Genomic DNA, 526203 nt, shown 5'->3' on the forward strand with positions numbered 1-526203 from the left:
GGACATCATCTGAAGACAGTGAGGATCCAAAGATTTCTGTCAAGGCCTCAGCAATTTCCTCTCTAGCCTCCTTCAGTATTCTGGGGTAGATCCCATCAGGCCCTGGGGACTTATCTACCTTAATATTTCTCAAGACGCCCAACACCTCATCCTTTTGGATCTCAATTTGACCCAGGCTACCTACACACCCTTCTCCAGACTCAACATCCACCAATTGAGACCGGAGTTAACGTTCCAGCTCTATGACCTTTCTTCAGAATGTTGGTGAAAGGTCACAGCCCTGAAACATTAACAGCGTTTTGCTTGTCACAGGTGCTGCCAGACTTGCTGAGTCTTTCTGGTATTTCTGTTTTTATTTCAGATTTCCAACACCTGCAGCATTTTGCATTTCACTGAACGAGAAAGGAACTGCTCGTGTGTGTTCTTATCTTCCTGATCAATTTATTCTTTCGACTTTTCCCATTCCATAACATACAAAATAAGTGAACTCTTCTCAGCAAACTTCATCATCTAAAATGATAACGGGTGGCACGTTAGCACAGTTTTTAGCACTTGGTTCACAGCGTCAGGGATCCAAGGTTTGATTCCCAGCTTGGGTCACTGTCTGTGCAAGTCTGCACGGTCTTCCCGTGTCTACATGGGTTTCCCCTGGGTGCTCCGGTTTCCTCCCAAAAAGACGTGCTTGTGAGGTGAATTGGACATTCTGAATTCTCCCTCAGTGTACACGAACAGGCACCGTAGTGTGGCGACTAGGGGGTTTTCACAGTAACGTCATTGCAGAGTTTTTTTTTCTTTTTAAAAATAAATTTAGTGTACCCAATTCATTTTTTCCAATTAAGGGGCAATTTAGCGTGGCCAGTCCACCTACCCTGCACATCTTTTGGGTTGTGGGGTTGAAACCCACGCAGATGCAGGGAGAATGTGCAAACTCAAAATGGACAGTGACCCGGAGCCGGGATCGAACCTGGGACCTCGACGCCGTGAGGCATCAGCGCTAACCCACTGCGCCACCGTGCTGCCCCTAATGTAAGCCTACTTGTGACACTAATAATTGAATACAGATCTTGGCTGGACTGGGGGATCCTACTGCCTATAATAAAAACGGATTATTTGTTTCTGATTTTCTCCCACTCTAAGAACATGTGTGAGAAACAAAAATAGAACATTCTGGGACCCTCAGCAAATCTAGCAGCATTAGTGAAGAGTACAAATTAACATTTCAAGTAACAACAGTCTACACCCGAAATGCCAACTAGTGTTTTGCCATAGATACCGCCTGTTGTATGCACTGCTTCCAGCAATTTCTGCTTTTGTTTTGGATATCCATCTGTTTATAAAATATTGCCCTGTGTCTATACTGTTGAGCCTTGCGTCCCTTGGGTATAATCAATGACTTAACTATCATGCTATGCTTATCCTTTACCTTGTGGATTGGATTGGATTGGATTTGTTTATTGTCACGTGTACCGGGGTACAGTGAAAAGTATTTTTCTGCGAACAGCTCAACAGATCATTAAGTACATGGGAAGAAAAGGGAATAAAAGAAAATACATAATAGGGCAACACAAGATATACAATGGAACTACATAAGCACTGGCATCGGATGAAGCATACAGGGTATAGTGTTAATGAGGTCAGTCCATAAGAGGGTCATTTAGGAGTCTGGTAACAGTGGGGAAGAAGCAGTTTTTTTTTCTAAAAATTTAGAGTACCCAATTCATTTTTTCCAATTAAGGGGCAATTTAGCGTGGCCAATCCACCTAACCTGCACATTTTTAGGTTGTGGGGGCGAACACGGGGAGAACGTGCAAACTCCACACGGACAGTGACCCAGAGCCGGGATCGAACCTGGGACCTCGGCGCCGTGAGGCAGCAGGGCTAACCCACTGCGCCACCGTGCTGCCCAAGGGAAGAAGCAGTTTTTGAGTCTGTTTGTGCGTGTTCTCAGACTTCTGTATCTCCTGCCCGATGGAGGAAGTTGGAAGAGTGAGTAAGCCGGGTGGGAGGGATCTTTGATTATGCTGCCCACTTTCCCCCGGCAGCGGGAGGTGTAGATGGAGTCAATGGATGGGAGGCCGGTTTGTGTGATGGACTGGGCAGTATTCACGGCTCTCTGAAGTTTCTTGCGGTCCTGGGCCAAGCAGTTGCCATACCAGGCTGTGATGCAGCCAGATAGGATGCTTTCTATGGTGCATCTGTAAAAGTTGGTAAGGGTTAATGTGGACATGCCGAATTTCCTTAGTTTCCTGAGGCAGTATAGGCGCTGTTGTGCTTTCTTGGTGGTAGCTTCGACGTGGTTGGACCAGGACAGATTTTTGGAGACTGACCTTTCTTCACAATGACTACTGAGAGAGGCACTGCTGAACAAATAATCTCTCTGTACAGATGTTGCCTGATCAGATTTTTCTGCTTCTGATCCTATCTCAGAAATATGTAACGTTTCAGCAGTCATAGAATTATAGAATTTACTGTGCAGAAGAAGGCCATTCGGCCCATAGAGTTTGCACCAGCCCTTGGAAAGATCACCCTATCCGAGCCCCTGCCTATCCCCATAACCTGACCTAACATTTTGGACATGAAGGGGCAATTTAGCACGGCCAATTCACCTAACCCACACATCTTTGGACTGTGGGAGGAAACCGCAGCACCCAGAGGAAACCCAGGCAGACGCGGGGAGAAAGTACAAACTCCACACAGACAGCCACCCGAGGCCGGAATTGAACCCGGGACCCTGGGGCTGAGGCAGCAGGGCTAACCACTGTGCCACAGTGCCGCCCACACAGTCACATGATAACAATCAGGAATGAAAACCTTGGGTGGCCTGGTGGCACAGTGGTTAGCACTGCTGCCTCACGCTGCTGAGGACCCAGGTTCGATCCTGGCCCCGGGTCACTGTCTGTGTGGAGTTTGCACATTCTCTCCATGGTACATGGGACTCACCCCCCACAACCCAAAGATGTGCAGTGTAGGTGGATTGGCCATGCTAAATTGCCCCTCAATTGGAAAAAAAAAAGAATTGAATACTCAAAATTGATTTTTTAGAGGAATGAAAACCTTGATGGATTCCCCCCCCTTCTTCTTGACCAAAGGAAATTGACATAGAATCGCCACAGTGCAGGAGGCCATTCAGCCCATCAAATCTGCACCGATCCTCTGAAAGAGCACCATGTCCACTCCCCTGGCCACCCCACCCTATCCCCATAACATAACCAGCACATTTGTGGACACATCCCTGGACACTAAGGGGCAATTTAGCATGGCCAATTCACCTAACCCGCACATCTTTGGGCTGTGGGAGAAAACCGGAGCACCTGGAGAAAACCTACGCAGGCACGGGGAGAATGTACAAACTCCACAGTCACCCAATGCCGGAATTGAACCCGGATCCCTGGCGCTGTGAGGGAGCAGTGCTACCCACTGTTCCGCCCACTAATCATTTGACTTCAATTATTTGTCCTTCTCCAATTAGCTCAGTACGGACCAGGGATCAAAGCTAAGTCTCACATGATCGGCACAGTTAAATAACATACCAATTGGTGTATGTACCCACAGAGCCATCAATGGAGCTAATCTGACCCTGTATAAATACATATATTTGTACAAAGCATTTATATCAACTTGATTAAGATTTAATGTTTCAAGTTTGGCTTTCTTAAAAAGTGTGAATAATGAGTGCAGAGGATAACCTATCACACGTATCGCCTAAGCTAATAACTGCCATCTATACAAGTTTGCATTTGGAAGTGGAATAATGGATACTGTACCTTGGAGTAATTACAGAGCAGTAATCTAATCAAGTAGTGTTCAAGAACTTGAAAGCAAAATTGCAGTAGTTTATATAATGGTCATCGGAATCCTGAAATTATGTCACTGCCTTGAAAGTAAACCAGGTCACTAGTTTTTGGGGAAAAAACGATACAATAGACATCAGGAGGTGATTTTATTTAATTCTGAATACATTTCAGTGCCAACAGGTGTCGGAGCAGAAGGTAGTTGACAGTGTTCCTCATGTTGTTGATACACTAACTAACAATTGTGTTGCAATCCTAACCAAGAAATACTTTGCAACAAGTTACTGCACATTTCTATAGCCACATTTAACAGAGAGCAGCATTACATTCTTTCCGATTTCCAAGCACACTTGAACATATTTCATGTCCTCCAATTGGCATATTGTGATAATCCCTTTCAGGAAGGCCTACGTCCTGATGTTATTACCAGAAACAGTACATGTGCTCTCGCTCTATGGGCAGCTATTTTCACTGGAAACATTGTCTCCTCCCTCAGTTGTTCCAACTTCACCTTAATGTTATACATTTATCTTTGTGCGCGCTCCATATTTCCAGCACTGTGTTCTTTTTAAATTCCACATGACAAATTATCTATTCTTCTTCTCACAGGTGTGTGTCAAAATCCATGTTCACCTCTTGGTGTGATACTCTCCAAGATTAGACCCCCTTGCTCGCTCTCTCGCACCCCCTCTCAGGTACAGTACCTCTCACTGTCTCTGAATGCCTGTATGTGTGTGCCTGTGAAATCAGTGGGCGGATCCATGCACCTTTCATCCAGTCACTTACCTGGTTTCGACATCTGGTGCCGCCCACTGGAATCTGAAAGCGTTCAGCCTGGAAAAGCAACTTTTACCTCCAGCACCTCACCCAACTAAAATCTGAATTTTCTCACACACGCACTTAAATATTTATATACATTATAGAAATCATACTTGTTTTGGGAAATTCCCTCAGCAGGTATTACTTGGGACATCTACTCACCTTATCCAGTTTTCAAAAGGCGTTTTGATTTCATCCCCCCCCCCCCCCCCCCCCATATGCAGTCCCGCAAGTCTCATGTAGTCCAGGTACATCGTGGGGCTGCTCTCATCGCACCGGTTCTGCAGAAAGTGCAAAAGAGGAATTACCTGTAGCCCGGGTTGTGCCGTCAGACCGCACCGCACCGACTTGAAAGTCCAGTTTCGCAAGAAGAGAGGGGCCGGGACGAGCCGGAGAGAAATATGTCACAGGAGACGGACAAGTAAGTGAACCTACTGGTTCTGGCTGTCTATTTTATCCAGTGCTTTATCTTTAATGGGGCTCTTGTTTTCAACACTTATCCAACCCCCTCCCCCTTCCCTCGCACACATATCCCCCCCTCCCTCCTCTTCCCTTTAACTCGGCATAACCGGAGTCTTTTTTAGCCACATTTCAGTGGACAATGATTATGATTTTGCCAACATTTTTTTTCAATTATTAAACTGGTTAGTGGAATTCTGGCAAGCAGAGCTTCCCCCTCCACAAAATATAACACACATCTGCCATTTTCCTGAAGAGGACTCAGAGCTGGGGTGGGTTTTTAACCCCCCCCCCCCCCCCCAAAAAAAAACTTTTATTCGATGTTTGTTCTGGAGTTGATTCTCTCTCTGTTGTTGTGTGGATTAGGCGGGGTTCACTCGGGTTTGGCGCTGCTTGGGGGGGGGGGGGGGGGGGTGATGTGGTTACCTGGCTGGGGAGACCCTCACCTGGGGGGGGGGGGGGGGGGGAGAGACTCGGCTCGGTTCAGCTCGGCTCTCCTCGGCTCGGCGGGCGCGCCCAAGCCGAACAAGACCAACATGCGGCCAAGCAATGTGCAGCCAGCCCAGCGCCGGAGATACCTTCGCGCCCCGACACGAGGGGGGAATCCAGGCAAGTTGGAAGCTGGCCTGACCGGGTCATTTGGAGCCAAAGTGGCGCCAGGATCGGCCGCTTGTTTTTCCTTTCATCCCCCTCCACCAAAAGTTGACATGATTTGCGAAGGGATCCTACTTTATTTTTAAATGGGGAAAGACACACACACACACCCTCTTCCATATTGTGTGAAGTAATTTGAAACCCACGGCTGTATTTCAAAACATGCATGCAAATACCACAATAAAACTCGCCCGAGGTTGTTTCTTGTTTTGTTGTCTCCGAGGGTCGTTGGAGCAAAAACTGGGCTCCATCGGGCGGGCGGGCGACTCTCTCACTCATACACATACATGCACACCACCGGTGCAACTTCCCAATTGCATTTTTAAGTTTGCATTTTACAATTCTGGAAATGCATGAGATTGCATTAATTCCTGACTCATTTTATTCTACTCAAGCAATGTGTGCCGACAGATAATCCCCGCCTTCATATTTTGACTTTTAAACATTTTTTGGGGGGAAAAGTCACTTGCCTGGATATCTAATATGACAGCTACGCGGATGGGTAAATAGAAGAGGTTCCTTTGTGTAGAGGAGTTTAAAAGGGAGCCCAGGCCGCGCTCCCGGGGACCAAGGCACAAATTGGGTGGGAGTCACTTCTTGTGGGAGTCAGGTCGTGTTCCTCACTAGATAGCAGCTTGGGGGGAATGAATGGTCGCTCCTTCTCATAGATCCTGAGGTAGCCGCTGAACCCTTTTCTTGTTTACTGCCTTCTACCTCCCCTTATATAAACTTTTCCTGTTTTGTTTTGCGGTGGTGGAAACCCGTTTTTAAAGTCACTACTGTCGCCCCCCTTTCAAACTAACAACCTGGCTGGAGTCTACTTTTAAGCCTGCTGGTTCCACCAGCCAAAGAGATAAATAGAACGGGAGAGGCAAAAAAAAAACAAAATCACCTGGGAAATGAATAGAAGGCCATTTGATTTCTTTGATTCCACTTATCTATCTGTCCATCCTGTTTTTTTTAGGAATGACATTCCCCATTTGGTACACAGAAAATGGAGCGAGGCTCAATTGAGGTTTACCATAAGACTTATTTCTGTTGGAAAACAAATGAGACATCACAAATTTAAAATTTTCCATCTCTTTTGCTATAAGGCTTCTTTAGCCTTATTGACACACAGCAACTCCTTAACTCATTACAATAGTGAGCTGGAAACAGCTGGAGATGCAACAGACATCACAAAGATAAAGAATGCCTGTTGTACGATTATGACAACAGCATATCAGGCCTAAATAGCTAGCATGCTGTCATGGGTCTGGCTTGGAGCAGATGGGTAATAGTGTGCATGCAGTGTACAGTATGAAGGGCCATTGAGGTTCAGTATCAGCTGAACTTGTTTATAGCACAAGTTATAAACTGGATATCGGGTCTTTCTGGCATTTACTCAGTAAGACATTGACATAACCCCATTTTGATACTTCCTTTTTAATAGATTGGGAAGAGAATACAGTTCCCACTTTCAAAAAGGGGAACAACAAACATTTGCTCGGACCTCAATCCTGTGCCGAATTCTTTTGAGAAATGTTTTTCCAAGTGGACCATGAAAGGTCCTCCAGGGTAATGTGCCTCGGGTTACAAATGGTCCTTGTCAAGGTTCAACAGGAGATGCTGTTAGTCAAAGAACAAAGAAAATTACAGCAGAGGAACAGGTCCGTCGGCCCTCCAAGCCTGTGCCGACCATGCTGCCCGTCTAAACTAAACTTTTCTGCACTTCCGGGGTCCGTATCCCCAGTAATAACAAAAGGAATAAAACTGGAGATGTTAAGATTCAAAACAGAGGTAAAAAAACCAACATAAGTGTACTTTACCTGAATGCTTGTAGTATTCGGAATAAAGTAAATGAGTTGATGGCACAAATCATCGTAAATGACTGATTTAGTGGCCATTACTGAAACTTGGTTAAAGGATGGTCACGACTGGGAGTTAAATATCCGAGGGTATCAAACTATTCGGAAGGACAGAGTGGATGGTAAGGGAGGTGGTGTTGCTCTGTTATTTAAGGATGACATCCGGGCAATAGTAAGGGATGACATCGGTGCTATGGAGGATAAGGTTGAATCCATTTGGGTGGAAATCAGGAATAGTAAGGCGAGAAAGTCACTGATAGGAGTAGTCTATTGGAGACCAAATAGTAACATTATGGTGGGGCAGGTAATAAACAAAGAAATAACTGATGCATGTAGAAATGGGGCTGGTTTAGCTCACAAAGCTAAATCGCTGGCTTTTCAAGCAGGCCAGCAGCACGGTTCGATTCCCGTACCAGCCTCCCCGGACAGGCGGCGGAATGTGGCGACTAGGGGCTTTTCACAGTAACTTCATTGAAGCCTACTCGTGACAATAAGCGATTTTCATTTTTCATTTCATTTTCAAATGGTACAGCAGTTATCATGGGGGATTTTAATCTACATGTCGATTGGTTTAACCAGGTCGGTCAAGGCAATGGTGGAATTTAAAATACAGATGGAGGGTGAGAAGGTAAAATCAAATACTAGTGCTTTGTGTTTAAACAAAGGAGATTACAAGGGGATGAGAGAAGAACTAGCTAAGGTAGACTGGGAGCTAAGACTTTATGGTGGAACAGTTGGGGAACAGTGGAGAACCTTCCAAGCGATTTTTCACAGTGCTCAGCAAAGGTTTATACCAACAAAAAGGAAGGACGGTAGAAAGAGGGAAAATAGACTGTGGATATCTAAGGAAATAAGGGAGAGTATCAAATTGAAGGAAAAAGCATTTAAGTGGCAAAGATTGCTGGGAGATTAGAGGACTGGGAAATCTTTAGGGGGCAACAGAAAGCTACTAAAAAAGCTATAAAGAAGAGTAAGATAGAGTATGAGAGTAAACTTGCTCAGAATATAAAAACAGACAGTAAAAGTTTTTACAAATATATAAAACAAAAAAGAGTGGCTAAGGTAAATATTGGTCCTTTAGAGGATGAGAAGGGAGTTTTAATAATGGGAAATGAGGAAATAGCTGAGGAACTGAACAGGTTTTTTGGGTCGGTCTTCACAGTGGAAGACACAAATAACATGCCAGCGACTGATAGAAATGAGGCTATGACAGGTGAGGACCTTGAGAGGATTGTTATCACTAAGGAGGGAGTGATGGGCAAGCTAATGGGGCTAAAGGTAGACAAGTCTCCTGGCCCCGATGGAATGCATCCCAGAGTGCTAAAAGAGATGGCTAGGGAAATTGCAGATGCACTAGTGATAATTTACCGAAATTCACTAGACTCTGGGGTGGTCCCGGTGGATTGGAAATTAGCAAACGTGACACCACTGTTTAAAAAAGGAGGTAGGCAGAAAGCAGGAAATTATAGGCCAGTGAGCTTAACTTCGGTAGTAGGGAAGATGCTGGAATCTATCATCAAGGAAGAAATAGCGAGGTATCTGGATAGAAATTGTCCCATTGGGCAGACGCAGCATGGGTTCATAAAGGGCAGGTCATGCCTAACTAATTTAGTGGAATTTTTTGAGGACATTACCAGTGCAGTAGATAATGGGGAGCCGATGAATGTGGTATATCTGGATTTCCAGAAAGCCTTTGACAAGGTGCCACACAAAAGGTTGCTGCATAAGATAAGGATGCATGGCATTAAGGGTAAAGTAGTAGCATGGATAGAGGATTAGTTAATAAATAGAAAGCAAAGAGTGGGGATTAATGGGTGTTTCTCTGGTTGGCAATCAGTAGCTAGTGGTGTCCCTCAGGGATCCATGTTGGGCCCACAATTGTTCACAATTTACATAGATGATTTGGAGTTGGGGACCAAGGGCAATGTGTCCAAGTTTGCAGATGACACTAAGATGAGTGGTAAAGTGAAAAGTGCAGAGGATACTGGAAGTCTGCAGAGGGATTTGGATAGGTTAAGTGAATGGGCTAGGGTCTGGCAGATGGAATACAATGTTGACAAATGTGAGGTTATCCATTTTGGTAGGAATAACAGCAAACGGGATTATTATTTAAACAATAAAATATTAAAGCATGCCGCTGTGCAGAGATACTTGGGTGTGCTAGTGCATGAGTCACAGAAGGTTGGTTTACAGGTGCAACAGGTGATTAAGAAGGCAAATGGAATTTTGTCCTTCATTGCTAGAGGGATGGAGTTTAAGACTAGGGAGGTTATGTTGCAATTGTATAAGGTGTTAGTGAGGCCACACCTGGAGTATTGTGTTCAGTTTTGGTCTCCTTACTTGAGAAAGGGCGTACTAGCACTGGAGGGTGTGCAGAGGAGATTCACTAGGTTAATCCCAGAGCTGAAGTGGTTGGATTATGAGGAGAGGTTGAGTAGACTGGGACTGTACTCGTTGGAATTTAGAAGGATGAGGGGGGATCTTATAGAAACATTTAAAATTATGAAGAGAATAGATAGGATAGATGCAGGCAGGTTGTTTCCACTGGTGGGTGAAAGCAGAACTAGGGGACATAGCCTCAAAATAAGGGGAAGTAGATTTAGGACTGAGTTTAGGAGGAACTTCTTTACCCAAAGGGTTGTGAATCTATGGAATTCCTTGCCCAGTGAAGCAGTTGAGGCTCCTTCATTACATGTTTTTAAGGTAAAGATTGATAGTTTTTTGAAGAATAAAGGGATTAAGGGTTATGGTGTTCGGGCCGGAAAGTGGAGCAGAGTCCACAAAAGATCAGCCATGATCTCATTGAATGGCGGAGCAGGCTCGAGGGGCCAGATGGCCTACTCCTGCTCCTAGTTCTTATGTTCTTATTCCCATCCTATTCATGTATTTGTCAAGATGCCCCTTCAACGCCTCTATTGTCCCTGCTTCCACCACCTCCTCCGGCAGCGAGTTCCAGGCACCCATTACGCTCTGTGTAAAAACACTTGCCTTTTACATCTCCTCTAAACCTTGCCCCTCGCACCTTAAACCTATGCCCCCTAGTAATTGACCCCTCTACCCTGGGAAAAAGCCTCTGACTATCCACTCTGTCTATGCCCCTCATCATTTTGTAGACCTCTATCAGGTCGCCCCTCAACCTCCGTTGTTCCAGTGAGAACAAACCAAATTTATTCAACCTCTCCTTATCGCTAATACCCTCCATACCAGACAGCATCTTCGCAAATCTCTTCTGTACCCTCTCTAAAGCCTCCACATCCTTCTGGTAGTGTGGCAACCAAAATTGAACACTATACTCCAAGTGTGGCCTAACTAAGGTTCTATACAGCTGCAACATGACTTGCCAATTTTTATACTCAATGCCCCGGCCTATGAAGGCAAGCATGCCATATGTCTTCTTGACTACCTTCTGCACCTGTGTTGCCCTTTCAGTGATCTGTGGACCTGTACACCGAGATCTCTCTGACTGTCAATACTCTTGAGGGTTCTATCTTTCACTGTATATTCCCTACCTGCATTAGACCTTCCAAAATGCATTACCTCACATTTGTCCAGATTAAACTCCATCTGCCATCTCTCTAAATCTTGCTGTATCCTCTGACAGTCCTCATCACTATCCGCAATTCCACCAACCTTTGTGTCATCTGCAAACTTATCTATCAGACCAGTTACATTTTCCTCCAAATCATTTATATATACTACGAACAGCAAAGGTCCCAGTACTGATCCCTGCGGAACACCACTAGTCACAGCCCTCCAATCAGAAAAGCACCCTTCCATTTCTACTCTCTGCCTTCTATGACCTAGCCAGTTCTGTATCCATCTTTCCAGCTCACCTCTGATCCCGTGCGGCTTCACCTTTTGTACCAGTCTGCCACGAGGGCCCTTGTCAAAGGCCTTACTGAAGTCCATATAGACAACATCCACTGCCCTACCTGCATCAATCATCTTTGTGACATCTGGGGCAGCACGGTGGCCTAGTGGTCAGCACAGCTGCCTCAAGGCGCTGAGGTCCCAGGTTCAATCCCGGCTCTGGGTCACTGTCCGTGTGGAGTTTGCACATTCTCCCCGTGGGTTTCGCCCCCACAACCCAAAAATATGCAGAGTAGGTGGATTGGCCACACTAAATTGCCCCTTAATTGGAAAAAATAATTGGGTAATCTAAATTTATATTTAAAAAAATCTTTGTGACATCCTCGAAAAACTCTTATCAAGTTAGTGAGACACGACCTCCCCTTCACAAAACTGTTCTGCCTCTCGCTAATATGCCCATTTGCTTCCAAATGGGAGTAAATTCTGTATCGAAGAATTCTCTCCAGTAATTTCCCTACCACTGATGTTAAGGCTCACCGGCCTGGATTATACTTTATCAAAATCAAAGCTGTGGGTAAATCAGACTAGGGGGAACATTGGGGCTATGGCTCAGAAGTTATGAAATAATTCAGGAATTAAATATATAAATTGATGCAGTGATATTTACTTTGAATAAGAATAAAGCACTGAATATAGGAAGGGTAAGTGGATAATGCTTGCGCTCCATGAAGGTAGATATGCATCAATCTGAAAGAGACTTAGAAGCCTTAGCAGACTAAACGATAATCGTTTCTGACCATAGCAGAGCAGTATTCAATGAGGCTAACTAAATCTTGGACGGGGAAACGTTATGAGTAGATAATGCTCTGGTAGACCATGACTTGTGCATTGTTTTTACGTCTGTTCCTAGAGACATCAATGCTGGAAGTAGTGCAGGGAAGAGCCTCAAGGCTCAGTGTCAGCAGTCTAAGTCATAAGGAAAGGCTAGGGGAACATTTTCATCCTTGAAAGGAGATGCTTGAGATTTGATCTAGCCGGCATATATGTTACAGAGTAGTAAACAATATGGAAAAGATAAATGTGAAAATCACTTTAAATTGCAAAATATGGAGCAGTTGTTTGATCCAGGAAAAAGCAAAGTTAGTATCAATATCAGGAAGTTATTTTTTATCAAAGATTGGACAATAGATGAAATGAACTCGCAGATAGAGGTATGGAGGTGAACCCCCCCCCCCCCCCCCCCCCCCCGGGAATTATTCAAGAAACAGTTGGGTGCCTTGTAGGAAGAGTTTTGGATTTTTCTGAATGGGGTGAACCAAAGTGAGTTGAATGGCCATCCCCATCCATTGTTGTCTTGTGAAACTCCATTCTCTGGCTGGGAAAATCATCAAACGTCCCAGATCTCAAGCATCACATTCCTGTAGCTGGCTTTTGAATAGATTATAATTCTGATGTATCTTCCTCCAGTTTTCACCTTTCCTGTGTTGAAGGTGTTATTGGGGCAGAGTCCTGTGGGTACCAGCAATTCCAGTAATTGCCTGGCTGACAGCAACCTACTTACTGCACATACAGAAATTGAGCCTTGGATCTATGTACTTATCCACCAACACTGGAAAATCTAGTGACGCCTAATTTGTGTATTAAATGGATGACTTAGTTCTCCCGGTACTGGAGCGAGAAGCCAAGATAATAATCTTTATTAGTGTCACAAGTAGGCTTACATTAACACCAATGAAGTTACTGGAAAATCCCCATGTAGACCAGGAGTGTGATCTGTGCCAATGACGGGATCTCAGTTGGAGCTCAGCGAGAGCATTGCAGCAACATTCCCCACCTTAGTTGCTATCTGCTGTTGATTGTCTGTATTGATGCCTTTTGCAAGGGCATTTACCAACATCAGTTGAGGACGGGATTGGTCTGGGCTGTGATGTATCTTTGTATTCAACATTCACTATCAAACTCATACTAGTAATAGAACATGGGTGAAGTACTGGAGGACATCTCTGTAATGAGGCAGCACCTTTAGGAGAGGAGGGTGGGGGGGGGGGAGTAGGTGGGTAGAAAAATTGGCTTCAATATGCTTCTTGATGGGTTATCTAACTGTAAAGTACAATTGATCTCTTAGCAATACTGTGGGAGGAAGAGGTTTTGATGCAAAACTCCAATAATAATGGCATTTGAATTAAAAATAGAATCCCTACAGATGAGAAGGACACCATTTGGTCCATTGAATCTGCACTGACCCTCTGACAGATCACTCTACCTTGGCCCACTCCTCTGCTCTATCCCAGTAACCCTGTGCATTGATGATGGCCAATGCACCTAACCTGTACATCTTTGGACAATGAGTGGCAATTTAGCACAGCCAATCCACCTACGCTGACTGATGTGCATCTAGGTTTAGATTTTGATCCAGGTGTGCATTTAGATTGATGTGCACCTATTTGTATTTTTAGGCAGAAGCTTGGTTTGGGATCCCAGTCGGACAACAATGAAGAGTGGAATTAAAGTTAATTTGTCTAGAACTGACTAAATGGACCCATGCAGATGGAGGACAGATTGCCCTTTTTAATGAGGCTTCATTTTTACAGTGACTGAGTTGTACCAGCTGATTCTGAGGGGGGGGGGGTAAAGTTTTGATATTTTGCCTTAATGCTATTGCTACAGAAATGTTGCTGGGAATCGGCTAGAACTAGGTTGCTAACCTAGTTATTGAGCAGTGATGTGCAGGACGCCCTGAGGCCATTCCATAGTATGGAAACAGCCTGTTCACATAAAGCATCCCATCTGTTCTTGGCACCGCCTTTGTTTAATGACTTTCCTTGCATTCAGCTTCTGGGGTGCTCACCAGGATGACAGTTATTAAAATTCAGTCTCGTGTTCATGCAACTAAGCACTTTCCTAATAATAATGTTTTCCATGTGGGATTTTTCTCAATGTTTATTGAAGAGTTGGAACTTTTTTGTCTATGGATGGGTTAAAATATTCTTTGAAACCTTGAGGTAGAATTTCTAGCAGCTCACTTGCTCTTCCAAAGGAATTATGGCAATGATGGGGAGAAAGTTCCGGAATTTGGCTTAATTCAAACTTGTATTGCACTGATACATCAACAAGGGTTGGCTTTTTCGACGTTTTTCATTTTAAGTCATTGACTGATGCATGTACCAAAAAGGTACTATCCCATAATTCAATGAGATTTTGAACAGTGTTTGCCAGCTGACGATTTGTACCTATTGATGCAACCATCAATTCACTCGAAGACACAAGTAGAAGTAAACCGAGGTTTTAATCAGCTTAGAACAGTGCCTGCCTGCAACTGGTGCAATACTGTGAACTGCCAACAGGTCAACTGTTCTTTATACTTCCTTTCAAGGGGAGGAGCCATGGGCAGAGCCCGTACATGCCCCAACATATCCCCCTGTGGGTGAAGCCACACAATGGCCCATAGGTGGAGCCCACAAGGTCAACAAGATAACATAGCTGTAACACATGGCAGAACATGATACTAATACACTGGTGAATTACTAGTACTATACATTCACCACACCTATTTATTTTCTTCCCCCCCCCCCTTTTAAAAATATTGTTGCCAGTTTTCTTCCCCAATTTCCCTGATCCCACTGCCTTTCATAGGAATACAGTTCTTTGGCTGCTGGAAGCAATTTGGTACCTGGATACATCTTCATTCTTTGACAAAGAGTGTCAACAGGCTGTTCAATTGCAAATGGCGTGTTTCAATGCAATTTGGCCCACACCTAGAATGTTGCACACAGTCCTGCTTGCTGCATTACAGGAAGGATGTGCTTGTGTGAGAGAAGGTACAGAGGAGATTTACAAGGGTGTTGCCTGGAATGGAGAATTTTCGCTATGAGGAAAGCTTGAATAGGCTGGAGCTGTTTTGTCTGGAACAGAGGAGGTTGAGGAGGGATTCAATAGTGGTATACAAAAATGATGAAGTGCCTCGATAAAGTGGACAGGAAGCCACTATTTCCCTGAGCAGAGAAGTCAATAACCAGGGGACCTAGATTTAGAGTAATTACTAGAAGGATTAGAGGTGAGCTGAGGATAATTTGTTTTTCATGCAGAGGGTGGTGGGTGTCTGAAAGGTTTGTTGAGGCTGAAACTTTCATTACATTTTTAAAATACTTGGATGTATGCTTGAGGCTCTGTAATCCATATGGTCACAGAATAAGAGCTAGAAAGTGGGATTTGCCTGGATAGCTCATTTTTAGTTGGCAGAGACACAGGATGCGATCTAACCAAAACAAAAAAGAGTCCATTTTGGGTGAGATTAGAGGAGTCAGCACCTGGAACAACCCCGCTGTCTAATAGCACTCTTGTGTTTTCGGCCCTGGTACTTAGCGACATTTCCTGCACTGAGGAACTCCAGTGAGCAAACTCCCCGACGCGGCCCCTGGACCCCGTTAATCCCCAAACTCACCTGTTGGGGAGATTTTCGAGCCACCCAGTGCCTCCCCCCAACCAAAGTGCCTCTCCACCTGATCCCACTTGTGGGAACCAGTGCTGGATGGCGTCTAGCTGGGGTCTCCTCGGCGAGTACGGGCGCTGGTTTAATCTGGTGGCGGCAGAGTTAAGTGAGGTTTTAAACTCACTTAACTCTGCAAGTCAGAGTCCCACCCATTATCTGCGGGTTCCAGATTGCAAATGTCTCGTGAGATCCCGTTATATCTCGTGAGGCGTAACGACCATCGGGAATCCTGTGAGAGGCCTCCCCTAGCATCTAGCGGCCATGTCCCCATCCAATTCCGGCAGGATGTGGCCTGTAAATCATGCCCACAATGGGCCAATTGGCCTCTTTCTGTAAACTTTCTGCTTTGTTTCAATGGGGTTACAATGCCAGGAAAATAAAGTCAAAGGCAAGAAAGGGCCATTTGGGGATCCACCTCTGCTTGTTTCAGTTATTTGGACAGGATATCTGGCCAAAGAACACTAGGAGTCATAGAAACGCTATTGTTCCTCAGCTAACTCAGAATAGGATGGGAATCATACACCCAAATGCTTGGATTTTCCTCCTGAGGTGATAATACAGATTGGGAAATACCCCAACTCCCCACATTTGCCATGGGAAACGTTCTGGGGGGTAGATTAAAAATGGTGTTGGGCGTGGCACTCTCAGGCGCAGATCAGAGGCCAAGGTGAGCTCTTTGTTCTCTGGCACATCATACCAGTTGTTTGCACACCTATGCCCTATCCATGTCAACTCTTACCCCCTATCCATCTCAATTGCCCCCATATACTCCATATCAACTCATGCCCTTTATAGCTCTGTGTCAACGTAATGTCAACTAATGCCAACCCACCCACCACTTTTTGGGCCTTAAACCCTCTAAGACCATTCATCCATATCCCCCGTGGCCTGACCTCTGGTGCTGTGTTGAGATGAAACAAAATTACGTTCTAAATATTTACTATAGCCATCACTAAATTTTTAAAATCTCATTCATGAGAGCCCATTCATAACTTTTAAATGCCGGGCAGCACGGTGGCGCAGTAGTTAGCATTGCTGCCTCACGGCGCCGAGGTCCCAGGTTCAATCCTGGCTCTGGGTCACTGTCCGTGTGGAGTTTGCACATTCTCTTCGTGTTTGTGTGGGTTTCGCCCCCACAACCCAAAGATGTGCAGGATAGGTGGATTGGCCCCTTAATTGGAAAAAAGGAATTGGGTACTCTAAATTTATTTTTAAATAAACATTTAAATGCCATCAAGTACTTAATCCCATATAAAACAGACGTGTATTCATAGCCCCGCATCAAAGACAACTAATCTTTTAATAACTTATTTGAGCTATCACCAAATTGTGAACTTGGGACTCCCTGTTCAGATAATTATGAGTTGTTGTAAGAAGTCAAATATTAATAATGTTATAATAATAGACCTTGAGATAATATCAACAAACAACTGTTGTAACTGCCAGGCCAGATTTATTTTACAACTCACTCACACATGCAGCCCTTTTTTAATTCTAAAGGACAAGGGACGGTAGCACATTGTTGCTTCAGAGCGCCAAGGTCCCAGGTTTGATTCCTGGCTTGGGTCACTGTCTGTGCAGAGTCTGTATGTTCTTCCTGTGTCTGTGTGGGTTTCCTCTGAGTGCTCCAGTTTCCTCCCACAAGTCCCGAAAGATGTGCTGTTAGGTGAATTGGACATTCTGAATTCTCCCTCTGTGCGCCCAAACAGGCGCCGGTGTGTGGCGACTAGGGGCTTTTCACAGTAACTTTATTGCAGTGTTAATGTACGATTACTTGTTGAAAATAGAGACTCTTATTATATTATTATTTAAATAACTTAATTGCTTGAGTTTTTTTAACCTCTCACTGACATAGGTATGTTGTTTTTCTTTATTTTGAAAGTGTTGGGGATTTAAATAACTTCACACCATGACAGTTATAAAGATCCTTCAAGAGCATTTACGTTATTCTTTAAAATTTGTTAGTCCAAACTGAGGTTTAAGCCCCTTGCTCTAGTTTGAACTCAGCATAGAATCATAGAAATGTTACAGTAGAAGGAGGCCATTTGGCCCATCTTGTCCATGCCAGTCTGCGGACACTCCGCTGCCTTTTCCAATCCCACCTTCCCGCACTCGGTCCATAGCCTCGTAACTTAGAGCACGTAAGGTGCAGATCCAGGTACTTTTTAAAAGAGTTTAGGGTCTGTTCCTCCACCAGCAACTCGGGCAGCAAATTCCAGATGCCCACTTTCCTCTGCGTAAAAACATTTTTTCCTCATGTCCCCTCGCCACCTTCTGTCGCTTATCTTGAATCTATGTCTGCTGGTTCTAGGATTCTCCACCAAGGGAAACAATTTTATCCTGTTCACCCTATCTTCCGCTCATAATTTTGTACACCTCCATTAAGTCAGCCTTCTTTGTTCCAAGGAAAATAACCCCAACATTTCCAAAATCTCCTCATAGCTGTACTTTTCTAGCCCTGGCAACATTCTTGTAAACCTCCTCTGCACGCTTTTCAGAGCAGTAATGTCCTTCCTGTAATGTGGCGACCAGAGCAGCACACAATATTCCAGATGTGGCCTCACAAGTGTTTTATACAATTCCAACATTATAACCGTACTTTTATATTCTATACCTCTGCCAATGAAGGAGAACATTCCATATGCTTTCTTAACAACCTTGTCTACTTGAACTGCTGCCTCGAAGGATCTGTGTACTCGTATGCCAAGATCTCTCACTTCATTTACCCCACTTAGTATATTCCCATTTATTGTGTACTCCTTATAACTGTTTGACCTCCACAAGTTCAAATGGCCCTGTTGAGTTTGGGTATCCCCGAAATGAGTCCCGTCCATGTTCCTTTCCTTTCCCCTACTGGCAAAAAATGGGATCTGAACATTGCCAGCAAGGCCAGCATTTGTTGTCCATCCTTAACTGCCCTTGTACTGAGTGGCTATTTCCACTAGTTTATTCTCATTGCCTCTCTTTATTTCTTACCAAAATTTACACTTCAAAGCATTAATTTCATCACATGTTCATCCATTCTGTCAGCCTACTTATGTCCTCTTGAAGTCGATTATTATCATCAACGTTCACAACACTTCCAAGTTTTGTATCACCTGTATATTCTCAAGTGGTTAGTGTTTTATCATTTAGACTATCGGGGCTGTTAACAGTGAGTAACTCAGGGGAGTGCAACTAAACCAAAAATCTGTGTGTCTTTTTTCCTTTTTTTTTAAAAGCCCATCCATTTTTTAAGATTTAAACTTACTGGAAATGGGGAAGGCCATTGGATCAGGCAGGGTGGTGGAGGGTGTGGGAAATGGCGGCCCGATCTCTGAGGAGCCAGTCTGGTCAGCGAGTCCAGAAAAAGTGTGGGCTAGCCCTCTACACCTTCTGTCACTTACCTTGAATCAATGTCCTCAGGGCCCGAACAAGTGTGGTTAGATAGCGGCAGGGTAACTCGCCGACAGAGCTGGGTGGGGAGAGGTTCTCAGCCAAACCCACCTGAAATGACACTTTGGGTGCGATCCACTAGCCATGGCGCGCTCAAACGGGAGCACGGCGAGTCACGGAGGTGCCGGGTGAAGCCACCCGTGGGCATTCCAGCAGCCGGTACGTTCCGCGAGATCTACCCAGATCTTGTGAGGCGTCGGGATCAGGATCCCACCTATAATGGGAGTGACCCAAGCCACGCACGCTTAAGTCGGTTTTAAACCGACTTCACCGCGTTCGCCCAGGTTCTACCGCCCCCCCCCCCCCCCCCCCCCCCCCCAGAGAGGCCCCAGCCGGGTGCCGTTCAGTTCTGGTCCACACAAACGTGGAGCGGCACCTGGGGTTCTCCTGAGCCGTCAGAGGCCCCTGGGTGGTCAGGGATAGGGCAGGCTGGCATCCTGGCCATTCCCCTTGAACATGGGCACACGGGAGGGTGGGGGGCCTGTAAGGGGATGGCCTGAAGGGGAGGGAGGCCTTGGGGAGCAGAGGGTGGCCTCAGTTGGGGGGGGGGCGGGGGGGGGGGAGGTGTAGAATGATGTGTGTGAGGGTGTGATAGTCCATGGTTTTGGGGTATGGGAGGGGCACTCAAGCTCACTAAGAAGTTAGTTGCTGCCTTCTCATTGGCTGCCTCCATGTTTGCGGTGCTGCTAAGGATGGTAGGCCGCCGATGCTATAGGTCCAATCAGAGAGCCAGCAGCTCCACAAGCCCACAGGGAGAGATGAGTGTTGCTGAGGTAGGTAGGAGACCGGGAGGACATCCCCATTTTGAGGTACCTTAGAAGACATAACAGTAAGTAAATATTTCAGAGCGGGGAGATGAAACTGGTCTGGATTGGAGAGGGAACCCTCCAATTGGATTGTTGGCCACGGGGGATGCATTTCCTATCCACTGCCCTCTCTTTGGGGGATGGAACATCTGGCTCGGATGCCGCTCCCCCCTCTCCTCCCCCCCCCCCCCCACCTCAGGGTGCCACAAGACTGCCCCTTAATTGGGGCCTTATCTATACAAATTACCTGCCACATCCGTGGAGCGAGCAAGCAATCTGCTTCCCAGGAAGAAAGAAAGCATCGGCCGGGGGTCATTATGATGCAGCCCCTTCCTACGTCCCCAGCAGCTCCCCCTCTCCTTGCCCCTACTCCCGCTACCATGGGACTGGGAAAATTCAGCTCCTGGTCTCTGTATGCTGGAAATGCTTGTGTATGAATGGAGGGTCAGGATAGGAGCAAGATCGGTTCAACTGCGCTCCTTTATATATTGAAGGCTACCCCTGAAGGCCTCACTTTCTCAACCTTGCCCCTCGCCTGAGATCTGGTGACTCTCAGGTTAAATCACCACCAGTCAGCTCTCTCTCTCTCAAAGGGGAAAGCAGCCTATTGTCCTCTGGGACTAAGGCGACTTCCAGTTCCATTTCCTATTCTGCTAGTATGCTGGGGCTCACTGATTTTTAAAAAATTTTTTTATTAATTGAGGTTACCCAATTATTTTTTCCAATTAAGGGCCAATTTAGCGTGGCCAATCCACCTACTCTGCACATCTTTGGGTTGTGGGGGCGAAACCCACGCAGACACGGGGAGAATGTGCAAACTCCACATGGACAGTGACCCAGAGCCGGGATCGAACCTGGGACCTCAGCGCCGTGAGGCGGTTGTGCTAACCACTAGGCCACCGTGCTGCCCCTGGGGCTCACTGATAATGGAAATACAGGAGGATGCCCATTAATATTGCAAACCTACCTCATTTAAGGAATTGATTCTTTACATTCAGAAGAGCTTGGGAAAGAGCGCTGTCCTCAGCATGATTGGATAGCCGTGTGGTGCCCTTGTTCAGAGGTAGCTGAGCCACGAGGTTGTGGGTTGAAGCCCCATCCCAGAAAACTGAGCAACTGAATCCAGGCCAACACCCCCAGTGCCGTACTGAGGGAATGCTGCACTGTCAGAGGTGCCGACTTTTGGGAGAGACGTTAAACTGAGGTCCCACCTGCTCTGTCCGGCAGATGGAAAAGTCACCATTTAAAAGAAGAGAAGGGGTGTTGCCCACGGTTTCCCGGGACAATATTTACCCCTCAATCAACACCACAAAAATGGCATTACCTAGTCATTACCGCACTGCTGTTTGTGGGAACTTGCTGTGTAGACAATGCTGCTGCATTTCCTACATTTCAAAAATAACCCTTCAAAAGTAATTCATTGGCAATTCTGGCATCACGTTAAGGTATTTTCTTTTTATCTTTCTTTCTTAATCCTGGATTCAAGGCAGCAGGAAACAAAGCAGCTTTTATACCCCAATACTGTCAGTGTCTCCCAGCATCTCCCAATACTGTCAGTGTCTCCCAATACTGTCAGTGTCTCCCAGCGTCTCCCAATACTGTCAGTGTCTCCCAGCACATGGATCTTTGTAGTGCAAACAGCAGCCAAAAAATTAACTTTTCAAATTTGTTCACTGGTGCAAGGTGGCAGAGGGCAGTCAATATCTGTGAAAGTGAGTTGTCGTCTCTCTCTCTCTCTCTCTCTCTCCTCTCTCTCTCTCTCTCTCTCTCTTCCCCCCCCCCCCCCCCCCCCCCCCCCCTTACATAAGTCAACATCTTTTGAGGGCAGCAGGGGACATTGGACAAATGGAAAATACAATGATTTGAAGTAGACTATTTTGGTACATCCTCTATCTATTAGGGTTGAAGTAAAGGGTTCTGAGGAGTAGGACGACAGTTCTGGGGCTATATGGAATCAATAGTTATTCAGTAAAGTAACAGCGATCCAGCAATATAATCGAAACTTGTACTATAAGAACAATTTTCAAATTTTGAAATCTGTGACTTAAAATAAAATTCTTCAAGTAAAACTTAAGGTTAATACAGAGCTTGTCGTATGAGGAGCAGTTGAGGACTCTGGGTCTGTACTCATTGGAGTTCAGAAGGATAAGGGGGATCTCATTGAAACTTACAGGATACTGAGAGGCCTGAATAGAGTGATCATGGAGAGGGTGTTTCCCCCAGTAGGAGAGACTAGAACCCCAGGGCACAGCCTCAGACTGAAGGGACAATCCTTTAAAACAGAGATGAGGAATTTCTTCAGCCAGAGGGTGGTGAATCTGTGGAATCTTTTGCCACAGAAAACTGAAGGCCAAATCACTGAGTGTCTTTAAGACAGATAGATAGGATCGTGATTAATAAGGTGAACAGGGGAATGTGGTGAGAAACATATCAGCCATGGTTAAATGGGAGAGCAGACTTAATGGGCCAAATGGTCCAATTTTGCTCCTATGTCTTTTTTAAAAATAAATTTAGAGTACCCAATACATTTTTCCAATTAAGGGGCAATTCAGCGTGGCCAATCCACCTAGCCTGCACATCTTTGGGTTGTGGGGGCGAAACCCACTTGCTCCTATGTCTTATGGTGTTGTGGTGTTTCAAGCCTTGCGTCATTTCCACTACGAAAGAATCCTTACTTCTACCTCTCTCTGTGCTCAACTGCTCAGTCATGCCTTTGTCACCTGAATGGTAGATTTCTCCTTTCTGGCCTCCGCCTATCCAACTTCCATAGACTCCAGCTTGACCAAAATTAAATCACTGCCCCCCCCCCCCCCCCCCCCCCAGCCATGCTAATCGCTATTTAAACGTAAGACCCCGTCTTCAAATCTTTCCATGTCCTCACTCCATCCTATCTCTGCAGCCTCCTCCAGAGTTTGCATCCGTTCATTTTGATCTCTGCAGCCTATCCTCCCTTGATCCCGTCTTTGCTGATAGAGCCTTTAGCCACAATGGACCTGTCGTCTGGAATTTCTTAAGACCCCTCCCTATCTCCATTTTTCAAAAGCTCCTTAAAATGTATCTTTTGGCTCACCCCTATTGAACACCTCCCTGTAGCTTAACATTTATTCACATTACCTCTTTTATCTAATTTTTGTCTCCATCTCGCTTGGGTTTTTACATTTTTATGTGAAATATTGTTGTTACATCCATTGTTTTGAGCCGTTTACCCACCAGTTTTAACTGAATGAAACACGGTGGGCGGGATTTACCGGCTGTTCACACTGGTCAGTAAATCCAGCCCGACATGTTAGATTTACTTTTTTTTGTCTCAGGTAGCCTTAACAGGAGATGATAGGTGGTGCAGTCGACTAAATACTTGATTACACAGTATTGTGGGATCAGAGATCCTTTGAATGCCTGCCCTTTGTCATGGCTACCATCCCATTTCCTTAACCCTGCCCCCCCCCCCCCCCCCCCCCCCCCCCCCCGTCACCATCAGAAACACAGCTATTCCAAGACCCCACTTTTCCCTGTGCGCAATCGTTTTACGGTATCTTGTACCACTTCAAATCTGTTGGAAGGGAAAATACTTAAAATAAGTGTTAAAACTGGGAAAAAGCATGGATGTGTGTGTGCAGCTGGTTAATATGAAAGATTTGCAGAGCTGTGAAATAACTGCTTTATCAGTGGTGATAAATGCCCTGAATGTCTGGTAGAGGAAGAACAGAAGGACACGGAACAATGCAATTGGTGGGACCTATGTTTTATTAGCTGCAGGTTCTTTCACCTGTTTGTTCAGCTGAACCAGGAAGTCTGAACTTCCATATTCAGTCTGTATTAGAGTATCTGACACCATTTGTAGTAAATCTCCATAGTCCCAGATCAGCATGGGCCGCTTTCCCCTTTGAGGGGGGAGAGCTGATTGGTGGTGTTTTAACCACACCTCAGGCGAGAGACTAAGGTGAGAAGGTAGGACCTTCTCCTAGTAGTTGTCCAACAGCTACAACTGACCTCTGCACTCTAGGAAGGGGTTTAGAACAAGCAAAAAAGGATTCCTGTTACTGCTGAGTATTCAGTAACCCCAGCTGGGAACTGTTGTCAGTTAAGCACGTTTAGCAATGCTGATGATGTTTGCTGTCTAGATTTCCATGTGAATATTTAGTATTGTTTTTCCAATTAAGGGGCAATTCAGCGTGGCCAATCCACCTACCGCTGCACATCTTTGGGCTGTGGGGGTGAGACCCATGCAGACACGGGGAGAATGTGCAAACTCCACACGGACAGTGACCCAGAGCCGGGATCGAACCTGGGACCTCGGCGTGTGAGGCAGCAATGCTAACCACTGTGCCACCGTGCTGCCCGAAGACTAAGATGGCCTTTTAACGGCCATCAGGATTATTTCAAATATTCTACGCGTCCAAATGTCCTCGATTCTCACTCATAAACACGACTTTTCACTGCATCCTTTTTTCATGCAGGCCATCAGAAAGTCAGTTTTTGATTCTGGTGCTTCATATTTGACTCCTTATAGTGTGTTGGGGCTTGGGGGAGTTTGGGGGTCATGTCAGGGGCTCGAGAGAGCGGGACGCCATTTATAAATGGCGTCCCGATCTCTTGCTGTGCCGAGGAGTTCAGCGAGTGGAGCTCCTCAGTGCAAAAGACGAGGCGAAGCACAGCCTCGACGGGGAGTTCCCCGGCTGAGGTCCCCGATCTACCCGGATGGGTTTCAGATAGTGGGGTGTATTTCTGCGCTCCAAGCACTGGGAAACATACGGCTAATCTCACGCTATGGAACTCTGTCCCTATTAGGGTAGATCGCGCCCATTATTTTGGTGTCTATTGTTTTGCTCTGCTCGAATCGAAATCGACTGAACAGGATCCAGGTCCAACCCTCTGGCAAGGCAACTCCAGAATTACATTTTTAAATAAGTATATTTGTTGCGATTTTACATTTTGGAGAACAATGCAACAAAGTTACAAAACAATAGGGCAGCACGGTAGCATAGTGATTAGCACAATTGCTTCACAGCTCCCAGGGTCCCAGGTTCGATTCCCGGCTTGGGTATCTGTCTGTGCGAAGTCTGAATGTTCTCCCCGTGTGTGTGGGTTTCTTCCGGGTGCTCCGGTTTCCTCCCACAATCCGAAGATGTGCAGGTTAGGTGGATTGGCCATGCTAAATTGCCCTTAGTGTTGGGTGTGGTTACTGGGTTATGGGGATAGGGTGGATGTATGGGCATGGGTAGGGTGCTCTTTCCAAGAGCCGGTGCAGACTTGATGGGCCAAATGACCTCCTTCTGCACTGTAAATTCTATGATAATACACCACCCTGAGCAAGGAGAAAAGCAATGGCTTAACATCCACAGAATGGAACAGGGGGAACAACATCACAACTGGCACGATACAGTCACTGGACAAAACTAGTTACTCATATCGCCCCACCGGAAACCGAGAGAGAAACTGGATAAGATCATGAAAATATGGCAAAATGGTGCACACCCTCCCACGCTGCACAAGCCCACAATCATCACGAGGAATCAGGATAAACTTCCTGTGCCATGATGGGTGCAGACCAAAGTACACCCCTCTCAACACCGGCTGCGCCATCACCACCAATGACCCATCACAGCCTCCTCTTTCTGGATATCAGACCTGTCTGCGCTGAGGTAGGCGCCAAGAATGGATTTGTCATTCCAACCGTTATAAAAACACAAGAAAATACACGGACACCCCACTTCCAAAGGGAGTTACATACATTCCACACGATAATAATAATCTTTATTGTCCCAAGCAGCTTTAAATTAACACTGCAATGAAGTTACTGTGTAAATCCCCTAGTTGCCACACTTCGGCGCCTGTTCGGGTACACCGAGGGGGAATTGAGAATGTTCAACTTGCCTAACAACATGTCTTTCGAACCCCAGTCCTCTCCAGGATACAAATTCTGCCCAGGCCAACGAAGGATAAAGGATTCTTAAATTCAAATAACATTTCAAAAAATTAATTAGCAGGGTGGCGCCGTGGTTAGCACTGCTGCCTCACGGCGCTGAGGACCCGGGTTCGAATCCCGGCCCCGAGTCGCCGCCCCCCCCCCCCCCCGGCCAACAACCCAAAGATGTGCAGACTAGGTGGATTGGCCACGCTAAATTGCCCCTTAATTAGAAAAAATGAATTGGGTACTCTAAATTTATTTTACAAAATTAATCCAAAAGAGAAACCCAAAATGAATGAGCTCTAACTGGGGGGCTATCCTCAAACTCAGTGGGGACTGAACTAACCCTACAATCCTATCCACCTACCCTTCTCCGGCCCTGCTCCACTCCTCTTCCTTGTAAACCAAAGGATTAAAACTGCACAAATCACATTTCCCATAATTAACTCAGTATGATTTTACTAGAATGGGATAATCAACAACACAGGACATCACACTCACATTTTGAACTCCCCTGCAGGAAAAAAGATAGTAATATGTAATCAACATCATCATCAACCGGGAATAACGTTCAAGATTATGGAAGAATGCAGGGAAAATTGCAGGATAAAGACTTCCATATCACATGAGAAGGTGAAGAATAAAGCGGGATCAACATGGACTCTTCAGGATCCCTCAAGGATTCCCGCAATCAAAGCACATACACCATCACTTCCACCATGCAGTCCCTCCAATGCCCAGGCCGTCCACAACCTAGGCCCCGGCCGGGGGAGAATAACTCTAACCACTCGGCTTCCAACCCTTCACGACAAACATTGAGAATAGGATGTTATAGGACAAGTGATTGGTGGGCCCAACCGACCCCTGGCCTCAAAAATAGGATAAAGTGTATTCCATCAAATTTGATGCACCCAGCCTCCAAATCAAGATTATCAAAGCATGGCAGTCAATTTTTGAACTCAATTGGGAACTCGCGTCCCACCTGTGTGGCTTCACAGTGCTAGGGTTCCAGGTTCGATTCCCCGCTGGGTCACTGTCTGTGCGGAGTCTGCACGTTCTCCCCGTGGCTGCATGGGTTTCCTCCGGGTGCTCTGCTTTCCTCCCACAGTCCAAAGATGTGCAGGTTAGGTGGATTGGCCACGATAAATTGCCCTTAGTGACCAAAAATGTTAGGAGGGGTTATTGGATTACGGGGATAGGGTGGAAGTGAGGGCTTATGTGGGTTGGTGCAGACTCGATGAGCCGAATGGCCTCCTTCTGCACTGTATGTTCTAAGTAAAAGATAGACTTGCATTTACGTAGTAATGTTCACGGCCACGGAATGTCTCAAAGTGCTTTATGGCTAGTGAGGTATTTTTGAAATGTGGTCATTGTTGTATTGTGGTAAAAGAGGCAGTCGATTGGCCCACAGCAAACTCCCACAAACAGCAATAACATAATGACCAGATGATCTGTTTCTGTAATGTTAATTGAGGAAGCCCGGTCACAGTGGATAAGTCTTGCTGCTCGTCTTTGAAATCGTTCCAATTGTATTTTTCACATCTACCCGAGCAAGTGGATGGGACCTCAGCTGAACATCTCATCGGAAAGGCGACATCTCTGAGAGAGCCACATCTCCGACAGTGCCACACTCCTTCACGCCCCACTGGGAATGTCAGTCTTGATTTGGGACTTGTGACTCGGGCAAGAATGTTGCTACCTGACTGGCATTTCCAATTCTCGGGCCTGGAATAATTCTGAGATTTTCAATCCAATGAGATGTTTGCAACGTTCAAAGTTTACTGTTTGTGACCATATGCTTTTTTTTTCACACCCCAATTTTCTCTTTCCTATTTTAGGGGCTGGTTTAGCACAGGGCTAAATCGCTGGCTTTGAAAGCAGACCCAGGCAGGCCAGCAGCACGGTTCAATTCCCGCACCAGCCTCCCCGAACAGGCGCCGGAATGTGGCGACTAGGGGCTTTTCACGGTAACTTCATTTGAAGCCTACTCGTGACAATAAGCGATTTTCATTTCATTTATTTAAAGTAGCCATGATGTGGAGATGCCGGCGTTGGACTGGGGTGAGCACAGTAAGAAATCTTACAACACCAGGTTAAAGCCCAACAGGTTTGTTTGGAATCACTGGCTTTCGGAGCACAGGTGATGAAGGAGCAGTGCTCCGAAAGCTGGTGATTGCAAACAAACCTGTTGGACTTTAACCTGGTGTTTTAAGACTTCTTACTCTTTTCTAAAGGCATTAAAAGGCATTGGTTCCACCTGGGTTTATGATTTTGATGATTCGCAAAGGGAATTCCCCTCATTCTTTCTGAAATGAATCATCTTTAGTGGTTCTCCCACCAGCTTAGTTGAGACACATTGACAATGGCCTAGCTGCAGGTCAGCTATCTTCCCTCCCTGTCAAAGACCTACTAAAAAAGTGGGGGAGTTTGCTGAACAAATACAATGAAATGAACCGAATTATCTTCTGAGTGAAACAAATGAACAGGAGTTCAGGGTTTAATATCCATTTCCACTTCACTCTCCGTTAACGGGAGCTAAATTGGATCTTGGACTGGGATGTGTGATTAACCTGGACCGATTGATTGAAATGTCGGCTGTTTGTCAACTGTGTGTTTGCCTGATCGTTAAACTGATTGTCGCATGCTAATTGTGCTGTTTGTTCATTGCATGCATCAGCAAGGGACTGAAGTTAAAGCACTGCTTTAAGACAGCCCACATCTCTATGTTCTTGCTAGAACAGCCTGGGAAACAGTGAAGAATGGCACAAGACGGGAGACAACGGTTCCCAAAGTTATCAGACGACACGTTGGTGGGCTTGTTGGAAGAGGTGAAAAGTAGGAGGGAGGTCCTGTAAATGTAATGCAATGGGAGGCCCTCCAATACGTGCTTGGAAAGCAGAGTGAGCAGATAGCAGTGCCATTCAGTGACAGGAGTCTAGCCTTGAAGACCTGCAAGCAATTTCGTAAGGAGAACAGTGACCTCATACAAATGGCCAAGCTCACTAAATGCATCTGCAAGTGTTGCACCCTACCAACTGCACCACCTACCTCACACCCTCCTCAATTCACCACACCCATCACTCACCAGGGTGATCGATTCTCAGGGGATGAATTAATGGACACTTTGGCATGGGGAAGCTCTATGACTGGGTGTCTGAGGAAGTAACAAGGAAGTTAGACAAAGGAGAACCAGCGGACGTGATTTATTTAGATTTCCAGAAGGTCTTTGACAAGGTGCCGCATAGGAGACTGTTAAATAAGCTAAGAGCCTATGGTGTTCAGGGTAATATCCTGGCATGGATCGAGGATTGGCTGACTGGCAGAAGGCAGAGAGTGGGGATAAAGGGGTCTTTTTCAGGATGACAGCCGGTGACTAGTGGTGTGCCTCAGTGGTCGGTGCTGGGACCACAACTTTTCACAATATACATTAATGATCTGGAAGAAGGAACTGAAGGCACTGTTGCTGAGTTTGCAGATGATACAAAGATCTGTAGAGAGACAGGTAGTATTGAGGAAGCAGGGGGGCTACAGAAGGACTTGAACAGGCTAGGAGAGTGGACAAAGAAGTGGCAGATGGAATACAAAATGTGGAAAAGTGTGAAGTTGTGCACTTTGGAAGGAGAAATGGAGGTATAGACAATTTTCTAAATGGGGAGATGCTTAGGAAATCAGAAACACAAAGGGACTTGGGGAATCCTTGTTCACGATTCTCTTAAGGTTAACGTGCAGATTCATACGACAGTTAGGAAAGCAAATGCAATGTTGGCATTCATGTCGAGAGGGCGAGAATACAAGACCAGGGATTTCTGAGGCTATACAAGGCTCTGGTCAGACCCTATTTGGAGTAATGTGAGCAGTTTTGGGCCGGGCCTTGGAATGGGTCCAGGGGAGGTTCACAAGAATGATCCCTGGAATGAAGAGCTTGTTGTATGAAGAGCGGTTGAGGACTCTGTGTCTGTACTTGTTGGAACATACTGCGAGGCCTGGATAGAGTGGACGTGGAGAGGATGTTTCCACGTGTCGGGAAAAACTGGAACCAGAGGACACAATCTCAGACTAAAGGGATGATCCTTTAAAACAGGGATGAGAAGAAATTTCTTCAGCCAGAGGCCGGTGAATCTGTAGAACACATTGCCGCAGAAGGCTGTGGAGGCCAAATCACTGAGTGTCTTTAAGACAGAGATTTTTTTTAGAATTAGAACAGTACAGCACAGAACAGGCCCTTCGGCCTTCGATGTTGTGCCGAGCAATGATCACCCTACTTAAACCCACGTAACCCGTATACCCGTAACCCAACAATTCCCCCATTAACCTTACACTACGGGCAATTTAGCATGGCCAATCCATCTAACCCGCACATCTTTGGTCTGTGGGAGGAAACCGGAGTACCCGGAGGAAACCCACGCACACACGGGGAGGACGTGCAGACTCCACACAGACAGTGACCCAGCCGGGAATCGAACCTGGGACCCTGGAGCTGTGAAGCATTGATGCTAACCACCATGCTACCGTGAGGCCCGTAAATAGATAGATAAGTTCTTGATCAAAAAGGGGATCAGGGGTTATGAGGAGAATGCTGGATAATGGAAATCAGAAAAATATCAGCCATGATTGAATGGCAGAGCAGACCCGATTGGCCGAGTGGCCTAATTCTGCTCCTATGTCTTATGGGTGGGGGGGTGTGGGGGCTGTGGTGAGCCGGTGCGAATGCGTTGGGAGGGATGCTGATGACCCTGTGAGTAAGGGGAGAGGGGGTTTCTGCTGATGAACTGGGTGGTTGGTCAGCCTGTCAATTGCCTACCAGCAATGTCCAACAATCGGGGCACATACCGAGCACTCGAATGCTGCACTGCAGCCTCGCGGCCGTAGCACTGCTGCCTCCCTCACGCCCACATTTCACCAATTGCATATACTGCCACCAATGCATCCAAGACAGCTAGTTCACCCAAACAGATTGTATGATGCTCACTGACTCCCTTTCCTCTTCTTCTGCTTCTGCTCAAGAAGGTGCACAACTGGAGGAGACAGTACTGATCTTTATCGGAATGGTAGTTGCTGAGCCCATGGCCAGCAGCAGAGTTGACAATCGAAGAGGACATTATCCTCGTACCTAATCTGCCTTCTCACATGCAATTTCTCCTTCAGCCCGCATTGTCGTTGGATTTACAAGCTGCAGATCCTGTGAGCACACACGTTTCACTGGAGCACACACGTTTCTCTGAAGGGCGGGTTCACGCATGCATCTGTATTTTACTGGGGACCCTGCCCCTGGCTGACTACAAGGATTGGTGGGTGGGTTGTGGGGGTCCGGTTTTTGAGGCCATGGTGGAGGTGAACATGGAGGGAGCTCAACACCTGGGGGGACCCTGTAATGGGCACAGGGAGCCTGTTGAGGAGGAACCATTCTGGCTACTGGCCCATTTGGGAAACCTGCCAGGTTGGGTGCTTAGCGTGGGACTCTCGCTGGGAGTTAAATCCTGGCAGTGGTGGGATGAGGCCCTTAATTTAGCATTAATTGTCAATTTAAGGACTGCTCTTTCGGTGCATCGGTGGATGGGCTTCCTGACGCCACTGCTGGTAACATTCTGGTCGGGGTAGAGTTTGGGGGGGCGTGGTGGCAGGCCATCTGCTGATTTTACATACAAAGAAAAGTGTAGCACAGGAACAGGCCATTCGGCCCTCCAACACTATGCAGACCATGCTGCCCGTCTAAACTAAAATCTTCTGCACTTCTGGGGTCTGTATCCCTCTATTCTCATCCTATTCATGTATTACTCAAGATGTCCCTTAAATGTCACTGTTGTCCCTGCTTCCACCACCTCCTCTGGCAGCGAGTTCCATACACCCACTACTCTGTGTAAAAAAAAACAAAACCTTGCCTCGTACATCTCCTCTAAACCTTGCCTCTCACACCTTAAACCTACGCCCCCTAGTAATTGACCCCTCTACCCTGGGAAAAAGCCTCTGACTATCCACTCTGTCTATGCCCCTCATAATTTTGTAGACCTCTAGCAGGTCACCCCTTAACCACCGTCGTTCCAGTGCGAACAAACCAAATTTATTCAACCGCTTCTCATAGCTAATGCCCTCCATACCAGGCAACATCCTGGTAAATCTCTTCTGCACCCTCTCTAAAGCCTCCACATCCTTCTGGTAGTGTGGCGACCAGAATTGAACACTATACTCCAAGTGTGGCCTGACTAAGGTTCTATACAGCTGCAACATAGAACATAGAACAGTACAGCACAGAACAGGCCCTTCGGCCCTCAATGTTGTGCCGAGCCATGATCACCCTACTCAAACCCACCCTATACCCGTAACCCAACAACCCCCCCTCCCTTAACCTTACTTTTATTAGGACACTACGGGCAATTTAGCATGGCCAATCCACCTAACCCGCACATCTTTGGACTGTGGGAGGAAACCGGAGCACCCGGAGGAAACCCACGCACACAGGGGGAGGACGTGCAGACTCCACACAGACAGTGACCCAGCCAGGAATCGAACCTGGGACCCTGGAGCTGTGAAGCATTTATGCTAACCACCATGCTACCCTGCTGCCCCTGCTACCATGACTTGCCAATTCTTATATTCAATGCACCAGCCAATGAAGGCAAGCATGCCGTATGCCTTCTTGACTACCTTCTCCACCTGTATTGCCCCTTTCAGTGACCTGTGGACGTGTATACCTAGATCTCTCTGACTGTCAATACTCTTGATGGTTCTACCTTTCACTGTATATTCCCTACCTGCATTAGACCTTCCAAAATGCATTACCTCACATTTGTCCGGATTAAACTCCATCTGCCATCTCTCCGCCCAAGTCTCCAAACGATCTAAATCCTGCTGTATCCTCTGATAGTCCTTATCACTATCCGCAATTCCATCAACCTTTGTGTCGTCTGCAAACTTACTAATCAGACCAGTTACATTTTCCTCCAAATCATTTATATGTACTATGAACAGCAAAGGACCCTTTCTTAATTTAAAAATTTAGAGTACCCAATTATTTTTTCGAATTAAGGGGCAATTTAGCATGGCCAATCCACCTACCCTGCACATCTTTGGATTGTGGGGTGAAACCCACGCAGACAAGGGGATAATGTGCAAACTCCACACGGATAGTGACCCAGGGCTGGGATTCGAACCCAGGTCCTCAGCGCCGTAGGCAGCAGTGCTAACCACTGTGCCGCCATGCCGCTCTAAATTTTACATGCTCACTGATAGGGGAGCGTATTGGCTCTGCTGTAGAGGTCACAGAGGGGGACTTTGTTGGGCCAGGTCACAGAGGTTTGCTTGGTGTATTGGAAAGCCATAAAGCTTGTGTGCAATGCAAAAGAGGCTGGAGGACTCCAACACCAACTTGACACAGCGTTTTGGTGGAGCTTGGAGCTTACCCTTCCCAGAGTGGAAGTGGTGGCCAGGCAGGAAGGGGGAATTCCTTTCCCCTGCTTAACATCTACTGTGCTGTGTGAAGTTACGAGAGAATGTTGGCTGGAGCCTTGAAGTGCAAAGTGGCAGCTGATGACATCACGATTTACCTGCCCTGCTTATGACTGCCTGACATTTGCTATGTGGCGCAAATGCCTTCAGTACATTGTCTGGCACAATTCATTTTTTTAAATTATAAATTTAGAGTACCCAATTCACGTTTTCCAATTAAGGGGCAATTTGGCGTGGCCAATCCACCTAGCCTGCACATCTTTGGGTTGTGGGGGTAAAACCCACACAAACAAGGGGAGAAGGTGCAAACTCCACACAAACAGTGACCCAGAGCCGGTATCGAACCTGGGACCTAGGTGCTGTGAGGCAGTAGTGCTAACCACTGCACCACTGTGCTGCCTAGTCTGGCGCAATTCACGGCAGAACTGTGTGTATGTACATTGGATGCCATATGGGTGCTGTGCCCAAACAATGGGGTGTATCACACCTAATTTCACACTCGTATCTGATTTGTATCTTTTAAGTTTGATTTAGGGCAGTGGCAAAGGGTGTTGCTGCCTTGTCTTATATTGTCTATGTCTGCAATGGAGAGTAATTCTATAAACCAGTGATAGCAATCCCAGGATTACTGATGTACAACAGTGTCAGACATTTATTTCTCATGGTGTACTGGCTGAGGTAGAAAGTTGCCTTGGACAGGTGTGCAAACCAGCTGCTATTTTACCAGTCGCCCAGTGTACGCTCCACACGACATTCTGGGCGAAATTCTCCGCCCCCCACGATGGGTGGGAGAATAGCGGGAGGGCCTTCCCGACATTTTTGCCGCCCTCCCGCTATTCCCCCCCCCCCCCCCCCCCCCGCCGAAGTCCCGACCCGAATCGCTGCCGCCGTTTTTTTACGGCCGGCAGCGATTCTCAGCTGTTAGATGGGCCGAAGTCCCAGCCCTTTCCGCCGTTTTTACGAACGGCAAACACACCTGGTCTTGCCGTTCGTAAAAACGGCGTCACAAACTCGCTATTAATAACCATGGCACCGATTGGCACGGCCGTACCATGGCCGTGCCAAGGGTGCCATGGGCCCGCGATCGGTGGGCACCGATCGCGGGCAGCGGGCCCGATGCCCGCGCACTACTTGTCCTTCCGCCGCCCCGCAGTATCCATTCGCGGGGCGGCTGAGGGGCAACCCGGCCCGCGCATGCGCGGGTTTCGTGCAAAAACGCGATGACATCACCCGCGCATGCGCGGGTTTGAGTCTTCCAAACTGCGCATGCGCGGCTGACGTCATATGACGCGTCAGCCGGCGCTAACTCCGGCAAGCGGGCTTAACGATTTTCGTTAAGCCCGTCTTGCCGGAGCCTACGGCGTCGGGCTGCTAGCCCCGACCGGGGACCAGAATCGGTCCCCCGTCGGGAAGGGGCGCGCTGCCGTAAAACCCGCCCGGGTTTTACGCCAGCTTTACGATTTCTCCCGTTTTGGGAGAATCTCACCCTCTGTATCATTAACTTCTTTGGAACTGAATATTGGATAGGGTGTGTAGGATATGATAATCTCCATTTACTGTTACCATCTGAGACTAATTTTGATCACACAATGGTGGCATGGGGCATGGTGGTTAGCACTGCTGCCTCACAGTGCCAGGGACCGGATTCAATTCTGGCCTTGGCTGACTGTGTGGAGTTTGCACTTTCTCGCCGTGTCTTTCTCCCCTTGTCTGCGTGGGTTTCCTTCTACAATCCAAAGATGTGCAGGTTAGGTGGATTGAAATGAAATGAATGAAAATCGCTTATTGTCACAAGTAGGCTTCAAATGAAGTTACTGTGAAAAGCCCCTCGTCGCCACATTCCGGTGCCACATTCCGGCGCCTGTGCGGGGAGGCTGTTACGGGAATTGAACCGTGCTGCTGGCCTGCCTTGGTCTGCTTTCAAAGCCAGCTCTTTGGCCATGCTAAATTGCCCCTAAGTGACAGGGATGTGCAGGTTAGGTCATGGGGTTACAGGGATAGGGCGGAGTGGTCTTGGGGTAGAGTGCTACTTCGAAGGGTCGGCGCAGACCCGATGGGCTGAATGGCCTCCTTTAGCACTGAGGAGTCTATGATTCTATGTGGTTAAGGGCGGCACGGCGGTGCAGTGGTTAGGACTGCTGCCCACGGCATTGAGGACCCAGGTCACTGTCTGTGTGGAGTTTGCACAATCTCCCCATGTCTGCATGGGTTTCACCCCCCACAGCCCAAAGATGTGCAGGTTGGGTGAATTGACCACGTTAAAATTGCCCCTTAATTAGGAAAAAAAAATTGGGTACTCTAAATTAATTTTTTAAATGATTCTATATGGTGATACGGCCACTTTTATTGTCAGTCTCGTTATCCTGAGAATGTGATACACTTGGTTTTGCAACGGAGTGGTTTGCTGGGCGATTGAGAGTCCTGCGGGGCCTGGCCGACCAGCAGTGATGGGTTATAAGACAAACCAGCAGCTTCAGAGTGATTTTTGTCATCTCTTGTGCCAACCCTCAAACTGAGTGAAGTCAGTTTCACACCTTTCTCTGGGAAAATTAAAATTTGTGATCGCTGCTTGTTGGTCTATTGTAACCACTGCAGTACACCATCATACCCGTTGTAATATTTGTTCAAATATCTGCTCCAAACGGTAATTGAATTTTTTTCTCTTCTTTTGCCAGCAGTAAGCGCTTGGTGGTAGTATTACAGAATGACACAAACCTCCATTCCCGGCGTGCCTACACAAGCGAAGATGAGGCCTGGAAATCCTACCTTGAAAATCCATTGACAGCCGCCACGAAAGCAATGATGAGCATCAATGGTGATGAAGATAGTGCTGCTGCCTTAGGATTGCTTTACGATTACTACAAGGTCTGTCTGTTTATAAATAACAGTTACCGGCTTGTGCTCAGTCTTCCCTTCTGGGTCCGCGTTGCTGTTATATTCATACTTTGAATTTGTTCTGTCGTTAGGTCCCTAGGGACAAGAGACTCATGCCAATTGGTAAAGTAGCTGACACACAGGATGATCAGGAAAAAAGGTATGTTGTGTTAACGTGGTTAGCCCCGTATAACCTTTTATGGCGAATGAGACATTTTCTCTCTGATAGAAGAATGAGAACAGTGAGCAGGATGGAGTGCACGCTCTTGCTTCCACAGCAAGGCGTCGCTCCACATACAATAGTTTCTTCCCTTCTCGGAGGTGGGATTCTCTCCAAAGTGAAACATTCACCACTCCCCGTTTGCCTACAGAACTGATCGCACCCTCCCACATCAGGGAAATCTCTCTTATTGCTACCAGTGAATCGCACGGTAGCACAGTGGTTAGCACTGTCGATTCACAGCTCCTGGGTTCGATTCCCAACTTGGGTCACGGGCTGTGCGGAGTCTGCATGTTCCCCCCCCCCCAATGTCTGCGTGGGTTTCCTCCGGGTGCTCCGGTTTCCTCCCGCAAGTCCCGAAAGATGTGCTTGTTCGGTGAATTGGGCATTCTGAATTCTGCCTCGGTGTACCTGATTGTGGCGACTAGGGGCTTTTCGCAGTAACTTCATTGCAGTGATAATGTAAACCGACTTGTGACAATTAAGATTATTATCTGTACAACTTTGGCTGCTGCCAAAACTAACTTATTAAAAGCCAGAGGGAGCCAGGGGAAAAAAATACCAGGCACAGAATGACCACAGCGGGATTTACGTAAGTACAGTTTGACACCAAGATGGGAAAGGCTGCAAATAGCGAGCATGATTAATGTATTATAGACTTGATATCGTGGAAGGCTCATACAGGCCATTAATGAGAGTTCTCAGTCCATCTTAGAACATAAGAACATAAGAACTAGGAGCAGGAGTAGGCCATCTGGCCCCTCGAGCCTGCTCCGCCATTCAATTAGATCATGGCTGATCTTTTGTGGACTCAGCTCCACTTTCCGGCCCGAACACCATAACCCTTAATCCCTTTATTCTTCAAAAATCTATCTATCTTTACCTTAAAAACATGTAATGAAGGAGCCTCAACTGCTTCACTGGGCAAGGAATTCCATAGATTCACAACCCTTTGGGTAAAGAAGTTCCTCCTAAACTCAGTCCTAAATCTACTTCCCCTTATTTTGAGGCTATGTCCCCTAGTTCTGCTTTCACCCGCCAGTGGAAACAACCTGCCCGCATCTATCCTATCTATTCCCTTCATAATTTTAAATGTTTCTATAAGATCCCCCCTCATCCTTCTAAATTCCAATGAGTACAGTCCCAGTCTACTCAACCTCTCCTCATAATCCAACCCCTTCAGCTCTGGGATTAACCTAGTGAATCTCCTCTGCACACCCTCTAGTGCCAGTACGTCCTTTCTCAAGTAAGGAGACCAAAACTGAACACAATACTCCAGGTGTGGCCTCACTAACACCTTATACAATTGCAACATAACCTCCCTAGTCTTAAACTCCATCCCTCTAGCAATGAAGGACAAAATTCCATTTGCCTTCTTAATCACCTGTAAACCAACCTTCTGTGACTCATGCACTAGCACACCCAAGTCTCTCTGCACAGCGGCATGCTTTAATATTTTATCGTTTAAATAATAATCCCGTTTGCTGTTATTCCTACCAAAATGGATAACCTCACATTTGTCAACATTGTATTCCATCTGCCAGACCCTAGCCCATTCACTTAACCTATCCAAATCCCTCTGCAGACTTCCAGTATCCTCTGCACTTTTCGCTTTACCACTCATCTTAGTGTCATCTGCAAACTTGGACACATTGCCCTTGGTCCCCAACTCCAAATCATCTATGTAAATTGTGAACAATTGTGGGCCCAACACGGATCCCTGAGGGACACCACTAGCTACTGATTTCCAACCAGAGAAACACCCATTAATCCCCACTCTTTGCTTTCTATTAATTAACCAATCCTCTATCCATGCTACTACTTTACCCTTAATGCCATGCATCTTTATCTTATGCAGCAACCTTTTGTGTGGCACCTTGTCAAAGGCTTTCTTTGGCCAGTATAGGTTATAATGGCTTGAGCCCAAAAGTTTTGTGCCATTTATCTGATGTAGGGTCTGCCGGGATAAACTCGGGTGGCTGATGTACTGGGGTCAGTCATATAAAAGAATTTCCAGCTGCTCACAAAGCTCAGAATTTCATTGGTTTATCTGACACAACACTCTTTTTTTAAAACAATTTAGAGCACCCAATTATTTTTTCCAATTAAGGGGCAATTTAGCATGGCCAATCCACCTAACCTGCACATCTTTGGGTTGTGGGGGCGAAACCCACGCAGACACGGGGAGAATGTGCAAACTCCACACGGACAGTGACCCAGGGCTCGAACCCGGGTCCTCAGTGCCATAGGCAGCAATGCTAACCACTGAGCCACCGTGCTCTTACCAACACTCTTAACCACCGGGTGCATCTACTGATTAAAGTTCAGAAGAGCCGCTGATGTATTTGAATTGCGCCATTTGCAGTTTAAAGCAGCTCGTTTTCCAAGTAAAATGAAGGTGTGAGAATGCGGGGAATATGCAGCAGGTCTGTGAGCTGTGTGAAGTGAAGCACCAGGTTAATGATCCTGATGTGTCCATCCAGCAGGATATCAGGAGGAAAGACTGCCTCATTCCAACATTGTCAACAAAATTGCCACTTTGTTATTCAAATTACTTGACTGCCCTGCCTACTCTCAAATTGTGCAAATGTTTTTGAGGGTGTTAATGGCTTCAGCCAAACAAAAGATTCGCATTAATACAAAGTATTGAGTTTAGTAGGCCCATTCACACTTGCCTTATCCTGACCCGCACAGAACACGATTACCAATGTACGAATGAAACTAAGATTTAGTGAGGAGCAGTTTGGTTTGTACTGAAATTAAAAAAAATTTTTTTTGTTTCATTTGATTAAATGTTTAACATTGGAAATTGAGGGGGTGGCATGTGGCGCAGTGGTTAGCACTGGGTCTGTGGCGCTGAGGACCCGGGTTCAAATCCCGGCACTGTCCGTGTGGAGTTTGCACATTCTCCCCGTGTCTGCGTGGCTTTCACCCCCACAACCCAAAGATGTGCAGGTTAGGTGGATTAGCCACACTAAATTGCCCCTTAATTGGAAAAGAAAAATAACTGGCTCTTCTAAATTTAAAAAAAACATTGGAAATTGATCTTTGGGACCCAAGAAATCATATCTTCCATGGGCGGCAAGGTGGCACAGTGGTTAGCGCTGCTGCCGCACAGTGCCAGGGATCTGGATTCAATTCCGGCCTTGGGTGTCTGTGTGGAGTTTGCACTTTCTCCCTGTGTCTGCGTGGGTTTCCTCACCCAGCCCAAAGATGTGCAGGTCAGGTGGATTGGCCATTCTATATTGCCCCTTAGTGTCCAAAGGTTAGGTGGGGTTACGGGGATAGGGTGGGACGGTGGACCTAAGAACTCGATGGGCCTAATGGCCTCCTTATGCACTTTAGGGATTCTATGATTCAATGAAAGTGTAATGAGTCGTGGAGCTAACGAGGACCCTCTGAAGTAAAAACATAAAATGCAGGAAATGTGGAGGAACAAAGTTAAATTCTCGAGCCCAGGATCGACGCAAGTTTGGAAATTGGAGATTTTTGACTGAATTTTGACTGAAATTACCTGTATTGTGGGCTTGAGAGAATTCCTCCCAAAGTAATAAGAAAGCAGGAGATTTTGGGCGGGATTCCCGGCAGCGTGCCATTCGCTGGCGGCGGGATTCTCTCCTCCCACCGCTTGTCAATGGGATTTTCCATTGAAGCCGCCCCATGCTGCCGGGAAACCTGCAGGCGGGGGTGCGCTGCCAGTGGGAATAGTGAATCCCAACGGCCGGAGAATTCCTGCCCTAGGGCCTGGTATCCAATCAAGACGCTGGTTGATATTATACCAATGTAATCTGCCTGAAGCCAAACTGGTGACTAACACAAAATACCAATTCCAGAGGCATTCCTACTCACTGAGCATCATTTTCATCTGATGACAGGCTGGCTGGAAAAGCGCATTGCTCACCTCTGAGTCTTATTGATATCTGGGAAAATGAAAGTACCTCAAAGTATCAACTGCAACTTCTGAGTTACTGGATGTCTTTTTTTAAAATTTAGAGTACCCAATCAATTTTTTCCAATTAAGGGGCAATTTAGCGTGGCCAATCTACCTAGCCTGCCCATCTTTGGGTTGTGGGGGGCGAAACCCACACAGACACGGGGAGAATGTGCAAACTCCACACGGACAGTGACCCAGAGCTGTGATCGAACCTGGGCCTCGGCGCCGTGAGGCTGCAGAGTTACTGGATGTATGTAGTGCTACAGATCAACCACTGTTTCATCATTGCCAGAGATGTTTTTATTCCGCTCTGCAGCGGACGTGCAACTGAACGGGTAACCCAGAGACCTGAACTAATGCTCAGGGGACACGTGTTCAAATACTGGCACGGCAACTGGAGACATTTAAATTCAATTAATTGAAATGGGGGCGGTATGGTGGCACATGGGCAGCACGCACGGTGGTTAGCACTGCTGTCTCACAGTGCCAGGGACCCTGGTTTGATTCCGAACTCGGGAGACCGTGGTGTTTGCACGTTCTCCTCATGTCTGCATGGGTTTCCTCCGGGTTCTCTGGTTTCTTCCCACAATCCAAAGATGTGCAGGTTAGGTGGATTAGCCATGATAAATTGCTCCTTCGTGTTCAGAGGCTTAGGTGGTGTTACGGGGATAGGGCAGGGGATTGGGCCGAGGCAGAATACTCTTTCGGAGGGTTGGTGCAGACTTGATGGGCCAACTGATCTTCTGCGCTGTAGGGAATCTATGATTCTATAAAAGCTAGTCTCAGTGATGACGACCATGAAATGACTGGATAGTTGAATTCTGCTGGTTCACCAATGTCCTTTAAGGAAGGAAATCATGTCCCTACCCAGTCTGGCCTATATGTGATTCCAGATCCAAAGCAATGACGTTGGCTCTTGGGTGTCCCATGAAATGGCACAGCAAGCCATCCAGTTGTATGGCAGAGATAACAAAGCAGACAATCCCCTGGACAACATTTAGGCTTGGGCAGATAAGCGGGAGGTAAAATCATCTATCACTTGAAGCATTCATTCCCTGCACCACCGATGCACAATGGCATGGGTGTGTATCATCTACAAGATGCACTGCAGTAGTCACCAAGGCTCCTTCAATAGCAGCTTTCAAACGTGTGATCTCTACCATGTAAACCCACAAGGGTGGTAGACATATGGAAACACTAAAACCTGCAGGCTCCCCTCCAAGTAACACAGCAACCTGACTTGGAATTATACTGCCGTCCCTTCTGTGTCGCTGGGTTGAAAACATGGAACTCCCTCCCTAACATCTGGCCATCTATCTACACAATGAGAACTGCAGTGGGTCAAGAGAGAAGGTCAGCACCACCTTCTCAAGGGCAATTAGGGATAGACAATAAATGCTGGTCTTGCAGAAGGCATCCAGGTCCCATGAACAAATTAGATCAACAGCTACTTACATGTGTACCGAGCCTGTAATGTAATCAAACGTACCAAAGCACTTCTCAACAGCATTGTTGACAATGAGCAAAAGGAGGAGATATTACGTCAGATGACCAAAAGCTTAGTGAAAGGAGTTGTTTTTATTAAGTGTCCTAAAGAGAAAGAAAGCGGGGTGAAGAGGTGATGGGAAGGAATTCCATTTTGTTGAGCCGAGGCAGCTGAATGCACAGCCACCAATTTTGGGAGAAGTTGAAATCCGGAATATGCAAAATTCCAGAGTTAGAGGGACACAGCGACCTGTGAGGGTTGTGGGGCTGGAGGAGATTACAGAAGTAGGAAGAGGCAAAGCCTTTGAGGCATTTGAAAACCTGGATGAGAATTTTAAAATTCAGACGTTGAGGTTTACCCGGGAACCAGAGTAGGACAGCAAGCTGGAGGGTGATTGGTCAATGGGACTTGCTGAGAGTTAGGATATGGACAGCAGGGCTTTGGATGACCAAGTTTACGTTGGGTGGAACGTGGTTAACCAGGCAGGGGTTTGCTGGAATATTTAAGTTTAGAGGTAACAAAGCCATTAATAATCGGGCAGCATGGTGGCGCAGTGGGTTAGCCCTGCTGCCTCACGGTGCCGAGGTCTCGGGTTCGATCCCGGCCTTGGGTCACTGTCCGTGTTTGCGTGGGTTTCGGCCCCACGACCCAAAGATGTGCAAGGTAGGTGGATTGGCCATGCTAAATTGCCCCTTAATTGGAAAAAATGAATTGGGTACTTTAAATTTATTTTAAAATATATAATCTTAATAATCTTTATTGTCAGAAGTAGGCTTACATTAAGAATGCAATGAAGTTACTGTGAAAAGCCCCTCGTCGCCACATTCCAGCGCCAGTTCGGGTACACTGAGGGAGAATTCAGAATTATCTAACAGCACGTCTTTCGGGACTTGTGAGAGGAAACCGGAGCAAGTGGAGGAAACCCACATAGACATGGCTAGAGTGTGCAGACTCCGCACAGACAGTGACCCAAGCCGGGAATCAAAGCTGGGACTCTGGCGCTGTGAAGCAACTGTGCAAATGGGGTGGTTCAACATGATCTGAGATAGGGGCAAAGTTGGAAGACATTATGGAATTGGAAATAAGTGGTCTTGGTCAGAAGCTCAACCCAGGGTTAAATATGACACCAAGATTGCGAACAGACTGGTTAGTCTCAGACTGTTGCCAGGGTGAAGTTAGTAACTAAGGAACAGATTTTGGAACAGGGACCTAAAACAATGGCTTCAGTCTTCCCAACATTTAATTGGAGGAAGTTTCTGCTCACCCAGTGCTGGATGTCGGATTTACAGTTTGATAACCTCGCAACAGTGGAGGAGTAGGGAGAGGTGTGATGAGGTAGGGCTGGGTGTTACCACACTTAGCTCTGCCTATAGCATTCTGTTTCTGCTGATTAACGTGTATGTATGTGTTGTAGCTTCACTAGAATGGCACCTCACTTCTGGGTAAACCTGGCATATTCTCCTGCACTCCTCATATATGAAAACATGCCATACTTTCGGATGATGTTGCTGAGAAGCAACAGCAGGTAGTTGGGAAATAGGAGGGTGCCAAAGATAGACTCCCTACAGTGCAGAAGGAGGCTATTCAGCCCATCAGGTCTGCACTGACCCTCTGAAAATGCACTCTACCCAGGTCCACTCCCCTGCCCTATCCCCGCAATCTAACCTGCAAATCTTTGGACTGTGGGAGGAAACTGGAGCACCCGGAGGAAACCCATGCAGACACGGGGAGAAAATGCAAACTCCGCACTGTCAGTCGCCCAAAGTCAGAACTGAACCCAGATCTCTGGCCCTGTGAGGCAGCAGTGGTAACCACTGTGCCATCATGCCGCGTTGGAGATCCTTGGAGAACAGCAGGGGTAATGGTGCAAGAGATGCCAGTGTAAGTAATAGATAGGATTAGGATAAGAATTGAACCAGGTGTGAGTAGTTGCCTGAACGCCACGTTTATCATAGAATTTACAGTGCAGAAGGAGGCCATTCGGCCCATCGTGTCTGCACAGGCTCTTGGAAAAAGCACCCTACCCAAGGTCAACACCTCCACCCCATCCCCATAAACCCAGTAACCCCACCCAACACTAAGGGCAATTTTGGACCCTAAGGGCAATTTAGCATGGCCAATCCACCTAACCTGCACATCTTTGGACGTTGTTCCAGACTTGCTTTGTACCGGTGTGTTTTCCTACTGGCGTCGTGGAGAATTGGGCGTGGATGGTCGGGCCGTAGCAGGATGCAAATGAACTTGACATTTGTAATGTCAAGTTACAAACCCGCCTCCGGCGGGTTTACCAATCCACCGTGGCAGGCACCAGTGGAAGAGACCCCCCCCCCCCCCCCCCCCCGGGGCCATTGAACCTGCCAGCAGGGGCTTGGGAGAATTCTGCCCTATAAATTATTGTTGGGGGTGAGGTTGGAAGGGTTGGGAAAGAGGTGTTAAGAAGGAGGTTTACATTGAGAAAAGAAGCTGAGGGTGATATTTGCCCTCGGGATAATCCTGGAATAGTGAGCAGTTTCAACAGTCAAGAGGAGGCCTTCATAGTTTTCACATTGCAGAAGGAGGCCATTCGGCCCATTGAGTCTGCACGGCCCTTGGAAAGAACACCCTACTTAAGCCCATGGCTCCAGTAACCTCACCTACACTTTTGGACATGATGAGGCAATTTAGCATGGCCAATCCACCTAACCCACACATCTTTTGGACTGTGGGAGGAAACCGGAGCACCCGGACGAAACCCATGCAGGCATGGGGAGAACGTGCAGACTCCACACAGACAGTCACCCGAAGCCGGAATTGAACCCGGGACCCTGGAGCTGTGAGGCAGCGGTGCTAACCACTGTGCCACCCGCTCGACAGTGCTTCATGTGGTCCACTGGGATCCTTTCAAATCTGCGTCACTTTCACCTAAGGGAGAGGTGATTGAGGGTGAATGGCCAGGCTGTGAGAGTAACCGTTTTCATTGGGGGCTCGGGTAGCAAAGGCGGAGGTGAGAGTGTGATGAGCAAATCAGCAGCTGCAGAAATGTGTGTCAAAGTGTGGGTCAAAGGCCAGACAGTTAGGATTTTGGAAGTACAGCTGTAAGTGAAATGGAAAAACAGCTTTTTTGTTCCAGGGTGTATTCAGAAGGAAGTTGTGGTGAGATGTGAGAGGAGGGGTATGGCTGGTGACTAATACAAGGAGGTGATCAGAAAATGCTTTGTTCGTGATTGATAAGACCGGACTCGCCAGACCACCTGAGATGGCAAGGTCAAGGGATGGCTATGACTCTGGGTTGGAGAGCTGGCATGAAGTTAGAGATTTAGGGAGGATGAAGGAGCAGTGAACCCAGAGGGGAAAGAGAGCATGATGAGTTGAGATGGAGGTTGAAATCACTGAAAGGTAATTTGGCACAGAAGCTATGGGAGGACAGCCGTGAAAATATCTCCGAGAATGTAATAAAAATCAAATGCAAGGTAACAGCAGCAGCCTTAAGTGCGTTGCAAAGTTCCACTGGTAATGATTTCTCCAAAGTGCCCTGAGACTTAATTCTATCTTTCTGTAACTAACTAGATTCCTTCTATCATCGAGTATTTGACTCTCGAGCTATCTCCTGAGCGAGGCCACTGATTTGTTAATTTCACAGGCAATTTCAGGATTGGCTCCCAACCCCTGTAATGAAAAAAACATTCGACTTATTGGGGCAGGTTTTCTGCTTTAGCAGTCGGACGCAAGACTTAAAACTTTGAGTGAAACACAAAGAGGCTATTCATTATGGGGGGTGGGGACGACTTGCCACTCCTGTCCACCTGAATTTTGCTCTGCACTCCACCTGAGGATAGTCTTTCCCATTCAGTTGCCATTACCTTTGAAACGGAAACTGAATACCTGGAACACACTCAGCAAGTCGGGCAACATTTACGGAGACCCTTCCTCAGGACTAGCTATGGGCTTTGCAGGACACAGACCGCATGGCTCCATTTCACTTTGGAAGATTACTGGTAATAAGTCAGTATTAGGGCAGCACGGTGGCACAGTGGTCAGCACTGCTGCCTCACAGCGCCGAGGTCCCAGGTCCGGTCCCGGCTCTGGGTCACTGTCCGTGTGGAGTTTGCACATTCTCCCCATGTCATTGTGGGTTTCGCCCCCACAACCCAAAGATGTGCAAGGTAGGTGTATTGACCACGCTAAATTGCCCCTTAATTCGAAAAAAGTGGGTACTCTAAATTTAAAGAAAAGTCAGTATTAGACTTTCGACTTCCACGAGCTCTCTTGCACATCCTACTTCATGCCGTGATCAACTGCATCCATGTCCTGTGCCACAACTCAGTCAGCTGACTGGCAGCATCTGAACTAGGGGAATTCCAGCGTCCGCCTGGTGGGTAAAGGTGTTGCCCAGAGTAACTCAATGTCCGACAAACCACGATGGACACAAGTTCGACTCCAGGTCGGTGCTGAATTGGTGTATCTCGGCTGGGGCGACAATTGGGAGTTGCAGTTCGTTATGGTGCTGGATGGGCAAAATCACTTATAGTTTCAGCTTTTAAACCAATTGACACTTAGTGAACCCTCTTTGAAAGACTTTACCAGTAATGAGGCTCACACATAAAGAATTATCATAGAATCATAGAATTTACAGTGCAGAAGGAGGCCATTCGGCCCATCGAGTCTGCACCGGCTCTTGGAAAGAGCACCCTACCCAAGCCCACACCTCCACCCTATCCCCATAACCCAGTAACCCCACCCAACATGAAGGGAAATTTTGGACACTAAAGGCAATTTTGGACAGGTAAAGCCAACCTGCAAACCTTTGGACTGTGGGAGGAAACCGGAGCACCCGGAGGAAACCCATGCACACATGGGGAGAATGTGCACACTCCGCACAGACAGTGACCCAAGCCGGGAATTGAACCTGGGATCCTGGAGCTGTGAAGCAATTGTGCTAACCACTGTGCTACCGTGCTGCGCTTGGGCCAGAATCACTTGGACCAGAAATTGGAACTGCCCTTTTTGCTCATCGTGGCAGCGATTTTATTTATCATAGTGTCAATATATAGTTATTCCTTTTATTGTTAATGTGTTTTTCTTTTCACGCTCTTTCCAGATGATGTATGGGGCTGGTTTAGCACAGGGCTAAAGAGCTGGCTTTTAAAGCAGGCCAGCAGCGCGTGTTCAATTCCCGCATCAGCCTCCCCGAACAGGCGGCGGAATGTGGCGACTAGGGGCTTTTCACAGTAACTTCATTTGAAGCCTACTTGTGACAATAAGCGATTTTCATTTCATTTTTTCATTTCTTGTTTATTGCTTGGTTGGGTATTGTCTCCTCTCTCTAGTCCAATGACGCAAGTGACCATCGTTTGTTTGAATTGGCAGCAAGTGTTGCTGGGCTGTTTGATGGCAAAGCCTGGGGCAGTTTCATAGCCAAGCCCCAGTTCAGCTTCACCCAATCTCCTGCGTGAAATTCTGGTTGGGTTGGGTTGGGGGGGGCGTGTCATTAGTTGGCCATCAGGCATGAGAGCTCTGGCCGTCATTTGTTATTGTGTACCTCCCTCACCCATGGATGCCAAGAGCCACAATTCCAATTAACTCAGCACAGACCAAGGATTGAGCCTGGGACCTTTCCGGAGCTAATTAATCAATAGCCAAGAGGAGGGAGGAAGTTAACAAGTTTGAAAAATAAACAAAGAATAGTTTGCTCATGTTCTAATTTCTAAAAGGAGTGAAGCAAATAACCTGAGAATACAAAGCTACTATGTAGAGGGATTAAGTTTCGGAGCCATGAGGTCATGTTGCAGCTGTACAAAACTCTGGTGCGGCCGCATTTGGAGTATTGCGTGCAGTTCTGGTCACCGCATTATAGGAAGGATGTGGAAGCATTGGAAAGGGTGCAGAGGAGATTTGCCAGGATGTTGCCTGGTATGGAGGGAAGATTTTATGAGGAAAGGTTGAGGGACTTAAGGCTGTTTTCATTAGAGAGAAGGTTAAGAGGGACTTAATTGAGGCATAAAAATGATCAGAGGATTAGATAGGGTGGACAGTGAGAGCCTTTTTCCTCGGATGGTGATGGCTAGCACGAGGGGACATAGCTTTAAATTGAGGGGAGATAGATATAGGACAGATGTCAGAGGTAGGTTCTTTGCTCAGAGAGTAGTAGGGGCGTGGAATGCCCTGCCTGCAACAGTAGTGGACTCGCTGACATTAAGGGCATTTAAATGGTCATTGGATAAACATATGGATGATAAGGGAATAATGTCGATGGGCTTTAGAGTGGTTTCACAGATCGGCGCAACATCGAGGGCCGAAGGGCCTGTACTGCGCTATGTTCTATGTCACTGCCACTTCACCTTCACTATGTCTAAGTGACGTTTTTTTCTTTGAATCCGTCTCCAAAGCTCTCGTTCTCACAGCATTTTTCTCCCCTGTGTTTTCATTTATCAGGAGTTGCCTTGCATCATCGGATCATCAGAATGACCTAGAAGTACATGACAATCGAGTGCAGGTCCTCAAGTCCCTCCCAGTGAACCTTTCCTTGCACCCGGAGCACTTGGATGCCTCAAAGCGGGAGGCCTACGGTGCCAATCCAACTGAGAACACTCCAGTGTCGGTGGCAGGGGTGGCGGTGGTCAGCATCAAAACGGAGGGCTACCCCACCAGCTACTCTGGGGCAATGACTCCCACTGTGCACTATAGCAGAGCTGAGAGTGATGAACAGAGAGGGGTCATCTTTGAACAGAACCTTGGCAGCAGCCAGTACGAAGTGTTCACTGTCACACACACCAACTACCTCAAAGACGACCAACGCAGCACACCCGACAGCAGCTACAGTGAAACGTTTAAGGATGGAATAGTGGAAGTAAGTTGTGATTTAAAACTAAGCAGATACGTACATCTATGTTATATCGATGAAAATATGCTTCATTCCTCAAGGATTTTGTATATTAGATACATTAAGGGGCCACACCCCCCACCACATGGCTGTGGTTGGATGCTGGTTAATCTAAAGTTTCAGGGGTATAATTGGTAGATTTTTGTTGCACAAGGGTATGTAGCAAAGGCGGTGAAATGGAATTGAGGTACAGATGAGCCATGGTATGACTGAATGGCGGAACAGGCTGGAGGGCTGAATGGTCATTAGTCCTGCCTTCCATTTTCAGTGAGAAGTTGTATCTAGGTCACGTTGGGACGGTCTTTGACATTAAATGACTGAACTAACCATATATGGTATGGGTGCAATATTCCACATGTGGAGAAATCCAGAAAATGGGCATTTTTATAAGCTGTCTTAAATGAATTTTAATTTTTAGTAAATGGGTAAAATAACAGTGACTTGTCTGGCTAGGTACTGCATTGGTGTGGCGGTGCACTGCACCAGTTACTGGCTTCACGCATTTGTCTTTTCCAGCACTTTGAGTGGTCCCAGCGACCCTTGACCCCCCCCCCCCCCCCCCCCCCCCCCGCACTCGGCTTGACTCAGCCTGACCTGGTCTGGACCGTCCAGTCTGACCCCGCCTGAATGCCTGACCCAAAAAACGGGCGAAACCCGGTGTGCACTCAGTCCGGAAGTTGCCAGTTTTGAGACACTGGGCGGGATTCTACGGTCCCCCGGCTGAGTAGTTCTCGGCCGCGCGCAGTTTGCTGGCGAGGGGATCCTAGCCTCCCGCCTCTTGTCAGTGGGATTTCCCATTGAAACTACCCCACACCACTGTGAAACCTGCTGGCAGAATGCGGTGCGCTGCCAGCGGGAAAAGTGAATCCCGATGACTGGAGAATGGAAGGTATATCAATGTCCCGCTCTCCCAGCCCCTCTCCGTTCCACAATCATTTGATTGATTGGACTGGGAAATGGGTTCTTCATGATTGTCTTTTGACCCCTGCACTTCAGTAAACATTGAATCAGGATTGGATTTGCTTTCGATTCAACATCCTTTTAACTTCTTGCCTCTGGAAGCCGCCAAAATGATACATGATTTTTGGTGTTGGTTTTAACACCCGTCCTTCCTGCTCCGAACAAAGAATCTTCCTGTCTTATCTGGTTGTTGCAAAACCTGACTGAAGAAACGCGAAGCTTGGAAAATAAAGGTTAAATTTTAAAAGGGAACTGACCACACCTCTGTGGACATATACACAGTAACCTGTGTATACTCGGCGATTCTGATTATCCGAAGCTGCAGCTTTCCAACCCCAGAGCAAGTCAGCGAAGGGCACGGATGGAAAACTGCCGTACATGGATAATAATAATAATCGCTTATTGTCACAAGTAGGCTTCAATGAAGTTACTGCAAAAAGCCCCTAGTCGCCACATTCCGGCGTCACATTTAGGGAACAAGTGGGCAAGTTTCTGGGCACATTGGGCAGATTTTTACTATCCCTGAGGTGGGACAGGAAAGGAAAGGTAGGGGGGTGAATTAGGAACTGTAGATTAGGAGGGAGTTGCATCAGGGACGTTTCCTGGGACATGGGTTGGCCGCCCACACTGCCAAGGTGGGCAGCCAATATAAATATTCAAGGGCCCAGTTCGGGTTAATTCTTCAGGCTGCTCTATACACAGACTACCATCTCCATGGAGGCGGCCTCCCTGCCTGCCTGGGTGGGTGGGTGGTGGTGGTGATGGTGGTGGAGGGGGGAGGGGAGGGGAATACTTCCGAACCAGAGGCGCCACAGATTTAAGGGCTGCGTACAGGAAAGGCTGCAGCCATAGCCCAAATACCCCCCCCCCCCACCCCCCCCCCCCGGGGAGGGCTTTTCTCCGCCATTCCGAGGGGGCTCGCACCCGCAGAACTTTCTTTTGCTTATGCCTCGGGTGCCTTTGTGATCCCCCAACCTGCCGAATCACTCGCTGGGGCTGCTGAGGCTCTACAGCCGCCAGCCACTAATTTAGCCAACAGCATTGGGAGCGGCCCAAGGATATTTGGAGCCCAAAGGTGGGAGAAAGCGGCATTACGCTATTGAGTTGGATGATCAGCCAATATCATAATGGGTGGCAGAGTGTGGTTGAGGGGCTGAATGGCCTCCTCGGGCTCCTATTTTTTTCTATGTTTCCTTCTGTGTTTCTAATTAGGAAGCAGCGTCTGGTGAAATTGGTGGGCTGACCCTGCTGCTGGCAAAGTGAGACTGGGTGCCTCATTTTATCCTGAGGTTGGGGACCTGAAGCCCAGGTTTGCCAGCAGCGGGGTCATACTGTATAAAATTATGTAAAATCATGTCCATTGTGCTTGTAGAGTCAGGAGTTTGCGCTGGATAATAGAGGTATTGAGGGGTTTTGACATGGAAGATATAGAGGGCATGATCTACCGGCCGCCTTACATCCGAAGGCTGGTACGTGCCGGGAGATTCCCCTTTCCGGGATCTACCCAGTTCGCCACGCCTCGCGAGATCTAATGCAATCTCGCAAGATGTCGCGATGTGAATCTCTCCCATTGTGGGCGGATCACCTTTGAGCAAATCTGCATATTAGAGCGAGGCAGCTAGTCTCACTCTAATATTCACTCCTTGTAATCTACCCCAAGGCGTTGGGATCTAACCCCTTTGCCTGGGAGATCGCGGGTGAGCTCTGTTCAGTGCTGGTCACAAACAGGGACAAGACGGAACAGTACTCGTGGGGGTCTCCCATGGGATCAGAGGCCACCAGGTGCTTGTCCTCTGGGCAGGGTGGCACCCATATGGATGCCATCATGGCACTGCCAACTGGCAGGGACATTGCCACACTGGCAGTTCCAAGGTGCCAAGCTGGCATCCTTCCCGTGGCGGGGATTGGGCCTGGGGTGCCTTGTGTGGGTGCCTGGTGGGGGGGGGCCTGAGGACCCTCTTATAGGTCAGTCGGGGGTTTGGGGGTCACGTTGCCGAGTCAAGAGATTGGGACACCATTTGAAAATGGCACACCGATCTCCTCCTGCACTGAAGAGTTCTGGCGAGCGAAGCTCCTTAATGCAGGAAATGGGACTAAGTGCGACCACATCGGGGAGTTCCCCGCTGAGGCCCCAAATCTATCCAAATGGGAACAGAGTCCTGTTCGATAGTGTGGGGTTTCCCAGCGCTCCGAGTGCCAGGAAACACTCAGCTAAACGTTCTCTGTTCCCATACGGGTAAACCGCACCCAGAGAAACTGTTTCTATTGGTGAAGAGATTGAGGAGCAGAGGGCACTGATTTTAGAACCCTTGGCAAAAGAAGCAATGACGCCATGAGGAAAATCCTTTTCACACGGCGAGTGGCTCCGATCTGGAATGTTCTGCCCGAGAATGTGGCAGAGGCAGGTCCAATTGAAGCAATCGAAAGGGAATTGAATCATTGCATGAAAAGGAAGAATTTTTAAGACAATGGGGAAAAGGCAGGGTAGTGACCTCCTTAGAGGGCCAGTACAAGTAAGACAGACTGAATGGCCTCCATCTGTGCTGGCACCATCTTCCATAGGTCTACATTAGGTCATTCAGTTCTGAAATAGGATGATGTGGCGATGCCGGCGTTGGACTGGGGTGATCACAGTAGGAAGTCTTACAACACCAGGTTAAAGTCCATCTGGTTTGTTTCAAATCACTAGCTTTCGGAGCACTGCTCCTTCCTCAGGTGAATGTCCTCCTGAGGTTCACCTGAGGAAGGAGCAATGCTCCGAAGGCTAGTGATTTGAAACAAACCGTACCAGCCTCCCCGAACAGGTGCCGGAATGTGGCGACTTGGCGGCTTTTCACAGTAACTTCATTTGAAGCCTACTTGTGACAATAAGCGATTTTCATTTCAAACCTTTTGGACTTTAACCTGGTGTTGTGAGACTTCTTACTGAAATAGGATGTCAGACCTGATGTGTTGGGCAAGCTGGATCTATGTGGACTGTGTTTGATGCAGTGTAGAGAGAAACAGGCTTCCAACACTTGATGAGATGCAACACGATTTTATTGAACAACTAACTATAATACATGCTTAACTGTGGGATGACAGTATGCTGACTTGACTGGAGACCTGAGGCTAACCTGACCAGACTAACTGACTACCACATGGTGTTTGTGCTAGCTGCTGCTCACGAGCTCTGACGGTCTCAGAGGCTGGATCCCGGGAGAGCGGGAAAACTGGTGCCCTCTGGCTTTATAGTGGTCGTGTCCTGTCTGGTGATTGGCTGCTGTGTTCTGTGTGTTCACTGGTCATCCTGTGTGCCAATCACTGCCTGTCTGCACACCATCATATATCCGGAGGTATATTATGACAAGACCTTTAAACTACGTTCTAGAATTAAAGTTTCTGGCAGCTAACTGTAGCAGATCAAAATCAACATTTCTATCAGCTGATCTGAAATGATTTGGGAACCAGCGACCTTCATTTGATTGGAGCAAAAGTGGATCCCACTAGAAGATTTTCTTTTGCCAAATAAGGAGCATCGCCCTTGAGACTGCTGCCTTGTTCCTGCGTCAGGAATGAAAGGCTGTTACCATAGCTAGCAATACATTGAGAAGCTAAAATGGATGTGATGGGGAGAGAGAGAGGAATAATGTTGGTGTTGGTCCTGCAAGTGAAAAATACGACACACTTACAACGGTAACGTGGAATTCAGAATGACGAGCGGTCTGGCCGGAATAAATGGAGGGAAACTCTTCCCATTGAAGGAAGGGCTGAGAAACAGAGGACACCAATCTAAGGCCAATGACGAGGGACCAAAGTTGGCATGTCGTTAGGATCTGGAGTACACGGCCTGAGAGTGTGTTTGAGGCTGAAGCTGTTACCACTTTAGAAAATTGGATAATTATCTGAAGAGACGATTTGCCGGGTTTTGGGGAAAAGGCAGAGGAGTAGGACTAGCTGGGTCGCTGTTGCAGAAAGCTAGCATGGACACGATGAGCCGAATGGCCATCTTGAATGTTGTGACCATTCTATGATAACTCCAGTTTCAGTATTTAGCAAGTTATTTGATGTAGACTGTACCTTGTCCCAGGTTCGATCCCGGCTCTGGGTTACTATCCGTGTGGAGTTTGCGCATTTTCCCCGTGTTTGCGTGGGTTTTGCCCCCACAACCCAAAGATGTGCAGGGTAGGTGGATTGGCCACGCTAAATTGCCCCTTAATTGGGAAAAAATGAATTGGCTACCTTAAATTTATGTAAGAAAAAAGAACATGTACACTAGTAACCTACCGTCCTTCCTTTAATAATTAAAATTATACAAAAAAAATACCGAATTGGGGGTCCACGGTGATATTTTAGTGGTCCACAGAGCAATTCTACTTCAGAACAATTGTTATTACTGAGAATAAAATTTTTACAGTAATCTACGCCATATTAAAATACTAAAAGTAGAAATATTCATGTAGCTATGAATTTTTTATGGCAATCAAGTAGAAGAAAAAAACTTTACATTTGACAGTGTTGTAAATTTAAAGTTACCTAGAACAAACGGAGGTGAAAATCACCCACCTTTTCTCAGGTAGCAGGCAGCGACCTTAGATGTTTGTTTTAATGATGAATATTCACCTTTCTCTCTCTCTCTCTCTCTCTCTCTCTCTCTCTCTCTCTCTCTCTCTCTCGCACTGACAAAGGTCAAAGAGAGATTATAATCTATCTAATTTACCTTGAGGGCTGAAGGGGCTCAGAACCAAAAAATGTGCATTTGCTGTGGCCCTAATTGTCCCACTAATCTCCCTTGGGATTCATAAATTTATGGATGAAGAGAATATGCCTTGCTTTGCCTGGAACGCAGTTTTCATATGTTTAATAAAGTTCATAGTTCGATTCAAACTATTTTTCTTTCAGATTTTTCATCCTAACTCAAGTTATGAATAACATTTCTTTACAGGAGACCCTCATTGAATTACAAAGTGATGAAATATTGCACGCAAAATTCAAAGATGGGAAGCATAATATATGGAAAACAAATGACACTGCTAAAAAGTACCCACTACTCTGGGATAAAGCACAGCTCTACGTTATAGCTTTTCCATCATCTTACCTTGTTGAATCAGGATTTAGTCGTGTTTTTCACTTATTATCAAAAGCTCGTAATAGACTCGACATTGTGAAAAAGGGTGATCTTCGACTATCATTGACCTCGATGGAGCCGAATATAAAAAAACTCGCTGAGCAGCATCAACCACGGGGATCTCATTGAATAAATCTGCGTTTTTTTCTTAATTACTCACTATGGGGGTCCACAAAAAAAAATTAAGAGGAAAAGGGGTCCATGGGTTAAAAAAGGTTGAGAACCACTGCTTTAATTACTTGACTTTTAGGAGAGAGGTTGGTGGATATGTGTGCCCAGCATGCACAGAGCACCCCGCATGGGACAGTCACCAGAGTTCCAATCAGGCAAGAGCTAAACACTGGGGACAGTGTTCTGCCACACAGGGACTCGAATCTGCACCTGCTGGTATCGCAAAGTGATAGCTGCAGTGTCAATGAAATTGCACTTTTGCTGGTGGGACAGTCCAGGAGACCAGTGATGAGGAGCAGAGGGGGGATTTCTCCTAACTATTCATAGAATCCCTACAGTGAAGACGGAGGCCATTTGGCCCATCAAGTCTTCACCGACCCTCCAATAGAGCACCCCACCCAGGCCCACTCCCCCTACCCCATCTTTGTAACCTAACCCGCACTGCTTTCCAGTTGAGAACCAGTAAATCTCCGGTTGTTACAATCACATCCCTTCCTCGCAATAAATCAAAACCAATAAGAAATAATTCTGTTTGCAGTTGTACTAGAGCCCAGCTTCACTTACACAGTGGCAGATCCTTTCAACTTTGTTTTGTGTGTTCTAATCGTGCAAAACATTACAAACTATGCACTATCCTGTGTAGATTTCACTAAAGTGAAGATTCTGGCTTGTTCACCAGTTGTCATCGACCTGCTCCGAGAAGATTAAAGTCCAAATTCTTATATAATTCAGAGCGCGGCAGAAATAAGAGATTTACTTAAGCGCTGAGGACCCGGGTTCAATCCCGGCCCTGGGTCACTGTCCGCGTGGAGTTTGCACATTCTCCCCGTGTCTGTGTGGGTTTCGCCCCCACAAACCAAGATGTGCAGGGTAGGTGGATTGCCCCTTAATTGGGGGGGAAAAATTAGGTACTCTAATTTATTTAAAAAAAGAAATAAGAGATTTATTCTCAACAACCAGTAATGACTAAAATGGTCAAACCCCAACAAATGTAAAACTAGCTTATCATCACTTGTCTCCCAAAGGTTTTGGTGAATGAGCTGGAGATAATACTAATCGCTTCTTGTCACAAGTTACTCTGAAAAGCCACATTCCGGCGTCTGTTCGGGGAGGCCGGTATGGGAATTGAGGCCGGCGCTTCTGGTCTTGTTCTGCATTACAAGCCAGCTGTTTAGCCCACTGTGCTAAACCAGCCCCAGATCTAATGATCAGAAGCAGAAGGGTTCCAATGCGGAGTAGTATCTCTTGCCCATTTTGTCCCCCTTGCAGCAGTTCTGGTACTGACTGATGGTACTGAAGACATTTCTACATTAGGATCAGCATCCTGGACTATAAGGAATATCCATCCTTATTCCCTTTAAAGGATGTAGGGCAGACATTGCATCATCTGGTAGAATGAATTTGCCTTTTCCCAGGCATAAAAGAGCTTAACTTCTCTGCCATTGGACCAGCGAAATGAAAATGTCTGCCTCAAGCAGGTGATGATTTGGCTTCTTTTTACATCCCCTGCCTTCCCCTAAAGGCACTGACTCATTCTGAGCTACAACTTCACAGCGCGCCATCAAATCTCTGAGCCGAATTGCTGACTGTAGCTGCCTTTTAAATCATGGACGACATTACAGCTGGCCTCACTACCTGTAACAGCCTCCCCGAGCAGGCGCCGGAATGTGGCGACTACGGGCTTTTCACAGTAACTTCATTTAAAGCCTATTTGTGACAATAAGCGATTTTCATTTCATTTCATTTTGTTGTTGCTCAGATTGAGCAATGTTTGTTTCTCTCCCTAACTCAGACTTTGATCGATATAGTTTTCCTCTATATCTACTGTAGAAGAATAGGACAGAATTTATACTGACCTGACACACAGGACACAGGCCTCCCAGAAAGTCCTGGAGAATCTGCAATCTCAGGTCGGGGGCCTGAATGGGGAGGAGGTCAGAGGCCTGGTAATGGGGATAAGAGCGCAGGCTTGGGCAGCACGGTGGCGCAGTGGTTAGCATTGCTGCCTCACGGCACCGAGTTCCCAGGTTCGATGCTGGCTCTGGGTCACTGTCCGTGTGGCGTTTGCACATTCTCCCTGTGTTTGCGTGAGTTTCGCCCCCAAGATGTGCAGGGTAGGTGGATTGGCCATGATAATAGAACATAGAACAGTACAGCACAGAACAGGCCCTCCGGCCCTCAATGTTGTGCCGAGCCATGATCACCCTACTCAAACCCACGTATCCACCCTATACCCGTAACCCAACAACCCCCCCCTTAACCTTACTTTTATTAGGACACTACGGGCAATTTAGCATGGCCAATCCACCTAACCTGCACATCTTTGGACTGTGGGAGGAAACCGGAGCACCCGGAGGAAACCCACGCACACAGGGGGAGGACGTGCAGACTCCACACAGACAGTGACCCAGCCGGGAATCGAACCTGGGACCCTGGAACTGTGAAGCATTTATGCTAACCACCATGCTACCCTGCTGCCCCTTAATTGCCCCTTAATTGGAAAAATTAATTGGTACACTAAATTAAAAAAAAAAGATTGCAGGCTTGAGAGGTGTTCATAGAGTCATAGAATCCCGACAGTGCAGAAGGAGACCATTCAGCCCATCGAGTCTGCACCAACCCTCTGAAAGAGCACCCTACCTAAGCCCCCTCCTCGCTCTATCGCCATAACCCTACCTAACCCTTTGGACACTAAGGGGCAATTTATCACAGCCAATCCACCTAACTTGCACATCTTTGGACTGTGAGTAGAAACCGGAGCATCCACACAGAAAGTTACCCGAGGCTGGAATTGAACCCGGGTCCTCAGCGCTGTGAGGCAGCAGTGCCAACCACTGTGCCACCCGGTCGTGGAGGGTCTCCCAAACATGGAGATTTTTCTGGAAGGCACTTGGATCCTGGAGGTAAGGATGAAGGGACTTGCTTCCTGAATGGACATCCCGTAACAGCCTCCCCAAACAGGCGCCGGAATGTGGCGACTAGGGGCTTTTCACAGTAACTTCATTGAAGCCAACTCCTGACAATAAGCGATTTTCACTTTCACTTTCACTTCACCTCGAGGAAGGTGTCAGGTTTGCCAGTGTACGGGGAAACCTGGCTGACAGCAACTAAAGTTGAAAACCTGCATGACAATGAGGCTCACAGCTTCCTTGAAGGAGATTAGCTGCCCACCTAACGTCTGGCCTCGGCTAAAGCTGTAAACAGGTAGTCTGGAGACAGGTTTGGGTCACTAAAGGGATTTCTGCCGTTTTAACCCCTCACCTGACATAAACTCATAGGCTCTTTTTAGGTTTAAAATGTAATTTGATCACTGCACATGAGAGTTTGCTGCTACATTTGCTACATGATAATAGTGATGACGAGTCAATTGGTTGTAAAATGTTTCAGGATGCCCTGTGGTGGTGAAAGGAGCTAAACTATCAACGCAGAGATGGTGGCATATTGGTAATGTCACTGGACTAGTAAGCCAGAGGCCCAGGCCTCTGGGGTCACTGGTTCAAATGCCGCTATGATTAATAAATCTGGGATATGAAGCTAGTTTTGGTAATGGTGACCATTGTTGTAAAGACTCAGCTGGCCCCACTAATATCCTTTAGGGAAGGAAATCTGCCATCCTTACCCGGGTCACAATTCAGCGACCGTGTTGTGCGCGGTGCAGATCCGGGCGCAATGGGTAAATCGTGAGAGAGCCCCAAATCGATGTTCGCGCTGGGCCGGTCACGAGTCATCCAACTCACTCCACCCGGAGGGATTTGGATCATGCCCTTGCTGGGCAAGATCTGGACCTGCATATGTGTATGCACCCGGAGTCAGCCTGGGAGTCAGCGGCCATGCCTATGAGACCTCGCCTGGGTACCGTTTAGTACTGGTTTCCACGATTGTGGATTAGGCATGAAGGCTTTTTGGTGGGTGGAGGGTGGAGGGGGGGGGGGGGGGGGGGGGGTCCCGCAGGCTATTACAGACCCATGGGTGGTTGGGGACGGGGCAGGGTTGTACCATGAAACGCGCCCTGGAACCTGGTTAGTCAGGGTGCCAGGTTGGCAGTGCCTAGGTGCCCAAGTGCTTGGTTGGCAGTGCCATGGATCGGGCCTGGGGGGCCTTTCCCGTTAGAGTGGGGGTGAGTGGGGTTGGGGGAGGGGGGGGAGGTTGTTTGTGGACCGCAAAATGGCGCACCGATCTGAGAGGAGCCAGTCATGCTGCCGAGTTCAGCTCACCAGTGCAGGATGGCTGTCTCAGTATGGCCTCAACGGGGAGAAACTCCCCAAGGCCAAAAGAACCCAGCAAAGTGCCATTGAATAGCGAGGTGATTCCCGGCGCTGCAGTCACTGAGAAATACCCCGCCAAACGCATCCCAAAGTGGTAAGTACCCCCCACCCACCCCGGTGATTCCAGGTCCACAGCAATGCAGTTGGCTCTTACCCGCTCTCTGAAACATTCAGTTTGCCAGTGACTCCCACATCCTATGAAAGAATAAAGGTGGGGGAAGAGAATCTTTCTGGCTTTTCAGTCTTTTCTTCAGCTTTCTGTCTGTCTTCTCTCTTAATTGACCAATATCCCTTGATATGATTGTTGGATCCGTTAAATCCGTACGGAACAATCAGCCGATACACCCTTTGGACTGTCAGCTTTTGTACTCCACCAGGGTGTGAACCATTCCACAGTAACTCCATTGGGGGTTCTAGTAAATGTGTCACATTGGATTGGATTGGATTTGTTTATTGTCACGTGTACCGAGGTACAGTGAGAAGTATTTTTCTGCAAGCAGCTCAACAGATCATTCAGTACATGGAAGAAAAGGGAATTAAACAAAATTCAAGAAAATACATGAGAATATATAATAGGGCAACACAAGATATACAATGTAACTACATAAGCATTGGCATCGGTTGAAGCATACAGGGTGTAGAGTTAATGAGGTCAGTCAATAAGAGGGTCATTTAGGAATCTGGTGACAGTGGGGAAGAAGCTGTTTTTGAGTCTGTTGGTGCATGTTCTCAGACTTCTGTATCTCCTGCCCGATGGAAGAAGTTGGAAAAGTGAGTAAGCCGGGTGGGAGGGATCCTTGATTATGCTGCCCGCTTTCCCCCGGCAGCGGGCGGTGTAGATTGAGTCCATGGATGGAGGCAGGTTTGTGTGATGGACTAGGCGGTATTCACGACTCTCTGAAGTTCCTTGCGGTCCTGGGCTGAGCAGTTGCCATACCAGGCTGTGATGCAGCCCGATAGGATGCTTTCTGTAGTGCATCTGTAAAAGCTGGTAAGGGTTAATATGGACATGCAGCAGAGGACCAGACCACGTGGCCAGTGTTTATTCTCCACCTGAGCCTATCCCTCACTTTATCACCATGTGCCTCTACTCCTTCCTGCCTCATGTATTCAAAATATCCCCGAAAATGCACCTAATGGAGAATCCTGCCGCCAGCGAACGGCGCGGCCAAAATTCTCTGCCCTCGTTAGCAATGGTAGCAGCCCGGACTCGCAAGGAGAATCCCGACCAATTCCTTTTCATCAGAACTGAGGAAAGATAGAAATAGAATAGGTTTTGAGCCAATGAAAGGGAAGTGGGGGGGGGTCAGAGAAGCAGAAATGGGAAGGCCTATGATAAGATGGAGAGATTAAATAACAAAAGATTTAATGATACAAAAGCCAAGGGAATGGTAGCGAGTAAAAGAAATAAATAAAAGATGCAACTGAATGAGGTGTGAATGGCTGGATTGCAGCTGTCCGAATGTAAAGGAAGGGAATAAAGAAAGAAGCCAGAAGAGAAAAACAGAATCGGAAATAAAATAAACAAAATGGAGGCGGGCAATGATTTGAAATCGTTGATCTCCATGTTAAGTCAAGTAGGCTGTGGAGCGATGAGTCAAAAAGTGAGGTGCTCACATTTGGCTTCATTGGAATACGTTAACAGGCCAAGGACAGAGAGGACAGAGTGGGAGCAAGGGGGAAAGTTGAAATGGCAGATGACAGGACCCTCGGTACCATGCAAAAGTCTTCCCCAAACCTGCATTCAGGCTCCCCAGTGTAGAGGAGACTACATTGTGAACAGAAAACAGTGTGCTAAATTAATGGAATCACAAGTAAATCACTGTTTCAAATGAACTGAGTAGAACACAAATCATAGAAACCCTGCAGTGCAGAAGAAGGCGATTCGGCCCATCGAGTCTGCAGCAAGCCTCCGAAAGAGCACCCTACTAGGCCCACGAACCCTGCCTTATCCCCATAACCCCACCTAACCGTTGGACACTAAGAGGCAATTTATCAAGGCCGATCCACCGAACCGCCACATCTTTGGACTGTGGGAGGAAACTGGAGCAGCCAGAGGAAACCCACGCAGACACGGGGAGAAAGTGCAATCCACACTGTCAGCCGGGGCTGGAATCAGACTGGGGTCTCTGGCTATGAGACAGCAGTGCTAACCACTGTGCCAGTGCTAACCACTGTGCCACCATGCACCTGGTGCCTTGAGTGGTGAGTTGGGAGGGGGTAAAAGGGCAGATGTTGTATCTCTTGCACTTGCAATGAAATCAACCTGCGACCAGGAAGAGAAAGTGTCATTATTTAGGCAGTGGGGGGGCGGGGGGGGGGGGGGGGGGGGGGGGGGGAATTGCAATGTAAGGAGATGGGCTTCTCCATAATAGCTGCAATAGACTGCGGGGCGGGGGGGGGGGGGCACACTGCGGATGAGTGACTTGTGAGTAAGCCATTGCAGCTGATGATTTTTTAAAAAATGAGCTCAAATTCCCCTTGAAGGTATGTTCACAAAGTCATGGATCACCACTAGACAGAATCTTTTTGTTTAAATGCAGTCTACCTTGGGACATAATTAACCTGACCATTCTTACTGTGCTGTTAAGAGTGTGGTGTGTTTCTGATTCCTCGAGCGTAACTAAAGCTTTGTACTTCCTAAATCTGCTAGCTTTACCCTCAGCAGAGTTTCATTTGACTTAACTGTTTTGTACACAGCTGCAATAGAGTGTGTTTAACTGAGAATGGAGTTGAAGTGAGATTTGTCGCACAGGAAGAAGGGAGGTGAATTAATGGCTTTTTGATAGTTTGAGAAAAGGCCGTGGGGAAGCATGGAGCAGTTTTTAACATGGTATTAACCCCACCCCGTTCACTCCTCCTGTTCTGGAGGTACTGACTTCTACTAGGGTGCAGTTTCCAAGGCTTTTGGCTCCCCTTCAAGTGGCGAGGGGCTGGTTTAGCTCGAGGGGCTGGTTTAGCTCACTGGGCTAAATCGCTGGCTTTTCAAGCAGGCCAGCAGCACGGTTCGATTCCCATACCAGCCTCCCCGGACAGGCGCCGGAATGTGGCGACTAGGGGCCTTTCACAGTAACTTCATTGAAGCCTACTCGTGACAATAAGCGATTTTCATTTCATTTCATTTCATGTCTGAAACTGGACGATGATGGACTCTCAGCAGCAGGACTGCTCACAGCCGAGCCTGGATCCGACCTCAACTGATACCCACATAATTACTAAACTGAAAGCAGAATTCTGTAGATGCTGGCGATCCGACATAAAAACAGAAAATGCTGGAAACATTCAGCAGGTCCGGCAGCATCTGTGGAGAGAGAAACACGGTTAGCATTTCAGAACGGAAGAGGAGTCCCGTCGGACTCAGAAATGTGAACTGCCCCTCTCCGCACAGACTTTTCATTTCTTTAAATTCATTCCCAGGATGTGGCCGTTGCTGACCCGGCCAACATTTATCGCCCGTCCCCAGTTGGATCTTGAGAAAGTGGTAATGAGCTGCCTTCTTGAACCTCGTGTGGTGCAGGTACATCCGCAGTTAAGGAGGGAGTTCCAGGGTTTTGGCCCAGCAACAGTGAAGGAAGGGGAATATAGTTCCAAGTCAGGATGGTGAGTGACTTGGAGGGGAAATTTCAGGTGATGATGTTCCCAGCTATCAGCTTCCCTTGTCCTTCTAGATGATAGTGGTCATGGGTTAGGACGGTACTGTTGAAGGAGTCTTGGTGAGTTCCTGCAGTGCGTCTTGTTGAATGCACACACTGCTGCCCCTGTTTGTTGGTGGTGGAGGGATTGAATGCTTGTGGAAGGGGGAGCAATTAAGTGGGTTGTTTTGTGCTGGATTTCAAGCTACTTGAGTGTTGTTGGAGCTGCACTCATCCAGGCAAGTGGGGAGTAATCCATCGCACTCTCGACTTGTCCCTTATAGATGGTGGTCAGGCTTTGGGGAGTCAGGAGGTGAGTTACCCACCACACGATTCCTAGCCTCTCTTCTGCTCTTGTAGCCATCGTATTTATATGGCTAGCCCAGTTCAGTTCCTGGCCAATGGTAACCCCCAGGATATTGATAGTGGGGATTCAGTGATGGTAATGCCATTGAATATCATGGGATGATGGTTAGATTCTCTGTTGTAGGAGATGCTCATTGCCTGGTACTTGTGTGGTGTGAATGTTACTTGCCACATGTCAGCTCCAGCCTGGATATGGACTGCTTCAGTATCTGAGGAGTCGCGAATGGTGCTGAAAATTGTGCAATCAGAGGGCAGCACGGTGGCGCAGTGGTTAGCAGAGCTGCCTCACAGTGCTGAGGTCCCAGGTTCAATCCCGGCCCTGGGCCTCCAACAGTTCCGACACCCCAAAGGTCACCATCAGAGGGCCCGGCGACAGCTTCAGCCCAACAATTTTTGATAATGCTTCAAATATCAGGTGGCAAAACCCTACAAATCCCGGACATGCCCAAAACATGTGGACGTGATTTGCAGCCCCCCCCCCCCCTTTACATCTCTCACGCTTATCCTCTGCCTCTGAAAAGAACCCACTCATCCGCGCCCACTTCATGTGAGCCCTGTGCGCCACTTTGAACTGTACCAAGCTCAGCCTAGCACAAAATGAGGTTGTGTTACTCCGTACATAATCTCACTCCACCCACCTCCCATCCCAACTGCATGCCAAGCTCCTCCTCCCACTTCTACTTCACCTCCTCAATTGGTGCTCTCCCGTGCCCACCAGCCACCTATAAATATCCACGATCTTCCCATCCCCCAACTCATCTGGCGCCAGCAACCTGTCCAACAGAGTGTGCGCCGGCAACCGAGGGGGATAAAGGACACCTTCCGCACAAAATCCCGTAACTGTATACGCCTGAACTGCCCCATCCCCCACCCCGGCAACTGTTCTTTCTCCTGGAACTCAGCCAAATTTGCAAACCTTCGTTCCACGAACAAGTCCTTCACCCGTATCACCCTCTCCCTATGTCACCGCCTATATGTCGCATCCATCCCTGTCGGGATGAACCGACGATTTCCACAAATAGGAACCAGCACCGACATAAACTCCACACCAAAATGCCGCCTTCTCCTTAGCTGGTTCCAGACTTTTAAGGATGAAGCCATCACTGGTCTCGCTGAATATCTCCCCGGGCAGAGGGATGGAGGGCCGCAGCCAGAGCCCTCAAACTTACCCCAGCACATGACGCCTTCTCCACCTGCACCCATTCCAACCCCTCCTCCCTCCACCACTTCCAGACCTACTCTACATTCGCCGCCCAGTAATAATATCAACAAACTCAGGAGCACTAGCCCCACCGCCTGCCGCTTCCTTTGTAAAAACACCCGCCGAATCTGCAGCATATTGCCAGCCCAGACAAAAGCCGCGATTAACCTGTCCACCTTACAAAATATTGGGAGGGACTGAAAAACAAACAGGAAATCTTGGCAGGACGTTCATCTTGACTGCCTGTACCTGCCCTGCTGATGGAAGTGGGAGGGCATCCCACCTCTTCACATCCTAATTCACCCCCTTCACCAGGCCGGCCAGATTCCATTTATACATAGTGGCCCTGAACCTATTCCTGGCCAGTTAAATGACAGGCCATTCAGATCTGTCCCTCTCTCCAGGGCATTCACCAGAATCACTTCACTTTTGGCCATGTTCAATCTGTAACCCGCAAAGCACCAATCTTCTCCAATATGCCCAATATCACGGTACCACAGTGGTTAGCACTGTTGCTTCACAGTTCCAGGGTCACAGGTCTGATTCCCAGCTTGGGTCACTGTCTGTGTGGAGTCTGCACGTTCTCCCCGTGTCTGTGTGGGTTTCCTCCGGGCGCTCCGGTTTCCTCTCCCAAGTCCTGAATGACGTGCTTGTTAGGTAATTTGGACATTCTGAATTCTCCCTCAATGTAGCCGAACAGACGCCGAAATGTGACGACTCGGGGCTTTTCATAGTAACTTCATTGCAGTGTTAAGTAAGCCTACTTGTGACAATAAAGATTATTATTATTATCCTATCCATACATCCCAACAGATTGGAAATATACATCAACAAGTCACCTGCATACAGCGAGACACTATGCTCCCTGCCTCCCCTTACAATACCCAACCTGCCCCTTGATGTCTGGAGTGCAATAGCCATGAGTTCCATAGCCAGCGCGATCCGAAGTGGGAATAACGGGCACCCCTGCCTCGTACCCCTGTGTGACCGGAAGTCTCCCGAACGAATCACATTTGTCCTAATGCTAGCCCTGGGACCCGGATATAACAACCACTCCCATGTCATAAACGTGGCCCAAACCCGACTCTCCCTATAACCTCAAACAAATAACTCCACTCTATCCTATCAAACGCCTTCTGCCCATCCATAGCCACAATAATCTCGGGCACCCTACCCTTAAGACACCAAAATAACCACATTCAATAGATGCCTAATATTACTCGAAAGGTGTCTCCCTTTCACCAAACCCATCCGATCCCCCGGCACACACCCTTCGAACCGCCTCGCCAATACCTTAGCCAGCACCTTCACATCTGGGTTTAATAGGGAGATGGGCCTATATGACCCACACTCCACCGGGTCCATATCCTTCCTGGAGATGAACAAAATTGACACCTGAGCCAATGTGGCCGGCACCTCCCCCCATGCCAGAGAGTCGGAAAACACCTGCAGGGAATGTGGGGCCAAATCCACCGCAAACTGTTTGTTCATTTTAAAAATAAATTTAGAGTGCCAATTATTTTTTTTCCAATTAAGGGATAATTTAGGGTGGCCAATCCACTTAACTTGCGGGGGCAGCATGGTGGCACAGTGGTTAGCACTACTGCCTCACGGCGCCGAGGTCCCAGGTCACTGCGTGTGGAGTTTGCACATTCTCCCCGTGTTTTTGTGGGGTTTCGCCCCCACAACCCAAAGATGTGCAGGGTAGGTGGATTGGCCACGCTAAATTGCCCCTTAATTGGAAAAAATGAATTGGGTACTCTAAATTTATATATTTTTTAAAAATCCACTTAACCTGCACATCTGTTTGGGTTGTGGGGGTGAGACCCATGCAGACACGGGAAGAATGTGCAAACTCCACACTGACAGTGACCTGGGACTGGTATTGAACTCTGGTCCACCCACCGTGCCGCTCTTGCGCCAACCGTTTATAAAACTCAACTGGGTATCCATCTGGTCCCAGCCCCTTCCCTGACTGCATCAACCCAATCACCTCCATAACCTCCTGTCGCCCCAGAGGAACCGTCAATCCTTGCCCCTTCTCCCTCTCAATCTCCCAGAAACTTTCCCATCTCTGCCCCCTCCCCACGAGGTTCAGACCTATTCTGCTTCCTATAGAATGTCCCAAATGCCTTATTAATTCTCTCCTGCGTCGTCACCAACTCACCCCCACCATCTTGCACTCGTCACCAACTCACCCCCCTCATCCCTCATTCGCACTATCGCCCACGCGCTGCTTCTTGCCTCAGTCGATGGGCTAACAGGCAGCTGGCCTTCTCCCCATATTCATACTGCACCCTCCTCGCTCTCTGAAGCTGGTCCACCACCTTCTCTGTTCTCAACATATCACATTCCCCTTGCTGTTTCTCCGCCAAGTGTTCCCCGGTCGAGGCCATGGAGTACCCACTGGTCCAGCTCCAAAATTGCACCCATCAATCGCTGCCTCTCCATCCTCTTGACCTTATCTCTATGGACCTTGTACAAGGTCACCTTCCCCCTCCGTACCACTACCCTCAACAGAGAGGCCTCCCATTCTGATTGAATGGTATATGCTCCTTAATTACCAAAATCATCTTTCTGCAAAATCTTTCGTTCGCCAATAGCGCTGAGACCATCCTCCACGAGGGTTACTGTGCCTGGCCCGTGCCAAACCTCACATCTGTAAAATCTGGTATGTGGTCCGAAACCACGATCGCTCCATATTCCACCCACACTATCCCCGGGACAGTCGAATTACCTGCCACGAAAATATCTATACAGGAGTAAACCCGATGCACATGGGAGAAGTAGGAAAACTCCTTCCCTCTCAGATGCCTAAACCTCCAAGGATCCACCCCCCCACCCCATCTCATTCATAAACACTCCGAGCCCCTGCGCCATTCCTGAGTTAACCAGTGAATGCCGGGACATTGGATTAAATTGGAGGAGATAAACAGATTTTTAATTAGCAACTGGCTGAAGAGGGCAGCACGGAGGTGCAGTGGTTAGCACTGCTGCCTACGGTGCTGAGGACCTGGGTTCGATCCCGGCCCTGGGTCAATGCCCGTGTGGAGTTTGCACATTCTCCCCGTGTCTCCGTGGATCTCATTCCCACAACCCAAAGATGTGCGGGGCAGGTGAATTGGCCATGCTAAGTTGCCCCTGAATTGAAAAAAAATAATTGGGTACTTTAAATTTATTTTTAAGTAAGTAATGGGTTGAAGGGTTCTGGAGAACAGACAGGAAAGAGGAGTTGAGGCCGAGAGAGAGAGAGATCAGCCAAGATCTTATTGAATGGTGGAGCAGGCTCGAAGGTCTTAATTGTCAATTCCTGCTCCTTGTTCTAATGACCATAGGATGTTTCTCCCCTTTGAGGGGGAGAGTTGACTCGTGGTGATTTAACCTGAGGATCACCATACCTCAGGCAAGGGGCAAGGTTTGAGAGGGAGGGCCTTCATGAATAATCTCATCGTCTATAACCAGTTAATGAATGTTCTGCTAATCCCATGCTCTTTGCCTCCTTTAACTGCAGAAATACCGCAGCTCTTCGTTAGGGGATGAAGAATTCATCTACGAACACTCAGCAGGGTAAGACACTAGAGCCGCTAGAGGGTTCTATGGAAACTCCACATTATGAGAAGCAGCCAGTGCCCATGGTCAAGCAGATTGTGCGTTAGACCCTATTCACAAAATCCTTGGCTTTGTCCTTTACGTGAGTTGAATAGTTTCTGTGTTCGACCCTGGAGGTGTGCGCTTCAGATGAGGTTCAGGCCAAGCTGTAATGCCCCCCCCCCCCCCCACCACCGCAGGTAAACTAGCCCACTGACCTTGTTGGCCGAGGCTCTTGCATGCATACTGGGTGCTTGGGTGAAGTGCTGCTGGGTGCCCGGTGCTGAAGGAACGATATCCCTGCAAGGAGTTAATGGCCCTCGGAAAAATCAATTGAAGATGAAATAAATTGAAAGTTATCAGTATTGAACAGCTTTCTGTTCTCTTTGGGCTACTTTTATGTTTTCCTGGCTATTTTCTCCCTTCCTTTCTTTGCTTGTCCTCCAGGTGGAGTTGACACAGGTGCCATGCCCTCTGTCAGAAAGATTCGGGTGGTGGTTGAGATCTGAAAACTCAACTGCTTTGACCTGCTGTGTGTTGCGGCTCTTTTCTGTGTTTAACCAGTCTCTCCACTCCTTACCCCAGGGTGGGATATCTGAGCGCTGTCCAGGAGCCTCTCCCTGGCTTCTCAAAAATAATCCATTGCAATCAAGGGGAGGGCCCTGAACACAAAGCTTCAGCCCTCCCAAGCCCCTCAACTAGTTTTGCTGCTGTTGGTACATTTGACCAACTGTGATATTTTATAAAGCTAATTACAAGCTAATTTAGTTCAAATTTATCATTCCAATTTAATGTACTGCATTTTATAGAAAAAAAATGACTAATTTATCATTTAGGTGATTGTGAAGAAGATCTCTGTAATAAATAACTGCAGTGCCATGCTTCCTGAACAGACATTAAATCCAGCTAGTGTTTGTGAGGATTTTTAAGACTGATTCCAAAGTATGAACATTGACACTTACTAGAAATCCTCTGGGTGGGATTCTCCAGTCCCCCAGTCTCAGCGGAGCACTGTTCGCTGGCGGCGGGATTGCTGCCACTGGGAAAAGACAATCCCAACAGCCGGAGAATTCCGGCCTATATGTTTCCTTGAACTGTACAACCTCCCATCATTAATTCTTGCTTTTTTCCAGAGATTCATTCCAGTACATGTTGGAAGCCACAAAGTCTTTACGTCAGAAACAAGGGGAAGGGCCGATGACCTACCTGAATAAAGGACAGTTTTATTCCATAACGCTCAGGGAGACTGGAGCCAACAAATGCCTTCGCCATCCGATCAGCAAAGTTAGGGTAAGCTGTTGTGTTTCCGTGCGGAATTACATTGACCTTCAGGCAGCTCACAAGTCGTCGCAGTGTCAAAAGAGAAAACGCTGGAAAATCTCAGCAAGTCTGGCAGCATCTGTAGGGAGAGAAAAGAACTAACGTTTTGAGTCCGATGTCTCTTTGTCAAAGCTAACAGACCAGAGAAAGTGGGAAATATTTATAGCAGTACTTCTTCAGGGTAGGCATTCCTGGAAGAGAGTTGGCAGTGAATTAACCACTTTTAGTCATAGTGTCCTTTGCCCACAAGGTCCATAGATACAATGCAATCTATAAAGACACACTTGTGTTAGGGAGGGTTACATTTGATTAGAGTTTGTGATACATAGAACATAGAACGATACAGCGCAGTACAGGCCCTTCGGCCCTCGATGTTGCACCGACATGGAAAAAAACTAAAAGACATCTAACCTACACTATGCCCTTATCATCCATATGCTTATCCAATAAACTTTTAAATGCCCTCAATGTTGGCGAGTTCACTACTGTTGCTGGAAATACTCACTAGGTCCCCATGGAGAAGAAATGTTTTGAGTTGAAAATGCCTTCTTCAGAACTGCAATACTTTCAGATGCGGGGAGAAAATTGGTGGGGAGAGGGGTGCTGGCAGTAACAATGCTGACTTTTTTGACAGTAAGTGTGCTGATGGGGTGGTAGTTACTGCTATTGCACAATGCGATTTCAAACCACAAGTGTCCAATCCAGGTGGCTGTGACCCACACAGACACAGGGAGAATGTGCAAACTCCACACGGACAGTGACCCGGGACCGGGATCGAACCTGGCTCCTTGGCGCCGCGAGGCAGCAGTGCTAACCACTGCGCCGCCGTGCCCCCCCCCCCCACCACCACATATTCATTGTCAACCTCAGACACAGTCTTAGCCCTGCCTCTGATGTTTGAAGTTATCTGCAGCAGCAGGAAGGGAAGTAATCCAACAGACTGATTTGACAGTACTGAGAGGGAGACCTGCATTCGTATTAACTAGGGACGACGGGCAGCACGGTGGCACAGTGGTTAGCATTGCTGCCTACGGCGCTGAGGACCCGGGTTCGAATCCCAGCCCTGGGTCACTGTCCGTGTGGAGTTTGCACATTCTCCCCGTGTTTGCGTGGGTTTCACCCCCACAACCCAAAGATATGCAGGATAGGTAGATTGGCCACGCTAAATTTCCCCTTAATTGGAAAAAATGAATTGGGCACTCTAAATTTATAAAAAAAAACTCGGGACGGAATGTTATGGCCCTGCAGCAATGGGGGTGGGTCTGTAAAATGTGACAAGCCGTTCAAAAATGCATTGACTTCGTCGGGACTGGACAATCCCATTGGTGTATAATTCCGCCCTTGCTTCCGTACTGATCGACAGGGTCCATAGAATGTAAACTAGCCGGAAAGTCTTAGGGAGACCGTTCCCGAAGTTTGGGAATATATATAGCAGGTCCACCTGGGGTCATTTTCCACAGTTTTGAAAATACCCTGTGCTCTATCTTTTTCCTGGGCGATTGCTTCCTTCATTTAAAAAATGTTCAGGCTTGCTCTTGAATGTGCTGATTGCTCTGCTATTACTCCTTAAAGTCTTTTCCACACAGTAGTGGATTGGCCAGGCTAAATTGCCCCATAATTGGGGGGAAAAAAATAATTGGGTACTCTAAATTAAAAAAAAAAAAATCTCTCACCCACATTTATAATCACATATTGGAAGACACTCAGAATTCTGTTTGACAGGCTGAATGTTTTGCAAGGGTTATGAATAAAGTGGAATATTTCCGACCGTTGACATTTGAGGCAGAATTTTAATTGCCAAAGTTGTGCCAGGTGCAGGTGTAGGAGGCAATGCCATCAAAAGTGGCATCAGATCAGGAACCTGGCATGAAATGAAATGAAAATCGCTTATTGTCACGAGTAGGCTTCAATGAAGTTTCTGTGAAAAGCCCCTAGTCGCCACATTCCAGCGCCTGTCCGGGGAGGCTGGTACGGGAATCGAACCGTGCTGCTGGCCTGCTTTAAAAGCCAGTGATTTAGCCTGGTGAGCTAGATCCTGTCTCCATCTGAGTTTAACCTGTGTGGATTTTCAGGTGAATGGGATGCCCCAGCGGTGCTGTTGGACAAGTAACTGAAATATGTAAATCCCCAATTACCTGAGGATTTGACCCAGCAGGCTGCCGTTAAAAGCCAGGGCATGGGTTTCATGAACAGTGTGGATGTTGCCAGGGCCGACAAGGGGAGAACACAGTCGGGAGTGCTTTGTCAGTGAAACTGATAGGCTGGGAAGCCTTCAAACAGTGAAAGTGAAGAGCTGCATTCACGTCTGGGTGACGTGTTGCTTCTCACGGCACCTCCACCCTCACTGCTTGACATGTGGTTTCTAACTTCAACTCACCAGCCTTGGACGTCACTCACCTTGATCTGAACTTCCCTACTGTCAACCTTCACCACTGCTTGGAAGCAGCTGATGGAAATCCACCAAGCCCCTCTGATGAGGATCTAAACGAGCACCACCAGCCTTCCTCTTAACAATAGGCTGCTTCACAGCCTCAAGAGATGCTCTACAGGCAGAAAATAAGCTCTCCCCACATTTGTCCGAATGGCTCAGGAGGCTAATGCTTTCATGGCATGTCAGTAGTGATATTTGCAGCCTCCTTGGCTGTCCTACTACCAATGCATCGGGGCGAGGTGTTGAGAGAAGAAAGTGTTATGTGTGATACTAGTATCTATTAAGGTGGTTGCCATTGAAAGACCGCCCCCCTCCTCCATATTTTCTCCCTTCCCCTGGAGTTCTGCACTCTCCTGCAAGGAGAGTGAGCTAAAATGTGTGACTTTAAGGATTAAATTGCTCGAAGATAGGAGATGGCAACTATGAGGTATGGGCTTGAGATGGCAAAAAGATGAGGGTGAATATTGGCAGTTCATATACGGATGTGATGAAAAGCCTCAAGAGGTGGCGAGAAGAATGGTTGGAGCTGCAAGGTGTGTTGGTTTGAAGAGTGCTGTGCAAGAGAATTCTGGAAAAGTCAGAGTGTGGGACTTACCACCCAAAAGTGTTAAATCGCTCACCTATCTTGCCGTCTGGAGGCGCTTGAACCTCTTGGAGCGATGTATCTGGATTAGAAGGACCATTGTGCTGCTATCGGCTTCCACAGCCACTTTCATCAGTACCTGTTGATTTGAGAGACTGGTCTCTTCCTGCTGTCCTTGGGAAAGGTCACTTCATTTCAGTTCCCCAGACCCGGCAGCTGGTAAAGAGTCCGAGATCCACAGGCAGCCGTCACTCGCCTCCTTTTCATTCCTGCGGTTGCTGAAGTGTCCGGGATCGACGTTGAGTTCAGCCACTCTGACCCTTGCTGAGGTTCGTTGAAGTGGAAACCTGTCCTGGGAAACTGAGATCCAATGCCATGGGAAAGCATGCTGTCATGACAAACGGTTCCTTCCCCCTTTATGGGATGTGTTAGGATAAAATTCCACCACTAGTGCCAGATAAAGGGTGAATTAGATGCTGAATCCCTGCACTCTTGCCCAACATGTTTTAACCCCCATCTGAACAGTGTGGTCGCTGTTGTACTTATGCCATTTTTATATCCACAACCAATGTTGTGATCTCTCCAATTTGGATCTGCCAGCTCAATACTGTGCTGTGGAATGGTGCCCTCGAATCAAGAGTATCACATGATCCATGTGTACTTAATCGCCAACTAGTGGTTGGATGCAATTACAGTAACTTGTTAACCCTTCATTATTCTTACAAGACACATATTGTCACAGTGCCCATTAAGTCTTATAGAACATACAGTGCAGAAGGAGGCCATTCGGCCCATCAGGTCTGCACCAACCCACTTAAGCCCTCACTTCAACCCTATCCCCATAACCCAATAACCCCTCCTAACCTTATTTTTGGACACTAAGGGCAATTTAGCATGGCCAATCCACGGAACCCGCACATCTTTGGACTGTGGCAGGAAACTGCAGCACCCGGAGGAAACCCACGCAGACACGGGGAGAACGTGCAGACTCCGCACAGACAGTGACCCAGCGGGGAATTGAACCTGGGACCCTGGCACTGTGAAGCCACAATGCTAACCACTATGATATCGTACTGCCCGAATGTTACCTTTGAACCCATGCAGGCAAAAGTGACAGGCTGCAGTCTTTAAGATAATGATACAAATTAATTGGTTTCAACCAATGGATCAATCAGTTCTTCAGCAGGAATTGAAACCGCTTAATTTTGTTTCTGCTTCATAACAGAGATTAAACATTTGTTGAAGTGTCTACTAACTGACATTGGCTACTGACTGAAATAAATACATTGCTTTGCATGAAGGTTATCTTTTTGCTGATCTACCCGTTCCAAATAATGAATTGCACTAAATAGTGCTCTCACAGCACAGTAGCACAGTGGGTAGCACAGTTGTTTCACAGCTCCAGGTTCCCAGGCTCGATTCCTGGCTTGGGTCACTGTCTTTGCAGAGTCTACAAGTTCTCCCCATGTCTGCGTGGGTTTCCTCCGGGCGCTCCGGTTTCCTCCCACAGTCCAAAGATGTACAGGTTAGGTGGATTGGCCGTGCTAAATTGCCCTTAGTGTCCAAAAAGGTTAAGTGGGGTTACTGGGTTATGGGGATGGGATGGAGGCGTGGACTTAAGTAGGATGGTTTTTCGAAGGACCAGTGCAGACTCGATGGGCCGAATGGCCTCCTTCTGCACTGTAAATTCTATGATTCTCTGAACATCAAAAGCATACATTAGCACCCAGCTAGCATCCCAAGCTGCTTAGCTGGAGAATGTTTAAGATACCCTGGTTTTCCAAAAACTACAGCTTGCTATGTTTCGGTGGAACTGTTGTACGATCGGTGTAAACTGTATGGCATTGGAGAAAAAGACAGATCACATACAGAACATGATTTGGATGACAGGATTACCGGTTCTTGTTGAAGGATTAGAATATGAATAATGAGGATTTAAAAGACCAGGGGACAAGCAATGTGAATACAGTAGAAGGAAAGTGAAAATGGTATTGTTTAATAAGCCTTCATATCTCCCATTGCACCTTTTCTCCTTTGGGAAGTTTTACTGTAGAATAAAATCTCTGGTGCGTTCCCTAGTAGCAGTGAGGAATGGCAGCCAGTTATGGATTATTTATGCTCTGGTTGGGAACATATCAGAAGGCAAAAAGGGCAGAAGAATGACAAATCTGTATGCTTTGATATTTATTGAGAGAGAACAAGAATATAACCTGAATAATCCATTTCCCCAGAGTGTAATAATGGTGGTATTCAGTGAAGATAAGAACCGTGATGAGCAACTGAGATATTGGAAATACTGGCATTCTCGACAGCACACTGCCAAACAGAGAGTCCTCGATATTGGTAAGTGACTGTCAGAGTTATTATCACAATTAAAGCAAAAAATCAGTAATTGTAAAGGTACTAGCTAATTACTATGCAAAATCATAGAATTTACAGTGCAGAAGGAGGCCATTCGGCCCATCGAGTCTGCACCGGCTCTTGGAAAGAGCACCCTACTTAAGCCCACGCCTCCACCCTATCCCCGTAACCCAGTAACCCCACCTAACCTTTTTTGGTCACTCAGGGCAATTTAGCATGGCCAATCCACCTAACCCGCACATCTTTGGACTGTGGGAAGAAACCGGAGCACCCGAAGGAATTCAACGCAGACACGGGGAGAGCGTGCAGACTCCGCACAGACAGTGACCCAAGCCGGGAATCGAACCCGGGACACTGGAGCTGTGAAGCAACTGTGCTAACCACTGTGCTACCATGCTGCCCCATTTGACATTTTTAATTAAATCTTTAATCTGTGTTGATCCTAATGGGGTGTTTTATTAATTTTGTAACATTTTTAGGGTAGGAATTCATCTTCGACAGTGGCACCAAATGGGGGGTATTGGATTGGCCACCCAATACATGCAGCATCTAATATTTAATGACATTGACTGGAATGGAAATACATATCAGGCTTAATGGGTGCCCAGTTCAATGACACCTCTTTGCCACCACCACTTGAGATTAATTCCTACCCTTTGATGTTTGATTAGTTTTTTATTGGCCAGTGTTCTCCTTTGCTATCAGTACGGCAGTGAGTGTGAATGAAGAGCTGTTGAATACCCTGCTTCGCAAGTAAGCTTAAACTGGGTACCAATGGGCAACTCAACATTAGAGTTCATCTCAGCCAAGTCATAAGAACATAAGAACTAGGAGCAAGAGTAGGTCATCTGGCCCCTCGAACCTGCTCCGCCATTCAATAAGATCATAACTGATCTTTTTGTGGACTCAGCTCCACTTACTTGCCCGCTCACCGTAAACGTTTATCCCTTCACTGTTTGTAACAATCTATCTACCTTTGCCTTAAAAACATTTACCGAGGTAGCCTCAACTGCTTCACTGGGCAGGGGATTCCACCGATTCACGACCCTTTGGGTGAAGAGGTTCCTCCTCGACTCAGTCCTAAATCTGCTCCCCTTTATTTTGAGGCTATGGCCCTAGTTCTGGTTTCACCCACCAGTGGAAACAACCTCCCTACTTCTATCTATTCCCTTCACAATTTTACATGTTTCTATAAGATTCCCCCTCATGCTTCTAAATTCCAATGAATATAGTCGCAGTCTATTCAACCTCTCCTCATAAGCCAATCCTCTCAACTCCGGAATCAACTGAGTGAATCTCCTCTGCACACCCTCCAGTGCTAGTACATCGTTTTGGAGAGAAACCATAACTGTCCCAACACTGTTCTCACCCGACACGTCTTACGCACTTCCTACCAGGAATTACTAGGTAGCAACGCGAGCTGATCAAGGTTGCTCGGATTCTCCCCTTATTCTTCCAAGGAATTCTGCAGCTGGATGTCACATCCCAATATCTATTCTGGTTGGGATCAGCTATGACTCAAATGCAGAATAGAACTTTAACCTTCTAAATGGCTTCGTGCCACACTGGGATGTACCATTATCCAGAAGTGGAGATGTCGGCGTTGGACTGGGGTGGGCATATTAAGAAGTCTAACCTGGTGTTGTAAGACTTCTTACATTATCCAAAAGACTATTAGTGGAGTCACCTTTTTAAATTTCTTATGCATTTCGAATTATTTACCTGACATAATTTCCACGGCATCGAATCCACCAGATAACATGATTTATTGTTCTACATATCTGAGCATAAATGAGCTTTTTCCAAGTCAATGGATGAAAACCAGGTCCATACAAGCAGGTTTTCCAAATTTAGAGTCTTGCGTTACATATTCTCTGTGGTGCAGCATTGCTTGTTACTACATTGATGTTCCGTGGGGATTTTGCTTAATGATATGCCATTCTGTCCAAAATCTTGACTACAGTAGGATTACCAAGGGTATAACAGTCATAAACCCGTGCAATCTAAATTGTATATTTGTGTCCTTCACACATGTGCTTCTCCAATATCTTTGAAGGCTGACTGAGAAAACACTTGAAGGGGTGAGAGCACATATGAATAAATAAGATGCTTTACTTCATACCCAAAATACAAAAGGCAGGTGGCCTTTCCACCAACTGTTTATCCGCCCATGACCTGACTGAAATTTGCGGGGATGGGGTGGTGGCAGGGAAGGCCAGGTAATGGCCACTTAAGGGCCCCATCCCGGCCCCACCGATATTTTACCTGAGGGGTGGGGTAAGAGACTGATGCCAGTGGGAAGCCCGGCAGCTTTAGCTGCGTGGACTGTGTCGGGAAGAGGAGTGGTGGGGAGGTCCCCTGGTCCAATTAGAGGCAAGAACCCCTGCCTCCAGGCCACGCTCACAATCCTCATTAAAGCCCCCAAACCTGTGCTACCAGGACTCCTCAGCATGTGGGACTCTCTGTTGACATGGCCTTAAAGCTGTTAACACTGCTCCCAGTGTTAAATTGCTGTGGCACTGCCATCGGTGTCACGAACAGGCTCCTACTCTGACACTTTAACCAGGGTGGGGACCGTTCAATAAAATCCAACCCTTTGTATGTCTTTAAAAAAACGAATATGAATGTCTTTGTTGCTTTCTGTTTGCAATAGCTGGCTGCCTGTGTTTCTGTGTTTAACTTTTCTCTGATCATAGCCAGAGAAGGATCAGGGACTTTCCAACACAATGGGTGTGAGATGCTTGTTGATTCCAAAACAGGCAAATGAATTGCTTATTGTTTATAGTATTGCGGAAGGCCCTGCTTTCTGTCTAGGTGCCTTTTTAATCTTGGCTCGATTTTCTGGTGTTAGAAAACCTTTTAATTTCATCGGAGCAGGCAGAAGGGGCCTCGCATGACCACCTCTTGTGCACGTTGCCATCTTTGACCATGCTTTGTTGGGATTAATCTGATTGAATCTTGGTAAATAATTTCCTCTACTCAGAATTTGACTGTCCGTTAGCAATAAAGCTACCCTCTGCTGCTGCATCAGATTCATGAACCTATTGAATAAAAACTTGCCAGCTTTGCAACCAACACGTTTTTAAAAATTTGTTCTCGCGGTGTCGATCATTTTGGAATGTCCATGATTGTTGGCCATTGTGATGGTACCCCTAGAACTCTGCAAGGATCCAAAGTTGGTCACGTGCTGTTTCTGATCCAGATGCGATCTGATGGTAACATCATCCACAGACCTGGAACACAATTTTACCTCCAGGCAGATGGATGCTATTATGTCTGCCAAAAGGATGGAGTCCACGTGGAGTTGTGAGGTTAAACGGGAGGTTTATTTCTGCGTACCAGCTAAGAGTCGAAGCAAGTGCTACCCAACCGAGTGAGTGCCGGCCGGTTTTATACCGGAAGCTCGAGGTAGCTCCACCCTTTAACGGGGGAGTGTGCACTCCCCTAGAGATTCTGAGAAGACCAGATCCCCAACAGAATAGGCTTCGCAGGGCCGACCAGATGATGCCCAGTGTCATGTCGTTGCGTGACTAGTCCATGGGGCACCCCTCCCAATGTGGATACCAGTCCCCATGAGAAGGCCTTTGACTGGACTGAGATTGACTGAGTTGGACGCAATGCCTGGTTCATTGCTAAACGTTCTTTTCTTTTTTTTCTTAATATCAACTGAACTGGCCGTGTCATGCTGCTGCAGGTCTGCATTGACCTGTTGCCATTGCTGACTGTACCGAAGATTAGTAACATTGGATTTGTTTTAGCGTGGGGAGGCTTTCTTGTATCTGTAAAAATTTAATCTGCAAAACGTCAGGGATTTTTGTCAGGATGAAAATTCCAAATGAAATGATTTTCAGTGTAAAAACTTGGTAAGTCCGTTGCCTACAGGAGGCGTGTATTTTCAAGTCTCTTAACTTTATACTGAAGAGCATCCGTCAGGTGGGTTAAAGTTTCAGTCTTTTACCAATCATTTCGAAGAAATTTTAGATTAAAGCTGTGCAGACACATGGAACAACATCCCTACATCTTTAGGCACGTAGGATTGCTGCACAGTGGATTTTAATTCACTTGTATAGACCAGTTCTTGCTGGTCTTTATTAAGCTGAAGCTGGTTAATTTGTGAACAGCCCAAAAACCTCAACCACGTTAGGTGTGGCTCCAACCAGCAGAGAGGTTTGCCTCTGATCTGATTCCCATTGACTTCAATGTTGCCTTGATGTCAATGGCAGTCACTCTCGGAACTGTCTCGGGTTCAGATCTCTTCTGTCCACATTTGACCAAAGGCTCTGATGAGGTCAGGGGTTGAGCGGCCCTCTCTGGGCGCAATCTACCGGCCATGTAGCGCCTGAAAGTCAGTGCGTTGTGGCCACTAGATTTTTTAAAAATAAAAATTTAGAGTCCCCAATCATATTTCAGTTCTTTTTTTTTCCTGCTTAAGGGGCAATTTAGCGTGGCCAATCCACCTCCTCTGCACGTCTTTAGGTTGTGGAGGTGAGACCCACGCAAACAGGGGAAGAATATGCAGACTCCACACGGACAGTGGCACGGGGCCAGGATTGAACCTGGGTCCTCAGTGCCGTGGGCAGCAGTGCTAACCACTGCAGCACCGTGCCACCCATAGAAGAACATTTAAGGGGTAGATTTAATCTTGTTATGGTGAAATATGTAGGTTTTTGATTTTAACTTTTTGTAACCCTATTTTTTGAAATTATAGAAACAGAGAAAGGAAATTGCAACTGAGAGTATTTTGAACAATTTGTGGGAACCCGGTTGTAAAGATGCACTTTCACAGATTTCATTAGTGAACCACAAAAGATATTTATTAATACGAATTACACAGCAGCCATATAGCTGGCAGCTCTCTCCCAAAGTAACTCTTTTTTTCTTTTTTTTAAATAAACATTTTATTGAGGTATTTTTTGGTATTGTAACAACAACACAATTAACAATGTACATGAAACTATAAACATATTGCAAAAGCAGTCTCCCTCCCATACAGGTCCCACCTTTATTAACCCCCCCCCCCGCCTTCTGCTGACGATTAATTTTCCGCCAAGAAGTCGATGAACGGTTGCCACCTCCGGGTGAACCCTAACAGTGACCCTCTCAAGGTGAACTTGATTTTTCTCCAAACAGAGAAAGCTAGCCATGTCCGATAGCCAGGTCTCCGACTTCGGGGGCTTTGAGTCCCTCCTAGCTAATAGTATCCATCTCCGGGCTACCAGGGAAGCAAAGGCCAGAACGTCTTCCTCTTTCTCCTCCTGGATTCCCGGGTCTTCCGACACTCCGAAAATCGCTACCTGTGGACTCAGCGCCACCCTTGTTTTTAACACCGTGAACATGACGTCAGCAAACCCCTGCCAAAATCCCCTAAGCTTCAGACATGCCCAGAACATGTGGACATGGTTTGCTGGTCCTCCCGCACACATTGCACACCTGTCTTCCACCCCAAAGAACCTGCTCATCCGGGCCACTATCATGTGAGCCCGGTGAACGACCTTAAATTGTATCAGGCTGAACCTGGCATGTGTTGGGGATGTGTTGACTCTACTCAAAGCGTCCGCCCAAAGACCATCCTCTATCTCTCCTCCCAGCTCCTCCTCCCACTTACGCTTCAGCTCCTCGGTCTGCGTCTCCTCTGACCCCATAAGTTCCTTGTAAATGTCAGAGACGCTCCCTTCTCCTACCCACCCTCTGGAAACTACCCTCTCCTGAATTCCCCCTTAGTGGTAGGAGTGGGAAGGTTGACACCTGTTTACGTAGGAAATCCCACACCTGCAGATACCTGAATTTGTTTCCCCTCGCCAACCCAAACTTTCCTCCAACGCCCTCATACTCTGAAAGCTCCCCTCCATAAACATATCTCCTATCCTCTCAATCCCTGCTCTCCGCCATATCCGGAACTCCCCATCCATGCTTCCCAGGGCAAACCAGTGATTATTACAGATTGGGGACCAGACTGATACTCCCTCTGAGTATCTCTTTTTCTAAGAGGATTCTACCCCCTGGGGTGATTATCCACAATTGGTCACGGAAACCAGGTGACTCTTACTCTGCTGTGTTGCCCTTAAAGGGACAATAATGTTTAAATGAGCATCAATTGGCTGCAGACGAGACTTCCACCCCTCACTCGGGAGGAGACCCCACCTTAGAGAGCTGCAGCGAAAAGCAGTGGTGGGCTCTAGAAGAAGTCCAGGAAGATGCCCGAGCCGAAGTCCCAAGACTGGAGGACAAGTTAAGTTTAAGGGATACCAAGGTAGGGAAGGTCTCTGGTGCTTGGGAGGGGTGTGGGGTGTGTGTAACGAGGGCGATCGGGTTTTCGGGGGGAGAGGTTAATGAGTTGGGGGTGGTTGGAGGGTGCTCAGGCAGCCACTGAACCTTAAGGGAGGCTGCACTCGCAGTCAAATGAGGGCTTCTGGTGGGCTTCCCCACCCCCATCCCTATCCGCCCAAGATCTAAACCCATTCATTTTCGGACTTCCCCCATTTACAAACATATGAATTAGGAGCAGGAGTCGACCACTCGGCCCTTCGAGCCTGCTCTGCCATTCAACGAGATCATGGCTGATCTAATCGTGGCCTCAACCCCACATTCCTGCCTCCCCCCCACCCCCCGCGAAAACCTATCACCTCCTTGTTAATCAAGAATCTGTCCAGCAGGGCAGCACAGTGGCACAGTGTTTAGCATTGCTGCCTACTGCGCTGAGGACCCGGGTTCGAATCCCGGCCCTGGGTCACTGTCCGTGTGGAGTTTGCACATTCTCCCCGTGTCTGCGTGGGTTTCGCCCCCACAACCCAAAAGATGTGCAGGATAGGTGGATTGGACACGCTAAATTACCCCTTAATTGGAAAAAATAATTGGGTACTCTAAATTAAAACAAAAAGAATCTGTCCAGCTTTGCCTAATAATATTCAGAGGCTCTGCTTCCACTGCGTTTTCAGGAACTGAGTCCCTGAGAGAAAAACATTTCTCCTCATCTCTGTCCGAAATAAGTGACCACTTATTTTTAAACAGTGACCCCTAGTTCTAGATTCTCCCACAAAAGGCAACATCATCTCCACATTGACCTTATCAAGACTCCTCAGGATCTTATAGGTTTCAATCAAGTCACCTCTTATTTTTCTAAACTCCAGTGAATATAATCCTACCCTTGCCAACGTTTCCAACCCGCACATTCTACGTATTAGTCGAGCACACCTTCTCTGAACTGCTTTTGCATCAGGTAAATCCTCCAGCCAGCCTAAAAATTAGGGCTGGGTGGGAAATGGCCATTAAGTTGCCAGGAATTGGAGCAAGTGAATCTGGGGCCTTGTCCACAGTAGCACAAAATCGTTGTGAGGCTGGAGTGAGCAGGAACCTAGAGGGAATCCCGACCCTTCAATTTCAGTTAATTTTTTATATGAATTTAGAGTACCCAATTTTTGTTTCAAATTAAGGGGCAATTTAGCGAGGCCAATTCACCTACCCTGCACATCTTTGGGTTGTGGGGGTGAGACCCGCGCAAACACGGGAAGAATGCGCAAACTCCACACGGACAGTGACCCAGGGCCGGGATCAAACCCGGGTCCTCGGCGCCGTGAGGCAGCAGTGCTAACCACTGCGCCACCATGGAACCCTCCTTCAATTTCAATTCTAAGAAATAAGTTCTGGGGTGGAGGCGAGAAGTGTTTCTTGCTGTGGAGGCTGAGGAGGATACATACCATATCTTCCGGACCTGAACTCATTAATTATGCAACCATGTGTTTTGCACCGTACTACATGGTGGAGCAGGCTTGATGGCAGTCGCCATCGTGTCTGGATGCCATATTGAAAAGATGCCCAACATCACTGACCCACTATTGACAAAAGAAGATGGGCTTCCTGAAAATGAAGATGGATCTGTGGGAACACTTTGAGGCTGGAGGATGGACCTTCTCCAGGACATCACATCTGGAAGACCCATCTGTAGATGCTCAGATCATTTGCATATGACTTCAGTGTGGTTAAGGAAGATATGCACACTTCTTCCCAAACAAAAATGTAGTTCAGTAGAGGTTTTCTCTCAAAGACATAGGCCGGGATTCTCCGACGCTGCACCGGGTCGGAGAATCCCTGGGGGGAGGCGCTAATCCTGCCTCGCAGTCCCAACGCTGGCTGCCCTATTCTCCAGTGCTGTTTTTCGGGGGGTGGCGGGATTCCCGCCATGCCGGTCAGGGGCCATTGATAGTGGCCTCGACCCCCCCCCCCCCGCAGCGATTCTCCGGGCCCCGATGGGCCAAGTGGGCTGTCCAGTTTTGTCATGTCCCGCCGGCATGAATTACTCACCTCATGCAGGGCAGGACCTGGCAGGTCCGGGGGAGGGGGGGGGGGGGGGGGGGGGGGGGGGGGGGGGGGTTGGGATCCGACCCGGGGGGGCGGCCCCTACGGTGGCCTGGCCCGTGATCGGGGCCTACTGATCCTGCGGGTGGGCTGATTTCGGGGGGGCCTTCTTTCCTCCGCGCCGGGCCCCGTAGGGTTCCGCCATATGGCGTCTTTCTGCGCATGCGCAAGATCACGCCGTCCGTTCTGCGCATGCGCGAACTCGCGCCGGCTAGAGCGGCGCCAACCATCAGACTAGCCCCCGAGAAATTGGAGAATTCCGCACTTTCAGGGCCTGTTGGTGCCGGAGTGGTTGGCACCGGTTTTCCCGCCGGCGTGGGGATGTAGCCCCATTTTCAGTGAATCCCGCCCAGAACCTTTTCGAAACTCACTGCTGCGAGAAGGAACCTAAATGCTGAAAGAGGGATTTATGTTTAAGAGAATGGGTTGTTGCTATGCATTCTTGTTAAAAAGAACAATAATATTTTGTTGCATCAGTTATAATTTTTCATAAATCTATCAACTCAAGCTAGGTAGTGATCAGCCCGTGATGGCTACTATCAACGAATCAGTCCCAGGACATTGCAGTCGGAGTTCTCAGGTGTCCGAGACCCAACCATCTTTAACTGCTCCATCACTGACCTTCGCTCCATCATAAGGTCAGAAGCTGGGGTGTCCGACAATGTTCAGCACCATTCATAATTCCTCAGATACTGAAGCAGTCCATGTCCAAATGCAGCAAGACCTGGACGACATTCAGGTTTGGGCTGAAAAATGGCAAGTAACATTTATGACACACCAGTGGCAGGCAAGGATAATCTTCAACAAGAGAGAATTCAACCATTTCCCCATGACATTCAATGGCATTGCCACCACTGAGTCCCCCAATGTCCTGGGGGTTGCCATTGATCAGAAACTGAACTGGACCAGAGCAGTTTAGTGGCTGAAATCTCTGCAGGGAGTAACTCACCTCCTGGTTCCCTGAAACTGCCCACCATCTACAATGCATAAGTCAGGAGTGTGATAGAATATTCTTCACTTGCCTGAGTGTGTGCGGCTCCTACACCCTGACTTGGAGAACTACATCACCATTCCTTCACTGTCGCTGTATCAAATTCCTGGAACCCCAATCCAAACAGCCCTCTGAGTGTACCTGCACCAGATGGACTGCAGCCATTCAAGAAGGGTTCGCCAGCAATTAGGAATTAGGTAACAAATGCTAGCGTCACCCAAATCCCATCCAATATTAAAAAGACAACTTTTTCTTGCATTGTAGTTACATTTTGTGGGGAAATGTTTGGGAATATTTAGTTTTGAAAGGAACACAAATGACTTTGAAGGAAATGGAGATGATTGGTTGTAGATGAGTGGGATCGGTCCTTTTGCCAGCCACCCTGGCGGAGGGGGACAATAGGTGAAGAGGTCCGGGTGAAATGAACAATGGTGGAGGGTGGGGAAAAGAGCATATAGGGTTGAGTGCATTGTTCATAGGGGACCAGGTAGGCATAATAATGATGTGAGCAGGAGGGTAATTATCAGTTGTTAGGGAGCAACAGGAGTGCTTAGAAAAATGAAAAGGGAACCCTTTCCCACATTAACTGCATGGCTGAATGTAGTGTGCATCTTCTGTGAGAAAAATAAAGAGTTGAGGGGAGGGAAACAGCAGAGAGTAGTTAGAAAGAGGAGAGATTGGGTAAAAGGCTAGTTTACAGGTACAGCAAATAATCTGGAAAGCTAATCCAGTGTTACTGTTTATTGCGAGAGGAATTGATAACGAAAGTAGTGAGGCTATGCTTCAGTGAGGGGCAGCAGGGTAGCATGGTGGTTAGCATAAATGCTTCACAGCTCCAGCTCCACCTTCACAGCTCCAGGGTCCCAGGTTCGATTCCCGGCTGGGTCACTGTCTGTGTGGAGTCTGCACGTCCTCCCCCTGTGTGCGTGGGTTTCCTCCGGGTGCTCCGGTTTCCTCCCACAGTCCAAAGATGTGCGGGTTAGGTGGATTGGCCATGCTAAATTGCCCGTAGTGTCCTAATAAATGTAAGGTTAAGGGGGAGGTTGTTGGGTTACGGGTATGGGGTGAATATGTGGGTTTGAGTAGGGTGATCATGGCTCGGCACAACATTGAGGGCTGAAGGGCCTGTTCTGTGCTGTACTGTTCTATTCTATGTGACACAGGGCGTTGGTGAGACCTCATCTGGAGTATTGTGTCCAGCAGTGTCTTTCAAACTTTTTTCCCTGGGACCCACTTTTGCCAACTGGCCGACCTTTGCGACCCACACCGCCTGACTGACCTTTGCAGCACACGCCGACCAAACTTTGTGGCATACGCCACATTCTCTTACCGTTAATGTGAAAGGGGAGCCTGCTTGGTCCTCATGATCTAACTTGAATTAGATTCAAAGGAGGAGCGGGCAATGCGCATATCGGGCGCTGACTTCAGCCAGTTCCTTTGTGCCGTCTTCAGCTTTATGAAAACGGAAAATCCAACCTCGCACATGTAGGTCATCGTGAAGGGTAATAACAACAAAATGCCTGTTTTCCTGAGCACTGGAAACTCTTCGGAGACGCTACTGCAGAATGCTGACAGCCACATGGGCTTTTGGCATGTTTTTAATGTGGTACTACTGGTCAGGTACAGCAGTGTAGTCTTTTAATTTGGAGTCAGCTCTAAGTTAATAACTGACTCTGGGGTCTCAAACTGTGTGTTTCATCCACTAATTCTCTTTCAAAATCTGAAACGTCTCTCATTTGCCAGTACTTCCCTGCATATAATACACATTGGCATTACACCCTTATTTGCATTGGCACAGTTGCCAAAACCAGAGATTATTTTTATATTGCTTTGTTGCCGAGTTAGCTTTCTTCTTTGTAGGCTGCTAAGCAGAGGACTTGGATTGGATTGGATTGGATTTGTTTATTGTCACGTGTACCGAGGTACAGTGAAAAGTATTTTTCTGCAAGCAGCTCAACAGATCATTCAGTACATGGGAAGAAAAAGTGGATCTGTTGGGGAGAGCTTGCAGAGAGTTGCCTCGCACCGGCGCCACCTTGACTCCTCTGAGCTTGGTGCAGAACTAACACGAGCACTCTCCTGTGCAGCTCTCTCCAGCAAATTTTGTTGTGAGATCCTGTCCAACAAGTAAACTGTCTATTTGAGTCTCTGGCTGACTCTTGCTTTGAAGAAAACCATTCATCTTCACGGTTCACTTGCCTTGGTTGTTAGCAGCTGGAAAATGGAACGATTGCTGCTCTGTGATTCGGCACTAAAAACACATACCTGGAGGGCAATTGGCATCAAGTGTGTGCGCAGGGCACGTGACCTGCTCTCTGCTGCCACTTCTGGCCGGAAGACCCGACGCAGCTTCATTTATTCCCATTTAAAAGGCGGCAGTGTTTGCCAATCTTGATGTAAAAGCCGGTAAAGGCTGTTGGGCCCTTCTCCTGCGATTAGGACCACCGCAGGAACGGCACGATCAATCGCTCCGCGACCCTCCTGACAACCGCCTGCGACCCATCCGCAGGTTGCGACCCGCAATTTGAAAAACCTTGGTGGGCAATTTGGTCTCCACATTTTAGGCAAGATGTAAATACCTTAGGAGTTCAGTGAAGGTACACAAGACTAATACCAGGAATGGGTGGGTTGCCTTACAAGGAAAGGTTGGGGGAGGTTAACTTTGTATCCTCCAGAGTTTAGAAGAGTAAGAGGTGACTTGATCAAAACCTTTTAAGATCCTGATGGGTATTGGCCACGTGGATGTGGAATAGATGTTGGACGGCATTCTATGTCGTGCCGCACCTGCGTTCTGGTGCGGTGCGCCCCCAGCTGGCAGTGGGACCGTCCGTCCCGGCAGCCAGCCAATGGGGTTTCCCATTGTGTGAGTGCGTTGCCGGCGAAGAGGAGGATCCCGCCGATGGAGAATCCAGCCCGTTATCTCTTGTTGCAGAATCTAGAACTGGGGGGGGGGTGTGGGGGGTCACTGTTTAAAAATAAGGGACCGCTCATTTAAGACAGAGATGAGGAGAAATGTTTTCTCTCAGAGTCTCGGAAACTCTCTTCCTCATTGGGCAGTGGAAGGAGAGTTTTTAAGGCAGAGCTGGATAGATTCTTGATAAACAAGTGGGTGAAAGGTTAGCAGGTGGAGGCAGGAATGTGAAGTTGGATTTGCCATCAGATCAGCCATGATACTGATTGGTGGAGCAGGCTTGAGGGGCCGAATGGCCTAACCATGCTGCTAATTCAGATTTTTTTTTTTTTTTTTTTTATAAATTTAGAGTACCCAATTATTTTTTCCAATTAAGGGGCAATTTAGAGTGGCCAATCCACCTAACCTGCACATCTTTGGGTTGTGGGGGCGAAACCCACGCAGACACGGGGAGAATGTGCAAACTCCTCACAGACAGTGACCCAGGGCCGGGATTCGAACCCAGGTCCTCAGCGCCGTAGGCAGCAATGCTAACCACTGTGCCACCGTGCTGCCCTAATTCAGATTTTAATAACATTAGCACTATGACAATGCGAAGAATTAAACAAGTGAACATATACTGACACTCATCAAGTGGAAAAGCATAGTAAATCAAAGATTATCAAAAAAAAAATTGCGTTTGTCCTTTCAAATAGGTTTGCACCAAGTTGAGACAGTCAGAAAAGTGTGGTTCTGGTGCTATTCATAGATGAATATATCACTGATTGATGCTGTGGGACTCCGACAAAGCAACAAAAGGTCTGTTCATGGAGTTTTGCCAAACGATGATCGGTGCAGTATAATGGGCAAAATAAATGCTGGTACATTTTTCTCTTACTAAAAGAGGTGCAATGTCACTATCAGGACTTGTCCATTGGTCTTGTTGCATTAAGTAGACCGTCATGTATCACGTACAGTATCAAATGTTGATCATGTCTTTTCTCCACTTTCCATCTTGTCACTCTCAATTGATAGAACTGCAGTTTCTGACTTGAAACAAAGGCAAGCCAGTTCTGTCTGTGGGGGCAGGGTAGGCAGGTCTTGTGCTATTACCTACTCGCATTGCTGTCATTTGGACTGCTATTGTCGATGACAGCCTAGACATGAATAGGCACTTTGTGAGGTAAATGAAGCAATGTCACTTATAAAAAAATTCATTCATTAGATGTTTGCCTCGCTGGTTAGGCCAGAATTTATTGGCCATCCCTAATTGCCCTTGAGAAGGTGGTGGTGAGCTGCCTTCTTGAACTGCTGCAGCCCTGAGGTGTAGGTACACCCACTGTGCTGTTAGGGAGGGATATTCAGTATTTTGACCCAGCGACTGTGAAGGAAGGAATGTTGAGCTTTTTGAGTGTTGTTGGAGTTGCTTTCATCCAGGTGAGTGGCGAGTATTCCATCACGCTCCTGACTTGTGACTTGTAAATGGTGCATGGGCTTTGGGGAGTCAGGAGGGGAGTAACAGGCTGCAGCCATGGGCTTTGGGGAGTCAGGAGGGGAGTAACAGGCTGCAGCCATGGGCTTTGGGGAGTCAGGAGGGGAGTAACAGGCTGCAGCATTCCTAGCCTCTGACCTGCTCTTGTAGCCACAGTATTTTATGGCTAGTTCAGTTAAGCTCTGGTCAATGATAAGCCCCCAGAATGTTGACAGTGGGGGAATTCAACGATTGTAATGCCATTGAATGTCAAGGGGGAATGTTTAGATCCTCTCTTATAGGAGATTGTCATTGCCTGGTACTTGTGTGGTGCGAATGTAACTTGCCATAGTCAACCCAAGTCTGGATATTATCCAGGATTTACATTTAGACACGGACTGAGTAGTTGCAAATGGTGCTGGACATTGTGCAATCATCAGTGAGCACCCCCACGTCTGACCCTATGATGGAAGGAAGGTGATTAATGAAGCAGCTGAAGATTGTTGGGCCTATGACACTATCCCGAGGAACACCTGCCGTGATTTTCTGGATATGAGATGATTAACCTCAAACAACCACAACCACCTTGCTTTGTGTCAGGTGTTACCAACCAGCGGAGGGTTTCCCCCTGGGTTTCCCAATGGTTTCCCCTTGACTCCAGTTTGTCTAGGGCGCCTTGATGACATATTTTGTCAAATGCTGCCTTGATATTAAGGGCAGTCGCTCTCACCTCATTTCTGAAGTTCAGCTCCTTTGCTGAATTGAGGTCAGGATCTGAGTGACCCTGGCGGAACCCAAACTGAGTGTCATTGGCCATGGTATTGCTACGCTAGTGCTGCTTGATAGCACTGTGGCTGACCCCTTCCATCATTTTACAAATGATGGAGAGTAGACTGATGGGATGTAAATGACTAGGCTGGATTTGTCCTGCTTTTTGTGTACAGGACTCACCCGGGAAATGCTCCACATTGCTGCCGGTGTTGTAGCTGTATTGGAATAGCTTGGCTCAGGGCACAGCAAGTTCTGGAGCACAATCTTCAGTACTATTGGCAGAATATTGTCAGGGCCCATGGCCTTTACAGTATCCAGTGCCTTCAGCCATTTCATGATATCATGGGGAGTGAATTGAGTTGGCCGAAGACTGACATTTGTGATGCTGGGCTGAAATGGATCATCCACAGAATTTTGCAAATGCTTCAGCCTCATCCATTGAACTGGTGTGCTGGGCCCCCTCATCATTCGGGATGACGATATCTCTGGAGCCTTCTCCTCCAATGAATTGTTTAATTGTCCACCATCATTCATGACTGGATGAGGCAGGACTGCAGAGCTTTGCCAGGTTAATACCTCATTTTTCAATATGCCTGGTACTGTTCCTGGCATTCCCTCCTGCACTCTTCATTGAACCAGGGTTGATCCCCGACTCTAGAGTGGGGGATAAGCTGGGCCTTGAGGCTGCAGACAGTAGTTGTATACAATTCTACTGCTGCTGATGGCCCACAGCGCCTCATTGATGCCCGGTCAAATTGCGAGATCCATTTGAAATCTATCCCATTTAGCAGGGTGGTGCCACACAACAGGATGGATGGCATCCTCAATGTGAAGACGAGGCTTCTCCACAATGGATTACTCCTACTGATACTGTCTTGGACAGCTGCATCTGTGGCACGCAAGTTGTTGAGGATGACGTCCATTATGCGTTTCCCTCTTGCTGGTTACCTCACCTGTTGCAGTCCCGCTCTAGCAGCTCTGTCAGGGCTTGGCCAGCTCGGTCTGTGGTGGTTCTACTGAGCCACTGTTGGTGATGGACATTGAAGTCCCCCACCCAGAGAATATTCTGTGTCCTTGCCACTCTCCATGCTTCCTCCAAGTAGTGTTCAACATGGAGGAGTACTAATTGTGGACGGCTTTGTGATTGACCTGATGCCACGAGACATCATGGGTCCCAGATTCGATGTTGAGGACTCCCAGGTCTACTTCCTCCTGACTGTATAATCAACAACCTGCAACCACCCCACTCCGGCCAGATGTTCATTTCTTCTGACCACTGCCGCTGCAGGAACTGGAGAGCTGCTAGCCAATCAGATCGGCTGGCAGCTGTCTAAGGTGAGGCTTCCCCCCCCGAGCCAGGGATGGATATCCAGCCTGAAGCCACTTGATGCTCGGTCTAGCGTGAAATGGCCGCAGGCACTCTGAATTGGCGCCGAATGTGCTCCCTGCCAACTCTTTGAACAGTGGAAGGCGCGATCCTGCCATTCGGAAAGTTTAGGCCAAACTTCAGGGTCGGCACAGCGGCTAGCGCTGCTGCCTCATGGCGCCAGGGACCCGGGTTCAATTATAGCCTTGTCTGTGTGGAGTTTGCACTTTGTCATGACCCCTCCTCCTCCCTGATGATACCCACCTACGCTGTTTTAATGGCGAAGACAGACTGAAGTCAGGACCCACCTCCCCCCAAAAGCAGACCAGGGAGGATGCCAAGGTAGGCAGATTAGAAAGCCCACCTTTGGCCACTGGAACATCAGCCCAGTTCTGTAAATGAAAGTTCAGCACCCTAGCCCTCCATCTTCACCCCCAACCCACTCCCATACACCCATGCCCCATCCATGGTCCCCATGCCCTTCATTCTCCCTCATGTTCCTCACACTCTCCATGCCCTACTCCAAAGTTCTCATGCTCCATTCATACCCCCATGCCCATTCACCAATTGTCCACTGTGGACAAAACCCTATAAAATTATTGGGAAGTCTTCAAGATGCTCATGGAACTGTCAGAATTAACAAACAACCATTGATAAACGTTTTGAAATAGTTTAATCTTCTTAGGGAGCTCATAAAACTGTTGATCAAACAGTCTTTCAGCCTCCATTTGAAAAGAGTTTTAATCCTCTTAAGGGCTCATGAACTGACAAAATGAAGTCACTCAAAAACCTTTTCTAAAAGCTTTCATCCTAATATCGTAAAACTATCAGTCGAAGCAAAGCTCAGTTTTTTTTTGACAGCTTTATCAACAAACCCTGCTGAACTAAATCCATTAATGAGACTTGGAGCTCAACCAAACAGTCTGAGGGGAGTTACCTAACAAATTACATCTCACTTCACTTATCTATAATGACCTTTATTCACCATTTATGCACCCATGCTACAGATACATGAGCATCTTGTGTTTGTTGCAATCTTCTTCAATGTAAACGTCCCAACAACCTGCATATTTATGTAGCTCCTTCAGTAGAGTGAACCATCCTAATCTGGTGTCAGCTCCAAATTTTTAAATTATTCTTTTTATTCCCAAATCCAAATCATTGATATAAATCGTGAACAGCTGTAATCCCACCACTGATCACTGCGGATCATCTGTTGTACCATCTGCCAGTCTGAGTGAATACCTATAATCCTGCCCCCACTTTTCTGTTTTTTGGCCCGTTTACTATCCATTAGGGGCTGGTTTAGCACAGGGCTAAGTAGCTGGCTTTTAAAGCAGACCCAGGCAGGCCAGCAGCATGGTTCAATTCCCATACCAGCCTCCCCGAACTAGGCAACTCGGGGCTTTTCACAGTAACTTTATTTGAAGCCTACTTGTGACCAGCAATTTTCATTTTGTTTCATTTCATTTCATTCATTTCTGCTACGTCTCCCTGACAGTATGTAATGTGACCTTAGCCATGGGTCACCTATTCACTATCCTATAGATATCCTTTTGCAAATCTAAGTATACTAGATCTACTCCAATATTCTTATCTACTCTTTGATTATTCTTCAACCAATTTAATAAAGTTGGTGGAGCATAATAATTTGCTGTATTATATTTTTGTTTTTCTGATGCTTTTCTATTATATCTTTGAGTAAAGATTGCATTATGGTGAATTTAACTTGCAAATAGCTCCCTGGACTTGTTTTATGTCCCTTTATAAATACAGGAATAAAGTTAGCAATCCATATTATACCCTAATGAATATATATGACAAAATGGCCACCAGAAAGCCTGGCTGCAAAGCCAAGGTGCAGGCCCACTTTTATTAATAAGGTAGTTAACATCACCGTGGGCTCATTAAAAGCCCCTCCCTGGTAGCTTTTTAATTTTTTAAAATAAATTTTCGAGTACCCAGTTAATTTTTTCCAATCAAGGGGCAATTTAGTGTGGCCAATCCACCTGCCCATATTTGGGTTGTGAGGGTGAAACTCACGCAAACACAGGGACAATGTCCATACGGACAGTGACCCAGGGCCGGGATTGAACCTGGGACCTCGGCGCCGTGAGGCTGCTGTGCTAACCACTGTGCCACCGTGCTGCCCAGCTTTTTCATTAAAAAAATTTTTTTTTATAGAGTACCCAATTATGTTTTCCAATTAAGGGGCAATTTAGCGTGGCCAATCTACCTAACCTGCACATCTTTGGGTTGTGGGGGTGGAACCCACGCAGACACGGGGGGGAATGTGCAAACTCCACACGGCCAGTGACCCAGAGCCGGGATTCGAACCCAGGTCCTCTGCGCCGTAGGCAGCAATGCTAACCACTGTGCCACCGTGCTGCCCCAGCTTTTTCATTTTTAACGAGGTGGCTGGACCCCTCCAGCTGTACGGCTTCACACTAATGCTGTTGGAGGTGAGGGCAGATTTGGCCGTGAGGCTGAGCATGGCTGAGGGGTCCTGCAATGTTATATATGTATCAGAAAAGGTAAAAAATGCACCATCGGACTCCGCTGTCCCAGGTTCCAAGGCTCCCACTACCTTTAACTTTTTGTCCTGAAGCATTAACGTGTAAACGGTAGCCACAGCAATAGCTGCAGAAGTTACTCGCAGCGCGGCCTCCTTTATTAACTGACATGCATCCGTTCCCACATCCTTGCCAGCTTATTAGATGGAAGACCTGTCCCGTTGGCATTGAACACCTCGACTCGGTCAAGATATTGCCTGATTCCTGATTTGTGTCGGAGCGGGCTTGTGACCTGGAATTGAAACCAAATCCTGTTTCCAACACCAAAATCTGGTCACAGGAGTTTGGTTTTCAAATCTAAATGCCTGGATCAGAGCATGCAACCCGTGGCAGCAGAATTAAAACATTTCAACTGTGTCCTGATTTTGGAAACTTCAGCTTCATCCCCAAAAGTCGGACGATGATTAATGCTGTTGTTGAGAGTTGGCTTAGTGGCAGAACAATAATTTTTACGTTATTCTGGAAATCTCCCGCCCGCTTCCCATCACCGTGGCTTGTGTAAGATATGCAAGTTAGTCCGTGCTAAATTACCCCTAAGTGTCCAAAGGTTAGGTGGGGCTACAAGGATAGGGCAGGGGCGTGGGCGAGGCACGGCGCTCTTTCGGAGAGTCGGTGCATATTCAATGGGCCGAATGGCCTCCTTTTGCACTGCAGGGATTCTATGATCTGACTTGTTTATGAATTATCCCCCCACTTTCCAACTTAAATGTCTCGCTATCTGATACATGCTTAGATGGGAGGCACAACGGCGCAGTGGTTAGCACTGCTGCCTCACGTTGCCAAGGGCCCAGGTTCAATCCCAGCCCCGGGTTACTGTCCATGTGGAGTTTGCACATTCTCCCCGTGTCTGCGTGGGTGTCACCCACAACTGAAAAAGATTAATTGGTGAGTTGGCCACACTAAATTGCCCGTTAATTGGGAAAAAAGAATAGGGTACTCTAACTTTAAAAATGCTTAGTTATCCGCTTACAATTTGGAAACGCTGACTGTTCAGATGCACCAATTAACATTTATCAGTAACTGGAGGTGGGGGTTAGCGGTAGGTTGAAAGTGATCTTGATCTTTATGGCGCATGCCACACCTTGTAGTGAATTTACTCAGTGGGCCATCAGAGCAGCAGCTTATGCTGTCGCAGCTTTGCAAGGATCAGAGCATACAAAGTAAAAACCTTTCAACTGTGTCCTGATTTTGGAAACCTCCGCTTTGTCCTCGGAAATCGAACAATAATTAATGCTGTTTTGAGAGTTGGCTTTATGGCAGAACGATAATTTTTATAATATTCGGAAAACTCCCACCTACTTGCCATCACCATAGTTTTTGTCTTTTGAAAAAAATATCATTAATTTAATCAACATTCACTGGTCTGGTATTTGCATTTTAATGGCTTCTATTCTCTTAGTTTTAAAGACTGACTTAGTACCACGGAACCACCAGAGAAGTAATCTGTCATACAGATTGGAATGGTGTCCCTTTGATCTCTGATAAGTACTGTTGGTTTGCGCTATGTCAACATAGACTCTGGTATAATGCAGATATTATTCTTGAGTGGCTTTAACTGTGATCCCCCCCCCCCCCCCCCCCCCCCCCCCCCCCCCCCCCCCGTTTGACTCCCTCCCCACTCCGCTGCTGACACTTGCCGTTTTGGGCTACACATGAAGAATAGGTTTTGACGCTTTGCATTGCATTCCAAAATGAGTCACAACTCTTGGTGGAGGAGGGAAGGAAAGGGAGTCGTAACGAGGTGGGTGGGGGTGCAGGTTAAAGGCAGCTACCTACGTAGGGCCTCATATTCTGCCTCAGGAATATTATTTGCAAGGTGGCGCCTATGTCTGCACATGCCAGAGATACGTACTTCCAACTGCATGTTTCAACAAGCTGCCTCGTACTATGACATGACTCAGTCCAGCGTGACTTCATCAAACCAAAGCATTTGCATGAACATGTCAGTTTGAATTTATATGTGAGTCGGACAAATTCACTCACACACACACATTTGTAACAGTGAGGCAGGATTAAATGAGCTACAGTTTTGAAGTCCGCCGCGACCCACCGCCGCTTGCCACTGTGCCAGTCAAGATCAGTCAGCTCCGCATTGCACCCAAGAGCTTGTTGGCCCAACATGAACTTTCTTGAGCCACCTGGTTGGATCATTAAGCCACACTAGTTTTGCTAATGGCCGATTACTTTTTCTAATCGGTTTAATTGTCGAGCTGCAGTGAAATTTATTTTCATTGCACTTCTATCCCAAATTGTTTAATCACTCTGATGTGTAGTTGCTGGTGCTACAGCACAAACGCTGGCAGTTTAACTATTGTGTTGGGAGACCTGTGCTTGTCATTTAAGACGAACAGTGACCAAGTTTTTAAAAAAAATTTAGAGTAGCCAATAAATTTTTTCCAGGGCAGCACGGTGACACAGTGGTTAGCATTGCTGCCTACGGCACTGAGGACCTGGGTTCGAATCCCGACCTTGGGTCACTGTCCGTGTGGAGTTTGCACATTCTCCCCGTGTTTGCGTGGGTGTCACCCCCACAACCCAAAGATGTGCAGGTTAGGTGGATTGGCCACGCTAAATTGCCCCTTAATTGGAAAAAATAATTGGGTACTCTAAATTTCTAGAATTTTTTTTTTTCCCCCAATTAAGGGGCAATTTAGCGTGGCCAATCCACCTAACCTGCACATTTTTGGGTTGTGGGGGCGAAACCCACGCTGACACGGGGAGAATGTGCAAACTCCACACGGACTGTGACCCAGAGCCGGGATCGAACCTGCGACCGTGCTGCCCCCAACAGTGACCAAGTTGCTGACTTATTACCAGAGAACAACACCGACCCAGGTTTTCTCCTCTTCCACTGTTGCGGAGTTCTTGCTTGGTGGCAAATCCTTTATTAAATTTGGGGTTTTGAATTAATCCTTCTCGATCCCTGTCAGCATTCATTGCAGACAGGAGTGTGTAGAGACTAGACTGATGTTCCATGGCAAATTTCCTTCTTGGGACTCTGCCAAAGAAAGGTTTCCACCTTCCATCTATAATTATTATATATTAGTTAAGTGTATTTTAGTAATAGTTATAGTTGTGATAGAAACTGTTTTTCTTGCTGTAAGGCTGAGACCTACTGCCCGGCAAGAATCTTTGATCTGTGACAACGCAGGTTATGGTCTTGAGTGTTAATCTAAGTATATTTGTTCAAGGCAGGAGATAGCATTCTGTGTGGCCTCTGGTGCATTCTTAGTTTTGCGTCAAACCATCCCATTTGTAGCGTTCATAAGATGGATATTTTGATTTGTAAAAAACATGGGGCCTAGAAAAAAACAAACACCGCCTCAACTGTTAACACTTACCTGAGGTTCTCTTTATTGACTGTAACAGTGGTCTAGGGTTGGGGTCCACTGCACAGTTTCTGGCGGGTTTCATGCCTCAGCATTCAGGCAGGGGGCACGTCCACTGGGCTGCCAAACCTGGTTGTGGCTCAATTTTTAGGCCTCAGTCTGTTCCATATGCCAATCTAAGCTCCCTGATAGAACACGGGGCAGCACGGTAGCATAGTGGTTAGCATAAATGCTTCACAGCTCCAGGGTCCCGGGTTCGGTTCCCGGCTGGGTCACTGTCTGTGCGGAGTCTGCACGTCCTCCCCGTGTGTGCGTGGGTTTCCTCCGGGTGCACCGGTTTCCTCCCACAGTCCAAAGATGTGCGGGTTAGGTGGATTGGCCATGCTAAATTGCCCGTAGTGTTCTAAAAAGTAAGGTTGAGGGGGAGTTGTTGGGTTACGGGTATAGCGTGGATACATGAGTTTGAGTAGGGTGATCATTGCTCGGCACAACATCGAGGGCCGAAGGGCCTGTTCTGTGCTGTACTGTTCTAAATCTAAATCTAACTCTTGTCACAGTCAGACAGTCATAGTCCCAGAAACCTCAGCACATGATCCAGGCCTGCTTTTCAGTGCAGTGCCGGGGCATTCTACACACCTGCAAGTGCTGTCTATTGAATGAAGCATTAAACCAGGCTTGTCCACCCTTTTCACTGGGAGGGGGGGGGGACATTTGCATATTCTTCTCACACAAGAGGCCAATGAGCAAATTTCAAAGAGATCGGGGAGCGAATCTCCGGGGCCGCTAGCCCCAGGCGGGATTCCCGATGGCCTGTTGAGTGGGACATGAGGGCCAAATTGGGCGTCAAACCCGTTGTGAGTCTCACGATCCTGCTTCCCCTGGCAAAATCAGATTCCCGGCCAGAAGGGGCGAGAACCTGATCCAAACTAATTACCATTTATTTGAATGTAATTAGCGGGTTTGAAGCAGAATGCCCCAGCCTCACGGGAATCTCGCACCCCTCCCAGCTGACGGTCACCTGGGTGAGAATCACTGCTGGTCCCTAAAAGCAGGGACCAAGCAGCATGGACACCGAGGGGGAGCAAGGGGGTGAGTGCCCTCTCTACACTTGCCTCCAGAGTGCCGAAAAGTGTCCTTCCCGGGAGATGGGGGTCAGGGGAGTTCGGACTGGACTGGAGGATGTCTCAGGCCAGCGATCTTTACTGGGATAGGGGTCGTGTGGCAGGTCTTCCCTCTATAGCTTTGAAAATGATTAAACCCTCTTACAGCATGTCAGGTTGTAGCTAAAGGTCGTCCCTCTGACGTGTTGGAACACTTTGGTGTGTCTCCCAGCATGCCAAGTTCAAAGATCTGTCAGATGAACGTGAAAGTGTTCCCTCTATCATGGTGGTGGTGGGGGGGGGGGGGGGGGGGGGGGTGTGTGTGTGTGTGATATCCCTATTTCAATTGTGGGGGGTGGGGGGAAACCGCTGCCGGACATCAGTATCGGGACACCCATTGAAAATGGCAGTCTGATAGCAGGATTCCGATGGAATGTGGCGAGCTCTCCTCGATGTATAACTTATCATGGTATAGGAGGGGGACTCTCAGCTGGGCACCATGCCTAGCAGAGACCAGCTAGCAGAAACACTTCTTGGATCGGAGAATCCAGCCCAGCATCTTTTTGCCTTGGAGATGCTGAAAACGAAGTCATTTCTGACCTACAATCTGTGACACGGCCATGGCAATGTTGTGCTTTACTATGCTATGAGTATAGCAGCGAGTTAGCACAAGTGGATAGCACTTTGGCTTCACAACGCCAGGGTCCCAGGTTCGATTCCCCGCTGGGTCACTGTCTGTGCGGAGTCTGCACGTTCTCCCCGTGTCTGTGTGGGTTTCCTCCGGGTGCTCTGGTTTTCTCCCACATTCAAAAGACGTGCAGGTTAGGTGGATTGGCCATGATAAATTGCCCTTAGTGACCAAAAAGGTTAGATGGGGTTATTGGGTTACGGGGATAGGGTGGAAGTGGGTCGGTGCAGACTCGATGGGCCGAATGGCATCCTTCTGCACTGTATGTTCTGTGAGCATTTGATTCGCTGCATGTCCACCATCGTACATAAATGCAAGTTGGTGATAACGACAACAACGCCATGGGAATGTAATTGAGGATGGAATTATTTTTTTTAATTAGTTAAAAAGTTGGGAGAGGGGCAAATCACCAGAAGGTATAATTACTTCATGGGAAATTTATTGAAAATATCATAATGCTGGAGCCCATGACAGTCGTTGAAGTCAGTCTTGGCAGTTTGCCAACAGATTTTTTTTTAAAAACCTGCGGTATTCCAAAACTAAATAACAACACGGGATATGTAATGGTAACAAACAGTCTGAGAGAGAGCAAGCACCTCATTGTACCTCTCAGAAGCATGAATTAATTAAACTCCTGACTGGACTGTGCTTTTAAAGCAAGCCTTCTGCCCTGCTCTCTTTTCAGATCACATTGAGTTTATCTGAAAGGGCTTAAAGCGCACTTGATTTGTTTAACAGTGTTTGTTCCTTCTGTTGTTTGGGGAACCCTGTTCCACCTTCATGACCGTAGCCATGCTGTGCTCACTGTTTAACTTCCATTAATTAGATCTGTGTTTATTTACACAGCCACCGACCAATCAGTCGTGTATCAGGTAGCTAAATATCTTTTAAATGGCTTTTATTGGTTATTTGTTTCCTATTGCTGATAGCGAGGTCCAGTCGGATGTCACAAATGTTTGATTAATGTTTATTTGATAACCTTTTCGCAAAATTTATTTTAGTTGATTCACTTCAGATAAATGGGTATTTAACCATACATCAGACCCCAGTAACACCTTTATTGCAGAGAACTAAGGCGCACATTGACCGGGGATATGATTTTAAGACATGTTCTTCAAGGACACGGCCAGTCGGTCAGTAGTCGCTCCTGCTGATGGGCATTGTGGTCTCCCACCAGGAATACATTCCGTTACCTTGCTTCTTCCAAGCTGTGTTTAGCATGGGGGAGCCCTGATTCAACAGCTGAGGGAGGGGCCTAGTCGTAGTTCTTTTTTTAATATAAATTTATAGTACCCAGTTTTTCTTTTTCAATTAAGGGGCAATTTGGCATGTCCAATCCACCTACCCTGTACATCTTTGGGTTGTGGGGGTGAGACCCACGTAGACACAATGTGCAAACGCCACACAGGCAGTGACCTCCGGAGCCTGGGTGGAACCCGGGTCTTCAGCGCCGTGAGGCAGCAGTGGTAACCTCTGTGCCACCGTGCCGCACTGGGAGGGTCGTAGTTGAACGTCGGCAGCATTCCTTCCCCATGTTTGACCTGATGACATGAGGCATCATGGGGTCCGAAGCCAGTGCTGAGGACTTGCAGGGCAGCTCCTCCCTTCCGGCTCCATGCCACTGTGCCCCACCTCTGCCGGGTTGCCAATGGGACAGGACAGGAACCAGGGATGGTGATGAATGAGTCTAGGCCATTGGCTGTGATGTATGATTTGATGAGTAGGACTGTAGAGTGTATAGTGACTGTAGAGTGTATAGTGACTGTAGAGTGACTAGTCTGTGGGGCAGCTGTGCCAGATTTGGTGCCTGTCAAATGTTAGTGAGGAGCACTTTACAAGTGTCTTGGTCAAAGCTATTTGGTTTTATCTTCACTCAATTTTCCTGCAGGAGGCTGATATAACTGAGTGGCTTGCTAGGCACTTTTGGAGGGCAATTGAGAATTAACCACATTTCTGTGAGTCTGGATTCATGTCTAGATTAGACTGGGAAAATACATCAGACCTCCATTCTGGAAACACATTTGTGAAGAAGACAAGTGTTTAATGTCGAGCAATAGTTTTTTAATGATCATCATTCCTGAGGCTTGCTTTTTATTCCAGATGTATTAATTCAATTTAAATTTCCCCACAGTGGGATTCGGGAATTAGTACAAGTGTCTGACTCACTGGTCCAGAAAATTAAAACCACTCTGGCTACCGTTGCTGTCATCACTAACGCTGTAGAGTTCTATGGATCTGGTTGCCTCAGGTATTGGTTAATACAAGCTGCTTTGTGATGTGTATGTTTAATCTCCCATCTCCTTGTGGCTGAGTCTTCCTTGTGGCCAGTTTTAGCAAACGCTGTCTGAGGTTTGTTGATCATGCAGAAGGAACACAGTGATGTGAGGTTCCTTTTCCCCTCAACTCCAGAATTGTGATGCGATTGCCTGCAAAGTGTGGCTCTAGGCTGGTTGCACCCTGCGCCGTTGCAAATGTGCTTGAGTACGGAGGGAGCACCTGTGTTTGTCTGCACACTGTGTAGAGCACAGCACCACAAACACTGAAGGGCTGAGGTACAATACAGGTGCAGGGCTGACTTGCTCTCCCAGTGGAGCTGCGTTCATCAGGGACCCTAGAATGCAGTGGAACTTTGGCGTCAATTTCTGCTCCATTTCTGAATCGCATTACTAAGTACGCTGAACTTCTTTTTTTACATTTAGAAAATATAATGGGAAGAATTTTCCAAACAAGGTGGCAAAGTGTTAGGTTCTGACTGAAAACGAGTGCGTTTTCCGGCAGAAACACAGCCAAGTGTTCTGACTAGATCTTCTGACACTTTTGGTGGGCGTGTTTTGCATCATCACTCTGGCGGGGCGGGGCCTGATGGAGCCGGCAAGCCCGGGGGCGGAGCTGGGGGGCATCTTTAAAGGGCACCCCGATCAGCGAGAAAACTGAACTCCCTCCCATCCTCCCACGGCCATAGAGGACCCTCCCTCCCCCCCGCCAAAAGCCTTTGGGTTGATCCTCCCTACCACGGAAATATCGTGGGCAATCTTCCCCCCCCCCCACCCCCCCCCCTCCCCTCCTCAGCACATTCCCGGCGCACAGCCCTCCGCCCGCCTCCCCTCCACAACACAGCCCCTCCCAATGGAGAAGGAACTTGCCCCCTCACTGTGCCATGGGCACTGCCCAGCTTCGGCCCTCAATCCCGGGGCCTCCAGGCATCTCCGCACCCCCAGCTTGGTCATCACGAGTGGTTTCTAAAATCAGTAATAAATTCCGCTGACGTAGGGGGCACATCACATGGGGCTGGAAGGTACGGCATAAAGCCGTTAAATTAAATTTAAATGTATTTAAATTAATGGAAATCAGGTTCAAGCTCTTTCTGAGATCTCACCGGCACCAATCCGGCCGTGGCCCTCTCTCGAGATTTAGCAGCCATTACAGGATTTGCGCACATGGCAAATGGAACAGAATAATCACGCCCAATGGCTTTTTATTGAAAAATGCAATATAAAATTAAAAGTTTACTCGACTATAATTTTTTTTTTAAAAATTCATTTTAGAGAACCCAATTTTTTTTTCAATTAAGGGGCAATTTAGCGTGGCCAATCCACCTACCCTGCACATCTTCGGGTTGTGGGGGTGAAACCCACGCAGACACGGGGAGAATGTGCAAACTCCACACAGACAGTGACCTGGGGCTGGGATTGAACCCGGGTCCTCAGTGCCCTAGGCAGCAGCACTAACCACTGCGCCACCGCGCCCCACCAACTATAATTAAAATTAAGCGTAACAAAACCATTTTTGAGCACATATACATGATAACGGGGCAGTGTATAAATGAGAAATTCATGCAATAGCATGAAATACAGCACCTTTCACAACCTTTGAAATCCTCACGCCCAATGTAACACCTAATGCACTGACTGATGTAACACTGGGGAGCACAGCAGCCGACCTGTACACAGTGCGATCCCACAGACGGGCAGATGGACAGATAATTTGGTTTAGTGATGTTTGCGATGGGACAGGGACTGTGCTGGAATACTTCTCTGTGCCATGGGATCTTTGTTATCCAGTTGAGGAGGAGGAGGGATTGGTTTCATGTTCCATTTGAAAGATGTTGCTCTGCTAAAGTGTGAGCCTCAAACAGGTGCTGAACCCCCTGAAATGGAGCTTGAACCCATGACTCCGTTGAGTTGAAAATGCTTCGCAGCGCCAGGGTCCCCGGTTCGATTCCCAGCTTGGGTTACTGTCTGTGCAGAGTTTGCACGTTCTCCCCGTGTCTGTGCGGGTTTCCTCTGGGTGCTCCGGTTTCCTTCCACTAGTCCCGAAAGACTTGCTTGTTTGGTGAATTGGACATTCTGAATTCTCCCTTTGTTGACCCGAACAGTTGCCGGAATGTGGCGACTAGGGGCTTTTCACAGTAACTTCATTGTGCTTTAATGTAAGCCTACTTGTGACACTAATAAAGATTATTATTATCACTGTGGATAGCCTGACCTGGAATGAGCATGTCAGTATGAAGCACTGTCGCCTACAGCTGGCGAGAATTCTATTTGCATCATCTGCAGGCTGACAAAGAAAGACTGATATTTGTGGTCACACATTCCAGCCTCTGATCAAAAAACACTGCTGGGGATTTTTAGAAAAAAAAAGCAAAACTTTGCAGACTGGAGATGGGGTTGTTTCCTGGAGCAGGTCGAAATAGGCAATCTGCTTTCCACAGTAGTGCAAACAGTGCTTCTGATAGTCGTATATTTGATCATGTTTACCTTGCACTAATCAAGCATCAAAGCAAATGCATTCAGGAAGTTGTGGTCCTCAGGAATTGTTAACTAGATTTGCTTGGCTTTCTTCAAGGTTAACGGAACCTTTCCTGATATAATCAGTTAACATACTGTCAGCTAGGAGCAGGCTGCTTTGTTTGATCATGGGCTCATTCAGCCACAGCTCATTCGATATGGGCCACTGGGGTGAAGGTTTCTGTTTTATGTTTTGTTTTAAAGTTCTGATTTTATGCCTGGCTCTTCAGTATAAGATGCATTCATATTAAATGCAATTCTTGAGCAGGGTTTCTTAATCATTGACTTGGATTTTGTAGAATAACATCCACCCTCCAACGAGTTAGCGAATCTACGAATATTAAACAGGCCATTGCTAACAGCATATTAAGTTATTGGGTGGGATGAGCAGAGCAATCCGTGTCAGTAATATTTTTTTTCTTAAAAATTTAGAGTACCCAATTATTTTTTCCAATTAAGGGGCAATGTAGCGTGGCCAATCCGCCTACCCTGCACATCTTTTGGGTTGCGGGGGTGAAGCCCACGCAGACACGGGGAAAATGTGCAAACTCCACACAGACAGTGACCCAGAGCCGGGATTCGAACCCAGGTCCTCAGCGCCGTAGACAGCAATGCTAACCACTGTGCCACCGTGTTGCCCCGCGTGTCACTAATGTGATGGTTCCAAAGACTGGCAGATGATCAGTGGTTTATTTGTTTTTAGGGCATTGCTTACCCTTTAGAATCTACTCCAACTGGTGATTTAATGGTTGGTGTCCAGAGTTTCTTTAAGCGGAATTGGAAAACAAATTCTCCAGCTCTGGGGGTGAAGCCCCACTCTACTGGACTTCCATTTTTTTCTCCAACAGATGACAAAAGTTGGAAAGTGGGATTAGGCGGGATGACTAGTCGGCCAGCATAGACCCAGTGGGCCGAAAGGCCACCTTCCATGCTGTGACTTCCTACGGTTCCATAGAGAGCCTTAAAGCTCGCAGTGACATGGCCAATCTCCATACAAATGTTAAACTCTTCCAAATTTGGTTTTATACAGTAGGACGATACGGTGGCACAATGGTTAGCACTGCTGCCACACAGCGCCAGGGACCCAGGTTCGATTCCAACCTCGGGTGACTGTCTGTGTGGAGTTTGCACGTGCTCCCCGTGTCTACGTGGGTTTCCTCCGGGTGCTCCGTCCGGTTTCCTCCCACAGTCCAAAGATGTGCAGGTTAGGTGGATTGGACATGCTAAATTGTCCCTAGGTGGGGTTACAGGGAAAGGGTGGGGGATTAGGCCTGGGTTAGGGTGCTCTTTCAGAGCGTCGGTACAGACCTGATGGGCCAAATGGCCTGCTTCTGCAATGTAGGGATTCTATGATCGAGTTGTAAGGAATATACGGCAACTTAAATTCGCATTCTGCGTGGCACTATGAGATAGTGTTAGCTTGGCTCAGTCGCAGTATATTCTGAATGAGAAGGTTTCGGATTCAAAATGCATTACCTGACTATCAGTTCAGTGCTGGAACCACTGTTTATTTTTTTAGGATTTCCACGCCTGCTGTATTATCCCCTGTACCCAAATGGAAGTTTGTACTGTGTCTCAGCCAAGAGTTCAGAATCTCTCATTAAAGGAGCAACATCAGTGAGCCTGTGCCTGATTGTGGCGGCTCTAAAGCTGAAAGCCAGCCAGCCAGCTAACTCTTTCCTTGGTGTTTTGTGGAGAAAACTGGCACTGGGTAAATCGACAAAATAAACAAGGGAAATTTTCACTTTTAGTGAATAAGGGCGGGATTCTCCAGCCCTTCCTGCCAGTGGTACATTCCGTTCCTGCTGAAGTTGACCCCTGCCTTGTGTTCCCCAATAGCAGGACGGTGAAGGAAGGATGTAATTGTGTTGGAGATGGTTCAGAGCAGGATTACTGGATTGATACCTGGAATGGGCGGGGGTTGTCTTATGAGGAAAGGTTGGACAGACTGGGCCTGCTTCAACTGGAGTTTTAGAAGAGTGAGGGGTGGCTTGATTGAAGCATGTAAGATCCTGAATGGTGGGCATGGAAAGGATGTTTTCTCTTGTGGCCAAGTCTAGAACCAAGGGGCACTGTTTTAAAATAAGGGGCTGGATTCTCTGTTTTGGGACTATGTCCCCACGCCGTCGTAAAAATGGTAGCGTTTCACGCCAGGCGTGGATCTAGCAGCTTTTGCTGCAGATACGGGCCCCCCGCACGTCCGGGTCAGAGGCCGCGCATGCGCACGGCAGCAGCCTCCAGCGGCCGCACCGTGCTCCGTGGCAGGCTCAGACCGCGGAGCTGGACCCTCCAAATAGTGTCCCCGTTCAGCCACGCGCCCAACCAGGACCACTCGCCCAAAATTAGTCCAGTGCCGTATAAGGACCCCCCCCCCCCCCCGCCCTACGATCGGCCCGCCCCTGACCATGATGGCCGCGGACTGAGTCCGCAGCGGCCGCCCTAGTATCTCGACCGGCAGGACCATGTTAGATCCACGCCGACAGGGCTTCAGCCGGTCGGGGGCGGGTCTCCAGCAATGGCCGCAGGTAGGCCAAGCGAGAGTACGCCGGGGAACCTGCGCCCGTCCCAATTCCATGCGGGAAACTGGATTCTCCACCCCGGCGCCTGCCGTGATTTCAGCATCTGGGTGCGGAGAATCCAGCCCAAGGTATTGTCCTGACGGGACAGAGAGGAGGAGAATTGTTTTCTCCAGAGGGTGTGTGACTTTGGAACTCCCTGCCTCAGAAGGCGGCGGAAGCGGGGTCACTAATTATTTTTAAGGTGGAGGTCGGCAAGGGAATCAAAGGGTATTTGGGGTAGATAGGGAATGTGGAAGTGAACACAAAAGATCAACCATAATCTTATTGAATGGCAAAGCAGGCTCGAGGGGGCAAAAGGTCTACTTCTGCTCCCATTTCGTATGTGTGTAAATCATCATCGACTTTAGTGAGGCTGGAAGTGAGGCTGGTAAGGTGCCTCTGCTGTGGGGAAAACACGCCACGGGAGTGGGGCTGCTGGAGAATAGTTTCCTTGATGTCTCGGTACATTTGCTCAGTGAATTTATCCCAGTAAGTAATAGAGCACAACAGAATCAGCAAGGCCTTGTAATTGATCTCTGGTTTGTCCTGATTTGATATCAAAGATGGTTTCAGTGACTCTGTGCTAGGGTAGAGAACTGGCCGGGATCATTGCTGTTGATTTACTATCCAGCAACCCTTGTTGATAATGCATGGCTGGGTTCTCCTTTCCGGAGTCTGACTGCTCCCGCCTGTGGAGAATCAGGACTGGTCTTGGAAAATTGTTTTTTTGCAAATTGGTTTTCCGTGCCATTCTATGGCATGCTGGGATCCACGTTGCAGCTGAGAGGGGCGGGGCCTAATCTCTTAAACAGGCCCAGCACGTCTGAGATCAGAGCGCCATTTTTAAAGGGTGCTCCGATCTCCATTAGCTGCTGCATCTTGCAGTCCAGGGGTGGCAAGGTGATAGGTACCCTCCCAACAATTGCTGCCAGGGTGCGGAGGGGGTGTCTTTCAGGTGAGCTGGAGGTCAGCGGGGCATGTATTGAGCTGGAGGGGCTCAGGTCAGGGAGTTTTCCCTGGGATGGGACTCCTTTGGCTTCTCGCCCCATCTGCAGCCTTTAAAAGACATTGAACAGTCACTCTGCATGTAAAAGTTGAAGTTTTCCCATAATAAAGTGAAAATGTGCTTGTTTGTACCCCTAAACCTTTTAGACAGTCACTGTTCTTGAGTGCTGAGAGGTCTGAGAAACAACTGCTACACTGATTTAATAGTTCCCTACAGAGCTATAAAAATAAACAATCTGATTCATTGCTTTCCAGCAAAATGTCAATCACAATGCTTTTAGCAGGCAATGGAGCAGGAATTGTATAAACAATTAGTTCAAAGCTATGAGCTTCCTCCTCATACATACTGACTTCAAAAGGCTATGAAATTGACTGTGAGAATGCCACTTAAAAGGTTTCCACCACTTTAAAGCATAACTTTCACCTTCATATCACAGAACTTTAAACTTGACACATTGACAGTTTTTAAAGGGTTTAGGGGTACAGATGGGATCACTTTCACTCTGTTATCGGGGATGTGTATTTGTGAAATGATGAGTGACCGTCTAAATGGTAAAGGGGTACAGATGAGAACGTTTTCACTTAAAAAACAAAATTTAGAATACCTAATTTATTTTTTCCAATTTATTGTGGCCAATCCACCTAACCTGCACATCTTTGGGTTGTGGGGGTCAAACCCACGCAAACACGGGGAGAATGTGCAAACTCCACGCGGACAGTGACCCAGCGCCGGGATTCAATCTGGGACCTCGGTGCTTTGAGGCTGCAGTGCTAACCACTGTGCCATTGTGCTGCCCTACTTTTTTTTAACCAGGAAACCTCAACTTTTACATACTGAGTGATTGTTGAATGGATTTAATAGGCTTCAGATGGGGAAGAGAAGCCAAAGGAGCCCCATCCCAAGGAAGACCCCTGACTTGCGCCATTCCAGCCCAGCATAAACCACCCATGGAAGCATCCCCCTCAGCACCCTGACAGCAATTGTCGTTAGGGTACTTACCACCTTGCCACCCCTCGGTTTGCAAGCTGCCAGGCCCATGCTCCTCAGGACTTGTGCCAATTCATGCCAGCGCGACTCTCCGCTGGGGGGGGGGGGGGGGGGGGGGGGCGGCTCTCAAACATCGCAGCTGGCTGCTGAATGGTGTGCAAAATGAGCTATTTGCATTGCCCCGCCGGAAGTCTAACCAGGTGGTTCGGGAAACCCGCTACGGTCGGCGGTGGGGCAGTGGAGCATTGCAACGGGTCTGGCATCCGGCGCCAATCCTTCTTTTCGGGCCACCTGCCATTCTCTGCGTTATCAAGAATCCCGATAACAGTGTGGGCAAGGGAGAATCCAGCCCTATGTGGTTGGGCTATCCATCTATGAATAGATATTGATAGTTTAAATGAATTGGAAAAAACTGGCAGATGGATTTCATCGAATTCACAGAACTTACAGTGCAGAAGGGGGCCCTTCGGGCCACCCAATCTGCACCAGCCCTTGGAAAGAGCACCCTACTTAATCCCACACCTCGGGCAGCATGGTGGCCTAGTGGTTAGCACTGCTGCCTCACGGCGCCGGGGTCCCAGGTTCGATCGTGGCTCTGGGTCACTGTCCGTGTGGAGTTTGCATATTCTCCCCGTGTCTGCATGGACTTCGCCCCCACAACCCAAAAATGTGCAGGTTAGGTGGATTGGCCACACTAAATTGTCCCTTAATTGGAAAAAATAATTGGGTAATCTAAATTAAAATTTTTTTTAGAATCCCACACCTCCACCCTATCCCCATAACCCAGTAACCCCACCTAACCTTTTAGGACACTAAGGGCAATTTATCATGGCCAATCCACCTAACCTGCACATCTTTGGACTGTGGGAGGAAACTGGAGCACCCGGAGGAAACCCACTCAGACACATCGAGAACGTATAGATTCTGCACAGACAGTGACCCAAGCTGGGAATCAAACCTGGGACCCTGCCACTGTGAAGCAGCAATGCTAACTACTGTGCTACCGTGCCGCCCAACTTTGCAAATGTGAGATCGCTCACTTTGGACTAAAATGGATAGAGCAGAGTTCTGGGCAGCACACCTCAGGAAGAATATTTGGGCCTTGGAGGGAGTGCGTTGTAGATTTAGCAGCACAATACCTGGGCTACAGCTCCAAATTACAATGAGAGATTATTCAAACTAAGGCCCTATTTCCTGGAATTTAGAAGGTGATTTGCTCCAAGTCTTCAAGTTATTAAAGGAAATAGGGTAGATCGGGAAAATCTGCCTTCTCTGGCTAGGGAGCAGAGACTAAACATTAAATTTAAAATTTTCAGGAGTGAAATTCGGAAACATCCGCACACAAGGGCTGGGGGAGGTTTGGAATTCTCTTCCGCGAACAGCAATTGATCAGGTGTTGATTTTGAATTTGAGATGGATAGATTTTAGTTAACCAACGTTATTAAGGGGTATTGGGCAAAGGTAGGTATTTGGACTTTGTTAACAGATCAGCAATGACCTCACTGAATCATGGAACATCCTCAAATAACCTACTCCAGTTCCCATGTTTCAAATATATGGAATGGGCTTCCAGATAGAGTGGTGGAGGCCAATGCCTAATTTAAGAAACTTGATTGGGAGTTGGCAATTTAACTTGTTCCTTGAAAAATAACCGTCCTCCTTTGAATTTATGTTGTGATCTTGTAATAAGTACAGAACCCTTTCTGTCTGAATATTGGTCCGCGGCATTTGCAGTTCTTGTGGGTTTGCACAGCATCCGTTAAATACCGTTACTGTTGAAATATGGTATCAGATGGTGGTGTAGGTAAAGTGCAGTGAAAAGTAACATAATTTGCTGTTTCAGATTACTCCTTACTGAGTAAACTGGGATGTTGCCATCTAATCTGCAATGTTCAGAACAAAAGAGCACCTGTCATCATTAAACTTGAGTTTTAAGATCTTGATCTATGCTCAGCTATTCAATTACTTTTAATGCAAATTATACTTTACAACTTTCCTTATAAATTGGCTTGTGACATGGGCTATCATTTCCAGCATTCTACTGTAAAGGAAAGCGTTCTTGCGATGCATGTGACGCTGGCAAAGCAACGTCTTTAGTTGCTCTGAGAAGGAGGTGGGGCCATTTGAGGGGGCATTAAGATAGGGCAGCACAGTGGCCTAGTGGTTAGCACAACCGCCTCACGGCGCTGAGGTCCCAGGTTCGATCCCGGCTCTGGGTCACTGTCCGTGTGGAGTTTGCACATTCTCCCCGTGTCTGCGTGGGTTTCGCCCCCACAACCCAAAGATGTGCAGAGTAGGTGGATTGGCCATGCTAAATTTCCCCTTAATTGGAAAAAATAATTGGGTAATCTAAAATAAAAAATTTAAAAAAAAAGATAACACATATGTGGCCTAGTGTCACATGTGGTGCCAGACCAGGTAGCGATGACCGGTTCCCTTCCCTGATGGACAGTGGCTGGTTTAGCACAGTGGGCTAAATAGCTGGCTTGCAATGCAGAACACTGCCAGCAGCACGGGTTCAATCCTCGTACCGGCCTCCCCGAAGAGGCGCCGGACTGTGGTGACTAGGGGCTTTTCACAGTAACTTCATTGAAGGCTACTTGTGACAATAAGCGATTATTATTATTACATTACAGCGCCAGTCATGTTTTTACAACAATCCCATGGCTTTACTTGCACATTGTTTCCAGAGCTGGCCAGTCTCCAGTACACGATGGCCATTCTCTAGCCCTTGAGGCTCGTTGTTGCCCCGATGGTTATTCACCTTTGGGAGACACCACAGAGAATCCTGTCCCTTTTGTTAAAGTTAGTTCTGCCATCTTCCTCAAGCCGCTTCTCCTCCTCCACAGGCTAATGCTATTGCTCCTCCTAATGTTGGTGCTCATCTCTTTTTTTTTCTTTCTTCTCTACCCCCCCCCTGCAGCTGATTACAAAGAGAGCTTCAACACGATTGGAAACATTGAAGAAATTGCCTACAATGCCATCTCCTTCACATGGGACGTGAACGAGGAAGCCAAGGTGAGTTTATTTGTATTATGAACAGCCTTTGCTAATCCGGTGACTCAGGGGGCAGCGTTCTCACCACTGAGTCAGAAGGTTGAGAGTTCAGGTCCCACTCCAGGACCCACAGAAATCTAGGTTGTTACTCCAGTAGCAGGCTGAGGGAGCACTGGCCTGTCAGAAGTGCCACCTTTCAGGTGAGGTGTTCAGCCTAGACCCTTCCTGCCCTTGACACGATTTGGAAGAAGACCACGGGAGCTAACCCCGATGTCCTGGCCAATATGTAGCCTCGTTCTGCTGACAGCCCCGATAGAAGCAGGTAATGGGCAATCTGTATCTGCAGTTGACAGGCGAGATCAAAGGGTTTATTTTGTCGTCACAGCAGCAAATCTTCGAAAGGAGGTACAAAATTCTATTAGCTGAGCATTTCCTGGACTGGCTGTCGCTGTAACTCAGCCAGAAATACAGGACACCCTTGTTTCCATATGTGCATGGGATTTCCTCAGTACTTCGCAAAGTCACATCGGAATGGGAGCAGCTCGAAGAAATTGGTGCTTAAAACTGATAGTGTGAAGTCTTCCAACACCAGGTTGAAGTCCAATAGGTTTGTTTCAAATACTAGCTTTCGGACCACTGCCCCTTCCTCAGGTGAATGAAGAGGTATGTTCCAGAAACATATACTGTATATATATATATATATATAGACAAATTCAAAGATGCCAGACAATGCTTAGAATGTGAGCATTTGCAGGTAATTAAATCTTTACAGATCCAGAGATAGGTTAAAGAGGTGTGAATTGTCTCAAGCCAGGACAGTTGGTAGGATTTCGCAAGCCCAAGCCAGGTGGTGGGGAATGAATGTAATGCGACATGAATCCCAGGTCCCGGTTGAGGCCGCACACATGCGTGCAGAATTTAGCTATAAGTTTTTGCTCGGCAATTCTGTGTTGTCGTGCGTCCTGAAGGCCGCCTTGGAGAATGCTTACCCGGAGATCAGAGGCTGAATGCCCTTGACTGCTGAAGTGTTCCCCGACTGGAAGGGAACATTCCTGCCTGGTGATTGTCGCGCGATGTCCGTTCATTCGTTGTCGCAGCGTCTGCATGGTCTCGCCAATGTACCACGCTTCGGGTTATATTAGCGTCATCTGCAAACTTGGACACATTGCCCTTGGTCCCCAACTCCAAATCATTCACCTGAGGAAGAAGCAGTGCTCTGAAAGCTAGTGTTTGAAAAAAACCTGTTGGACTTTAACCTGGTGTTGTAAGATTTCTTACTGTGCTCACCCCAGTCCGACGCCGGCATCTCCACATTAAAACTGATAGGGCAGCACGGTGGCGCAGTGGGTTAGCACTGTGGCCTCACGGCGCCGATGTCCCAGTTTCGATCCCGGCTCTGGGTCACTGTCCGTGTGGAGTTTGCACATTCTCCCCGTGTTTGCGTGGGTTTCACCCCCACAACCCAAAAATGTGCAGGTGGATTGGCCTCGCTAAATTGCCCCTTAATTGGAAAAAATGATTGGGTACTCTAAATTTATTTAAAAAACTGATACGATAAAAGTGTTGTTAATTCTTTGCGTGTTGTTTTTCAATATTTACACTCTGTTCACATCAGAATCAACTTGATGGAATGCCATTAATCTTGAGCAGAAATGTAAGCTATTGTTACACCAGTGTTGTCAGATATTCAAAGGCTGTGATTGAGAAGTCCATCGTAAATAGAGAAGGGGTAAACTTGGAAGTCGAGTTGGGGAGTTCTCCCTTGTAATCAGGACTGATTGATTACCACCTTGTTAGTTTAACATTTGACAAGGAACCAATAAAGCTGGACAGGAAATGTGATCCCATTCATGATAGTGGGGGTGAGGAGAGAAAATATAGTTCTAGCCGCACCTACACAGCTGAAAGACTGCCGCCATCCTCTCTGCCAGTACAGCACGGCACGGAAGTCCAAAACTATTTCCCTAAATTCACAAGCTTTCCTCATGCTTAGGGTTAAGAAACATAGAAAATAGGAGCAGGAGTAGGCTTTCGAGCCTGCGCCACCACTCATTATGATCATGAATGATCATCCAACTCTGTAACAAGTTCTCAGTTTACCCCCCACATCCTTTGATCCCTTTAGCTCCAAGAGCTATATCTAACTCCTTCTTGAAAACATACAATGTTTTGGCCTCAGCTGCTCTCTGTGGTAGAGAATTCCACAGGCTCGCCACTCTGTGGGTAAGGAAATTTCTCCTCATCTCACGCCTAAATGGTTTACCCCCTTATCCTCAGACTGTGACCCCTGGTTCTGGGCTCGTCCGCCGTCAGGAACATCCTTCCTGTCAGAAAGTTTGTCAGCTACATATGATGAACAAACCCGCCTCTTTCAATCGGTCCTTCCAAATAAGTGAATCTTTGACACAGGATGTTACTGCTCCTGCTTGCCAGAAATGGTTACAATGAGTTGCACGCATTGGTGCACCACGTCAGGTACAAGGACTGCTCCTTTTAATCGGGTTGTGGAAAACAGACGGATGCTCCCTGCATCTACCCTGTCCAGTCCTGTTAAAACGTTTGTAGGTTTCTATGAGTTCCCCGCCTCATTCTTCTAAACCCGAGTGAATATAGTCCTACCGACTCAATGTCTCCTCGAACGACAGTCGCACCACCCTAGGAATCAGTCTGGTAAACCTTCGCTGCACCCCCTCCATAGCAAGAACATCCTTCCTCAGATTAGAAGGATTTAGCCCATTTAGAGTGGACACGAGTGTTGTGTGTTAGAACCTTTTTGAGAAAAGGTACATGCACTCCAGAATAATCTGCCAGTCTTTCGATTAAGCAGAGCTGTCACACTACTGGCAGATGCCCTTGTTGTCAGCACTTCCCTCGTCTTGCGTTTCGCTGCGATTGAGGCCATTAAGAGAAGGGTTGTGTTTTGCTAGTATTGAATGACTTCCTTTGACTGAGCATTCCTCTGGCAAATGGATAGGCAGCAGTGGTCTCTGTGTTGAATTTAAACTTTTTGAAGAGGTTGACGCAAAATTGGTTTTGCCACACCATCGATGGGTATGAGACTGTAGCTGTTCAAAATATAGGCTCAGCAAGTTAGCGATTTAGTTAAACAAAATCGGAATATTCAAATCCAGTTCTTAAAATGTGGCTTAACTTTAAGCCTCCGCTCTGCCACTCCAGACACGTATTGTCTGCAGGAATAAGGGTTACAATTAAACTTACTATGACATTTCACGTTGCTAGGATACAGTCATAGTTGAACTGACTTGAAAGGTTACCACTGCAGGAAGAAGGTTTGTCAGGTACATATTATTAACAAACCTGGCTCTTTCAATCGGTCCTTTCAAATAAGTGAATCTTTGACACAGGATGTTACTGCTCCTGCGAGCCAGAAATGGTTACAATGAGTTGCACGCATTGGTGCACCACGTCAGGTACAAGGATTGCTCCTTTTAATTGGGTTGTGCACAACAGGTTCTGTAAATATTCCCCGACACAGTGTGGGTGGATGAATGTTCCAAGTCCCGCTTTTCGCCGTTACTGTTCAGAGTTACGTGAGCAAGTGGCCAGGACGCCGGGTTAAAGCTGAAAGCAAAAACAACAAGACGTTTCCTTGGCTGCAGTGCAAGCTGTACCTTGACGTTGGTGGCTTCACCGTTCTCAGTTGTTTTGCCGTTGGCTGTTTCCACAGAACCGATCGTCGTTCCTTTTGGAAGTCTATGCTGAAGTCCAAATGCAGAAAGTACTGCTGATTTTTTTGGGAACTTGGAATGTGTGCACAATGCAGCCTATGACCGTTAAAGAGTATAGTGTTACTTTACATAGCGTTTCGTTTGACATCCAAGTTGCCTCTGGGCAGGAGGCTCATGATTATCACAACCAAGGGTATGTGCTCCCCAAGGCGGGTTCTAAGGCAGGATGGGGGTGGATAGTGCAAAATCACATGGATGGGATCCCACTTGCCCCGACCCAGATGCAATTTCACGATTGGGCGGGTCACCTATTTAGGTCCTTTAATGGCCACTTTAAGGCCTTTTCCCGCCCAGCTTCAATTTTTAGGCTGGTGGGAGCGGGTGCAAGGAAAGTGGGAAACAGAGAAATAAACTCTTCTCCATCTGGATACAGGGTGGGAGTGTGCGCCTTGCCTCAATCTGTAGGCCCCTTCAGAGCTGGGGTAGTTTCCCCTCCAGGACCTTGGAGCCAGGCCTTCCTACCCCACTCCCCAGATCGCCCCTATCCCCCTGCCCTGGGATCCCCAGATTTACCTAGAGAACAGACTTGGGACTTAGTTCAAGGCAGAGCGCTGCAGTACCACCTCTGACCACTGCAGCGCTGTGTCTGGCAGAGTTGGAGATTGGCAACAGCTCTGACGGGTGGGACTTCCTTCGGAGAGTGGAAGGAAGCCCTGCCCACTCACAATCAACGTTCAAAGCCAAAGACGTGCAGGTTAGGTGGATTGGCCGAGCAGTCCAAAGTGTGGGCTTTGTGAAGTGCTCTTTCCAGGAGCTGGTGCAGACTCGATGGCCCGAATGGCCTCCTTCTGCACTGTAAATTATATTCTATAAAGGAACCCAAGCCGGGACTCGAACCTGGGGACCCTAGAGTGGTGAAGCAACAGTGCTCCCCACTGTGCTACCGTGCTGATTAGGGAACCCCTGCAGAATTGTGCCTCAGTGTTCCATCAGAAGCACTCCTCTGATGTGACTTCTTGATTCCAATGATTCCATAGTAGACTTTGTGGTAGACTCTGAGGACCCCAGCCAATGTACATGGTGAGCCTCAGGAAAACATTGCTTTTTGCACCTTACTGAGCAAGTCCATTGCGACCAAATTGTTTATTTTTTATAATGGGAGAGTCCTGGCTATTTTTCAAACTGGTAGTGCTGTCACCTTAAAAGCTTGTTTAAGTACACTTAAAATTGGTGAGCGTACATTCCTTCATGGCGTGTGTGGTTATAAGGGATGTGACGGGGTCCTGGCTCTACCTTGGATAACGTTCCACCCAGTTTCGGGAGCCTGGCACCTCTAAAGCAAGCAGCACCGAAGAAAGTATGTTCACCAATTGAAGTTTACAGATGGTATTGGAGGTAGCAAGTATGGGCTTTCAGGCGGATGAGATCATGAACTACAAAAATTCATGCAAGTGGTGGCCAGGTTCCTTTTGTAAAAACTTTTATTCCCTAATAACTGGTGAATAAATAGGAACATTAGCACAGAGGTAACTATTTAGCTCCTTGAGCTCCTTCTGCCATTTAGTTGCACAGCTGACCTGTACCTTAACTCCTATTTATCTGCCTTTGACCCATTTCCCATGGTACTGACACCTGCCCGCCTCACAATTTTAAATGTGTTGGTATTCACAGCCTTTTGAGGGAGTAAATTGCAGATTTCCGCAACCTTTAGTCTGACAGCCTGCTCCCTGATTCCACTACTGAGCAGCCTATTCTAATTTTAAGAGTAGTCACTCTGGTCCTGCATTTCCCCACAAGAGGAAATTGTACCTGGTAGAGGGCATCACTGTGGCACAGTGGTTAGCACTGTCGCTTCACAACTCCAGGGGCCCGGGTTAAATTCCGGCCTCGGGGGACTGTCTGTGTGGAGTTTGCACTTTCTCCCCATGTCTGCGTGGGTTTCCTCAGGGTGCTCCGGTTTCCTCCCACAGTCAAAGAATGTGCAGATTAGGTGGATTGGCCATGCTAAATTGCTAAATTGTCCAAAAACATTATGCTGGGTTACGGGGATAGAGTGGAGGTATGGGCTTAGTAGGGTGCTCTTTCCAAGAGCTGGTGTAGACCCAATGGGCCAAATGGCCTCCTTTTGCACTGTCGATTCTATGATATACTCTATCGAACTTGCACATCATTTATAGTGATCCACCTTTGAATCGGTCTGCCGCTGGTTCGCCCACTCTAGAGAGAGAGGGAGGGCAAAGGAGAGGGAGGGAGAGAGGGAGGGAAAGAGGCATAGAGTGGTAGGAGGGAGAGACGGAGGGAGAGATAGGAGGGGAGGGAGGGAGAGAGATATAGGGAGAGAGGAAATAAGAGAGGGAGCAGCCATTGCCGCCACCAGTTGTGCCAGAGCCATTGGAGGGCCAAGTGGAGCAGCAGAGGGTTCAACACCTGGGAAGGATGCTCACGTCTCTATAATTGAACACTGATTCTCAGACATGTCCTTCATCATCAGAATTTCGTACACTGCAGCTAGATGCCTTCCCTTCCACAACTGAGGAAGCCCACCACCTGTACCCAATCCTTACAACCCCTCTCAGTGAAGGGGCAGTGAAAAGGGGATCGCCATCATAATTACTATCAGCACTCTTTACCTAGAGCGAGCACAAACAATGGGACCATAACACAATCGAGAGCATTTACAAACATTAAACTATTCACCCTGGGCACTTACTCACAGTGCCGGTCATATAAGTTGTCTTGCCTACTCTTGTGCTTCCCCATCGGTGGCACTGGTGCCATGTCCTGGGGCTAATGCTCCTGGGCTATGACGGCAGCACGGTAGCATTGTGGATAGCACAATTGCTTCACAGCTTCAGGGTCCCAGGTTCGATTCTGGCTTGGGTCACTGTCTGTGCGGAGTCTGCACATCCTCCCCGTGTGTGCGTGGGTTTCCTCCGGGTGCTCCGGTTTCCTCCCACAGTCCAAAGATGTGCAGGTTAGGTGGATTGGCCATGATAAATTGCCCTTAGTGTCCAAAATTGCCCTTAGAGTTGGGTGGGGTTACTGGGTTATGGGTGGAGGTGTTGACCTTGGGTAGGGTGCTCTTTCCAAGAGCCGGTGCAGACCCGATGGGCCGAATGGCCTCGTTCTGCACTGTAAATTCTATGATAGTCTCCTCCTAAATCCGACACATTGGATGCTTCTGTCACCTCCTTCTGCCTGCTGGTAGAGGGCACGTCTCCTCTGCATTACCTCCTCTACCAGGTGCTCCACCTGAGAACCTCTGAGCCCTCTCCCTCTGTCCCTGAGCCATTCCGACATGTGCTGTTGTCTGTTATGTTACAGCTGCTGTGGAAGTACCTGCACGGAGCGGCTTCAGTGAATATTGCTCCTTATCAGCATTTGTGTACAAAGCTTCTGGTTTGAGTGAGACATTACATATCCAGTGCAAATCTTTTATCAGCTCATACATGTTCAGATGTTCAGCCGCTCTGCCCTTGATGGTTGATTCCAGTACCTTCTCCACCGTGACATTAAGCCGACAGGTTGCTATTCTCCTGCTTTTCCCTGCCTCCAGCCACCAACTCCATTCCTTTCCCTGGAAACTACTTGACGCTGGACTATCATGTTCACAGCCGTGGTCTTGTATTTGACCATGTACCGAGTTTCCGACCATCTGCACCATCATCAAGACTGCTCATTTCTATCTCCATAACATCACCTGATGCTTGCCCCTGTTTTGTTTCACCTGCTGCTGAAGCCCTCATAGAATAGAATCATTGGATCATAGAAAAGTTGCTGCTCAGAAGGAGACCATTCGTCCCATCTTGCCCTATCTAGACTGGATTAGTCTAATGCACCCCTACCCAGAATCCCACATTCGAACCTCCGTAAATTTGAAGCCATCCAAATCTCTGCTGCCTGTGTCTTAACTTGCACAGTGTCCCATTCGACCATTCTCCCCATGCTTAGCAATGCCCCTGCTTCACCATTTGAAAATGAAAATCGCTTGCTGTCACAAGTAGGCTTCAAATGAAGCAACTGTGAAAAGCCCCTAGTCGCCATATCCCGGCGCCTGTTCGGGGAGGCTGGTACGGGAATTGAACCCTTGCTGCTGGCCTTGTTCTGCTTTACAAGCCAGCTGCTTAGACCACTGAGCTAAACCAGTCCCCAGACTCTGCGAGAACGATGCACCGCCCGTGGCTCACTGAAGGAAGTGGGTGAATTCTCAACTGAAAGCTCAAATTCCAATTCCAGCCACGGGCGGCGACATCTGGATTCCAATGCAAGAGTGCAGCCCTCCATTTTGGGTGAGGGCGGGGGGGGGGGGGATGCCCGATGACTGTCGATCCCGTCAGCTGGTGATTTGGCGGCTTCCGACTAGTCCCTCAATTTCGTCAAAGGGGTAACCAGGGCCCCCGAAAGGGGATGAGGGGAGGCGATAGCGAGAAATGATTTCCCTGTAACGTGAGATTACTTCATGGTGACTTCCAGTTCACAGCTGTGTTGCCCCTGCACTGTAGAACATGAAACCCCCGTCGTCATGTTTACTAAACAAACAGCACCCACCCCGCTCTTTTGATTCCGATAATCCGTTAATGGGCGGCGTCTGTTGCCGAGGGAACCATTGGATGTGTTGATGTCACTGTTGTTGTGTCAATATTCCCAGTTGCTGATGATCTGCGATTGTTATTTTCTCAACCCAGATATTCATCACCGTGAACTGTCTCAGCACCGATTTCTCTTCGCAAAAAGGGGTGAAAGGACTTCCCCTCATGATACAGATTGACACCTACAGCTACAACAACCGCAGCAACAAACCCATCCACCGGGCCTACTGCCAGATCAAAGTGTTCTGTGACAAGGTAGCATGTTCAAAGCCCGCTGGAAGGAGCCAGGATTATTTTTTTTTGTGTTTTTTTTTTGAAAACCTTATCAAGTTCCCAAAACATTGTTCAGGAACAACAGGTTCATTATCGTTGGAGGGTTCTTGTGCAATCGCAGATCCACGTCAGGAGTTCCCTTCTCAAAGGAAAAGATTGGCTTGTATGGTTACTGCCAAAATGAAATGTATAGGCATGCGGCGGTGTCATGTTGGCACTCTGTAATCCAACAGGCTGGGGAGCCATCGACATTTCTTGGACATGTTCTCTTAATTGCTCTCTCAAACCGATATCTCCTTGAGTTAGTACATTTCCAGCGCACCGTTGCACAGTAAATTGTGTGAGCACACAGGCAATTAAGCTTTGATAAAGTACCACATGGAAAAAGCTCTTGGGATTCACTGGGGCTCTGCGACCAATTTTCTGACCATGCTAATACAACGTGATAGCACCATCTTGTGTTAATCTTTCAGAAGTGCACAGAGTGTAAAACGAATCAAAGAACCGTGCAGCACAGGAACAGGCCCTTCGGCCCTCCTAGCCTGTGCCGATCGTGAGAATCATTTTCTAAAACCTATTCTTTAGAATGCGAGGGGGATGTGTGGGGAAAGGGTTTCTTTAGCCCTGTTTCTACTTAACAACAACACCGTATATGTCCGTAGCTCTTTTACTATAACGCACAACGCCAAAGCACTTTAGAGAGGCTTTATAAAACAAAATATGCCACCGACAGACCACGTGATGCGATATTGGGGAGGGGGGGGGGGATGACCAAAAGCTTGGTTAAAGAGATCGGTTTTAACGAGCTTCTTGTAGGAGGAACATGAGTTGGAGAAGCAGAGAGATGAATGGAGAATAGGGAGAGAATTTTAGAGTTCAGGCCCAGGCAGGGCCACCAACGGTGGAGTAATTCAAACTGGGAATGTGCAGGAAACCAGAATTGGAAGGAATGCAGACACTTTGGAGGGTTGTGGAATTAGAGGAGGCTACAGAGACAGGGAGAGATTTGAAAGCAGACATGAGAATTATAACATCGAAACATTGCTTTATTGCCATCCAGTGTTGGTTAGCGAACACAGGGGAGATGGGTGAATGCGATTTAACGCGGGTGAGTTAGGACATGGGTTGCAGAGTTTTGGTTGGTCTGGTATTTACAGTGGGATATTGGAGGCAGGCCAGGAGTGTGCCAGAATAGTTGAATCTGGTTATCCCATGGTGTCCATTGAATGCTGATTTCAGGTAGTTATTTTCTCTCTGGCACAGGCCTCGGACACCTCGGGTGGGCAGCGTTCGGTGCTGGTCTCCCCAGGTGGGGTGGCGCTCCTGGGGCTCTCCCGGGGGATTGGGGGCCCTCAGCTGCATGCTCTTTGGGTGCTGCGCTGGTGCCATCTGGGTGCCATGGAGATGCCAGCTTGACACCCTGGTGGCGCTGCCTGGATACCGTCTTGGCACTGCCCAGGTGCCTGGGTGGCACTGCCAGCTGGCATGGGTGCTTCTGGGGTGCCAGGTTGACGCTGTCAGCGTGCCAAGCTGGCATTGTTTGCGTGCGCACGCGATTGGATCATGGGTGCCTTGCTTGGGTGTTGCTGGGGTGCCGGGGACCCTCCGTGGTGCGTTGGGGGTGGGGGGGACGTCAGGGGCTGCTTCGGGGGCCTCGGAGATCAGGATGCCATTTGGGAATCTCGCTGGACTGGGGAGTTTTGATAAGCGGAGATCCCCAATATACAAAACGCAGTTGTGTGCAGTCTTTGCCGCACCTTCCCGGCTGAGGTCTCTTGTGCAACGCGAATCACGGTAAAATAATTTTAAAAAAATGTCACTCAGGCACTCAGCACCTGGATTGGAGATTGGATAGACGGGGTGTTTTCCTTGGAGCAGAGGAGACTCAGGGGGGCACATGACTGCAATGTATAAAATTATGAGGAACATAGAGTGGACAGGAAGAAACTTGGTGGAAGGATCAATAACCAGGGGGCATAGATTTAAGGGGCAGCACAGTAGCATGGTGGTTAGCATAAATGCTTCACAGCTCCAGGGTCCCAGGTTCGATTCCCGGCTTGGGTCACTGACGGTGCGGAGTCTGCACGTCCTCCCCGTGTGTGCGTGGGTTTCCTCCGGGTGCTCCGGTTTCCTCCCACAGTCCAAAGATGTGCGGGTTAGGTGGATTGGCCATGCTAAATTGCCCGTAGTGTCCTAAAAAGTAAGGGGGGGGGGGGGGGGGGGGGGGGGGGGGGGGTTGTTGGATTACGGGTATAGGGTGGATACATGGGTTTGAGTAGGGTGATCATTGCTCGGCACAACATCGAGGGCCGAAGGGCCTGTTCTGTGCTGTACTGTTCTATGTTCTATGGTTAGAGGGGCTGTGAGCAAACACTATTTCATCGTCTAGAGGGTGATGGGAGACTAGAACCCGCTGCTTGAAAGGGTGGCGGAGACAAAGACCCTCATAACATTTAAGACGTATTTAGGTGTGCATTTGCGATACCAAGGTATACATCTATGGGCTAAGTTAGAATAGTTAGATGGTCATTTTTGACCGCGCTGAGGGGATGGGCCAAAGGGCCTTTCTGTGCTGTAGACCTCTTATGACTTGTGCTTATGTCTAGATCATTGAAGTTTGCAGCCGAATGTTCAGGTAGGAATCAAAATGAACCTTACAGTAACCAATGGTTATTGGTAAGTAGGTTTAGTGATTGGGAAGGGTTTGATAGGGCAATAATTGGTTAGATTTTTCTTGTGTTTAGATCACATCTGGACAACCTTAGGTGTTATCAAACTGCTGCCTGAGTCATAGCTGCACTGGAATAGCTTGAGTATCAGAGCATCGAAGGTCTGGTGCACATCTTCAGTACTAGAGCTTTTTAAAAAAAAAAAATCATTCATACAATATGGGCATTGCTGACCAGGACTAGCTCATTTTGCTCATTCAGAAGTGCCCAAGAAGGTGGTGGTCAGCCCCCTTCTTGAAGCACTGCAATTTGTGTGGTGAAGATACTGCCACATCTTGTTGAAGCAGTTTTCTAAAACCCAGAGATTCGCCAGGTCATTCCGGAGGGCAATTAAGAGCCAACTACATTGTTACGGGTCTGGCATGTGGTCAGAGCCCGTAGAAAGTTAGCTCGGTGAGGACAAGGTCAAGTCTTTCATGCTGTTCCCCAGGCGGACGATATAAAGATAGGTAGGAAAGGCAGCTGTGAGGGGAGGACACGGCGAGTCTGCAAAGGGCTATAGATCGGTTAGGTGTGTGGGCAAAAAATTGGCAGACGGAGCGTAATGTGGGAAAACGTCTGATGGCAGCAATGGAAAAGCAGAATATTATTTAAATGCCGTGAGACTGCGGAATATGTCAAACCGCTACAGCATTTTGCCAAGCATGATCACGGGTCAATCCAATGGCAGTCCATGGTCGCCAATGCTCTTTTAGAAGGCATAGTACCTAAGGGAAGAGGAGGAGGAGGCTGCAGAATGCTGTAGTATAGATGGTTCTTAAAGCCCTCGTACATAAATCACAAAAGGTTAATTTGCAGGTGTAGCAAGGAATTAGGAAGGCAAATGGAATGTTGGCATTTATTGCGATGGGGATAAAAGTATGGAAGTCTATTATAACAGTGCTGTGTAGTGGTGAACCCACCCCTAGAATAGAGCACTGTGTATAGTTTTGATCTTATCTGGGGAGGGATATAATTGTACTGGAGGCAGTTCAGAGGTTCGCCAGGCTGAATCTCGAGATGACGGGCTTGCTTTAAGAGGAAAGGTTCAGCAGGGTTAGGCCTATACTTGTCTGAATTTAGAACAACGCACGGTGGCACAATGGCTAGCACCGCTGCCTCACAGCGCCAGGGTCTCGGGTTCGATTCCGGCCTCGGGTGACTGTCTGTGTGGAGTCTGCACGTTCTCCCCGTGTCTGCGCGGGTTTCCTCCGGGTGCTCCGGTTTCCTCCCACAGCCCAAAGCTGTGCAGGTTAGGTTACGGGGTTGCAGGGGAGGGGCGTGGAGTGGGCCAATGTAGGATGCTCTTTCGGAGGGTCGGTGCAGACTCGATGGACCAAATGGCCTCCTTCTGCACCGTAGCAATTCTATGAATGCAGTGATCTTATTGAAACATACAAAATTCTGTGGAGACTTGATAAGGTAGATGCTGAGAGGATGTTTTCCCTTGTAGGTGGGGGAGGGGATCTATAACTCGGGTGCAGAGTTTCAAAATAAGGGGTCTCCCATTTAAGACCGAGATGAGAAGGAATTTCTTTGCTCGGAGGGTCTTTGGAATCCTCTTCCCCAAGGGCAATGGAGGTTGGTCGCTGAATGTATTCAAGGCTGAATGGACAGATTGTTGATTGCCATGGGAGTCAAAGAATCTCGGGATAGGCAGGACAATGGAGTTCAAACCACAGCCATGATTTTACTGAGTGGCCAAGTAAGCTTGAGAGGCCAAGTGGCCTACTCCTGCCCATATCCCTTATGTTCAATATTCTGACAGCTGCAGCCTTCAAATTTTGACCAGCTTAGTCGGTGATGCTGGATAAATCAAGTTGCTCACTCCCATCTGCTCCCTTGCTTCCTACAAGTAGCGTTCTGCTGAAGGCGCTAATGAGCAAGAGATTTCCTTGATATTGTTCAATCGGTAGCCGTGAAATTTCCTGGAATCTAGAGTCAATGTTGAAAACCAGTGGACTGTGTACCACTGTGCCCCCAAATCAGCTGGGTCGCTCCTGCCAATGATATAATGGGACGGACTTTGCGCGTCTCGTTCTTTTGTGCTCGGCAACCAGAGGGAGGAGTGGCGCGTGTGTTGGAAGAGAGAAGGAGCGGAAAAAAAACTCCGAGCAACCAGGATGAGGGAGATCGTGCACCTTCAGGCCGGCCAATGCGGCAATCAGATCGGGGCCAAGTTTTGGGAAGTTATCAGTGATGAACATGGCATTGATCCCACTGGAACCTACCACGGTGACACTGACCTGCAGTTGGAGAGGATTAATGTCTATTACAATGAAGCTTCAGGTGGCAAATATGTCCCTCGTGCTGTCCTTGTGGACCTGGAGCCCGGTACAATGGACTCCGTTCGTTCTGGACCCTTTGGGCAGATCTTCAGGCCAGATAATTTTGTTTTTGGGCAAAGCGGTGCTGGCAACAACTGGGCCAAAGGTCACTACACAGAAGGAGCTGAACTGGTCGACTCCGTTCTGGATGTGGTGCGGAAGGAAGCTGAGGGATGTGATTGCCTCCAGGGATTCCAGCTCACCCATTCACTGGGTGGTGGTACTGGCTCTGGCATGGGAACACTCCTTATTAGTAAAATCCGTGAAGAATACCCTGACAGAATAATGAATACTTTCAGCGTTGTGCCTTCACCAAAAGTGTCAGACACTGTAGTAGAACCTTATAATGATATAATGGGACGGCACGGTGGCACAGTGGTTCGCACTGCTGCCTCATAGCGTCAGGGACCCGGGTTAAATTCGAGCCTCGGGTGACTGTGTGGAGTTTGCACTTTCTCCCCGTGCCTGCATGGGTTTCTTCCGGGTGCTCCAGTTTCCTCCCACAGTCCAAAGATGTGCAGGTTAGGTGGGCTGGCCATGATAAATTGTCCCTTAGTGTCCAAAGGTTAGATGGAGTTAGTGGGTTACGGGGATAGGGTGGGGGCATGGGTAAAGATAGGGTGCTCTTTTGGGGGGTCAGTGCAGACTCGATGGGCAAATGGCCTCCTTCTGCACTGAAGGGATTCTATGATTCTACAGGATATAGGCAAGGATGTTGATGAAGCTTGACTGACAGATGATCCTGTGGGTATGACTATGATTCTATCTCCCAGCTTCGTCACCAATCACCAGACTTTGATAAGGAGTCAGCAGTGTTAATTTTGTCATGGGAATGTCACTTTAAGAAATGTTTGTCTTCTCAAGTGGCAGCAGTGATGCAATTGTGTGTGTGGAGCTGGGCTCTAGCTCTGCTTTTTACTTTCGTTTTGAACTGAAAGCAGTTTTTGGCTCTGAGTTTTAGTTTCGTTTCTCAGTTGGAGAGCTGCATTCAAGCCAAGGAGGTGTATTTTGGTCTCTCTCTCTCTGCACGCTAAAGAATGTCTCCAGATCACTTGATGATTTCAAAGTAATACCTGTTTCTGTAAGGAATGCAAACCTACTGTCTTTGTTAAAAAGGGTCTTTGACTTATGGATGTTGTTAGGAAAGTTACTAAGGGTTACCTATAGAGTACTGTATCTTTGGCGGGGTATCACTGTTGGTAGTTGATACGGTGTTTACTGTGTGTTTATAAAATGTTAACTGGATTCATAGAATAAACATTGTTTTTATTTAAAAATACTTTAGATCTCTGTTGCATCACACCTGTAAAGTGGGCCCTTGTGCTCCCCATAACCACAATCTATTAAACGTTGTGGGTCAGGTGAACTCCATGACATACTTTGGTGTTCTCTAAACCCTGGCCCATAATAATTGCCTAATCCGCTGCCAAGGTTATTGCTGATTGGCCCATCAGATATTTCTCGTATCATTACAGTTTCGCAGTGATAGTGTTTGAGTCACTTCAGAAGGCCTTCCTTTCAGAGTCAGTCCCATATTGTAAGGCTGGAGTTTCACGGCAGACACCTTCCCCGATGGAAATTATTGAACCAGATTGGTTTCCATGACAATATGACCGACTTTTGTGGTTAAATTTTCTGGCATTAGCCATGACTGACCTGATTTTCTTTTTCTTGTTGCCGACTTAGCATTGTGGGAAGCGATTCTTGGCTCGCTAATCCACCGTTGCGATCATATAACACTGTCACACAAATTGATTGATTCCTTTGCCTGTACTCTCTCACATTCCCATCTTCCGCTGCAGTTACAAAGGTGAAGCCAACCAGTTTCCAAAAGAAAAATATCAAAGAATTTAAATTAAAAAATTAAAAAAATCTCAGTACTTCCTATCCATATATAGAACCCCCGTCCCCCTGCTATTAGCCGCCATGTTGTAACCCAGAGGTTTTTATTCCTACCAACTCCCTTTTCTTATCCTCAGGGAGCTGAAAGAAAAATCCGTGATGAAGAAAGGAAGCAGAACCGGAAGAAAGTAAAAGCTCCGGGAACAGCAAGCCAAGTAAACCCTTGTAAGCTGATTCACTACCAAATTTGTTGTGTTTTCCTTAAAAAAAAAAGTCTGACTTCAAAAGGTATTATCAGCTGGCGTGAGGAATTCCTTTGGGATAATGATGTGTTTCCTCCCCGGCATTCAGCATCAGAAGGCAAACTGAGCTCTGCAGCCTTGCAGAAGAGAAATGATGCCACGTTCTTCAAGACCATGAGCGACCTGGATTCCCAGCCAGTTCTCTTCATACCGGACATTCACTTCGGGAATCTCCAGAGGAGCGGGCAGGTAAAAACATTCCCCCTTCCATCTAATGGCTTACATCGCTTGAGCGTCTTGATTTAAAATGGTTTAGTTTAATAGTAGTGTCTACATTTAGGCCATCGTTTTCCAGCTCCGACTCTGGCGTGCATCGAGGTGGCACGAGAACATTTGGAAAGCCGTTGACTTATAATGCCCCCCCCCCCAGATTTTCCTGGCCAGCCGCCGACTCTGCTTGCCACAGTGCCTGGCTGGGAAAACCTTGCCCTTAGTTTCTGAATGTTTAATCTCTACAGTGCAGAAGGAGGCCATTCGGTCCATTGAGTCTGCACCGACCCGCTGAAAGAGCACCGTATCTAAGTCCAATCCCCCGCCCTATCCCTGTAACCCCATAACTCCACCTAACCTTTGGGCAATTTAGGCAACCTTTGGACACTAAGGGGCAATTTAGCATGGCCAATCCACCTAACCCACACATCTTTGGGATGTTTGTCTAAATTCTTTTTCCCTTTCCCCTTAGGCATTGTTGGTTGCATGATAATGTCCAGCATTTAAACCAGGAACTATTCCAATCTACATGTCTTCAAATCATTCCATATAATACATTGGTACATTTAACCCACTTGAGCGTTTGGGTAGGGGATGGGGGTGGGGGGATTGGGGGGGGGGGGGGGGGTCGTTGAGAGTTGGGGTGGAATGGCAATTTAAGTGTCAGCTTGTTTGTTATAGTTCCTTCGCTTTTGTCATCTTTTACTTTCTCTGTTGGCTTGTCTGAATACCTCTTGTTGCAAAATCCTTTACAAATGCGATGCTCCAAAGGCATATTTACTTCAAATAAGCTGGCGTGTTTGCATCTAAGTGTGCAAACACTTTCTTCTTGAAGACACTTTTTTCCCCATATATTGTAATTTTTGTAATCCTGACAAGTGAGACAAGGAGGGGCGGGTGGATAGTGTTCAGCCCTGGGTCCTGCGACTGATAGGCGTGAAGGTTGTGAATAACCAACAGCCCTATTTCTTCGGTGGCTGACCTATTATGTCAAAGACCTCTATGTCGATGGATAAATAGATGGATGTCGAGGATGGAAAAATGTTGGTCTAGAAATGCAGGTGCTAACTTACCGATTAAACCAGTTAGCAGGAAATGAATGCACATTTGGCCAAAGGTGCACTGTCCACCATGTTATGAAAGGAAATAAATAGAAGCCTTTTACTCATGTGTGACAAAGGTGCATATGCAAGTAAGAGGGCTAGCATCCGCTGGAGGCTCGCTTTCCAAGATTCATTTCCCAAGATCCCATGCTGCTGTTGGCCACACTCAAGGGAAACTAGCCCGAGAGATCACCTGCCAACTGAGATGGAAAATACCTAACCAGACTGTGGAGCCAGAAACCATTGGAACGTTCCTTCAGTCGCCACCTTAGAAAGCTGACCATTGTCCCTCCTATCCCATTATGCCTGGCCTCTTCGACCACCTTTGCTCCAATTTCCCCTGCCAGCCCCTGATCTTTGTCCATTCTCCTCAGTTCCTGATGTGAGTCCGAGCACTTTTCCTGTACTTACTCACCTGAAGGCCAGTGTGGGCCTAAACAGCGGAACTATGTTACACAACTCTGCCGGAAAGGTCTGCTGTCCAGTCGCCTCTATTATAATGATGCTCAGTATATGGGAGCGATGGACCTCATCTTTCACGTTGAGACCAAGTGGGCATGCCTGGATTTCTGGCCCGTTTTCTTTTTGACATTTTTTTACTCTTATCAAAACCTTTGGCTTTGTTGGCCAAAGTGCCCTGTTGTGTCCTCACCCTGCCTACACGTTTTGATATGATTTACCGTGACATTTTATGCACTGAAAATGGAAGAATACTGATTTTTTTTAACGGAATGCAGATTGAACAGAGTTTAAACAAAATGGCCTTTAGTCTCGAAATTAATACTTATGATACGTGCTTCAGAATGCCAAACCTGGGGGGGGGGGGGGGGGGGGTGTGTGCAGTGGTTAGCACTGCTGCCTCTCGGCGCTGAGGACCCGGGATCGATCCCGGCACGGGGTCACTGACCGTGTGGAGTTTGCACATTCTCCCCGTGTCTGCGTAGGTCTCACTCCAACAACCTACAGATGTGCAGGGTAGGTGGATTGGCTCCGCTAAATTTTTCCTTCATTAGAAAAAAATTAAAAAACATGTTTTATTTTTGGAAAGAATGCAACACTTGATTGGATGACTTTCCTCTGTTCACAATTGGATGGGGGTTATGTTCAAACCCATCATGGGATGTGAGCAGCACTGGCTAGGCCAGCATTTGTTACCCATCCCTAATTACCCGTGAGAAGGTTGTGGTGAGCCGCCATTTTGAACCATTGCAGTCCACCTGTTGGAGGTGCAGCAAATTTGATGTAAGGGCAGAAATTCTCGGATTTTCATCCAGCACCTGTGAAACAATAGCAATGCAGCTCCAAGTGAGGATGGCATGTGACGTGAAGGAAAACTGAAGAGGTGGTGGTGGTGTTTCCATGTTTCTGCTACCCTTGTTCTCGATGGTAGAGGTCATGTGTGTAATAAGCACATGGGGAGTCCACACTGAGTAAAAATAAGCATGATATATACTTCCCGGTAGATCCCTACTGGGTTCTTGCTTGGCCGGTGCCTTACTAGCCAACCTGAAATGCACTGGGTAATTGAGATATCCCAACCCTAGTTGGGAGTTCATACTCTGCAAGGAACACGAGGAGACAAGCATTCCCACCCCGAATGTCCCCTGCGGGATATGTATATGCCACACTCTGCTACCAATGTGCATTGGTGGTGGACGGATTGAATGCTCAAGGTGGTGGATAGGGTGGCAATCAAGCGGATGGCATCGAGCCTCGTGAGCGTTGGAGCTGCCCTCATCCTGGCAAGTATTCCTTCACACTCCTTGTTTGTGCCTTGTAGATGGTGGACAGGCTTTGGGGAGTCAAGCGATGAGTTACTCGCCGCAGAATTACCAGCCTCTGATCTGTGTTAATCAAATTGCAAATGGCTTCCTATGTTCAATTGTTGGAAAATAAAACCCTGCTGGCAAAGGAGATTGAACTGTAAAGCCTCAAATCAGTCAGCTTTGCAGGAAAAGACAACGGAAAATCAGCAGCGGTGAGGAGGTTTCAAACTGATCGTCATAATTTTGTGACTTCGCCTTCCTCTCTGGTACAATGTACAACATTTCTTTGTGACTTGTTTCTAAAGTGATGTTCTTCCGTTTTATAGATGTACAGTGTCAGCACCGATGACATGGAGCGGGAAGGGTAAGCATTCCTTTGTGTCAGGTCAAACGTGATGAGGGATAGAATGCTTCAGCAAACGGGGTCACACTATTGCAACAGGGGCTCAATAATAACAACATTGATTTTGACTCTCCTCCCACCCCCACCCTCTTAGCAAGTTAAGTTCCAAACAATCAAATTGTTTTGGCCTATCCTTTAAATCAGTCTTTCCCAACCTTTCTGTGCGAGGGGAAACCCTACAATCTTTTTCGCAGTCATAGGGCCGAAGAACAAATTTCGAAATGGTTCAGGTTTGGTGCACCAGGGAGAACTGTGTACATGGGTTTGTGGGATGTGGCGGGTGTTATCTCTTTCCCTTTTGTTGTTTGGGTGTTCTTTTGTTTTTTTTTCTTTTGTTTGTAGTTGCTTTTGAAGTTGGGTGGGTATTGTTCTTGGAGTGTTACCGTTGTTTTGTTAATAGAGTTGAGATGTTTATATTTTGTAAAAATTTCAATAAAAATTATTTTTAAAAAAAAGGTTTGGTGCACCATTAGTCATGAATTCAACAAAATGTTGAGGGATGAAGAAAAGAAACAATTCGATGAGCAAAAATAAAGCAATAAATCGTTAATAAAAATTTTTTATTTTAGATTACCCAATTATTTTTTTTACAATTAAGGGGCAATTTAGCATGGCCAATCTACCTACCCTGCACATCTTTGTGTTGTGGGTGTGAGACCCACACAGACACGGGGAGAATGTGCAAACTCCACACGGACAGTGAATAAATCGATAATTTAATGAGTAATTAATGAAGATGGCTACGAGAGTGTGAGAGGGTCAGATTGGGTTTTTTGGGCTCGCTCTCAGACCAGAATGTTCCTCCCCCCACCTCCCCCCACGGCAGAGGCCGGCGTTGGCCACAGGTGGGATCTTTGGTCCCACTGAACCCGACGGTGTCTTGCATGGCTCACTCCATGTCCAGGATATTTATGCACTCAGCCTCCCCCACACCCACTGGGTGAGTTGGTGTGAGTATGTTGGTGTGCAGAGATGAGGGTCTGTACAAACCCTGAGGCTGGGTGTGAGCCTCACTCTCGCGCTGACACCAGGGTGTATACACACACTCCTGCACACACATAAACACTTGCATGTGCACGTACACACACACGCAAACACTCATGCACACAACTCAAATACACATGTGCACATGCACAAACACTCATATACACACACACGCACACTCTTGTGCACGCACATGATCACACACACTTGCGCACGCATACTTTTGTGCACACACACAAACACTTGCATGCGCGCACTTGCGCATGCACACCCTCTTGTGCATGTACACACATACACTCTTGCACGCATGCATACACACATACAAGCACTCTTGTGCACATGCACATGCTCCCACACTCTCAGCCATACATGCACCATTGCCACCCCCACACACACACACGAACATAAACAGACACAGATTCTGCTTCGCCCGAGAAACACGCAGCAGTTTCTGTCTTCCCCAAGCCACCCCCAACCCCATTTGCAGCCAGTTTGTCTCCCCCTCCATCAGCAGCCAGTCTCTTGCCCCCACACAGCAGTTCATAGAATCCATAGAATCTCTACAGAGCAGGACCCATTGCGACTGTACCAACTCACTGAAAGAGCACCCCACCTAGGCCCACTCCCCCGCCCTATCCCTGTAACTGCATCTAACCTGTACATTTCTGGACACTAAGGGGCAATTTTAGCATTGCCAATCCACTATCCAGCATATCTTTGGTCTGTGGGGCAAAAGTGGAGCACCCCCCCCCCCCCCCCCCCCCCCCAACCACACGCCAGACCCCAGGCTGAAGAAGAAAGCTGCCTCTCCAATCAGAGACAGGTTCTCTCCCACGTCCACCCCTGATTGGGTCACTAGTATTCCTAGCGGTGGAAAATGGTTGTGAACGCGGACCCAATACTCGTGCTTTACAGCTAAAATCCATCAAGTCTGCCCAGCCTTGGGTCTTCTCTGTTACCCCACTATACAATACCGATTGCCCTCTGTGCAATCATGATTTCCCCTTCGTTCCCAGTATATAGTTAGTTGCTCAACATGGGGGGGGGTTGGTTTGAAAGCAGATGTCCTTCAAATTGGCCTGGAGTTGCAACTGTTCTTTGCCCGAGGGCTTTTTGAGGAGTTAGTTCAGATCCTGTCAAGACGTTTCACCGTGACCGTAAGATATGCTCAGAAACCTAACCTTCAACCTCAAATTGTAAGGAAATCAATGCAACACTCGATTTGTATTTACAGCAATGGAAAATGTAGGTACCTTGCTGAGTGATCAAGGTATGAAATGGGCACCCAGATAGAGAAGGCCAAATTACAGGAATCATTTAGGATCTAATTGGATTCTGCTCTAGTCAGCGGGATGGGGTTTGGGCATCCTTGAGGCTACGCCAGATAGAGGAAGTAAGATCGACCTTATTCTTTGTTATCTTGTGTAAAGGCTAAGCATGCTGTGCAAGAATACTTAAATCTTTGAGATGATAATTGTTCCTCAGTGGACCTGAAATTCTAACAAGTAAGTTTTATTTTGTCAAGCAGTGTCCTTGTGAAAAGGTTGTTCCGATCCTTAGACGATGAATATCCACCAACCGCTACCAAACAGATAAAAGAGGACGTGCACAAAAAAGGTACTTTCCTGACCTCCTTCACTATCTTATCTTGTGATTAAAATGGTGCTTTGCAGGACTGGCGAGATGATGGCGCGGTGGTTATGTCACTAGACCAGTAGACATGGGTTCAAATCCCACCACGGCAATTCATAAAAATCGGGAATGTGAAGCTGGTCACAGTGGTGGTGACCGTCAAGCTGTCATCGATTGTCCTAAAAAGACCCATCTGGTGTTCTAATGTCCTTTAGGGAAGGAACTCTGCCATCCTTACCTGGTCTGGCCTACATTTGACTTCAGACCCACGTGCAGCAGCCATGGCGCCCAGGCCCCACATGTAAATACTTGCGCCAATTTGCGCCCTCGTGACTTTGGCCTAAGAGTGGTGTAGCATCGTGGAAGGATGGAGCACGACGTGCCCAACCCGCTAATGATATTGAAATCCACGCAAATGACAGTTTTGCATAGATCTGCCGGTACGGGGCAGCAGGGTAGCATGGTGGTTAGCATAAATGCTTCACAGCTCCAGGGTCCCAGGTTCGATTCCCGGCTGGGTCACTGTCTGTGTGGAGTCTGCACGTCCTCCCCCTGTGTGCGTGGGTTTCCTCCGGGTGCTCCGGTTTCCTCCCACAGTCCAAAGATGTGCGGGTTAGGTGGATTGGCCATGCTAAATTGCCCGTAGTGTCCTAATAAAAGTAAGGTTAAAGGGGGGGGGGGTTGTTGGGTTATGGGTATAGGGTGGATACGTGGGTTTGAGTGGGGTGATCATGGCTCGGCACAACATTGAGGGCCGAAGGGCCTGTTCTGTGCTGTACTGTTCTATGTTCTAAAACATTGATTTCGCTGCCAGCGGACGGCCGGAACAATGAGAAATGCCACATCTAATTTGCACCCAGAGAGGCACCAACAAACAGCAAAGACACAATGACCAAATAATTCAGTTTAATATGTTAGATGAGGGATAAATATGCACCAAGGAGAATTTTACTTTTCTTCAAATGGTGTTATGGGCTTCTGCCTGACTGAGCAAATGGAGCCATAGTTTTGCATTTCATCCTAAAGAGAGAGCACCTCCAGCAGAATTGTCAGTTTAGATTAAAAGTACAATTCCCGAGGAGGCGGGACTTGAACCCATAACCCTTTGATTCAAGAGGCGATCATGCTGCTGCTGACGCCTGATACCCCCAGGCCCGGCGAAGGGGCCTCCATCAATTTCCGCTGACCCCCTCAGCCGGGATTTGGACTGCAAGCTAACGGACGCTGAGCAGGAAGAAAAAGTTGACGTTCCATCTCTTTTGAGGTCGGCAACCCACAACGCAGAGTCAGAAGTCAGTGTGGGAGAATTCTATGTTTACACTTTGTACAGGGGCTGCGGGTAGAAAATATTCCACGCTAACTGTCTTGGGCGGGTGAATGGAAGATGCGGCCGAGCTCCCTCCACCTGAATAGTTTATCTAATTGGATAAGATTGTTGTAAATGAAAGAAGTGGGACAGTGAACTGGCGGAAGGCTAATTGGTCCGTTGTGATATTATGGGTCCCTGGCAGAGCTATCCACATCTTCGGCCATTTCCCTGTACCTTGTTATTTTATTCATATCAAATATTCATGCACTTCTGTTTTAAGAGTTATAGATTTTAATTTATAACTGTTACTGGTAGGATATCTTTGCTTTGATTTTTTTTGGGATGAAGAATTTGTTACTGAGCAGTTGAAATAATTTTTTCCCAATTTACCAGATAATTTTGAACACTAACTCTAACACTCACATTGTTTTCTTTTCTCTCGGCCAACTTCAATATTCCTGTTTTCACACTGGCTGAGACCCAGTAACTCGCACACACCAGGACTTTCCTCATCTCCAATTATCTTTGTCCCTATATAGGGCAGCACGGTGGCCAAGTGGTTAGCACAACCGCCTCACGGCGCTGAGGTCCCAGGTTCGAATCCCGGCCCTGGGTCACTGTCTGTGTGGAGTTTGCACATTCTCCCCGTGTCTGCGTGGGTTTCGCCCTCACAACCCAAAAATGTGCAGAGTAGGTGGATTGGCCACGCTAAATTGCCCCTTAATTGGAAAAAATAATTGGGTAATCTAAATTAAAAAAAAAAAAAAAAATCTTTGTCCCTATATCTTACCACATGACCCATTTACTCACAAAGACATTGGGAAGCTCTTAAAAACTGCCTTTTACTCAATCAGCCGCTCTGTCATTTTCAGAAGGCAAACAGCCACTTTGTCATAAGGCTTGATTCCATTCATTGGGAATATACACATTTTGTTGTCTATTGCCCTGAGGGGCTGAGGTACCGTTCCATGTTTGCCAGCTGCACTTCAGTATCTCACACAAGTAGCAGTAATGCAGGTGTGGTCACATGTTTGCAGGCCATTTGACTGTGAAGAACATTAATTACCGGCAGCCCAACCTGCCCATAAGCTTCACTGTAACCCCTGCCACTAAACAACAACCCGCTTCCCCTCACTCTCTTTGCTGCTCCTTCCTACTGCCCTCTGCTCTCTTCACTGATTCTCCTCACTCCCTTTGCTGCTCCGTCCTGCTTCCTGCCACTCCTTCCTGCGTCCTCCACCTGTCGTCTGCCGTCTGATCTGCTGGTCCCCACTATTCGCTCTGTTGCTTCCCAATCCCTTTCACTGTCCATTGCTCCCTCCACTCTCTCCATTTCCCGCTCCTTCCCACTCTCTTCCCTGCTCCTTCTCACTGTCTGCTTTACTGCTCCGTTTTCCACGCCCTACATTTCCTGTGCCCTCCGTTTCCCACTTCTCCTCGCTGCTCCCTCTTGCTGTCCGCTCCACCACATCCCACAGCTCCAGCCACAGGAGAGGTGGGCATTGCTGAGGCAAGTCTAGGTCCATGAGGGAGCCTCAACATGCCAGTGCCTTCAGAGACATGGATGGGAATAAATCAATACCAGGCCTAAACAGGTAGGCCCTAGAAGTGGAGGGAAAGCCCCTCTGGCAGAATCATTTGGGCCCTGGGTGCGGCCTTTCCTGCCCATGGCCTGTCATTGGGGCATAGAGCCCCTGGCTCCAGTGGGCCCCGGGCAAGCCGCTGGGAGGCAATCTCCATTGAGCTGGCCACCTCCACACATGGCTGGCGGCTCTTTACCGCCAATTAAATGCTGGGCAAACCACACATTGCTCCTAATTGGGGTCTTAACAATGTTAGTTGACGGCCCTCCTCTGTGGCGTGACAGCCTGTCCTCTCCCCAACCTGCCCATGAAAGTTCCCAAGTGGGGAGAATGTTGCCCCGGATGTGGCTATCGCCCTATTTCCCCAGCCCACCCAATCCAACCTGGCTCCAAGCACTGGGAAAATCCAGTCCATTGTTTTACTTGCAGGCAACCTCATTAGAAGACATTTTACTGGGTCAGAATCTGATCAGAGAAATCATTCTTTCATTTGAAGGTCTGATTGTATCTGTTTACAAACCACAGCGGTTCCAAATTAAGCTTCCCTCAGACCTTCAGTGTTGTGAAAAGCACAGCATTTGATGGCCACTGATAAACCCCAGTGCTCTACGGAGGGTGACAAGCCATCCTTTAAAAAGCCTTTCTTCAACATATTCAAACAACTTGCTTTTTAAAATAGTTTTCAATCAAACTGATTGTGAAATCCAGACTCTACTGTAGTTATGCAGCGATTCATTTTTCTGTGACATTAGGGTAAATGTATGTTCAGCCTTGAAACATTTGTGTTTCTAGTCCTGCTCTACGTACGGAAAGAGTCTGATGAGGTGTTTGACGCTTTGATGCTGAAGGCTCCGACTTTGAAGGGGCTAATGGACGCAGTAAGTCGTTGCTTTTATCTTAAAATCTGAGTAGCTCCCGACTTCAAAGTTAAGTATGGGATGTCAAGCTGGAGTAAGCGAGCAGTAATGTGTAGGTTGAATGTCAGCTGTGTCTGCACTGTGACTTAGCCAAAGTTAAGAGAGGGAATGGAGTGTGTGATCTCTATTTTTACGCCCTACCTCCAGAGAGAATGGCGCGGCATGCAAAGAGTCAAAATGAGGCCTTATGAAATTAGCGGCCTGAGATCATTGACCTCCAATCCTGACCTGCTGAGGTCATTGACCTCCGTTCCTGCCCTGCACCATTTCATCCTCACTGACTTTCCAGTTGGCCAAGGCTCCCATTACAAGGAGATGTTATGTGTCTGCATGCATTGTAATGTTAAAGTCCTCGCCAGAGCAAGGGATACAATGGGCTGGAGAATAGCACCACCATCAGTATGATGTATAGAGTCACATGGCAAGAGACTTTGAGAGAGCAGTTTGGAAACTGAAATCTAAGTAAGCAGCCTGACTGCTGTCATGTGAGAGCACCTTTAAGAAATGGGTGTTTTTTATAGAATAACTGTAGTGGGTGTACCTTTAAGAAATGGGTGTTTATTACTGCAGTGATGTCAGAGAGTGGGTGGAGCTGCGCTGTCTTTCAGTTTTTTACTTTCGTTTTAGGCTGTTTGCTGCAGGGTGTGTTTTGGTTTTGTTTTCAGAGCTGGATAACTGCAGTCACAGCCAGAAGGGGTATTAGTCTCTCTCTGTAATCTAAAAACTGTAAATCGATCCTTTGGTGATTTCAAAGGGATAACTGCTCTCATTAGAGAATTTAAACCTGATCTCTGTGTTTAAAAAGGTCTTTTGTCTTCTGGATGTTTTTTTGGGAATTTATTAAGGATTACTTAGTGTTGTATTCTTTGGGGGTTGTATTTGAATTGATGGTTGGTAAGATGTTCACTATGTTTTAAAAAGGTTAACTTGTGTTCATAGAATAAACATTGTTTTGCTTTAAAAAATGCTTTTCCATTTATGCTGTACTACACCTGTAGAATGGGCTGTGTGCTCCCCATACCACAATCTATTAAAAGTTGTGGGTCAGGTGAACTCCATTATACACTATGGGGTTCTCTAAACCCTGGCCCATAACACTGCATGGAACAGCTCCAATCATGGCCATACCTTGGATCTGTAACAGTTAAAGGCTAACAGTAAACACTTCTCGTTTAAACATGCAAGTCTTAATCTCATCATTGAGACACCTAAAAGAACCCATTAATACACCATATGATGGCAGCAAACAGAACCATAAATACATCATGGTTGGCACCAGTGGAATCTTCTGAAATATATTATCAACAGTAGGTGGGTGAGGAGGGGTATACATTTTTAAAAATCATGCCTGATGTGACCTTAATAAAAGGTCAGGAGTAGCCCTGTAATGTCTGGAGCCCAAATGCAGAAGCACAGCAGGAAGTGACAGCTGGCCAGGACAGGCCAATTTAATTAAACGATTTATTGTCAGAACTCTTGTGGGTCCAGAGGTAAAGGAATTCTCCAGCCCCATGTGCCAACATGCAAACGCTTCCTTGGCATCCCCTTCTTCCCCTCCTCCCACCACGATCACTGCCAGATCCCTCTTTACCCCCCTAGCTGCTGGGGACCATTCCTACAGATTCCAGCCTGCAGTCCCCTGCCACCGAATTCCCACTCGTGCCAGCAAGCCAGACAGTGACTCCAACCAGGCATTGAGCATCAGACCCCAGGATCTTGTATTTAAATGAGTCCGGGCCATTAAGTTCAGCATATCTCCAGATTCCGGGATTCTGGAGCGCACCGCCTGCTTTGGAACTAAGTGTACTGTTTCCACTGCCATTGAACCCTCTCCATAACACCCCCCCCCCCCCCCCCCTTCAATATCAGATCCTGTGTACGAGTGAAAGTAGTCAGTGGGTGTTGGCAGAAGCCTTCCACCAAGTTGTCTCTGTTAGGTTAGTAAATGAATGAAAAGTGTGGAAAGGGAGGATGATTTCCCCCCCGCTCCTGGGGCCCTCCATGAGCTAAGCATTATGCAGTGAGATGATTGGGTGAGGGTCACCCACATTAATTCTATTCAAATGTCGAAACTTGTTTTCGGAAATTTTCAGTTTTGACTCTGAGCTCAGGAGACAAGCCCTCCACTTTGGGGAGAAAAAGAAAATCTCAGTTTGGGGAATGCATCATAGCCAAGGAATTCCAGTCTATTTGACTTTTGAAGGCATTAATCTTTGAGCTGAACACATTGACCCAAAGAATCCATTGACGGTGAATGCTAATCAAACCTCCTTTCTCTTTGCGATGTTAGTTATCCGACAAGTATGGATTACCAGCAGAGAAGATTGGAAAGATTTACAAGAAAAGTAAAAAAGGGTAAGGAATAGTGAGGTTCTTCAAGTCAAAATGGTGACGACGAAAATGGGAAAGGTCTTTGGTGTCTTTAATGATAAAAGCTAGATTTTAAATCAGTAGCAAACATTCTTGGACTCCATCACTTTGCTGTTTCAGGATAAGTTACAGGTTTTAAGAAATTACCAGCACCATTTATCAACTAGAAATTGAGGGTGACGTTATCCTGTGTTTTCTATCGAAAAGCCTGAGTGTTCATAGATAATAGCCACACATTCTACCCCACCACAAAGACACAAGAACATGGGATTATATACTCTGAATTAGCATTCTGTGAGCCTACAGAGGAAAATGGCGATACGCAACAGGAAGGCATGGTGGCACAGCAGTTAGTCCTGCTGCCCCAGTGCCAGGGACACAGGTTCGAGTCCGACCTTGGGTGACTGTGTGGAGTTTGCACGTTCTCCCCATACCCGCGTGGGTTTCTTCCCACAGTCCATAGATGTGCCGGTTATGTGGATTGGCCATGCTAAATTGCTGCTTAAGTGTCCAAAGATGTGCAGGTTAGGCGGATTAACCATGATCAATGCGCGGGGTTACGGGGATACGGTGACGGAGGTGGGTCTAGGTAGAGGGCTCTTTCGGATGGTCGGTGCAGAGCTGATGGGCCGAAAGGGATACAATGAAAAGTTTGCCCTTTCAATTGCCGCCAGTTCCTGGGGCAGCACGGTAGCATAGTGGTTAGCACAAATGCTTCACAGCTCCAGGGTCCCAGGTTCGATTCCCAGCTTGGGTCACTGTCTGTGTGGATTCTGCATGTTCTCCCCGTGTGTGCATGGATTTCCTCCGGGTGCTCCGATTTCCTCCCACAGTCCAAAGATGTGCAGGTTAGGTGGATTGGCCATGCTAAATTGCCCTTAGGATCCAAATTGCCCTTAGTGTTAGTTGGGGTTACTGGGTTATGGGGATGGGGATAGGGTGGAGGTATGGGCTTGGGTAGGGTGCTCTTTCCAAGAGCCGGTGTAGACTCGATGGGCCAAATGGCTTCCTTCTGCACTGTAAATTCTATAATTCTATGAAAGTTATTTTGTAACTGGATTTGGCGATCCTAAGGAACTTTACATTGCGTTAAGAATGGATGCAGAGATTTTTTTCCTGTAATAATCGCACTGTTTATGTCTTGATCGAAGTGTAGTAAACACTGGTTTTTTAGTATGGTCAAAACTCATCTGAGAGTTCATTTGACCCAGTGATTCTAAAGTATTTGGGAGTGCTCTCTGTACTTTTTAACTTTACACAAGAAAATTGTGGCGGTCTTTCAAGAGCTGGATAACAGGGCACTGTAAAGAACAAAAAATAGTAATGGTAGTCTCCAAAGACGTGCTTTGGCCCAGTGAACAGAATGAGCATTGGATGTGTTACAAATTGAAGCTGCAACGATTTCCCCCCCCCCAAAGATATTAAATGTTTCTCTTTTGTTAAACTAGAATTTTGGTGAACATGGATGACAACGTCATTGAACACTATTCCAATGAGGACACTTTCATTCTCAACATTGAAAACCTGGGTGAGAGCTTCAAAATCACGCTGACTGAAATTTAACATGGTCTTGGGACTCACAGCGAATGGGAAAAAAAGTCCTTCCTTGAAAGATGGATCACAATCTGATAATCTTAACAGCTGCAGACCTGACTGCAAGTTAACTATCAATGACTGATGAAAAGGAGTTTGCTTCTATCAAGTGGACAATCGTTGTACATACTTCAGAAATCAATGAAGCTGAACTGGCATTTCCTCTTGGGCTTTACTTCACAACATATAAATATTGACTGTTTTTAAAAAAAATATAGTGCTAAATTATTGCCTCAAAGACTTTGGAATAGGCAGAATGGTGGTGTTACGGTGCGGACAATATTTTAGCTCTTAGCCGGATATTTGGTACGGACATCCGTTACGACTCGGCCTGGCATCCTCCTCTGTTTTTTTTGCTTCCCCCCCCCCCCCATGCTGATTTCCCCCCCCTCCGTGTTTCAGTCACTGGCTCTAGTCCCACACCACTTTCTCCACACCAGATGTATCCAGCAGTACCTCAGAACACACGATTGTGAAGTCCCTCCAATTGGAGAGCAGTAAGATGTGCTCCATTGCCTTTTAAGGTAATTATGAGAGTTTCGACATGTGATTGCATTTTAGTCGCATGCATTTGTGATCAGACTGGCATACACTTAACACTGCAGCCGGCCACACATGTGCGGCCTTGCTTTGGTTCTTTCTCTAAGTAGCGCCGAGGACCAGTAACATCCATCTTTAGTAGAATTTGACACTAACTGAAATAGAAATAGCAAATATAATTGTAAAAATGTCTATAATGTGCAATATTAAAATTTTACATCAGGCATGTTTACTGCCATTATACTTTGGGCTGAGGGTTTTCATGGTAGCTGTGTATTTTTATTTTTTAATATGAAACCTGTTTCCTTCTTGTCTATATATTAAGTTTGAAAGGCATCATGAGATTACTGTATAAACTACTATCCAGGGTATTTAAAGGATTTGGGAGACTTGAACATTTTTACAAATTGAGAAAAAAATCTGTATACAAGGTAATATTTTTGGAAATGGGAGTCGGGATCTTTTCAGACTTTAAAAAGACAGTTGTATTTTATTTTTTGTACATTTTTTTTTTAAAGAGCAAAATAAACTTCAGACTGTATATGGATTCCAGTCATACTTTTTCTACTTGGGGAGAGGCAGTCGCGAGCAGGGGCCAATCCTCCCCTCCCTTGACAGGCCGACACGCAGTCTGACTCAGAAGTTCGAACATTAGCAAATGTTTCACTCACCCTCGATCTCTCCCCTCCGTCGCCACTCCTCTTCACCTCCCACTCCTGCCCCTTCTCTCCTTTCTGCCCTCCTTTTCCCTCCCTCCTCACCTCATCCCTCCTCGTCTTTTCCCCAACCCCCCCCCCCCTTCGATTCCCTCTTCTTCGACATTTTCCTGCCCCCCCCTCTCTCCTTCCCCTTTCCTCCCGCTACCTCCTCTGCTCCCATTCCATTTACTTCCCTCTTACTCCCCCGTCTGCCCATTTCACCAACACTCTTTTTAATGTTTCTTTCAGATTGCTCTTGGTTACTTTTCACTCAGGCTCTTTTCTTCCAACTCTCGGCCCATTGTTTATTTCTCAGTTCTCTCTCGCTGCTCTCTGTCAGCTGACTAAAGATCGTTATCCCTGCCCAAAATTGAAACAGCATTTGCTTTTTAAAGAGTAGCTTAAAATGACACGTGTGAGGCCACACGTTAATTTATAAAGCACCGTGTTCTGCTCTGGTTTCAATATTTTGTCTATGTAGCTACGATTCTCCAAGATGGTATAAATGAAATGAATCTCTCCTACCCCAACACACACAAAAAAATCTTCCAGCCACTAAACAGCTGTCAAAAATCACGCATTTTGTACGAGTGATGCCTGTAAATCAATTGGCTCAAATATTTCCCTCACATGAGAGTGGTTACCACTATAACCGTTTATTAAAAAACCCTTTAAGGTGTGATGCTCTGCTCTGTTTTGGGGGAAGGGAACTTTTGGACTTAATAGAATAGGAAGTTAATAGGACAAGACCCGGGTAAGAGGGTTAGGATATGAGAATGGCTTGGCTGCGGTGGAATGACAGTGATACCTAGGTGGAGATCGTGAGTGGATCACTGGCCAGAGGAAGGATGAAGAGGGAGCAGGTGAACGAAGACTGTCACTAGACGGGACATGGGAAGTAGGGTAGCCGTAGTTTTAATTTCTTTACAGGTGCTCCGGTTTCCTCCCACAGTCCAAAGATGTTGCACGGTAGGTGGATTGGCCATGCTAAATTGTCCCTTAGTGTCCACAGATGTGCAGGTTAGGTGGGGTTACAGGGGTAGGATGGGGGAGTGGGCCTAGGCGTGGTGCTCTTTCTGGGGGTTGGTGCAAACTCAATGGGTCAAATGGCCTCCTGCACTGTAGGGATTTTATGGGGATGTGAAGCAAATAGAAGTAGAGTATTCAGTTGTGAGGTAGCAGATACTGTCATGTTTACTCTTTATTGAAAAAGTTCTTTCCAACATGATCTCTAAGAATTAAAAACATCTGTATTAGAGCGTGGAAGAGAAGACAAACTGCTTCTGTTGGAATCCAAATATTTGAGGATCCTAAAGGAAGGAAGGTGATTTGATTTGATTTATTATTGTCACATGTGTTAGTATACAGTGAAAAGTATTGTTTCTTGCATGCTGTACAAACAACACATACCATACATAAGGAAGGAAGGAAGGAGAGACTGCAGAATATAATGTTAGTTATAGCAAGGTGTAGACAAAAGATCAACTTAATCCGAGGTAGGTCCATTCAAAAGTCTGATGGCAGTCAGGAAGAAGCTGTTCTTGAGTCGGTTGGTACATGACCTCAAACTTTGGTATCTTTTTCCCGACGGAAGATGGTGGAAGAGAGTATGTCCGGGGTGCGTGGGGTCCTTAATTATGCTGGCTGCCTTTCCGAGGCAGCGGGAATTATAGATAGAGTCAATGGATGGGAGGCTGGTTTGCGTGATGGACTGGGCTACATTCACAACCTTTTGTAGTTTCCTGTGGTCTTGGGCAGAGCAGGCTCCACACCAAGCTGTGATACAACCAGAAAGAATGCTTTCTGTGGTGCATCTGTAGAAGTTGGTGAGGGTCGTAGCTGACATGCCAATCATTCTCCTGATCATTCTCCTCCTTCATCTTTTACAAACTCCTCTTCCTTCAAATCTGTATCCTGCCAGCAAAACTATCCTAAATGTCATTGGTCGTTCTGTACAAGTGTCTTTGCCAGATGGGTTCTTCAGATGAACAGCAATATTTCATATAGTTGGAACGGTTTTCTGCTTTGGAATGAGATTTGGCCTTTTGATTTTTGCCTCTTGCTTTCCTCCCCTTACTGTCTAATCAGATTCTTGTTTTTAAATACATTTAAAGTACCCAATTTTTCCCCCCCAATTAAGGGACAATTTAGTGTGGCCAATCCACCTAGCCTGCACATCTTTGGGTTTGTGGGGGTGAGACCCACACAGACACTGGGAGACAGTGTCCCTGGGCCGGGATCGAACCCGGTCCTCTGCGCCGTGAGGTAGCAGTGCTAACCACCATGCCGCCCTTTGTCCAGTCAGATTCTGCTCTCTAATTTTCCTCCTGCCTTCCATATTAGTCTTCGCCCTGGGCTTTTCAATATTATTATCTCCAGATGTGATAAATAAACACTTTACTGACAATGGCTTTCCTATCAACAGCCCATACTCAACTCTTTTGCACACCGCGTCCTTAATATCCTTTCTTTTGAGAGAGGGAGTTTGGGCGTAATAAATGAGTTGACAACAAGACTGCCAAGTTGTAGCCAAGTGGGACAATTTATGTATACGGCTTTGTCAACTAGGTATTAATTCACGCAACTTAATTCACACAATTTAACAGGTTATACTGCCCACCCTCACTATGGATAACAGAGCATTCAGAAACCCAGAAGGAATTTGTCTCATACATTTCTCAAACTCTGGACTTCTTAGACTCCTGGTAGTCGCGTTGGTCTTCTGTCGCCTGTTCAGACTTTTCGTTGTTTTGGGATCCTGCGCAGAGGTAATTTCTCATTTTTGGATCCGTTTTCTCTCCGCTACAACGAACAAGGTTTTGAGCTGCTTCCCTTTACTGTAAACAGTTCATTGGTCAAACCAGTCAACCGACCATTTATCAGGGCACATCATTGATTTCTGTCTGGCCTTTAGCACCTAGCATCAATTCCTAATCTACAACATTCCTAAGTAAGAAGGTTTTCTCACACTTCCAGACGCCTTATTAATTTACGCTGAATCTGGATAGTTTAGGACAATTTCCTGTAGTTATGAGCAAGTATGCAGGCTCAGGTTGAAAAGATTCACTTAAAGTTTGAAACGGTGACATTTGGAGTTATACAAACATGTCAAAGCTGCAGAATTTGAATACATGGTTTGATTCTTCTACAATGTGTGATTCTAAAATTCGATTTTTTTTTCACGAGGGAAGAAGATTCGTTACAGAATTAAAATTCTGTTGCCCTCTGTAGTATCTATTTTCTCATGTCACTTCTTCACCCAAGGCCAGTAAACCTTTCACGGTAGGGATAATGATGAGGTAGGTTATGGATGAACAGGTATTTGTTTGAATATTAATTCTTGGGGTGTGTGCATTATTCCCCCGCCCCCCGATTCCCATTGACTCCAGTTTTGCTAACGCTCCTTGATGCCACAATCGGTCAAATGCTGCCTTATAGAATCCTTACAGTGTAGAAGGAGGCCATTTGGCCCGTCGAGTCTGCTCCGACCCTCTGAAAGAGCGCCCTATTCCCGTAACCCCACCTAATCCGTTGAACATTAAGGGGTAATGCACCTAACCTGCATATCTTTGGACTGTGGGAGGAAACCGGAGCACCCGGAGGAAACTCATGCAGTTGAACAGTTTGCACATTCTCCCCGTGTCTGTGTGGGTTTCACCCCCACAACCCAAAGATGTGCAGGTTAGGTGGATTGGCCACGCTAAATTACCCCTTAATTGGGGGAAAAAAATAATTGGGTACTCTAAATTTATATTAAAAAAAAGAATATTGTCAGGGCCCATGGCCTTTGCTGTATCCAGTGCCTTCAGTCATTTCTTGATATCATGTGGAGTGAATTAAATTGGTTGAAGACTGCTCGCTGGAGGAAGCTAAGATGAATCTTTCACTTGGTACTGCTGGCTGAAGTTTGTAACAAACTGTGATTCTGAACTCAGCCACAAAATCTATTGTTTACCTTTAGGTGCAGAAATCTGGAGTGTGTTCTAACCAAATGGGAAGTGTCCTGTAATGAGTGCTTGTCGCCTGTTTTTTCTGGTGCTCGGAGTGCCAATAAACACCCTGCTTTCTACCAGGACTCTAGCTATATTTGTAGCATCAGTGGGGAAATTCCCTGATGAGGTCACACTTAATCCCGTTTCCTGCACTGAGGAGTTCCGTCCACCGGAATTCCTCAGTGCAGAAGAAGACTAGGCCACCATTTTGAAATGGGTCGACTCCGGAATACCCCCCCCCCCCCCCCCCCCAACAAATCACTTACAAGGGGTTCCTCAGGCCACCCCGCACCCCACCACGCAGGGCACCCCGTGCCTGGTCCCCAGTGTGGGAATAATGCGAGCCTGGCACTGTGGCACTACCAGTCTGACACCACCCCTTCCAGCTGGCACTGCCACTTGGGCAGTGCTAGAATGGCACCTAGGTGGCGCTGACAGTGCCAAGGTGCCTGGGTGGCACCAGCCTCCCCGGACAGGCGCCGGAATGTGGCGACTGGGGGCTTTTCACAGTAACTTAATTGAAGCCTACTCGTGACAATAAGCGATTTTTCATTTTCATTTTTCATTTCAATGCCAGGGTAACACCCTGCCTAGGGGGCAAACACCTGGGCGCCTCCATTCCTCCGGGAGACCCCCACGAGTGTCATTCCAAATGGGAACCAGCACTGAACTGGGGCAGCACGGTAGCATGGTGGTTAGCATAAATGCTTCACAGCTCCAGGGTCCCAGGTTCGGTTCCCGGCTGGGTCACTGTCTGTGCGGAGTCTGCACGTCCTCCCCGTGTGTGCGTGGGTTTCCTCCGGGTGCTCCGGTTTCCTCCCACAGTCCAAAGATGTGCAGGTTAGGTGGATTGGCCATGCTAAATTGCCCGTAGTGTCCTAAAAAGTAAGGTTAAGGGGGGGTTGTTTGGGTTACGGGTATAGGATGGATACGTGGGTTTGAGTAGGGTGATCATTGCTCGGCACAACATCGAGGGCCGAAGGGCCTGTTCTGTGCTGTACTGTTCTATGAACGGTGCTCACCCGAGATCTCCGAGGCGAGGGGGTTAGATCCCACTCCTCGGGCAGATTGCGGGAATGCCTATTAGAGTGACGGTAGCACGGTAACATAGCGGTTAGCACAATTCTTTCACAGCTCCAGGGTCCTTGATTCCTGGCTCGGGTCACTGTCTGTGTGGAGTTTGCACATTCTCCCCGTGTCTGCGTGGGTTTCCTCCGGGTGCTCTGGTTTCCTCCCACAGTCCAAAGATGTGCAGGTTAGGTGGATTGGCCATGATAAATTGCCCTTAGTGTCCAAAATTGCCCTTAGTGTTGGGTGGGGTTACTGGGCTATGGGGATAGGGTGGAGGTGTGGGCTTGGGTAGGGTGCTCTTTCAAAAGAGCCGGTGCAGACTCGATGGGCCAAATGGCCTCCTTCTACACTGTAAATTCTATGATTCTATAAGTGAGACTAGCTGTCTCACTCTAACATGCAGATTTGCAAAATAGTGATCCTGCCCACAATGAGCAGGGTTCGGATCGCAACGGCTCAAGAGATCGCGTTAGACCTTGGGAGGCGTGGTGAGCTGGGTAGATCGTGAAGACCAGTACAATCCCAATATTAAATCAGGCAGCATCAGTGGAGTCAAGACCTTTAAAAACAGTGGGTGGGACCCAGATGTGGAAGCTCCATCCCATTTCTGACAGATTCCAAATTTGACAGGAGGGGAAAAGGAAGGGGTGGGTTGGGGCAGGGTGTGAATTACACAGGAGAACCTGAACATAGCAGGGCCATTTGAGCTTGGTGCTCAGTTCAAACAGACTCTATTTTGGCTGTTGAAATAGTCTTAACCTGTAGTGTGGGAGCCACAAGTTGATGGAGCAGACATGAACTCTCTTGCTGGATGGCTAATATCTGTTTCACTGTCATGATCTGCAGTTTCTTTTTAAATCCCCTGCTCTTTAAACTGTAAAAGAAAACTTCGGCTATCAGCAAATATTTTAAAAAATCATCTGCTGGACTGCTTTGTTTGATAGGTCAAGCATCTGTTCGAGCTCTTTCAATAGAGTTCTTTTTGATATTTCCCCAAGAGCTAATCTTAATGAATACTTGACTTTCAAAAACTACAATTATTTCAGCACAAGTTTCTGTGTTCACAGTTTGATTGACAATTTAAATCGGTTATTAAAAGATTGGGTGTATAAACAAAGATTTTTTTTTTTATAAAAGAGATTAACCACTTGAAGAGATTTTAAAACATTGGTGCTTTCATGAATGGGAGATTCTTTCAATATCAAGTCTGCATAGTGAGTTAGCACTGCTTTCTCATCACGCCGAGGACCCAGGTTCTGTCCGTGTGGAGTTTGTACATTTTCCCCGTGCCTGCGTGGGTCTCACCCACACAACCCAAAGATGTGCAGGGTAGGTGGATTGGCCACGCTAAATGGCCCCTTAATTGGAAAAGAAGAATTGGGTACTCTAAATTTATTTTTATAAGTCTGCATAGTGAGAGACATTAGATTTTTAGAAGGTTGTTACTTTTAGAAGATCATTTTTTAAATCTACACATGGCTACGGAGGTCTGCCCATGGTGGTACTAGGTGTGATGGCATGGCAGGATACAAGTGGCTTGGAGGGGAGGGGTTGAGCTGGGGGAGGGGACTCTAAAAATCGTCTAAAACGTGATCCAGATCCCAAAGAACCGAGATGGGTGTTCTAAAGTGTCTGCTTCAGCACCTGTTCTCCACATCCCCTCCCCCGGAGCAAAGGTCCTAGGAACACGTTTTAACTGAGGCAGGTTGGATCAAGGCGGGAAGCTTCCTGATCGAGTTACCCACCTCGGGAGCCAAATTGCAGCCCGTTAACTCTGTTTCTGTCTCCACAGGCCTATTGTTTGAATTATATTATCACCCGTGCCTGTCTTTCAGGGGCCCCGCTTACTGTGGACACCTTTGTTTTCACAAACACTTGGGAGAAATGTTCAATGTTGTCTCAAAAGATTGTTTTTTGTATTCTCTGTCTTCAGTTCTTACTGATTTGTATCCTTTTTTTTTGGTAAATTTAGTGTACCCAATTCATTTTTTTTTCCAATTAAGGGGTAATTTAGCATGTTCAATCCACCTACCCTGCACATCTTTGGGTTGTGGGGGCAAAACCCACGCAAGCACGGAGAGAATGTGCAAACTCCACACAGACGGTGACCCAGAATCGAACCTGGGACCTCGGCACTGTGAGGCAACAGGGCTAACCCACAGCGCCACCATGCTGCCCCTCTGAATACAAACAAAGAACAAAGAAAAGTACAGCAAAGGAACAGGCCCTTCGGCCCTCCAAGCCCGTGCTGACCATGCTGCCCGACTAAACTACAATCTTCTACACTTCCGGGGTCCGTATCCTTCTATTCCCATCCTATTCATGTATTCGTCAAGATGCCCCTTAAATGTCACTATCGTCCCTGCTTCCACCACCTCCTCCGGCAGCGAGTTCCAGGCACCCACTACCATCTGTGTAAAAAAAACTTGCCTCGTACATCTCCTCTAAACCTTGCCCCTCGCACCTTAAACCTATGCCCCCTAGTAATTGACCCCTCTACCCTGGGGAAAAGCTTCTGACTATCCACTCTGTCTATGCCCCTCATAATTTTGTAGACCTCTATCAGGTTGCCCCTCAACCTCCGTTGTTCCAGTGAGAACAAACCGAGTTTATTCAACCGCTCCTCGTAGCTAATGCCCTCCATACCAGGCAGCATCCTGGTAAATCGCTTCTGCACCCTCTCTAAAGCCACCACATCTTTCTGGTAGTGTGGAGACCAGAATTGAACACTATACTCCAAGTGTGGCCTAACTATGGTTCTATACAGCTGCAACATGACTTGCCAATTCTTATACTCAATGCCCCGGCCAATGAAGGCAAGCATGCCGTATGCCTTCTTGACTACCTTCTTCACCTGTGTTGCCCTTTTCAGTGACCTGTGGACCTGTAGATCTCTCTGACTTTCAATACTCTTGAGGTTTCTACCATTCACTGTATATTCCCTACCTGCATTAGACCTTATTGTATCCTTTTGAGACGTGTTAAACCTCTCCATGAGATTTCCACTGCGCTTTTCATGAATCTGCGATCAATCGGGTACCATTCAATGTCTGGTGAGGTGCTGATTCCTCATTTCTTTAGTGAATGATTGAGTCTGGCATGTTCATCACCGTTGCCCATTTATCTTCTGCACATCAGTCAGTTCAAAACAGAATCACACTGAATGCCACAAAATGTTTTCTGTCCGACATTTTAATCAAATGGAACTTTCTTTCTTTTATAAATGCTTATTCTTTTCAATACATTTGGCAACATCAAAAATAGAAAGTTAACTGCAAAATACACAAAAAATAACATTCAATTCAAAGTAAGTCTTTAAAAAAATCAATAATCACAGCTTAAAACATACCCAGCCCCATTAAGTATTAAAGCGTACTTATACCCATCTGCTAAACACGGTGCAGTTAGTGTCAATGAGCTTTGTAGCTGTTCTCCTCACAATATCCACAAGGTAACAATCAGACTAGCATGCCATAAGCATGCTACATACACACTATGGCATGCACCATGTACCACTGTACGGGAAACCATGTATACTTGATTGTACAAGCAAACAATTAAACACAGAAAGGGAAGTATTAAATTGTGCCAAAAACATGGCCAATCATAGCAAAATCATATTTTTGCCTTGTAAAGCTAAGATACAAATATCTTCAATTTTGCACAATTTCACCTGAAACCTGAATAAACTGGCTGCGCACGACGAGGAACTTAAGTTGTGTGCCCAATGACAGGAGCAGGACGGTGTGAATTACACATCAGGAATCCCTCTCCAACATCGCTGCTGAAATGTTTAGCATCCTATTGCCTCAGTATGTCGTGTGCATTATATTCATGTTAAACTCAAAGTTGTTCAAGCTCCTGTGAGGTACTGTACAATAATAATAATCTTTACTAGTGTTGCAAGTAACATTAACACTGCAATGAAGTTACTGTGAAAAGCCCCTAGTCGCCACACTCCGGGGCCTGTTCGGGTACATGAAATGAAAATTTGCTTATTGTCACAAGTAGGCTTCAAATGAAGTAACTGTGAAAAGCCCCGAGTCGCCACGTTCTGGCGCCTGGTACGAGAATTGAACCGTGCTGCTGGCCTGTCTTGGTCTGCTTTAAAAGCCAACTATTTAGCCCAGTGTGCTAAACCAGCCCCTCCCATGTAGGGAGAATTCAGAATGTCCAATTCAGCTAACAAGCATGTGTTTCAGGATTTGTGGGAGGAAACCGGAGCGTCCGGAGTAAACCCACGCAGACACAGGGAGAACGTGCAGACTCTGCACAGTGTCCCAAGCCGGGAATCGAACCCGGCACCCTGGCGCTGTGAAGCAACAGTGTTAACCACTGTGCTACCACAAGAATGCATTGAACAATTAACATGTAGTTCCAATTAAAACTAAGTGTATTTTGGGCATCCTTGAAACCAGATTGTGGAGTGAGACAGATTTTTCCACTGAGGGGTTTTGTTTTATTTTTCTTAATGTGATCGAATAGGAAAATTGTTTTGGCTCAGTTGCCAAGGATCGTTTTTACAAGGGGAAGGGCAATTATTAACAGTTACATTACATTTGATTACCCCACGTCTTTTAATCCACTGTAGTTTTGGAATCTTTATGAACAGCAAAGACTTACTTTGCAATACCAAGTGAAGAGCATTGGCAAGATTGAAATTTGGATATGTACCTGCGTGGTTTTGACCTTCATGCCATGCCTGCTCGATTAATAAAAAATGATCAGTGCGATTGCTTTCAAGGCGATATTCAATATAGTAAGGTCCATTGTAAGACCTTGAAAATCAGAGTTGTTTCAGTAAAGGCTATCACAGCGCTTCCTTTAAATGGGAGGGCATTCAGTAAATCTTCTCAGGTAACAGGGAAAACAACCAGATATATCATTAAATATTGTGCAAAACGTGAAGGTTAAATAAAGTAAGATGAGCAGTGGTTAGCACTGCTGCCTCACAGCACCAGAGACCCGGGTTCGATTCCGACCTCGGTTGACTGTCAGTGTGGAGCTTTCACGTTCTACCCATGTCTGCGTGGGTTTCCTCTAGGTGCTCCGGTTTCCACCCACAGTACAAAGATGTGCAGGTTAGTTGGATTGGCCATGATAAATTATCCCCAGGTGGGGTAATGGGGATAGGGCGGGGGATTGGGCCTGGGTGGGCTGCTCTTTCAGAGGGTTGGTGAGATCCGATGGGCCGAATGGCCTCCTGTGGGACTGAGCAAGGGCCGTTTCTTCTTTTAGCTACTAACACAATCTGCACTAAGTGTAGTGACGTGCAGGATGGGTGGATTGGCTATGCTAAATTGCCACTTCGTGTCCAGGGATGTGCAGATTAGGTTGCAGGGTTTAGGGGGATAGGGTAGTGTGGGTGGAGGAGGGGACCTGGGTAGGGTGCTCTTTCAGAGGGTTGGTGCAAACTCGATGAAATTCTATATGATATACATTCGGAGCAGGAGTAGGCCATTCTGCCCCTTGAGATCATGGCTGATCTGATTGCGAACTCCACTCTACTTTCCTGTCTACCCCTTTGGCCCCCCCTTGTCAATCAAGGATCTATCTAACTCCGCCTTTAAAATAGTCAATGAAGGGCGGCACGGTGGTTAGCACTGCTGTCGCACGCCGCTGAGGACCCGGGTTTGATCCCAGCCCCGGGTCACTGTCCGTGTGGGAGTTTGCACATTCTCCCCGTGTCTGCGTGGGTCTCACCCCCAAAATGATGTGCAAGGTAGGTGAATTGACCACGCTAAATTGCTCCTTAATTGGGAAAGAAAAATCATTGGGTACTCTAACTCTGCCCTCCACTGGACAAGAGAATTTCACAGACCAATAACTCTCCGAGAAAAAAACTATTCTTTTCATTTCCATCTTAAATGGGAGATCTCTTATTTTTAAATTATGTTCTCTAGTTCCATTCTCCCCCATAAGGGGAAATATCATTTCAGTATCCACATTGTCAAGTTGCCTCAGGATCTTATGTTTCAATATTCTCCCCTCTTATCCTTCTAAACTCCAATGGATACAGGCCCAGCCTGACTAACCTTTCATCCCAGGAATCAGTCGAGCTGAGCTGCTTCTAATGCCATTAAATAAGTACGCAGTACTCCAAATGGTGTCTCACCCATGCCCTGTACAACTGTAACAAAACGCCCCAGCTTTTATATCCACTCCCCTTGCAATAAGCAACAACATTCTATTTCCCTTCATAATCACTTGCTGTACATGCATACTAACTTTTCCAGATTCATGCATTGGGACACCCAGATCCCTCTGTATTGCAGAGTGCTGCAGTCTCTCTCCATTTCAATAACGTGCTGCTTTTCTATTCTTCCCGCCAAAGTGTTACATTGTCCCACGTTATATTCCAGCTGTCAAATTTGTGCTTGCTCACTCAGACTCTAATCCCATTGCCGACTCGTTAATGTCCTCTTCGCAGCTTACTCTCGCAACTTACTCTTCTACCTATCTTTGTATCATCATCAAATTTAGCAAACGTACGTTCAGTCCCTTCATCCAAGTTATTGATATAGATTGTAAATAGTTGAGGCGCGGGTCCCTGTGGCAAACCACTCGCCACATCATGCCAACTCAAACAATGACCCATTTATTCCTACTCTCTGCTCCCTGGTCTGCGTTTATTGTCCGTCCTCTTCGCCCTCAATCTGGACGGTTAACAGTTAACCATTTTGGTGTGTGTTTGGAATCACATGTCGGCCTGACCAGCCAAGGCCTCCGATTTCTTTCTCTAGGACATTAGTATAAGGATGTTCGGGTGGGTCGCGGAAGGCAGGGTGTTTTGTTCGGTGAATGATGAGGGTGTTGTAGGTCTGGAATGTTATGAACAGATGCATTCACACACCTCAACCACCTGAAGGAGTCTTTTGGTGCTGCTGCCACGCCCTGGATGTGACATTCTGCACAAAAACTGTCCTTGGCACCTGCTCCTTTTTAAAAAGAATTGGAGTACCCAATTCGGTGCAATTTAAGCGTGGCCAATCCACCTACCCGGCACATCTTTGGGTTGTGGGGGTGAGACCCATGCAGACACGGGGAGAATGTGCAAACTCCACATGGCTAGTGACCCTGGACCGGGATCGAACCTGGGTCATCGGCGCTGTGATGCAGCAGTGCTAATCACTGCGCTACCGTGCTGCCCCTGCACCTTCTGACATTCATCGTAAAGGCTTCCTAACCCCCACCCCCTCAATGGAAACATGACCTCCTTCCTGGCCTCCACGTATCTGAGTAATATCACCCAAATGGAGTCAATGTAGCGAGGAGTCTTCTCCATGGCATGGCAACATATTTCTTGTCACTGAGGGTTCCAATTTGATTACCCAGCATCCTGCAGTGTATTGTTTTAAAGATGGAAAGTCTTCTGGAAACACGTGGTTCACTCCGAACGCAATTCAGCCCCCACGCAATGCTACAGAGATTGGCAGCATAGGAACCTGTGGCCATACTACCGGCATGGAGATGAGGTGGGTACACCAAGTTTGCGTGCTGTCATTGTTTAGCCGTTGAGAAGAATCGTGACTGATCACTGGAAAGTTAAGAGCCAGTATTCCCACCCACTCTCCAATGTGACCGTCCTACTTCCAGAAACAAACTCTTAGAAAATCAAGTAAGTGCAGAGATTTACCTGTTTAATACTAAGCTGAATTTTATGGTTTCTCTTGACTTATTTATGTATGTGAGCATCACTGGCACTACCAGCATTTATTGCCCAATTGTCCTTGCGAAGGTGGTGGTGAGCGGCCTTTTTGAACCACTACAGTACATGTGGTGTAGGTACACCCACAGTGCTGTTAGAGAGGGAGTTCCAGAATTTTGACCCAGCGACAGTGAAGGAACGGCGGGCGATATTGTTCCAAGTTTGGATGGTGTGTGGCTTGGAGGGGAGATTGCAGGTAGGTGGTGTTCCCATTCATCTTCTGCCCTTGTCCTTCCAGCTTGTCGAGGCCATGGGTTTGGCAGGAGCTGTCGAAGGAGTCTTGGTGAGATGCTGCAGTGCATCCTGTAGATGGTACACACTGTTACTACTGTACAAGGAGTGTGTGTTTGGTGGACATGATGCCAAACAAATGGGCTGCTTTGCCCTGAATGGTGTTGACCTTCCTAAGTGTTGTTGGTGCTGCACCCATCCAGGCAAGTGGAGAATATTCCATCACACTCCTGACTTGTGTATGTGGACAGGCTTTGGGGAGTCAAGAGATGAGTTACTTGCTGCAGAATTCCCAGCATTTGACCTTAATTTATAGCCACTGTATTCACATGGCGAGCCAGCTTAACGGCTGGTCAATGGTAACCTTAGGAAAGGGTATTCAATGACAGGTAATACCATTGAATGTCAAAGGAGATAACTAGATCTTTCTTCTCCAGGAGATGGTCCTTGTGTGCGGGATGCCAGGGAAAAGGATGGATTTGGTGCATTTTAAACCAAAGATAGATAAATCAGGATGTTTGCTAAATGATAGGAAGGAGGAAACTATAAATGAACAAATCGATTTAGGGGTGCCTGTACAGATATCACCAAAATCTTGTGGACAGATGCAAAATGTAATAAAAACACCAATGGATTGTTGACTTTTATTTTGAGGGGACAGTAATAAAAAGTGGTAAAAGTCATATTAGAGTTATATAAAACTCTAGTTTGACCTCTTTTCGAGTACTGCATTCAGTTCTGGACCTCAGGATGGATATAATGAAGATAAAGCTTCAAAGGGATTGCAGCACTGATTCATCAGAAGGGCACCAGAGCTAAAAAGGTTCAATTATGAGGGCAGGCTGCATAAAAGCTGGCTGGCATTCCCCTGAGTGAACAAGATGAAGGGATTAAGTGACAAGCTAATTGAGGCGATACAGTTCAGCCATGATCTAACTGAATGGCAAAAACAGGCTTAATCCTGTTCCTTTGTTTCTTATTGATTAGCGAACATTGCCCTGCAAGAAAGATGAGAAGAACAGAAGTAATTTGGACGAGTCAGCCACCACATGGAGGCTACAATCACGAAAGCTGGTTAAAAACTGCGGATGCTGGAAATATGAACTAAATACAGAAACTGTCTGTTCCATTCTGCCGGGAGGTCATCAGCTTCTGGTAATAAATTTATCTTTCGCTCAATAGATGGCGCCTGAGCCTGTTAAGTATCTTCTGCATTTTCTGCTTTTACCTCTTTACAGCTGTTCAAACTTTGAAAAACACCAACATTGTGCTTCCATGCAACAACATTGCAAAACCAAACGTGCAGGATTTCAGAGCTCACCAGTACCAATGGCCTCTCCCTTTTTAATTGCAGATTTTTTAAAAAATGCAATACAAAATGAATTTATCAAAGGGAAAACCAGCAGCAAGATTAAAAATAATTAGCTGGTAACTATTTCATTCTGCATCTTCCAATAACAATTTGTTTTGTCCCACAGGACAATACTGTTGAACTGAGGGGGCACACTCCTCATTTGCAGTAGAACTAAGCACTCATTTATACCGACAAATTAATGCTATTGTGTGAGGAAACAATGGAACTGTTGAATTTATTCTCATTAAATCATCTCTGTGCATCAGCATGAATTTGTAAACATGAACAAACTGTACCCAATGGTTATAAAATATGCAGTATGATGTTAAAGCTTCATCAATCAAATCTCTTGCAGGCCTAAACCGGACTGATTTCTCACCATTATTTCCCCTGAGGTTCAATCATTTCAAAAATGAATTTCACAAACGTGCTGCCCTCTGATTTTCCTCATACAACAGGAGTGTAAAAATCCAAGTGCTTTCTTGCAGGAAGTTGCACGAGCATTATGTTAAAATGAACTCTAAGATGTTTGAAGAGATTCAACAACTTCATTATCATCTCACTGATACACGACAAAACACAGTAACCGATTTTTATCCTAAGCAAATGTTTGGAATTCTCCACATGTCAAGGCTTCAGATTATATTTTTGTCTAATGTACAAATGGAAATGATCAGCCAAATGAAATAAGTGAAAGTGGAACTCTTATTATCAACAGAGCAAAATAAACTTGCAGAGAAAATCCCAATAAACACCTTGCTTACTTTTACACCAAGATGTTGCAGAGTTTACATAACATAGCTACACAGCACAAGCTGGCCACGGGGAGGCCATTCGGCCCAGGATTCAATGAAGGGAGGAGAGAAAGCAGCAACCACTCGAGAGTGAGAAATTCTAACATTTCAAGCACCACACAGCTCAAAGCACATATCAAAGAATTTTGTTTGCGGATAAGCTACAGAAACCACTTTTTAAATGACTAGTGTTTCTCCTTTGGTGTTGCATGCCAATGTAGAGCACTTATCCATAACATTCGTATAAACAATTCAGTACTTAGAACCCTAATATAAACTTAGCCAGCCACAGACCAATACAAAGAAGTTTCTTGTTGGTAGTTTGGCCAATTACCTCTGATTACCCAGTAACTGAGATCTGTATAAACTAGATCTGATGTCATTGACAAACAGCTGCCAATTCCTCTTCGACTAAGATGTGGGCAGTGTAGCTCCCAACTTCAAGATACATAAATCCTGCAAAGTCCCAGATCTACTGATCTAGTAGAAAACTTGAGCATTAGTGACTGAATTCTGCTTGGTCAGAGAGATGGCTGTGGCAGAAAATGTTCTTTTTTCTGCATCCCAATGACAATTTTAAGATTTCCCCTCAAGTACTATGTAGAGCTCATTCATCACTAATAAATGTTTCTAAACTGTAACTTCGGCACTGTGTTTTCTCTTGTATCTTTGCATACCGTAAATTGCAATATAAGCGCCGACCTTTGGAGCCCCCAAAATTCCTTCCAAAAACGAGCAGAGTGTAAAATGTAAATCGCCAGTGTGGGTGGTCGCCGTTTTGAATGCGAAAAACCCACCGGTTGTCCATTTTAAATTGGTGGCATGTTTTATTGAATTCATCAATTCGACAAACATACCTTGAAGTTATGGATTGACAACGTATGGAATAGGTGTTTAGCTTCCCTATGTAACGAATGACGCTTACTAGCATGGGACATGTTCTGAGCCCGTACAACCAATGAGGTCAAAAGCTGCCTGCAAAGAAATAACAGCCACATTGCAGTTATATGACGATGTTTCATGTCCGTGTTTCAACCTTTGGAAACATATACTTATATACTATAATCACAACCAAAGCGTTTTAAAACCATCCAATTCATTGTCTTCGGTATCTGATGCAGAGAGTTAATCAAATTCATTCTGAGACACTTTGGCGATGACACCATTGTAAGGATCGCGCTCTGGGTCAATTTGATGTTTTGGTTTCAGATTCATCCCTCCGCAACAAATCATCTTCTTCCTTATATCCATTGAATTGGATATTCTGCATTTTGCAATGCTCTGATGATACTTGGTGCATCAAGAGCATCCCATGATTTGATAATGTAAGCACACAAAACATCAAGTGACGCAGCACTCATTATCCACTCTCTGTGAAGGGTCTTCCTCCATCAACCAGCCACCGCCATTGCCATTGGCAGCTTCAACGCCGCTTTTCCCACCTGACATCAGCCTTTGCCAATATCTGAGAACATGATACTTCAATGGTTTGTTGGGGCATGTTTCCAAAGGTTGAACCACGGACATGAAACATCGTCATATAACTGCAACGTGGTTGTTATTTCTTTGCCGGCAGCTTTTGATCTCATTGGTTGTACGGGATCAGAACATGCCCATGCTAGTAAGCAGCATTCGTTACATAGGGCAGCTAAACACCTATTCCATACGTTGTCAATCCATAACTTCAACCTCATCCATTCAATCGTTGTCAGGGACATGCACAAGAGTTTCTCCAGGAAACTTGATGCTCAGCGTGATTTTACATTTGAAAATTGCCACAGGCTTTAATTTAATTCTGTCGGCCATGTGGGTCAGTAACACCGTGTCTTCTCATATCCTGTGGTTTTCATTGCTTGTTTTCGGACCTATCCACTCCACGGTTTGGCAGCTGGGAATGTACAAGTTCATGGGCTTTTCATCCATGTTGTCAGTGTGATTGAATGTGTGCTCGTGTTTTTGTCGCTGTCTGATGATGAATCGCTGGAATCCAGCAATTTTGGCATCCAGGTGCTTTGGTCGTCTATGAACAATGTTGGTCTTCGGCCTCATTCCAAAAGTGGCAATAACGTCTAGTTGTTGCTCTGAAATTTTTGTTGGACTCGATTTGATTTGGCCAACTTAAGTGCATATATATTAATTGCCGTCCTGGTGATAATGGCTGGGATTTTTCCTCCTATTTGTGTTGGACTGGTTCAGCGACGAGAGCGTAAAATATCGCAGGAGGTGCAAAGTCCCATTTTTCACGTGCATGAACGCAAAACGCAATTGTCCCCTCCTCCAGTCAGTGGCAGGGTACATTTACCGACATTCAACGTCGGGAACCTCTATCGAATACATTAACATTTCATCTTCAGGCCCGGACACTGGAATCATCCCCTGCCCCCACCCATAAAAAACTCCGTCCACAGTGGGGTGATGGAAAAATGGTGTAAAGTCTGACTGGTCTCAGAAGGCATGCGCCTGGTGAGCAGACCTCCCAGGGAAAATCAACGCTCAGTGGGGAGAGGCTCATGTCTGGATACTGCCCGGGCACCCCTAGCATTGCCCAAGCACTCCCTGGCAATGCCAGGGGTTCCAGGGCAGTGCCAAGGTAGTGTCTGAGGTGGTGCCAGGGGTGGGGTTCGGGATGAACTAGTATGGTCGCTGTGTACTAAGGGTGCCTTTTAAAATGGCGCACTGGACCCTCGAGTTGCTTGTGGGCGAATCTGAGGCCTCCTCGCCAGCGAAACATCGTGGGACATGTCCCTTGAAGGTTTTTATCTCCCCATGTCCCGGAATGTATGGCGGAGAAAGCGCCCTTGCCGTCGATGGCATCAACGCCATTTTTCCCGCCCAACATTGCCATTTGCCGACATCCGGGAAAATCCTGGCCGATGTAACCATTGCGACTATTTTTAAGGCCCCATCCTAATACATGCCTCTCGGGATTAGGCCTGTGGCTGGGTACTGTACTAATAGCACATTGGTCTTGGGCATCTTCTTCAGGGCTGATTCTTTCTTCTTCCCTCTTGCCCCAGTTTTTCACTAACAGCAAATTCCCTTGCTGCAGCAGAGCTATTTGACGAGTTAGCAACAGATGTTATGACTTTTAGCTTTGAAAGCCGATTCATACTTTATTTGTTTTGCTGGAGGACAGAGTTCTGCTCGTCACCCACATGCCAAGTGTGGTCTGCTCTGGGTGGGTCTGTCTGAAACTCCTGCGACACAGCTTGACCTTAGTGCCAACTCACAGTATAAGGCAAGTAAAATATGCATTTGAAGGGTGAAAAAGTTTGGACGGCTACTAACGCAAGTACAGCATTTTGTAGCTGAAATGCAGGTGGTCGACTTATACTTTTGCATCTGCTAGGTGTATGAATTTTGGTGCCGGAAAAGTCTTATATGCCTCAACCTACGGTATTTGCATTTCCCAGTCTGTCTATCCTCTTGTGTATATTCTCTTTGAAACTATCCCATTAGTAAGTTGCTGTTTAAGTCTCTGGCCCTTGAGAAATATTTTCTTAAAAATAAATTTAGAGTACCCAATTATTTTTTCCCAATTAAGGAGCAATTTGGTGTGGCCAATCCACCTACTCTGGACATCTGTGGGTTGTGGGGGTGAAACCTACGCAGGCATGGGGAAAATGTGCAAACTCCACATAGCCAGTGACCCAGGGCCAGGATTTGAACCCGGGTCCTCAGCGCTGTAGTCCCAGTGCTAACCACTGCGCCACCGTGATGCCTCTCCTATGATGTAAGGGCACGTTATGAACGGCTTGGCATTATCTGGAAGATCAAACTTAAAAGAAAAATTATTTGTTCAGGATGCAATCACACTCCATCATTATGGCAACATGATCGAGGGGAGCCAATCATTTATGTCTAACAGTGAGCCTTGCACTACAGTAAATGTCCTATAAACTATATTTAAAAATCTACATACATTTCTTGCGCCAATTTTTTTCCGCTATAAGTTCCGAAGTCCACATTTACAATGGATCCTGCCTATGTAAACTTGTCACATTGTCATTACACCCTCCTGTGAGTGGTGGCGCTGTAGCTCCTCAATATTGTATCATCCAGCTCCTCAACATGTACTGCAGAGAGGCACCTACCATCAACTGACTTCTTTTTCTCAAATTGCTGCAAGTTTTGTTATTTAACTATAAATAATAATATAAAATCAAAGTACGATATAAAAATACGGACAAAACATATGACTTTAAAATGGAGACAGTATTGGATCTGCATGCCCTAGTCCAATTATCTCTCGTCCTCTTCACCTGAACAGTATACTTGACCTCAACTCCCTGGGCTAAAACCTCCAACTTCAGCAGGTCAGTGAAGTTAATGGGAAGGGAATTTTAAAAAAAAATCATAAATTTAGAGTACCCAATTCATTTTTTCCAATTAAGGGGCAATTTAGCGTGGCCAATCCACCTACCCTGCACATCTTTGGGTTGTGGGGGTGAAACCCACGCAACCACGGGGAGAATGTGCAAACTCCACACGGACAGTGACCCAGGGCCGGGATCGAACCTGGGACCTCAGCGTCGTGAAGCAGCAGTGCTAACCACTGCGCAGCCGTGCTGCCCCAATGGGAAGAGAAATGGGAGAAGGTGTATAATGGGCAGCCAACGCCGCTAATGCTCTTTTACTCTGCTGTCAAAGTTGAAGATTTCACCCCACATGCGATGTAACGGGTCTGACCAGAACAGCATCAAGCGTGACATGAAAACATCGGCAGCAAACCTCCAGCAGCCTCATGGCAAAGAGCTTTGCAGAATAGTCAACTCATATTTGTCAGACTATAGCTTGACCGAACTTGAGTTTAGCAGCAAGGCAGCTCTAGCTCTAATGCACGAGTACCGAATACCCCCAATATAAGTTCTGCAGGAATTAGATCTCACAATTGTACTCAACCCTTTTAATTCTAACAACGCTGGGTTTGGCTGACTCCCAATGCACTTGGAGGAATTAACATCTCTTGTTCAATGGCTACAACATAAACATTCACTTGACTGACTTCCGCTTGCCTTTAACAACATTGGTAACTTTCCTTCCCCTCTGAGTTTCGTGGAATGAAGAGTAACTGACATCTGATCTGCTCAGGCACATCGCGTGCCAACGCAAGTCTCTGCTCTCTTCCAGACCCACGACTAACGGGCACAAGGTTACGAGTCCTTCTCAAAAAGAAGCAAAATCAAAGCCTTATAAACTACCCTTTCTCTTTCTAATTCAAATTAAAAATTTCAAATACCTAAGAGATTTCTGTTCAAAGTAACTACAATTATTGTAACAATACTTTCACACAGGTTTTTCTTTTAAAAAAACGTTTCTGTGATATTTCCAGACACAGTGTTTAATTAAACAGCCATTTACAAATTCAGAATTAAAAAGCAAACAGGGCTAAAAGATGGCAGATTCGGCCATGAACATGTGACCAAGTCGCCGGTGATGTAATGGCAGGAAGCAGAGACACAGTCACACTTTTCTTCATTTTGCAATTAGAATTGACCAGCAGTGCTGGGGTCACACTGAAGGAGGCGGACGATGGAAGGGTCACTTTTGGCACCTCGTATGAACTCTTCAAGGGATAGCTTTCCTAGGATAAACCAAGAAGAATTTCTAAGCGTGAGTCACTGAAGATAAAATCAAATAGACTGGAAAAGTAGAAAGTGCAAACGACCGGGCAGACATTATACAGTAATGTGAAGTCTTAACTTTCTATGGTAACATCAAACTTAACTGTTCACTTCAGGAAAGTCCTTCCCATTACTGAACTGCTTAAATCTGTATTCAGATCAACATTTAATCTCTGACCCCATACTGCCACATGGTTTTCATGCCCTTTCATCATGAATTAATCTAGATTACTAGCAGGACATTTTCTACTAGAATATCTTGCCCATCAAGAATGAGGTTGAAGGCTTCCCCCAAGGATACAATTGGTAAACGTTTTGTAAGGCCAGGTAATAAACAGCACAGGAGAGACAAATAAAGACTTGGAGCAGACACTAAAGGTATTGAAGGGCTCCAGAGGGAGATACGACATGCACCAAAATACCTGGTGGACACATGTTCCTCTCAACCACGTGTTGGTTGCAGGGTTGCGGGCGGACTACAGTGTAGTGGTAATGTCACTGGATTAGTAATCCAGAGGCCCAGGCTAATGCTCTGGGGACACAGGTTCAAATCCCACCATGGTAGCTGGTGGAATCTAAATTCAACGAATAAATCTGGAATTAAAATCTAGTCTCAGTAACGGTGACCGTGAAACCATTGTCGATTGTCGTTAAAAACCCACCTTGGTTCACTAATGCCCTTTAGAGAAGGAAATCTGCCATCTTTACCTGGTCTGGCCTACATGTGACTCCAGACCCACAGCAATATGGTTGACTCTTGACTGCCCTCTGAAATGGCCCAGCAAAGGTAAAGGGCAATTAGGGGCGGGCGACAAATGCTGCCTGCTTCCCATGAAAGCAAAAAGAAAAAATGATTCTGAGGATTTAGCGCAGAGTGTATTCCACGTCAATATATTAGATAAATCAGTTTAAAAAATAATCAGAGTTATGGTGGCTGTTTTTTTTCCAACTCATCTTCAAATGGCAGACTAGATGTTAAAAATTACAGGCAGGTTCTTTGATGTGTAGATTAATCAAGATGTAAAAGCTTTGTTTTGAGGTGCGGATCAAATCGGCGACCTTCTGAAGAATAACGGGTATTTTATTTATAGATTCTGAGCCATGCCAGTCAAGCACAAACGTGGTTTCAGTTGCTGGAAAAGGTTAGAATATGTAAGTTTACAGGCAGATGTAATACATCTAAATGGCTGAACCATCAAGGGAACATTGTCCAAAGGGAAATTGTTTAACACATCAGGCCAATTTGTTCATTAGCATAGATGGCAAACAGATGACTGATTGACTGGCTTTTGGTCTGGAATATACACTGGATCTTTCCTCATTATCTGCAGTCCAGTCTCTGGAAATTGACATTGAGCTTCATCAGCCAACATGCAATTGTGGTGTTCATGTCAAACATCACATCAATAAAGGTTTATGAAAGACTACACTATCAAAATAACTCACTGTGTAATACATTGGTTGAGCAATACTTTCAGAAACAAATGACAATTTAACTCTTGTGGGTATTATATTCTTATTATTTGATATTATCAGCATCTCTCCTGGAATTATCGAATCCGGAGAGTGCAGAAGGAGGCCATTCAGCCCATCGGGTTCCCACCGACCTTCTGAAGGAGCACCCTACCCAGGCCCACTCTCTCCCCCTATCCCCGTAACACAGTGACCCCCCACCTAATCTGCACATCTTTAGATACCAAGTGGCAATCTTAGCAAGGCCAAGCCACCAAACCTGCACATCTTTGAACTGTGGGAGGAATCCGGAGCACCTGGAGGAAACCCACGCAGACACGGGGAGAAAGTGCTGACGGTAGCATGGTGGTTAGCATCAATGCTTCACAGCTCCAGGGTCCCAGGTTCGATTCCCGGCTGGGTCACTGTCTGTGTGGAGTCTGAACGTCCTCCCCGTGTGTGCGTGGGTTTCCTCCAGGTGTTCCGGTTTCCTCCCACAGTCCAAAGATGTGCGGGTTAGGTGGATTGGCCATGCTAAATTGCCCGTAGTGTAAGGTTAATGGGGGGATTGTTGGGTTATGGGTATACGGGTTACGTGGGTTTAAGTAGGGTGATCATTGTTCGGCACAACATCGAGGGCCGAAGGGCCTGTTCTGTGCTGTACTGTTCTATGTTCTATGTTTACACAGTCACCCAAAGTCAGAATCGAACCCGGATCCCTGGCGCTGTGAGGCATGAGTGCTAACTACTGTGCATCTTTTGTTTAATTATCTTAAATTTAAAAAGTCTGATTATTAATTTTAACCTGAAAGTGGTGGTATAAAACTGTGCTATTTACTGTCTTTCAAAGTAAACAGGTGTGAGCACGTGGTATTCCACACAGGTGCATTATATCATAGTTAAGTTGGACATATGTTTTCCACTCATAATGGTGTATGTATCAGTTTTTTGCACGAGAGTTAGTCTGTTTATGAAGTATCTTCTGGCTGTATTTCATGAGATGATCCAAATTGTATCAGTGTCGATGCAAAATAAGAAACACATTATATCTTTGGCCTCTGACATGTACAGCGTTAGCTTGCTATTGGCTTCAGCATTACACACATGGCAGCCTTAGTGTTCCAAGCTGGGAGAGGACAAAGTAGGCTGAGTTCAATGCTCAATGCTCCTTGCCAGAGGCGCACACATGTGGGAGATTCATGGAGAAGCCGTCAGGGCTCATGGCTCACCTGTAATATTAGTCCCTAAGCCAACCGCCTGACAAACACTCCCTGGTTTGTAAAAGCCTCACATAACTGATCCATCAAGACCTAAAGGCCCCACTTTCTGGTTTTGGCTGATCTCAGCTGGATTGGAAATGACCAAGCTTCCCATTCCCAAGCTTCCCATTCCCAAGCTCCCCACTCTCTGCTGGAAAGAGGATGTGTGTGTACACAGGATGAACACATGTGTGTGCTCCGCTGTGACAGTGCTTTGCCCATAATTAAACAGCCTAGCAATACTCAAAGGCTCCTCACATTCAAGAAAAAGTCCTCTTGAACTCCTCCTGAAAAGGATCATGTAGTACCAAATCTCTTCAGGAAAGGAGGGTGAAACCGGAGGGGAAAATAAAAGCTTTCATTACCTGACACGCCCATGAAGAACAGCAACTTGGGCCTAAGCATCAAAGAGAGCGAGTGCTTGTAGATCAGTATTCTAGCTCCTGGCAGGGGTGCTCGTACATGATGGCTGAGAATCTGGGCGTGGGGTGGCCCAGGGTCTGGAGGTGGCGACTCGGTGTGTGGGAAGATCCGGCGGTCCGGGAAGGGAGAGAGGCGGGTGTATTGGCCTTTGCCTCCCTGATAGCCCGGAGACGGATCTTGTTGTGCTGGCAGGACCCGGAGCCGCTAAAGGGGGGGGGGGGGGGGGTGACCTGGCGGAATTCCTGTGTTTGGAGAAGGTCAAGTTTGCCTTGCGGAGGTCGGAGTAGGCGTTCAATCAGAGGTGGAAACCGTTCATTCATTTCTTCAAGGTGAATGGGGGGGGGGGGGGGGGGGGGGGGGGGGGGGAGTGGGGGGGGCGTGGTTGCAGTGAAATTGGGGGTCTGTGTTTTCTGTTCAAGTTGATGTTTGGCCTTCTGAGATTTTCATGTACATATGTAAAATGCCTTTAATAAATTGTGTTCTAGCAGGAGTCACTTGCTACAGGTGAGAAAACATGACGCAAGTCAGCTATTAAAGGTGACGATAATTTGCCAATGTAAGTTAGTATTAAAGGCATCTGAAATGCAGAAACATTTAATTACTTTGCGTGTTATTTTTAGTGCACCCATTACCTCATAAACTGCATAATTTTGCATGTGTAAACCACTCGGGCAGATGCCTTAAAACAACACAGACAGGAATTATTATGATGATGAAAATAAAAAGTGCTAAAGATTGTATATATATGATAGATGAAGGGAACGGGTAATGTTTACTTATTGCTCTTCAGCTGGTCATGTTGACAAGAAGTATACAGCATAGTTACCATTCAAAACTCATTGCCCCATTTAGATACAATACCCATTGTGTGAGTTCTGTAAGAAACTTGTTCCACATGGTAAGCACTAATGAAAGATGACACATTCTGTCAGTCCTCTATTAAAAACAAAGCTATAGATAATGGGTTCTAGTTCTCAACACTGCTTCTGTACAAAAAGCCAAATTTGCTGGTGCTAAATTCCTTTTAAATCTGTGGCATTAACCAAGTTATTTTACAGAAACACCATCAGTCAGCACATATACCCCATTGTGTTTTATGGAAGAGGTGATGATGACGAGCTACAGTCTGGAGATAATTTGTAAGAATTCAGGGCTGGAGATGATTGTAAAGAAGGTCCCCGGCAAAGCCTAACAACTCACCATCTCGGTTGGTGTCCATCTGTCTGAAGATTTTTTCTGTCCTTTTCTCGGGCGTCGATTCATCTTCTGGCATCTTCATCACAGAGGAAACCATCTTATAGATTGCCTATGTAAAATTAAAAGGTACGTCAGGCAGTTTTACATCAACCCACGTTGGCAGAGTTTGGCTATCAACCCAATGTTGAGCTTGGGCATTTGTGTCTTAGATGTGCAAAGTTTGGAGAAAGTGATCTACACGTTGCTCTCTGAGAATGAGAAAACGGGATGGTGACCCTACACCCTGGGACAGTGAGACTAGCCACATAAGCATCTGTTGTGTCTAACATTCAGGAATGCGCTGATGTTTCCTAATATCATATTAAACGACAGCGAAACCTAGCAGTACAAGACCATAAGACACGGATCTGAAGTAGGCCATTCGGCCCATTGAGTCTGCCCTGCAACAATAGTATCCCCCAATGATCTGAACTGAACATCAGCCTTTCAGTAAAATACAAGCAAAATACTGCAGATGATGGAAATCTGAAATAGAAACAATGTGCTGGAAATGGTCGGCAGGTCTGGCAGTGCCTGTAGAGAGGGAGAGACAGAGTACATCAGAGATGGAAAACTGTCATATTGGTCTCAAAACGTTAATTCCATTTCTCAATCCACAGATGCTGCCTCCCAGGCCAGCTGGGTACTTCCAGCACTTTCTGTTTTAATCTCATGCCTTGACATGTGGGCCCATGCGCTTTTCTCCAATCTTTTTTTGAAGGTGGGTTGAGTTACTTTTCTGAGACACGGTCAGATATCAATGTAAAAACAGTCATTTAATATCAGAAAGTCTGGAAAGTCCCAGTTCATTTCAACCACGTTAGCCAATGAAAGGAGGAAATATCGAAACTTTTCAAAAGCGATTAAATCAAATCGCAACATGTCAACCGCAACACGGTTGTTTTGTTTTACAGGTAAGAAGTCAATGTGCAGAATGGTAGTTATTTCAAATCTCACCTTGCTCCAACAAAATGACAGAACCCTTGAGAACAAGAAAAATGATAAAATACACACCACGCTGTCTCTATTATTTAACTTTTCCCGTCGGAGGCCCGGCCAACTACTCCCACATGTTCTGACCTTGCCCTAGACTTGCTGGGTTCTGGACAGCCTACTTTGAGGCAAAGTCCAAAGTGGTGGGGATGAGGGTGGAGCCATGCCCGAGAGTGGCAGTTTTCGGAGTCTCAAAACAGCTTCATGGGGAGGAGGGCCGATGCCCTTGCCTTTGCCTCCCTGATCGCGGGAGAATCCTGCTTGGCTGGCGGTCAGCAGCACCACCCGAAGCTGCAGACTGGCTGACCGGCCGATCGAAATTTCTCCAAATGGGCAAATTTAAATAGGCCATCTGAGGGTCAGAAGAAGGCTTCCACAAAACATGGGAGCCATTCACTCGTTTCTTCCAAGACCTGTTTGTAGCCAACAACTAAGAAGCCAAACAACAGGAGGGGGTAGCCACGACGCAGCAAGGAAGGGGGGGGGGGGGGGGGGAATAGTAGTGTGAGTGGGGGGTTGGGAAACAGGGAACCCAACCAATCCCAACATGAGACGCATGAGATGCAAGGGGGGGTGCAGGAAAAGAACAAAAGCAACAGCCAGAACCAAATAAACGGTGGGGAACGAAAAACAGGAAACCACAACCGCACTGTAAATAATGCAAGAGAAAGAACAACGATGCATGTATGATGTATGTAAATAATTGAAACCGACCGAGGTGTCAATATTTTTCTTTTCCCTCTGCCTCCTACTCTTTGTCCAGACTTATCCTTGAAAATGAAAATCGCTTATTGTCACAAGTAGGCTTCAAATGAAGTTACTGTGAAAAAGCCCCTAGTCGCCACATTCTGGCGCCTGTTTGGGGAGGCTGGTACGGGAATTGAACCGTGCTGCTGGCCTGCATTGGTCTGCATTCAAAGCCAGCTATTTAGCCCAGTGTGCTGAACCAGCTCCTATTTTGTACATCACAAAAAACTCAATAAAAACATTAACAAAAACCTTTCCTGTTCGGCCTCCTGTTTGCGACCAGCTATGGGTTGAATTTAAGTGTGATTTTCCCGGCTTTCTCCCAGACTTTGCTGATTGACCTTACTGCTGAGGTTCTTCTACATTCTCTGAGTGCAGTAGTGGAAGGCTGACATCATCCGCTCCTTCCCCCATTCAAACATCGAGGAGTCCTGTCAACCATAACCAATGGCCTGGTCTCCCACAAGTCTATTCTCAGCAGATACATTGCTGGGTTCATCTCGATAGGTGTAGCTTCACCGAGCTTTGTAAAACCCGCTGCTTTGGATATTTCTTCTGAACCTTGAACTATGATTCCCACCTCTGCTGTTCTATGAACTTAACCTGTAACATTTTGAACAGAATTAACACCAGGATCCCTCCCCCCATGAAAGCATGGTTGGGAATGTGACATTCCATTTGAGAGCCTCTCTCAAGTAGTTTTCAGGGGCACAGCTTTTCAGGCGCAAATTCTTATCACTTGATTTAAACTGGATAATTCTGATGTTCTAGGGTGGCACGGTGGAGCAGTGGTTAGCACTGCTACCTCATGGAGCTGAGAACCCGGGTGCGAATCCCAGCCTTGGGCCACTATCCGTGTGGAGTTTTCACATTCTTCCCGTGTCTGCGTGGGTCTCACCCCCACAACCCAAAAATGTGCAGGCTGGGTAGACTGGCCACGCTAAATTGCCCCTTAATTTGATAAAAAAAGAATTGGGAACTTTAAATTACAGAAACGAAGAATACTGATGTTCTTCGACATGGAACCATTTCAATGTTCTGATCCTTTCTATTCTCATTTCGCACTGCAGCCTGGGAGGAGTGCTAGCTGGGTGTTGCTTCCACTGGTCTGTTGCAGGTCATTGTCCTTTATGGATCCTGTTCCTTGAATAAGAATGGAGAAGAAAGTGCTGGATATGGGAGGAGATGATCAAATGGCCATTGAGATGTCTTTGAAACATTCCAAAGAATCTATTGCCCCCTTCTCAAATTAAAAATGATCAATTTGAAATCTAGTTCAATTCAAATTGGTGGGTTTGCTCTTCAAAAACCATAGGCCCGAATTTTACATTCCTCCACAGATGAGGCGGGTGTGGGGGTGGAGCATGAAATTGGAAGGGCTGGGATTCCAGAAATTATTAATGGCCACTTAAGGGCTGTTTCCCACCCAGCCTCAATTGTTAGGCTGGCGAGAAGATTGAACCTCTGTGGGGGATGCCTGAAGTACGAATAAGTTACATCTTGTGTGGGAATGCGGAGGCGGGAGGAGTGGGCACCGTCGGAGTCCCCCTTCTGAAGTCAAGCACCCCCCCCCCCCCCCCCGTCCCCCCTTAACGTCCGGTGGCCTCCATTGGCCTCTACCCCAAGACCCCGATTGTCCCCTCTCCCCTCTCCTGGGAGGGGAGGACTGCCAGGCTTTCCCTCCCCTCCCTGCCCTGAATCTCCGTGAACCGGCCTAGGCCTCCAGTGCCTGGATTTGGTCTCCAACAACCTCCTGAACCTTCTCTTCATAGAATTTACAGCAAGAGGCCATTTGGCTTTTCTAGCCACTGCAGGGCTGCCAGCCAATCTGATTGGTCGGTAGTTCTCTGAGGCAGGACTTCCTCCCCAGTGTGGGGCATAAGTCCCACCTGCAACCAATCAACGCTCATTGAAGCGTAGCTTAGCTGCGTGGCAGACAGAGTCAGCGAGGATGTGTTTCCTGCTGGCTCTTCAATGGTGGGAAACAGAAGCTCACCTATCCGAAGAATTCAGGCTATGGAGACGAGTGCCAGTGGTACAGCAGGGGACATCTTTCTGACTTTGGTGCTGACTATAGTGGGAACGGTACCATCACTGACTCTGGCTATGTGCGACTGAGGGAGCTTGATGCTGGTGTGGGGGGGGGGGGGGGGGGGGGGGATGATCAGAGACATTTATCGTCCATTACTGACGTTTCTCACCCAATCAGTTCACCAAGGGAACAGACAACATTAATATTCAGAATGCAAAATACATCCCATGTCTTCTTTTTTGTTATGAGGCATAATTACATACAATCCATTGGAGCTAAAAACCTCTTTCTCCCAAATAACAAGAAGAAAGAGGCTTTCAACAACTTCAAAGACACCAGGTAGAAAATTGGTTTATATCAGCATCGCTGTGTGCAAGTAATTTAAGGAGGTTGCTTATAGGGGTAATTGTGGATGTAGTGTACTGTCATCATCACTATGGCGATGGCATATGACTGGTAAGAGGATGCAGTCTGTGATCAAAAATATTGGAAGGTCTTCGGTTTAACACTTTCAGTGTCAAATGTCTTCTGCAGCTTGCGAGTTGTGTGTTGCAACTTTTTCCCGCAGCTATTTCCATAGCCTCTCATTTTGCTGTTTCCTCAGACTACGCACTGTGCCCAGCCACGTCATCTGGAATTCAGCCTGTCCTCATAGGCCTCTGCTAATGCCACCATAAAGCCATTGAGAGATTGGCAAGAGTAACCCCCCCCCCCCCAGGCAATAACATCCAAACTCCACCTGCTGATTTTAACTATCGGGCTGCCGGCATTGTAATTGGGTGGCCCAGAGGCTCACCCAACCGAAAGGAAGGTAGGCCTCAGGGAGGGGAGCGTGGAGACAGGCAGCGGGTGCCTGTCCTTGCAGATGCCTGAGATTCACTCTTGCTCTTCTCGAGCCTTCACATATCATTTCAACACAGGCCCAGCCTGCTCTCCCACTTACTGAGCAGTGACCCCATGGCAGATGCTCTTCCCAGCTCTACCATGGCGTTGTGCTCCTGTCTGAGTTTTGAAGAATGGGAGGTGATTTTCTGAAAACATGTAAAAATCCTCAGGGGTTTTGCAGGGTGGATGCTGAAAAGATGGTTCTCCTTGTGTGTGTGTGTGTTGAGGGGGGGGGGGGGGGGGGGGGGGGGGGTAGAAACACAGGACACAGTTTGAATATACGGGGCAGGAGTCTCCACACCCTGGGCAAAAATTGTCGGGGGGGGGGAGAATCCAGTTTGACACCGTAATCGGGCCCGGCGCCGGTTTGGTGATTCTCCGGGCACCGGGGGTACGTCACCGGGGAGTACGGCGCGCCGCCAGGGGCCATTGCCAGAGGCCCGCTCCAACATCCTCCGCCCCTGACCGGCCGAGTTCCCGACGGCGTGGAACTAACCTGCTATTGCCGGTCGGGATGCTCGCGGACTCAGTCCGCGGCCGCCCAGTTCGAGGGTGGGCCGATCAGAGGCCGGGGGGGGGGGGGCCTTGTTGGCAGCCGGGGAGTGATTGTATGGGGTTTGAGGGTCGGGCGCGTGCCCGATTGGGGTGGGGTCTGTATTTCCCAGCTCCATGGTCCATGTCCGCCATGGAGCACGGCGCGGCCATTGGGGCTGTTTAGCACACTGGGCTAAATCGCTGGCTTTGAAAGCAGACCAAGCAGGCCGGCAGCACGGTTCGATTCCCGTAACAGCCTCCCCGAACAGGCGCTGGAATGTGGCGACTAGGGGCTTTTCACAGTAACTTAATTTGAAGCCTACTCGTGACACTAAGCGATTTTCATTTCATTTTTTCATTTCATTTTTCCATTGGAGGCCGCCGCCATGCGCATGCGCCGCCTCTGATCCGGAAGCTATGAATTCGTTTCACTATTTTCCAGGCTTTTCAGGAGTAAAACTCCACCGTTCTGACGCCGGCGTGGGGACATAGTCTCAATAATGGAGAATCCAGCCCAAGAGATCTGTCAGTCAAATTTTAGATGAGGAGAAATGCTTTCGCTCAGAGGGTTGTTAGTCTGAGGAATTCTCTTCCCCAGAGAGCAGTGGAGGCTGGGTCATTACATAACTTTGAGGCAATTAGATTCTTTTAAAAAAATAAATTTAGAGTACCCAATTAATTTTTTCCAATTAAGGGACCAATGGCCAATCCACCTACCCGGCACACAAACACGGGGAGAATGTGCAATCTCCACACGGACTCAGAGCCAGGATCGAACCTGGGACCTTGGCGTCATTAGGGAGCAGTGCTAACCACTGTGCCGCCCACCAAGCAATTAGATTCTTTAAAAAAAAAATTTAGAGTACCCAATTCATTTTTTTTCCAATTAAGGGGCAATTTAGCATGACCAATCCACCTACTCTGCACATCTTTGGGTTGTGGGGGTGAAACCCACGCAAACACGGGGAGAATGTGCAAACTCCACATGGACAGTGACCCTGAGCCGAGATCGAACCTGGGACCTCGGCGCCGTGAGGCACAGGGCTAACCCACTGCGCCACCGTGTTGCCCTGCAATTAGATTCTTGATTGTCAAGGGAACCAAAGGGGGATAGACAGGAAAGCGGAGTTTAGGTCCGTGGTGAATGTGATTCACACCGGATTATAATCTGTATATACATGTGTCGATATTGTAAGTGCAGTTGCACTACCTGTCCTCCAGGGGGAGTAGCTCTGGGAATGCTCGAGTTGTACGGGGCTTCTCCCTTGGCTCTGCCCAGGACTCCTCCCCCGGAAGCTGCTGTATAAAAGATCAGTGCCACATGGTCAGCCGGCCAGTTCACTGAAAGTTCAATGGCTAATAGGCTGGCTCTGTTGTGAGTATATTAAAACCGCTATTCTAATCCTACAAGCACGTATCCGTAGAATTGTTGGTTCCAACAAGGTCACAATTAGATCAGCCATGATTGTATTGAATGACGGGGCAGGCTCAAGGGGCTGAGTGACCTACCCCTGCTCCTAATTCTTATGTATGAATATGGTGTGACTGTAGGTACAACATGACTCTAGGTACAGTAGGACGGCACGGTGGCACAGTAGTGAGCACTGCTGCCTCACAACGCCAGGGACCCGGGTTCGATTCCGGCCTCGGGTGACTGTGCGGAGTCGGCTCACTCTCCCCATGTCTGCGTGGGTTTCCTCCGGGTGCTCCAGTTTCCTCCCACAGTCCAAAGACGTGCAGATTAGGTGGATTGGCCACACTAAATTCTCCCTTATTGTCCAGGGATGTGCAGATTAGGTGGGGTTATGAGGATAGGGTGGGGGAGTGGGCCTCGGTAGTGTGCTCCTTCAGAGGGTCAGTACAGAATCGATGGGGTGAATGGCCTCCTTCTACACTGTAGGGATTCTATGATAAATGTATGTGTACTATAAACCATGCGAATGCTTGACTTTTACTTTAAGAACCTTATTAATTATGTGAATGATAAACAAAAGGTCTAACACACCCCAAATGCATAACCGAGATGGAAATTAATCTTTCTACACTCAGGAACTGCAATTGGTGTGCTTACATATTTGAGCTTGCATGGCATTTTCACTTCTTAAACAGAGGTCAATGTATCGTAGTGAAATCTCTGACCTGTCTGTTGACAAGACATCTTATTCTGCAGTGCTTCCCACACTCGTTTCCCCCTCCCCTCTACCCCCCATTATCTTTGGTGCACAAAAATCACACCGTATCTTCCTTATCTCTGACTCGGATTGAATTGTAACATATCTCAACACAAAACGGATGGCAGAAGTTTGGAACTTTCGCAGATGACAACTGATTTTAAATGTGAGGTTGCTAAAATCTTCAGTTAACATAAGATCGAAGGGAGACAGGGCAAAGGAGCTAGGCCGTAAATCAGCCAAAGTTCCAGTGAGTGAATAAATGGCCCACTCCTGTTTCGAAATTCCGACATTCCTTATTTAAACAGGATATGGCAGTCACCACAGGCATCTCTCCAATTACACTGAGCTGTCACATCCCACATTCGGCCAGGACTCATTCCATTCTCCCATATCCTCTGTCTCCGTCACACCTGTTCAGATGATGCAAATTTCAACACCAGCATTTCTGAGGTGTCATCGTTTTTTGCTCAATCAAGGAATCCACCCCTCCCCCCACAACCCCCACACCGTGATTGTCAGGTCCCCCTCCACCACATCTGTCACATATTGTGCACTTCTGCTCTAATCCCTTCTCCTTCCTCCCAGAACCATAATAACATTCCCCTTATCCTCGCCTTTCACACAACCAGCCTCCATATTCAATGGATCATTTTCCAGCAGCTCCAGCATGGGGCCACCCGCCAAAACACATCTTCCTCTCCCCTCCCTGTTCAGCATCTGAAGGGGCACCCTGCGATAACCTGGCCCACTCCTCCATCACTCCCAAAGCCCAGCCCAGTTCCCAAGGCAGCTGTTTCAGCTCCTCAGCCTCCAAGCCCCCAAACACTCGCACCAGTTGAGGCAGTGATTTACGTGTACGTCTTTCAATTTAGTTCACTGTCTTCGCAGCTCACCATGCGGCCTCCGCTGCACCAGAGAGACCAAACGCAGATTGGGTGGCTGCTTTGTGGAACACCTCCGCTCCTCGCTTCTGACGGTCTGTCATTTTAATTCTCCACCAATGTAGCGTTTCTAATTTACCTACAAGGCACATCGTTGGTTTGTGGGGGTGAGACCCATGCAGACAGGGGGAGAATGTGCAAACTCCACACGGACAGTGACCCCGGGCTGGGATTGAACCCGGGTCCATGGCGCCGTGAGGCAGCAGTGCTAGCCACTGCGCCGCCGTGCCCCCCCCCCCCCCCTCCCCCCTCCACCTTACTTTAACACTGACTTCTCTGTCTTTGGCCTTCTGAATTGTTATGAAGCTCAACATAAGTTTTTGAGGAATGGCCCCTCCTCTTTAGATTAGGCTCTTTACTGTCTTCTGGACTCAACATGGCGTCCAATAATTGTAAGCTGTAAATGCTGTCCCCCTATTTTGTTTCCTTTTCTTTGTGTGCATTACTTTCAGACAGCAGCACACCTGCTTCGGGCACATCTTTTGTTTATTTACCTCTTTTCGTGCCCCTTCACCATTCCCTTTGGCTCTGGGAGACTAGCTTGTCTATCATTAAATCTCTTCTGTCTTTCACCCTTCCTTCTGTCCTTGATCCACCCATTCCTTGGTCAAAGGAAGTTACACATCTAACTCTTTCCAGTTCGGTGAAAACACTAACTCTGCTTCTCGCTCCACAGATGCTGCCTGACCTCCGGAGCATTTTCAGCATTTTCTTGTTTTTATTTCAGATTTCCAGCATCTGCAGTATTTTGCTTTCGAAAAGTGTTGAAATGTTGGATAGTAACTAGTAGTGTTATAAACTGTTCATTTACTTCCCAGATAAACGAGAGTTGGGACTCAAGGGCAGCTCATCAGTATTTCCACCTGGAAACATGCATTTCATTTTGCCATGGAGATGGGCTTTTCATAGATTATCATAGAATTTACAGTGCAGAAGGAGGCCATTCGGCCCATCGAGTCTGCACCGGCTCCTGGAAAGAGCACCCTACCCAAGGTAAACACCTCCACCCTATCCCCATAACCCAGTAGCCCCACCCAACACTAAGGGCAATTTTGGACACGGAGGGCAATTTACCATGGCCAATCCACCTAACCTGCACATCTTTGGCTTTTAGTGTGAAAGTGTTTCTAAGATATCACTGGAACTCACTGAAAAGATAGACTGCTGTGACCAGGGAGTGGGAGATCAGCCATAGACACCAGGACACTGTAGTTCACCATGCAAGAATATGGGTGGAGACGTGCACTCGGATTGAAAAGACCAAATTCACGAGGAGTTAAAACAAAGCTGGAAGATTTACCTAGCTTTTGTTACAGAAAAAGGGTGTGATCTACCCGAATGAGAGGAGAGTCCTGTTGCGAGCACGTTTATCTGGGTGTTCCCAGTGCTCAGAGTGCTGAGAAACACCACATTATCGAACGCCCATTTGGATTGTTACAGGTCTCGGGTGGAACTCCTCAGTATAGAAGGAGATTTTGAAATGATGCCCCAATCTCCCAACGCAACCCCTGAACCCCAACTCACCTATAAAGCCCCCCCCCCCCCCCCCCCCAACACATACCTCCAGGCTGGATCCACAGTGTGTGAAAAATGGCAGCTTGGCACTGCCTGCCTGGCACCCTAACAGTGCCCATGCCAGCTGACAGTGCCACCTGGGCAGAGGGCAAGCACCTGGCAGTCTCTGATCCCCTAGGAGATGTCACAAGTGCAGTTCTATCTGATCCTCATTTGTGGAGACCAGCACTGAACAACATTCACCCAATACCTCCAAGGGAAAGGCTTTAGATCCCATGCCTTGGGTAGATTGTGGGATTGCATATTGGAGTGAGACTAGCTGTCTCACTCTGATATGCAGTTTTGCTAAAAAGTGATCCCGCCCACGTGGCCAGTAGATCTCGCCTCGTGTCTCTGGGAGGGGAAAGGTCATTGTGAAAGACAGTTGTGAAATTAAACATCCCCAGGCTGAGAAAGGATAGGGACTGAACTAAACCCTCAGAAGCTGAGAAAATGTTTCCGGGAGAATTGAATGTCGACTTAGAGGGCCGTGTAAAATATATCTGTAAACTGTGTTTTCTGTTTTGTGCTTTAGTTGCTGACAAAAATAATGTTTAGCTAATAGTTGTTTGTTAGAGTAAAAGTTTTAAAACGTGAAATCTTGTCACGCCATCTCTTCTGCTATTAACTCGAAGTTCACATTTCTCTTTAAACATCAGTCGCTATGGCGATCACAACACAAGTCTCATTTGTAGCTGAAAATGGAATTCACACCTTTGTAACCTCGAGACTCAACTGCCCCAATGAAACCTTGGCTGGTCCCACACATCCTCCCCTCAGTGAACTTGACGTCATTCAGAACTTTGCGTGCTACTTGAACCAAGTTCCATTCCCCTATCGCCCCTGGATCCTGGTCGAGCAATATCATGATTTTCAAATTCTAATGCTTGTTTTCAAATCCCCCCATGACCACACCCCTCCCTAACTCTGTAATCTCCTCCAGCCCCAATCCTTGAGGCATCTGCACTCGTGTAAATCTGGCCTTGAGTGTCCCCGATATTAATTGCTCCAACACAGGTGGTTGCACCTTTACTGACCTCGGCCCCAAGCTCTGGAATACCTTTCCAATATCTCCCTGCCTCTTCACCTCACTTCCTTGCTTTACGGTACTCCTTAAAAAACTTGGCGGGATTTTCCGGCCTGGGTTCACCCCGTCTCCGCTGACGGGCAGGACTGCGAATTTGGCGCTCAGCCGAAAATTCCATTCATTGCAGCGGGAACGGAGAATCCCGCGTGCGTGACTAAACGGAGAATCCCTCCCGTTATCTCTTTGAGCGCGCCCCTGATCGAGTTTCTCCTCAAGTGGCTCGGCAAAAATTTCTCCGACAGCGGAAACGGCTGTGCTAATGGATTAACATTCAGGCTCAAGGGGGTAGAAATAGTCAACTAAACGCTTCACTCAAAGTTCGTTTGTAACTTGGGACAAAATCTGCACTGAAACCCGGAATCCTAAATTTTGTTTTACTTTTCTGGACTGCAGATGGCGCTACGTCTGTGCTTTGTCGTGTGTCGGTGGTATTCTACTAGTGTCCCATATCGTTAAATCACACAGGATATACCATATAGAATGTGGCCCAGCCAGCCCATGTTGTTGTTTATGCTCCATTCGAGCCTCCTGTTCTCTCTTTTTTTCTCATTTAAAAATATTTTTAAAATAAATTTAGAGTCCCCAATTCATTTTTTCCAATTAAGGGGCAATTTAGCATGTTCAATCCACCTACGCTGCACATCTTTGGGTTGTGGGGGCGAAACCCACGCAAACACGGGGAGAATGTGAAAACTCCACACGGACAGTGACCCAGAGCCGGGATCGAACCTGGGACCTCGGCGCCATGAGGCAGCAGTGCTAACCCACTGCGCCACCGTGCTGCCCGGTTCCTCTTTTCTCTACCTACATTCTCTTCTCCCTCAAATGCTTGCCTAGTTTTCCTTTAAATGCATCCATACTGCCACTCCCTGTGGGAGCGAGTTCCACATTCTCACCATTCTTCGAGTGAAATACTTTCTTTTGAATTCCCTGCTGGATCTCGTGGTGACTATCCTATTCTGAAGGCCTCTGGTTTTGCTTTTCCTCACTGGAGGAAGCGTACTTGCTGCATCCACTCTCGATCCTCATATCTTTAAAGGTCTCCAGCTCTCGGCTGTCTTTTCTCAATAGGGATGAGATCCAGTTGGTCAATCCTTGCGTGCACCCACTCATTTCTAGCCCCACCCTTGTAAATCTTCTCAGCACTATCTCCAGTGCTTCTATATCCTTTTTATAATTTGGTAATCAGAGCTGCACGCAAGGTTCGACACAGGTTTATTTAGAGTTACGTCCCTACTTGTCAGTTCTGTCCCTCCAAATATAAAATCGAATGTTTGGTTTGCTTACAAAGAACAATATAGCACAGGAACAGGCCCTACGGCCCTCCAAGTCTGCGGCAAAGTCTGCCTAAACTAAAATGGTCTGCACTTCCGGAGTCCGTATCCTTCCATTCCCACCCTATTCATATATTTGTCGAGATGCCCATAAATGCCGCTATCGTACCTACTCCCACCACCTCCCCGCGTTCCATATATTTACCACCCTCTGTGTAAAAAACGTGCCTCGCACATCTGTTCCAAACTTTTCCCCACGCACTTTAAACCCATGTCCCCTTGTGGCCTTGCTCACCTTCAGTGACTAATGTATCTGTACTCTGAGATTCCCTTGTGTTCCTCTATCCCAGCGAGACTTGCACCTTCCAAGTAATGAGCGACCTCGCTACTCTCCCTCCCAAAATGTGCTGCCTCACATTTATCCGTGTTGAACCTAATTAGTCAATTATTTTCCATTATGCAAATATATTCATGTCCTCCTGTAATTTGTTGCAGTCCTCCTCTGTGTTTGACTAACCTGTCCAACTTGGCGTCTTCTGTAAATTTAGATTCCGTAGTCAGAATTTACTGTAAATTGGGAGCAGCAGTGATCCTTGGGGGAAACTGCCTGCCGCCTTCTGCCTCCCTGAAAAAGTACCATTTACTCCCACTCAATGCTTTCTGTCTTGTAGTGAGCTGGCAATCCATTCTGCTACTTGTTCCCTGATTCCACATTCTCTGGCCTGTGATGATTCTTGGCCAGACCCCAAGTTGTTGGTGAGGTCTGGTTTGGGACCAATAATGTCTTGTTTAAAGTAGATAAAGTGTGAGATTCAAGACAGTTACTCAGTGAATAAAGCCACAAGATTCCATGGGTTGCGAACAGATAAAAATAAGCTTTACAAGTTCAGAAAGATAGAACAATGTGTTATGCCTATCTTATAGTTTAACATTCAGGGTAAATATAAGGGGCGGGATTCTCCATTTCCGAGACTAAGGGCGGGATTCTCCATTGCCCGATGCCGATATCGTAATCGGCGAGCGGGCGGAGAATCCGTTCCAATGCCCAAATCGGGGTCGGTAACGCGTTGGCGCGTCATCGACAGGCCCTCCCACAATGCTCTGCCCCCCCGTTGGGTCGAGTTCCCGACCGCGCGGGGGACGTGTGGGCTCAGCGGTCGGGAACCTGGTGTGGCGGCTGCGGGCTGTGACCAGCGCTGCCACACTCGGCTGGGGGGAAGGGGCTTCCGCAGAGCTGGGGGGGGGGGGGGGGGCACTGTTGGGGGGTGGCCGGGAGTGTCCTGTGGAGTCGTGGATGGTGAGTCGAGTCCGTGCATGGCCAGCGCCATGTTGTACGGCGCAAACGGTGCAGGTTGCCAGCCGTGCGTATGAGCGGCCAGGGACCCAACCACCGTTTTTGCCACAGGAGTCGGGAGTTTCACCCGGCGTCGCTGCGAGCCCTTCACCGGTCACGGAATCGGTGAGGGTTCGCCGCCGATTATTGGGTCGTAAAACGCCCGGGAATTCTCTGTTTGAGCCGGCACTTAGCCACATGTTACCTCATCAATAAGTTAAATAAAGTTAGTCCAACACAATTTGTCCTGAACAGCTTTGCACTGCCTCTCCTTCATTACTGGTACTCCATGCTTTTCAAAGTGACTATTCATTTTCTCCCAGACTGTTGGTTCTTAAAAAAAACTAACATTACACTGGCTAGCCGGTAATTGGCAGATTTAACCTTCTGTACTCTTTTTAAAAAATAAATTTAGAGTACCCAATTATTTTTTCCAATTAAGGGGCAATTTAACGTGGCCAATCCACCTAACCTGCACATCTTTGGGTTGTGGGGGTGAAACCCACGCAGACACGGGGAGAATGTGCAAACTCCTCACAGACAGTGACCCAGGGCCGGGATTCGAACCCAGGTCCTCAGCGCCGTAGGCAGCAATGCTAACCACTGTGCCACCGTGCTGCCCTTCCTTCTGTACTCTTTTGAGCAAGGGAATAACATTTGTAATCCTCCAGTCCCCTGGCACCACCCAGTATTCTGAGGAAGATTGGAAGATGACAGCCAAAAGGGGTAAAAACCTAAGGCTAAATTTTCTGGGTGTGTCTGCTGGTTGGAGACCTGGCTGCCTCCTCCTGGAAGGCCCGCTTGTGTTAAGTGCCATGCAGGCATTTAAGTGGGCACCCTGCTGGGACTTCCCCGGATCAAGGACCCTGGGACAGAGGGTCTCACCTACTGAGAGATATTGGCCAAACAGAGGCCAGCAGTTCCTTTGAGTGGCAGTGCCGCTGGGAGGCCTTGGCTCCTGCTGGAATGGCAACCACTGGAAGCCCAGGCTCAAGGCGTTACCCAGGCCACAGGTAAGTGATGTCAGGAAGAGTTTTGGGTGGAAGTTGTCGGGAGAGGGTTGTAAGTGCAGCAAAATCAGGGGGTGGGCCTCAGCCAGCATCCCCCTTCCTGAGGTTGTGTACCTCAATTATAATAATGATCATCATAATCTTCATTAGTGTCTCAAGTAGGCTTACATTAACACTGCAATGAAGTTACTGTGAAAAGCCCCTAGTTGCCACACTCCGGCGCCTGTTCGGGTACACAGAGGGAGAATTCAGAATGTCCAATTCACCCAATAAGTGGGAGTTGTGGGAGTAAACAGGAGCGCCCAGATGAAACCCACGCAGACACGGGGAGAACGAGCAGACTCCGAACTGACTGTGACCCAAGCCAGGAATCGAACCTGGGACCCTGGTGCTGTGGAGCAACAATGCTAACCACTGCACTACCATGCCGCAGCTGAGGCACTGTTGACCTTTGAACAAGGAATTCCCTCCGGGAGGCTGCAAGTAGGCTGCCCAGTTTTGCCTATAATGCGCACCGCATGTCATTAATACTAGCAGCAGTGGGATGAGACCCTTAAGTGGTCATTAATTGTCCCCTTAAGGGCCTCAATTGGTGGCTGGGCGTAATGACGAACCACAGGCCTTCCTACCTCTGATGTAACTCTGACATTGATGGGTAGGTAGGGATGTCGCCATCCTGCTTAACTAAACGTCCCTCCTGTTTCCAAACACACGGCATGAGAGGTAGAAAAATTCTACCCGCAGTGTTTCTGCCACAGTGTCAACCTTGTATGGATTTTCTCGCAGGCAATGATGTGAACAGCAAATTGTGCCAGCAACCAGTGCAGAAAGAAGACGCCTATGCTGCCTGCAGCACCAGACGGGGAAACTCACCAGGGGGAAATAATCCTAAAGCTTTCAAAGCATCTGTGACCACAATCCCTCACCGAGTAAGAATCTAGCTGTACCACAGAATCCATTCTTTCTTGATTTCATCCATGGTTAAACAGGATAAGCCACAGAAAACAGAGCCAAACAAAGTGAGAAATTACAGTACAGGGGGGGGAGAATAAAATTGGATTGCGATTTGGAAGCACTTACATGTCAGTGTTTATACAGCAGTCCTTCTGGGAAAGGAAATGGTTTGTGCTCAGCTGGTCACACAAGTTGCAAACTGAGTCAATGCATGCTGTCAACCCTTAAAGCAATATCGCCACTGTGATTTTGCACAGACTATGATGATATTGGTGATTTTATTACGATCACGGACCGGATTCCAAGTTGCTGGGATACTGGACAGCGACCCCAATGTTTTATTTGAATTTGTAAGTCTGGAGGATAGGATACCTCACTCCAGGAGTGAGTCCGGGCACAAACAGGGATACGGTATATTGAAACAAACTTTATTACTGACACAGAATTAAAATAACTTTAACATCATACAAGAAAATAGCTGTCAATTACCTGTTAAACAACGATCAACAATAACATGAAACACTAAATCCTAACTGCGATCTTTTATCTCCATTCAAGCAAAACCCATCTCCGGTCAAAATCCACTCTTGAATACAGTTGGCAAACACAGGGTTACCGGCTCTACAATTGAACAGCGTTCCTTTTAAAAGACTGATTGGAGGGAGCGAGAAATACGCTCAGGAAATAGCCTGGAGATTCTTGCCTGTCTCAGTGTAACCTGCCAGCCTTTGGCAAAAGTCTCTAACTCATCTGAACAGTTTTCTACTTTTACAATGCCGGTCAATATAATGAAATATTTTCTAAACTAAATTCTATCATTAATCACTGTATTAAAACATATTTAACTGATTATATACTTATTACATTTTGCCAACAGAAGATGTCAACACCTTTTCAACTTACCTTTCGAAAGGTCTCTGACTCCAAACTAGGCTCCCTCCGTGGTTCACGACTCCTCCGAGTTACAGTGAACCATGTCTCCTGCCAAAACAGGCACCGCTCTATGGAAATGGTGGCCGGGGTATGAATCTAAAATTCCCACCCCTACAATGGAGTAGACAAGGGCAGGATTGCTGATGGCGAGCTCATTACCCACACCCTCCTCCCGGGGCCATTAAAGTAATCCCACAGGATGGAAATGGGAGCAGGAGTCCTGGAATCGGGCCCCACCCACCATTTTTAAATCCTGCCCACCTCTGTTCTGGCATGAAAATCCAGCCCTTTGAAAATCCAGCTCATCTGATTCGACGCCATGTTTAATTGGCCTGAAACCAATCTGAACCCACAAATGGGGGGAACGGTGTGACTCATTACAATCTGAAAAGGTTAGGATTTTTCCCACTGATTTAATATTAAATTAAAACTGGCCAAGAAAGTTGCAATAGCGTTTTGTTAGGCACCAGCATGAGATATCTCCACCTTATCTCCACAATCTGTATTTGGATAGAGCCAAGGGCAGCCTTGCATTGCATTCATCTGCCAATTTGGAATTGAGAGGCTGGAAATTACTCTGACTGATTTGACTTAAGTCTGGATGAGATTTATAAGTTCTTAGTTAAGCCACACAGAGCACCCCATGTGGAAGGAAAACGTGATGAATAATCTTTTGCCTTATTTAAACCGCACCTTCGTAGATGGAGCGACGTTGATAAAATCCTCAAGGACGTACGTAACCATGACTATCCCTCACCCCGTTGGGACAGTCGGCAGAGGGGTGGCGAGAAGTGGAGTGAAAATGTACAACAGAAGAGATGAAGACCATCAGGAATGCACTAAAACAGCGAATATTACGTTGGTAACAATCCTGTTTCTTGCTGGATCGTTGGAAAAGCTGTGCACTCTAGCAAATGGAAATCAAAATAATTCACTGTACAAATACCTCACGCAGAGCTGACTTACTTGTAAGGCACATTTGCTGCGCGCTATTTAACATGGGAAATTAAAATATCCATCTGGCACAGACTACAGCCTATGATTGTATGCTTTGATCTTAAGATGATAAGAGATAGAAGCAGGAGTTGCCATTCAGCTCATCAAGTGGATCTTACCGTGACCCTAACTCCCTTTCTTATCTGTCCCCTTGACTCCCTTGTCAATCAGCAATCAGTCCAACGCTGCCTTGAATATATTCAATGACCTAGTCCCCACTGCTCTCTCTGGAAGGGAATTCCAAAAACAAACGATCTTCCGGAAGAAGAAATTACTCGTCACCTCCACCATAAATGGGGGACACCTTGTTTTAAAAATGATATCCCCTGGTTCTAGATTACCCCACAAGAGGAAATATCCTCTCAGCATCGATCCTGACAAGCCCTCTTCGAATCTTCGGCTGGATTCTCTGTTCCTCAGATGAAGTGTTGACGCCGGGGCAGGATTCGTGGACTTCTGTGACAGCAAAACTGACGCCTAGACCAATTCAGCGACTGTTAAGGGGCTAGCACCGGCGTCACACCGAACACAACCGACTCCAATGAGAAACAATGCTGGATTCACCGGATTTGCGATTGAAACTCAGGAGGCTGACAAGCTGCTGCCTCATAGACACACTCCACCCCAGCCAACAAGATGGCACTGGTTGTGTTGGATTGCGCCCATCTCACTGAAGGGTTGGCTGGGGTGAGAGGGCACCTGGGGAGGGGGGGGGGGGGGGGGGGGGGCTGAGTGTGAGGAGGAGATGGAGCCTCTGGCCCTAAGTTCACAATGAACAATCAGTAGCGTGCGCGGCTGCATGGCTGCCTTGCAGGCTGCGGCAATGGTGTTCCGTGCCAGTCCACCCTGACCCCACAGCCCACCTCCTGGCCACCCCCCAGTCCTAGCAGAAGCCCCTTGGCCAACGGCACGGCTGTCAGCAAAATATGGCGATATTGGACATTTTAGATAACAGTCAGGTAAGGCCCCGGGATCGGACAGCTACCCAGTGCGATTTTACCAAAGGTTCTCTGGGATGCTGGGCCCGCTGCTGGAGGGGGCATTTAATGAGGCAGGGGAGCCGGGTGTTCTTCCCCCAACAATGTCACAGGCCTCGATCTCACTGATCCTGAAGCGGGAGAAGGACCCAGAGCTATGTGGGTCATACAGGCCAATCTCCCTATTGAATGCCGATGCCAAACTGTTGGCTAAAATCTTGGCCTCAAGGATAGAAGATTGTGTCCCGGAGGTGATAGGGGAAGACCAGATGGGGCAGCACGATAGCAGAGTGGTTAGCACAGTAGCTTCACAACTCCAGGGTCCCAGGTTCGATTCCCGGCTTGGGTCACTCTCTGTGCGGAGTCTGCACGTTCTCCCCGTGTGTGCGTGGGTTTCCTCCGGGTGCTCCGGTTTCCTCCCACAGTCCAAAGATGTGCGGGTTAGGTGGATTGGCCATGATAAATGACCTTTAGTTTCCAAAAAGCTTAAGTGGGGTTACGGGGTAGGGTGGAGGTGTGGGTTTGGGTAGGGTGCTCTTTCCAATGGCCGGTGCAGACTCGATGGGCCGAATGGCCTCCTTCAGCACTGTAAATTCTATGATATGATAAAGGGCAAGCAGCTAACGGCCAACGTTAGAATGCTCTTAAATGTGATCATAATGTCCTCAAAGGGAAGGGAGGTGGAGGTAGTGGTCGCGATGGACACAGAAAAGGTCTTCGATCGGGTGGAGTGGATCTATTTGTGGGAGGTGGTGGGACGGTTCGGGTTTGGGTGGGGCTTCATTGATTGGGTTCGGTTGTTGTGCCAGGCACCGGTGGTGAGTGTACGAATGAATCGGCTGACGTCGGGCTATTTTAAACTGCACCGAGGGACAAGGCGAGAGAGCCCCCTCTCCGCACTGCTGTTTGGTTTGGCCATAGAGCCGCTGGCGATGGCAGTAAGAGCATCATGGGACTGGAAGGGGGTTGATCGGGGGTGGGGATAAAACACAGGGTGTCGCTATACGCTGACGCCCTGCTCCTGTGTATCTCCCACCTGTTAAGGGGATGGGGGAGATTATGCTGATCTTAGGGGAATTTGGCCGGTTTTTAGGGAACAAATTGAATATGGGGAAAAGTGAGATGTTTGCAATGCAGGCGAGGGGGCAGGAGAGGAGATTGGGAGAACGGCCGTTCAGAGTGGTGGGTGGAAGCTTCCGCTACTTGGGAATCCAGGTGGCACGGGAATGGGAGCTGTTACATAAACTAAATTTGACCTGGCTAGTGGAACAAATAAAGGAGGGCTTTTGAAGGTGGGGCATACTCCCGCTCTCACTGACAGGGAGGGTACAGACCGTGAAAATGACGGTCCTCCGAGATTTCTTTGTTTTCCAGTGCCTCCCCATCTTTATCACAAAGGCCTTTTTTAAACGGGTAAATCAGGTGATTTCTGGTTTTGGGTGGGTGGGTAAAACCCCGCAAGCACAGGGTAGTTTCTAGAATGGGGGTGGGAGAGGGGAAGGTCTCGGATATCTATAAAGAACTCATGGAGTCGGAGGTAACTCAGATAGAGGGCAGCATGGTAGCATAGTGGATAGCACTGTGGCTTCACAGCTCCAGGGTCCCACGTTCGATTCCCCGCTGGGTCACTGTCTGTGGGGAATCTGCACATTCTTCCCGTGTCTGCGTGGGTTTCCTCCGGGTGCTCCAGTTTCCTCCCACAAATCCCGAAGACGTGCTGTTGGGTAATTTGGACATTCTGAATTCTCTCTCTGTGTACCCGAACAGGCGCCGGAGTGTGGTGACTCGGGGGATTTTCACAGTAACTTCATCGCAGTGTAAGCCTACTTGTGACAATAAAGATTATTATTATTATTATTAGACACTTGTGTTGGTTTTTACAGAGGGGAAGGTCGGACAGTGTTTCTTGTATTGCGGGAGGCACCAAGCGCTTCTCTGATTATTATTTTTAAAAATCTGTAAATGAAAAATCTGAATTTGAGCATCACGCTTCCGTAAGCGTTCTCCTCCTCACTCGCTGTAAATGTGCAGAAATATTGTGGCAATAGAGCCCCAGGAAACCCGGCAGTAAGAGGGATGTGTGAGCTGCCGGCACCCCAAGATAAATGGCCTCCCCAGCCTTGGGTGCGTGTGTGTGGGCCTGAAGGATTGGAGTGCTCCGCCCAGTTCCTCTGCCTCCCCCAATTCCAGCCATCAGTCTCCTCATATCCCCAGACTTCCCAATTGCCCCCCCCCCCCCCCCACCCCAATTAGGCTGGGCTAAGCCGGAAACAGAACAAAAACATGCAAATAGAATCTGGCTCCTAATAATGGCCCCAACCAGCTTCTGCAAAACGTGGGACTATAGAGTCAGTCGTAAGGAACCTGAAAGTATCTCCATCTGTACCATGCAGTGAGGGTGTGACGCAGGCCATCTATCGAATTAAGTTCCATCGGTTATGCCCTGACAATATGCCTCAGCCTGAACTTCAAAACAGCCCATCCCCCAAAAGTAACTGCGGAATTTCCCATCTTATTTCACACCGTGTGGGTGAAGAGTAACTTTTATCACCTGGTGAAAAATGGACGGCAGCAAATCGACTCCTTGTTTTACACACACTTCTCTTTCCTGGGGAAAATCGACTCCTTGTTTTACACACACTTCTCTTTCCTGGGGAAAATCGAGGCGGTGAATTCACAATTGTCCGTTCTTCAGCCGGCCTAAAGAACTAAAATGAATCCCCGCCCTCGTCTGTCTTGCGTGCTGTTCATCTTTCACCTGCGCCTTTGCTACATCTTCTGGTTATTATACATACGCAGTCATATTTCCAGCCTAGAAAATGTGCATCAATGCCAACGTGAAACCTGAACTCGAGAGGCTAGGGTTCAACCTCCTGAAAAATGCCGAGACTCCACAACCGAGGTCGGGTAAATCTCCTGTCATTTTTCTTTCCCGATTTCATTCTGCCGTCACTCCGAGTGCAGTCTTCAGTATTCAAACAAAAGATAAAGCACAATCAAAGCGCACAATACTCTACAGGGGCGATACATTCGTGAATTTTAGGATCACTCAGGTGTCCTGAAAACTCAGCACCCGTTTTAATTCTCCCTCGTTACCTCCACATCAATGACGGGGAGGTTGATCTTTTTCAATGATTTATTATCATTTATTATAATTGAAAAAAACAATGAAATCCTATATCTTTTGGTCACGTAAAAGTTTGAATATGTGAAGTAGAGTTTGTTTTTAGACATATTCGGAATAAGAAGCCGCTGCAGTACCCTGGGGGGGGGGGGGGGGGGGGGGCACGGTGGCACAGCGGTTGGCACTGCCGCCTCTCAGCGCAAGGACTGGGGTTCAATCCCAGCCTTGGGTGACTGTGTGGAGTCTGTACGTTCTCCCCGTATCTGCGTGGGTTTCCTCCGGGTTCTCCAGTTTCCTCCCACAGTCCATAGATGTGCAGGTTTGGTGGATTGGGCCTGATCAGTTGAAAATGAAATGAAATGAAAATCGCTTATTGTCACGAGTAGGCTTCAATGAAGTTACTGTGAAAAGCCCCTCGTCGCCACATTCCGGCGCCTGTCCGGGGAGGCTGGTACAGGAATCGAACCGTGCTGCTGGCCTGCTTGGTCTGCTTTAAAAGCCAGCGATTTAGCCAAGTGAGCTAAACCAGCCCCTCAGTTGCCCCTTAGTGTCCAGAAATGTGCAGGTTAGGTGTGGTTACTGGGATGGGACAGGGGAGTAGGTCACGTGGGGTGGTCTTTCAGAAGGTCAGTACAGATTCGATGGGCCAAAAGGCCTCCTTCTGCACTGTAGGGATTCTATGGCTCTTACTGTTACCTATAAGTAAGACAGATATTACAGTTATGCATTTAGATTAGTAATATCTCACCCCCAATAGCTCACCCCCAATTAACTCATTGGAACAACAGGATGAACAAGTCCTTTCAGGTTTAATCCCGTGTTGAAAATTGAAAAGAAAATAGCAATTATAGATGTTAAACAATTGCCCATCAAGAGGGAAGGAGAAGAGATTACGACAACATATACTGCGTTCACCTCCCCTCACGCCATCAATACCGTGATGGCCATTTGGTAACTTCCAAGCACGGACCTAAAGTGACGTCCCCTGGTTGCCATAGTTACTTTGCACACCAGTTTTCAGTGGTTTGTGACTACAGACCCCAGACAGGGTGGCTGTAGTGAGCCTATTGGCCACAGACTAATAAATGTTGCGATGAGACACATAAATAATGTCAAAATGCAGCAATTTGGACCATGGGACCATCACCTAACATTTGTCACTGCCTCCTTTTGTTGCTTCATTTTTGAAATTGTGGTCTCTCATAAGTAACGGTCCCCCTTTTCATTTAATGTTGTCATGGTACTAATGATAAAACGACACTTCAGACAAATCGAGAATGAAACCGAGGAAGTATTTATACCACGCCTGATTCTTCTGCGCACGGTGGCACAGTGCTTAGCACTGCTGCCTCACAGCGCCAAGGACCCAAGTTCAATTCCAGCCTTGGATGACTGTGTGGAGCCTGCACGTTCTCGCCGTGTCTTCCTGGGTTTCCTCCGGGAGCTCCAGTTACCTCCCAGAGTCCAAAGATGTGCACTGTAGGAATTGGACGATCTATGCAAAGACTTATCCTCTCAAGGGCAAATGAATTTCCAAGTGATTCACAAAACCTTAACAAGCATGGCACACAGTCCTAACTTAGCAACAAGTACATACTTTTCAGGAATATTGAGCACAATACCGTGGGTATTTAAAACTCACAGGGTCGAAACCCAGCTTATCACCATAAGTGGGGCCGGAAAAACACAAGGAAACCAAATGGAATCCAAATCTACAAAGGTTTAAACTGTATGTTACATCTAATAAAAGTCAAAGAATTGAAAGGTTACCTGAACGATCTCTAACATTTCTGACTTGCTGATATATCCATTTCCGTCTAGGTCATACATGCTGAATGCCCACTTTAGCTTCTGCTCCAGTTTGCCTCTTGATGTAACACTTAGTGCAATGATAAACTCCCGGAAGTCTATTGTCCCATCTCCATTGGCATCAAAAGTGCGAAAAACATGCTCAGCAAATTTAGAAGCGTCCCCGTAGGGAAAGAAGTTCCCGTAAATTTTCTTGAATTCTTCCATTGATAAATTGCCACTGGGGCAATCCCTGAGGAAGCCCTTGTACCACTCTTGGATCTCGTGCTCCGTGAAGTCTGTGCTGTCCAGCAAATCCTGCATCACCTCAGGCCGTAGCTTGCTGTTTTGCTTCCCCATCTTGAACTCAAAGGCCTTCAGCTGCAGAAAAATTCCAAAAGAACACTGATTTAAACCAGAGTACAGTGGGAGCCAGTCTAATCTGCCAAGGAAAACGGCATTCCTCATTAGCAACTGTATGATGTCAAAAGTTTAAAAAAACATAAACTGAAATGCATGCTCGGGAAAAGAAACAGAAAATCTTCAATATAAACAGTGGGTCAGTCAACAACTGAAGGATGAAAGTAAGTTAATATCCTGGCTGGAATCCATGATAAGAGAGTGGCACGGTGGTCAGCACTACTGCCTCATGGCGCCGAGCACCCAGGTTCGATCCCGGCCCCGGGTCACTGTGGGTGTGGAGTTTGCACGTTCTCCCAGTGTCTGCGTGGGTTTCACCCCTACAACCCACAAGATGTGTGGGGGTAGGTGAAATGGCCATGCCAAATTGTCCTTTAAGTAGAAAAATAAATAATTGGATGCTCTAAATGCATATTTTAATAAAAAGGACTCCATGGCACGATCCTTATTTGAGAAACTTCTTAAGTATTAGCAAGAAGAGTTCATTCACAATCACTTCAAGATGGATGTCTTGCTAGATATTAAAGAGACACTGCATTAATGAGACAGGTTTATCAAATCTTTTTCAGGCTATATTTAGCAAGTGAGCAGAACGAGAAGAAAGTTCATCATTATAATCACAGGAGAATCAAACACTTGTGACGTAATGATCTATTCCAATGCAGTTTATGTCGCCATACAATTCAGGAGAATTTAAAAAAAAATTGTCACTTATTTTTCCACAGAGATGTTTTAAAAGGCGTGCATTATCAACCACTGGAAATTTTAAATCTTCATATAGACTGGGACAATCAGATTGGCAAGATGAATTTGGAGAATGTTTTTGGGACAGTTTCCTGGACCAATACATTGCGGAATCGATCAAATATTGTGTAGTGAAACAGGGTTAATTACTAATGCCATAGCAAAAGATCCACTGGGAAATAGTGACCATAATACTACTGAATTCCATGTTATGTTTGAAAGTGACATACTCAAATCACAAACAAGAATCTTAAAATTAAACAATTACATAGGAAAAGAGAGAACTGGATAAGGTTAATTAGCATGGATCAACAGTGGGAAACATTCAAAATGTTCAACATAAATGTATTTGACAATCAAACTCAGGAACCCATTGCTCAGGAAATTAAGCACGGTAATAGATTAGGTTCAGAGGCTTATAATCCTTCAAAGAGCAATAGCCAATTTGACGATTGCGAGTGTTTTTTACAAACCAGAAAAGGGCAACCAAAGGTGTCTAAAAAGGGGAAAAATTAAATTGAGAAGGCCAGAAATGCGAAAAAAATTGTAAGAGCTATTATAAATATATAAAAAAGAAACAAGTATCTAAAGTAAATGTTGGTCTCTTAGGCACCAAGACAGGAAAGATTAAGAGGGAGAGTGAGGAAATGGTAAATATTGACCAAATATTTTGTACCTGTCTTCACAGTAAAATGTAAAAGGCACAAGTCGCAAACCGTAAATAGAGGGTAACCTGGGCAGCACGGTGGCGCAGTGGGCTCGCCCTGCTGCCACAAGGCGCTGAGGTCCCAGGTTCGATCCCGGCTCGGGGTCACTGTCCGTGTGGAGTTTGCATATTCTCCCCGTGTTTGCGTGGGTTTCGCCCCCACAACCCAAAAAGATGTGCAGGTTAGGTGGATTGGCCACGCTAAATTAGCCCCTTAATTGGAAAAAAAATAATTGGGTACTCTAAATTTAAAAAAAATAGAGGGTAACCTACGGTCTAAAAAGATTAAAGAAATTAAGGCAATTAATATCAGCAGAGAAACCACTCCCTGTCTCTCTCACTTTTTGAGTTTTCGCTTTTTGTGTAGGCCCAATGGGACCTCTGTCTCCAGCTCCAAGACCCATTGGTGAGGCGCAGGGGCCTGATCAACGTACGGTTTCCCCTTATCTACCCTATTAGTTACATCCTCAAAGAACTCTAAATTTGGTAAACAGGATTGCCCTTTTGTAAAACTATGGCCCGGGCTTTCATCCACCGTGTTGGCAAAATTCCTGGCTCCACAGACGCAACCCGTAAAAATGGTTGCCTGCAAGTCGAATTTTCAGCCCAGCAGGGGGAGCCATATTCACACTCTTGACCAGTGCCTTGTAGAAGGTGGGCATGTTTTTGGGGGAGTTGGGAGGAGAGCTACCTGCCTCAGAATTTGCAGCCTCTGACCTGTTCTTGTCACCAACCGGTATTGATCCTTCCCATCTATCTTTCTTCGGTCCAAAGTGGCCTTTTTGCTTCGAACTCCATCTGCCACAGTTTTGTCGACCTGCTTAACCTTTGTCCCTTTGTAACTTGCTTGCTACACAAATTCATTCTGGTTTTCAGTGATCAGTGGATATTTGACACAAAATAACAGCTCTCTGTAATTTCCCCAGAATCGATAGCCTATAATTTCCCAGTTTACCTCGCCCCCGCCCTCTTAAATTATGGAGTGAGGTTGGTCATGTCCCAATCGAAGGGCAGAACTCTGGAATCAAAGATTTGGCAAACCGTGACTAACTCCCAACTCGTCATCTACTTCTTTTAATGACCCGAGCTGTAACCCACGAAGACTTCCCAAAATCTCTTAAGTTTCCCTATTACCAATTTTTAAAACTTGTATTGAATTAGTTAGCACCTCTCTTTGACTTATTTTTAGCTCACTTTGTATCCCTGGTACTTTATCCCCATCCTCTACTCTGTCTGCTGATAGCTGTCGTATTTAATAACGCTGTCCTTTCCTGATTTTGAATCATAATATTACTCACCACTGATATAAAGGCAGTTGCTCTGAAGAACCCTCTTTCTCTTAAATGTACGCTTTTTATCAAAAGTCAGTCTTGCTCTCGACGTCCATCACAATCTTTTTCTTGTATTTCCACAGATATGCAGAGTAAATCCTCACCAAGTGCAATTAACGTATCATTAATCTGCTACTTTAAAAAGCTTGGAATCAAATTTTCTACTGAGTTCAAAGTATCCTTTACTGTCGGGGGAAAGAGCACTCTTACTGCGTGGCAAGTGTCAAAGGCATTTGAGAAGTGATGTTTGAATAATCTGTTGCCATGTTAAGCAGAGACTGTAATCATTATGATGAAGAGGATGCAAGATCACATATTGCCTGCCGCCTCTAGAATCTCGACCATCAGGTCACACCGCCCACCTCATAGAGCGGGCAATGTTTAGATGAAAGAATCTGCCATATGTTGTATTACCCAGTAAACATTTTTAGGTACTAATTCCACTTATCTACAATTCAGTGCAACTGTATTATGTCTACACAGTACAGTAAAATTCAAGGCGCGTTGCATTTCAGTGCATAGAACCTAGACACTTTGTAACTGAAGACTAAACATGAAATCAAGGGTGACCTAATAAGGGAAAATGTTGCTAAATATACACACACACACGGAGAGGTAGATTAAAGCAAGTTTGAGCTGCCATCTTGAGTTTTTCCTCAGCAGAAGGTTTATCTGGATAAGCAGAATATGCTATAAAAGAAGTTCATAAAAATAAAACAATTCTGTACGAAATGTTTATTCTTCCTCAGAACTGGCTGCACAGTGTTGCCATGTTTCCAGTGTACTATGCACCTCCAGGCAATACTTTAACATTTTGAACAGATTAAAATGGCCACTGGAAATCATCTTTGGCATTTTGAGCTCCAGAAAGTCCTGAGTCTCAAGCAAATATCTAATCAATTATGGAATTAACTGCCTTCCTGGGAATGCACACATCCCTTTGTTTAAGGATGGACCATTGACATCAGAATTATTGTATTCCAGCTGTTTCACCATGAACACAAGCAACATCAAAACCCAATGTGTGTTAAATGAATGTGAATGGATCCAACCAACCTTCCATTGTATCATGATGGTCTCTCGTCCAAACTAGACCGGATGAATTTTAAGGTGTCAAACAACAGCAAAGGATGTGGAATTACCACATCAACTATTTCTGGAAAGAGGATTTAGAACTTGTACAAGTCACATGGTGAGGAAGCCAGTGTGAAAGCTTCTAAAAGTTCTGCAGATGGAGTTCCATCAGAAAGCCATCAAACCAGCTGATAGTCATCCAAGTAGCCAAGGCAATAAGCAACGATATTTTAGAAGTAAGAAAAGGACTTCCCTATCCCGCCGCCAACCTGTTCCAACTTTGGGTTCACCTGAAAAGCAACCTCCTTGAAATCCAACCACAGAAAGTCTCACAGCTTTCTGAGAATCTTCTGCGAGACCTTCACTTCAGCTGAAGTGTCAACCCATCTGTGAAACTACAGGTCTGCCACAAAAGAGACCATGATTATCATAAAATATAACTGGATTTTTAAACTTTTATCTGTATCTAATCCTGGTGTGTGTGATAGGGTTTGTGAGTTTAATGAGTGAAACATCGTGGGCTATTCTCCCACCCCCGGGGGGCTAGGTGCGGCGCCGCGTCATTTACGCACGCCGGGCCTAGGCACCGCGTAAATTACATCACCCGTGCAAGCGCAGGTTGGCCAGCGCCAACCCGCGCATGCGCGGTTGCCGTCCTCCCCGCGGGCGCCCCGCAAGAAATGTCGGAATGATTTTGCGGGGCTACGGAGGAAAGGAGGTCCTCCTTCAGAGAGGCCGGCCTGCCGATCGGTGGGCACCAATCGTGGGCCAGACCCCTTTTGAGCCCCCCCCCCGGTGCTGGATCCCCCCCCCCCCCCCCCCCCCAGCGTTCCCGCGCTGTTCCCGCCAGCAGCGACCAGGTGTGGACGGCGCCGGCGGGAACACGTTGGATTGAGCAGGCCGCTCGGCCCATCCGGCCCGGAAACTCGCCGCTCGCCCGTTACAAACGGCGAGCGCCGATTCTCCGAGCAGCCAACCATAAATCGCGCCGCGCCGGTTTGGGGGGGGGGGGGTGGGAGAATCGCTTGCGGGTGCTGGGGCGGCGTGGCGGGACTTGCCCGGCGCCCCAGCGATTCTCCCACCCGTCTTGGGGGGGGGGGGGGGGAGAATTGTGCCCTGTATTTTAAACAACCGGGGCAAGTTTATGATGACAAATGCTGTTTTAGAAAAAATACTCAGAAAAAGCCTTGCTGCTTTGATCATTTGAATCAGGACAATCACTCTGAGGTTAAGTAAACACACATCTTTTACATACAAACATACTGATCATGGGCAAAATAAAGGAACACAAATTCTGAATATGATAATGCTGTAGATTCTTGTAAAATATTTACTTGGATAGTCCTATTTCCAAGGCTCCTTGGGATAAATTTACATTCTGTTGGAACCCACCATGCAAGTCGGGAATCCACAAATGTCGATGGTGGGACCCAGAGGGCTACTTTGCAGGAGGCAAACAATTAGGTGGATGCCTCCAGATGGCCTGTTCAATTAAAAGTGGTGGGAGAATGCCGGGTCTGAAGGGCCAATCAGAGGCTCTGCTTCACCAACAGATCGACAGCCCCACTGTTGGAGGTGAGAGGTACCAAGGTAGGTGGGAGAATCAGAGGGCTGCTCCATTTGATTGCTGGCTACAAGTGAGGTAAGTAAGAGGAGGGTTAGAGCCTTCAGACATCAGGAGGAAAGAGCCCCCAAGTAAAGGACACTGCCGCAGTTGCCGCAAAACGTCTGGAGCAGCACCTTTCAAATAAATTGGAGCCTCTTGCTCCAATATCTACCAGCACTGCCGCTGGAAGGCCACCAATGGTTTCAGTGACAGCTTCTTAACAGGACAGGTACCCCGGGTGTCGGATTAAAAATCCAGTCAGGGTCAGGAGAGCACCCTCGAGTAAGGCCGCATTTGAGCGGGTGACTAGTACGTAGGACCTACTACCGCATCTTCCCAAATTGCTGGGAGGCAGGACCACCTTGGAAAACCAACACGCCGCTGGTGGAGGCAAAGTTACCGCTTGGTCTGCCTCCTCAGCCACACGGAAATTCAGCCCCTCGCCTGAGGGCCTGGATTTTCCTGCATGACTATACAACTGCCGAAACACTATCAAAGAATTCCAGGCAAACTGCTTCTTGAGGTGGTGGAATTATGTCAATCCGCAACAGTGGAGGCCGGAAAAGGCAGAAAAGTGGGTTGAAAGATCAAGGAAACAGTGGCATTTTGTTCAAATCCACCGTTTCTCTATCTTTTATCTTCATGCTGACCACTCCATGGTTTGGGCATAGCCTTTGAGCCAATGCTATCTCTCAAAGTGTGAATTGCCAAGTTTCTATGAAAGTTATATCGAAACGTGTTGTTAATTGGAGGATGAGGCAGCTGGATCAATTTTCTTGACATTTGTTTTCTAATCAAATCCATTATTCAAAGGCTTGTTTCCATCCGCTGAAAATTAGGTTCATGGAGATATAATTGGCCTATTATTATAACACTAACTCTGACTCTGACTCATTCTGGGGCCTTAATGGGCTCCTTTCTCTGTCATAACAAAAGATAATTTGTTGGCAGTTGCAACTCTTTGTACTTCTCTAATAAGGGATAGCCACGATATAGAAAAGCTGAAAGAAAATGTCATTTGTAGCTCTAGTTCTACTTAAACTTCTTGCAGGTATTTTCTTTTGATTTTTCTGTCTTTGCTCCTCGAAGCCGTGACTCATGCTAAAGGTCCCCAGCTGCCCACAGCTCTCCCAGGCAGTGAAGCTTTAAAGCCAACCAACCAACAGGAATGGGATAAGGCGGCAAGGACTGTCAGGCAGAAAAGCACTGGAGGAGTCTTAACACCCAATGCCCCAACCTCCCCTCCTTGACAGTCATTCCTTCCAACTCTTACATACACCATCTGAATGCCCTCAATTGTTAACAATCACTGGGTGTTCCTCTTACTGCAGTTCATGTATGAAGCCCTGCAGAGTTCCCGCCCAACAACATCTCCCCCCCCAAACAAACGTTTACCCTTCCACCATACTTCAGCGCTCTGCGTCTGCAAAATGATTCTGTTGGACGTGAAATTTGAAAAGTAACTTTTGTGCATCCACCAGTGCCTGTTTTTAGTCCTCCGTAATCTATTCAGTCTCTTACGAGATAATCCCCGATGGATATAGCTTCGGAGTTGGAAAGCTGCTGAACTTGGGTTTTGTGGTCCCCATAAAATTGGAGTTGCAAATTCCAGTTGCAAAGAGCAGACTTGCTCTGAGAACCCAGTGTTCTTTCCTCAAATTGTGCTGGCACTGTGGAATGCCACACAGTGGAAGCATCATGTCTGCTTCTTGGACATGTTTGTGCTCAAATAGCACCTGAAAAGTGAGCGCAAATTCTCTCTGCGTAAGGCCACGGGTTGGGCGTAAAGAGGCCCCAATGCCCGCATGGGCAAAATCCATGGGAACCCTGCAATCTGGTGATCACTGTGCATCGTGGCCAGTTGATATCTCTTTTCCACGGGAAAACGGCTGTAGCTGTTACTTGCTTGATGCATGTGTGCCCTATGGCGGTTTGATATTTTCTGAAGTGCCCTACGATCAACCGAGTGCTCAGCTCTATGCCAATACAGTTTTTATTGATGCCCGACAAACAGGCGGGTCAGAATGCCTGATCAAAGCATAGCGCCATCAGTCTACAGTCGGACCCTCAAGGCCCAGAGCTCCTCGAGACAGCTCAACTCAGGCACCTCAACTACCCTCAGCAGAAATTCAACAGCCTTCTGGCACCAAAGCTGTGCCCAGTTGGAAACTGTAAGGACACGAGAACGGATCAGCAAGCACGGAGGACAGGGACTGGGACTTTTGCACGAGAGTGCTTTTTAGTATTTTATGTTCAAGATAATAATTTTGCAAATAAAGAGTGCTTACGTATAGCGGAGCAGTCAATGTTCTTTTTAAACTGTTGTTGGACTTCACATTTGTACTGTGGCAAGAGCAACACCCAAAGAATGTTGACGATTGAGGGGATTTGGGTGGAACATGGGAGAAATGGCTGTTGGCCGCTCCCAGAAGGAGCCAGCGAACATGGGAGGGGATCAGAAACTGGAATCACGTTGGGTCAACAGTCTCAGAGGAGACAGTGAGGATGCTGGAGGTCACTAATATCTGGAAGCAGTGGAGAAATGGACTTTAAAGCAGGAGAAAGTGAATTCCTGTCTAGGACCTACATCACAGCAAATGCACGGTAGCACAGTGGTTAGCACAATTGCTTCACAGCTCCAGGATCCCAGGTTCGATTCCCGGCTTGGGTCACTGCCTGTGCGGAGTCTGCACATCCTTCCCGTGTGTGGGTGGGTTTCCTCCGGGTGCTCCGATTTCCTCCCACAGTCCAAAGATGGGCAGGTTAGGTGGATTGGCCATGATAAATTGCCCTTAGTGTCCAAAATTGCCCTTAGTGTTGGGTGGGGTGACTGGGTTGTGGCGATAGAGTGGAGGTGTTGACCTCGGGTAGGATGCTCTTTCCAAGAGCCAGTGCAGACTTGATGGGCCGAGTGGCCTCCTTCTGCACTGTACATTCTAATTCTATGAAAATGAAGCTGGGAAGCAGTTACTGCACTGGCACACGGGGATCAGCAGCGTGGTAGGGATGGAATGAAGGCTGCAGAAATGTTACCGGTAAAAGCTGAAGTGACTCAGTTGCAGAGTAGAGTCGCACCAGCTGAGTCAAGGAAAACACCTTAGACCTGAGAAGTCCTTGGAAAGACAGTTTGTATTAAGTGGTAGGTCTGACGATACATGCCAGATTGAATGGTTTATTTTTCAGTAGTTATCTACCTGCGACTGTTCTGTATTATGGAGTTAGCCACCCTTCTGTTGCATTTTAAAAACATTCTTTACAGGTGTCACTTCCCGAATCAAAATTGACTGCAAAACTACATATGGAATAGTAGATTTCCAGGAAAGAGCTACCTCGAGAACTGATACTACCAAGTGATCACACAGCAATGCTCTGATTAAGGAGCTCAAGTGAGGTTTTGCAACACCACCTGATCCTTGGGATGGGAGGAGATTCTAAGTTATGTACTGCCAGCAAATTATGGCATGGTAGTTCGAGGCAGGGCAACGGTGAGCACTGGGGCCCCCAGTTTGTCCTGGCCTTGGGTCTTCTCGCATCTTTTAAAAAAATTATTATTGGCCTGACCAGATATTGGGTAAGGCCTGCAGTTAGAACGTTCAAGTCAGAACAGAGCAAGTCTGCATGAGTGGTCGATTCAGTGCCCGGATCAATGCTCCAGAATGTACCCAGCAAGGGGGGCGATTCTCAAAAATGGAGACTAAATATTCGCGCCATTGTGAACGCCGTCGCGTTTCACGACGACGCGAAACGGGCACGGGGATGACCGATTCCGTCCCCAACAGGGGGCCAGCACGGCGCCGGAGCGGGTCACGCCGCTCCAGCCTCCCTTCTCGGCGCCAAATGGGCGCTGCGCCAACCACCGCACGCGCAGTTGGGCTGTGCCAACCTGCGCATACGCGGGGGAACTTCTTCAGCGCGCCGGCCCCGACTCAACATGGCGTCGGGGTTCAGAGGCCGGCCGCGCAACAAAGTAGGCCCGGGTGGGGGGAGGCCGGCCCGCCGATCTGTGGGCCCCGATCGCAGGCCAGACCCCATCGGAGGCCCCCCCCTCCCCCCCCCGGTGAAGGAGAGCGCTATCCGCTGCCCCACAGGCCGCCCCCTGACCCTTTGTGCAGAGTTCCCACCGGCAGCGACCAGGGGTGAACGGCGACGGCAGGACTCTGCCGAATCCGTGCGGCCGCTCGACCCATAGGGCTGAGAATCGGCGGCACCGCCGATTCCAGCGGCCCGCGGCAGGCGCAGCGTCAAACTCGCCGGCGCAAATGACGCCAATTCTCCGCACCTCGGAGAATCGCGCGCCGGCGTCGGGGCATCGTGGCGTGGTTGCGACAATTCTCCGGCCCTGCACGGGGCTCGGAGAATCGCGCGCAGGATACCGGGTAAAAGGGCTGATTTCCAGGATATCAGAAGCCTCCCATATTCCCAGGAAAATAGTTCAGCAATGCACCTACAGCAAATGACAACAAAGCTGGGCCAAATTTGCATAAGTCTGGCTTGGTTTGAGGCCCATTTTTGAGTTGATACCTCACCACAAGAAGTTAGTAGCACATTTGCACGCACATTCTCTGACTGATATTTTAACAAGAGGTGCAAGCTCATTTATTTCAAATCTGTTAATGCCTTTGTTAAAACATAGAAGCTCAATTTCATCCAAACCTGTAAGTACTTTTTCTTCCCCCCCCCCAACAGCACATTTTTAATAGTCTTCTTCCCCCCCCCCTCCACAACGGTACTCGTTTTTGACAACAGGACAGTTTATCAGCAAGTGGTATATGATTGTTGGAAGGGCTGACAGATGATTTTAAATTGATCCCGAAGACACACATCGTAGCTAGCACTAAGGGCTTTATTCAGTGTGATAACAAATTTGACAACATTCTATTTATAGGCAGCACGGTAGCAGCGTGGTTAGCACTGTTGCTTCACAGCGCCAGGGTCCCAGGTTCGATTCCCGGCTTGGGTCTCTGTTTGTGCGGAGTCTGCACGTTCTCCCCGTGCCTGCGTGGGTTTCCCCCGGGTGCTCCGGTTGCCTCCCCCAAGTCCCGAAAGATGTGCTTGTTAGGTGAATTGGACATTCTGAATTCTCCCTCAGTGTACCCAAACAGGGGCCGGAGTGTGGCGACTAGGGGCTTTTCACAGTAACTTCATTGCAGTGTTAATGTAGGCCTACTTGTACCAATAATAAAGATTATTATTATTTTGTACATTTCATGTTGCAAGAACATTGTTGCCTTAAATAAAGCATTTGCCAGAATGTTTAATGACATGAGTACACATTGTGGCAAGAGGATATGAAATGGCAGGTTTGAGAAAGCCAGACATAATTTGAAGCAGCCCCCCAGCTATAATCACCCGTGAGCCATGAATATGGTACCTGACCACGTCGCCACTCCCTACACTACATATTTAGCACCATTTGCCCTTACTGACCTCTGCCACACGTCTGCCTTTCACATGAAATATTAACATTCAATAAGGGCCAGTCATGAGGACACCCAAGGCCAGGCCAACTGTGTTGAAATTGTTTTCAAAGAACAAAGCACAATTATTTTTCTCCCCAACTCTCCAGGATTGGGCTGGCAGGCAGTGGGGGGGATTAAACATTAATACAACGTGGGTTGGGGCAGCACGGTGGCCTAGTGGTTAGCACAACCGCCTCACGGCACTGAGGTCCCAGGTTCGATCCCGGCTCTGGCTCACTGTCCGTGTGGAGTTTGCACATTCTCCCCGTGTCTGCGTGGGTTTCGCCCCCACAACCCAAAAATGTGCAGAGTAGGTGGATTGGCCACGCTAAATTGCCCCTTAATTGGAGAAAATAATTGGGTAATCTAAATATATAAAAAAAAAATACAACGTGGGTTGCATACTATGGGCAGTTGCAGGCATGCCATGCATCCAGGCCAATAATATCTACGCCATACAGCATTGGAGACTCTTGTAGTAGATCATATTTCTGATTATGGACCCACTGGTCAAATCTGCACCCTTTGATCATGTAGAAGTGAGAATTCGAGTAATAGATCCCAAATCCTTTTGATTCGTCCCTGGGATGTGGCACTGGTGGGAAGGTCAACATTTATTGCCCAACCTTAATTGCCCTTCAGAAGGTGGTGGCGATCTGTCTCGAATCGCTGCAGTCCCTGGGGTGTAGGTCCACCCACAGTGCTGTGAGAGAGGGAGCTCAAGGAGTTTGGTCCAGCAACGGTGAAGGAACGACCATTGGGCGAAATTCTCCGCCCCCCACGACGGGTGGGAGAATAGCGGGAGGGACTTCCCGACATTTTTGCCGCCCTCCCGCTATTCTCCCACCCCCCCGCCGAAGTCCCGACCCGAATCGCTGCCGCCGTTTTTTTACGGCCGGCAGCGATTCTCAGCTGTTAGATGGGCCGAAGTCCCAGCCCTTTCCGCCGTTTTCACGAACGGCAAACACACCTGGTCTTGCCGTTCGTAAAAACGGCGTCACTAACTCGCTTTTTATAACCATGGCACCGATTGGCACGGCAGTACCACGGCCGTGCCAAGGGTGCCATGGACCCGCGATCGGTGGGCACCGATCGCGGGCAGCGGGCCCGATGCCCGCGCACTACTTGTCCTTCCGCCGCCCCGCAGTATCCATTCGCGGGGCGGCTGAGGGGTAACCCGGCCCGCGCATGCGCGGGTTTCGCGCATGCGCCGGTTTGAGTCTTCCAAACTGCGCATGCGCGGCTGACGTCATATGACGCGTCAGCCGGCGCTAACTCCGGTAAGCGGGCTTAACGATTTTCGTTAAGCCCGTCTTGCCGGAGCCTACGGCGTCGGGCTGCTAGCCCCGACCGGGGACCAGAATCGGTCCCCCGTCGGGAAGGGGCGCGCTGGCGTAAAACCCGCCCGGGTTTTACGGCAGCTTTACGATTTCTCCCGTTTTGGGAGAATCTCGCCCCATATATTTCCCAGTCAGGGTTGTGTGAGACTTGGAGGAGGAATCTGCAGGTGGTGGATGCTCCCCTGCTCCTGTTCATCTCGCTGATAGAGGCCATGCATTTAGCAGGTGCTGACAGAGGAGCCTTGGTGAGTTGCTGAAGCTCAGCTTGTCAATGATACACACTGCAGTCACTGTGTGTCAGTGGTGGAGAGAGTAAATGTTTAAAGTGGTAGATGGGGTATCAATGAAGTGGCCTTCTTTGTCCTGAGTGGTGTGAAGTTGAATGCTGTTGGATCTGCATATCTTGGATGAGAAGCATGATCACTTACTGTGGTAGTCACCATTGATGTATATAACGTACATATATGGGTTTTACGGTAAGGCCCCTGTACTACAGGTATGGGGGTAGATCCCTGCCTGCTGGCTCCGCCCAGTAGGCGGAGTATAAATATGCGTGCTCCCCGTACAGCAGCCATTTTGTCAGCTGCTGTAGGAGGCCACACATCTCTGTGTAATAAAGCCTTGGTTACATTCTACTCTCGTCTCGTCGTAATTGATAGTGCATCAATTTATTACACAGAAGATTTTTCAGAGATGGACCTCCGCATCAAGCCGGATCGCCTGCAGCTGCATCCTCAAGCAGACAACGCCAAAAAAGACTTCAAACATTGGCTGGCCTGTTTTGAAGCTTACATTGGGTCTGCGCCAGACGCAATCCCAGAAGCACAGTAGCTCCAGATTCTGTACACGCAGCTGAGCTCCAACGTTTTTCCCCTCGTCCAGGACGCACCGACCTACGCAGAGGCCATGGCGCTACTGAAGGAAAATTACGCTCAGCGGACCAACAAAATCTACGCCAGGCATCTCCTATCCACACGGCGCCAACTTCCCGGTGAGTCTGTGGACGATTTATGACGTGCCCTGCTCGCCCTAGTGAGAGACTGTGACTGCCAGGCTGTTTCAGCCACTGAACACTCGAACCTGCTGATGAGAGACGCATACGGGCACAGGGTCCGACTACATTCGCCAGCGCCTCTTAGAAGGGGCCACGCTTGACCTCGCGGCGACCAAAAAACTAGCGTTCTCGCTTACGGTCATCTCACGCAATGTTCAGGCCTATGCCCCCGACCGAACAGCTCACCCCCCCTGTGTATTGTGGACCCGGCCGACGGTCACCCCATCATGGACCCCATCAGCAACAGTCCCCAGCCAACCCCACGTCTGTGCCGCGCGGCAGCCAACCAATCCTGGCGGACCCAAATGCTACTTGTGTGGACAGTCAAAACACCCCCGGCAGCGCTGCCCGGCGCGGAGTGCCCTCTGCAAGGCCTGTGGCAAGATGGGACATTTTGCTGCAGTGTGCCAGGCCCGCTCAATCGCCTCTATTGTCCCGGCACCCCCCCAAATGTGGCCAGTGGGTGCCGCCATCTTCCCCTCCTCGGACCACGTGCGGCTCGTGGGCGCCGCCATCTTGCCAGCCCCAGAACCAATGGGCGCCGTCATCTTGCCTGCCCCAGGACACGTGCAGCCCAAGGGCGCCGCCATCTTGCCTCCCCCAGGACACATCCCCCAGGATGGCGCCGCCATCACACCCGCCTCAGGACCCCACCGCATCAGGCACCTCATCAGGCTGCTCATCGCCTGCAACCGCCGACGGCCAGCCACGTCTCACCTTGGCCACGATTGACCAGTCTCGACCGCACAAGCTCACGACCGCTTCGACAAAGGTGAAGGCCGACGGGCACGGGATCTCCTGCCTGCTGGACTCCAGGAGCACTGAGAGCTTCATCCACCCCGATACGGTACGGCACTGCTCCCTCGCGGCACACCCAGCTAACCAGAGAATCTCCCTGGCCTCCAGATCCCACTCCGTGGCGATCCGGGGGTACTGCATCTCCACCCTCACCATCTAGGGTGTGGAGTTCAGCGGCTTCCGCCTCTACACCCTCCCTGCCTTGCTACTCAGCCTGGACTTCCAGTACAACCTCCAAAGCCTAACCCTGAAATTTGGCGGGCCCCTACCACCCCTTACCGTTTGTGGCCTCACGACCCTTAAGGTCGACCCGCCTTCCCTTTTTGCAAACCTAACTCCGGATTGCAAACCCGTCGCCTCCAGGAGCAGACGGTACAGCGCCCAGGACAGGACCTTCATCAGGTCTGAAGTCCAGCGGTCGCTTCAGGAAGGTATCATCGAGGCCAGCAACAGCCCCTGGAAGGGCTGACAGATGATTTTAAATTGATCCCGAAGACACACATCGTAGCTAGCACTAAGGGCTTTATTCAGTGTGATAACAAATTTTACAACATTTTATTTATAGGCAGCACGGTAGCAGCGTGGTTAGCACTGTTGCTTCACAGCGCCAGGGTCCCAGGTTCGATTCCCGGCTTGGGTCTCTGTTTGTGCGGAGTCAGCACGTTCTCCCCGTGCCTGCGTGGGTTTCCTCCGGGTGCCTCCCCCAAGTCCAGAAAGACGTGCTTGTTAGGTGAATTGGACATTCTGAATTCTCCCTCAGTGTACCCGAACAGGTGCCGGAGTGTGGCGACTAGGGGCTTTTCACAGTAACTTCATTGCAGTGTTAATGTAGGCCTACTTGTACCAATAATAAAGATTATTATTATTTTGTACATTTCATGTTGCAAGAACATTGTTGCCTTAAATAAAGCATTTGCCAGAATGTTTAATGACATGAGTACACATTGTGGCAAGAGGATATGAAATGGCAGGTTTGAGAAAGCCAGACATAATTTGAAGCAGCCCCCCCAGCTATAATCACCCGTGAGCCATGAATATGGTACCTGACCACGTCGCCACTCCCTACACTACATATTTAGCACCATTTGCCCCACTACAGATAATAGGTTCTCCTTGGCATTCTTACTTTAGTTTGATCTATCTGGTTAATTGTTGCTAGCACACAGTGACACATGGCCTGGACCCCCCCCCCCCCCCCCCCCCCCCCCCCAGAAGCAGGAGCATCACTGTGAAACACGCACAGCGGGGAAGCATGATGTCAGTTTGTGCGGCTACATTTTCTTTCGTAAAGTGTGGTTTCAGAACATGAGCTCACAATGACATGCTGGTTTTACTCAGAAATCTAAACGAAAGCACATACCCGCTGCCTCTTGATGTTATAGCTTAGCATTCACTCACCCACAAACACATGGAAAGCTTTCTTTCACAGAGTAATCTGCCCATTGAATTTGGACCAATGTCATTGAGTCTTAGAGGTCTACGTCACAGGAAAGACCCCTCGACCCATCGCGTCTGCGCTGGCCAAAAGCAACCACATCATTATTCTAATCACATTTTCCAGCACTTGGCGCATAGACTTGGACGCCCTGGCATTGCAAGTGCACAACTATATACTTCTTAAATGTTAGGAGTGTCTCTGCCTCCACCATCCTTTCAGGCAGCGAGTTCCATCTCCCGCCACCCTCTGGGTGTAAACGTTTTCCCGCACATCCCCTCTAATCCTCCTGCCCCTCACCTTAAATCCACGCCCCCTGGTCATTGATCCTTCCACCAAGGGAACAGCTTCTTCCTGTCTACTCTATCTGTGCCCCTCGTAACTGCCGACCCATTTTAAGGTATACAAGATCAGTTCGTACCAGTTCTCTTATTTCCCAGTTTTTAACTGGCTTGCTATTGGTTAGGTTATGTGAATGTTAAGGAAACTATGTCAACGGTATTAAGGAGGTAAAAACAGAGAGTGATGGAAAGATTCAGCAGTACAAGCAGCATCTGTGTGGAGAGAAACAGAGTTAACAGTCCAGATGACTCCGATTCAGAGTTAAAGAGAGGGATAAATGTGAAGGATTATATATTGTGGAAGAGGCGCTGGAGTTTCTGGAGCAGAGTAGAAAGTGAGTGACTGATGGGAGCCAGGAGGGATTACAACAAAGATGTGTCTGACACAAGACAGAGGAAGCATTCACGGCAGGGTGAAGGATGATGGAAGGTGCTGATAGTACCCAGCAACGAGGCAAACCCCCCCCCCCCCCAACCTGTTTCATACTTTATGCCGGCTTCAAACTTTCCCCAAGCCAAAAGTGTAAAAAAAGAGAAAGGCGGGCAGCACGTTGGCGCAGTGGTTGACACTGCTGCATCATGGCGCTGAGGTCCCTGGTTCGATCCCGGCTCTGGGTCACTGTCTGTGTGGAGTTTGCACATTCTCCCCGTGTGTGCGTGGGTTTCACCCCCACGATCCAAAGATGTGCAGGGTAGGTGGATTGGCCACTCTAAATTGCCCCTTAATTGGAAAAAATGAATTGGGTACTCTAAATTTATTTTAAAAAAGAGAAAGGCATGATAAAGAGCAGTAAAATAATTTGTGATGTTTTTGCAGTCAACGAGGCAGATATGGAGGGTGATTTTGGAGCCCACACTCTCCGTCTGTGAGGAACACTGCACGGCTCAAAATCTGGAACAAATCAAAAAACAAGATTCTCTCCGGCGTGATAGGGATTTGTAATCCCCCCCCCCCCAATTGAATTGTCGGTGCCCGATTCTCCTGAGGCCCGGGAACAAAGGCCTGTGCCTGGAAGACTTTGTCAGGGTGCCGTTTAACACTGGGCAATATGGCGGAGCCCTAGATGGGCCCGGCTCGGAGTAAAATAGGCTCCCACGGAACCCGCCCGCCCGCCGGTCGGTAGGACCCGATCGCGGGCCAGGCCGCCATGGGGCCCCCTCCCCCCCCAAGGGACGGATCCCCCCCCCCCCCCCTCCAGGACAACCCACGTAGACTCATCTTCCAGGTCCCACCATGTGGGACCTCAGTAACCCACGCCTGCGGGACTCGACCAAACTCGTCGGCCACTCGGCCCACAGGGCCCGGAGAATCGCCGGGGGGGCCGCTGTACCCATTTGGTGCCGGAAAGGGAGGCTGGAACGGCATGAACCGCTCCAGCGCCGTGCTGGCCCCCTGTGGGGGACAGAATCGGACAGCAACGGCGTTCACGACGGCGTGAACACTTCGTCTCCATTTTGGGGAATCGCCTCCATACAGCAGATAGCTGATGTTCCAAATCCCTTCACAGTGAATACGGAATGCGATTGTGATTAACAATAGGCTGCATGAAAGAGATAGGATAAAAATCTGAATGGGATACACTAAACAAAAATTCAGGATAACACAAATACATGATTTGACATCAGAGCAAGAGAAATACTGAAGTTTACACCCCCCCCCCCCCAACCAATGTATGACAACAGTAGACAGAAATGGCATGGAATTATTTACTGAAGTCCAAATTTACTGCCCTTGATTTTTGGCCAACAGAGTCTGGTGGTAATAAAGCATAACTAGCTATGAAGCCTGACAAGATAATTGCTCAGTGTTCCTATGGTTCCAGTGACCCCCACATGCATTTCACTGGGACCATTTGCCATGGAAACGGAATAAGTAACACTCAAGAATAAAACTCTGCTCCTAATGGCCCAGCTGTATTTACGGGCTTGGCCCCTTTTACAGTCAGTCTCTCCGTACGATTTCATGCCAAGCCAAGCAACCTGCCCCGAGCATTTCTGGTTCCTGATCGATTTGAGAGGCGCAATGTTTTAACACGCTTCCTGACTGCTGGTTTTCCAAGACAACTCTTTGAGAAATCAGTGAGCAAAGCGTTTCCGACATCACCTAGTGGCACAGTGGTTAGCACCGCTGCCTCACGGCGCCAGGGACCCGGGTTCGATTCCAACCTCGGATGACTGTCTGTGCGGAGTGTGCACGGTCTCCCCGTGTCTGCGTGGGTTTCCTCCGGGTGCTCCACTTTCCGCCCACTGTCGAATGATGTGCAGGTTAGGTGGATTGGTGCTAAATTGTTCCTAGATGGGATTACAGGGATGGGTTGGGGGATTGGGCCTAGGTTGGGTGCTCTTTCAGAGGGTCGGTGCAGACTCGATGGGCCAAATGGCCTCCTTCTGCACTGTAGGGATTCTATGATTCTTTGCCAATAGGCCTTCCAGCTCTCTTAAGCATCACATGTGTTGAAAATAATTTGCACACGACCCCCACCTTGTATTCGCCCACTCACAATTTTCATAATAATTTAGGAAAACATAGAATGATAATCTTTATAATCTTTATTAGTGTCACAAGTAGGCTTACATTAACACTGCAATGAAGTTACTGTGAAAAGCCCCTAGTCGCCACATTCTGGCACCTGTTCGGGTACGCAGAGGGAGAATTCAGAATGTCCAATTCACCCAACAAGCACATCTTTCGGGACTTGTGGGAGGAAAGCGGAGCATCCGGAGGAAACTCATGCAGACACAGAGAAAATGTACAGACTCGGCACAGTCACCCAAGCGGGAATCGAACCTGGGACCCTGGCGCCGTGAAGCAACAGTGCTAACCACAGAAAAGACCATGGGTTGGATTCTCCCAAAACTGGGCTTAGTCCCCACGCCGGTGTAAAAATGCTGGTGCTGCACTCCCAGTTTCCTGCAAACAAATAAAAGTCGATGCACTTACCTTCTGGGGGCTAGCAGGGACCTGGGGAGCTTCACGCAGCTTTGGCTGCGGATATGGGCCCCCACACTTCCACTTCCGAGTACACGCATGCGCGCGACAGTGGACTCCAGCGGCCACGCGGAGTGCCATGGCGGACTCCGACCGCGGACCAATATCAATGAACTAGGCCCCCCAGATCGGCCACGCGCCCGAAGATCCTTCCGGCACGGTCGCTGCCCCGGCCGCCCATAAGGCCCCCCTCCCACCCCCAGTGCTCGATTTTCTCCCCCCCCCCCCTCCCCACCCCGGTCACTCGCCAGGGCGGCCGCGGACTGAGTCCACAGCCGCCACGCGAGAGTCCTGACCGGCCATATCACATTAGTTCCACGCCATCGGGAACTCGGCCGGTCGGGATCGGAGGATTGCTGGGTGGGCCTCTGGCAGTGGCCCCCCCAGCCGTGCGGCGTAATTTGCGGACCCACGGATATTCAGGGCCCGGAGAATCGCCGAAGCGGCGCCGGGCCCGATTCCATCGGGAACTTTGATCCTTCGCCCCCCCCCCCCGGAGAATCCAGCCCCATTTCTTCTGCATGAACCTGCTGCTAATTTACTTGTCTAAGTGGACCTCCAACTACCTACCTAACTTTACCACGTCCATTATTCAACCATGGCTGGTTGCTCACACTGGATTACATTTCTATACATTCCCAGCTGCACAGGAACCATGTTGTTCCCATGGGCCACCCAACCGCCTTGGACGACTCTTCATCTTTTCACTTTACAAGACCGACCCAATGGTGCAAATGAAATCTGAGACTGTACTCCCCCATGATGTTCCTTTTGATGGCTGTCTAAGGTGGGCAGTGAGTGCCAGAACTTCAGGTTGGAGCTACCTGGGAGCGAGGACATGGATAGGTAGATAGGAGCCGCTGCATTGAAGGCGCAGTCTCATGAAATGATCTTCACTGCCTTGTCACCGTGAGATTGCACTTGGGGTGTGAGACACACCAAATTAATTAATTAACGTTGACTGGAGAGAGAGACAGGAAGAAGGGGAAAGAGCTCACAAAAATTTAGGAGGAATAACGGACAAAATCTGATTCCATCCCAGCAAAGGACAAAAACATGCATCTTGGAATAAGAACAGAAAATGCTGGATAAACTCAGCAGGTCTGGCAACATCTGTGCAGAGGGAAGCAGAGTTAATAGACTCTCCTTCAGAGCCATGCATCTTGTTGGGGTCGCTCCAAGTAAGTACTCGAGTTTGTCTCTGCCCTTTTCAAAACTGACCCCAAAATCCTCTGAGCAGTAACAGCTCACACTTAACTGTATTAGATGAAGTCTCTTGCAAGAGATAAGAGCAATGACTGATTCACTATGTTGGCACAAAGTGCACAAGACAAACAAGGCTGCCCTGTTTGCAATTGAAACTAATATAAAATGTATTATGCACTTTTCAATTCAAACGGTTAGATTACTGAATACATGTCATCTAATTTGCACCGCAGGTTTCTGTACAGCAAGGTTGTAATGTGGAGTGGTATCACAGCAGGCTTGCATTGGTCTACCACTGCTTTGCGACAGTGCACCGTGGGGAGACAGCGAGCAGAAGGCCCGACTGTAACCCTGTCCAGCTGATGGGAATGCGACAGGCAGAGATAGCAGTGGGATATTTATACTGTTGCGGTGATTACCCCTTTAAGGGCAACACAGCAGAGTAAGGGTCACATGGAGAGTGCCAGCAATCGGGACTCAGAGGGTGCAATCGCCCCATGATGAGAAAGGCTTCTTAGGCAAAGAGACATTTTGGAAGCTGGCTGCAGCCATTAGGCTGCTGTATAATTCTTACTGATAAATATGCTTTGTTTTGATTAATGAGGTCTGTGAAGGTGCATCTTTATAACTGTGCTCCCAACACGGCCACTACCGTTTTAATTGTGGGAGAGGGCCCTGCTACAGACAGGTGGGGGCCTCGTGAATACATTTAATTTGGGGTCCTATAATGCAACTCGTACCCCAATGCCATTTTTTATTTCTTTTTTTTATAAATTTAGAGTACCCAATTCTTTTTTCAATTAAGGGGCAATTAAGTGTGGCCAATCCACCTACGCTGCACACCTTTTGGGTTGTGGGGGTGAGACCCACGCAGACACGGGGAGAATGTGCAAACTCCACACAGACAATGACCCGGGGCCAGGATCGAACGCGGATCCTCAGTGCCGTGAGACGGCAGTGCTAGCCACTGCGCCACCGTGCCGCCCGCCCAATGCCATTTTAACTAAAAATCATTGAAGCCACATCCGGTGTGAGATAAGCCAGTAATTCCTGGCACGATTAGTGTCCCAGAGCGACTGGAACGGCATTTAAGAGAGACACTCAGGTGCTCCTAACACCAGGATTGTTTGGATTCCCAGGAGTGTTTCCAGATTCTAGATTACTTCTTCCTCACTTTTTCTGCTTTCTCACCCTCAATAATCTTCACTCGTTATGATGTGTGCTTTGATTACCAGTTTCATTCGAAGGCAGTAACAGTTGCAGAAAGAGGAGTGTGATGATATGATCTGCATACTCGTCTGCCATTGGGCCAGAACGTCGGCTTACCATTGGCCCTGGTCGGTCATGTGCCTCTCGACCGATTGGCCGAGAGGCTGAGTTAACCACGCCTCTATTAACGAGGTATAAATGCTCAAACGCCTGACGATCGTCCCTTTCCACTGTAGACGATCGCAGAGCTGAGTTCTAGTTAATTAAAGCCAGACTTTGGTAAATCACTCGCCTCGCGTGCAATCGATGGTACATCAAGGAGCAGAGTTATCAGCCGAAACTGGGCCTATTAGAAAAAAGCAGTTGTGGGGACAGCTACTTGTAACGGCCATAACATTCACACGTGGGACGGGTAAGAGGCCTAGAATCGCTTTCTTCAAACTATCTGAAGAGCAGAGCACCAAGGATATTGCATTTCTCCAGTCAGGCTGTTGCCGGGCCTCTGCTCCTGTCAAACAGGACGGGCTGCCTGCTGGATCGGGGGAGTTTTGTTTTGCCGTGGCCGTGACAGACACCACAGCCTTTAACTTCCTCGCCGCTGTCTCATTTCCATCTACTATGGGGGACATCAGCTGCGTCCTACTCTGCAGTACACAGCTGCATTAGCAGGGCACTGACACCCTGTTCCCGGTGTTAAGCAATATGTCACCTTGCCCATTCACTCTTCAGTCAACACGAGAGATCTGCAATTAGGGTCTTTTTAATTAGCTGGCATTTTCCGCACAGCACCGAACCCTTACGAGGTTAGCTAAATGATTCTCACGCTCTCCAGAATGGCAATTTCTAGACAGGCAAGTATTCTAAACAGTCCCTGCAAACATCAGGATCACTTGGGTTCAACCGTCTATAAGACATAGGAGCAGAATTAGGCCACTCGGCCCATCGAGTCTGCTCCGACATTCAATCATGGCTGATATTTTTCTCATCCCCATTCTCCTGCCTTCTCCCCATAACCCCTGATCCTCTTATTAATCAAGAACCTATCTATCTCTGTCTTAAAGACACTCAATGAGTGCCCAATGAGGGGGGGGGGGGGGGGCAGCACGGTAGCATGGTGGTTAGCATAAATGCTTCACAGCTCCAGGGTCCCAGGTTCGATTCCCGGCTGGGTTACTGTCTGTGCGGAGTCTGCACGTCCTCCCCGTGTGTGCGTGGGTTTCCTCCGGGTGCTCCGGTTTCCTCCCACAGTCCAAAGATGTGCGGGTTAGGTGGATTGGCCATGATAAATTGCCCGTAGTGTCCTAAAAAGTAAGGTTAAGGGGGGGTTGTTGGATTACGGGTATAGGGTGGGTACTTGGGTTTGAGTAGGGTGATCATGGCTCGGCACAACATCGAGGGCCGAAGGGCCTGTTCTGTGCTGTACTGTTCTAATTCTAATTCTAAAAAATGATTTGGCCTCCACAGCCTTCTGCGCTAAAGAGATGCTATGTTGATTCCTAAGTTGGTAAGGTGACATTTTGTGTGCCCCCTTATGGATGCAAGTGTTTCGAAAGGGCAGGAAATAATCCTGAGCCCGACAAACTAAACAGCTGACCTCAAACATTGTAACAGATCGGGAGGCAGGTGAGTGGAGGGGGGGGGGGGGGGGGGGGGGGGGGGTAAGACTGAGACCAACACACTCTGTGCCAACCATCCGTTCATCCTCTGGGATCAGTAGACAACTCTCAACTTCCCGGGCTGGAAGTACATTTTCTGTCTAATTATTAGTGCGCCTAAACTATCTTAAAATTACTCATGAATAGTCAACTGCTTCTCTTAGGTGTCTGTGGGCCCTGAATCCAAGACCTTGAGGAGCTCTGGCGGGTGAAGGACTGGTTGTGAGGTGCTGTCGCGACACCTGGACATTTGAACAGCTGCACTCACCCTTGCTGCTCGTGTGAGGTTATTACCGTTGGTGACATTGCCCACCTTTAGCAACCGCTCTTTTAGTTTTTGGGGTGCCTCTGCGATGGATAAACAGCACCCCCCTCCTTGTCCTGATTTCTCCCAATAAGACCTACATGGAGGCAGCAAGGAACTGGTTTGGGGGAGGGTGTGGTTACATTCAATTAAGCCCTCTAATTTATCTATACTGTAACAGGGTCCAGACTGAAATGCAGGGAGAGAATATAACCTTGCTCTTGGAGGTGTTTCCCACACTTAAATAAACCTTGATAATGGCCCTAAGGGTCTGTTTTAAACTGTTCATGTCAAATGCTGTAGGAACTAAACCACAAACAGACCAATTAATGGGACTTGTGAAACTCTCACTTTCAATGTATTTTGTTTAGCCTTTCTTGACCCCCAAGCTTCTTATACTTGTGCCTGGGGTCAAAATGGTCTGAGGTAATCTGTGCTCTGAAACCAGCCATCGCTGGGCATGCAAGGGCCACCGTAAGAGGTGGCGGGGCCTCCAATTCCTCCATTGGTGAGCACCTGGCGTCCAACAACTGCCCGAATACATTTTGCAATCAGAAACCCATGGACTTGAATCCCAGCGCCTCACATTCCATGGAACAGTGTCCCAAAATTCCCACGCCACCCGCAAGCCTATTTTTGAAAAACTGCTGTTTGCTGACAGCATGAAATATTAGTGACAAAGGGTCCATTTATAAAACAACTTTGGCACACATAACTCATTAAAGCCATTCATGCTGGTTTAAAAATATCATCCATTTCATGGTATGTCATTCTGGAAAATTAACAGCTCTGTGTGATTCATTCTGTTTGATAGCTGTGTCAATTTGTATTGGTCGTAAAGTTCACTCTTCACGTTTCCCTCAAATTGACAGTTTTAGGGGGACCTACTGGAATTCTTGACGCTTGAAAAGGTCAAATTTGAACTGAGGGGAAGGGTGGAGGGGTTCTACAATTCATGGGCGTTGTTAATTATGCACTTTCGAGAATTGGGTCACATCGAACATTCGTGGGGGGGGGGGGGGCTGGGAGGGTTGGGGGGAGAGGGACAGTGTGTGTTAATGGTGACTATGGATGATTCCTGATTCCTTTTTGTCATTTGTTTATGTTAACATGCGGGCTAATGTTTGGTGGGAGGATGGGATCGTTGTTATTGATGTGGGGATTTTCATTACTGATTATTGTTTATTGTTGGGTGTAAATTTGGGAGAAAATGTGAAAAAGGAGGAGAATTTTAAAAATATTTTTAAAAATTGACAGTTTTAAGAATTCCCATTTGCAGCTCGGCAGTGCAGCCATAAGCTTTGGGCACCAGGAATTGGAGCGGCGGCCACTGTGAGCTCCATGCTCGAGCTCCCAGCACACAGCACCGTAGTTCTTCCTGCTCAGCTTCTAGTGCATTGGCAAGGCCAATGTTTGTTGCCCTGCCAACTGCCCTCAAGAAGATGCTGGTGAGCCACCTTCTCAAACTACTCCATTCCATTTTGTTGCAGGACATGAGATACTGTTCGGTAGGTCTTCATGAAGACTGGTTAACTGCATGTATTTACTGACACCAAGAACTGTGCCCATATAGACAGTTAAAGGTTCAAGCTCGGAGCTGTCTCCGTGCTTGCCTGTACACAGAGCTCTGTCCAACGCCAGACTGATCCCTAAATGTGGGTATTGTGTTCTCTGACAATCCCATGTTATCCCAAGATGTGCCGGCTCTGATACGACACATTTGGAGTTGGTACATCTACAATGCTGGTCGGAAACAAATTCCCCGAGGGACTTTTCAAAAAGGAGGGTGAGCGTCAGGCAGGAATTAGCTAGTTAGAAAGGTGGTTTACCACATACCTTTGTATGATGCAGATGGGATGTAGCTCAGGTTTGGAAAATGGCGCGTGCAGTTTGGAGGTGTGGGGATGAAACGCGGGCAATGTTTCCAGCAACAGCCTAGTTGAGGTGGAAATAGCAGCAGCCAATGCTGTAGTGAGATTAAGCAGCTATGGTGCTGGGGCGAATGTGGAGCTTCAAGCTCGATTGGGAGTTAGGAGGGTAGCCAAACTGCACAGTGTCGGGTACAGCAGCACCTCATTTCATGAGTTGTTTCAGATGCTTAATGCAGTCTACCTGCACAAAAACCTTTGTGGTGATTGTGTATCAGTGTAGATGCAATACAACTGAGCAAGCACTAGAGGGAGCACGGGAGAGCTATAATTACAGAGGGACAGGAAGTGAGGACACACTTCACAGAAGGGGGACAAATTCATGGTTGGTACCAGGAGTGGGGTACCATGTGTTGTTCCTTGTGTCTTAATAAAGCTCGTAGTCTCAAAGTTGGAGAAGATGCTTTATTGTGAATTTGTTCTGTCTTCAGAGCTTAACTTACAGCTACCTCAAATGCTGCCTGCCTGTCTGTCCTGCTTCCAAGTCCCCCTTCTGTGAAGTGTGTCCTCACTTCCTGTCCCTCTGTATTTATAGCTCTCCCGTGCTCCCTCTAGTGCTTGCCCAGTTGTATTGCATCTACACTGATACACAATCACCACAACCTTAACATGTCCAATGATTTGCCAGTGTCTTCGAACATCACAAAATTCTTTTCCATTGCCTTGTTTCTGCTTTTTCTTGCTACTTCTGCTTTTCAAATCTCTCACCAAAATACTCATTAAGTGTTAAAGTATTTCTGTGGAACTGTGTTGTCAGTGCATTTACCTGGATTTATAAATTGTTGTCAATACTTCCACTGGTGTAAAAACATCTACAAAATAAATACTCAACATGACCCCATTTCCTTTGTGTTCACCATGCTTTAGGGCAGCACGGTAGCATAGTGGTTAGCACAATTGCTTCACAGCTCCAGAGTCCCAGGTTCGATTCTCGCTGTGTCACTGTCTGTGTGGAGTCTGCACGTTCTCCCCGTGTCTGTGTGGGTTTTCTCCGGGTGCTCTGGTTCCCTCCCACAGTCCAAAGATGTGCGGGTTAGGTGGATTGGCCATGCTAAATTGCCCTTTGTGTCCTAAAAGGTTGTGGGGATTGCTGGGTTACGGGGATAGGGTAGATACGTGGGTTTGAGTAGGGTGATCTTTGTAAGGGCCGGTGCAGACACGATGGGCCGAATAGCCTCCTTCTGCACTGTAAATTCTATGATTCATGCTGTATTTATCAGTTTTCAAAGGGCACACATCGCTCTTGACTACCCTTTTTCCTCATATAATTGTAAACACGTTTTGTGCTGATTTTCATACCTCTTATAAGTATTTTCATGCTCCTTCTTTGTAGCTATTGCTATCTGTTGACCTTTTCCTGCTCTTTTTTTCACTCCCATTCACCAGGGTCGATTTTAATTTTTGCATTTTTGTGTGTTTATTTTATTGCAACAAAAAGTTTAATGTTGCCTCTTAACTTTTTTGGCATCATGTCTGATTTTTCTGACAAGCAGAGCCCTTGATTTGTAGGGATACAGGCTTATTCTGTATCAAGTTCTTTATTGAACGCCACACACTGACCTTCTGTCATTTTACCCATTCGTAAATGTGCTCAGTTTATATTGTCCACAGTCTCGGCCCCAATCGGCCACCCCTTTGAAGTCAGCCTTACCCAAATCTAGGGTCATGGGTGGAATCTTCCGGCCCCAGCTTCAGTGGGCAGCTTGGCAGGCAAGGGAAGTGAATTTGGCGAGAGGCCAAAATTCAGTTTTCCAACATCGGGATGAACTTTAGGAATTCTGTTCTCAGGATGTTAAGGGGAGGGGTGTCAAGCTTCCTGGCGAACAATGTTGGGAAGCCATTTTGAATGTATTAGCATGACATGCACGCTCATTAAAAGGCCACCTCACTGGAATTAAGTTCCCCCTCCAACCTCACATCCCCGTTGGCGAGAAATTAAAACGTTCACTTTTTCATCTCTGTGTAAATGAAGTGCACCTGGTGAGCTTGACAGCTTCCATGACTTTGAGATGCGCACACACCGCTTTTGACTTCTTGGGGACCCCTCCAACCTGAATCATATTGGGTGCTGGTAGCACAGAGCCGTGCGAAGGCAGGAAGTGTGGGGAGTAAGGTGGAAGGGCGGAGTGGAGACTGGGCCTGGGAGGCAGGCTGTGGGGTGGGGGGGGGGGGGGGGGCGCTGTCCCATCCCGTCCCATTACCACCCCTCCCCCACACACCTCAGCAGAAAACCCTCCGTCTTCCACACTCACCACCAAACCTGAGTCTTCAGAGCAGAAGATTCCAACCTTGGTAACTGTTTTGCGTTTCTTCTTTTTGAACACGACTCTGAACTCAAACATATCCTGGTTGCTATTAGATAAGTGGTCACGCGCCATTAGTCTGTTAACTAAATTTGGCTCATTCCCTGATTTATTAAGTATAATATGACTTGCTATTAATCTTTATGTTTTGGCCTCAGCTCATCTTCAGGGGTACATTAAATTCAAGAAAATAAGTGCTTGGCATTCCCATTTTTTGTTTAGAGCTGGAGGAGAACCAGAACCTGCTGCCTTCATTTCACCACAATGATGCCACCATAATGATCCAATAATAATTCATTCTCGCTGCCCCTGGCTGCGGCGGTTCTAAACATAGGGGGCACGGTTTCAGAATCAGAGGTAGGCCACTTAGGACTGAGGTGAGGAAGCACTTCTTCACTCAAAGGACCGTCAATCTTTGGAATTTGGAGGGCTGTGGAGGCTCAGTCACTGAGCACGTTAAAGATAGAAATCGATAGATTTCTAGATATAATAATAATAATCTTCATTAGTGCCACAAGTAGGCTTACATTAACACTGCAATGCAGTTACTGTGACAATCCCCTCGTCGCCAGACTCTGGCACCTGTTCGGGTACACGGAGGGAGAATTCAGAATGTTCAATTCGCCTAACATGCACGTCTTTCGGGACTTGTGGGAGAAAACCGGAGCACCCGGTGGAAACCCACGCAGACACAGGAAGAACATGCAGACTCCGCACAGTGACCCAAGCTGGGAATCAAATCTGGGACCTTGGTGCTGTAAAGCAACAGTGCTAACCACTGTGCTACCGTTATCGTGCCACTATATTTATTACCAATTTTAAGGGGTAATTGCAAGTGATTTTTTTGTGTGATGTTAAAGATATTTTAATACTGTGTCAGTAATAAAGTTTGTTTTAAAATATCATATCCCTATTTTGTGTGCAATCACTCTTGGAGCGAGATATCCTTTCTTCACAATCTTACAAAACTAAAATAAACCATTGGGGTTTCTGCCCAGTATCCTCGCCACTGTTGGGGTCTGGTCCAGGATTGTAATACCCAGGGATCAATGGGCACACAGCTTGCCATGTGACAGCGCAGCATTCCCTCAGTGACGGACAGGAGAGTCTGCCTAGATTTTTGTACTCAAGTGCCAGGCTGGGGCCTGAATTCCCAAATCCCCTGACTCCAAGGTGAATGCTAGCCACTGACACCGACATAAAATTCAGCAGCAAAGTGGTAATGTTCAACAGGCACAAAACCTTCATTAAGACACACTTGGGCTGAGTTTTGGAAACACCATTATCAGAAAGAATTTAAAAAAAGAAAAAGGTGCACAAAGATTCACGTGAACATTATCAGGCTTGACCAGGTACAGTTATGACAAGGGACTTGAGAAGTTAACCATTTTCAATTAAGTCTGTGAAGGTTAAGGGGAGACCCGATCGAGTTCTTCAAACGTATGAAATGTTACGATTAGGTAAAGAGTGATTAATTGTTTCTACGGTCAGAAAGACAGTACCAAATTTACAATGGTCATAAAAATCGAAGGGGGCGGTTCAACAAAGTGGTGAGAGTATGGCACAGACCACCACTAAAATGGAATCTGCAAACATTTCTAAAAGGAACTCAAATGGTTACTCGAAAGTGAGAAATATTATGTGTCCAATGAGCTCGGAGTAGGCTAGCGGTTGGATTTTCGTGAAGGAGATAAGAAGCGAGAGTTGGAAAAATTCGCAAGCCTGTCTCCATGAAGTACCAGGGATTGAAAAATCTCTTCATAGGAAAATACCACCATAGCTCCAGAGGTTGGCCACTTAGCCCATCGGGCCTGCTCCACCATTCAAATCATGGCAGATCTTCTGCCTTAACTCCATCATCCCTCACTACCCCCAAATCCCTTGATGAAATGAAATGAAGTGAAATGAAATGAAAATCGCTTATTGTCACAAGTAGGCTTCAAATGAAGCCTGTTCGGGAAGGCTGGTACGGGAATTGAACCGTGATGCTGGCCTGCCTTGGTCTGCTTTCAAAGCCAGTGATTTAGCCCTGTGCTAAACAGCCCCTAAAATGAAAATCGCTTATTGTCATGAGTAGGCTTCAATGAAATTACTGTGAAAAGCCCCTAGTCGCCACATTCCAGCGCCTGTTCGGGGAGGCTGTTATGGGAATCGAACCGTGCTGCTGGCCTGCTTTTGTCTGCTTTCAAAGCCAGCAATTTAGCCCAGTGTGCTAAACAGCCCCATAATATGATATTGGTGTCCAACAATCTATCAGCCTTTGCTTTCAACATACTCAATGGCTGTGTCTCTGCAGTCCCCTCGTGTAGAAAATTCCAAAGATTCACCACCCTCTGGCTGAAGAAATTCTTCTCATCTCAGTCCTAAATGGCCTACTTCATATTCTGAGAAAGATTAGGGTCGGGATTCTCTGAGCCTCCGCTCGGCGGCGGAGAATAGGGTGTCAGGCCTGCGATTGGTCCAATGCCGGGACGCGAACCTCCAACGGCCCAAGAATCGCCGCCAGCATTGAAAGAGCCCCCGCGGCCAACCAGCCGAGTTCCCGCCGGCGTAGTTCCCGCATGGTTCCACCCAGCGGGACCTCGGCGTCACGGCTGCTGTCCTGGTGGGGGGGCGGGGTATCAGTCTCTGGGGGGGGGGGCTCAACAATGGCCAGGCCTGTGATTGGGGGCCACGGATCGGCGGGCACACGTGGTCTGGGAGGGGGGGGGCTACCTTCTTCTGGGCTGGCCCGTTGTGTAGCTCTGCCATACTCCGCGGGGCTGGCGCTGCAGCAGCCGCGCGCATGCGCGGACCCGCGGCCGGAAGTGCAGGGCCTCGTATCAGCAGCAGCAGCTGCACGGCACACGCTACCACTCTTAAAACTGGAAAATAACTCCGGAGAATAACTTTTCAAAAATTCCAGAGTGATTCGCGCCCGTATGCTGGCGGGCGTGGGGACATTATCGGACAATCCCGGCCCAGATTATTACATAGTAATACACATGTCAATCAAACAAAGCTATCACTCCTCTGGAAGCTGTGTCAGCTTTGGCTAATGCACTTAACTCAGCAGGCATCGTGATTGCATTTTGAATGCTCGTCTGAGCTTCGAGTGACTATTGCATTTAGTTCAGCTTTGTTTATTCAGTTGCAAAGGGGACTGTGTGATCGACATCTTAATTACCTTGTAATAAGCTGAACACTTTGGAAGATTTTTTCAATGCCTATGTGTTTATTTATGCAAGATTAAGAGGTGTGTAGTGGGTAAAAGCTTTTTATCATTTATACTATGAATGGCTGTGATTGTTTGACAGCTTTCTGAGAAGGCAAGAGGGTAATGGATTTTAACAGGAACGCCGAATGGCTGTTTTCTTCCTTTGGTCCCTCAAAATCAGGATTCCCCTGTGGTTCACCACTCCTCTGGGGTGTTGTGAATCACATCCACTGAAAGAACGGGCCCGACTCCATCAATACTGCAGGTGGTCTGTGTTGTCCACCCTTGCAATCAAGCTGGCAACGGCGGGAAAGCTACATGTTGACCAGAAAGCAGAGCAGAGGCAGGAATCCCAGAATCGGGTCCCTCCTGCCATTTTTAAAGGCTTTCTAGCTTGGCCCCACTCCACAACAATCTGGGCCTCGCTTTGAACTAGGTGACTCGTACAGAATAACATTTGGTGCATCGAATGGTCTTTCTGTGCTGTGGCATCCCACAGTTGCCTGATTTGATTTCTTCATGACCTCAAACGAAGCACATTTAGTGCAGTTAGAATCCGATTTGACATTAACAGTTCTGTTATGTTGTTGGTTTAATTCCTTTCAGTACAAACTCCACCCAAGCCTCTAATTCTTTTACACTAGTCTGCTCTCAGTTGCTCTCCCCCTTGGGACTTGGACTATACTTTTCCAGTAGCTCATTTCCTAGTTAGCTCCTTCAAAGTTGACTCCACTTGATGACCACACAAATGGAGTCTGAAGCAAAGGTTCACGCCCTATCTACGAGCTAATCATTTACTTGATGGCTCCCTGGTCAGGCCAATACACTGCTTGATAAATCGGTTACTTATAAGTTTTATTTCCAAATAAAGTGAAGTGTTATCCAATTTGTACAAACATTTCGTGGATATAGTGTATCGGAACTCTAAAATGTTGACACACTGAAATATGTGCTTGATAGGCGGCTATGGAAACTGATTCTGACACCGTAAACCTAATCAGAAATATATACTGAGGAAATCCTGAGCAAAAGCTTCAGTAGAGTTTTGACAGAAGGTAGATTTAAATGCGTATAAAATGCGATAATCACTACTCGGGTAGTCTAAAAGTTACAGACTTGCCACTCCAATACTTTTATTACTAAATAATTTTTGATTATTACAAAATAAATCGACAATAACTGCCCAATACATTTAGATGCATTTCATGAATAATACATTCCAATCATCTTCAACCCTACTATCCCCATCCCTGACACCTACATTGGTCAGCACGCTGGCACAGTGGTTAGCACTGCTGCCTTTCAGCGCCAGGGATCCAGGTTCCCAGGTTCGATTCTAGCTTTGGGTGACTGTCTGTGTGGAGTTTGTATGTTCTCCCGGTGTCTGCGTGGGTTTCCTCCAGGCATTCAGGTTTCATCCCGCAGTCCAAAGATGCGCGGCTTCGGTGGATTGGCCGTGCTAAATTGCCTCTCAGTGTTCCGGGATGTGCAAGTTAAGTCATGGATGTACAGGGATGACAGGGGACTGGACATAGAAACATAGAAAACAGAAGCAGGAGGAGGCCATTCAGCCCTTCGAGCCTGCTGCCATTCATTATGATCATGGCTGATCATCAAGTTCAATACCCTGATGCTGCCTTCCCCCCATATCCCTTGTTCCCTTTAGCCCCAAGAGCTATATCTAATTCATTCTTGAAATTACACGTTTTAGCCTCAACTACTTTCTGTGGTAGCAAATTCCACAGATTCACCATGGGTAGAGTGTTCATTCGAAGGGTCGGTGCATACTCGATGGGCCGAATGGCCTCCTTCTGAACTGTAGAGATTCTGTGATTCTATAATTAAAAAATAAAGAAGACGCCAACTGTTAGCTAATAACTTCCTCCCCCTCCAACAGCTGACAGTGGCTAACTCTTTGTAAAATGAAATGGATGGCTGACATCTCAAGTAAAACCGTTTTATCATCCCTTTCATAGAATATACAGTGCAGGAGGCCATTCGGCCCATCCAGTCTGCACCGACCCACTTAAACGCTCACCTCCACCCTATCCCCGTAACCCAATAACCCCTCCTAACCTTTTTGGACACTATTTAGCATGGCCAATCCACCTAACCTGCACGTCTTTTGGACTGTGGGAGGAAACCGGAGCACCCGGAGGAAACCCACGCAGACACGGGGAGAACATGCAGACTCCGCACAGACAGTGACCTAGTGGGGAATCGAACCTGGGACCCTGGCGCTGTGAAGCCACAGTGCTATCCACTTGTGCTACCGTGCTGCCCTAATGGTGTACTTAATCTTCTCAAGATATAGGAAATCCAGCAAAACACCCAACCGCGGGAGTGCTCCATCCCAGCAGAACTCATCTCCGGGCTATCCAATATTCTTAAGGACAGGGCGTGACTGTCACAAGTATGGAAATGTAAAGCCACAAATTAACAGGAGAATTTTGAACCAATTAGTTCCCCTGTTGCAAAGCTTTACCTGTTAGGAGTGTATTATTGGAATTCAGACTCTGAATCAGCACACTTGCATGATTTTCGGCCCATTGAAAATGGGCGTCAAAAAATAAATATTTGAAATGCCTCACCCTGCATGTTTAAATTCCTGGAGGATAAGAGCGGGCGGTGTCATGGGGGCCCGACCAAACAAACCCACATGTTCTGGTCCTTCAACAAACTCAGAGGCCATGTCCAGAGTGAGGTTCGAGATGGAGCCGTGGCCATCTGTGGTGGTCTTCGGGGTGTCAGAGTTCTACACAGGGAGGGAGGCGGACGTCCTGGCCTTTGCCTCACTGATCTCCAGGCCAGGTTCCTGAGACTAGAGAAGATAAAATTCTCGATAAGGGGGTCCGAGGAGAGTTTCCGCAATACATGGAAGAAGGTCAAAACCTCTTTGAGAGCCTGTTCGTGACCAGCAACTAACGTTGGGGGGGGGGGGGGAGAGAGGAGGAGAGAGCAGATAAGGAGAGGCAGGAGGGACAGATAGAAGAGGAGCGTCGGAAGCGAGGGAGGGAGGGCACAGAGGCATGGGGGTGTTAGGGGGTACTACCAGGATGATAGGGAGCTAGAGTAGAACAGATGAAAAAGATCACTTGCCGGAGGGGACACAGACCCCTCCCACACATGGAAATCCAAGGAGGCATACCATCCCAACCTCGCCTGAAAACTGATAGGGGAACAGGACATCTCCCCATCAAAACGAGTGAAAAATATAAATAAAATAGAATTCTGGCATTGATTGTAAATATAAATATAAGTCAGAGAATGCGAGCATGGGAATCTGGGTCACAGGGAAAGTGGCAACCCAGTGTACAGATGTTTATGATGTTGCTATTGCTTGGTTTCTTCTTCTGTGTTCTTACCAATGGCTCGGTCTCATGTTGAGTATGAATCTTGTTACTAAATGTAAAAAAACCCGATCAAAATTTTTTTTTTTTTAAAAGTCCAAATTCCTGGGGAAGAATGGTGATGGAGATTCAAAATGGTAGATGTGGTGTGCGATTCTCCGATCGCGGGACAGAGTGTCCACGTCATCGTTAACGCTGTTGCGTTTCACGATGGCGCAAAACGGACGTGGGCCAGCCTGGCGCTGGAGCGGTTCACGCCGCTCCAGCCTCACTTCCTGGCGCGCACTGGGGCGGCGCCAACCCGCGCATGCGCGGTGGCTTTACGGAACGCGCCGGCCCCGACGCAACATGGCGCGGGGGTTCTGGGGCCAGACGCTAACAAAGTAGGCCCGGGCCAGGGAGGCGGGGGGGGGAGGCCAGCCCGCCGATTGGTGGGCCCCGATCGGTGGGCACGCGTACAGCGGCCGCGCTGTGCCAAACGCACCGGCGCAAATTCTCCGCACCTCGGAGAATCGCGCACCGGTGTCGGGGCGTCATGGCACGGCTGCGGTGATTCTCTGGTCCGGCGCGAAGCTGGGAGAATCGCACCCTAGTAGCCGATGGAATCTCCGTATTTAAGAAAGGACATTGGAGACGCCACAGCGAAGGTTGACTAGGCTGGTCCCTGGGATGAGGGCATTGTCCCGCGATGAGGGGTTGAGGAAATTGGGACTATATTGTCTGGAGTTTAGACCTACATTGAAATCTACAAAATTTATGAAGTGGGTTGGCAGCACGGTGGCGCAGTGGTAGCATTGCAGTCTCACGGCGCTGTGGTCCTAGGTTTGATCCCGGCTCTGGGTCACTGTCCGTGTGGAGTTTGCACATTCTCCCCGTGTCTGCGTGGGTTTCACCCCCACAACCCAACGATGTTTAGGTTAGGTGGATTGGCCACACTAAATTGCCCATTAATTGGGAAAAAAATTGGATATTCTAAATATATTTTTAAGAAACAAAGATAGTGAGAAAGGGAACTATTTCTTTTTTTTTTAAGCTTGTTTCAATCCAATACGAACTCCACCACCTGGACCTTATTAACTGTTCCGACTTCAGCAATTAGTCACTTTTCTTTTTTTTTAATAAACAATTTTATTGAGGTAGTTTTTGGCTTTATAAACAGTTACAGACATCATCAGAAAGAAAGCAAAAAAGGCAAAAATGTGCAAACATCCACATACTTTCAATACTTCCACCGTAACATATTGCACAAGCCCGCTCCTCTCCCACCGCTACTACCCGCCATATTTTCCCTCCTACTCTACTCTACCCCCCCCCCCCCCCCTCCCCCCACCCCCCTGCTGACTCTCACTCTCCCGCAAGGAAGTCAATAAATGGTTGCCACCTCCGGGTGAACCCCTGCACAGATCCCCTCAAGGCGAACTTAATTTTTTCCATCCCCAGGAAACTCGACATGTCCGCAAGCCACCACTCAGTCTTCGGGGGCTTTGAGTCCCTCCACGCCAATAATATTCATCACCGGGCTATCAGGGAAGCAAAGGCCAACACATCGGCCTCTTTCTCCCCCTGGACGCCCGGGTCTTCCGAAACCCCAAAAATTGCCACCCCTGGACTCATCACCACCCTTGTTTTTAGCACCTGGGACATGACCCCCACAAATCCCTCCCAGTAACCCCTCAGCTTAGGGCATGCCCAAAACATGTGAACATGGTTCGCTGGTCCTCCCACGCACCTAGCGCATTTGTCCTCTATCCCGAAAAATTTGCTCATCCGAGCCACCGTCATATGGGCCCGGTGAACGACCTTAAATTGGATCAGCCCAAGCCTAGCACATGTCGCGGTCAAATTTACCCTACTCAGGGCCTCTGCCCACAGCCCATCCTCCATTTCCCCGCCTAGCTCCTCCTCCCATTTAAGTTTCAGTTCATCTGTCTGGGACCCTTCCTCCCTCATGAGCACCTTATATATACCCGAGACTCTGCCCTCCCCTTCTTCCCTCCTAGAGACTATTCTGTCGAGGATCCCCATTGGCGGGAGGCGCGGGAAAGATGGGACCTGTCTACGAACAAAATCCCGCAACTGTAGGTATCTAAAATCATTTCCCCTTACCAACCCAAATTTCTCCTCCAAGCTCCTCAAACTCGCAAAGCTCCCTTCCAGGAACATATCACCCACCCTTCCCGCCCCTGCTCGCCGCCATACTCGGAACCCCCCATCCATACTGCCGGGGGCAAACCGATGGTTGTCGCAGATTGGCGCCCAGACAGACGCCCCCATCTCCCCCACATGCCTCCTCCACTGGCCCCATATCCGCAGGGTCGCCACCACTACCGGGCTGGTGGTGTACTTGGCCGGCGGCAGCGGTAGAGGAGCCGTGACCAGGGCTTCCAAGCTGGAGCCCCTGCACAAAGCCGCCTCCACCCGCTCCCAAATAGACCCCGTACCCACCATCCACTTCCTTATCATAGCGATGTTGGCCGCCCAGTAATAATTGACCAGACTCGGCAAAGCCAGCCCTCCCTCGCTGCGGTTCCTCTCCAACATCGCCTTCTTCACCCGCGGGGATTTTCCCGCCCAGACAAAGCTCATGATCAGCCCGGTAACTCTTTTGAAGAAGGACTGTGGGATAAAGATCGGGAGGCACTGAAAAATAAACAAAAATCGAGGGAGGATTGTCATCTTTACAGTCTGCACCCTCCCTGCCAGCGACAGCGGGAGTGCATCCCATCTCCGAAACTCTCCCTTCATTTGCTCCACCACCCTGGCCAAATTTAACTTATGCAGCCTGCCCCAGTCTCGTGCCACCTGGATTCCCAAATACCGGAAATTTTCTTCAACCAGCCTAAACGGTAGCCCTCTCAATCTGTTCTCCTGGCCCCTTGCCTGGACCACAAACATTTCACTCTTGACCGTATTTAATTTGTATCCTGAGAACTGGCCGAACTTCCTCAGCATTCCCAGTATAGTTCCCATCCTGGCCACTGGGTCCGACACGTACAGGAGCAGGTCGTCTGCATAAAGAGAAACCCTGTGTTCAACCCCGCCCCTCACCATCCCCTTCCAACCCTCTGCGGCTCTCAGCGCAATCGCCAGCGGCTCTATGGCCAGCGCAAACAGCAGCGGGGAGAGCGGGCAGCCCTGTCTGGTCCCTCAGTACAACCTAAAGTACTCCGACACTTCTCTGTTAGTCCTGACGCTAGCCCTCGGGGCCTGATATAATAATTTGATCCAATCCACCAATCCCTCCCCGAACCCAAACCATCCGAGCACCTCCCATAGATAGTGCCACTCCACCCGGTCAAAGGCCTTCTCGGCGTCCATTGCCACCACTACCTCCACCTCTCTACCCGCCGGGGGCATCATTATCACATTGAGCAATCTCCTCAGATTGGCCGCCAGCTGCTTACCAATTAGTCACTTTTCTAACCACTTTTTTTTGAGAGAGGAAAGTTAAGAGCCAATCTGACAATATGATTGGGATGATCTTAAGTGAACACCTCAATAGGACAAGGAATGTTGCTGAGCTGACCAGGAACCTCCCCAGTGTGAACTCTGGCCTGAAGTCATGTGTCCTGTTTATGTGTAACTATGGTAAAGGCACTTGTGCTAACTAATCACTAACTGGCGTGTTTAGCTGACTGGTCTCTGAATGAAACTTTCCCCGGCTCGAGTTCCGGGAGAAACCAGTGCCTGAAATTCACTGTATGCCCTCCAACTTTCTGCATTCCTGGCACTAAACAGAACCTTCCCCGTCCGTATCAGCTCTCTGGAGGGATCATTCCCTCCACTACACCTCGGTACCACTCTTTAATCACCCATAACAGCCTGGCCCCCTTCCCGCGATGCCCATCTCTGCAAGTACAGGAGATGCAGCACCTGCCCTCTTAGCTTCTTCCTTCCCAGTCCCTCACACCCCTACCAAGTGAAAGAGTGATGTTCTTGGACTCGTTCAATATAGCTTGCTATTCGCTGCTCGCGAAGCAGGCTCCAAGACTGGGGAGACCAAATACAGGTCGGAGGGTCATTTGCAGAATGCTTCCGTTCAGTTCTCAAGAGTTTCCGAATGCCCTCTACATTGTTCCAGTAAAGCTCAAGGAACAAGACCCCGTCTGATTAAACGCATTTACAGCCATCAACATTTTGGGGAAAGATTCTGCTGTTGCCATTTAAATCCAATCTTTGTTCCTTTAGGCTGCATTTTACGTTGCCCCGCCGGGTATGTTTTCAGCTGAGCGTGGTGGCATGTAAAATAGGGAGGGTCACAACTCCACCACCTTCCCGCTCACCCCCATAGCATGGTAAGTGGGAGAGGGGACCGGAACCAGCAGCCTGATGTTTAAAGAAATAATCAAGGATCAACTGAGCTTGTTAGCCAGCCAGCTGACTCCAATATTAATAATAATAATCTTTATTGTCACAAGTAGGCTTTCATTAACACTCCAATGAAGTTATTGTGAAAAGCCCCTCGTCGCCACACTCCGGCACCTGCTCAGGTACACAGAGCGAGAATTCAGAATGTCCAATTCACCTAACAAGCACATCTTTCGGGAGCTGTGGGAGGAAACCGGAGCACCAGGAGGAAACCCACGCATACACGGAGAGAACGCACAGACTCCGCACAGACAGTAACCCAAGCCGGGAATCGAACCCGGGACCCTGGCGCTATGAGGCAACAGTGCTAACCACTGTCCTACCGTGCAGCCCATAATACAATTGGTGCGGTTCGTCAGACAGGAGTGGGCAGGCCGGTTTTTTAAAAAAGCTTTTGAAAGGGTGGAAAAGGAAGGAGGGGTATTATCTTCGAGTGCCCTTTGTGCATCGGGGCACCCCCCCAAGATAATAACCCCCCCCCCTTTCTGCCTGTTCACCAAATCCCAACATTCCCAACCCTCCCCGTAAACTTGCCAAACCTTCCATCCTGCCCAAAACCCCGGATGTATCTTACTCCAGGATCTATTCAATCTTCTTCTTGGCACCATTGGGACTGTTGGGAGTCGCTGGTCAACCTGATTGGCCGGCAGGTCCCGAAGGTGGGATTTCCTTCTCACTGAAGGACGCCACACCCCATCGCAGACAACATAGCCCACCCACAGTGCCTCAGGGCGGGCTGGTGAGCAGCGGGCTAGCTTCATGCCGACTTTGTGTCTGGGAGGGAGTGAGGGTTCAGCAAGCCATTCGCCCTCCTGTAATACATAACCCTTTACTTGTCCCGTTTGGCACTTACATCTGTGTTTTTACACTTTAGACCAGCTTGAACTTGCAATTCTATTGCCACCTTGTGCTGTTGGACCACTGCCACCATTCCCCACGGTCAACAGCTAGGAAGCACAAGGTGAAACTCAGTCAGAACATTCCTAGGGGTACAGGCTGGGATAAGATAGACAGGAGGTGTGGAGAGGTCTGAGACGACAGAGGGAATGTTTGGAGTTGACTGCAGGTGACGGTGAAAGGGAATCTTGAAATGTTCACCTTCAGGAAGGATAGCGGGTGAGAAGGTAAGGAATAAGAGGCACGGCTGGATTGGGTGGAGTGATAAGGGGGAGATGAATTGCCTGGGGTATGAAGGGAAAGCAGAAAAATGTATTGTTTTGGCTGTTCAGAGAAAGAGATGGGGTGAGCCTAAGGCATGTATGGCCACCAATGCTACATAGTTTGTGAAGGCAGACACACCTGAACATCAAATGGCAGACCTGGGTCCCAAGTGGAGGTCCAGGCCTGGACTCATTTGAAGAAAATTTCGCAGATTTTTCAGAAAGTTTTCAATTTGGCATCCTTCCAGTTCCTTGTGTACTTCAGCAGAGTCAATACTGGGGCTGTCAGACAGGCACATGTACAAACACTTTCTCTGGGATACGGCTGCATTCGACCGTCAATGCCGATTAGCTGTAAAATGATTACCGGTGACAAAAGGCAGTTGGATAGGGCATCAGGAGAGAAAGAAAACCTGCAGGGCTGCAGGCTTGGGAAAGGGCATGAGGTGGATCTAACTATGGTCCTCTAGCAGAGAGCTGAACAGACACGATTGCCGAATCCTTCTTATCTGTAACCAGAACACTTGTTTGTGTTTATCAGAAAGAAAAAGCATTATACGCAACAATAATTTAAGCTATTATTAAACTATCCAAAATATTGGTTTCCATGAGCAGGAATCTGGATCTTCATTGAATCATTTTGGGTAATCCTGACTACTTCCAGACTATGATCTGCAATCTATTATACTCATATTGATTACTGATGTCTATTAATTCTATCTGTAATCAATTATACTCTTACTGACATCTATTGATTCAATCCACAATTTACTATGCACTTATTGATTAGTGACGTTTATCTACTCTTTGCTTTTTCTCCTTGCTTTGTAACTTTTAAGTCTTCAGAGAAGGGGCTTGACCTGCTGCAGCTGAGGCAATAAGGGAGAGAGCTGACTGGTAAGTAGTTGGTAAGGTAGCTAAGTCTTTACAACTTTTATCACTTATAGTTGAAAATACATTTTGTGGTTTTTACACTGTGAGAGCTATAATTGGTAGCAACAAGGACAAGGAAAGAAGGGCCATAAAGAATTGGATTTAATTGTATATCAAGCATTTTCTGAAGGTTTAATTTAAAAGGTAAGTCAAGGCAGAAGAGCGCAAAGCCTTGGTTTGCTCCTCTTGCTCCATGTGGGAAGCCGGGAACATTTTCCATGCCAGGGGGCAGCATGTGTGCAAGAGGTGTCTCCAGCTACATTCCCGTGCAATCTAGATATCCCGCTTTGGATACAGTTGAGGGGAATGACGTCTCAGGGGAAAGCAGCAACAGCCAAATTTGTTGCACCATAGTTGGTTCTGCTGCAGAGGGGAGGAGTAAAAAGTGTGGGAATTCAATAGTTATAGGGGCCTCAATTGTATTACTGTGTTTCTATGACTGCAAACAAAACTTCAGGATGGTATCATAGAATTTACAGTGCAGAAGGAGGCCATTTGGCCCATCAAGTCTGCACCGGCTCTTGGAAAGAGCACCCTACCCAAGCCCACACCTCCACACTATCCCCATAACCCAGTAACCCCACCCAACACTAAGGGCAATTTAGCATGGCCAATCCACCTAACCTGCACGTCTTTGGACTGTGGGAGGAAACCGGAGCACCCGGAGGTATCCCTGGTGCTAGGGTCAAGGATGTCTTGGAATGGTTGCAGAATATTCTAGAGGGTGAATAGTCAGTGGTCGCGATACATGTCGGTATCAAGAACATAGGTAAAAAAAAAAGAGATAAGGTCCTAAAATCAAAATATAGGAGTTAGGGAGAAAGTTGCGAAGTCAGACCTCAAAGGTAGTGATCTCAGGATTACAACCAGTGCCCCATGCTAGTCAGAGTAGAAATAGCAAAATATATTGGATGAATACGTGGCTGAAGAGATGGTGTGAGGGGAAGGGTTTGAGATTCCAGGGGCATTGGGACCGGCACAAATTGGATGGGTTATACCCGGGCAGAATCAAGACTGATGTCCTGGGGGGGAGTATTTGCTAGAGTGGTTGGAGAGAGTTTAAATAAAATGACAGAGGAATGGGAACCTAGGCAAGGAGTCAGAGGAGGAAACAAGGACAAAAACAAAAGACAGAGAGGGGAATAAGAAAAGTGATTGGCAGATAAACCAAGGGTCAGATTCAAACAGGACCGCAGTGAAAAACATTGGGAGGCAGACAAGTAATGTTGAAAAGATAAGTTAAAGGCTTTTTGTGCCTTAACACACAGAGCATTCAGAATAAATCAGATGATCTGATCGCGCAAATAGATGAAAACGGGTATGATATAATCGGGATTACGGAGTCATGGCTGCAGGGTGGCCAGGTATGGGAACTGAATGTCCAAGGGTATTCAGTATTTAGGAAGGACAGACTAGTAGGAAAAGGTGTTGGAGTGGCAGTGTTGGTTAAAGAGGGAATTAAAGCAACAGTGTGGAAGGATAGTAGCTCCGACAATGTGGAATCTGTTCTGGGTAGAACTAAGAAACACCAACGGGCAAAAAACGTTAGTGGGCGCTGTATATAGACCCCCAAACTGCAGTGGTAATGTTGGGAATGGCATTAAACAAGAAATTAGAGATGCATGCAATAAAGGAACATCTGTAATTATGAGTGTTTTGAATTTGCATATAGATCGGGCAAATCAAATTACTGGAATTCTAGTAGAAGGGGAGCCAGTGGATGTGGTATATTTGGACCTTCAGAAGGTTTTTGACAAAGTCCCACATAAGGGATTAGTGTGTAGGATTAAAGCACATAGGATTAGGGGCAGTGTATTGAGAGGGAGAGAAAACGGGTTGGCAGACTGGAAACTGTAGGAATTAACGGGTCTTTTTCAAATTGGTAGGTAGCACTACTAGGTAGGTAGTGGAGTACCGCAATTTGAACCCCAGCTACTCACAATATATATTAATGATTTAGATGAGGGAACAAAATGTAATAATGGTGGAGCAGGCTCGAAAGACCACCACTCTTTTTATGTTCTATTCGAACTGCAATCTAATGTATGTTTATTGATTATTTATGTCTATTGATTCTATTTGCAATCTACTATACATTTATTGATTACTGATGTCCATCTATTCCATCTGCAATCTATTATAGAAACTTGGAAAATAGGAGGAGGCCACTTGGCCCTTAGAGCCTGCTCCACCATTCATTACCATTGTGATTGATCAGCCAACACAACGGCCTGATCCCGCCATCCCCCCATATCCTATGATCCCTTTCTCCTCAAGTGCTATATCTAACTGCTTCTTGAAAACATGGTGCTGTGGCCTCGACTGCTTTCTGAGGTAACGGATTTCACAGGCCGCCCACTCTCATGTCATAGAAATTTCACCTCACCTTACATAGAACATAGAACAGTACAGCACAGAACAGGCCCTTCGGCCCTCGATGTTGTGCCGAGCAATGATCACCCTACTCAAACCCACGTATCCACCCTATACCTGTAACCCAACAACCCCCCCCCTTAACCTTACTTTTTAGGACACTACGGGCAATTTAGCATGGCCAATCCACCTAACCCGCACATCTTTGGACTGTGGGAGGAAACCGGAGCACCCGGAGTAAACCCACGCACACACGGGGAGGACGTGCAGACTCCGCACAGACAGTGACCCAGCCGGGAATCGAACCTGGGACCCTGGAGCTGTGAAGCATTTATTCTAACCACCATGCTACCGTGCTGCCCTTCGTCCTAAATGATCTACCCCGTATCCTCAGACTGTGACCTCTGGTTCCGAATACCGCCACCCTCAGGAACATCCTTTCTGCATCTACCCTGTCCAGTCCTGCCAGAATTTTGTAGGTTTCTATGAGATCTCCCCTCCCTCATTCTTCTGAACTCCAGCGAATACAATCCTAACTGACTCAATCCCTCCTCATACGTCAGTCCTGCCATCCCAGGAATCAGCCTGATAAACCTTCGCTGCACTCCCTCTATCGCAAGAACATTCTTCCTCAGATAAGGAGACCAAAACTACTCACAATATTCCAGGTGTGGCCTCACCAAGGCCCTGTATAATTGCAGCAAGACATCCCTGCTTCTATACTCAAATCCTCTCGGTATGAAGGCCAACATACCATTTGCCTTCTTTACCGCCTGCTGCACCTTCAGTGACTGGTGTACAAGGACACCCAGGTCTCATTGCACATTCCTCCTTCCTAACTTATGGCTATCAGGTAATAATCTACCTTCCCATTTTTGCTACCAGAGTCGTTAGCCTTACATGAAATACGAGCTCGCCCACTGATGGGCAGAGGACTAGCAACTGAGGCTCGTGAAACCAACCTTTAAAAGCCAACCCGAATTGGGAACGGCATAATCAGTGGTCCCGGTTGGGACCTATGTGCTATCTGCCACATTGCGATCTTTTCTTTTGACTAGAAAATAAACCTAAGCTTGGATCACCTTCTCGGGTCTCCTGAAGATGTCAGGCTCTGATTGATTTTTTTAAAAAAATGTTTTCAATTAAGGGGCAATTCAGCGTGGCCAATCCACCTATCCTGTACATCTTTGGGTTGAGGGGGGGCAGCACGGTGGCCTAGTGGTTAGCACAACCGCCTCACGGCGCTGAGGTCCCAGGTTCGATCCCGGCTCTGGGTCACTGTCCGTGTGGAGTTTGCACATTCTCCCCGTGTCTGCGTGGGTTTCGCCCCCACAACCCAAAAATGTGCAGAGTAGGTGGATTGGCCAAGCTAAATTGCCCCCTTAATTGGAAAAAATAATTGGATAATCTAAAATTTAAAAAAAAAAAAAAAAAAAAATCTTTGGGTTGAGGGGGCGAAACCCACGCAAACACGGGGAGAATGTGCAAACTCCACACGGACAGTGACCCGGGGCCCGGATCGAACCTGGGGCCTCGGCATCATGAGGCAGCAGTGCTAACGACACTAAATTGCCCCTTAATTGAAAAAAAAATAGGATACCCTAAATTTATATTTTAAAAAAGAGATTCAGTGGTTCTTCACAATCTGGATCTCGTACGCGCTGGGCTCATATAAATATGCGCTGGGTCAATTCATCCAGGGCGCTGGATTCATCGGCCTCGCCAGCAAGGCCTCAACTGAGTGCCGTTTGGTGTGGTTCACAAAGTCGTCAACCAGTCGTGATGGTACCTCCAAGGTTGGGGAGGGGGTCTCGCTGGCGAAGTTGAGGCCCTCGCGTAGTCGGGAGCAGGGCGAGGTGGAGCCCTGGCACTGCTCCTGGAACCTTTGTATCTTGGCACTGCCAGCCTGGTACCTTGGCACTGCCACTGGACACCCGGGCAGTGTGCTAGGCTAGCAGTGCCAAGGTACCCAGGTTGGCACTTCCAGAGGTCAGGGGCCTTGCCCATAAAAGGTGGGGTGGGGCTCAAGGACCTTGGAAGACGTAGGCCGGGTGAAGGGGAAAGAATCAGGGCTGCTTTTAAAAATGCTGTCCCAAACCGTGAGTAGTCTTCCTCCGCTTAAGTAATGACTTAAAGAGTGGAGTTCCTCGACAAGGCCAAATAAAATGGTAAAGTGCTGTTGAATACCGGACTCTCTCTCGTTGGCGCAGGCACGGACGAAAACCCTGCTAAATGCGCCTTGCAGTGAACTTTAACTTTGGTCCACTGAATCGTGCCCAGAATCTCTTTGGAAACAAATGCTCATTTACATACTAAATCAATAAATCTGCAAATGTGACTCTCACAAAACATCAGTTCATTTTAAATTCTTCTGACCTCAACTACGCAACCCACAAGGAGAGAAATTAAATTGGATGCGTTCTAACCGGTTTCAGTCCCACATCCGAATTGATTTGATTGCTGCTGACAGGCTGCAGTCCCACCGACCAATCAATTAGATTGGTTCTGACAGCCACTCGTTACATCCTGCAACTGACCCCATTCGTCTTTCAACTGTCCTAGATATTGCCATGTTGCCCAGTATGCCCGTCTGAAACTGGCGTCAGTCCCATTGCCTCTACCAGCCTAACGGACGTTGCAGGTTCCTTTCCATTATTGGTCTGCATCCCCCCCCTGGCCTGGGCCATGTGGCGAGTTGTCCTGGGTAAACTGCGACCCAAACCCTCTTTGCAGAGGCTGCTACCAAGGCAGTAAGTAAAACTAAAATCGAAATGTGGAGCCAGAGAAAAGCAGGCGAGCACCACATTGTAAGTGTGTGGCTGCTGCTCATTCCCCTGAATTCTCAGCCTTTACTGTCATCTGGAACTTGAGCTGGTTGATCTGACTCTTCCCCCACAATCCTGGCTGGTACCCGGAGCTGGCAACATACCAATGAGATCAGTGAGCCTATTTCCCATGCTCCTAAACTCCAATTTGCCGTAATCCAATGTCTAGGCCGCCATCGCTCATTGCTGTCTATGTAACATAGAGATGAAATAATCCAGACAGCTGGCTGTGTGTGTAAGCTGCCAATCACAGCCTAGTAAAATCAATTTCACATTAAAGTGAATGAAAGCCTTGCAGATCAAAGATCTGAGGTGGTTTAAACCCAGTTGGTGTGTTTTTCCCTTTCTAACAGTTTACAGATGCTGCTTCCTCTGCCTGAGCAGCAGGTGCAGGGCACAGGTGAGTTTTAAAGCAGTGTTTGTTTTCACCGTCTCTGTCTGGACTGCTCGCTAGCTTCCAGACGGGGGTCTCTATAATGGGGGCTCTGTAATGGAGGCTTCCAGACGGGGGTCTCTGTAATCATAGAATTTACAGTGCAGAAGGAGGCCATTCAGCCCATCGAGTCTGCACCGGCTCTTGGAAAGAGCACCCTACCCAAGGTCAACACCTCCACACTATCCCCATAACCCAGTAACCCCACCCAACACTAAGGGCAATTTTGGACACTAAGGGCAATTTATCATGGCCAATCCACCTAACCGGCACATCTTTGGACTGTGGGAGGAAAACGGAGCACCCGGAGGAAACCCACGCACACACGGGGAGGATGTGCAGACTCCGCACAGACAGTAACCCAAGCCGGAATTGAACCTGGGACCCTGGAGCTGTGAAGGGATTGTGCTATCCACAATGCTATGTAATGGGGGCTTCCAAACGGGGGTCTCTGTAATGGGGAATTACAGACGGGGGGCTCTGTAATGGGGGCTTCCAGGTGGGAGGCTATGTAATGGGGGCTTCCAGACGGGGGGCTCTCTGTAATGGGGTGCTTTCAGGCATAGATCGTTCTTCTAGGGGGGGTTCAACCAGTGGTCAGTGCTGGGGGGTTCTCTCTTATGGTGGGGATCTCAGTGGGAGACTCTCTTTGGGGGTTTCCGGGCAGGGGCCACTCTAATGATGGGGGAGGGTTTCTGGTGGGAATCTTTCTTATGGCGGGCCTCTGATGAGGGGTCTCTCTTATGGGGGGGTCTCTGGTGAGGATCTCTGTAGTGGGGCGTTTCTGGTGGGGCTCCCAAGCGTAGGTCTCTGTAATGATGGGGTCAGTTGGGGGGGGGGGGTCAGATCATCCTCGTACTGTGGGGTGGGAGGGTGACCCATACAATCCAGTGGTGGAGTGAGCCAGCCACTGGACCTCGCTCTTGGGCCGTCCTCTCAAAATGGCGGCTCAATTGCAGGATTTGCGACAGAATCTCCGCCATGCATCAATTCGCAGGACAAGGGAGATTGAATCGCCCCTGGATTCCCGCTTTCCCCCTGCGAGCGCAAACCAGTGGCGATTCATCTCCGGCGGGAGAACACAGGCTTGAACTCTGCAATTGTTGCGATTCACTTTTACCAGTTGGCAGCACACTCACGCCCACGAGGTTCCTGGCAGCAACGGGTGGTTACCATGGGAAATCCCACTGACAAGCAGCGGGAGAAGAGATTCCGAACGGTGCGTCGCCGCGAACACCCAGTTGGGGAATGGGAGAATCCCACCCATATTCTGTAGGCACTATATAAATGCAATCGCTCTGCTGCTCGCTGATCACAGATTTCCCAGTGAGCATAACTTTCAATGGAGATATAAATTCGCACTGCAATCATGTTTTCACGACAGTATTGTACCCCTTTCTCATTTGGAAATGATATCTAAACTAAGACATCTTTCTCGGCCTCCCAAAAATGAAAAAATGAGAATCGCTTATTGTCACAAGTAGGCTTCAAATGAAGTTACTGTGAAAAGCCCCTAGTCGCCACATTCCGGCGCCTGTTCGGGGAGGCTGGTACGGGAATTGAGCCATGCAGCTGGCCTGCCTTGGTCTGCTTTCAAAAGCACCGATTTAGCCCTGTGCTAAACCAGCCTCTAATAAAAAAAGGATCTACGCCTGTGGGAGCAGGCACTTACCGCTTGCCAGCTCCCTGTACTTGCAAAGCAATGGAGTGGTGCTCGGCTTCTCGAACTGTAATTACCAGCTGGAGCATTTTGCTGAAGAACCTTTCCAGGCGACAAGTTACAAATTTATAATACTTAATGTAAATGTTTAGCCAGGCGGCTCTCAAAGTGCTTCTCCAGCCTCCGAGCAGATTAATGATTTATTTTGTCCAACAGCTGCTCAGCGCTAATAGTAGAGTTGCTTTAATACACAGGGACAGGCTCGGGATAGGCACACTTCCCCAAAGCATGTTCGGGGCATACATTACTCCAACAAAATGTATGGAATTGTGCCTGTGTATAGTTTACCTTCACTTGTCACCAATAAACCCTTGTTCCATTCCGCTGAACTAGTTTTGCGTCGAGCCACCAGATTCCATTTTGGAACCACCAAAAAACCAATAAGAAATCCAGTGCCTCCAGCCTATCATTGATTTTCCATTTTGCCCACTCCCCTCCCCTCCCCAAGTATACAATTCATCACAGCCATGATTCAACAAAGAAAACAGGGTCCTGTCGTGGGCGGGTTTAGCGCGGTGTTTCCCGGCGCTATGACCCCGGTGTCGAAAGGGATTCTGTTACTGCCAAGGTGCAACTCCAAGGGTGGCTGGGTGGCAGTGTCAATGTGCCAGGGTGCCACCCTGCCCAGAGGCTGGCAACCCGGCGGCCTCCAATCACCAACTGCACACTGAAATACGCAAATTTAGGGCCCGCCCTGTGCGCGGGATCCAGATTGCGACATCTCGTGAGATCCCATTAGATCTCGCGAGGCGTAGGGAGACGGGTGACCGCGAGATTTACCGGCTGCATCACGTCCCGAGTCAGAGGTGGCGTGGCCATTCGATTTCACCCCACACATCTATCCCTTTTTAGTCCTGTAAAAAGGTTTTATGGACTTGAAACATTAACTCTGTTTCTCTCTCCATAGATTCTGGGAATTACATGGAGCAGAGTAAAACTGTACCATCTACCTCAAAAATATGGCTTTGCCACACCCGAAGAACAGCATCACATATTACATGACTTAATTGATGATATTCCCATTGCCATTATAGCCATGTTCGAGATTTCCCTGAATGAGGCTAATATTTTCATACCATATTAGAGATAGGTTGTAGCAAAAATGAATTCAGAAGTATTTACTGCTGTATCAAGCCCTTTGGAATATTCTAAGGGATATCCTGAGGTGCTATCTAAATGCAAGCACTTTATTTTCTTAATTTTGGCTACAGGGTGTATAGAATTACTCCGACCAAAGTCTGAGTTGAGGCTGATCGAACCCACTTCAAGTAGGATATTTGCCATCACATCAGTCCTGAAAAACGTAGATCAATAATCTATTTATACTATAAACAAACACATACAAATTTAAAGCAAGTTCAAAAATAAATCCCAGTTGAAATGCATCTGATGCTTGATATTTCAGCTCTCGATGAAATCTGTTGCTTCTTTAAAGTGTGTTTATTGCAATTTTACATTTTATAAAATAAAGCAACAAAGTTCCAAAACAATACATCACCATAAGCAAGGAAGAGAAAAAACAGAAAGGGCTTAACTCGCATGAGCACAGAATAGAACAGGAGAACGACATCCAGGACTGGTTCAATGCAATCGTTAGACAGGACTGGATTGCCACATCGCCCCACCAAACACCGAGGGAGAAACAGGATTGGACCGTAAAGACATGACAAAATGACGCACACCCTCTCACGCAGCACAGCCTTGCGATCATCACGGGAAATCAGGGTTAACCTCCCGTGCCATGATCGGGTGCGCTCCCACATACATCCCCCACGATTCAAGTAGCGTCAATGGCACCAATGACCCAACACAGCCTTCTCTTTCTGGATTCCAGACCGCCTGCACATATTAGGAGCCGGGAACGGATTCATCTTACCCATCCTTGCAAAAACCAAATAACGTACATGGAAACCTCAGATCCTGGGGGCCGGGGGGCCGGGGGGACTCCAGCCCAAGAAGAAGAATTGACAAGCTGCCCAATAATTAGGCACCCTGGGAGGGAATGTCAATTCGCTCTTCCCAGGCACAAACACAGTAATCCCCCACCCCAAACCACTGGGCCAAATCAGGGTATAGACCAACACAATGCTCACCTGAACGAAGAGAAGAGAAGAGAACCCCCAGAGAGGGGACACCCAGCCAAGTTCAAAGTGACCTCCGTCGCAGAAAGGATATCCATAGCAACCTTCCTCCTCAACAACCCAACCACCACTGTAGCCCAGGGGGAGGAACATGAAGAGAAACCCAACCAGAGGGAAGGAAAAACTCAACCTCAAGATGGGGAAAGAAGGAACCCAGTCCTCCCCAAGGTTACAAGCTCTGCCCAGGCCAAAGAAGGATGAAGACACAGATTCTTAAAACAAAAAAATATACAATTCCAAAGAAAAAAAGGCAGCAATAAAAAGTCAACAACATGATCAACAAAGGAGTAACGTTTAAGATTAGAGAAGAACCACAAGGGTAAATTGCAGGATAAAGATGCCAAGTCGCACGAGAGGGTAAAGGATTAAGCAGGATCAACGAGTACTCTCCCAGGATCTCTCCAGGATTCCATCGATTGAAGCATCACTTCACTTCCACCATGAAGTCTGACGCCCAGGTGGTCCACAGCCTAGGCCTCCATTGGGGGGGGAATGATGTGACCCCCTCAGCCATCTCCAGCCCCTCATTATGAGCAGTGGGACCAGTGATGGGTGGGCCCTACTGACACCTGGCCTCGCAAACAGGATAGACTGTGCTCCATCGAATCCGATGCACCCAGCCTCCAAAGCAAGATTACTAAAGTATGGCAGCCAATTCTCGAACTCAATCAGGAATTCATCTCCCATCCCTCAACCGGCACCGAACTCGGGGGGGGGGGGGCACTCCACCCAACTCCCATGTCCCAAAACCGTCAGGACAAGGACACACCATGCAGCAGGATGGTGACGACGCGAAGGCAGCCCCCCTAACCAGGGTCAGCGTTCTTCCGAGTGCAGGAAACCTCTCACGCAACCTTTTCCGCTTTTCTAAAGGTATCCTGCAATCCCTCGAAGTGAGCTCTAATGGCCTGCACCGCAGAGCCGGAATTCACAGTCAGGGCAACATCTTCGAAGGTGGCCATCATCCGATGCACACAGCATCGCCAAGGCGACAGCCCGCTCATCAACAGCTGCGCCACTGGGCCCAAACTCGGCCCACTCCCACCGCCACGTACAAACGAGGAATTCAGCGCCTTATCTCAGCTCTTTCTCACAAAAAGACCAATCAGGAACTTCCAGGGAGACGGCACAAGCCATGGAGCCGAAGAGAATACAAGTATTATTATTATCATTATTATGAAATGACGGATTAAAAGATGAGAAGAGCCGGAGCTCGCGAAAACACGACTGTTCCCGTGCTCGCTTCACGTGACCCCCTCCCCACCACCGCCCAACCCCCGCACCAAAGTCTGTTGTTTAACCAAATTCATCCTGCTGCAGCATCGGCCCAAGGACAAGAGCAAATTACTGCGGATGCTGGAATCTGAAACGAAAGAGAAAATGCTGGAAAATCCCAGCCATCGGACTCGAAACGTTAGCTCTTTCCTCTCCCTACAGATGCTGCCAGACTTGCTGAGATTTTCCAGCATTTTCTCTTTCGGCCCAAGGACAAGGTTCTTTATCGCAGCGCGGTCTGACTCGAATGGTCTCTCGCCCTTTGCCCTTATAAAACGAAAATGGCCCAATCGTGGACAGAATCTGGGGGGAAATTACAAGGAAAAAAGCCTCCCACTCACAAATGAGTAGCTAACATGCTATTTTCATCGACCCTGTGATCAACGCAAACTAATCTTGCGTGCCTACTAATTCTTTCCCCCAATGCAGCCGAGCTTCCAGACAATTTTTTTTGCTTGCAAGATTACCAAACTGCCATGGCTTGTGAAATAAAGCGAGCCAGAGATTCAGAGGCTTTTTTTTCCTCCTGAAAATGTGATTCATTAGCAGCTTTTAATGAGAAACCGCTCGCTCGGCAGCAATCGAGCCGCAGTTTTTGTCGGCTGGCTCCCATCAAACGAGCACTCAACTGTGCCAGACCTGAATCAAAGCCGAAACAAAACCCTTTGATTAAACTAGTCAAAGGGATTTTGCTCAGAACCCATTCAATCCTCATACTGGCTCAGTTTGATCGGCACTACCAGGTAAAGGGGTTATTTACACAGCCTCCTCGGGGAGTCCCTTTTAACCCTTTCCCATACTGTATCTACTACGCTGTCAGCTGTGACAGTTAGATGAAGCTAATAGTCTTTTACTGTCCACACCTTTACAAGGTTTTCGACACGATTTATGCTGAGGTAAATGACTTTGTTGTTTTCCGGTCAGCCTTGCTCGCAGAATGGCTGGAGGAGCAGCTTCCTGTGCATTTCTTTTCATCGTTAGAAATATTTAGAAACATTAAACAGAAATCCTTTCAAAATATATACATCGCGAAAGGTTGTAAGGAAAATTAGTTACAGAGATGCAGCCTGCTGAATCCTCGCTGTACTTCTGAAGGCAAACCTAAGGCCACTCGGCAGGTTTACGGATGGTGTGAACTGTGAGGAGGGCGGCAGGCACAATCTCAGACTGAAGGGACGATCCTTTCACTCAGAGATGAGGAGGAATTTCTTCAGCCAGAGGGTGGTGAATCTGCGGAACTCTTTGCCGCAGGAGGCTGTGGAGGCCAAATCACTGAGTGTCTTTAAGACAGAGATAGATAGGTTCTTTTTTAATGAACATTTTATTGAGGTACTTTTGGTATAATAACAACAAAATAAACAATATACATGAAACCATAAACATAGTGGAAAAGCCGCTTACCTTTCGTACAGGTCCCACCCTCATTACTCCCCTACTCTAACCTAAACTACACCCCCCCCCCCCCCCCCCCCCCCCCCCCGGCCGCCGTCTGCTGCCGATAAATTTTCCACAAAGAAGTCGATGAATGGTTGCCACCTCCGGGCGAACCCCAACAGTGATCCTCTCAGGGTGAACTTGACTTTCTCCAAACAGAGAAAGCTAGCCATACCGATAGCCAGGTCTCCGACTTCGGGGCTTTGAATCCCTTCAAGCGAACAGTATCCGTCTCCGGGCTACCAGGGAAGCTAAGGCCAGAACATCTGCCTCCTTCTCCTCCTGAATTCCCGGATCTTCCGACACCCCAAAAATCGCCACCTCTAGACTCAGCGCCATCATGACGTCCGCAAACCCCTGCCAAAATCCCCTAAGCTTTGGACATGTCCAAAACATGTGGACATGGTTAACTGGTCCTCCCGCACATTTTGCACACCTGTCTTCCACCCCAAAGAATCTGCTCATTCGGGCCACTGTCATGTGAGCCCGGTGAACGACCTTAAATTGGATCAGGCTAAGCCTGGCAGATGTTGCAGGCACGTTGACTCCACTCATGCATCTGCCCGAAGACCATCCTCTATCTCTCCTCCCAGCTCCTCCTCCCACTTACGCTTCAGCTCCTCAGTCTGCGTCTCCTCTGACCCCATAAGTTCCTTGTAAATGTCCGAGACGTTCCCTTCTCTGACCCACTCTCTGGAAATTATCCTCTCCTGAATCCCCCTTAGCGGTAGGAGTGGGAAGGTTGACACCTGTTTACGAAGGAAGTTCTGCACCTGCAGATACCTGAATTTGTTTCCCCTCGCCAACCCAAACCTCTCCTCCAATGCCCTCTATAAACATATCCTCCTTCCTCTCAATCCCTGATCTCTGTCATAACCGGAACCCCTCATCCATATTTCCCGGGGCAAACTGGTGATTAGATCAATGCTCCCACAGGCCGCTGCCACTGGCCCCAATCTCTCAGGGCCGCCACCACCACGGGGCTGGTGGAGTACTGTGCCGGCGGGAGTGGCGGAGGCACAGTTACCAACGCCCCCAAACTGGTGCCCTTACATGAAGCCGCCTCCATACGCACCCATGCGCCCCCCCACCCCCCCCCCCGCCCCCCACTTCCTGATCATGGGTATATGAGCCGCCCAGTAATAGTTGCTAAAATTAGCAGCGCCAGCCCGCCCTCTCCCCGACTCTGCTCGAGCATTACCTTCCTTACCCGCGAAGCCCATGATCACTCTGTTGACCCACTTAAAAAAGGACCACGGAATAAAGATGGGGAGGCATTGAAATACAAATAGGAATCTTGGGAGGACCGTCATTTTCACCGTTTGCACTCTCCCGGCCAGAGCCAACGGAAGCACGTCCCATCTCCAAACATCGTCCTTCATTTGGTCCACTAGCCGGGCCAGATTCAATTTATGCAGCCGATCCCATTCCTGCGCCACTTGGATGCCCACGTACCTAAAACTTCCCCCTCCTGACCTAAACGGCAGCTCTCCTAGTGCCCTCGCCTGAACCACAAACATCTCACCCTTTTCCATATTTAGCTTATACCCCAAAAACCGGCCGAATTCCCCTGGAATCTTCATGATTTCTTCCATCCCCTCTGCAGGGTACGAAACGTACAGAAGCAGATCATCCGCACAGAGCGAAACCCTGTGGTTTTCCCCCCCCCCCCACCCCCCAGACCAGTCTCCTCCAGCCCCTTGAGACTCTCAGAGCAACTGCCAATGGCTCTATAGCTAGCGCAAACAACATGGGGAGAGGGGGCACCCCATCACGTCCCCCGGTGCAGTCTCAAATAGTCCGATGTTGTCCTATTCGTCCATACGCTTGCCGCAGGAGCCTGATACAGCAACCTGACCCAGTCAATAAAGCCCCGCCCAAATCCAAACCATCCCAGTACCTCCCACAGATAATCCCATTCTACCTGATCAAAAGCCTTTTCTGCGATCACTACCTCCACCTCCCTACCTTCTGGGGGCATCATGATCACATTTAACAGCCTTCTTACATTGGCCACCAACTGCCTACCCTTAAAAAACCCAGTCTGGCCTCCCCAATAATGTCCGATACACAATCCTCAGGCCTGGAGGACAAGATTTTGGCCAGCAACTTGGTATCCACATTCAGCAGGGATATCGGCCTGTAGGACCCACACAGCTCCTGGTTCTTGTCCCGCTTAAGAATCAGCGAAATCGTTGCCTGTGACATCGTCGGGGGCAGCACCCCTCTTTCCTTTGCCTCATTGAACATCCTCAACAACACTGGCCCCAATAACCCCGAGAACTTTTTATAAAACGCCACTGGGTACCCGTCCGGACCCAGGGCCTTACCCGCCTGCATGGCCTTCAAGCCCTCCACTATCTCTTCCAACCCGATCGGGGCCCCCAGCCCTTCTACCCGCTCTCCGACCACCGTTGGGAAATTCAGCCCCTCCAAGAAGTGCCTCATCCCCACCGGCCCCGTAGAGGGTTCCGACCTGTACAGCCTGCTGTAGAAATCCCTAGACGCCTTATTCACCCCTACCGAATCACCAACCAGGTTCCCCTCACCATCCTTTACTTTCCCTATCTCCCTGGCTGCCTCCCTCTTCCTAAGCTGCTGTGCAAGCATTCTGCTGGCCTTCTCTCCGTATTCATAGATCACCCCCCTCACCTGCTCCACCACCCTCCCTGTGGTCAGCAAGCTAAACTCCGCCTGCAGCCTCCACCATTCCCTTAAAAGCCCTGCCTCTGGGGTCTCCGCATACCTCCTATCAATCTGTAATATCTCCCTTACCAGTCTCTGCCCTGTCTACCTTCTCCCTTTGAGCCTGGATCGAGATCAGCTCCCCCGACCACCGCCGTCAGTGCTTCCCAAACCACCGCTGCTGAAATTTCCCCTGTGTCATTGACCTGCAGGTATCTCTGAATGCATTTCCTCAGCCGCTCGCACACCCCTTCATCTGCCAAAAGTACCACATCCAACCTCCAATGGGGGCGCTGGTTGATAGATAGGTTTCTGATTAATAAGGGGATCAGGGGTTATGGGGAGAATGCAGGAGAATGGGGATGAGAAAAATATCAGCCATGATTCAATGGCGGAGCAGACTGGATGGGCCGAGTGGCCTAATTCTGATCCTATGTCTTATGGGCTTGTGGTCTAAAAGAACATGGGCACGATTCAACAGGCTTCAGTTAAAGACCACCGACGGCGCATTTAGCAGGCGTTTCACGGCGCTGCACCTTGCTATTCAACGGCACTATAGCGGGTTTGCTTTGGCCGCGGGAGACTCTCACCACCGGGCCCGCACTTAGAGGGACTTCCTACAGGCAAGCGGAAGCAGGAAAGGTTCCTCGCAGATGGGGGCGCCATTTTGACCGGCTGCCCCAATCCCCCCCTGCTCCCCCCAACCTTGGGAAGGCCTCCGGGGACCCCCCACCTAGCAAGGCCTCCTGTGCCCGACCTCTGGCACTGCCAGCCTGGCACCCTGGCAGTACCATTGAATCTCGCAAGATTTTTCAAGCGTCGGGGATCTCGATGGAGGCCTCTTGCGAGATTGAATGGCCTCGCCCCGACACAAAGTCCCGACACAAGGCCGCTGAAACACGCCCCAGAGGTAGGGTTGGTAGAATAGATGGGTAGATGGCAGATGAATTTCATTGCCTAGAATGTGAAGTGACTAATTTTGGTAGGAAGAATATGGAAGAACAATATAGGTAAAGGATACATTTTGAAAGGAAATGCAAAAACAGACAAAACTGGGAAATACTTTCACAAATCCTTGAAGGTAGCAGGACAGGCTGAGAGATCAGTTGCTAAAGCATTTGGTATCATGGGATTTATTCATAGGGACACAGAATACTAGAGCAAGGTGGTAGCGTTGAACTTGTATCAGATACTAATCTGGCCTCAGGTTGGAGTATTTTGTTTAATTCCGGGAGCGATACTTTAGGAAGGATGTGAAAGGTCTGGAGAGAGTGCAGGAAAGATTCACCAGAGTGTTTCTAGTGATGAGGAGCTTCACATAGATTGGAAAGGTTAGGACCGATTCTCTCAAAGAAGAGGCGGCTGAGAGGAGATTGGATGGAGGTATTGAAAATCATGAGGATTCTGGACGGAATAGACGGAGAAACATTTCCCCACTCGTGAATGGATCGAGAACAACTGGGCACAGATTTAAAGCAATCAGTAAAAGAAGCCAAAGGGACGGACGGAAACTTTTATTCACTCAGCCAGTGACTAGGGTCTGGAAAGCACTGCCCAAGCTTTGTGGAGACCGGTTCATCTGCAGCATTCAAAAGGGAATCAAACTGTTCTCCCAAAAAGGAGGAATGTGCAGGTTATGGGGAGAAGGCAGGAGGATGGCACTCGGAGAGACGGTGCAGACATGATGGGCTGAATGGTCACATTCTGCCTTGCATAAGTTCTTCTACTCTTGGCTAATATTGCACCTTCCATACACTCCCCCCTCCCCCCCACCGGCCCCATCCTTTAAATCAAAGTGGAGGTCACACGGGAAGGGATTAAGCAAAATTGTGCTAACCCAGCACGAGCGTTGCCCTGGCAACCGTGACTCAAACCCATCAGAAAAGAAATTCCAGCTCCTGCAGACGGGAGGTTCCCACTTGTGGATTCGGCTGCAATTCTTTGTGGGTTGGCCAAATTCAAATTCCATCTAAATTCCACATTGAGAGAGTCCAAAGGGAACTATTTAAGGGACGATTAAAAACATTAAAATGACCTCAAAGTTGCAGTTCTCAGGAGTGTGAGATGCATTCTCTCTCTCTCGCCCACAGCAAATACACATTTCTGCAGCACTATCTAGCTGAATGCTACTGCATAAATAAGGATTCCCTTCGGTAAGGCTCCAACTGGAATGTGATTAACAGTCTCCATTTTATAGCGATGATTGATACAGACCATTGTGCTGTGTAGAGAGAGACAGACTACAACCGAGCATTTTCTGTCATCTCCTTGTGAGAGCTGGGGGGGGGGGGGGGGGGTGCGAGTTTAATGCAGTCAGTTTCTCAAAGCAAGCAGCGTTATTCTTCATTCTCCAGATTATTAGTGAAGGAGTACTAACAAGGCTGGCAATGTTGGAGTTTAGTGAGGCATCATTAGTTTTAGATTATGAGTTTGAGTCTGACAATCACATTGGGTGCAATATTGCTGCTAGATATCATTTATCCAAAAACTCCTCTCTCCGTTTTAGCAATTATATTAGCCAATGGGTGGGATTCTCCCGTCACCGTTGGCGAAATCGTGTTTGGCGATCGGCCGGAGAATCCCCGTTTCCGATGAAATCGGGGGCGGTGCCGCTTTTGCGATGCTCCGCCCCTCCAAAGTGGCGTACTCCAGGAGTACGACGCGCGCCGTATCGAGGGCCTCAGGTCGACCGGCCGAGTTCCCGACGGCGTGGGTCTCTCGTGGTATTACTTGCCGGGAACTCGGCTCGGCGCCTGGGGACTCAATACAACACCGCCACAGGAGGGGGAGACCCAATCCGCGGGAAGGGGGGCTTTCGTAGGGGGTGGTCCGGGGCTGGTGAGCTGGCCAAAAGGGGGGGCACCATTTTGCTGTTCGGGTCCGCATGCGGCCGGCGCCATGTTGCACACCGCTAGAGCCGGGTGCTCTACGCTGCCTTCCTGCTAACCCCCAGCAAAACAGAGGATCGGTGGCCGTTTTGCGCCAAATTTTTGGTCATAAAAGGCCATCGTTCCCACGCTGCCGTCAGGACATAGCCTGAGAATCGGAGAATCCAGCCCCATGTATTTTTACATGAAATGTTAAAATGGAGGGTGGGTGCAGACTCAATGGGCCGAATGGCCTCTTTTTGGATTGGCGGTCTTCTGTGGAACAATTTTAGAACTGACCAACTTTTTTTCCAACTCGTTATCTTGTAAAATAAAAAGCTACGCGCGTCCTCTTTAAGGGTTTAGTAACTCGTAGAATCGTAGAATCCCTAGTGCAGAAGCAGGCCACTCGGCCTATCGGGTCTGCACCGACCCTCTGAAAGAGCAATCTCCCAAGTCCCAATCCCCTATCCTTGCAACCCCAACTAGGGGCAATTTATCATGGCCAATCCACCTGCCCCACACATCTTTGGTCTGTGGGAGGAAACCGGAGCACCCGGAGGAAACCCACACAGAGAGGGGGGAACGTGCAAAGTCCACACAGACTTTCGAGGTCGGAACTGAACCCGTGTCTCTGGTGCTGTGAGGTAGTAGTGCTAACCACCGTGCCACCTCACCAAGAAAATCTGAAGCACCTCGATCCAAAAGAATACCAGCAGCTCATTTTGCAACAACAACAAGAAATGCTCTGGCAACTATAGTATTCCTAGTTGATACGTGGCTGTTATTCATAAAATGCTTATCCACCTGTGTTCTCAACTGGAGACAGTTAAAGCCATCGCTTCCTTTTGAACAGGTGCCTTCCAATTGCTGGCGTACCGGGTGTGATTTCTGAGATTTTAGAAGGTTCTTAACAAAGGGGATTGCCGTGAAATCAAAGCAGTGCCATCTGAGTCATTAAATGTTAAGGTATATTTCAAATGAGAAGCAATCCTCGCCTCTCACTCCAATATGATTGTCCTGGACTAATTGTCATTAGAATGCGAGATACTGTTATTTGATTTCAAGACTCAGTAATGCTGATAATACAATTCCAAATTAGTTCAGCATGCATCATCCAGTGCAGCACTGACACAGACAAGGGGATCCGTGCCCTGGTCTCAGCTGACGATGCTACGATTGGCCTTACTGACTGTGGGCTAGACAAGGGTGAAAAATAATCAGCCAGAGTCCCTGTTCCGCAGCAAGGTACGTGAGATAACTGAAATCATAACCGTATATCGGCCAGTGCTTTCAGGGGAAGGGAGGAGTTTAGATGGGGACAAACACATTTATTCCTCAAACGTGCATAATCAGCATTGGCACAAAAGGGCTAGGGTGTTAAATATTTCAGCTGGACACTGCATCTCGTCTTATAAAAAATACAGTGTTGCATGATCATCCATTGCGTTGTCATGGGTGCTGATGCTATGTGCTCAAATAGCAGGTGATCCAACAAATTAATCCATCAAAATCATTCCTTCCCTTGTAAAGACCCAACTAAAAATAGAGAAAAGCCCTAACTGATCAGTGGAAAATCAGACCTCATGGTGTGCATGTGTGGAGTTTCTGATCCAGAGACAGAAGCGCTACCCACTATGCCCCAAGACCTCATTTCTGTCTGTGTGGTACTGAGCCACATGTTAAATCTCTATCTGTCTGGTACTGAGCCACATGTTAAATCGCAATCTGTGTGGTACTGAGCCACATGTTAAATCTCTATCTGTGTGGTACTGAGCCACATGTTAAATCTCTATCTGTGTGGTACTGAGCCACATGTTAAATCTCTATCTGTGTGATACTGAGCCACATGTTAAATCTCTTATCTGTGTGGTACTGAGCCACATGTTAAATCTCTATGTGTGTGATACTGAGCCACATGTTAAATCTCTATGTGTGTGGTACTGAGCCACATGTTAAATATCTATCTGTGTGGTATTGAGCCACATGTTAAATCTCTATGTGTGTGGTACTGAACCACATGTTAAATCTCTGTGTGTGTGGTACTGAGACACATGTTAAATCTCTATCTGTGTGGTACAGAGCCACATGTTAAATCTCTCTCTGTGTGGTACTGAGCCACATGTTAAATCTCTATCTGTGTGGTACTGAACCACATGTTAAATCTCTATCTGTGTGGTACTGAGCCACATGTTAAATCCACATGTGTGGTACTGAGCCACATGTTAAATCTCTATGTGTGAGGTACTGAGTCACATGTTAAATCTCTATCTGTGTGGTACTGAGACACATGTTAAATCCACATGTGTGGTACAGAGCCACATGTTAAATCTCTATGTGTGAGGTACTGAGCCACATGTTAAATCTCTATGTGTGTGGTACTGAGCCACATGTTAAATCCACATGTGTGGTACAGAGCCACATGTTAAATCTCTATCTGTGTGGTACTGAGACACATGTTAAATCGCAATCTGTGTGGTACAGAGCCACATGTTAAATCTCTATCTGTGTGGTACTGAGCCACATGTTAAATCTCTCTCTGTGTGGTACTGAGCCACATGTTAAATCTCTCTCTGTGTGGTACTGAGCCACATGTTAAATCTCTATCTGTGTGGTACTGAGACACATGTTAAATCTCTATCTGTGTGGTACTGAGCCACATGTTAAATCTCTATGTGTGTGGTACTGAGCCACATGTTAAATCTCTATGTGTGTGGTACTGAGCCACATTTTAAATCTATATGTGTGTGGTACTGAGCCACATGTTAAATCTATATGTGTGTGGTACTGAGCCACATGTTAAATCTATATGTGTGTGGTACTGAGCCACATGTTAAATCCCCATCTGTGTGGTACTGAGCCACATGTTAAATCTCTATGTGTGTGGTACTGAGCCACATGTTAAATCGCCATCCGTGTGGTACTGAGCCACATGTTATATCCCCATCTGTGTGGTACTGAGCCACATGTTAAATCTCTATCTGTGTGGTACTGAGCCACATGTTATATCCCCATCTGTGTGGTACTGAGCCACATGTTAAATCTCTATGTGTGTGGTACTGAGCCACATGTTAAATCGCCATCTGTGTGGTACTGAGCCACATGTTATATCCCCATCTGTGTGGTACTGAGCCACATGTTAAATCTCTATCTGTGTGGTACTGAGCCACATGTTAAATCTCTATGTGTGTGGTACTGAGCCACATGTTAAATCTCTATGTGTGTGGTACTGAGCCACATTTTAAATCTATATGTGTGTGGTACTGAGCCACATGTTAAATCCCCATCTGTGTGGTACTGAGACACATGTTAAATCCCCATCTGTGTGGTACTGAGACACATGTTAAATCCCCATCTGTGTGGTGCTGAGCCACATGTTAAATCCCCATCTGTGTGGTGCTGAGCCACATGTTAAATCTCTATGTGTGTGTTGCTGGGATCACAGGAGAAAAATATGCAGGGCTATGAAGAAACACAGGGCAGTGGCACTAACTACACTGCCCTTTGAAAGAGCAAGCATAAATGCCATGGGCCAAATGGACTGCTTCTGTTCTGAACATACTGGAATTTTATGGAACTCTGCACAGTGAAGGAGCAAGGAAGGAGATTTGTGAGGCACTGTCAAACATTCTGAAAGATTCACTAGAAATCAGTCAATAGATTGGAGATAGGTCAACTTGATCCCTGTATTGGAAAAGAGAGCTAGGAATAAGAGCAATGGCATGTACAGAACCAATGCATGGAGAGCATTTCTGAACCACCACTCTCTTGCTCCTGATCCCCTTTGCTACTTCCAACCGCATCATCTTGCTCTCCTTTGCTGACTTCTTCCATCGCTGGGGAAGAGTATAACCCTTCAGGTACTCACTACCCCTACATCTCGTGGCGCCACTGGCTGAGATGCAGCCTTGACTCCATTCTCCCACTTCCTTTCCTCGGCTTATGGCGTGACATTCGTGTGATTGTGGTAGTGCGCACCAGTATTAGAGATAATACGGTACTCTCTGTACTTCATTAGGCCACCTGACCTGGGAGTCAGAGGTCAGATTTCACATGTAAATGTAAGCTGTCACCAGGCTGCAGGCCTGGAACTGTGCTAATGATCTGTCCTTCAGAGAGTTAGTTACAATACCTGCTGGAGCTGCAGACGGCGGTGGGGGCTGATGTCCCGGCCTCCGCCTCACTGATTGCTCGAAGGTGGATGCTGATGGGGTGGAGATCGGCTTCTCCAGTCACTGCCTCCTTGTAGCTGGAGGACCTTATGGAGTTTTTATACTTTTTTTGTTGTGGGTCTTTTTGTTCAGAGGGGGTTGGGGGGGGGATGGTTTTGGGTTGTTTTTTATTATTGTATTGTTATGTATAAAATAAAAATAATTTAGTTTATATTCACAAATTCCTTCAGATTGCATGTTTGAAGCGTCTCTTTAGATGCCGCAGTTGAAAAATCACATCATGCAGGTTGACATCATGCCTGCTGACGCTAATTGCTCAGGAAACAAGGAAATTAAATGCTAATAACTGTGGCGGGCTTAAAAAGCCTCTGAAAGACTTCACTGACTTCCGGAACTCTACTCCTACATCGACTCTTGTCATGTTGGAATATTTAAATCCAGCCCTGGGCCTGGATGGCGTTAAGCTGCAGAACATTCAGAAATTGAGCTGTCCCTCAGCAATACACCTACTTCCAGCATAGACAAGCTGCAGTCATGGAAAGTCACATTACGGTGATGGTTTGCTGGCATAGCGCAGCTTTTCACAGGTCATGGGTCTGCTGAACACGATCAGAAAGTGAAAACACAAGCCTCCTGTCTGGAAAAGTAAATAATGGCTGACCTTTGCAAGGACGCACAGTTATATCAAAGTTAGTTGGTGGGGAGAGTGTGTGAGCATGGTGTTGAGGTAGAGGATCTGTCATGGTAACACTGAATAACATGGCAGGCTTGAAGGGCCGAATGGCCTTCTCCATGTTTTGAACGAAGATCATTGGATTGTCAAGATAATAGATTCAGTGGTAACACTGCATTTACTTGTCATATTATTCAATCATTGAAAACAAAGCAAAGCCAAAAGATGGTTGGAGCATCTGCAAAAGTACCTGACTCCCCATTACTGTTTATCATCGATTTAAAAGCTATCAATTGTAGCCCAAGAATCACACAGACCATTCCATGATCACACAATTCACAGTAATTTGTCATCTAGCAGACAAGGAAAAGGAAAATCTGGCCCAGGTATTCCCTTGGGAAGCCAATCTTTGCTGGATATCTAGTATTACAAGTGCTAATCCCACCACAATTCCGGAGGAAAACCTGAATCATTTTGGGCGGGATTCTCCAATAATGGGGCTATGCCCCCACGCCGGCTTGAAAAGCGGCGCCAACCACTCTGGGGTCAAGGGTCCCGGATAATGGGGAATGCTCCCCTTCCTAGGGAGCTAGGTCGACGCCAGAGTGGTCCCCGCAGCTCCAGCTGGCGCTGAACGGCCGGCGCGTATTCGCGTAACGGCCGACGTATTTCCGCGCATACACGAAACAGCTGGCGTGATTCCGCGCATGTGCGGCGGTTCCCTTCTCCAACGCCGGCTCCTGGGCAATATGGCGGAGCCCGACAGGGGCCCGGTGCGGAGGAACATAGGCCCCCCGAGGAACCAGCCCACCCACCGATCGGTAGGCCCCGGACACCTTCCAGGTCCTGCCGTGTGGGACTTGAGAAACCAATGCCAGCGGGCCGCAGCTGAACCCATCGGCCACACAGCCCATCGGCGCCTGGAGAATCGCCGGGGGGGGGGGGGGGGTGCTTTCAACGGCCCCCAACCGGCGCGGCGGAAATCCCGCGGGTGACCGAGAATCGGCGGGGGAGAATCGGGAAACCGGCGTTGGGGTGCGATTCCCACGTGCCCCCGCAGATTCCCCGGCCATGATCTTCAGCTGTTATAAGGGCCTGGATGTAATTCACACTTTATTTATTTGAAGGTGGTAAATAGTATTCTGCTGCAGGCTTTAAATGCTTTAAAAGGGGCAGTTGCGTTTTACAGGGCGTAATTCTCTCAACTAAGTGCTCCCACCAGCCAGAGTGAGTCCTGCTAGCACTACGAGCAACCCCACCATGCCATGCAATGGCACTTAGAAATCATTTTACCCTGACTCAAGTTTTCAGTGCCATCCCAATGCACACTGGGTTCTCGCAGGATCTGAGAGGGGCAGGACCCAATCTCTCTGACAGGTCCCGCTCCTCGGAGTTCGGAGCGCCATTTTTAAAGGGCTCCCCGATCTCAGAATGCAGCTGCAGCCCCTCCGGATCGCAGACAAGGTCCGCCCCCTCCAATCGCTGGCAAGGGCCCGCCCCCGTACCTCCCTCCAACCCGCAAGTCCTCCCTTCGCGCAACCCCCGACCCTCCCTTTGATTCCCACCTTCAGGCCAAGTGATATTCCCTCCAAGGGATTCGCAACATACATTAACGATCAGGAAGAAGGAACTGAGAGCATTGTTGCTAAGTTTGTAGATGATACAAAGATCTGTAGAGGGACAGGTTGTGCTGAGGAAGCAGGCGTGCTGCAGGCTAGGAGAATGGGCAAAGAAGCGGCAGATGGAATACATTGAATCATAGAATTTACAGTGCAGAAGGAGGCCATTCGGTCCATCAAGTCTGCACCGGCTCTTGGAAAGAGCACCCCACCCAACCACCCTATCCCCACACCTCCACTCTATCCTCGTAAGCCCAACTAACCTTTTTGAACATGAAGGGCAATTTAGCATAGCCAATCCACCTAACCTGCACATCTTTGGACTGTGGTAGGAAACCGGAGCACCCGGAGGAAACCCACTCACACACGGGGAGAACGTGCAGACTCCGCACAGACAGTGACCCAAGCCAGGAATCGAACCTGGGACCCTGGAGCTGAGAAACAACGGTGCTAACCACTGTGCTGCCATGCTGCTACATTGTGGAAAAGTGTGAGGTTATGCACATTTGTCGGAAGAAAAGAGGCAGAGACTATTTTGTAAATGGAAAACGGCTTTGGAAAACAAAAACAAAGGGACTTAGGAGTCCTTGTTCAGGACTCTCTAACGGTTAACGTGCAGGTTCAATTGGCAGTTAGGAAGGCAAATGCAATGATAGCATTCATTTCGAGAGGGCTAGAACACAATAGCAGGGAAAAACTGTATAAGGCTCTGGTCAGACCCCATTTGGAATATTGTGAGCAGTTTGGGGCCCTGTATCTAAGTACGGATGTGCTGGCCTTAGAAAGGGACCAGAAGAGGTTCACCAGAATGATCCCAGGAATGAAGGGCTTGTCATATGAGGAGCAGATAAGGACTCTGGGTCTGTCGTCGCTGGAGTTTAGAAGGATGAGGTGGGATCGCATTGAAACTTACAGAATACTGTGAAGCCTGGATAGAGTGAACATGCAGAGGATGTTTCCACTAATAGGAGGGATAAGGGCCGGGATTCTCCCCTGCCCGGCGGGGTGGGGGGTCCCGGCGTAGCGGAGTGGCGCCAACCACTCCCGCGTCGGGCCTCCCCAAAGGTGCGGAGTTCTCCGCACCTTTAGGGGCTAGGCCCGCGCCGGAGTGCTTGGCGCCACGCCGACTGGCGGCAAAACCGGCGGCAATGGCCTAATAACGGCCGCCGCCCGGCGTTGGGGCTGGCCGAAAGGCCACCGCCGGTTCGCGCATGCACCGGTGCGTCAGCGGCCACTGACGTCACCACCGGCTCGTGCGCGGTAGTGGGGGTCTCTTCCACCTCCGCCATGGTGGAGGCCGTGGCGGCGGCGGAAGAAAAAGAGTGCCCCCACTGCACTGGCCGCCTGCCGATCGGTGAGCCCCGAACGCGGGCCAGGCCACCGTGGGGGCACCCCCCGGGGTCCGATCGCCCCGCGCCCCCCCCCCAGGACCTCGGGGGCCCGCTCGCGCCGCCGCCACCAGAGGTGGTTGAAACGACGTCGGCGGGATTGGCCTCTCAGCGGCGGGATTTCGGCCCATCGCGGGCCGGAGAATCGCCGCAGGGGGCACACCGATCGGCGCGGCGCGATTCCCGCCCCCGCCAATTCCCGGGTGGCGGAGAATTCCGGCCACGGTGGGGGTGGGATTTACGCTGGCCCCGGGCGATTCTCCGACCCTGCGGGGGGGGGTCGGAGAATTTCGCCCAAGAACCCGAGGGCATCGCCTCAGACTGAAGGGACGATTCTTTAAAACAGTAAGAAGTCTTACAACACCAGGTTAAAGTCCAATATGTTCGTTTCAAACACTAGCTTTCGGTGCACTGCTCCTTCCTCATTCACCTGAGGAAGGAGCCGTGCTCCGAAAGCTAGTATTTGAAACGAACATGTTGGACTTTAACCTGGTGTTGTAAGACTTCTTACTGTGCTCACCCCAGTCCAACGCCGGCATCTCCACACCATGGCTACCATTAAAACAGAGATGAGGGGACATTTCTTCAGCAAGAAGGTGATGAATCTGTGGAGCTCATTGGTGCAGAAGGCTGTGAGGGCCAAGTCACTGAGTGTCTTTCAGACAAAGATAGACAGATTCTTGATTAATACGGGCATTAGGGGCTTTGAGAAGAAGGCTGGAAAATGGGGATGAGAAACATATCAGCCATGATCGAATGGCAGAGTCAACTCGATGGGCCGAGTGGCCTAAATATGCTCCTATATCTTATGGTCTTATGTTCCTTCCCATGTCCGCCTGCCAAGACTCGGGGTGGGATTTTCCAGGCCAGCTCACTGCCAGGATCTTCCAGTCTCGCAAAAGGACAGTGGGAAGTGATTCGCTGTCAGCATCAGAATCGGGTAACCCAATTGGGCAGAGAATCAATTTTGACGCCAAACCCATGACGGTCACCGGGTTCAGACCAAACTGCAATTCTCCGGTGCCTTGGCAGCGGTGTCAATGTGTTCCATTCCGCACGTATAGTAAATGCCATTGGCGTAGCATTAGTGGGCCTTACCCCGTATTCTCCGGGGTTTCCGCAATTCTCCGCCTCCACCGGGGCAAATTCCCGATGGCGAGGTTCACTTGTACTTTTAAATATCGTGAAACAGGCGCTGTGGCTGCTGAAGGAGAGCGAGGAGGTGGGGAAAGTGTCCGACACAGCCATAGTGTGCTGACAGCCGTGCCGCTGGCCAGGGGGGCTTCTGCCAGGGCCTGGGGGAGCAGCAGGGGGCAGCCAGGAGGTGGGCTATGGGGTCAGGGTGGATGGGCACGGGACACGATTGCCGCGGCCTGCAAGGAAGCCATGCAGCTGCACTGACCGCTGACAGCCCACTGTGAACTTAGGGCCAAGGGTCATATGGATGTCACCCCAGCCCTGCCCGAGGTGCCCTCTGGCCCCAGCCAACTCATCAGCTGTATGGGCGCACTCCAGCACAACCAGTGCCATCTTTTGTTTTTTAATTTAGAGTACCCAATTCATTTTTTCCAATTAAGGGGCAATTTAGCGTGGCCAATCCACCTACCCTGCACATCTTTGGGTTGTGGGGGCGAAACCCATGCAAACACGGGGAGAATGTGCAAACTCCACACGAACAATGACCCAGAGCCGGGATCGAACCTGGGACCTCGGCGCCGTGAGGCAGCAGTGCTAACCCACTGCGCCACCGTGCTGCCCTTCAACCAATGCCATCTTGATGGCTGGGATGAGTGTGTGTTGGGGAGTGTAATGTGTATGTGCGGCTGCAGCTTGTCAGCCTCCGAGTGTTAATCACGAGACTGGCAAATCCCGCACCGTTTCTCATTGGAATCGATTGTGTCCACGTAACACCAGTGCTAGCCCTTCAATTGTCGCTGAATCGGTCCAGGTTTGGCTGTCGTGGAAGTCCACGAATCCTGCCCCAGTGTCAGCACTTAGTCTCAGAAAAGGACAACTCTGCCGAATGGGGTTTTAGCGACCAACCCCCCCCCCCCCCCCCCCCCCGACTCTGCCAGGTTCTGCTGTGAGAATCCCGGCCTAGCTTAATGGGCCCCATCCCTTGGATTTAGGATGAGATCTGTAGCCTTGTCCATGGGTGTTCAGGAATCCTGTTCCACTGCACATCCATTCACAATGAAAAATGAAATGAAAATCGCTTATTGTCACGAGTAGGCTTCAATGAAGTTACTGTGAAAAGCCCCTAGTCGCCACATTCCGGCGCCTGTCCGGGGAGGCTGGTACGGGAATCGAACCGTGCTGCTGGCCTGCTTGGTCTGCTTTAAAAGCCACACTGGGATCCTGGAAATTCAACAACAACTTGCACTCATGTGGCATCTTATAACCTCAGAAAACGGAGAGAGGCACTTCCAGAGGGGCATTATAATACAAAATATGGCACTGAACCACATACGGCAATATTAGGGCACGGCCACCACAACATTGACACATCTGCGTCCCAGCCTGCTTTGTGGTCAGATCTTGCCCGGATCGATGTGAAACGTTTTCACCATTCCTGGAGAGGTTTTGGGCTGGATTCTCTGCTCCCTCGGCCTCGTGTTTCTCTGCGATGCGCCGTTCGCTGCCGACGGGATTCTCCGTTCCCTCGGCCTCGTGTTTCTCTGCGATGCGCCGTTCGCTGGCGACGGGATTCTCCGTTCCCTCGGCCTCGTGTTTCTCTGCGATGCGCCGTTCGCTGGCGACGGGATTCTCCGCTCCCTCGGCCTCGTGTTTCTCTGCGATGCGCCGTTCGCTGGCGACGGGATTCTCCGTTCCCTCGGCCTCGTGTTTCTAGGCGATGCGCCGTTCGCTAGCGACGGGATTCTCTGCTCCTGCCGCCTGCCAATGGGATTTCCCATTGAAGCCGCCCCACACCATCGGGAAACCCGCGGGCATGGATGCGCTGCCAGCGGGAAAGTAAGTCGCAGCTGCCAGAGAATTCCGGCCGAGATCTTCGCCCTGGTCCAGAATCCCAGTCGGGCCAACCGGCAATGTAGGGGAAAGGAACATCTTTTTCACCAGAATTCCCCAACAGCATTAAGCACATCAGCTCACGGAAATGGAATAATCAAGTTTATCAAGCCAGCTAGTGTGCCTTCATCCTAACTTCGCTGTATCAATCCTTCACTTCTATTTCTTATAACAGTCATGTTTATGGCCTCTCTGTGTGAAATTGGCCATTTAATAATCTATATTAAACTGCAAATCATTTCCTGCAGTGAATTTATGGGCACCAAGAACTGAATTCATTCATTCGAGGCACATTTCCTGCAGATATTTTACATTCCAGCAGCCTGGCTTTGGTTCAAACCTGTGTGTGTGTGTGTATGTGTGTGTGTCTGTGTGTGTGTGTATGCATGTGTGTTTATATACATGTATGTGTGTGTATGTATGTGTGTGTATGTATGTATGTATGTATGTATGTATGTATGTATGTATGTATGTAGTGTGTGTCTGTGTATGCGTGTGTGTATGTATGTATGTGTGTGTACGCATGTATGTGTGTTTGAATGTGTGTATATATACATGTATGTGTGTGTCTGTATGTATGTGTGTGTGCATATGAGTGTGTGTGTGTATATGAGTGTGTGTGTGTATATGAGTGTGTGTGTGTATATGAGTGTGTGTGTATATGAGTGTGTGTGTATATGAGTGTGTGTGTGTGTATGTGTATTTGAGTGTGTGTGTGTGTGAGTGTGTGTGTATATGAGTGTGTGTGTGTGTATGAGTGTGTGTGTATATGAGTGTGTGTGTGTATGAGTGTGTGTGTGTATGAGTGTGTGTGTGTGTATGAGTGTGTGTGTGTGTGAGTGTGTGTGTATGAGTGTGTGTGTGTATATGAGTGTGTGTGTGAGTGTGTGTGTGTGTGTGAGTGTGTGTGTGTATGAGTGTGTGTGTGTATGAGTGTGTGTGTATGAGTGTGAGTGTGTGTGTGTATGAGTGTGAGTGTATGTGTGAGTGTGTGTGTGTATGAGTGTGTGTGTGTATGAGTGTGTGTGTGTATGAGTGTGTGTGTATATGAGTGTGTGTGTATATGAGTGTGTGTGTGTATGAGTGTGTATGTCTTTGTGATGAAAGAACATGAAACATTATACAGAACCCAAAATTGTGAATTCCTCTAACGCGACCAATCTCTTTAACAACCAATCGGCATCTTAAAAAAAAGTAACAGTATATTGGCATCTACTCAGATTCAAATCTCAGATTTCAAGGATTTAAATTAATTGTGAAGTATTGGAAAATATCTTCACTTGACGAATCCACATAAATCTGTTCCTGGACATTTTTGTTTTGATGGTGTGGCTGAGAAACAATCTTTCCTGCTGCTGAAGTCAGGCGCAATGTAAAGGGGGCAGGTACCAGCCTCCACTGGCGCCCTGGAGCAACTCTCAGCGGATCTTGAGGGCAGAGGTTGAAGGTACAGGAAGTGCCTGTTTTATTGCCCATCCACTGGGTTATCAGCTCCAAGGGGCAGTAAAAGGTACTGGCAGCACCTAAAGTTGCAGTGCTGCATGTCAAACTTTTCAAAAATGCCAACAATGTTTATTTGGTTAGCTGTGAAGATGTGTTTCTCTCAGCTTTGCCAGTTGCAGGGCACATGCTGTGGTCAGCTGTGTTTGCCAACACAGGTGCCTGAAATGGTCATGATGCCCCTCCACCTGCACGGACACTGTGCACAAGGCTGGCTGCTGACGGCTATCTCGGATCATTCCAGGCATCCCAGTCACTTCAGTACGTTGTGTGAAGAGAGGACCTGCGCACCGCGTCGAATTCTCACACAAGCCAGGAAGCACAGCACAATCAGATTACAGATCCTGTAACATGATCACTCCATCACGTATTCTTTCCCAAGAGGTGAAGAACAATTTATCAACACTATGACTACCCTCCCACACTCTCCCCCCAACACCGTGACTACCCTCGCACTCTCCGCCACCGTGTCTCCCCTCCCACACTCTTCCCCACCGTGACTACCCTCCCACACACTCCCCCCAACACCGTGACAACCCTCGCACACTCTCCCCCACACCGTGACTACCTACCCACTCTCCCCCCCACCGTGACTACCCTCCCACTCTCTCCCCCACCCCCACCGTGACTACCCTCCCACACTCTCCCCCACCCCCACCGTGACTACCCTCCCACACTCTCTCCCCCCCACCGTGACTACCCTCCCACCCCCACCGTGACTACCCTCCCACACTCTCCTCCCCACCGTGACAACCCTCCCACTCTCCCCCCCACCGTGACTCCCCTCCCACACACTCCCCCCAACACCGTGACAACCCTCCCACTCTCTCCCCCCCACCGTGACTACCCTCCCAAACTCTCCCCCCACCGTGACTACACTCCCACACTCTCCCCCCACCGTGTCTACCCTCCCACACTCTCCCCCCACCGTGACTCCCCTCCCACACTCTCCCCCCACCGTGTCTACCCTCCCACACCCTCCCCCCACCGTGACTCTCCTCCCACACTCTCCCCCACCGTGTCTCCCCTCCCACACTCTCCCCCACCGTGACTACCTTCCCACACTCTCCCCCCACCGTGACTCCCCTCCCACACTCTCCCCCACCGTGTCTCCCCTCCCACACTCTCCCCCCACCGTGTCTACCCTCCCACACTCTCCCCCACCGTGTCTCCCCTCCCACACTCTCCCCCACTGTGACTACCCTCCCACACACTGCCCCCAACACCGTGACAACCCTCGCACACTCTCCCCCCCACCGTGACTACCCTCCCACTCTCTCCCCCACCCCCACCGTGACTACCCTCCCACACTCTCCTCCCCACCGTGACTCCCCTCCCACACTCTCCCCCACCGTGACTACCCTCCCACACACTCCCCCCAACACCGTGACTACCCTCCCACACTCTCCCCCCACCGTGTCTACCCTCCCACACTCTCCCCCCACCGTGACTCCCCTCCCACACTCTCCCCCACCGTGACTACCCTCCCACACGCTCCCCCCACCGTGACTACCCTCCCACACTCCCCCCCACCGTGACTACCCTCCCACTCTCTCCCCCACCGTGTCTACCCTCCCACACTCTCCCCCCACCGTGACTACCCTCCCACACTCCCCCCCACCGTGACTACCCTCCCACTCTCTCCCCCACCGTGACTACCCTCCCACACTCTCCCCCCACCGTGACTACCCTCCCACACTCCCCCCCACCGTGACTACCCTCCCACTCTCTCCCCCACCGTGTCTACCCTTCCACACTCTCCCCCCACCGTGACTCCCCTCCCACTCTCCCCCCCACCGTGACTACCCTCCCACTCTCCCCCCCCACCGTGACAACCCTCCCACTCTCTCTCCCCCCCCACCGTGACTACCCTCCCACACTCCCCCCACCGTGACTACCCTCCCACTCTCCCCCCCACCGTGACTACCCTCCCACTCTCTCCCCCCCACCGTGACTACCCTCCCACTCTCTCCCCCCCACCGTGACTACGCTCCCACTCTCTTCCCCCCCACCGTGACTACCCTCCCACTCTCCCCCCCCACCGTGACTATCCTCCCACTCTCTCCCCCCCCCCACCGTGACTACCCTCCCACTCTCTCCCCCCCCCCACCGTGACTACCCTCCCACTCTCCCCCCACCGTGACTACCCTCCCACTCTCCCCCCCCCACCGTGATTACCCTCCCACTCTCCCCCCCACCCCCACCGTGTCTACCCTCCCACTCTCCCCCCCCACCGTGACTACCCTCCCACACTCTCTCCCCGCACCGTGTCTACCCTCCCACTCTCCCCCCCCCCACCGTGACTACCCTCCCACTCTCCCCCCCCACCGTGACTACCCTCCCACTCTCCCCCCCACCGTGTCTACCCTCCCCCTCTCCCCCCCCACCGTGACTACCCTCCCACTCTCCCCCGCACCGTGACTACCCTCCCACTCTCCCCCCCCCACCGTGACTACCCTCCCACTCTCTCCCCCCACCGTGACTACCCTCCCACTCTCTCCCCCCCCCCACCGTGACTACCCTCCCACTCTCTCCCCCCACCGTGACTACCCTCCCACACTCTCCCCCCCACCGTGACTACCCTCCCACTCTCTCCCCCCACCGTGACTACCCTCCCACACTCTCCCCCCCACCGTGACTACCCTCCCACTCTCCCCCCCCACCGTGACTACCCTCCCACTCTCTGCGCCCCCACCGTGACTCCCCTCCCACTCTCCCCCCCCCCCACTCCGTGACTACCCTCCCACTCTCCCCCCCCACCGTGTCTACCCTCCCACTCTCTCCCCCCACTGTGACTACCCTCCCACTCTCCCCCCACCCTGTCTACCCTCCCACTCTCTACCCCCCACCGTGTCTACCCTCCCACTCTCCTCCCCCCACTGTGACTACCCTCCCACTCTCCCCCCCCACCGTGACTACCCTCCCACTCTCCCCCCCCCACCGTGACTACCCTCCCACTCTCCCCCCCCACCGTGTCTACCCTCCCCCTCTCCCCCCCCACCGTGACTACCCTCCCACTCTCCCCCCCACCGTGACTACCCTCCCACTCTTCCCCCCCACCGTGACTACCCTCCCACTCTCTCCCCCCCACCGTGACTACCCTCCCACTCTCTCCCCCCCCCACCGTGACTACCCTCCCACTCTCTCCCCCCACCGTGACTACCCTCCCACACCTCCCCCCCACCGTGACTACCCTCCCACTCTCTCCCCCCACCGTGACTACCCTCCCACACTCTCTACCCCCCACCGTGACTACCCTCCCACTCTCTCCCCCCCCACCATGTCTACCCTCCCACTCTCTCCCCCCCACACCGTGACTACCCTCCCACTGTCCCCCCACCGTGACTGCCCTCCCACTCTCTCCCCCCCACCGTGACTACCCTCCCACTCTCTCTCCCGCCCCACCGTGTCTACCCTCCCACTCTCTCCCCCCCACACCGTGACTACCCTCCCACTCTCCCCCCCACCGTGACTACCCTCCCACTCTCCCCCCCACCCTGTCTACCCTCCCACTCTCTACCCCCCACCCTGTCTACCCTCCCTTTCTCTACCCCCCACTGTGACTATCCTCCCACTCTCCCCCCCACCCTGTCTACCCTCCCACTCTCTCCCCCCATTGTGACTACCCTCCCACTCTCCCCCCCCACCGTGTCTACCCTCCCACTCTCTGCGCCCCCACCGTGACTACCCTCCCATTCTCTCCCACACACCGTGACTACATTCCCATTCTCTCCCCCCCCGCCGTGACTCCCCCCCCACTCTCTCCCACACATCGTGACTACCCTCCCATTCTCTCCTCCCACACCCCCCCCCCCCCCTGCCGTGACTACCCTCCCACTCGCTCCCCAGCACCGTGCCTACAGTGTCTATGGGCTGAGGGCTGCGGGTACTGGTGGGGGTGGCCAGGTCGTCAGCCGTGCTCATGCGCAGTCTGGGAGCCAGCCATTGTCTGGCTGTTTTCGCCACGGTAGGCGGGGGTTTTATGTCGGCACTGGCGCTAGCCCCTCAACCAGTATCAGAGAGGGGTTCGCGCTGGTTTTTCTCATGTAAATCTCCCGCGCATTCCCCGTTTAAGCCAGCACTTAGCCGCAGAAACGGAGAATGCAGCCCTTAGTTTCAGATGGTTGTCTTATAGCCCACCTTCCTTGCATCACGGCTTTCAGTTTGAGGTTTTCACTGTAGATTCATGCAGATTCGACGTAGAGCAATGCGGCTTTTCTGGAGAAAACACAAGGGACAGAGAAAGCAACATCTTTCCTCTGAGCGTCCAGGATTCCAACTGAACTTCCGTTTCTCTGAAAAGTCATCCCACTCAGTCGGATCCAATCACCGCCCGTCACTGGGCAGAATACGTCCTTTTGGCCAATTCATTGGTCACCAGCCAACCAATCGAACCGAGTCCCACCGATCTCTCGGGTGCCGAAAAGGCCAGGTTCTGCTGTTCAAAGCTAGCACAGTGATCTCTTTGGTAACTTTGGAATTCCCCACTTCCTCTGCTCGACTTAAAGGTATATGTCCATTAAGCATCCATGGATAAAAATGATAGCCACAAAAAAAATAAAGCAAGGAGCAAAAAGGGAATAAAAAGGAAAGGCCTTGACACAAGTCGTTAGATTTTGATATTATGCATGAAGAAAGTTTTGCCAGGATAAAGGCAGATCAATTCAGGCTTTCAGGAACCAAAGCCCAGCTCCCTGCTCAACTTCCAATTTTGTCTGTATGTAATAATAATAATAATCACTTCTTGTCACTGATTATTATTATTATGATATACAGACAAAATGTGAGCGCGTGCGTGTGAATATGCTTGCGTGCACATGACGGTGTGGCGGGGAGGGTGGTGGTGGGACGTGAAAGAGACATTTGACACGAGATTAACTCCCCGCTCCCTCTCGAGTGAACGCTTTTGAACGGCAGAGGAGATCTGTAGAACTGACAAGCTGTAAAGTTATTTCAATTCCCTTCCCTTAAAAATTGGAACAGAAAAACAGGCGAGGACTTCCGGCAATGACACAATAGCTGCTTCGCATAAAATTATTTTATCGGTCTGTCCGGTTCAGGATGTTTGTGACCGCGTTTGAGGAGCCGTTCATCGCGGGGGATGGGGGGGGGGGGTGAAAAAGGGGAAAAATCTGTACAGACTGTATAGTTGATTGTTGGGAAGTATGTTTCCCGGGGTGTTTATTTGCTGTAACCTGTTTTGATGCATGTTTGTAATAAAATAAATCTTTTAAAAAAACAATTATTTTAGCAACACGTTTTAAACTAAAATGCCCACTTAAGAACCTTATCTTGACACAGCTGGAATGCGCCATGCTGGACTGGAAAACCCGAGACGTCAGCCATTGCTTGCAGGCTTCCAGGGTGGCTTCCTCGTTCAAAGGCACTCGGTGCCTGATTGAGGGACCTATCTCTCTGAGGTGGGATGCTCGCTGAATGCTAATCCCACCCTTGTTGCTGAACCCGCTCCCTGCCCCTCCCCGCAATACCGCAATCCCCTTCCTGCCGTCACTCATCTGTGCCTAGGCCCATTGGCGACCCTGGGCCTTCGATGGGCATAGTACTGGCACCAGCCACCACCGCTCCACTGGCGCTACTGAGCAACGAAGAGCAGTCTACCTCTGATTGGCTGTTAGCTCTTGGCAGACGGGGCCTCCACCTCTGGGGTCCTTGATCCTGGCGAATGCCCACTGCTGACCAGTTAAGTGCCTGTTTGCACTTAATCCGGCCAGCCTGCCAAAAAAGAGGTAACACAAGGCTCTCACTGGCTCTCCAGCCCTGTCGCTTTTGTTAAATACTGCCCAGTGTAACTGCAAAATACATCGTAAAGTTATATCAAATTCTCCTAAATCATGAGGTATTATTTGCTAATACACCAACATTATTATATATAACACACACACACACTAGTAACGTTTCAATAACCAGGTTGCATGTCATCACCCCATGAAGGAACAATGCTTGTCATTAAAGGAGTGGCCATGACTGAGGCTTCGTTAGTAGCGGGGCTGAAATGATTAATGATTATGGTTCCTACCCAAGGATCCTTCTCACATCACACTTACCTCTCATCCCATAGTCTCCTCTGGGTCCCAAGCTGCGGGTGGAGGAAGCAAGGCATCTCGCACTTGCCCCCGTTTTCCTCACTGCTACCCTACCCTGTGCTTCTCCCCTTCCAGGTGCCCAGGAACCATCATCCCTGGCCAGGCAGGAATGGGAAGGGAAAGAGGGAGAAGAGGCTGCTGATAACGAAGCACGCGATCTTACATCGGCAGCCGCCAGCTCCAGACACTGGCACCGCTCGTACTCGAGAGGGTGGCATAGAGGTGCCACCTGCACGTGCTGAGTCACGGGGGCGTGGCCGGCCTGAAGCCAGGGCGTGGGGAAAGAGTCGCACATGTGGCAGCTCAACAGAGGGCGGCGTCCCAACAGGTCCGTCGCAGGGGAATTGGGATGAGGGCTTTGATGGGCAGCATGCAGAAAAGTGCTGATGGGCATGCACATTCTGACTGGTGGAGGGGCTCCGTTGGCTGTCCTACTCCTTTGTATCCCAGCTGCCCGGTTTGCCTCGCTGTGACATTGGGGCAGCTCGGTAGCACAGTGGTTAGCACTGCGGCTTCACGGCACCAGGGTCCCGGTTTCGTTTCCCGGCTGTGTGGAGTCTGCACGTTCTCCCCGTGTCTGCGTGGCTTTTCTCCGGCTGCTTCCGGTTTCCTCCCACTAGTCGAACAGGCGCCAGAATGTGGCGACTAGGTGCTTTTCACAGGAACTTCATTGCAATGTAAGCCTACTTGTGACAATAAAGATTATTATCAGCTCGCACTCCCAGCAACCTGCAGCCTTCACTGGCTCACGTTAAAGCAGCACCTCGCGGTTAAAGTTCTTATCCGTGATTTCACCCCATCCTAACTCTAATCTCTTACAATCCCACAGCTCCACAAGATAGCGGCATTCATCTAATTTCTCTGTTCATTCAAAAACTTTTTTTTATTGTCAAGATAGAAAGGGTACAGATTAACAGTGTTTTGTTCACCCTATGCCCTGTGCATAATGTGGCTCAGTTCCAGAGCATGTTTTCTGAGGATTGACCAGCTGTCTGCCTCCAGACAATAGCTTCATGCATTACTGCATTAGGATGAGCAACTGTGCTCTCTAGTTCACAAGTTGCGCATTGTTAGTTAGTCCCCTCATGACATTGTTATGAAATTACTAACAGCACGGAGGTCGGCTCAGGGTTTAATCATTTATTGAACACAGGAATGTTAACTGGAAATTTAAATTAAAACAATGGTTATATTTAGTATTAAGCAATGCAGTTCCTAAATAGCCAAACAGATTTCCCACGCTTATTGAACAAGTTTGCACGCTGGTCCAGGTCTTCCGATCTCCAGATAGCCCAGACATATCCGTCAAGATGTGATTTGGGATCCTGTGACATGCCATGGCTCTATATAAACTTCCATTGGACAATTGACCCTGTTCCCCGGGGCCCTCCGGAAAGTCCCTCTGATTTGGAGACTTGAGATGGTTCCAACTTACTTACCTGGATATTTACCCAGGAAATTTAGACAGATTAAAGCCTAGTTTAACACCTGGGTAATTATGCAACTGACTCCCGAATCACTCCACTGACCAAGCCCGACAACCCCCCAACTCACCCAACCCTCCGACTCCCCCACCCGGACCTACTTAGACCTCACCAGCCGACTCCCCCTGACCCCAAACCCAACCTCACCATCTTACCCACCTACCATCCTACAGCTGCCATTCTATCCCCTTACCTCACTGACCACACCCCCGTACCCACTTATTTTATCCACCCTATGTCTAACCCACCCTACCCTTTTACTCACCCTACTCTTTTACTCACCCTACTCACATCACCCATCCTTCCCCCTCAACCATTTACCTCACCCACCCTACCGCCTCACCCACTCACCTCACCCACACTACCCCCTCACCCACTTAGCTCATCCACCCTACTCCCTCACCCGCCCTACCCCCTCACCCACTCACCTCACCCACACTACCCCCTCACCCACTTAGCTCATCCACCCTACTCCCTCACCCGCCCTACCCCCTCACCCACTCACCTCACCCACCCTATTCCCTCACCCAACCTCACCCACCTTGCTTCCTCACCCATTCACCTCACCCATCCTACTCCCTCACCCAACCTCACCCACCTTACTCCCTCACCTACTTACCTCACCCACCCTACCCCCTTACCCACTGACCTCACCCCCATTCCCTCACCCAACCGACCCCCTCACCTACTCTACTTACCCACTCTAACCTCTCATGCACTTACCTCACCTAACCCACCCCCTTACCCACTCTACTCGCTTACCCACCCTATCCCCTCACCCACTTACCTCAGCCACTCTACCCCCTCGCCCAACCTACCTCCTCACCCACTCTACTCACTTACCCATCCTATCCCCTCACCCGCTTACCTCGGCCACTCTGCCCCCTCACCCAACCTACCCCCGACCTACTCCCTTACCTTCTCTTTGTAGCTTTTAGAGAAGCTTTTAAACTCTCTACTTAACAGCATAAGTCAGCTCATGTCCTAAAAAGGCTTCTACGCGGATCCCCTTCACTGAGGCCTTTGAAGTTTCCAGGGCTGAGTCAGTTTGGAAGAATCCTCAATCGGAAGATTGCCCAGGAAAACCGGAGGGAAGGGGGCATGGAATTATTCTTTTGCCCAATCAGTTTCGGAAATAGGAGTTCTGATCTTGAATAGAAGATTTGGTACATTCCCTCAGGATCTCCTTTAGTGAAGTGTTCATGCTTCATATACAATATTCACAGGCACGTACGATGAGAACCCTGGGCTTAGACTACAAATGCTCAGCAAAAATATACCCACAATTTGGCACACATTTCACTAAACTGGCAACCCTTCACTCAGAAAGGCCATTGTTGCCAACATCAAGCGCTCCTGGGTCAGGTACATGGGTCAATAATCAAAAGCTGATCTTGCCACTCAACACAAAACAAGTCTTAGCTGAAACTTTTAAAGAGTGTTCCTGTTGCGCCAATGCAAATCTTTACACATCACAAATATTACTGAGTTCTCGGTGTAAATTTTAAATGGGCCAATTAATCAAGAATTTTGATGTGGAGATGGTGTTGGCTTCTAGACATTCCAGGAACAAAAACAGAAAATACGGGACAATCTCAGCAGGTCGGACAGCATCCGTGGAGAGAGAAGGGAGCTAATATTTTGAGTCTGGTGACTCTGTTAAAGTTGGAGAGAACTGGAAATAGGGTCAGATTCATACTGTTGTGGGGAGGGGAGGGGGCGTTGGGCAGTGGGGCTGGACAGAGGGCCAGTAATAGATGGAGATTGACAAAGATGTCATGGACAGAAAGACAAAGGGAATGTAAATGGGGGTGATTAAGGCTAAGAAGGGTGCTGATAGTTGCACATCGAGAGATTAGGATGTGTTAATGGCTGAACAAAGGTAAGCAGTGTGTCAAAAGGCAACTAGGAACAGGCCCAAGTACATTTCAGGAGATTGTCCTGCCTATGGTCCCACCCTTAGCATAAGAAGGAAGAACATTTCCATAGTACCTTCTAACAGCCTTAGAATAATTCTAGCAATCTTTATTATTGTCACAAGTAGGCTTACATTAACACTGCAATGAAGTTACTGTGAAAAGCCCCTAGTCGCCACATTCCGGTGCCTATTCGGGTACACAGAGGGAGAATTCAGAATGTCCAATTCACCTAACAAGTACATCTTTCACGACTAGTGGGAGGAAACTGGAGCATCCGGAGGAAACCCACGCAGACAGGGAGAGAACGTGCAGACTCCACGCAGTCAGTGACCCAAACCGGGAATTGAGCCCGGGTCTCTGGTGCTGTGAAGCAACAGTGCTACCCATTGTGCTACCTTGCTGCCCTTCACACACCACACTACATTACTTTTGCGGTGCAGTCACTGTTGCTATGTGAGAAAATGCAGCACAAAGCAAGATCGCGCAAATAGAAAACGAGATGAATGGCGGCAGATAATCTGTTGGTTTAATGGTCCTTCATTCACCTGGGCAGTTGCTGGTTTTGAATTTATGCATTATTTGACCGTGTGAGTTTAGGTACACCATGACCCTGTGTTATGAAAGGGCCCATGCTCTCGACGAACTAAGACCAAACTGTTTGAACTAGATTTTGTGCAGAGCACTGACGGCTGGTAGATACGGAATGTTGTTTTTGCGAGAAAGCGTGGAGGTGATTTTTCAAAGAGTTTTATTATTTCAAGAATAAATTAAAACAGAAGTACTGGACGTTACCAAAAAATATATAGTTACACTTTGTTCAAATCACGATAACATCCCATTGAAGTAACTGAAAATGATCTTCTTAATGCATATTGATAATAATATATATTTACCTTACAATAAATAAATACTTTCATGCTTTATACCAGAGATTTTGATTACACTCCAATCTGGTCAATCATTTTTTAATAAAAGTGTATTTGTTAAAACCTTCGCCAACAGTCTGACCCACTCCTGCTCTCTGCTCATCGGGTCTGACACACTCCTGCTCTCTGCTCATCGGGTCTGAAACACTCCGGCAGCCGCTCGTTGGGTCTGACCCACTCCTGCACCTGCTCGTCGGGTCTGTCATGTGAGAGTACCTTGAAGAAATGGGTGTTTATAAATGGGTGTGTATATAAGTATCTGTATTGAGAGTACCTTTAAGAAATGGGTGTTTATTACTGCAATGATGTCAGAGAGTGGGTGGAGCTGGGCTGTCTGTCAGCTTTTTATTTTCGCTTTAGGCTTTTTGGTGCAGGGTGGGTTTGGTTTCATTTTAGTTTGGGAGGAGTTCAAAACACTGCAGGATGTGTATGTATCTCTGCAAGCTTATGAATGTTCATTTGGGATTTTAAAAGTGGTAACTGCTCTCGATAGTGAATAGGTCGGAGAATCACCGGGGTGGGGGGGCGTGAATCCCGCCCCCGCCGGCTGCCGAGTTCTCAGGCACCGGAGATTTGGCGGGGGCAGGAATCACGCCGCGCCGATCGTCGCCCCCCCCCCCCCCCCCCCCCCCCCCCCCCCCGGCGATTCACCGGCCCGCGAAGGGCCGAAGTCCCGCTGGTTCTATGCAGGTTCCGCCGGCGTAAATTGGAGTTGGTCCCTTACCGACGGGACCTGGCGGAGCAGGTGGGCTCCGGGGTCCTCGGGGGGGGCGCGGGGCGATCTGGCCCCGGGGGCCTGGTCTGCAATCGGGGCCTAACGATCCGCAGGCGGGCCTATGCCGTGGGGGCACTTTATTCATAGACGCGGCCATTTCAGCAGCCACTGACGCTCCCACGCATGCGCGGACCCGCGCCGGCCGGCGGAGTCCCTCCGGCCCTGGCTGGTGCGGCGCTAAAGGCCTTCCACGCCGGCCGGCCGGGCGCATACAACTCCGGCACCAGCCTAGCCCCTGAAGGTGCGAAGGATTCCGCACCTTTGGGGCGGCCTGATGCCGGAGTGGTTCCCATCACTCCGTCACGCCGCGACCCCACGCCCCGCCGGGTACGGGAGAATCCCTCCTCGATCTTTGTGTTAAAAGGGTCTTTTGTCTTCAGAATGTTGTTTGGGAAGTTATTAAGGATTACTTAGTGTTGTATTCTTTGGGGGTTGTATTTGAATTAATGGTTGCTAAGATGTTCACTGTATGTTTTAAAAAAGTTAACTTGAGTTTATAGAACAAACATTGTTTTGCTTTAAAAAAAATACTTCTCCATTTCTGCTGTACCACACCTGTAGAGTGGGCCGTGTGCTTCCCATACCACAATCTATTAAAAGTTGTGGGTCAGGTGAACTCCATGATACACTTTGGGGTTCTCTAAATCCTGGCCCATAACAGGTCTGACTCACACCTGCCCTCTGCTCATCGGGTCTGACCCATTCCCGCCCTCTGCTCGTCGGGTCTGACCCATTCCCGCACTCTGCTCGTCGGGTCTGGCCCACTCCTGCCCTCCGCTCGTCGGGTCTGGCCCACTCCTGCCCTCCGCTCGTCGGGTCTGACTCACGCCTGCTCTCTAAATGGTCACATTGCTTCCCCGCTATTCGGTACTTCGTGAGCAGAGATTTCCTCCAACTAAATATTTGGAAGACTGAAACCATTTTCTGCGTAGCCCATCACAAGCTCGAATCCCGAGCTGCCAATGCCATCCCGCTCTCTGACAACTGTCCGAGGCTGCACCAGGTGTATTTCTACAACAATCGACGGTGGTTTCATTGCTGAGACTAGCTTTTCAAATCCAAATTATTAACTGAATTTAAATTCCACCAGCTGCCAATGTGGGATTCGAACAGTTGTCTCCAAGACAACTTGGGCCTCTAGAATTACCAGTCCAGTAACATTACCACTACGCCACTACTGCCTCCACAATGGTGGCCCACGCACCTTGGGCGGGAATCTACGCCCCGCCGCTCCCGTTTTCTGGTGCGGCGCACACCCTCCGGCAGCGGGATTCTTCGTCCCGGCAGCCAGCCAACAGGGTCGGGAAATCCACGGGCGTGAGTGCGCTGCCGGCGAAGCGGAGGGTCCCGCCGACGGAGAATCCAGCCCCTTGTTTCAGGTGGGAGACTCGCTGTAGCTCCAGGCATCAATCCAGCAATGCGTGCTCTGCCCTTGACCAGGTCTAACCAGCGGTCCTTAATGGACCTTAGCAGGTCACTCAGAAAAAGGGGGACGGTAAGTTTTTAAAACTTCATGGGGGGGTCTTCTAAAGTCATAGAGGTCTATAACACAGAAAAGGCCCTTTTGCGTCTGTGGTGGCCGAAAACCACCTAACTATTCTAATCCCATTTTCCTGAACTTGGCCCAGAGCCTCAAAGGAAAAGCATCCAGCTGTTAGACGCCCCACCAAGACCCTTTCCTCCAACTCTATTTAATTACTACATCCAACTTGGCTCCATGTAGAATCTGCCTGGTTGTCCCATCACATCCCCCCCCCCCCCCCCCCCCCCCCCCCCCCCCAAACCACCAATGGCATTCCACTCAGGATTGCTCCTTCAGCACTCACAGCTTGAAATGTATATTAACATGATGACCATCCATGAGAATAACTCAGCAATAACTCCGTTGAACTCAGCCAATTCCAGCCCAACTTCAAATTGCCCTTGGGATCTTCAGCGGACTAAGGGAAGACCTGGCCTCAGTGACAAGGCACATCAGAGGAAGACACCTCCATCAATTCAATTCTCCTTCTGTGCTGCACTGAAGTATCAGCTTAAATCCGCATTCCAGGGTAGGTTTGTGCTGCTCTCTATACAAGGGTCAGATTTGGGGCGCAGGAAGCCACTGTGCAGAGAGCAGTAGTTCCTCACTATTGGAGCAGATCCATTCCCATCATGTGTCCTTCCTCTCATCCATTCTCATTATGTGGTTTTTTTCCCTCATCCATTCTCATTCCTTGTTCAGTCTCAATCCCTGCCTCTCTGCCTCTTCCTATTTGCTAAGTCCGTTCCACTTCTGCCTCCAGTGCTTGCTTGTAAGAGCTTACATAAACGTTGAGCTGAAATTGGAACAAGGCATCAAATGATTTGATGACATTGGGGGTTTTATCAATAAAGGCATCTCTTTGGAGTTGAATATCCGTTTGGAGCGCTTGGTTCTCTGTAACTTGGCTGCCTGCTAATATCGTTGCATTTTTTCTGATCTGAACTGGGCATAAACTGAGACGAAGTCCGCCTCAGGACCCTGGGCCTATGAAGGAAGGTATCATCCAGGGATCCCCCCTCCTCGTTGTTATCCACGGATTCCTTCTGAAATTCACACACCTGATGGGAAAAGTGGATCAAGTTCAGCATCCTCTTCCTCTCACACACCACACCTTTCTCCCCGGCCGCCACCTCAAACAGACAGCAGGGCAAACGGCCCTATAATGTCCCACCAACCAGCCAGCCTGCTGGTGGTCAGCATATTTCAGCCCCCTGGCCATTTGTAAACATGCCTGTTCAGGGGGATGACCGTTACCTGTCTGAAAGCTACGGTCAGCAGGTTGCCATAGAATCCTGAAAGTGCTGAAGGCAGCCATTCGGCCCATCGAGTCTGCACCGACTCTCCAACAGAGCATCCTACCTAGGCCCACTCCATTGTTTTATCCCCATAACTCCACCTAACCTGCACATCTTTGGACACTAAGGGGTAATTTAGCATGGCCAATCCACCATACCTGCCCATCTTATGCCCCTAACCAAGGTTGTGACCTGCGTGTGGGTTGTGGGCAAGTGTCGGGATGGTTGCGGATACCATTCCCGTGATGGTCCCGATCGCAGGAGAATGCACAACAGCCATTACTGCCTTTTACATCACGAATGGCAGCCACTGACAACTTTTAAATGGAAATAAGTGAGGCTGCGTGGAGTCTTCCAGCCAGAAATAACAACAGAGAGAAAGTCACATGCCCTGCACGCACAGGTGATGTCAGGCGCCCTCCAGTTACATGCTTTGGGTGCTAAATCACAGAGCAATGTTGCTTCCGTTTTCCAGCTTCTGGCAAGCCAGGCAAGTGAACTGTGAAGGTGAATGGGTTTCTTAAATGTGAGAGACAGCCAGAGACTCAAATAGGCAGTACCCATTGGACAGGATCTCACAACAGAATCTGCTGGAGAGAGCTGCACAGGAGAGTCCTGGGCAGGACAGAGCAGTGTTAACCATTAGCTCTGTACAGAGCTCCCATCCCCTGGTTAAGAGCCTACAAAGGAAGAAACTTAACTCGGGAACAGAGCATTATAAAGATGGGCCAGGATTCTCCTTTCCGGGGACTAAGACCCCATGCCAGCGGGAAAACCGGCGCCAATGACTCCGGCATCAGCAGGTCTCCAAGGTGAGGAATTCTCACCTATTTCAGGAGCTAGGTGGACAGCAGAGGGGTTGGCGTCGCTTCAGCCGGCGCCGAAGGGACTGCGGGAGTTCTCGCATGCTGCAAAGGGCCGGCGTGATCTCGCGCATGCGCAGAACCGCCGCCGTGTTTTGGCACATGCACGGGGGAGGGGGTTCTCTTCTCTGCGCGGCCATGGTGAAGCCCTACAGGGACTTGCGCGGAAGGAAGGAGTGCCCCCACAGCACAGGCCCGCCCGCAGATCGGTGGGCCCCGATCGCGCACCCCCCGGGGTTGGATCGCGCGCCCCTCGGGGTCGGATTCCCCCCCCCCCCCCCCCCCCCCCCCCCCCCGCCCCCGAGGACCGACCCAGCCAATATACCTGCCAGTGGGACCATACGTAACCCACGCCGGCGGAACTGGCCAGAAACGGACGGCCGCTCGGCCCAACGGGGCCCAGAGAATTGCCAGGGGGGCCACTGCCAACGGCCCCCGGCCGGCGTGGCGTGAACCCTGCCCCACCCGAAAAACGGTGCCAGAGAATACGGCAGCCAGTGTTGGGATGGCGGGTCGGGATACGCGCCCCCCCCTCCCCCCCAGGGATTCTCCGACCCGGCAGTGCGTTGGAGAATCCCGCCCATGATTTCTTGTCAATTGTGCCAATGCAAATAAGGATGCAAAGCCTATGTGTGTCATACGCAGCGATGAACTGGCAAATGAGAGGAGAAGTTTCAGATTTTGAAAGAGAAGTGGTGGGTGACAAACTAATTTTGAGTTTGAGGCTCCAGAGTCAGTTAGAACTGACTCCAAATTAAAAGTTGACGCTGTTGTAGCTGACCTTTAATCCCACATTACAAACATGCCAAAAGCCCATGAGGCTGTCAGCATTCGAGAGTAGCATCTCCCATGAGTATCCCGTGCTGAGTAAAACAAGCATTTTGTTGCCATTGCCTTTCACAACGACCTACATGTGCGAAATTGGATTTTCCTTTTTCATAAAGATGAAGATGGCACAAAGGAACTGGCTGAAGTCTGCACCTGATATGTGAGCATTGCTCTCTGCTCCTTTGCACCTGATTCAAGTGAGATCATGAGGACCAAGCAGGCCCCCCCTTTTGCCTTAAAGGTAAGTGAACGTGGCGCGAGTCTGTTGCGAAGGTCGGCCGGCGTGTATCGCAAAGGTCGGCCGTCGTGGGTACCGAAGATCAGCCGGTTGGTAAAGGTGGGTCCTGGGAAAAATAGTTTGAAAAACACTGCCCCAAACCATAAAGACACCAAGCAGATGCCAACTGGAATTTTCCAGCCATCAGTCAGACTATGTTCCCCTTTGAGGCCAAATCATGGAGGGGTTGGAGTGGCTATTATTTTTATATCCCCTCCTAGTGGTCTCGACTGCCAGTAGGCCGCTGCGGCAGTCACAGGCCACCCTAATAGTCTGGCACATGTGGCCTCTTTGTAATTTAAAAAATATGTATCTTTATTCACATTTCTCATTTCGTACAATACAAAATAACAAGAAATAGTAAACACAGTTACATCCATGGAAAAGCAAAAACATAAGATAACCCCTCACAAAACCTAAGCCCCCTTTCCCTTCTCCCCCTCCCCTCCTTAACACCCAACGGTGGCCAATTCCTTGAAATAAAAGGCTGCCACCTCCGATTGAACCCCTCATTTCCGCCCCTCACTGTATACCTGACATTCCCAAGGTATAGGAATTCCATCAGATACCCACACCGAGGCACTGGGTGGAGACGCCGACCTCCGCCCCAGCAGTACTCGCATCTGGGCAATCAGCGAGGCATAGACCAGGACATCAGCCCCTGCGAGTCGGACACCCCAAATATGGCCACTAAAGGATAGGGCTCCAGCTCAATGTTCAGAATCGCCGACATGGTGGCAATGAAGGAGACGCTAAAACCCACGAGCTTGGGACAAGACCAGAACATGCGCGCGTGGTTCGCCGGACCTCTTGACCGGAGCTCACACCTATCCTCCATTCCTGCAAAAAAAAACCTAATTCTGGACTTGGTCAGATGCGCCCTAAAAACTACCTTAAGTTGGATCAAAGCAAGCCTCGAGCACAAGGCCACGGAGTTCACCCTGCTCAGGGCCTCACCCCCTCGTTGTATTTTTAGGTTGTTAAAAAGTCTTCAGAGAGCATTTCCTTTTCGAGGCTCTTTCCTTCTCTCCTTCTCACACACCTCCCCACAGCATCAGCCCCCACCTCTGAACATAGAACATACAGCGCAGAAGGCCATTTGGCCCATCGAGTCTACCCTCACTTCCACCCTGTCCCCGTAACCCAATAATCCCTCCTAACCATTTTGGTCACTAAGGGCAATTTAGCACGGCCAATCCACCTAACCTGCACGTCTTTGGACTGTGGGAGGAAACCGGAGCACCCGGAGGAAACCCACGCAGACATGGGGAGAACGTGCAGACTCCGCACAGGCAGTGACCCAGCGGGGAATCAAACCTGGGACCCTGGTGCTGTGAAGCCACAGTGCTAGTCTCTTGTGCGACCACGCTGCCCACTGCTCTGATTGTGGCAGTGGGGCTGCTGATCTGTCATTGCCGAAGAATCGCCCAAAGCCACTATTAACCTCAGGAATCTGCCTGCCATTCCTAATGGGCCATAAGACCATAAAACGTAGGAGCAGAAGTAGGCCATTCAGCCCATCAAGTCTGCTCCGCCATTCAATGAGACATGATTGATCTGATGGGATGATCCTCAACGCTACTTTTCCCCGTTAAATCCCCATAACCCTTGATTCCTTTACTGATTAAAAATCTGTGTATCCCAACCCTCAACATACTGAACGACCCAGCCTCTACAGCTCTCTGCGGTAAATAATTCCACAGATTCACGACCACCTGAGAGAAGAAATTGCTCCTTATCTCGGCGTTAAATGGGCGCGTCCTCACTCTAAGATTATCTGGTCCTAGACTCTCCCACAAGGGAAATCAAGTTCTCAGCATCGACCCTGTCAAACCCCCTGAGAATCCGATATATCTCAATGAAGGGCGAGCATGTTACCTGGTCATTTATTGGCCTGCTCCTAAAATTCACACTGGGCATCAAACAGCGGTGTCAGGGCCCCTAAGTGCGCCCTGTGCCGGGGTCGCAAACCCAGCAAAGAAATTGAGCCCATGCTTCCTGATGGCTCAAGGCAGACGTGAGCATTCTGCTCTGGTCCTGTGAGAGGCAGCTGGTGCCAAGGAATTCCACGCCAGCATCAGTCAGTGCCCTCTGAGCATCCGCTTACGTTTGGTGAGAAAATTGGAGTGGATTAGTTATTGAGCGTTACATCTCTCATTTTCTGAAAAATCACTCTATGGTTCCGACATGTGCAATTCAGAGGGAAAAAAAAACAAGCATTACGTATTGGCATATCGTAAATGTTGCTAGGTAACAGTGCCCTCAGCTTAACTTTGTCAACGTCACGAAAACGTTCCATTGAAAATAATCTGCGTGCAAAGCAGAAACTGATGAGAAATGTTCCATAAATGTCAGATATGTCCTGTGAAAATTACATACATCCAAGTTTGATAATTCAAAAAGGGGGGGGGGGGGGGACAAGCAAGAAACAGACCAGACAATAATATTGCAATCGTCTTTGACTTTTGAACCGTCTTTCTCACAGTGCTCAATATCAGACTGGAGCATTCAACATGCGTCGAGCTCTCAAAGTAATATTCCATTGCCTCCACGCATCGCATTTGACCAAAAAGCAAAAAAAACTGTACTCACTAGTGAAACCGAAATTCACGACACGTCTTCCACAGTCACAGAAAGGGTCCAACCCCTAGCGCTGCAAAGCACCAGTAGCCTGCACAATGAAACATCTTGAATTAGCAGGTGATTAATGCAACTCACATCACATGAATTGATGCTCAGAGAAATCTTGCTGTGTACAGAAACCTGTCCACACTGCACAAAAGGTTAAATATTACTCCCTTCAGAATTTTCACAGGACTGTGGTTTCTTCCTCAAGTGGAAAACTGTGTGTGTGTGTGTGTCATATTTTGCTTTAAAGTTTATCCAACATTGCTCGCTATCAGATAGACTTGTCCCCTCCACGCATTTCAATTCGGGGTATTATTGTCCACTAAGTTGATGAAAGTGTGGGCTGATGTAGCGCATAGAATGAGAAGTAGGCATCGGGATTCTGAGTAAACAGGACATCTAGTGGGGTATATTTCTCATAGATTTAAGGATTGGGCTATAAATGGAGACAGCGGGTGAATTCAAGAACAAACAAAGAACAAAGAAACGTACAGCACTAGGAACAGGCCCTTCGGCCCTCCAAGCCTGCGCCAACCACGCTGCTCGTCTGAACTACAATCTTCTACACTTCTTGAGTCCATCTCCCTCTATTCCCATCCTATTCATGTATTTGTTAAGATGCCCCTTAAACGTCACTATCGTCCCTGCTTCCACCACCTCCTCCGGCAGCGAGTTCCAGGTACCCACTACCCTCTGTGTAAAAAAAAACTTGCCTCGTACATCTCCTCTCAACCTTGCCCCTCGCACCTTAAACCTAAGCCCCCTAGTAATTGACCCCTCTACCCTGGGGAAAAGCCTCTGACTATCCACTCTGTCTATGCCCCTCATAATTTTGTAGACTGGGGCAAGAGGGCAAATTCAATTTCCAATCGGGGCGGGTGGGTGGGGGGAGGGGGGGGGGGTGCAGAAGAAGGAGAATCAAAGAGAAAGGTGGAAAGATTGAATTGAGAGAGAAAGAGAAAAAAACAGCCAAGAAAGAAAAATAATGTAAAATCCGAACATTTTAAAATCTCCTGAAATTGAGAATGTCACCCACAATTTGCAGTACCAGAGAGGTCTTGACCTTAACTTTCTGAGGGGCATTTCACAGGCAAATAAAGCAAGTTCCTAAACCAAGGAGGGAAGGCTAATGGCCAGATCCCATCTTTTTAAAGCAAGTGGCACAACTCAGACAGAAACTTTTGGATAGTCGCACTTCACCACTCATCTCCGCCTCATTGTTGCCGTACCGCTTACTGATAACTAACCGAGAGTGCCATTAGCACCATTAGCCTGGCTGTTATTTTGACAGAAAACTCTGGCCCATTACCTTATCATTGTCTCGATTTGTGAGGACCCATTCAAAACATATAATTTGTTATCATGACATTTTTCTCGCTTCTAGGAGTCTGCAATAGCAATTCTTTGAAGAGGCTGGATACCGGTGACCATGGAAACAGCAGCATCGTATTATACCGCTAAAGACAACATTTCACTATGGGCAGCATTTGTGGTTTACGGGTTGCAAAGTAGGAAAAGAGCAGAAAACATCTCTATCTTTTATCTTTCTTGTTGTGTGACTGACCTGGCGCCATCGAGTCAATCATTTGTGGGCGGCACATTGCTGTCCCTTTCCAATTTCAATTGTGCTCCCTGCACTTGGAAGTTATGATGAAGAGGATGAGAAGGTGAGTTATCGCCTACTCAACATTTCTTTTCCCCCCTTGATGTAGGATGAAAAATGTTGAATAGTGACCGTTCAATTCAAGGAGCAGTCTTGGGACAGTTTCTCTCAGCGAAGGAGCATTTTTGTTATTTTCAACTCCTGATACCAATATGAAATCAGATTTATACTGCAGGAGAGTAAAACACAACTCTCTGTTGTCTGGAGAGCCCACAGCTTAGTGCTGAACCCTACAAGACCATTTCATCAAAGAGAAAATGCTGGAAAATCTCAGCAGGTCTGGCAGCATCTGTAGGGAGAGAGAGCTAATGTTTCGAGTCCAGATGACCGTTTGCCAAAGCTAAAATGTAGAGAAAGTGGGAATTATTTATACTGTGGAGTGAGAATGAAAGATGAGTCATGGCCACAGATACGAAGGGGAAAGAGTGCTAACAGCTACAGAAACCATGGGAAAAGATTGCTAATGGCAGTCCCCAGAGAGAACAAAAGATGTGAAAGGCCAAACAGCAAAGAAACTAACTTCAGAGGGTAAACAACTTCAGATGATTAGCTCTACCCCACCTAGACCCATTTGGTTTCATCCCATTTCATTTTTTTTTTTTTTTTTTTTTTTTTTTTTATAAATGTTTTTATTCAGTTTTCGTATTTTATATTGAACAAATTACAAATTGTTAGGAGAGAGAAAAAAAAAAACAAACAAAAACAAACACGCAAAAATTAACACACATATTTACAGGTAAGCATCTTCGTAGTAGTAACTGCGCCCCCCCCCCCCCAACATGTTTATTTAGCTTGGTTTTGGGCCTTAGCTAGCCATCGAACCCCCGTAACGAACCTGTAGCCCCCCCCCCCCTCCCGCTACCTTCCCCCGACTATTCTTCCTCTTGTACATTGGCCACAAATAGGTCCCGGAACAGTCGCATGAATGGCTCCCACGTTCTGTGGAAGCCGTCGTCCGACCCTCGGATGGCAAATTTGATTTTCTCCATTTGGAGAGATTCCGAGAGGTCGGACAGCCAGTCCGCAGCTCTGGGCGGTGCTGCTGACCGCCAGCCAAACAGGATTCTACGGCGGGCGATCAGGGAGGCAAAGGCAAGGGCATCCGCCCTCCTCCCCAGGAATAGATCTGGCTGTTCTGAAACCCCGAAGACCGCCACTATCGGGCATGGCTCCACCCTCACTCCCACCACTTTGGACATTACCTCGAAGAAGGCTGTCCAGTACTCCACGAGTCTGGGGCAGGACCAGAACATGTGGGCGTGGTTGGCCGGGCCTCTTTGGCACCGTTCACATCTGTCTTCCACCTCCGGGAAGAACCTACTCATACGGGTTCTTGTTAAGTGGGCTCTATGTACCACTTTTAGTTGCGTCAGGCTGAGCCTTGCGCACGTGGAGGTGGAGTTGACCCTATGCAGTGCTTCGCTCCAGAGTCCCCACCCGATCTCCATCCCCAGGTCGTCCTCCCTATCCCATTTCATTTTAACTGTCGTTTACCATTTTTTCTTTCTTGTCTTTTTTTTATATATAATTACCCCCCCCCCCCCCCCCCCCCCCCCCCCCAATCCACCTTTCCTTACCCGGTCTCCCCTTTGCGTCCCCCTCTCCCCCACATCTACGTCTGTCACAGTTTATCCTCTGATGTTAGTTTCTCTGCCGTTTGGCCTTTCACACCTTTTGTTCTCTCTGGGGACTGCCATTAGCACTCTGTTCCCTTGATATCTGTGGCTATGACTCATCTTTCATTCTCACTCCACAGTATAAATATTTCGCACTTTCTCTGCCTTTTAGCTTTGACAAAGGGTCATCTGGACTCAACACTTTTGTGAGGGCCACGAGGAATCCAGCACGAGTTTTCAGGATACAAAGAAATAACATTTATTTACAATAACATATATATGCAACAGCAGCAGCAACTTCCCTTGCTGCTCACTCCTCTCTCTCTCTGCTGGTTCCAAACTGGCCAGCTCTATTTATGCAGGGAGTCTGCTAATGATTTCTCCGCCCCCCTCATTGGGGAAGCTCATACTCCCACAGGATTGTGGGATTGTCATTAGTCCCCGGCCAATGGTAAGCAGGCAGGTTATAACAGACACGTTAGCTCATTCTCTCCCTACAGATGCTGCCAGACCTGCTGAGATTTTCCAGCATTTTCTCTTTGGTTTCAGATTCCAGCATCTGCAGTAATTTGCTTTTATCCAGAGTCCATTCTATCTCTTTACACGGGGGCTGAGAATCAGGAGATTTATTTTCTTGTTTGGGTCGCGTCAGTCGCTGAGCTGAACCCAGCAGGAAATGCCAGCCGATCAATAGGCAGGAGCAGGATTCTGGATAGTACAAAGTCACATCTGGGAACTCAAAGGTCTAACCCCCACCCCAGTTCTCAGAAAAATGATTGGATGGATGTTTGGGGGAGGAGTCAGGAGGGATTGTTGGTGGCGAGGGGGTGGGGGGAGAGGTATTATAATAAGAATAATCTTTATTGTCACAAGTAGGCTTACATTAACACTGCAATGAAGTTACTGTGAAATGCCCCTAGTCGCCACATTCCGGCCCCTGTTCGGGTACACTGAGGGAGAATTCAGAATGTCCAATTCACCTAACAAGCACGTCTTTCGGGACTTGTGGGAGGAAACCGGAGCACCCGGAGGAAACCCACGCAGACACGGGGAGACCGTGCAGACTGCGCACAGACAGTGACCCAAGCCGGGAACCAAAATGGGACCTGATGCTGTGAAGCCACAGTGCTAACCACTGTGCTAACGTGCCACGGTAAAGGAAGCCCGTAGCTAGAGAGGTTCAAGTTCTCATCGAGTGGCCTTGAGGAGCCCTTCTGATTCGTGAGGAAACAAAAAAAAAGAATGATTTGGTTTTACTTCTGGCCTCAGCTCCTCTTGTTGTCAGGCTGGCCTCCTCCCTTGCGGGTTCTCAGCTTAAAACCGCAGTCAGACCCTGATGATTTGGAAACTGATCTGCATTCTTTAATGCAGGACTCCGCTGCCTTTCGACTAGCCCACTGTGCTAAACCAGCCCCGGCAATTATTCTTCTGGTGCTTGATGGCCATGGCCTCCTGTGCCACGAGGGAGATTCGGCTGGTGGTGGGAACGGTGTCAAGCACTGAGGTGAATCAACACCATCTCAGGATAGGCCCCCATGACGCCCCAAGAACTGCAGTAAGTTTTCTTTCAAGAACTTGATAAATGTGTGGGAACGGTTGGCTGAACTTTGACCTGCGCATCCTTACTGTCACTGATGCCCCTGTGAAAAGTAGCCCAGCATGAAGCAACCTGCAGTAAACTCCCAACCCATTGCATGATCCATCTGTCATGTCCCTAAGACAAGGGAGAGATCTTAAAGGGTATGAATCAAACCTTACCTTATTGCTGATTTAAAAAGCGGCATTTGCTGAACCAAGAAATGGTTACAGGTCACATTATGCACAAGTTGGCTGGAGTTTCTGGAAATTCCCAAGAGAAATGAGAGGACACACACTTAATCCCCATCCTTGTGAAATCTCATTCCTCTCATGTGAGAACACATTATAATCAGCAAAACCAGGGGCCAGCAGACAATCTGTCTCCCCAGCCTGGTCATATAACAAAGGGAGCCATGAAAACTTGTGCCTGCAGAGCGCTAATAGACATCACTTATCTCCGAAGGCGAACAATGGATTTGGACCAGAGGCACAGAAACTGCTCGTTAGCCTGCACCCGATTCATTAATGGGCATCATCACATGACCTCAGCTTCTAGCCTTTGGAAAGTTTTAATATTACATTTCTTGACTCACAGCTCGGTCTGCTGTTTACCCTCCAGCCTGCAAGCAGCAAAGCAGGACTCCAGGCTGACCAAGAGCCTGCATCAAGTCTAAGCATCCTCAAAGCCTGTTTCTCTGGAAGATTCCAGCCATTGCCTGCTGAGCAGACCAAGTATCTGCTTACAAACGTCATCTTGCTGCATCACCATCAACTTTAAAGGAATTCTATAGAGGCCGGTGTTCTGGCCTTTGCGTCCCTAGTAGCCCGGCGGAGGATCTTGCTCCAGTGGAAAGATGCGAGGCCCCCAAGCGTGGAGTCCTGGATCAATGATATGGCGGGGTTCATTAAATTGGAGAGGGTGAAATTTGCCCTGAGGGGATCAGTACAAGGGTTTTTCAGGCGGTGGCAGCCTTTCCTGGACTTCCTGGCGGAACGGTAGGGAAATAGGCCGACAGCAGCAGCAACCCGGGGGGGGGGGGGGGGGGGGGGTCTGGATTGGGGGGAGGAAGAACTGTGTACATGGGTCTGCGGGATGTGGCGGGTGCTATCTCTTTCCCTTTTGTTGTTTGGGTGCTTTTTTGTTTTTCTTTTCCTTTTTCCTTTTGTTTGAAGTTGCTCTTGAAGTTGGAGGGGGTATTGTTCTTGGGGTGTGACCGCGGTTGTTTGTTAATAGAGTTAAGATGTTTATATTTTGTAAAAATTTCAATAAAAATTATTTTTTAAAAAAAACTTTAAAGGAATTCTAAAAAAGCTGCTTTGTGCCCGTCTGAATGTTAACCCCTTCCGTGAAGGAATCCTCACTGGATTCTGATTCTGGACTCTGGCGATCGCATGAACTGATATCCATATGTGTGGCTCATTTTCTTTTAAGTTATTCCTCAAAAAGATTCCTCTTTCCTAACTTCTTATTATGTGTGTGTGTGTGTGTGTGTGTGTGTGCGTGCGTGTGAAGTTGTGACCAGTCCCCGGGTTTGAATGTATGAGTAAACAATGTTTCTGTTTTAACTCTAACGAGAGTTCACTGCGAGTCACTTTAAAACTTGACCTCACAAACCAGAGGGTTTGGTGAAACACGCCACAGCTTATTTCAAAAATCAAAGCACCTCTGCTTATGGACAGGTGGTGAGAAAAATGAAGGAGGTCAGGTTTGCCTCTCCTTTCTGCTCGTAACACATTGCTGTTCTGATCTGATGTCGGTGAAGACCCAGCTCTAAGGAGTCTGTGAAACCAGTCTTTCGCTGTTCTTCCTGCAAGTGGCTGAATTCTGCTAAGTGAACAGATCACACAGCTCCACAAGTGGTCACAGCAGTCCAACTCAGAGGCAGCTCCTCACACTCAGACTCCAAACCTACTATACTCACACTGGCCTCACTCAGGCTGAAAGTAGGATTCATAAGTATCCCTGTATCAAGTGTTTATGGTTTCAAGGTTCTGATAGATATTCTCTCCTTCTATGCATTATAACCTATCGGTTATAATAACCTAAGGTATTAAGTTTGAATTTAAGAAACTTGAAAAGATGAAGAGGCCGCTCGCTACAACCTCAACAGAGGAGGGTAAACTCTGAGCAATCCTCAAGCAATTCCTCATCTTACCTCACCCCAAGGCATGTGTACCCCTCAAGGAGCTCTGGCTCCTTGAGAACATTGCCATATGGGCAGCACGGTAGCACAAGTGGCTAGCACTGTGGCTTCACAGCGCCAGGGTCCCAGGTTCGATTCCCTGCTGGGTCACTGTCTGTGCGGAGTCTGCATGTTCTCCCCGTGTCTGTGTGGGTTTCCTTTGGGTGTTCCAGTTTCCTCCCACAGTCCAAAGACATGCAAGTTAGGTGGATTAGCAATGCTAAATTGTTAGTGTCCAAAAAGGTTAGGAGGGGTTATTGGGTTACGGAGATAGGGTCGAAGTGAGAGCTTAAGTGGGTTGATGCAGACCCAATGGGCCAAATGGCCTCCTTCTGCACTGTATGTTCTATGTTCAGCCACAGAAGGATGCAAAATATGAGTTTTTAAAGCCATTTTTGTTCTCATATGTGGAATACCATGGTGCCTGCTCGCTGATATATGTTTCTGAATCAAAAGCTCAACAGCATTCCTATATGTTCTGAGATGGTCCTTCTGTCTTGGACTCTCGGCGTGGGACTTGGTTTTTAGGACCACTGTAGGTACACTCTGGTCTCGGCTTAATATTTGTTCATTAACAGCTAAACAGGTTAGAGTAGGCACATTGCTCCTGGGCATGATTCCAACCTCTCCAGAGAGAGAGAGTCTAACACATGACTGACTGGTGCAATATCATCATCATTGTCATACAACAGAATATCCCATCTGAATGTAGTGTACTGTAGTGTTAACCCTTTACACTACACATTCAAAAGAAGCTACACCTTTTCCAAGTTAGATTTTCATTCTGTGGTTGCTATGTAAACAATGTTCCCGAGGGGTCAACTCATAACTTTCAATTTGTCCAGAAACGGACAGACTCTGCACACTGAGCGACCCAAGCTGGGAATCAAACCTGGGACCTGCCGCTACAAAGCAACAGTGCTAACCACTGTGCTACCGTGACGCGGTAAAGGAAGGCCGCAGCTCGAGAGATTCAAGTTCTCATCGAGTGGCCTTGAGGAGCCCTTCCGATTCGTGAGGAAACAAAAAAAAAAGAATGATTTGGTTTTACTTCTGGCCTTTCTCTGGCCCCAGCTCCTCTTGTTGTCAGAAACGTCTGGAAAAGCTATAACAATAGTGAAGTTTTGTACAGTATTCATGTGATATTCCCTTGTCTCAATTTCAATGCCTGCATTACAATAGCAGACAGGGGAATGTTTTATAAATGCACGCACCAGCATCAGCAGTCATTTTGAGGTCATTATGTTATAACCCACCACATGGATGGTTAGGCAGCAAAACCAAAGGCAGCACGGTAGCACAGTGGTTAGCACTGTTGCTTCACAACTCCAGAGTCCCAGGTTTGATTCCCGACTTGGGTCACTATCTGCGTGGAGTCTGCACGTTCTCCCTGTGTCTGCGTGGGTTTCCTCCGGGTGCTCTGGTTTCCTCCCACAGTCCAAAGATGTGTAGTTTAGGTGGATTGGCCATGCTAAATTTGGAACCTGGGACCCTGCAGCTGTGAAGCAATTGTGCTAACCACTATGCTACCATGCTGCTATGTCAAATGTTACTAATGTATGCTGCTCAGTGGGCAGTACGCTCCAGTAGAAGGCCAGAGTTCATCTGAGGCTGGCATAACTTAAAGCTGTCCTGAACTTCTTTAACAGGAGGCTGCAAACGTTGCTGGAACTGTTTGCAGATGTTGTCGGCAGGAAGAAGAATGAATATGGAGCCACTGGTCAGAGAGCAGGCTCCAAGATCCTCAGATGTAGCATTGGAGAGCTCGATGCTTCAAGTAGACAAAAGGAGGACCTCTATTGAGAAAGCGTCAGAAGGCCCTCCAGTCAGACAGTAAAGGCAGTGGGGGCAGATGCTAACGTCAGCAATTCAAGCAGTCTGGCCTCCAGGTTGTAGTCAGGAGACAGTTTAACTAACTCACACAAATGATCAGTGAATGGATCTCCAAAGTTATATCCTTGCAAATGGACAACTAATCCTACACATCACTCCATTCATATCGCCCCCCCATCAGCTCCCTCACTCACCTGTCTACATTCTCGGTCAACCATGACTCATAACGAACATTCATAGCTTCACCTCCCCCTCACACACTTAGCATTGCTACAAGCCTCACACCCACATATTGCAGCTTCCACGTACAGCTCGCTATTCAACTTTGACAGAAATATCAGCCAAATACATTGTACCACATTCACTAACATCAGCCAAACACATTGGGCCACACTCACTAACATCAGCCAAACACATTGTACCACACTCACTAACAACATCAGCCAAACACATTGTACCACACTCACTGACATCAGCCAAACACATTGTACCACACTCACTAACAACATCAGCCAAACACATTGTACCACACTCACTAACATCAGCCAAACACATTGTGCCACACTCACTAACAACATCAGCCAAATACATTGTACCACACTCACTAACATCAGCCAAACACATTGTACCACACTCACTAACAACACCAGCCAAACACATTGTACCACACTCACTAACATCAGCCAAACACATTGTACCACACTCACTAACAACATCAGCCAAATACATTGTACCACACTCACTAACATCAGCCAAACACATTGTACCACACTCACTAACAACATCAGCCAAACACATTGTACCACACTCACTAACAACATCAGCCAAATACATTGTACCACACTCACTAACATCAGCCAAACACATTGTACCACACTCACTAACATCTGCCAAACACATTGTACCACACTCACTAACAACATCAGCCAAATACATTGTACCACACTCACTAACATCAGCCAAACACATTGTACCACACTCACTAACAACATCAGCCAAACACATTGTACCACACTCACTAACAACATCAGCCAAACACATTGTACCACACTCACTAACATCAGCCAAACACATTGTACCACACTCACTAACAACATCAGCCAAACACATTGTACCACACTCACTAACATCAGCCAAACACATTGTGCCACACTCACTAACAACATCAGCCAAACACATTGTACCACACTCACTAACATCAGCCAAACACATTGTACCACACTCACTAACATCAGCCAAACACATTGTACCACACTCACTAACATCAGCCAAACACATTGTGCCACACTCACTAACAACATCAGCCAAACACATTGTACCACACTCACTAACATCAGCCAAACACATTGTACCACACTCACTAACATCAGCCAAACACATTGTACCACACTCACTAACATCAGCCAAACACATTGGGCCACACTCACTAACAACATCAGCCAAACACATTGTACCACACTCACTAACATCAGCCAAACACATTGTACCACACTCACTAACATCAGCCAAACACATTGGGCCACACTCACTAACATCAGCCAAACACATTGGGCCACACTCACTAACAACATCAGCCAAACACATTGTACCACACTCACTAACATCAGCCAAACACATTGTACCACACTCACTAACATCAGCCAAACACATTGGGCCACACTCACTAATATCAGCCAAACACATTGTACCACACTCACTAACAACATCAGCCAAACACATTGGGCCACACTCACTAACATCAGCCAAACACATTGGGCCACACTCACTAACATCAGCCAAACACATTGGGCCACACTCACTAACAACGTCAGCCAAACACATTGTACCACACTCACTAACATCAGCCAAACACATTGTACCACACTCACTAACAACAACAGCCAAACACATTGTACCACACTCACTAACATCAGCCAAACACATTGTACCACACTCACTAACAACATCAGCCAAACACGTTGTACCACACTCACTAACATCAGCCAAACACATTGTACCACACTCACTAACAACAACAGCCAAACACATTGTACCACACTCACTAACAACATCAGCCAAACACATTGTACCACACTCACTAACATCAGCCAAACACATTGTACCACACTCACTAACATCAGCCAAACACATTGTACCACACTCACTAACATCAGCCAAACACATTGTACCACACTCACTAACATCAGCCAAACACATTGTACCACACTCACTAACATCAGCCAAACACATTGTACCACACTCACTAACATCAGCCAAACACATTGTACCACACTCACTAACATCAGCCAAACACATTGTACCACACTCACTAACAACATCAGCCAAACACATTGGGCCACACTCACTAACATCAGCCAAACACATTGTACCACACTCACTAACATCAGCCAAACACATTGTACCACACTCACTAACAACATCAGCCAAACACATTGTACCACACTCACTAACATCAGCCAAACACATTGTACCACACTCACTAACAACATCAGCCAAACACATTGTACCACACTCACTAACAACATCAGCCAAACACATTGTACCACACTCACTAACAACATCAGCCAAACACATTGTACCACACTCACTAACATCAGCCAAACACATTGTACCACACTCACTAACAACATCAGCCAAACACATTGTACCACACTCACTAACATCAGCCAAACACATTGTACCACACTCACTAACAACAGCCAAACACATTGTACCACACTCACTAACAACATCAGCCAAACACATTGTACCACACTCACTAACAACATCAGCCAAATACATTGTACCACACTCACTAACATCAGCCAAACACATTGTACCACACTCACTAACATCAGCCAAATACATTGTACCACACTCACTAACATCAGCCAAATACATTGTACCACACTCACTAACATCAGCCAAACACATTGTACCACACTCACTAACATCAGCCAAACACATTGTACCACACTCACTAACAACATCAGCCAAACACATTGTACCACACTCACTAACATCAGCCAAACACATTGTACCACACTCACTAACATCAGCCAAACACATTGTACCACACTCACTAACATCAGCCAAACACATTGTGCCACACTCACTAACAACATCAGCCAAACACATTGTACCACACTCACTAACATCAGCCAAACACATTGTGCCACACTCACTAACAACATCAGCCAAACACATTGGGCCACACTCACTAACATCAGCCAAACACATTGTGCCACACTCACTAACAACATCAGCCAAACACATTGTACCACACTCACTAACATCAGCCAAACACATTGTACCACACTCACTAACATCAGCCAAACACATTGTACCACACTCACTAACATCAGCCAAACACATTGTACCACACTCACTAACATCAGCCAAACACATTGTGCCACACTCACTGACATCAGCCAAACACATTGTACCACACTCACTAACAACATCAGCCAAACACATTGTACCACACTCACTAACATCAGCCAAACACATTGTACCACACTCACTAACATCAGCCAAACACATTGTACCACACTCACTAATATCAGCCAAACACATTGTGCCACACTCACTAACAACATCAGCCAAACACATTGTACCACACTCACTAACAACATCAGCCAAACACATTGGGCCACACTCACTAACATCAGCCAAACACATTGTACCACACTCACTAACATCAGCCAAACACATTGGGCCACACTCACTAACAACAGCCAAACACATTGTACCACACTCACTAACATCAGCCAAACACATTGGGCCACACTCACTAACAACATCAGCCAAACACATTGTACCACACTCACTAACATCAGCCAAACACATTGTACCACACTCACTAACATCAGCCAAACACATTGTACCACACTCACTAACATCAGCCAAATACATTGTACCACACTCACTAACATCAGCCAAACACATTGTACCACACTCACTAACAACATCAGCCAAACACATTGTACCACACTCACTAACATCAGCCAAACACATTGTACCACACTCACTAACATCAGCCAAACACATTGGGCCACACTCACTAACATCAGCCAAACACATTGGGCCACACTCACTGACATCAGCCAAACACATTGTACCACACTCACTAACAACATCAGCCAAACACATTGGGCCACACTCACTGACATCAGCCAAACACATTGTACCACACTCACTAACATCAGCCAAACACATTGTACCACACTCAGTAACATCAGCCAAACACATTGGGCCACACTCACTAACAACATCAGCCAAACACATTGTACCACACTCACTAACATCAGCCAAACACATTGTACCACACTCACTAACATCAGCCAAACACATTGGGCCACACTCACTAACATCAGCCAAACACATTGTACCACACTCACTAACATCAGCCAAACACATTGTACCACACTCACTAACAACAGCCAAACACATTGTACCACACTCACTAACAACATCAGCCAAACACATTGTACCACACTCACTAACAACATCAGCCAAACACATTGTACCACACTCACTAACAACATCAGCCAAACACATTGTACCACACTCACTAACAACATCAGCCAAACACATTGTACCACACTCACTAACAACATCAGCCAAACACATTGGGCCACACTCACTAACATCAGCCAAACACATTGTACCACACTCACTAACAACATCAGCCAAACACATTGTACCACACTCACTAACAACATCAGCCAAACACATTGGGCCACACTCACTAACATCAGCCAAACACATTGTACCACACTCACTAACATCAGCCAAACACATTGTACCACACTCACTAACAACATCAGCCAAACACATTGGGCCACACTCACTAACAACATCAGCCAAATACATTGGGCGAGATTCTCCCAAAACGGGAGAAATCGTAAAGCTGCCGTAAAAGCCGGGCGGATTTTACGGCAGCGCGCCCCTTCCCGACGGGGGACCGATTCTGCTCCCCGGTCGGGGCTAGCAGCCCGACGCCGTAGGCTCCGGCAAGACGGGCTTAACGAAAATCGTTAAGCCCGCTTGCTGGAGTTAGCGCCGTCTGACGCGTCATATGACGTCAGCCGCGCATGCGCAGTTTGGAAGACTCCAACCCGCGCATGCGCGGGTGACGTCATCGCGTTTTTGCGCGAAACCCGCGCATGCGCGGGCCGGGTTGCCCCTCAGCCGCCCCGCGAATGGATACTGCGGGGCGGCGGAAGGACAAGTAGTGCGCGGGCATCGGGCCCGCTGCCCGCGATCGGTGCCCACCGATCGCGGGCCCATGGCACCCTTGGCACGGCCGTGGTACTGCCGTGCCAATCGGTGCCATGGTTATAAAAAGCGAGTTTGTGACGCCGTTTTTACGAACGGCAAGACCAGGTGTGTTTGCCGTTCGTAAAAACGGCGGAAAGGGCTGGGACTTCGGCCCATCTAACAGCTGAGAATCGCTGCCGGCCGTAAAAAAACGGCGGCAGCGATTCGGGTCGGGACTTCGGCGGGGGGGGGGGGGGGGGGGGAGAATAGCGGGAGGGCGGCAAAAATGTCGGGAAGGCCCTCCCGCTATTCTCCCACCCGTCGTGGGGGTCGGAGAATTTCGCCCATTGTACCACACTCACTAACAACAGCCAAACACATTGTACCACACTCACTAACAACAGCCAAACACATTGGGCCACACTCACTAACATCAGCCAAACACATTGTACCACACTCACTAACAACATCAGCCAAACACATTGTACCACACTCACTAACATCAGCCAAACACATTGTACCACACTCACTAACAACATCAGCCAAACACATTGTACCACACTCACTAACATCAGCCAAACACATTGTACCACACTCACTAACAACATCAGCCAAACACATTGTACCACACTCACTAACATCAGCCAAACACATTGTACCACACTCACTAACATCAGCCAAACACATTGTACCACACTCACTAACATCAGCCAAACACATTGTACCACACTCACTAACATCAGCCAAACACATTGGGCCACACTCACTAACAACATCAGCCAAATACATTGGGCGAGATTCTCCCAAAACGGGAGAAATCGTAAAGCTGCCGTAAAACCCGGGCGGGTTTTACGGCAGCGCACCCCTTCCCGACCGGGGACCGATTCTGGTCCCCGGTCGGGGCTAGCAGCCCGACGCCGTAGGCTCCGGCAAGACGGGCTTAACGAAAATCGTTAAGCCCGCTTGCTGGAGTTAGCGCCGGCTGACGCGTCATATGACGTCAGCCGCGCATGCGCAGTTTGGAAGACTCCAACCCGCGCATGCGCGGGTGACGTCATCGCGTTTTTGCGCGAAACCCGCGCATGCGCGGGCCGGGTTGCCCCTCAGCCGCCCCGTGAATGGATACTGCAGGGCGGCGGAAGGACAAGTAGTGCGCGGGCATCGGGCCCGCTGCCCGTGATGGGTGCCCACCGATCGCGGGCCCATGGCACCCTTGGCACGGCCGTGGTACTGCCGTGCCAATCGGTGCCATGGTTATAAAAAGCGAGTTTGTGACGCCGTTTTTACAAACGGCAAGACCAGGTGTGTTTGCCGTTCGTAAAAACGGCGGAAAGGGCTGGGACTTCGGCCCATCTAACAGCTGAGAATCGCTGCCGGCCGTAAAAAAACGGCGGCAGCGATTCGGGTCGGGACTTCGGCGGGGGGGGGGGGGAGAATAGCGGGAGGGCGGCAAAAATGTCGGGAAGGCCCTCCCGCTATTCTCCCACCCGTCGTGGGGGTCGGAGAATTTCGCCCATTGTACCACACTCACTAACAACAGCCAAACACATTGTACCACACTCACTAACATCAGCCAAACACATTGTACCACACTCACTAACATCAGCTAAACACATTGTACCACACTCACTAACATCAGCCAAACACATTGTACCACACTCACTAACATCAGCCAAACACGTTGTACCACACTCACTAACATCAGCCAAACACATTGTACCACACTCACTAACATCAGCCAAACACATTGTACCACACTCACTAACATCAGCCAAACACATTGTACCACACTCACTAACATCAGCCAAACACATTGTACCACACTCACTAACATCAGCCAAACACATTGTACCACACTCACTAACATCAGCCAAACACATTGTACCACACTCACTAACATCAGCCAAACACATTGTACCACACTCACTAACATCAGCCAAACACATTGTACCACACTCACTAACATCAGCCAAACACATTGTACCACACTCACTAACATCAGCCAAACACATTGTACCACACTCACTAACAACAGCCAAACACATTGTACCACACTCACTAACAACAGCCAAACACATTGTACCACACTCACTAACAACAGCCAAATACATTGTACCACACTCACTAACATCAGCCAAACACATTGGGCCACACTCACTAACAACAGCCAAACACATTGTACCACACTCACTAACAACAGCCAAACACATTGTACCACACTCACTAACAACAGCCAAATACATTGTACCACACTCACTAACATCAGCCAAACACATTGGGCCACACTCACTAACAACATCAGCCAAACACATTGTACCACACTCACTAACAACATCAGCCAAACACATTGGGCCACACTCACTAACAACATCAGCCAAACACATTGTACCACACTCACTAACATCAGCCAAACACATTGTACCACACTCACTGACATACCACCCGGCTTTAGAGTTTAAATTGAAATTTCACGTGGCCTTGTATGTCCATGTGCTGTTTGCTAGGTGTGGCCCTGCAGTTTCATCTCCCATGGTCAACACCCGCCAAGCTGTTCCTGTGATGGCAAGGCCATACAAGATAAACGTCGATGAATGTTTGGGAATAGTCAAATCGAAATTAATTACAGATTATGAAAGTCAACATTCTGGTATGAATACTAGGATCAGGCGTTTGGCCTAGAAAACTCTCCCCGTTACCGTGGCAACTCCCTTTCGGCCAGTCATCCTCTTGCTGCTTTGTATGGAGATTCTGGACCCCCCCATGTTTCACTCGCCCCCTTTGCATTCTGTTCCCAGGCTCACTGAATCAGCTCCTTTGGAGGAGGAAGCCCTCCATTCCCACACTTGGTAAATGAGGACCATAAGCACGTGGACACCACGTCCACGTGCTGTCGCTCTGGTAGCCTGCAGAAATCCTGTGTTGTTAAACTTCAGCCTGCTCGCTCCTGAATGTTTAGGCACCACACAACGTCACTTCACATGGTCCAAGATTGCACAGTTTACACATGTGACTGAAAACAGCAATACCAGGGGTTAACTTGGCAGCGAGAATTCTCCTATAATTAACCAACAGTTAATGTTCAAATGGCGCACTGACAGCAATTCCAGGCTTTAGGTTCCTTGCATCAGTCGTGAATAGTACGTCTCAAATTGTGAACTGGGTCAAATTCCACTACATCAAAGTAGCTAATAGCACCCATCATTAGTTAGATTTGTATATGGATGTTTAAGTTTGTAGTTTTTTGGCAGCACGGTGGCGCAGTGGTTAGCACAGCTGCCTCACGGCGCCGAGGTCCCAAATTCGATCCCGGCTCTGGGCCACTGTCCGTGTGGAGTTTGCACATTCTCCCCGTGTTTGCGTGGGTTTCGTCCCCACAACCCAAAGATGTGCAGGGACGTGCAGATGTGTGGCCACGCTAAATTGCCCCTTAAATGGAAAAGATTAATTGGGTACTCTTAAAGTTATTTTAAAAATGGCTTGTAATTTTTAATAGCGTAGCAAATTGACGGGGCGATAACGTCGCATTAAGAAAAAACAGGCACCTGCGTGAACAGGACAAGCAACTGTGCCGCTCTGTAAACAATCAGGATTGTGAAATTAACGGCGCAAGGGTGGAACAAGAAGCAGAAATGAGAGTGGGTGAAATTAATGGCAACTCCAACATGAGAGAAATAAAAAGCAATTCTCTTAAAAAATGGCAATAATTAAAACCTGAAGGAATGAGAATCCACATTTGTTAAATTTTCAGTGACAACGAGGTTGCTCAGCAATTACGAACACTTTCCATTTAGTTGAAAGGGTGCTTACACCGAAATGGACAAGGCATTACTTTCTGTACTGAGTTTTGGTTGTATCTGCCGTGCAAATGCAACAATTTTGCTTCAGCCAATGCATTTCAACAGTGAGACAAGAAGCTAACAATGGAGTGGTGCCCCCCCCCCCCCTCCCCCTCAGCAAAAGCTGATGTACCATTTAAGTTTAAAGAATCATTATCCTCACCTTCATTGTGATAGAAATATCTGGCCGGTATGAATTATTGCACTTGGTCCTGAACAGAATCTAAGTGATGTTTCAAACTGGTTTAGCACACTGGGCTAAATCGCTGGCTTTGAAAGCAGACCAAGTTAGGCCAGCAGGACGGTTCAATTCCCGTACCAGCCTCCCCGAACAGGCGCCGGAATGTGGCGACTAGGGGCTTTTCACAGTAACTTCATTTGAAGCCTGCTTGTGACAATAAGTGATTTTCATTTCATTTTTCATTTCAAACCGTCTCCCTGCCAGCTGCAAGTCTGGCCCTCACTTTTCTCACTTGGGAAAAAAGTTGCTGCTCCCCTTCAGTAAACTAAATGAACAAGGAGTTGATTGCAATTTGCAACTTCCATGCAATACTTTCTCGGGTTTCTGAGGAGCAAATCCCCAGCAATTACAAACACGAGTGTGTCAATGAACAAAGGGAAGTGCTTGCATTTATAAAGTGCAGCCTTAGGTACATCACAGCGAATACAATGGGCACAATTTCTGGTCCGCCAGCCGTGTGTTTCCCAGCAGCACACCGTTCGCTGGTGGTGGGATTCTATCTTCCCGTCGCTTGTCAATGGGATTGCCCACTGAAACCACTCCACGCCACCGTGGAACTCGCTAGCGGGGATGCCCTGCCACCGGGAAAAATGAATCCCGATGACCGGAAAATTCCGGCCGATGCATTTTTACTGTTGAAATGTTGGGAAAAATATCGCCACGCAGGAGTTGAGTAAACATTCAGGCCCCGAAGTTCTGTAGCAGCCCTCATAGTTCCCTGCTATAACCTTGGCAAATCCCCAGAAGAAACAGTCACGTATGCCATTTTCCCCGGTCTTGTGGCACAGTCCTCCCTCTGAGCCAGAAGCTCGAGTCTCACCCCAGGACTTAATAGCCAAGCAAGGCGCGTTCATAACGAGGTCAAACAGGTTGAGTGTCAACAAGCAAATCCTTCGAACACGCCAATGGCTGGCAGCGAGAGCAGGAGGGACCCCCCACCCTCCGGTCAGTCACGCTTGATGTTGAGTGGCGCCCCTCAACCTGTAAGCCCCTGGCGACAGACTAGCGACCTGTTCCAGCAATTACTAGCAATGGGAACAGACAAAGGTCTGCCTTAGGGCACCACTAGGTGCGGGAAGAGAGCCATTTCCCCAGGGTTTGGCTAATTCCCTCCAGAATTACAGTGAGAGAGCAGTTGAACCGACGGAAAATTAGGGCCCTGGTTTGGAAAGGCGATTGAAATTTAACGGGTTAGTTGCCGATTGAAATTAAGTGCTCCATGGTCATTATAATACATTACTGTTTGGGGGAAGGGAGAAGTAGCAAATAATGATAGAGGGTGACAGGATTGAAAAGTCAGAGGCACAGCTATGAGGGGTCGAGTACAGCAAATGCAGCAGAAAACCTTACTGAAGGTACGTCATTCATCTTAGTCAGCGACATCTTTCATGTTTGCTTTCTTTACCCACCACGAAACAAATCCTTCTCTTGGCTCCCAAAAACATAAAGAATCCATAGGGTTAACCTGGAAATGTAATTCATCCGCTCTCCATCGACCGATCTTTTCACGTAACACCACTGCAGTAGGAAATGTGTTTTTGTTAATGTCAAAACCAAGGAGACAACAACAAAAGGCTATAATAAATTCATAGCAACTTTCACACGAATCCCAAACACATCTGAATATGAAAGGCAAATTACTTGCGCATATTTCATGTGCCAAAGCTTGGCCAACATCACTGATTCACTGCTGCTGCTTGGCGACATCCAGTGATGTGAGCACAAGAAACATTCAATAGGAAACGAAAAATCATAATTGGCAGAAAAAAATATATTTTTTAATTTATTGCTGCATTTCTTCCCCCTCCCCCGCCGCCAATTCTGAAGGTTTCCAGAGTGGCATGTGGCGCAGTGGATAGCATTGGGATTGCGGCGCTGAGGGTTCGATCCCAGCCCTGGGTCACTGTCCGTGTGGAGTTTGCACATTCTCCCCACGTCTGCGTGGGTTTCGGCCCCACGACCCAAAGATGTGCAGAGTAGGTGGATTGGCCGTGCTAAACTGCTCCTTAATTGGGAAAAAATAAATATAATTGGGTTCTCTAAATTTATAAAAACAAAAATTTTTTGAAGGTTTCCAATAAACATAATAACACAAACAACCCAATTGTAAACATCGCAACTGCCACTGTTAATTTAATGGGGTTTATGTGCAACAGCCAACATTTCAAAATACGAATTTGCTCGCTTCTTTCCTCAGGTTTTACGATTAAATTGGATTTGCGATATGGTGCGTGGCAAAAAAGGCAGCGGTGGATCTGGCATTGCAGCCTGGGCAGGGAGCAGCTGAGAGGCGATCATATAAATACACGCAGCACCATTGGATATACGACCCTCTCAGATGAGATGTTAAACCAAGCTGGAAGAATATTAGAATTAGTAGCGGGATTGGGCCGTTCAGCCCCTCGAGCCTGCTCCGCTATTCAATAAGATCATGCATGGATGGTCTAATTTGTGGCCTTAAATCCACTTTCCTGCTTGGCCGCCCCCCCCCCCCCCCCCCTAAACAATAACCGTCCCGTCAATCATAAATCTGTCTAACTCAGCCTTGAATATAACCCAGTCGCCACTGTTGTCTCGGGCAGAGAATTCCAAAGATTCATGACCCTCAGGGAATAAATTCCTCCTCATCTCCTTGTTAAATGGGAGACAGCTTGTTCTGAAACTGGTTCTAGATTCCCTCAAGAAGGGAAACATCCTCCCGGCATCCACCCTGCCAAGCTCCCTTAGACTATTCCAGGTACCCAATCCCGGATCCGGTAAGCTCAGGGCCAGACGTATGCCAGGCTCAGGAATTTGTTATATATTTTTTAAATTTAGAGTGCCCAATTCATTTTTTCCAATTAAGGGGCAATTTAGCATGGCCAATCCACCTAGCCTGCCCATCTTTGTGTTGTGGGGGCGAAACCCACGCAAACACGGGGAGAATGTGCAAACTCCACACTGATAGTGACCCAGAGCCGGGATCGAACCTGGGACCTCGGCACCGTGAGACAGTAGTGCTGACCACTGCGCCACCGTGCTGCCCTTAGTCTCAGGAATTTTACCGATTTTGGGTCCTGTACTTAAGAAGTTGTGAAATACTTCTAATACATAAAATAAAGTATGAAAGATGAAGTTACAAACAGCAGCCTCCTCCCGTTGTGCTCTCACCTCATTACAGTTTGTGAGACGCTGAAGATCCACAGGACCAGTGCGCCTCCTACAAGACCTACAAAAAACAGTTGACATCCGCTAGAACAAAGATCCCGCCACCAACCAATGACGTGCTGCTTCCACTGCCGCAAAACACGCCACGGGGGACGCAGAAAATCCCGCCCACAGTTAATGGCCCCAGTATTCGGATAGCTGCCACAGGTCTCCTGTTCCTAGAATCATTACAGTGCAGAAGGAGGCCATTCCGCCCATCAAGTCTGCACCCACCCTCTGAAAGAGGCCCATGTCCTCACCTCATAACTAAATCCTAATAACCTCACCCAACCTTTTGGACACTAAGGGGAAATTTGAGCACGGCCAATCCACACAACCGGCACATCTTTCGACTGTGGGAGGAAACCGGAGCACCCGGAGGAAACCCACGCACACACGGGGAGGACGTGCAGACTCCACACAGTCACCCAAGGCTGGAATTGAACCCGGGTCCCTGGTGCTGTGAGGCAGCCGTGCTCCCCAGCTGTCCCTGGGAATTTTGACTAGTGATGGGAAGTAGTAGTCCGGGACTCATCCGGACACAGTCTCCCAATATTTTCCCAACATCACTGTTTGTAACAGAAATGACACTCCAATATCTCTTTGACAAGGTCTGCTGTCAGTTATGCATCTAAGAAGAAGTGGACAACTGGAGCAAGAGATCAAGTAGAGCCTTTCCTGAAACCAAGATAACAAAATATCACAGAATGAGGAGAATCAAATAAAGAATGAAAGGGTTTGCATGCCAACTTCAAATGAAAATCGCTTATTGTCACAAGTAGGCTTCAAATGAAGTTACTGTGAAAAGCCCCTAAGTCGCCAAATTCTGGCACCTGTTTGAGGAGGCTGGTACGGGAATTGAACTTGCGCTGCTGGCCGTGGTCTGCTTTACAAGCCAGCTGTTTAGCCCACTGTGCTAAACCAGCCCCTGGTTTGCCGGTTTTCTGGTCCTTCTGGGCTTTGGGACTCCCGGATAAGGGTTCCGGTACCAGGATATGTTTCAATAAGATCAACTTTCCTTCTTCGAAACTCCACTGAGCATATTCACAACCTGTCGTGGGCAGCACGGTAGCATATTGGTTAGCACTGTTGCTTCACAGCTCTAGGGTCCCAGGTACGCTCCCCGGCTTGGGTCACTGTCTGTGTGGAGTCTGCACGTCCTCCTCGCGCCTGCGTGGGTTTCCTCCGGGCGCTCCGGTTTCCCCCCACAAATCCCGAAAGACGTGCTTGTTAGGTGAATTGGACATTCTGCATTTTCCCTCGGGGTACCTGAACAGCGGCCGGAGTGTGGCGACTAGGGGCTTTTCACAGTAACTTCATGGCTGCCGCATTCCTGTATCCAACACTGACTACACTTCCAAAGTGCTTCATCGGCTACGTAATGCTTTTTGATACAAGGTGCGGTATAAATAAATGCGAGTCTTTCATTCTTCACATGACAGCACCTGGCATAGAAAAGGTAAATCTGGAATATTGCTTCAAAATTAAATACTGCCCGATGGACAGATTCACTTTTGGGTCGATCTTCATTCTCAGGCACTTGCAATAGATTTCCAGGCTGAACCATGGAAATGAAAACTCTGTAATGGTTTAAATAGTAATTTGTTGTGGAAATACATCAACCACTGAATGTATGAAATAATGAGCTAAATGATCTGCCCCAATCTTCCCACAGGATTCATTCATGGGATATGGGTTAGGACAGCATTTATTCCTCATCCCTAATTGCCCTTGAAGTGAGTGGCTTGCTAGACAACTAGGGCATCTAAGTGTCATCCACATTGTTGTAGACCTGGAGTAGGCCAGACCAGGTGAGAATCATTGATCTTCAGATGGGCTTTTGTGACAATTGGCCAATATCATGGTCAACATGAGACTTCTAATTCCAGATTTTCATTGAATTCAAATTTCGCCACCTGCTGTAGCAGGATTCGGACTCGGGTCCCCTGAAGATTACCCCGGGTCTCTAGGTTACTCGTCCAGTCACAATGCCGATACTCAATCGCCTCCTTCCTGCTGGCACAGAGCGATAGGGGCTCCAACCTTTGTGAAGCAGCTGCATCAACATTGGTGAAAGTCATGTGGTCCGATGTCTCGATCATGTGGCCAGAACATCACATGATCAAACCGCTGGGAATGCTTCCAGACAGCCGTGGCAATCTTAGTCAAGATTACAGACGGTTAAATTGACGCTGACTTTCTGTCCTGTGGTAAACAGTCTTAGAGCCAACTCACCAGCCCCCCCCCCCCCCCCCCCCCCCACCAGCTACCAACCCTCCCATCCCCAACACTCCCGCAGGGACCTGAACACATTCCCTGCAGGAAGATACGTATAAACAGAAGTGAAATGTTTTCATTCTGTTTTGAGAGTGTGTGCGCTCCCACTGTGATCTCGAATGTACTGCCTGCAGAGTGGTGCTAAACCTGGTGCAGCCTGATGCCAATCAATTCTGTAGCCGTTGGCTTCCCTCCAGCAATGCTGAAGAGCTGAGTGTAGAGGCTAGAAAAGACGGTCTTGGTGTGCACGGATTGGGATCGACAATTATTTTAGACTCCAGCAAAAGGGTAATATTGCTGAGAGGTTGTGGAGGCTCAAATGCAAACTAATTTGGCCGCTACTGCCAAGGGTCTGGCCGTGAATCACCTCTCCTGGGATAGTTGTGAAGGAGGATTCCATTGACTGATTTATGTCACCAAACATATTTTTTTAGTTGCTCTTTCGTGAGATCTGGGGATGTCGCAGCTCGGCCAGCATGCATTGCCCTTCAGAAATGGAAACGGATTGGCAAAGGAGCACCACAATAATTAACATATAAGCAGAGATAAATCTAAAAGACCCTCCCAAAAGATAACATGGCCAAGAACAAGGCAAAGCTTCATGAAATACACCCAATGAACATGGCATTAAGAGCTTAAACAGCATTAAATCCAAATTTTGGAACATACACAGCACTATAAAGATTAAATTACTACAGGCATTTAACAAAAAGGACTTGCATTTATCTCACTATCCCCATGAATCAAACTGCACTTAGTGAGGTTCCATAAATAGCAATGAGGTAAATGGCCAGGTAATCTATTTTGTTTCAGAGATAAATGTTGACCAGGGCATGAGAAAACTCCCCTGCTCTTTGCCAAATAGTGGCATCCACTTGATGAACAGATGGACAGAGACAGCTCACTGTCTCAAAGGCCAGAACTCCCCCGTCACCCTCAATGCGTGCCAACCATGAGGCACGCCAGTACATACAGCCCTCTGACTAAGCTAGACTCAACAACTAACAATGATGCCTGCTCACTTACTCACAGATAGGCTGCAATACAGAGTGAACACTTGGTTGTCACTGGTCCTTGCAATATTTAAACCTCCAACATGTGAAAGGTTACTTTGAAGGTTTCTCCCAGTCTTGAGAGTTGATGCACATTTTGAAGTTTGATCCTTCATATCAGGACTGATGCTGCTAATTGCTGCCTTAGACAGGCTCTCAGATCAGGGGCAAGTTGATCATAAGACCATAAGACATAGGAGCAGAATTAGGCCACTTGGCCCATCGATTCAATCCGCCATTCAATCATGGCTGATATTTTTCTCATCCCCATTCTCCTGCCTTCTCCCCATAACCCCTGATCCCCTTATTAATCAAGAGCCTATTTATCTCTGCCTTAAAGACACTCAGTGATTTGGCCTCCACAGCTGACTGCGGCAAAGAGTTCCACAGATTCACCACCCTCTGGCTGAAAAAATTGCTCCTCATCTCTGTTTTAAAGGATCGTCCCCCTTTAATCTGAGATGGTGTCCTCTGGTTCTAGTTTTTCCTACAAGTGGAAACATCCTCTCCACGTCCACTCTATCCAGGCCTCACAGTATCTTGTACATTTCAATAAGATCCCCTCTCATCCTTCTAAACTCCAACGAGTACAGATCAAGAGTACTCAAATGTTCCTCATATGACAAGTTCTTAATTCCAGGGATCATTCCAGTGAACCTTCTCTGGATCCTTTCCAAGGCCAGCACATCCTTCCTTAGATATGGGGCCCAAAGGGCAGCACGGTGGCACAGTGGTTAGCATTGTTGCCTACGGCACTGAGGACCCGGGTTCGAATCCCGGCCCTGGGACACTGCTTATGTGGAGTTTGCACATTCTCCCCGTGTCTGCATGGGTTTCGCCCCCACAACCCAAAAGATGTGCCAAATAGGTGGATTGGCCATGCTAAATTGCCCCTTAAATTGGAAAAAATAATTGGGTACTCTAAATTCATTTTTAAAAAAAGATATGGGGCCCAAAACTGCTCACAATACTCCAATGGGTTCTGACTAGAGCCTTATACAGTTTCAGAAGTATATCTCTGGTCTTGTATTCTAGCCCACTTGACATGAATGCTAACATTGCATTTGCCTTCTTAACTGCCGACTGAACCATTAACCTTAAGAGAATCATGAACAAGGGCTCCCAAGTCCCTTTGTGCTTCTGATTTCCTCAGCATTTCCCCATTTAGAAAATAGTCTATGCCTAGGTTCCTCCTTCCAAATTGCATAACCCTCACACTTTTCCACATTGTATTTCATTTGCCACTGCATTGCCCACTCTCCTAGCCTGTCCAAATCCTTCTGCAGCCCCCTTGCTTCAATACTACCTGTCCCGCTACAGATCTTTGTATTATCTGCAAACTTAGCAACAGTGCCTTTAGTACCTACTTCCAGAAGGAAAAAGGTTAGAGGTACAGCTCACTGGAGTTACTATCCACAAACGCGGGGTGTGCAGCTAGGGACTGAGATTCCCAAACGAGTCTCAGGATGCTCAAGCCTCCAAATGCAAGACGTCTGTAGCTTCCAAGGTGACGATAATCTGCTCCTTGCTAGGCCTCGTGGGCATGTATTACTAACAGCTGTGAATGTCATCTGCCCTCAACTTTTTAAATATCTCCAAATCCTTCCAGGGAATTCCAACCCTAAGCCAAACACTTTCATAATGAACAGCATTTCATCACCAGAATGTCATATCACCACCAAATTCAATATCATTACCAGAAAGTCATATCACTATTAGAAATGTCATATCATCGCCCAATGCGAGATTCAGAAGGTCACCAGCATGCTGAACATGCACGTCAGTTGCCCAGATCTGGAGAAGTCCTCCAGTTCAGGCCAGCCAGCGCCACAACTGCAGAGCTTGGATCAGCAGGAGGTACAAAGTTCCCCCAGATTGTATCAATGGACCAATGTCACCAGCAGGCATCACAATAGCCGCTTTCCCTGCACCCCAGCCAGTGTTACCAATGCTTCAACCAGCCAACCAAACCTGAACACCCAACCCACCCCACTGGTTCCAATCAATTCCTGTTTTCCTATTTACCATCAAACAAGGGACAAGACGACTGACCACCCAGCACCCAAGAAAGATGGGGAAATGGCGGAGGGGGAGAAAAAGAGTAACGTTTGGGTGAGCTGAGTAAACAAAACTTCTCGATGAACCAAAATACACCAATTGGTGCTCCAGGTAAATTCAGTGCACAACGCTTTCCTGACAACATGTGCCAATATGCACCTTATAACATCACATCAACATAATAAAATTAAGTTCTCACCCATTTTACATGAGAGCTCCTTTCGGTTCACTGGACTGCAAGAACTGGTTACATTGCGTAGAATGGGCAGGGTTCTGGCAGGATTAATTCATTCCTGATTCTCAAGTGTCACCAGGGACACTGGTCAGAAAACATTATCTTCCGTTTTCTCATAAACATTCCACAACATTGAAAGCCGCAGCCCAGTTGGTAGCACGCTTGCCGTTAGGTCAAGAGGTCATGCAACGCAGCACAATTGGCTGCCACTCTGGTGCTGCAGTGCAGAGGGAGTGCTGCACCGTTGCAGATTGTTCTTTTGGCCCTGTCGACTGTGCACTAAAACCTGAATGGCGCGAAGTTCAGGAAGTTTGTCCTGGTCAACGCAGCGAATATAACTAAAAATAACCCCGAGCGATTAGTCACCCATATCTGTTCGTAGGAACTGTTGATGCGGAAAGTTGCAGCGTTTGCTTACTTAGCAACAGTCATGCTTTTCAAAGTAACACATTGTGTAAAGAGCTTTGAAATGCTTAGATATGAAAGGTACTACATTAATACAGGCATTATCGAACCACCTTTCTTTTTTAAAACAATGTGTTAATTCCCAAACAGTCAATAGAATTGAGTGACAATCCACCACCTGAAACACCTTTTCATGTTTTGTGAAGCAAACGTATAATACAATAATAATAATCGCTTATTGCCACAAGTAGGCTTCAATGAAGTTACTGTGAAAAGCCCCCAGTCGCCACATTCCGGCGCCTGTTCGGGGAGGCTGGTACGGGAATTGAACCGTGCTGCTGACCTTGTTCTGCATTACAAGCCAGCTGTTTAGCCCATTGTGCTAAACCAGCCCCTATACTCAAACGAAAAGTGCATGTCAGTAAACTTTGGATTAAAGAGGTGACAAATGTAACGGAGGGCTAAATTGACTGGCAATCTATTAAGCAAGCTAACAAGAGTGATGAAAGAGACAGCAAATGATTTTTACAGCACCAGCAAAGACATTTTTAATCCATATTTTAGATTCTTTTGAGTTATTTATTGGCAACGGGACTAATAGAGGAGCAGGGGTCAGGGGGCGGGGTGATTAATTTCCAGATGCCTCGATGCTTGTTAAGATTTTCGCTCTCAGCACCAACATAATTACATCCAAAAACTTTACCATCAAATCCCTACAGTGCACAGCAGGCCATTCGGCCCATCGAGTCCGCAATGACCCTCTGAAAGAGCACCTTGCTTAGGCCCACACCTCCACCCTATCCCCGTAACCCCATCTAACCTGCACATCTTTGGACACTAAGTGGCAATTGATCATGGCCAGCCCACCTAATCGGCACATCTTTGGACTGTGGAGGAAACCGGATCACCCGGAAGAAACCCACGGAGACACGGGGAGAACGTGCAGACTCCGCACAGTCAGACACCCAAGGCCAGAATCAAACCCGGTCCCGGTCACTGTGAGGCAACAGTGCTAACCACTGTGCCATCATGCCACCCTAATGGCATCCCACTGCCACAAGACTGCCCTACCATGTAAATCAAATTCCAATCCCTGCAAACATCTTGTAACAAAAAGGTAGGAAATCTTCATAAAATATTCACATGAAAGCAAATTCCTTAAAATACAATTTAAAACGGCAGATGGTGGAGTGTGCCATTATTTCCACCCCTGGGGTGGGGTAGTTAGCATTTTTTGCTCCTCCTTGTTGGTCTGTTAACAATATGTCCCAAATCTCATGGACAGATTACTACAAAGCTTAGTAGACAGAGAGGATACGGCCCAAGGAAGACCGGGTTTACTTTTGGTGAAGATCCAGATCCAGATCCAGATTCCGGAATTTATTTTAAAGGATCCGTTGACATTGGGAGAAAGTTTACTTTTTTCAAAGAATGTCTTGAGTTGTTGTATTGACTATGTTGATGATTGCTTTAAAAGCTTAATAATGATCTCACCTGCACTGGTGGAATTTGTCACAGTTGCCATAAAGTGAGCAGAGCTTTCAGAGCAGGTTGATGCATGTGGATTGGCCTGAAGCCTGATCAGTGAGTTGAAAGCTCTTAACAAAATTATTTCTTTTTTCAGCTTTGTAACTACAGAGCATCAACGACAGGGAAAAGCATCAAGGAAGAGCTATGTAATTGTGCAGTCCTGTCACTCAGGGAATTATGTCATATGAGGCTTGGGCAGGGGTGAGGTCGCTGTTTTCCTGTCTGGCTAAGAAAGGAATACATGGCCTTATGGTTCACGTGGGAGAATACTCTTAGAGAATGGAAATCGGCTCACGTACGTTCAGAGCTAACCAGTTGCAGAGGAGCCTCTGGGCTGAGAAGCACAGTTAGCCCAGTGCATAGGACACCTTGGCGTATTGTGTCATCTTCTGTGTTATGAGCAGTGTTACAGAATTCGGTAGATACATTAGGGGCCTCACGGTAGCATGGTGGTTAGCATCAATGCTTCACAGCTCCAGGGTCCCAGGTTCGATTCCCGGCTGGGTCACTGTCTGTGTGGAGTCTGCACGTCCTCCCCGTGTGTGCGTGGGTTTCCTCCGGGTGCTCCGGTTTCCTCCCACAGTCCAAAGATGTGCGGGTTAGGTGGATTGGCCATGCTAAATTGCCCGTAGTGTAAGGTTAATGGGGGGATTGTTGGGTTACGGGTATGCGGGTTACGTGGGTTTAAGTTGGGTGATCATGGCTCGGCACAACATTGAGGGCCGAAGGGCCTGTTCTGTGCTGTACTGTTCTATGTTCTATGTTCTATGTTCTAGATACAGGGCAAGATGTGTCAGAAATGCCACTTTGTTTGTACACTTGCTGGTCATAAGACAAAGGTGCTTCTTATTTATTCCTGGCCTCCTCTGACTAAAGTGTTCCTCAGAGCGCCGGCGTGGGAACGGTCACGCCAGGAAAACCGGCGCAAAATGGCCACCGATTCCCAGTTTTGCTGGGGACTAGCAGGACGGCAGCGTAGAACACCCGGCTCTAGCTGCCGATATGCCCCGGAGAATTGTCGGGTCCGTGGCCGTGCAAGCGCACGGTGGGGGCCTGCAATGACCGCGCTTCACGGTGGAGGCCGCTCGTGGACCCGGCCCGCGAAATAGTCCGCCCCTTCAGCCGGCTCGTACGCCCCAGACCTCCGCCATACAGTGCGCCCAGCCCCGAATAAGCCCGCGGATCGGCCCTCCCCCGACTGTGACGGTGGTGGACTGAGTCCGCAGTCGCCACGCCGTGTACCCGACGCGTGAGAACATGAGAGACCCACGCCGTCGGGAACTCGGCCGGTTGGGGGGGGAGGGGACGGCGGAACCTCGGTTTGCATGTGAGATTGCTGCATCCACCTCATAAAACTCACAATTCCTGGCCCCACGCAATTGCATGATTAGCTGTCGGGCAGTAAAGATTAACTCACGATCACCAGGGACACAAGACCTCGCACGAAAATGATTGGTGGCTCTGAACCCAATAGAATGTCTGGCGCAAGTTCAAAATCTCTAACACGCAGAGAAAGGTAGATAGATTTCTGTGTCATTCCACCTCCCCCCGCCAGGCGTATACCTCCGTGCACTGATGGTACAAGATCAAAGGATGACCAGAGGTCTTGAACCTTCTTCACTACGACAATTCATTCAAAACTTATAACATTTTTAAAGCAATCATTAAATTCAAGGGCGGGTTTTGAACCAAACCTGCTCACTGGGAAACTCTCAGCCTCCAGCCGGTTCCACTAACTTTAGTTCAGTTGTCTAAAGGGCACAGCAACTGGTTTAATTGACCCAGGCTAGACTGACACATAGAATCCCTACTGTGCTGAACGGGGCCATGCGGCCTATCGAGTCTGCACTGACCCTCTGAAAGAATACCCCACCCAAGTCCACATTCCCCACCTTATCCCCGTAACCCCACCGAACCTGCACATCTTTGGGCAATAAAGGGCAATTTAGCACGGTCAACCCACCTAACCCGCACATCGTTGGATTGTGGGAGGAAACCGGAGCACCCGGAGGAAACCCTCGCAGACACTGGGAGAACGTTCAAAACTCCACACAGACATTCACCCAAGGCCAGAATCGAACCCGGGTCCCTGATGTTGTGAGGCAGCAGTGCTAATCGGTGTGCCGCCGTGCCAGGGCTCCCATACTGACTGCTCTCCTGTGATATGTATTGCAAAGTGTATGTGGATATCAGTTGATGGGGCGGTAGGGTGACGCTCATTGGCAGGCAATGTCCCCCGAGCTTGTACATACTTGGGGCCTCCAAACCTACAGGGATTCCCCGGTCTCCTGGCGTGGATCTACTGAAAGTATGGTGGAGCACCCAGGGAAACGGCCCACGTGGAGAAGGTCCTGATTCAACGCCTTCAGGGAAGAGGGACAGAGGCTGAGGGGGAAAATGTAATTGAAATAAAAATTGCTGTCCATTTTCACGAAACACTACAGTAAGCTTTATAACAAGTACATGCCTGTGTTACCAGGTTTATTGTACTTTGGGAAAAAGGCCTCACGATTCAGTCATGCGTAGCGAACGCTGATGGATGATGAGATGTTCCATTAAAATTCAGTGCCTGTTTGCCATTGAGAGCAACCCCTGCAGATATGAAAGACAACGCACCGTCCGATAACAATAAATTCATACATCTGTCATAATATCACTCGCTGCGTGAAATGATCGATGCCATTAGAGAGAAGGAACGCAATAGTCAGCCCCATCTCCTGTACAATCTCAGCCACTGAACACACTCTTCATGCAGGAGTGCTTGAAAAAAGAAAAATCTTAACTGGTCATTGATTTTTTTTTCTGAAACATTCGAGACCACAGAATACACCAAACATTGAGCTCGCTGCGGCAGTAATGTACAACCTGGATTTGCAATGTGAGGTTTGAAGGTTCTCTGGAGCTAAATGGAAAACCACGGGATCAGTCAAAACCAGAGAAACAAGACGCAATCTAATGCGTTACATGTGGAAGGTTATATTCAAAATCTCCCTCTTGCTACAGATACTGATCATTCTAAAACATTCTGCAGTTTGGTGATGCTAACCACTGGATGACTGAATTAGGAATTGTAAGCACCATTTGAAATGAACTGAACACATTCACCATCTGGATCATTCCTCGTGGCTCCCATTCAAACAGACTGACAGAATGTGAACTGGCTGCTCAGACGGGTTCTGAATGCTTAATCGCAGGATGCCGCAGTACAAGTGTACTACCGATTGACTCCGTGTGTAAGTCAAAGCTAGCTGTCAGCCAGGCTAATGCAGAGTGCGTTGTGGAAGCTCAAAAATCACCGTACTTCAGCAACAAGCTGTTGAGGTTGACGCAGGAGACGATACGGGGAGATATTTTGAGACCCAGTGCTCCATTGTGTAGCTATGTCTAGACAGGAGTGAGAGGACAGAAAAACTTGTCGGCGGACAAAAAGAAACCCAAATGGTAGAAGATAGAACATAGAATTTACAGAGCGCGGAAGGAAGCCATTCGGCCCATCGAGTCTGCACCGGCCCTTGGAAAGAGCACCCTACTTAAGCCCACGCAGCATCATCATAGAATTTACAGTGCAGAAGGAGGCCATTCGGCCCATCGAGTCTGCACCGGCTCTTTTTGAAAGAGCACCCTACCCAAGCCCACACCTCCACCCTATCCCCATAACCCAGTAACCCCACCCAACACTAAGGGCAATTTTGGACACTAAGGGCAATTTATCATGGCCAATCCACCTAACCTGCACATCTTTGGACTGTGGGAGGAAACCAGAGCACCCGGAAGAAACCCACGCACACACGGGGAGAATGTGCAGACTCCGCACAGACAGTGACCCAAGCCGGGAACCGAACCTGGAACCAGGGAGCTGTGAAGCAATTGTGCTGACCACTATGCTACCGTGCTGCCCGCATCCACGTAACCCAGTATCCCCACTGAAATGACTTGCGCAGGACTTATCCAGCTGGGGATGATTGTTCCCCATGCTCATTGGACTGAGCTAATCCTGCACTAGTATAAAAGGCAGATGTAGTGATATTCGGATATCAATATATATACGATCAATGAATGTAAATGTAGTACAGTCTTTTCAACACTAGATGGCTCACAGTCAGATACTATAAGAACTGGAGGCGGGATTCTCTGATCCTGAGGCTAAGTGTTGACGCCGTCGGAACCGCCGTCGCGTTTCTCTGTAGGGGCCAGCATGACACTGGTGTGGCCCATGCGCAGTGGCACTGGCGCCAACGCGCGCATGCACAATGGCTCCCTTCTACGCGCCAGCCCCAATGCAACATGGCGTAGGGCTAAAGGGGCCGGCACGGAAGAAAAGAGGCCCACAGCTCGAGAGGCCGGCCCACCAATCGGTGGGTCCCGATCGCGGGCCAGGCCTCAACGGAGGCCCTCAATCCTCCCCCCCCCCCCCCCTCCCCCTCCACAATCCGCCCCCGGACCCTTCTACACTGAGGTCCCACATGACCAATGCCCACCCCCCACAACCCTCACCAGCATCGGGCCACCCCCCCCATTCTAAGTCTGTCCCTCCCTACCCCACTCCCATGCAGGCAAAACACTGCACCCTACCATCGCCTCCTCCCCACCCCCAGGTAATGGGAACGCTTTAATGGGGTTCCCCAAAAGCCCCGCCCTGGCACTGCCCCCTGGCAGTGCCAGATTGGCAGTGTCAGGGGGCTGTGCCAAGACACTGCCCAGCCATGTCCCTCCCTGCCCGGGGGCTACACTCACCTCCGAGCCCCCGCCCCCCCACCGGCAAGGTCATTTTTGGAAACCAGTAGTGATTCCCGCCAGTTATGTCACGCCAGCTGGAGGAACAGCTGATGATCCCAGAAACAACAGCGTTAAGCCGTTTTTGAATATTGTAATACATTTAAATTCATGGTAATCAGGTTCAAGCCCTTGCTGGGTGTGAACGTGTTTACGTCGCCAGTGGGGACGATCTCTAACTGAGATCTCGCAGCCGCAAATCCCGTAATAGTCTTCTTGCAAGAGCTAGCGGCCACAACGGGATTTGCACCTGCAGCGAACAGGCCCAGAAAACCACAAATACAGGGCAAGGTGGGTCCATTCCGCATGAGGGAGAAGGGCAGAATGGCAATCTGGATAGGGAGGGGATAGAAATAAGGAGTTGATAGAAATAAGGGTGAATTGGTATGGAAGTTGCACAAGAGGGTATGGAGGATGGGTAGAGGATGAGGGCTAAGTTGCTTAAAATTCATTTACAGAACTGGGCCGATATCACAACAAAGGGAGGCAGGACTTCAAACTGCTGGACTCGACATATATCTGTAGACGTATTAGCAATCTTTCAAAGCAGATCTGTCTGATTAGAAGGTGAGAGAAGCAACTTCTAAAGAAATACAGCCAAAGTTTCTGCATGGCTCTGACAGGGTGCAGATCTTTTCTTTAAAACAGTGGCACAGGATCTCTCTTCCTCAAAGAACATCTGTGTAAAGCAGGTATTCCTGAGGGCTGAGTGCATTGAGAGCTGAGATGGTTTTTATTGTTGCTTGAGTGGGAATAAAGATAGCAGTTAAGGGTTATTGCATTCACTGTATTGAGTAGCATTGTTTAAAGAGTAATTGTAAGTTATTTTCCGGTGTGATGTTAAAAATACTTTAATATTGCGTTAATAATAAAGTTTGTTTTAATTTACCACATCCCTATTTCTTTGTGCAATCTCTCCGGGAGCGAGGCATCTTTTCCTCAGTCTTACAAAATTAAAATTAAATATTGGGATTTCTTTCCGGTATCCTAGCCACTTTTGGGATCTGGTCCGGGATCGTGATACCAGTACATGAAATCTCTAATTTCTGAAAACTCTATTGTAGTTTGCAATTGGCTAGTGAAATTCCTGACACAAGGACACTTCCCAGAATTACCCAACTCTGTGGCTAAGCTGTTAGGAAGATACAATACATTCCAATTTGATGTTGACCGGACAACTGAGGTGGTAACTGGGTCTGAAAACTCAGGTCAGCAGAAGCAAGCTGGTCAGTCCCTCACACGCAGCATGTCAGCACTGCTGCCTCACAGCACCAGGGACCCGGGTTCGATTCCAATCTCGGGTGACTGTGTGGAACATAGAACATAGAACAGTACAGCACAGAACAGGCCCTTCGGCCCTCGATGTTGTGCCGAGCAATGATCACCCTACTCAAACCAACATATCCACCCTATACCAGTAACCCCACCCCATTAACCTTATTTTTTAGGACACTAAGGGCAATTTAGCATGGCCAATCCACCTAACCCGCACATCTTTGGACTGTGGGAGGAAACCGGAGTACCCAGAGTAAACCCACACACACACGGGGAGGACGTGCAGACTCCGCACAGACAGTGACCCAGCCGGGAACTGAACCTGGGACCCTGGAGCTGTGAAGCATTTATGCTAACCACCATGCTACCGTGCTGCCCTGGAGTTTGCACGTTCTTCCCGTGTCTGTGTGGGTTTCTTCCAGGTACTCCGGTTTCTTCCCACAGTCCAAAGATGTGCGGTTAGGTGGATTGGCCATGCTAAAGTTGCCCCTTAGTGCCAGGGATGTGCAGGTTAGGCTACGTGGTTAGGACGAGGTGGGCAGGGGAGTGGACCTGGGTAGAGTGCTCTTTCGGAGGGTCGGTGCAGACTCGATGGGCTGAATGGTCTCCTTCTGCACTGTAGGGATTCACTGATTACAATGCCATCTGAAAACACTGCAACAATTTTGCCAAACGATAAATAAATTTTATCTGTAAACCACTCCAAAACAAATTTTAATCTATCCTCTGGCAATTAAAAGAAATTTAGGCACATTTAAGCAAAGTTAGATCCTGAAGCAGAGCACGTCAGACCAGTAACAAATAATATTTTCATTTGAGCTTAGGTGTTGACCTTATTTGTTATTTTTGTTATGCAAGTTAGCTGCTAATAATAAATAGCCCTTTATAGGCCACTGAACGGTTTCTATTTATCATACATGAAAAACACTGGAATTTCAACAAACTCCTTGATTACAGCTTAGCTTTAGAGGACATGTAATAAATTGCTTTTAACACACCAGCGTAGTTTTGTAAAGGGAAGCTAAAAGTCTGCAGTCTCGACAGTGAATGAAGATGAAAGGGGGCGATTGCTCCAGCCTCAAGTTGGCTCCATGCCCGGGTAACTGCAGACTGAAATCAGGACCAAGGTTGGCACTGATACCAACAGCCAATTCATTAGGCACCTATGGCATAAATGTTTCTCAAATAGTTTTCTTCTAAATATACATTGGGTGGTGTTTCTTGGAGACAGAAGGGATCTCGCCCACCAGCTGGGAGAGCCCCACATCACCTCTTTTCAGAACGGTCTGCCGAATGAAGCGCCATACAGGAACTCAGCAGGGCATCAGTGAGCCTTCTCTGGGAGGAAGTACCCGGAGGTTGGCAGCGCCACCATGGAGTATTACACCCACCCGAGGCCTTCGGATTGCCCTGGACCCAGGAACAGGTGAGTGAGGGCAGGAGGAGATAGCTTTGACAGCAGGGGCAAAGGGGGCGGCTCTCAGCTGGCACCGCCACTTCCTGTTGCAAGGTCTCCCACAGAGGCACCGGCTGCCTGACAAAGAGGGGTCGCAACCCCCAACCCGGCCCCTCCTCCACCGCCACCTATCCTCTCAGAAGCCCGCAACTAATTACAACAAGGTTTATTTTCCTGGCTTCCCGCGCAATGAGGCCTGGCGTTGGGTGAGTAGCAACAGAAGCAACATGAAATCCTCCAGTGGGCATTAATTACCCACCCAAGGGTCTAAACTGCCTATCCACAAGCCTTCCCAACGTGGACTTAAACTGGGGCAGTGGTGGGAAGGCACCATCCAACACCTGTTTAAATACCCCCAACCCCCACCCTCCAAGCGCTGTTGGGCAGTAAATTCCAGCCATCATATCGAAGATTTCCCTTGTCCGGAAAATAGAAGCGTTAAGGAGCGATGGGGGCTCGGGTGCCGACTGGAGGGCCAGTGACAGACCCACATTGCTTGTGGGAAGGCCCTGCCAATATTACATGTCGCTCAGGCCTTCCGGTGTTCACTGCTGAGTCTTTCAAGGAGTCAGGGCCCGGGCTGGGACTGGAAGACCCGGCCGCCAAGAGCTGGTGGTCAATCAGAGGTTGGTGCCAGAACAACATCCGTTGAAGGCCCAGGAAAGCAGTGCGACCGAGGTCAGAGGTGAATGATCGCAGGTTGGGGTTCTAGGGGGGTTAGCAGCAGAGGCTGGTTCTCAGCGAACACACACCGCCCCTCCACCCTCCCCCTTCCTGATGCCAGGTCCTAATGCCATATCCCTCCATCAGGCACTGAGTGCCTTTGATTGGGAGACTCCAGCGAAAACACAAGGATTTCACACACAGGTCGTGCTCCTCCATGGCAGCTGACTCCGCCACCTCTGGGTCAACACCACTGGCAGCAGGAAGATGCCCTCAACTGACCATTGATTGCCCCTAAAACACCTCAATTGGTCGAAAGGCTGCCCACAGGTTTTCATGCCACTACCTTATTTAGGGTGGAATTGGGATGGTGGTGGAGTCCCCACCCACCATCACCCAACCCAATTAAACCCCCTCCCCACCCAAAATCACCCAACCCAATTAAACCCCCTCCCCACCCACCATCACCCAACCCAATTAAACCCCCTCCCCACCCACCATCACCCAACCCAATTAAACCCCCTCACCACCCACCATCACCCAACCCAAATAAACCCTCCCCCCACCCACCATCACCCAATCCAAATAAGCCCTCCCCCCACCCACCATCACCCAACCCAAATAAACCCCCTCCCCACCCACCATCACCCAACCCAATTAAACCCCCTCCCCACCTACCATCACCCAACCCAATTAAACCCCCTCCCCACCCACCATCACCCAACCCAATTAAACCCCCTCCCCACCCACCATCACCCAACCCAATTAAACCCCCTCCCCACCCACCATCACCCAACCCAATTAAACCCCCTCCCCACCCACCATCACCCAACCCAAATAAACCCTCCCCCCACCCACCATCACCCAATCCAAATAAGCCCTCCCCCCACCCACCATCACCCAACCCAAATAAACCCCCTCCCCACCCACCATCACCTAACCCAAATAAACCCCCTCACCACCCACCATCACCCAACCCAAATAAACCCCCTCCCCACCCACCATCACCTAACCCAAATAAACCCCCTCACCACCCATCACCCAACCCAAATAAACCCCCTCCCCACCCACCATCACCCAACCCAAATAAACCCCCTCACCACCCACCATCACCCAACCCAAATAAACCCCCTCCCCACCCACCATCACCCAACCCAAATAAACCCTGCCCCCCACCTACCATCACCCAACCCAAATGAACCCTCCTCCCCACCATCACCCAACCCAAATAAACCCTCCCTCCCCCACCCACCATCACCCAACCCAAATAAACCCTCCTCCCCACCATCACCCAACCCAAATAAACCCCCGCCCCACCCACCATCACCCAACCCAAATAAGCCCTCCCCCAACCACCATCACCCAACCCAAATAAACCCTCCCCCCACCCACCACCACCCAACTCAAATACACCCTAGTCCCTCCACCCACCATCACCCATCCCAATTAAACCCTCCCCCCACCCACCATCACCCAATCCAAATATACCCTCCCCCCACCCACCACCATCCAACCCAAATAAACCCTCCCCCCACCCACCATCACCCAACCCAATTAAACCCCCTCCCCACCCACCATCACCTAACCCAAATAAAGCCTCCCCCCCACCATCACCCAACCCAAATAATGAAATGAATGAAAATCGCTTATTGTCACGAGTCGGCTTCAATGAAGTTACTGTGAAAAGCCCCTAGTCGCCACATTCCGGCGCCTGTCCGGGGAGGCTGGTACGGGAATCGAACCGTGCTGCTGCCCTGCTTGGTCTGCTTTAAAAGCCAGCGATTTAGCCCAGTGAGCTAACCCCCCCCCCACCCACCATCACCCAATCCAAATAAACCCTCCCCCCACCAACCATCACCCAACCCAAATAAACCCTCCCCCTACCAACCATCACCCAACCCAAATAAACCCTCCCCCTACCCACCATCACCCAACCCAAATAAGCCCTCCCCCACCCACCATCACCCAAACCAATTAAACTCTCCCCCACCATCACCCAATCCAAATAAACCATCCCCCCACCCACCACCCAATCCAAATAAACCCTCTCCCCACCCACCATCACCCAACCCAATTAAACCCTCTCCCCACCATCACCCAACCCAAATAAACCCTCCCCACCCAACATCATCCAACCCAAATAAAACCTCCCCCCACAACCATCACCCAACCCAATTAAACCCTCCACCAACATCACCCAACCCAAATAAACCCTGGCCCCCCACCCACCATCACCCAATCCAAATAAACCCTCCCCCCACCATCACCCAACCCAATTAAACCCTCCCCCCACCATCACCCAACCCAAATAAACCCTCCCCCACCATCACCCAACCCAAATAAACCCTCCCCCCCCACCCACCATCACCCAACCCAATTAAACCCCCTCCCCACCCACCATCAAGCTGCTGAATTAAACCCTCAACCCACCTACTGTCACCGAGTCAAATTAATCCCCCTCCCGACCTCCAAACTCACCATGGCAGTGGGGTCAGGGAAGCATAAAATGCCGCCTTTAATCCAAAGCGGACAATAAACAAAACAGCTGTTTCTAATTTGAAATGTGATGTATTAAAAATACTTCTTAGGCACATTGTTTTACACATTGTTTTTAAAAGTACAGCGAATGAACCCCAGTGTACATGTCCAGTGTTACCCTGGTCCATATTGGCGATGTACCACATACAGACGCTAACTGGACCTTGCAGATTGAGTCCCCATTTCCTCTGTTTGCTATTTATAGCAATTTCTTCAGCGTGTGTATAAACAGAGCGTTTACTGTTTCTGATGAAGCTGTAAACAGAGGAAGTCTGACTCTCACTGCAAGTTCTGAGCATGAACCTTGAACCCATGACTTAATTGAAAGGGTTTACTTCCCATGAACATTCTCCGTGAGCAGTAATATCGCTGACAAAGGCGGAGACTGAAGTCATTCACTATTGATCAGGGTTCTAATACTCGTCGAGTTCCCAATACCTCTACCCTGAGAGTTTGAAACCTCAACAACAACTTCTATTTATATACCCCTTAAATGTGATTGTAAAGCCCGGCGGTGCTTCACACGCGTGTTAGAAAACGACCACTGAGGGAAATTTAAATTTTTAAGAAGTATTTATTAGTGTCACAAGTAGGCTTACATTAACACTGCAATGAAGTTACTGTGAAAAGCCCCTAGTCGCCACATTCCGGCACCTGTTCAGGTACACAGAGTGAGAATTCAGAATATCCAATTCACCTAACAGCACTTTTGGGACTTGTGGGAGGAAACCGGAGCACCCGGAGGAAATCCATGCAGACACGGGGAGTGCATTGCAAACTTTGCACGGACAGTGACCCAAGCCAGGAATCGTACCCGGGTCACTGGCGCTGTGAAGCAACAGTGCTAACTACTGTGCTGCGGTGCCACCCATAAATTTTCCAATTAAGGGGCTATTTAGCATGGCCAATCCACCTGCCCTGCACATCTTTGGGGTGTGGGGGATGAGACCCACGCAGACAGGGGGAGAATGTGCAAACTCCACACGGACAGTGGCCGGAGTCGGGAACGAACAGGGCCACCAGGCCTTCCCACATCAGGTTGTCAAAAGCTTGGTCAAAGATATACTTTTTAAAGAGTATCTTCAATGAAAGCGGTGAGTTAGAGAGGCAGATATGATTAGAGGGAATTCCACAGCTTGGGACCAAAGAAACTAAAGCGACGGCCAACCATGGTGAGGCAATTAAATTGGGATGCTCCTGGATTACAGGAGCGCAGATACCTGAGACGGTCGTCGGGTTGGAGTGATTAAAGAGATAGGGCGTGGCAAGCCCATGGAGAGATTCGGAAACAAGCATGATAATACCTCAACCCCGAGAACCCGGTACCTCAACCCCGAGAACCGATACCTCAACCCCGATATCCCGATACCTCAACCCCTAGAACCCGATACCTCAACCCCGATACCTCAACCCCGAGAACCCGGTACCTCAACCCCGAGAACCCGATACCTCAACCCCTAGAACCCGATACCTCAACCCCGAGAATCCGATACCTCAACCCCGAGAACCCGATACCTCAACCCCGAGAACCCGATACCTCAACCCCGAGAACCCGGTACCTCAACCCCGAGAACCCGATACCTCAACCCCGAGAACCCGACACCTCAACCCCGAGAACCCGACACCTCAACCCCGAGAACCCGATACCTCAACCCCGAGATCCCGACACCTCAACCCCGAGAACCCGACACCTCAACCCCGAGAACCCGACACCTCAACCCCGAGAACCGATACCTCAACCCCGAGATCCCGATACCTCAACCCCGAGAACCCGGTACCTCAACCCTGAGAACCCGATACCTCAACATCGAGAACCCGATACCTCAACCCCAAGAACCCGATACCTCAACCCCGAGAACCCGATACCTCAACCCCGAGAACCCGATACCTCAACCCCGAGAACCCGATACCTCAACCCCGCGAACCCGATACCTCAACCCCGAGAACCGATACCTCAACCCCGAGAACCCGGCACCTCAACCCCGAGATCCCGATACCTCAACCCCGAGAACCCGATACCTCAACCCAGAGAACCCGGTACCTCAACCTCGAGAACCCGATACCTCAACCCCGAGAACCCGATACCTCAACCCAGAGAACCCGGTACCTCAACCCCGAGAACCCGATACCTCAACCCCGAGAACCCGATACCTCAACCCAGAGAACCCGGTACCTCAACCCCGAGAACCGATACCTCAACCCTCAGAACCCGATACCTCAACCCCGAGAACCCGATACCTCAACCCCGAGATCCCGATACCTCAACCCCGAGAACCCGATACCTGAATCCTGAGATCCCAATACCTCAACCCTGAGAACCGATACCTCAACCCCGAGAACCCGATACCTGAATCCTGAGATCCCGATACCTCAACCCTGAGAACCGATACCTCAACCCCGAGAACCCGATACCTCAACCCCGAGAACCGATACCTCAACCCCGAGAACTCGATACCTCAACCCCGAGAACCCGATACCTCAACCCCGAGAACCCAGTACCTCAACCCCGAGAACCCGATACCTCAACCCCGAGAACCCGATACCTCAACCCCGAGAACCCGATACCTCAACCCCGAGAACCCGATACCTCAACCCCGAGAACCCGATACCTCAACCCCGAGAACCCGGCACCTCAACCCCGAGATCCCGATACCTCAACCCCGAGAACCCGACACCTCAACCCCGAGAACCCGATACCTCAACCCCGAGAACCCGATACCTCAACCCCGAGATCCCGATACCTCAACCCCGAGAACCGATACCTCAACCCAGAGAACCCGGTACCTCAACCCCGAGAACCGATACCTCAACCCTCAGAACCCGATACCTCAACCCCGAGAACCCGATACCTCAACCCCGAGATCCCTATACCTCAACCCCGAGAACCCGATACCTCAACCCCGAGAACCCGACACCTCAACCCCGAGATCCCGATACCTCAACCCCGAGAACCCGATACCTCAACCCTGAGAACCCGATACCTCAACCCCGAGAACCCGATACCTCAACCCCGAGAACCGATACCTCAACCCCGAGAACCCGATACCTCAACCCCGAGAACCCGGTACCTCAACCCCGAGAACCCGACACCTCAACCCCGAGTACCCGACACCTCAACCCCGAGATCCCGATACCTCAGCCCCGAGATCCCGATACCTCAACCCCGAGATCCCGATACCTCAACCCCGAGAACCCGATACCTCAACCCCGAGAACCCGATACCTCAACATCGAGATCCCGATACCTCAACCCTGAGAACCCGGTACCTCAACCCCGAGAACCCGGTACCTCAACCCCGAGAACCCGGTACCTCAACCCTGAGAACCCGATACCTCAACCCCGAGAACCCGGTACCTCAACCCCGAGAACCTGATACCTCAACCCCGAGAACCTGATACCTCAACCCGGAGAGCCGATACCTCAACCCGGAGAGCCCGGTACCTCAACCCCGAGAACCCTATACCTCAACCCGGAGAGCCCGGTACCTCAACCCCGAGAACCCGGTACCTCAACCCCGAGAGCCGATACCTCAACCCTGAGAACCCGATACCTCAACCCCGAGAACCCGATACCTCAACCCCGAGAACCCGGTACCTCAACCCCGAGAACCCGATACCTCAACCCCGAGAACCCGATACCTCAACCCCGAGAACCCGGTACCTCAACTACGAGAACCCGATACCTCAACCCCGAGAACCCGATACCTCAACCCCGAGAACCCGATACCTCAACCCCGAGAACCCGATACCTCAACCCCGAGAACCCGGTACCTCAACTACGAGAACCCGATACCTCAACTACGAGAACCCGATACCTCAACCCCGAGAACCCGATACCTCAACCCCGAGAACCCGATACCTCAACTACGAGAACCCGATACCTCAACCCCGAGAACCCGATACCTCAACCCGAGAACCCGGTACCTCAACATCGAGAACCCGATACCTCAACCCCGAGAACCCGATACCTCAACCCCGAGAACCCGATACCTCAACTACGAGAACCCGATACCTCAACCCCGAGAACCCGATACCTCAACCCGAGAACCCGGTACCTCAACCCCGAGAACCCGACACCTCAACCCCGAGAACCCGGTACCTCAACCCCGAGAACCGATACCTCAACCCCGAGAACCCGATACCTCAACCCCGAGAACCGATACCTCAACCCCGAGAACCCGATACCTCAACCCCGAGAACCCGGTACCTCAACCCCGAGAACCCGACACCTCAACCCCGAGAACCCGACACCTCAACCCCGAGAACCCGATACCTCAACCCCGAGAACCCGGTACCTCAACCCCGAGAATCCGATACCTCAACCCCGAGAATCCGATACCTCAACTCCGAGAATCCGATACCTCAACTCCGAGAACCCGGTACCTCAGCCCCGAGAACCCGACACCTCAACCCCGAGAACCCGGTACCTCAACCCCGAGATCACGATACCTCAACCCCGAGAACCCGACACCTCAACCCTGAGAACCCGACACCTCAACCCCGAGAACCCGATACCTCAACCCCGAGAACCCGATACCTCAACCCCGAGAACCCGGCACCTCAACCCCGAGAACCCGGTACCTCAACCCTGAGAACCCGATAGCTCAACATCGAGTACCCGATACCTCAACCCCGAGATCCCGATACCTCAACCCCGAGATCCCGATACCTCAACCCCGAGAACCCGATACCTCAACCCCGAGAGCCGATACCTCAACCCCGAGAACCCGATACCTCAACCCAGAGAGCCGATACCTCAACCCCGAGATCCCGATACCTCAACCCCGAGATCCCGATACCTCAACCCCGAGAGCCGATACCTCAACCCCGAGAACCCGATACCTCAACCCCGAGAGCCGGTACCTCAACCCCGAGAACCCGGTACCTCAACCCCGAGAGCCGATACCTCAACCCTGAGAACCCGATACCTCAACCCCGAGAACCCGATACCTCAACCCCGAGAACCCGGTACCTCAACCCCGAGAACCCGGTACCTCAACCCCGAGAACCCGATACCTCAACCCCGAGAACCCGATACCTCAACCCCGAGAACCCGGTACCTCAACTACGAGAACCCGATACCTCAACCCCGAGAACCCGATACCTCAACCCCGAGAACCCGATACCTCAACCCCGAGAACCCGATACCTCAACCCCGAGAACCCGGTACCTCAACTACGAGAACCCGATACCTCAACTACGAGAACCCGATACCTCAACCCCGAGAACCCGATACCTCAACCCCGAGAACCCGATACCTCAACTACGAGAACCCGATACCTCAACCCCGAGAACCCGATACCTCAACCCGAGAACCCGGTACCTCAACATCGAGAACCCGATACCTCAACCCCGAGAACCCGATACCTCAACCCCGAGAACCCGATACCTCAACTACGAGAACCCGATACCTCAACCCCGAGAACCCGATACCTCAACCCGAGAACCCGGTACCTCAACCCCGAGAACCCGACACCTCAACCCCGAGAACCCGGTACCTCAACCCCGAGAACCGATACCTCAACCCCGAGAACCCGATACCTCAACCCCGAGAACCGATACCTCAACCCCGAGAACCCTATACCTCAACCCCGAGAACCCGACACCTCAACCCCGAGAACCCGACACCTCAACCCCGAGAACCCGATACCTCAACCCCGAGAACCCGGTACCTCAACCCCGAGAATCCGATACCTCAACCCCGAGAATCCGATACCTCAACTCCTAGAATCCGATACCTCAACTCCGAGAACCCGGTACCTCAACCCCGAGAACCCGACACCTCAACCCCGAGAACCCGGTACCTCAACCCCGAGATCACGATACCTCAACCCCGAGAACCCGACACCTAAACCCTGAGAACCCGACACCTCAACCCCGAGAACCCGATACCTCAACCCCGAGAACCCGATACCTCAACCCCGAGAACCCGGCACCTCAACCCCGAGAACCCGGTACCTCAACCCTGAGAACCCGATAGCTCAACATCGAGTACCCGATACCTCAACCCCGAGATCCCGATACCTCAACCCCGAGATCCCGATACCTCAACCCCGAGAACCCGATACCTCAACCCCGAGAGCCGATACCTCAACCCCGAGAACCCGATACCTCAACCCAGAGAGCCGATACCTCAACCCCGAGATCCCGATACCTCAACCTCGAGATCCCGATACCTCAACCCCGAGAGCCGATACCTCAACCCCGAGAACCCGATACCTCAACCCCGAGAGCCGATACCTCAACCCCGAGAACCCGATACCTCAACCCCGAGAGCCGATACCTCAACCCCGAGAACCCGGCACCTCAACCCCGAGATCCCGATACCTCAACCCCGAGAACCCGACACCTCAACCCCGAGAACCCGATACCTCAACCCCGAGAACCCGATACCTCAACCCCGAGATCCCGATACCTCAACCCCGAGAACCGATACCTCAACCCAGAGAACCCGGTACCTCAACCCCGAGAACCGATACCTCAACCCTCAGAACCCGATACCTCAACCCCGAGAACCCGATACCTCAACCCCGAGATCCCTATACCTCAACCCCGAGAACCCGATACCTCAACCCCGAGAACCCGACACCTCAACCCCGAGATCCCGATACCTCAACCCCGAGAACCCGATACCTCAACCCCGAGAACCCGATACCTCAACCCCGAGAACCCGATACCTCAACCCCGAGAACCGATACCTCAACCCCGAGAACCCGATACCTCAACCCCGAGAACCCGGTACCTCAACCCCGAGAACCCGACACCTCAACCCCGAGTACCCGACACCTCAACCCCGAGATCCCGATACCTCAGCCCCGAGATCCCGATACCTCAACCCCGAGATCCCGATACCTCAACCCCGAGAACCCGATACCTCAACCCCGAGAACCCGATACCTCAACATCGAGATCCCGATACCTCAACCCTGAGAACCCGGTACCTCAACCCCGAGAACCCGGTACCTCAACCCCGAGAACCCGGTACCTCAACCCTGAGAACCCGATACCTCAACCCCGAGAACCCGGTACCTCAACCCCGAGAACCTGATACCTCAACCCCGAGAACCTGATACCTCAACCCGGAGAGCCGATACCTCAACCCGGAGAGCCCGGTACCTCAACCCCGAGAACCCTATACCTCAACCCGGAGAGCCCGGTACCTCAACCCCGAGAACCCGGTACCTCAACCCCGAGAGCCGATACCTCAACCCTGAGAACCCGATACCTCAACCCCGAGAAGCCGATACCTCAACCCCGAGAACCCGGTACCTCAACCCCGAGAACCCGATACCTCAACCCCGAGAACCCGATACCTCAACCCCGAGAACCCGGTACCTCAACTACGAGAACCCGATACCTCAACCCCGAGAACCCGATACCTCAACCCCGAGAACCCGATACCTCAACCCCGAGAACCCGATACCTCAACCCCGAGAACCCGGTACCTCAACTACGAGAACCCGATACCTCAACTACGAGAACCCGATACCTCAACCCCGAGAACCCGATACCTCAACCCCGAGAACCCGATACCTCAACTACGAGAACCCGATACCTCAACCCCGAGAACCCGATACCTCAACCCGAGAACCCGGTACCTCAACATCGAGAACCCGATACCTCAACCCCGAGAACCCGATACCTCAACCCCGAGAACCCGATACCTCAACTACGAGAACCCGATACCTCAACCCCGAGAACCCGATACCTCAACCCGAGAACCCGGTACCTCAACCCCGAGAACCCGACACCTCAACCCCGAGAACCCGGTACCTCAACCCCGAGAACCGATACCTCAACCCCGAGAACCCGATACCTCAACCCCGAGAACCGATACCTCAACCCCGAGAACCCTATACCTCAACCCCGAGAACCCGGTACCTCAACCCCGAGAACCCGACACCTCAACCCCGAGAACCCGACACCTCAACCCCGAGAACCCGATACCTCAACCCCGAGAACCCGGTACCTCAACCCCGAGAATCCGATACCTCAACCCCGAGAATCCGATACCTCAACTCCGAGAATCCGATACCTCAACTCCGAGAACCCGGTACCTCAGCCCCGAGAACCCGACACCTCAACCCCGAGAACCCGGTACCTCAACCCCGAGATCACGATACCTCAACCCCGAGAACCCGACACCTCAACCCTGAGAACCCGACACCTCAACCCCGAGAACCCGATACCTCAACCCCGAGAACCCGATACCTCAACCCCGAGAACCCGGCACCTCAACCCCGAGAACCCGGTACCTCAACCCTGAGAACCCGATAGCTCAACATCGAGTACCCGATACCTCAACCCCGAGATCCCGATACCTCAACCCCGAGATCCCGATACCTCAACCCCGAGAACCCGATACCTCAACCCCGAGAGCCGATACCTCAACCCCGAGAACCCGATACCTCAACCCAGAGAGCCGATACCTCAACCCCGAGATCCCGATACCTCAACCCCGAGATCCCGATACCTCAACCCCGAGAGCCGATACCTCAACCCCGAGAACCCGATACCTCAACCCCGAGAGCCGGTACCTCAACCCCGAGAACCCGGTACCTCAACCCCGAGAGCCGATACCTCAACCCCGAGAACCCGATACCTCAACCCCGAGAACCCGATACCTCAACCCCGAGAACCCGGTACCTCAACCCCGAGAACCCGGTACCTCAACCCCGAGAACCCGATACCTCAACCCCGAGAACCCGATACCTCAACCCCGAGAACCCGGTACCTCAACTACGAGAACCCGATACCTCAACCCCGAGAACCCGATACCTCAACCCCGAGAACCCGATACCTCAACCCCGAGAACCCGATACCTCAACCCCGAGAACCCGGTACCTCAACTACGAGAACCCGATACCTCAACTACGAGAACCCGATACCTCAACCCCGAGAACCCGATACCTCAACCCCGAGAACCCGATACCTCAACTACGAGAACCCGATACCTCAACCCCGAGAACCCGATACCTCAACCCGAGAACCCGGTACCTCAACATCGAGAACCCGATACCTCAACCCCGAGAACCCGATACCTCAACCCCGAGAACCCGATACCTCAACTACGAGAACCCGATACCTCAACCCCGAGAACCCGATACCTCAACCCGAGAACCCGGTACCTCAACCCCGAGAACCCGACACCTCAACCCCGAGAACCCGGTACCTCAACCCCGAGAACCGATACCTCAACCCCGAGAACCCGATACCTCAACCCCGAGAACCGATACCTCAACCCCGAGAACCCGATACCTCAACCCCGAGAACCCGACACCTCAACCCCGAGAACCCGACACCTCAACCCCGAGAACCCGATACCTCAACCCCGAGAACCCGGTACCTCAACCCCGAGAATCCGATACCTCAACCCCGAGAATCCGATACCTCAACTCCTAGAATCCGATACCTCAACTCCGAGAACCCGGTACCTCAACCCCGAGAACCCGACACCTCAACCCCGAGAACCCGGTACCTCAACCCCGAGATCACGATACCTCAACCCCGAGAACCCGACACCTAAACCCTGAGAACCCGACACCTCAACCCCGAGAACCCGATACCTCAACCCCGAGAACCCGATACCTCAACCCCGAGAACCCGGCACCTCAACCCCGAGAACCCGGTACCTCAACCCTGAGAACCCGATAGCTCAACATCGAGTACCCGATACCTCAACCCCGAGATCCCGATACCTCAACCCCGAGATCCCGATACCTCAACCCCGAGAACCCGATACCTCAACCCCGAGAGCCGATACCTCAACCCCGAGAACCCGATACCTCAACCCAGAGAGCCGATACCTCAACCCCGAGATCCCGATACCTCAACCTCGAGATCCCGATACCTCAACCCCGAGAGCCGATACCTCAACCCCGAGAACCCGATACCTCAACCCCGAGAGCCGATACCTCAACCCCGAGAACCCGATACCTCAACCCCGAGAGCCGATACCTCAACCCCGAGAACCCGATACCTGAACCCCGAGAACCGATACCTCAACCCCGAGAACCCGATACCTCAACCCCGAGAACCCGATACCTCAACCCCGAGAACCCGATACCTCAACCCCGAGATCCCGATACCTCAACCCCGAGAACCCGGTACCTCAACCCCGAGAACCCGACACCTCAACCCCGAGAACCCGGTACCTCAACCCCGAGAACCCGATACCTCAACCCCGAGAACCCGATACCTCAACCCCGAGAACCCTGTACCTCAACCCTGAGAAACCGTTACCTCAACCCCGAGAGCCGATACCTCAACCCCGAGAACCCGATACCTCAACCCCGAGATCCCGATACCTCAACCCCGAGATCCCGATACCTCAACCCCGAGATCCCGATACCTCAACCCCGAGAACCCGATACCTCAACCCCGAGAACCCGATACCTCAACGCCGAGAACCCGATACCTCAACCCCGAGAACCCGATACCTCAACCCGATACCACAACCCCGAGAACCCGATACCTCAACCCTGAGATCCCGATACCTCAACCCTGAGATCCCGATACCTCAACCCTGAGATCCCGATACCTCAACCCCGAGAACCCGACACCTCAACCCTGAGAACCCGATACCTCAACCCCGAGAACCGATACCTCAACCCCGAGAACCGATACCTCAACCCCGAGATCCCTATAACTCAACCCCGAGAACCCGATACCTCAACCCCGAGAACCCGGTACCTCAACATCGAGAACCCGATACCTCAACCCCGAGAACCCGGTACCTCAACCCCGAGAACCTGATACCTCAACCCCATGAACCCAAAACCTCAACCCCGAGAACCTGGATTCCTCATCCTTGAATTTAAAATCAGTTCAAAAATCTGGGATGAAAAGCTAGTCTTAGAAATTATGTCCATTAAACTATTGTCTATTTTCACAAAAACCCTTCTGGTTCACTTTAAGGAAGGAAATCTTCCGTCCTTACATGATCTGACCTACATGTAGAATCCTTACAGTGCAGAAGGAGGTCATTCTACCAGTCTTCAATGACCCTTCGAAAGAGCACTCTACCCATTTCCACTCCCCCATCCTCCCTACCCACCCTATCCCCTAATCCCATAACCTAACTTGCACATGCCTGGACACTAAGGGGCAATTTAGCATGGCCAATCCACCTCACCCACCCATCTTTGCACTGGGGTAGGTAACCGTAGCACCTAGGGAATAGCCATACAGACACAGGCAAAATGTACAAACTGCACACAGACAGTCACCCAAGGCCAGTATTGAACCCAGGTCCCTTGCGCTGTGAGGTAGCAGTGCTAACTATTGTGCCACCATGACTCCAGGCTCAATCGCCTAAAGGCACTCAGCTGTAGCTACAGATACTGGACGGAATGCAGCAGTTTTTAAGGTCAATTGGAGATGGGTAACTAATGGTGGCCTTGCCAATGTGGTGTGATAAACCTTTAAAGGGTGTATCCAAAGCTGCTGTGCATCGCCAAGCAGGATGTGATGCATATACTCTTGCGATCATCAGACAGAAGATAAAAGCCGTCCCAGAGATCCAACCTGTCAACTGGCCTCCTAGTTATGGTTCTGCACAGTGTCAGTTCTTCAGATTGAAGAACCCATATTGTTTTGGGTTACCACTCCTGTTCATGTACGATTAGAGAAACACAACGATGCCCGAATTCCCATGAAAGCCTTTTTATTAACTTCAGCCCCTCCAAAAGCTTCCTCTTTCCTGCTGTACTTTATTTTGCAAAATGCCTTAAAATTCTTCTAAGTAAGGGAATGAAGCGAGCAGACATTTTTGGATATTCAACCAATTCAGCCTTGAACCTTGATATTACTCAACAGTGAGTTGTAACACCATCAGTATTTGGTGGAGAGGAATTGTTTGATGTATCTGTATTTTCTTCCAAGATGATTTATCTTTGTCTGGGGAGGGAGGATCGAACATGACACACTTAAGCTACTGCCACAAAAAGAAAGAGAATTTGCTGTGAAAGCCACAGAGTGCAATCAGTACATGTAAAATAATCCCAGCCGGTAGACTGCAACTTGATATATGTGTTTGGCACGGATGTGCTTTACAGGGACAAGATACAAAGAATCTGGCTTCCGAACAAGAGCACTTGAAGAAATTCCGCTTAGATAAATATTATTAAATTGAATAAGTGAAATCTTGTTCCAGATCAATCATAATTTCCACTCTCAAATTCTTTTTGGCTGCGTTCATGTGTTTGTGAGAGTTGAAGTAATTCTGTCAGGGTCTAAGTACTAATCATGCATTACCATTGAACCATTAGCATGGCCCAGTCTGCTTTCTTATGTGATTTACTGTGGCAAATGCAAGATTTTAGATATATTGGGCAATAAACATGTGGCATTTTGAGGGTTAAAAGTCTGGGGTTAGAGTGTGTTTGACTGCAGTAGTCATATTTTTAAAAAAGAATCGTGTTTTGCAAGACATTTAGGAGCCAAAGCTGAACGTGACCAGAGTAATGTGTTTTCAGCCTGGGCTAATGCAATGTTGTTTGACTAGGGGGGAGTTCCTGGGGAGTTCATGTGTTTTCAGCCTGGAGAGTTCATTGGTTTTCAGCTTGGGGAGATGATGTAATTGGTGGGTAGGGCTAAGGTTCTCAGGCATTTTGAGAAAGGTTTTTGAGTTGAGTTTGTAGCCACCTGGGGTGGCCACTGCCCAACACAAAATGGAAGCTTGCAAGGAATGCAGGGAAAATGGACATGTTGTAAAGCAAGCAGCTTGCAAAGCGATTGTATATTGGGACGGCTGCAGAAACCAGTTTTGACTGTTGCAGAAACCAGACAGCACTGTGAAAAGAAACCAGTTAACAAACTAATGAGGCGATACCGGGCGACCCCCAGATACAATGGAAACAAGTTAAACACAGATCGATACATTCAATGGAAGGCCAGACCCTTCGGCGCCAGAGAAGCCCAAAACAATAAGTCCCAAGAACCGCCCCAGCGACCGAGGAACTGCCCCATGATTGGGGGGTTCAAACATATCAATTGGGAAGAGACCCAATCGATTCCAAGCAGGTAAAGGAGTCCACCCAAAGGGGCACGGATCTCCTGGGACCTATAAAAGACAGGTCCCACACATGGTTCAGTCTCCTGCTCCAGCCTTCGGACAGCAGCCACCAACAAGTAAGTGCCTCACAACGACCGCTACCAGAGATAGGCACTCCTGACCCCCTTTTTTAATTGATACCAACCTGAAGTCGGCAGACCAGAGCCAAGCAAGAGGCCTTGTTCCCTGACCCAGCAGTTCCTTCAAGATAAGTATTAGTTATTTAGCGGTAGGAATAAGTTTAATCCTTTTAGCGTGTGCATGGGTAGTTATTATAATTGTATTATAATAAACTCAGTTGTTTGGACTTACTAATCGGTGTACGGTTTTCTTGCTTTGTACTTCACCTTGAAGCTGGCGGTGTCTTAACGATACCTGACGACTCCAGAGCTTAGAACAGAAACAGAGCCAAATTGAGTGTTCAGCACACTCACACAGAAGTCACAGCAAGTTCTGATCTGGCTAACACTGAGTCCACAAGTAAGGCGGTTATCTCTCACAGTAAGATAGTTTGACAAAAGAGTAATAGTATTTAAAGCAGAGCAGACTTTTCGGAGGACAAGGGAAAAGCCGAAACAAACAAACCAGTTGAAACAGCTTTTTAAAACCATCCAACCAGATTCTACAGGAGTTCTAAAAGGAGCCAAATCTGTTCTGAAAAGCAAGGATTAATCTGTGTGGGATGCGGGATGGGTTAAGAGCTGTATGTTTTTCTTTCTGGTTGTTTAACTGGGAATAGAGATAGTAATTAAGGGTATTTACTGTATTTAATAGTATTGTTTAAGGGGCAATTGTAAGCTATTTTCAGGTGTGATGTTAATAAATTCAATTGTGTATCAATAATAAAGTTTGGTTTTAGAATACCAAATCCCGATTTCTTTGGGCAATCACTCATGGAGCAAAGCATTCGTTCTGCATAGTCTTACAGAATGAACTAAAATATTGGGGTTTGGGTGCAGTATCCTAGCCACTATTGGGGGCTGGTCTGGGATTGCAATAGTAACAAAGTGTCAATTACCTAAGATAGCTAACGGAAGGTCAAAGGCGAGAAAGAAAATTGACCAACTTCACCAGAATTGCCCCCTTCAGGTTCATGACTGTAAAGGTTAACTAGAATTGGAGGGCACTGTTCTCATCACCAATCCCATCCCGGCTGAGATCAGCAATTGATTTAAAGGAGGGTAGCTCCAAAGATCCCGGAAGAACATGGCCCACTTATTGTTAAAATGGCAACTCAAATGAAGAAGGAAGCAGTGCAGAGTCAGCATGGGGAGCCATGCAGTGTTTCCTGGGCGGATGACTTACTGTGTCGTATCTTGCCTACTCACTTCTTTGCTAAAATACTTTCTCATTCCCGAGACAGGAATGGCTGAAGTACGGTTCCACAAGAGCACAACAGATGAGGGTAAACAGAGCATAAATCCATTGTTATGGGCCAGGGTTTAGAGAACCCCAAAGTGTATCATCGAGTTCACCTGACCCACAACTTTTAATAGATTGTGGTATGGGGAGCACACGGCCCACTCTACAGGTGTGGTACAGCAGAAATGGAAAAGTATTTTTAAAGCAAAACAATGTTTATTCTATGAACTCAAGTTAACCTTTTTAAAACATACAGTGAACACCTTAGCAACCATTAATTCAAATACAACCCCCAAAGAATACAACATTAAGTAAGGCTTACGATGTCCTTTTAACCTCCAGAAGACATACAAAAAAAATGACCTTCAACAGAAGCACATCAGGTTTACAGTCACTGCTGAGAACATTTATAATTCTGAATTCACCAAATGATCAAGAGATAGTCTTTTCATGGCAGAGATAACAGCAGTACACCTGCTTTGTCTGGCTTCAGCTCCAACACACTGAACAACAAAACCAAAAATACAGACACACCCAAGCCTTTCTCAAAGTGAAACTAAAAAGCAGAGCCAGAGCTCAGCTCCACCCACACTCTGACATCACTGCAGTAACATGAGCAGCCAAACATTTCTTAAAGTGACATTCTCATGACAAATGTTGGACATCAAGGAAAACTGTCCAGTTCTTCTTCAAAATACGGCCATGGAATATTTTGGATACTTCTGAGAGAACTGGAGGGGGCTTGGTTTGACTTCCCACTACTACTAGAGGATAATGATCAAAAGCAGATACCTTTGCCGTTACACATCATCCCCAAATGTACTGAGGCGTAACATGATTCTTCATCATCTCGGCTGAGAGGTGTCTTTGTTTTACAGGGAAAGCTATTTTCAATCCCAGCCTCGGGTAACTGTCTGTGTGGAGTTTGCACTTTCTCCCTGTGTCTGTGTGGGGGTGTCCTCCGGGTGCTTCATTTTCCTCCCACAGTGCAAAGATGTGCAGGTTAAGTGGATTGGCCATGCTGAATTGTTCCTTCGTGCTCAAAGGTCAGGTGGGGTTACGGATTTACGGGGGAGTGGGCCTAGGTTGGGTTTCTTTTAGCGAGCCGGCGCATACTCGATGTGCCGAATGGCCTCCGACTGCACTGCAGGGATTCTATGATATGGTTTGCACTCTAGCCTCTGAATCAGAGGGTTGAGAGTTCAGCACCTTGGATAAACATGATGGGCCAGATTTCCCCCCTCCCTCACCTGCCCAGAATTGAGTTAGAATTGATTAAAATGAGATCCATGGCAATTTCAAATGTATCTTCCATTCCCAATCCGTGTCATCTTCCCCCAGCAGGGAAACCTGACTAGTCATGACCCTGTATGCAGGTGCTCTGTCACAGGTTAACCATTATAAAAGTTTCAGGAAGATTTGAATTTCACGATGGGAAGGGTTTAGGAAGCCTATGGAACCACCAGGTACGTCAGTATGTGAACTTTGAGGGACGTTTGCTGAGGAGTCTAAAACCTTCTGACCTGTACGTTTACAAGGTCCTCCCAAATGGCCCTTCCATGCCCCTCCATATCCTCCATTTCCACTCTTCCAGTGTCCACAAAGTACAGAATCGTTTTCATAAATGTTTTTTATTGGGTTTCTGAACAAAGTATATTTACAGTTATGTACACAGAATAAAATTTATCTACATAGGAGAGAAGAAAACTAAAAAAAAACTACAATATTATGTGCTAGCTCAACAACAGCAACTCTCTACAGTTCGCAATATTATTTTTAACATATAAGTAGGCACCTGTTTGTGGGGGTGGAGGGGGAACTGGGGAGGTACATATTCATTTGGGTGCTGGAGAAACAATTACATTGGTTATGTCCAATATAGAGAGGGCAATACGAGAATGGATCTGGTGTTGGTGTCGTTATTTGCTTCCACAAAGTACAGAATCAATTAATCTTTAACAAGTCTGGCTAGTCTTTGAAATGTTCCTGAAACTCCTACATCAGGAGGACTCCTACATCAGACTCCTATTGATTGACGACAGCTCCGCCTTCAACAGCGTAATCCCAGCCAAGCTCATATCAAAGCTCCGAAATATCAAATTTAGCTCCTCAATCTGCAACTGGATCCTCGACTTTCTGACCACAGACCCCGCAAGGTTGCGTACTTAGCCTCCTATTCTACTCCCTGTACACACACGACTGCATGGCAAAATTTGGTTCCAACTCCATCTACAAGTTTGCTGATGATACTACCATAGTGGGCCGGATCTCAAATAACGACGAGTCAGAATACAGGAGGGAGATGGAGAACCTAGTGGAGTGGTGCAGTGACAACAATCTCTCCCTCAATGCCAGCAAAACTAAAGAGCTGGTCATTGACTTCAGGAAGCAAAGTACTGTACACACCCCTGTCAGCATCAACGGGGCTAAGGTGGAGATGGTTAGCAGTTTCAAAATCCTAGGGTGCACATCTCCAAAAATCTGTCCTGGTCCACCCACATCGACGCTACCACCAAGAAAGCACAACAGCGCCTATACTTCCTCAGGGAACTAAGGAAATTCGGCATGTCCACATTAACTCGTACGAACTTTTATAGATGCACCACAGAAAGCATCCTATCTGGCTGCATCACAGTCTGATATGGCAACCGCTCAGCCCAGGATCGCAAGAAACTTCAGAGAGTCGTGAACACAGTCCAGTCCATCACACAAACCTGCCTTCCATCCACTGACTCCATCTACACCTCCCGCTGCCTGGGGAAAGCAGGCAGCATGATCAAAGACCCCTCCCACCCGGCTTACTCACTCTTCCAACTTTTTCCATCGGGCAGGAAATACAGACGTCTGAGAAAACGCACGAACAGACTCAAAAACAGCTTCTTCCCCGCTACTACCAGACTCCTAAACGACCCTCTTATGGACTGACCTTATTAACACTACACCCCTGTATGCTTCATCCGATGCCGGTGCTTATGTAGTTATATTGTATACCTTGTGTTGCTCTATGTTGTATTTTCTTTTATTTCCTTTTCTTTTCATGCACTTAATGATCTGTTGAGCTGCTCGCAGAAAAATACTTTTCACTGTACCTCGGTACACGTGACAATAAACAAATCCAATCCAATCCAACTGACACAATAAGCAGAGAGGCTTTGAAAATCTCCTTTATAAATTAATGCTCATCTAATAACCTTATAAAAGTATAAGTCAACTATGGTAATTCGTGGTATCAATGAATAAACATTTGACCCCCTTAACAACTCTTAATCTTGTCCATCAAACAAAGCTAGCATTACCCTTCAAGCTGTGTAAAGTCCATTAACCATTCCTGGAGCTCAGCTAAGCATTCACAATGAGCCCATCTAAAAAACTGAGGTATCTGGTCATCTATTCAAAATATTTCTGTGGATACAGTTGCCAGATGATCTCATTATGAATGCTTGGCTGAGCCCCATGACGAGGCTACAGTATTTCAGCCTGGTTAGGTAATATTGACATAGTTTCAAGGGGAGTGTGGGATTTGTTTGATTGACACTTTCTTGGGATTGTAATAAGTTTTTCTTGCTTTGATGCAGTTTTCTAATGCCTGTATGTTTATTTGGCATGAACATAGAAGACGGGGCATGGAAGGAGCATGGCGGGGGTAGGTGGTTGGGTGAGGGAAGGGGAATCTAACAGCCAATTAGAGATCTGGGCCAATGTATCAGAGAACTGTGGCAATAGATCAGAATCTTGCCCAGGTAAATCTCAATGAAATAAATATATTGTGGGAGTGGAAAGACTTGATGAGATCCAGACTGCAAAGTCGGGTGATGGCATGAACATAGTTCCCGAAGCTAAGGTGTTATGGGTAAGGGTTTAGAAAACTCCAAAGTATATTATGGATTCCACCTGATCTATAACATTTTGTTGAAGTTGGCTAGGGTGAGCACAAGAACCTGTCTTTCTGGTGTTATTCAACTGACTTCTTAGGCGCTTTTAATCAAAACAACATGCTTTTTTCTAAGAACTTAGTTAACATTTGTATCAACACACACAGCAATAATTTTTATCAATTACAAACACAAAGACCCCACACAACTGCAGTAATCTATGTATAACCCTTAATGAATTCCCGCTTAACTGTTCCAATTCAATAACAAAATCCAAGTAAAACCAGAAACCCCTTTTCAAAGGCATGGCCCAGCACACGGTATTCTTACTGATATAAGACTGTTGTTAATGAGATTCTGCTCCCCTTTTCAAACAGCAGGTTGGAATTCCTTCCAGAAAGCAATGATCTCTTTTAAGTTATCAAGCCGTCTGGAAACAGCTTTTAAAATGAAGATAGAGAGAGACACTTCTTTCAAACTGTGCAGTTCAAACCAGTCCAAACTCAAAGCAAATGTAAAACCCACAGAGCCACAGCCCGGCTCCACCCACACAATGACGTCAATGAAGCCATGTGATAAGACAAAAACATTTCTTAAAGGTACACTCTCATGACAAAGGGGAAGATCCAGCCCAAATAGTCCCATGGCATTACCACAGCAAGTTCAAAGAAGATCAGGGGAGATCTCCCAGATACTACTTATCAGTAAAGCAACATCTGTTGTTTTTCTTAGTGGTTCTATACACAAGTAGTACTATGCAGCTCCTTCAACCTTCTCTATTCAGCTGGATCATTGCTGGACTGCTCCTCAACTCCATTTACCCACCAGAACTCCATATCCTTAATACCTTCACAAAACTAAAGAAATAAGAACTCATTGGAAAGTGCTCCGAAGAGCTCAGCATGGTTTTTGTCAAAATAACTTTGTATGCCAGGGATTAAAACGTGTTTTTGCAGCAAAATGCTTTTGAAACATCAACATGAATTTCATGATGTGAATATTATAGAGCAGTGCATTCATCAACACAGTTAGAGAGCGATGCCAATATCACGTTAATGGAAAACCTGCCCTTTAGGGTCAATATAAACTTTACTGCTACAAGATGAGCATTGTAATCCAGCTCTCAAATTGTCTGCGGCCCAACCATATAAACAACCACACAAAAAATCCAAATGAACTAGAATTTAGGGTGAATTCTGTTTGAGTTGAATTTCAGCATTAATTATAAATACAAGGAGCGAATTGGAATTATTATGAATACAAGGTCTCTTGGATATCTCATTCAGGTTCGGCTTTTACACTGAAATTTCATTCCAACGAGAGGAAAAGAAATACTACAAAACTATTCAAAACTAGCAGCGGGGCCTTCAATCAATTACCGTTTGGAAAGGGAAGATTGTGGCGTAGTGGCAATGTCACTGGACTAGCAATCTAGAGGCTAAAGTTTATACTCTGGGGACACAAGTTCAAACCCCACCATGGTAGAATCTGGAATTAATGAATGCATCTGAAATATCAATCTAGTTTCAATAATGGCCAATTGTTGTAAAGACCTAACCACCAATGCCCTTTAGGGAAGGAAATCTGCCATCCTTTTCCAGACTGTCCTATATGTGACTCCCGACCAACAGCAATGTGCTGCCCTCTGAAACGGCCCAGCAAAGCCGCTCAGTTCAAGGGCAATTAGGGATGGGCAACGAATCCTGGCCTTACCAGCGGCCCCCATTTCCGATCCAAGATTAAATTTTAAATAAAATTGGCAAATGACTGGAATGATTAGATGTGAGCCTGTGGAATGACAGAGAACAGAAAAAATATTTTGCACTCTTAAAACTGCTGACTTCATTTTACTTACTCCTTTGTTTTTTTCTCTCTCTCTCTGAAGTCATACGATGGCTCCAATGTTTCTCATCCAAACTTTTCTCTGCTGTCAAGCAACTATATATTTTTCTGCCGTGGCACCTCGGTTTCCTGGTTGTGTAACATTTCACCACATTATACACCACCTCCAAATTTTTTGCCCACTCACTTAACCTACCTTTGTCCTTTTGCAGACTCGTTATGTCCCCTTCACAACTTACTTTCTCACATATCAGCAAATTTAGTAACTATACATTTGGTCCCTGCATCCAAGTCATTGACATAAATTGTAAGCAGTTGAGGCCCCAGCACTGACCCCTGTGGCACACCATTCATTACATCCTGCCAGCCAGAAAATGACCCATTCGTGCCTACTCTCTGTTGCTCATTAGCTAACTCATCCTCTATCCGTACTAAGAATAAAGCCTCAGCACCTTGAACTCCTAATTTGCATAGTAACCTTTGATGTGACGCCTTTTGAAAATCTAAATACAGTACATCCACAGGTTCCCCTTTATCCGTGCTGCTTGTTACTTGCTCAAAAAAAACTCCAATAACTTGGCCAAACATGATTTCCCTCACACAAGGTCATGTTGATTCTGCTTGATTGCATTAAGATTTTCTAAGTGCCCCATTAAAACCTCCTCAATCAGAGACTCCAATTATTTCCCCATGACGGATGTTAAGCTAACTGGCCTCGAGATTTCTATTTTCTGTCTCCCTCCTTTCTTGAATGGAGGAGTCACATTTGCTATTTTCCAACTGTCGAAACCTTTCCAGAATCGAGGGAATTTTGGAAAATAAATATCAATGTGTCTACTTTCTCAGCAGCCTCTTCTTTTAAGAACCTAGGATAAAATCTATCAGGATATAAACCTGTCAGATATTAGTTCTAATAATGTTCTCAGTGCCCTTTACCTGATGATTGTAATTATTTTCAGTCCCCCTCCCCATTTCACTTTCTGATTTACAATTACTTCTGCAATGTTTCTTTTTTATAAATTTAGAGTACCCAATAATTTTTTTCCAATTAAGGGGCAATTTAGCATGGCCAATCCAAGGCCAACCCCTGCACATCTTTTGGGTTGTGGGGGTGAAACCCACGCAAACACGGGGAGAATGTGCACACTCCACACGGACAGTGACCCAGGGCCGGGATTCGAACCTGGGACCTCGGCGCCCTGAGGCAACAGGGCTAACCCACTGCTCCACCGCGCTGCCCTTACTTCTGCAATGTTATTTGTCTCCTCTACAGCAAAGACAGATGCAAAATATCTGTACAATTTATCCACCATTTCTTTATTTTCCAAGATTAATTCCCCATTCTCTTTCTCTCTAGGACTCACTTTCCTCAGTCGTCCTTTTTAAATAACGTGCCAAAACCCTTAGCGTCTGTTTTTATATTTCTACCTGACTTTCTCTTGTCCTCTAACTTTTTCTTTTTGTTCACCATTCTTTGCCGTTCTTTATATTCTGCCCAAACTTCTGACCTGCCACTCATCTTTGCAAAATGATACACATTTTCTTTCAATTTGATGCCATCTTTAACTTCTTTAGTTAACCACGGATGGTGTGTCCTTCCCTTAGAGACTTTCTTTCTCACTGGAGTGCATCGTTTCTGAATATTGCAAATTACCTCCATAAGTGTCTGCTGCTGCCTCTTTACTGACCAATCCCATAACTTAATACTATTATGATCCCAGACCTGACCCCAAGTGTGGCTGGGAGACTGAACCGTAACCTCAATATTTTAGTTTATTTTTAAGACTGTGCAGAAAGAATGATTCACTCCAGAAGTGATTGCATGAAAAAGTAGGGTTTGGTTATTTTTAAAACAAAACTTTATTCTAACTACAATACTAAACTTTGTTAACTTCACACCTGAAAAGAACAGCTTACAATTTGTACCTTAAACACTACTACTCAATTTCCCATTAAACAACAAGAAAACAGACAAACAGTTCTCAATCTATCATACTGTGGGAGAATTGTGGACTCAGCGTCAGGCAGATCAGAATTCAACTCCGCTCGCCAAAGATTATCCACCTCTCTAAAGCTTCCAAAATGTCTCTCTGCTTTCCTTGGCTCCATCCAGCAATGACCTCATCTCCCCAAGCTGAAAAACATATGGGGCGGGGTTCTCCGCCGGTGGGATCCTCCCCTTCGCCGGCAGCCCACTCACACTCACGGACTTCCAGGCGGTGTGGGGGGCCCACAATGGGAAACCCCATTGGCCGGCTGCCGGAATGGAGAATCCCGCTGCCGGTGGGGACGTGCTGCATCAGAAAACGGGTGCATAGGGACAGGAAATCCCACCCATTATCTCGGCCGGCGGAAAAGCACATTAACTCGCAAGGGACATTCCCAGTCAAACCACAGGACATTAGCCTAGACTAAAAAACACGTTCCTTTGTCAATTTCACCTTATGGATGCTAAAAAATACCCAGGCCCTGCAAAACAGAATTTGGTTTTTTTTTTAATGATCATTGCAGTCAAACACACTCTAACCCCAGGCTTTAACCCTTAAATTACCCAACACATAGAGTACAATATTCCCAAAGTCTTACAATCGTCACAATACTGATCTGTCCCTCAACTTAATTTTCCAGTTCACTTCAGTCAACTCTGTCTTCATGCCCTCATAATTGTTGTTATTTAGGTTTAATAGTCTCTCCCTCAAACTGAATGTGAAATGCAATCATATTATGATCACTGTTACCTAGGGCCGCCTTCACTATGAGGTCATCAATTAATCCCATCTCATTGCACAATGCCAAATCTGGTGTAGCTTGCTCTCTGGTTGGTGTTAAAACATGCTGCTCTGAGAAAATGTCCCAAAGACACTGAGCTCATCATCCAGGTTAGCTTTGTCAATCTGATTGGTTCAATCTATCTGTAGAGGAAAATCATCCATGATTATTTCCATACCTTTCTCACAGGCCCAGTGGCAGATTTACCATGAAACCAACTTTGCCGTGGCAGGGATACCCCCAAACAGCAGGGGGGGGCCAAAATGTGAGATATCCCTTTGACTCCGGCAATACCATCTTAATAGAAATGGGTGTCTTACACCTATAATATCGTGATTTCAAAGAAATGCAGGAAATATATCCAACTGGAACATTCCATGGAACAAGAGAAGGTCAGACCGAAAGAGGGAATGCGACGTGCGGACTGATGAATTCACATTGTCTTCTCAAAATGAAACTGAAGTTATTACGGTGAAGGTCATTACTTTTGATAAACTGCTGGCAATGATGCCATTATTTACACAATTGCCCTTCAACGATTTCAGTAAAAATTTATATTTGGTGGTCTCACTTTGCTTTCCACTATAAAATTAATTGCAACACAAATCTCCCGGCCACAAACCTGCATTAGTCCCTGGGCTCATTCCCACAAACTGATACTCTACCTTTCTAAAGTTTCCCAGAATACTGCTCCCATCCTTCCCTATCCTTCACATCTCTGCTGCTTTGCTTTTGTATTTTGCTGCTCCCTTCAATCCTCTGTCCCAACCCTCCCCAACAATACTCAACAGTTTCTCCGTGAACCTGGAAATAATTTCCCTCATTATGACTATAAAGCTAAAAGTTTCCACTTTACTCAACGGCTGAAGTTTCCACTTGTACACATCCCAACTCTACAATTTCTTCCACTCCTCACCCCGACCTCAATTTCCCAGCGCTGAAATTTTTTTTTTGCATCTCCAAATCTGCACTATTTCATAGAAAAATAATACATTTATTTAACTATTCTGAAGGCGAATTTACTGTAATTGCAATTATATCTTAAAGAATGATTTATTATTGAAATGGCTGGTTGCAATCAATTATTATTAGTCCGGGTTTCACGTAAACTCGTAAACCTGGGAATATCAAAGTCGACGACTGAACAAAAAAATAAACAGCAGCCAGAAACTGGAGGAATTAATTTGCAATGGGGATAGAAGTTTCCCGTTATTTCAGTACCTTGTTTGCTTCTTCAATCATCTTCGATGCCATCCAAATCCAATTTCAGGAAATTAACATAATCACAAATGCTTCTAGGGCTATTTGTCAGTTCGATCAATTACAGAAATTTGTCACTTTTATGAGCCGAAACAGAAATATGACTCGTCACGCAAGGCAAATTGACATTTGCGTAAACAGAACTGATGGTTTGCTTGGTAAGCCTGTGCAAGGTGATTGTTGTGATGCTCTTTGTGACTCTTGTTATCAGGATGGACGTTGTAGTGTTCACAAAGACCACAGAAGCTAAGTTCAATAACAAAGCCAACATTTATTACACTACTTATTAAAACCCGACCACTTACTCCGATAGCAAGCAATAATCTAGTAATCAACAATCTACACTCTACTAACACTAGTCTCTACACTCTATCTATAACTGTATTCTAATCTCTAGATCTCTCCTCTGCTCACTGGGCTAAACCGCTGGCTTTTACAACAGACCAAGCAGGCTAGCAGCATGGTTCGATTCCCGTACCAGCCTCCCCGGACAGGCGCCGGAATGTGGCGACTAGGGGCTTTTCACAGTAACTTCATTGAAGCCTACTCGTGACAATAAGCGATTTTCATTTCATTTCATTATTCCCTCCAGCCCTCTCCCAGAAGCCTGAGAGTCAGTGCTTTATATAGTTCTGCATCTAGCTCCATCTAATGGTCAATTATGATATTACATTAACCTTTCATATGAAAAAATGAATGAAAATCGCTTATTGTCACGAGTAGGCTTCAATGAAGTTACTGTGAAAAGACCCTAGTCACCACATTCCAGCGCCTGTTTGGGGAGGCTGTTACGGGAATCGAACCGTGCTGCTGGCCTGCTTTCAAAGCTAGCGATTTAGCCCTGTGCTAAACAGCCCCTTTATTCTAGACTAGATATTCTAGACATTCTACATAAATGTCACAATTGCAATCTCTCCATAAATTGTTTGGCATCTTCCCAATAAAACACAAGTAGTTAAACGGCTGGCAGCAATCTGTTGTTGAAGAGTTGTGCACAGACTGGAAGGTAATAAGTTACACTTAAAATAATTCCAGCACAACAGGGCAGCCAGATGGGCAACTGCAACCTGCCATGTCAGGTGCCATCATACTTAGCTCTGGATCTCCAACACGAACACAATACAAGATTAGAGGAACGATGGTGATTAGGATATGTGGGAGGCGGAATGGCATAGTGGTGTGTGGAGGGGGAGAATGCCGGAGGGGGGATTATGGCAGGACATTGAAGGGAAATAGGCCTTGGGAGGGGGTGATAGGGAGGGGATAGGCAGGAGGGGAGAGGAGAATGCAGGATGAGGACAGGAAGGGGGTAATAGAATGGGAAGGGGGGGTAGGAGGGAGTGGATGACTCATGAGAGAATGCGGGGAGCAATAACAGGAGAACCTGGTACAGAAAAGGCTTGGGAGTCAATTAATAGAGGTATACAGAAGTATATAGTATTCATAGAATTTCATGGAATTTACAGTGGAGAAGGAGGCCATTCGGCCCATCGAGTCTGCACCGGCTCTTGGAAAGAGCACACAACCCAAGGTCAACACTTCCACCCTATCCCCATAACCCAGTAACCCCACCCAACGCTAAGGGCAATTTTGGACACTGAGGGCAATTTATCATGGCCAATCCACCTAACCTGCACATCATTGGACTGTGGGAAGAAATCGGAGCACCTGGAGGAAACCCACGCACACACGGGGAGGATGTGCAGACTCCGCACAGACAGTGACCCAAGCCGGAATCGAACCCGGGACTCTGGAGTTGTGAAGCATTTGTGCTATCCACAATGCTACCGTGCTGCCCTCAATATTCAATTGAGTCAATAAACAGGAATATTTTCCTATGGCAGATTGTCAGTAACCAGAGGTCAAACATGTCAAATAGTTGGCAAATAAGGCTGGGATAAGGATAATTATTTTCACACTGGAGGTTGTTGTGAACTGGAACCCTCTGTCTGAACGGGCAGTGGAGGCCGACTGAACAGGAACTTGCAAAAAGAGCAATTGGCATGCAACAAGTGGATGACTTTACAGGGTTGTGGAGAAACAGCTGGGGTTGGCTGGATTGAGTTAGCGAGCTCTTTCAAACAGCCTGTGACGTCCTGGCTAGATGAATGGCCTTCTATAAAATCCATGATTCTGTCTGGAACCACTGCATCTATCAAAGTGAGCAGCACTAATGCAAATTCCCCATGTAAACAGGTAACAATGCAGTCACTGGCTGGGACTAAAGGCAGCACTGTAGCTTCAATAACTCACTGCATCCTCAGCATCTGCTTGAATCTAATAAACCTCTGTGCCCAGCGACATTTCCATAACTAACACACAAATGTCCCAGTGATTTCCTTACAGGCTGGTTCAGAGCCCGAAGTCGAGGTGAGGAATGTGCAGCAGGTGAGGGGAAATGGTTTTCCTAAATCAGAACATTGCTGCTCATTTAACCCACTGCCAATTGTGGAATCTTGCTGTGCCTGCGTTCGTCGCTGCGTGACGAGTGAACGCTGAAAGAGAGTCATGGCTTTGAAAGGGTTTTTCGATGTCCTGAGGCGGTAAAAGGCTGTGCAGGAATGAGCGCCCTTTCCTCCTCAGAGCTGTTTATCATCCTCACGTTTTTGTGGCCCAAAGCTGTGAATTCAAGCTCCCTTCGAGAGCCTCTCGACCCAAGAGCTAATCCAATGCTTGCTGCATTGTCAGAGGTTCGGTGTTGAGGGGAGTGCTGCGCAGTCTCAGTCTGAGGTGGGAAGTCAAGAGAGAATGGTCTTTTTCTTGAAATGAAGATGCGTACAGGGCCCCACAAGCTCCAAGTCTGCCACTGACAAGCCCCCATTATTTCTTCCTGTATAACTCATCCTACAGTGTGACTGCTGTTAGGGATCATAGAATCATAGAATTTACAGTGCAGAAGGAGGCCATGCAGCCCATCGAGTCTGCACCGGCCCTTACAAAGATCACCCTACTCAAGCCCACGTATCTACCCTATCCCCGTAACCCAGTAACCCCACTTAACCTTTTTTGGATAATAAGGGCAGTTTAGCATAGCCAATCCACCTAACTCGCACATCTTTGGACTGTGGGAGGAAACCGGAGCACCCAGAGGAAACCCACACAAGCACGGGGAGAACGTGTAGACTCCACACAGACAGTGAGCCAGCCGGGAATCAAACCTAGGACCCTGGAGCTGTGAAGCAATGGCGCTAACTACTGTGCTACCGTGCTGCCCTAGAAAGGAGGCCTAGAAATCACTCACAACAGGTGACCTCTTTACTATGTCTCCGATCTACTCAAACTGATTCTACATCTTGATCGCCAGAACTAAGATCATCTCTCTCTCTACTGTACCAATGTCTTCTTTAATTAACAGAGCTACCTACCCCTCCACCTTTTCCGAGCTTCCTGTCCTTTCAAAATGCCAGGTCCCAATCTTTGCCATTGTACAACCATGTTATTATAATAGCGATTAAATCATATCTATTTATGTCTATTTGAGCTGTCAATTTATCTGTGTTGTTACAAATGTTACTTGCATTCAGATACTGGGCGGGATTCTCTCAGCCCGGGACTGGGTTGAAGAATCGGTGCTACTGGCACGGAACGTGCCACACCACCCTGACGGCAGGATGCGATTCTGGGGCAATTGGCAGCGGCATGGTCGGCGCAGCACCGGTCGGTGTCCATATAGACGCCCCCCCGCCGATTCTCGGCCCGTGATGGGTCGAGCGACGGTACCAAAAGACCCGAGTCCCGCCTGGTCTTACCCGGTGGGAGCTCGGTGTGGAAGAGTCTTGGGGCGGCATGTGAGGGGGGAGTGGAGGTCCGACCCTGGGGGGGGGGGGGGGTCTCCACTTTGGCGTGGCACGCGATCGGGGCCCCCCGATCGGGGGGCCGGCCTCTCGGACTGGGGCCTCCTTTCTTCCGCGCCGGCCCCTGTAGCCCTACACCATGTTGTGTCGGGGCCGGCGCGGAGAAGGGAGCTACTGCGCATGCGCCCGTTGGCGCCGGTACCACTGCGTATGCGCAGACCCCGTGGCGCCCAGTTGACGCCGGGATCGGCAGCTGGAGTGGCGTGTGATGCTCCAGTGCCGTGATAACCCCCTGTAGGGGCCAGAATTGCTGATCCTGAGGTCATGTTGACGCCGCCGGGAAACGCGTTCCAACACTTAGCCTCAGGATCAGAGAATCCCGCCCACTGTTGTTTACCATTTTTGAAACCTGTAACCTTATCTGCTGGTAGGTTTGTACACTCGGTTCCTCCCTGCCACGCTCTGATCATCGTTTCCCTTTTTCCTACCTTGTCCTCTCTATCTGACTTACCAATAAGTTTCTGGTCATGTGTTTGTGATTTGTCACGGGGTCTTCAGTCTGTTTGATTACACCACAGAAGAGTTTAGAAAAATGCATTTATTTTAGTGACTAATTTTCATAACTTAAAAAAATACTCCTTGTCAAGTTTACAAAATCCTCCGTAACGCCGATGCGTGGCTGGGCTTGTGTGGAGCACATATATTGGCAAGGAAGAGAGGGGCTGAATGGTTTGTTCCTATGCAGAAGGTGTCACCTCCCATCAGACTGTAGCTAACCGACACCCACTGCCAAAGTGACGCATTGGAGTGAATCCATTTGATCAGGACCCGGAGCCCAGAGTTACTCAAGAACCCACTTGGCCCCTGCAGCATATAAACTGCCTCAGAACTGCTGTACGTTTCCAACATTTTCTACTTTTATTATTGGCAATTTTTTTAAAAAATCAGTCCAAAAAACAGCAGGCGACATCAACAACTTACACAATCTCAATGTCGTTTTGTGACCAGACTCCAACCTATATTTCCCCGACTGAATGACGTTACAAATAGCTTTACTCTTGGCAGGAGTGTCAAAGTAAAGTTTAACATATGGAACAAACATGAGGCAGATGGATAAACAGCCGATTGGTAACTATTCCAGAATAGGCCCCCTTAAATAAAGCCAACTGCTTATTGGAGTACTTTTAAAAAAAAGTTTTCCAAACTTTAGCAAAGTACATTTGCCTGAAAGCTGATATGCAGCCTAATGAGCCATGCATACTCATTAAATTGAGTTAAAAACACTCCTGGGTTTAACGATATTATATTGAAGTATTTCCCAATAAACCAGCTCTATGTAATCAACTCTCTATGTAATTAGGTTAACACCAACAAGAAAATTTCCCACCAATCAAACGAGGGGAAAAAGATACTACGGGTCTAAAATGAAAATTGGAGTGTGTGGTGGGCGATCCTGGGTAGAAGAGACCCACATGGACAGGCAGCAGACTGATATTCAGTTTGTGGGCTCAGGAAACCAAAGTTCCAAAATTTCTGGTGACTCTGTTCGAGCCAGCTCAGGAACTTCCTGTAGGCACAGTCCCACTGCTCAGTACCTACAAATGGGGAGAACCCACGCAGCCTACACTCCACTGATCCACACTTGAAAATTGCAATCAGGGTCAGACAACTGACGGAGGTCTCCCAATATGCAAACTCTGAGAGCTTCCTGGAGTGTCTGAAACTGACATAGAATCCCAGAATCCCTACAGAGCAGGGGGAGGCCATTCGGCCCATCGGGTCTGCACCAACCTTCTGAAAGAGCGCCCTACCCTTGCCCACTCCCCTGCCCTATCCCTATAACCCCTTAACCTAACCTACGCATCTTTTTTGGGCACCGAGGGGCAATTTAGCACGGCCAATCCACCTAACCTGCACATCTTTTCTTTGGACTCTGGGAGGAAACCGGAGCACCCGGAAGAAACCCCGCAGACACGGAGAGAATGTGCAAACTCCAAACAGGCAGTGACCCACGGCTGGAATTGAACCTGGGTCCCTGACACTGTGAGGTAGCAGGGCTAACCACAATGTCAAGCTTTGGTTATCAATGAAGCAACCCAGGTCGCCCCCCAGAAAACATCAAGAGCCGGTTTCCAAAGGCTTATCCGGCAATAAACAGCAATCAGCATTTGAACGTCATTCTGGAAATTTTCCAAGTTTGCTCCTAATAATCGATGAAATCATGTTATTCAGACTTCGAGGGATCTGGATACCTGGTTCAAGTTGCATCACACTGTCGGAAAACAGGTTTCCTCTTGGAGTTCCCAACTGCTCACAAATCTGATCGATTCTCTTAATACCGGGGGTTAAATCAGATGGAAATGCCAGGCGATCGAAACGGCCTGAAAACAAATGTGCAGGAGAGAGCCACGCAATAAAGAGCAAAAATGGCATCTGCATTTTATGGCTGCCGTTACACCATGTACCTCAGATCTGACTGCCAGCAGCAAGCCTCCATCCCTTCACCACTACATTGCTTTCCCAATAATTATGCAACTAATTAATGTTTCTAAAAACAACGGGCGGGATTCTCCCTTCTGGGGACTAATTCCCCACGCCGGCGGGAAACCCGGCGTCAACCACTCCGGCATCAACAGCCCCCGAACTCCGGCATCAACAGCCCCCGAACTCCGGCATCAACAGCCCCCGAACTCCGGCATCAACAGCCCCCGAACTCCGGCATCAACAGCCCCCAACTCCGGCATCAACAGCCCCCAACTCCGGCATCAACAGCCCCCGAACTCCGGCATCAACAGCCCCCGAACTCCAGCATCAACAGCCCCCGAACTCCGGCATCAACAGCCCCCGAACTCCGGCATCAACAGCCCCCGAACTCCGGCATCAACAGCCCCCAAACTCCGGCATCAACAGCCCCCAAACCCCGGCATCAACAGCCCCCAACTCCGGCATCAACAGCCCCCAGCTCCGGCATCAACAGCCCCCAACTCCGGCATCAACAGCCCCCGAACTCCGGCATCAACAGCCCCCGAACTCCAGCATCAACAGCCCCCGAACTCCGGCATCAACAGCCCCCGAACTCCGGCATCAACAGCCCCCGAACTCCGGCATCAACAGCCCCCAAACTCCGGCATCAACAGCCCCCAAACTCCGGCATCAACAGCCCCCAACTCCGGCATCAACAGCCCCCGAACTCCGGCATCAACAGCCCCCGAACTCCGGCATCAACAGCCCCCGAACTCCGGCATCAACAGCCCCCCAACTCCGGCATCAACAGCCCCCGAACTCCGGCATCAACAGCCCCCGAACTCCGGCATCAACAGCCCCCCAACTCCGGCATCAACAGCCCCCCAACTCCGGCATCAACAGCCCCCCAACTCCGGCATCAACAGCCCCCGAACTCCGGCATCAACAGCCCCCGAACTCCGGCATCAACAGCCCCCGAACTCCGGCATCAACAGCCCCCCCGAACTCCGGCATCAACAGCCCCCCAACTCCGGCATCAACAGCCCCCCCACTCCCGCATCAACAGCCCCCCAACTCCGGCATCAACAGCCCCCCAACTCCGGCATCAACAGCCCCCGAACTCCGGCATCAACAGCCCCCGAACTCCGGCATCAACAGCCCCCGAACTCCGGCATCAACAGCCCCCGAACTCCGGCATCATCAACCCCCGAACTCCGGCATCAACAGCCCCCCAACTCCGGCATCAACAGCCCCCGAACTCCGGCATCAACAGCCCCCGAACTCCGGCATCAACAGCCCCCCGAACTCCGGCATCAACAGCCCCCCAACTCCGGCATCAACAGCCCCCCAACTCCGGCATCAACAGCCCCCGAACTCCGGCATCAACAGCCCCCGAACTCCGGCATCAACAGCCCCCCCGAACTCCGGCATCAACAGCCCCCCAACTCCGGCATCAACAGCCCCCCAACTCCGGCATCAACAGCCCCCCAACTCCGGCATCAACAGCCCCCCAACTCCGGCATCAACAGCCCCCCAACTCCGGCATCAACAGCCCCCGAACTCCGGCATCAACAGCCCCCGAACTCCGGCATCAACAGCCCCCGAACTCCGGCATCAACAGCCCCCGAACTCCGGCATCAACAGCCCCCCAACTCCGGCATCAACAGCCTCCGAACTCCGGCATCAACAGCCCCCGAACTCCGGCATCAACAGCCCCCCGAACTCCGGCATCAACAGCCCCCCACTCCGGCATCAACAGCCCCCCAACTCCGGCATCAACAGCCCCCGAACTCCGGCATCAACAGCCCCCGAACTCCGGCATCAACAGCCCCCGGACTCCGGCATCAACAGCCCCCGGACTCCGGCATCAACAGCCCCCGAACTCCGGCATCAACAGCCCCCGAACTCCGGCATCAACAGCCCCCGGACTACGGCATCAACAGCCCCCGAACTCCAGCATCAACAGCCCCCGAACTCCGGCATCAACAGCCCCCGAACTCCGGCATCAACAGCCCCCGGACTACGGCATCAACAGCCCCCGAACTCCAGCATCAACAGCCCCCCAACTCCGGCATCAACAGCCCCCCAACTCCGGCATCAACAGCCCCCGAAAGTGATGAATTCTCCAAGTTTTCGAGGGCTAGTGTGACGCCGGAGTGGTTGGTGCCGCTCCAACCTGTGCCGATGGGCCGGCGCGAATCCGCGCATGCACGGAACGGCCGCGCGATCTCATGCATGTACGGACCAGCCGGCGTATTTCCGCGCATGCACGGGGATTCTCTACTCCACGCCGGCCCCCGGGCAATATGGCGGAGCCCTACAGGTGCCCGGAGCGGAGGAAAGAAGGCCCCCATGGAAACAGCCTGCCCGCATGATCGGTAGGCCCCGATGGTGGGCCAGGCCACCGTGGGGGCCCCCTCCCGGGGTCGGGTCCCCCTGCGCGCCCCCGAGAACCGCCCCCGCACACTTACCTGCCAGGTCCCTCCGTGCGTGAAGTGAGTAATTTACGCCGGCAGGACTGACAAAAACTGGATGGCCACTCGGCCTATCGGGGCCCGGAGAATAGGGCAGCCGGCGTCGGGGCAGGATTCGCGCCTCCCCACCCGGGTATTCTCCGACCCGGCAGGGGCCAATATCACAATCTCAAACCTGTAGCTTCAGAATCCAGAAACCAAAATGAACACACCCACTCCTGGTACCATGGAATACCCGGAGACACAATCCCAAATTCTGACTTTAGTTTAGATGTATTGTCACGTGTACCGAGGCACAGTGAAAAGTATTGTTCTGCTTACAATCCAGGCAGATCGTTCCATGCATGAAAAAACATAGGACATACGATAAATACACAATGGAAGTGTATAGACATAGACATCAAGTGAAGCTTACGGACTGTAGTACTACTCAGTAGAGAAGATCTGAGGAGAGATCAGTTCAGTCCATATGAGGTTCATTCAGGAGTCTGGTAACAGCGGGGAAGAAGCTGTTTTTGTACATGTTTGTGCGTGTTCTCAGACTTTTGTATCTTCTGCCCGATGGAAGAGGTTGGAAGAGAGAATAACCCGGGTGGGAGGGGTCTTTGATTATGCTGCCCACTTTGCCAAGGCAGCGGGAGGTGTAGACAGAGTCAGTGGATGGAAAGCAGGTTTGTGTGATGGACTGGGCTGTGTTCACGACTCTCTGTAGTTTCTTGGGCAGAGCAGTTGCCATACCAGGCTATGATGCAGCCAGACAGGATGCTTTCTATGGTGCATCTGTAAAAATTGTTGAATAATCCATTGCAAATTTTAAAAAAAACCATAATTAAAGTTACTGCCAGAGCTTTAATTGGAATTAAGTCATAAATCTGTATTTCAATTGTCAGAGGCTATTATTTTGAAGCCCATATTAAAAATAAATCAGTTGCATTTGAAATGTTGAGTTGGGGTTAACATCTGATTGTAGAAGCTTATACTATTTGAAATGGCTTTTGCTTGTGGGATATTTTTTCCAAATAATAGAGAAAGTCAAGAGTCAATCTGCCTGACTCATCTCTTAGTGGACATCTAAACTACACCAATTCGGAAGGTCCCAGATTGGGTAAAAGCCATTCTTACTCTTAATCTTCCACTTAGCAGACCCAGTTATCTCTGGCCAGCTTAATGTGTTCAACCCACCATAATTATCAGGCTCTCACATTTAACAACCAACAAACAGGATTTGTGGTTAAGAAGCTGTGAAGAGGAAGAGAGAAATTTCATTCACTCGCCTCTGTTGACGAGATGTGACATAGTCACATCTCGTCAACACAAGACATTTTCCATTCTCGTTTTATTTAAGCTGTTTGGATCACTTCACAAGTGCTGCCGACAAAACAATAAAAGCAACTAAAGTTCTTACAATAATAGAAAAGTCATCCCTTAATGATGTTGAGGATCAGCGATCTTCGAATTCGATCAAAGCAAACACCAAGGTCTCGACTTGCACAACTTACCACCATTACATTCGGATCTCTCCAGTATTATTGTAAACTTTATTTGGCATTTGCTGGGATATCTGCAGTTACTAGAAAAGGGAATACCCTCTGGAGACTCGTAGTAAAAACCCGCAAAAATGCGAAGTCCCAGTTAAGCTTTCCGAATTGTTGATTCAATTCTCATTTTTCCTCCCCACCAAGTATCATTATGTGATTTCACGGGTGGCCCGGTGGCGCAGTGGTTAGCACTGCTGCCACATGGCACTGAGGACCCGGGTTCGCTCCCGGCCCCAGATCACTGTCCGTGTGGACATTCTTCCCGGTCTGCGTGGAACTCACCCCCAAAACCCAAAGATGTACCGGGTAGGTGGATTGGCCATGTTAACTTGCCCCACAATTGGAACACAAAATGAACTGGGTACTTTAAATTTATTTTCAAAAATCTATGTGATTTAAATATTGTTTCAATACATTCAGGTTTTTTTTTTAAACAGTACTAACTGATGAGGGTTAATACACATTGTGGAGCCAAGATATCGATCTTCTTGAGGGGGATCTTAAAATATTTTGATCTCTTTCAAATGTAGACTATCAACAGGTCATGTGCACTAATCATAGCAACCAATGTCTGGAAGCACGATTAGGGAATACACATTGGGAGTGGGATAGAACTTGTCAAAAGGTTGGAGGGAACCTAGTTGATATGGCTCTCACTGTGTGAAAAGAGTAGGAGGTGGTGACAAAGCAAATAGGATGAGAGATTCCACTGTTGACTCAATGGAACTCAATCTGAAACTTTTGCAACACCTTGGTCAATCCGTATCCAGAATACTGCACACGTTCCAGTTTACAGGATAGAACGGAGTCATCCAGGTCCAAGATGTAGTTCAGAGGACAGCAAGGTAAGACACTAATTTTTTTTGGTATTGCAGCAAGAATGACAAAGAACAAAAGTCCAGTGGCCAAGAGATGATTTCCCAAAGGTAGAACGAGATAGTGAACACTACAGCAAGGAGTCAGTTAGCTCAGTGGGTGTAGAATAATGGCAACAGCACCGGTTCAATTCCGTTCCTGGTTGGGACAGACTTTGGGCCTATTTCCTCACCTTTACCCATTGGTGATATTGTGGCATAAGCCATGATGGGCAACCCTCGGCCGACTCCAGCCAAGAACAAAAGCAGGCACACACCTTATACTGCTGCTGCTGCCCAGCCAGCCAGACATTTTGGATCCTTCTTGCCTTTGGTATCACCTTAAGCAGCCAAGAGAAGGCAACAGCCCACACCTCTCCTTCACTATAACTAAGCTCCTCCGCATTGGTTTAGCTGTAAAATGTGTGACCTTTGAAATCACTTCCAGCTTGGACATACTCGAACAATGAGCAGTGTACATAGAACATACAGTGCAGAAGGAGGCCATTCGGCCCATCGAGTCTACACTGACCCACTTAAGCCCTCACTTCCACCCTATCCCCGTAACCCATTAATCCCATCTAACCTTTTTGGTCACTAAGGGCAATTTATCATGGCCAATCCACCTAACCCGCACGTCTTTGGATGTGTAACAGGACTAAACCTTGTCGGAAAAATAGATCAGGAAATAATGACATCAGGGCAATGGGACATGGAAATTTTTCTTCTCACTAAGGGGCCAACAATGCCACAATGTCACTGCTACAAGTACCTACAAATAGTCATTTGATAATACAGGACTTGTGTATTGCTGAAAAAAAGAGACATGCTATCAAAACTTTCCATCGTGCACTCATCAGAATAGCTTGCGAAAAATTTCCAACATCAATGGGGGAAACCACCATTTATGAATGAAAATCGCTTATTGTCACAAGTAGGCTTCAAATGAAGTTACTGTGAAAAACCCCTAGTCGCCACATTCCGGCGCCTGTTCGGGGAGGCTGGTACGGGGAGGCTGCATGGGAAGAGAATGCCGATTCATTGACAAGTAGACTCTGATTCCTGAAGGTCGTTTGAGCTTCCTTGCAATTTTCTTTTTTTTAGCACTATCTACAAATGGTTTGAGCTCCCTGAATAAAGCATCAGGTGCACTGCCCGCTAGTGAAGGGTTACTGGTCACCCATTGGCACAGAGGGTCAGGAGGAGCAGTGACATTCTCACTAATTTTATGGCAGGTTTCTTTTAAATATCCATTCCAAACAGGTGCGATGAAGCTGCATAATGCAGCAAGAGTCTTAGCTAACTGGATTATTATGAAAGGGCACAGGCGTTCCACTTCCTTTATACTCATAGCCTTGTGACACATTTCTACTCCATGGTTCATGCTGATATTTTAGAGGTAATGTTTAGTTCAGAGAAAATTATTGTTGTGAAGGTTAAAATGCTGGGCTTTAGAGACTGCCAGGACTCCAAAACGAAAATGGTCGTTCAGAAGGTTATTCACATTTGTTTAACAGAGTCATAATAGAAGAATTTAACCGTATAACAGCGGGTCTATTTACTTAGCTGGAGAAGTGGAGATGTGCCGGGCTGGATTCTCTGACCCCTCGTCGGGCCGGAGAATCGCTGGGGGGAGGGCGGCGTGAATCCTGCCCCGTCGCCCTGATGATCCGGAGCCGGTTTTCCGGTGGGGGCTGAAATCGCGGCGCGTCGTTCGGGGGGGCGCAGGTCTGAAACGGCGGGACCTGGCTCTGCTGGCAGCCTGCAAAGTCCTCAGGAGGGGTGCGGGGGGTCTGGCCCCGGGGGGGGCACGGTGGCCTGGCCCACGATTGGGGCCCATCGAGCTGCGGGCAGGCCTGTGCCGTGGGGGCACTCTTTACCTCCCTGCCGGCCAATGTAACGGTCCGCCATGGCCGGCGCGGAGAAGAACCCCCCCTGCGCATGTGCTGGGATGACGCCAGCTCACGCTGGCGCTCCCACGCACGCGCCAACTCACGCCAGCCAGTGGAGGCCCTTCGGCGCCGGTTGGGGCGGCGCCAAGCCCTTTTGCACCGGCTGTTACGGCGCCAACCCCACACCTTCCGGGCAGCCTGACGCCGGAGTGGTTCACGTCATTCCTCGATGCCGGTACGGCCCGCCCCACCGGTTAGGGGAGAATCCTGCCTGTGGTGTCTACACTGCTTGCAAAGAAGTGTAGTTCAGAAAGATGTTAGGTGTGGCAATTTGAACAGGATTAAGTTCAAAGCATTCAGTGAATCCTGAAAGGCCACATTGTCATCGAGATAAGTGGAGTTTAAGGACGTTTTCTGGTTTATTTGTGCATTTTCTGGGAAATAGTGTTGGTTGCAGCTTGGACCTAGTGTGGTTTGCAGCTCCACAGAAAATCCCAAAAGTTGCTTGCAGGCTCCTGACAGTTAGAGCTTAAAAGAAAAAATGTGGAAGCTGAGAAGATAGAAAAGGGTAATTGGTTCTGTGCCAGGCAGTTTGGAGCTCAGAGATACACTGGAAGTCATTTATAGCTCAGTGTAGTCGCAAGACAGGAGTTCAGAGAAACCGAGGGGTGGTGCCAGATTTGTGTAGGTAGCAGTCTCCAAAAGAGTTGGAAATATGCCGGTAATTAGAGGCGGGAACGCAACTTCTGAATCCCCTAGTACGCAGTCTTAGGAAGAGAGATTTAACTACCAGAAGGTGAGCAGTCATTGAGGCAGTCTGCGTCAGAGTGGCTTTTGAGCGCATTCAGTGACTAGATCTTCGAAAGTAGAGGTGAAATTCCTCACGCAGAAGACAGAGTTGACATGATTTTGTACCTCACAATGGTCACTGATGTCTCGTTGGGTTGCTGAGAAATCCATGGGATCTGTCTAAGTTGCATCTACCATTTACTGTGCAGTGTGGTGTGTTTGACAGGTTTGCCTATTAATTCATATTTACCTGATGTTAATTTTGAATGTTCAAGTGTACAATATATGTTGAAAATGTTTTACTTTCTGGCTTTGATTAAGGTACAAAATTGTGCTCTCCCCTCTCTAGCAGATATATGACTCATCGCTACACTGGTGCAACAGGGATTTTTTTTAAAATCAAAAATGTAGCAAGGTTATTAAAATGCTATCAATGTGACCACAGCAGTATTACAGTTCTGATGCACATTAAGAAGATGTTTGTGGTAAGGTGTTAAGCGTGAGTACCACATTGTTAATATGAGAAATAGGAATGTGAAAATTACAGCATTCTAGAAACAAAATGTTCATCCTTTTTTTTCATACATTTCAATTTGCTGGGAAGGTATTTGGTTGGGAGAATGTTACAAAGTAACCTGGATCGCAACAACGTGCTCTCCCACAGCTTCGTGAGAGTTCTGGGCAGCTCCATACATTGATATTCTCTCTCCCTGGGACTCCCTTCCCCTTGCACAGCACGACCAATCAAGCAGAACACAACCTCGCGCAGAATTAGCCAGTTCATTCTCAAAATAAAACCCTAAACACCTCAAAGTGAGCAAATTGAGAAGGCAAAATGCGGTCAAAGAGAGAAATCCAGTCCAGGGTACATTTGTCATTCATATTTCATACTACTTAGGTTGTGCTTTATTTAAAATGCAGTTCTTTACAAAGAAAATGTACAGGAAACAAAGCGCAGCAGAATAAAGACAATGCAAAGCTGCAGCATACCACTCAGGATACACAAACTGTCAGTTTTGTCCCATCCCCACTTCGAGGAAGCTTGTCATAGGGTAATATTCTTCCATAACACAATGTAGCTTTAAAAACAGGCAGTCTGTAAACGTGAAACAATTATTTCCATGCACATACCTGATTTTAATCTTAAATTGAAGCAGTATCTAGGAGCCTCTGAGAAAGGAGAAGAGATGTACATGATTGCTGCCATGACGTAACGTATAAGGGGGCGGCACGGTAGTGCAGTGGTTAGCACTGCTACCTCACGGCACCGAGGACCCGGGTTCGATCCCAACCCCGAGTCACTGTCCGTCTGGAGTTTGCACATTCTCCCCGTGTCTGCTTTGGTCTCACTCCCACAAGATATGCAGGGTGGGTGGATTGGCCAGGCCAAATTGCCCCTTAATTGGAAAAATGTTTTTTAAAACGTGTAGATGTGTCAATGGGATTCCTGCAATGTATGTCACCTCCCTGGTGTGTTCAGAAACAATTTCGGAAAGGCTTTGCAAACATTTTTCATAAAGACAGATCCCATTTAAAATGACTTTGGGCTCAATTCGACATCTCACGCCAACTGCTCAGTTTTAGGCTGATAAGTCACACAATAATTATTCTTAAAAAATGCAGTGGCAGAGTTTGTCGAAACAAAGTGTTTGCCCATCGACCTTAACATGTTTAAGAATGATCGCCTGACAACTGGCGTGGTGAACACACATAAGCTGCTTGCTTTTATTTTGCTTTTCCCAAAGGTGCCAATGATTTTACAACGTTTTTGTTGTTGCTGCACCTCACCTGCTGTGAAATAAAGTTGTCATTGGTCCTGACGTGAGCTGACATGAAGCAGTACTTCGAGCGACCAATTCGAGGAACCTCAACCTCGCTGAAAACTCCCCTTTCGATCAATGAACATTCTTTCTTCGTTTTCAAGCTGCACTGGATTTCAACAACATTTTCTTTCACTATGGTTTCTCTGTATTTTTTATATCGGATCTAAATGTACAAGTCCTATCAGCCAATCATTCCATTGCTGTGCCTTCTGTGCCTTCCTCCTCCAAGCGTATCTCCACCAGCCCAGTGTGGGCTCAACTTAATTACTTTTGCGTCAATGGTTACTATGCCGTCCCTTGAAGGTCAACCCAATTATTCTCCTTAGTAGTGAGATGTTACTTAGTTACTGTAAATGTCAGTTAGAGGGGTACAACATTCTTTTAGTTAATTATTCACTTTTGATTTGAGTCCTCAGCGACTGTCAGAGCACACAGCTCGGAAAACAATGCCACCGCATAGTGTTGAGCTACACCAAGAGGCTTTGCCACAGGCTAGTTGATTAACGCTTTGTGATAGGTCCAACATTTGAACAACAAAGTAGCCTCACATGAAGCAATAGACTCCGCACCAGCTTGCTAATGGTTTCAAAGCCACCTTAGAATCCCAAAGACGCTTCAAGGACGTGGCCCTTGCCCTCATCTCCCACCATAAAAATGTCAAAAGCTCCCCCGCGACCTATCAAAACCAGCAGACATCTGATCACAGAATCACGGAATAATACAATGCGGAAGAGACCATTCGGCCCATTGAATCTCCACCAATGCATGAAAGACACTTGACCTGCCCACCTAATCCTATTTGCCAGCACTTGGCCCATCGCCTTGAATGTTATGACAAGCCAAGTGCTCATCCAGGAACTTTATAAAGGATGTGAAGCAACCTGCCTCTACCACCCTCCCAGGCCATGCATTCCAGACTGTCACCACCCTCTGGCTCAAATTGGTTTTCCTCAAATCCCCCATAAATCTCCTGCCCCTCACATTGAATTTGTGACCCTTCGTAACTGACCCTTCAATGAAGGGGAACAGCAGCTCCTTATCCACCCTGTCCATGTCCCTCATAATCCTGTACACCTCGATCAGGTCGCCCTTTGGTCTTCTCTGCTCCAGTGAAAACAACACCAGTGGTGTTGCCAGTATATTCCTACATCGGTCTTCCTCAATCTGGGAAAACACCACTGAAACTTCGGAGATCTTTGCCTTTCTGCATGAAAAACTACAGGCATCGTTTTGTGTTGCAACGCTTGCCTTTCAGCTTGGGTTGACTTGAAGTGTTGGTATTCCTTTACCTAGGCTTTGTATTACAGAAGAGCCTGACCTTTATGCAGCCCCCAAATCAGGAATAGTGACCGTCTTGCCACCTTCTGTGGCGCAGTGGTAATGTCATCCAGAGACCCAGGTTAATGCCCTGTTGGGACATGGGTTCAAATCCCACCAGCTGGCGGATCAGTTAATAAATCTGGAATTTGAAGATAGTCTCAGTCATGGTAACCATTGCGACTATCACTGATTGTCACAATAAACCCATCTGGTTCACCGATGTCCCTTCCGGGAGTGAAATCTGCCGTCCTTACCCTGTCTGGCCTACATGTGACCCCAGATCCACAGCAATATGGTTGACTCTTAACTTCCCTCTGAAATGGCCTAAAGCCGCCAACTTCAAGGGCAATCAGGGATGGGCAACAAATGCTGGCCTTGCCAGCGATGCCCACATCCCATGAAGGAAGAAACAAAAAAGCTCCAGTATGATAAATCTGGGAATGATACGTCCATGGTGAGCCGTACATGCACGAGATTCACATGACTTGAACACTTGAGTGCAGAAATGCCAGGGATTCAGCTCATCATTGGCGGGAAACAGGTGACAAGCCCGACGGTTTTGTTTGCACGCACTGACGTTGAAGACTGCCTCCATGATTGAACACTACTTCATGTGATCAAAGTTTCCATCTGACAGGTGACTCCAAAGGCTGTATTTATGACACAAGCTGGTTGGGCCATTGACTTTACCTTGTACCCAGCTGGGTATAGGAGATAGCATGGACATAGCTGAACTATATTAGTAGCAGAACTCGTCTACATATTGCAGAAACAGTTTCTCTGGATTAGCCACTTTTAGCTCTTTATATCTGAGACAGGGAATTTAAATTTTGTTTGGTTGATGGCATGATTTTGAGCCGCTTATATTGCTGGTTTACCACTGATGTTGGAAAGGGACCTGTCCCTGAAGGGCTTACCTGAACACCTTATCACTCCAGAACACCATGTACTGGTGATCCTATGCTCTTTCCAAACATGTTTCTCTCCTACATTCTTGCCACCCACCAGAACTTGTCACCATATCACAGCTTAGAAAAACTAGTTTGTTAAATCATGATATTAATGCCCAGACCTTTGTTCCACATAGCCCATCGATACAAACGTGTTTTCTAGTTTTCCTTCTGGATTTACTGTACTGTCATATCCTCCATCCATATTCCCTTCCGCGGTAACCCCAATGTAGGCTGCCATTTTGAGGCACATCAGTTGACAGAGAATGTAGTCCTCGCTTTCTCATGACTAAGTCCTGGTCTAACCTTTACAGAAGATAAAACAAACTACGTTTATAAAGCTACTACACCACTGCCCCACATTAATCCATTCATTACTTTGAGCAAGAAGCTTACATTTTTGATCTAGTACCATCTTTTTAAATCACAGATCTTCTCGGGAAGTTCTCGGTTTCATAATTGTTCACCAACTGTAGCTCAAACTAGGATGGTAAAGTCTATTTCTTGGCACCAAGCAATAAGCCGACCAAAAATACAGCAACAATACGTTTTTCCTTTCTTCAAAGAACAGTACAGCACAGGATCAGGCCCTTCGGCCCTCCAAGCCTGTGCCGATCATGAAATGAAATGAAAATCGCTTATTGTCACAAGTAGGCTTCAAATGAAGTTACTGTGAAAAGCCCCTAGTCGCCACATTCCGGCGCCTGTTTGGGGAGGCTGGTACGGGAATTGAACTGTGCTGCTGGCCTGCCTTGGTCTGCTTTAAAAGCCAGCGATTTAGCCCTGTCCTGTCTAAACTAAAACCTTCTGCATTTCCGGAATCCGTATCCTTCTATTCCCATCCTATTCATGTATTCGTCAAGATGCATCTTAATCGTCGCTATCGTATCTGCTTCCATCGCTTCCTCCGGCAATGCGTTCCAGGCACTCACCACCCTCTGTGTAAAAAAACTTCCCTCAGACATCGCCTCTAAACATTTCCCCCTCGCACCTTAAACCTATGTCCCCTAGTAATTGACTTTTCCACTCTGGGAAAAAGTGTCTGACTATCCATGTTCCCTTTGTGCATTATTGCTCTCCTGCAGGTGCTGACTCAGGACACATTGGGATATAGCTCGTTGGGTGTTCCGCTAATCAGTTAGATCCCTGAAAACATGTAATTCTGCTTCCAACATTTCCAATGTCACACAGACTGTCAATCAAAGACATTATGAATAACAGAGTCTGTGGTCTCCAAAGCAAAGGGCAAATCGGCACGATTTATAGAATTAAAGTCGCAATTAGTGGGAGTTTTCTACATCAGGTACCTGGTTGTTCCCAGTGAAGTCAATGGAAAGGAATTTGAGCACTGGGTGAAATCAGTTGCGGGTTCCATTATTGCCCATTTTCACGATTTCACCAAAGACCAATATTAGCCTCAGTGATTGATGGAGACACAAACTGACTGAACCCATCCCCAATGAAATAGAAACGTCAGAGAAACAAATGAGAAAATGATCAAAACATCTGGGCATCTTACCTAAAATACAAAAGCCCAAGCCAAGTGCAGATGGATGGTTCACGTAATCTCTCTCATTCCCCCCATCTATATCAAACCATCATGTATAGTGTGCATTTGCCTTAAACTCTGGGAGTTGGCGGCAAAATGTTATATAGTCAAAGGTGAGTGACCCTGGTAGTCCTCAGGAATGGGCAATAAATGCTCATCATTGCCACCCACATCCTGTAATCAAAATTTAAAAAAGCTCCAAATCATGGCCTGGATTTTCATGGAGTCGGGGAGGCTCTGTAAAGGGTTGAAGATGGAGGGCGGGTCTTGGATCTAAAAGCCCCACACTAATTCTCAACGTTTCCAGTAGTGACAGCTTTGTGAGGGGGACCGGGGTGTAAATTGCAACTGCGGCACTTAGGAATCATCAGCCAGGCCATTTAAACAGATAAGACAGACCTGGAAGTAGTTAGTGATTTGCTCCCTCAAAACTTCCAGAACTCGGAGTATATGTGTTACACGACTTGGCGCTAGAGACATGATTGAGTCTGAAGGACAGAGGTCAATGATTCTCAGCTTTATATTGAGCTGAGTGAAGCAGCAGCTGCCAAACTGAACCTCCCTCAGAGATTCAGACATTTGCCCCTCGGGAACAGGTAGTGAGGTGACTGTGAAAGACCAAAAGGCCCATCCACGTGGCCTCCTGCTCATTATTCCTTACTTTATCAGCAAGTAGGTGACACTACAGACTGTCAGTCTCGCTGGGTTAGCAGTGCGTAGGCCACGAAGGAAGAGGACATGCTGAAATAGCTGCAGGACCTTCACACATGTCGGCTAAAGCCAGGGTACCCAGGCAAGAGGTGGCAAAGCTCAAAGACAGACCAATAAAGAGGAGGAGGGCGAGATGGTACCCTGAACGAAGGTTGTACAGGAACATGTTCAGCATCCTGGACATGAATGAGAAGCAGTGTCGGTGAAGGCTTCGGATGTGTGGGATATGGAAAGAGAAATCTGTGTCCTGTTGGAGGCAGACCTCATGCCTCAAACAACTGGTGCACAGGCCCTTCCAATAGCAGTCACAGTTACCGTGGTCCTCAACTTTCATGCAGCTTGGTCCTTCGAGAGCAGACCACTGCGCCATCTCACTATCAAGACACCCACAGGTACAGTGACCAACACCCTCTTTGCCAAAGTAGTGGGAGCAGCAGTCACTAATACCCTCTTTCCCGGGGTAGGGAAGCAGCAGTCACTAACGCCCTGTTTTTCAGGGTAGGGGAGCACATTAAGTTCCTGACAGATGTGGAGCTCAGGGTCAAAGAGCAATCGCGTTCATGTCAATGGCAGCTTTCCCACAAGCACAAGATGAAAGAGATTGCACACACATCGCCATCAAAGCAACATCGCAGGAGGCACACAGTCATACAAACAGAACGTCTCTGTACTCCATCAACATGCAGCTTATGTCCGCCCATAATAAGGTTTCCCTCCATGGCGGTACAAGATTCCCTGGAAGCTGCCATCACTCATTCATCTCGAGAAAGCCCAGCCTGCCACAGCTTTTAGAGCCTATATCCCCGGTCTGTGACTGGCGACGGGGCAACAAAGTTTACCCGCAGCAGAGGTAGCTGCTTACTCCATTGCGCCAACCGGAAACCGTGCTTGGGCAGGGTCATGGCGCCAGTCACCATCATCATCGAACACGCTCTTGCCATTTTAAAATTGTGTTTCCAATGCCCAGTTCACTAAGGGGAGCGCTGCAATACTCACCTGGCAGAGTATCAAGAATAGTGGTGGCCTGCTACATGCTGCACAATATGATGCAGCGAACAAGTGTAGGATCCAGAGCCTAGTTAAGAAGGCCACGCGTTGGAGGAGGAGGAGGACGTGGGGGAGGAGGATGATGTGGAGGAGGAGGAGGAAGAGCCTCAGGTGAAGATGGAACCGGGGAGGAGGAGGAGGAGGTGGGGGACAATGGTAGAAATGTTAAGAAGCGTGCCCGGGTACCCAGTGCCGACTCTGCACCTGACACCATAGTCAAAACAAGGACCGAATGCAGAGGTGCTTCGAATAACCAACACTTAGAAGCACCCTCGGGAGATAATGACTGTCAGGCCACTGATATGTAACAACCAGCGAGACCACAGGCACCTCACCTCTTCCAGGAGATGCCCATTCCCCGACAGGAGAGAAAACCTGCAAATGTCTCTTCCAGCATCACAATGGCTTAAATCCCCACCATCCTGGGCCTGAATTCAGCCACGTTGAGGGATTGACCTTCAGATGCCATGTAACACAGATCATGCGGGTGAACCGCAAGTGTACTTTGGATGCTGTGAAATACAGGACAAGTCACCAAATGACTAATCAAAGTCCGACCCCCATGTGCACCTGCGCAGTGTCAGGGAAGACTCAGTATAGACCGGGATGATTGATGGGCCAGCAGAAATGCTACAAATCGAGCTGGTGCAGCGTGAATTAACATTTGTGCCACACAAGTGCCAGGCAACGGCAACCTCCACACACACTGTAATCATCCCTTGCCCCTAAATATAATTCCTCACACACACACACACACACACACACACACACATCTCCCAATCCACCTTGCACCCACGCCCCACTCCCTCCCACCCCTCTCCCACACACACAACCCCACTTCTCTGACTTTGGGGCTATTTGCTGGTGAACGTGAAGCAGAGTTCCCAGGCCAGGGTAAGGAGCCTGTACAACAGGCAGGCTGGAGCACCAATACAGCAAAGTTTGGAGCCACCACTCCCAGCCCAGCTGCAAGGCCTCCCAGTTTCGCCTGCACTCTGGGTATACTCAGCCTCTGTCTGTGCCAAATGCTGTACGAATATCCTGGGCCCACTCGGTGTGACGATAGGTCGACTTATCATCTGGATATAATATGAATAGTTCATCATCACTGTAAATTCTATGATGTATGATCTGCATGTGTATTAGAAGTTATATGTTTTACTGTTGTGGTTCTAGCATCCAACCTGCAGGTGGGGCAACTACGGAGTCCCAGGACCCGGATGCACCATGTGTTCCTTCAGAAGGGGTTTGTAAGGAGTTGATAGCAGTCGCAGACTAGAGCAGCTCTGTTGTATCTTAGTGCAAGACATTTCTTTCCCAGCTGTATTCATCTGAGACATTTTCGCTATTCGTTAATGTAGTGTTAGTAACCAATAGCTTTCTTTATAAAACAAAGCCTAATGTTCTTTGTTCACATGGGCCCAATCAAAGAACATTACCTCGCCGTTTTCTTTGTTAAAGCGGGATGACTGCCTGTTTGGTGGAATGGATCCAGTGGACCCGGGATTGTGCTGTCAGGGCCTCTGGATTGGGTTGACTCCTCTCCACAGTTAGCATTGCTACTTGGAGGAGGTGGTGCCTGATACCCCAGTTCTGATCTCTGCAACCCCACTGGGAACATTTAAATTTTATTTTCCTTCTTCTCTCTTCCAATCCAATCCAACCTTTCTATTCCTCTTTCTGCATCGGATTTGACCCACCTCCTTCTCTGCATTTCTATTTCTTGGCCAATCCTGATATTTCAGTGGTTGAGTTTGACTCATGGGCTAGTCATTCTCCGAAGTCCCGGATACCCGTTTCACCCGGAAGGGTTAAACATTTGATTGGAATTGCTGCGGAAAATTGCGAACTAAATGCTGGTGTTGCTGGAGAACCTTAGAAGTAGTGACTACAATAAAGGAGGAGCTTTACAGATTCACAGAATTTTTACAGCGTAAAAGGAGGTAATTTGACAGCAAAAAACCCCACATTTTCTCATTTATAAAAGTCCCATGTATGGCAAAGGACTATCCACGTTCTCTCCGTTGCGTTTCATGACGCCGCGAAACGGGCGCAGGGACAACCGATTCTGTGGGCCAGCATGGCGCTGGAGCGGTTCACGCCGCTCCAGCCTCCCTTCCCGCCGCCAAATGGGCACTGCGCCAACCCGCGCATGCGCAGTTGGGTCACGCCAACCCACGCATCCGCGGGGGACTTCAGCGCGCCAGCCCCGACGCAACATGGCGTGGGGGTTCAGGGGCCAGCCGCGCAACAAAATGGTCCCATGGGGGGGGAGAGGCCGGCCCGCCGATCGGAGACCCCCCCACCCCACCCCCCACAGGCCGCCCCCTGACCCTTCACGCAGTTCCCGCTGGCAGCGATCCGGGGTGAACGGCGCCGGCGGGACTCTGCCATTTACACGCGGCCGCTCGGCCCAATAGTGTAACAATGACTCAGTATTGCACTGAAGTGTCAGCTTATGTTTCCATCCAAGTTTCTGGTGTGGGATTCAAATCAACAATATGCTGACTCAAGTGTGGCGTGCTACCCACTGGCTCACAGCCGACCGGCAAGTTCTTCAATATGTTTTTGTGAACCTTCCTTTGAATTTCTCCTCAATGATGGTGAACGCCTCTTGGCAGAAAAACCTTCTCCACTGTAAACAAAATAGGACCGAAATCCTCCAGCGCTGGCACGTTAGGTATAAATGTCATGGTGCACCCACCAGAGTATGTGGCCATTGCAGACAGCAATTAAGAGTCAACCACATTACTGTGGGTCTGGAATCACATGTAGGCCAGACCAGGTAAGGACGGCGGATTTCCTTCCCTCAAGGGGATTCGTTCCGACGACAATCAATAATGGTTTCACGACCATCGTTAGACTTTTAGATCCTGATTTTAATTGAATTCAAATTTCGCCGTCTGTCCTGGTAGGATTCGAACCCGGGTCCCAGAGCATTGGGTCTCTGGATTGCTCGTCTAGTAAAAATACCACTCTGGTTTAGGGTGCTTTTTCAGAGGGTCGGTGCAGACTGGATGGGCCGAATGGTCTCCTTCTGCACTGTATGGATTCTATGATTCTATGATGTGTCACCACCTCCTCATAATGACATGGGGAAGAATACTACCAAACTACCCTATAAATCTGTATGTAAACACGGCATAGAAAAGTTGGGTTGGATTAGGTACAGGTAGCCTTTGTGACAGGCTCTTTGTTACCAGAGTTCTTGATGCCTAGATGCAAGGCCGATGACCATTTCAAGTGATTGTCCAGCAAGTTACTCTGATGCCTCATATTTCTATATAAATTAGATGGTCTATTTTATACTCTGTGCCAATGTTCCGCACAGTCTAAAGGCTGCAGAATCTTTCACAACACAGTCTGACACGTCCAGCTCAGTTACGCATACTATTTTCGACAATCACAGAATCCCTAAAGTACAGAAGGAGGCCATTCGGCCCAGTGATTCTGCACCAACCCTCTGAAAGAGCACCCTACCTAGGCCCACGCCCCACCCTACCCCCCCCCCCCCCCCCCCAACACAGTAACCTCACTTAACCTTTTTGGACACTAATGGCAATTAGTGGCAATTTTTGGCAATTTAGGATGGCCAATCCACCTAACTGTTTAGACAAAAAAAAGAGCCTTGACAAAGAGTCATCGGACTTGAAACGTTAGCTCTTTTCTCCCCCTACAGATGCTGCCAGACTTGCTGAGATTTTCCAGCATTTTCTCTTTCGTTTTAGATTCCAGCATCCGCAGTCATTTGCTTTCACCTAACTGTACATCTTTGGACTGTGGGAGGAAACCGGAGCATCCGGAGGAAACCCACGCAGACATTGGGAGAAAGTGCAAACTCCACAAAAACAGTCACCCGAGGCTGGAACTGAACCCGGGTCCCTGGAGCTGAGAGGCAGCAGTGCTAACCACGGTACCACCATGCTGCTCCGAATGTGACCAAAGTCATCAATGATCACGTCGACAATTTAGGTCGAGAGTGCAGAGGCAGAATGACAACTACAGGTTTACGTGACACATTTTTCAAGCACTTCTGCAACCATGCGCCATGGTCAGCCCAGCAAGGCAGCCGACAGAAGCTGCGAATTAGGCTTCAAAGCTTTCCAAATTAAGGTTTCCTTTGAACCGATAAGGCACAAAGAGGTTGTTAACTACAAAATGCAATGACTGTCGTTAGAAATGAGCAACTTTCCAGGTTTGTTGACGTGACCTTAATCCGACCGCCATGCCGTGTTTACATATGAAGTGAACCCCAATGCATCGCAATCAGTTTACTGGTTCTATGTGATGGTTGCAGTGTTAATAATATCACAAAACTCAAAATCAATATTGCACCGTAAAAAAACAACAGCCCTACAATATTGCATCCCTTCAGTCTTTCCTGGATTCAATGCGCGCAGAGCAATGCAGGGATTCTGCTTTACCTGATCTGTTACCAGTATTCAGATGGACAAATTGGTTCCCAGCAGCGGCGTCGAGCGAGCAAGAGCGCACCTCGGAACAGAGCCAGCCAGTCAGGTTTACCCCGGGAAGATTGGCATTTTCGACAACAAGGCTTCAGCAAAGAGACTTTGGCTTCACCGCAACACGTTCCCATCGAGCGCGGTGCAGATTGGCGCGTTGCCAGTCCACCAGCTCTGAACACTGCAATCATTCAAAACCTCAGAATGCGTGTTCTACCGGAGCATCGAAAGGGCGTGTTTTCACAACACCGGCCAGCATTTATTAAACATTCAGTCATCAATCTGACTTTCTGCCGTAGGATGGGCCAAACATATTGTTCCCACGTTCCTCTCCTTGACAATAACAGCGCAGGAGTTAACAAATAAACACGCCAAATTAACAGAGAATCAACTTTTGGGCCAATTCCGACGTCTCGTGGGCAGTCATTTCAGAACATAGCTTTCAATCCTCCATACTGGCAGCACGGTAGCACAGTGGTTAGCACTGTTACTTCAGAGCGCCAGGATCCTGGGATCGATTCCGGCTTGGGTCACTGTCTGTGCGGAGTCTGCACATTCTCCCCGTGTCTGTGGGTTTCCTCCGGGTGCTCCGGTTTAGAACATAGAACATACAGTGCAGAAGGAGGCCGATCGGCCCATCGAGTCTGCACCGACCCCCTTAAGCCCTCACTTCCACCCAATCCCCGTAACCCAATTACCCCTCCTAACCTTTTTGGTCACTAAGGGCAATTTAGCATGGCCAATCCACCTAACCTGCACGTCTTTGGACTGTGGGAGGAAACCGGAGCACCCGGAGGAAACCCACGCACACACGGGGAGAGAGTGCAGACTCCGCACAGCCAGTGACCCAGCGGGGAATCGAACCTGGGACCCTGGCGCTGTGAAGCCACAGTGCTAGCCACTTGTGCTACCGTGCTGCCTATGCTACCGTTTCCTCCCACAAGTCCCGAAAGACGGGGTGTTAGGTGAATTGGACATTCTGAATTCTCCCTCAGTGTACCCAAACAGGTGCTCCCGGAGTGTGTTAATATAAGCCTACTTGTGGCAAAAAAGATTATTATTATTATAGGTGAAGCTGAGTAGTGGATTCAACTTTGTGCTCTTGTTCTGTTACAGTTCAGGTCACCAGTTCCTCACCTCTTTCATTAACGCATCGCAGAAGCAGGTTTCTCCTCGTGTTTCTGAAACGATCATATAGCTCTCAGCGAATAGACACTGAGCTCCACAGCACCTTTTTCGTAAAATAGCAGTGGCGGGGGGTGGGGGGGGACCAAAATGTTGCCCTCACATCATTGCATCACTTTAACACCTCACGCCATGTAATGCAGTCCGAATAGAAACGGTTTATATATCGTGTCATTCAACCAAGGTGAAATGGAACAGCAGATGCGGTGTCAACATGAGTTCAACTAAAGCATTGGGGCCCAAACCAAGTTTGCCACAAGGAAATAGAATTTACTCCACATCCTTTTATTTTCATTAAACACTGTTTGTGTTTGCAGATCACAGGCAGCTGGCAATCCAAGTTCATGACGTGGAACAGTTAGGAGCCATAAAACAAGGAAGTTGATTACAAACCCACTTGCTTTCAGCTTTATGTCAGGTGAAATGTTAAATGGTGCGATCCAAAGAAAAGGGAGTATCGCTCTGGAGATTGAGAATTGTGCGCGGGGCTGACGCGAGATATTCCTGAATTTCTGAACTATGCTGGCCGTCAAGTCATTGCGCTCAGCACAAGGATTGTTCTGGTTTTCTCAAGAGGACGTGAGGGGAAACCGCTCAGTTTTCCCAATTTTTGTTGGATTTTGTTTAAAATAAAAAAGTTAACTTCTGTAGCGATTGACGTGAGGCAGCTGGGGGGGGAGGTGGGCTGGTTTTCCAATTACATCGTCAGTGCCAGCTTCAAGTATCTCCAGGTCAGGTTCGGTGTGGTGAAAATGGAGAGGCCGCCCTGTTGACATGACTCAAAGCCCAGATGCTCGCAGAGAATCCCCGGAATGCTCCCAGTTTTTCCAGCAGCAACGCTGAGATCTGCACTTTAGCGCCAGCTTGTCGGCGGTTTTATCACACGGCCCTGTATTTTCTGAAAAGGGTTGTATAGAAATGACCCATCCACCACAAATAAAAATTAAAGTGTCAAGAGTAAAGGACTGTGATTTGAAACATATGCGGCTGAATTCTCCGTTCCTGAGACGGGATCCTCTGCTTCGCCGGCAGCGCACTCAAACCCGCGGATTTCCCTACCCCTACGGCGTGGGGGTGCTCACATTGGGAAAGCCAATCAGCTGGCTGCCAGGACGGAGCATCCCACTGCCGAGGCGGGGGGGGGGGGGGGGGGGAGCATCCCACTGCTGAGGCGGGGGGGGGGGGGGGTGGGAGCATCCCACTGCTGAGGGGGGGGGTGGGGGAGCCATACCCGAAATGGGTGCAGCGGGATGGAGAATCCCACCCTAAATGTTGACGCCGGAGGGGGGCAGGATTCATTGACTTCCACGACAGCAAAACTGGCGCCGCACCTGGACCAATTCAGCCACCGTTCAGGGGCTAGCACCAGCGCCACATGGAACACAATCGATTCCCATGACGGATTTGTGATTGGCACTCGGGAGGCTGCCAGGCTGTCGCCGCATATACACAATACACTCCCCACACACACTCAACTTCGCCAACAGGGTGGCACTGGTTGCGCTGGAGCACACCCATCCCGCTGATGGGTCGGCTGGGGCCAGAGGGCGCTTAGGGGGGGTGCCCTGGGGGGGAGATCCATACAACCTGTGGCCCACAGGCTCACAGTGGGCAGTCAATGGTGCGCGCAGCTGCATGGCTGCCATGCAGGCCGTGGCAATGGTGTTTCGTGCCCATCCACCCCGACCCCACAACCCAATCCCTGGCACAGCCCGGACCAGGCAGACCCCCCCCCCCCCCCTCCCCACCGGCCGGCCAGCAGAACGACTGTCAGCAAATTATGGCAATGATGGACACGTTCCGTCGACACTTTTCATACCCCTCTCTCTGCCTCATCAGCCATGGTGCCAGTTTCACGATTTGTAAAAGCACAAGTGAACCTGGCCATCGGGAATTTGCCCCAGTGGAGGCAAAGGCCCAGGAGAATACCGGGTCAGGCCTGCTAGTGAAACGCCGACAGAGTTCACTGCACGAGCGTTCTGAAATGCATTGACGCCGCTGTCGACACACCGCAGAATTGCGATTTGCCGTGAAACTGGCACCCACCACGATTTCGGCGTCCAAACCGATTCTCCACCCAATCGCATTTCCCGATTCCAGCGTCAGCCGACGGAGATCCCACCTCATGGTATGTTTATTGTGGGCATCTGCAAAGTAATTCTAATACATGCTTTTCTGACAAACATTTCACTACATCACCATGAGACCATTTTTAAAAATGCATCTCAAAATAAGCCGTTTTGTAGGGGTTTTTTTTTAATCAACTGCACACTCCAGACTTGTAGCTTCATCTGTCAGGGGCACAGAACTGAAACATCTATGAGGCTGGATTTTGCCCTGAGCAACAGACAGACACTTCCAGACGTTCATTCCACTTGGGAGTTACCCACAATTCTACGGGCCTTTGGATGGTAAATTCCTCTCCACCAAGAACAGCAACCTACAGACGCCATCTGGGAACACTGTGACCTGGGCAAGTAACTGTGTTTCTCCTTATCCCATCAAATTCAAGAACAGTTCATGTACAGCCTGGGGTGTATGTTAAAAAATAGTGAATTAATTACCAAATTCAGCACAGAAAGCAAAATAAAGAGAGAGAAAGACCTGCATTTTTGTTGTGCCTTTCACTCAATGCTTTGCGGATAATAAGTAGATCATCAGTTTTTGTCATGTTGGACATCAAAGAAAACTGTCCAGTTCATCTTCAAAATAGAGCCATGGAATATTTTGGGTACTTCTGAGAGAAATGGAGGGGGCTTGGTTTGACTTCCCATCCATAAGACTGCATCTCTAATGGTACACCACTTCCCGGGGACATTGGAAATGTTTGTCCTCAAGTACTGGAGTGAGACAAAGATTGGACTGATAGAGAGATAACGGGTTGGATTCTCCGATCTCCGACGCCGGATACGCTTTTGGCGACGGCGCGGAGAATCACCGATGATGCCGAAATCAGGGACCGCGCCGCTTGCGCGATGCTCCGCCCCCTGAAAAACAGTGTACTCGGCACGCCGTATCCACGGCTTCCGAACGTTGGCTGAGGCCCGCCCCATGATGCTCCGTCCCCGACCGGCCGAGTTTCCGACGGCGTGGATCGCGTGTGTGGTCTCACCCGTCGGGAACTCAGCGTGGCGGCTGCGGACACAGTCGAGCGGCGCCACAATCGGGGAGGGCCGATCCATGGGCAGGGAGAGACATATTCAGGGCTGGGGGCACTGTGGTGGGGTGGTCCGGGGTTCGCGCGAGCCAGCCGAAGAGAGGGACTATTTTGCCGGGCGGGTCCGTGAGCGGTATCCACCATGAAGCACGCCGTGGCCGATGCAGGCAGCGCCGTGCGCATGCGCGGCCCGGACCCGGCAACTCTTCAGGCCGTATCGGCAGCTAGAGCTGGGAGCTCTACGCTGCCTGGCTGCTGGCCCTGCCCCCGGAACCGGGAACCGATGGCCGTTTTGCAGCAGTTTTCCTGGCGTAAAACGCCACGTTTTCACGCCGGCATGGGGACTTAATCTCTAGAAATGGAGAATCCTGCCCAATAGAAACAAAGGAAAAATGTTTTTTTTTTAAACTTTGTTGCTTTTATTTAAATCTCCAACAATAATTGGAAGATGAAGAAATGAGACTCCACATTTGCTAAAAAAAAAAATCTTTCTATGCCAGACGTTGTTTGACAATAATTAAGACTTGTTAAGAGGTACTTACACTGGAATGGACAAGCTTCAACTTTGTCTGGCAGGTTTCGTCTTTATCGAGGAGACGTGTATAGCAACGTCGTACTTTTCATGGTATTTAAATACTGAGTGCTGAGATGATGTTTTTGGGAAGCTTTTAGAGGTGCAGGGCATCTTGGGTAGTGATTGACAGGCCTCTGTGTTTATTGGAACAAAGACCGGGGACCAGGGACAGGGAAGTCAGCCCCCCCCCCCCCCCCCCCCCCCCCCCCCACAGGCTAAACTATCTCCTCAGAGGGGTTTCCCCTCTGGGAACTCTTTTTTTTTAAACTGGCGTACTGAAGGCCTGAGGCCTCCTACACTCCACGGAAGTGACCACCTTTCCCAGTGGCGCTGTTCAGGAATCAGAGCTGCCTGCAGCATGGACAGCCCCTGCCCACTGTCCTTAATTGAACAGCCAGTTAACGGGTGGCCAATTAAGAGGCCGCCTGTGGTAAATTGGTGAGCAAGTCCCACAACCAGAAGTTGGCGCTCAGACCCACTTTTCACCAACACAATGAATCGCCTCATGAGCTGGGCCCATCCGATTGGCATCAACTGTGTCAAGCCCTTTCAAATAAATTCAATAAAAGCAACTGTCATTCTTCTCAACTCGAATCAATATGGGGCCCAACCTGCTTAAGCTTCCCTCATCGGCCAACCCCTTGATCCCAGGAAACAACCTTGTGATCACACACAAGCTATGTGCTCAGACACAAAACAAATAGAAGGCTCTGTTCACAGTGTGGATTATTGACAGGCAAACTGGCTGAGGATCAATGGAGAACTAGAATATTTATCAGAATATAGCTCCATTTAAAAATCAAATGGTTTTGATAGGCTGAGTTCAGTGTAACACAGAGCATGGACTTTCTCTGTTTTCTAGCGTCTTTTCAATCATCTCCGATATTTCAACCGGGGAACAATGTCCTTCTGCTCTGACGGAGAGTGTTTAACAATCAACAATTAAACCTCACTATGAAAAATGCAGTCTTTTGTGAATGACTTTTGTTTGAGTATACCTTCAAAGGACTTTCAACAATACCTCTGTGGTGAGTTTACTTCAGGGGTCAGTTAGCAGTGGAGTCAATGTTAGTTTGACACAGGCTGCATTGCACCTTGAAAGATCTGAGCGTCCATTTGCACCTTTATTGGGTTGATATATGTTTCGCGATTGATATCAAAGTTTGCAAATAGAGAAAAGGACATAAAGACGGCAGGTTGATGGGAATTTGAAACCAAAAGACAAAACTGCTGGAAACACGCAACAGGTCAATCAGCATGTGTACAGGTGTGTTGGTGCGTTAATGTCAGCCCATCTTCTAAACACAACAAGGCTTAGAAATATCCTGCATTGCACTGAAAGCTGTTCATTAACCATGAACTATAATTAATTAATGTTTATTGATTAAAATAAAAACAGAAAATTCTGGGAACTGATGAGACCATCAATTCACGCGACACGTGGTTAGAAGTGAACAGTGGTTTAAATCGTCTTACAACAGAGCCTTCCTGCGACGAGATGAACTCTAGATGAACTGGCTGGCAGGCTCCGACTGCCAAGCTTTATACAACCAGTGGGGGGGAGGAGTCATGGGCGGAGCCCAGTACAAACTTTCATGCATTCCCAGTACACCTCCCCCTAGGGGCAGAGCCGCGCAACTGCTCGTGTGCCGAGCTTACAGAGGCATGGTACAACATGTGTGATAACAGTGTGAATTATGTAATTATGATTCACCACAGGAACACTGTGCAGGTCAGACAGGATCTGCGGAGAGAGCAACAGAGGTTAACAGTCAAAATCTCCTGACCTGTCAGGGGGCAATGGGCCGGCCTGGGTTAGCGTCGGAACCAATAAACCATACCTTCCCGCCTCCACCAGAAGTAAACTCTGAGTGGAAGGTCAACCTCCCCTCTCCATCTCCACGAGTCCCTCGAGTGGCCACTTCACAACCACATAAAAGGTATCTTAGCGCCTCCCCTGCAATCGCCCAGCTCACATGGGCCTGTCGATTTGCGGCCTGCATGACTGGTAAAACTGCGCAGGCTGCCTGCCACCTGAAAGGGGCTCCTCGCTCTGCACTAATCTGTACATGATCAGGGACATGGGGTGGCCACTGACTGCCAGCCTCCTGACTGTGCCACTGACCTCCATGGCCTCTCTTCCCCGCAATCCCACCCTCCTCTCCCCAACAGCACTTAGCTGCTCTTGCCGGGCGATACAACATCTCCTGAGGTCCTCAGTCGGGAGGAAGGCTGTCTGCTTAACTGCCTGATGGGGAGAAGATGCAGCAGGCCTTCCTCCTCTGAGTCGGTGCGGGTGTCTCGCTTCTTTTCCAGGCAGTGGGCGAGACACCCGCGGAGAACAGGAGATTCCATCCAATGTTTCAGGTCATTGACCGTTCATCAGAACGCTGCTGGCTGAGGGTCAAATATTGACCAGGAGAACTTCCCTGTTCCTCTGTGATCAGTTCCCTGGAATTTACATCTGTCCAGTGGGCAGACAGGACCCCGGTTTCAGGTCAATGTGGAAGATGACACCTTCTTTCACAAATGCATAAAAATGAACTCTAGATACAAGATTCTGTCACAAAGTACACATCACCGCAGCCACTTAATTCTCAGACTCAAATTTTAGTTTCCTTTCCTACCTGGAATTTATCGTTACTTATGTCTTCTTCGGAGCTGAAAGCTTGGGCTTCTGTTCACTGCAGGAAACAGAAACACAACATTCTGAGTTCATTGAGAGTTCACACTTGTGTCCAAAACATGGATTTCAAACTCGGGTAAGCGTGGTAGACGAGTTTCTAATACTGGTTGGTAAAGTGCCACGCATGACAAACTTTACAACATGCACTTTCAGCAAACAAGGTTCATCACTGGAAGCACCAATTCAGAAAATTACTCCCTATAACACCATCTTAAGCAGAAGCTCCTCATTTTTAAAATGGAGGCGCTGTATTTACAGTTAGTATGCTTCTACACCAAGTTTATGAATATTCTCTTGCTGTACAGGTACACAAATTATAATTCACATGAGTAGCATTTGCTATCGCATTGAAGCGGCAAACAAAGTCAATTTGGAGTAAAAAATAGCAGGTATCTTGTTGACCAGGAAACCATCGGATTGTCCTAAAAAAACAATTTGGGGGCAGCATGGTGGCGCAGTGGGTTAGCCCTGCCGCCTCACGGCGCTGAGGTCCCAGGTTCGATCCCGGCTCTGGGTCACTGTCCGTGTGGAGTTTGCACATTCTCCCCGTGTTTGCCTAGGTTTCGCCCCACAACCCAAAGATTTTTTTTTTTTTAAATTTAGAGTACCCAATTCATTTTTTTCCAATTAAGGGGCAATTTAGCGTGGCCAATTCACCTACCCTGCACATCTTTGGGTTGTGGGGCGAAACCCACGCAGACACGGGGAGAATGTGCAAACTCCACACGGACAGTGACCCAGAGCTGGGATCGAACCTGGGACCTCGGCGCCGTGAGGCGACAGGGCTAATCCACTGCGCCACCGTGCTGCCCCCCACAACCCAAAGATGTGCAGGCTCGGTGGATTGGCCATGCTAAATTTCCCCTTAATTGGAAAAAATGAATTGGGTACACTAAATTTATAATAAAAAAAACAACAATTTGGTTCACAAATGGCTTTTAGGGGGAGAAGTCTGCTGTCTTTACCCAACATGTGACTCCAGACCCACAGCAATGTGGTTGACTCTTAACCACCCTCAAGCAACAACCGGACAGACATAATTACCATATTTTACCTTACAGGCAATATCCCGGCCAACACCATCACCGTTCCCTGGTTAAGAGACAGGGCATGCCAGATGTTGGGATGGAGTTGGCCTCCACATTGACTCCGAACCGCATGAAGCATCACAACGTCAGGTCAAATACGGAGCAAGGAAAGCGCTGCTGATTCGCCCCAACCTCCTCCCACTGCTGGTGAATGTTGAATAAGACTTTGAAGAATCTCCGCAGGTAACAAAGGCACAGAATGTACTCTAGGTGAGGGACTTCAATGTGAGGGAATTCAATGTGAGGGACTTCAATGTGAGGGACTTCAATGTGAGGGACTTCAATGTGAGGGACTTCAATGTGAGGGACTTCAATGTGAGGGACTTCAATGTGAGGGACTTCAATGTGAGGGACTTCAATGTGAGGGACTTCAATGTGAGGGACTTCAATGTGAGGGACTTCAAGAGTGGCTCGGTAACAGCATTACAGACCGAGCTGGCTGAGTCTATTAGATTGTATCTGTGGCAGGTTGTGAGGAAAGCAACATGTGGGAGAAAGCTGCTTGACCTGGTCCTCACCAATCTACCTGCCGCAGGTGCATCTGTCCATGAAGGCCTCACCGTCCAATATCAGCAGCAGCAGAATTGTACTCAAGTGCATTCTGCAACTTCATGGCCCAGCAGATCCCTCACTCTACCGCTGCCACCAAGCCACAGGTTCAATCATAGTTTCAATGAAGAGTGCTGGAGAGCCCGTCAAGAGCAGCACCAGATATATCTAAAAATAAGGTGCCTTTCTGGGGAGGAGGGCGGACGCCCTTGCCTTTGCCACCCTGATCACCCGCCGTAGAATCCTGTTTGGCTGGCGGTCAGCAGCACCACCCAAAGCTGCAGACTGGCTGTCCGACCTCTCGGAATCTCTCCAAATGGAGAAGATGAAATTCGCCATCAGAGGGTCAGACGACGGCTTCCACAGAACGTGGGAGCCATTCACCCGATTGTTCTGGGACTTGTTTGTGGCCAATGAACAAGCAGAAGAATAGCCAGGTAGCCAGGAACCAGGGGAAAGCAGCCAAAGCATCAGAGGGCGAGATAGACCGGGGGCTGGGGGGGGACTACAACACAGGACTACCTCCTCATGCTAAACAATGGAAGCAGCATACAAAGACAGAGATAAGCAATCGCCAGCAAGTGGATGAGATCAAAGCATGCAATCCTGCCACATCCGGTCGTGAATGGTGGTGGACAAGTAAACAACTCACCGGAGGAGGAGGTGGTACCAAAAATATCCCCATGCTCAATGATGGAGGGGCCCAGCACATCTGTGCAAAAGGCAAGACTGAGGCATTTGCAACAATCTTCAGCCAAATGTGCCGAGTGGATGGATTGGATTTTGCTTTTTGTTTATTGTCACGTGTACCGAGTTACAGTGAAAAGTATAATGATCCATCTGCCTCCTCTTTCAGTGTAAAACCTCAAAGGGACATGGACAGGTTGCAGAGGATGTTCAATGCGGAGAAGTGCGTCGCGATTCATTTTGGTACAAAGAACACGAACACTATAAGACTCTTTTTTTTGCCCCTGCAAGAGGCAAGAAAGGAGGAGGGCGGACCTGAAAATTTGGTGGGTTAGCTCGGAGACTGGTACACAACCGTTTCCTGCCTCGGCTGGAAGTAAGATCTGGGAATGGTTCACGGTCTATCTTCCAGCCCTGCCCCCCACTCCAGTCACTTTACAGTCACTCACTGCCCCCCCCCCCCCACCCCTTTCCCCAAGATTCTCCTCCCCCACCCTCCCCGGGAGACCACACCCAACAGGTGCCAAACCCCGGAGGGAGACTGTGTCCTGTCGCCCGTCATGATGTGCCATGTAGGCATACTGTGGCTTGGCATGGAGGAACAGGACTTTTTCGACGAGGGGATCTGACTTATGATTCCTCGCATGCTTCCGGAGGAGGACAGGCCTTGGGACTGTCAGCCAGGATGGGAGCGAGACCCCAGAGGTGGATTTCCTGGGGAAAGCGAACATACGTTCGTGAGGGGTCTCGTTGGTGGCAGTGCACAGGAGCGACCGGATGGAGTGGAGCGCATCGGAGAGGACCTCCTGCCAGCGGGACACAGGGAGACTTCTAGACCATAGGGCCAGAAGGACGGCCTTCCAGACCATCGTCTTCTCCCTCTCTATCTGTCCGTTGCCCAGGGGGTTGTAGCTGGTCGCCCTGCTGGTGGCGATGCCTTTGCTGAGCAGGAACTGATGCAACTCGTCGCTAATGAAGGAGGAACCCCGATCGCTATGGATGTAGGCGGGGAACCCGAACAAGGTGAAAAGACTGTGCAGGGCCTTGATGACGGTGGCAGAGGTCATGTCAGGACATGGGATGGCGAAGGGGAATCTTGAGTATTCGTCAACGATGTTGAGGAAGTACACGTTACGGTCAGTGGAGGGGAGAGGCCCTTTGAGTCGATGCTGAGGCGCTCAAAGGAGCGAGAGGCCTTTACCAGGTGCGCCCTGTCTGGCCGATAGAAGTGCGGTTTGCAGTCCGCGGAGACCTGGCAGCCCCTGGTCATGGTCCTGACCTCCTCAATGGAGTAGGGCGGGTTGCGAGCCTTGATAAAGTGAAAAGAACGGGTGACCCCCGAGTGACAGAGGTCATTGTGGAGGGCCCGAAGTCGGTCACCTAGTGCGCTGGCACATGTACCGCGCGAAAGGGCATCTGGGGGCTCATTGAGCTTCCCAGGTCAATACAAGATATCGTAGTTGTAGGTGGAGAGCTCGATCCTCCACCTCAAAATCTTGTCGTGCTTGATCTTGCCCCGCTGTGTATTGTTAAACATGAAGGCAACCAACCACTGGTCAGTGAGGAGAGTCAATCGGCTGCCGGCCAGGTAATGCCTCCAATGTCGCACAGCTTCTACAATGGCTTGGGCTTCCTTTTCGACGGAGGTGTGTCGCATTTTGGAGGCATGGAGGGTACGGGAAAAGAAAGCCACGGGCCTGCCCGCCTGGTTGAGGGTAGCGGCCAGCGCAAAGTCCAACGTATCGTTCTCCACCTGGAACGGAATGGACTCGTCTCCAGCGTGCATTGAGGCTTTGGCAATATCTGCCTTGATGCGGTTGAAGGCCAGGTGGGCCTCAGTCGTCAGGGGAAAAATGGTGGATTTAATAAGTGGACGGGCCTTGTCCACATAATTGGGGACCCACTGGGCACAGTAAGAGAAGAACCCCAGGCATCTCTTCAGGGCCTTGGGGCAGTGGGGGAGGGGGAGTTCCAGGAGGGGGCGCATGCGGTCGGACTCGGCCCTAGGACTCCGTTTTCCACAACGTAGCCAAGGCTGGCTGGGCGGGTTGTGCGGAAAACGCATTTTTCCTTATTATAGGTGAGGTTCAGGAGTTTAGCGGTATGGAGGAGGTGCCGGAGGTTCAGGAGTTTAGCGGTATGGAGGAGGTGCCGGAGGTTCAGGAGTTTAGCGGTGTGGAGGAGGTTCCGGAGGTTCAGGAGTTTAGCGGTGTGGAGGAGGTGCCGGAGGTTCAGGAGTTTAGAGGTGTGGAGGAGGTGCCGGAGGTTCAGGAGTTTAGCGGTGTGGAGGAGGTGCCGGAGGTTCAGGAGTTTAGCGGTATGGAGGAGGTGCCGGAGGTTCAGGAGTTTAGCGGTGTGGAGGAGGTGCCGGAGGTTCAGGAGTTTGGCGATGTGGAGGAGGTGCCGGAGGTTCAGGAGTTTAGCGGTGTGGAGGAAATGCCGGAGGTTTTCGTCATGGTCCTGCTGATCATGGCTGCAGATGGTGACATTATCTAAGTACGGGAACGTGGCCCGCAGCCCATACTGGTCAACCATTCGGTCCATTTCTCGTTGGAAGACCGAGACCCTGCTGGTGATGCCGAAGGGGACCCTGAGGAAGTGGTAGAGGTGGCCATCTGCCTCGAAGGTAGTGTATTGATGGTCCTCCGGGCGAATAGGGAGCTGGTGGTACGCGGACTTCAAGTCAACTGTGGAGAAGACTCGATACTGTGCAATCTGGTTGACCATGTCAGATATGCGGGGGAGCATCGAGCTGCGTGTACCGTCCGGATGACCATCCGGTGCTTCTCCCCAGTCTTGACGACCACCACTTGGGCTCTCCAGGGGCTGTTACTAGCCTCAATGATCCCCTCTCGCAGGAGTCGCTGGACCTCTGACCTGAAGAAGGCCCTGTCCCGGACACTGTATCGTCTGCTCCTAGTAGCGACAGGCGTACAGTCGAGGGTGAGGTTAGCGAAGAGCGAGGGTGGGGTGACCTTAAGGGTTGCAAGGCTACAGATGGTGAGGGGGGGGCAGGGGTCCACCGAACCTTAAAGTAAGGCTTTGGAGGTGGCACTGGAAGTCGAGTCCCAGTAATAGGGCAGCGCAGAGATGGGGAAGGACGTAGAGTTTGAAGTTAGCGTACTCTACACCATGTACAGTAAGAATCGTGACACCGTACCCCCGGATTTCTACTGCATGGGATCCGGAAGCCAGGGAGATTTTCTGGGTCGCAGGTGAAATTGTGAGGGAGCATCGCCTTACCGTATCTGGGTGTATGAAGCTGTCTGTGCTCCCGGAGTCGAAAAGGCAGGGCGTCTCGTGCCTGTTGATCCAGACGGTCATCGTAGATTTTGTGAGATGATGAGGCCGGGACTGGTTGAGCGTGATGGAGGCGAGCTTTGGAAGGTGATGGGTAGGCCGGTCGGAGGTAGCGGCAGCCAGCGTATGACCGGGTGAGCGTGGCTCCCGGGAGGCTGCGGAGAGGTCCCAAGATGGCGGCCTCCATGGGTCGTGCGTGGCGGGTGGAGTACAAGATGGCATTAAAGATGGCGGCCGCCGTGGGTCGCATGTGGCGGCCTAAATCGAAGATGGTGGCAAAGATGGCGGCACCCACGGGTCGCACATGGCGAGTGGCGCGGCAGCTGGGGGCGGTCCCGACAGGCAGCAGGCAGCGCTGCTGGGCCTAGAAGTTTTAGGGAGAGGGCAGGCTTTCGCAAAGTGGCCCTTCCTCCCACACCCGTTACAAGTCGCGTTCCGTGCAGGGCAGCTTTGTCTGGGATGATTACCCTGGCTGCAAAAGTAGCACTTTGGGCTTCCAGCGTTGGCGGGCTGCTGTGCGGCACAGGTTTGCGCCGCACCCGGGTTGGATGATGGCGGCGCCCACGAGGGTGCCGCGCGGTCGGAGGTATAGGCCTCCATGTTCTGGAAGGTCACCTCCAACGGGTTTGAGAGCTGCACTGTCTCTGGGAGGCCGAGTGTACCCCTTTTTGTCATTCGCTGGCGAATGTAGCTCGATTTCATGCCCGCGATATAAGCGTCCCTGATCAACAGCTCTGCGTGTTGGGTAGTCGATACCACCTGGCAAGCACAGTTCCAACCTAATACCCACAAGGCACGCAGAAATTCTGCTGGTGATTCCCCAGGGCTCTGTCGTCTCGTGGCAAGAAGGTGTCTAGCATAATCTCGTTCACAGACTTCACATATTGTCCCTTCAGCAACATTATCGCCACCGTATACAAGGGGCGCTCCTGATGAGGAGAAAGACTTGCGGGCTCACCCGTGCGTGGAGGTTCTGCTTCTTTTGGAGGTCGGTGAAGTCTTCAGTGGAGGATCCGAGGTACGCTTCGAAGCAGTTTAGCCAGTGCTCGAATGTTGCAGTGGCGTGGGCTGCCTGTGGGTCCAGCTCCAGGTGATTAGGCTTGAGCGATGAATTCATCTTAGAAGTTTAGTTTATTAAATTGATATGCCACGGCGAGTAGTGAATGTAACTGAGGCTTTAATAAACTGAACAGAAAGCCTCCTGGCCTCTGATCCTGAACTGTATCAGAGGCGGAGACTAGCCACCTTTATTTTTTTTTTATAAATGTTTTTATTCAGTTTTCATATTTTATATTGAACAAATTACAAATTGTTAGGAGAGAAAAAAAAAACAAACACGCAAAAATTAACATACATATTTACAGGTAAGCATCTTCGTAGTAGTAACTGCGCCCCCCCCCCCCCCCCCCCCCCCCCCCCCCTCAACATGTTTATTTAGTTTGGTTTTGGGCCTTAGCTAGCCATCGAACCCCCGTACCGAACCTGTAGCCCCCTCCCTCCCGCTACCTTCCCCCGACTATTCTTCCTCTTGTACATTGGCCACAAATAGGTCCCGGAACAGTTGCATGAATGGCTCCCACGTTCTGTGGAAGCCGTCGTCCGACCCTCGGATGGCAAATTTGATTTTCTCCATTTGGAGAGATTCCGAGAGGTCGGACAGCCAGTCCGCAGCTCTGGGCGGTGCTGCTGACCGCCAGCCAAACAGGATTCTACGGCGGGCGATCAGGGAGGCAAAGGCAAGGGCGTCCGCCCTCCTCCCCAGGAATAGATCTGGCTGTTCTGAAACCCCGAAGACCGCCACTATCGGGCATGGCTCCACCCTCACTCCCACCACTTTGGACATAACCTCGAAGAAGGCTGTCCAGTACTCCACGAGTCTGGGGCAAGACCAGAACATGTGGGCGTGGTTGGCCGGGCCTCTTTGGCACCGTTCACATCTGTCTTCCACCTCCGGGAAGAACCTACTCATACGGGTTCTTGTTAAGTGGGCTCTATGTACCACTTTTAGTTGCGTCAGGCTGAGCCTTGCGCACGTGGAGGTGGAGTTGACCCTATGCAGTGCTTCGCTCCAGAGTCCCCACCCTATCTCCATCCCCAGGTCGTCCTCCCATTTCCTTCTTGTTGCGTCCAGTACGGTGTCGTCCCTATCTACCAGTCGGTCATACATGTCACTACAGTTCCCTTTCTCTAGGATACTTGCGTCCAGTAGGTCTTCCAGTAGTGTCTGTCGTGGCGGTTGTGGGTACGTCCTTGTCTCCTTTCGTAGGAAGTTTTTGAGCTGCAGGTACCGTAGCTCGTTCCCCCCAGCTAGCTGAAATTTCTCTGTCAGTTCGTCCAGTGTTGCGATCCTGTCGTCCGTGTATAGGTCCCTGACTGTCAGTGTCCCCCCGTCCTGCCTCCACCTTTTGAAGGTGGCGTCAGTCAGTGCTGGTGTGAACCTATGGTTGTTGCAGATGGGAGCCCTGTTCGACATTTGGTCAGGCCAAGTTGCTGCCGCAGTTGGTTCCAGGATTGGAGGGTGGCTGTCACCACTGGGCTGCTGGAGTGTTTTTTGGGTGGGGATGGGAGTGCTGCCGTGGCGAGGGCCCGGAGGGAGGTTCCCATGCAGGAGGCCTCCTCCGCACGCACCCACTCAGCTTCTGGCTCCTGGATCCATCCCCTTACTCGCTCGGCTGTTGCTGCCCAGTGGTAGAATTGTAGATTCGGGAGGGCTAGCCCTCCCCTGGTTTTTGTTTTTTGTAAGACCTTCTTTGGGATCCTAGCATTTTTACCCCCCCATACGAACGCCATGATGAGTTTGTCCAGCGCTTTGAAAAAGACCTTGGGGATGTAGATCGGAATGGATCTAAACAGGAAGAGGAACCTGGGCAGTACGTTCATTTTGATCGTCTGAACTCTCCCCGCGAGGGAGAGCGGGAGTGTGTTCCATCTTTGCAGGTCCTTTTTAACTTCCTCCGTCAGGCTGGTGAGGTTCCATTTGTGGATCCCTTTCCAGTCATGGGCTATTTGGATCCCCAGGTAGCGGAATTTATGTCGGGCTTGATTGAACGGCAGCCCCTTTAGTGCTGCCCCCCCCCCCCCCCCCCCCCTTGCGGGTGTACTGGGAAGATCTCACTTTTGCTCATGTTGAGTTTGTAGCCCGAGAAGGCTCCAAACTCTTTCAGGAGCGCGATGATTCCGTCCATGCTGCTTTGTGGGTCCGAGATATAGAGGAGCAGATCATCCGCATAGAGTGAGACTCTGTGCTCTCTACCTCCCCTTCGGATCCCCCTCCAATTTTTTGCTGCCCTGAGCGCGATTGCTAGCGGTTCAATTGCTAGTGCGAACAGCAGCGGGGACAGTGGGCATCCTTGTCTGGTGCCCCTGTGCAGCTGGAAGTATTGGGAGTTGGTATTGTTGGTCTGTACACTCGCCATGGGAGCGTTGTACAGGAGCTTTACCCAAGCGGTGAACCCTGTTCCAAGCCCGAACCGCTCCAGTACCTCTATGAGGTATTTCCACTCGACTCTGTCGAAGGCCTTTTCTGCGTCCAGGGAGACGATCACTAGCCACCTTTATACCAGGCCCGAGGGGAGGCGGAGCCATCGGGCAACGGTTCACCACATTACATATAATACAGTGGCCGTTTACCACAATATACATATTATACACTACAGTGGTTTACCACAACTATATCCAGTGCAACAATTTATTCTTTCTTTTAAGGATCTGATAGCCCAGTGGAGGATGGCAAATGTAGAATCTTTGGCAGAAATGTGCCTAGACGTCTGTGCTGTCTCAGAGGCAGGAGGCCCCTTGCATCTTTTCCCCATCAGGCAATTAGGTGGACAGCCCTGGGCCTTCCTCCAGACAATAACTACTGCCCGCCAAGAGCTAATGTCCAATCAGTGGCCGGCCGCTCCTGTACTGAGCAGCGCCACAGAGGAGACCATGGCTGTTGCCGGAATAACAACCTCCCGGGAGTTCCAGGATGCTGGAACAACCCGGCTAAACGGTAAATGCTGTTTGGTATATATGTTGGTTATTGGAATTTTGTGCAATGTCTCTTTAAGGACGGAGTCATATGACATGTGTGGCATCGTTGGCTACTTCACAGGCTTTCAGGGAGTCTAGGACCAAACCTTGTACAGTGAAGAACTCTTCAATAAACCTTGGTTAAACCTGTATCAATCCCGCGTGCTCTATTTCTGCAATCCTATTTCTTCTCTACTGTTAGTCTAAAGGTGCAACACCTCTGTGGGAGGTGGCGGGGTGGGGGAGGGAGCGGGGTGGGGGGGGGGGAGAGAGAGGAAGGAGAGAGAGAGAGCGCGGGTGGCTGTGAAGTGACTCACGTAGCAGAGCAGGAAGGTAGACCCACGAGCCTTCCCCAGACCTATTTCCAGTGGAGGCAGGAAGGGGTTGGGTCTCGGTCCCACTGCCGACCCACCAAAGGTTCAGGCCCCGCCCTCCTCCTTCCTCGCCTCCTGCCGGGGGGGGGGGGGGGGGGGGGCAGGAGATTCCCAGCAATATCTCAGGATGATGAAAAAGCAGGACCACAGGTTGATGATCCAATGCCACACGAGATGCTGCCAAATTTCAATGCAGCAAAATGGCGGTGAAGTACACACCAGGTTTGCACACCAACCTGAACAAAATCTTACAAGTGAGGTAAAATGAGAAATTGTGCAAGGATAAGCAAGCAAGGCTGACCTGCACAATGTGTGGGAACTCACTTTTGCAGAACTCAATTCAAACTCAAGTTAAAGCAATGGAAAATTACACCTACACCACAGTCGACTCATGAACTAATGCAGATCAAATGCATGATAGCCTGTGGTCTAGTGGTTATTATTTTACCTGACATAGGGACCTTCTGACTGCTTTACAGCAGCAGACTTCATGTCACCCTGGGGTGCTTTGCTAGAATTTATCACACTGCCCTCCACATCTGTAGGCTGCCATGGAACACCCAGTAACTCTTTCATGTGCCAGGGCCTGACACAGCGCCAGCAATATTCAGGTTCCCCTCCACAGGTGTACCAAGTGAATCATGGAATAGAATCCCTGCAGAAGGAGGGCATTCGGCCCATCGAGGCTGTACCGACCCTGTGAAAGAGCACACTACCTAGGCCCAATCCCCCACCCCCATAACCCCACCTAGGGGCAATTTTAGCATGGCCAATCCACCTAACCTGCACATCTTTGGACTGTGGGAGGAAACCGGAGCAGCCGGAGAAAACCCACGCAGACTCGGGGAGAACGTGCAAACTCCACACAGTCACCTGTGGTCGGAATCGAACCCGGGTCCCTGGTGCTGTGCGGCGACAGTGCTAACCACTGAGCCACCCTAATGCAGAGAGAGGTAAGTGAGGGGCGGAGGTTCGGATCCCCCCCCCCCCCCCCCCCCCCAACCAAAAGCAAGTAGTTTACTACTTCCGCCGACTCACTCGCACCAGTTGGGAGGGGGCAGTGTCTAGAAATCCCAATTCCCCAGAGTGAAGGAAGAGGGAATTCTCACTCCTGGAGCTCTGACTAACATTAAAAACTGACAGGATGGATGAGGAAATGCCCTGACCTCCGGTCGGGAGAATCCAGGGTCCAGGGTTAGGAATGATTCAAACCAAACCATTAAAAGGACAAATCCGGAAATATTTCTTCACGCAAATAATTAGGCGAATGCAGAATAGGCTGCACAGGTAGGCCACAGGTGTGGAAGCAATTGAGGCATTTAAAAGGAAGGTCAGAGTTTAGTTTGGAAATAAGGGTCATTGAAGGATATGAAGGGTAGAGATTTGGGATTTTTAATAGAAGTTGCCCCCTCTCTCACAAAATAACAGCAGCTTTCATGGGCCTATCCTTCCTGTTGTGTTCCTGCAGAGGCTAACGTAATGCAGATGCTGCTGTTTTCTGAAAAGCTGGATAGTTGGTTCTGTGCCGATAAATTCCTTGAAAAGAATAATACTTCATCCTCAGTATTCTCTGTCATCTGATGGTTCTCGCCTGTCACAATGCAGCTGCTGCCAAAACTTGGAAGACTTCACTCAGACGGAACGCTGCTACTGGTCTGAAATGTAACTGCAAAGTTTCTGTACGGGCCATCGCCATTAACCCTGCACCAGTCGTAGCCCAATTCACACAGTTAGTGCAGCCGGGGAATCAGCGGGGAAGGATATGATGTACAGAACTGCTCACTGGCTCATTCCAATCCAGACCATCCTTTATGAAAAATAGAAAGTGCCAAAACCATAACCAACTGACGACCTGCCAGCGTTGGTGGAGCGAACGGACAAGTTAACATTGATCAGAAATGTTACGTCGCGGGGTGAGATTTTCGGGCCCTTTTCGCTGGCGGGATCTTTTAGTCCTGCCGAAGTTGCCCCCCCCCCCCCCCCCCCCCCCCCCACCCCACGTGGCAGGATGGGTAGACCATATAAACACCATTGACCTCTGCAGGACAGGAAGATGCCGCCAGCGGCCAATGGCGAGCCACTTCCACTACCAGAAAACACGCCGAGGGGGCGGAAGTTGGCGGCCGTTGACGTGCCTGCCCTTTAATTATTCATCATAGTTTCACCAACGCGTTGAAGATATTCTTAATCGTGTGCACAAAATCTCGGTTTGCAAGTCACATCAAAAAGAAATGCGTCATTCACAATGAATGAGTTTGCTTTAAATGCCAAACTGGGAAAACTTCACTGCAGACAAGCCTAATCCAGCAAAGGTCATTAACACAGTGTACAAACTCCTGATCATTCGGCCCCCTCACGTAGTCAGGACTCTGCCAAGCCATTTTCCCCAAACTGTCATTCCCAATCACTGCAAGCATTTTGAAATAGCATACTTATGCAAAAGAATGTCAAATCCTTTGCACAAAATGTTGCTAATACACTGCCTCATTCAAGCGTGCTCGTGGTGACGAGTGTATATCTGACTTGCAATTTAACCGTTCTCGTGGAGACGGTCCTATTAATTGGAACACAGGAGCAATGCTCATCACATTCACATTAATGGCTGTTGCCTCACTTTCTTCTGTCCTCTTGGCAAATTCACACACAAAAGCCAATCATCACAGCAACACAAACACCACAAAATCTGCAGGTTGTGAGCATCAGCGAGGGGAATCCTGCCCCTCTCCTTTTCCCCTCACCGACAATTGCTTTTGGATGAAGCATTGCTCCCCCCCCCCACTCCCCCCATTCCCGTCCCTCACCCCTCACCATCAGAAGCTCTCATGGTGTGAGTGAAAAAAGAGATGGTGGCGTAGTGGTAATATCACTGAACTAGTAATCCAGAGGCCTAATCTAATCTAATGCCGTGGAGACATGGGTTCAAACCCCACCAGTTGGCGGAATTTAAATTCAATTAAAAACGTCTGGAATTGCGGCACGGTGGCGCAGTGGTTAGCACTGCTGCCTCACGGCGCCTAGGGCCGGGTTCCACCCCGGCCACGGGTCACTGTCCGTGTGGAGTTTGCACATTCTCCCCATGTCTGCGTGGGTCTCACCCCCACAACCCAAAGATGTGCAGGGCAGTTGGATTGGCCAGGCTAAAATGAAAATGGCTTATTGTCACGAGTAGGCTTCAAATGAAGTTACTGTGAAAATCCCCGAGTCGCCACGTTCCGGCGCCTGTTCGGGGAGGCTGGTACGGGAATTGAACCGTGCTGCTGGCCTGCCTTGGTCTGCTTTCAAAGCCAGCGATTTAGCCCTGTGCTAAACCAGCCCCTAAACTGACCCTTAATTGGAAAAATAAATGAATTGGGTGCTGTAAATTTATGAAGAAAAACATCTGGAATTGAGCTCTCATTGATTTTCATATAAACCCATTTGGTTCACTAATGTCCCTTAGGGAAGGAAATCTGCCATCTTTACCTGGTCTGGCCTACATGCGACTCCAGACCCACAGCAATGTGGTTGACTCTTAGCTGCCCTCTGAAATGGCCGAGCAAACTATTCATTTCAAGGGCAATTAGGGATGGGCACCAAATGCTGGTCTTTCCCGTGACACCCACATCCCATCAAAGAATAAAGAAAAAAGATGGGAGTCCGGTGGATTTGAATTCCACCCAAATCTCCTACCTCGCCCTGACCCAGACCAAATAAGGCAGGATTCCGATGGTGCCTTTCCGGGAGGTTCCCATATACAGCAAGGCTTGTAGCACACATATCTTCCCATTCTGGCATTAATCTCCACCCCAACACCCATGATCAACCCTGGCGTTAATTCCCTAACAGCAGCATGGACATTTAAACCTATTAGTGCCGCAGTGGATAGCTGTCAGGTCAGCAGTATTGCGGGGGGGGGGGGGGGGGGGGATAGCAATTATCACACTTCAGAAGTGAGTGATTGTGACAAAGTGTTCAGGTGTTATATAACATGTCAGTATTAAGTATTATTATTAGTGGCATTCTCCAAAATTGGAAAATTGTGCTAATTATTTCTGTTACTTAAGGGAGAATTGCAAGGAGTGAATCAGTCCCCTGTCCCACTGTCAAAACATAGATATCTTCAAAGACAAGGGCAATCGAATTATGGTGACTTTGATGGTCGGAATTACATTTTTATTCCAGCTTACGGGTCTGTATTTGTGAAATTTTGCTTGTTTGTAATTAGGACTGCTGGCTGAAAACGGTGGAATCAATGAGATTCTATTCTTAGGCATGGGATGATGTAATTCTGCTGGACTCAGTTTTGGGAGTTTGTGGGCTCGATAATGCACTGAGGGTGGGTTCCCCACAACCCTGTGTGAAGGTTGGGGCGGCGGCGAGCCCATCACCACTTGGCCGACTTGTTCCACCTTAATTTTTCGGGTGACGGTTCCGGATGGCACGGTAGCACAGTGGGTAGCACTGTTGCTTCACAGCGCCAGGGTCCCAGGTTCAATTCCCGGCTTGGGTCACTGCCTGTGCACGGTCTGCACGTTCTCCCCGTGTCTGCGTGGGTTTCCTCCGGGTGCTCCGGTTTCCTCCCACAAGTCTCCACACGTGCTGTTAGGCGAATTGAACATTCTGAATTCTCCCTCTGTGTACTCAAACAGGCGCTGGAGTGCGGCGACTAGGGGATGTTCACAGTAACGTCATTGTGTGTTGATGTAAGCCTACTTGTGACACTATTAAAGATTATTATTATTCAATTGGTGTGAGGTGGGACTTCCCTCAGTCTCCAGGAGGAGGTCCCGCCTTATAGACCTGTCAGCCGACCAGCGTGGTGGCCAATGCTTAGGTCACAAGGGGGTGGTCTTCAGCGGTGGTCCATGACTTTCGGGGCCTTGTTGGGCGCAGGCTGCCTGACCACATTGAGGGGTGGGGGGTGCTTGGGGAGGCAAAACTGTGTGGATGTGTGTTGTGTAGAAACTAGTGTCTCTGATTACCCTACCTCCCTCCCCCCCCTCCCCCCCTCCCCCCCACCCAAAATTGGCCAGCAGCCCACAGTGTTAAACCTGCAAGCTGTATGGTCTCTCCTGTATGGTCGTCAAATCAGAGCAGTGGTGGGATTAGGCCTTTAATTGGCCACTGAGTGGCCTCAATTGGGTCACGAAGCAGAAGCCCACCCCATGCCTCGATCCCCCTGCCCATTCATAAAATTGTGACGGGGGCGGATTTGGCCAGAGGCTGGCAGGCAGTGGGCATGCCGTCAATGGCATGGCAGTCTAATTTACAGGCCCCCCCCCCCCCCAGGGATGGCCCGTTAGGCTCAGCCCTGCGTCTCTCAGTTTCATACACTTGTATAAAGCCGTCCTGTTGCAGCCGCTTCAGTGCCAGGTCACTGCCTACAAATGTCCCCCCCAGTGGGAATCGAGTGACTCGAAGGCAAGCAGTCCACAAAGGCACTTTGCTACTCCAGCTCGTCCAAGTCGTCTCGAGAAGAGCCAAAGGCAGCCCCCACTCGAGCAAATCAAGTGAAGCGAGCGTGACGCAGCCAGCTGGGTCATTCTTTCCATGTTGTCCCAAAAAACAACTGCACTGTGTAGTACGTTGCGAGGTTACTACAGTTCACAGCACTAACAGGCATCCCGTGGGTGCTGCAATCCAGCTGCAGTCAGGGTTCAGCCCCCGATTGTGATGACATATTTCACCCACGTATCCTGTAACTGTGAGCGGTTCATGGACAGACGGGAGGGGCCGGGGGCTGTACCCCTCCAAGGGGAGAGGGAAGATAAAGAGTCGGGGAAAGGTTTGCCAGAGGCGTTCAGATTCATGCGGGGCCGAGACAGAGTAGAGAGAGAAAGTCTAAAGTAAAGCAATCGCCATAGTCCCGACTGACCATGGGCTGCTTTCCCCTTTGAGGGGGGGAAAGAGCTGACTGGTGGTGATTTAACCTGAGGATCAACACACCTCAGCGAGGGGCAAGGTTGAGAAGGTGGGGCCTTCATGAGTAACCTCAGCCGGTGCGGGAATTGAACCCTCGCTCTACCTCATGAACCAGCTGTTCAGCCAACTGAGCAAAATCTACCCACCGGTCAACGGGTGAAGAAGCAGAATACACAGATTTGAAGGTGTTTGGCAAAAAAAAAACAACACGTGTGAGGAAAATCTTCTCTGCACAGCGAGCGGTCATGACCTGAAAGTCACAACTTGAAAAGGGTGAAAAGATTCAATCAGAGCTTCCAAAAGGGAATCGGGGGGGGAAGCTGTTTTGACAGGGCTACCGGGAGTGGGACCAGCTATATTGTTCTTGCCGAGTGCCAGCATCATCTTGACAGGCCAAACGGCCTCCTCTCTGCTGTAACCAGTCTATGATTGGAGTTTTAAAAAAAGCAAGGCTTTTCTTGCTTTGCGGAGGCATTGGATGTTCTTTGCTTCAGGAAATAATAGTCACGACAGCTTTGCAACGAAAAAGCAATAATCAAGAAAACATGTTTCAGCAAGAGGTCTGGCAGTCCACAAGGCCTGAACTGATAATCCAGACAGCCGGAGATCCACAGATGTTGAGGAATCTGAAATCAATTTTTTTTTTTTTTAAATCTGGAAATGAAAAGGTTGAAAAGTAACTGGGAAATGATTGGGGCTGCTAGAAAAACACAAACTGGTTCAGGAGTGACAGAAAATCTATTCTCTATGCTCGGCCTAGCCCGCATGTGACTCCAGTCCCACGCCATTAAATTACTGCAAATAATTTGGTGCAGTCCCAGAAGACAGTCCACCACTAACTTCTCAGGGTGATTACAGATGGGCACTAAATGCCAACTTTGGCAGCGATGCCCAGCGGATCAATGGAAAGGTCACATCAATTATTCACGTTTAATTATTCATTTGCCGTTTCAAGTTCAAGAGTCGTCGTGATTTATTCTGACAATGTGTGCCTGAAGTAACTTTACTGCTAAACAATGGGTTGCTTGTGACTACTTGCCACAAGACAATAGCTGTCACAGTGGAAGGCTTTCCTCGACGTGTGTGCTTCAGTGTGCGCACAGCACTGCCACCGGCACTCGGCGCTCCTCAGGGATTCTTCAACGGACAAGAGATTTGGGACAAACAGCCGGCCTCAGGTTTCCTGGCAGAGTGGGGTGGCTTGAATGGGAAACCCCATGGACAAGCGGGGGGGGGGGGGATAAAACAGAAAATGCTGGAAAAACTCAGCAAGTCTGGCAGCATCTGTGGAGAGAGAGAAACAGAGTTAGTGGGTGCGATCTGACGGAAACGTTTCGGAGTGACTTTTGTGCCGGGTTTTGCTGGGACATTCCTGCTGGCTCTGTCGTCGCCACCACGATCTAACCACAAATTGGGCGCGACCAGATGAACACGCTGCACCAGAAAAGCAGTGCACCGCGGTGCAACGTGACCGATAGAAGCCGGAGACCCCGCTCCCAGGATCTACCCATCTGGATGCCAGCCTGGCATTGTCAAGGTGCCCAGGTGGAGCTGGCAGGGGCACCAGGTTGGCACTGCCAGGCTGGCATTTTTCATGTGGTGGCGATCGGGCTGGAGAGTGTCCTGCGCAGGGGGGGGGGAAGAGTCCCCCTCACAGTGAGTTGGTGTTTTGAGGGGGGCATTGGGGGCTCTGGAGATCTCTCGCTACATTGAGGAGTTCCGACGAGCCAAGCCCCTCAATGCAGAAAACGGGGCTACGTACGGCTTCGGCTGCGCATTCCCTCTGGGGTCCTCTTTCTAACTTGAGTGCCGTTCAATAGCGCTGTGTGGCTAAATGCGCTCGCTATGGGACTTTGTTCCCATTTAGTTAAATCACGCCCGGATTCACTTTTTTGGGCGTGTTTCTTGCCGGTTTGGCCCACACTTACAATTCTTCCCATCAGTAGGGAGTTGAGCTCGCTGATCAAACCGGCACTGTTCACAAAGAAGCTTTGGAATCATTAATGTATCTTCTTAAGTCCATATCATTGCGTAATTGCAAAGGAGAGAGTGAAGTACCAAAAGGACGCTGATAAAAGATGAGCGTAGTTAGCGTCAGCTTTCTGTGGAATATTAAAATATTGAAATGGATGTTGACTCAGCCGGTGGCCCAGAATTTGTCTGAATATTAATGGCAAGTTCTTAACATTATTAGAGGAAGACACAGACTCAAGAATTCCTTTTCTTCACAAAATCCAGGCTGTGTTATACCACTCTGACTTTAGCCTCACTGTCAATCCTCCTATGAGTGTCAAGGGACTGCATCAGTTGGGGGCAGCAAGGTGGTGCAGTGGTTAGCACTGCTGCCTCACAATGCCGAGGTCCCGGGTTCGATCCCAACCCCGGGTCACTGTCCGTGTGGAGTTTGTACATTCTCCCCGTGTCTGCGTAGCTCTCACCCCCCACAGCCCAAAGATGTGCAGGGCAGGTTGATTGGCCACGTTAAATTGCCCCCTTAATTGGAAAAAAAAAAGAATTGGGTCCTCTACATTTATTTTTTTTAAATACAAATTTCACTCACCACACAAAGTTAGGGCCTCAAATTCACTGTCCTATCAATAGGGTCTCTGTGCAATGTACAACCCCAACTGGGGCAGCACGGTAGCATGGTGGTTAGCATAAATGCTTCACAGCTCCAGGGTCCCAGGTTTGATTCCCGGCTGGGTCACTGTCTGTGTGGAGTCTGCACGTCCTCCCCGTGTGTGCGTGGGTTTCCTCCGGGTGCTCCGGTTTCCTCCCACAGTCCAAAGATGTGCGGGTTAGGTGGATTGGCCATGCTAAATTGCCCGTAGTGTCCTAATGGTAAGGTTAAGGGGGGGGAGTTGTTGGGTTACGGGTATAGGGTGGATACATGGGTTTGAGTAGGGTGATCATTGCTCGGCACAACATCGAGGGCCGAAGGGCCTGTTCTGTGCTGTACTGTTCTATCTATATGCCCCTCAACCTCCACAGGGCCAAAAAGGGAGACTCCCTCCTGTAGATAATAAAGGGCTTCTCGAGATTTATCAAATGTTATTTTCTTTTTCTTATTTTTTTCTTTGTCGTCTTCCACTCCTTTTTTCAGTTTTCCTGTAGATAATATCAGGAGAGGGCAGCACGGTGGCGCAGTGGTTAGCACTGTGGCCTCACGGTGCCGAGGTCCCAGGGTTGATCCCGGCTCTGTATCGCTGTCCGTGTGGAGTTTGCACATTCTCCCCGTGTCTGCGTGGGTTTCGCCCCCACAACCCAAAAAGATGTGCAGGGATTGGCCACGCTAAATTGCCCCTTCATTGGAAAAAATTAATTGGGTACTCTAAATTTATAAAAAAGAAACATTGCAGAATTTATTTTAAAAAATGATAATAGCAGGAGATACAGTGGTCGAGTGCAGAGAATTAATTCAACCGCTAATGACAAAAAAAAAGTTCAGATGGATTGAGATTTGCTGCATTTCTGATGCTGCTTTACACATGATTAGAACGTGCTCAATGAGAGTCAATGAGTGTAAAATGGTTTTTAAAAAGTGTTTCTCTATTCAGCCAAACAGAACTAAAAGCTTACATAAATACAATCATTCCTAAATGACCAGACCCAACTACAGGCACCAGACATCCAGGTGGATTATGAATTTTAGGATGAGTGTTCCCAGCCAACTGTGGGGATTTGACAATAACAACCTTCACCTCCAAACACGTTCCACGCACTAATATATACTCTCCGAGCTATTATGTTCACACCATATAGATAATATTTTAAAATGACCTTTTTTCAACTACTCATGAAAGGTTTTAAAGTGTTTGGCCAATAATTAAGCTCAGTCTCCTTCCAGACTTCGTTAAGCAGCCAGTCTGAAACCGAAAGAACAAATTTCCATCTGCCTAATGGGTGCGATTTAACAGAAATGAAATAGAGACAGGTGTCGGGCGCGAGTAGCCGGGTGTTTCTGCCAGTGCGAAGATCGACCCCACTATTAAAAGGGACTCTGCTTCACTTCAGGACCTTGGCACTTAGTCCCGTTTCCTACATGAACGAACTCCGGGGCGCCATTTCGCTGAACCCCCCCCCCCCCCACCCCGGCCTCCGCACCCCCACAAACGCTCCAACTTGTCATTTAAGGGGTACTAGAGCCCACCGCGCCTGCATAAGGGCAGGGCACCCCCGGCCCGATCCCCGGTGCAGGCAAGGTGCCACCTGGGCAGCTTGGCACTGCCAGCCTGGCAGTGCTTCCTTGGCACCCTGGCACCCCCCCCCCCCCACCCGCCCAGGTGTTGTGACGCCTGATCCATATTTGTGTGGACCAGTACTAATGGGCGCCCGCATGACGGCTCGTTGGGGAGCCGGTTAGATGATGGGAGTCCTTCCTGTATTGGTTTCTCGCCATGCCGGGCAGGATCCAGTCTCGCCAACGGGAGCTGGTTAATTAGATCGGAAACCAATCAACGCCTGCCGCAGCTCCTGATTTCAGGCTCTCCCGTGATCTAACCCGTTTGCTCAGAATCGCGGCAGACATAGAGCGGCCGTTAAATTGCGCCCCAATGTTTTTGGATGCTGTCGGTTGAAGGTTAGATATCGACCAGGACACTGAAGTGAACACCCCAGACATTCACTGGTGATGGGGGGGGGGTGGATTCTCTGGTCCCCACCCCCCCACCGTGGGTTTCCGTGTAGTGTGGGCTGGCTTCAATGGGCATTCCCATGGACAGTGGTGGGAGCAGAGAATCCTGTCGCCAGCGAACAGCGCGCTGCCTCCCACTGCAGAGAAACAGGCGGCTGGGAGGCTGGATTCCCCAGCCTCCTATCTCATCTTCAGTTAGTGGCTTGGAATTGATACATCCACCCAAAAGGGCAGCTGGGCTCGGTTTAATGCCTCATCCAAAATCAGACAATGCACCAATATGGCCCGTTCCTTCACTGTCGCTGGGTCAAAATCCTGGAACTCTCTCCCTAACAGCACGGTGGGTGTATCTGCACCTCATAGACTGCAGCGGCTCAAGGTGGCGGCTCACCACCACCTTCTCATGGGCAATTAGGGATGGGCAATAAATGCTGGCTACTGCCAGCGCTATACCCACATAACGTGAAATAATGTTTTGAAAAACTATGTCAAAAAGAGCTAATTTGATGAATTACCAGTTACCCACTTTTTGGTCATGATATTTTGAGGAATAAAGATTATCAGGAAACTGGACAATCTCTCGCCTCTCCTCCAAATTGTTCGACTGTAGCCACTGAAGTTTAGACCCTCTTGCTGCATCCAATCATTGAAGAACCACAGCAAAGTGGGCAATGACTGGTGGTCCTTAGCAACTGGAGTATTTATTCCAAGATGGCAGCATTTGCATGTACTGGATAATACAGGACGGAAATGTCCCATGGATACTAGTCAGTCCAATAAATTCTCTGTTACTGCTGTTTTACTACAGCAGGGTAGCATGGTGGTTAGCATAAATGCTTCACAGCTCCAGGGTCCCAGGTTCGATTCCCGGCTGGGTCACTGTCTGTGTGGAGTCTGCACGTCCTCCCCCTGTGTGCGTGGGTTTCCTCCGGGTGCTCCGGTTTCCCCCCACAGTCCAAAGATGTGCGGGTTAGGTGGATTGGCCATGCTAAATTGCCCGTAGTGTCCTAGAAAAAGTAAGGTTAAGGGGGAGTTGTTGGGTTACGGGTATAGGGTGGATACGTGGGTTTGAGTAGGTTGATCATGGCTCGGCACAACATTGAGGGCCGAAGGGCCTGTTCTGTGCTGTACTGTTCTATGTTCTATGTTCTAACTCTTATTATAAAAGACCTCCCAACAGTAATTACACTAAAATGTACATTCCCACATCATAAGACCATATGGCATAGGAGCAGAATTAGGTCACTCGGCCCATCAAGTCTGCTCCGCCATTCAACCATGGCTGTTTTTTCTCCTCATCCCCATTCTCCTGCCTTCTCCCCATAATCCCTGATCCCCTTATTAATCAAGAGCCTATCGATCTCTGTCTTAAAGACAGTCAGTGACTTGGCCTCCATGGTCTTCTGCGGCAAAGAGTTCCACAGATTCACCACCCTCCGGCTGAAGAAATTCCTCCTCATCTCTGTTTTAAAGGATTGTCCATTTAGTCTGAGATTGTGTCCTCTGGTTCTAGTTTTTCCAAGTGGAAACATCCTCTCCATATCCACTTTCTCCAGGTCTCGCAATATACTGTAAGTTTCAATCAGATCCTCCCTCATCCTTCTAAACCTCAATGAGTACAGACCCAGAGTCCTCAACCGTTCCTCAGACGACAAGCTCTTCATTCCAGGGATCATTCTTGTGAACCTCCTCTGGACCCTTTCAATTGTCAACATTGAGGATATCCAGAGGTTATAAAAGCACTATATAATTGCAAGTTCTTTTGTTTCTTCTTTTCCCCCCAGGAGTAAAATTAAATCAGGTTTACTAGATGCACACCACTGCATTATTCCAATAGGACAACGGCTAAATTAAGATAATGGAAGTGTTTGACTTCCATTAGTCAAACGACAAAGGCATTTCTCGGCTGCAAAATTTGTAATTGTGACTTTGGGAGCAATTTTACACATTACAGGTAGAGCATTACCAAATTTGAGATTTGTTCCACCCACAGGCAAGGTTCCCCACCATCAATGTAGCGTCCTGTACCTCTCTCACTTCTGGCAGACAGCTAAGGAATCTTTCGTGATAAGGCAGGACGTGCGAGAGAGCGCGAGCAAGGGTGGGAGCGAGAGCTAGCTCTACAATATCGTCATTTTCCAAATTTCATTCCCCAAAACTTTATCTAAAATCAAAATGGCAAAATGGCCTTTTCTTTGCAGCCAGTCTAGAACATTGTTTCCAGATGTGTGAACGATGATGCATTTCAATGGTATTTGTTTTACATTCTTCCTGTTCCTAAGGCACAAATGAGAATTTTCCTCTTGTTTTTATTAAGTTTCAGCATTCATAAACGTAACTTTTGGAAGAAGTGAACGAGAAGTGAAGACTTGAGAGTTTTTTTCCACATTTATTTACATAAACAGAAGCACACTTAGAAATATTCAGGAACTCCACTTTGTGCGCGAGGTTGGGGCTGATACAGCTGAAGGTGGTATATACAGCTACCTCACAAGGGGGAGAGCGAGCCGGCTCTTTGAGGGGGTAGAAGATGTGTGTGAACATTGCGGGGGGGCGCAAATCACGTTCATATGTTTTGGTCCTGTCCAAAGCTGGAGGATTACTGGAAGGGTGTTTTTAGGGTAATCTCTAAAGTGGTGCACATGAAACTGGACCCGGGCCCTCGGGAGGCCATATTCGGGGTGTCGGACCAGCTGGGAATGGGTGCGGAGGCAGATGTTGTAGCCTTCGCCTCGTTGATCGCCCGAAGGCGGATCCTGATGGGTTGGAGAGCAGCCTCTCCACCCTGTGCCCTGGCGTGGCGGGGGGACCTGTTGGAGTTCTTGACTCTTGAAAAGATTATGTTTGAACTGAGGGGAAGGATGGAGGGGTTCTACAATTCTTGGGCGTTATTCATTATGCACTTTCAAGAATTGGATAACATCGAACATTAGGGGGTGGGGGGGGGGGGGGGGGGGGGGGGGGGGGGGGGGTTCTGGAAATGTTCAGGAATAAAAACTAATTATTGCCACATCCATTATTCAAAAGTTACAAATCATTTCCACGAAATCTTGAAACGTTGCCTGAATCGCTGACGTTAATGCCCATTCTGCCACTCCTATCGTGGTTTCCAGCAGCTTTTAGCACCTTGGGTTTCAGGGCTGCCAAGTAATTTGTTCTTTTCTCTGCCATGTGAAAATGTTTAACTCAGAACATTAATAAAAGAGACCCCTGCCTGGAATCATAGAATCCCTACAGTACAGAAGGAGGCCATTCAGCCCATTGCGCCTGCACTGACCCTCTGAAAGAGCATCCTACCCAGGCTCCCACCCTATCTCTGCAACCCCATAACCTCACTTAACCCACACATCCCTGGACACTAAGGGGCAATTTAGCATGGCCGATCCACCTAACCTGCATATCTTTGGACTGGAGGAGGAAACCGGAGCACCCGGAGGAAACCCCCGCAGACACGGGGAGAAAGTATTTGTCAAGATGCCCCTTAATTGTCACTATCGTCCCTGCTTCCACCACCTCCTCCGGCAGCGAGTTCCAGACACCCACTACCCTCTGTGTAAAAAACTTGCCTCCTACATCTCCTCTAAACCTTGCCCCCCGCACCTTAAACCTATGCACCCTAGTAATTGACCCCTCTACCCTGGAGAAAAGCCTCTGACTATCCACTCTGTCTATGCCCCTCATAATTTTGTAGACCTCTATCAGGTCGCCCCTCAACCTCCGTCGTTCCAGTGAGAACAAACCGAGTTTATTCAACTGCTCCTCATAGCTAATGCCCTCCATACCAGGCAACATCCTGGTAAATCTCTCTGCACCCTCTCTAAAGCCTCCACATCCTTCTGGTAGAGTGGCGATCAGAATTGAACACTATACTCCAAGTGTGGTCTAACTAAGGTTCTATACAGCTGCAACATGACTTGCCAATTCTTATACTCAATGCCCCGGCCAATGAAGGCTAGCATGCCCTATGCCTTCTTGACTACCTTCTCCACCTGTGTTGCCCCTTTCAGTGACCTGTGGACCTATACACCTAGATCTCTCTGACTGTCAATACTCTTGAGGGTTCTACCATTCACTGTATATTCCCTACCTGCATTAGACCTTCCAAAATGCATACCTCACATTTGTCCGGATTAAACTCCATCTGCCATCTCTCCGCTCAAGTCTCCAAATGATCTAAATTCTGCTGTATCCTCTGACAGTCCTCATCGCTATCCGCAATTCCACCTACCTTTGTGTCGTCCGCAAACTTACTAATCAGACCAGTTACATTTTCATCCAAATCATTTATATATACTACGAACAGCAAAGGTCCCAACACTGATCCCCGCAGAACATCACTAGTCACAGCCCTCCAATTACAAAAGCACCCTTCCATTCCTACTCTCTGCATTCTATGACTTCGGCAGTTCTGCATCCACCTTGCCAGCTCACCCCTGATCCCGTGTGACTTCACCTTTTGTACCAGTCTACCATGAGGTAGACTGGGATCGTCAGGGCATTTCCCTGGATCTCTGGATTACTAGCTCAGTGACAATACCATTATGCCCCTGCCTCCCCATTAAGTGTAACAGCAGGTATGATGTGAGTAAATTTGGCTTTGTGCAAGAGACCAAAATTGGAGGAGTGCAGAGATGTCTTTGGCTGACAGGCCTACTGTACATCAAGCCAAGCAAAATATTCAGTCGGTTATTGGTAAATGCACATCCCATTACAAAGCAGATACTTTCAACTGGCCAGAAAGCTCATAAGGAAGATGGTTGTGGTTGGTGGCGACCAATCATCTCAGCCCAAGGACAACAGTGCCACAGGAAAATCGGCGGGGGGGGGGGGGTGCGAGAATCGCGCCATGCCGCCTCGACGTCGACCCGCCGATTCTGTGGCGCTGATTCTCGGGATCGCTGCCGCGCCAGTTGGGGCCATTGAAAGTGGCATGCTCCAGCGATTCGATGGGCCTTGACGGGCCGAGTGCCCGCCGAGTTCGGCCGAGAACTGTCGCTGTGGGTTACATATGGTCCCACCTGGCGGAACCTCACAGTTCTGGCATCGGGGGCAGTCCTGGTGGGGGGGCATGGGGATCGACCCTGGGGAGGGGCCTCCACGGTGGCCTGGCCCGCGATCAGGGCCGACCAATCGGCGGTCAGGCTAGTTCCGTGGGGGACCTATGTTCCTCCGCGCCGGGCCCCTGTAGAGCTCCGCCATATTGCCCGGGGGCCGGCGCTGAGACTGGAACCCATGTGGATGCACGGACTCGCGCCGGCCGTGGCGCGCATGCGCGGACTCACGCCGGCTTTCTGGCGCCGGAGCTGCGGACTCCACTCCGACACTGTCCTAGCCTTCTAGGAAGGGGTAGATACCTGCCACTTGAGGCCCGTTGACGCCGGAGTGGCTCGCGCTGATTTTCACATCGGCGTCAGAACTTGGCCGCGGGACTGGAGAATCCCGGCCGTGATATTTACACTGCTTGCAAAGAAGTGCAGTCCAGAGAGATGCACTGTTTTGGGAGTTAGAGCTAAATCCATTTAAAAGCATAAATGTGTTTAAAAGCATTCCGTGAACCCTGAAAGGTTATGTCGTCGTGGACATGGGTGGGGCTTCAGAATGTTCATTGGTTTCAATTTATCTGAGAGCTCTGCAGCAGGGGTTGTGACTATATTGAAAGCGTCTACTCTTACCAGGCTTCTGGTAGTTAGGGCTCAAAGAAGCCCTGGGAGCAGCTGCGACTTGCAGTTTGGACCTTGTGTGTTTTGCAGCTTACAGAGAAGCCCTGGGAGCTGTTGGGTACAGATGGCGCTCAAAGAAATCCTGGGAGCCATTTATAGCTCAATGTAGCCAGGACACTGGAGTTTGGAGATACAGGGGCAGTGCCAACTCTGTGAAGTTAGCGGTGTGTGAGAGAGCTGGAACTGTGTCAGTAGTTAGAAGCAGGAGTATAGCCTTGTGAATTCTGTAGAATGCAGCCTCAGGAAAAGAGATTGAACCATTGGGAGGTAAGCAGTAGTTCTGGCAATACAGTTTGGGTGTTTTATGATGTAGTGCAGAGGATAAATCTTCAAAAGTGAAGAGTTGAAATCCCTCATGACGGAGGCAAAAGTTTGCCCAACTAATGTGGCGCACAGTGGTCACTGACGTCTGGGTGGGTTGCTGTGAAATCCTTGGGATCTGCTTTGGTCGCATCTGACATTTAATATGCAGCATGGCATGTTCGAACACAGTTTGTCTGTTACTTCATATTTGCCTCGATGCTAATTCTGAATGTTAGCATATAAGGTAGACATTGTAAGTTGTTTTAATTCACTGACCTTGTATATAATGTTTATTTTGTTTATTAAAAATCATGGAATCTTGTGGCTTTATTCTTTTCGTAAGCGCCTGGGATTTCAAATTTTGTCAACTTTAAACAAACGGTTACTGGTCTCTAAACAGATCGTAGCAGTGTCTGAGGCCCAACCAACATCAGCTGCTTCATCAAATAACCTTCTTCCCTTCATCATAAGGCCAGGAGTGGCAATGATGGCTGATGATTGGGAACTGTTCAGTTCCATTCACAGCTCCTCAGCTTCTGTGTCCACATGCAGCATTCAGCTATGGGCAGATAAGTGACCTGTAACATTTGTGCCACACAAGTGACAGGCAAAGACCATCTCCAATGAGAGAGAATATAACCATCTCCCCCTGGCATTCACAGCATCACTGAATCCTGTACTAAAGACATTCTGGTCTGTAGATTACCAGTGACCAGAAACAGGACTGGACCAGCCATATGAATACTGTGGCTAAAAATAGTTCAGAAGTTGGGAATTCTCTGGTGAATAAATTCACCTCCTGACTCCCCAAAGCCTGTCCATGATCTACAAGGCACAAGTCAGGAATGTGATGGAATACTCTCCACTTGCTTGGATGAATGCAGCTCCAATAACACTCAAGAAGCTCTCCCTCCCTGCCAGCACTGTGGGTGCACCTACACCTCCGGGGCTACAGCAGGTCAAAGGGGTAACTCACCACCGCCTGTTCAAAGAAGGCTGACATCCCGTGAGAAAAAAAATTCCCAGTTCACTGAGGGCTTTTCTGATTTTGGTAAGCAGAGCCAGAATCAACCTCCCACTGTCCACCGCCCGATTCCCACCAAAGCAGTACACTTGTACACTTTTCCACTGAAAGCAATTAATCTTTTTTTTAAATTCAGTCTTTCACAGGATGTGGGGTGTCGCTGGTCAGACCAGGAAACACCAGGATTCACAGAAGCAAAAATCTGGGCCTGCGGCACAGCCAACACTGACAAAATACTGCTGAGGGAAACCATTCAACCATCCAGATCATTCACCCCCCCACCCCCCCACCGCCCCTCCCCCCCCCCACCCCCGCCTCACCCAGCCTCCCCCCCTCTCACCCCCATTCGTTGACAGTTTTTTCCCCCTGTCTTGAAAGACGAACAGTAAAATGCTGGGTTTTGACAATTTAAAACAACTGGAGCAGAGATCCGTTCAATTGGAAATGACACTGCTCTCCCTGTTAAATAAAAACTGCAGTGACATTTCAAGTTTGTAACCTGGGCACAATTTCATTAACCGAGATTACCTTCTGATTGCGTAATCTAATGACCGCGATAAGAGTGGCTTGTGCCTAAAGCCAGTTGTCCATTAAATGAAGTGAACATCGACGAGTCAAAGTGATGCGTACGGCAGCGAATTGGGAAAAGACAACCACTTCTGGTTTTCAGCAACTTTAAACTGGACGCCCCCAACGAATAAAAATAAAATTCATGACTGCCCGTCGGTGCTGCATTTTTCTGTCCTTCACTCGTACGTCAGGCCCAGGACCACATAATGAACCAGATTTTCTGACTGGCTGTCATCCCTATTGGAAATGCAATGAGGCAAAAAGTCTGCCCCTCCCACCCCTCAATCTGTTCCCCACCCCCCACCCCAACACTAACTTCTCCAAACTTCCTGCTTCTAGCTAAATTAGCATTGCTGCCTCACGGCGCCGAGGTCCCAGGTTCGATCCCAGCTCTGGGTCACTGTCCGTGTGGAGGTTGCACGGTCTCCCCGTGTCTGCGTGGGTTTCGCCCCCACAACCCAAAGATGTGCAGGTTAGGTGGATTGGCCATGCTAAATTGCCCCTTAATTGGAAAAAATTAATTGGGTACTCTTAAATTTATTTTTTTAAATTCTAAGACGGAGTGCAAGTTCTTGGCATTGTAAACGTCTCCCATTGGAACGCACCCAGGGTCACAGGAAATAGCGAGCTGCTGCTGCAGGATTCCAATGCTTTCAGTATCCTTAAAGGGCCCAGAAACCTTAAAGGGCCAGGGACATTGTAAACTGGCTTGGGAGCACCTTTGAAACTGCCCTCCTGTTCTACAGGAAGGTAGACACAGCCAGTTATTGTAGAATTATTCAGCAGAAAAGGGGTTTGAAGGCGGTTAGTTCCGCTCCCTTTCTCTTTCCTCGTACCTTTGCAGTTTCTCCAAAAGCAGCGGTGCAAATGATGCTGGGGCAGGCGGGGCAGGGAGGGGAGACACTGACTTGGAAAAATATGACACAAGCCACCTCCCGTACCCTGAAGAGATCTGTTCAGACCCAGTGGAAGGAGGTACTAGCCCAGCCAGAGCCAATTCAATGTTCCCATGCATCGACGATTGGGAGGCATTAAAAAGTTTCATGATCTTGGTCGGTCAAGCAAGGTAATTGGAGCCAGTCACACGCTCTAAGAAATCACTGAACAAAGCAGGCCCCCCCCCCCCCCCCCCCCCCACACCGCCCCCCTCCACCGCCCCTCATGCTAAAGTGGTGGCAGCATCTTCCCAACACTCAGGAGAAAGTCTGTAGCCCTTCATTTGGAAATGTACCTTCCCTCACAGCCAGGCACGCATACCCATAGCCTCACGCCGTATGTCAGCACATGGCTTATACCCCTGCCCTCCACCACTTTGGGGTCTCCGTGCCAACTGTATCTCAAGGCAGCCAGGGGTCTGATGTGTTAGGCAGGTCGGCTCGACGTTGACTGCAACTGGATGAAGGGAAGCTAGAAACAAACGTCTGACACAGGAGATGATCCAACACTGTTCTATTTAACTATGGACTGCTGTACATAGAACATAGAACACAGAACAGTACAGCACAGAACAGGCCCTTCGGCCCTCAATGTTGTGCCGAGCAATGATCACCCTACTCAAACCCACGTATCGACCCTATACCCGTAACCCAACAACTCCCCCCTTAACCTTACTTTTCAGGACACTACGGGCAATTTAGCATGGCCAATCCACCTAACCCGCACATCTTTGGGCTGTGGGAGGAAACCGGAGCACCCGGAGGAAACCCACGCACACACGGGGAGGACGTGCAGACTCCGCACAGACAGTGACCCAGCCGGGAACCGAACCTAGGACCCTGGAGCTGTGAACCATTTATGCTAACCACCATGCTACCGTGCTGCCCCCAGCTGTGGGTTGACACTCTACTAACCCCACTGATGACCTCTTACTGGCTTGACCAGACTTACTAGCTACCGCGTGGCAGTAGTGCCCACTAACTTGTGCACTCTGACTGTCTCAGTAGCTGGGTCCAGAGAGAGGGAGAGTCTTAATGCCCTGCGGGCTTTATAGTGGTGGTGTCCTGTCTGGTGATTGGTTGTTCTGTGTTGTGTGTTCATTGGTTATCCTGTGTGTCAATCACTGCCTGTCTGCATCTCATTATATACATGAGTGGATATTATGACAGGGGTCTATAACTCTTCTGGGATTATTTTAAAGACCGATACCTTTCCCTGTTTTGTCCCACCAGTTACGATTCGATATCCACCTCACATATCCGAGCCAGTTATCAGAAAACTGCAACCATTTGTCTTCGGCAGCAAAAGGTGAAGGTGAATACGATTGTTCCAAATGCTGCCACTTAGATGGCTGCATATTCCCACTCTGCCAGCCACAGAGAGTAAAGTGTTGACCTTGTAAATGTCAGGACTTGGAGCAATCATAATAATGGCCTGAAATGACAGCGCTTTCCTTTTGCACTTGTGACACTGAGTGAGCTCTCAGTTTGAAGTGCTGTTGCTGGGCGATATTCCATCCCTGTGGAAGGGGGAGGGGGTTAAGGGTGCAGGTGACAGGAGTGATCGGGGGAACAGCGCTGAGACAACCACAGTTAACTGGCAGCCCGGGGATTAGAATGGAGCCACACGGTTTTCCCGCACCTTCCGAAGGCGGGTGGGACTTCCACCGCCAGAGTCCTGAATCCCAGGGAAGACCCGAAATTCATCTCTCCAGGATATAAAATGGGAATGAACACGCAGTGAGGTGGAAACACATTGGGTAGCCACTTCCAGAAGATTGGCACAGCGCCTTGTAATCCATCTGAGGCACTCAGCAAGCCTCGTCCGGTTTGTCAATGCCTCCTGTGCCTGATAATAATAATAACCTTTATTAGTGTCACAAGTAGACTTACATTAACACTGTAATGAGGTTACTGTGAAAATCCCCTCGTCGCAACACTCCGGCGCCTCATTCGGGTACACAGAGGGAGAAATCAGAATATCCAATTCACTCAACAAGCACGTCAGGGTCCCAGGTTCAATTCGCAGCTTCGGTCACTGTCTGCACGTTCTCCCTGTGTCCGCGTAGGTTTCTTCCGGGTGCTCCGGTTTCCTCCCACAAGTCCTGAAAGACGTGTTTGTTAGGTGAATTGGACATTCTGAATTCTCCCTCAGTGTACCCGAACAGGCGCCAGAGTGTGGTGTCTAGGGGATTTTCACAGTAACTTCATTGCAGTGTTAATGTAAGCCTGCTTGTGACAATAAATTGTTATTATCTTTCGGGACTTGTGGGAGGAAACCGGAGCACCCGGAGGAAACCCACGCAGACACGGGGAGAACGTGCAGACTCACAGACAGTGACCCGAGACGGGAATCGAACCCAGGTCCCTGGCACTGTGGAATAACACAGTGATTGAGGAGTGCTGAGCCAATGAAATCCAATGAAATGAAAATCGCTTATTGTCACGAGTAGGCTTCAATGAAGTTATTGTGAAAAGCCCCTAGTCGCCACATTCCGGCGCCTGTCCAGGGAGGCTGGTACGGGAATCGAACCGTGCTGCTGGCCTGCTTGGTCTGCTTTAAAAGCCAGCGATTTAGCCTTGTGAGCTAAACCAATCCCCTGCCCTTGCCTCCTATTCGACCCTCTCGCCTCCCTCCGCGCACAATCCCCCTCCTGCTCTCACTCATGCCTGGCTGAGGGTCCCTCGGTGGTCCTAGGCCTCTGGTGGATACACGGCCGACAGCTACCACCAGTCCCAATGGCGCCTATGGCGATGAGGAGATGCAGGTCTCTGATTGGCTGGTAGATCTCAGTGGCATGGGACTTCCACTCCCAAGGTCCTGAATCCCAGGAAGCACCCAGTATATTGGAGGAAAGGTCACACAGTGAAGCGTAAACATGTTGGATACTGAGGAACTCAGTGCGCCTCAATCTGAAGGGCAAATCAATGTGGGCTTGAGGGTTTCCACACAGGCTTTGGTTCCTGATTTAAATGTAAGGTGACAGCCCCGAGTACAGCTGGATCACCCCAGCAGAACTCCAGCCATTGTGCACCAAGGATTAGGTACTGAATGTGGGGCTACAGTTCCAATTTTTCAACATAATTTGGGCATCCCAACCTATGCCCCACCCCCCACCCCACCCCCATGCCCCCACCCGCACCCCTGCCCCCCCAGGTTGTCAAAATGCCCGTCACGCAGGACCAATCAGTAAACCTTCCATTTAAGCTCTCTCCCAATTGGGCGATATGGCGGCGCAGTGGTTAGCACTGCTGCCTCACGGCGCCGAGGGCCCGGGTTCGATCCCGGCCCCGGGTCACTGTCCGTGTCGGAGTTTGCACATTCTCCTCGTGTCTGCGTGGGTCTCACCCCCACAACTCTCAATGAGCAGGGTAGGTGGATTTAATTGGAAAAAGAAGAATTGGCTACTTCAAATTCCAAAAAAAAAAGTAAGCTGCCTCCCAACAAAATGGCCCCACCATTTGAAAGATGAGCCTGAAACATGAGTAAATTATGTAAATAGGCTGACAGGACTTTATCCAGTAAGGTCAATTCATTTGTATGCAGGGTCAATAGCAATGGCGCATTATCATGGCATCTGAATGTATTTTAATCTCCTAAACAACTTGGGGCTCAGAGCGCCGAGAAACACCCCGTTTTTTAATGCCAATGCGGGTAGATCGGGGGCCACAGCTAGGGACCTCCACGATGAGGCTGCACTTTGCCCCGTTTTCTTCACTGAGGAGCGTGGCTCGCTCCGGAACTCCTCGGTGCAGCGAGAGATCAGAATGCCATTTACAAATGGCGTCCCGAAACTCAAGCCCCCGACGCCACCCCGAAAACCCCCAAGTCCCAACTCACTATAAATGGTTCACCGGTTCCTCCCCCCACCCCACCACACGCGCGTAGACACCCCGTGGTCTGACCGCCACTGCTCAAAAAATGCCAACTTTCCTTGGCTGTGCCTTCAAAGCCATTCCCTTTCGTTAACTCTCGAGTTAGCAGGGAGGCTCCCAAGTGGAGTTACGAAAAATGGTTACAAACAACAAAATACTAAAACCCCATAAACCATTGCGCTCCCACAGGGAGCTATATATTTTCATAACAAACAGAACAGAATCCTACATAAAACTAAAACCCAAACTTAAGCACAAATTGTGAAAATTTAACCCCAACAAGAACAGGAAAATGCAAGAGCAACATGGAACCCCAACAATGCAACAATTCAACATGCTCATCCCCAACACCCAAAAAATACAATCACACCGGCCCAACCCATGTTCCTTAACATAGGAGCCCGCCTCTCCTGGCACATAAAATAAATAGTCTTTTCCATGTAAAGTCACTCTAAGCCGAGCAGGGTACCTCACAGCGAAGCAGACTGTATTTCTGCACAGGGCGGCCTTGGCTTTGTTGAACACAGCCTTCACCAGCTCAGCTCCCATGTCTTGGTAAAACCCAATGGTGTGGCCCTCCCATTTGAAGTCTCGATGCTCCTTTGCCCATCTCAGAACCTGCTCCTTCTCTTTGAAACTGTGGAACATCACTATTACCGCACGCGGTGACCCTCAGGTCGAGGCCTCTGCCAGAGCGTACGGTTAGCTCAGTCCAACTTCGGAGGGGACATGAATCCACCCGCCCCCACCACCCTACCAAACATCTGATCCATCTCTGGTGGATCTATCCTCCTGATGCCACAGGACAAATTCAGGAATGGGTGAAGCAGGAATATGGGATGTTGGTTGATAATTATATGCTGCTATTATGTTCGTCAAGTTGTCTGCTGTTGCAGGGGGGTGGGCAGGGGTGAGGGGGCGGGGTTAAGGAAAGGGGGTTGGGGGAGGAGGACACGCTGAACTAGGCGGCAATAGTGTGTAAATAAAGTAAAGAAAAGACAGACAAAGCCTTTTTTCTACATTGTATAATAAATGAAAGCGAACAGCAAATGTACATAACTTTGAAAAATGCCAATAAAAAGATTTTAAAAATATATGGCAGTACGGTGGTGCAGTGGTTAGCATTGCTGACTGACGGTGCCGCGGTCCCAGGTTCGATCCCGGCTCTGGGTCACTGTCCGTGTGGAGTTAGCACGTTCTCCCCGTGTTTGCATAGGTTTCGCCCCCACAACCCAAAGATGTGCAGGCTAGGTGGATTGGCCAAGCTATATTGCCCCTTAATTGGAAAAAAAATCGCTGGCTTTTAAAGCAGACCAAGCAGGCCAGCAGCACGGTTCGATTCCCGTACCAGCCTCCCCGGACAGGCGCCGGAATGTGGCGACTAGGGGCTTTTCACAGTAACTTCATTGAAGCCTACTCGTGACAATAAGCGATTTTCATTTCATTTCATTTCATTTATTTTTTTAAAAGATTTCAAAAGTCAAAGTTGTCTCCTGTTGCTTGGCTAGTGTGTAGAAACAGATCTCTGAACTGTGCAGCCAGCCCTACATGTCAGGGTGGAGGGCTTTGCAGGCATGACTGTGAATGTGTTTGCCTAAGTTATGTACTTAACAATGCCTGGCTCATTGCCAAGGGCTCCATCTGATTTGTCTCATTATTTCTTTACTCCAGGGATCCTTTACAAATGTGTAGCTTGCTAGGCCACTTCAGGGGGCATCAAGAACAACTTCATGTGGTCCTTTTCCGTGAAAGATGCTGGCGACTCAGTTTCCTTAGAATGGCAATCTGGCATCTTTTATAAACATGTTCCAGGTGCTCCCAATTTCACAGTTTACCACTGGGAGATGTGAAACCGTGACATCTGTTTGCGAGTTAGTAGCACAGGCAGTGCATTATCATATGCACAGATGGAGATCAAGTTCAGATAAGTTTATAAAACAAAAAAGAAGTTGTTATTACAAATGGCCTTGCCTATCCTCAGGACATCTCAAAGTGCTTCACAAACAGTGATTAGCAGCCACTAATGTCCATGTGGACAAAAGGTGCAACTACTTTTCTTGCACTTTGCATGGGTTTCCTCCCCTAGTCCAAAACGTGCAGGTTAGGTGGAGTGGCCATGCAAAATTGCCCCTTAGTGTCCAACAGTTAGGTGGGGTTACGGGGTTACAGGGAAAGGGCAGGGGTGTGGGCCTAAGTAGGGTGCTCTATCCAAGGACCGGTGCAGACTCGACGGGCTGAATGGCCTCCTTCTACACCGTAGGGATTGTGTGATTCTACTATATCCAGATCCCACAAACAGCAAATTATATAAATGGCCAATTAATGTGTACATCGCCCACATTGGTCGATGGATAAATTTTGGTCAGGGCGCCAAGAGCTCTTTGAATACTGTCACAGCATTTAATGCCCCAACTAATAAACAGAACCGAGCTCAACCACTGTATACTTGTTCTGATGCCGAGCTTATTCCAATTAGCCCAGTCAGCAGTCAGAAAAATAAATTGACTACCAAAATCCCGTCAATATTTACATATATTAGCAATGCCGAGCCTCTTTCCAATTCTAAAATGTGACAATCTGTCACACTTGCGAAGCACGTTCTTACACCTTTTTGTTCAGAACAGAAGGAGGGCACACGACAACATTTGCTACATCAGAGCAAGAACTGTTTCAGAACAAAAAAAAATGTAATTTATTGTATAGGTACAAATCTGCCAGGATTAACTGGTAAAATTGGTATTAAACAAACATTCACTCCTGTCTGAGCCTGGGTTCTATACGTGTTTTACTATGATTATGGTTCTCCAAGGTTTGTTTGAGGAACTAGTTTTCCAATGGATCGGTAATAACAGACTAAATAATACTGCATAATATTCCTAATATTAACGTGCTGCTTGTAAATGGTGTTTTAATAACGTAGCGACTTTTAGCTGATTCCAATTCTAATGTTAACAACTGGATTTCTGCTCTAACGTGGCTGGAATTATGGGCGGGGTCCTGAACCCCACCCCACCCGTTTTCTGGTTCAGCGCACCCTCCCCGCCGGCAGCGGGATTCTCCGTCCCGGCAGCCGGCCAATGGGGTTTCCCATTGTGGGAACTCCCACTTCGCCGGGAAATCCGCGGGTGTAAGTGCGTTGCCAGCGAAGGGGAGGGTCGCGCCGACGGAGAATCCAGCCCGATAACGTTTCGCGGCCACCCGAAAGATCGAGAATTCTCCGAACACACCATAAAACTCGAGATTCGCAGGAAATAGTGTGTGCTGGAGATTCTTGGGAGTATAAAAGGTTCAGGTTAAATATGTCATTTTAATTCATTTTTACAGGATGTGGGCCTCACTGGCTAGGCCAGCATTTGTTGCCCAACCCTAATTGCTCCTTGAGAAAGTGGTGGTGAGCTGCCTTCTTGAACCGCTGCAGTACATGCAGTCCATGTGGTGTAGGTGCTGTTCGGGAAGTCATTCCTGGATTTTGACCCAGCAACAGTGAAGGAACGGCGATATATTTCCAAGTCGGGATGGTGAGTGACTTGGAGGGGGAACTTCCAGGTGGTGGTATTCCCAGTAATCTGCTGCACTTGTTCTTCTAGATGGTAGTGGTCATGGGTTTGGAACTTGCTGCCTAAGGAGCCTTGGTGAGTTCTTGCAGTGCATCTTGTAGGTGGTACACACGAATGCTACAGGGCGTCGGAGGTGGAGGGAGTGAATGTTTGTGGAAGGGGTGTCAATCAACCGGGCTGCTTTGTTCTGGATGGTGTTGAGCTTCTTGAGTGTTATTGGAGCTGCACTCATCCAGGCAAGTGGAGATTATTCCATTACACTGAGGACTTGTGCCTTGTAGGTGGATAGGCTTTGGGGCATCATAACATGAGTTACTCGCCACAGGATTGCTAGCCTCTGACCTGCTCTTGCGGCTATGGCATTTATCTGGCTCGTCCATTTCAGTTTCTGGCCAATGGTAACTCCCCGGATGTTGATTTTGGGGGTTCAGTGATGGTAATGCCATTGAATGTTATGGGGCAATGGTTTGATTGTCCCTCCATAGAATCCCTACAGTGCAGAAGGAGGCCACTTGGCCCATTGTGTCTGCACCGACCCTCCGAAAAAGCACCCTATCTAGGTTCACGACCCCACCCTATCTAACCCAGTAACCCCACCTAACCTTTTGGACACTAAATGGTGATTTAGCATAGCCAATCCACCTAACCTGAACATCTTTGGCACTAAGGGGCAATTTAGCATGGCCAATTCACCTAACAAAGACACGGTGACACACAGAGAGGTTATCAAAGCCTTTGACACTGTCATTATAGAAATAGACACACCCAAAGACTGGATATTAACAATTCATATTGGCTAGCTGAGAATAGTGAATATGGAGCACTATGGAGCATGAATTCACAATTGCATTGTTGTAGGAGTCTGAGAGGAAGTTTAATCAGGTTTGCTACAGTCAAAAGAAGAGTTGATGCTATTGAAGGCTGCGGAGTTAACAAGGCTGGCAGAAGTGAGAAAACAAAATCAGGGGCGGGATTCTATAATCCCGTGGCAGAGTGTCCACGCCGGCGTAAACGCCGTCGCATTTTACGATGGCATGAACAGGCTGACCCAACGACTAATTCTAGCCCGCAAAAGGGGCCAGCACGGCACAGGAACGGTTCACGCCGCTCCAGCTGCTGATCCTGTCGCAAACTGGGCACGGAAGAAACGAGACCCCCAGCCAGAGAAGCCGGCCCGCCGATCGGTGGGCCCCGATCGTGGGCCAGGCCACATCGGAGCCCCCCCCCCAACCGGGGTTGGACTCCCCTCCCCCCTACAGGCCGCCCCCCGACCCTTCCACGCCGAGTTCCTGCCGGCTGAAAGCAGATGTGTACGGCACCAGCGGGACTCGGTGTTTTCACCACGGCCACTCGGCCCACCCCGGGCCAAGAATCAGCCCACCCCGGGCCAAGAATCAGCCCATCCTGGGCTGAGATTCGGAGGGACGGCCGCGTAGAGCGGCCCCGACCGGCGCCGGGGCCAATGGCGCCGATTCTCCGCTCTGCGGCGAATTGCGTGCCGGCGTCGGGGCAGCCTGGCACGATTCGCTCTGGTCGCGGGGATTCTCTGGCCCGGCCCCAGGCTGAGAGAGAGAGAGAATCCCCCCCCCCCCCAGATATTCGAGGCGACAGAGATCTCATGAAGAGAAACGGCTGACACTGCAGTTTGTGGAACACAGAAGTAGCAGTGCACCTAATCCAAAAGAGAGTGAAGCAGACATAGTAGTCACCATTATTGAGTGTTCTTGTTGTGATGGGAAAAGGCTGCAATAGCATTAAGAATGCAGAATGCCATTCCTGTGGGAAGACAGGCAATTTTAAATGAGTTCACCGTAAAAACTAAAACATAGATGAAAGGAGAGACCACCAAAATGATGTGGCATTCACGGAGTTGATGATGAAAAAGATAACGAAGTGCTGTTCTTGGAAGAAATTACAGGATCAAAGGGAACCAGTAAAGTGTAATGGTATGTATGTTGACTGGGATGTAAAGGGTTAACAAGTTAATGATATTGCTTCTTACCACTAGAGGGAACCACAGAACAGGCATATATATATCATGTGACTTTGGGGAGTCCAGGAGTCACGAGTTAGGAGAGAGCTAGATAAGATAGTGAGGCATGGGAGAGCAGTTGTACTTGAGAAAGTCTGCTAGTTAGAAATAACATAGTTTAATGGAGAAACCTTCTACTTTAGGAATGTGATTGAATCTTAGTTAGTCGTGTGATTAATTTATAGTTTTGTTCGTTAACAAAGCTTTGTGTTCTTTATTCAACACGATGCATCCGAACCATCCAGGTAAAGCAAAATAGAGAACATAACATAAAGCACGTGCATTACAGTCAATGAACATAAAACAAACTTCAATCTAGACACCGGAGCAGGAGTTTCAATTCTTTCAGATGTAGAACATTGGGCTAAAGCAAGCCTTCCTCCAGCCATCAACCATCTAACTCAATGGCACAGGAGGCATTCAGCCATACTTCAGTACAAAGGAAGAGAAATCACAGGAACTTGGTGCGTGAGACACAATCCAGAATGTTCACTGTAAAAATCAAAAGGTCTCTCTCAGGTCTGCAAATCATCTATAAAGCTGATGACTTGGGAAGCCATGAAAACCCAGGAGAATTCAGGCCAGAATTTCCAAAGTTGTTCAGAGGTCCCGAGAAGACCAAAAAGGCGTGAAGCGGGAGCACCAGAACCTAATAAAACCAATTGAAAACCTCGAGAACACCAGGCAGAGGATTTCCACCAAGAGCAGCTGAAGGAACCATAAAGTCATTATGTGGAAGAGAGCAGCTTGCATCAAGCAAGACACCGAGAGAGAAACTTGTTCAAGGGGAAACAATAAACAACAGGAAACACACCGTCATATATCCCTGTTAAAATGCCTGAACAGGAGGACATCAATTTTATTTTTTTTAAATAAATTTAAGAGTGCCCAACTCTTTTTTTTTTCAATTAAGGGGTAATTTAGCGTGATCAATTCACCTACTCTGCACATCTGTTGGGTTGTGGGGGTGAGACCCACGCAAACACGGGGAGAATGTGCAAACTCCCCACGGACAGTGTCCCGGAGCCAGGATCGAACCCGGGTCCTTAGCACCGTGAGGCAGCAGTGCTAACCACTGTGTGACCGTGCCATCATAGGGACATCAATTTTATTGAGGGTGTAGAAACATGTACGGCATTGATCTCAACATTTTGGCCAGGAACAACAGAGGCTGAATTAAATTGAAAAAGGTACAAACAGCAGATGAAGAATGTGCGATATCAATAGATGGCCAGTGTATGTCCCAAACAATCTCATCCTGAAACAATACTTTGAGCAGCAAAAGCATCTGTGTCGTGGACGACATACTAATTTACGATGAGAGGTTGGTCTTACCAAGCATCCTCAGACTCAAGGGCCGGGATTCTCCCCTACCCGGCGGGGTGAGGGGTCCTGGCAGGACGGAGTGGCGTGAACCACTCCGGCGTCGGGCCTCCCCAAAGGTGCCAAGCCCTCACATTAAGGGGCTAGGCCCGCGCCAGAGTGGCTCCCGCTCCGCCGGCGCGAACGGCCTTTGTCGCCCCAGCAGCCGGGGCCGAAAGGCCTTGGCCGGCAGAAGTCCGTGCATGTGCCGGTGCGTCAGCGGCTGCTGACGTCATACCGGCGCATGCGCAGGGGAGGGGGTCTCTTCCGCCCCCGCCATGGTGAAGGCCATGATGGGGCGGAAGAAAAAGAATGCCCCCACGGCGCAGGCCCGCCCGCCAATCGGTGGGCCCCGATCTCGGGCCGGGGTACCTCCCGGGGTCAGATCGCCCCCCCCCCCCCCAGGACCCCGTCCGCGCTGCCAATCCCGCTGGCACCAGAGGTGGATTAAACCACGCCGGCGGGAAAGGCCCGTCAGCGGCGGGACTTCGGCCCATCACAGGCCAGAGAATTGGAATTGCTTGGGGGGGCGACTGGCGCAGCGCGAGTCCCGACCCCGCCGAATCTCGGGGGTGGGGCAGAGAATTCGGGACACAGCGGGGGGGACTGACGCCGGCCCCGGGCGATTCTCTGACCCTCCCCAGGGGGTTGGAGAGTTCCACCCAAGATCTTTCAAAGTTTCACGCTAGAGCGCCAAGTTCATTTTGGTGGCAAGCGATCTCAAAATCATTCGAGAACCTCTGATGGGAAGATGACCATGGACTCAATTTTCTGCTCTTCCAAAAATGTTATGTCTAAAAGCAACTAATAAAGAGAAAGGGAGGAAGACGAGCATCGTGCAAATCACACCAGAAGCTATAACAACACAGCAGAATGCATGATTTATCGGAACTCCAACAAGGGGAATTCATCGAGATTCATTGCCAGAAAAAAACAAATCTGTAATCTTACCTCGTGGAGACTGAAAATGTGAAGAAACAGAAGTGCAATCCTATCGACAAAAAGACAGCCATCAATGGAATGGGCCAACTAACCATATAAACAGAAAGACCACCTGAAGAGAGGACCAATAGTCTCTGATGATTCACAGAGTTTGAGAGAGAAAACGGACAACTTGAATCTCATGCATCCTCTGCGAGGGCTGAGAACAATCAGCGTAATGTTTCTCTCTGTGAGCCAGGAGTGAAGTCAGAGACTTCAGGAGATTGGGGGCGATGTAAATAAAATATGGAATGAAGTCAGAAACTTGTGGGGGAGATGTAGTTTAATATTATTATTTAAAGGTTTAATATTAAATAAATCCCCAAGACGCAAAAACAACAGAGGCTTTTTTTCTGTGCTAACCATTATAAATCATTATACAATAGTCCTATTTGAAAATAATTGTGTCGTGCCGTTGATTATTTCACAGACATCCAGGGCAGTCACGTTTGAGAGCCATTAGACTAGAAAACCAACCCTACATGCTTCACAGCTCCAGGGTCCCAGGTTCGATTCCCGGCTGGGTCACTGTCTGTGCGGAGTCTGCACGTCCTCCCCCTGTGTGCGTGGGTTTCCTCCGGGTGCTCCGGTTTCCTCCCACAGTCCAAAGATGTGCGGGTTAGGTGGATTGGCCATGCTAAATTGCCCGTAGTGTCCTAATGAAAGTAAGGTTAAGGGGGGTGTTGTTGGGTTACGGGTATAGGGTGGATACGTGGGTTTGAGTAGGGTGATCATGGCTCGGCACAACATTAAGGGCCGAAGGGCCTGTTCTGTGCTGTACTGTTCTATGTTCTATGTTCTACATGTAAACTTGCAAACACAGTACTCCCAGTGTATGTGCACCTCTCTCAGACAGAGAACATATTTTCAGTTTCATTGCAACTGCCACACACCAAAGCAACTCTTTCCTCATTCGGTTGACCTTGCTTTAGCAGTAGCAAGCTCATCTCTCGAGTCAAAAGGTGCTGGGTTCAAGACCCACTCCTGCCTCTTGACCACCAAATGCATTGAGTGTCACACTGTCAGGATGTCACCTTTTGGGTCAGAGGTTACACCAATGCCTCGTCTGTCTGCTCAAGTGAACGATGGCATGACGTAATTCGAGGATGACCCGGGGAGTTCTCCCAACGTCCTGGCAAACACTTACTCCCCAGCCCATATCATGTTCTCATTTATTGACAGGTTTAATTGAGGCTTCAAAAATCAAAGCACGTAATTGACTGTAAAGAGTTTTGGGAAGTACTGAGGTCAGGAAAGGCATAATGCGAAAACAAGTCTTTGATTTTCTTTGCTCCCTATTATGTTTACCATATGTATAAATAATAATTATAGACATGGATGCATCCCATTCCAGACAGCATGGACAGCCAGAGATGACTCATTTAATACACGGTGGAAGAATCCTACAAACATTCCTCCCAGACATTAATGCAATTCAAGCAAAATGCCAGCATACACATCTGAATGTACAATCTGCCATATTCAATTATTGTACTTCCAAATTCCTGCATTAATATAGTCTCCTGCAGAGCAACTGGAGAATCTCGCTGTGATACTCAGCCTCCATTTCTTTTCATCCGAACCAATTTCTATTCATTTCCTACTTAAATAATTAGCACTGCTGCCTCACAGCGCCAGGGACCGGGTTCAATTCCGGCCTTGGATCACTGTCTGTGCAGAGTCTGCACTTTCTCCCCGTGTCTGCGTGGGTTTTCTCCGGGTGCTCCGGTTTCCTCCCACAGTCCAAAGCTGTGCAGGTTTGATGGACTAGCCATGCTAAATTGCCCCTTAGTGTCCAAAAGGTTAGGTGGGATTAATGAATGAAATGAAAATCGCTTATTGTCACAAGTAGGCTTCAAATGAAGTTACTGTGAAAAGTACCTAGTCGCCACATTCCGGCGCCTGTTCGGGGAGGCTGGTACGGAAATTGAACCGTGCTGCTGGCCTGCCATGGTCTGCTTTCAAAGCCAGCGATTTAGCCCTGTGCTAAACCAGCCTGCAGTCTATCGGGATAGGCAGGGGCTGTGGGCCTAGGTAGGGTGTTCTTTCAGAGTGTCGGTGCAGACTCGATGGGCCGAATGGCCTCCTGCTGCACTGTAGTGATTCTATGATTTTAGTGTGTTCGCAGCAAAGCTGTACTGAGTAACAGGATGTAATGTGATAACCAAGCTATTGTATTGGAATGAAAGAGTTACACGGTATAAGTAATAATGAATAATCTGGCTAATGGATTGATAAAGGCAGAATTTGAAAAAAAGGTTCTAGAAATCTAGAAGCAATTTACGGTGAATCAGAAAAAGATTTGTTTCTAGACCATAGTTGTATACAACTTACAGGAAGTCAGCGTCAAGCATCAATACGTACATCAGTCAATTGCAGTCAATACATGATAACATGAGCAAAACAAACAAATCAATTGAATCTTCCTATTGGTTTACCCAATAGGTCGGCATGCTGTGATTTCATCTCTGGGTCTATCCCAGGCTGATAGAATAAAAGACTCTACTTTCTGCTGTCTGTAAATACTCCGTGTGAAGTGAGGGAAGGCAATTTCATCCACGTAGCTCTCAACAGGTATTAGAGCTGTCCACAATTCCACACACATTTACTCTCAAGTCAGGAGGGAATGGAAACTACTGCTCTAATGTGGGCGAAGTAAATCAAGTTTCATTCTGTGTCTAACCAAAACTGCACCTGATCAGGACGTCAGAGACTGATGCTGAAAAATGTCCCATTCTCTAAACATCTTTCATGTCGAAGAGGATATCGTTTCTTCACAAAGAGTGTGTGCAGTTCACCACATGGAGCATTCCTGACCTCTGCAGAGCTCCCAGGGAGAGATGGGGAAATCTCCTTGTATCAGTAACTAAGCAGTACTAGCATTAGTGGTTGCTTAGATCAGGGTGTTGCACAGGCCTAAAGACTAACAAATATGTAATAGCGTCCAGAGATATGCAGGTTAGGTGGATTGGCCGTGGTATATTAAGCCTTCATGTCCAAAGATATGCAGGTTAGGTGGATTGGCCATGGTATATTACCCCTTTGTATCCAAAGATATGCAGTTAGATGGATTGGCCATGGTATATTACCCCTTTGTATCCAAAGATATGCAGTTAGATGGAGTGGCCATGGTATATTACCCCTTTGTATCCAAAGATATGCAGGTTAGGTGGATTGTCATGGTAAATTACCCCTTTGTGTCCAAAGATGTGCAGGTTAGGTAGGTTATGGGGAAAGGACGGGGGAGTGGGCCTAGGTAGGGTGCTTTTTCAAAGGGTCGGTGTAGACTCATTGGGACCAATGTTATCCTTCTGCACTGTAGGGGTTCTATGGATATGCCAGCAGAGAAGTAATCATTCTCGAGATTTTTGTTTTAAACTGAAAACTTATCGACAGTAACTTGAGTGCTTGAATTTGTTTCCTGTTTTGCATTTACTTTATGTGGAACTTAATGTCATTGCTTTGCTATTAATCTCATTTGTCTTTGTTGTCTTCTCTTTATACCTTACGGATGCGAGTCAGCAGTAGTTGCAGCTTCAAACCCAGCTGCAGGATTCCAACCAGCGGTGGGCATCCTGAGGCCTGGGTGCCACATGCGGCCCATCTGGGTTCGGAGTCCAACATTTTGTTGATTGTTGCCACATTCCGCTGATTTCTGTCCACGTAGCTTTTTTCCTACTGGTATGTCTGAAGTGATTCACACGTAAAGCGAGGGTAAGTGAAGCGAGGTGTGTGCTGATTGCTCACAACATTGACTGTGAGAGCCGTGCGCTCCCCCTGTGTCCAAAGTCTAAATAATTCATTTTGTTTTTACCATTTGATGATAGTTCTACCAATATACAAGTGATTGGGCATTTTCTATAAATCATTACAAAATATTCAGCGTGCATTAAATGTATTTAATCTTATTTGTGGTTTCATGGTTAGTGGACAAGCCCAATTTCAATCTTGCAGCCCACTGAGATGAAGGAGGGACACTCGTGCGGCCCACTCACTGGCCTAGATTGCCCATCACCTGGGCCTCTACTCCACTGATGGGAGTGCTGCATGGTGGGAAGTGCCATCTTTTGGGAGAGGTGTGAACCAGAAATCCCACCAGTCTGTTCAGCTGGGGTGCAAATGACCCCATGGCGCTACTCAAAGAAGGGCTGGGAGTCATTCGAGGGTACTGGACAACATTCCTCCCTCGGCCGCCACCTTTCGGCAGGCAGTATTTGCTGTTAGTGAGGCTTGGCGAGGTGAAATTTCCTGTTGCAGTTTGTACATGTGAACAGCCATGACTACAGTTCAAACCTAAATGGCTAGACTTTGGGATGCCTTGGGGATACAAGGTGCCATATAAAAGCAATGATGTGGAGGTGCCGGCATTGGACTGGGGTGAGCACAGCAAGAAGTCTTACAACACCAGGTTAAAGTCCAACAGGTTTATTTGGAATCATTAGCTTTCGGAGAGTAGCTCCTTCATCAGGTGAGTAAAGAGCTAGGTTGCACAAACACAGCATATACAGACAAAGCCAATGATGCAAGATGATACTTTGGATGCGAGACTTTGCAGGTAATTAAGTCTTTACAGGCCCAGACAGTGTGACTGGAGAGAGCGGTAATGTCATGTGAGAGTGCCTTTAAGAAATGGATGTTTAAGCAATGTACCTTTAAAAAATGCAGTGATATCAGAGTGTGGGTGGAGCTGGGTTTTTTAGCTCATCCGTTTTGCAGTGTTTAGGTTTCAGTTTTGAGAAAAAGAGCTTGGGTGTGTCTGTGTTTGCAGTGAGCTGGATCTGCTGTGATCTCTGCCAGGAAAGAAATCATTTGGGTGACTTAAACTCACAATAGTAATGTCTTTAACCTGATGTGTTTCTGTTTAAAGGTGTTAAGTCTCTGGGTGTTTAAAGGAACAACTGAAGGATTATTTAGTGTTGTATTATTTTCGGGGTTATCTTTGAAGTAAGGGGTGTTGAGTGATCCAATGTTTATTTAAAAAGTTAAGTTGAGTTCATGGAATAAACATTGTTTTGTGTTTAAAAACCCACGTGTCCATAATTGTAATACCACACCTGGAGAACAAGCTGTGTGCTTCAAAAGCAACAATACATTAAAGGGGGAGTTTGGTTGAACACCATGATACATTTTGGGGTTCTGAAAACGCCTCTCCCATAACAGTAATCACAGGTAAAAGAGGTGTGAATTGTCTCAAGCCAGGACAGTTGGTTTGCTGATTATTCCTACTTTTAAAGTATCAAAAAGTGGTTGCAGCAACATCGTACTGAATATCAGAACGCAACAAGGTAAGTCCTATTGTTATTTATTTATGGTGAACAGATATGCTTGACAAATTGGACAAGAACCGCCAGCATTATGTAAAAAGAGTATAATGTGATTAAGGTCAGAGTCATGGAGGACACTTTAATCTCAAAATAATTTACTTTGGCTTCAGAAGCCAAATTGAAGGTTTGTCGAATTGGGTTCAGCCCAAGTTCGTGATCAGATACCACTCACAGCTTTAAATCACATTCTTCCCTTGAGATTCAAATGGATGGTGTCAGAGGAGCTGTTTGACAGCGCAATAAGCCAACTGGATTCAAGTTTTTCATGTTTTTGGGCCTATTTGTTAAATTAGATTTTAGAGTTCCAATTCGAGGTGCCAGCTCCCAGCATTTCTGCTGTTAAACGTGGGGCACGCCCAACTTCACGACTCGAGGAAGCCATTAAATCACCCGAGAGGCATCTCGCGATTTGCGACACTCGGAATGCTTAAATCTCGCGAGACGTCGCGATCTGCACCTCGCCCTCACCAGCCCCTTTTGGATCAAAATCACCGAGATTTTCTCAGTTCCATTCAGGCACAAAAGTATCCCTCTGGTTCTGATTTGACCAAAGAGTTTACTTTGGAAAGTCAGAGTAGTTATTCCCTGCCACCAGTATGAGACCATACAAGGCTCTGCATATCGATTTAAATGAACATGCCGGACTCTGGTCACTGGCCAATAGTTTAACAGTAAGAAAGAACTGAATACCCCAGACTCCTTCCCGCCATTGGAATGCACATCCAGTTGGGATTGTCAGTCCTCCAGGTTTGGCCTGGAGTGACCAGGAAGTGAAGATCAATCTCCGAGACACTGCCGTGCGCAATTCTGGAAAAAGATCATTCGAGTGAGATCATTTAAAAAATCTTTTTTTTTGAACATTTCTCTTCATTAGTTATACAAACATTTAAAATGGCGGGGGACGATCAAATATCATCCAATTAGGTAATGAGGTTTTCCAATTGGTGTCGGAAGGCAGTGGGCGTGATTCTCCGCAAATGTGGCGAGTCGTAAAGGCTGCCGTGAAACTGGCCGTGTTTCACGACAGCCTCCGCGCCCCTCCCGAGACCCGATTCTCCCCCCCGGGCGGGGCTAGCAGAGGGGCCCCATGAACCACGGCATCGCGGCCTTAGCGACCGTCGCTAAGTCCGCGCGCCAAGCGTCACGCTGGCTAACGCACGATGACGTAAGCCGCGCATGCGCGGATTAGACGGCTCCAACCCACGCATGCGCGGGGCCGTCATATCCCTTGGCCGCCCCGCGGACTGATCCTGTGGGGCAGCGGAGGGAGAAAGAGTGCGTCCGTTACGGACGCACTGCCCGCGATCGGTGCCCTGGATGCCCAGAACGGGCATGTTGCGGCCGTTTTTACGACGGCAGAAAGCAGGTGTGTTTGCTGCCGTAAAAACGGCCGTAAAGGCCTGGGAACTCGGCCCATCGGCCTGGGGAGAATCGCTGTTCGCCGTAAAAAACGGCGAGCAGCGATTCGTGTCGTGGGGCGGCCGTGGGGGGAGAGAGAATAACGGGAGGGCGTGAAAAATGTCGGGGACGCCGTCCCGCTATTCCCTGACCCGTCGTGGGCAGCGGAGAATCGCGCCCAGTGCATCACAAGGAGGGATGTGATGGCCGACCAATGGGAGAGCACGGGGGAAATGGTCATGTGATAAAACCTCCCGGAATACACTTAATCACAGTTGGCAACCCAGGTCCAGGGAATCTGATGAATTCTCTTCAAAACTTCAGTTAAAAATAAGTTATTTTTGGTCCCTGCCGCTGGTGCAAGTTTACTGAGCAGAAACAGTAAGAAACCAGATCGTCAAGAGCGTCTCACCTCACAGCAAACTCCCAACAACAACTTCATCGAGCACATTTAACATAACGAAAAAACCGAAGGTGCTTCATGGGTGAATTATAAAAACAAAGTACAAGCACTCCTCTACTTTATGATGTTCACGTTATGACAATCAGCACTTGAAATGTTTATAAATGGACAGCCCAGGGAAGCACTGCTGCCCCACGGTGCCGAGGACCTGGGTTCGATCCCGGCCCTGGCCCACTGTCCATCCGCACTTTGCACATTCTCCCCGTGTCTCCATGGGTCCCACACCCCCCCCACAACCCAAAAGATGCGCAGGGTAGGTGGACTGGCCACGCTAAATTGGGAAAAAAGAATAGGGTGCTCTAAATTTATTTTCTTAAAAATTAAAAATAAATGGAGACCCCATTTCGATTTTACAGCATCAGTTCCGACTTTACAATGCCACGCCAGCACATTCATACTGCAAGTCTGTGCCACCTATCTGGACTGGACAGGTCGAACCATCTTATTAGGATGGTAACGAGTGTTTTATTCTGTTAAACCTTTTGGCGCAACCGTCACCATTTTAATGCATTTATGAGCTTACGTTTTATTTAATATGCACTCAGACTCAAAGAGATTCAAGGTTAAACAGGCAATTAACAGTGATTGATGGCTTCATTAAATCCCCACACTAACTGAGGGACTTGTGCTAAGGCGAGCAGACATCAATAGTTGCCTCAGCGACTTGACAGGGCAAGAGCTGAGAGCATTTGACACCGCCGGGCGCCCCATGACTGATTTCCGGCCTTGCTCCCGGAACCAATCCCTCATTTACACCATGGCTCCTGTGGGAAAATCAGTTCTGACTACTGACGTTTCAACTTCCAATATGATTTTCAGCAACCAATTGTGTCATAAGTCTGAGGACTGCCTGTATAACACCGAGCCACATAGGGAGATACTAGGCCAGATGACCAAAAGTTTGGTTCAAGGGGTAAGTTTAAGAAGCGGCTTAAAAGGAAGAAAGTAAGATCAAGAGATGGAGCGGTGTGTGAAGGGAATACCAAAGCTTGGGAACTAGACAAGTGAAGGGACAGCCTCCAATGCTGGAGTTATGATTGGGAACGCACAAGATACCCAGATTTAGAGAGTCCAGAATTAACGGAGTGTAAACATTGTTGAGGGATATGGGGTCACAGGAGGTTACAGATATAGGGATAACCGCCCCCCCCCCCCCCCTCCCCCTCAAAACAAAGGTGGGAACTTTAAAATCGAGACATTACTTGACTGGGTGTAGGTCAATGGACACAGGGGTGGGAAGGGGGATGGGAGAGGTCACAAGTTAAAACACAGGCAACAAAGTTTTGGATGGCCTCAAGTTTAAAAATCTCAGGAGTCCAGAGATAACAAAGGCATTGATGAGGGTTTTCGGAGCAGATGAGCTGAAACCGGGCAAAGTCATGCAAGGGTATGAAGGTGGAAATAAGCGGCCTTATATATGGCACAAATAGGAAGGTGGAAGCTCATTTCAGCGTCCAATGTTGCAAGCAAGGTGGCAAACAGTCAGAGAGGGACGGAATCATAGCTAGGAAATAGAGTTTGAAACGAACAGCTACCCAGCTAACATCTGCAGCAGTCAAAGCTATTGTGTGCCACATAGCAGATAGCAACCGTGAAATTATGATCCGTTACGAGGGTAGATTATCAGAGTCCTCTCCTGTGGTGAAGTATAACGGTAGAGCGCGAAAGCACAGATACATGTCTTGTGATTTTCCATTTACCATTTTAAATAGGCAGCAGCATTCTTACAACTTTCCTATCCACACCTGCACCACTTTATTATATTGACTATTTAAAGGGAAAGTTATTTGAAACGTCCTTTGCCTTTTTCTTTAATAAATATTTTATTGAGGTATTTATGGTTTTATAACAAGAACAGAAGAAAACAGCGCATACAGATATAAATATAATGCAAAGGGCGTCTCGTCCTTTGCCTTTTAATGTACTTCATGGGATCCTTCTCCTTGGGAGCAGAGTGTACACTTCCGACAACCACAAGCCATTTGTTGGCACATTTTCATTCCTGGAGTGCCCAGGCAGGGTAGATTGCCAAAGGATGATTCCATTGGGACAAACTGCAGATAATGTCCTGCGATTGAAAGATTTACCATAGGAATTTGCAAAGTAATGTGGAAGTGACCAATATGGAATCATTTAAAGGCAAATTGGACAGATTTATCAGAAATTAACATTTTGGATTACAGTATATGAGAAATTTGAGACATTGATGATCTTCACATGCACGGGAGGAATAGCGACCATGGTGATTCCCAAGGCTTTCCATCACTTGTGTTATTATCAACCAATTGATAAGAGATTTATTGCTAACTACGAGCTGACAACTGATTAAAATCTTTCAGGACATCCCCTTTCAGCGCCATATTCATACAGATGTCGAGATGGAATAACCTTCTCCGAGATTTTCATCCTTTCCCTTAAGGAATTAAAAACTCCTATCAAAATGCAGCTATTGTTTCTTCCCAAGCACTGACTCCAGTGTATCCAAAATAATAGACCATAGGAGCGGAAACAAAATTGATATTTGTGGGAATTTGCTGGACCTACGGTAACTACTGCGTTTCCTGCATCACAGCAGTGAGTACACTTCAAAAGCCTTTGATTGATTGATATTTGTCACATGTACCGAAGTACAGTGAAAAGTATTTTTCTGTGGCCAAGGGAACGTACACAGTACGTACATAATAGACAAAAGAATAATCGACAAAGTACATTGACAGTGGTGCATCAACAAATAGTGATTGGTTACAGTGTGGAACAAGGGGCCAAACAAGAGCAGCATGGGGCATCGTGAATAGTGTTCTCACAAGGAACAGATCAGTCCAAGGGAGAGTCGTTGAGGAGTCTATAACTGTGGGGAAGAAGCTGTTCCTATGTCTGGATGTGCGGGTCTTCAGACTTCTGTATCCTCTGCCTGATGGAAGGGGCTGGACGAGGGCAAAGCCTGGGTGCAAAGCCTTTCACTGGCTCTGAGATTGTGGGAGGTTCTAGTTAAATGCAAGTCTTCCTTTCTTTTCATTCAACCGAGGTAAGAAATTATGGCGCGTTGTCTCTTTTCTCGCGGAGTAATCGACTGTTGCTCCCTTTGAAATTTGGCATTCTTGCATCTGTCCTGACGGACAAAAAAACTTTGACAGTGTGTCCTTTCTCAGCAGTACCCAAATCATGAACCTGACTTATGGAAATGTATTCACATTGAATCGGATTTATTGAGCTGCATGTGGACATCCAGACCAGAGTTGCAACAGCATGCTGAGAGAGATTACATTCTCAGCAAAACACAGTGGCAACTTTCACCACAAGAAACGATCTTAGATTAAAATGGAAATCAATTTCTGTTGTGTTCACTCTCCATGGTACTGTAATAAACTGCTTTGAGCTGCTCAGGAAATAATTAGGACTATGCACAGTGTGAAAGGTGCTGCTCCCAGTAATTTTACAACAGTGGTTTCTCCTACAATTGCTGTTACATACATCAAGGTTCCATTTCACAAATGTAACAAGAATTAAACCTGCAGAAGCTCCAGGGGAGAGATGGATGGGTGAATGATTAAGAATGATTGCCTGCTGATGGTGTACACGACACTGTTGAAGTAAATTGATTATCTTTCAAAATCATTCTGGTTCAAGCGCCACACCGCAGATATTATTTGGCAACTGCTTTGAAACAAGATAGGCATATTTTTTTTAACTCACTGCAGTCAGTGGTCACATTGGAAGCAACCAAGAAGAACTCACATTATAATGAAAAATTAGATTGGCTTCCTGTATCGCTCACATGCGGGGGCAGGGTTGGAATACATTTACAGAGTCGTAACAACGGCCAATTCTCCTCTGAGAACCTGCAGAAAATGTATTGCCAAAAACATATTCATGTAAACGGGTTGTCAGTGAATGAATGGGCTGGAAATGGATCATGGGTCCATCAGCATTTGAAAGGTACGCTTTCATTTTGGATGGGAGCGTCAATAAAAAAGTGGCACTACTGACCTGTTCACATTTCCATACTCCCTGGGCTAGATTCTCCATTTCAGCGACTAAGTGTTTGCACCAACGGAGCATGTGTGGTCTTTTACGACCAAAGATTCTACCCGAAACCCTCACCGATTTCGGGGCCGGTGAGGGGCTAACAGCGGCACCGGGTGAAATTCCCGGCTCCCGCACGGAAAACGGGCAGAGCATGGCCGGGTCCCTGGCCGCGGATGCGCATGATTGACGGCCTGCCGTGGTCGCGCCGTACAACATGGCGCCAGCCATGCGCTTACCCACCAACCGCGACCCCACAGCCACCCCCCCCCCCCCCCCCCCCCCCACACACATGGCCCGTGCCGTCGGGAACTTGCCCATCGGGGGCAGAGCATCGCACGTGCGGTGTATGTCACGATGATGCCGGTTTGGAGGGGGCAGAGCATCAAACCGCCGCCAGACCAGATTCCGGCGTCAGAATCCATTCTCTGCCTGATCACCGATCGAGATTTCGACGTCGGGGTACGGAGAATCCAGCCGGGGTCTTGCTGAATGTGAGAAACGCCTCAATTTCAAACTGCAAAAAACTACACCTTACTACTTAAAACTCAAAAGAGACGCTTCACTGAGGGCAAAAGTTTATTTTACACCGATCAGTCAGATTCCTTTTTTTAAAAATAATTTTTATTGGAATTTTTTACAGAAAATATAAAAATATAACAACAAGTATAGCAACAAGCAGTAATATGCAACTAACAGCCCCATAACACCCACAATTTCCCCCATACCGTAACATCACATGTATCACACTCCCCCCACCCCCACCCCCCAACAAGAGAACTTGACCATAAATTAAAATTAAATAAATCAAATTTAAATAAAATAAGCAAACATAATCAACGTTCCCCCCCCCCCCGATCAGTCAGATTCGTGAAGACCAATGCCTGGGAACCAGTTGAATCCGATTCTCTTGCCCGGAGGAAAAAGCTTGTTTTCATACAGACAACCTACTTGTTCAGTTATTTAAGAGGGTCACTTTCAAGAGTTGCTTTCGGGTGCATGGCAGTCGAGAGGCACACAAACCAAATAGCGTGTACAATGTTAATCATAGAATCCCTACAGTGCAGAAGGACGCCATTCGGCCCATCGAGTCTGCACCAACCCTCTGAAAGGGCCCCCTACCCAGGCCCACTCCCCCACCCTATCCCTGTAACCCCAGCTAACCTGTACATCTTTGGACTGTGGGAGGAAACCGGAACTCCCAGAGGAAACCCACGCAGACAAGAGGAGAAAGTGCAAACTCCAGTCACCCAAGGCAGGAATTGAATCGGGGTCCCTGGCGCTGCGAGGCAGCAGTGCTAGCCACTGTGCCACCCATAAATATATACTACCCAATTAGCTCCATCAACATGTCTTTACACATAAGTTTCACATCAAGCCAATCCAATGTAGACCCTCAATGTTCAGAATGTACCCTTCCGTTATTGACACAGTGCAAACAGAATCAAATCAAGTGGTTTGGAGTGTGGAATGGTCACTACTCACACTTGCATGAAGCTCCTTGCCAGTCCAGCGAACATGGAGGCAATTCTCTTGGGCTGTTCATCAATCGAAGTGCAGGAGCCAGCTGAGCTGGCTGGTGGACTGGCTTTCACCTTGCTCCATTTCAACCATGAAATTCGGAGTTTGGAATGAACCCCAAAACTCAATCCCATCATGACTCCTATCTCCACTTGCCATCTACTCCAACTCTCTGCGGCTTGCCCCTAGATGCCACACAGTCCCTCGAGCTCCTACGAAAATTAGTATCGGAAGAAATCATTTAAAAATCCGCTTTCCTCTTCTTCCTCCCCATCTGTTCTGGCTAAACATCCTTTATTTCCAGAGATGAAACAATGACGGAATATTGTTTCCAGGAATTCAAAACCAGACTGTGATGAGTGAATACAAAGGGGCCTCCTGTGACACGCAACTAAAAATATAACATTGAACAGGTCCAATATCAGAATTTTGAAAACGTTCCTGTTCTGCTGGTGGGGGAGCCAAAAATTATAGTCAAACTTTACAGGCCGAGGCTTGAAGGAAAATGTATATATGTTTATTCATCAGTTGGACTACTTTCCAAAGTAATTATTTTGTGTGCTTTTCAAAATGGACATTGCAGAGATGACAAGATGACTCCAGCTGGTGGCACGGAGACGTTTCAAAATAAACAAAGGCTAACGCCACAAACGTCTGGAACGTACCACTCCTGGCCTAGCACCAACACTCCAACCCTGCCAGCACAATGGCCCAGCAGATGGTCAGTCTGCTCCAGCCAACATCGAACAAAGACAACCCTTTGTAGATCCTACACTCCAATAATGGTGCTAATGCCCGAAGTATTAACTGCTCTAACCAAATGGTTTCAGCAAGAGGGCCTTTGTTTAGTTACCCCAAAACCAGTGTCGCCGTGAACAAAAGGAATGCTGGCTCCAATGGAATACCTCACGATTCCAGCCATCCTTTCTCCAAGGTCGAGGACGAGCGGTGGCAGATATGTCACCATCCCAAGCTGCTCTGTAGTATCGTCCGGTAGAACTGAACTCAAGCACTTACTGTTTTGACCTCCAACAGGAGCGGGGCTCCAGGTGGCAGCCAGTGATGTTACCATCTCGGTGCCAGCAAAAAAAGAACTCTGGCCCTCGTCAAAAAAACTGCAACCTGGAAACTTGGAGCTAGTGTCTCCAAGACTAACTCACTCTACATGCCTTCTGCCACCATGCAAGTCTCACTCTGGAAAGATGAAATGAAAATGAAAATTGCTTATTGTCACGAGTAGGCTTCAATGAAGTTACTGTGACAAGCCCCTAGTCGCCACATTCCGGCGCCTGTCCGGGGAGGCTGGTACGGGAATTGAACCATGCTGCTGGCCTGCTTTAAAAGCCAGCGATTTAGCCTGGTGAGCTAAACCAGCCCCTAGATGGATCATCCTACACTCTGTTAACCTCCCCTTGGAAGAAGCCATTCATTGGACTTCAGATTCTGGACCCTTGACACATGCAAAACCCCTAATTTGCATTTTATTGTGGTCATCCCTTATCTTCCCCCCCCCCCAGTTTATTGTGCGTGTATAAATGATGGACGTTGCAAAGCCCCTCTCGTGCATGCATGTGTGTGTGTAAAAATAAACCAACTCTTCTTATTTTTAATCTTACCTCGAGTTATTTATGGAGATTTAAAGGAAAATACGCCACCATTTATAAAGGGAGAATCAGGATAAAAACGATCTTTCTGTTTATGAATGGTAATGAGGAAGGAAATTTGGGCAGTTTAAATTGACCATCCCCCCCCCCCCCCCCCCCCCCCCCCGCCCAATAACTGTCTGTGACACTCGGAAATGCTTCTACACACAAACGGTGACTCTCTTCTGCAAACAGCAACTGACGTTCGGTTTTAACGCGGAGATAGATTTTCTGGTGTCTGCCTGGGTTTCACCCCCCGGGAATGAAAGATTATCTCCTGGGAACTGTTTTGAGCAATCCAGGAGAAAACAAAACAATGTGGCATTAAGAAAAAGAAAGTGTTTTCTCCAATTCCTTTGGAGGGTTTCGTTCGATGGTTATAAGAATATTGGGGATGGGAGAAAAAGGTTGTCCTACTCACAAGGCTTTTTAAGGTGGGGGGTGCTGGGAATTCTCGATGGGGCGGACAATGAATTGGACAGGTGCCGCAAAATCAAAATATTGCCCTGAGAGTAGGGTCGACACAGGACTAAACACAAACACTTTCCTTCCACTAATCCCATACAAGTGGACCCTACACAATCCATGTAGGGCAGCACAGTAGCACAGTGGTTCACACTGTTGCTTCACAGCTCCAGGGTCCCAGGTTCGATTCCCGGCTTGGGTCACTGGTCTGTGCGGAGTCTGCAGGTTCTCCCCGTGTCTGCGTTGGTTTCCTCCGGGCGCTCTGGTTTCCTTCCACAAGTCCCGAAAGACGTGCTGTTAGGCGAATTGGACAATGAATTCTCCCTCTGTGTCCCCAAACAGGCGCTGGAATGTGGCAACGAGCGGCTTTTCACAGTAACTTCATTGCAGTGTTAATGTAAGCCTACCTTTGACAATAAAGATTATTATTAACGATTATTATTCTTCAAGGAAATGCGCAGCTTATCCTCGTCATAAGCCAAGAGCAGTCAGAAAATTGTGCATCCATTAATACAAAACAGACAGAACCCCACATGTTGGAAGTGTGGGTGTGGGGTGGGCTGTGCTGGCAGTGTGTGCCTCGAGGACAGAAGTTGGAATTTTCACCCCTTAATTACCCAAGGATAAATTCTACCAGTTCCTCCAAAATTAATCCAACCCCAAATCTCACTGGGGAGGCACGGTGCCACGTTGGTTAGCACTGTTGCCTCACAGCGCCAGGGACCCGGGTTCCATTGGGTGACTGGGTGGAATTTGCACATTCTCCCCGTGTCTGCGTGGGTTTCCTCCAGCTGCTCTGGCTTCCTCCCACAGTCCAAAGGTGGGCAGGTTTGGTGGGTTGGCCGTGCTAAACTACCCCTTAGTGCCAAAGGTTAGGTGGAGTTGTATCCCCGTAGTTGGGCCTCGGTAGGGTGCTCTCTCATAGGGTCGGTGCAGACTCGATGGGCTGAACGGCCTCCTTCTGCACAGTAAATTCTATGATGATTCATTCAATGCTCGGTTGGCCATTGTCCAGGCTGGATTGCTTCTAGGGTGTCAGCAGATCACACACCACAATTGCATTTCATTATTCCTGACTGTACTCGCTTACATAGTCCTTAGTCCTTGTAAATGACTTTCTAACCAAATATTTACCCAGCTCTTCTTTCAAATGACTCGGTATTCATTGCTTGAAGTCGGAATCTGCGACATCCACCATTCTTTTAGGGAAACAACTTCCTCTCTCAGAAGAATGGTTTAAAACTTGCTCATTTTATACTCACTGAGGAATCTCCTTGTGACTTTCTACACAGCAAGAATCACAGAATGCCCCTTTTAGTAAAAACAGAAGTGGTATAGTTTTCGGGGCAGAATGGGTAGCGTAGGTTCCAGGATTGAAATGGATTGTGTGATGGTTGTGAGGTTACTGGGAGGAAAGAAAGGAACGAACAATAAATGCAGCTGTGATAGAGAGATGAATTAATTGAGTGAACAACATCAAGTACTGGGAAGTCTCATGTGGGAGAGGGAGAGGTGGAGCGAGAACACACTGCAGGCCAGAAAGAATGAAGTAGAGGAATAAGACAGGGTCAACAGCAAACAAGTAAATAAATGAATGAATAGAACCAGCTGTAGATCAAAATATTGGAGCGGAACCAGATCAGCTTGGAAAATAATGGAACTGAGTGGCGAATAAAGAATTGAGAAGTAACGCCTTATCACTTTACAGAAATAAAAAGGCAAGAGGAACTGGGAATGTTCCTCCCAGTTTCTATCTTCTCTCTGTGCTTCCAGCCCTGACCCCCCAGTCCCCTGCCTCCCACCCCCCCACCCCCGCCCCACTCCTCACTGTAAGCTGTGGGCATTGCACCATTAGGCCAGAGCCAGTACCAGAGCTACGTGTCAGGATACACACAGCAATCGAGAAGAGCAGCAGCCTTTGCCAGTGAACATCAGCAATGCCCTCCCACTGAGCAACAGCCCGCTCGGAGATACAGAGGGAAGGCCCCAGTGGAAGGGAGCAAAGTTCAAAGCAAAGCCCAAAGTCAGAGAGAGGCAAGTACCTGGGAGCAAAATAAAATTCCAACAGGATTTAGGTAATTTACAGGCGTCTGCATGTTACACCATACACTCTTCGGATTGCATTTAACCCCACGTGGGTGGGGTGAGGAGCAGGAAGAGGACAAAAATGCCCTTGCTGGCATTAATGTCAGGTCCCAGCTATGTTAACTGCTGGGTCTCAGCTTATGTCCTGGGTGCACACCCTGCCAGGGACAGATGTGATGAGGACATTCAGCAGCAGCTGGAAAGAGAGGGTCGCAGGGTCAGGCAGCAGCCCCCCCCCCCCCCCCCCCCCCCCCCCTCCTCCAATGGCGAGGGGTAGGGATTGGGGATGTCCAGGGCATGGGAAGCACTGCCTTTCCTGTCAATGGTCACAGTTCGCCGTGCTCCAGCACAGACTTACCAGAAGGCCACCTTCTGCCTCTCAATCAGCTAAAGACTTGCCTCCCTTGGCGAGAAAGGTTCTCTCATTACAACTGTATTAAGGTCCAATCGTAAAGTTGCTGGAGGTATTCCAGGAGGATTGATCTGGTGACATTCTGACTACGAATTTCACAAACACCAACACCGTATAAAATAAATGATTGGATCTCCTGCAGTATTTTTGTCTCATGCTATATTTTGAAATTATGTTTCAGTCACTACCTCAGTAGCTACACGCAATGAAATATCCCACAGTCTAAATATCCTTCAGTTTGAGAACGTTCCTCCTGCCTTCACCCACAGTCTCTTCTTTCAGTGTCTCTCTCTCTCTCACCTGGTGTACTGAGCTCTCGGGGAAATAATCACCCCCGCACCCAATCTCATTCTCCCCTACTTCTTTCACCGCCAATCCTGCCCACATTTCCCTTATCTCTTCCCTGAGCCCCCGTTTCTTCTCCTCAACATCCATCTCTACAAAGTCCTCCTTCCTCCCAATCCAGTGCTGCCCTTACCACCACCCACCCACCCCCGCAAGCTCACAGTCTCCGTATCTCCAGAGCCACCTTCATTTCTCTCTCCCCATCTCCACTCTCAAGGCCCTTCTGATTGGAGAGTCCGCCCACCATCACCACCATCCACCCCCCGCACCGCAACAGCCAACTCTCCAAATCCTCCCTGACTGCACACTCCATGGTCGAACTCTGTCAATGAGTTCACTGAAGTGGAGACTTTTCTAATAGCCGCCACTGAGGGTCACAGATCAAGGGTGGGGGATGGGAGCGGAGGAGGTGCAAGCACCAAGGCGAAGTTTAACTCGAGGCAGTGCTCAAGGGTGGAATTCCTGATTCCCAGTCATCCAGGGAAGAGGGAAGGTCATCAATCCTCTCCTATTGCCATAATAGGGTCCCAATTTGCATAAAAGTGTGAAGTTCCTGCCTACTTTAGGTGGCTGGCCACCTACCTGCAGAAACCTGATGGCTAACACCTGAGGAAGGGGTCAGGTCGAAGCAGTAAGTGTGGAATATTGTAAGAGCCATGGAGCTCTTATGGCGCAGTGGCAGCACCCCTACATCTGGGCCCAAGGCTCCCAGTTCACGTCCCACTTCAGGAGTTGATGGCCATAAGGAAGATTCATAATGTGGCCAAACAGGTTGATCCTGTAAATCCTTCCTATATGCCCGATATCAGGCGGCAGGAGTGAGAGTGTTTCCTGGTGAGACTACACTGCAGAAGGCAACAGCAAACCACTGCAGTATTTTGCCAAGCATAAAATGTCCAAAGATGCGCAGATTAGGTGGATTGGCCATGTTAAAATTGCCCCTTAAGCGTTCAAAAATGTGCAGGTTAGCTGGGGTTACGGGGACAGAGTGGCAGGATTAGACCTAGGTGGGTCCTCTTTCAGAGATTCAGTGTTGGCTCGATGGACCAAATGGCCTCCTTCCACACTGTAGGGATTCTAATATCATGGACCAATCAACCAAAGGATCTTGGTCACCAATGCCCTCTTTGGGCTGAAGGAGGAGCAGAGGGATTGTAGGAGCTGCCTCTCCTGTTGGGGAGGTGCAAATAAAGTTAGTTCAACAATGGCTCCTTGCTGCGAATCCACATGATAAGTCTTCACAGTGTAACTCGCACCAGAAAGATGGTGACAAGGTCAGGATGGAACTTTATCTCCATTCCATTTATTAGAAGTTAAAGACTGATAAAATTCTGATACGCCTTATGGAAGTTGACTTTGATGAAGTTTGAGCGGTTTGAAAGACTGCTCTGGTGTTCAAGGGAGTTAGCACGTTGCGTAATTGAAGGGGGAAAAATGCCACTGAAGGCGTATTTGGTGGCAATGAGGGAATTCAATCCTAACAAAAAGGACTGGTGTAATTATGAACAAAGGTTTCACGTTTAGCTGGGAGCAAGTAAAATAGAAGATGAGAAGAAGGTAAATATTTTTCTTCGTATGCTTTTGTTGTAGGAACTAAATAGTGTTGCCCACAAGAGTCCAACATGGTGGAATATGCTGGGATTAATGAGACACTAAACTCACAGTTCATGGTATGACTAAGGTGAGATTACACAGAGTTGTACCATCTCAAAGGTAGCGGTTGACAAGTGTGACTGTTGTGGACAATACTCTCGAGTTAACAAAAACTCTTTCATCACTGTCAGGATGGGGCAGACCTAAAAATATTAACATTGGAGTCACAGCTGCTGGAGTACTAAATAACAATTAAATTCTGGCCAGGCTTTTCAAAAAAGGCACTGAGCTGACCTGGAAGGGGACCTTCAATTAGGCCAGAACCATGGAAATAGCAGAAAGAAATAGTTGCAGGTTGCAAGGGAATTCTCTATCCTGTGCTCGCAGGGCAATCCACCGGATTTCAGTGGGATCCATGGCAGCCAAGTCAGTCTCAGAATCAGAACATTAGATGCCACCGTTGCCAAGGTAGCCACCAACCATTTAAATGCCCCCATTTCCAGTCAAAGCGCTGTGTCTGTGGGAAAACTCTTGTCATATTCAGCCAGCATGCAGGAATCGAGGAAATAGGAATGTTCCAGGTCACAATCAAGCACCAGATCGCAGCCTGACACCAGTTCAAGGCCATGGTAGATCTAAAGCTAGTTCAGGAGCCTGGAAACCCTCAAATCTGATCGATATGGGAACAGAAGGCGATGTGACCCAGTGGGAAGATCGAGAGGTGTTCTCAGTTGGCGAGGATGAGGAACAGCACGTGGAAGATGGGAGTAGAGGGCAGCACGGTAGCATGGTGGTTAGCACAATTGCTTCACAGCTCCAGGGTCCCAGGTTCGATTCCCGGCTGGGTCACTGTCTGTGTGGAGTCTGCACGTCCTCCCCGTGTGTGCGTGGGTTTCCTCCGGGTGCTCCGGTTTCCTCCCACAGTCCAAAGATGTGCGGGTTAGGTGGATTGGCCATGATAAATTGTCCTTAGGTGTCCAAAATTGCCCTTAGTGTTGGGTGGGGTTACCGGGTTATGGGGATAGGGTGGAGGTGTGGGCTTGGATAGGGTGCTCTTTCAAAGAGCCGGTGCAGACTCGATGGGCCGAATGGCCTCCTTCTGCACTGTAAATTCTATGTAATAGGGCTAAAGATGCAATTCCAATGCCCACAGTAGAAACAGAAAGTCAGAGAGTCACAACCTACTTTGATCGTTAATTGTGTTGCAGCCACGTCTGTTATCTTGCAAGGAGAGTACAAGAAATCCCCAAGTCACATATGCAAAACTGATTCAATGTCCCAGTGACAATATTCCAGAGTTGTATCAAGTTGGTGTCAGAGTGGGGTATGATGATATTACTTGCCATTGTTCGCAGTAGGGGAGAGCAATCTCTCTCTGATAGGGAGAAACTGGCTTCAGAAGATACGGTTAAACTGGGCTGAGTAATTTACAGTGGGCATTAGCAAGAGTGTGTCTGACAATAAGAACCTGTTAAGGGAGCACAAAGTAATCTTTGAAGAGCGAGGAGGGTCAAATGACAAAATTATCTGGACTTCAACCTGATAATGCCTAAAGGACAATGAACCGCTGACATTTGGCAAGGCTAAGCCCGGTGACTTGTACACAGTTAGAAGTGATAAGGAATAAATTTGAGATAACAGGGTGAAGAACAATCCTGGCGTGGTCACTGAAAAAGCAGACAGACCCATTCAGATTTGTGGAGGTGATAGGCTAAGCGTAAACAAGGTGATTGAGAATTTACCCACTGCCCATCAGTAATGATTTACTCTCTAATTTAACTGATGGAAAAGTGTTCAATCAGATAGGTTTGCCAAATCCATACTTTCAAAATCAGAATAAACTAATAAGAAACTAATAATTCATTCACACAAAGGGTTGTACCAGTTAGCGAGGTTACCATTTGGGATGTCTACTGCTCCCGCAATGTTCCAGGGCATTAGTGGGATGAAAGGTGTGTGCTGCAGAGCAAATACCTCTGGCTTCCTCAAGTAGAGCATTGGTGAACAGGCTCGCAATGTCAAATGGCCACATGACCATAGCATTGCTATCGAAATGCGAGTCCTATATGTTCTTCGTAAATGTGAAGGAATCCTTTACTCTGTATGTGGAAAACTTGCCCAAAACTGGTTGTTAGAATTCGTCCCAACTATTTGGCCAATTAATGCTGTGCAGAGTCGTAGAGAAGGTAATGTGCAAAGGGAGATCACTTTTGTGTGTCTCGGACAGCCCAATCATCCATGAACACGGCAAGCCATGAGGACAAACCTTATCATTTCTATCTTGTAGCAGCTCATCGTTCTTGCACAAGCTCAGCAGCATTTCTTCAGCTTACTTTCGAGGCAGTCGGTCACTTTGAGCAGCGGGTTCAATAGATACAAATCTGGACCAGTCATTAAGGATGGAGTGCATTTTGTTGATATAGTCACGCTTGTTAAGGATGACGAATGGCGTGTATTTTGTTGTTGATATAGCTACGCTTGTTCAGGATGACTAAAGACGTGCATTTTGTTGACATTGTCACACTCGTTAAGGATGATTATTCCCGTCCCTTTGTCAGGTTTGCTGATGTCTATGTCCTGGTTGGCCTTGTAATGATGTAAAGACATTCACGTTGCATTTGAAACTCGGACAGACTGTTTGGAATCCTGCAATATGCATGCGCTAGATCGGCTAGGCACGCTTTCAATGATTCAGTGTCTTCAGTGGCCGCTGGTTTGTGGCAGGAGAGCTGGCAGTAGAGGAGTTCAAACTCAGCAAACATCTCTTCCTGTTTGATTTGGGATGGAGGCGCAAAAAATGGAAACCATGCGCGAAAACCAATTTCTGGCTTTCGGAGAGCACATGGTCAGAAATGTTTGTTACGTGTTTTTGTGGCCTCGTTAATTGTGTTGTCACTTTAATGAGTTTACAGTGCAGACCCTGTTTCAAACGGGTACGGTTTATGTTGTGCTCACATGTTTGAAACACGTATCTGCCAGGAACTGCAAGGACATCCAGCCCCCTCTCCACAATAACTCTCCCTAAAATGATTGGGTCCTTCCCACCCCTACAGAAGCCAAAAGGGCCCCATCTCTCCAGTGACCTCCAGTCCTGCACCAGGTCCCCAGTGTGACAGAGTTCCCAGCCCGGGATCAATCTCCCTCCCCTGGGATTAATCCCTGATGACATTGGGAGGGACTGGCTCAGATTCCTGCCTGTTCCCGGTGGGTTCTAGCAGCGATCTGGCAGAATACGACAAGTCATTCAGGACCAGTAGTTCTTTAAGCTACTCTAAGCTATGCAACAGAAGACAATTAAACTGGGACAGCTGTGATGCTTTATGGATCCAGGCTATTAAATAAGAATTTTAGTTCTATAAATAGATGCGCTGCTCAAGTTAAATAAATATTCCAACGTTAAAATGCCTTGCCCAAAGCTGTAGGGTTATAAATTGTGCATGATAACCTTCTTCCAGGAGCGATACTGCAGAAAAGATTCATATATATGTGGCAATTCAATTAATCTAACAGTGCCTGAAAACATCATCAGATGGCTCTCAAAAGATATTACCATGGTGCACCAACAGACGAGGCAATAACTATAACAATTGGCTTATAAAGTGTGGAAAGATGTCCTGCAGCACATATTAAACTTTAATAGCTGAAGAATACTTTACCTTAAAAGTTGATGAACTGAGCATGTGGTGTAAACAATAATGTTGTACTTCACAGAGGCTGTAAAAATACTATAAATGGGATTTCCTTATAAATCTTTGCTTTTATGCTCATTTTATTTTTATACCCACATTTTTATGGACTTGGCAATCTCAGCTGTAGAGGGCACCCAGTGGCCATTATCAGGTCCCCTGTTGAGGGCAGCACGGGCAAAGGATTAGAGAGGAGGTCATCAATTTCCCTCTCGTGCCGCAGCCACTACTTCATCAAAGACAGACAAAAGGAAACAGAAGGTTTGTGTGTTCAGAAAGAAGAGACAGGCCAAAGGGAAATCGATATGAAAGGCAATGGAGAAACATCAGTGTTTGAAAAGGATTTCATCTTCACTGTGGGGCAAGATTGAAGTTCTCTCCCTCATGTTACGTTTCCCTGCTGCTCACTCGTGTTGACCCAGGCCCTCATGAGGTGTCATGGAGCTTCAGACTCCACAGCTCTTTCACCATCAGGATTACCCGACTGACTCCACCTCAGCATCATGAACCTTGCACAAAGCCCAAACATGTACATTATTAAAAGATAAATTGTATTATTCGGTGAATGGTTCCACTCAAAACGCTTGACCGTGATATTCGCCTCAAATGAAATTGGGGTACCCCCCAACCACAATGACATCTCCCCCCCCCCCACCCCCAAAGGCTAACCATTCTTGCCCCCACCCCCACAAAGACGTCCCTCCCTCGTGTCTCGTCCCCCACTGCCCCAAAGGCATCAAATCCCCACCACGCTAAGGCGTCTCTCCCCCACCCCCAAAAAAAGGTGTCTCATCCCCACCCCCCAAAGATGTCTCTCCCCTCCCACCCAGACATTTTTTTACCACCCATCTTTGTCAAACCCACTTTAAAAACGTCTCTTCCCACCCCCGCCAAAGACGTCTCTCCCCCACCCTGTCCAAAGGTGGGATGGTGGCAAGAATGGTTAGCACTGCTGCCTCACAGCCCCGGGTTCAATTCCAGCCGCTGGTCACTGTCTGTGTGGAGTTTGCCCGTTCTCCCCGTGTCTGCGTGGGTTTCCTCCAAGTGCCCTGGTTCCCTTCCACAGTCTAAAGATGTGCAGGTTTTACATAGAACATACAGTGCAGAAGGAGGCCATACGGCCCATCGAGTCTGCACCGACCCACTTAAGCCCACACTTCCAACCTATCCCTGTAACCCAGTAACCCCTCCTAACCTTTTTTGGTCACTAAGGGCAATTTAGCCTGGCCAATCCACCCAACCTGCACATCTTTAGACTGCGGGAGGAAACCGGAGCACCCGGAGGAAACTCACGCAGACACGGGGAGAACGTGCAGACTCCGCACAGTGAGCCAGTCGGGAATCGAACCTGGGACCCTGGCGCTGTGAAGCTAATCACTTGTGCTGCCCAATAAAGGGCAGATAGGTAGGTTAGGTCGGTTAACCATGATGTTGCCCCACCCTGGCTGATTTACTTGGCTTGTGGGCATGAGCAGAATGAAGCCTCCAGCAGGGACCTCACGTGGGAGGGGGTGGGAAGGATGCCAAGTCTCAGGCAGTCAGCAGTCGTGACAAAAAGTTTTTTGAAAAAGAATAAACAAGCAAAATACTTGAACATATGCAAGCAATCGGCTGCATACGCTTTGTTGGCATGGAATGGGAGCAGTGCTGTTAGAAGGTAAGGACCCAGATTGGCGACCTACCTTACTTGCCAGGGGCATGCGGGGACAGGAGACACATACCACAAGATAAAGTTTGACCATCAGCAGAAATAAGTACACTGAACATGCTTAATATGGGATTTCACACCTTCCAAAGGCCAAGGCGGTTAGCAGTTCTGTTCAAGAAGGGGGCTCCACCCAGACTCAATCAGGCTCAGTCAAGGTAAAGCAGGACTGCAATCTTCAACGCTGACCTCTGAGCGCACCGAATAAAAGTCCCAATTTCAAAATAATGCCGGCTTAGACACACTACAGTGCCATAAACCAGGCAGCACCAACTAAAAATCCAGCCACCCCACTCCGCATCACATTTTGACAGAACAGCACAATAATTGCATCAGGAGGTAATTTACTCATTGCTGACAGCATTTTGAGAGATTTCCTTTTTCAGCAGTGCCCAAACACACGTGTCATTTTCTTTGCATTATACGATTGTGAATGAAGAGTGATCCCCACGTGCCTCACTTCCTCCTTTCCCACCTCTTGCTGGGCCCCATCCAAATATGTAAACACATAGCAACGTAAGAGAGTGAGCAGGCGAGCTGTCACAGGCATCCGCCAAAGCTACTGTGCAAGCCGGGAAGCGCGTAACTGAATAGTGACCCTGGAATGCCAGGGTCAATGTTCCGGCTGCGCAATAACCCACAAATTCCCAACCATTCCATGCACGGATTGGCCCCTTTAAGTTACCACATGTGCAACAGCCACAAGGGGCCACACGCTTAAAACAAACCGCTTGCACCCTCAAAAGAAATTGGTCACCTTGACCAGAAACTGAACTGGAGCAGCCCCACATAAATACTATGGCTACAAGGTAGATTCAGAGGCGAGGAATTTTGTGGAGAGTAACTCGCCTCTTGATTCCCCCACCAGACGCCTGTCCGCCATCTGCAAAGCACAAGTCAGGAATGTGATGGGATATTCTCCACTTGCCTGGGTGATGGCAGGTCCAACAGCGATAGGCCAAGAGGGGGGAGGGGATTGGTTTTCCTGCCAGCCCCAACATCTCAGCAATTTTCCGCCTGGGTTGATAAGGCCTCAGACAGGCCGCCCACCCTTGTCCCAATTGAGGTTACCCGCCTGGCCTCCATTTTCAGGTTGGCGGGAGGCTTTCCCAGGTGAAAGGGGGAATCCTGCCAATGATCGGACTTAGGCCGCAGGGCACTTCCACCAGAGGCCCCCTTTGGCTTTAGATGTCCCCTCCCCCCACAAACCTAAGGTCTGGAGGCCGCTGGACCTCCCTCTCCCACCCCCGGCCTCTCCCCCAATCACCCACTATCCACCCGCCCTACCCTTCCCAACCTGAAACCCGAAAACGTTCTATCCTGTCCCGGGACGTCTTCAGGAAGTTCCTCTTCTGTCTCTGCAGGAACTAGCGAGCAGCTGGCCAGGTAGGGCTTCCTCCCGAGTGACGGGCGGATGTCCCACCTTCGGACAAGTAATGCCCACTGGGTGGTGAAATGTTGATGGTGACTGGTGTATCCTCCATGGCAATGTCTACCAACATGCCAACCAATCAGCATATAAATTTGTAAATTTGCCTTGTATTTGATGTGTTGGGTAAGCTGGGTCTGCGAGGACTGCGTTTACTGCAGCAGTGAGAGAGACAGGCTTCCAACACTTGAAGAAATGCAACTCGATTTTATTGAACACTTAACTATAATACATGCTTTAACTGTGAGTTGACACTATGCTAACTTGACTGGAGACCTGAGGCTAACCTGACCAGACTATCTTACTACCACATGGTGTTTGTTCTAGTTGCTGCTCACGAGCTCTGACTGTCTCAGAGGCTGGATCCCGAGAGAGCGGGAGCTCTGGCTTTATAGTGGTGGTGTCCTGTCTGGTGATTGGCTGCTGTGTCCTGTGTGTTCACTGGTCATCCTGTGTGTCAATCACTGCCTGTCTGCACACCACCATATACCTGTGTGTATATTATGACAGTATTCTTGTGAATGCCCTGATGAAAGCAAGCCAAAAAACTTTGGCCGTGATTTAATGGGAAAAACAGTGTCCCATTTTGGATGTGTTTAGTGGGGTGTTTCTTGGCGCCTGCAGCACCTACATTAATTTCCTGCACTGATGAGTTCAGCTTCCAGCTCAACCCGTCAGTACAGGAAGAGATTGGTGCGCCATTATCAAATATCACCCCAATCTCTAAAACCCTCCCCACCGCGGGCTCCAGAATCCCCAATGCCCCAACTTACCGATTAGGGGTTCTTTGAGCACCCCCCTCACCCCACCTCCAGGCCCGGTCCCCAGCATGGGCAACCTGGCACCAATCTAGCAGCCTGACAGTGGCAAGGTGCCCAGGTGGTATCGGCAGTTCCGGGGTACCACCCTGTTCAGAGCCCGACCGCCTGGGGACCTCCGATCTCCTGGGAGACTCCCCCAGGAGGGGCTGGTTTAGCTCACTCAGCTAAATCGCTGGCTTTTAAAGCAGACCAAGCAGGCCAGCAGCACGGTTCGATTCCCGTACCAGCCTCCCCAGACAGGCGCCGGAATGTGGCGACTAGGGGCTTTTCACAGTAACTTCATTGAAGCCGACTCGTGACAATAAGCGATTTTCATTTCATTTCATTTCAGGTGCCGCCACGCCTGGTCCAGATGTGTGTGGACCAGTGCTAGACGGCGCCACGGCAGTCTCCAAGGCACATGCTTCCGTTCCCGGGCCTTGGGACACTCTGAGCAAAACATATTTAAGTGAGCTTAACTGGACACTTCAATATGCAAATCTGGATCCCACCCATTGAGGGCAAGATCCAGATCACGACATCTCACGGGGATCTCGTTAAGATCACGCAAGGCGTCCCAAGTGTTGTAAATCTCGCGATGGGGCTCACAGCACTGCAGGCTAAAACTGCCAGCTCCATAGGACTTGCACCTTGCAAAGAAAAGGCCTTTGCGGGCGGCACGGTGGCACAGTGGTTAACACTGCCGCCTCACGGTGCTGAGGACCCGGGTTCGATCCCAGCCCCGGATCACTGTCCGTGTGGAGTTTGCACATTCTCCCCGTGTCTGCGTGGGTGTCGCCCCCACAACCCAAAGATGTGCAGGGTAGGTGAATTGGGCATGCTAAATTGCCCCTTAATTGGAAAAAAAAATGTTTTTAAAAATAAAAGAAAAGGCCTTTGCCATTCCCCACACATTGCTCAGGAAGGAAAGACCGGCCCAGACTGAGAGGCAAGGCCACGGTTCATAGGTCACCAAAAGGCACCTGGATCATTGCACCAAGAAACACAGAAGTTGTTCCAGAGTTTGTTCATCACCGGGAATTAATTTAAATGTAATACGCCAGCTTGTTATTGTGAGATAACGATGTACAAACACTGAATGTGCTTCAACGGAATTCCTTTATCAGCTACGTCAGAGCAGGTGTCAACCAGTTAGAATACATAACCCTCCTGTTATTTGGGAAGAAAATGCTGAAGTAATATTTTACTGTGACAGGTAGTGACTCATCAAAGCTACAAGGAACTTCATACGTTAGGTGTTTTGTGTGGCATTAACTGCAGTGTCATTTGCAAGCTCTGGTTGTTTACATTTTAGACCCTGTCCCAATTTTAAATTGTCCTATGTCCTGTTGATGTGTCACAGCAAAATATAAATTTTCACCTTTCCCTTCCATCCTTCCCGTTAGTCTGCGGTATATTTCCAGCACTTCCCGCTTTTACCCCCAAAATGAATGTCTTTCGCTGGTGTTTGGTCACGCTGGGATGTCCGACAGTGACAGTAATGCTACCGTCGCCATCCTCCAAACGATGCTGCGGAACCAAGCAAAACCATTTTCATGCAACACACAGACCACCATTCAGCATTTTCAAACTGATTCTCAGGTAATGGGACAACTGCTACGTGATTGTTTTTGTATCGGCCCGCACTCCTGTAGCTGATGAGCTGCCGTTTGATCCACGAGGCGGGGTATCGGCAGTCGGCAAAAGAAGGGATTTTCATTCCGGGGGCGAGGGGCCGCTAACTGGAGTTGGGCCTATAGCCCCCCCCCCCCCGCAAAGATTTCAGAGGCAGCCACAGGGGCTGTCAGGTGCTGAGGCGGTTAGAGGGGCACCTCAGTGATCTGCGACTGAGTCCCAATTGTAATAAAGACAGGAAAACAAACAGCTCTTGTGGGCAGCATAGTTGCAGAATGGTTATCACTGTTGCTTCACAGTTCCAAGGTCCCGGGTTCCATTCCCGGCTTGGGTCACTGTCTGCGCGGAGTCTGCACGTTCTCCCCGTGTCTGCGTGGGTTTCCTCCGGGCGCTCCGGTTTCCTCCCACAGTCCAAAAGATGTGGTTAGGTGGATTGGTGGATTGCTAAATTGCCCTTTAGTGTCCAAAAAGATTAGGTGGGGTTACTGGGTTACAGGGATAGGATGGAGGCATGGGCTTAAGTAGGGTGCTCTTTCCAAGAGCCGGTGCAGACTCGATGGGCCAAATGGCCTCCTTCAGCACTGTACATTCACTGCAAAATTGTATGATTTTGCCCTCACTCAACCCCCCTACCCCACACACTCCCCATGCCCCATCCATGCCAACTCATTCCATCAGCACCCACCCACTCCTTTTGCCCTATGAAAGTGTCAATCATCCAGACCCTTTAATGTATCAATAGCTGAAACTGTAAATACTTGAAACCTTTTTAGCCTGTGTAAATAAACTTTTTGCAATTGACAAGAGATCAGAGAGCAAGAGCTGTCAACCAAGCAACATTTCCCCGGGGCTCAACTGTTTCAACAGTCTAATGGATGCATGGGCTCTCAGCCAAACTTGCTTGTGCATCCTTGGCCTATCCTTAGAGTTTAAGATTTCTCAGCATTAGGATCTCGTAGAGACCTATATTTAAACAGAGATTGAAACTTTTGGTTACTAGTCGGAAGAATGATATGGCAACATTTCAATTTTAAAACTTTGATTGCTGGAAATGACTAAAAGCGCTATTGATTATTTTATCAAGCAACTTATGCTCAAGGCTACAAAGAGCAATGTTCCACTTTTATACTTACTTATCACACACTATACTCCTCATAAAATTACAGTTCTTATAACAAGCAGTTCACAATTGCTCCCAGCTTCTGATTGGTTCCCATATCCCTGTTTTGCAAAGTAGTAACTTTGGGTGACTGTCTCTTGCCACTTCTTCTCCTTCTTCTGCACCTTCTTCTCTGTTAAACAATCAAAGTCTTCCTTTGATCTTTAACAATCAATGCACCCAGGCTTACTCTCGGGCAGACTACAGAAAAGGTCACCTAAATTTAAAGCTACAGTCCCAAAATCTAATCTTAGAAACCACACAATTGTAACACCAGGCAAATGCTTCAAGATGTTCAGTAGTCTGACAAGGGTAAGCAAGGGAGCAATCATTGTGCAGGCTTTAAAGATAATGGGCTGGATTCTCCGATTTGTAGACTAAGTTCTGACGCCGCCATGGGAACAGTGGCATTTTACGCCAGAAAAATGGCGCAAAAGCTACACCGATCCTCCATCTGGTGGGGCGCTAGTAGACACGCAGTGTAAAGCCCCGGATTTACCTGTGGATGTGGCTGGAGAATTGCCGGGTCCGTACAACATGCGCCGGCCGCAGGCGGAACCGGCCTGCCAAAAACTGCTCCCCTTTGACCAGGCTTGCCACCCCTGGACCCACCAGTTCCCACAGCCCACGGAACGATTCCCACACGACTGTGGTAGCGCCGGACTCAGTCCGCGGCCGCCACTCCGGGTTCACGAAAATAAATAGTATGAGTGACCCACGCTGTCGGTAACTCGGCCCATCGGGGGCGGAGCATCGGGGGAGCCCCTCAGGTGACATCCCGAGGCCGTCCCGACGGCGCGAGGGGTCAGAGCAAAGGGGGATTCTCCGGCCGATCGGCAAATGCGATTTCGGCGTCGGAGTTCGGAGAATTCAGCCTAATAGCTGTCCAGGTTATCCTTCACACTGGTTAAGGAAGACACAAAGTCATCGATGGAAAGTGCTGCTACAGAGAAATTGTGATCCTGGCATGGGAGATGGAAAGATAAATGCTATCGTTGGGGAAGTGCTGGGGCCAACACTGGGCACCACAGACAGTCTGATGGCTTCCAAGCCCCTCTCCCTCTCCCTTGTACAAAAATAGTTAGCTTATGCCCTCCTTTCTTTCAGATGCATCATGGCAATGAAGATAGAGAATAATAATTACCCATGACAATTGTAAATAATGAAGGACGATCAAATCCACAGACCAGGGTGCTCACAATCACCTGGAATTCGTCCTTTGCGCCACTTTCACTTTTCATTCCCATTCTCTCAGTCTCCGAGTATTAGTGACAATCTGACATTGGGCACGTGGGACTCAAGGAGGATCTGTTATCTTCCTCGCAGAGATGATCCAGATTCATAGGGCTGGGACGGTAGCACAGTGGTTAGCACTGTTGCTTCACAGTGCCAGGGTCCCAGGCTCGATTCCCGGCTTGGGCCACTGTCTGTGTAGAGTCGGCACGTTCTCCCCACATCTGCGTGGGTTTCCTCCGGGTGCTCTGGTTTCCTTCCACAAGTCCCGAAAGACATGGGGCGCGATTCTCCGCAACCACGATGGGTGGGAGAATAGCGGGAGGTCCGCTCCCGCACCTCCCGCTATTCTCCCACCCCCCCAAAATGGCGTGTCCTGTTTTGCGACACGCCGCTCGGAGAAACGCGGGCCGCCGTTTTTCACGGGCGGCCTGCCGTTCCCGACCTGTTCACGACGGCGGCAACCACACCTGGTCGCTGCCGTCGTGAACATGGTGCGCCAGGTAAGTGTGGGGCCTGTGGGGGGCGGATCGGGGATCGAGCACCACGACCGTGCTCGGGAGGGGACGTGCCCGCGATCGGTGCCCACCGGTCGTCGGGCCGGCGTCTCAAGAGGACGCACTCTTCCCCTCCTCCACCCCGCAAGATCAAGCCGCCACATCTTGCGGGGCGGCTGAGGGGAAAGACGTCAAACGCGCATGCGCGGGTTTGAGCTGTCCAACCCACGTATGCGCGGCTGATGTCATTAGGCGCCGCCGCCGCGTCATTCTTGGCGCGCCAGGCCTTGAAGCCAGGGACAAGGCCCAGCAGCCGAGTTTCCCAGTATGGCCCTCCTATCCCCCCGGGGAGGGGAGAATAGGGGGCCGGGAGAGGCTACCGATGCCGTCGTGAACCTCTCCGAGTTTCACGACGGCGTCGGGCCTTGCGGAGAATTCCGCCCATGCTGTTAGGTAATTTGGACATTCTGAATTCTCCTTCAGTGTACTCGAGCAAGTGCTGGAATGTGGCGTCTTGAGGCTTTTCATAGTAACTTCATTGCAGTGTTTTAAAAAAAATAAGTTTAGAGTACCCAATTCATTTTTTCCAATTAAGGGGCAATTTAGCGTGGCCAATCCACCTACCCTGCACATCTTTGGGTTGTGGGGGTGAGACCCACGCAGACACGGGAAGAATGTGCAAACTCCACACGGACAGTGACCCAGAGCTGGGATCGAACCTGGGACCTCGGCGCCATGAGGCAGCAATGCCAAACACTGTGCCACCCTGCTCCCTTCATTGCAGTGTTAATGTAAGCCTACTTGTGACAATGAAGATTTTTTTTTAAAATTTAGACCGAGAAGGAAGCGTATTTGAGGAACGGCAAAGAGGTTCCAGAGATCAAGCTCAGAAGGTGCTTGGCAATTGGCCACCAATTGTGGAGTCTACAGCCTTCATTCCCTGGAACATACGGGAATATTTCTCATTGTTGCCGGCATGACTGGAGCAGGTGGCAGCTTCCTGCAGCTGTTTCCCAACCTTCCACCACCCCAATTTCAGCAGCTGTCAAGCAAACGCTTCAACGGACGCACAGACTATATGGGTCAGACCGGACAGTGCAAAGCGTACCAGCTTCCAGACCTCGGGGGGGGTCAGGAGGCAGGCAGCTGTCTCTCAATGTCTGATAGCTGCCAGATCAGTGAGACGACACAGCCAATGGACTCTAGACAACTTTCATAGGTTCCTGTCCCTTGGGGCATGGGGCAGAACGGTAGCTTAATAGTTAGCGCCAGGGTCCAAGGTCCAATTCCCGGCTTGGGTCACTGTCTGTGTGGAGTCTGCTCGTGTCTGCGTGGATTTCCTCCAGGTGCTCTGGTTTCCTCCCACAAGTCCCGAAAGACAAGCTGTTAGGTAATTTAGACATTCTGAATTCTCCTCTGTGTACCCGAACAGGCGCCATGGGGATTTTCACAGTAGCTTCATTGCAGTGTTAATGTGAGCCTACTTGTGACAATTATGATTATTATATTAATAGCAGGCAGCAGTTATTCAGCCGATAGCTATCAGAGCACCAAGCTGGTAGTGCGTGGGATAGCAGTTCCAGATACAATTGGGGGTACGCGGGACAGCAGACCCAGATACAATTGGGGGCACGTGGGACAGCAGACCCAGATACAATTAGGGATACGTGGGACAGCAGACCCAGATACAATTGGGGGTGCGCGGGACAGCAGCCAAGATACAATTTGGGGTGTGAGGAACAGCAGACCCAGATACAATTGGGGGTACGCGGGACAGCAGACCCAGATACAATTGGGGGTGCGTGGGACAGCAGACCCAGATACAATTGGGGGGAACGCGGGACAGCAGACCCAGATACAATTGGGGGTACGCGGGACAGCAGCCAAGATACAATTTGGGGTGTGAGGAACAGCAGACCCAGATACAATTGGGGGTACATGGCCAGCAGACCCAGATACAATTGGGGGTACATGGCCAGCAGACCCAGATACAATTGGGGGTACGCGGGACAGCAGACCCAGATACAATTGGGGGTGCGTGGGACAGCAGACCCAGATACAATTGGGGGTACATGGCCAGCAGACCCAGATACAATTGGGGGTATGTGGGACAGCAGGCCCAGATACAATTGGGAGTACGTGGGACAGCAGACCGCGATACAATTGGGGGGAAACGCGGGACAGCAGTCCCAGATACAATTGGGGGTACGCGGGACAGCAGTCCCAGATACAATTGGGGGTACGCGGGACAGTAGACCCAGATACAATTGTGGGTGCGAGGGACAGCAGTCCCAGATACAGTTTGGGGTGCGAAGGACAGCAGACCCAGATACAATTGGGGGTACGCGGGACAGCAGACCCAGATACAATTGGGAGTACATGGCCAACAGACCCAGATACAATTGGGAGTACATGGCCAGCAGACCCAGATACAATTGGGAGTACGTGGGACAGCCCACACAGATACAATTGGGGGTACGTGGGACAGCAGACCCAGTTACAATTGGGAGTACGTGGGACAGCCCACACAGATACAATTGGGGGTACGCGGGACAGCCCACACAGATACAATTGGGGGTACGCGGGACGGGAGACTAGATACAATTCGGGGTACATGGTCAGCAGCCCCAGATACAATTGGGAGTACGTGGGATGGGAGACCCAGACACAAGGGCAGCACACCCAGACACAATTGGTGGCACATGGGACAGCCCACCCAGATACAATTGGTGGTACATGGGACAACAGACCCATATACAACTGGGGGTACATGGAACAGCAGACCCTTATACAATTGGGGGTACACAGGGCAGGAGACGCAGATAAAATTGGGGGTACATGGCCAGCAGACCCAGATACAATTGGGGGGTGCGAGGGACAGCAGACCCAGATACAATTGGGGGTACGCGGGACAGCAGACCCAGATACAATTGGGGGTACGCGGGACGGCAGACCCAGATACAATTGGGGGTACGCGGGACAGCAGACCCAGATACAATTGGGGGTACGCGGGACAGCAGACCCAGATACAATTGGGGGGTGCGTGGGACAGCAGACCCAGATACAATTGGGGGTACGCGGGACAGCAGACCCAGATACAATTGGGAGTACGTGGGACCGCAGACCCAGATACAATTGGGGGTACATGGCCAACAGACCCAGATACAATTGGGGGGTGCGAGGGACAGCAGACCCAGATACAATTGGGGGTACGCGGGACAGTAGACCCAGATACAATTGGGAGTGCGTTGGACAGCAGACCCAGATACAATTGGGGGTACGTGGGCCAGCAGACCGAGATACAATTGGGGGTATGTCGGACGGCAGAACCAGATACAATTGGGGGTACGCGGGACAGCAGACCGCGATACAATTGGGGGGAACGTGGGACAGCAGTCCCAGATACAATTGGGGGGAACGCGGGACAGCAGACCCAGATACAATTGGGGGTACGCGGGACAGCAGTCCCAGATACAATTGGGGGTACGCGGGACAGTAGACCCAGATACAATTGTGGGTGCGAGGGACAGCAGTCCCAGATACAGTTTGGAGTGCGTGGGACAGCAGACCCAGATACAATTGGGGGTATGCGGGACAGTAGACCCAGATACAATTGGGGGTACGTGGGACAGCCCACCCAGATACAATTGGGGGTACATGGGACTGCCCACCCAGATACAATTATACAATTGGGTGTGCGAGGGACAGCAGACCCAGATACAATTGGGGGTACGTGGGACAGCCCACCCAGATACAATTGGTGGTATGTGGGACAGCAGACCCAGTTACAATTGGGGGTACGTGCGACAGCCCACCCAGATACAATTGGGGGTACGTGGGACAGCAGACCTATATACAATTGGGGGTGCGTGGGACAGCAGACCCAGATACAATTGGGGGTACGTGGGATGGGAGACCCAGATACAATTTGGGGTACGTGGGACAGCAGACCCAGTTATAATTGGGGGTATGTGGGATAGCAGACCCAGATACAATTGGGGGTTACGTGGGACAGCAGACCCAGATACAATTGGGGGTTACGTGGGACAGCAGACCCAGATACAATTGGGGGTACGTGGGACAGCCCACCCAGATACAATTGGGGGTTACGCGGGACAGCAGACCCAGACACAATTGGCGGTACGTTGGATGGCAGACCCAGACACAATTGAGGGTACGTTGGATGGCAGACCCAGATACAATTGGGGGTAAGTGGGATGGCAGACCCAGATACAATTGGGGGTAAGTGGGATGGCAGACCCAGATACAATTGAGGGTACGTGGGACAGCAGACCCAAATACAATTGGGGGTACGTTGGATGGCAGACCCAGATACAATTGGGGGTAAGTGGGATGGCAGACCCAGATACAATTGGGGGTAAGTGGGATGGCAGACCGCGATGCAATTGGGGGTAAGTGGGATGGCAGACCTCGATACAATTGGGGGTACGTGGGATAGCAGACCGCAATACAATTGCTCAGGAGCATGAGGCCAGCTGACTCCTGTGACAATTTTTCAAAAACATTTTTATTCATTCAATCGATGAGGGTGCTGCTTGTTAGACCAGCTTTTATTGCCCATTCCTAATTGCCCTGGAGAGGGTTGTGGTGAGCTGCCTTCTTGAACTGCCGTGGTGTAGGTACATCCACTGTGCCGTTAGGGAGGGAGTTCCAGGATTTTGACCCAGCGACAGTGAAGGAACGGCGATATATTTCTAAGTCAGGATGGTGATAGACTTGGTGGGGAACCTCCAGGTGGTGCTGTTCTCATGTGTCTGTTGCCCTTGACCTTCTGGATGACTTTGGGCATGGATTTATAAGGTGCTGCCTAAGGAGCCTTGGTATGTTCCTGCAGTGCATCTTGCTAATGGTACACATGGCTGCTACTGTGCGTTGGTGGTGGAGGGACTGAATGTTTGTGGAAGGGGTGCCAATCAAGTGGACTGCTCTGTCCTGGATGATGGGGAACCTCTTGAGCGTTGTTGGAGCTGCACTCATCCAGGCAAGTGGACAATATCCCATCACACTCCTGTGACTTGTGCCTTGTAGATGGTGGAAGGGGTTTGGGGAGTCAGGATGTGAGTTACTCACTGCAGAATTCCTAGCCTCTGACCTTCTCTTGTAGCCACAGTATTTATATGGCTAGTCCAGTTTAGTTTCTGGTCAATGGTAACCCCCAGGATGTTAATAGGTTGAGCAATACTGGCTTTTAGCCATGTTTAGACAGCAGGTGAAGAACAAACTCAGGAAACTGTAAGTTGCCTTCTATTCACTAAGTTTGCTGTATGAAAAGGAACGTTTGCACTTACGGGATGTGTTATTGGTGAAGATTATAGCCAAAAAGAAAAAGGAAGCACTAATTCAATCAAATTCTCAAGCTGCTATGTAGGGTCTAAAATGTGAAGTGATATTTTGGGGTGGGCATATGATCAAAAGATTTAGCATTTAGGGTCTTCTTGGAGCGGAGTAGAGATGGGGGGGCTGGCGTTGCTCAACCTCTCGGGGTACTACTGGGCGGCCAACGTGTTGATGGTGCGTAAGTGGGTGATGGAGGGGGAGGGGGCAGCATGGAAACGGATGGAGAGAGCGTCCTGTGGGGATACAAGCCTGGGGGCCCTGGTAACGGCGCCGTGGCCACTCCCTCCCACGAGGTATACCACGAGTCCGGTGGTGGCGGCTACCCTCAAGATTTGAGGACAGTGGAGGCGACATAGGGGAGAAGTGGGGGACTCGATGGAGGCTCCGTTAAGGGGGAACCATAGGTTCGTCCCGGGGAACATTGATGGGGGATTTCAGGGATGGTATGGAGCGGGCATTAGACAGCTGAGGGATCTGTTTATCGACGGAAGGTTTGCGAGCCTGGGGGAGTTGGAGGAGAAATTTGGGCTCCCGCCGGGAAACATGTTTAGATATCTGCAGGTAAAGGCATTTGCTAGACGGCAGGTGGAGGGATTCCCTGCGCTCCCCGCGAAGGGGGTGAGTGACAGGGTGCTCTCGGGGGTCTGGGTCGGGGAGGGGAAGATAGCCGATATCTACAAGCTTATGCAGGAGGTGGAAGAAGCGTCAGTAGAGGAGCTGAAAACGAAGTGGGAGGGGGAACTGGGGGAACAGATCGAAGACAGGACATGGGCTGATGCCCTGGAGAGGGTAAATTCTTCCTCCTCGTGTGCGCGGCTTAGCCTCATTCAATTCAAGGTGCTGCATAGGGCCCACATGACTGGGACGAGGATGAGTAGGTTCTTTGGGGGTGAAGATAGGTGTGTCAGGTGCTCGGGGAGTCCAGCGAACCATGCCCATATGTTCTGGGCATGCCCGGCATTGGAGGAGTTCTGGAAGGGGATGGCGAGGACGGTGTCAAGGGTGGTGGGATCCAGGGTCAAGCCAGGATGGGGACTCGCGATCTTTGGGGTTGGGGTAGAGCCGGGAGTGCAGGAGGCGAAAGAGGCCGGTGTGCTGGCCTTTGCGTCCCTAGTAGCCCGGCGAAGGATTTTGCTACAGTGGAAGGACGCGAGGCCCCCAAGCGTGGAGACCTGGATCAATGACATGGCGGGCTTCATTAAGCTTGAGAAGGTTAAATTCGCCCTGAGAGGATCGGTGCAAGGGTTCTTTAAACGGTGGCAACCTTTCCTCGACTTTCTGGCTCAACGATAGGGTACTGGGACAGTAGCAGCAGCAACCCGGGGGGGGGGGGGGGGGGGGGGGGGGGGGGGAGACGTTGATTATGTTTGCTTATTTTATTTAAATTTGATTTATTTAATTTTAATTTATGGTTAAGTTCTCTTGCTGGGGGGGGGGGGGGGTGATACATGTGATGTTACGGTATGGGGGGAATTGTGGGTGTTATGGGGCTGTTAGTTGCATATTACTGCTTGTTGCTATACTTGTTGCTATATTTTTATATTTTCTGTAAAAAATTCCAATAAAAATTATTTTTTAAAAAAAATTTAGCATTTAGACGATTGTGGGAGAAACAGACACAAACATATTTCATCACTCCATTGTGCTTCGCTAATCCTCTCAGCAGTCACTGCGTCCTCCATTCTGCACTTTCTCTGCAGCTCAAACCATCCCCCATGTCTGGGCCACTTGGGAGTGTAAAGTTTTGGAGTGCACACTTGAGCATAACTATGCGCAACACATGAACTGCAGCAAACCGAACAGACAATGGGACAGCACCGTTACGTCCCGCGTTAGAGCCTGGAGTCAGGTTCGCCTGGCTACATTGCTCTCTCTGTGACTGTACAAAAGCAATGCACTGCACTCCGTTCTTATAGCACAGAGCTTTTATTGTGTCATGAATGCTCCGCCTGAAGACAGGATCTTGGCTCATTGGCTGCTGCTTATGCTTCACCTTGAACCATTTTCTTTTTTTTTTGTTTGTTTTTTATAAATTTAGAGTACCCAAATAATTTTTTCCAATTAAGCGGCAATTTAATGTGGCCAATCTACCGACCCTGCACACCTTTCGGGTTGTGGGGTGTGTGGTGAATGTAACTTGGTAATTCACATTGTATCGTTGTAAGCGCAGTAGCGTTATCCGACCACTAGGGGGAGTAGCTCTGGGAATGCTCAGGAGTTTGTAGGGGGCTCCACCCTTGGCTCCGCCAACGACTCCTCCTCCTTGTGCTGCTGTATAAATACCCTTGTCCAGAGTCAGCCTGCAGTTCACCGAAAGTTCATCAACGGGTAACAGGCTAGCTCTGCAGTAAGTAGAATAAAACCACTGTTCATATCGGAAAGCATGTGTCTGGTGAATTGATGGTTCCATCAGGGTGCAACCCACGCAGACACGGGGAGAATGTGCAAACTCCACATGGACAGTGACCCAGAGCCGGGATTGAACCTGGGACCCCGGCGCCGTGAGGCAGCAGTGCTAACCACTGCACCACCGTGCTGCCCTTCAACCATTTTCTGAAAGGAATCTATGCATTATCAGCTCAGCATGTACTCATCAAGTGACTGGTCCACTGTACAGGCGAGCTGGGGAATTCATCAAGAAAATTACATCAACAGCTGGTTTCTGGATGATCGAAGCTTTCCGCTGGTCCCATGGGAAGGACCTCCTCACACCAATAGGGCTGCACGGTGGCACAGGGGTTAACACTGTTGCTCACAGCGTCAATGACCAGGGTTCAATTCCGACCTTGGGTGTCTGTGTGGGGCTTGCACGTTCTCCCCGTCTCCGTGTGGGTTTCTTCCGGGTGCTCTGGTTTCCTCCCATAGTCAAAAGATGCACAGGTTAGGTGGAGTTACAAAATAGGGCGGGGGAGTGGGCCTAGGTAGGGTGCTCTTTCAGAGAGTCAGTGCAGACTCGATGGGCTGAATGGCCTTCTTCTGCACGGTTGGCATTCTATAGATTATCCTACTATTAGACACATGTACCAGACTGCTCATTGACAGGACATCAGGGTAAAAAGATGTCTTTGCTGCCTAAATTTGTTGGGAGAGGTTCTGTGTCATGCTCCATAATGTGTGTGCTTCAGTTAGTTCTGGCTTGTTGTGCCCTGAACTGATCATCCATTCAATTGGTTCCTGCAATGGAGACAAACTTTCAGTGATGTTACAGGAGGGCTGTAAACCAGAGAGTCTCCACCTATGGAGATTGGCCTCAAGAGCCTGCAGATGGATGGATCCTCCTTTCCAGAGTGGGCCACTGTGAATTTCAACAGCAAAGACAGTTTTGGCCTCAGCCGCTTCACCCATTTGCTATTTCCTCAGCTCTCTCTTCATCTTTCTATCAATCACCCAGTGCCCAGCAGACTTCACCTAATTGCTTTTGGGGGAGGGTATCAGAGCTAACATGTGGAAGCAAAGGAGCAAGTGACGGGGGGGGGGGGGGGGGGGGAGAAGTCGGAGCAAAGGCACACTGGGAGGAGGAGAGATGCAGACCATTGTCAACCCCCTTTTCAATCATCCTCCTCAATCTTACCACAATTGAGGAGGAGTTAACTGTGCCACAGTTCATCATCATCTTCCTCCTCCTGTTTGCCCCCTCCCCCATCGCGATGGTGAATCTGTACCAAAGAGTGGAGGGAAGACAAATGAAGAATGGATGAGCATACCTCCTCTTGGGATTAAAAGTGATGGAATTTGGCGTTTCCCAGGAATGCAAGGGCAATGGCGCAGATGTATGCTTACCAATAAACTGTCCATCTCGTCATCTCCCATGGCCAGCACAGACTGCCTCCCCATAATCTGTCTCCGTGTATGACATGTATGGATTCCAGGCAACGGCGCCCCCTCTGGTGGTGGGCCTTGGGCGGAAATTGTGCTCCATTTTCTGCATGACGCCTGAACACAGGAGGGGCAGGCAGCGAGAAAATGAGAAGCGTGGGACAGGAGGCCTATTTAAATTCACCCGCGTGTCAATGAAAAGCACCCCATCAGTGAGACGCACGCTGATTAATAGATCAGGAATGCCCTCAGAGCTCATTCCAACTCTACTGCCACTATACTGCTGGAATTGTGGCGGAGAACCCGTTTTACGCGTGGGAGCAGCTCCAAGGATAGTCCGAGTGAAAGACTCCACGAGACGGCGCCAACCTGCCAGTCACATTTCCAAACCCCCCTCGACTGGCTGCTAGGGGAGAGAGAAAACATGTTTTAAAAAACTGATAGAAAAGGGAGGTTGGGATTAGGCATGTTGGCCAAAATCGTCTGTCCTTGTTGGCGGCTGGAATTTTCCAGTGCTGCTGTGTTTTGGCTGGGACGCCAAATTTTCCCTTCTCGTTTGCAACAGGTCCGACCAGGGGGGAAGAGCAGAGAATTCCGCCCATTATTGCGTTCGGGCAGTGGCTGCTTTACCTTTTGCTGCTCCTGATGAAATAATGCTTTTTTAAAAAGATTTAGAGTACCCAATTATTTTTTCCAATTAAGGGGCAATTTAGTGTTGACTGAGGTGGAAACACATTCCATTCCCGGCAGCCATTTGCGTACATTTATTCAAACATCCTGCAGCTTGGAAGTCGTAATATAATTACTGAGCTGTCATAAGGTTTTATTTGACGAGGGCTTTATTTTAAAATGCCGTAAGTAGGCGACAGGGTCATAACATTGTCAATAATGCACTTCATACCCAATGCATTGGTTACTGGCAAGTACTCAGGATAAATAAAAGTGAGGCAGCACGGTGGCGCAGTGGTTAGCATTGCTGCCTACGGCGCCGAGGACCCGGGTTCGAATCCCGGCCCTGGGTCACTGTCCGTGAGGAGTTTGCACATTGTCTGCGTGGGTTTCACCCTCACAACCCAAACGATGTACACGGCAGGTGGATTGGCCACGCTATATTGCCCCTTAATTGGAAAAAATAATTGGGTACCCTAAATTTAAATTTAACAAAAGGTTAAATAAAAGTAGCAGTTCAGAGAAACATTCTGAAGTAAGGGCAATCATGCCTTCAACAATAGCAGCAATCCGAAGCTTCTGTTAAAGGCAGCTGTTAAACAGCAAAGAATGTGTCATTGCTACCAAACGTCTGGGGGAACACGGGAATGGGATTGTCAGGCAATTCACACCGTCAGTGGGAGCTGCCACACAACCTTCAGCATTGCTGTTTTGGGGCCTTGTGTAATGAGACAAAATCTTAGCAGATTCTTTCGTCTGGTCCATTTGCCGGATCTGCCCATACATCCGGCATGGACACCAAGGCCGGAATTCTCCGCCCGTTCGCTGGCAGTGGAAGTCTCTGGTCCCACCATCAGCTACCCCCTGCCCGCCGGTTTCCCGGTGGCATGGGGTGGTATCAATGGGAAATTCCATTGACAGGCAGCGGGAGTAGAGAATTCCGCTGTCAGTAAACGGGACAGCAAAATTCTTCAACATCGCTAGCAGCGGTACTGCGTTGGGCCCGCAGTGGAGAACCGGTGGTGTTCTTTGTGTTTTGGATCCTAGAATGGTTGACGTAGTGTTCACAAAGACCACAACTAGCTTTTGCATTAAACAAAGCTAAAGATCTATTTACACTATTAATTGAATTTGACCTCTTACTTCTACATAATAAACCATTGACAATAAATATACAATCTACACTCATCTACCACTAAACTCTACATTAATACAATAACTATGATCTGCTCTCACTCACACTAGCTTTCCTACAGTCTTTCTCCTATCCTTCTCCTCAACACTCTCCCAGAAGGCCCGGCATCGGTGCTTTATTATAGTTCTGCATCTAGCTCCCTCTGGTGGCTGATTCAGACATAACATTAACCCTTACAGTCCTGTACATTTCCCATAATGTCACAGAACCCAGCCCCAGATTTCCTGAGTATCAGTTGGGATTCAGCATCCGAGACATGGATGGTGCCCAGCAGCCCCACCCACCCACCACCACCATTTTAAAATAGTCAAATTAACATCCAGTTACTTCACATAGGAGCTTTGACTGGCTGTCTCAAGCATAGCCAATAAATCCAAAAGTAAGCAGAAATAAATGACTTTACTACCAAATTTCTGCATTATACCTTGTTGGGAGTGTTCTATAGGCCCCCCAATAGCAGCAGAGATGTGGAGGAACAGATTGGGAAACAGATTCTGGAAAGGTGCAGAAGTCACAGGGTAGTAGTCATGGGCGACTTCAACTTCCCAAACATTGAGTGGAAACTCTTTAGATCAAATAGTTTGGATGGGGTAGTGTTTGTGCAGTGTGTCCAGGAAGCTTTTCTAACACAGTATGTAGATTGTCCGACCAGAGGGGAGGCCATATTGGATTTAGTACTTGGTAATGAACCAGGGCAGGTGATAGATTTGTTAGAGGGGGAGCATTTTGGAGGTAGTGACCACAATTCTGTGACTTTCACTTTAGTAATGGAGAGGGATAGGTACGAGCAACAGGGCAAGGTTTATAATTGGGGGAAGGGTAAATACAATGCTGTCAGACAAGAATTGAAGTGCAGAAGTTGGGAACATAGGCTGTCAGGGAAGGACACAAGTGAAATGTGGAACTTGTTCAAGGATCAGGTACTGCGTGTCTTTGATATGTATGTCCCTGTCAGGCAGGGAAGAGATGGTCGAGTGAGGGAACCATGGTTGACAAGAGAGGTTGAATGTCTTGTTAAGAGGAAGAAGGAGACTTATGTAAGGCTGAAGAAACAAGGTTCAGACAGTGCGCTGGAGGGATACAAGATAGCCAGGAGGGAACTGAAGAAAGGGATTAGGAGAGCTAAGAGAGGGCATGAAAAATCTTTGGCGGGTAGGATCAAGGAAAACCCCAAGGCCTTTTACACATACGTGAGAAATATGAGAATGACTAGAGTGAGAGTAGGTCCGATTAAGGACAGTAGCGGGAGATTGTGTATTGAGTCTGAAGAGATAGGAGAGGTCTTGAACAAGTATTTTTCTTCAGTATTTACAAATGAGAGGGGCCATATTGTTGGAGAGGACAGCGTGAAGCAGACTGATAAGCTTGAGGAGATACTTGTCAGGAAGGAAGATGTGTTGCGCGTTTTGAAAAACTTGAGGATAGACAAGTCCCCCGGGCCTGACGGGATATATCCAAGGATTCTATGGGAAGCAAGAAATGAAATTGCAGAGCCGTTGGCAATGATCTTTTCGTCCTCGCTGTCAACAGGGGTGGTACCAGAGGATTGGAGAGTGGCGAATGTCGTGCCCCTGTTCAAAAAGGGAATAGGGATAACCCTGGGAATTACAGGCCAGTTAGTCTTACTTCGGTGGTAGGCAAAGTAATGGAAAGGGTACTGAGGGATAGGATTTCTGAGCATCTGGAAAGGCATTGCTTGATTAGGGATAGTCAGCACGGATTTGTGAGGGGTAGGTCTTGCCTTACAAGTCTTATTGAATTCTTTGAAGAGGTGACCAAGCATGTGGATGAAGGTAAAGCAGTGGATGTAGTGTACATGGATTTTAGTAAGGCATTTGATAAGGTTCCCCATGGTAGGCTTATGCAGAAAGTAAGGAGGCATGGGATAGTGGGAAATTTGGCCAGTTGGATAACAAACTGGCTAACCGATAGAAGACAGAGAGTTGTGGTGGATGGCAAATATTCAGCCTGGAGCCCAGTTATCAGTGGCGTACCGCAGGGATCAGTTCTGGGTCCTCTGCTGTTTGTGATTTTCATTAACGACTTGGATGAGGGAGTTGAAGGGTGGGTCAGTAAATTTGCAGATGATACGAAGATTGGTGGAGTTGTGGATAGTGAGGAGGGCTGTTGTCGGCTTCAAAGAGACATAGATAGAATGCAGAGCTGGGCTGAGAAGTGGCAGATGGAGTTTAACCCTGACAAGTGTGAGGTTGTCCATTTTGGAAGGACAAATCTGAATGCGGAATACAGGGTTAATGGTAGGGTTCTTGGCAATGTGGAGGAGCAGAGAGATCTTGGGGTCTATGTTCATTGTTCTTTGAAAGTTGCCACTCAAGTGGATAGAGCTGTGAAGAAGGCCTATGGTGTGCTAGCGTTCATTAGCAGAGGGATTGAATTTAAGAGCCGTGAGGTGATGATGCAGCTGTACAAAACCTTGGTCAGGCCACATTTGGAGTACTGTGTGCAGTTCTGGTCACCTCATTTTAGGAAGGATGTGGAAGCTTTGGAAAAGGTGCAAAGGAGATTTACCAGGATGTTGCCTGGAATGGAGAGTAGGTCATACGAGGAAAGATTGAGGGTGCTGGGCCTTTTCTCATTGGAACGGAGAAGGATGAGGGGCGACTTGATAGAGGTTTATAAGATGATCAGGGGAATAGATAGAGTAGATAGTCAGAGACTTTTTCCCCGGGTGGAACACACCATTACAAGGGGACATAAATTTAAGATAAATGGTGGAAGATATAGAGGGGATGTCAGAGGTAGGTTCTTTACCCAGAGAGTAGTGGGGGCATGGAATGCACTGCCTGTGGTAGTAGTTGAGTCGGAAAATTTATGGACCTTCAAACGGCTATTGGATAGGTACTTGGATTAGGGTAGAATAAGGGAGTGTAGGTTAACGTCTTAAGGGCAGCACGGTAGCATTGTGGATAGCACAATTGCTTCACAGCTCCAGGGTCCCAAGTTCGATTTCGACATGGGTCACTGTCTGTGTGGAGTCTACACATCCTCCCCGTGACTGCGTGGGTTTCCTCCGGGTACTCCGGTTTCCTCCCACAGTCCAAAGATGTGCAGGTTGGGTGGATTGGCCATGACAAATTGTCCAAACTTCTATGATTAACCTAGGACAAAAGTTCGGCGCAACATCGTGGGCCGAAGGGCCTGTTCTGTGCTGTATTTCTCTATCTACCTCAACTGTATTTTCCCCCAGATAAGGCAGTGAAGTGTGAATGGAATATCACAGAACTGTTGCGGTGTTGAAGGAGGCCATTTGGCCCCATTGTGTCTGCAAATGGGCATCATGGCTTAGAGCCGTTCCCCTGTCTTTTCCCCGTACCACTGCACATTGTTTTGATTCAATATGTGCCTAACAAGTGGATTAATTCATGAACTGCACATTAGTGAGCTCTGGAATGGAACTGGAAATTACCGTATCAGACTTCGAACCAGTGATAGCTTAACTGTAAAGAAAGAGAGGTTGAAAAATATACTACGCTAGGAATTCCCATGTTCCATTAAAGAAAAGGAAACAAAAAATGCCAATCCTGGGCATCAAAGGGTCACGATAAAGCAAATGGTGACGTGTCCATTTTTCTACAATGCCAACAACTGGAACAACTAATGATTTCAGGAGATTGGCACCACCAAATTAAGACCTTGATTTCAGTCAACAATGCAAACATACAAGCAAGAGATAAATGCCTGAACAGAAATTGCTACTAAATTTATATATCAATGTGGAAATACAACGATACACTGCCTCTTGTCATTCCAGTAAGTCTGTCATTTTCTATCGTACCCATTTACTGGACAGAAATATTAATTACACGCGTTGCAGATAATTTGATACGAATGCACATCACTTTAGACCCCACACAATAACGCCCACACGCACCACAGCGCACCAGCCCCAGGTAACCACAAACCTGAAGTGAAGGTAGTTGAAGTCACATTGGGCGCGATTTTCCCAAAAGGGAACAAATACCCCGAGCGAGCGCATTTAGCCACGTGTTACCCGGCACTCGCAATGCCGAGAAACACATGGGTACCCAACGTGACTTGCTTGAATAAGGGACAGGGAACACGGGGCCGAGGCCACTCGTAGCCCCGTTCTGTACAATGGGGATCTCCGCTCGCTGGAACTCCCCATTGTAGCGAGAGATCGGGACGCCATTTTTAAATGCTATTGCAATCTCCGAGGCCCCGCCAAAACAATCCCTGATCTCCCCTCCATCCCGAACGAAATATAGGAGTAGCCCCGGTTCTCCCCCATCTCCCTCACCTCTCCCAACACCCAGGTCGGGCAACCCCGGCCCGATCGCACGCACGCAGAAAATGCCAGCTTGGCATCTTGGCAGTACCAACCTGGCAGTGCCTATGCCAGCTGACCGTGCCACCCTGTCCTGGGAGACCCTCACAAGTGCTGCTCCGATTGGCCCCCATTTGTGGGGACCAACTGGTGCTGAACGGCACTCGCCTGAAATCTCTTTCTTTTAAAAAGATACTGAATTGCCAAACTTGAAATTTCTAAACTCCTGATTGCTGTAATTTAGGTGGAAAATCCACGGAAACCCCTGCAGAAATTCAACCCCAGGTTTATTGATATCGCTTCAGCATCCCGGCTGGGATGGGCTTTTCCCATTCTGTCACCATTTAATATTTTTAAATAAAAGAAAGAGATGAAAACTGAGCAGTTCCCATTGGTTCCAAAGCCTCCGTAAATGTCGTGGACGCAGGAGGTGCTGTCTTCCCTTGCGCTGGGCAATTCATGTAAACAGCTGTCTGCGGTGCTGCTTCCAACTCTGTCAACATGACACCGTCCTTCAATGTCATCACTGTCTTCCCGTTTACAGATCCTAGGCTGAAGTTGTAACGCCCATTCCCAAAGCGGGTTGGAGTGCGCATTAAGGCAGAAAAGCTCCAGCAAGCACTGAAGCTAAGAACGTGCGAGAACAAAGAACAAAGAAAATTACAGCACAGGAACAAGCCCTTGGGCCCTCCCAGCCTGCGCCGATCCAGATCCTTTATCTAAACCTGTCTCCTATTTTCCAAGGTCTACTTCCCTCTGTTCCCGCCCATTCATATATCTGTCTAGATGCATCTTAAATGATGCTATCGTGCCCGCCTCTACCACCTCCGCTGGTAAAGCGTTCCAGGCACCCACCACCCTCTGCGTAAAAAACTTTCCACGCACATCTCCCTTAAACTTTCCCCCTCTCACCTTGAAATCGTGACCCCTTGTAACTGACACCCCCACTCTTGGGAAAACCTTGTTGCTATCCACCCTGTCCATACCTCTCATAATTTTGTAGACCTCAATCAGGTCCCCCCTCAACCTCCGTCTTTCCAACGAAAACAATCCTAATCAACTCAACCTTTCTTCATAGCTAGCACCCTCCATACCAGGCAACATCCTGGTGAACCTCCTCTGCACCCTCTCCAAAGCATCCACATCCTTCTGGTAATGTGGCGACCAGAACTGCACGCAGTATTCCAAATGTGGCCGAAACAAAGTCCTATACAACTGTAACATGGCCTGCCAACTCTTGTACTCAATACCCTGTCCGATGAAGGCAAGCATGCTGAATGCCTTCTTGACCACTCTATCAACCTGTGTTGCCACCTTCAGGGTACAATGGACCTGAACTCCCAGATCTCTCTGTACATCAATTTTCCCCAAGACCCTTCCATTGACCTTATAGTCCGCTCTTGAATTTGATTTTCCAAAATGCATCACCTCGCATTTGCCTGGATTGAACTCCATCTGCCATTTCTCTGCCCAACTCTCCAATCTATCTATATTTTGTTGTATTCTCTGACAGTCCTCCTCGCTATCTGCAACTCCACCAATCTTAGTATCATCTGCAAACTTGCTAATCAGACCACCTATACCTTCCTCCAGGTCATTTATATAGATCACAAACAGCAGTGGTCCGAGCACGGATCCCTGTGGAACACCACTAGTCACCATTCTCCATTTTGAGACACTCCCTTCCACCCCTACTCTCTGTCTCCTGTTGCCCAGCCAGTTCTTTGTCCATCTAGCTAGTACACCCTGAACCCCATACGACTTCACTTTTTCCATCAACCTGCCATGGGAAACCTTATCAAACGCTGATAAAGCCACTGTATACTGAGCTATCTTCTTGCCAGTTGAAGTATAACTCTGCGTGAAGCTGTTATTTTTTTAAATGCTCAGGCAGAGCACAGGAGGCAATTTATACACTTACTGGAGGCCTTTTAATTTTAAAATTTTTAAAAATGCACATACTTCTGCCCACACATTCCTAACATTAATAGCCACAGGATCTCAATGCATATCTTTTCGCAATTGCTCACCGAATTTCAGTCTCTAACTGCTGATTTCAGATTACGATGCTGCATAAACTGCAGCCATACATTACCCCCAAAGGAAGCTGGCAAGGCATTTAGGATTTCATTAGTGCAATGCTAATAAAGATTTATCGTTAAATGATTCGCGGCAGATTTGTATCTAGAAAAATAAATATATCGGTATACTTCTGGCATGGAACGAATGCTACACAGTGAGTGTTATTGAACTCCATCAGATGAGTGTTTTTAAATGTATGGACATGACAGCTTAAACATATTCTGGGGTATACTCATTGGAACATTTTGTTAAATTGGTCATTTAATTACTGTTCGCTAATCCATTACAGTTTAGCTCAGTTGGCTGGGTGGCTGGTTTGTGATGCAGAGCGAGGCCAGCAGCGTGGGTTCAATTCCCGTCCTGGCTGAGGTTATTCACGAAGGCCCTGCCCTCCCAACCTTGCCCCTCGCCTGAGGTGTGGCGACCCTCAGGTTAAATCACCACCAGTCAGCTCTCCCCCTCAAAGGGGAAAGCAGCCTCTGGTCATCTGGGACCATGGCAACTTTACAGTTTATGTTTGAACCAATGATGACGCTGAAACATGCCGCTGCAGTGCCAATGGTAAATGTGCAGATGTCACAGCTTTGAAGTCATTCACTGTGTGATTGAGGACCCGAGAAAAACTGAGATAAAATCAGGCCAAAGAAACAGCTCTAAAGTAGTTGTAGCCATTACTGGCTCAAAGTAAGATGTCAGCTGTCAGAGGTCAATCATCGTAGGTCATGGAATCCAAGATGAGTACAGCACAGGAATTCGCCACTTGGTCCTTCGGGTCTGTACCAGCTCGTTCAGAAAAGAATCCAACTTATTCCACTCTTTCCCCATATCCCCACACATCCCCATATCTCCTTCAAATATTTATTGAATTCCCTTCTGAAATCTACGATTGAATTTGTATCCACCATCCAATCAGGCAGATACATTCCAAATCCTAACCATTCATGGCTGAAAAGGTTTTTCTTTGTGTCGTCTCCGGTTCTTTTGTCAATCACCTTAAATCCTGCGAGTTCCTCAAAGTTGCTTTCTTTTTTCTCCTTTGTTTTTTTGTTTCCACCGTGGGAGGGTTTGTTTTATTGGATGCATATATTGACAGGTGGGCCGTTGTTTGGGGTGGTGGGAGGATGGGATAATTGTTATTGTTAAGGGGACTGACTTTGTATTTGTTACCGTTTACTGTTGGGGGGGGATTTTGCAGGAAAATGTGAAAATGGAGAATAAAAAACATTTTTTTAAAAAAACCCTTTCAAAAAACTGCTGTATCTACAACTCCATAAAGTGTCAACCAGACAGACCATTATGGTATCAATAACAGAAGCTTTCTCCATTTCACGTCTCTTAATCTTGTACAAATAAAGATACACACATTTACAAAAGAGATTACAGAAAGAATAATTTATCCTCAAAGTTATCAGTCAAGCAAGCACTCCACTTCAGTTTGTCCAAAAAGATTCCTGCTGAGTTAACCGACCAATCTTCAGCCAGTTCGATTCTCTCATTTGTGATATCAAGAAATGGCTGAAGGCACTGAATACTGCAAAGGCCCTGACAATATTCCGGCGATAGTACCGAAGACTTGTGCTCCAGAACTTGCCGCACCCCTAGCCAAGCTGTTCCAGTACAGCTACAACACCGGCATCTACCTGGCAATGTGGACAATTGCCCAGGTATGTCCTGTACACAAGAAACAGGACAAATTCAACCCAGCCAATTACCACCTTATCAGTCTACCCTCCATCATCAGCAAAGTGATGGGAAGGAGTCATCAACAGTGCTATTAAACGGCACTTACTCAGCAATAACCTGCTCATGGACGCTCAGTTTGGGTTCCACCAGGGTCACACCTTACAGCCTTGGTTCAAACATGGACAAAAGAGCTGAATGCTCGAGGGGAGGTGAGAGTGACTGCCCTTGACATCAAGGCAGCATTTGACCAGTATGGCATCAAAGAGCCCGAGCAAAACTGGAGTCAATGGGAAAACTCTCCGTTGGTTGTAGTCATACCCGGCACAAAAGAAGGTGGTTGTGGTGGTTGGCGGTCAATCATCTCAGTTCCAGGACATCACTGCAGGAGTTCCTCAGGGTAGTGTCCGAGGCCCAACCATCTTCAGCTGCTTCGTCAATGACCTCCCTTCCATCACAAGGTCAGAAGTGGGGATGTTTGCTGATGACTGCACATCATTCGCGACTCCTCACACACTGAAGCAGTCCATATGCAAATGCAGCAGGGCCTGGACAATATCCAAGCAATGACCAACTCCAACAAGAGAGAATCTAACCATCATCCCTTGACATTCCGTGGCATTACCATCACTAAATACCCCATTATCAATATCATGGGGTTTACCATTGATCAGAAACTGAACTGGACCAGCTATATAAATACTGTGACTACAAGAGCAGGTCAGAGGCTGGGAATCCTGCAGCAAGTAACTCACTTCCTGACTCCCCAAAGCCTGTCCACCATCTACAAGTCATAAGCCAGGAGTGTGATGGAATACTCCCCATTTATTTGGATGAGTGCAGCTCCAACAACACAATAAGAAGCTCAACACCATCCAGCACAGAGCAGCTCCACTTGGTTGGCACCCCTTACACAAACATTCACTTCCTTCACCACCAATGCACAGTAACAGCCGTGGGCACCATCGACAAGATGCACTGCAGAAACTCGCCAACTCTCCTTGGGCAGCACCTTCCGAAACCACGAGTACTACCATCTAGAAGGACAAGAGCAGCAGATACCTGGCAGCCCCAAATTCCCCTCCAAGTCACTCACCACCCTGACTTGGAAATATATCGGCATTCCTTCTCTGTTACTGGGTCAAAATCCTGGAACACTGTCCCTCACACCACCGTGGGTGTAACGACACCAGAGGGGTGCAGCAGTTCAAGAAAACAGCTCACCACCACTTTCTCAAGGGCAATTTGTGCCACTGACACCCACATCCCATGAATGAATCGTAAAGCTATTAGGGTTCTTAATAATCCAGTTTCAAATGATAACCTAGATTTAATTTGTCCGTAAACAATGCATGCAGAATTCACTAGCTCAATGCAGGCTTCAGAAATTCCACTTGTCCACTCTGAATTTAGAACAGTTGCTACTTAATGGAAAGACTGAGATTCAATAAAATAATCTCTAAATGCTCCTGCTCAGAAATACAAGCCGCCACAACTTTTCTTCTAAGGTTTATGATTAACAGGCTAAATGGTGATCTTTAAATGCTCGAACAATCTTTGTTTACAGATTAATGCCAATAATTGGAAATGACCCTGACAAGTCTCTTTATTTGTCCACGTGTGGCGATTTTTTTAAATTTAGAGGACCCAATTCTTTTTCTTTCCAATTAAGGGGCAATTTAGCGTGGCCAATCCACCTACCCTGCACATCTTTGGGCTGTGGGGGTGAGACCCATGTAGACACAGGGAGAATGTGCACACTCCACACGGATAGTGACTCAGGGCTGGGATTGAACCCGGGTCCTCGATGCCATGAGGCAGCAGTGCTAACCACTGCGCCACCGTGTTGCCCTCACCTGTGGAGAATTGATCAAGATTGATAAAAACACTATGGTGACCGGCAGTCAATTAATTTGAAATTACGTTATTTTAAAAAAAAACATTCCATTCATTCCATGGTACGCATGTTATGTTAACTCATGAGAGGGCTGGTGTCAAAGCCGTGGTTCAAGAATTATGGATCAAATATTGAGCTACAAATTCATCTCTTGCAGTGAAACCAGGTGTCAGGACACCTGGGGTGCGATTCTCCGATGCCACATGGCATCGGGAAAGCCGTCGTGAACTCGGCCGAGTTTCACGACGGCGTCGGAGGCCGCTCCTCGCACCCTATTCACCCCCCCCCCCCCTCCCCCCAGGGGGCTAGGAGCGACGTTGCGAGAAACTCGGCCGCCGGGCCTTGACACTTGCGCCAAAGCGGCGCTCCGAGAATGACGCGATGGCGGCGCCTAAGTGACGTCAGCCGTGCATGCGCAGGTTGGCCGGCTCCAACCCCCGCATGCGCGGTTGCCATCTTCACCTCCGCTGCCCCGCAAGACATGGCGGCTTGATCTTGCGGGGCGGCGGAGGGGATAGAGTCAGCCGATCGCGTGCCAATCACTTCCTGAGCACGCCCGTGGTGCTCGATCCTCCCTCCGCCCCCCCCCCCCACAGGCCCCCCACTTACCTGTCGCGCGATGTTCACGCCGGCAGCGACCAGGTGTGGTTGGCGCCGGTGTGAACCGGTCGGGAACGTCAGGCCGCTCGGCCCATCCAGGCCGGAGAATCGCCGGTCGCCGTGAAAAACGGCGAGCGGCGATTCCGCGACACGCCATTTTGGGGGCGTGGGAGAATCACGGGGGGTGCCAGGGCGGCGTGTCGTGATTCGCCCAGCCCTCTGCGATTCTCCCACCCGGCGTGGGGAGCGGAGAATCGCGCCCCTGGTTTCGCACAGTCCTTCGCACAAAGATTTGTGCCGTTTTTGACAATGGTGCACGTAATTTCATCCCTTTTGGACCATAAAGATTTGGGACAGAACGTGCACCCCAATGTCCGCACAAGAAAGACTGAGTACATTGACTACATTCACACATATTAGGTCGGTGATAGTCAAACGTTAACCATGGCAATACACCAACAAATGCATTTCTCCAGTTACTATTAACTCAGGGATACTGGGTGCCAAGACACCATTGGATTTCTGGTGCCAAACAGCCAGGGTGGCAGTGGAGCAGGAGATTTCAAATGATAAAGTTTCCTTGCCTATTGCAATTGAACACAGTCATTTTTAAAAAGAAGTTATTTTTTGCTGCCTGTTAGTCAAGCTGCTGTGCCTTATGTATTGAGATTACCATCGCTGATAACCCCGCTTGATTGACACCCCATCGACCACCTTCAACATTCATTCCCTCTACCTCTGATGCACACTGGTAGCTATGTGTACCATCTACAAGGTGCACTGCAGTAACCCGCCAAAGCTCCTTCGAAGAGCATTTTCTAAACCTGTGGCCTTTACCACTGTGAAGGACACGGACAACAGACACATGGTAACACCACTTCGTGCCGGTTCCCCTCCAAGCCTGTCACCATCTTAACTTGGAACGATACCGTTGTACCTTCACTGTCACTGGGTCAAAATCCCGGAACTCCCTCCCTAACAGTGGGTTGTCCTTACAACACATGGAGTGTAGCAGTTCAAGAAGGCAGCTCACCAGCCTCTTCTCAAGGGCAATTAGGAATGGGCAATAAATGCTGGCCCAGCCAGCCACGGTTACATCCCACGAACGAATAACTTTTCGAAAGGTAGTTTTCATCCATCTTTAATCCAAGGCCTGGTCTCAGTGGCTGTAGTATCATCTGTAAAAAAAATCCATTCAAGCCTTGGAAGATTCGACAGTTTCTGCAGCATTCCAAGACAGATTGATGCCAAGCCCACCTCAAACATATATATTTATTAAGTTGTAAAATATTTCTTCCCCGCGACCTAACCCGACAAGACCTCAAATTCCTCCAGAGCTAATTAACTCCACGCGCGATCATTGGAGGTACCAAGGAAGTCCAGCCTGTGCTCAGTTTAACAGCTGACACAATTGGATCAGAGCTTTAGATGGGTAATAACTTGGCAAATGGCGCTTGAAGGACAAGTGACGCAGAAATAATAAAACGCAATGGCCTTGCGCTCAATCCATCTCCAGTTTGGAGAACTCAGAAACTAAACGGGCCCGGGCTGAGTTGTTGCCGGCGCTGCTCGCACCAGGGAGCCAGCTATGACGACCACATACGAGGCAATGGGATCTTTCAGCCTTCGAGCAAGTTAGATTGTTGGGGACCGCCCCATGGTTTCCCAGCAGGTTGCTCTGTAAATCAGCAGGAATGATCACAGCTGCTGTGCAATTAGGAGTTATTGATATTTCAATTAGTGAAGCATTTTTTAACGGGTTGCTCTGGGTACACAATCCGAAACATTTCACTGGCAACTCGGCAATTCAATTATAGCTACAGCAATTACTAAATGCTGCAGTACTTGATCATGAATGAATCGCGCATTCAGCCCGTGACAGCAATGCAAATTACCAATGAGACTTAAACACAGCAAATTAAGGAACAATCATAATGTTTAGGATTTGTTAAACAGGAAAATAACTTGCCTGTGAAGGCTTTGCTTTGTGAATCTATAGTTAGCTGCTGGAGAAATTATTTTGAATGCTGGCCTGTTTGGTGGGAGAATAAATCGAGGGTGGTCACCAGGAACCCACTAAATATTGACGAAAAGCCACAGGAAACGTTCGCAGGCTATATTCATGGCCCTAAGGACATCTCTATGAAGAGATTTATTTTTCAAATAATCAACTTCACTCTTCCCTTCCTTTTCAAGTTCACTTTTTTATTTCCCCAGCAGTTGCCCTAATTGACGCCAACAGTGAAATCTCCTGGATTGACTTTCAAGGCATTTCGGTGCAATGTGGGAGGAGGCAGCTGCAATTGACAGAATTCTTCTTCCTCCGAAACGTCACATTGCATTAACACGATTCCTTGTTGCCAGTCCACTTACGCCTGGGACTGGCGGCACGGTGGTGCAGTGGTTAGCACAGCTGCCTCACGGCGCCGAGGACCCGGGTTCAATCCCGGCCCCGGGTCACTGTCCGTGTGGAGTTTGCACATTGTCCCCGTGTCTGCGTGGGCTTCACCCCCACAACCCAAAAGATGTGCAGAGTAAGTGGATTGGCCACCCCGGGATCCGTTGGTGGCTGGAACTGTGGGAGCCTCTGGCCCTGGTCCCAGGAGTATATTGGCTGGTGCAGCCCTTGCCAGTGATACGGTCCGCGCCCTGGGTGGGCCGCCTGATGCCCCGCTGGCGGCTGGTGGCTAGTAGGATGGGGTATGGCATAGAGTGGGGTACCGGGGATAATAGGGTGGGGGCTGGGGTTTGCGTGGTAGAGGTTGGTATGGTGGGGGTGGTCGGGTGGGATGGGGGCTGGGGTGCGGGAGAGGTAGGGTGGGGGCATCCATATGGCCAGTATCACTCTGCAGAACCAAAGGCCAAGGTGGGTGGTCAGTGGGGTGAATAGCAGGATGGCTGTCCTGCAGGCCACGGAAATGGCAGTCCATGCCCGGGCATCACCCCAGTCCCGTGGGCGGTCACCACGGCAACACAGCCCATTTCCCCATCAGCCCCCCCCCCCCCCCCCCCCGGCATGGCAGAGCCCCCCCACCCCATCCAGCGTCCGGCCCTGTAGCTCACACTCTCGCCTCTCTGTGTCCTATCTCCTCTCCCTCAGCAGCCACAGCGCCAGTTTCACGATTTTTAAAAGCACAAGTGAACCTCGCCGTCGGGAATTCGCCCCTGCGGAGCGGAGAATCGCGGAAGCCCCGGAGAATACCGGTTCAGGCCCGCTAATGATATGCCAACAGCGTTTACCGTACGTGCGTTCTGGAACGCATTGATGCTGCTGTCGAAGCGACGAAGAATTGCGATTGGCTGTGAATTTGGCGTCGGAACCGATTCTCTGTCCAATCGCGTTTCCTGATTCCGCCGCCAGTCGAAGGAGAATCTCCCCCATTGTTTTAATTTCACAATTGGATTATAATTGTGAAATCATAGAATCCCTGCAGTGCAGAGGGAGGCCATTCGGCCCATCGAGTCAGCACTGACCCTTGGAAAGAGCACCCTACCTAGGCTCACACCTCCACCCTATCCCCGTAACCCAGTAACCTAACAGGCCGAGGAAGAGGTGCAAAGCAGGCCCTATCTGAGGCTTTGCGTGCACCGGCAGCGCCTGTCATTCAAGGACCTGCTGGACCGGGCTTACCATCGAAGACTCCTGCTGATGGAGACAGTGCAACGTATCTGCCAGATCATGGCACTCCTGGCACTGTGGGGGAATGGGGGAGGACATCTGCTCCCGGTGGCCGTCAAGGTGATGATCACCCTGAACTCCTGCGCCCCGGGGTCTCTCCAGGAGGCGAGTGGGGACCTCTCCGGGATCTCACAGAGCTCGGTGCGCAGGTGGATCCGAACTGCCATAGAGGCCCTGTATGCCCGGTCTGCATCATACATCCATTTCAATGTGGACCGAGCCCACCAGGATGCCCGGGCAATGGGGTTAATCACCATCGCCAACATGCGCCGGGCCCAGGGAGCGATCGACTGGATGCATGTCCACCTACGAGCGCCTGCAGATCACAGGCCGCTCTACACCAACCAAAATGGGTTCCACTTGATGAACGTGCAACTGGTGTGTGAGCAGGTCCTCGAATGGCAGGAGATGCCAGTACACGCAAGCCTCATGTCGTGCCTCCTCTGCACCGATTCTCTGCCCAATCGCGTTTCCCGATTCCTGCGTCAGTCGAAGGAGAATCCCCCTCATTGTTTTCATTTCACAATTAGATTAGATATTGTGAGATTGTGCACTGCATGCAGAAGCAGACCATTCGGCCCATCGAGTCAGCAGTGAGCCTTGGAAAGAGCATCCTACCTAGGCCCACACCTCCACCCTGTCCCCGTAACCCAGTAACCCCACCTAACCTTTTTGGACACGAAGGGCAATTTATCATGGCCAATCCACCTAACCTGCACGTCTTTGGACTGTGGGAGGTAACCGGAAGCACCCGGAGGAAACCCACGCACACACGGGGAGAACGTGCAAACTCCGCACAGACAGTGACCCGAAATCCCTGGTGCTGTCAGGCAACAGTGCTAACCACTGTGCTGCCTTAATGTGTCTACATCTTAAGTAATCAATAATTGGGTAAATGAAAAATGGCATTTTTAAAAGATTGACAATGGATCATTACTTTTCGGTGCTGGTGGTGGGTGGGGGGGATCTGCATTGTGAGCATTTTTTCACCTAGTTATGGTTTACACACAGTTCTTATCCAGTACCAGGTTTCTTCCATATGAAGACGCCAATGTCAGTCGACCCCGGATTCAGAGGAGCATAGTCTACTCTGCACAACCCTGTGGTCACAGTGACCGAGCTGGTTATCGTCATCCTAACTCATGTTAGTTGTCTGCTGCAACGCAAGAATTGTGAAGGAACAAGAACGAATCTCACTTCCAGCTGGTCTTACCTTCACACAATCCCTTCTGTTGCCGGTAACTTATCCAATTGTCTCCTGAAGTCACTCGCAGAAATGTATTACTCTTGACATCCCAACCATCTTCACCTTAGCTTGGGCAAATGGGTAGCTGAGGCCTCAATCCCAACAAGTATTCCCCCCCCCCCCCCCCCCCCCCACTCACCCATGAACAGATATTAAATCAAGGGGTCAGAGAATAGAGTGGGGGGAAATAGTTTTGGGGTCAGCCGCCATCTTGTCAAACGGCAAAGCAGGCTCGAGGGGCTGAATGGCCTGATCCTACTCCAGCGTCTCAATTACTTTCATTATCCTGAAGGAAAGCAAATCATCTCAAAGGTCGTGGACCATAAGATTCAACTGGGATTCTGGTGAGACAGCTGGAACACCTGGAAAAAGGAAAAGGCACCAATGACCACTTATGCCCCGTTGAGACTTCAAACGATCTCCGAGAGTTACTGCGGGAGGCGAGCAGAAACCCCCGCAGCATTTTGTGGCCTTTTGTCGCATCGCTGGGAATTCTTTGACCGTTTTTCGACAGAAATATGAGACGGCACGGTGGCGCAGTGGTTAGCACTGCTGCCTCACAGCGCCAAGGACCCGGGTTCAATTCTGGCCTTGGGTGACTGTGTGGAGTTTGCACGTTTATCCCTGTGTCTCAGCGGGTTTTCTCCGGGTGCTCCGGTTTCCTCCCACAGTCCAAAGATGTGCGGGCTAGGTGGGGTTACGGGGAGTGGGGCAAGGCAGAGTGGTCTTTTGGAGGGTTCGGTGCAGACTCAATGGGCTGAATGGCCTCCTTCTGCACTGTAGGGATTCTGTTTCTTTTCATTTATTTATTTTTTACAAATTTAGAATACCCAACTCTTTTTTTTTCCCCAATTAAGGGGCAATTTAGCGTGGTCAATCCACCTACCCTGCACATCTTTGGGGTGTGGGGGTGAGACCCACGCAGCCATGGAGAGAATGTGCAAACGCCCCACGGACAGTGACACGGAATCGAACCCAGGTCCTCGGCGCATTGAGGCAGCAGTGTTAACCACTGCGTCACCATGTTTCCCTCCCCCCCCCCCCCATTGCAGGGATTCTGTGGTACATTCGATTGAAAAAGAATGATTTTACACCCTGGGAGTTTGAAAAGCAATTTTGCTTTTTTCTTTAATATAAAAAGGTAGCTAGACAAAAGGCAGCTTTGAGTTAAGATTAAGCAAACCATTTTTTTTCAGGAACTAAATGACAAGTCATTGGCTCACCTGGATATTTACCATCCTACCATAGGGGGATCTGGATCTGGCGGGGTGGGGGGAGAGCAGTGGGTAGGGAGAAGTCAGACATGTCTTGACAGTGACAGAGCCTTTTAAAAATCAGAACATGGTTACCAAAACATTACGAAGGCAGCAAAGAAGGTTAAAAAGACTGCAGAGAGAGGGGTTCTGGCATTGGGATATAGGACAGAATACAGAAGAGTTGGCCCATTATAGTCAAGCAAGATAAAGCACTGAAGTCACGTAGCAAAATATGCAGCCGTTTTATGCTATTATGTGGAAACAAGTAGTGGTTGAACCTAGTCGTGATTTTACCCGTTGCTATCAACAACTCATCTCAAATTGGATTAAAGCAGCTTGTGATTTGAGCCAGTTTTCGCAACCCATACTGTTAGCTCAGTCTGCTGTTCTGGAGATTGATGAGATCCTTGTGGGTAAGGCAAGGGCTGCTTTTGTTCCATCCCTGCTTTAGGCTTTAGACATAGGGCAGTGCGGGTCAATTCCCCAAAACAGAAGATGCCAAGACCATTTAAGAGAGTGACTGATGCTACTGGACCCCGGGGGGGGGAAGCTATATCGAGTTTTAAAAACTGCGTTAAGGCCTCCTCTTTTCCAAAGCGAAATAAACCACGCCTTTAACTTTCCGTCATAACTGGATTTGCAATATTCAGAATCACCTTTAATACTCATCTGTATCTTTAGAAGGATATTAATATCCCTCCTACAATTAAGTAATCAGGACGCCGCACAGTCAGATTTGGCCGGCATTAAATGCCACAAAAATCTAAATCCTCATTGGCTGTACATGACCCATCTGATAATGCAACCCAGCAGCTCATTGGCACCACAGTAACACATTATGCTGCATCTTCCAATGATTTTCCAATTGGAACCCCCAGAATTGTTTTCCTGATTACCCATTGCAATTACAATCCAACATCTAAAACCTCTTTCTAATCTTAAAGGCCAACATCGGGGGCTGGATTCTCCATTTCCCGCAGCCGCGTGTTTCCCAGCGGAGTGCCATTCGCTGGAGGCGGGATTCTCTCTTCCCGCCACTTGTCAATGGGATTTCCCATTGAAGCGACCCCACGCTGCCGGGGAAACACGCGGGACGGGAGGGGACGTGCTGCCGGTAGGAAAAGAGAATCCCGACTGCCAGAAAATTCCTGCCCCGGTTTCCTCTTAAATCTTCTCTTTTCCGGAGGGAAGAGTCGCAGTCTGCTTTGTCGTTCCTCAATCCTGGCAACATTTTTATAAACCTTTTCTGTGCTCCCCTACTACTCTGCAAGCCTGTTTGTGTCTCCTCCATCACTATCCACTGAAAATTCCAGTTCCAAATCATTGATTTGGATGATGTGATTTGGATGACGTCCTACAGTGGCTCCAGTGCCTCGAACATAGAACATACAGTGCAGAATGAGGCCATTCGGCCCATCAAATCTGCACCGACCCACTTAAGCCCTCACTTCCACCCTATTCCCGTAACCCAATAACCCCTCCTAACCTTTTTTTTTTTAGACACTAAGGGCAATTTATTATGGCCAATCCACCTAACCTGCACGTCTTTGGGCTGTGGGAGGAAACCGGAGCACCCGGAAGAACCCACGCAGACACGGGGGAGAACGTGCAGACTCTGCAGACAAGGACCCAGTGGGGAATCGAACCTGAGAGCCTGGCGCTGTGAAGCCACAGCGCTAACCACTTGTGCTACCATGCTGTCCAAACCCATTGGAGTTCAGAAGAATGAGGGGTGATCTTAATGAAACACATAAGAGGCGGGACCCCCGTTTTTGGCCGGTCCCGCCGGCGTAAATCAAACCAGGTCCGTACCGGCAGGACTTGGCTCTGCGGGCGGCCTGCAGAGTCCTCGGGGAGGTGCAGGGGGGATCTGGCCCTGGGGGGGTTCCCCCAGAGTGGCCTGGTCCGCGATCGGGGCCCACCAATCTGCGGCCGGGCCTGTACCGTGGGGGCAGGCTCCGCGCCGGCTTTCCCTCCGCGCCGGCTGCTGTCAATCTCCGCCATGGCCAGCACGGAGAAGAACCCCCCTACGCATGCGCTGGGATGACGTCAGCACACGCTGGCGCTCCCGCGCATGCGGCAACTAGCGGCGGCTGGCAGAGGCCCTTCGGTGCCGGTTGGCACGGTGCCAAGCCCTTCCGCACCGGCTGGCGCAGCACCAGCCCCACCAACGCCGGCCTAGTCCCTGAAGGTGGGGAGGATTCCGCACCTTCCGGACGGCCCGATGCCGGAGTGGTTCACGCCACTCCTCAGCGCCGGTGCGGCCCACCCCACCGGGTAGAGGAGAATCCCGCCCAACATGTTGAGGGGTTTGATTGGGTATATGGAGGTTGTTTCCCCCTTGTGGGAGAGACTAAAACTGGGGCATATAGTCCTGATACCTTCAGGACTTTATGTCCCACTTACGGTTCATCCAAAACCTTCCCTTAAAATCCTCCCCTTTGTTTTGTAGCCATCTTTCAATCCAGTCTGCTGTCTGGCTTAAGGTGAACCAGTCAATCATCTTAACCCGATTCAAATTTATTTAAACCAGATGGGCATTTGCGTTCCCTATTTTGATGTTGACTGATGAACAAGCCTGCTGCAAATACTTCTGCTACCGTGGTCAGCTTGTTAGTCCGTCCCCATGGTACACCTCTGATCTTCAGACTTTATTACATAAGAATGCACGATGCACATTCAAGTGCTACCACATCAACAAAGCCAGCCGAATGTCGAATCGTGACCAACCGCTCGACGGAACGTTCTGCTGGAAGCCCACAAAAGTAAAAATGGGGTCCAATTAGAGGGACAGTGGGGTAAACTTATTTGGCTAGTTTTGCCAGAACAAAATTCTAGCTGCACTCTAACCAATCGCAGAATCGTATCGTACAGCTCAGAAGGAGGCCACTCGGCCTGTCATGTCCATACCAGCCCTGTTCACTTGAGGCCCATTTATGTAAACACAAGTAAATGCTGGACACGTTGAAATGGGACAATCTTCATGGATTGACTGGCATTGTTTACTCAGGCGGGAACTAATGCATTCTATTTCTAACCATCCTCACTGTTGTTACGAAGCGCCATGTTTTATTTATCATCGTTTTGCATCAGATTCACTGTAATGGATGGTAAAATCGTTTCAAGAAGAAAAAGAGCTTCACCTGCTTTTTTAACCAGTAATGCGACATTACTCCAATTAGGAACACTGCTCCTGCCCCATCACTGAGGCCCAAGGAACCTGTGAAGACATGTTTTTTTTCCCAGATTCATAACTGGCAAAATTGTGATGATTGTACAATTTGAGGCAGCACGGTGGCGCAGTGGTTAGCACTGCTGCCTAACAGCGCCTGGAACCCGGGTTCAGCCTCAGGTCACTGTCTTTGTGGAGTTTGCACCTTCTCCCCGTGATTGAGTGGGTTTCCTCCGGGTGCTCCGGATTTCCTCCCACAGTCTAAAGATGTGCAGGTTAGGTGGGTTGGCCATGATAAATTTCCCCTTAGTGTCCAAAAATGTCACGGTTAGGTTGGGTTACAGGGATAGGGCGGGCGAGTGGCAGAGTCAGTGCAGATCCGATGGGTCAATTGGCCTCTTTCTGCACTATCGGGATTCAACAGATTCTATGAATAATGACCACGTATGCCATGCCCAGTAACCAGATATCAGCAGCGACAGTATAATTTGCATCTGTCACTTGTATGGAATCTGCTATATTCACACTCTTGCACCACAAAACCTTCCACAAATACCCCTTCAATTCTCTTACAAATCCACCCACGAATCCCTGTAGCTCCCAGATAAAAACAGGAAAAAGTGGGAGAACGATCACAGGGAGGCAATCCGAAAGAAGTTTATGATTCTAAATCATTCTCCATCATTTAATGACTGCAAATAAAATACACTTTCCACCTTCAACCTTGAACAAAAACCAGCAGCTCCATCAGCTGCCATTTGGTTAAAGAACATCTGCTTCTGACCAGTGGTCCGTGGCTGTCGACGGTTATTCACCAAGGCACTGGCTGTATCTATCACCAGCCTTTCTCATTATCAGACCGTCTATCACTCTTCATTCCCAAATCAGTGAAACACATAGATTGGGGCTTTTTTTTCCCAAAATATGCACACACACACACACACACACACACACACAATCAGGAAAAATATGCAATCCACATTGCCCAGTGAAAAGGCAGACCAAAGGCTACACCTTAAACATTTGTTCAAAATGAAACATTTAAACACTGCAGAGATTGATTCATTCTCCATGCATTCCAGTGTGTGATGGACAATACTGTATGTTGCTTGGAACTGATGGGAGGGAGGTGGTTTTGGGCAGCTGATTGAAGTACTATGGCTGGAAATGCTTCCTCCATGTGTAACAAAACCTGCATAAAATAACAGGGTTTGCCGCGATGTTGCAATGCAATGTCCCTCTTGCAAGAAATTGATGCAAGGGGAACATGGGGGGGGGGGGGGGGGTGCAAATTGATCGACTGGGTTTTAATGAAAGCCCCATTGCCTCCTTAACCCAGGCTGCTGAGGGCTGGTGGGTGTCTGGACGGTAAGGTGGGGGTGGAGGGGAAAATGCACCCCAGGGATCATCTGCAAACTTCATTTTTCGCCCAGCAACAGGCAGGGCAGAGGCTGCAAAAAGTAATCCCGTCCAAGTTCAAACGGAGATCCCCTCATTCCCAGAGGCGTCTCCCCCCCCCCCCCCCACCACCACCTCTGTGTGCTGAGGATGATCCGGAGATCTACAGCGAATGCTGGCTCCACTGTCTCAGACTCTGCTGCTGCTGCTGGGGGGGTGGGTGGAGGGCTAAATCTTCAATGGCTCTGCCCACAGCACAGGGAAGAGAGATGGTCCATGTTGCCCACACACACATTCGCTCAGTGCTCCCCAGCACACTCTGCTATGCTGCACCCAGCCCCACTTACAATACAGCTAAATACAGAGAGAGGGGTAGGGGGTGATGAATACAGAGTGGGAGAGGGGGATAGGGCTAAATGCACAGGGAGGCTAAATGCACACAGAGAGGGTGTGTGTTAAATACACAGACAGGCTAGATCCAGAGGAGGGGGGGGGGGGGGTGCTAAAAACAGGAAGATAGGTTAAATGCACAGATGGGAGGGGAGGTTAAATGCACAGATGGGGGGGGGGGGGCTAAATGCACAGACAGAGAGAGGCTAAATGCACAAACAGAGAGAGAGAGAGGCTAAATATACAGATCGAGAGAGGATAATCCAACCCCCGCTTCATTCAACACATCGCTCTCAAAATGAAACTCACCCAGCCTTCCTCTGGTCAGCTTCAGTGAAGTGGCAAAGACGCTGGCAGGCAGTAAAGGCTCTTTAATTCTTACGCTGCCGGTTCAGATACAAACCCTTCACTTCTCTCTCTGTACCCCCACCCCCTCCCCAAACGGTGGATCCGGCTCAATAGAAACAGCCAAAGACCCATTGACGTCAGCCTACAGCTCCATGTGTGGCCAATTGGAGAAGCAACTCCAGGGATGGGAAAATATCTGGAGAAAACAGAAGTGTAAAAAGATCACAAATCCAAGCTCCCCCGTCCCTCCTTCACGCCTCCTCCCTGCCTTTGGCCCCCACAGCTCAAACATCAGGACACATGTCCCCAATGGATCAAAAAGAGAGCAGCAGGAATTCTGCAGCCCTGGTTCTCAGTATTGAGAGAGAAGGCGGGTCACTGTAAAAGTCACGCATGAAATGAAATGAAAATCGCTTATTGTCACAAGTAGGCTTCAAGTGAAGTTACTGTGAAAAGCCCCTAGTCGCCACATTCCGGCACCTGTTCAGGGAGGCTGTTACGGGAATTGAACCGTGCTGCTGGCCTGCCCTTGGTCTGCTTTCAAAGCCAGCGATTTAGCCCTGTGCTAAACCAGCCCCTGTGTATATTACACCCCCCCTGGACTAGCCTGCGGTCAATTCCAGCCCCACCTGATCCACAGTCTCAACACAATTGAAATTAACTCTTCATTTTAAAAATACCCAAATTATGCTCAATTACTACAGTCACCAGGTTTGTAAATGTAAACACAATTACCTTTTATTAATAACAATAATTATAATTAAATAGGCAGCAAATACACCCGGTTAACTACTGTCTGATTTCTCACCCCTCCCCCTTTAACTCACCCCACCTCTACACACACAGGCACACACACACAGCACGGGGGGCACAGTAGCACAGTGGTTAGCACAGCTGCTTTACAGCTCCAGGGTCCCAGGTTTGATTCCCGGCTGGGTCACTGTCTGTGTGGAGTCTGCACATCCTCCCCGTGTGTGCGTGGGTTTCTTCCGGGTGCTCCGGTTTCCTCCCACAGTCCAAAGATGTGCAGGTTAGGTGGATTGGCCATGCTAAATTGCCCTGTGTCCAAAATGGTTGGGAGGGGTTACTAGGTTACGGGGATAGGGCGAAGGTGTGGGCTTAGGTAGGGAGCTCTTTCCAAGGGCCAGTGCAGACTCGATGGACTGAATGGCCTCCTTCTGCACTGTAAAAAAATTCTATGATGACAGACCAACACAGAGGAGAAGGAGGGGAGTAAAAAAATACTGAAAGTGAAAGGATAGGAGTCTGTTTCAGATGGCCATCTTTCAGTTAGATCGTTCTTCAGTCGAGGCCTTCAATTGGATGCCTTTGATTTCAGTCTGTAATGGTTTTCACTGCAGACTCGTCAGGGTCTCGAGATTTCTCTGCAGACTCAGAAACAGCGAGCAGGAAATATTTCGGAGGAAAAGAGAGAGAGAGAGAGCAACGCACAGCCTCTCCTCTCAGTGTCCAAGAGGTTTCGGTGCTGGCTTCTCTCAAACCCCCCCCCCCCACCTGGCAGAACCCAATCGCTGTCTGTTACCGGGCAGAATATTGAACTGAATTCTTCATGGGGCCGGCAGCGAGAATTGCGATCGGGCGGAGAATAGAACACAATGGGAAAATCACAATTTGTACCCCGCTCCGTCCCTCCCTGCCGGCGTTATCGACGTTTGCTCACCCCGGGCCGGCGGGTCCACACAAAATCGCCATTTGCATGGATGTAAATATTAATAGCGGGTTGGACACTTCATGCTCCACCCTTCTGCGATGCTCCGCCCCTCTTAGACAGACATCTTGTGGGTGAGAATTGGTGCAAGTATTTACAAGCGGGGCCTAAGCGCCACGGCAGCTGAGGGGGAGTGAGAGGCTAGACAATTCTCACAAATTGTCCAACTTGCTGGAGTGTGCCTGCCTAGGCCAGGGGAGAAGCAGGGAATGACTGACTTGGTGCCAAGCCCATGGATTTGGTGTCCCCCCTTGGGATCTGGGTGGCCTTGCTCAGACTGCTATTGATGCAGTGAGTGGATATAATCGCTCCCCTTTGGTGCTACTTACAGGCTCCTGGCTGCTCACAGTGCTGAGGGCTCACTGCGTCCTGTAAATGTTCAGAGGGCCCCTTGTGATGTGGGAGTCCACCTGGGCACCCCCTCTGGAAACCCTCATTCCCCAGCTGTTTCATCAAGGGGATGAACATGGCCATGCTCAATCCCCAGGTGTTGGCACTCCTCAGAAGCTTTGCCCCACTGCAGAGAAAGCAGAGGATTAGGAGAGCTCACCCCAACCAGAGGACACCAGCACCGTGGCCTTTGTCGCCCTCCCTGGTTCTCTGCCCCGCTCAGGGCAGAGGACTCACCAGTGAATCCCACCGCTCAGGATCATGAGCTGTCTCCTCCTGGTGAGGCTGGCAATGCCTACTGCCTTTGCCACCTCCTCCCAGGCAGTGTTCAGGAGGGTGAGCGTGAGGCTGCGGCCCAGCCTGGGGAAGAGTGTGTCCCTCCTCTCCCCATTGGCTTTGGGCAATGGGTCCACCTCGGACTCCCGAAACAGGAGAGCAGGCTTTCTGTGAGACAACTTTGTGGCTGCAGTGAGCGTGTGGTAAGTGGAGCGCTTAAAATCAGCTCTGGCCAGACAATTGGCTACCTGCCAGCCAATCTTCACAGCACAGTGATCAACTTTTGAGTTCCTCACTCCCCTTGTTCCACTTAAAGGTATGTTTCCATTAAAGATCCATGGATCAAAAATGATAACAACAAAGTAAAAGAAATAGGAAATAGAGAATCAGCAGGAAGGGTCCTGACGCGTATAATTGGGCAGTGGTTGATTGCCACTTGGAAAATAAAAATATTTTGGGGCAAATCAAATAATCAAGTAAATTAAATTAAATAAACTGAAGGGCAAATTAAAGGGAGAGACTTGGAAAATAGGAATACTTTGGACTTCCTCTAGATATTACAGGTATGACACAGGTATAGGGGCCTCACGGTAGCATGGTGGTTAGCATCAATGCTTCACAGCTCCAGGGTCCCAGGTTCGATTCCCGGCTGGGTCACTGTCTGTGTGGAGTCTGCACGTCCTCCCCGTGTGTGCGTGGGTTTCCTCCGGGTGCTCCGGTTTCCTCCCACAGTCCAAAGATGTGTGGGTTAGGTGGATTGGCCATGCTAAATTGCCCGTACTGTAAGGTTAATGGGGGGATTGTTGGGTTACGGGTATACGGGTTACGTGGGTTTAAGTAGGGTGATCATTGCTCGGCACAACATCGAGGGCCGAAGGGCCTGTTCTGTGCTGTACTGTTCTATGTTCTATGATACGTGCTTAAAAAAATAAACTGACATCAAGGAACACGGCAGTCATAGTACAGACTATGAGGCAGTATGGCAGACACTGGCAGACATGAGGTGATTGTAGCTGGCTAACAAAGTGGAAGGCAAGGAGTTAACACAAAAATCTCAGGTCAGCGCCCCAAGGGGGTGAGTTTTTTTATTCTTTTACGAGCTTCGCTGGCTAGGCCAGCATTAATAGCCCTTGAGAAGGTGGTGATGAACTGTCGACATGAATTGCTGCAGTCCATGAGACATAGGTACACCCACAGTGCTGTTAGGGAGGGAGTTCCAGGATTTTGACCCAGCGACTGTGAAGGAACGGTCAAATATTTCCAAGTCAGGGTTGTGAGTGGCTTGGAGGGGAACCTCCAGGTGGTGTCGTTCCCAGATATCTGTTGCCCTTGGCTTGCTAGGTGGTAGAGATTACAAGTTTGAAAGATGTTGCCAAAGTCGCCTTGGCAAGTTGCTGCAGGGCATCTTCTGGATAATAATAATAATCTTTATTAATGTCGTAAGCAGGCTTACATTAACACTGCAATGAAGTTACTGTGAAAAGCCCCTAGTCACCACACTCCGGCGCCTGTTCGGGTACACAGAGGGAGAATTTGGAATGCCTAATTCACCTAACAAGCACGTCTTTTGGAACTTGTGGGAGGAAACCGGAGCACCCGGAAGAAACCCACTCAGACACAGGGAGAACGTGCAGACGCCACACAGACAGTGACACAAGCCGGGAATCGAAGATGGGACCTTGCAGCTGTGAAGCAACAGTGCTAACCACTGCACTACCGTGCCGCCCTTAAACATAAAGATAATACATCTATTATACTCCAATGCTAGAGAGGGTGAATGTTTACGGTGATAGATAAGGTGACAATCAAGAGGGTTGCTTTGTCCTGGCCAAGCTTTATCTTGCTCGAGCTGTACACATCCAGGCAAGTGAAGAGTATTCCATCACACTCCTGATAGAGTGTGGACAGGTTTCAGGGAGTCAGGGGGTGAGTTACTCGTCACAGAATTTCCAGCCTCCGACCTGCTCTTGGGGCCACAGTATTTATATGGCTAGTCTACTTCAGGTTCAAAAGAATAAACGCTTCCAGCCACAGTCCATCATCCATATTCATTAGCAGCAATAATACCAACAGCCTCCAATCTCCATTCATAGACCTTTTTCAGTTTCTGCCATTTGTGAGATCACTCAGTCAATCTGCTGCGCATTGCAATAATCCTTTTTGGTCAGTCAGGCATCTGAAACATGTTCTTCAAGCCAAATTTCTAAGAATAAGAACTATACTTAATAACTATATTAAAAGTATAGTTTCCATTTGTCTAATATGCAGTGCCTGCTCTCTCCAGCGTGGGATACACTTCATTTGTCTAATATAGGGATCAATCGCCTTAATAACAAGAATCATTTAAAAAAATTTAGTCAATAATGCAATATCTGTGCAGCCAGAGTACAGATACTCAAATATCAATAATAATGAAAAAGAAGGCACACATATTAATAATAAATAATAAAATGGATGCACAAAAAGAAAATAACTTTTATTTTAATTTCTGGTATTGTATTTCTTTGAAGTATCGTTCAATATACATTTGATGACAACGATTGCTTTTCCCTTCTCATATCACTGTTAGAAATCCCATTAAAAGATTAAGCCTTGTTCAGTGAGATCCAACATTTTTACAGTGATTTAGATAATAACTATATCTGAACAACTATCTGGCCCTGAAAAATATGTTGAATGATGTTAATTATCTCTGTTATAATTAAGGGGTTATAAGGGGCTGGTTTAGCTCACAAGGCTGAATCAGACCTTTTGAAGCAGACCAAGCAGGCCAGCAGCACGGTTCGATTCCCGAACAGGCGCCGGAATGTGGCGACTAGGGGCTTTTCACAGTAACTTCATTGAAGCCTACTCGTGACAATAAGCGATTTTCATTCATTAATTGCTAGACTTTTAAACTTCATGTTTTAAATAGTTAGAAAGGAAATATAAAGATTTTCATGATAGTTCAGGTTCTGGCCTTCACCTCAAGTGAATGTCCCAATCAACATTTTGCTCTGTACAAACATCTTCAAGAAGTGATTTGATTTTAGTGCTTTTCATTTCCTGGTTAGCCGTCTGTGAGAATTCTTTAATGTGATTGGCTGTTTGGACAGCTAGAGATACCATTATAGAGTGCGATGATCAAGTGCACAGTGAAAACATTAAAGTTCTCGCTACAGTGATTGCTGGATGTCTCAGCAAGGTTTTCTTCAAGGTCATTGACAAGTGTCCTTGCTTCACGCCAACTGGCAAATCTAGGCCAGGATTTCGGCTCCTCAAAATTTATTTGGGCCTATACTTGGAAATTAAATGGCTACAAATACACACCTCACTTGCTGGAAACACTACAAAGCTTCTTCACCATAACCATTCTAACTGTTGTGATACTTGTTTGTATGTTTATCTGAAACTAATTGGGAAAGAACCCCAGCTACGATGATCGGTACATATCTAGGTCCCCTCAATCAGGCAGGCTGTCATCAGCAATGCCCTGAAGTAACATGGACCAGGCTGGACAGTTACATAATAAACAAGCCTGCCACAAGGGACATCTTCAGGCACGTAGTGTGAAGTCAAGCTGGTATACCTTCATTAAACAGCTCCCAAGTGCTCTTTTCACATTCACATGTTGCACTGCGCAGTTACGATACTAAATGTTGTTTTTGAAGAGCTGTATTAAAGGTTACAAAAACCTTGGACTGAGTTTAAAGACCATTTTAAAATAGCTCCAAGTTATCAAATAGAATTGGGGACTTACGACTGAGTCTCCACTTCCAAAAAGGATGAAAGTGATCTTTATTTTAATTATAGTTCATGTCGAGGAGATAACAAAATGTTAACGTCCCATGGTAAGAATGTAAATTGTTCCTTGGCCAGGGCAAAAGCTAAGAACCACATGTGAGAAAAAGGCTGGTTGAAGTGTCGAGACCTTATTTGGGAGGTGACTTGGCAATTTGTACAGGTCACATGATGACAGCGGCCATCTTAGCTTATCAGCAAAAAAGTAATTCAAAATGGCAGAAAGCACCAGATCTTCGAAGAACCATCTTGAAGAAGTTTCAACACAGGCAGAGACAGAGAAAGACATCGAGAAGCAGCCAAGGCTTTTGCAGTAAGTAACTGGGCAGTTTGAAAGGGCCACACATATGCAGAACCAGAGCAAAGAACCTTCTCTGTTCCCTGTTAACCTGATTTCATCTGTTAGGTTCACCTGTAAAAGCAACCTCCAGAAGGCAGCACGGTAGCATTGTAGGCAGCACGGTAGCATTGTAGGCAGCACGGTAGCATTGTAGGCAGCACGGTAGCATTGTGGATAGCACAATCGCTTCACAGCTCCAGGGTCCCAGGTTCGATTCCGGCTTGGGTCACTGTCTGTGCGGAGTCTGCACATCCTCCCCGTGTGTGCGTGGATTTCCTGCGGGTGCTCCGGTTTCCTCCCACAGTCCAAAGATGTGCAGGTTAGGTGGATTGGCCATGATAAATTGCCCTTAGTGTCCAAAATTGCCCTTAGTGTTGGTTGGGGTTACTGGGTTATGGGGATAGGGTGGAAGTGTTAACCTTGGGTAGGGTGCTCTTTCTAAGAGCCGGTGCAGACTCGATGGGCCGATTGGCCTCCTTCTGCACTGTAAATTCTATGAAATCCAACAGTGGAAACCACCACGGCTGCAGAAACAATCCTACAACTTCAAAACCTTTGCTTCGTGTCAACTTCAAAAAGTACCAGGCCTGCATTGAGTAAGGACCAAATTGATCCAAATGTTATAGATATTGTTGAAACCATTTGTGTGCATGTGTGTGCCTGCATTAGTAACTTTACCCAGTGCAATAGAATTGAATAAAATAACCTTTTCTTTTTTAAGTAAAAAGGCTTTACTCCTGGCTTATTTTTAAATGGATTCTTCTCAACTCCACATGTATGTGTGCACACATACAACTATTTTATTCACGGGTGGCTTTTGTCTATGATAGATGCAAACACCTACACGGTGCTGATGTCCAACTTTCATTTAAAAAATCCATACAAATGCCAGGCACTGTTGATGCGACCATCAATTCACTCGAGACAAGCGTAGAAGTAAACTGTGGCTTTAATCAACTTAGAACAGTGCCTGCCTGCGGCTGAACCAATACTGAGAACTGCCTACAGGTCAACTGCTCTTTATACCTCTTTTCAAGGGGAGGAGTCATGGGCGGAGCCCATATATGCCCCAACATGTTCCCCTATGGATAATGCCATACAATGGCCCATAGGAGGAGCCCACAAGGGCAACAGCATAGCACAGATACAAATACAAGGGCAACATCACCGATACAAATACAATGGTGCATTATTGGCATAATACATTCACCACATTCACCCCTTGTTAAAAAAATAAAGTCCGGCGGGGGTGACGGGTTCATAAGTTCAGCCGGTCTGGCGCACGGATTGTGCGCTGAGATCGCCGAAGCTCTGGCGTTGTTGCTGGCCCGGGTGTCGAGCTCTTGGCATCGGTAGTGAGGGCGCCGGTGCGGGTACAGCCGTGGATTCCAGGAGCGTCTCTTCTGGAGCTTCATTCCTGTGGATTGGTGAAGGGGGGATGGCAGGCGGGAGGGAGCGCGGGAGCCATATAGGGGCGGGGGCGCTGGTCATGGTAGGTTGGGCGGGATTTTGTGGAGGGCCGGTGGTGGTGGTAGTGCTGGAACCGGTGGGCGCCAGGTCCCGGAGGGAGACCGTATCCTGTCGGCCGATCGGGGTGTTGGATATAAGCGTACTGGGGGTTGGAGTGTAGGAGCTGGACCCTCTCTACCAGCGGATCGGACTTGTGGCTCCTGACAAGTTGTCTGAGTAGGACTGGCCCCGGTGTCTTCAGCCAGGATGGAAGCGAGGCCCCTGAGGTGGATCTTCTAGGGAAAACAAATAGGCGGCCATGAGGGGTCTCGTTTGTGGCCGTGGAAAGTAGGGACCTAATAGAGTGGAGTGCATTGGGGAGGACCTCCTGCCAGTGGGAAACTGGGAGATTCCTGGACCGCAGAGTCAGTAGGACGGTCTTCCAGACCGTCGCGTTCTCCCTCTCCACCTGCCCGTTTCTCCTGGGGTTATAACTGGTCGGTTAGCTCAGTTGGTTAGAGCGTGGTGCTAATAACGCCAAGGTCGCGGGTTCGATCCCCGTACGGGCCATATAATTTCGTTCCAACTCACATTTCTTTGACAGTGAGAGTCTTTTTTTCTTATATTCTTGATTTCTCGAGGAATTAAGGGCTATGGGGAGAGAGCGGGTAAATGGAGTTGAAATCAACCATGATTGAATGGTGGAGTGGACTCGATGGGCCGAATGGCCTTACTTCCACTCCTATGTCTTATGGTCTTATGGTCTTATGGTCCTGCTCGAGGCGATGCCCTTACTGAGCAGATACTGACGCAGTTCGTCGCTCATGAACGACGAGCCCCGGTCACTGTAGACATAATTGGGGAAACCAAACAGGGTGAAGACACTATGTAGGGCTTTAATGACGGTGGACATGGTCATGTCGGGGCAAGTGATTGCAAAGGGGAAGCGGGAGAACTCATCAATAATATTGAGGAAATATGTATTGCGGTTATTGGAGGGGAGGAGCCCTTTGAAATCGATACTGAGGCGCTCAAAGGGCTGGGATGCCTTTACCAGGTGGGCCTTATCTGGTTGATAAAAGTGCGGTTTACACTCCGCACAGATCTGGCAGTCCCTGGTCATGGCTCTGACCTCCTCGGTGGAGTAGGGCAGTTGCGGTCCTTGATATAGTGGATAAGCTGGGTGACCCCCGGGTGGCAGAGGTCATCGTGGATAGCCCGTAGTCGGTCATGTGCTGCATGTGCCGCGGGACAGGGCATCTGGAGGCTCGTTGAGCTTCCCAGGGCGATATACTATATTGTAATTATAGATGGAGAGTTCGATCCTCCACCTGAAGATCTTATCGTTCTTGATTTTGCCCCGTTGCGTATTGTCAAACATGAAGGCTACCGATCGTTGGTCGGTGACGAGGGTAAACCCCCTACCAGCGAGGTAGTGCCTCCAGTGCAGTACGGCTTCCACGGTGGCTTGGGCCTCCTTTTCGACTGAGGAGTGCCGAATTTCGGAGGTGGTGAGGGTGCGTGAAATAAACGCTACCGGTCTGCCTGCTTGATTGAGGGGAGCGGCGAGAGCGACCTCTGATGCGTCGCACTCCACCTGGAAGGGACGGACTCGTCCACCGCGCGCATCGCAGCTTTGGGGTGGTCCGCCTTGATGCAGTTGAAGGCCTGGCGGGCCTCAGTTGCCAGTGGGAAGATGGTGGACTTGATTAGTGGCCGGGCTTTGTCCGCATAGTTAGGGACCCACTGGGCATAATAGGAAAAGAACCCGAGGCATCTTTTCAGGGCCTTGGGGCAGTGGGGGAGGGGGAGTTGCAGGAGGGGGCGCATACGGTCAGGATCTGGTCCTAGAACCCCGTTTTCCACGACGTAGCCGAGGATGGCTAGTCTGGTTGTGTGGAAAACGCATTTCCCCTTGTTGTATGTGAGGTTTAGGGTTTGGGCGGTTTGGAGAAATTTGTGGAGGTTGGCGTCGTGGTCCTGCTGATCATGGCAGCAGATGGTGGCATTGTCCAAGTACGGAAACGTGGCCCGCAGCCCGTACTGGTCCACCATTCGGTTCATTGTTCGTTGGAAGACCGAAACCCCGTTCGTGACGCCAAAGGGGACCCGGAGGAAATGGAAAAGGCAGCCGTCTGGTGACTTCAGATCCACCGTGGAGAACGCCCGGTAGTGTGCGATCTGGTTTACCATATCTGCAATCCGGGGAAGGGGGTATGTCCAGTTCTTTTCCCCGGTCTTGACGACCACCACTTGACGACCAACCCAGAGGCGAGGGAGATGGTTTGGTGCGCCGTGAAAATTGGGAGCGAGCAGCGTCTTACCATGTCCGGGTGAATGAAGCTCTCTGTGCTCCCGGAGTCGAAAAGGCAAGGCGTCTCGACCCGTTTATCCGGACGGTCATCATGGAGCTCCGGAGGTGCTTGGGTCGCGACTGGTCCAGGGTGACCGCGCTGAGTTGCAGGTAGCCGGCGTGGTCGGAGGTGCTGGGGGCAGTTCCGCGATGGCTGCCCTTGTTGATCGTACGCGCCGAGCAGCATAGCAGATGGCGGTCAAGATGGCGGCCCTCATTGGTCGAGCGTGGCGGGCGGTGAGGAAGTGGCGTCCAAGATGGCATCCCCCATGGATCGCACGTGGCTGGCCGCGTGGGGGAGGATGGCCAATATGGCGGCCCCCGTGAGTCACACGTGCTGTGAGGGCTGGAAGATGGCTGCCCCCACGGATAGCACGAGGCTGATGACGCGTCTGCAGGGGGCGGAGTCGGCAGACACACAACCACACTGTGGGGTCTGCGGGCCTGTGAGTCTGAGGATCAGGCCTGTGAGTTAGAGTTCTTGGACCTGGCCAGGCAAACTTTGGCGAAATGTCCTATTCTCCCGCAGCTGCTGCAGTTCGCCTTACGGGCCAGGCAGTGCTGCCGGGGGGTGTTGGGACTGGCCGCAGAAATAGCAGGGTAGCCCCCCATGGTGGGCGGGCGGCCGCGCGGCACAGGCCTGGGGTAGTCTTTGGCCGGGTGTCCACGAGGGGGTCGTGTGGTCAGCCGGGAACACGTTAAGGCTCTGGAACGCTACTTCCAGAGAGGAGGCTAACTTTACCGTCTGATCCAGGTCCAGGGCCCTCTTTTCGAGTAGGCGCTGTCTCACGTAGCTGGACCGGACTCCCGCCACGTAGACGTCTCGGACGGCGAGTTCCATATGTTAGTGGCCATAACGGCCTGGTAGTTGCAGCTGCGTGCGAGGACTTTGAGGTCGCGTAGGTAGTCTTCTTGCGATTCCCCAGGATGCTGGCGGCGAGTGGTGAGGATGTGTCGCGCGTAGACCTCGTTCACGGGCCGTATATAGAGGCGTTCGAGCATCGCCAGGGCGTCTGCGTAGGAGGAGGCCTCGTCGAGTTGAACAGAGATTCGATGGCTCACCCGTGCGTGGAGGAGGCTCAGCTTCTGTTCGTCGGTGACGGACGGCGTGGAGGAGGCTGCGAGATAGGCCCTTGAAGCAGCGGAGCCAGTGCGAAAAAATTTCTTTCATCTCCGCGCCCTGCAGATTGAGTTCCAGTCGGTCAGGTTTGACGGCTGATTCCATAGTTGCGTTTAAGTTGATTAAATTGATGCGACAATCAATTCACTCGAGACAAGCGTTGAAGTAAACTGTGGCTTTAATCAACTTAGAACAGTGCCTGCCTGCGACTGAACCAATACTGAGAACTGCCTTCAGGTCGACTGCTCTTTATACCTCCCTTCAAGGGGAGGAGCCATGAGCGGAGCCCATACATGCCCCAACATGTTCCCCTATGGATAATGCCATACATTGGCCCATAGGAGAAGCCCGCAAGGGCAACAGCATAGCACAGATACAACTACAAGGGCAACAGCACAGATACAAATACACTGGTGGATTATTGGCATAATACATTCACCACAATTGTATTTTGCGCAATCGTCACAGTCAGCAATCGCGTTTGATTTTATCTTTTATACCCTCGGAAAGGGGATTAATGCCACTGACTGCAGCATTCCATCAATCACTTCATCTTTCACTCCCTGCTTTCAAATATTGTATATTAATAAAAGTCCACGATTATACACTGGAGTTCAGCCTGGTGCCAGTATATTATACAAAACATTTATCTTGGCCTTGAAGTTTGATTTGGAGCCTGCTACTTGGATATGAGTTAGGAGCCTCTATGAATGTTAATGGAATCTTTCCTATCCCCCCCCCCTCCAACCTGCCAGGTCTGTGAAAAATCTGCTAAAGAAAAAAGTTACTCTGTTCATTAGCAGAGCAAGTGTATAATAAATAATTAATCCATTTCTGGTGTACGGTTATTCAGAAAAGAGGAAGAGTGTCAAAAAGACACAGGAGTTTCCACAGCTTCTGAAAAATGTGGCACGGTAGCACAGTGGTTAGCACTGTTGCTTCACCAGCTCCAGGGTTCCAGCTTCGATTCCCGGCTGGGGTCACTGTCTGTGCGCAGTCTGCACGTTTCCTCCGGGTGCTCCGGTTTCCTCCCACATTCCAAAGATGTGCAGGTTAGGTGGATTGGCCATGCTAAATTGCCCCTTAGCGTCCAAAAAGGTTAGGTGGGGTTACGAAGATAAGGTGGAGGTGTGGCTTAAGTAGGATGGTCTTTCCAAGGACCGGTGCAGACTTGATGGGCCGAATGGCCTCCTTCTGCACTGTAAATTCCATGATTCCATGATATTCTTTTAAAGTTTCTAATTGATGTAAAAGCTGTTCAGAATCCCCCCCCCCCCATAGATAAATTGTACAGTAAACTGTGAAATAAGCAAGATTGGTGACTCTGAGTGTTGCAGTTTCTACAGTTGCAACACTTTCCCCCTCCCTTCAGTTCTGATGTGGAGTCAGAGGACTTGAAACGTGTACTGTTTCTCTCCTAATAGATGCTGACAGAACTTCCGAGCAAAATTATTAACATTTCTTTTGAAAGAAGGCAATTGGTGCAAGATGACCAGGTATAAAAGGAAGCCTCAGTGGACCATATGTAAGCAGAGGCTTCAGGGAGTGCTCCCTCACTGAGGGTGCAGTCCTTTCAATGAGATTTTAATCAGAGGTCCCTGGTGTCTGTTTGTTCAGTTGGCTATCAATGATCACTCTTTGAGAAAGAGGATCATTCTGCGCTCAATCAACGCAGCAAATAACATCCACGTCTCACTCAACTCATTTCTGTCTGTGGAATCTTGCTGTGCGCAAAGTGACTTGTGTTTCCCGACATTGCACCACACGTTGCACCCTCCATCAGTTGCCATATGTGGAGCAACTTGGGATATTTCTGAAGTGGGAGACCAGAGGATGCATCAATCGAGAGGCGGGATTAGCCAGCTCTTCCTGCCTCCGGGGCCTTACAGTCCTGTCAAAGTCGACTCCCGCCGCGGAACACAGACGAGGGGTGAAAATCACCATTGTCTGCGGCGAGGCCAAAAGATGCCGCCGGCAGCCGCCGGCGACCTGTCTCCACCACAGGAAAACCCACCGCGAGTGGGGGAGGGCAGGTCGCCACCGGCTGCCGGCGGGATAGACCTGCCCTGGCTCTTTTTTTTACTTTCCCAAATATGTTCATGCTAAACTCCTGGAAGCCAGTTGATGGGTTAGGAGACAATCTCAACTCAGTTCTAGATTTATTCACGGAGTGAAACATGACAAGTGTATGACTCCTAACTCCCCTCCCAAAGCAGCGTCAATGTGTCCCTTTATATTCCTTCGAAAGTACAAATGAACCAATTAGCTAAAGTGATACTGTAACAAAAACTTCAACGGAATCTTATCAAATTCAATTAACATGTTGATGCACTCCAGTCACTCCCATGCCCTGTTTGTGAACGTTAGAGACCTGGAGGGGCTTGAGCCATCTTAACCCTCTATTGCACGGGATTGCTGCATGCAACACCCTCTACGACAAACCCCCCCCCCCCCCGATAGAAAAAGGAAAGAGTACTTTGAGGCCCCTCCCACTGGAGGCCGTTGCCACCTCCAGACAGCAGGCCAGGACACCAAGGCATGTCTAGACAGTTGATGAGGGTGAGGAAGTGGAGGGTGTCCGGCAGGAACCCGCACTGGAACCCATCCATCCTTGGTGGGTTGGCATAGAGTGAATGTATCTTTAGACTCTTTACAATGTACCAAATGAACAAATAAACACATTTACCAGTTGGCATCCAAATGAAGGGGCACTGTAACAAAACTCAAAACTTGAAAGGTAATTTATTTAAATTTTAAAATGTTTCAGAGGGAGATGATGCTCTCGAGCCCCTGAGGCGCACACTGGTCATGGAAGGCCTGAAGCTGACTGGTGGACACCGTGTGTGCTCTCTCCAGTGACATTCAGGAGTGGGCGTAACCACGAAAGAGAGGTAGGTAGTCAGATTGTACGACCCCCTCAACCCCCCGCTGCCTTGACCACATGGGCCAGGCCTGGGGGCAGGCTAACAAGGAGGTCCGCCGTTCTGCCTGACCTTCACCCCCCCACCCCCCCCCCCTCCACATCGGGTGGCCAAAGATCAAGAATGTGGGGTTGAAGTGCAACTCTCAAATAATCAAAAAGGTGCTGAAACCCCACACAACAAATGTACACATGAAACGTGGACTCCTCAAGGACCACAAAAAAATAGAGGCGGCCTGGGGGTCCGTGAACTATCTTATTCTTTTATTGCACTGGACTGCTGCATGCAACAGCCTCGGTGACGGGGAGGATTCCCACATAAAGAGCCCCTCACTGGAGTCCCCGATGCCTTCAGACAGCTGGGCATTATGGAATATCTAGACGGTTGTCACGGGCGAGAAAGTGGTCCGTGCAGGAAACCTCGCTGTGCAGAGTGGAAAGACACAGAGTGAATTTCCCAGTGCCTCTTTATACGTGCTCAAGTATTCATCCCATCATCCGTCTGTGCTTAACCATACTTTATACAATTAATAGTCAGCACTGGATGGTGGGATTAGGAACATAGGAACAAAGGAAAGAGGAGCACTTTCAGACAAGTTTGTCTGCTCAAGTGGCTGCAGTGTTGTCAGAGTGTGGGTGGAGCTGAGCTCTGGCTCTGCTTTTTAGTTTCGCTTTGAGGAAAAGCTTGGGTGTGTCTGTGTTTTTTGGTTTCGTTTTAGTGTTGGAGCTGAAGCCAGCCAAAGAAGTAATTTTGATATCTGCAATCTAAAGACTATCTCTAGATCATTTGGTGAATTCAGAGTGATAACTGCTCTCAGTAGAGAATTTAAACCTGATGTGCTTCTGTGAAAAGGATTTTTATCTTATGGATGTTTAACAGGAAAGTTTAAGGATTACTTAGAGTGTTGTATTCTTTGGGGGGGGGGGTGTATTTAATTCATGGTTGCTAAGATGTTCACCGTATGTTTTAAAAAGGTTCACTGAGTTCATAGAATAAACATTGTTTGCTTTAAAAATTACTTTGAAATTTCTGCTGTACCACACCTGTAGAGTGGGCTGTGTGCTCTCCATACCACAATCTAGTGAAAGCTGTGAGTCAGGTGAACTCCATGATACACTTTGGGGTTCTCTAAACCCTGGCCCATAACAAGCAGGAGTAGGCCATTCAGCCCCTCAAGTCTGCTCTGCCATTCAATTCAAGCATGGCTGACCTTCAACCGCAATGCCACTATTGACCTCCTGCACTCTCCCTATCCCCCCCCCCCCACACACCAACTAGGTCGAACAGCATTTAAACAGCACTTGCACAGCCAACCCCACCCAGTTCGAAATTATAGCGCTGAGAGGACAGGCCCCATGATTCGGGGATGCAGACCGGGGGAGGCTGCTCCTTATGGGCACTGAGTGGGAGGAGGGCACTGGGAGCCAACACGGACCCATCCCCTGGAGGGGGGATGGTGACCATCAGCTCCCAGAGTTCCACCCCCCCTAATGAGGCCTCCTCGCAAAGGCAGGACACAGGACAGGGCGACACGGCCCATGCTTGTGCCGTCGACAAGTGCGTCAAGGTCCTCCAGCCCAGAGACCCCAGAGGACACCCGTCAGAGGCACCGAAGGCCACGGGATGAGGTAAGCAGCTGGCTGCCTCCACCTCGGATGTGCATCCTGGGGACACATCTTGATATAGTGGTAGAGCTAGGAGGGCGAAGTATGTTGAGGATCACTGAGGGCACTGGGGGTGGGGGGGGGAAGAGGGCAGAGGGCTGGGTAGGGGGTGAGGGCGGAGTGAGGGGGTGGGGGGGAGAGTGGGGCGGCATCATCGTTAGAGTGGGGCATTGTTGGAAGCCTGTGACACAATAGCCGTGACCACAACCAGTATGACACCTTTGTCACTTTCTTCCGCAATGCGGCCCGATCTCTGAACCCTTGGTCCATCTCTCCAGGAATCTCCCCCTCCCCATAGAACTCACCCACTCTTTGGCCGTGGACATGTCCCCAGAGCTTCCACTGGGTGTTTGGATGTTGGCTGCTGGGTGTGTGGTGTTGCCTCCCGCAGTGATCAGGCACAGTGTCCATGCATCAAAGTGTGATTGGGATGCTTGGCAATGACTCCCACATGCCACATGGACCACCTACCCACAGGGATCCACTTGGCATGTGTCAAGTGTTCACTTAACCACAATTGCCAATTCCCTATTAGCTATAGCCTCCAGCCGCTTGGCCAGAAGCCTCGGCAGTCAGTGGGGCAGATGGGCAGGGGCTAGGGTTGCCCCCAGAATGGGTACACACGAGCCAGAGGTTGGCATGCTAGTGCCATGCGCGTTTGCCCCCCCCCAGCCCCTCCCATCTCCCTATCCTCCCCCAGCTTTGCATGGCAGATGGTGCCTGCCCCTCCCCAGTGATGGACCCCCACCCCCTCCCAAGCACTGGAGCACTGGGGTGGCAAGCCCAGTGCCCCGGGCTCTTTGCCTGTGAGCAAAGATGGCCACTCCTCTCCTCGGCTCCCCGCAGAAGCCCTACCGCCAAGTTCAAGTTTTAGAAAATTGGTGCCAGTGTGGCCACTTGCTGGGGAGGCCGATGAATGGGGGGAGGCCATTGGATATGGGATGGCTCCCGTTAATTGTTTGGAAATAGAGCTTAAGTGTAGATAATTGGTTTCTCGCCACGCTACGGTGGGATCCCGATTTTGCCGACTGGTTCAGGCTGGTTGCATCGCAAAGTGTTTGGCGCCCAGCGCAGTTATCGTTTTCGGCTTTGTTTTGCTCGAGAGACAGTGCAATGGGGCCTGAGAATCATGCCTTATACCCCCTCGGTTCTACACCTCCCAGCCAGGGGGAAGATCCTTCCTGCATCTACCCTGTGAGGATTTTGCGTGCTTTAATGAGATCACCTCTCATTCTCCTAAATTCTAGAGAATACAGGCCCGGTCTCTTCAATCTGTCCTCAGAGGGCAGTTCCCCGATCACAGGGACCACTCCGCTGAACCTTTGTTGCGCTCTTTCTGTGGCAGGTATATCCTTCCTCAGATAACCGTCCCCGATGCTCTGGGTGTGGTCTCAGCAAGGGGCTAGACAAATTCTTTATTCCCGTACTCAAATCCTCTGGCGATTAAAGCCAAGCTGGAAGGGGTGTCAAAAAGGTTTAACGTGCGGGATTTCATTTAGACGAGGCAACAGTCGGTCGGTGAATCAAAGTAACGGGCAGGAAAAATATTGCCTAGTTATTCCAGGTTAGAAGCTAATAATAGGTGAGCTTGCAGAAGGTGCAGACTCCCATGAGTTTTATCTGACTGATAATTCATTGAAAAGCCGATGTTGCATCAGTTTACAGGAACCCCCCAGGGTTAAGGACAGACTCACTGCTGAAGGAGCCCACGGCTCTTGATTTATTAATGTGCTGCCGTATAGATGCTACTCATCTTTCAGTTCTCTTTCAAAGGGGGACCCCAGGGAGCCATTTGTTACATTCGGATTCCTGGTGAATGCTGAAGTGGGACCCACTTCCATTCCGGTTTCATCGAAGGCTGGACATTTACAATTTTTGAATAAAGCTGAGTGTAATGATATGTATATTGACCGGGACGTAAAGGGTTAACAAGTTAATGATAATGCTTCTTACCACTAGAGGGAACCACAGAACAGTCACATATATATCATGTGGCTTGGGGATTCTGGGAGAAGATGGTGAGGTATGAGAGAGAGAGCACATGTGTACTTGATAGTTCTGTTTGTTAGAGATAGCATAGTTTAATATGGAAACCTCCTACTTTAGGAATGTGAACAAATCTTAGTTAGTAGTGTAATAAATTTATAGTTTTGTTCGTTAAGCTTTGTGTTCTTTATTCAACACTACGCATCCAAGCCATCCAGGTGAAGCAAAAATAGAGAACACGTCATGCTATCAGAAGTGGACAACTTTAAATAGAGAACACAACACTGAGGAATCGCTGGAAGGACTGCACCTTCGATAAAGGAGGACTCTCTCCGTTATTCATACTGTTAACCGAGGGCGCAATGCTGTGGAAGTGACAGGTGCCTTGCCCACCAGTTAGAGAGCCGGGGAGAGCCCTGTCTCGCATCTTTTCAGGAAGGCCTGCCGCTCTGGCACTTGGCAGGCTACCTGTCGGCCTCCGCCCAGGATTAAGGACGCCCCGCCCCCATCCACTCCACCCCCACCCCTCCCCCCCCACCGGGGTGGAAAGCTTGCTCACTGAGAGCTGCTGACCAATCAGAGGCCGGGCAGCATACCTGTACTCAGCAGTGCCACCAAGGAGGTGGTGGCTGCTACCAGTATGACACCCACCCCAAGACCTTGGGCTGAGGCAGAACCCAGGTACAGGTGAGCGATGGCGGGAAGGGGATTGTCAGGGGGGGGGTGAAAGGGGAGGAGGGTTTGTAGCGGGGAGTGTGGGGGTGGCTCTCAGTGGGGCCTTCCCAGCCCCTCGCCCACCTTCCCGTTGCCCAGTCCTTTGATCAGGCACTGAGTGTCTTTGAACTAGGGACCGCACCCCCCCCCCCCCCCTGGGACATCCCCCCCTCCCCAGGAGGCCGCACGCGAAGATTACTACCCGTGATGGAAGGATGTGGCCCTGAAATGGGTATTAATTACTTACGTAAGGACCTCAATTGGCAGCGGGATGGAGAAGGCCGTGCACAAGCCTTCCCGCCACGGACTCAATTGAGGTCAAACCCCCCCACCTGCCACCCTCCTGCCAGCTTAAATGCCCCTGCCCCCAAACTCACCACGGGGGAGGGCACAAGATTCTGCCCACACGGTCTATCGATGATTCCTTTCTACCTGGCCACATCATTCAAATGTACTTCTTTCAAAAGAAATGTTAATAATTTTCCACCATTAAACTATCACTGTCGAGAAAATAATCGGCACAACAATAGTCAGTGTTTACACTGACAACAGCAAGCCAGAGTATAAATCCAGATAGACAAGAACAGTCCGGCATATTTTCCTATCAGCACTGTTTTGGTATAAACTGTGAACATGTTTATGCCAAACGTTTGTCTGTGTTTTGTAACGTAGGCATTAAATATTTTTAAATGAATTGATTAATCCTGTGTTAAAATAATAGGCAGAAATTTGATACAAGCACATTAAAGATTCATATTAAATTAAAGTATGCCCCAGTGTATATTAAAAATAATAAACTTCAAAGTTACTGTTAGTAATATTAACAGATAAATGCTCAACATGTTGATGTAACATTTCTCAATCCTCAATTAGACTGTTCATTGACTGGATCAGTTCCAGGGATATGGGCCAGGATTCTCTGACATCCCGGCCAAGTAGTGACTCCGGCATCAACTGGCCTTCAGGCCCAGTCATTCACTCCTTCCTGGGGGGCTAGTACGGGACCGGAGTGGTGTCCGCTGCTCCAGTGCCGAAAGACAGCCCACCACGGCCGGCGCAGGTCCGCGCATGCGCGTGGATTGCTGTCTCCACGCCGGCCACCGGGCACAATGGCGGAGCCCGACAGGGGCCCGGCGCGGAGGAACATAGGCCCCCACCGGAATTAGCTCACCCGCCGATCGGTAGGCCCTGATCGTGGGCCTGGCCTCCGTGGAGGCCAGAATATTAGCAAAATTAACCAGACTCAGCCATGGGGTATCAGGAAGGTTTGCACTCCTGATCGATCCTGACCTGGGTTTGATTCCAACCTCGGGTGACTGTCTGTTGAGTCTGCACGTTCTCCCCGTGTCTGTGTGGGTTTCCTCCGAGTGCTCCGGTTTCCACCCACAGTCCAAAGATGTCAACGTTCGGTGGATTAGCCGGTCTAAAGTTGTGGTCACAGCACCGACCCCTGAGACACGCCACGAGTCACTGGCTGCCATCGTGAAAAAGACCCCTTTATCCCCATTCTCTGTCTTCTGCCAGTTAGCCAATCCTCTATCCATGCCAGTAACTTACCCTTAACACCATGGGCTCTTACTTTATTTCACAGTCTCCTGTGCGGCACCTTGGCATTCTAGAAATTCTAGAAAGGCATTCTAGAAATCTAAATAAATCATGTCCACTGGTTCTCCTTTATCTAACTTCCTTGTTACCTCCATAAAGAACTCTAACAGATTTGTCAGCCATGACCTCCTCTTGATGAAACCGTGCTGACTCACTCAATAAAGATGATACCATTTTACAGAAATGCCATTTACAATAGAAGTTGCCTCTGTCTTTGTGCGCCCGAAGTGGGACTTCACAGTGACATTCTCCACACATTTCAAAATCAAGGTTGGCTCATAAATGGCAACTTTTGCTGCTCTTTTGAAGTTTGTTGATTCCCCTATTTTTAAGGTTAGAGTCCCCCCCCCCTCCAAGTAGCCTCCTTCCTGCGGTTTATGGCTTTCACTGATAGGTACCACAGCACATTCGGTAAAAGTTTGATTTCCCATATTCTTGACCCGGATTCTCCGAAATCCCGGCCAAGTGTTGACGCCGGAGTCAAAATCGGCGCGAGCGAAGCCTGCGTCAACGGGCCTCCAGGCCCAGTCATACTCCCCTTATTCAGGGGCTAGCACGGCGCCGGAGTGCTGTGCGCTGCTCCGGTGCCGAAATCCGGCCCTACACGGCCGGTGAGGGTCCGCGCATGCGCGCCACGGCCGTCTCCGCGCTGTCCCCCGGGCAACATGGCGGAGCCCTACAGGAGCTTGGCGCGGAAGAACATAGGCGACCGATCGCAGACCTGGCCACCGTGGAGGTCCCCTCCTGAGTCAGCTCACCCTGCCCCCACCACCACCAGGGCGGCCCCCGCACCCAGAACGCCAAGGTCCCGCCGGGTAGGACCACAAGCGAATGATGCTGGCAGGACTCGGTGGAACTCGTCAGGCACTCAGCCCGTCGAGCGCGGGGAATCGCCACGAGAGCCGCTTTCAACGGCCCCTGACCAGCGCGATTGCGGCCTGGCTTTGGAGCGGCATGGCGGAATTCGCGCCCCCCCCCCCCGCGATTCCCCTACCCGGCGTGGGCTCAGAGAATCCCGCCCCAGTCTTTTGCTGCTATCAGTCATCAACATCTCCTGTCAAACTCGTGAATCCGCTGTACTTTCAGATTCAACCGTTCGTATTGCAAGCAGTTTGGTTCGAGCCATTAAATTCAAATACCGGCCGGGACTCTCACTTTTCCCGCTGGTAACGCGCCTTCGCCACCGGGTTTCGCCCCGGCGTGGGGCGGCTTCAATGGGAAACAACACTGACACGCGGCAGGAAGATAGAATCTCGCCACCAGCGAATGGCGCGCGGCGGAGAAACACGTGGCCGGGTCAGCGGAGAATCTAGCTCACTGTCTCAATCGTTCAGTTCACAAACCATGGCATCAGTAAATCATCCTCCGCACAGTTTCAGCCGAGGGCTTGGTTTTCAGTGGGAGAGAAGAATAAATTTATCAATTTTATTTTTATTCCGTATAAACTAAAGATCTGTCTGCCCACAGACTGCATTCTCTATGCAACGTACCTTTCTCATTGTAAGTGCGTTTTTCTTGTAAAATACCTGACTTTGTTGGTCTAGAGAGGCTGGATTTATAATGTTATCAAAGGAGAGATCAGCACAATCTTCTCTGTGACAAGCTGTGGTTACCCAAGAAGTTAAAGTGGATAAACAAAGCAGTGTGAGCTGTAAAAGTCAGCTTTGAGTTTTATTATCTCTGGATGCTTTGGATGCACCACGGCAACGAGAAATGTTTAAGTTCAGTAGGTGGATCAAGGAAACATCGAAGCCAAGAGATTCACGAATAAGCTGGGGTCTGGCATTTTAAAGCAGAAAATAAATTTTGTCCAGTTTTACGAGTTTGCAATGCCAAAAAGCATCACTGTGCCCAACTGATGGCAAACTCTCATTATTTTTGGTGGTTTTTGTAGGCAATCTCGACCATGGGCATGTCCCATTTCGTTTCACTGCACTCCACCGCGATGGTGCAAGTACTTGTCACCTGACTGCTTCACCCCAGACAGGTTTGTTCCATGGAGAGGCCGACTGCAAAAAATCAAAATGAGGGTAACTCCTGTCCCTGAACTTTAATGTGGTCCGTCCAACCTTTAGACAAACAGGTTGAGAACATTTCAGATTTAGGAATGAGGAAGTTCAATAAAATGATGAAAGGTAAAGGTCGGTAAATGGACCGCAAAGAACCAGGATGGACATTGAAAAGGTGAGCGAGGGCTGGGGCGGGTCGAGCCATGGGGGGGGGGGGGGGGGGGGGGGGGGGGGAGGGGGGGGGGGGGGGCAGACCAGTCAACAGTCCAGTGGGTGGAATTTTCCCTGTTTTATGCGGAATGTGGCGGTGGGCGGGTAAAGTGGCATTGAAACCCCCTGGCCCCAATGGTGCCATCCTCCACTGTGCTGCTCGGAACTTAAATGGAACGATTTGATGGGGCGCATCCCACGATGTTACACTGACGGGTGGGCTCAGATTGAGGTATTTTCAAAGATCAGGGCACCATTGTTAAAGTTCACTCCGGTACACAACAGTTCAAATGGAACCCAGCCCACCCCTAAACCCCACCCCCCCCCCGCCCCGGACCTCTCCCCCTCCCCACCCCCGGCACCGCATGGGCACTGCGCCCTGTCTCTGCTCCCAGACACTGCATGGGCACTGCTCCCTGGCTCTGCGCCCTGTCTCTGCCCTCAGACACTGCATGGGCACTGCGCCCTGGCTCTGCCCTCAGACACTGCATGGGCACTGCTCCCTGTCTCTGCGCCCTGGCTCTGCTCCCTGTCTCTGCCCTCAGACACTGCATGGGCACTGCTCCCTGTCTCTGCTCCCAGACACTGCATGGGCACTGCGCCCTGGCTCTGCCCCCAGACACTGCATGGGCACTGCGCCCTGGCTCTGCCCCCAGACACTGCATGGGCACTGCACCCTGGCTCTGCCCCCAGACACTGCATGGGCACTGCGCCCTGGCTCTGCCCCCAGACACTGCATGGGCACTGCGCCCTGTCTCTGCGCCCTGTCTCTGCTCCCAGACACTGCATGGGCACTGCGCCCTGTCTCTGCCCTCAGACACTGCATGGGCACTGCGCCCTGTCTCTGCCCCCAGACACTGCCCACGCACTGCGCCCTGTCTCTGCCCTCAGACACTGCATGGGCACTGCGCCCTGGCTCTGCCCCCAGACACTGCCCACGCACTGCGCCCTGTCTCTGCCCTCAGACACTGCATGGGCACTGCGCCCTGTCTCTGCCCTCAGACACTGCATGGGCTCTGCGCCCTGTCTCTGCCCTCAGACACTGCATGGGCACTGCGCCCTGTCTCTGCCCTCAGACACTGCATGGGCACTGCGCCCTGTCTCTGCCCTCAGACACTGCATGGGCACTGCGCCCTGGCTCTGCTCCCTGTCTCTGCCCTCAGACACTGCATGGGCATTGCAGCCTGTCTCTGCCCTCAGACACTGCATGGGCACTGCGCCCTGGCTCTGCTCCCTGTCTCTGCCCTCAGACACTGCATGGGCACTGCGCCCTGTCTCTGCCCTCAGACACTGCATGGGCACTGCGCCCTGTCTCTGCCCCCAGACACTGCCCACGCACTGCGCCCTGTCTCTGCCCTCAGACACTGCATGGGCACTGCGCCCTGTCTCTGCCCTCAGACACTGCATGGGCTCTGCGCCCTGTCTCTGCCCCCAGACACTGCATGGGCACTGCGCCCTGTCTCTGCCCTCAGACACTGCATGGGCACTGCGCCCTGTCTCTGCCCTCAGACACTGCATGGGCTCTGCGCCCTGGCTCTGCCCCCAGACACTGCATGGGCACTGCGCCCTGTCTCTGCCCCCAGACACTGCCCACGCACTGCGCCCTGTCTCTGCCCTCAGACACTGCATGGGCACTGCGCCCTGGCTCTGCCCCCAGACACTGCATGGGCACTGCGCCCTGGCTCTGCCCCCAGACACTGCATGGGCACTGCGCCCTGGCTCTGCCCCCAGACACTGCATGGGCACTGCGCCCTGGCTCTGCCCCCAGACACTGCATGGGCTCTGCGCCCTGTCTCTGCCCCCAGACACTGCATGGGCACTGCGCCCTGTCTCTGCGCCCTGTCTCTGCGCCCTGGCTCTGCCCCCAGACACTGCATGGGCACTGCGCCCTGGCTCTGCCCCCAGACACTGCATGGGCACTGCGCCCTGGCTCTGCCCCCAGACACCGCATGGGCACTGCGCCCTGTCTCTGCCCTCAGACACTGCATGGGCACTGCGCCCTGTCTCTGCCCTCAGACACTGCATGGGCTCTGCGCCCTGGCTCTGCCCCCAGACACTGCATGGGCACTGCGCCCTGTCTCTGCCCTCAGACACTGCATGGGCACTGCGCCCTGTCTCTGCCCTCAGACACTGCATGGGCTCTGCGCCCTGGCTCTGCCCCCAGACACTGCATGGGCACTGCGCCCTGTCTCTGCCCCCAGACACTGCCCAGCCACTGCACCCTGTCTCTGCCCCCAGACACTGCCCACGCACTGCTTCCTGGCTCTGCCTCCAGACACTGCATGGGCACTGTGCCCTGGCTCTGCCCTCAGACACTGCATCATGGGCACTGCGCCCTGGCTCTGCTCCCTGGCTCTGCCCTCAGACACTGCATGGGCACTGTGCCCTGGCTCTGCCCTCAGACACTGCATCATGGGCACTGCGCCCTGGCTCTGTCCCCAGACTGCCCACGCACTCAACCCTGGCTCTGCTCCACCCACCATCCCGCCTGTGCCTCTGTTGAAGCAACGCCGGGATTCCCGTGAAGTCACTGGTGGGGACAATCGCGCGACGAGACTTCCCGCTGACGTAAAACACCATTTGGGCTTCTCGTGAGATTTTCTTCTCCCGTCACAAAACCTGCCCGAGAAGATCGGGAGCGGAATATCTCTGCCAATGACTTGACTTTCGCCAGGACTGGAAGATCCAGAAAACAGGCAGGAAAATTCCATTTCGCTCAGTTGGCTGTAAAGCGTTTTGGGAAGTCTTGTGACAAAGTGAAGATACAAGTTGTTTATTTTTTTTAAAAAAAATTATTTCTCAAACCCATAAAGCAAGGTTCGGAATTATCTGGTCGTTCACCCCAGTGGGACTTTCCAGTCCCGACCCCCACCCTGGATTTCCCGGAATTTCAATGGGAAATCCTGTTGACAACGGCGAGACCAAGAGATCCCGCTGCCAATCAATGTGGGCCACCTATCTCCTGGTGGATCATGCAGTAAATCCCACCCACTATCTTGTTCGATACAGTTAGAACATAGAACATAGAACAGTACAGCACAGAACAGGCCCTTCGGCCCTCAATGTTGTGCCGAGCCATGATCACCCTACTCAAACCCACGTATCAACCCTATACCTGTAACCCAACAACCCCCCCCCCCCTAACCTTACTTTTATTAGGACACTACGGGCAATTTATCATGGCCAATCCACCTAACCCGCACATCTTTGGACTGTGGGAGGAAACCGGAGCACCCGGAGGAAACCCACGCACACAGGGGGAGGACGTGCAGACTCCACACAGACAGTGACCCAGCCGGGAATCGAACCTGGGACCCTGGAGCTGTGAAGCATTTATGCTAACCACCATGCTACCCTGCTGCCCCTTCTTCAGTTCTTCAGGCAATTGGAATATTCACAAGAAAAAAAATCCCTGGACCGAAAAGCATTGAGATAAAGCTTGCTGCAGCAAATCGTTAACATTGGCATGTCTATCCTCGGGAGCAGGAAGTGAGGCACGAGTTACCAGTCAACAGAATGGAGTGCCCTATCGTGTCAGGAAAATGCCCGTAAACTACTTGACTGGGCTCTCCAGGTGGAGATCCAGTGAAGGTGACCACACAAGATGGAGCCCGCGGTTAAACTGAACGCTGTGGAACGCCTGTGAAACAAAACAAATTTAAAGCCTGAGGATGTTTAAACAGTACTTTCCTTACCAAAGATAAGCCAGTTAGTGTTGTGGCTGGGTGGAGGAGTAGCTGAGTCATGTGTGACATTAATATACCATCCCTTTTGTGACTGTACAAAACCTTAGATTGGAAAGTTAAGGTTTAAATATTTACGTGTTTGTCAGAAGTGCCCGTCATTGCAAGAGGTGAACATTTTCGACACATGTTCACACAGATTGGTCAATTGTATAGAACAGGGGTTGCTTTTGAACTTAGGATATATTGAGGGCTGCTTGGAAAACACGTTGTTAAATTCTCCTTGTCTTCATTAGAGTGTGCGTGTGTGTGTATGTGCATGTATGTGTGTGTGTATGTGCGTGTATGTGTGTGTGTGTATGTGCGTGTATGTGTGTGTGTGTGTGCATGTGTGTTTGCGCATGTATGTGTGTGTGCATGTATGTGTGTGTGTGTGCATGTATGTGCGTGTGTGCATGTATGTGCGTGCATGTATGTGCTTGCGTGTGTATGTGCGTGCGTGGAGTCTTACCCCAGCCTGTTGTGGAGGCCACACCTCACAAACCAATTCTGTTGCGCAGAATCAAAACTTGGCAAATGACAACATGGGCACAATCATGCAACAGGGCGACCATGTAACCACGCAACCATGCAACAGGGCGACCATGTAACCACGCAACCATGCAACAGGGTGACCATGTAACCACGCAACCATGCAACAGGGCGATCATGTAACCACGCAACCATGCAACAGGGTGACTATGTAACCACGCAACCATGCAACAGGGCGATCATGTAACCATGCAACCATGCAACAGGGTGACCATGTAACCACGCAACCATGCAACAGGGCAATCATGTAACCACGCAACCATGCAACAGGGTGACCATGTAACCACGCAACCATGCAACAGGGCAATCATGTAACCACGCAACCATGCAACAGGGTGACCATGTAACCACGCAACCATGCAACAGGGCGACCATGTAACCACGCAACCATGCAACAGGGCGATCATGTAACCACGCAACCATGCAACAGGGTGACCATGTAACCACGCAACCATGCAACAGGGCGATCATGTAACCATGCAACCATACAACAGGGCGACCATGTAACCACGCAACCATGCAACAGGGCGATCATGTAACCATGCAACCATACAACAGGGCGACCATGTAACCACGCAACCATGCAACAGGGTGACCATGTAACCACGCAACCATGCAACAGGAAAATAAAGTCTGTTGCGGAACTGAGAAAAATGGAAGTGGAGCTATGGCCACGGCAGCAATTCACTGTGCTTCCTTCAAACTGTGGAGGGAGACCCTGACACCAATTCTTTTGGCGTCTTGTTTCGGATGCCTGGGCCCGACTAAAAATCTATCGCTCCATCCTTTCATCCAGGCCATGAATGGGGATGGAGAAAAGTTACACCCCCAGCGTCTCGTCACATTGGGCTAAATCAGAGAACAATCCTTTTATCTCTTCCCTCAGCCCCCAAACTGCCTCCCAGTTATCCACCCACATTACAAGTTTTCCTCAAATTCAGTGCACTCTCATTTTTGCTGACTCCATTGCGGAACCTTGTCAACTGCAGCCAATTTACTCACAGCAAACTCCCGCAAACAGCAATGTTATAATGACCAGATAATCTGTTTCTTGTGCTGTTGAATGAGGAATAAATAAATATTGGTCAGGATGTCAGGAATGACACCCTGCTCTTCATAGATTCTTTCACACCCACCTGTACCAGCGCATGATGTGCCGCATGACCATCTCGGCAGGAAAACAGCACGGCCTGCGGTGCCACACTCCCACAGTATTGCCCTGGAGTGCCAGACTTGGGCTTTGTGCTCAAGCCCCGGAGTGGGGTTTGAACCTGGAACCTTGTGTCTCAGGGGTGAGAATGTTGCCCACTGAGCCATGGATGACGGATGACAAAGAAAATACAGAAGAGAAAAGTATCAGTCGTGGGGGAGCAATGGCGATGGGGAGAAGGTCAAAGAGGTGACTTCCGTACAAGGAGCAGTAAGATTCCAAAGCCCTGGTCAAGTTGATTATTATTCAATGTGGTTTTACTCCAATTAAGATAATAAATTAATGTTTGGAGCCATGGCGAGATGACTTTTTTCCCTTTGTGGAGGGATCAATGACCAGAGGGTCATTAAGGTCAGGGGCAGGAGGTTTAGAGGGGATGTGAGGGAAAACCTTTTCACCCAGAGGGTGGTGGGGGTCTGGAACTCGCTGCCTGAAAGGGTGGTGGAGGCGGAGACCCTCATAACATTTAAGTATTGAGATGTGCACTTGCGATGCCAAGGTATACAAGGCTATGGACCAAGTGCTGGAAAATGGGATTAGGATAGTTAGGTTTGCGCCACACAAGTGCCAGGCAATGACCATCTCCTACAAGAGAGGATCTAACCACCGCCCCATGACATTCAATGGCATTATCATCGCTGGATCCCCCACAATCAACATCCTGGGGGTCACCATTGGTCAGGACTGAACTGGACTAGCCATATTAATACTGTGGCTACCTGGACAGGTCAAAGGCTAGGAATCCTACAGTGAGTAACTCACCTCCTGACCTCCCCAAAGCCTGTCCACCATCTACACGGCACAAGTCAGGAGTGTGATGGAATATTCCCCACTTGCCTGGACAAGAGGAGAAAGTGAGAGTTTGCAGGCTGGTAATAAAGCTGTTGAAGTCTTTAAAATGCCTGTGACTAGATCTGTTTTTTTAAATTCTGGGATGTGAAGTCAGATCTCCTGAGTAACAATGAATCATAATTGCAGCTTGTTCTGCGGCTTTGTCTCAGAACATAGAATTTATACAGTGCAGAAGGAGGCCATTCGGCCCATCGAGTCTGCACTGATCCTCTGAAAGAGCACCCTACCTTGGCCCACTCCTCCGCACTATCATCGTAACCCCACATCTTTGGACACTAAGGGGCAATTTAGCATGGCCAATCCACCTAACCTGCACATCTTTGGAGTGTGGGAGGAAACTGGAGCACCCGGAGGAAACCCACGCAGACATGAGGAGAAAGTACAAACACCACACAGACAGTCACCCGAGGCCGGAATCGAACCCGGGTCCCTGACGCTGCGAGGTAGCGGTGCTAACCACTGCGCCACCGTGCCGCCTTTGTTACAAAGGCAAAAAAGACTTGCATTGGTATAGCACCTTTTACACAACCTCAGGAGGTTCCAACGTTCTTTTGAGCTGATGAAATATTTGTTGAAGTCTAGTCCCTTTTGTAAGGTCATCGAGCCAAATGCTGCCAATTTACATAGAATTTACAGTGCAGAAGGAGGCCATTCAGCCCATTGAGTCTGCACCGGCTCTTGGAAAGAGCACCCTATCCCCTACCCAAGGTCATCACCTCCACCCTATCCCCATAACTCAGTAACCCCACCCAACACTGAGGGCAATTTTGGACACTAAGGGCAATTTTATCATGGCCAATCCACCTAACCCGCACATCTTTGGACTGTGGGAGGAAACTGGAGCACCCGGAGGAAACCCACGCACACACGGGGAGGATGTGCAGACTGCGCACAGACAGTGACCCAAGCCGGAATCGAACCTGGGACCCTGAAGCTGTGAAGCGATTGTGCTAACCACAATGCTACCGTGCTGCCCCAATGCTGGGACAGTCCGGGCTCTGGAATGTACCTATGGGTTTTCTCGATTTTCAAACAAGAAAATGCCACGCTCGCCCCCAGTGGCCAGTGGGGTGTGGAGACAAGACACAAACAGAGGTTGAAAAAAGTGAAATGAAATGAGAGATCTGGATTAAGCTGTGATAGACAGACACTCAAACGCACACATAGGGAGAGCTGTGTCCAGCTCCCTCCCACCAGTGCAACTTGGTAACGACTGTAAATGTAAGTGTAAACATTTCAGAATCCCAATGGGACCGGGCTGGGTTTGTGTCCAGATCTCCCATCCCAATCCCCTAGCCATATTAATACTGTGGCTACCAGAACTGGCCAGAGGCTAGGAATCCTACAGCGAGTAACTCCCCTCCTGCCTCCCCCCAAAACTTGTCCACCATCTATAAGACATAAGTCAGGAGTGTACTGGAATATTCTCCACTTGCCTGGATGAGTGCAGCTCCAACAACACTCAAGAAGCTCAACATCATCCAGGACAAAGCAGTCTGCTTTATTGCTCCCCCTTAAACATTCAAACCCTCCAGCACTGACGAGCAGTGGCAGCCGTGTGTACCATCTACAAGATGCACTACAGGAACTCGCCAAGATTCCTTAGACAGCACCTTCCAACCCCACGACCATGTCCATCTAGAAGGACAAGAGCAGCAGATACCTGGGAACCCCACCACCTGGAGGTTCCCCTCCAAGTCGCTCACCACCCCGACTTGGAAATATATCGCCGTTCCTTTGCTGCCGCTGGGGCAACACCCTGGAACTCCCTCTCTAACAGCACAGTGGGTGTACCTGCACCTCAGGGACTCACCACCACCTTCTGAAGGGCAACTAGGGGTGGCCAATAAATGCTGGCCTCACCAACACCTACATCCATAAATTATTAAAAATCCCCTCCCTCCTCGCAAGAATGGTTAACTAAATCAGGGGTTTACATTTAAGTGCTGTTATGGCAAGTTACCAGGGTATGTTTGCGCGTTTAAAAGTTTGGCATTTTTGCTCAGGTTTCACACTTTGTGACTGAAGCCAAAAGTCCCACCCTTCCTGATTGGAGACCAAGGGCGGGAATCTCCGACCCCCCGCCCCGCCGGGTAGGGGAGAATCCCGGCCCATCTCTCAACGGTGATTTCTGAAAGAAATTCCTGCCCTTGTTCCCAGGAGATGTGATTCAGCCGCTGTAACCACGATGTATATGACTCAAAGCAGCCATACCAGTTGTTCCAGTAAAGTCACATCATCGTACAGGTTCCAGGATTAGCAATGCCTCAATTAGAACCTTCTCACCCTTGTTTTCAAACCCTTTCATGACCCTGCCCTTCCCTATCTCTGTAATCTCCCCTCAACCCTCCAAATTACCTGTCCTCTAATTCTGACCTCTTCAACATCCCTGATTGCAATCCCCCCGTTGGCGGACATGGCTTCAGCTGACTGGCCCCCAAGCTCTGGACTCCCTTCACTAAACCTCTAAACAAGCTGGATTCTCCATTTGGGAGATTCCAATTCCGAGACTAAGTGCTGACGCCGGTGTGGGAATGGTGGCCTTTTATGACCGAATAAACGGCACAAGACGGCCACCGATCTCCCATCTGGCGGCGGGGGGGGGGGGGGGGGGGGGGGGGGGGGGGGGGGGGGGGGTTAGCAGGCACACAGCGTAGAGCAGCCGGCTCCAGCTGCTGATACGGGCGAAGAATTGCCGGGTCCGTGGTCGGGCGTGCGCACGGCGGCGGCCTGCAGGGGCCGTGCCGTGCAACATGGTGCCGGCCGCTGGTGAACCCGGCCTGCCGAATAGCGTTTCCCCTTTGGCCAGGCTCGCCACCCCCGGACCACCTCCCACCCATGCCCCCGGCCCCCGCCAAAGCCGCCCCTGCCCGCGGATCGGCTCTTCCCCGACTGCGGCGGCGCCGGGCTGAGTCCGCAGCCGCCACGCCGGGTTCCCAACATCGGGAACTCCGTCGGGAACTCGGCCCATTGGGAGCGGATCATCGGGGGGGGGGGGGGGGGGGGGGGGTCATCAGGTAACGTCCTGAGGCCGATGTCCGAGAGTAAACCGTTTTGGAGGGGGCGGAGCATCGCAAAAGCAGATCCGACCCCAATTTTGGCGGCAATATGGATTCTCCGGCCGATGGCCGAACGCGACTTCGGCATTGGACACCGGAGAATCGCGCCCCATATTCGCCCGTCGGAAGTGAGAACACTGTGCAGCTAAAATTCAGGTGATGCAAATGGGCCAGAACTCTGCCCATGCGAAACACAAGCGATCCCCGGCAACGCTGACGTCTGATTCGCTGGGGCCAGGATTCCGGTTAAAGAGCCCCACCCGCTGGAGCTGATCCTGAGCGCTCCACACAACACACTCTGTCATTCCAGATGATGGCTGCACGGAGACCTGACCAACCCCCCCCCCCCCCCCCCATCCCCCCCCCCCCCCCCCCCCCCCCCCCCAATCCCCCCCCCCCCCCCCCGAATCTGGGAGTCTGCGATTGACCGTGTGCTGGGTGCCATTGAGGAGAGGAGGGTCATCTCTTCCCCAGCCTGGGATGGAGACTGAAGCCCACCCTACTGAACAGCTCCTGGGATGATTAAAGGTGTGGATAAAGTAAACATGGAGCAGATGCTTCCTATTGCGGGGCATTCTAGAACGAGATATCATAGTCTTAGGGTAAGAGGTAGCAAATTTAGAACGGAATGGAGGAGAAACTATTTCTCGCAAAGGGTTGGGAATCTGTGGAATTCACTACCCCAGAATGTGGTGGATGCTGGGACGGTGCGTAAATTTAAGGAGTTGGACAGACTTGAAATTGGGAATGGGTTGAAGGGTTATGGAGAATGGGCAGGAATGGGTTGAAGGGTTATGGAGAACGGGCAGGACGGTGGAGTTAAGGCCAGGATGAATTAGCCACGATCGAAAGGCGGAGCAGACCCGATGGGCCAAATGGCCTCATTCTGCTCCTATATCTCATGAGCTTATGAAGAGTGGGCAGAAGCTGTCAGTGTGGCCAATCTCACCAGGACAGCTGGCAGGCAATGCCGTAAGAACATGAATGGCCCCTGAGGGCAGCTGGGGTGAATCACCACCTCGGAGTCCCTGGCTTTACTCCCAACCCTCGCTCCTCACATCACCCCCCCCCCCCCCCCCCCCCCCCCCCCCAAATTCCAATCCTCCACCTGCCTGCATCTCACTCACAACCCACCATCCACCAAACCACAACACATTTATTGCCCTCTTTGGCCAGGAGCCTTGTACATGCATTCCGCCAGAACCCCCATAATAATAATAATAATCTTTATTGTCACAAGTAGGCTTATATTAACCTGGCGCTGTGAAGCAACAGTGCTAACCACTGTGTTACCATGTCACCCAATGTTGGAACGATGTTGCAGGAAATTGACAATCCAAAGACTTTGCTCCGATCCAAGAAACGGTACACTGTGAGTTTCTGGTGCAGTCATAGTGGCATTGTCACTGGACTAGCAATCCAGACACCCAGGATAATGGCCTGGGCACCCGGGTTCAAATCCTACCACGGCAGGAGATTAGGGGTTAGGGCCCAACATTGTAGATGTCTGACAGGTGTGAAGTACGGACTGGACCTGGGTGTTGTGCGTCCACTGAGAGGGTCAGGGGAGGGGTGAGAGGGTCATGGGAAGGGGGATGCTGTGTGTGTGTGGGGGTGGGGATGGGGGTGGGGGGGGGGGGAGTGCGAACAAGCGGGATAGGGCAGCAGAGCTGCCAGTGGCCAGGTCGCCTAGTATATAAATCGCGAGGTGATGAGGTTGCCCCGTGTACTCCGGCCCTGGATTACACATTGGGCGACCTGCCCTGCCAGCTCCAGCCCCACGCTGGATCTTCCTGGAAATGATCCTTGTCCTCCTCATTAGATGAGGCCTGCTGTTTTTCTCCCTCTTCCAACATGTCATCCCTCTGCTGTGGGATGTTATGTAGGACGCAGCGGGCCAGCACGATGCTTGAGTCCCTCTGGGTCTATATTGGAGCCCCCCCCACCAGACCGGTCCAGGCATCGGAAACGCATCTTGAGCAAGACGATGTACCACGTGATGACGCTTCTGCTTGCTGCATCGTTAGAACTGGTTTCCACTCGAACATCGTGAAGATGCCAGGAACTGATGAGCGCGCTGGGATGCACGCGTCGTACACGCTGCCTGGTTATCAGGTGCAGAGGTCCATGATGTGCAGCTGGTGGTCACATACCAACTGCACATTCATGGAGTGGAAGCCCTTCTTATTGATGAAGGGCCCCCCCTTGTTGAACCGGTGTTGGAAGGTGGCATTGATAACCTCCTGGGGCAGGCCAATGATGGTGGAAAATCCTGATGCCCTGGCATCCTGGTGAGGCCTGGTCCTGATCAATCTGCTGCCCAAGTGCATCGGGTATCTGCCTCAGCATGGATGCACCTGTGTGCGACCGATTGCAAAGTCCCACACAGGTCCTCGCTCGAGCCCTGACTGAGCCAGAGGCAGGAGTGGGTGTGACCTCCTCCATACCCTGAGGTGTCAGATGCACCACCATGTGGCACAGTTGGTGCATGATCTCCCTGGCGAGCCAGAGTCGGCGGTGCCACATGCGGTCTGGCAGCTCCTTGAAGGACAGGCGCCCACAGTATATATGGGGCCTGATGCGGTGCCTTCTTCACACCGCCTCCTGGTGGGCGGCAGGCACTCGAGCCTCGCCGGCTGGCCCCTGCTTTTCTAGGACAGGCTCCTCTTGTACAGGGTCCTCTCTGAGCAGGCAGTGTGCATCCAGCCTCCGTGCGTCCGCAATGTCCGCTGGACATTGGGGCAGCACGGTAGCATGGTGGTTAGCATAAATGCTTCACAGCTCCAGGGTCCCAGGTTCGATTCCCGGCTGGGTCACTGTCTGTGCGGAGTCTGCACGTCCTCCCCGTGTGTGCGTGGGTTTCCTCCGGGTGCTCCGGTTTCCTCCCACAGTCCAAAGATGTGCGGGTTAGGTGGATTGGCCATGCTAAATTGCCCGTAGTGTCCTAAAAAAGTAAGGTTAAGGGGGGGTTGTTGGGTTACGGGGATAGGGTAGATACGTGGGTTTGAGTAGGGTGATCATTGCTCGGCACAACATCGAGGGCTGAAGGGCCTGTTCTGTGCTGTACTGTTCTATGTTCTATAATGTTAACAAGGTGAGGATTCCCTTGACCATCCAAAGCCACCAGGTTACATGGTCGCCCCGGGTTGTACTACTGCACTGCCCTCACCCTGTCCCACTCCTCCGACCCTCTCCCCCCACCCCGGCCCCTGTGAGATGACGTCGTCCGCACTGCACCCCTGTCACCATCAGTGAGCGGCACCTGGCCTGTGGGGAGCCTCCATCCTGACCACCCCTCCCTGCCAACAGGGGTGGCTGCCGCTACCCGTGTCAGGGATAGGCTCTGTGGCCCGGTCCTGTTTCTCCCAGTGGGCTCTACTGTGGGTCTCCTCACTGGGTGGGCCGTGTGTTCTCCCGCCAGCAGGGTGGCATTTGGTGGTGGAGGCAGTCGATGCGCCGCCAGTCCCCTCCATGCTAAGAGGCTGGTGTGTGGGCAGGTCCTACAGATGGGGGTGAGCAAGGGATGCTGGAACCTTAGCTGCAGTGTGTGATGTGGAGCCTGGGTTTTACACACAGATTATGGCAGGGAGCTGGTTGGTATTCCTGGCTGGGGGTGGGATGGACGCGATTGAGCATTGCCACGCCCACCCCCTTGATGATACTGCTGGGGAATGAGGGTGTTCAGAGGGACAAGCTGGGTGGGTGCCGACCTGACCAGAGACCCTGTCCCACCATCTTGCTTTGGCAAGGTTTCAGTGTAAAGGTGGCCATCACTGAGCTCCTGTATGAAACAGCCACATCAGTGTTAGCTGTGTGAAGTGGTGAGGCGGGGAGGGGGTGATGGTAGTGGGGGAGGGGGTGGGGTTGTGATGGGGAGGGGTCAGGAGAGGGGGTCAAATTGAGGATTCCTGACAGGATGGTCTGGTTGATGGGGATCCAGTCAAAGCAGCAGCCTGGCTCTGTGAGCCCTGGCTAAAGCCCTCCACCTGCTGGCAGATGTGGGAATAGCAATTCATGGGCAGAGCTGTGGTCACTGAACTGGTAAACCACAAACCCTCGAGCAATGGGGTTTCCAGGTTCGAATCCCACCACCGCAGTAGATGGTAAACTGTCCTGTGGCAGGCACGGGTGATTCACTAAAACAAAAATAAACCCATAAGCCCACCAAAATCGTCGGAGCCACAGGCAACGGAATCACCTTACGGTACGACAAATCTAGTGAAAGGTAAAACTACAAGAGAGACCTATGGTTTAGGTTTAACCAGCTTGAATCTAATGTTTTATTTGAACTTCTCTCAAATTATTCAGAAGTCACCTGGTGAAAGTTAAGATTGTAGATAGGTAGGCGAGTCTGGCCACCGCTTTCTGGAAGAAAGATTGCAGGTGGCAGTTATTCTATTTTAATACAATTGATTTTACCCCTCTCTTCTCAACGCACCGATTCATGCTGACTTTCATCTTGGGAGAACCAAATCAGGCACTGTTGGCAAGCTATTCCTCTACGGAAGGCATCATGATCGAACCCCAATGCTGTCTCCAGTTGACACACTTCCCAGCAGAAGTCAATGATGTCCATCCGGGGGAGAGTGGGGACCCTCGCTGAATTTTGACCAATGTTCCAGCTCAGTGGGGACAGTTCAGCCGGATCCAGGTTTGGATGTTCCTGTCACCACTGACGGAGCCGACAGTGGCTTTGCCTTCAATCATCTTGGTCCCAAGCTCTGGAATTCCTTCATAATCAGCCCCTTCCCTCCTTCAAAACCTTCCCTATCACCTATCCCTTGCCAAGCCCCTAGAGTCACCTCTCCTACTCAGTGAAAAGACAGCATCCGAATTTGCTGGTTTAATTGGTAAAATAACAGGGACTTCAGTGGGCACTGTAACCAGGATATTTTACCAAGTTACACTGAAACACCTTGGGTTATATTTTCCTTCATGAGACACAATGACACTGGGAAGACTGAATCTGTCACCTTCACCACTGCGTGTCCTCAATGTTGACAATAGAAAGGTTCCAGAGGAGGTTCACAAGAATGATCCCTGGAATGAAGAGCTTGTCGGTTGAGGACTCTGGGTCTGTACTCGATGGAGTTTAGAAGGATGAGGTGGGATCTTATTGAAACTGACACAATACTGTAAGGCCTGGATAGGGTGGACATGGCGAGGGCAGCACGGTAGCACAAGTGGATAGCACTGCGGTTTCACAGCGCCAGGTTCGATTCCCCGCTGGGGTCACTGTCTGTGCGGAGACTGCACGTTCTCCCCGTGTGTGCGTGGGTTTCCTCCGGGTGCTCCGGTTTCCTCCTACAGTCCAAAGACGTGCAGGTTAGGTGGATTGGCCATGATAAATTGCCTTTAGTGTCCAAAAAAAAAGTTAGGAGGGGTTACGGGGATAGGGTGGAAGTGAGGGTTTAATGTGGATGGGTGCAGACTCGATGGGCCAAATAGAACTATATGTGATATGTCTAAGTTCTATATTTCCACTAGTAGGAAAAAAAACTAGAACCAGAGGGAGCAACCTCAGTCTTAAGAGATGAGGAGGGATTTCTTCAGCCAGAGGGTGGTGAATCTGTGGAACTCTTTGCCGCAGAAGGCTGTGGAGGCCAAATCACTGAGTGTCTTTAACACAGGGATGGATACGTTCTTGATTAATAAGGGGATCAGGGGTTATGGAGAGAAGGCAGGATTTTGGGGATGTGAACAATATCAGCCATGTTTGAATGGCGGAGCAGACTCGATGGGCCGAATGGCCTAATTCCATGCCTTATGGTCTTATGTTAGTAAGGCTGCTGCCGGGCATATTTCCAGAGTTTGGCTAAAAAAGCAACGGACACAGACACGTCGGATACCGGAATGGTCTAACCACCGTTTGTTTTTAACTACTTATCAGTGGTTAATTAGGCTTAACATTGTTACTGCTCTGATCCGCTCAAAAACTGATATTTCATCGATTCCCAGGATTTGGGGCAAAACTGCGTTGCCGGAATAACAAATGTCACCCTGCCGGCGGAGTGGTGAAATTGGGTTTAATTCTGACACTGTCACTAGATGGCGGTGCCAGTCTGCAGGAAACTGAAATGAATCCGGAAGATAGCGCCACCTAGGGAAGGGCGGAAGAAATTGTCATAGAGGTCTATACAGCACAGCAAAGGCCCTTCGGCCCATCACGTCAGTGTCGGTCAAAATCAACCACCTAAGTATTCAAACCCCATTGTCCAGCACTTGGTCCATTGCCTTGTATACTTTGGCATCGCAAGTACACATCCAAATACTTCTTAAATGTGATGAGAGTAGAGGGATCAATAACCAAGGGGGCATAGATTTACGGTAAGGGACAGGAGTCTGCACGTCCTCCCCGTGTGTGCGTGGGTTTCCTCCGGGTGCTCCGGTTTCCTCCCACAGTCCAAAGATGTGCGGGTTAGGTGGATTGGCCATGCTAAATTGCCCGTAGTGTAAGGTTAATGGGGGGATTGTTGGTATACGGGTTACGTGGGTTTAAGTAGGGTGATCATTGCTCGGCACAACATCGAGGGCTGAAGGGCCTGTTCTGTGCTGTACTGTTCTATGTTCTATGTTCTAGGTATGAGGGGATGTGAGGAAAAACCATTTCACCCAGAGGGTGATGGGAATCTGGAACCCGTTGCCTGAAAGGGTGGTAAATGCGGGAACCCTCACGACATTTAAGAAGCATTTAGATGAACACTGGAAAAAAAAGAAAGACAAGGAGGAACATCAGGGACGCACAACACGGCGGGGGGGGGGGGGGGGGGGGGGGGGGGGGAAGAAGAGAGAGAGCCTGAGAGGGACAAACGGGGAGGGGAGGGGGGGGGGGTTTGTTGGGTTACAGGTATAGGGTGGATACGTGGGTTTGAGTAGGGTGATCATGGCTCGGCACAACATTGAGGGCCAAAGGGCCTGTTCTGTGCTGTACTGTTCTATGTTCTATTTGTATAATATCGCACTTGTCAAATTTCACCTCGAGTACAATGCCTGATTGTACTTGCTGAGATACAAGGCTGGCTTTCTCTGAACTGTTTCCACTGTCAGATCCCACAACATAGTCTACTCTTGTGGGGTCTGATGATTCTCCATCTCCAATTCCCCTGCAGGTCTCCACACTTGCCCACTGCACCCAGACTATTGGACCATATTTCTACGCCTATTAAAGTACATCACGCCACATTGCAATCCCTCTCCCAGACCCCCTCGTACTTCTACCCAATCTGTGACATGGAATATATTCTTTACCAATTTCCTGTGAATCTTTGACTAAGATAAAGTGTAAGGTAAAAAATTATCCACAGCTGAACAATTGTACAGGAATTGCTGAGGTCACTTGGTTTACATTGTTGCTCGTTCTGGGTGAGTGTGCTTAACACTCAATTTGGCTCTGTTTCGTTCGTTAGCTTTGGAGTCGCCAGGTATCGTTAAGATACCGCCACAAGTTTCAAGGTCAAGTTTAAAGCAATAAATCCATACACCAATTAGTAAGTTCAAACAAGACAAGTTTATTATATTACAGTAATCTACTAATCATGCATATAAAACAATAAGACTAGGCTAATCCTACCACTAATAGGCCAAATACTTATCTGGATAAGGGGACTGCCGGATCAGGGAACAACGGCCTCTAGCTTTGTCCTGGGTCCGCAGGCTTCCAGTAGTTATGGACTAAAGGGGGTCAGGAGTGTCTACTCTCGTAGCGTGCGTCGTGACTTACTTGTTGGCGGCTGCTGTCCAGACCTCTCCTCCTCAAGGTTCTTCTGCTGCAATGGTGTTCTGCTGGGAGGGCTGGCTGGTCAAGGAGAGGCTGGCAGAGAGAGAGAGAGAGAGCTGGGGGTCGCGGTCTCTGTCTTATACTCCTCTCAGGGTCTTGCGCCCACCTGGGCGGACCCTCTATACTCTCGCAATCGATTGGGTCTCTTCCCAATCGATTGATTTGAATTCCCCAATAACGGGGCAGTGCCTCGATCACTGGGGCGGTTCTTGGGACTTATTGTTTTGGACTTCTCTTGGCGCCGAGAAGTCTGGCCTTCCATTCAATGTATCGATTTGTGTTTAACTTGTTTCCATTGTGTGGAGATGCCGGCGTTGGACTGGGGTGAGCACAGTAAGAAGTCTTACAACACCAGGTTAAAGTCCAACAGGTTTGTTTCAAACACGAGCTTTCGGAGCACGGCTCCTTCTTCAGGTGAATGGGGAGGTATGTTCCAGAAATATTTATATAGACAAAGTCAGAGATGCTGGACAATGCTTGGAATGCGAGCATTTGCAGGTAATCAAATCATTACAGATCCAGGGAGAGTGATAATCACAGGTTTAAGAGGTGTGAATTGTCTCAAGCCAGAACAGTTGGTAGGATTTTGCAAGTCCAGGCCAGATGGTGGGGGGTGGATGTAATGCGACATGAATCCAAGATTACATTGGCGAGACCATGCAGACACTGCGACAACAAATGAACAGGCATCGTGCGACAATCACCAGGCAGGAATGTTCCCTTCCAGTCGGGGAACACTTCAGCAGTCAAGGGCATTCAGCCTCTGATCTCCGGGTAAGCGTTCTCCAAGGCGGTCTTCAGGACACGCGACAACGCAGAATTGCCGAGCAAAAACTTATAGCTAAGTTCCGCACGCATGAGTGCGGCCTCAACAGGGATCTTGGATTCATGTCGCATTACATCCACCCCCCACCATCTGGCCTAAACTTGCAAAATCCTACCAACTGTTCTGGCTTGAGACAATTCACACCTCTTTAACCTGTGATTATCCCTCTCCCTGGATCTGTAATGATTTGATTACCTGCAAATGCTCGCATTCCAAGCATTGTCCAGCATCTCTGACTTTGTCTATATAAATGTTTCTGGAACATACCTCTCCATTCACCTGAGGAAGGAGCTGCGCTTCGAAAGCTCGTGTTTGAAACAAACCTGTTGGACTTTAACCTGTTGTTGTAAGACTTCTTACTGTTTCAATTGTGCCTGGGGATCGCCCGGTATCGCCTCATTAGTATGTTAACTGGTTTCTTTTCACAGTGCTGTCTGGTTTCTACAGTAGTCTAAATATACAAGCGCTTTGCAAGCTGCTTGCTTTTACAACATGTCCAATTTCCCTGCATTCCTTGCAATCTTCCATTTTGTGTTGGGTAGTGGTCACCCCAGGTGGCTACAACATGCTCCACAAGTACTTTGGTATAATCATGCAAAACACCATCAGTAATCCCTTGACATTTTGCATGAAATATATTTCAATCAGCATAAACCGGTGGCCCTCATAATATATTGAACTGTTACTTACTTCAGAGGTAAAGATTGGGAAGAAAGTTCATAGTCTTGTCCTGCTTACACTGAAACATTGTACCAGCTCAACGTAGATTGGAGAAGCTTTGTTCATTCTTCTTCAAAAATGGAAAGATAGGGTAGCGCAGTGGCACAGTGGTTAGCACTGCTGCCCCACGTTGCCAAGATCCCAGGTTCAATCCCGGCTCTGGGTCACTGTCCGTGTGGAGTTTGCACATTCTCTCCATGTTTGGGTGGGTTTCACCCCTACAACTCAAACGATGTGCAGGGCAGGTGAATTGGCCACGCTAAATTGCCCCTTAATTGGAAAAAATGAATTGGGCATGCTGAATAAAAAGGTGAAAGATTTGTCAGGGTGTTCAATATTCATGAGAGGTCCAGACAGAGAGCAACAGTTTTTCTCGCAGAAGGGTCAAGAACCATCAATGTGAATGACAAAATGATGACAAATTCCATTTGTTCATGACACTTGTCCTCACTAATTTACATTGGCTCCCACTGCCCACTTCATATCCTTGTGTTTAAATTCCTCCATGGTTTTACCCCTCCCTATCTGTATGAACTTCTCCAGTCCTAGACCTCCCCCCCCCCCCCCCCCCCCCCCACACACACTATATTCTACATTTCCCTTAATCTAACCTCCTGCACCACAACCTCATTGCCCGCGCTGCGCTTTCAATTGCCTGGAATTCCTCTCGAAAACCCTTTCCATCTGTACATCAGTTAAGAACCTCCTTAAACCCTACTTCTTTGACCAGACCTTTGTGTCAGGCCTCCTAATCTTTCATTCTTTGGCTCAAACCCAAAATAACAACACTCCCCTTTGAAATTCCAGTTAAATACTTACATTTGAAAATCGTTGTACAAGTAGTGGTAATTCTCCAAACATTTTCTGAAACTAGCATCTGGTGTTTATTTTAGAATTCAAAATAGACTATCTACCATGGTGGGATTCAAGTGGAACCTCAGAGCGTTGTTCTAGGTTTGTGGTTTCCTAGTTCAGTGACCTATACCATAGAATTCTTACAGTGCAGAAGGTGGCAATTCGGCCCATCGAGTCCGCACCGACCCTCTGAAAGAGCACCCTACCAATGTTCACTCCCCCATCCTCTCCCCCTAACCTGCACATCTTTGGGCACTAAGGGACAATTTAGCATGGCCAATCCATTTAACCTGCACATCTTTGGAGTGTGGGAGGAAACCGGAACACCCAGAGGAAACCCACGCAGACATGTGGAGAAAGTGCAAACTTCACAGTCACAGAAGGCCAGAATTGAACCCGAGTCCCTGGCATTGTGAAACGACAATGCTAACCAATGTGCCACCCCCTCTGAGCCACAGGGGGAAGACAAGCATCTAATTGTCTCACCCTCCCATCAGCTACATGTAATGGTGCTCAGCTGCATGAACTTACCCCCTATATACCTACAAACGAAACTAGCCAGTTTTGATTGCCCGTCCCAGTATAAACATCCTTTTAGTAGAAGCTTTCATTACTGCCAAATAAACTCTCCAGCGCTAAAAATTAACTTTTACAAAGGTGGAGTCTCCTTCTTTCTGATCTAATATATTTTTTAAAATGTTTTCTTCTCATCTACCTTTGAATCCAATCTTGCCTTCCCGTAGCTTGTTTCCAGTACGCGGTATCTGATTTGACTTGAATATACTATTTCAGAGTGTTCCTGACTCTGCGCTATTATTAGATTTTGACTTTGTTTGGTTAAAGTTGCTTGCCTTCTCCACACAAGTGCCAGATGCTCTGCACAGCCGTTTCTCTAATTTACACCAACGTGCAGCTCAAAATTCCATAGGCAGGTGGAAGAGTAATGCTGAGAGCAAAATCCAAAATAGGGGCTGTTTAGCACACTGGGCTAAATCGCTGGCTTTGAAAGCAGACCAAGCAGGCCAGCAGCACAGTTCGATTCCCGTAACAGCCTCCCCGAACAGGCGCCGGAATGTGGCGACTAGGGGCTTTTCACAGTAACTTCATTGAAGTCTACTCGTGACAATAAGCGATTTTCATTTCATTTCATTCAGTCCATTACATCTTCTAATTTGCCATGAGCAATGCCATAAGAGTTTTTCCAGTAACATCACACTTTTCCATTATAATTTCACTCTCAATCAGACAAATGTATTCTTACCATGGCCAATTTATTTCACCATACTTGTTTTGGGCTGCATGCTTGACAACAGCTCTGGTTGCTGTTTCAAATAATGGAGGACATCACTTAAGCAGGAAAATGTATTAATGCCATGTATTTATATATGTGGTTTTATTACACATGCCCTGGTCTTTTGCAGACAGAAAGAGCATGTACACACATTGCACCTGTTTCAGTTAAACAAAATGACAGCCATTCACAGGTTCATCCCTCAGGGTAATGCCTTGACCAGTGTCAAACCGCCTGGATTAAATTTCAAACAACAGTTGGCAGATAACTGTGAGTCACCATCAACTAGTGCATTCTCCATAGCAGCACCTCTACCATAGTCCATTTGCCAACCAATTAGCACTCACCGCACAGCATAGATTTGATGTCTCTTGCATTATATTCTGGTGAATGTCCTGAGGGGTGCAAGATGAAAAGCTGCCACAAAGATCCTTTTTCAGTTATACTCAAGTTCTGTACTACTAAATTACTATTTAAATTCACATAAGGAACTGATCCTTTCCATTTATTTTTCTTCTGAATATATTTTTCTTGCTCATACTTTAATTACTCCAGAATTTAATTGCTCGCAGGATTTAGATTTTCCTAAAGATCCCAGGAAACTGAAGTACATTTAAGGTACGAGTCTTCAGTCACGCTGTTAGCA

The 526203-nt window shown here is 48.7% G+C and overlaps 2 protein-coding genes and 1 non-coding gene across 6 annotated transcripts; 2 read left to right on the top strand and 1 right to left on the bottom strand.

The window, feature by feature from the left end:
- The first annotated feature begins 4607 nt into the window (after positions 1 to 4607).
- Positions 4608 to 141322, top strand: LOC119972771 (grainyhead-like protein 2 homolog). 2 transcript variants are annotated; one of them, XM_038810116.1, is made up of 16 exons: positions 4608 to 5031; positions 36137 to 36326; positions 36428 to 36495; positions 48387 to 48801; positions 68048 to 68103; positions 69258 to 69414; positions 74690 to 74801; positions 110612 to 110706; positions 119060 to 119218; positions 126251 to 126338; positions 126465 to 126604; positions 129821 to 129858; positions 132410 to 132498; positions 136198 to 136283; positions 138613 to 138677; positions 140141 to 141322. In XM_038810116.1, the coding sequence occupies exons 1-16, from the start codon at positions 5012 to 5014 to the stop codon at positions 140253 to 140255; spliced, it is 1893 nt and encodes a 630-aa protein (XP_038666044.1). In that variant the 5' UTR covers positions 4608 to 5011; the 3' UTR covers positions 140256 to 141322. The 2 variants fall into 2 exon arrangements, with proteins under 2 accessions (XP_038666044.1, XP_038666045.1); XM_038810117.1 differs by having other exon boundaries at positions 36140 to 36326.
- Positions 141323 to 161975: 20653 nt separating this feature from the next.
- On the bottom strand, positions 161976 to 482318 carry LOC119972772 (neurocalcin-delta). 3 transcript variants are annotated; one of them, XM_038810118.1, is made up of 6 exons: positions 482109 to 482318; positions 376675 to 376731; positions 279633 to 279711; positions 189986 to 190384; positions 166632 to 166737; positions 161976 to 162257 (listed from the first exon to the last, which is right to left on the bottom strand). In XM_038810118.1, exons 4-6 carry the CDS (start codon positions 190361 to 190363, stop codon positions 162160 to 162162), a joined length of 582 nt encoding a protein of 193 aa, XP_038666046.1. In that variant the 5' UTR covers positions 190364 to 190384; positions 279633 to 279711; positions 376675 to 376731; positions 482109 to 482318; the 3' UTR covers positions 161976 to 162159. The 3 variants fall into 3 exon arrangements, with proteins under 3 accessions (XP_038666046.1, XP_038666048.1, XP_038666047.1); XM_038810120.1 differs by lacking the exon at positions 279633 to 279711; XM_038810119.1 differs by lacking the exon at positions 376675 to 376731 and having other exon boundaries at positions 482109 to 482270.
- Positions 482319 to 490607: 8289 nt separating this feature from the next.
- Positions 490608 to 490681, top strand: trnai-aau. The gene has a single exon. It is a non-coding gene; the product is annotated as a tRNA-Ile (tRNA).
- The last annotated feature ends 35522 nt before the right edge of the window (positions 490682 to 526203 follow it).

Source organism: Scyliorhinus canicula, chromosome 10, assembly GCF_902713615.1.
Source record: "Scyliorhinus canicula chromosome 10, sScyCan1.1, whole genome shotgun sequence".
Lineage (NCBI taxonomy): Eukaryota > Metazoa > Chordata > Chondrichthyes > Carcharhiniformes > Scyliorhinidae > Scyliorhinus > Scyliorhinus canicula.

Excerpts from the sequence above, each read along its gene's own strand:
- LOC119972771 (XM_038810116.1), top strand. The coding sequence starts at position 5,012 with ATGTCACAGGAGACGGACAA. Across the intron at positions 69,415-74,689 it reads ATCCGATCAGCAAAGTTAGG|AGTGTAATAATGGTGGTATT; the intron begins GTAAGCTGTTGT and ends CCATTTCCCCAG. Across the intron at positions 132,499-136,197 it reads AGAGGACGTGCACAAAAAAG|TCCTGCTCTACGTACGGAAA; the intron begins GTACTTTCCTGA and ends TTGTGTTTCTAG.
- LOC119972772 (XM_038810120.1), bottom strand. The coding sequence starts at position 190,363 with ATGGGGAAGCAAAACAGCAAGCTACGGCCTGAGGTGATGCAGGATTTG. Across the intron at positions 166,738-189,985 it reads AAATGTTAGAGATCGTTCAG|GCAATCTATAAGATGGTTTC; the intron begins GTAACCTTTCAA and ends AATTTTACATAG. Across the intron at positions 162,258-166,631 it reads GATGGACACCAACCGAGATG|GAAAGCTATCCCTTGAAGAG; the intron begins GTGAGTTGTTAG and ends GGTTTATCCTAG.